Here is a 576,716-nt window from a genome sequence, read left to right on the forward strand (position 1 = left end):
AGCAAGTGCTAGTAAAGGTACTACCAATGAAAAATAAAGAGATGAGATTGTTATCCTTAATCTCAGAGATTTCCCTCAGGTGATTGAGAGATTGGAGTGGAACTCGCAAGGAAGGAGAGCGTGAGTAAATCAGTTCGGGTACCTTTAGGATGAGGGGCCAAATCTACAAAGACATTAACCGACATAGTGAAAACAAAAAGGGTGGTTGGTTTGTTAAGGTATTTTCTTAGGTATTGAACTATATGTTATTGGCTGGTGTTGTAATGCAGTAAAAAGCACTATAAAATATTGTGGTTTTAAATCATTCTAGTGCCACATTTCTATTTCACTTTCCTTTCACCGGTTATGGATGTGAGTGATATTGGGCAGCTATCATGAATTTATTGTGAAAACTGAACACCTGCGTGGAGGATACTCCCTCCACCACCCCAACTAAAATTGTTTAACCTTAAATATCTGAAGTAAACCCCTCAAAAAAAAAATGGGGTTTACATGTGCTCTCATCAAATGTTAATTTCTGCTGTTCTGAGTATTTATACTTACAGCTCTCGCTAATAATCGCATTATTTGATTTCCTTCCTTCTGTAACTCATCGATTTCAATTGAAAGAAATACAAGTCTACACGAAATTTGAGAAAAGAAAAATGTAATTTAAAGAATATATGTGTTTTTACCCTTGAGTCTCTTACCATACATGAATGTTTTGCTGCAATGCTGCTTAGTCATTGTCTCTCCTGAAAAATATACTGCAATGAAAACCATACCAATGAATATGAGCAAAAAGATGTGTTCTGGTGGATAATAAAATTGTAAAATAATCACTTTATATGTTATGGCTAAGTGTACAAGCTTTACATCCCAGGGACCATATGTTACAACCTGTGAAATAAAGACTCAGTCCAGAAAAAATTTGCAGCAGCTGATTTGAAGGATTTCAAACTTGTACATTGAATGCTGTGTGCTATGGATGGACATTATTGATTCCTTGGGGGAGGAGATGTGCACCACCAGCAATGTGCTCACTGTTAAACCTCTGCTTGATTTTTAACCCAGTATTTCCCACATGATCTCTTTATGTGGAACTTGGGCATGTCACATTATGTTCTAGGCCTGCCCCTGTTGCAACTGTGAGGGCCTTGAATAAATTCAGTTTCATATGTGAGCTCTATACAAAAAGATATCTGTATTCAATGCAAACATTTAGATCTAGAAAGGCCTGCTGTAGCCTTAACATTCATTTGAAATGTGTGTGTGTGTGTGTACATGTTGTGTACACACACACACACACACACATACACAAAAACACAAACACATATATGCGGCACAAACTCCCAAATGAGTCATTGTGCTTTTCAGTGAAATGCAATCCCTTTTTAATGTTATTGCCACTCACAACCCCGGGAAGAAAAATGCACTACAAACGGAGCAATATTTCTTCTAGTATAAGTTTATTTCATGGAGGAAAGGAGCAGATCCAACATGTTCCAACTCTACAAGAAAGTCTTTCTAAGAGAAGTCGCCATCTTGACTCATGTGACTTATTATACAGTATGATAAAAAATGATGAACTGCAAATAGAAGAAAGTGAACAGCTACTTCCTAAACAACATCATGCAAGTCTTTCTTTACCATTTCCTTATTAGTTGTATTTATTCATATACATTAAATATTCATATTTAATACATGTTTGATTTTGTAGCTAATTCACTATTTCCTTATTTGTCATTATAATCCCAATGAATTTAATTCCATGGTGTATATATTCCACAGTTTTAACTTTCTGTACAATGCAGTATTTACCACATCAAAAGCATCAATCCCTGTCCTGTAGTTATGTTTCATGTTTAGTTACGTTTCAATCTCCAAAGGCTCCCAACATCCAATGGATGATAAAGATCCAAAAACGGATTCATGTAACTCATATGTCCTGCTGCTGTCAGTGCATTGGTTCGTAATTATAATCGTCAGTCCCATGTATTACTTGATTGAGTCTCAGTTAAGTTCATATTCTTTTTATTGATTCCTTTCATAACTTGCATCATCATCATCCTATTGGAGCCTTTGTTGAGTTATGTCCACCTCTGCTTTTATGTAAATCCAGTAATGCAATTCTAATGTATGGCATCATCATCATATTCAGTCCTTGGTGGATTACAAAAATGGAGTAGAATATAAAGGCAATTATAGATATGTTACAAAACTATGCGAACACAGATTAGAGTTATTTCTAGACAGCAGCAAAAAATGGACAGATGTACAAACTCTTCTGGTTTTAAGCAGGGATGTGCACATGTACATTGTTCTCTATATTTAGACTCCCTGGTTCACAGGTCTCTCAGTCAATTATACATCTAAACTCCATTTTCTGTAGCCTGATTGCTATATCTCCATCTTGCTCTCTATAGCCATGTATCTGGCCTGAGTTCAATCTGAGTTATATGTTTCAAAATGCTTGTCTAGTGGATATCCTTTATCACTTTGGTTATGGTTTTGAAAATTTTCAGAATTCGTTTTTTCACAGGAAAAATAGTGTTGCCAATATACCTCTCTTCTCATGCACATAGCATCATCTAAATAGTATAATCAGAATTACATGTTATCCGTTAATTGATGGAATACTTTTTGTGTGTAAATGACTTTCAAATTCTGTTACTCTAGTGCTGTTCCTTCCTGCCTTGAACCTCTTGCATGGGAAGAATGCCATGGTGTCTGTCTCATCCATGATCTCAAAATCAGTATGGAAATGGCTTTTCGCTATTACATCCTGAATACTCTTTGCCCTCCAATATGCTTTATGTGGCCCAGTCCCTATTGCTGTGCACATTGTTCTGTCTTTCAGGCGCATCGCTCAACATTTTGCAATCTTCCTTTTAATAGTGTCAGATTGTCTAGAGAAGGTGGTAATACACCTAAGGCTGTCTTTTTTTAGGTCTCTTTTGTAATGATGTATGTATTTGTGGTTTGAAAATGAGTTCATCTCTGGAGTTTGTATTTTCTTTCTTGTCTGCTATTATTAAAATGTTCCTAGGCTAGCCTCTCATCTGAAGTCTTTTCATTAGATAAAATGTGTCCACCCCATCATTTTCTTTGGTACTGTAGTTTCTTTTAAGTCTAATGTCTGTCCCATCTGGGATATTCCATTTCATATGTGTTGGGTGACAACTCTCAGTGGATTGGATGCTATTTCCCGCTGTTGGTTCTCTATAGAGGGAAGTATGTATCCTGTTTTCATACATTTCAACTCTAGGAAATTGACACTTGAAGTGCTACATTCTATACATACATTCACACTGAATACATTTTCATTCAAAATTATTACAAACTTGATCAAATCACTCCTATCACCAGTTCATAACAAAAATAAATCATCAACGTAACCAGAGAGTCCCATTTTCCAGAAAACGTTGATATTTGTCATCAGTAGATACCTGCTTCTCTCACTAGCCCATGAACAAGCTAATCTTGGGGCAAAGCTTGGGGTGCGGAAGGTGCCCAGGAATGTCCCTCTTAGTTGCTTGTATATATAGGTCCCAAACCAAAAACAGTTTCAGTCAAACACATGTTTATCATGTACAATAAAATTTGTGATTGCTCATTTCACCTCAGATGTTTTTTATTCAAATGTTGTCTACAAACCTCTAAATAATGTTGATGGTAAATTCTAGTAAATAAACTATTCACATCCATGGTCACCAAAATGGTTCCTATTTCCACATATGAGTTATTTGTCATCTATATTAAATCTGTGCTGTTCCTCTAATACCTTGGGGGACCGTCCACTAAGTGGAGCAAGAAGTGATTGATATAGATTGAGATTTTGTCAAAGAGAAGTCCAAGGGAAGTCTCCTTCCTGGTGGTCTCCCTAGGCCCTTATGGACTTTATATAATAAATACAAGATGGCTATGAATAGTTGATCAGTTTTGAGAAAGAGGTATTGCTTGTGTTCTAAGATACCTTCATCTCTCCAATGACTTAGCATTTCATTATATCTGTCCACTAAATTTCTATAATATCAATGGTCATTATTTTGTAGCATTTGTTATCATTGAGCCGCTCCCACTTCTCTAATATACTCTTCCCTGGGCCACAGTACAATATTTCCGCCTTTGTCTGACGGTCTGATTATAATTTTCTTACCATTCCCTGACTCATTTAAACCTTTGTATTGCAATAATGTTATTTTTTGTTGGCAAATTTGTTCTTATCTCAAATGTGTTTGTTCTTTGATCATAGGTCTATGAAATACATCTATGCTGTCAGCGGATACATTTGGAATTGTTCATGATCCAGGTTTGAATCTACTTTTGATATGTGAGTCCATTTTGAAACCCATTTCATTTAGCATTTCTACCACTGATTCGTCAGTTGCCACATCATGTGTTTCAAATGTATCAAAGGTGTTATTAGCTTGCTTCAATTCATAGAATAGACATAGCTCTGTCCAGGTTTCTTGTGAATGCACAGTCAATGCTGTGCCTATTCGAAATCTAGCCAGTTCTCATGTATCTTCATCAGTTTTAATTTACGTATATGAATTGAAAGAAATCTATCCTAGTGTACACATAATTAAATTTACTACTTGCACAGAAGGAGAGACCAAAATGCAAGAGTTGTTCCTCTTCAGAAATCAAGATTTTCTCAGGCAAATTTTGAAGAGGGAATGACATTTACACCTTTATGACATGGGAAACTGAACATGACACTTTCTGAGAGAAAAATAATAAACGTGCACCAACTACACATTCAAGAAACGCTGAAAAGATGAGAGAATTCTTACTTGCTGCATCATAAAAGCAATTTAGAAAGGGGGTGGTGATGAACAGAGTGTCTGAGTTAAATAGACCACTCTTACCCAGTCCAAAGATCAGGGCTTGATCCATCACCGTTATTTATCTCACTGCCCCATCCCAGCTCAGAACCTGGCTATATGCAAATCAGTCTGTCCCTGGCCCAGTGCATCATGGGAACAGGGCAGACTAAACTACCAAGCCAATTCTTCACCAGAAAGGAGACAAGCTACCGGGGACCGGTTTCTGGCATTTCAGCCTTCTTCGGCCCGGCTTGCTTGAATCCTGATGGAGCAGTGAGAAAGGGACTCATGTCTGAGTATACCCTGCCACACCTATAGTGGCCAAAAACGATTTAGAAAGGGGGTGGTGATGAACAGAGTGTCTGAGTTAAACAGACCACTCTTACCCAGTCCAAAGATCAGGGCTTGATCCATCACCGTTATTTATCTCACTGCCCCATCCCAGCTCAGAACCTGGCTATATGCAAATCAGTCTGTCCCTGGCCCAGTGCATCATGGGAACAGGGCAGACTAAACTACCAAGCCAATTCTTCACCAGAAAGGAGACAAGCTACCGGGGACCGGTTTCTGGCATTTCAGCCTTCTTCGGCCCGGCTTGCTTGAATCCTGATGGAGCAGTGAGAAAGGGACTCATGTCTGAGTATACCCTGCCACACCTATAGTGGCCAAAAACGATTTAGAAAGGGGGTGGTGATGAACAGAGTGTCTGAGTTAAACAGACCACTCTTACCCAGTCCAAAGATCAGGGCTTGATCCATCACCGTTATTTATCTCACTGCCCCATCCCAGCTCAGAACCTGGCTATATGCAAATCAGTCTGTCCCTGGCCCAGTGCATCATGGGAACAGGGCAGACTAAACTACCAAGCCAATTCTTCACCAGAAAGGAGACAAGCTACCGGGGACCGGTTTCTGGCATTTCAGCCTTCTTCGGCCCGGCTTGCTTGAATCCTGATGGAGCAGTGAGAAAGGGACTCATGTCTGAGTATACCCTGCCACACCTATAGTGGCCAAAAACGATTTAGAAAGGGGGTGGTGATGAACAGAGTGTCTGAGTTAAACAGACCACTCTTACCCAGTCCAAAGATCAGGGCTTGATCCATCACCGTTATTTATCTCACTGCCCCATCCCAGCTCAGAACCTGGCTATATGCAAATCAGTCTGTCCCTGGCCCAGTGCATCATGGGAACAGGGCAGACTAAACTACCAAGCCAATTCTTCACCAGAAAGGAGACAAGCTACCGGGGACCGGTTTCTGGCATTTCAGCCTTCTTCGGCCCGGCTTGCTTGAATCCTGATGGAGCAGTGAGAAAGGGACTCATGTCTGAGTATACCCTGCCACACCTATAGTGGCCAAAAACGATTTAGAAAGGGGGTGGTGATGAACAGAATGTCTGAGTTAAACAGACCACTCTTACCCAGTCCAAAGATCAGGGCTTGATCCATCACCGTTATTTATCTCACTGCCCCATCCCAGCTCAGAACCTGGCTATATGCAAATCAGTCTGTCCCTGGCCCAGTGCATCATGGGAACAGGGCAGACTAAACTACCAAGCCAATTCTTCACCAGAAAGGAGACAAGCTACCGGGGACCGGTTTCTGGCATTTCAGCCTTCTTCGGCCCGGCTTGCTTGAATCCTGATGGAGCAGTGAGAAAGGGACTCATGTCTGAGTATACCCTGCCACACCTATAGTGGCCAAAAACGATTTAGAAAGAGGTGGTGATGAACAGAGTGTCTGAGTTAAACAGACCACTCTTACCCAGTCCAAAGATCAGGGCTTGATCCATCTCCGTTATTTATCTCACTGCCCCATCCCAGCTCAGAACCTGGCTATATGCAAATCAGTCTGTCCCTGGCCCAGTGCATCATGGGAACAGGGCAGACTAAACTACCAAGCCAATTCTTCACCAGAAAGGAGACAAGCTACTGGGGACCGATTTCTGGCATTTCAGCCTTCTTCGGCCCGGCTTGCTTGAATCCTGATGGAGCAGTGAGAAAGGGACTCATGTCTGAGTATACCCTGCCACACCTATAGTGGCCAAAAACGATTTAGAAAGGGGGTGGTGATGAACAGAGTGTCTGAGTTAAACAGACCACTCTTACCCAGTCCAAAGATCAGGGCTTGATCCATCACCGTTATTTATCTCACTGCCCCATCCCAGCTCAGAACCTGGCTATATGCAAATCAGTCTGCCCCTGGCCCAGTGCATCATGGGAACAGGGCAGAGTAAACTACCAAGCCAATTCTTCACCAGAAAGGAGACAAGCTACCGGGGACCGGTTTCTGGCATTTCAGCCTTCTTCGGCCCGGCTTGCTTGAATCCTGATGGAGCAGTGAGAAAGGGACTCATGTCTGAGTATACCCTGCCACACCTATAGTGGCCAAAAACGATTTAGAAAGGGGGTGGTGATGAACAGAGTGTCTGAGTTAAACAGACCACTCTTACCCAGTCCAAAGATCAGGGCTTGATCCATCACCGTTATTTATCTCACTGCCCCATCCCAGCTCAGAACCTGGCTATATGCAAATCAGTCTGTCCCTGGCCCAGTGCATCATGGGAACAGGGCAGACTAAACTACCAAGCCAATTCTTCACCAGAAAGGAGACAAGCTACCGGGGACCGGTTTCTGGCATTTCAGCCTTCTTCGGCCCGGCTTGCTTGAATCCTGATGGAGCAGTGAGAAAGGGACCCATGTCTGAGTATACCCTGCCACACCTATAGTGGCCAAAAACGATTTAGAAAGGGGGTGGTGATGAACAGAGTGTCTGAGTTAAACAGACCACTCTTACCCAGTCCAAAGATCAGGGCTTGATCCATCACCGTTATTTATCTCACTGCCCCATCCCAGCTCAGAACCTGGCTATATGCAAATCAGTCTGTCCCTGGCCCAGTGCATCATGGGAACAGGGCAGACTAAACTACCAAGCCAATTCTTCACCAGAAAGGAGACAAGCTACCGGGGACCGGTTTCTGGCATTTCAGCCTTCTTCGGCCCGGCTTGCTTGAATCCTGATGGAGCAGTGAGAAAGGGACCCATGTCTGAGTATACCCTGCCACACCTATAGTGGCCAAAAACGATTTAGAAAGGGGGTGGTGATGAACAGAGTGTCTGAGTTAAACAGACCACTCTTACCCAGTCCAAAGATCAGGGCTTGATCCATCACCGTTATTTATCTCACTGCCCCATCCCAGCTCAGAACCTGGCTATATGCAAATCAGTCTGTCCCTGGCCCAGTGCATCATGGGAACAGGGCAGACTAAACTACCAAGCCAATTCTTCACCAGAAAGGAGACAAGCTACCGGGGACCGGTTTCTGGCATTTCAGCCTTCTTCGGCCCGGCTTGCTTGAATCCTGATGGAGCAGTGAGAAAGGGACTCATGTCTGAGTATACCCTGCCACACCTATAGTGGCCAAAAACGATTTAGAAAGGGGGTGGTGATGAACAGAGTGTCTGAGTTAAACAGACCACTCTTACCCAGTCCAAAGATCAGGGCTTGATCCATCACCGTTATTTATCTCACTGCCCCATCCCAGCTCAGAACCTGGCTATATGCAAATCAGTCTGTCCCTGGCCCAGTGCATCATGGGAACAGGGCAGACTAAACTACCAAGCCAATTCTTCACCAGAAAGGAGACAAGCTACCGGGGACCGGTTTCTGGCATTTCAGCCTTCTTCGGCCCGGCTTGCTTGAATCCTGATGGAGCAGTGAGAAAGGGACTCATGTCTGAGTATACCCTGCCACACCTATAGTGGCCAAAAACGATTTAGAAAGGGGGTGGTGATGAACAGAGTGTCTGAGTTAAACAGACCACTCTTACCCAGTCCAAAGATCAGGGCTTGATCCATCACCGTTATTTATCTCACTGCCCCATCCCAGCTCAGAACCTGGCTATATGCAAATCAGTCTTTCCCTGGCCCAGTGCATCATGGGAACAGGGCAGACTAAACTACCAAGCCAATTCTTCACCAGAAAGGAGACAAGCTACCGGGGACCGGTTTCTGGCATTTCAGCCTTCTTCGGCCCGGCTTGCTTGAATCCTGATGGAGCAGTGAGAAAGGGACTCATGTCTGAGTATACCCTGCCACACCTATAGTGGCCAAAAACGATTTAGAAAGGGGGTGGTGATGAACAGAGTGTCTGAGTTAAACAGACCACTCTTACCCAGTCCAAAGATCAGGGCTTGATCCATCACCGTTATTTATCTCACTGCCCCATCCCAGCTCAGAACCTGGCTATATGCAAATCAGTCTGTCCCTGGCCCAGTGCATCATGGGAACAGGGCAGACTAAACTACCAAGCCAATTCTTCACCAGAAAGGAGACAAGCTACCGGGGACCGGTTTCTGGCATTTCAGCCTTCTTCGGCCCGGCTTGCTTGAATCCTGATGGAGCAGTGAGAAAGGGACTCATGTCTGAGTATACCCTGCCACACCTATAGTGGCCAAAAACGATTTAGAAAGGGGGTGGTGATGAACAGAGTGTCTGAGTTAAACAGACCACTCTTACCCAGTCCAAAGATCAGGGCTTGATCCATCACCGTTATTTATCTCACTGCCCCATCCCAGCTCAGAACCTGGCTATATGCAAATCAGTCTGTCCCTGGCCCAGTGCATCATGGGAACAGGGCAGACTAAACTACCAAGCCAATTCTTCACCAGAAAGGAGACAAGCTACCGGGGACCGGTTTCTGGCATTTCAGCCTTCTTCGGCCCGGCTTGCTTGAATCCTGATGGAGCAGTGAGAAAGGGACTCATGTCTGAGTATACCCTGCCACACCTATAGTGGCCAAAAACGATTTAGAAAGGGGGTGGTGATGAACAGAGTGTCTGAGTTAAACAGACCACTCTTACCCAGTCCAAAGATCAGGGCTTGATCCATCACCGTTATTTATCTCACTGCCCCATCCCAGCTCAGAACCTGGCTATATGCAAATCAGTCTGTCCCTGGCCCAGTGCATCATGGGAACAGGGCAGACTAAACTACCAAGCCAATTCTTCACCAGAAAGGAGACAAGCTACCGGGGACCGGTTTCTGGCATTTCAGCCTTCTTCGGCCCGGCTTGCTTGAATCCTGATGGAGCAGTGAGAAAGGGACTCATGTCTGAGTATACCCTGCCACACCTATAGTGGCGAAAAACGATTTAGAAAGGGGGTGGTGATGAACAGAGTGTCTGAGTTAAACAGACCACTCTTACCCAGTCCAAAGATCAGGGCTTGATCCATCACCGTTATTTATCTCACTGCCCCATCCCAGCTCAGAACCTGGCTATATGCAAATCAGTCTGTCCCTGGCCCAGTGCATCATGGGAACAGGGCAGACTAAACTACCAAGCCAATTCTTCACCAGAAAGGAGACAAGCTACCGGGGACCGGTTTCTGGCATTTCAGCCTTCTTCGGCCCGGCTTGCTTGAATCCTGATGGAGCAGTGAGAAAGGGACTCATGTCTGAGTATACCCTGCCACACCTATAGTGGCCAAAAACGATTTAGAAAGGGGGTGGTGATGAACAGAGTGTCTGAGTTAAACAGACCACTCTTACCCAGTCCAAAGATCAGGGCTTGATCCATCACCGTTATTTATCTCACTGCCCCATCCCAGCTCAGAACCTGGCTATATGCAAATCAGTCTGTCCCTGGCCCAGTGCATCATGGGAACAGGGCAGACTAAACTACCAAGCCAATTCTTCACCAGAAAGGAGACAAGCTACCGGGGACCGGTTTCTGGCATTTCAGCCTTCTTCGGCCCGGCTTGCTTGAATCCTGATGGAGCAGTGAGAAAGGGACTCATGTCTGAGTATACCCTGCCACACCTATAGTGGCCAAAAATGATTTAGAAAGGGGGTGGTGATGAACAGAGTGTCTGAGTTAAACAGACCACTCTTACCCAGTCCAAAGATCAGGGCTTGATCCATCACCGTTATTTATCTCACTGCCCCATCCCAGCTCAGAACCTGGCTATATGCAAATCAGTCTGTCCCTGGCCCAGTGCATCATGGGAACAGGGCAGACTAAACTACCAAGCCAATTCTTCACCAGAAAGGAGACAAGCTACCGGGGACCGGTTTCTGGCATTTCAGCCTTCTTCGGCCCGGCTTGCTTGAATCCTGATGGAGCAGTGAGAAAGGGACTCATGTCTGAGTATACCCTGCCACACCTATAGTGGCCAAAAACGATTTAGAAAGGGGGTGGTGATGAACAGAGTGTCTGAGTTAAACAGACCACTCTTACCCAGTCCAAAGATCAGGGCTTGATCCATCACCGTTATTTATCTCACTGCCCCATCCCAGCTCAGAACCTGGCTATATGCAAATCAGTCTGTCCCTGGCCCAGTGCATCATGGGAACAGGGCAAACTAAACTATCAAGCCAATTCTTCACCAGAAAGGAGACAAGCTACCGGGGACCGGTTTCTGGCATTTCAGCCTTCTTCGGCCCGGCTTGCTTGAATCCTGATGGAGCAGTGAGAAAGGGACTCATGTCTGAGTATACCCTGCCACACCTATAGTGGCCAAAAACGATTTAGAAAGGGGGTGGTGATGAACAGAGTGTCTGAGTTAAACAGACCACTCTTACCCAGTCCAAAGATCAGGGCTTGATCCATCACCGTTATTTATCTCACTGCCCCATCCCAGCTCAGAACCTGGCTATATGCAAATCAGTCTGTCCCTGGCCCAGTGCATCATGGGAACAGGGCAGACTAAACTACCAAGCCAATTCTTCACCAGAAAGGAGACAAGCTACCGGGGACCGGTTTCTGGCATTTCAGCCTTCTTCGGCCCGGCTTGCTTGAATCCTGATGGAGCAGTGAGAAAGGGACTCATGTCTGAGTATACCCTGCCACACCTATAGTGGCCAAAAACGATTTAGAAAGGGGGTGGTGATGAACAGAGTGTCTGAGTTAAACAGACCACTCTTACCCAGTCCAAAGATCAGGGCTTGATCCATCACCGTTATTTATCTCACTGCCCCATCCCAGCTCAGAACCTGGCTATATGCAAATCAGTCTGTCCCTGGCCCAGTGCATCATGGGAACAGGGCAGACTAAACTACCAAGCCAATTCTTCACCAGAAAGGAGACAAGCTACCGGGGACCGGTTTCTGGCATTTCAGCCTTCTTCGGCCCGGCTTGCTTGAATCCTGATGGAGCAGTGAGAAAGGGACTCATGTCTGAGTATACCCTGCCACACCTATAGTGGCCAAAAACGATTTAGAAAGGGGGTGGTGATGAACAGAGTGTCTGAGTTAAACAGACCACTCTTACCCAGTCCAAAGATCAGGGCTTGATCCATCACCGTTATTTATCTCACTGCCCCATCCCAGCTCAGAACCTGGCTATATGCAAATCAGTCTGTCCCTGGCCCAGTGCATCATGGGAACAGGGCAGACTAAACTACCAAGCCAATTCTTCACCAGAAAGGAGACAAGCTACCGGGGACCGGTTTCTGGCATTTCAGCCTTCTTCGGCCCGGCTTGCTTGAATCCTGATGGAGCAGTGAGAAAGGGACTCATGTCTGAGTATACCCTGCCACACCTATAGTGGCCAAAAACGATTTAGAAAGGGGGTGGTGATGAACAGAGTGTCTGAGTTAAACAGACCACTCTTACCCAGTCCAAAGATCAGGGCTTGATCCATCACCGTTATTTATCTCACTGCCCCATCCCAGCTCAGAACCTGGCTATATGCAAATCAGTCTGTCCCTGGCCCAGTTCATCATGGGAACAGGGCAGACTAAACTACCAAGCCAATTCTTCACCAGAAAGGAGACAAGCTACCGGGGACCAGTTTCTGGCATTTCAGCCTTCTTCGGCCCGGCTTGCTTGAATCCTGATGGAGCAGTGAGAAAGGGACTCATGTCTGAGTATACCCTGCCACACCTATAGTGGCCAAAAACGATTTAGAAAGGGGGTGGTGATGAACAGAGTGTCTGAGTTAAACAGACCACTCTTACCCAGTCCAAAGATCAGGGCTTGATCCATCACCGTTATTTATCTCACTGCCCCATCCCAGCTCAGAACCTGGCTATATGCAAATCAGTCTGTCCCTGGCCCAGTGCATCATGGGAACAGGGCAGACTAAACTACCAAGCCAATTCTTCACCAGAAAGGAGACAAGCTACCGGGGACCGGTTTCTGGCATTTCAGCCTTCTTCGGCCCGGCTTGCTTGAATCCTGATGGAGCAGTGAGAAAGGGACTCATGTCTGAGTATACCCTGCCACACCTATAGTGGCCAAAAACGATTTAGAAAGGGGGTGGTGATGAACAGAGTGTCTGAGTTAAACAGACCACTCTTACCCAGTCCAAAGATCAGGGCTTGATCCATCACCGTTATTTATCTCACTGCCCCATCCCAGCTCAGAACCTGGCTATATGCAAATCAGTCTGTCCCTGGCCCAGTGCATCATGGGAACAGGGCAGACTAAACTACCAAGCCAATTCTTCACCAGAAAGGAGACAGTAGTAGTTTGGTTTGCCCTGTTCCCATCATGCACTGGGACAGGAACAGACTAATTTGCATACAGCCAGGTTCTGAAACTGGGATGGTGCAGTGAGCTAAAAAACGGTGTTGGATCTAGCCCTGATCTCTTGACTGGGTGAGAGCTTTCTGCTTAATTCAGAGACTCTGTCCCTCACCACCCCTTGTTGTAAATATTTTTGTCCACCCTAAGCGTGGAAGGGTATTCTCAGATGTGAGACCCTTGCTCATTGCACCATCAGGATTCAAGCAAACCGGGCCGAAGACGGCTGTAATGCCAGAAACCGGTCCCCGGGAGCTTGTTTCCTTCCCAGTGTAAGAATTGGCTTTTGTAGTTTGGTTTGCCCTGTTCTCATCATGCACTGGGACAGGAACAGACTAATTTGCATACAGCCAGGTTCTGAAACTGGGATGGTGCAGTGAGCTAAAAAACGGTGTTGGATCTAGCCCTGATCTCTTGACTGGGTGAGAGCTTTCTGCTTAATTCAGAGACTCTGTCCCTCACCACCCCTTGTTGTAAATATTTTTGTCCACCCTAAGCGTGGAAGGGTATTCTCAGATGTGAGACCCTTGCTCATTGCACCATCAGGATTCAAGCAAACCGGGCCGAAGACGGCTGTAATGCCAGAAACCGGTCCCCGGGAGCTTGTTTCCTTCCCAGTGTAAGAATTGGCTTTTGTAGTTTGGTTTGCCCTGTTCCCATCATGCACTGGGACAGGAACAGACTAATTTGCATACAGCCAGGTTCTGAAACTGGGATGGTGCAGTGAGCTAAAAAACGGTGTTGGATCTAGCCCTGATCTCTTGACTGGGTGAGAGCTTTCTGCTTAATTCAGAGACTCTGTCCCTCACCACCCCTTGTTGTAAATATTTTTGTCCACCCTAAGCATGGAAGGGTATTCTCAGATGTGAGACCCTTGCTCATTGCACCATCAGGATTCAAGCAAACCGGGCCGAAGACGGCTGTAATGCCAGAAACCCGTCCCCGGGAGCTTGTTTCCTTCCCAGTGTAAGAATTGGCTTTTGTAGTTTGGTTTGCCCTGTTCCCATCATGCACTGGGACAGGAACAGACTAATTTGCATACAGCCAGGTTCTGAAACTGGGATGGTGCAGTGAGCTAAAAAACGGTGTTGGATCTAGCCCTGATCTCTTGACTGGGTGAGAGCTTTCTGCTTAATTCAGAGACTCTGTCCCTCACCACCCCTTGTTGTAAATATTTTTGTCCACCCTAAGCGTGGAAGGGTATTCTCAGATGTGAGACCCTTGCTCATTGCACCATCAGGATTCAAGCAAACCGGGCCGAAGACGGCTGTAATGCCAGAAACCGGTCCCCGGGAGCTTGTTTCCTTCCCAGTGTAAGAATTGGCTTTTGTAGTTTGGTTTGCCCTGTTCCCATCATGCACTGGGACAGGAACAGACTAATTTGCATACAGCCAGGTTCTGAAACTGGGATGGTGCAGTGAGCTAAAAAACGGTGTTGGATCTAGCCCTGATCTCTTGACTGGTTGAGAGCTTTCTGCTTAATTCAGAGACTCTGTCCCTCACCACCCCTTGTTGTAAATATTTTTGTCCACCCTAAGCGTGGAAGGGTATTCTCAGATGTGAGACCCTTGCTCATTGCACCATCAGGATTCAAGCAAACCGGGCCGAAGACGGCTGTAATGCCAGAAACCGGTCCCCGGGAGCTTGTTTCCTTCCCAGTGTAAGAGTTGGCTTTTGTAGTTTGGTTTGCCCTGTTCCCATCATGCACTGGGACAGGAACAGACTAATTTGCATACAGCCAGGTTCTGAAACTGGGATGGTGCAGTGAGCTAAAAAACGGTGTTGGATCTAGCCCTGATCTCTTGACTGGGTGAGAGCTTTCTGCTTAATTCAGAGACTCTGTCCCTCACCACCCCTTGTTGTAAATATTTTTGTCCACCCTAAGCGTGGAAGGGTATTCTCAGATGTGAGACCCTTGCTCATTGCACCATCAGGATTCAAGCAAACCGGGCCGAAGACGGCTGTAATGCCAGAAACCGGTCCCCGGGAGCTTGTTTCCTTCCCAGTGTAAGAATTGGCTTTTGTAGTTTGGTTTGCCCTGTTCCCATCATGCACTGGGACAGGAACAGACTAATTTGCATACAGCCAGGTTCTGAAACTGGGATGGTGCAGTGAGCTAAAAAACGGTGTTGGATCTAGCCCTGATCTCTTGACTGGGTGAGAGCTTTCTGCTTAATTCAGAGACTCTGTCCCTCACCACCCCTTGTTGTAAATATTTTTGTCCACCCTAAGCGTGGAAGGGTATTCTCAGATGTGAGACCCTTGCTCATTGCACCATCAGGATTCAAGCAAACCGGGCCGAAGACGGCTGTAATGCCAGAAACCGGTCCCCGGGAGCTTGTTTCCTTCCCAGTGTAAGAATTGGCTTTTGTAGTTTGGTTTGCCCTGTTCCCATCATGCACTGGGACAGGAACAGACTAATTTGCATACAGCCAGGTTCTGAAACTGGGATGGTGCAGTGAGCTAAAAAACGGTGTTGGATCTAGCCCTGATCTCTTGACTGGGTGAGAGCTTTCTGCTTAATTCAGAGACTCTGTCCCTCACCACCCCTTGTTGTAAATATTTTTGTCCACCCTAAGCGTGGAAGGGTATTCTCAGATGTGAGACCCTTGCTCATTGCACCATCAGGATTCAAGCAAACCGGGCCGAAGACGGCTGTAATGCCAGAAACCGGTCCCCGGGAGCTTGTTTCCTTCCCAGTGTAAGAATTGGCTTTTGTAGTTTGGTTTGCCCTGTTCCCATCATGCACTGGCACAGTAACAGACTAATTTGCATACAGCCAGGTTCTGAAACTGGGATGGTGCAGTGAGCTGAAAAACGGTGTTGGATCTAGCCCTGATCTCTTGACTGGGTGAGAGCTTTCTGCTTAATTCAGAGACTCTGTCCCTCACCACCCCTTGTTGTAAATATTTTTGTCCACCCTAAGCGTGGAAGGGTATTCTCAGATGTGAGACCCTTGCTCATTGCACCATCAGGATTCAAGCAAACCGGGCCGAAGACGGCTGTAATGCCAGAAACCGGTCCCCGGGAGCTTGTTTCCTTCCCAGTGTAAGAATTGGCTTTTGTAGTTTGGTTTGCCCTGTTCCCATCATGCACTGGGACAGGAACAGACTAATTTGCATACAGCCAGGTTCTGAAACTGGGATGGTGCAGTGAGCTAAAAAACGGTGTTGGATCTAGCCCTGATCTCTTGACTGGGTGAGAGCTTTCTGCTTAATTCAGAGACTCTGTCCCTCACCACCCCTTGTTGTAAATATTTTTGTCCACCCTAAGCGTGGAAGGGTATTCTCAGATGTGAGACCCTTGCTCATTGCACCATCAGGATTCAAGCAAACCGGGCCGAAGACGGCTGTAATGCCAGAAACCGGTCCCCGGGAGCTTGTTTCCTTCCCAGTGTAAGAATTGGCTTTTGTAGTTTGGTTTGCCCTGTTCCCATCATGCACTGGGACAGGAACAGACTAATTTGCATACAGCCAGGTTCTGAAACTGGGATGGTGCAGTGAGCTAAAAAACGGTGTTGGATCTAGCCCTGATCTCTTGACTGGGTGAGAGCTTTCTGCTTAATTCAGAGACTCTGTCCCTCACCACCCCTTGTTGTAAATATTTTTGTCCACCCTAAGCGTGGAAGGGTATTCTCAGATGTGAGACCCTTGCTCATTGCACCATCAGGATTCAAGCAAACCGGGCCGAAGACGGCTGTAATGCCAGAAACCGGTCCCCGGGAGCTTGTTTCCTTCCCAGTGTAAGAATTGGCTTTTGTAGTTTGGTTTGCCCTGTTCCCATCATGCACTGGGACAGGAACAGACTAATTTGCATACAGCCAGGTTCTGAAACTGGGATGGTGCAGTGAGCTAAAAAACGGTGTTGGATCTAGCCCTGATCTCTTGACTGGGTGAGAGCTTTCTGCTTAATTCAGAGACTCTGTCCCTCACCACCCCTTGTTGTAAATATTTTTGTCCACCCTAAGCGTGGAAGGGTATTCTCAGATGTGAGACCCTTGCTCATTGCACCATCAGGATTCAAGCAAACCGGGCCGAAGACGGCTGTAATGCCAGAAACCGGTCCCCGGGAGCTTGTTTCCTTCCCAGTGTAAGAATTGGCTTTTGTAGTTTGGTTTGCCCTGTTCCCATCATGCACTGGGACAGGAACAGACTAATTTGCATACAGCCAGGTTCTGAAACTGGGATGGTGCAGTGAGCTAAAAAACGGTGTTGGATCTAGCCCTGATCTCTTGACTGGGTGAGAGCTTTCTGCTTAATTCAGAGACTCTGTCCCTCACCACCCCTTGTTGTAAATATTTTTGTCCACCCTAAGCGTGGAAGGGTATTCTCAGATGTGAGACCCTTGCTCATTGCACCATCAGGATTCAAGCAAACCGGGCCGAAGACGGCTGTAATGCCAGAAACCGGTCCCCGGGAGCTTGTTTCCTTCCCAGTGTAAGAATTGGCTTTTGTAGTTTGGTTTGCCCTGTTCCCATCATGCACTGGGACAGGAACAGACTAATTTGCATACAGCCAGGTTCTGAAACTGGGATGGTGCAGTGAGCTAAAAAACGGTGTTGGATCTAGCCCTGATCTCTTGACTGGGTGAGAGCTTTCTGCTTAATTCAGAGACTCTGTCCCTCACCACCCCTTGTTGTAAATATTTTTGTCCACCCTAAGCGTGGAAGGGTATTCTCAGATGTGAGACCCTTGCTCATTGCACCATCAGGATTCAAGCAAACCGGGCCGAAGACGGCTGTAATGCCAGAAACCGGTCCCCGGGAGCTTGTTTCCTTCCCAGTGTAAGAATTGGCTTTTGTAGTTTGGTTTGCCCTGTTCCCATCATGCACTGGGACAGGAACAGACTAATTTGCATACAGCCAGGTTCTGAAACTGGGATGGTGCAGTGAGCTAAAAAACGGTGTTGGATCTAGCCCTGATCTCTTGACTGGGTGAGAGCTTTCTGCTTAATTCAGAGACTCTGTCCCTCACCACCCCTTGTTGTAAATATTTTTGTCCACCCTAAGCGTGGAAGGGTATTCTCAGATGTGAGACCCTTGCTCATTGCACCATCAGGATTCAAGCAAACCGGGCCGAAGACGGCTGTAATGCCAGAAACCGGTCCCCGGGAGCTTGTTTCCTTCCCAGTGTAAGAATTGGCTTTTGTAGTTTGGTTTGCCCTGTTCCCATCATGCACTGGGACAGGAACAGACTAATTTGCATACAGCCAGGTTCTGAAACTGGGATGGTGCAGTGAGCTAAAAAACGGTGTTGGATCTAGCCCTGATCTCTTGACTGGGTGAGAGCTTTCTGCTTAATTCAGAGACTCTGTCCCTCACCACCCCTTGTTGTAAATATTTTTGTCCACCCTAAGCGTGGAAGGGTATTCTCAGATGTGAGACCCTTGCTCATTGCACCATCAGGATTCAAGCAAACCGGGCCGAAGACGGCTGTAATGCCAGAAACCGGTCCCCGGGAGCTTGTTTCCTTCCCAGTGTAAGAATTGGCTTTTGTAGTTTGGTTTGCCCTGTTCCCATCATGCACTGGGACAGGAACAGACTAATTTGCATACAGCCAGGTTCTGAAACTGGGATGGTGCAGTGAGCTAAAAAACGGTGTTGGATCTAGCCCTGATCTCTTGACTGGGTGAGAGCTTTTTGCTTAATTCAGAGACTCTGTCCCTCACCACCCCTTGTTGTAAATATTTTTGTCCACCCTAAGCGTGGAAGGGTATTCTCAGATGTGAGACCCTTGCTCATTGCACCATCAGGATTCAAGCAAACCGGGCCGAAGACGGCTGTAATGCCAGAAACCGGTCCCCGGGAGCTTGTTTCCTTCCCAGTGTAAGAATTGGCTTTTGTAGTTTGGTTTGCCCTGTTCCCATCATGCACTGGGACAGGAACAGACTAATTTGCATACAGCCAGGTTCTGAAACTGGGATGGTGCAGTGAGCTAAAAAACGGTGTTGGATCTAGCCCTGATCTCTTGACTGGGTGAGAGCTTTCTGCTTAATTCAGAGACTCTGTCCCTCACCACCCCTTGTTGTAAATATTTTTGTCCACCCTAAGCGTGGAAGGGTATTCTCAGATGTGAGACCCTTGCTCATTGCACCATCAGGATTCAAGCAAACCGGGCCGAAGACGGCTGTAATGCCAGAAACCGGTCCCCGGGAGCTTGTTTCCTTCCCAGTGTAAGAATTGGCTTTTGTAGTTTGGTTTGCCCTGTTCCCATCATGCACTGGGACAGGAACAGACTAATTTGCATACAGCCAGGTTCTGAAACTGGGATGGTGCAGTGAGCTAAAAAACGGTGTTGGATCTAGCCCTGATCTCTTGACTGGGTGAGAGCTTTCTGCTTAATTCAGAGACTCTGTCCCTCACCACCCCTTGTTGTAAATATTTTTGTCCACCCTAAGCGTGGAAGGGTATTCTCAGATGTGAGACCCTTGCTCATTGCACCATCAGGATTCAAGCAAACCGGGCCGAAGACGGCTGTAATGCCAGAAACCGGTCCCCGGGAGCTTGTTTCCTTCCCAGTGTAAGAATTGGCTTTTGTAGTTTGGTTTGCCCTGTTCCCATCATGCACTGGGACAGGAACAGACTAATTTGCATACAGCCAGGTTCTGAAACTGGGATGGTGCAGTGAGCTAAAAAACGGTGTTGGATCTAGCCCTGATCTCTTGACTGGGTGAGAGCTTTCTGCTTAATTCAGAGACTCTGTCCCTCACCACCCCTTGTTGTAAATATTTTTGTCCACCCTAAGCGTGGAAGGGTATTCTCAGATGTGAGACCCTTGCTCATTGCACCATCAGGATTCAAGCAAACCGGGCCGAAGACGGCTGTAATGCCAGAAACCGGTCCCCGGGAGCTTGTTTCCTTCCCAGTGTAAGAATTGGCTTTTGTAGTTTGGTTTGCCCTGTTCCCATCATGCACTGGGACAGGAACAGACTAGTTTGCATACAGCCAGGTTCTGAAACTGGGATGGTGCAGTGAGCTAAAAAACGGTGTTGGATCTAGCCCTGATCTCTTGACTGGGTGAGAGCTTTCTGCTTAATTCAGAGACTCTGTCCCTCACCACCCCTTGTTGTAAATATTTTTGTCCACCCTAAGCGTGGAAGGGTATTCTCAGATGTGAGACCCTTGCTCATTGCACCATCAGGATTCAAGCAAACCGGGCCGAAGACGGCTGTAATGCCAGAAACCGGTCCCCGGGAGCTTGTTTCCTTCCCAGTGTAAGAATTGGCTTTTGTAGTTTGGTTTGCCCTGTTCCCATCATGCACTGGGACAGGAACAGACTAATTTGCATACAGCCAGGTTCTGAAACTGGGATGGTGCAGTGAGCTAAAAAACGGTGTTGGATCTAGCCCTGATCTCTTGACTGGGTGAGAGCTTTCTGCTTAATTCAGAGACTCTGTCCCTCACCACCCCTTGTTGTAAATATTTTTGTCCACCCTAAGCGTGGAAGGGTATTCTCAGATGTGAGACCCTTGCTCATTGCACCATCAGGATTCAAGCAAACCGGGCCGAAGACGGCTGTAATGCCAGAAACCGGTCCCCGGGAGCTTGTTTCCTTCCCAGTGTAAGAATTGGCTTTTGTAGTTTGGTTTGCCCTGTTCCCATCATGCACTGGGACAGGAACAGACTAATTTGCATACAGCCAGGTTCTGAAACTGGGATGGTGCAGTGAGCTAAAAAACGGTGTTGGATCTAGCCCTGATCTCTTGACTGGGTGAGAGCTTTCTGCTTAATTCAGAGACTCTGTCCCTCACCACCCCTTGTTGCATCATAAAAGCAGGCAGAAAGGTTGTAGTCTAAATTATATTATTTATGTATTGATATAGATTATGATTTACAATTTGACAAAGTATTACATTTTTATTAACGTGTGTTGGGAACGTGCAAACGGAGAACTCTCACGTCATGAAGTTTACCTCTAATCATTCATAACATTATTTATATGAGTGAGTAACTAATGAAATTTATATAAAATTATGATTAATCCTGATTATGATAGTGAATTTTACTAAAATATATCTGTGTGTGTAAACGTGTGCAACGAAATGACAGGATAAAAGTAGGTGTTAACACATTCTACTTCTATACGAAGCACAGTAATATATCACACTGATACATGCTATTTGTAACTACACAAAATAATCTCAACTGCGTAAGAGCTACACTAAAATCCTGATGTTTTTATATTACCTATAAATATATGCTTAATAATTCTATGTATTCTGCGTTATGCTAGCCTAAATTAAAGTGGACTAAAACAAAGCAGATGGCGGAACCTTCATGGAGATGCACCTGATCCGAAATAACTTTGATAGTAAATTTTCCCTTTTCTTGATACTTGAAAGGGGGACTATGTGCACACCGATAAGACACCCGCCGTCACAATGCCAGTCCTAAACAGAACTTTAACATGTAAAGAAAAAAAATAAAAAGCACAGGTGCACCATAAATTAGAATTGTGCAAAAATTAACAATATAATGTTAAGGCACAGGTAATGAAGTCCAGAAGTCTTGTTAGTTTGTTTCTTCATTTTTCAACAGAAGGAAACGAACAGCCGACGCGTTTCGTCCCAAGGCGGGACTTCTTCAGGGCAAGGAATGGAGAGACAAAATTCCTGATGATGTGAATGATCATGTGATGGAGGACCAATGGTGAAGGTCTGAGTGTCGTACCAAACAAGAAGTTGAAGTATAAAAAAGCACCTGGAGGTTGTTAAATTATTTCTATCCTCCAGGGTTGTTGAGCAGCCGAGCTCGGGCTTGTAACAGCAGCACCTGGGGATCTGTGTGTTAGTACTATCCTCCAGGATATTTGTGCAGACAGGCTTGAAGTATGACTAGGTGTGTTTATCCAAAGGGGAAATCATTTATGATCAAGATCTAGATCAGAGTAACCCCGGTGCACCTTCCATGGGTTGTGCACCTGAGCTTATATAACCGACCCCTCAAGGAGAGAACGTGTATAGCAATGCAGATATCTTCTCACTGCTTCACCAGAATTCGCAATCAGGTGCTATACGTACTGACGGAGAGCAGGGCACGCGCTCCGTATGTCCACACTTCTTTTTCTCCCGAATTCTGGCGAGACTCTGATCTACATCTTGATCATAAAGGATTTCCCCTTTGCCTGTTATATGCCGTAACGCCACCTGTCTATTCTTCACAAGCCTCGAAGCTTCCAAATACCTCTTTTAGGTTTTCACATCTGCACTTTAAAGTCTTCCCACAAGACTACTGTTCATACGTCATTTATATCATAAATGTATAATTCATGTCAGCCATATGATGCTGGCAATCAGATCCTTGTTTTAAGTTTAGCGCCAGCATCTAAAAGTCTATCTGTCAATTACCTGTCCATGGGGTAATTGTGTCACAGATGAGTACTTTTATGCCGGCTGAATGCATTATCCCCTCATATGTCCTCCTCCTCCCAGTCCTTACACAAGTGAGGCAATCCTGCCTCCCAACAGCTTATTTGCAACACTAGTATTTCTTTCATGTTTAACACATAAACCCCTCCCAACTAATGCCATGCCTGTTTTTTTTTCCTGTCCAACAGACATGCTGTCAGACCATTAGGTTTTGTTCCTCCATGTCAGAGCCACGATATGGTGAGTGTTTTTTGCTTTTTTTGAAATTTCTTTGTGAAATGCCACGCTGACCTTACTGGTGACCCAGTGGGTCGCGTCTCTGCCCTGCTCCTGACGCGCATGTGCTTGGCTGGGGTGGGGAGCTTTCTCTGTGGTTAGTGGGCAGGCCATTCCGATGCCAAGGGCTTCCAGCAGCACCTTACTACCGCAGCCATGTCTTGTTTGTATGTAGGGGAAGAGGCAGGGCTTTCTTTTGGCAATTTAAGTCTGGTTTGTTTTGAGACTTGATTGCTAGAAGACTGTATATTTGGAGATTACTGGGCACTTTCTCTTCGTCTGTTGGTTCCTGTTTGGTGTCAAGGGGGATGAGGAGTTGGTCCAGGTGCCAGCCAAATCTATTTTCAAACAGAAACATATGCAGGACCTGCAGGAGGATGGCCTGTAGCAGATTTCCAGGTCAGATTTGCAGGATTTGATTACTTTTGGTGTTAAGGCTGTGCTGATTGATTGAACATGTGGACCCACATTCGTGATCCTGGGATTTTATCCTAAATCTTTATTGGATGATGGTTTTGAATCCCAGTATAGTACCTCAGTGGTGGATTACTTGCTCTTGCATGATGTCATTAAGGATGCTCTGGCTAAAGAATGGCTTGAGGTCAACAAGCAGGGGATTCCTCGCTTTCTGAGCGAGAGCTATAGCTTGGCGGAGTTCGATGTCCAGTTTCCTCAGGTTCCTAAAGTCAATTTTATTTTGTCATTGATAGCTTGGAACTCTTATTTGTCTTCTGATCCAGTTGAACGGAAGGTGGAGACAGCCTTGAAATGTTCCTAAGTTGCGTCTCATTTTGGGATTCAGGCTAGCAATTACTCCGCCTATGCTTCCCAGGTCCTTTTCATGGATTTTGAGAAGTTGTTTGACTGTCTTCAGGATTAGGGGGATCCCACTCCTATCTTTGCACAGATGGAGGTCTTGACGCAGTTTCTGTCCAATGTCACTTTTGATATGCTCTGGGGCTTCTCCTCGGCTGCCCTTTCAGCGGTGGCTGGTAGACGATCCCTGTGGACAAAGCCTTGGTGTCTTAAGGCTGCTCAGTAGGCATTGATTCATAAACTGCCTTTTTGAGGATCCGCAGCATTTTGGGGATGAATTGAACGCAATGGTGCAGTGTTCTGCAGAAGAAAAGAAGTTGTTGAAGCCATTTCATTGTGTCCAGAAGAAGAAGTCCTTTTCCATAAGCAGTGGTTTCACTGTGTTCTCTCCTCTACTCAGCCTTTTTGTGGACGGGCCCGTGGTCGGGAGGCTGCTTCCACAGGGTGCTGGGCAAAAGTGACTATGCCAAGGTGGGGGCCAGGCTCCATGCCTGGATCGTTGGTCCACTCTGATTTCCAACCTTTGGGTCCTGTCGGTCATCTACCAGGGGTATCAGATTCCATTCCACGGTCCTCCCCCCTCAGACCTGTTATCGGGTTACCCCGTTGTCAAAAGATCCAGTGAAGAGGACTGCTATGTTGTTTGGAGTGGGCATGTTGCTGGCGAAAAGCACTGTTCTCTGGGTTACAGAGGTGGGAAGCTCTTTTTGGTCCCAAAACCAGATGGTTCTTTAAGTCTGATTCTGAATCTCAAAGCTCTGAACAGGGTGGTGCCGCTGGTTCACTTTCTGCTGACCACCTTGCAGTCCATCATACCCTTATCCAACAAGGCGATTTTCTAGCTTCCCTGGACTTGGAAGATGCCTATTTTCACATCCTGGAATGGTTTAGAGACTGCAGTTTATCAGGGGATTTTTTAACACCTTGTTGGGGGTGTTGATTCTCCCTCCTGCTTGCATCTCTTCCCTGCAGCTTCTTCTGCGGGATCTACCGAGTTGGCAGTCTGCTCCGGCTTGGACTTGGTTGCGGGTCCAGGGGTTGATGGCTGCAACCACGGCTGTGGTTCCCTGGGCTCGCCTGCACCTCAAGCCTTTGATGAATCATCTGTTGTCTCTGTGGGACCCCTCCTGTGTGAGTTACGAATGTCTGGTTCTTCTCTCCCCTGTTCTAGTTCAGGACTTGGACTGGTGGCTTTGCATTCCCAATCTGGAAAGGGGGGTACGTTTTCAGCTTCCTCCTTCCCTGATGCTGACGATCAACACCAGTCTTTGGGGTTGGGGGCCACATTGGGGTCTTTGGAGGCCATGGGTCAGTGGTCTCAGGCAGGCAGCGCCCATTCCTTGAATTGGACTGAGTTGGCGGCCATTTGGCAGGAGATACTGTTCTTTCATATCCCCCCCCCCCCGGGTGAAATTCTGTTAGTTCAAACCGACAATCAAGGAGCTCGCTGTTACTTGAACCACCAAGGGAGGACCCAGTGTGAGTCTCTGAATCTGCTGGCTTCCTTGTTTTGTGCCTAGGCGAAGTCTCACCTCTCAGCCTTGAGGGCTGTTTACATTCAAGGTCACCTGAACTTTCACGAGGACAGTTGAGCCGCAACCTTGAATCCTCGGTTCTATTCCATCTGTCTGTACCCCTGTTCCGGGACCTTTGTCTTCGGTTCAGAACAAATTGGATCAACCTTTTTGCTTCTCCGAACAACGCCCCTTTCCCTTGATTCTGTTCTGAGTTGGTTTGTCCTCAGGTGTGTATGCTGGATACTCTCTTGATTCCTTGGCCCCCAGGCCCCCAGGCCTTCTGTATGCCTTCCTCCCGATCCCCCTCCTTCCGAGGGTGCTGCAGAAGATTTGGGTGGAGAAGGTGTCTGTTTTGCCCCTTTCTGGCCTCACCGCCTTTGGTTCCCGCTGTTAATGTGGCTTGTCCAGCTTCCCGTGATCCTGTCTCCGCTTCAGTTTACCCTTCTGTCATTGCCTCATCTCCATCAATTAAAGCTGATACCCTGGCCCTTGAATGTTTGACGTGTTTTGGTTGATCTTCCTTGGTGGCTGTGGATATCTAGTGTTCCCATGGGCCTTCTACCCTCAAGTGTTACAGTAAGAATTAGGGTTCTTTTGTCACTTGGTGTGCATCTCATGGCATGGATCCTGTGGTTGGTGATACGGCCTCGATTCCTAATTTTCTTAGGGATGGTTTTTTGAAAGATCATTCCCCTTCTACTTTGTCTGCTCAGTGAGCTGCTGTACGGGCGTGTAGGGGTTTTGGGGGACTCCTTGGAGGGTATCGCTCCTTCGGTAGTTCAGCTCCTGCTGAGTTTTCAGCTTTGTCGTCCTGCCACTCCTATGATTATGCCCTCTTGGGATTTGCCAAATGCGACTGTTCCACAGGGTCTCCAATTGTCCCCTTTTGAACCTTTGTTGGAGGTGGATTTGCCGTGGTTGTCTGCTAAGTTGGATATCCTGTTGGCCGTCACCTCTGCTTGAAGGTTGGGCGAATTGGGGGCCCTGCTTGTTTTCTTGTCCTTATTTGCAGTTCTTGCCTGATAGGGTGGTGTTGCGGCTTGACCCGGCATTTCTCCCTAAGGTCTCCTCCAAATTACATTTACAGCAGGAGGTGATTCATCCTGATTTTCCTGGGGAAGGGGGAGCTCTTGTTCCTTCTACCTTGATGTTCTGTGAGCCCTTCAGGTTTACCTCCAGCACACTCAGGGTTTTAGTCTTTCTCCTGTCCTGTTTGTATCCTGTGGTGGTGTAGCTAAAGGGAAAAAGGTGTCTACTTCGACTATTAGTCGGTGGGTGCGTTTAGCAGTTTGCCAGTCCTATAAGTCAGTGGTCTGCCTCCTCCAGCTCAGGTCCAGGGTCGATCAACGCGGTCGATATCCACTTTCTGGGATGAGGCGGCTGGTGTTTCTTTCCAGGAGATTTGCAGAGTGGCTACCTGGCAGTCCAGCATACTTTTGTCCGGCATTATCGCCTTGGTGTCTTGCATACCTTTGTGGACAATGTTGCTGTTGGTGTTATGAACGCTGCTGTGTCTTAATCTTTATTTTGAGTAAAAGCTTTTGTATCTACATGAATCCCTGGTGTCATGCATTTTCTTGATGTTTTTTGCTTGTGAGGTCCTAACTTCTGTAAGGACTGGGACGAGGAGGACATATGAGGGGGTAATTTTTTGTTACTTTCCAGTAATCTTCGTTACCCCAATTAATGTCCTCCTAATCCCAGTCCTGTTCCCTCCCGCCCTCTGCTGCGTTTGAGTCTGGTCTTGTTGATAACAGGCATGGCTGTGGGTGGGAGGGGTTTATGTAGTAAACATAAAAGAAATACTAGCATTGAGAATAGCCTGTCAGGAGGCAGGATTGCCTCACTTGTGGAAGGACTGGGATGAGAAGGACCTTAATCGGGGTAATGAAGATTCCCGGTAAGTAACAAAACTTTCCTTGTGTTTCCTCCTGGTACGGCAGAGCCCTTATTCCAAGATCTTTCATGTGTGTAGGTTAAGTCGAGGAAAACTCTTTAACATTTGCTGCACACTGATCTCAGATCCGATTTCTTCTGGGTATAATTGTAGATGCAGCAGTCATTCTTAATGGTTTTCACACAATCACACCCATAGATCTTACTTTTGGGTTGTATCAAAAAGAGTACGTCAGTACTGTGCTTCTCAAAATTCATTCATTGTGGTAGATGCTACAATAGTTTCACACAACATCACCGCTCAGGTAATTTCTCTAGTCCACATTTGTAAGAAAACAAGTGCTGGTTAGCCTCGGTAAAACCATTACTTTGAGGTAGGGTAATAAAAAGGGACATTGTGGAACAGAATAAAAAAAAGAATGGTATGCACACGGCATCGCTTAGGCAAATGATCCCAGGGGCAAACAGATGATTCTTCACAGAAAAAAACTGTCACCAGCAAACCCAGGTAAGCGGTGTATAGAGTAATCTAAAAAGCATTAGTAGGAATTTATGAAAACTGTTAGACAGTAACTTCAAGTATGGCCCAATGCAGGGCACAGTTTTTACATTTACGTAGGTAGAAGTACTTTACTTTGTCAAACAATTGGCCTCTCCACAGACACCTTTTTGGGACAGAAAGACAACTGTAATTCAACAAATATTATATTTTGAGATGCTTGATGGATGAGAAAACAAATCCAGACTGCCAAGATGCTGGAAAGAATAAGTAAAATAAGTTAGCCACTTAGGGCATATTTATGAAGGAGTCTGTGCCACATTTGCACCACAAAACGTGGTACACAAGCGATTGAAACCCCAAATTCGATATATCGAGCCATGCAAGGCCAGTGTGTGTGGCCCAAGTAGCTTGATAAATCAGGAGCAACACAATGCAGCACAAATATCTGCATTGTGCTACTCCGCCCTGAGAAGGCGTTCAATGAGCATTGCGTGGAGGTTTTCATGCAACTCCCATGGATTCTGAAGCATTCCCAGATTTACAATTACTAGTAGACCTTGGAATGATCCAAAATGCTAAGCCTTACCAGGGGAAGCCTAATGAAGCAAAATGTATTTATTTCTCCTTGTTACTTCCTCTTTTTACGTGTGCTGCAGTCTGCAGTAAACACAGAAGAATATGCCTCATGATTATTTTTGTGTAAGATTGCGCCCCTTTCTGCACAAAAACAATCCTGCATGCAACAGAGGCACCCTTGCACCATGGTGCAAGAGGGCCAGAGTTGGACCTAAGTAGCCCATTGTGCACCAGTGTGCTGGAAAAGGACAGGAATGCAACATATTGGGATACATACAGAATTCCTTCCCTTTCCCTGTAATGCAGCACAGTGCAGCAAGGTGACTTGCTTTGCTGCGTTCATTTTTTCATAAATATGCCCACTAATTTATGTTTCCGCCTAACAATTAGCAGTCTTTATGATATTTTGGTTAGGAGTGTTTTCCTTTTTTGTGCTGTATAAAGACGTTTAGAAGGAGTGGTCGAAGTTTAATCATATCCACCAGGTGTGGTTGACCTAGTTCTTCATGACATGGGGGAGCAATGCAGTAAAATAGTTAGTGCCTACAAAATCAGCTGTCTTCACAGTGGAGATATTGGCGTAGCCCCACAAACGAGCCCCATAACATGCAATGGAAACACATTTGGCAATATAGATATTAAGCATGAGTTTAATTGCAACTCAAAAAGAGCACCAATAGATAGCACTAAAGTCTCCTGCATTCCACAAGGTACTTCTAATTAAGAGAATAATGATAAATGACTCCCACATATGAAAAAAGTCAACCTTCCTTAATGTCATGCCTTTAATAGTCCTATGCTCGCTATGCCACTGGAATCAAGTTAGCCTGGCTGATGAGGGGTGATACCCCAAAACCAACCCAGGATGCTTGTTTCTGGTCCAGGGAGGACCTAGCCTGGCCATCCTGGACTGTCCCCACTGGGAGCAGGGTCAAGACTGATTTGCATATGGCTGGGTCCTAACTGGGATGGCATGGCGAGCAAACAAAGATGGATTCAACCCGGATCTGTACTTATTAGGCATAGTACTGAGCACCCAGAGTTCAGTTATAGGCCCAAGGACAAGCCGGCAGGGTTCGGGTGCCTGCGTTGGCACTTGGCAGCCAAATTTAGTGCCAGCATAGGGGGAAACGCAGGCCTGCATCGTATTCTTTTAAATATGGTGCAGACCTGCTTTTCTAAAGTAACTGAGCGTGTTGTTAGCCTTCTTGGCTTAATGACACACTTCACCACTTTGTTGTAAATATGCCCCCCAGTTTTGAGCACATTCAGAACATTTTGAGTTACAGATGTTTCTGAATTATTAACATAAAATATAAAAATAAATAGTGCCAGAATGTATCACTGCTGCACTCCACGGTGATTATAATTCAATCAGTACATTCCTCCTTTAAGACGAATTGTACCTTAGTTGTAAGACTGAAAATGCAATTTAAACAAACATGAGATATATGAGGGTCAGTTCAAAGATTAATGATGCTAGAAAATAACTTTCAGTATGGTTAACACAATTGAACGCTGAGCGAAGATAAATAAAGGCTAAATAGACAGCACTATGCTTAAACATCCGAAAAGATGTTGTTAGCTACATTCTAATCAGATAACCTGTCCATTAAATTACTACATGCAATTTTAGCAATAGAATCTATAATTATATGGGTCGAAAAACATTTTGGGTTTTTATCTCCTTTTAAAAAAAAATGGGAATATGATTGATCTAGACAAAAATCAGGTAAGTCAAGTTTTATTAGGCATAGTACTGAGCACCCAGAGTTCAGTTATAGGCCCAGGGACAAGCCGGCAGGGTTCGGGTATTGCCCGTGGGACTATCCGTAATTGCTTCTGTGACTTACGACTGAAGAAATATTAGAGGTTTGCTTTCAGTAAAGAATGGTAAAAATAAGAGTTCTCCAGTCAAACAAAAGGAGAGTATATATTGGATAATGGGTTACCTAAACTTCAGCTTGGATCCCAAGGTCCACACCTGTATTAGTTTGTTTAGAAAAGAGCAGATGATTATCCAACCCCAGAAATCAGGGCTCATCGTGTGGTTGCTGGCATCGAATGGTTTGTCCTACGCCTCCTTCCTAATACTGGTCTTTCTGGTCACCTGTGCAATTTTATATCCCTTCCTACATAACACTACCTCAGAAAAAATGTGAGATTTTTTGTTTAGTACTCTAAGAAGATGGCCATGAGCCTCTGTGCAGGATTTGTCAAACCATTGCTTACTTTTGGGTTGGAGAGATGTGTAAATAGTTATGTAGGAACTTTTCACTTACAAATGTATCTGACTATAGGCATCAATAATGAAATATGATAGATACTGAATGCCTGTAACCCTATAGAAATGAGGCTGGCTAACAGTAATTCTGGGTTGATGTTACACCATTTAACCCTTAACCCATTTTCCATATTCATCTCATCCTTGGGATGAACTACACTTGTAGACGTACAAACCTTTAATTATCATAGGGGTATGATCTCTAAAGACACTGACCACAGTTTTTCACCCTTGATGTAAAGATAGGAAAACTGATCTTAGATGAAAGGATGACTAATGTAAGGACCACGATGTGAGACTGCCAAAGTAATGGTTGAAAAGTTCTGGTTTAATTTTTAAACGTGTGATAGTTCTGTTGAGATGCATTGGTATCAATGCGGTCCTGAAATGAAGGCTTGTAGCAGTAAATTTCACCTCCGCATCCTGTCTGCTGCCTGATATCAAGAAAATCTTTCTGGCTGTATTACCCTTGCTGGTTTGCGAACTTCATGCATCATTTTTGGGGATCTGGCGTAAGGCAGCACCGCAAGTCTTCTTGCTACGCTGCCCTGCACCAATGTGAAAGAGCAGGAATGCACCGTATTTATGAAATACGGTAAACTCCTGGGGCCACATTTATGAAAAGTGACGCATTGCTGCGTGAAAACAGCGATGCGGCACTTTTCACTGCGCACTCCTTGCGACACCAATGATGCGTCATATTTAATGTATGACGCATCATGTCGCAAGGACTTGCAGATACGTCAGTATTTCTGACGCATCTGTAAGCGCAAAAGGGACGCATTGCTGGAGTGTGTCACAAAAGTGACGCAACTCCAGCAATGCGTCCTTTCACTTGGGGAAAGCCCCATGTGAAAGGGCTTGCGTCAGTCTTACACCTGCTGTGAGGCAGGCGCAAGATTTTGACGAAGCAGCATCCTAAAAGTGACGCAGTGAAATCTCATTGATTTCACTGCGTCACTATTACGAGGCTTTTTGCGGGGGAACGCCCCCTCTGCATACATTATACCTGACGCAGGTATAATGTGGCGCAGAGGTTTAAAAAGTGACGCATCTACCTAGATGTGTCACTTTTTAAATATGGCGCAACAAGGCGCATTTTGTACGCCGCTGGTGCGTCACAAAAAGTGACGCACCGGCGGCACAAAACTGACGCAAGGCCTCATAAATAAGGGCCCTGTTCTTTCTCCCTGCTCTGTTGCACAATTTGCTGCCTTGTGGCAGTGTTGCAGGCAGGATTGTTTTTGTGAGAAAGAGGCACCTTCCTGCACAAAAAAAATCCTGAGAGGTGATTTTCCTCTTTCTACATATGCTGCAAAATGCAGCACACATGGAAAGAGGAAACAAGGAGAAATACAAATATTTCCCTTTGTTACGCCTGCTCTTGGGAGGGGTAAGGTTTTGGCGCCTTCCCAGATTTACGTGATTAGGTAAACCTAGAGCAGCGTCAAAATCCATGGGTGTTGCAGGGTAAAAACCCACCACAGCAGCCATAGAACGCCTCCCTGGTGCAGACTAAGGCAACGCATCGACTTGCGCTACTTTGTCTTAATCGATATCTGTGAGGCCATGCAAAGCCACACAAAGTGACTTTGTTTGGCCTCATAGATATGGTTGAGAGGTATGCACCACTGGAGTATCGGAAAAAGTGACGCCACAGCAGTGCAAGCCTCTCATAAATAAGCCCCACATTCCTGGTTTAAATTACTTTTCTCTCCAGGATAGAGGAAAATGAAACGTTCCGATGAAATGTACTATTTATTTACATTAATACATATATTTCCCAATCCTTCTTTGCGGGAGAACCTATAAACCCACTGTAAATTTAAATGTAATTGCTATCCAGCATTAATCAATGTTGTCTCTCAATCAGATTTTAAAAATGCTATTTTTCAGACATTTTTCCAAAGTCAATACCTTTTCTTAAATCTCATTTTCACCAATATTACCTTACTATAGTTCTTTGAAATATATGGTTTGACTCAAATAGGAGGCAGAGATTTTTTAAGGCATGGGCAAAGTGGGCAATTGCCCAGGGCCCCTACCTTCCAAGGGCCCCCTCTCCCTTTTTAATCTCTGCCCATTAAATGTCATTATCTGAAGCCCTCTGACTAACTTTAGTGCCTACTATGGCTCTCCCTACCTATTGTCATTGTAAGGTTTCTGGGGTCCCAGGCAAGACATATTTCACAGTTTAAAATATAATTTAATTGTGTTGATATCATGGGCTTGAACTAGCTGGAAATTAGTGAGAAAATTCAAACAGGGGCCCCCAAAGTATGGTGCCTGGGCCCCCCGAAATCATTAAGATGGCACTGATAGAAGGGAGTGAACCCCCAAGTGCTATTGGAAATGTTGCCCAGTTTTGAGCAACGTTCGTGTCTTTTAAATACATTTTCTAGAAATCTTCCCAAATATTGCTTAGTTTTATTACAACTATAAAGAACGCCTTGGTGTTTTTTAAGCACTCGCAGCAGCGTTCCACTTCAAAACACGCAACAGGAAAGGCCACCTCCCCCCACTCCTGTCCCTCGAAGCCATGTTTATGGTGTTTCTCTTACAGGCACTTTCCCTCCAAAACATATTTTCCTTTACAAAAAGAATAACAATTTGAAAGCAGCGTGGCATCAAGATTTGACTCAGCTCCATTTATTCTGAAAGAGGTCTCCCAGCCAGAAACACATTAGCATAACCATTCTCTATTATGTAGCTGTGTTCAAATCACAAGCGGAAGGGAAATTGCAGGACATGTTATCGTGCATTAAAATCTCTTTTTTTACTAGAGTGGAGCCCTGCAAATTAGTCAGGATTGCACACTGCATATTTTACTACAGGAGTCCTTCAAAACATGTTTGTGCATGTGCATGCGAGGCAAGAACTTGTCTTTAAAACCTTTCTCTAGAGTAGGTTATTGTACTGGGATCTCGTTCTCCATTATTTGAGACCTGAGTGCACTAGAAGGTACCATTCGTTTTCTGCAGGAGGTATCTGAACATTACACAAAAGGGATTGTACATTTCCTTAAAAAAAATCTGCTGGGGAGTTTCAAGTAGTAAATGTTTCCCTCTCTCGCCACTGGCTGCTGTGCCAACCTCTGTCATAATGATGTTGTGATGAAAGGACTACCCTATTTTGAGAAAAGCTGAAGGACAAAGTACGCACTTCGCCCTAGCAACATCAATATCACACTGGAAGGGGTCTTTCATAGAAAAGGAGACCTGCTGGAGTTCTGAGTCATACATTTGCCTCTAATGTCTTTGCAATTGGACTCAACACGTTAGCTAACTCTTTTAAGGACAAAAATTGTATTGTTCTCCAACAATATTGAACCGTCTTATTTTAATTTTAAAGGAAAGTTTTTCAAATTTGGAGTCAGCGGAATGTGCTACGTAGTAATCAAAGTCAAGACGTTTAAAAATTCCCACTTAGTTTTCTGACTAAAGATCAACATTTTTTTGTGAGCGGGAATGGATCTATGTGGAATTGAAGAAAGCTAAAATGAGGGATTTGTCTCTCACTAATGCATCCCAACGGAAGGTATCGCGAGGAAAGCACCAATGTGCACCAGCGTGCCAAATTTGGTGTGGCTTGGTGCATGGTTGAAAAGTTGTAATGTAGGTCTCAAAATCGATACTTGTTTGTGGAATAGGTTTTACCACAGGAAGGTTTTCTCGGCTCCTAAATCTAAAACCTCTGAATGGATGGTCACCAACTTTTGACGCTAAAGCAGTCTATTTGGTCAATCAGTAACTTTTTGTACTTGATAAAAATCTGTCAAACTATGTTATTTTTCCAGTAGTTTGTGAACAACAAACTAGGCATGCGCAGACAAAGGAACCCCAGTGCACATTGAGGTTCCGTGACGATTGTAAGTGGTGTTTTCGAGTCTGGTATCCATGAACCGCAAATGACGAGTTTAGTGGGTGTACGCAGTTTCGCTGTGCTAACCTAAACCGTTCGTCTGTTTCGTGGGTTTTTCCATCTGTACCCACGGGTTCCATCTTAGATACGGCATCCATTTTGTTTCTTGCCCTCAAGTAGCCAGCGAACGGACGTTGTCCGCTTCGCGACCCTGGGATTCCCAAGACATTTGCGGAAGACACATTTCCTTTGAAAGTGTTGGTATGATGAGGGGGATGATACTGTAAGGCAGATGGCCCCGCTCGAGGCTCATCTTGCCGGGCCGGTCTATTGTCTCAGCCATGCATCTCATTAGGCACGCCCCTTTGATGCCTGTAGCTCGTGTTTCCCAAAACCTCCCCTTTTACACCCTTTCCGATCTCCCCACTGTTTCCATCTTCCTCTGCACCTGTCCTTGTTCCCTCTTCGATCTGTTTATTGCTGATTGGAATGTACTAATGGTGGGAAGATGGGCTTTTGCAGTTGGGAACCGCCAAATGTTTCCGCACTTATGTTACGGACCCTGAATACATCAAAGCGACCCCTCTCGGGGATAATTATGGGAACCAAGTTGTAAACCTTTGTTTACCATGTAAACCTATGGGAGAAATATGTATAAAAAGGAGCGATCCACAGTAGCAAATCGAAGCAGATCCCGAAAACATACCTGTTGTGTACTTCTCGTGAATTCTGTGTTCCCTGCAGTAAATAAACCTCGAATCTTTGACGCCGAAGAAAGTGTCCCGTGTCTCTGTCACTTGTACGCCGGAACAGGTTACCCACGAAGATTTCAGGTGTTGTCCCCTGGCACCGCTGGGTCTTAAATAACCCAGTCCTTCAGTTGGCGCCCAACGTGGGGCTGCATCAGTGGTACCGGTCCAAGCCCGACGATCGTGAGGAACTTCGTGTGAAATCTCCGAGGGAAGGTGCACCCTGCTTCATCGATCCTGTTGTCGAAATAAGTGGCCCGACGACTTTTCCCGCGAAGATTCCCGCCTCCTGACGGCTGCGACGGACTGCTGCCCTGACTGTAGACCTGTTTTGGCGCCTGGCGTAGACCTTGGTATAGCGAGACGATTGACGGGCCTTCCTGGTGACGCCATCGATCTTTGAGTTAAGTATTTGTGGGTCGCTCCCAGAGTTCTTGGTTGTGGTAGCTTAGTTGTTGCATGGTTCCATTGCATTTGTGGTTCTTGGTACTTTGTTGTGATATTTGACGACTGCAGCCGCCAAAGACCGAGGGTTTTTGCTCCTTGCTGGGACTTGGTAAATCCCGTAACCCTTGAAGTTTGTGAAACTCGGCTAGTGTGCAAGATGCCTGGTCGCTGTACTCTGTTTAGTTGTTTCAGGCGTTGTGGTACGGATTCCCGACTGGAGGACTCGTGTCCGATACCTCCGGTTGGAACTCCCACTTATGAGCTCTACAGTAAACATGGACTAGGTCCTATTACCTTTAATGAATATTGGATTCGTTACACCAAAAAAGATGGTGTCCTTAGTTGGCCACCTCACGGTAGTTTTGAGACCCCGATTTTAGATAATCTTGAGGCTAAATTGTTTAAGAAAAAGTCCAGGCCGGCCATGTTTGATGCCTTTCGGTTGTGGCGCAAAGAAGCCCGACAGAAAGAGATCAGACAGACTAAACGTAATCAGAGAGATGGTGTTGCTACCATTGTAAAGAAAGCAGAGCAGTTCCAGCGTGACAAGGAGGATAAGGAAAAGGAAGTATTTGATAGGCTACAGCGTATGTCTATAAATAAATGCTATCCCGCTTTGCCTACGGAGTCGGATAAAAAGGAAGAATTAGTTGAGGATCCTTTAATGTACTATCTTATGAAGTCGCCACCTCCGTATGCACAGGGTACCACGGCTCCCGCGGTACCTCCAGTGCTTCCTCCTATTCTTCCTCCTCAACCTGTTCCTCAACCTGTACCTGTTCTTCCGACTATTCCTGCTCCTTTGCCTACTGCTGTTCCTACTGCTCCTCCGCTTGTACTTCCACATACTCCTGCTCCCGCTACCGCTCCTGCTGTACTTACTCCTGTTGCTTCGTCTGTTTCTACTCCTTCTTTTGTTAATCCCTTATGTTATACTTCTCCATCTACTCGATGTCGTACCTCTCCTGTTTCGGCTAACTTCTTTAATTCCCTTGGGCCTATTCTTGAGTCCGCTGGTTCGGACGGTCCTCAAAGGCGTAGCCAGCTTCCCGGTAACAGGGAACGTGCCGCGCTGTATAACATGGCGATGGGTTGGATGACATATCCTCTTAGAAATCCTCCACGTGCTGTACTTGATACGTTCTGTCAATTCAATATACCGACGCAGAGATACGTTTTCGAAGAAATGTGCAGGGTTCTGCGCGATCAAATATCGGCCGATGCATCTGATGATGTATTGACCGCTTTGTCTGATCTACAGCTTCAGTTCTCGAGTGGAATGATAGTGGACACCAACGTTCGACGCGCTGTTGAACGGTTGTTATCTCTTCGTCCCTCTCCGATACCTCAAGCCTTGTTCGTTGAGAACGTTGAAAGACAGTTCGATGCGTCTGGTCAGTTTCCCATGCGAGAAGTTCCTCCAGTATGGATGCCAGCTAATCCTCAGGCTCAGCCCCCGATCTTGGCACATTTCCAGAGAGTGTGGATACACCTCCCATGGAAACGATCAGAAGTTTTACAGGTAAAGCAATCTTTGCCTGACCCTCGCAAAAATCCTGCAGGGTACTATAAAGAATTATCGCAGCTTGTAGATGCTACGATAATGAACCTTGCCGATATCGATATGCTGTTTGGCAATGTCGTACCGCAACCGGTATGGGCAAAGATTCGTCAAGAAAACCATGCGGTAGAATTAGGTGGTGATTGGGCTGCTCTTATTGCGGCAGATGCACGACAAGTTGGTGGTGCTAAACCTGAACAGCTTATTACCGATCTCCCTCAGAGAATAATTACCCTAATGAAAACGCTTATGCCTGCTATGAGGGTGAATTGGGACAAACTGTCCGCTTGCAAACAAAAGAAGGATGAGAGTGTCTCGGATTTCTTTACGAGATTCGAGGAGGCTTTCATCGACCACAGCGGTCAAGATATGGGTACCGAAGGTGGTCAAAGGTTGTTTGTGGACAAATTTGTTTCAAATTTATTGCCTGACTTGAGCAATAAATTAAGAAACTCCGAGAGTGCGTGGGCTGTCTCTACTTCTGCTCAAATATTGGCTACGGCACAGTATTACGAGAACAGAGAAAAAGAAGAGAACGACCGTGCAGATAAAAAGACGAAAGAACTCAAAACTAAAGTGTTGTTGCAGCAGGCCTATCCTCCGCGTTCGACTCAGAATGATTCTCAGCGGAATCGATCGCAGCCACAGTCAAATAGGTCGCAATCGCGGAATGACTCCTCTTCCCAAAGATCTTCGTTAGGGTACAATCAGTGTGCCTATTGTAGACAGGAGGGTCATTTAAAATTCAACTGTCCTGTTCTAAATGATCGTAATAGTGGTAACTCCTCTAGAGGAGGTCGTGGTGGTTCTCAGCAGACATCACGTGGTAGGGGTCGTGGTGCTCAAAATGATCGTTCAGATAACTCATCAAATTCCAATAATTGTTTTGATCAACGTGGATCCTCGCAAGGACGATCTGCGCAGTACAATGTAGACGATTATTACGTCGATCAGGGAACTGACGACAGTAATTACTAGGACAGCCATAACCAAGGAGAGGGAGTGGTATCAGTTCCGGTTGATCAGAGAGGGCCTTACGTCGCAGTTGCTACATCGGGCGTCGTTGAGCCTTTTCTGTTGGACACTGGTGCAGCGAAAAGTTCCATAATGCATTCAAAACTCCCTGGCGCACCTTTGTCTGGCTTAACAAATGTTTCCGTTGGATTCTCTGGCGCCCCCGTTAGCAATCCAGTTTTGCGCCCTTTGTCCCTTACAATTGGACCTCGTGAGCTTCAAGCTCCTTTGATTTTGACTACTGGTTGTGGTGAAAATCTTTTGGGCCTGGATTTGCTAAAACGTTTGTATGCGACTTTGTATTGTTCTCCTGCGGGAGTAAAGCTTACTTTGGGTGAGAGGGTTGTCTCTCCTATGTACTTGTCTCTCGATAAGCTTCCACCGGAATTGAGCTCTCTTCCTGCATCTTTGTGGGCAGCAGGTCCCAATGATGTGGGCCTGCTTGACATCTCCCCTTATGTTGTTCAGCTGAAATCTAATGTGCGATTGCCATGTATTCCCCAGTATCGAATCTCTCTTGATGGTGAACGAGCACTGTTAGCGATCATCTATGATCTGATCGAGAAAGATGTGATTGAAGAAACTCGGGGAAACGTGTGCAATAGCCCTGTACTGCCCATTCTGAAACGTACCGATCCTTCTAAACCACCTGTGTATCGTTTTGTTATCGATTTACGGGAGGTAAATAAAATTGTGATTCCTCAGTTCCCTGTTGTGCCCGACATCACGGCGCTACTGACTCTGATTCCAGCAACGGCATCTTGGTTTTCGGTGATCGATCTGAAGAATGCGTTCTTCAGTATTCCGATTGCTGAGGAGAGCAGAGACCTTTTCGGTTTCTCCCTTGGTGGACGTAGTTTCCGGTTTAAACGTGCTCCTTAGGGCTACTGTGAGAGTCCATCCATTTACAGTCAAGCCTTGAAGGGTCAACTGGATGTGTTTATGTTGCCGGCTGGTGCGGCCTTAATCCAATATGTCGATGACTTATTGGTGGCTGCAGATACTCAGGACATTTGCAAAATTGCTACGGTGTCGTTGCTGCAACATCTCTGTGACTTACATCACAAGGTGTCACCTTCTAAACTCCAATATTGTTGTCAAGAAGTAACCTATCTAGGTCACTTATTGTCAAAGGAGGGAAGGCGGTTGACCCCAGAGAGAATTGCAGCAATTGCGCGAATGACTGTGCCAACAACCCAAAGAGATGTGCGTGCCTTCTTGGGCATCACGTCATACTGCAGACAGTGGATCCCGAATTTTTCACTGTTAGCGAAACCATTGGTGGCTCTTACGTGCAAGGATGTTTCAACTCCTTTACCATAGACGGAAGAATGTCAGAAGAGTTTTTCTGAATTGCGTGACTCATTGTGTTCGGCTCCTGTGTTAGGTACCCCTGACTACAGCAAGCCGTTTACATTATATGTTCACGAGAGGGAAGGTTGTGCTTTGAGTGTCTTAACGCAACCTTTTGGTGGAAAGCAACGTCCATGTGCATATTTTTCCTCGACCTTGGACCCGGTAGCTAGGGCATTGCCGAGTTGCTTGAGAGCAACAGCGGCAGCTGCGGTGTCCATCCGACAATCAGCAGGATTGGTCATGGATAATATGCTTACGGTGATGGTTCCGCATGCAGTTGACACTCTCCTAAATCGTACGAAAACTCAGCACTTGACGAGTGCAAGATTGTCTGGGTACGAATTGACGCTTTTGGCAAGTCATATTCAGATAAAACGTTGTAATGTCCTAAACCCGGCGACTTTATTGCCAATCAGTACAGAGTCAGATGAAATAACAGCTCATGACTGTTATTTAATGACTGAGGAGGAAACAAAAGGTCGCGTGGACCTTAAAAACACCCTTTGGATGATCCCGGTGGGACTTTGTATGTGGATGGTTCATGTTTTAAATTGCCAAATGGTGATGTGACGACTGCGTATGCGGTTGTAACTTTGAATACTGTTGTGGAAGCTGCAAGATTGAATCAGAACTCTGCCCAGGCTGCAGAACTGATTGCTCTCACTAGAGCGTGTGTGTTGGCGAAAGGGAAACGTGTGAATGTGTTTACCGACAGCCAATATGCATTTGGCGTCGCCCATAGTTTTGGACGATTGTGGAGAGAGAGAGGGTTTATGACGTCGCATGGTACGAAGATTCAACATGGCCAGCTTGTGAATGATCTTTTGGATGCACTTACGTGGCCTAAGCAGGTAGCGATTGTTAAATGTAGTGCGCATCGTAAGGTGACGGATGATGTCGGTCGTGGTAATGCGTTTGCGGATGAGACTGCTAAGGAGACTGCCCGGGACCTTAGCAATCGAATGTATGTGGCGAGTTCGGTTAGGTGGCCTACAGAAACGAGCATGTGTGAGGATACTATCGAGAGTGTGAAAGCGATACAGAATGAGGCCACCGAGACTGAAAAGACGAAGTGGAAAGAAAGTACGGGAAAGTTGGATGCGAATGGTTGTTGGGTTGACTTGTCGGAACATAAGAGATGGATGTTGCCAGATGCGTATGTGCTAGCTGTTGTGACAATGGCACATGGGTTAGCACATATTAGCGTGAAAGGTATTTGTAAGTTGCTGTCCCCTGTGTGGAAGAATGATGGTATCACGAAATGTGCTGAACGATTGGTTAAGAATTGTATGGTATGTATGTTGTACAATCCTGGTAAGGGAACCCCAACACCTCCTGGCCATTTTGCTCCCCCATCATGTCCTTTTGAGGTGATTCAATTAGACTTCATCCATATGGAGAGATGCAATAACCTGAAATACGTCTTAGTTGTGGTTTGCGCGTTCTCCCGATGGATTGAAGCCTACCCCCTCAAAGACAACACTGCCCTGTCGACTGCGAAAATCCTGCTGAAGGAATACTTTCCTCGGTATGGAATGCCTCGGATTGTATGGTCTGATAACGGAAGTGAGTTTGTGGGGAGTGTGATGAGGAGTGTGTGTAAGGGCCTTGGAATTAATCAAAAATTCCATAGCGCCAATCATCCCCAGTCAGCTGGTTTGGTTGAAGGGTATAATGGCACCCTTAAACTAAAGCTGGCGAAGATTCAGGCTACGACTGGTCTTTCGTGGCCTGACGCTTTACCCTTAGCTTTATTGTCAACAAGGGCGACAGTACACTCCCGAGTAGGGCTTAGTCCCTATGAAATAGTGTTCGGTCGTCCTGCGAATGTTTGGGGGGTCCCTAGACCGGGTGTGTTTTCTAGCCTTGAGTACCCAATGTTGATTGACTATCTTCATGATCTGACTGCTAAACTGAGGTTAATTCACCAACAGGTTTACGAAGCACTGCCGACGCAGACGGAGGGTCCAGGCCACCAGCTCCAACCCGGAGACTGGGTGGTTACTCGCAACTTTGCTCGCAAGAAGAATTTGGAACCCCGCTTCATTGGACCCTTCCAGGTCCTCCTCGCCACGAGAACTGCCGTCCGTTTGGAAGGTCGGAAAAATTGGGTGCATGCCACTCATACGAAGAAGGTTCCTATACCTTTACCGGCAGACTCGTGGGTGAGGAAGGGCATTGCTTCAGCTGAAACCGAAGGATTGCCGGCTTTTGTACCTTTTAGCGACGCACAACCTGTCGGAGAATCCTCAGTGCAGCAGAAAGACATTGTTGAACATTTGTCACCAAAAGACTCAAGACCAGAACATTCGACTGATCAGCAGAACTCTGTTCCCTCATCGGATCCTTTGTTTGATGAACAGACACGTCCTGGGAAAACCCGATACTTTTTGCGATCCAGCACTCGGAACTAATAAAAAAATTCCGTTTTCCCTTGACAATTGCATTATCCCGTATGCTACGATCAGTCTGAACACCCGTATTATTGTGATTGTTTCTGTATATATTGAGTTTCGTTCCACATGTGTTTTTGCTTCCACAGCTGAGAGACTTTTGTACATACATTGTGAATAAAGGCCGTAGGGCCGCGCGTGTACTTCCTTCTGGTTAGTAGGTCTTGACGCTAGGTTAAAGACCGTCGGTTCCTGGGAACTTCTGGGGATTGACTACTGCTACACAGAACGAAGTGCGTCAAGAAACGTTGCGGACGGTCATAGGGGATGACGTTTTCAAAGCTGATGGGCTTGGAAGAAGCTCAGGCGCAAAGATTCAAACTGCAACAACTTATTCGTACCAAATGTTTTATGTTTCAAGTGTTCGTATTGCTTTTGACTGTTTCTGCACTATTGGCGGGTGGGGTGTATTACATGATGTCGTACTTCTTACCTTCTGCCATACCTACTCCTACTTCTGATCCTAAGCTTACCTCCACTGCATCCCCTCATTCCTTCCATATCTTACACGAACAGGTTAGACGTGCAGAATTTCGAAATAATTCCTTTATCCAGCTCCTTCATCAGCACCAGTTAGTGGTTAATACTACTAATTGTTGGGTGTGTGGGCTAATGCCACATACCACTGATAAGGGAATTCCATATCTGGTCCTACCTTATAGTTCCCAGGATTCAGCTCGAGCATTCCAAACAATGTTTCGGAGCGCACTAGATTCTTACCCCAGTCAAGAGCCACGTTCTCCCTTCTCTGGCCCTGGCTCGTATCATAAGCCTTTGTCTATAGCGATAGAAGATTTGGATAGAGATATCTATGAGCCGTCGCTCATCCCAGAGGAAGAGGTACAAGCCTATAGGGTCCTGAGTAAGGTCGAGTATAGTGCGCTCACGAGTGAAAAACAGCTTAGAAGCTCGCCTCCGATATGGGTCGTACCCCACATTGGTAATTTCTGTCTAATGGGTCGTGGCCGAAGATCGAAAGCTCGTCTTGGAGAGAGTGCTTGCGCCGAGAATTACATTCTGCCGATGGTCTCGTCCCCTGTGTTTCTGGCTGCCAAGGGTACATACTTTGTCTGCCATGATCGTGCGTATGCATGGTTGCCCTCCGACTTTGTGGGCTCATGTTTTATCGCAAATCTGTTGCCTCCGACGTTCACTGTAGATGCAGACTATCACAAGACTAGAGTTGTGAGGGGCGTAATTAGCGAAGAGGACACTGCCGGTCAAGAGGCAGGAGACTTTTTCAAGGGTTTCCTCCCGTTTTGGGGGCCTATGGTTAATAGTAGGAACCTGAGACAATTGACTCGAGTGGTGGAATCAACAGCTAATATTACTGCCAGTGCCCTTGGTAATATCACCACAGAACTTCAGGCGGATAGGCTTATGACGTTACAAAACCGTATGGTTTTAGATGTGATCTTAGCAGATCGAGGTGGGGTATGTAAGGTGATCCATTCGAGCTGCTGTATTTTCATTCCAGATAATGCTCCGACCGTCCATCAAGCCATCTCAAAGTTGCATAAGATCTCTGCTCCATACACGTGGACGTAGGGGATTGGACGCTGCTTGGATGGTTTTGGGGCCTGATGTCGACTTGGGGTTGGAAGATTCTGATGATTGTCGGAGTTGTTGTGGCGTTCCTGTTCACGTGCTGCCTTTGTGTGCAGTGTGGTCCTGCCTTATGTGGCCTTTGTGCTACGACGTGTATAAGGCAACCGCCTGTTGCCAAAGGAACTCGGTTGGACAGAGTGATGTTACAGCAACATCTAGATGGTCTGATGAATATCGAATATGATTCTGACTAGTGCTTGCCTACATGAGGGCAAAAGGAGCGTCTGAGGTTCCGTGACGATTGTAAGTGGTGTTTTCGACTCGCACGAATATGGTCGAGTCTGGTATCCATGAACCGCAAATGACGAGTTTAGTGGGTGTACGCAGTTTCGCTGTGCTAACCTAAACCGTTCGTCTGTTTCGTGGGTTTTTCCATCTGTACCCACGGGTTCCATCTTAGATACGGCATCCATTTTGTTTCTTGCCCTCAAGTAGCCAGCGAACGGACGTTGTCCGCTTCGCGACCCTGGGATTCCCAAGACATTTGCGGAAGACACATTTCCTTTGAAAGTGTTGTTATGATGAGGGGGATGATACTGTAAGGCAGATGGCCCCGCTCGAGGCTCATCTTGCCGGGCCGGTCTATTGTCTCAGCCGTGCATCTCATTAGGCACGTCCTTTTGATGCCTGTAGCTCGTGTTTCCCAAAACCTCCCCTTTTACACCCTTTCCGATCTCCCCACTGTTTCCATCTTCCTCTGCACCTGTCCTTGTTCCCTCTTCGATCTGTTTATTGCTGATTGGAATGTACTAATGGTGGGATGATGGGCTTTTGCAGTTGGGAACCGCCAAATGTTTCCGCACTTATGTTCCGGACCCTGAATACATCAACGCGACCCCTCTCGGGGATAATTATGGGAACCAAGTTGTAAACCTTTGTTTACCATGTAAACCTATGGGAGAAATATGTATAAAAAGGAGCGATCCACAGTAGCAAATCGAAGCAGATCCCGAAAACATACCTGTTGTGTACTTCTCGTGAATTCTGTGTTCCCTGCAGTAAATAAACCTCGAATCTTTGACGCCGAAGGAAGTGTCCCGTGTCTCTGTCACTTGTACGCCAGAACAGGTTACCCACGAAGGTTTCAGGTGTTGTCCCCTGGCACCGCTGGGTCTTAAATAACCCAGTCCTTCAACATGCACAACACTTGAAAACATTGGGTGGAAAACAAAAGAAAATCATGAAAGAAATACAAAGCAGCATGATGGGAGAACCGATGTTATAGTCAATTATAAGTTGGAGGGTAAGCCCATCCTCTTACTAATACCTCTCCCTGACCTGTTTGACAGGTTTACAATTGTAGCAGGAATGTTTAAAACTGCCCCTCTGTGTGCCCCCTTGCACTCCCATCTTTTAAAGGGTGATGGGTGTTTACTCAGACCCACTTCCTCACCTTCTCTATTTTGGGGAGGTGGGAAATTAATCCCTGCACCTGACACTGATGAAGTGCTGGGGAAATAAAGAATCCCCCCACCTTGCCCAAAGGTAGTAGGACAATTTCCCCCCTTCAAAGCTTTTGAAGTGCAGGGGTAACATCCTTTGAACCCCCCACTTATTGCCTAGGGAGGTGAGGAGAATTTGATTCCTTACCACTGACATCGCCAAACGTAGGGACTATGACTTTAAGCCTGTCGCCTTGCCCAAGGAGTAGAGGAGAATTTACACCCTTACTTTTCCAAAGTATAGGAGAATATTTTACAATCAAAACTAGGGCAGAGCCAATGCCAGCTAAACCCCCTCTTGTGCCACTTTCCCAATTGGGACCAGGTTGCAGTAGAGTGGGTGCTAACTGACCTGCTTTTCCATGGCCCACACAATATTGTGGGCCCTGGACAAGTGAGAAACTTAGCACCAGCTTTTGTTCTCAGGTGGAGCCCTAGCCGAAGTGGGTGCCAGATAACTGTTCCCTTCATGGTGAGAAACATTGTGCATGCCACGGAGAAGCTGCAAAAGTGTAGCTTGACCTGCCAAAAACACCACATGAGCAGGTGTCAGCCCGACATCCACTCCTGCCCACAACTTTGTGTGAGCCACAGAGGAGCTGGTCACCCACAACCTTCCTCCCCATCAGTGGTGTAGTAAAAGCCTCATGAGCTTTAATGGAAAAGAAGTAGGCCCCTTAGCCCCAGTGCCAATGCACCTGTTTCACTATTCATAGATATGCCCTGCCTTGCACCCTGTCACAGCATCATTGCTGGTGGTGGCCAAACACATGATCGAGTCAGGGTGCAGGGTCACATATAGGGACTGTAGTGGAATGAGGACATGGCCCTTTTTACAGGGTCATAACCAAACGTTTTGCCTTCACCCTCCTGTTTTCTGTTGGCTTTTGGGACTAAGTAGTGCTAAAATGCATGTGCTCGCTCCTTTAAATATGGTGAAATTGCCCTACACCCATTTGGCACATTTAATTTACTTGTAAGTCCCTAGTAAAATGGTACTCCATGTATCCAAGGCCTGTAAATTAAATGCTACTAATGACTCTGCAGTACATAGAAAAATTCACCCACACCTCCATTCATTTAAGATCGGAATTCCGATCAAGGCAAAAGATGGACTAAATTAATTATGTCTATCTTGGCAATAGTTTTTGCCTCTTTTATTTTGATTTATTTTCATAAAGATGTAATTGATATTTGGTAGGCCAAATTAGGAACACATCATCAACTAAACAAAATGTCACATTAATATAAACCAAGTCTACACAAAACTCAATTGTTACATATTATGCATAAATCGCCACAAAAATTGACAATACATTTAAACACATCAAGAATTCAATACATAAATACATTCAAATTCATTAAGCATGCCAAAAAAAGCTGTTTCTATACAAACTATTTATATGCATATATATTCAATTTATTTTATTTATTTATTTAAAGTCTTGTATCGCGCCTGAATCAGCCCCGAAGGGGTATCTCCGCGCGTAGCTTGCATGACTTGGGCAGACTGTAGTAAGTGGGTGGGTAATCTCATTGCATTGCGCATTAAATCAAACAACACGAGAGAAAAAACTTCCTGACACCTAAAAAGCAACTAATCCTGATATATTAGGTGTCCAACAGTAGAGACTTGAATCTCACATAGCCGATGCGTTTCGAGTTCTGGCTTTACAAATTGCCAAACTCTCATCAGGGCAGGTTTAATCTTGTCTTTAACAACTGTTTTTGACAAAAAAGAAAAACAAATAAAGTCGTTTTAAAATAGCTTCTCCAAACCCCCTAGAAACTGACTTCACAATCAATTCGATATGTAGCCACATACCTGTGTGCTGCCAGTATAAGGTTCTGGCTTTTGATTGTTCTCCTACGCAGTGTTTAGCAGCCTGCAACAAAGTATCGAACCCTTATTAGAGCCATAGGCCGTCAGGTTTGCAATCATTACGGCATTTACATAGAGGAAAGAGAATTACCTTACAAAAACGGCATTGGAATCATTCGGGATATGTAACAGTTCTTTATTTCTGAAAGGATTAAAACTATTTTACTATTCTATTCAGTTACTGTATGTACAAGAAGTATTAAAAATAAACGCGACCATTACTCACTCGGTGATCGGTGCTTGTCTACAGACTGATATCGGTCTCTATTAATTCCAGATAGTTGTAATGGGAAGCTGAAAAAGAAAAACCGGCTAAAATGAATCCCGCTTTCCCGAGGCTTGTGACACAAAGCCCCATTTTTAAGATTGTTTTGAATCACTTACCAAATTCGGCAAAAGGCGCATGGCATTGAATGGAGTCCGTTACTCGCTCAGTTGTTCGAGAACAAGCCGCCTCCTACAGTTCAGATGTATAGTTCCAGGTCAGTAGGTCACGTGATAGCTCTCTCCGCCAAATGAGGATGGAAAGAGGAGCCACATGCTAAGGGCATTCTGGGCATTGTATTTTTTAAGGAAGCATTTCCGACCAACATTGCGGAAGGTGATCTTTTCATGATGAATTCGAAGTAAATTAATCCAAGATTAGATTCTATTCAATTCGCTCATGCAGTTGAGCCCCTTGTTAATACTGTCGAATTTCATGATCAAGTACGCTTCTTTACGCAACTAATGACCCTGCAGCACTGATTGTGCCACCCTCTTTTTTAGCCTTTCAAACATTTTTCAGACCTGTCATTATAGCCTGTGTGTTCAGTTTTACCCTGCCATTTCGTCCTGGCAAGATAAAACCTCTTGCCAGGCCAAAACCACCCTTTCTAATACATATACGTCTCCCCTAGGGTAGGCCCTACACAGCCCAGAGGGCATGGTGCAGTGTATTCAAAAAGCGGAACATAAACTTCTAAATTTGACATGTCCTGCTATTGAAAAACTTCTACATTAATTTTTCGCTACTGTGAGGCCTATCTTTCTCATAGGATAACATTGGGTTCTCATATCACATTCAATAAGTGGTAACTTTCAATTGGCAGCAGATAGGAATGTTGAGACTAGTGTCTGAAGAATTTTAATGTAAAACCCTCTTTAATGGTAAAGTCAGATTTTAAGTCACAAGTGTGAAAATACAACTTTTCGAAAGTTATGTCTGCACTGTACTTCAGCTGGTATAATGTCTCCACTCGTACTCCTTTTCATCCTAAATAACGTTTTTTCAATTGTATTCAAATTGCAGTGATTCACTTTTGAAGACAATTATTAACCCCTTCCTTGCTGCTGTCAGCCATTGGCCGACGGCAGCACTACCTCCCCAGTGCTGCCGTCGGCCAATGGCCGACGCGGCCCTGCCCGTTTTGCGGAAGTGCCGCACTGCGGGAAAATCAGGGCCGCAGTAAACGGGTTAAACAACGATTCCAGCATCAATGAAATGGCTGATTCTCATTTATTTGCTTTTTTCATTGTTGCAGAAAACCTTTATCAACCTCAGTGACTCTCCCTTCCATGTCAGCAGAGAGCTTATTCATTTTCCTTAATGTTTTGCCCTTCAACTCTCTGACCTAGCCTCCCCCTGCATCTGTTTTAGGGTGGCATACAACAAGTCCATAGTGGGGGTCTGGGGAGGGCTAGAAGATTGTGGTTGTCGCTGCGCGTTCGTACCCCCATCCTCATGGTACAGGTGAGAGGTATTGGAGTTATCCCAATCTATTTTTTTTGCCACCTCTGCGTGTGATGGACTGCCAGGCACCCTTTGCTTTGAACGAGGTCTGTCTTTCTGATGTTTTGCCCTCTGGATAGCTGTAGCCCTCTGAACCAAAGTACTTTCTCCCGCAGATAGTCACTGAGGTGGAAGAACGGATGGGGAAGCTGGAGGACGAAGTCTTTAGTTGGCAGGAATTCAAAGAAGCACATGAGAAAGTCACGGAAGACGTTCAATGGTAGTTAGAAGACTTCAAAAACCGACAAAGACGGAACAACATCAGACTACTGGGTGTGGCAGAGGGGGCAGAAGGGCAGGATGCTCGGACATTTGTCATTGCGCTATTAAAGGGGGCTTTTCCCGAATTGTCAGCATGGAATTGGGAAAATGAAGTACAACGCGCCCATCGGTTCCCCTTAACCCAGAGGAAAGGGTATGTCACCTGCCAACCTGACAGGCCCAGGGCGCTACCGGTCTATGTGGGGAATTATCTTCTCAGACAGGAAGCTATGGACAAAGTGAGGCCCCAGGCCTGGCGTTCCTTTAACGGAGCATCATTCTTCGCGTGCCCAGACTTCTGCCACACTACAGTGGAACGGAGATGGTGCTTAAGACAGTTGATATCTCCCTTTCAGAAAGCTGGGGTGTGAGGCCTACCTGCTATTTCCAGCTCGCCTTAAAGTGCTGGTGGAGGGTCAAGCCAGGGTGTTCTTCTCAGAGATTAAAGCTCAATCATTTCTGACAGAGTTAAAAGGCAAAAGGGACCAAAGGGGCATCAGTGCTGCACTGAGATAATTGATATGGTTTAATCTTTAGATAAGCAGATGTAATAATCGATTTATTACTAAAAGCGCTTCAATAGCACAAGCATACTAGGTCAGGTCACACAGGGAGGGGGGAGGAGGCTTGCGGTTCCCTATGGGCTCATAGCTGCCACACATAGGTCAGGAGTGACCTACTGGCCTGTAAGGGGAGAGGGAGTCTGAGTCGGGGGTTGGTGGAGAGCGTGCGGGGGATGGGCACAGGGCACTGCACATTTCTGCACTATTTTGAATTTGGGTTTGGCTCATATTGGAGCACGCAACACAAGTTGAAGGCGGATCTGCATTTGATTAGTGCACCAGGCATTAAAGGAAAATTGTTTATATTGTTACAACTTAACTGGTTAGGACAGCCGTTAGATGTACCCTAATGAGTACACGAATAATAACACTTAATGTATGTGGTTTAAATGATTGCCTTAAGAAACAATGAGTAGCTGTGTTGCTAAAAAATACGCGTGCGGATTTTGTGTGTCTCCAGGAGACACACATTGAGGGAACTAAAGGACTTCTTTTGGAACAACAGAGGTTTCATTTGCTCGCTCACTCAAAGCAGTGGGCTAAGACCAGAGGTGTGGCTATACGGACCAAACTTAATAATGTGGTGGTAAGGAAGATGCTCGAGGACCAATGAGGCAGATGGGTCTTGATAAAATGTCTGATTGAAGGCAACTGAGTCACACTAGGGTCAGTTTATGGCTCAGCAGAAGAAGATCCGGAGATTTTTGACTTTTTAGATTTAGAACTGGCCACATGGGCTCCACGGGTTATCCTAGCGGGGGATTTTAATATCAACGGGGCAGGGGGGTTGGGTTTGGATTCCTCTAGGAGATACCAGGGTTGGAAGAAGAGAGTCTGTTGGGCAATTCTGAGCCTCGTAAAGAATAATGTGTTAGTAGATGTATGAGGGAAATTAAAACCTAGTGATCCCGGGTTTACTTATTACTCTGCTCCCCATAAGTTATGTTAGATTAGACTATTTTTTGATATCGAGCTCTTTAATATCAAAATCACAGATTGAAAGACTCCCCCGTATCGTTTCCGACCACAACCTTTTAATGTTATCACTAGAGGCACTAGTAGAAGCTAGTTAGGAACGGGTGTGGACTTTTGAAAGAGGATTATTAAAGAAAGATGAATATATCCGACATATGAAAAAGTGGATTAAAGACTTCTGGAAGATCAATAGTGGTAGTACGGCTTCAGGAAATGCTTGGGACGCCTTTAAGCTAGGGGTCCAGGGGGAGACAATAAGTTTTAGTCTCTTTAAACGGAAGCGAGAGCGGTTAAGGGTGACAGAGTTAAGTAGGGCACTGCTAGATGCTGAGGAGAATTTGGCACACTGTACAGTGACAGGTGCGTTGCTCGAACAAGTACTTCTTAAAGTTGCTAGGGCGAAAGCTGAAGCAGAAGAGAGCATAGCCAGAAAAGCTGCTGACATCTTTTTAGCTAAAAGGGAACAGTGCTATGAACTTAGCGAACTGGTGGGCCACACCATAGCGGTTTGGGTTAGGCAGAAAGCAGCTCTAGGCGAAGTGAAAGGGATAGAGGATACCACCGGATGCCTCGTTGCAGATACTGAGGAAATACGTGAAGTTTTCAGACAGTTTTATATTACACTATATAAGGAGGCACAACCAAAAGATCCAGCGAAATCCAAGCATGTTTACATGACACCCCCACCTCTATCCTATCTGAGGACGATAAGGAAACTTTAGACCTCTGGAGACAGAAGAGATTATGGCAGCCCTGTCAAGTCTGCCTTCAGGCAAAGCAGCAGGACCAGACCAGATCCCGGTCGAATTCTATAAAGTTTTTCACAATGTAATCAGTTTCGACCTAGTCACCACAATACAACAGGTGCAGCTAGGCATGTCGGTACTGGACACTGGGCAGAAGCAGACATAGTAATTATCTTAAAGAAAGGGAAGCCATCTAGAGAACCAGGGTCCTATCGGCCAATCACGCTTATGAATTCATATGCGAAGATCTTTTCCAAAGCATTGGCAGTAAGATTCTCAAGGGTAATAGGTACACTGGTTAGCACTAACCAGCATGGTTTCATTCCAGGGAGAGGCACGACACACCACATACGTAAAGTTATCACTCCATTTGATGCCACGGAAGTCCCAGGAGACCCGATGGCAGTCATGCTTCTGGATGCTGAAAAAGCTTTTGATTGGGTCTCCTGGGAATTTCTGTGGTCAGTTTTGAGGGATCAGGCTTTGGGGAGGGCTTTATTAAGGTGGTAAAAGGACTATATATAGCTCCCACAGCACGAATTAGGGTAAACGCAGGATACACCTCACCCCTTCAGATTGAACGAGGTATGAGACAAGGCTGCCCGTGTTCTCCACTCCTTTTTGCTATGTACATAGACCCATTAGTTCGTAAATTGGAGATGAACAATAGGATTCCCCCACTGGAGACCCAAAGAGGTCATTGCAAGATCTTGGCCTACGCCGATGACGTGGCGGTCCTCACTCCATCACCCATGGAGGCTATAAGTGAGGTGGAGGTGGAGGTGGAAGCTACACAGTTTGGCCAGGTTTCAGGTTATGCCCTGAACAAATCTAAAACTCAGATTATTACAAAGGGAAGGCAGATTGCTCAGATCCTCGTGTGGTGCAATTCAGAGTTTATCTGGGGGTAAATATCTCCGCGGACCTGGACAACCTGGTAGAGACAAATATAGGGCGTATAATCAATAAAGCCAAGATCTCAACAGGTTTCATAACCTACATTTGTCCATAGTAGGGCGCACACATGTCGTTAAAATGATTCTTTTCCCAAAATGTCTCTACCTGTTCAGGGCAATCCCGCTTATGTTTGAGGTAAAGTGGTTTAACAAATTAGAGCAGATGACAAACAGATTCGTCTGGGCACATGGCAAGACAAGGAGGGTGTTGAAGTATATGTCGCTTCCCAGGGAAAGAGGAGGATGGGCCTTGCACAATTTTAATCTCTATTACTGGGCAGCTGCCCTACAATACATGACACGGTTGCTAGGAGGAGCAGAGACCGAAACAGAGGAAACACTAGGATCTAATGCTAAATACGCGCTTGTGCTTGGTGGTGAGGCACAGAACGCCTTCTTGAAATATACTGACCCCAGTTATTTTAAAATAACGAAGTTTAAAACTGTAATTGCAGCACACAATATTTGGAAGGCATTCATGAAAAAGTTTGGTTTAGGGAGATTTAATGCATACACTAGGTTATTTGAGAATCCTACATTACCGCGGGAAATTTTCTCAGACACTGTTTTTTCAGAGTGGGGCGACGGGGTTAACAAAGGCGGGGGATATGATTGGGGTTGAGGGACTGCGCCAATTTACCAATATTCGGTTAACATATGACCTCAGTGCAAGGAACTTTTTTAAGTACCTACAGGTCAGGAGCTTCCTAGCCACTAAAAAAGGTGGACCAAGGGGATTTGGCAAGAATGCGATTATGGAAGTAATCCAAGGCGGAACTGGCTGTACGAATAAAAAATTCTATGCTGAGCTTATTGAAAATAGAGGGGATGATCTCGAGAAGTATGAAATCAAATGGGCAGATAAGTAAGGGATAGGGAAGGAGGGCTTTTGCTTGTCACTAGACTTAGGCCGGAAAATTCTTTGCTCGGCGGCCCTTCAGGCTCAACATTATAAAACAATGTATTTGTTATACTACACGCCAGCTAGGATTGCGCAGTGGGGGGAACACAGGGAATCAGCTACCCTCATTGTGATAGTTCAAAAGCAGACATAGTACATATTTTTGCTATGTGTCCACACTTACAGCCTCTACATGGTTCAGTCGAACTGTTTTTAAAAAGCTCCTCGGGAATAGAGATCAGTTTAACGCCAGTAAGAATCTTGCTTGGGGTAAGCGAAGATGGCACTCAGCCTCAATTCGCCCACTTCTTATTCGTTGCTGTGGCAGTGTTACGACTATGTATTGCCTCAATATGGCTTGACTGACTTTCCACCTTCTGTGCATCAGTGGTTGGCCAGGTTGTTAAGTGTCTGTAATCTCGAGAAGGGGATTTATGCAAAGAAGGGTAAAAGGGGAAGAATAGCAGGGTTACAAATATGGGATCCCTTAAATAACTGGAAGGAAAGGCAAGCTCCTGTTATCTAGCTATTACCATACCTTACCATACCTTGCTACTTTATTTGACTTGTTTATACTGTAAAAGATTTTAGGCTGGTCTATGTATAACTTTCTGTCTTTTCAATTTCCGTATATATACACAGGTCCAGTCGAGATTCAAAAACGTTGCAAGTGCTCAGCTCATGCTTATGTTTACTTATGTTTATGTACATGCTGGCTCTTAGATGTATTTGTTTTGTTTTCATGAACCGACTGTGCCCTGTTGAAAAAAAAGGGGTAAAATATTTTAATTAAATATTCTTACAAAAAAGAAAAAGAAAACCTTTATCAAGTTGTTGTGGCTCTATCCCACAAATAATAAGAAATAACAATCGTCAATGCATTTCGTACCTTGGGTCCTTCATCAGGAGGTCATTAGGTATTGTGGAACGAAAGAAAGTCATATATTCAAATATTCTTATATTCACTTTGAATCAAAACAATGAAATTGTTGTTAGATGCTGAACATAAACATTTCATTGTAAAACACATCATTGTAAAACCATGAAGCTAAATTAATAAATTCATACAATGTCACATAAACATTCGTTTGTAGAGTTCCTGTGCATTTACCCTGTCAATAAGGCACCACATATTGCTCCCCATTTTGCTCTGTTAATCTGGTCTGAACGAATTAATCACACATGTACATATATTTTGATTAGGGGTGGGCAGTGAACTTTGCTCCGTGGGCAGAGTTTGTGGAATTTTGCCACTCCGCGCTCAGCATGGAGAATGAAGGTTCGCAAAAACTCTGCGTTCAGCATGGAGAATGAAGGTTCGCAAAAACTCTGCCACCTGCCGTATAGTGGAGTTTGCCAGTGCATTTCTTGAGGGCTGTTTCTGTGATGGAAAGACAGAGGATTGTGCTCCCCAACACAGGAGACCAGGAAATTATTGTTCCAAAATCGCAACGACCACTCCGTTCCTTCAGAAGTCCTTCAAAATTCCTTCCCTCTGTTTCAGCTACTTCCTTTCCTGTTTACTTTCTGCTTAATTTCTCCTTTATTGACAGTTCTTCATGTCTGGATTGGGTGTCATGTTTTAAATAGGTAAAAGATCTGCCTGGAATCTGTCTGGTGGCGAGTGCCCACCTTCCAAAAAACGTCTCTTTCACAATGGCACACCGCGCGCCTCTGATAGGCAACCGAAGCCCAGACATGAAACCTTGAATTCATTCTCTAACTTGCAGTCCTTTTCATATTTTCATTTGTTAAAAATATCCCATGTTGTCAAATGCTGCCATTTGCTGTAATGGCACGTTTAGAGTGGACACGACATCCAGAGCCTCAAATAAAAAAATATCCCATTATGAAGCTAACCCCTTGTAAATGTGCAAAGGGCTTGGGGAGAGACACTGTCACCAGGCAACACCTTCCTCCTGATAAGGTCAGCTGAAGGGACTTAGCTTACATATACTGTTTTTTAGGTAAATTAATTAACATGATTTATGACCGCAATTCAATTTACTGGACAGCCCTAGAGCAAGACATAAAGACTATTTTTTTAATCCTTGCAGAGATAACATGCAGAGCTCTCCTGCATGTGCAGAACGTGCCTTGTGTGGCAGGCAAAATAGTAGCACTATATGAATGTGAAGATGCGCTGTTATGCCAACAGGGGTAGATGACACAGGTCCTTGGTGCGCAGGTTGTTGTTGGGGTGATGTCAAGCCCTGCACAAGGTGAAGACGGGTGAGGGCAGCCAACAGATTCCCACCAGGCGAGATATGCATGACAACAAAAGACCAAGGGCTCCCTTCATCCACGAGTAAAGCTGTTTTCAACGGAGCAGGATAGGCCCAGCCTTTCTGAAACCAAACTCCCTGCAAGGCCCTTACTAAGGGGCAGATTTATGATGCCCTTGCGCCTCTTTGCGCCGCAATTGCGTCACTTTATTTGACGCAACTGCGGCGCAAACAATGCTCCCTATTTACAACGTGACACATCTAGGAGATGCGTCACGTTGTAAAGCCCTGCGCCATAAGGAGGCGTTCCTGCGCAGGGGGGGGGGGCTTTCCTGCGCAGGAACGCCTCCTGAAAGTGGCTGAGTGAAATCTATGAGATTTCACTCAGTCACTTTCAGGCCAATGCTGCGTCAAAACCCTGCACCTGCTTGAAGCAGGCGTAGGTCTTGACGCAGCATTGTGAAGATGGGGCACCCCCGAGCCTTGCTGGAGCTGAGTCGCGCTTGCGACGCAACTCCAGCAATGCGCCACCTTTCCGGCACAGATGCGTCACGCATCTGTGCCGTTTTTGCACCATGGTGTGCCGCATTGTAAATGCGGCGCACCATGGGTGGCGGAGCTGTGGCGCACTGTGGCGCATGTTAACTGGCGCATCCCTGGGGATGTGCCAGTTAACGTAAATCTACCCCGAAGTGAATTCATCATGAGCAAAAGTGAAGCAGCTGAGGGGCAAAGTAAGGCTCTGAATATATGCTTCCCTTCTCACTAGTGAGCTTTATTCATGATGCATTAAAGAATCCACAGATTAAAGGTTCACTTTAGTCCCCTTTGCAGCTGAGCAATTCTTTCCAGGGCGGTTCAGTGCCCTATTTAGGTGCAGTGGGGAATCGAATGAGTTTACTGGCGCCCACCCCTAATTGGACACTGACAATGCTATCCACAAGGCAGGCGATCCCAACAGCTACTTCGGATTTTCTCTGGCCATGCACCGCCACTTGAAGCCACAGGTCTGAAGAATGTAAGTCTGCTGATTTTATTTGTGCTGCTATGTTGCTTGTGTGTTACTTTTTTGCGAAGTGGTTTTGAAGGAGAACTAGTGCTGAATATTCTTTCCAGAGGCGCTGTTCCAGCTTAGTGCACAGTACCATTGCAGGAGTTTGAGCTGCTTTTCATAAGGCTCCTGCCCCATCGCCTACCCCAGCGTGGAGAATGAGAGCTGCGGTTGGTGATGCAGGCTCTTTGTGCACAGGTTGTTGGAGAAATTTAGACCATGATCAGAGTTTTGTGTGCGTGCTGTTGACTTTTATTTTGAGTGGGTTCGGGTGTGATGCATCAGCTGTTTGGTTCTGAGTGTATTTCTATGAATACTTGGTTGCTGATGCTGGATCTAAGAGTGCAGGCTGGTGAAGGGTGAGTAAGCACCAACTACAACAGTACAACTAAGGGCACTAAAATAAATCACCCGTCGAAAAGCAATAAAATAAGATAGAAAACCAAGGCAACTTGTTAGACTAATATGTAGTGTACATGTTGAAATGTCCATGTGGTCTTGCTTATGTGGGGAAAACAGAATGCAAGATAAAAATAGGATTTATCGAACATAAAGGCAACCTAAGATTTCGGAACGAAAAGTCATCAGTAGCAGTACATTTCAACAACAGTGGCCACCACATAAGTCAATTGAGATTTACTATTTTGGAACAAGTGAAAATCATAGAAAATTTTGACAACAGCAAGAATTTGTTGAAAAGGGAGATAGATTGGATATAAACATTAAATACATTAATACCCACTGGTTTGAACTATAGAATTGAATACTCATGCTTTGTGTGAACATTCAAAAGATGAGCCACATGCTCATCATCAGTAGAGTAAACATGAAAATTTGTGTGAGATAAACTAATAATAAGTAGAATCTTAGGCAAATGACGTGTAAGCATGGGTAACCTAATGGAATGATCAATTGTCTGATATATCACTCACCGGAACGATGGAGTGGGATATAGTGAATTGTTTATGAACTCAAAGGAATGAGGGAATTTCTGATATGTCACCCACCTGGACAATGGACATTGACAAGTGAATTGTGTATGAACCAAACTCGGAATGGGTCAATGCTGAATATAATGACAAGACACCTGCATGAGTGCCTCAGTTGGAACATTGAATGACCTTTGTCAGATATAATTGAACATATATGATTTTGTTACAACCACATGTTTGCATTGAATTGAGTAGTGAATGCTATTTGACCTTGTTCAATTTATGTGAATTGGTTTTATGGGCACTGCATTTTGAAGTTTTGGGTACATGTTTGCACCATGCAATTACACTGAGACATATTTAGGATTATTCATGTGTTACTGAACAATGCATTTTTTTAGCATAGAGTAGTACACGCCTGTTATGCATTTTAAAGTGCCTAATTGAAAAAGGCTGAACATGAGTGTACTTGGTTTTATAACATTTTTCATATGTGATTGGCACCCGTAAAGACCTCATACATGCACGGATACGTTTTTATGAATTCATGAACAAGATAAATTTCTGTTTGGTACACCAAGATGGCCCCCTTGTGCAGAATATAGGAATCAGCACTTTACAGTGGTCTAGTACTTCGACACACAAAAACATTTACAGTATTTAGAAGTTGACAAACATGGTGGACCTTAAGGGCACTGATATTACCATGTACGACACAACACCACATACACCCGATGGATAATTATCAGTCAGTTCTTTTTCATACCTTGGAACCACCTACAAACACTTTATAGTATTACAGAGCATAGTTGTGATATTTTTATATATAACCCCAAACAGATTACGGAAGGCCTAAACAAATTAGTGATTGGCTTGCAAATTAACACACTGCCTTTTAAATAAACACCAGTAACCAACAGCATGCCACTTTCACTTGAGTTTGGTAGGAGACTTTCACATTTACAACTGTGTGACATCTTGAAATCATGTATACACTGTATTGACTAGACATTTGAAGGTAACTCTTTCAGCAGGACTAACCTGGTCACAGTGGCAGCTGGTGAAATTTCAAATTGGTGAGGTGTAACTTTTACATAGCGAGCAAGTCTGGCCTACATAATGGCATTCAGCCCATGCATCATTTACTGAATAATCCCCCATTAATTCATCCTTCTTTCCATCATACACTGCATTCATCTTTTCATGCATATGTACATACACTCTTCTAGAGACACTCCCATTCACTCACCCACCGACTCATCCATCCATGTATCTATTCACTAGAAAATCATCCATTCCTTTGTCCATCATATGGAGCACTCATTCATGTATATATCCACTCATCCTTCTGGACACACTCTCCTGTAACTGTTACGCACTCCCATCCATCTATGTATCCTTTCACCACTGGTGAATCACAAGAGCTTCTAGCCAACCCCAGCAGATCTCTCATTCATCCACCCATCCATGTATCTGTTCGTCCATCCATCCTTCCACGCATCAATCTAGGTAGACTCAAATTATCTACACATGCTCCCCATCAAACCATCTACTCAACCAACTATATCAAAATGATAGATGCTTCACATTGTCTTGCCATACATCATCTTATTTTTTATGAGGTCACAAGAACTTTGCAGTTTCAAGAGCACTAATTGAAAACAACCCCTTTTTTGAGGTTCAGAAAGATTGTGAGAACAGTCATTATTGGGTCACAAATCCTCCTAAAACAGTGCTTAAAATAAAGTAACGGCTGTTGCAAATCAAGGGAGCATTAAAAAAACTAAATTGTAAATAAGTGCAGCCAAATTAGAAATTATGGGGCATATTATCAAGGGGTTTTATCTCCACTTTTCTGGCTTTAAAAGCCAAGAAAGCGGAGATAAAATTATCTCCCTATTACCTAGCTGTCACTAACACCAGTTAGCGACAGCTAGTAGGAGATAGCGACCATCTTGGGCCCCACTTTGCATGTCAGTAATATTTATCACTAATGACATGCAAAGTGGGCGTGCCAAGATGTTAGCGACTGGAAACAGTCGCTAACATCGCTATCTCCTAGTACCAACTTTTGGAGATATTTGCACTAAGCGCGAATATCTCCAAAAGCTAACACCTGTCCTGAGCAGTTCTTAGCCATGTTATCCAATGGGAGGTGGATAACATGCCTAAGAGCATTAGCTCGGTAATGCATGAATATTGCTGACTTTTCAGCGATATTCATGCATTGCGGCCGATTTTTATCGAATTTGCGATAAACCTTGGTAATTCGAAGGTTTATTTGCGGAAAAAATCGCCGCAGCTCAGCGGTAAATGTTTGTCTCTAACCAAGCAATAGCGATAATTATCGCTATTGCTTGGTAATATGCCAATATATTCCCATACCAGTTGTACAGAACAAAAGCAGGCCCTTAACATGCACAGCACATTGGTTAACAAGGGGCATATTAAACTGGTTTCTCTTCTTCTAAGCAGAATATGTTAAATTTTGTCTGCAAGAGAAAGATCGACTCGATTGAAGGCAAACTGCAAGACCTCGAGGAGATGAGCGCAGACATTTGAAGGGGGCTCAACTGCTTGACGGACCCGGAAAGAAATTTCACAGTCACACCGAGTGCTCTGTTGATTTGACTGCTGTTAGACCCCCTTTGTGAAATGCTGCCGCGTGGAACAAGATCTGTGGCTTTGCCCTTTGCCACAGAGTCTGTCCTTCATATATGTGTAGACTTAAAACCAAGTGCGTGCATTCTTCTGCACGCCACATAAGCTCAAATCGAATATACGTCATAGAAAAACACTCGCATCATGGCCTATTTTAATCTGCGTATGGTCGCATGTGTGCATTGAGATTGTGTCCCACTGCATAGTTAACCCTTTCTGCACAGGTATTTCACAGCACGTAAGTGCACCTTAAGTAACATCAGCACGTAGTAAGAATGTATTCCTGGTCGGAAGAGGTATAAATGCGATCTTTTTTATAAACGCCCTTCAAAGAACATGTTGCCTGCCTTTGTAAAATGTATAAATCTTGCGCCTGCCTCACAGCAGGCATAAGACTGACACAGGCCGTTTCACATGGGGCTTGCCCCATGTGAAAGGATGCATTGCTGGAGTTGCGTCACTTTTGTGACGCCCTCCAGCAATGCGGCACTTTTGCGCTTACAGATACGTCAGAAATACTGACGTATCTGTAACTCCTTGCAACATGATGCGTCATACATTAAATATGACGCATCAGGAATGTCGCAAGGAGTGCGCACTGAGAAGTGACGCATCGCTGCTTTCACGCAGCAATGCGTCATTTCTCATAAATGAGGCCCCTAGTTGCCTAGCAGTCTATGAACAGCCCTCGGTTTCCGTCTGTATGTGACGCAGCGTGCGCCAACGATATGATGAATCGAGCACTTAAATTGTACATATCAACGGTTGTTCAATTGTTACTGTCATTTAAAAAATACATGTACTACATTTCTATAACAGATGTATCGCAGAAAAGCAGGCTGATGAACGGAAAGTGAATAAGAATTATTTAGACAGTAGAGTACTCAAAACTCATTCAAATGTTTGCAGATTGGCATATGACCTTAAAAGGGGACCCGGTATAAATTAAAATGCAAGTTCTTCTCGCCCAGTAGGAACAGCGGTCTCTAACAAGAGGACTTCCAGAATGCTTTTGCTATCTGTTTCAAGGGTGGAGATAAAGAGTTAAAGACCAGTGTGTGTGTGAATGCTGCCAGCACGTTGATGCCCTGTCGCACCTGTGCCCAGTCACACATCTCAGTCAAATAGATTTACTCGGTTTCGACTATGTTCACAAGTGTGATAAACTACACAGGCTGTTTCCTCAGGTAATTTGGACAGCATCGGGCCTTTGGTGCAGCGCATGTTCCTACACATGCGTGGCCCTCCTATAATTATTTAATTAGGACAAGGAGATTGTTGTGGGGGTGGGGTCACGACTCCCAGAGCCCATAACATTACTATAACAAGGACAGCAGCTGAAAAGCGGCTGTAGTCCTCTGGGTCGGACTCGGAACTTCAAATCACACAGGAAAAGGTTCCCAAGCTGCAAAGCCAAAGTAGAACTAGGCAAAAATTTCACCGTACCTTGTTTCGCCCCTTACGTCTACTTCCCTCTAGTGTATCAACTGCCAAATGCACTATGGGCCCCTCCTCCTTCAGCACGCCCTCGGAAACAAAACTATACCAACGTATGGGGTTGGGGAGGAGCTCGCATGTTTGTTGGCACCTAATCAGCTCTGTCTCCTTTGTCCCTGGCGTTACGTGCATCCCGCTCAAGGTCGCAGCCATTAAACGCCCAGAATCAAACGAATGCAATTGGATTGAAAAATGCCGCATCCACCACCCTGATGACACAACACTGCTTTGTGCTTCCAGGGCGAGTATTCTCTCGCCCGGCACAGGGGCGGCTCTAGGGTCATGGTGGACCTGGGCAGGGAGCGTAGGTAGGGGGCCCCGGAAGAAGGGGTCCGGGTGGGGCAGAGCGCGGAGGCCAGTAAAGAGGGGAGGGCGGGGTTGGGGGGGGGGGTCAGGGTGTTTAGAAGTGGAACTGAGCCGGAGGCCGCCAAATCCCTGCCAGGGGCCGCCACACAAATATGTATCCATCCTCAGAGGATAAATATATTAAGGATATACATTGGCGTGGTGGCCCCTGGGGTTTGGTGGCCCTGTGCAGGTGCACAGCTTGCACATGCCTAAGGCCGGCCCTGCCCGGCAGCTGGCACATATGCAGCTATGTTCACTTATCCAGCTGGTAAAAAACACCAATTTCAGGCTCCTTACTGTCTTAAACAAAGCACTTAAGCCTTTCATTAAAACTCCTTGTTTATTGTTAGGGGAAAACGCCCACTTCGCCCCTTAAGACCAGCCGCCCCTGCCTGGTCCCTGTATACGGTTCACACTCTATCACAGTCAGCTGGGAATACAGGGGCATTGGCATACAGTGGGGCTTCTGAGGTGGGGCAGGGCATCACACAAGGGTCGCACAGGGAAGGGGCATTCATTGAGGCTACAAGAAGCGGAGGGCACTTTGAAGGGAGGTCGGGTCAAACAGAGAGACTGTATGGGGTTGCAAGCACAGTGACTTGAAGAGGATGAAACAGGCCATCACGCAGAGGATTAGAAGAGCAGGCAGGGTCCCCCAGAGGGTGGCAAGGTGGCAGATGGGCACACAGAGGTTCAGTAGGGGTGTTCAATTTTTTAAAAATATTTTAGATATATACATTTTTTTCTCGATACGCTGCTGTGTTTTTAAACTTTGTTTCCTGGAAGCTCCAAATATTCCTTATAATGCAGACTTATTCCACCCCAAAAGCCTTTTAGTTTTGAAATCTTTTGTTATCCTCAATACCTTCACTTCGTCTCCCTTGTCTCTCTTTATTAGGTTCCCTGGCCTCAGGCATGCCCGCCCTAGGTCCCGTCCTGATTGTTCATGTCCTGCGGGAGAGAAGACAATTGTCTGGTAAGTGAAACGTTTCCCTGTAGCCTGTATATACATTTTCCTGTAGTCTCTTCAATACATTACTTTGGCTATTTTGTGTTTTTATAATTTCATTCTACATCTTAATATTGTCTTTTATTCCTATTGTCTTTTCTCTTTAGCTGCTAACTGTTCAAAGACCTGACTTTTTCCTTTTATAGTAGACTGGGAAAACTGTATAGGAAGGAGGAAATACATAAGGATTTCCATCATGCCCTTTTTTTCTTTACCCCTATATTTCCACAGGGTCCTACAGTGCTCTTTCTCTGCCCTGTGAAAGCAGGTCCCCGTACACTAATATTTCGGATACCCCAAAATTCAGGGGCCTCCGAAGTATACCTCAGGTGGATCTGCTCCAGGTTGATCTCCGGTAAAACATCAATTTAGCAGAGTAACAAAATAAATTATTGGGACCACTCAATAATTGAGTTTTAGATCAGAGGAAAGTTAAATAGTTTTATTACAGAATTCTCAACATTAAGTGGTAAAGAATAAATGTCATAAAGTCTCACATGCATATTTATACAGAGTAATCAAACTCAGAAAAAATTCTAAGTCCCAAGCGAGCATCAAATTCAGGATAAAATGTTTATAAACACACTGCTATATGTTGTATTGAACTTGTTTCAAGTGAAAACATATTGACTCAGCATTCATATATTTGTGTCAGGCTCCGCCTCTATCTCTTCGGAGCAGTGCTGCAAGACCTCTACCTTCCCTCGAAGAACCACCCCAACGTCTGAAGTATGCACAGACCATAAAGGCAATTCCCCCAGGGAAGGAAAGGAAGGGAACAGCGGGGAGGGATATCTGAAACGACAAATGAACAAACCATTAGAATAAATTCCCCCCCATACCCACTGACTCTAACGCCCCTCTTCTATGAATACAAATCAGTTGCGTAACCTTTCCTTCCTACCTGAGGGGGGAATATGTTAGGGATTAAATGCGAGGAGAGGAGACTTGAGGTAATACCAGGGACTCTGTTTCGCTGTAGAAAAGACAAAGGGAACCAGTATGAAACCCTAATGTGATTAAAGACCACAAAGCTCATTCACACACATTCATGCATACCGTCTCAGAAATGCTCACCTAACAGCACAGGACCCCTTACTTATGGTACCCCTCTCTCGGTTCTCCTGCATGTAAAAATAAAGCAAAACAGGGTTGTGGAAACAAACAGAAAAATCAGCAATCAGTGTTAATCACTCCTTAACGCTGTTTACTTTGTACATAGTCACCATGACTCAGTGTCTCTTATGCACTTGTTGCTACTGCCTGCAACTCTGGCCATGCGTAAGGTAGCAATCCGTCTTGCAACCTTACATCGCACTTCAACAAAACAAAGTTTTCCCCTAGCCTTGAGTCCTTTCTCTCTCAGCCGAGAGAGAGAGATCGTGAAGTTCAATACACACGCTACCTGCGTGTCTTTTACCTTGATAATATCGCAAAAGTTCTGAGCAGTCCTTTCCAACACGTTGCTTACGTGTTCAATACAAAACAAGCTTCTCCCCCACAACAATGAGGGAAGCAAAGCTCCAAACCAGCTTACCGCTACCATATGACGCTTGAAACGAAGACTCCGTGTTCAGCTGAATAATCGGCGCCGCCTCTGGTCTCCGAGGCTGTTTTGTTTCCGGGTGAGCACCTGACTCTGCGTCTCCTGTGCGCCGCGTATTTCGGCATGCCGGGAAGTGTAGTTCTACCGCCGGCTGCCTCGGGACTTTGTGTGTTTACCGATTCTGCGCCTCGGAGGTGGGTACAGAGGGGGAAGGGGGGTTCGAGATCTGACAGTACATCCCCCTTCCAAAAGGTCCCGAACCTACACAGGCTTGTCCGGGTAAGCTTCATGGAACCTTGCCACCAGCCGAGGGGCATGAACCGCCTCAGCAGGCTCCCATGAGTTTTCCTCCGGACCGTAACCCTTCCAGGATAACAAGTAGTGCAAGCGCCCTCTCACCCTCCTGGAGTCCAGAACCCTCTGCACTTCATACTCCCTGTCCTGCTGCACCCAAATAGGCATGGGCACCCGACGACGGGGGCATAGAGATGGCTTCAACAGGGAGACATGAAACACCGGATGAATCTGGAGATGTGCTGGCAGGCGCAATTGTACCGCCACGGGATTGACGTGTTTCACAACCTTGTAGGGTCCTATGAATTTAGGATTGAACACGCTATGCTTTCTAAACCGGATGTGTTTTGTGGACAACCATACCAAATCACCACATTTATACACAGGGCTCGGCCTACGGTGTTTATCAGCTTGCTTTTTGTATTTAGTCTTGGCCTGAACCAGGTTCTTGCGAGCGGCAAGTAAGACCTTGCGTAAGTGCAATAATCTTTTACTTCAAGTCCAGTAGTTTACTGCACGTGCTGGGTAGCAGCAAGGGAGTGAACCTGGGGTGATGCCCATATGTGCAAAAGAAAGGTGTATGTTGCGTGGATGAATGCAGAGTGTTGTTGTGGGCGCTCTCCGCTACCCACAACCAATCCACCCAAGCATCCGAGTTGTCCCGTACATGACAACGCAAATACTGTTTAAGTGTTTGGTTTAACCTCTCTGTCTGCCCATCAGTTTGCGGATGAAAACTGGTGGACAGAGAGGACGCAATTTGCAGTTCTGCGCACCAGGTCTTCCAGAAACGGGCCATAAATTGGGCTCCTCCGTCGGGCACTATATCTCGAGGGAGACCGTGTAGCCTTACAATGTGAACCAAAAGAAGGTGAGCCAACTGACCAGCTGTAGGGACCTGCTTACATGCCACGAAGTGACCCATCTTCGTAAGGTAGTCCACGACAACAATGATGGCTGTGTTTCCCTGATCCTTGGGGAGGCCAACTATGAAGTCCACTGAAAACCGCTCCCAAGGCTGTTCTGGCGTGGGCAGCGGCTGTAGTAAACCCTGTGGCTGTTGTCTGTCGGATTTCATTTGTGCACACGTCATACACTCGCTCACCCATTTTCGAACATCAGGACGCACCGAAGGCCACCAAAACTGTCTCATCACCTTCTCCAATGTCTTTATGTATCCCATGTGTCCCGCACAAGGGGTGTCATGACACCATGAGTATGCTAGTTTTCTCAGAGGTTTCGTTGGAACTAATACTTGATTTCCTCTCATGGGCACTCCATGTTTCAGTCTCCATTCAGGGTGATGGTGAATCCATGTCCCCCATACACATGTCTGTACTCCTTTACTCACTCCTGTGACAAAGGCCTGAGTTTGAGTCGCACCAACCACTTGAGCAGGAGTGATGATCGCTCGATCAGAGGTGAAGGTATGCATATTGGGATGTTATTGGCGAGTTAATGCATCCGCTTTCTTGTTGCTTGAACCAGGTCGAAAAGTAACAATAAACCTATATTCCTCAAAAAACAACATCCAACACAGTTGACGTGGTGTAAGATGTCTTGCGTCCCGCATGAACTGCAGATTCCGATGATCTGTATATACTGTAACCATCTGCCTTGCACCCAGCAACCAATGTCTCCACTCCAAGAAGGCATCCCTAATGGCAAACAGTTCTTTTTCGGCGATGGTATAATTACATTCCGCCACACTCAATTTCCGAGACATAAAAGCGATAGGGTGCAATACTCCAGTGGTTTCTTTCCATTGGGAAAGTACTGCGCCAATTGTATATTCCGAGGCGTCCGCCTCGACAATAAATGGTAAATCAGGGTTGGCATGAATCAAAATCGGTGCAGAGAAGAAGGAGATTTTTAACTGTTCGAACGACTGCTGCGCCTCCTGGTCCCAAACAAAGGGAACATCCTTCCTTGTAAGGCGGGTCAATGGGGTCACCAGTTTAGAAAAGTTTCGGATGAATCTCCTATAGAAATTCGCGAACCCCAGCAGACACTGAATATCCTTGACAGTACAGGGCCGTGGCCAGTCCGTGATAGCCTTGACTTTTCTCTCTGCCATCACTTGTCCCGAGGGGGTGAGCATCACCCCTAGAAATTCCACGGTGGACACATGGAACTCACATTTCGTGATTTTACAGTATAAATGGTGAGACAGCAGGGCTCTCAACACCTGCTTTACATGTTCTTCATGTTCTTCCATGGAATCTGAATAAATCAGGATGTCATCAATGTATACAACAACATGACGGTCCAGGTAGTCTCGTAATACTTTGTTTAAGAAGAATTGAAATGCCGCCGGGGCATTACATAATCCAAAGGGCATTACGAGGTACTCATAGAGCCCATACCGTGTTTTAAATGCTGTTTTCCACTCGTCCCCATGTCGGATTCGGACGAGATGATATGCCCCTCTCAAGTCTAACTTTGTGTACACAGTGGCTGATCGCACTTGTTCCAACAGGACCGGTATCAAGGGTAACGGGTATTGATTTTTAACCGTGATGGCATTCAAGGCTCTGTAGTCGATACAGCATATTTTCTCACCATTCGCTTTCGGAATAAAAAACAGTGGCAAACCCGCTGGGGACCTAGAAGGCCTGATGAATCCAAGGGCCAAATATTTATCCAGATAGGCTCGTAGAACCTCATTTTCAGGTAGGGTAAGGGCGTATATCCTGCCATTGGGCACCACAGAACCGGGAATAAGGTCAATCCGGCAGTCATATGAACGATGGGGAGGGAGCTCTTCAGCCTTCACATCGCTGAACACCTCCTCATATGCCTTATAACAAGAAGGAAGAGATACTTCTTTTTCTGCTGCAGTAGCAACATGTAGCACCAAAGCCAATGCCCCTGAGGGGTTGAGCCTTTCTTGACTACAATGTTCTTTACAGAATGCGGAGTGAAAGAACACCTCGCCGGAGTTCCATTGGATTTGTGGTTCATGCTTCTTCAACCACGGAATACCCAAGTTGATGCCGTATTGAGGCGCCTCTATGATATTAAAGGATATTTCCTCATGATGCATTCCTTGATAGGACAAAACATAGTTCGGAGTGTGATACCGTATAGGTCCCGCTTTCAGCTCTTTGCCATCTACGGCAAAACCGTTTCTGGATGTTCTTTTGTAATCAACAACACTCCGAGGCGCTCTGCTTCCGAAAAATCCATAAAACACCCAGTAGCACCTGAGTCGACCATGGCTCTGATGTTTCTTTTCTTAGATGCTATCACAATAGACATGTGCAGAAACAGATGTGTTTGTTCTGAGTTTGTTTCCGGGGTGATAGAAGGGATGGTTATTCTGCTTGACGGTTCCCCTCCGCTCACCTTCAAGCTTTGTAGTTTTCCTGCTCCGTGGTAGTAGTTCCTGCTGCTACTGGTCCACCTCTGCCTCTGCCAGGTTTGGGTTTCACCGGACATTCTCTCAAGAAATGTCCTTTTTTTCCCATAGTATAGGCAAAGACCCTGTTTCCGACAATAGTTCTTCTCATATGTTCCTATGCCGATGACACACAGCTGATGGTGACAATGGATGAAGGGTCCGAGACAACAAAGAAAAAGGTACACAGCTGTTTCTCTGAAATGGCCCAATGGATGCACAACCACTGCTTAAAACTAAATGCCGGCAAATCGGAGATACTACTGTTCGGAGGAGCAAAACTCACATGGAACGCCACATGGTGGCCACCCTCACTGGGATCAGCCCCCACCCCAAAACAGCACGCCAGAAATCTAGGCATCATCATGGACGGCGCTCTGTCCATGAAGGACCAAATACGATCACTCTGGGGCAAGGGTTTTGCAATACTCAAACTTCTGGCAAAAATCTTCCCTTGGATACACCTGGACTGTCGACGCACAGTCACTCAAGCCCTACTGGTCAGCCGCCTAGACTATGGCAACGCACTATTCGAAGGGATGAACGAACAACTTTTCTCCCGCCTACAGGTCCTACAAAATCAGGCGGCCAAACTGGTCTGTAAGAAAGGCAAGCGAGACTCAGCATCCGCATGCCTCAGGAAACTACACTGGCTACCGATGCGCCAGAGGGCTACTTTCAAAATACTCTGCCATGCGCACAGAGCTCCTCATAAAACTGGCCCCACAATTCTCCAAGGGAAAATCGACTTCTACGTTCCCAACAGGAACCTAAGATCGAATCACTCAGCTCTGGCCAAATCTAAGCGCATCCACAAAGCAAGAACAGGCGGACCCGCCTTTTCATATCTGGCAGCCAAAAGGTGGAATGAGCTACCTGTAGACCTCAGACACACCATAAACTACCTTCAGTTCCGCCAAAAATTAAAAACTCACCTTTTCCCCAAAAATTAATCCCCCAGCATAGCCCTCAGCAGTCTCCCTCGTTTTATAGCGCCGTGATATCCCATGGGATGAGTGTTGCGCTTTACAAATACTGGAAATAAAATAAAATAAGTGTTAATGATGCACGAACTGCTCCTATATCCATCGCTTCTGGTGTCGAGGCCGTTTTGTCTCCGTGCCCCGAATGTTCGTAAGGTAACACTGTCTTTTCTATAGTCTTGTGATCCCCTTTTCGCTCTTTCAGCCTGTGATCCAGGCGTAACGTAAGTTCAATGAGCGCGGAGCAGGTTCGAGGCTGAAGGTCAATTTGAGCCAAGACATCTTTCAGGTCGTCATTCAGGCCTTGATATAAAAGGGCGGATTGTTTGTTTTCAGGCCACTCCGTTTCGGCCACCAAACGGCGGAAGTTGTTCAGATATGCCACCAGATCCGAACCGCCTTGTTTTAACTTAAGCAGGTCCCTATCAGCCGAAAAAGTCTCAGCCCTCCTATCAAAGGTTTTCTCAAAAGCCTCACGAAAGTCGTCCCATGCGTATAGTAACGGGTCATCCCTCCGTACAATAGGGACTGCCCATTGGGCGGCCTCACCCCCTAAATGCGAGATCAAAAATGCGACTCTCGCTTGATTTGTGGCAAACATCTTCGGTTTGCACATAAAGTGTAACAACACCTGTGTAATGAATACTTGTACTTTAGTGTTGTCCCCATAAAAGCGTTCCGGTGGGGCTAAGGGGATTTGAGCTGGCATTTCCACTGTAACTGTGGTTGATGGAACTTGACTCCCCCTCCCATAGCCTGAGGTGATGGGGTTCTGTCCAGTCTAGTTTTTAATTGGGCGTTTTCAGCTCTGGCAGCCGCCACCTCTCTATTGGATGCTGCAAGTTCGGCTTGAACCTGCGCCAGTGCAGCCATAACATCATCTAACGTTGTCATGGCATCTTCCAACACAGCAGAGAAGAGAGAAACTACTTGGGCCGATTATTCTGTCAGGCTCTGCCTCTATCTCTTCGGAGCAGTGCTGCAAGACCTCTACCTTCCCTCGAAGAACCACCCCAATGTCTGAAGTATGCACAGACCATAAAGGCAATTCCCCCAGGGAAGGAAAGGAAGGGAACAGCGGGGAGGGAGATCTGAAACGACAAATGAACAAACCATTAGAATAAATTCCCCCCCATACCCACTGACTCTAACGCCCCTCTTCTATGAATACAAATCAGTTGCGTAACCTTTCCTTCCTACCTGAGGGGGGAATATGTTAGGGATTAAATGCGAGGAGAGGAGACTTGAGGTAATACCAGGGACTCTGTTTTGCTGTAGAAAAGACAAAGGGAACCAGTATGAAACCCTAATGTGATTAAAGACCACAAAGCTCATTCACACACATTCATGCATACCGTCTCAGAAATGCTCACCTAACAGCACAGGACCCCTTACTTATGGTACCCCTCTCTCGGTTCTCCTGCATGTAAAAATAAAGCAAAACAGGGTTGTGGAAACAAACAGAAAAATCAGCAATCAGTGTTAATCACTCCTTAACGCTGTTTACTTTGTACATAGTCACCGTGACTCAGTGTCTCTTATGCACTTGTTGCTACTGCCTGCAACTCTGGCCATGCGTAAGGTAGCAATCCGTCTTGCAACCTAACATCGCACTTCAACAAAACAAAGTTTTCCCCTAGCCTTGAGTCCTTTCTCTCTCAGCCGAGAGAGAGAGATCGTGAAGTTCAATACACACGCTACCTGCGTGTCTTTTAGCTGGATAATATCGCAAAAGTTCTGAGCAGTCCTTTCCAACACGTTGCTTACGTGTTCAATACAAAACAAGCTTCTCCCCCACAACAATGAGGGAAGCGAAGCTCCAAACCAGCTTACCGCTACCATATGACGCTTGAAACGAAGACTCTGTGTTCAGCTGAATAATCGGCGCCGCTGCTGGTCTCCGAGGCTGTTTTGTTTCCGGGTAAGCACCTGACTCTGCGTCTTCTGTGCGCCGCGTATTTCGACATGCCGGGAAGTGTAGTTCTACCGCCGGCTGCCTCGGGACTTTGTGTGTTTACCGATTCTGCGCCTTGGAGGTGGGTACAGAGGGGGAAGGGGGGTTCGAGATCTGACAATTTGATCTTACATAAAAAAATCATTATTTAACATTATTATTTTTCTGCGGAAAAACATAAACCCAGAGAAACAGCAACCCTTTCACTATTCACCACCAAAACACCTCTTTTTGTTCCGTTTTAATGTGCATTAAACTTTCACTAAAAGGGGCACATTCTTAGGTCCAACCTTCTCACTGTGCAATACTCGTTCACTCCCAGCCCCACCTGAAGTCACTTACCTGAAAAGCCACAAGTCTCCTGGCTCATGGTGGAGACAGTCCCCTCCCCAGAAAGGGTCAGGAATCTCTGCTGTGCATTTGAATTCTGCCTCTTCCTGGCAGTGTTCTCAGGTCTGTCTCTGGGCACTTTTCCTGTATTGGTAATGTTCACAGTCCAGCCTTGGCTCCCTCTGACTCCTCTCACCACAGCTGCTTGTCCTCTTGCTCCACGTTATCTTACTCCTGCAGGGGCCCCAAGCACAGCTTTTTCTCTTTTTCTACTCTCTCTCTACCTATCTCTGCCTGACCTTCATATCACTTCCTGCCCCTCTTATTTTCATTAGATTTTTGGTCAGACACCATCTTGCCTGCTGTGGCTCAACAAAGCAATCTTTGGGGAGAGGAGTTGGCCTAACGACTAGGGCAGTCGACCTAGAATCTGAAGAACAGGGTTCGAGTCTGGGCAATGACGCTGAACATCCTGTGATTCTGGGCAAATCCTAGAATCTGGGGAACTGGGTTTACGTCTCGGCAATTACGCTAAACATCCTATGATTCCGGGCAAATCCTAGAATCTGGGTAACCGGGTTCGAGTCTCGGCAATGTCGCTAAACATCCTGTGATTCTGGGCACATTAGGATGGCAGGCGGACTTTGTCTGCCCGCCATCCCGACGCAAAAAGGGACCGCCCGCCATAAGGGCGGAGGTCCCGGGGGGGACATTAGGATGCACCCACCACACTGGCCGGCGCATCCCTGATGTTTAGCATTGCGGCAGGCAATGCTGAAAGCACCGCCCGCCGCAATGCTAAAAATGCACATCATGCAGTTCAATGCACAACGTGACAGGCACTGCACGGTGCCTGCCACTTTGTATATTGAAATGCAGCGGGGTACCATAGGCACGCCCCCATGTGCACACCCCACGCCCCAGAATCCCTGGGGGCCCGCAACGGGCCCCGCAAGTGATTTCCGCCTGCCTTTCCGTGACGGCGTTGCCGCCACAGAAAGGCATGTCCCCGCCATTATGCTAATATCAATGGCAGTGTCTCCCAGACACCGCCACCATGTTAGCAGCTTTGTCACCGGTCGATTCTTCGACAGGCGGAAAACCGGCGGACGGCCTTTCCGTCCGACGGGCTCCCCCCCCCGCCATGATTTTGTGGCGGGGGAGAATTCAGTGCGGGCGGAGGTTTTCTGCGGGCGGATCGCCACCGCCATACGGACGGTGGCGATCCGCCTGCAATCATGATGGACCCCTTAATCTCCCTCTGCCTAACACAAGTGAATGTGTCCTCATGTAATGCAACTGGTGCTATGTAAAGTGGTCTGATACCCGATACCTTCGGGTTAAGTTTGCGCTATGGAAAACTATGTAAAAAAAAACAACAACAAAAAAACTACCATTTGTACACTCAGGTGAGAAACCTATTTCATTTCCACAAAGGCACAGGGCAGCATGCGTTGTCTCAAGGAATGGATGGAGGTGAGGCCGGAAACACACAAAGGGCTGCAGGTGGCACATGGGCACCCGAAGAGGCTGCAAGGGCAGGACTCATTGGAGCATAAGGATTGAAGTGGTGGGGGCACACAGATGGGTTAACAGGGTACAGAGGATACAGAGAAACTTCAGCATAAGTAGTGGGCCCACTAAGGTCTAACACGAGTGGGGCATGGAGGTATTAGAGGCTGCTGGAGGGGTGGGAGCACCCATAGGAGCCTCAGGGGATGGTACGCAAAGAAGGGAGGTTACCAGACAACTTATCTGAATGTCACTAATTTGATTTCCCACATTAGAATTCAATCCAGTGTCCTGCAGTAAGCCATTTACTCAAAATTTCTTTGAGGAAGAGGGAGTGTTTTGAGGATGGTGACCCCAAGAAGATTTTATAACAGGGTTGACTATTTAGTCAGTTGTGGTTGCTATTCACATAACCATACTAAGGTCACCGTAGCTCTAGTCTTTGGGTAGTAATCTCTGGTGGCTCAGAAGCAGTGCTGTGAGTCTTGCGCTGGCCTATATCTTCACTCATATCTCTAGTGGATGATGGCAGATGAGGAGTGGGGGAGATGCCTGTCTGCGTACCAAGAAAACAAATATTTATTAAACAAGGGAAGCACGGTAGCAACAAATTCCCCTAGTAGTTGCTTCTCAGTACCTTTACTGCTAACACTTATGGGTCCTAATAGGCTTTAGATGTACTTCTTTCAGTGTTTGAAGAGTTCGAATCTACACACTTAATCAGTGATCTTGGAGTGAGTAAAATACAAGTAAGTTCTACGTTTTATGAACGCTTCTTGAGCATTATGCATAATTATTCCTAGAGGCTTGAATTCATTGAAAAGTCTCCCAAAATAATAATAAGTCATTTACCAAACTACCTTCATTCCGAATGTTTACAGGTATGCTAGTACCTTTGTTTAAGTTGCACATACCAAGCAGTATGCTTTTCTTGGTGATTGCCACTTTTGAACCAAATTCATGACACAGTTCCTTGTTCTGCCTTGCCTGAGACTTGTTCACAACTGGCTGCTTATTTAGTGTTCTGTGCTGATTCTACCATCCACAGCTCAGTGCTCCCACCGCCCAAGCCTCTGACAAGGAAGGAGCAGTCACATGATATTACGAGCCAGCATGTGCAATGGGGGTTTGTGTGTTATGTTCTTGTGGGTTTCCTACTGTTGAGTCCTTGTGATTAATTCCTGCACTCTGTCAACTCAAACAGTTCTACACAGTGTTATCTTCTTGGTGAGCGCTGCTTTTGAGGCTGAGTCTCTGGCAGTATCTCCAGTGCCTGCTCTGCCATTTGTTTGCAGCAAGCTGCTCATTTACAGCACTTGTGCTGTCTATCCTGGAAACTGTGACCAAGAAGTCCTACACAAAGTGGATAAATGGTCAACAGTCCACGACATCCAGCTATAGGTATATTGTTCATAAAACAAACAAAAAGTGATGGGAAGCTGGTTGCAAAAGGTCTAACCACTGGTATTAGCTCCAGTTAGCAGTCCAACACATCAGTCTTTTGCTCACCATGACATTCAGCCATTTTTAAATCAACCTTGATGCTGCTCCTCATGGGAACAGTCGAGCCCGAAATGCCAGGCCAGTTCATCACTGAACTGGAACACAAGGAATCTACGGCCTGTTTCACCCTGATAAGGGCTCAACAGGATCTGTTGGCAAGATTACTATTCAAAAGTGTTATATATTAAATATATTAATTATTGGTAATATCTTATACATCTGGTATCTCATTGTGTTCCAAACTCATTGCTAGCTGGATGTCCTCCAGATCTCTGACACTAATTCTTGAACTGTTGGGTGAGATTGTTACCTTCTGATTCTTTGTAGGTTTATTGCAGAAGAATTTAAGTTTCAAATTCCTGGTGAATTTATAGAGATATACTTTAAAATCAAAATGTTCACAACACCTAGTGGGGAAAAAAATAAAAACCTTTCTTTAGCTTATATTCACACATCTAGTGGGGAAAAAATTAAAAACCTTTCTTTAGCTTATATTCACACATCTAGTGGGGAAAAAATTAAAAACCTGTTTGAAAAATTTATAATCTAATTGGCTTCTGCCTTCTTCTGAAATCTTGTCTTGACAGTTGTATTTTGCTCCTGTTCAGCTTCTAGCTCTTTTCTGAACTCCTCAATGTTTTAATATTGTTGACATTTCCTTTTTTCCTGTTTAGAGTCATATCTACTTCTTTTCAATTCATCTAAAAAGAGGGTGTTCTACCTCTACTGTTTGGGTCGACTTCTGAGGTAGAACATAATGATGTCCTACTAGAGCTTTAAAAACAATGATATATTTTCTTGGGGCGGCACTCTACCATTTATATGAATCATCAAATTTCCTTGCATAGAAATACACAGAACGATGCAAGTAGTCTCTCTCATCTCAAAAACATCTTCCTCTTTTACTTTCTTTCATTTCCTATTCAAAGTTTATGAGAAATTCATCCAATATCTTGTTTCACTTTTTAGTACTTTCTTCTAGGTTAATTCAGTAATTGTTAAATCTGGGATCTCTGGTTGGCTAAGGCTTGCGCCAAAGCCAGGCAGAGACCACCACTCTAGTTAGGGAAAGGGAGTTACACGCGGAAGATAACCCGTGTTCACCCCCTTGGTAGCTTGGCACTAGCAGTCAGGCTTATCCCAGAGGCAATGTGTAAAGCGTTTGCGCAACACACACACACAGCATCAACACACTAGGCACACCACAAAAGAAACTCCACACAAGGTTATATAAAAAATAGCCTTTGTATTATCATAAACACATAGAATAGTAATCACACATTTACACTGTGCCAACGACACCAGACAATATCTACAGGGGATTACATACACCTGACGGGGCCACTGGGACCACTGTCAGAACCATCACAAAGTGAACGTAGCAAATGTAGGACATATCATAAAAGTAGAATACAACCAGTAACTACTGGTACCATAATGACCTAAGCATTCTCATATTAGCATTAGACACCCTCCTAAGCATAAAACACATTAAGCATTAGGCCTCAACTGCATCAACACATTATGCCATAACCTACTGATCATAAACATCATTAGCGGCATAAACCAGGGTGCATAAATCACATTTGGCACATAATACATAAATCACATTAGGGCCTGGTGCCCTAACAACCCATCAGTCCCCCTGGCCAACTGGCCTTCTCAGGGGCTTAAATGCCCTATGTCCCACTAAGTCAGGGCGGCTTCCAATGCAGCAGAATTCACAGTGCGCAATTGAGCTGGGGCAGAGGAGTGCATCTCACTCCTAACTCTTACAGAAATGCCCCCTAAAGAGCTTATGTTAATTGCCATGCAGCTGTGAAGAATTGTAGGCCTTGGCACTTACTGTGCCCTTGGAACAAATAGGCGGCAAATGTGGCAGCTGTCCGCGCTGGTGCGACACAGCTGTGAATCAGGTAAAGGGGCCCTGTCAACACTGTGCCTTTGGGGCCCCACTGGGCCTCTTTCCACAAAATTGGCCGCACATCATTGCAGTTGCCCACTGTCAAGCGGGGCAATTGTAAAATCATAGGCATGGGCCCCTCTGGGCCTCCTACAACCAATATGCCCATCGTTGGTGTGGCCCGCTCTCTCGCAGGACCACCCATGCACTGATACTGTGCCTCGAATGGCACTAACAACAAGGAAGAAGCCCCCACTCACTGGGACTGTGGGCAGGACTCCTCTGGTCTCCTCGTGGGACGGTGCTCACCTGGACCTCTCTGCTCCTGTCGGCTCCGGGGCTCCCAACAGCTCAAAGGAGCCCCGCAGGGCATTTACTGTCTCGCGGGCCGCCTTATGCGGCATCCCTGAAGGTGGGGTGGGCTCCCGCTGGACTTCCTGGTTCTGGTCTCAGCTTCCCGTGCTGGCCCCGCCCACATCCCAGGCAAGGTTGCCTGACTTCCAGGTCGTGCTAAGAGCGGCCGGAGAGGAATTCTTCAGCGGCTTGGGCTGCGGAAGTGAAACTCGGGGTGGGCTCCCGCCTTTCCAGCAATGAGGTAGAACCCCCACTTCGGGGTTCCCTCGGATCACAGCAGCACTGCACATCGCTAGCACCTCACTCTCTTCTGGGGCAATGGAAATACAGCGCTCACAAGGCGCTATGCCCAAAACTGTCCAGGGCAAAGGCAGAGCAAGGAGTCCAGCAGAAAAAGAAGTGAAAAGTCCTTGAGGCCCTGGGAAATAAAAATAAAAGCCATCACAGGGCGCAAGAGTCTTCCAGGGGCCAAGGGCATAGCTGGGCCCAGGGAGGCCAGCATACAGGGCCCTCAAGCAGAGAGGCAAGCCCCCATGGTGGTTCCTCCTGGGCCCCAGCAGCAGCAAGCCCCGAGCACAGAACAGCACAGGACTGAACAAGTTCATGGGGTCACAGCCCCTACATTTATACATCATTTCTCTTTGTCTGCAATGCCCAGGGCTTGAGAGAACCAGTTCCAAATAGTTCTGGAGCACTCTATTTAACAGGCTCCTCTTCCCTATTGTTAGGTGGGGGGCTCGTCATCAGACACACCACAGGGGGGCGGAGCCAGCATTCAGTAGGAAAGGCACCATCCTATTCTGGGACCAGGGACTTCTCCTCCCACCTACTCCAAATGCAGATGTCCCATTCAGCCTAGCGCTGACTCATCCTAATCCTCCTGGAGCCACACACACCTGACAGCCCCTGTCACTCAGAAGCCAGACATGCAAATTACATCAGGCAGGCAGACACATAGCACACAGAAATGCCATCTTCTAAAAGTGGCTTTTCTAAAATAGTTATAATAAATCTGTTCACACCATTGCGCAGCATTTATTATCACTATTCCAAATATACCAAACTTGACCATGTTGCGCCTCTCATATCAGTAATTACCACTGAAACACTTATCAGGGAATCCCCAATGAATTCCTATGGGAGGGCAGCCCCACAATAGCGAGAAACCAAAATGGCTGTTTGTCACTACCAGTACATGTCACACACTTAAGGTACATGTCCTATATTTTACCTACAATGCACCCTTCCCATAGGGCTGGCTAGGGCCTACCTTAGGGTTGACTGATATGTAGTAAAATGGAGGTCACGGACATGGCACACACTTTAGGTGCCAAATCACAGTGGCAGTAACACTGAGCGCACAGACACTGCAAGGGCAGAGGCCTGAGATAGGTTTGAAAGGCTACTTGGTGAGTGGCGCAATCAGCGCTGCAAGCCCACCAGTAGCATTTAATTTACCAGCCCTGGGTATATGGGAGACCACTTTACAAGCGAATGACAGGTAAATGAAATAGGCCAAACAGGTGCAGACCAAAGTTACCATATTTAACGCAGAGAGCACACACACCTTACAAAGGGCCCAGAGGCCTAAAACCACCAACACCATGTCAGAAAAAAAGCTAGGAGAAAGGCAAAAAGTTTAGGGATGAACCCGCAAAATGGGCCAAGTACAACAGTAATGTTTTCTATTTCTTTGTTCAAACTTTCAATCTTACTTTCAGGTTGTTCAGTCAACATCATCCTCAATTCTCTAAGTATCTGAGTTAGTTCCTTCTTCTACTTATCTTCTTGGGTCACATCCAAATATTCTACTGGCCATAAGATGTTTATACATAGACCTCGAGGGATGATGTCTACTTCTGGATATCTTTTGGAGTCCAACCATTTTATTGATTCTCTTTTGGAAAGTCTTTCTTACTTGATAAACAACTGTTGTGGTCCTCTCCGGGTCTCATGTCTTTTCACAAAACTGAATGAGTTACGTTTATCACCTTTGAACACATTATCTGCTAACACTTATTGGTTTTTAATATACTTCACCATCTTTCAAAAATAACAAATATTAATTCTGCAATATACATCAAATTACATCTATTAAATCAATTTTTGAATTTTTCTAGAAATTCTGATTATATATACCTGTTATAAGACAGGCTCCATTCATTTAAATATTTGCATCTCTCGACCTAATTGGCTTCCTAATTAAAAGAAGGAAAATCAAACATTTATTTTAAGTAAATGCCATTAGGGAACATATTTTACTGTAGATATACAATAACTATAAAATGATTACAACCCTGGTGTGTCCATGAAAGAAAAAATGAGAATAGAAATCAACTTATTAGATTAAATATTGTCTACAATCACGGCACACACCGGGGGCTCTAAATCTGTCAGCACCCAGTATGTGCCCGATGCACTAGTGTCTATCCTGATACAAAACAATAGCATACAAAATACCACCCCTTAGTACAAGAGGAAACGCTCCAGACCAACTCCAATGTTAGCCATCCAACTCAAAGTTGCCTTTTAAATCTTCAACAAGATAAATAATTCTCTCCATTCCACACAGAATATCCCTAATCAAGACATGAACCCTTGGACTCCAAATATCGAGACACTCAATTTCTTTTTAGTGTGTTAGTAAAGATTCTGATACAGATCCACTGAGTCCAATATACCTCATCTTGCAAGGAGAAAACATGTCAAATCAACTCCAAATCAGTCATCCAACTTGCCATTTCACTCACTATCCTCTTCACAAGCAAAACATTAAGGGACATATTATCAAGGGCATTATCACCGTTTTAGCAGGACTTTTTCCCGCGAAAGCGGCGATAATTTTATTGCCCTATTAGCAAGCTGTCGCTAACAACAGTTAGCGACAGCTTGTAGGCTATAGCGACTGGTTGGGGCCCGCTTTGCATGTCAGCGATGACATTCAAAGTGGGCGTACTCAAACTGAGCATCTGAAAGCAGTCGCTAACATCGCTATTGCCTATTATCAACGCAGGCGAAGCAATAAAACAATTTGCGCTAAGCGCGAATATCGCCAAAACCTAAAGCCTGATTTCCAGCGATATTCACGCATTGAGCCGCTATCGACTGATATTTTATCGTATTTGAGATAAACGTTGTTAATAGCATGTTATCTCTGCGATAAAATCTGACAATGTGCGGCGATAAAAAAATATCGCTAAGCTGATTTAGCGATAAATATCGCTAGTTGTTAGTAATATGCCCCTTAATCCCCTCTCTGAAGAGTCTAATTGCAGTGACAAATTAGATATATCAACCATATATTATTAATGCTTGATTCTACCATTTTACTGAACATTCCATAGGTAAACATAAAACTTCACCTTTGAATGGAAGCTCAAAACTACGAAACTATTCGCAGGACACACCCATTATCTTACACTAACCTCTCTGAATGTTAAGATTGCCCTCTAGAATACAGCAAATATATTTGGTACTTAAGATTTCTCAGGTATTCATCTATCTTAGTAGTAGGGATGTGAAAAATGTGCCTAATTTGCTTTTGCGTGTAGCTATGCGAAATTTCAACAAAGTCATGTGAATTATGCAAAATGGAAATCCGTCATTTACAATGATATCCACTAAGCAATATTGCTCTGTAAAGAAAAAGGAAGGATTTCATTTATTATTATTTTTTTTAATCCTACTTGAACTTTGAAATGTCTTAAAAACAGCCAATGAATTGGCTGGGAGGTCTTTCTTCTGCTCTTAAGTTCTTCCCACAATCGCCCTGAGGAAGCATTTAAATACACAAACACATGTTGAGTGTGGGATTTAAGAAACTTTAACATTATCTCAAAGAGGGAAACATCCTTTACAACGAAACTTTTACAACGCAGTGCTATTACAACGCAGGTTTTACAACGAAAACCATTACAACGCATTGCGCTGGGGGGCGCTCTAGGATAGGGAATAGATTTAATTTACTATCCAACACCTTCCCTAGTGTCCACGGGGACTGGAGTTGGAATAGTAAATTAAACTATTCACTATCCAGCACCCGAAAGCACTATGCGTTGTAAAGGTTTGCGTTGTAAAACTGGCGTTGTAACAGCATGCGTGGTAAAAGCATGCGTTGTAACGTCATACATCCTCTCAAAGATGATAAATGTACATCTCAACATAGATGCGATAAAGGAAGGACAAATTAGTATGTATCATTTAACTGTAAAGTCTGAGACAAAGATGTGTTGAAGTTACTAGACTCACAAAAAATATGCACATATGTTTCTCAAATATATATAAACAGGTAGGAATAATGAATGACATTGGAACTCTGATGCTGAGAAGATTATTAGGTTCAGTAACGATGGAGATGATCCAGAAGAGACTTATTTAATGAGTGGTCCTGATCTACTTGTAAAAAGCCTTTTTTTTTACAATACTTTTGACAACCTTTCCTAGTTCACTGGTGTTATCACTGCTAATAATCTTGCATACGGTGGCTACTAATAAAAGCTTGTCTACGTGGTCACTAATGCTATACAAATAATGATATTAGCTCGGGTTGATATTCATTGAACATAAGTAGCTCTTGTCACAGAAAAGGTTGGAGACCCTGGTCTAGAGTGAAGTTGTTTTTAATGTATGCATATGAAATATGTATTTTCCTGGCAATGGGCCTACATGTTAGGAAAAGCAAAACAATTTAAAAACAGCGAGCTCTCAAGATTTTAATCTGGGCTCCATTTATGTATTCCGTAGGAGTCCTCCCAGTCAGGAACACATTAACATAACAATTGCCTTTCATTCACATCACAAGTGTAAAGAAGACTGCAAAACGCATTTTTTGCGAATTAAAATCACTTTCCCTAGAGTGGAGCTCTGCAGAATCGTTGAGATTGTGCACTGTTGACTATTCCATGGAGGCATTTAAAAACATAATTTTTTTGGTGCACGTGATGTGAAACCTTGTCACCTAAAACCTTTCTATTTAGTGCATGTTATTGTACCGGAACCTTGTTCTCATTTAGTAAGACTCGCATTCCGTTGATGTCATCATTCCTTTTCCAGGGGAGATATCCGCACATCACACAAAATGTGTTTCAGTATTTCCCGAAATAACTGCCGGTGAGTTTCAGGCATTAAATATTACCCACTCTCACCACTGGCTGTTGTGCCAACCGCTGCGTTAATGGCGAAGCTGATGAATGGACTACCCTATTTTGAGAAAGGCTGAAGGACAATGTACGCACTTCGCCCTAGCAACATAAATATCACACCGGAAGGGGTCTTTCATAGATCAGGAGACCTGCTGGAGTTCTGAGTCATGCATTCGCCCTGATTGTCTGTTTGCAAATTGACTCAACACTGTTAGATAACTCTTTTATGGAAAAATAGTTTTCTTAAACATTGCTGAAACATGTTACTTTTTTGTACAGGTAAACTTTACCAAAGATTTGCTCGATGAGATTTTCTTTCTAGTAATCAAAGGCAGTGCAATTGTGCTTCACTGTTATGACTAAAGGTAAAAATTGAAATCTTCAACGAGAGGCATTTGAAGTGCACAGAGTCCCTCCCCTTCCTACCCTGGCTCCAGGCTCACTACAGGCAAGAGGAAGTCGAGTCTGTTCTCCCCCCAAGGAAGGGGTCAATTTTCGTCCTCCTCACCCATGTGCAAGGTGAGGGTGTGAGTATCTGTAAACCAAGTTAAGAAAAATGTTTTCTTATCTGCGCACTCCCTTATCTAGTACAAATTTACACAAAAGATCATATATCATTTGCACAATGTTAGTGTGCTGCTTGGTTATAAGGCAGCCAGCCCAAAAGTAACAAGAAACCTCTGGTGGAAAACTCCACTAGTTTACCAAGCGCACTCCAAGATTTTAAGAGTATGACAATTATAAGCAGTTGATACCTTAATGTTTCAATTAATCACACAAAAAGAGAAAGATTTCTTCTTCAAAAACCATATATTTTTATAATCATTAGCATGTAAATCTTATTTGTTTCAACAAATCAATCATGGATTAAATTAATGCAAAATTTGAGGAATAACAACTTGTTAACTCCAGAATGCAATATTACTACAATGGATATTCTACAGAAAAACGTCAGAACGTTTTTCTGTAGGGTGGCGGTCACATCCTCTATTTTTAACATTGCAGCGGGTGCAGCTTCAAGCTGCACCCGCGGCAATGTTAAAAATGCACGCATTGCATTTGCATGCAGAAAGAGGCAGGCACCACGCGGTGCCTGCCGCTTTCTGCATGCAAATGCAGGGGGGTACCATAGGTACCCCCCATGTGCACCCCCCACCCCCCCTTCACCTAGGGGGCCCGCAACGGGCCCCCTAGGTGAAGATCCGTATGCTTTTCCACGGCAGAAAACCCGCCGCGGAAAAGCACTTTTAAAATCCCATCCTGATATGGCGGACGGTGTCTGAGAGACACCGCCACCATATCAGAGCTTTTCGGCCGCGGTTGTAAGCCGACCGCGGCGGAAAAGCTGCGGACGGAAACCAGGACCCAATAGCCATCCTAATGTGGCGGTGGGTCCTTGGTCAGTCCGCTGCGGTTTTTCCGCATCCTCGGGGCCGGCGGTGGCTTCCGCCGGCCCCGAGGATGCGGAAAAACCGCAATCATAATCGCCCCCTAAGTCTTATTTTTAAAACTGTGATTCTTGCTTGATACAGCTTTGTGTATTTTTAACTTTGTATTCCTGAGAAGCGCATTGTACCTTTAAATTGGTCTTCGCCTCGGTCCATCACGGCTGGTGCCTGTTGTGTGGAGGGCGTTTTCAACCTGTTTGCCCGACCCCCGAGGGCGTAGCACTTTCATCAGAGGCGGGACCGGTGCCTTCTTAGGCACACCATCTCCCCACGCGCAGCGGACATGCGCGGCGGATCGCCGGCGGGTCGCCAAAGGCGAGCCCGTCTGCGCCCTTCTGCGCCCGTCCGCGCTGGTCCGTTGCCAGTGGCCAGAATCCCTGGTCTGATAGTCTTCCTGAATGGCCCCATTTGCCCGTGAGTAGCTGCTTGCTCTTCAATGTCAGCCGGCCAGGTGTAGCTCATCTTTGGCACCCAGGCGCACAATATTTGCGATGTGACCATTGTGGCTTTGAGGCCACGGAGGCTGTTTTCACCCCACCGGCTACGGCCTTAGTGGAAAAAATGACAGCAAACTTACAGATATTGAGCCTCAACTGTAGGTCGCAAGTGAAACACAATGAGGATGTTTATGAGCTCCCCACAGACTGTTCTCCTGATCTGTTAGTTCTAAGGGAAACGTGGCGAACTAGTGACTCATTGGTTATTCCGGCCTTGGCTCTCCCCTCTGGTTACTGTATTCTAACTAAGAACAGATCCAAAGTGAATGGTGGGGGACTGGCAGTGATTTTTAAAACCATATATTCCTGTACTCTTTCCCCCTCATACATAGCCAACTGTGAAAGCACTCTGTTTAAGTTAAGGGTCTCAGACACGTTCACCTTTACTGGGCTCTTGACATATCGCCCTCCCGGGCTAGTGAGAGCTTTCCATGAGTCACTGGTTTCAACTGCCTCAGCACTTATCCTGCAGTCAGCTAACTTCAGTATACTCGGAGACCTCAACCTCCATCTTGAGTCCCGTGAGTCCCCAGCTATAATGAAATTCCTTGGCAACCTAGAAGCCTGCCAGCTATGTCAGCTGGTTGAAAGGCCTTCGCATCTGGCTGGCCATCTGCTAGACCCGGTGTTTTTGAACATCCAGGGAACTACTGCTTCTACCCCCTGCCCCCTCAGCTGGACGGACCATTTTTTGGTACAGATCTACATTAAGACCCCAGCCAGCCCTAGGGAAAAGCCTCCTCCTCCATTCTGGAGGCGCCCATGGCATAAACTTGATGGTGCCCTGTTTGAGGCCAGGCTAATAAATTCCCGTCCAGATTGGTCTGGTAATGTGGAGGAGGCTGACTTAGCCTATAGAGAGTGGATCAACAAGTCTTTGGATCATTTTATTCCGAAGAAAATATCAAGGCCTAAACGCAAACAGTCCGATCCTTGGTACTGTGAGGCACTTACAATTAAAAAAAAGCAATGTAAAGTACTTGAGTGTATTTGGAGGCGGTCTTATGACCCGTGTGCTAAGACCAACTTTAGAACCGCCACTAAAGCCTATCATAGACTTATAAAAAAGACCAAAGCCAGCTACTACGCTGAGTTGATCAACTCCAGCACTAATCGCGCCAAAACTGTTTTCGCGCTGGTGAAGGAGATGACCAAGTCACCTGAGGGGAATAATAACACAATAGTGTCTGACTTGCAGTGCAAAGAGCTCGCCTGTTTCTTTGTTAATAAAGTTCAAGGGATATATAACTCATTCAACTCTGGTGGCTCCTCTATGATTTTTAGATCTAACAAAGACCCTCCGGACCTCCCCTATTCGCTCCTTCTCCTTCCATCCATCTCACAGGCAGACATGGAAATCCTGGCTTTAAAAATCAAGTCTGGGTCCCCAGAAGACCCGGTTTAACCAGAGATATTCAGACTTTTCCAGGACTCCATCATGACTGAAGGACGGGAGCTGATTAGTAGATCCCTTCAGTCAGCTACTGTTCCCAAAACCTGGAAACATGCTAAGGTTGTCCCCTTGTTAAAGAAACCCACCCTGGACCCTTCCAAGCCAGAAAGTTTCCGACCTATTTCCCTGCTTCCGTACTTGCCGAAAGTGGTGGAAGCCCATGTGAATTCCATCTTGATTGGTTTTTTGGAGACTAATAGGATTCTGGAAGAATCTCAGATCGGATTCCGTGCTAAACACAGCTCAGAATCGGCCCTATTGGCCGTCACGGAACAGCTAAGGGTGACACAGGACATGGGCAACACCTCGGCTGTAGTTCTGCTGGACTTGAGTGCGGCGTTCGACACGGTCTCCCATGGGATCCTTCTTAGGAGACTGTGGGAGATAGGTGTCGGAGACAGAGCTCTGGATTGGTTCGTGTCCTTTCTATCGGACCGTTCCTTCCAGGTTCATGCCCCACCGTACTCATCCAGCAGCTTCCCCTTAGGCTGCGGTGTACCTCAGGGCTCTGCTCTCAGCCCCATGTTGTTTAACGTGTACGTCCGCCCCTTGGCCAGGTTGGCCAGGGAACGTAACATCAAATTAATTTCCTATGCCGACGACACGCAACTAATTTTTAACCTTTTCCAATGACACCGTGGGGGACCGAGCCAAATTTCAAGAAGACATCTTGGCCATCTCCAGCTGGCTTACAGAGAACTGCCTCCAGCTGAATTCATCTAAAACAGAGGTTCTCCTTATTGGTAGTGACACTCAGAAGTGGGATGAGCAGTGGTGGCCCTCCACATTGGGCTCGCCTTCTACTACTAAAAAAGAAGTTAAAAATCTGGGAGTGATTATGGACAACTCACTTACCCTTGAATCCCATCCCAAAAGAGTGGCTGGCACTTGTTATGGCCGCCTACGTTCTCTTAAACCTATTCTTGGCTTCTTTGAACCTCCCATGCGTCAGACAATTGTTCAAGCTATGGTCTTATCCCATCTAGACTATTGCAATGCCCTCATGCTTGGTTCCAATTTCACAGTCACTAGCAGACTGCAAATGGCTCAGAATGCTGCTGCCCGCATTCTGTTCGGACTGCCAAAACGTTGCCATACCTCCCAGGTTCTGCGTAGGTTGCACTGGCTGCCTGTCAAACAACGCATTCAATTCAAAACCCTCTGTCTCATTCACAAAATACTCTATCGCCTTGGCCCCCAAATCTTGCAGGGACTCTGTTCCTTCTATGTTCCGTTGTGTGCTCTCCGCTCTGCGGACCTCTCTCTTGCCTGTACCATCAAGATTCAGAGGTGCAGAGATGGGGGCCGGTCATTTAGGTATCTTGCCCGAAAACTTTGGAACTCTATTCCCTTAAGTATGCGCACCACTTCTAACCATCTTCTCTTTCAAAAACACATTAAAACCTGGTTGTTTTCTTCTGTCTAGGATTCCCTTGTGATTTGGCACTCTGTCACCTCCATTCTGGCCGTACTATAATTAGGCATGTCCGTAAGCGCTGGGAGGCCCTGTTGCTGGGGTAGCCATGCGCTATATAAATAATCATAACATAACATAACTCCAAGTAACTGGAAACACTGCATCTCAATATTTTACTGGCAGCTCTTTCATCTACTTCATAAGGTTTCTCCAGCCCAAATAAGATTGTATTTGAGCTTGTAAAGAACAAATATGCACAAGAAGGAGCTTTTTGTCAAATTCTGCCACAAACTGATAAGTGCTAAAAAGAGAATGCTTGATCAGAGGCTATGGATCGAATTATCAAACAATTCAGTTTATAGGGCTCACGGGGAGTATTTACGGTCTTCTTTAGATAACCTGCCAAGTAAGGGGCTGTAGGAACTTCCAACATCTTATCAAGTCTACAAGCAGTATGTCAACGAAAGTGTGCATGCCCTATTTCTTCTGGAAGACAAAAGCTCTTTCTCAAAGCGAGCGCATTCATGGATCATTACTCATTCTTACAAAAACCCTGGTGCAACAGACCTACTTAGGTTCCAAATGGTCCTCCCAAAAATTGTTTGTGTGCTTGCATTTGGGAGATTTTCCAACATTTGATCTGTGCCCACAATGATTTATAATAGGGGAAATAGTAACCTCAGTAGAGGTTTCAACCAAGCACCTAAATCTGTTGTGCATATCATCTACATTTATCCAGCATTCCTGAATGAGTGCGATATCTTCTGCACTGCCACTTGAGCACAAACAATCTGGCAAGCTACAATCGCATACTTTGATGGGGGAAACACAAGTCTAAACATACAGATGATTCAATTCCAGATCTATGTCAGAAAAAAATAGCCATTTACAATTGCAGATGATGAAACCAACTCACCTAGAGTAAAACATCTGGTTCCTTCCAGTAACATAATAGTACTTAACTGTGTGTCCCTCAGATGAACCCTTTAACAAATCATGCATGTAATGCCTATAGCATTTTATTCGTTAGCGTCAATGAGTACAATGATTCACTTGACTTTCATAACATTTTATTTAGTAATATGAACCATAAATTTGATTGTGCTTTGTATAAAAAAAATTGGAGCATTTCATGTAATTGCTTTTCACTAACCAAACAATAGATCCTCAAATTCTGACTCATACCCCACACATTTATTTTATATTTTTTAGGGGATTTTGATACAACACCCACCCCAGAAATGTGGGAATACTACAGATCTGTGGGTCAGAGGCACACAGAGAGGCTGAAGGGGTTTGGGGGCATATATAGGGGAGGGTTGGCCCCACAGAGAGGCTGCAGGTGTGCAGAGGTCCTACAGAGAATGATGCATAGTGGCCACAAAAGGGTTTTATGGGATCCAGGCACACATTGAAGCTGCAGGGGAGGCAGAGGTGTACACAATAGGCCATGAGGGGCAGGGTAGCATCTAGGAGTAGCATGGGGGACAGGAACACAGATTGGGGCTACAGGATGATGGGGGCATAGGCAGCAGATGCACTAGTGGAGGGCAATACACAGAAGGGCTACGTTGGGCATAGGTGTGCACAGAGGGTTTTACAGCAAGAGCAACATGGCACACAGAAGCTACAGGGTTGGGGGCCACAGAGGGTCTGTAGATGTAGAGCGGCTCACAGAGGGCCTGATATGGGGGTGATGCCACACAGACATACGGAGGTGGGGGGCATGGATCACATAGGGGCTACAGGAGGGATGGCCCAAAAAAAGCAGATACTTGAGAGGTGGGTAGCACACCGAAGGACTGCAATTAGGGTGAAGTGATACACAAAAGAACTGTAGGGTAGGTGCAGGGTGATGCACAGTAGGTGCACTGCTGGCGTTGAGAACTCAAAGGGCCAGTCAAGGGCAGAGGGGGACTTGCAGAGATGCAGGGGGATGGAAACACAGATAGGGGCTGCAGGGAAGCACAACAAGGATTCATGGCAGACAGAGGATCTCGAGAAAGCCGGGGGACATATATGGGAGGTATGAACACAAGGGACCACAAGAGGGAACGGGGAACATAGTTGTGAGGGAGGTAGGCACGCAGAGAAGGTGAACAACCTTTACAACGAAACTTTTACAACGCACTACCATTACAACACGGTCATTACAACGCAAACCATTACAACGCATTGCACTGGGGGGCGCTCTAGGATAGGGAATAAGTTTAATTTACGATCCAACGCCTTCCCTAGTGTCCACAGGGACTGGTGTTGGAATAGTAAATTAAACTTTTCACTATCCAGCACCCCAAAGCGCTATGCGTTGTAATGGATTGCGATGTAAAAACCACGTTGTAAAGGCAGGCGTTGTAATAGCCTGCGTTGTAACGTCATACATCCGCAGAGAAGCTTGAGTGGAGGTGGTGTAGTAAGAAGAGGGTCAGTAGTGATGGGAAAGGGTGGTGGACGCAGTAGCACATAGAGGGATAGCAAGGGTAAGGGTACAGAGGTGTACCACACAATGGAACTACAGTGAGCCAGAGGTACATAGATGAAGAGTTGGGGAACAGAGTGGAAGCAGGGGGGGATGGGGCAATATAGACAGGCAGAAGGGGGAGGGGAACACATAGAAGAAATATGACTTACACTGAGGAGATGCAAGGGAAGCAGAGAGAGGAGCATTCTGTAAGGCTGCTGGGCAGGGCAGGGTGGCATACAATGACTGCAATGGTGCAGAGTCACGCAGGTAGGCTGCAAGGATCCAGGGGCACATAGAGAAGAGGCAGGGACACACAGAGAGGCAGGAGTGTGGGCAGTGCTCAGAACACAGAGGGCTGCAGTCTGTGAGAAAGTCAGCACCTTGATGGATAGGAGAACAGACAGTTGGCAAAGGGTAGAGGGGCACACATATGTCCCCTGGTGGAAAAGGCAGCATGCAGAACTTTCAGAGGGCAGTGTCATAAAAGATCATATGGGGTGAGGCAGAAAATACACCAAGGTTCAGAAGAGTGGCATATGGGTTCACAAAAGGGCTGCAGGGGCATGCCACCGTGGAAGGCAGTGGTTGCAGGGTAAGTGGGGTTATACATAAGGACTGCTGAGTAAGTTGTGGGAACACACAGAGCCATCAGGGGAGGGGTATGGAGGCAGAAGGGTGAGTCAGAGGCACACATAGGAGCTTCAGGGGAGGTGTACACAGAGAATGGAGTCTACTAGACATACTACTAAATTTGATCATCCTCATAAGAATGTTATCAAATAACCTGCAGTAAGCCATTAACTCAATGATCCAAGAAAGAAGGGGTGTTTGTGTTTGGTGACGCTAGTGAGATTCTGTAACAAAAGGATTGACTATTTAGTCAGTTTCAACTTGATGTTCACATAACACTAAAAACCTATCCTACCTGGTCCTTGAGTGGTAACATTCTGTAGCTCAGAAGGAGTGCTTTGAGTCTTTTCTTGACTCACATATTCACTGAGGTCTCCAGTAAATGACAACAGATGAGGAGTGGGGAAGATAACTGTACCTAGGACATGGATCAAAGGAACCACAGTAGCAACCAACTGTCATAAAGCATAAACCCCTTCAGGAAAACCCACCCCTTTCCCATGCACCCAGCACGCGTGTGATTGTGTACAGTAAATCATGACTTTCCTTTTTGTAACATAGGACTATTTCTATAATTCATGACTTTCCTTTTGTTTTGTTACCACTTTATATTGCCTTGTTTTCTTGCATCCCAGTATAATCGGAAAGATCCTGGTTCTGTGTAAATAAAGTGAGCCTTTGCCTGTGCACAGCCTGGAGTGCAAGATGCCAGCCTCCGTGCAGGTAAGAGCCCTGTGTTCAAGTCCCAGCGTTGCACGCACGCACGTTGTCTGTGCGCGACTGGGTGCAGCTGGGTGCGGTTCCCTATTTAAACCACACCCAACCTTCCAGAAGACGCTTTGCCTTCCGCCCAGCGTTGAAGAAGGATCGCGCTCGGAGCCTCGCAAGAACTCTTCAAAGGAACGGATGGAAAACCGGCAAAACAACGATCACAGAAGCATTTCATCCTCGAAAGGAAAGCTAAGTGCAAACCTTTATTTCTTTCATCAAGGCGCCCTTCGCAAGAAAGGTCAAGAGTATTTTATTTTGGACAATAAACTTTCTTAGAGAAGAAACGGAAGGTTACCTGGAACTTCTAATTGAAACATTGTGTTTTTAGACAAACCTGTATTACAAGAAATATTGTGATAATTAGGTTTCTTGGTGTTTGCGAATGCTTGGTGCTTAAGTAGATAGCGTGGTAGAATCATTGTAAGTGCGCTCTAGTTATTCTATGAATAGTGCAAAAACCTCATCTTAGTTATTATATTCGAAAAGATACCTAAAAGTCTGTGATGTAAAAGAAAGATACCTTTTGGAATGTATTAGCCTTTTGTACCAGTTCTTTTCAGCCTAAAAAGAATCCCTAATTGGAAGGAGACCAACAAGAAAATATACAGTAAGTGAATGTCTAGGAGATTTGTGTTCTTGAAGAAAGAATTTGAGAAATACTTTCTAATTCAGGTTTCTTGTTTCTAAACCCCCTAAAGATCGTTTTTCCAAGAAAAGACTGCGCTAGACAGACAACAAGAGGTATCTGACGCCTTGACCATCACGACAAAAAAAGACAAAGAAATACTGGACGAAGACAAGACAACACTGATCGCAGGTAGGCGTTTAGGCAAACAAGACACTCACTCTTACAACAGTGGGAGGGGGTAGGTAGGGAAGGCTAGTGTTTTAGATTTTTGGGTAGTTAAGAAAAGATCAGAGGCGGCTCCTGAGTAATATCTTGGTACTTGTTGATTCGCAGGTCGACAGCAAGAACAAACCAACAACCCAACGTCCACCTCCAGTACCGGCCCTCTTCCCTAATTTCTAGTTTAAGTCTTGCTGTGAATAGTATTTCAGTAAGGTTTTAGTTAGAAGTCAGGGAAGTTGGTCCCTTGCGTCTCTGCGAAATCTTCTACGTCTTCCACAAGGCTTCAGCTTCAAGACAAGGTAAGGGACAACGTAGCCAGTCTTGACACCAACCCCCCAGTGGTTGCTTCCAAGCAATTCTGTAGCTAACACCTGGAAATCTTGATATTGTCAAGTGCTTTCTTTAGTATTATTTGTTTCAGTTTGCTATCACTTTGAATCCACACACTTACTTGTAAGTCTTGGAGTGAGTAAGAGTTTACATTTTTGGAATGATTCTTGGATGTGATCACTGAAAAGTATCCAAAATACGTTTTCAGTGTTATCACTGTAATACAGTCCTTTAAACACAGTTACCACACTACCTTTTTTCCGAACTCTGCACATTTGTGCTCGTATAAAATCAATCAATAAATCAAGGCATTTGTAAAGCGTGACTACTCACCCGTGAGAGTCTCAAGGTGCTGGAGGCGGGGGAAGGGGTGCAGGTCCTCTGTCGAAAAGCTAGGTCTTGAGGTCTCTTCGAAGATGGGATGCAATGTTGACTGTCTGAGGTGGAGGAGAAGGGCGTTCTAGGCCTTGGCTGTGAGGAAGGAGCAGGAGCGGCCACCCAATCTGGTTTTTCTGGTGTGTGGGACCACAGCGTAGGAGCGCTGGGCTGATTGTAGGGACCTTTAGGGTGCGTGGAAATTGAGTCTGCTGTTCAGGTATGCTGGTCCGGTGTTGTGGAGGGCCTTGTGTGCATGGCTGAGCATCTTGAAGTTGACTCTTGCTTCAATGGGGAGCCAGTGGAGTGTGCGCAGGTGCTGGGAGATGTGGCAGTGTTTTGGCAGGTTGAGGACCAGTCTTGCGGCGGAACTCTGGACGTTCTTTAGCTTGCGGGTGAGGTTTTTGTTTATTCTGGTGTAGACTGCGTTGCCGTAGTCGAGTCTGCTGGTGACCAGGGCGTGATTGACGCTCTTTCTGTGTTCAAGGGGGATCCATTTGAAGGTCTTGCGTAGGAGGAGCAGGAGGACGAGACCGAGTTGATCTGGTAGTCCATTTTGAGCTCAGAGTCTAGTATCATTCCCAGGTTGCATGCGTTGTCCATGGGGGAGGGCGAGGGGCCACCACGTGTTGTTCCAGGTGTCGGGGTTTGGGCCCATGATGAGTACTTTTTGGTCTTAAGTTGTAGGCAGCTTTTTTTCATTCATTTGACGACGGCTTCCATGCCTTCTCAAAACTTGTGGCTGGCAGTGTTGGGTTAGTTGGAATAGGGAGAGGATGAGTTGGGTGTCATCTGCGTATGACACAATGCTGAGTCCATATGGTTTGACAATTGGGGCAAGTGGAGCCATGTAGACGTTGAAGAGTGTAGGGCTGAGGGAGGACCCCTGAGGGACTCCGCAGGTGGTTGGTGTGGGGTTCGAGAGGAAAGGGAGGAGCCTGACCCTCCCGTGTCTACCAGAGAGGAAGGAGCTGATCCAGTTTAGGGCCTTGTCCTTGATCCCTGTGTTGTGAAGTCTGCATATTAGGGTGCGGTTGGAGACTGTGTCGAATGCCGCTGAAAGGTCGAGGAGGATGAGGGCTACTGTTTCTCCTTTGTCCAGTAGGGTGCGGATGTCGTCTGTTGCGGCAAGGAGAGCAGTTTTTGTGCTGTGTTTTTTTCTGAAGCCAGACTGGGAGGAGTCCAGGATGTTGTGCTCTTCGATGAATGTAGCGAGTTGGCTGTTGATGGCTTTCTCGATGACTTTCGCTGGGAACAGGTCCAGGGAAATGGGTCTGTAGTTTTTGAGGTGGGTGGGGTCCGCTGAGGGTTTCTTCATGAGGGGGTTGACCTCGGTGTGTTTCCAGTCATCAGGGAATGAGGCGGTCGCCAGGGATTGGTTGATGGTGTGAAAGAGCATGGGCGTAATGGTGTTGGCGGTTCTGTTGAAGATGAGGTGAGGGCATGGGTCCGTGTGGGCCGGGGAGTGGATTGACATCATCGTCTTCAGAGTGTCTTCGGTGGTAAGGACTGTCCAGCTGTCAATCTTTGGCTTCAGGGTGTTGAGGGTGGTAGGTGGGAGTTCCGTGTGTGGGTTGTCTTTGTCAAAGTTGTCGTAGATGTTCTTGATTTTGTGGTGAAAGAAGGTGCTGAGTTTGTTGCAGAGGTCTTGTGAGGGAGGGATGTCAGTCGATTTGCTGGTTGGTTGGGCGAACTCCTTCATGATGTTGAAGACTTCTTTGCTGTTGTGTGCGTGTGTGGAGATTCGGTCTTCAATTGCTTTTTTTCTCATTTTTCTGATGAGTTAGTGGTCGGTGTTGGTTGCGGCTCTGAAGTTGTTGTGAGTTTTTGTTGATTTTGTGTTCCTCCAGGCCTTTTCGAAGTGACAGCAGGTGCATCTGGATTCTAGAAGTTCAGTGGTGAACTATTTGGCTTTCCTGGCGTGGGTGTTGTTGTTTTCCTTGAGGGGGGCTGTGGCGGTCCTTTCTGAAGAGAATGGCGATGGCGATGTCCGGACCCGAGGTGTTGTTGGTCCAGGTTTCGGTAAGGAACGCTATGTCTGGGGAGGTACTGTCGAGGAGGTGCCAGATATTGGTGGCGTGTGTTGGAGGGATCGGACGTTGAGGAGGATGCATTGTAGGGTCTTCTTTTCCGGTGTGTTCTTGTGGTCAGGTTGTGCTGGGTTCGTTTTCCTGGTGGGGCTGTAGGTTTGTCGGCATTGGTAACAGCTGAAGGGTCCGTTGGTGTCAGCAGGAAACGCTAGCTTGCAGTTGTTGTTGCAGCCTGCAACATTTAGCAAAGTAGTATGTTTTTCTTGATGATTGCCACTTGTAAACTGACACCATGACACAGTCCTCTTTCTGCTTACTCTGGCAGTTCTTCACAGCTGGATTGTCATTTACTGATCTGTGCTGCTTCCACCATCTGCGGTTTGAGTCACTGGCAGAGTCTCTACCAGCTTGCTACAGCTGGTGTTTCATTTAATGCTCTGTGAGTTGGATGTCACTAACCACAAAGGGTTTAGCAAATGATAATCCATGCCAGCATAAGCAAAGGGGGCAAGTGTGCTGTAATCCTGTGGGTTTGCTGGTGTTAAGATTGAATCACCCCCCCCTGTGTCTCAATGGCGTACCGTAAAATCAAGGGGGCCTCCTCCAGAATGTGATGAGGGCCCCCTGAGGTTCTCATAACTTACAGGTATTCATTGTTCTTGGACTTGCTAGGGACCACTGAAGGGTTCAGCCCCCCTAGAGGGATTAGAGCCCCACCTGCACCACAGGGGCTGCAAGGGCCTTCATTAAAACCCTACTATATCTGCCTTGAGAGTTATTCATTGAAAGAATGTTCTCTGCTCTCCAGTACTGTTTCTAAAAATATGTGGCCACTTCATTGGCAAGTATGAGAGCATTGAAGGGCCAAGCAGATATAATAGATGCCATAGGGATCTGCGATCTTCCTGATTCTTGGTTCTATTAAAACTACATTGAAACTTGAAACTTCCTACACTCTATCACCTTTCACAGGTCTTAGCAGGGAGCTCCTCATTCAGTGTCCTGTGCTGATTCCATCATTTGTGGCTCCGTGATCTCATCCCCTTCCTCCATGACGAGGAAGCACTGCTCATAAACTTGAAAAAAGAGCATGGACTTTGGTAGCTGGCATGAAATGTTTAGGAGAATTGCTGCTTTTCTGACCATGTTACCACTTACCCTGCAATGTCTTTTCTGCCAGTTCTTAAAAGCAAACTGCCCATTCTCTACTGCCTTCTGCTGCACTTGTCATCTGGCACTTTCATCACCCACCATGTAGCCAAGAAAGGATGGACAAGCAATGATAAATTGGCCAAGCTGTGTGTAGGCTTAGCTGAGCATAGGACACCACTGAATACCACTGCAGTTATTATAAAATGTTCTTGTGTCGCCAATCATCCCTGATTTTGATGAAAGTTTGAGACTAGTTGACTTAGAGTGGTTAAGTTCAATGGGGCTTATTTACAAGCCCATTGTGCAGCTGGTGTGTCTTTTTGACTGACTAGAAGTATAAACGAATAAAGAAAATCTGCCCTTATGGACGCTTTTAGGTTGACTCTGCTTTGGCCAGCCACACAAGTGAGGTATTATTTTTCGGGAAAACAGAGGGGAAGGCTGGGTGGTAGTAAATGTGTTCAGGCATGCTGATCCCACACAGAAATGTGAGGAAAATGTGATATTTTATATAAATTCGAGGTTTACAGGGTATTCTGGGTAGTACAACTTTGGGGGATCAGTGTAAGCCACACCTCCCTGGACTGCCCTGTATGTCTAGTTTTCAGAAATGTCTGGGTTTGGTAGGTTTACCTAGATGGCTGCCAAACCCAGGAACAAAAAACCAAGGTGCCCCCACTATCTATCACAAAACACCCTGTTTTTGCAGAGTAGGCTCCGGCATTTAGACCCTGGTTCAACGGACATCTAGGGAAACCTCCCAAACCTAGACATTTCTGAAATTTAGACACCCCGGGAATTCCAGGGAGTTGTGGATTGCATGGATCCCCTAAGGTATTCTTACCCAGAATCCCATTCAAACCTCAAATTTAGCTTAAAAAAATCACGTTTTTCCCAAATTTCTGTGTGGGAAAGTGTTCCCACATTTCTCCCGATAGAAATGCTACCTCACTTGTGTGGTTGAGCCAAGTGCCCCTGAGAGGGAAGGGCTTACAATGTATTGAGGAGGCATCAAAATGATCACTCACCAAATGACCTTGGTGATGCAAGGGGGTCACCTGCGTTTTTGGTCCCGGGCTTGGCGGCCATATAGAGACACCTACTAAACCCAGTTCTGAAAAGTAGACAAAGCTGTGCAGCTTGTGTGGATGCGCCAACGTTTTCTTACCCAAACCTGCTGACAGCAAATTTGCTAGAAACATCACTTCTGTGTGGGAAAATTTGGGGATCACAAGGCTGACACAAATTTCCTACCACTCAGCGTTTCTCCAGGTCTCCCGATAAAAATAGTATCTCACTTGTGTGGGTGGGCATAGTGCCTGCGACAGGGAAGGGCCTGGTTTGTGGAGACATTAAAATTACCTATCACACAACAACAACCTTGTTTTGCAAGGAGGACACCTGCATTTTTGGTCTTGGGCTCAGCGCTGCATCCCTGCATTTTGAAACTGAGGGAGTGTGGCGCTACCAATTTTGGTGTAACATCGCGCTTCACCAGGTTTTAGTAAATATACCCCCAAGTCTTATTTGTGATCGATAATTTTGAAATCACCACAGTATGTTTTGGGCTATTTGCTACTGTGGGCACTATGCCTGTCCACACACGTGAGATACCATTTTATGGTGAGACTTGGGGGAAAGGTGGGTGGAAGTTTGTGGCTTCCCACAGATACCAGAACTTTTCATCACAGAAATGTGAGGGAAATTAGTTAATTTTTTTAAGTTTGAGGTTTGCATGGGATTCTGGGTAACAACCTAGTGGGAGTCACACAAGTCACACCATCCTGGATTTCCCTAGGTGTCTAGTGTTAAGAAATGTACAGGTTTTCTAAGTTTCCCTAGGTGCCTAGGCGAGCTAGAGTCAAAAATCCACAGCTAGGCACACTGCAAAAAAAGGTCAGTTTTCACTGGAAGAAATGTGATGTGTCCACATTGTACTTTGTGGGCAGTAGGCCTAACCACACAAGTGAAGCACCATTCTTATTGGAAGACTTAGGACAACACATAATGGTAGAACAAGTGTTTTTATCAACTGACTTTCTATGCATTTCTGCCTACCAAATGTAAGAAAGTGTGTGAAATGAATTCATTTTGAAAAATGCCCTCTAATTCATTTTCTAGTATGGGTACCCACAAATTCAGAGATGTGCAAACAATCACTGCTTCTAAACTCAATATTTGATTCCCATTTTGGAATAACATAGGTTTCCTGGATGCCTATTTTTCACTCTTTATATTTTGTCAAATGAATTGCTGTAACCAGGTAGATAATGAAAGGTCATTGCAAGACACAGATCTGTTATTGACTCTGGGTACCTTGGGTTCTTGATAAACCTAGAAGTCCTATATATCTCCGCAACCAGAAGGGTCTAGCAGACGTAACGGTAGATTACTTTAAAGTATCGGCTATACTTATACGAAGTTAAAGGTCAAAATGTAGACACAAATTACTGTTTTTTTCAACTCAATTTCAATATTCTTTTATTTCAACTGTTAGTTGCTATAGGAAAACCATGAAGGATCTACACAAATGGCCCCTTGATGAATTCAGGATTTAATCTACTTTTCAGAAATGTATAGATTCCATTATTGATTTCACACCCATTTCTGACTCTAACTGTAACGAAGTTAAAAGCACAAAAAAATGGAAAAATAGGCTATGTCCCAGTTAAATGGCAAAACTGTGTGGAAAGGTTTGGTTTGCTGATAAAAGTCTGCCTGTTCCTGAAAGCTGGGAAGATGGTGATTTTTAGCACCCCAAAACCTTAATTGATACCATTTACAGGGAAAAAAACAGACTCTTTCTTCTGCAGCATTTTGTTCCCATTTTTTTGCAAAACAAGAACCACATTTTGCTATATTTTGGTTAATTTCTTGGCCCCTCCTGGGGAATCCACAAACCCTGGGTACCTATAGAATCCTCAGAATTTTGGAAGATAAGGACACAAATGTGGTGTGGTTACCTTATGTGGACACAAACTTAAGGAGAAAGTTAACACAAATTACCTCAAATAGGCAAACAAAGGCTTAGAAAGAGGGGGGTAGGCCTAGCAGTGAAGGGGTTAAGCAAGCATGGGTGGAAAATCCGTTCCGCTCGCAGATTTTGCGGATTTTCTGTAAATTCGCAATCCACGAGATTCGCGAATTTCCCGCAAAATCCGTGAGCAGAATGGATTGGGTCAAAAGTTCAAGCTGACTTTCGTAACTCTTTTAGAATGGCGCCGGCAAACTGCCAGAGCCATTCTAAAATAGTTACAAAAGTCAGCTTCAACAGGAAGCTCTAATAGATAAAGTAAAGCAGGTTCTCGAGTTGAAGCTCAAATTCAGTTACACAATCATTAATCACCCCAAACTTGTGGTGATTAATGATTGTGTAACTTAATTTGACCTTCAACTCAAGCACCTGCTTTACTTTATCTATTAGTGCTTCCTGTTGAAGCTCTTTGTAGCTATTTTAGAATGGCGCTGGCAGCTTGCCGGTGCCATTCTAAGTGGGGCTGAGGGCAGCAGGGAACACGCAAAGCACCCTGCGAACACCCGCAAACACGCAAAAATAAAAAAATGTGCACGAACTTGCGAATTTTGCGGATCGCAAATTCGCAAATCCGCAAATTCGTGGATCGCAAATTCGCAAAATTCGCCCATGCTTAGGGTTAAGGTCATGATAGTATATGTTCAGGAAGGCATACCTTCCTGCACAAAAACTATCCTTTAAGGTTATTCCTTCTTTGCATATATCCTGCAGAATGCAGCGCACATGGAAAGAGGAAATAGCCATGAGAAATAGAGATATTTCTCCCTGTTATTCCAGCATCAGACAGATGCACCATTTTGGTGCAAACTCCTGTCTACAACTATTTGTGTTGCTTAGTAAATACAATGAAGGATTCTGCATCCAAAGAGTGAAGCAAACCTGATGCTAAATATTTGTAAATCTAGTCCTCAATGGCATGCACACAGAAGGTCATGATACGAGGCATAGGTACCTGGCCTGAAGGTGGTTGCTTTTCTCAGCTCAAATTCTTGGTTTGTTTGTCAATCCACATGCTCAAAAAGGTAAACAGCTTTTCTCAGCTCTAATTTTTGGTTTGTTTGTCAATCCACATACTCAAAAGGTAAACAGCTTTTCTCAGCTCTAATTTTTGGTTTGTTTGTCAATCCACATGCTCAAAAAGGTAAAAGATGTGATTCCAATGGTCAGTCACCTTATTATGCACTCAAGGTTATGGATGGCCTGAGATGTTACATGCCCATAGTTTAATTTCTTCTTAGATCGATACCCGCTGAAGAAGAGCCACCGGCTCGAAATTCATCGGGTGTTCTCTATGACATGATGTGATTGATTTACGTCCCGGTATTCTGCTAGTACACCTTCTTCAGGACTGATTCTAAATGAATTTAAAAAACACAGAGTTACCATCCATTTTTTGGTGCAGTTTTAAAAGTACATCTCTCTATGTCCGACACAGTATCACAATAGCGATTGCCCTTTCTTATTGTCTTATTGTTCCAGTACCTTTTTTCAAACAATAGACCATCTTATTATCACTGTTGTTCAACACCAACAATATCATATTCTTTTTTTCTCTGTGGTCTCATGTATATGCAATCCCTTCAATATTTCTATTGTTCATTATCTACACATTTCTACACTTATCACACAGCTAAATTTTGTTTGCCTTTCCCTTGGACCTGTTGTCCAATGCTGTTGTCCCCTCTCTTAGACATTTATGAACATTATGATAATATTATCATCACGCATACCTTGTTCCAGATGGAGTTCATATCTCTACTGGAAAAAGTTGATTAACAAGATTCCTATGGGCTTTTTGATGATAGACCCGTCACAGGATGCTGTGCTCAATTAGCAAGTTGTGATGTCTCTGGGTGGAATAAACAATTCTTATTTTTTATTTATTTTTAAATCATTTGGTGAAACTTTCTTATATCTTTGCTAGATTTGGGTGGACTATATCTTCTTAACATACCTACCTAGTAGAGAAGTAGTTAACAACGTTCCTTTGTGTTGTCATCTGTCTCTATTCTTCAATCAAATTAAATGTCTCTAAAGCAAAATAAACAAAGTACAGGGAACTATGGCGTTTCAGTGCTGTTTCTATGGCGCTATTGATTTTAATTCTACGGAGACCGAGTCAACTATTTCTATGGCATATCTATAGTGTTTTCATGCCGATATTCTCGTTAAGTTATGCGGGGGCAGCAATTCCCTGGTGGTTAAGATATTAATGTATAGTTTCATCATTATCCAATTACTGCCCCCGCATAACATAACGCGAATATCGGCATGAAAACACTATAGATATGCCATAGAAATAGTTGACTCGGTCTCCGTAGAATTAAAATCAATAGCGCCATAGAAACAGCACTGAAATGCCATAGTAACGCGGTCGTGACAAGCACCAATGAGTTTAAGCAGGCTAAACTCGATTAGCCAATAGGAAGTGCATACAAAGATGTAGTAAAATGCGTCCGGTCACCGGAGCAACGCCGCGTGTATGGGTTAATTTTTAAACTCAATACTAATATCACCGTAAATATATTATAGATATGCCATACAAATGGTTGACTCGGTCTCCGTAGAATAAAAATCAATAGCGTCATGGAAAAAGCACAGAAACGCCATGGAAACACGTTCGTGACAAGCACCAACGAGGATAAGCAGGCTAAACTCCATTAGCCAATAGGAAGTGCATACAAAGAGTTAGTGAAATGCGTCCGGTCACCACAGCAACGCCGCGTGTATTGGTTAACTTTAAACCAATGAGGTAACAGGACAGGCGCGCCCAATCGAAAAATGGGATGCTTAAAAACCCGGAAGAGCAGTCTGGGTCGTTCCTTTCATTTCGAGATACACCAACGGAAGGAATAGCGGACGGACTGCCGGGAGAACAGGATCAGGGAGAGAGATATAAAGATTGCCGGTAAATCAAAGCCATAGCTATTGCCCGCCCTTGCTTGAAGAATTGATCTTCAAACTCTAAGGGAATCGAAGTCTTGGAGAATAATTCTTTATGTTTGCCGGTAAAGATTTGAGTAGAAATTAAAACCGAGCATACTTTATAGAACATCAGTGTCAGCGGTAATATTGTGGTACATTTGGCTACAAGCAATGACTAAATATCAAACAACTTGTAACATCCTTATAGGTAAATGACAAATTGATGAGGCCAGCCCCCTTTTTTTGCCGGTGGGGTTCTCAACTAAGAACGGACACAATTGAAAGCGGACCGTATTGGAAGTGAGACTCTAGCAACAATATCCTTTACCCAGATTTAATGGTGAGTGACAAACTAGCACTAAACTTGGTCCCGTAGCAGTGATTGCCCAGAATTGATATTAAAGCATAAACTGTAATTTTCTAGGGAAATTAACGACAGCAACGATCAAAAAACGGTGGCTCCTCCTGGCAGTCTAATACCCAGCAAGATCACGCCCTAGTGACAGGTAAAAAATATAATGAACCAAATTAAAACAAATAGGGGGATAAGAGCTAAGTAATTTAAAAAAACTAAGGGTTCCCTGTACTTTGTTTATTTTGCTTTAGAGACATTTAATTTCATTGAAGAATAGAGACAGATGACAACACAAAGGAACGTTGTTAACTACTTCTCTACTAGGTAGGTATGTTAAGACGATATAGTCCGCCCAAATCTAGCAAAGATATAAGAAAGTATCACCAAATGATTTAAAAATAAATAAAAAATAAGAATTGTTTATTCCACCCAGAGACATCACATCTTGCTAATTGAGCACAGCATCATGTGACCGGTCTATCATCAAAAAGCCCATAGGAATCTTGTTAATCAACTTTTTCCAGTAGAGATATGAACTCCATCTGGAACAAGGTATGCGTGATGATAATATTATCATAATGTTCATAAATGTCTAAGAGAGGGGACAACAGCATTGGACAACGGGTCCAAGGGAAAGGCAAACAAAATTTAGCTGTGTGATAAGTGTAGAAATGTGTAGATAATGAACAATAGAAATATTGAAGGGATTGCATATACATGAGACCATAGAGAAAAAAAGAATATGATATTGTTGGTGTTCAACAACAGTGATAATAAGACGGTCTATTGTTTGAAAAAAGGTACTGGAACAATAAGACAATATGAAAGGGCAATCGCTATTGTGATACTGTGTCGGACATAAAGAGATGTACTTTTAAAACTGCACCAAAAAATGGATGGTAACTCTGTGTTTTTTTAATTCATTTAGAATCAGTCCTGAAGAAGGTGTACTAGCAGAAAACCGAAACGCCGCGTCGACTTGTTTTGATTCTTTGTGTTTTTAATTTTTAATAAAATGTATAATATGTTGTTTTTAATGTTGTGATTATGAATAATGTATTAATTGTGTATAAGAATAAATCTAAACAGAGTTTTACCAAACATGTATTTCGATGATCATCTCCTTTAATTTCTTAATTAGTAAATGTTACAGTATCTTATGATAATACATTATTTCTTTGCTTTAAGAAACCGTTAAAATTTGAACACACCACATTGTACCTTTGTACCTTTGCCTTTCCCGCCCAATTGATGGCATGCTGTCTTGTAGATAAATAGTTTTACCCCTAAGAGTACTTATTGAAATTTGGGACCTCATTCTTTTAAAATACTCTTCCCTCCAGTCCCCTACGAGTCTGCGTTGGGTCCTCCTTTATCTTTACTACATTAGTTTACGTCCGACACTTGTGATAACATGTTTCAATTGGATTTTTGTTAAACATTGGAACTCATCCATGTTCCGGAAGAAAATATTGTTGATCATATGAGGAAATATGACCCAAAGTACTGATTGATTAAAAGTATTCATTCATTAACCTTTCGTTTACTTTTTGCAATTAAGTTTGCCCACAGGTATGCTCTAGTACACATCCTTGTAAGGCTACTCACAATTCTTCTATATTCAGCGCCTCACCGGACAGGAGTTTAACTGCTAGAGCACTCTTACTTTAAGAAACTTTAAGAATATTCTACTCACTTTGTTAACTTCGGAGTGCAGAGGCTTTATCTTTCTTAGCTGAGATGGTATAATGCTGTAATCAGGCCCGGACTGGCCGTTGCGGTCACCAGGCAATCCCCCGGTGCGCCGCAAGGGCGGGCCGGTTTTGGGCCTCAGGGGGCTGTTTTTGTTACACAGTGTTTTTGCAACGTTGCTGCAAAAACGTCCCTGTAACAAAATCGGCTGGAAACCGGCCCTGGCAAAGAGCACGGTCGCACCCCCAAGGACCCCCGGGGGGGGGGAGACAGGGGGGGGCGGCCGAGCACTTTGCCAGGGCCAGTTTTGGTTCCCAGTCCGGCCCTGGCCATAATCTTCATAATAGCAAGCACTCATTCCAGTCAGTAAACGTGGACTCAACCAGGCGGTAATCATGATTTAGGAAGAGGTTTTGGCAGGGGGAAGACCCCTGAGGTTCCACAGTATCCTAATGTTTTTGTTCCTCAGGCTTCGATGGTACACCTGTCCTTCGAATTACTATTATGTAGTTAACAACTATCATACAATTACCATTATATATCGCTTGGGTAATTTTATCAACCCATTTTCTAATGGTCTATTTGGCCTTTCAATTTATGACTGTGATGCATTGATTACTTATTAGTTATCTTCACTACTCTAAATCTTAACAGTTATTCTTCAAAGTGGAATTATCAGAGATTATATGGTGTCCCTGCCATGTAATGGACAGAACCATTCTGTAAATAGCTATGCTCTGTAAAGTCTCCCACAGAGTGAAGAGATTCATTTTTTTCCAAACTGGAAAGAAGGTACATGCCTGAGTGCTGATCACTCCCACGGTTAATCATTGTGTTGAGAACAGCTGCATTCCCACAGACTGCTAATACAGCCTTGGTTATTAGAAAGATGCAAACCAGTGCTTAATTTGAGCCGATGGTTTCCGGTGCTGGGCGCCCGCACTTAATTGTCAACTCTGTATCCTATGACAGTCTGCCCCATGGTGTCACTGTTTATCTAATTTTGAGATCCGCATAATAACAGTTTTTTTATTAGTTCAATATAAATAAAAAATGGCTAACACATGTCAACCAAGCATTTCTTATAGCTTTCGGGCCTGGAACAGTCTAAAATGTCACACTTGTATGAGTGTGATGGTTAAAAGTAATTTTGATGCTGTCATTGGCAGCGCTGGCAGGGGAAATGGGTGGTGCGAGCTGCTGTGGCCTCCTGGCGAGGGTCCTGGCATGCCCACATACTCAAGTCCACATGGGCATGTGATCAGGTAGACCACATTTTTGCTGTTGCAGTTGGTTATTTTCCATTGTTCCCAACTGGTATGTCCTTCAAGTTCCTGCCGCATAAAAGGGACAGGAACTTGAAGGACATACTTGTCCATACACGTTCCCAAAAAACACAACAAGAAGCACCATTCATTCATGGAATTCAAGGTAATCTCCCCTGCGGAAACTGTAGAGGCTGCCACCTTACAAAAAAGAGTAAGAAATTGGAATTCAGCAACGGAACCAGTTGGGAACAACGGAAAATGACCAACTGCAACAGCAAAAATGTGGTATACCTGATCACATGCCCATGTGAACTTGAGTATGTGGGCATGACCACCAGGGCAGTGAAAACTTGCATGAATGAACACAAAAGCAATGTAAGGTGCAAAAAGAGTACAACAAAGATGCCAACTCACTATCTGAATGCCCAACACTGCGTCAATGACCTTCATTGGACTGTAATTGAACAACTGCAGTCTGAAGAAGGCCTTTCCAAAAAGAACAATGCTGGGTGTTTCGTTTGGGCACTCATGTAAATGGGTTGAATGATGACATACCGTGGGGCCAATGAGCCTCTTGACCAAACACTATGAACAGGCTACTTTGACCTATGAACAACCCACTGACCTATGTATCCACCTTGTGATGCATTCACTCGCACTGGTCATGTCCAGGGCTTCCCTGACCTTTGGTTAACACACCACCTGCTGGGTGGCACAATCAAACAGAACCTGTCATATAAGGCGCTGGGTGGCACAATTAAACTGAACCTGTCACAGAAGGCATGTAACTAGTATCAGCATTGTGATTAATTTCCTCTAGACTCCATAGTGAAGAACCTGCTAAACAGTAAATTGGTACTTGTACCTTCTAGAATATCCAAGGTTTAATGGTAAATTCAATGTTTCAACACTGATGTGACACCGCTTACTAACAGCGCATACTCAAGGGAGGAACCTACTAAACAGTAAGATTGGTATATGCACTTTCAAAAAACCTGACATGTAAGGGTTAATCCATTGTCTCCACACGACTGTAACACCGCTTAAAACAACAGCGCATGTTCAAAGGAGCGTTCCAGTCCAGCACATGCGTGTGAGCCACTACCCTTGTAGCTGAGCTCCGCACATGCGCAATATGCTAAATCGACGCTGGTCAACGGAAAACACACACCGGTCAAGCCACTCGGAAAGCCCTTATTTGGCCCTTCCGGGCTTATTGCGCCTTTTCAACAATCAATCAGCACCTAATTAATGACGCCCCTTTTTGTATAAAATACTAGCGCAAATCGGCATTAACACCATTCTAGCGGAGCTGCGCCTGGGGGACATACAGACTCTGATTCCTCCGAGTCTGTGAGTATTACAGAGATCGTGCTTTTGAACTACAAACCATAAGTAAGTTGACAACCATGCTCACTACTGGCATTGTATTTTAGTTTGCAGACTGGCAAGTTAACCCCAGACGTTCAGGAGGCTCATGAGGCTCTCGACACCATAGAGACAAGTATGCCCATAATGTCTGTTTCTTCTATGGTTTTTCCTCCCTAAACAGGACTCCTTCATCACATAAATAGAGTGTGTGTTTTCTGTTACGTGTATGTTTATCATGTCCATGTCTTTTTTACAGGGTTATCCTTCATTTGTAATATAACTGCCTTTACCCAGGGAGCACTACTTGCATGACGCTTTTCTGTAGGTGAATAGACCAGTGAAATGTTGTCAAGAGCATCATTGATGTTTTTTTTCTTTTTCCCTTAGATAATGCAATTGGCATAAATACTATGGATACACCGCTGTAGGTACATTATAACCTATAAGACACATATAATTTATTCACTTTTGTAAATACATAACATTGATTTTACTTAGTGAAACGTGGGTAAGGTGGGGAATTTGTGCACCCCGTCCTGAAGAAGGAGCTTGGTCTCCGAAACATGTCAACGCACACATGAGGTGATGTACATAATCACGACATAAACACTTCGCACTTCACAGTTTTTAACAGTACCGGCCCGGGGACCTAAATAAAATATTTTTAGTCCTATCCTACGAGCCTGGTACTTTTTATCATTTCACTCACCCCATCACTCACTCACATAAAAAATTTAAATACAAAACCCTCACACGCACCACACATAGTCATTGATTAAAGTGCTCCTGCGTAGTTGTAGGTGGTAGCACGCCGCATCCCGTAGAGTCGTGCGAAGACCCCAATGATGAAGCATGACACCAAGGGTCCTTTTGGTGTGTGAGGGGTATTTAAACATCACTGAGTGCTCCCCACCATTGTGAGGAACACTTCACCAAATCACAAGGTGGATTCTTTTTGACACCAACAAAAACACAGTCAGAAAAATATGAGGAGGAAGGCAGAAAGTTTGGGGATAACCCTGCAAAAAAGGGCCAGGTCCAACACGCGTTGGTGCTGGCGTGGAAATGCTAAATTTAAACAGTTGAATCAGTAACTTACAATAAGGATCTCCAGCTCCTCACCGAAATCTTCTCTGCAATGTTTCTCATTGCCACAATTTTAGAATGGAGTACAAATCAAAAACATCTCAATAAAGATAATTAATTTAGTCATTTAGTTCAGTCAATGATGAGAGTTTTGGATTAGTTCAAAAACCTTTATTTAGCTATAAGAGTTTAGTATATAGTTTTGGTCTCTTTATTCAAAATTGTAAATGAGATAACTCACTTTACAGAAATATCAGGAAAATCATCATAAGTCAATCAAGTAAATTACAGCGTGTTTCATAAAGGAATTTAATCCCTTCTCTACCCTAAGTGGATTCTAATTTACCAAACCCATAAAGAGCCCTTTTGGAAAAGAACAAGATTCAAAGGAGCATTGAAAGATAATCAGATTGAAGTCAAACTCCTCATGAACTCTTTCGAGTTCTTCTCTCAATTCAGCATCATCAAACAGGCACAGTAGTAACTGTTTAAGCTAAGAAAATAGTCACAGCAGTCGCCATAACCATTAAATAAAACAGACGCCCACAAAGTAGTAGGCGACAGAAATCACAGTCAGCAGTCGCTTACAGTGAATAGGGCTAAAAGTGCTAATGGAAAACTATTAGCTATTCAGTATTCAACTGCTTAACAAAGAACTATTGCAAAGGCAGAAGCATTCCTCTTCTAGCCTACGATAATAAGTCATCAGATTCACAACTTCATTTAAGCAATATTGTTTTAATACACTATTTAGCATTGTGAATTTGTGGCAGCTAGAGAGTAACTAAATGATGAGAACATGTAGTTTAGGAAAAGAAGAAATACATTTTTGAAGTCAGCACATCCTCTGAGATGACACTTGTTGAAGTAAGTCAAGCGTGAATCATTTATCTAATATTATTACATAGTAAAGCATTACCTAAAAGCATTTATTTATTAAAGACGGAATGTAAGTAAAAATGAGAAAATAGAAGAGTCCTAGTCTGGCCTAGTAGTGTAATTACGATACAAATGAGTGCTTACTGCAAAAATAACGCTGCTTGTTAATTTTGCACATTTAAGAACAGGCACATTTTCCTACATTTCATTCTATCAAGCATTTTCATGATAAAGTCTAGTGTAAATAATGCCACTTATTTAAGCTAAATTCTTCTGCTCTATCATTTGTGATATCTGTTTGCAGCACTGCCAAGTATCACGCATCAGAGGTTGAAGTAACGCATTCTGGATAAATCGCTGGATCACCCCAGAAGCCCAGGTTAGAGTATTCTTATAATCAGACATAGTTTCCACATTACCCATGATGTGATCACTTTGTCCCACCTCCTGGATGCCTGCGGGAGACATTTGAGCTGCCTCTCTGATGCTCCCGAATGCACGTTGCCAGTGCCACATGTGCAACTTGCTATCTCTGGGGGCGGAGTACACCCCTTCTTCAGAAACCCTCTAGCTTCTGTGCAACCAAAGAAAGTCCTGCTGCTGGCCTTCCCTATAGTTAACAGACTACACATGTGTTGCATTATGGTTTAGATCATGTTTAATTTGCAGAGTGACCTTTTTAATTTCATTATGAGTTATCAGAGTATTTCAAGGTCACCAAAGTTTTGTATGTCACTAAGGAGGTAATTGTGGTTTATGGAACAAATTTGTGGTGGCATGGATTCACTGCTGACCATGCAGTGACTGGGAGCAGGGGCTCTTGTGGGGTGGGAGGGATTCCCTTAGACTGCCTGCTTCCTCCAGTGCACCTTTAGGCAGTGGAAAATTTCCATTTAACTCTATGAATTGTTTGGATCATCGCCTACTGTCTCCCACCTGTCTCAGCTTCTTTCCCTGGTCTGCCTTCCCATATGTGTCCCTGTTTCAGTCTCAGGCTTCTCAGTTTCAAATGTTCTCTCCGGGCTCAGACTGGGACAGAAAATAGGCCTGAGCATCATAATAAAAGTGAGTCAGATGCTTAAAAAAGTGTCATGTATACAAAGTGGGACCCTTCTGAACTTGTAAAGACATGCTGTATAAGTGTTTTGCAAGGTATACAAGACTACATGGATTTGAGCCTGCTGCAAGCAACGTTTGTTTTAATCAGGGCATGGCTTAGTCAGTGAGATTCGAGGGAGGGTGCTAAAAAACAGCATGCCGTAATGTAAAGGGATGAGATGACCAAGGCTTGGGATTAGTGCTTGAAATTGAGAAATAAAAGTGCAGGTACTCTGTACCAGGGTACCTGCTTATTTCTGAGAAGTGCTGGTACTCTCCCATTAAAAGTATTATGTAACTCTTGAGAAGTGCCGGTACTCACCCTCTCAAAATAAATAAATGCTGGTACTCCGTACCGGACAGTACCAACCCATTTAAAGCACTGCTTGGTATATACATGGTTCAATACTGTTTTGTATTTGAGGGTCCTCTGTCTAAGTTCCTGATTTCTAAAAAATGAACAAATTAAAAGCTTTTAGTCAAACAAGGACAAAGAGACAAACCAACAAAGTCATGAGAGACCCGACTCAGGACCCCCAGACAAAACTCTTGGGCCAAGAATGCATTTATTTGGGGTTGTCACACCCCAAACACCCCCCCTGAAGCTACGCCCCTGGTTTTAATGTCAGTGAAATCATCAGTAAAAATTCACTGGTCATGCAGACTATAAAGCAAGCCCACAAACAAACAAAAAACGTCCCACACACCCAGGGTTGGATGGGATCAAAAATCGGCCCGGGCACTCCAAAAAAAAGTGGCCCACATTTGCGTATTGCCTTTCTGCAAAAAATGTAAAATGTAAGTTGATACTTGTATAGCGCACTACTCACCCGCAAGGGTCTCAAGGCGCTTGTATGAATGCCACTGTGGAACCCGTCCTGGCTTTCCCTGTGAGGCATCCACTCCTGGGGACCCCAGGGTGAATGCCAGGCATCCTTAGCGTTGTGGGGGCTGTTGTGGAGATTAAGCAAGCAATTGCCCAGAGTTGCAGAGTGGGACTCTATGATTAGAATAGGCACCAAGGCGAGAATTATCAGGTCCGTGGAATTTTTGAGCCCAGGACCCGCCGAGGCGGGGAATTGAACCCTGGTCCCGGGCTAGACCTCTCCATCAGGGTCTGCCGCTCTAACCATTGAGCCATACTTCTCCACAAAACACTGCGTCAGCGAAGTTTTATAAACAGAAAGGGGGTGGGGGCATGTTTTATTAACTTCACTTCGATAAAAAAAAATGCACAGATTAGTTCACACTGCTGAGCCACACATGAATGCAAGTGAGATCACTTCTGCTCAGGTACCCTGCCCCCGCTCGATCAGCATACATTGATGCTGATACCGACCCAGCGACAGAAAGGGAGTGATACCTCCGCCCATCTGCCCCTAGAAAGGCCACTCAGACACCCACTAGCTGCTGGTGGCATCCTAACAGCACAGACAGCCCCCTGGCTGCCCAAAAAAGCAGCCCACAGCTGGAACTCGACTACGGGCCCTTCGTCCATTTCCTGAGTGCCCGCGTTACCAATCCGACTCTGTACACACCTCCGGGGGCAGCCTGATTGCAGTGTAGGCCAACCAACTCTAGCGCTGTTTGGTGTCTTCTTAGCATTTCGCTTTGGAGCCATGTCTGAGTCCAGGGGGCAGTACCTTAGTTACCCCTGTGTAGCCACCCTTTCTCAGGCCTAGCAAGGCAGAGCACACGTGCTCTCGCACTAAAGACCTCCTGTCACTGTCAGGATGTGCTCTCTCAGGGCTCTCAGCAGCCACGGTCTCAGGCCCTGAACTGCCTCTGTACTCCTCCTTTCTTTATAACTTCAAAGGCCTCACCGACCAACATCTTCCCATCCACGCATGCGTGGTCCATGCTTTGCAATTCAATTCAATTCAATTCAGATAATTTATATAGCGCGCTACATACCCAGAGGGTCTCAAGGCGCTTGGGGAAGGGTGGGGAATTATTTGTCGAATGGCATGTTAGAGCATTGTTAGGCCAAACTAATGGGGCTGAGCACACTATAAATGAAACTGCAAGTGAAGCTAAGGCTGGTAAGGAAGATAGTACTGACAATCTATCCCTGTGTCTGCCGAAGCCTTGCACGCATGCGGACCAGTGGAGCCATTTCACTGAACCCTCACTCCTCTTCTTATATTTCCATAGACTCACCACATGTGTAAGCTAACTGCGACGAAATTGGAGTGACCCTATGCTGCTTCTGAGCATTTTATACCTCCCGTGACCATGACAATCAAAGTCTCACGCCTGAGTTATTCAAATTTAACATATAAAGACATTGCAACCTTGAAAGTGGCACACACAATGCAACCTGAAAACTTGGCGGCTAGGTATTTGTGACCTGTTGGTTACAAGTTCAAATCATTTCATGCCTACCTCATGCTTTCTTCCTTCCTTTGCTGATAAATTGAGCTCAGTAAACCTAGATTAATAGCGAGGGTCTCCGACTAAAAATATCATATACCCACTTCACAAAGCAAGTGAAAAATCTAGACTCGGAGGTTTATGGTCTCACACAGGTGTTGTTTTACTAATGTCTGGAGTTCACCAACTTACCCAAATTTACACCTTGAACCCAGTGCCAGCAGGCGCAATCCTGGAAAAGAGTTTGAATTCCTTATTTCTCTTTTTGCGGACATTTCAACAGCGCCTTAGTGTACTCATTGTGAAGTGCCAGCGCCCATGGGCAAAAGTAACATTTATTATTCTATTTATTTGTTACATTGGTAGGTAATATTTTCACCTTGGGAAAAACCCTTGTGACCCTGGAAAGGAAGCAAATATCCTACTATTTAGGTGGGTAATTCATAGATATGTCACTGCCGTTTGCACCTGGTTTTCTCTTAGAAGCACAGTATTGAGGAATTTAAGCTGTTGTTTTTACCTGTTCAGTAAAGTAGAAATTGACTTCCAGTTGTTTGCTCAAATTCAGCTATGTTGCACCACCTAGTGGCTCATATCTAAAATGTAACACATTATCTGAAATTCTAAAGGGGGAAAAAAGGCTGTACAAAAACAGATTCCTTCATCCCTGCAAGCGCGTGCACTTAGGGATGTTTGATGCCAGCAACCCGGGTGTTAAATTCAAGTTTACGCCTACAATGTTCCCAGTTTATTCAGCCTGTGTACACATGCAAGCATAACGCTTTGTAACGAACAGTGAACGCAATCCCCTGCATGTCAGAAAAATACATCCTATGCATTCATATGCTACAGCAGTCACAATATACTGTTTAAGTACGTTATCTCCTACATAATAGGAAACACATGGGAGTCAGTGAGCTACATTTAAAGGAGTGCAGGGACAAAGTAGCTTGCTAATAAGCTGTCTCCTGTCCTCTCCCCACCCCCTATGGCTTCTCCACTACAGCATCACCACCCCCTATGCCAAGATGAAGCGACAACAAAGTAAAACATTGAGATGAAGGACTCGCCCAATGTAAAGCTGGAAAATGCCTACTTACTCGAAACTGTGTAACACAAAGGGTGGTGGATTTTTACAAATGGTAAGTACAGTGTCCATTACATGCTGGGGGACCCCCGACCCACTCCCCAGCACACATGTGTTGTGTCCTGCGAGACACGTTCTAGTGGCAGGGACTGGTTCAGTAACCACTACCCCTATGGGAGTGGGCACCCATCCACCACCGGCGTCACGAGTGACGTGACCCGGCTAATAAATGGGCCCAGGTGCACGTGCTCGTGGCTAGTTGTTAGTACCACATTACCGTGTCCGTGTCGTTCTTCATACATCATGTGGGCCTAGGGCCCAGAACATAACATTGGCGACGAGCGAGACATGCCCGCGAGTGCAGCTGCCGTTTGTGAAGGGGGAATGTGTGCTACCCGTGTTAAGGCACCCCCTACATAGTACTTTTATCGTAACGCCGCCACCCACAGCAACCCACAACTTTACACAATGACACAGACACAGTGTTGTTTGGAAAAGGAGCTGCTGGTTTATTTGTTACACAAATAAAAAGGCAGGTTATCTTACAGGCGATCCCTAGCCGCACCGCAACCCCTAGTTGCTGGGCACCTGAAGTTTAGCCAAAATTCACCAGCGGCCATAGCCCGGTGATGTACCCTGGGTGCACTTACACTCCCACCGGTGAACCTATCGTCCACCATAACTCACGCCCACTGAACAAGGGAGAGTGACTCACACCTTCTCCAGCCTGGCGGAGCTTCATATGTCAAGCCCCCGGTTGGTCAGGTTTACAACCGCCCTAAGGACTAACGGGGCGCCGTCGTACTCCAAGTTCCCAAGAAGGACCCCTTAGAGCATGTATGACTTATGCACACGTGTGCTTTATCCTGGAGGCTTCAAATCCTGTTCCTGCACCTTCCTGTTGTGGGATCGCCCTGTAACTCCTCCACAGCCCTGGGTGTGGCGGCCGCTGCACCCAGAGACCCCACCACTAATCTACTTACATTCTGCTGCTTCTAGCGCTTCCCCTATGTCTAGCAAGAAAATCGCCATGCCTACATTGGACCAGTGGACCCCGTCCGATTCCCAGCAACCTATAGATTTCGCATGAGCAGGCCGTGCCTAATGAAACCCAACCCCCACATCTCAGTGAATTTCCGCATGGCTGCATTTACTCGCCTGCGGGCTACTTCCAACGCTTCTTGGGATCTAGCTCCATGCCATATGGGTCTAGGTGTCATCTCTGACCACCACAGGCCGCATGATCCCAGCTCGCTTCTTAATGTACTTAAGTCCTCCTTCATTTCCTGCAACAGGCGCCTCTTTCCTTCAGTCGCTAAATCATTCCCCCCCAGATGCACCACTGTGATGTTGGGCTGTGGTCTACCCTCCTTCAAAATCCTGCGCAGTGTTCCTACTAGATCAACCCAGTGCATTCCCGGAATTCCAAACCAGGATATAATGGTGTTGTTGAAACCATGTTTCCAAGGAACTGCTTTCACCCATCTTGCAATTCTTGCGACATAAGAGTGCCCCATCACCCAAACATTTGTGCCTGAAATAAAATACAGTGATTGGCAAATATTAGTTTATTCCACACTTCACACAAATTACAGAAGCCCCCTTCGTGGCGGCGCATATTCATATAAACTTCTTGCCCTGTCTAACTGATCCCTGAATTACTCCTGGTAGAGGGATGAATCACACTTATTGGCCGCACATAGGCTTTGTAGCAATTGGAGTTCCACCGCCCAACCTTCTTGATCGCTTCGGCGGGTAACCCTTCCTTGAATGCTGTTATGGCTGCCCCAATCCTAAATGAGTGAGAGCTGTATTTAGCCCCCTCTTTCGTGTACCCCGCCAGGAAAAGGCAGCCCTGCATCACATGTTCCACCTGGTATTTAGTGACAGGGAGCCATCCAGGTGTAGAAGCAATCGACCATCGTTTGGTGGGCGTATGGCCAAGAAGGCGGCCAGTAGTGCCACCGGGCAATACCTGTCATTCCCCAAGCGGTGCAGTGAGATCCCTCTCCCCCTGCCTCTTTGATCCGTTTTTGAACATTGTAAGAGTATCTCTACAGATTCTGCGGACAGGCGCACGTCCCACATCTGCAAAGCCTTGGAAGTGGTCTCCGTCTTGGACCTTGCTACAATTTCTCCTATTCTAAAAGCCCCAAAAAACGCTAAACTAAAAGTGGCGGCAAAGAGTGTTGCTTCGTACCCGGAATGGGCGACCGATAGGAGGGCTTCTAGCATTCCTTGCAATTTGTTAGTACCACATTACCGTGTCCGTGTTGTTCTTCATACATCATGTTAGCCTAGGGCCCAGAACATAACATTGGCTACGAGCAGGACATGCCCGTGTGTGCAGCTGCCATTTGTGAAGGGGGAATGTGTGCTACCTGTGTTAAGGCACCCCCTGCAGATGGTGAGGACTTCACCGGAAAACCCGCCGGGCATGTGAAGAGCCCCGGGCCGAAGAAGGTCAGCAAGAGCTCAACCCACGCAAGTGAGACAGCCCAGAGGAGCGCAGTGCAGCGCCCTCCCACCCCTGCACCGGTGAAAGAAGGTCTGTACCGTGAGTGTAGCGGGGAGAGTCAGCACGTCTAATCTGATGAATGCCAGTGAGCGCTGCAAGCGCCAAGCTTGGGGCACACAAATCGACCCTATCAATAAAGCAACTACACCGGTGGTGACACCTGCGGAGCTGTGCCGATGCTCCGGTGAAGGAGCGAATACAGCAGAGCGGCAGCCCACCCCGCATATGAGCTGCCCGCAATAACCCGGCGGGCAAGAAATTCTTGGGGCATTGAGAGTGCCAAGAACACTAGTGCCAGCAAGGAAGGCTGGAATGTCCCCCATCCCATTGTTTCATAGTTAACAAGCATTGACTAAGCCAGTATGTCTCGGCAATCCAAGAGCTATTTGCGTTGTCAATGTTGTGGTCTTTTAGCCATGTGTTATGGAGTGGCATGACCTATTGACTTTGCTTGCAAAGACGGTTGTAAAAACCTTAATTGGAATTTCTAAAGTAGTCAGCATGCAAGATAAAAGGGGCGCCAGGAAGACTATAAACAAACTTCCCATATTCTCTTATTGCAGCCCAGATAGAACTGCCAGCTTCCAGAGATGGTTCCATTGAATATTTATATATTCGGGCAGAGCTTTCTGACAGGGTCGATGGCAGCTTCTGGGTACAGAAGATGAGTTAATGAATGAATGAGTCAAACAAAGTTCGGTTTGGTGGGTTTAGGAGATACTTGTAACCTAGGCTAAGTAGCCCACTAGTGCACCAGAATTCTGCAGCTGGGACAGTTTCCGACTGGGGGAGGGGGAATAAAGCATATGGTGTACAAGTCGGTTGTTGCTTTCTCCTTGCATGTCGGGGTGAGGTTATTTGTACTAGGGAGAAGTTACACATTTAAGCATGAGCTCAATAAAGCAGAAAGAATGGAGTGCAAGGAAAAGAAGTTAGGATCAACAAAAAAGGAGAGAAAAATAGCAATGTGTGTGTGTTTTCTGCGAGTGTGACACCAGGTAGGATGAGTAATATAGTGACATGGGAAACGGCCACTACAACGCGGCCGTTTCCACGAAAACATTTACCACGCATGCATTACAACGCATGCGTGGTTACAACGAGAGGCTTTACCACGCATACCTTTACTACGAAATACGTAGTAAAGGCATGTGTGGTAAATGAAAAGAAAAAAAGGGGGTTTGGGGGGTCTCCCCTCTAAAAAAATAAAATAAAGCGTTGGAATAAAAAGGGGGGCTGGGGGGTCTCCCCCAAAACAAAACTAACCTGAAGAGCCGAAGCTGATGCAATCAGCGTCGTTAGAGAGGAAATGGAAAGTAACTTCCGCTTCCTCTTTACGACGTACGACCGACGTATCCAAAGAAGATGGAGGAGGCGAATTAAAAGGTAAGGGGCATTTTAGTAAAAAAATATATATAAATTAAGGGTTAAGGGCAGGGGTAGTTATGGGTGGAGGCTGGGGGCATGTAAGGCGAGATATATAACCTTTAACAAAAATATGCCCTCACCATGCATAAATTTACAACGAAAAACGTTGTTAACCTATGCGTGGTAAAGGAATATTCGAGGTAAAGGTTATGCGTGGAAAACAAATTCCGTTGTAACGCATGCGTGGTAAAGGCATGCGTTGCAATGGAATTTGTTGTAACGTCATACAATCTAGTGACATATGTAGCCTTCTGGCGACTGTCCCTGATCCCAGAGACACAACTCGGTAGGTAAGCGCAACTACTGCAGAAATCTGCATGACTCCTTCAGGAGACAGATTAAAATACCAGAAAGCTCGGAGGGTTAATGCAGCTGACGTTAGTGGGAACATACTGGTCACCAGTCCTGTTTGTTGTGATGCAGCTAACTCATAACAACACACTGGCTGAGCAGGCGCTATAGCAGTAAAGTCCAACCGATTCCATGCACCGCCCCTATTCAGCAGCCTCTATCCTCTGTCGATCTTGCCTACAGAACCTTTTCGTAAATCTGGCGAGGCTTGTCTTTGATGATCCAGAGTTGGAGCACTTAGAATAAGGCTGCATTGAATTACGAGTACTATAAAAACAAGCAGTGACGGGAGCGAGACGGGGAAAGCAATGATGGACGGAGGGGGTTGAGGGATGGCTCAAGCAGCGAAGAGGGAGGGTTTGGAGAATGGGCAAGCAACACCAGGACATTATAAAAAAATCATCTCACTTTGAAGACAGAGAAAGAGAAACAGAGGAAAAGGAATGGAGTGCAAGGAAAAGATAAGAAGGTAGGATCAACAAAAAAAGGAGAGAAAAATAACAATGTGTGTGTTTTATCTGCAAGCAATTACTAATGTATAATTCCAGCGATTATCAATTGGAATTTAGGAAGGAAGCTGTAGTTACTTGACAGTCTTTACTTCGATGAAATGAAGTTGAGCCTTGTAGTCAGGTCCCACATCATCAGACTCCTCACGATGCAGGCGATGATCGTTGGCAAGCCTCGCAGTCAGGACCTCGGATCTGCACTGCGTAGTCGTCGAACCTCACAGTTGGATCCCGATTCTTCCTCAAGCCACCCAGGGATGCTCTTGTATCAGCACTCCGTCAGCATTAAAGGGCTCTGCATCAGTTCCGATTGGCACACAATCATCAATGCATCCATTTTTGCTGGAAAATAGCTGCAGAACCCACTTTCACAGCCCAGTACTGGATTGGCACCTCTTGGCAAGGAATGACTCACAGTTGGAAGAGTCCAGCAGCTAAAGCAAGGTTGAAGGTAGCCTTTGATGGCCCAGAGACTTCAAGAACAGGGGGTAAGCCCATGGAGAAACTTGGGTTCTAGGATATAGAGAGCAGGTCCAGTCCTTCTCACTCCCAGGCAAGAAGCAGAAGGCAGCAGACTAACACAGCAAAGCAGGTAGCAAAGTGTCAGTCCCTCCTACAGCCTAGAGATCATCAGGTCAACAGAGCAAAGCAGTTAACAAAACAGTTAGCAAAGTGGCAGTATTCCTGCCGCATAGCAGCTCTTCTCCAAGCTTGGGTCTTGCAAAGTTCTGATTTGATGTGTCAGGGGCCCAGTACTTATACCTAGTTGTGCATTTGAAAAGGGGGAGACTTCAAAGAGGCCTTTGAATATCACAAGGTCCCTGCCTTTCCTGTCTTGTCTCCAGGCTCACTACAGGGGAGTATGCAGCTCTCTGTATGTTGCAAGGCACAGCCCTATTCAGCTCCAAGTGTCAGCTCCTCCCTCCCAATCTACCTAAGGAAGGCCCATCAGCCTGGTGATGGGCCTTCCTGGTTGCAGGTTGCAAATGTCGCATCCTAGCTCCCTTTGTGTGACTGTCTAAAGTGAATGCACAAAGCTGAGCTCCTGTCACTCAACCCAGACGCGCATTCAGAGATAATAGTAATATAGCAAGTAAGAATGTCAACAATGATGTACTTTAGTTCCTATATGCCCAATAGGCTCTGCGGATTGGAATAATATCTCCTATAGTTTAGACGTAGGACTGAAGTCGACTAGGTCTCTATCGAATATAGTGCCAGCTAGCTCAGAGGTCACTAGAAACTTTCTCGAATTCACAAGAAGCGATTAGTTTCTGACAACCGCATGAACATGACAACTTTGTTTCCCCAAGATAAAACTGATCTTCAGAGTCGTGGAAACAATAGATATATATTTCACTCATTCAATCGTGCATGCTTTGTTTCACCAGAGTTGCAGAGAAATAGATAGACAGGCGTTTTCAATAAAAGGATTTATTGAACAGTCTTCTTTCTCAAGCATAAGAAATGAACTGCTACAATTGTAGAACTGGTTGTAAAATATAATGCATACAGTATAAAGAGTAGGATAAAATAATACTGTAAGAGCATTGTATGGTTCCTAAACCATAGATAAATACATACATAAATAACAGAAGCTAAAAGTACTCAACTGGTGCTTCTAAAATGGATCACTGAAATAATATCGAATTCCAACATATCAACCTGCAAGAATATCGTGTCAAAAATATCGACTGACAAAATATCGAGTTTCTATCTACAAACAGGTAAGTACAAAAATATTGAGTTTAAAATATCGTTTACAATAATATAGTTGTAAAAAATATCGACTTTAATAAAAACACTATTAAATTAAATTAATATTAAAAACTAAGTACTAAAATATACTTAAGAATACTTAAATTAACTAATGATAATTAAATAATTAATGAAAGTACAAAAAAAATTATGTTATCATATTTCTTAAAACATATATATATATAGTAACAAAATATAATTAAATATTAGCCAATATTATTAATATACAATAACAATAGAGTAAAAATTACTATTCCCACTCCAGTGGGTGCAACAGTAGGGAAAGCGTTGGATAGCGTAGGGGTTAAAATTACTATTTCAACTCCAGTGGGTGCAACAGTAGGGAAAGCGTTGGATAGCGTAGGGGTTAAAATTACTATTCCCACTCCAGTGGGTGCAACAGTAGGGAAAGAGTTGGATAGCGTAGGGGTTAAAAATACTATTCCCACTCCAGTGGGTGCAACAGTAGGGAAAGCATTGGATAGCGTAGGGGTTAAAATTACTATTCCAACTCCAGTGGGTGCAACAGTAGGGAAAGCGTTGGATAGCGTAGGGGTTAAAATTACTATTCCCACTCCAGTGGGTGCAACAGTAGGGAAAGTGTTGGATAGCGTAGGGGTTAAAATTACTATTCCCACTCCAGTGGGTGTAACAGTAGGGAAAGCGTTGGATAGCGTAGGGGTTAAAATTACTATTCCAACTCCAGTGGGTGCAACAGTAGGGAAAGCGTTGGATAGCGTAGGGGTTAAAATTACTATGCCCACTCCAGTGGGTGCAAGAGTAGGGAAAGCGTTGGATAGCGTAGGGGTAAAAATTACTATTCCCACTCCAGTGGGTGCAACAGTAGGGAAAGTGTTGGATAGCGTAGGGGTTAAACTTACTATTCCCACTCCTGTGGGTGCAACAGTAGGGAAAGCGTTGGATAGCATAGGGGTTAAAATTACTATTCCTACTCCATTGGATGCAACAGTAAGGAAAGCGTTGGAAAGCGTAGTTGTAATAATTAAATTAGTAAAAATCACATATTAACCAATTAATCAATTAATATAAATGTATTAACAATTACTATTAAATTATTTAACACATATAAATTAATTATCAATTATTTACTAATTACTATCAATAAATATATTAACATATTTATTTATTATTAATTAAATTACTTCCCACCCTATTCCCCTATAATCCCACAACCCGCTACTGCATTACATTAGTAAAATTTACATATTTACCAATTAATCAATTATTATTAATCATTTTGCAATTACTATTAAATTAATTAACACATATTCTGCACTTCGGGACTTTGTTGCTCGCCCTGTGAGGACCTGTGTTTCCCCGCATTTTCTGCCACAGTTCGCGACACCCGCTCCGCGGGTGCCGCTCACTGCTGCCTGCCCCGTCCTCCCTGGTGTGAGCGGCTCCACAGTCGGTGGTGTACCAACGCGCTCCCAGGTAGAGGTTAACGCCTGCGATAGCGTTTGGAGCCTACCGGGGGACTGCGAGGTCCAGCAGCCTCAGCTGTACACAGCTGCTGCCTCTTCCCCCGGCGGCCACGCCCCCAGCCTCCGTGAATAACTTTCCCTGGATCTGGCTGAGTGGGCGCTTTCTGCACTTCGGGACTTTGTTGCTCGCCCTGTGAGGACCTGTGTTTCCCCGCATTTTCTGCCACCGTTCGCGACACCCGCTCCGCGGGTGCCGCTCACTGCTGCCTGCCCCGTCCTCCCTGGTGTGAGCGGCTCCACAGTCGGTGGTGTACCAACGCGCTCCCAGGTAGAGGTTAACGCCTGCGATAGCGTTTGGAGCCTACCGGGGGACTGCGAGGTCCAGCAGCCTCAGCTGTACACAGCTGCTGCCTCTTCCCCCGGCGGCCACACCCCCAGCCTCCGTGAATAACTTTCCCTGGATCTGGCTGAGTGGGCGCTTTCTGCACTTCGGGACTTTGTTGCTCGCCCTGTGAGGACCTGTGTTTCCCCGCATTTTCTGCCACCGTTCGCGACACCCGCTCCGCGGGTGCCGCTCACTGCTGCCTGCCCCGTCCTCCCTGGTGTGAGCGGCTCCACAGTCGGTGGTGTACCAACGCGCTCCCAGGTAGAGGTTAACGCCTGCGATAGCGTTTGGAGCCTACCGGGGGACTGCGAGGTCCAGCAGCCTCAGCTGTACACAGCTGCTGCCTCTTCCCCCGGCGGCCACGCCCCCAACCTCCTCCTTCTTTACTGGATCCAGGTCACACCGCGACGCGGGACGCGCGCGGGGCGACTACCGGGGCGAAGACCGGGCAAAGAGCGGGCCGTTTGAGGCCGTTCGAGTACGAGAGAGTCCGGTCCGGCCCACCCCCCTAACTGCTCCATCACGGCGATCTTCATACAGGCACTTAGTACGCTCTGATCCTCTCAAATCCACCCATTGGAAAATGAACACGCGATCTAACAAACAGAAAAAAGCCAAAAAAAATGGGATAGGAGATAAATTGCTTGGTCCAATGGACGATTTTCTCGCCAAAGCAAATACATTTATCGATCAAAGCATAAGCTTAATAGAGGGAAGAGTTTCAACTGAACTCGCCATTGCTCGCCGATCCTCAATGGGACTACTAGCCACTGCAAGAACCCCAGATCCCCAGGCAACGACAACTCCAACGATTGTGTCTGCGAACAGACTCAGTCTGCCAAACAACGTAGATCTTTCTGCCACCCAACTCTCAGTAGCTTTCTCGGATAGTGACCTCGAAAAAACCCCAGACATTTTTCCCCGACCCAACCCCTGAAGAAGTAAGGCAAACAAGAGGGAGGAGGGAGGGAGCTATCAAAAAAAGAAATGCTAGCAAAAAACCAGACCACACCGAAAACATTGAAACGGCTGACCTTATAGTCTTGGTAGGCGACACAAATCCTGCAGTATTTCCCCTTCACTCTGTTCCCCCGCCCAGTAATATAGCAATGATACATCAACTACCACACGATCTTCAAGATTTCCCAATCCCGGAACCAAAAAGCCCACGACTACTAGGAAAAGAAAGAGAATCAGCCAGATTAATTAAGGAGATAGCTTCCCTGCTGAATTCTTATATTCGCCCTTTAGAAGCTAGACTTAGCAACATCGAGAGTCTAATCTCAAAAATCTCCAGTCCTCCCAAAATCACACCCTCACATGTCCCTCAAAAGCCTCCTTCAGATTCCTCGATCATAATTCACCCAAACAAGAAATCGGTATTGTTGCCTCCTCCACAGAGCAAAAAACAACTTACAGTAAAAGTTTCAACAGTACCAAATCCTCCCACTGTCCAAAAAATCACTCCCAAGTCCTCGACCATCCCTCCACCACCTACCCCACTTCCGACACCAATAGTAAATACTTCAAGCATAAATACCCCTTCCTCTAAAACCCCCGCGACGACAAACCCCCCTGCCTCCATAACTCCTGCCATAACAAATACAAAACAAACAAAAACAAAAGGTACCCCGAGAGAGATTACTGACCAAAGACCCTCTGTAAACCTGCCCCCCGCGGCATGTCCATACGTTGTGGTCATGACAGGGGTCCCTGAACTTACTGGGGAGGGGGCTGAACCCAACTGGTCACTGAAGAATAAAGTACAGTATTGGCTGAACACTAATCGCCCTGTTCCCCAACACTGGAAAAGCACAATAGCCTCAGTCTCCCGGACCTCGTGGGTGGGTCACAGAAAAAAAACTATCCGGGGTGACTGTATAGTAATCACGTTCGAGGATCCAACCATAGCAGAATACATCTGCTCCCGGGAGTTTAATACCTCTGGGGGAATTGCCACGAGACCCTTGTCATATTTCTACCCAAAACGATATCACAACAATAATTATTCCCGTGATATCGATAGCATTTGGAGGAAACCAATACTGCAGCCATGGGAGATAGACATCGCGGGCCCAAAACTAATGCCGCGATATAATGAGCCCGACCACCCTTGGTGGCCATCAAACCAAATCCACCCGCAAAGAGAAGCACCATGGCAGATCATGGGCCCACATAACAGATCTAGAAATTGGGAGCAGTGGGAGAGACCACTGCAGAATCCATACGGCACCAGCTACAGAGAGCCCACTAATGGGCAAAACTGGCAAGGGATACCATTAATGAATCATTTCAGCGGCCTGGAAATGGTCGATTGACAAAGAAGCAATCACACGGAGTCAATATTTACAACTAAGGACCCGATTAATCCTCCAATAGAACTTCCCCAAGTGGAAAAACCACCTTCAGACTATGCACCGTTATCCATTATCTTCTGGAATGTGGCAGGCCTCCGAAACAAAATAGAGGACGGCTCGGCCGCTGGTTTCCTGAAGGACTCACAAATCATTTGTCTACAAGAGACTTGGACAATGACACCTTCACATCTTGCAGGCTACAGGACATTTTTTTCCCCCGCCCTTCCCAGCAGCGCAGGTAGACCGAAAGGGGGTCTGGTAACATACCTGGCTAACACAATCTCTGAACTGAAGATTACTAAGGTAGACCTAACTCCACACTTCCAGATTCTCACAATTACAATTGGGAAAAAGCTTTGCTTCACAATAATAAACCTCTACAACAACTTAGAGGACGACCTCTTTCTGAATGTCCTTTTACTAATCCAATCAAAAATAACCGATCACTGGCATACCAAACAGAAAAAGGAAATACCGCAGATAATCTGGGGAGGAGATTTTAACATACACCCCTGCCCCCTGATTGACATATGTGGGATAAAGGACGAAAATGACAACCCACTGGTACACTTTTCCCACTCAGGAGTGGGGACTGTCATGAACAGAACACTAGCCAATATGGACCTACAAATTCTGAACCCTATACAACAGCGTCATAGCAAACTAGAACCAACCTATAGAGGAAGGGGCCATGCGACCACTGTAGACTTTGTACCTGTGACAGAAGGCTTAAAAGATCATACCAAAAATTTCAAAATTCTGGAAAATAATCTTAGTGATCATTCTGCCTTAAACCTGAGCTTCTATATCCATCAACCAAGGTCACTGATGGCATCGATAGCAAACACGCTGGCGCAGAACAGACTGGAGCTGGGGAAGAACAATGGTTACACTATAAAATGGGAAAAGGTGGACCCAAATACACTAACAAAACGGCTAGTAGAATCCTCCTACAACAGCTTCATGATCTTCCTTGACCCTTATGCAGAGCCAAAACAAATTTTGGAAAACTTCACCATAATAATAGAGCAAGTCAAAAAACAGCTGACTAAAACATCCAGACAAACTAAAATAAATTCCACAGGTTGGTTTAACCGAGACTGTAGAAAAGCACAAACTAAATTAAGGAAAGCTCTCGGAAAACCAAATAGAGATGCAACAGAGATCCAAGCTCTCCGACGAGTGTACAACTCCTCCAGAAAAGAGAGGAAAAAAGAACTGAAACAATCCCTCTGGAACGCCCTACATAAGAGCGCACTCCTGAAAGACAGTAAGACCTTCTGGAAGATTGTTAAATCACCCGCGCTAGCTGACCCTGCCGGTCCAAAAATAGATGTGGCCATTGACGAGGATGCGTGGGTGAATCATTTTTCAGAAATCTTCAAACTGACATCAACCAGCGAAGAAAATCACTCCGATATTCCTCTAGTCGCCTATCCAATAACCATGGACCTTGACATGCAGGACCTAGCACTGGCACTGTCTTCAAGTAAAAGCGGGAAAGCTCCTGGCCCTGACGGGGTTCCGGTTGACTTGTTCAAATACCTGCCGGACTTATGGGTTCCAATATTGACAAGAGTATGTCTAGCCACAATGGAACTCGGCCTGTTAGAGTCATGGTCCTCTTCAATAATGGTCCCAATCTTCAAGAAGGGGGACCGTCAGGACACAAAGTGCTATCGGCCGATATCGCTCCTAGATTCTCTGGGAAAAGTAGTTGGAAGAGTCCTCCTTGAAAAATTACAGCAATGGGTAGAAGATAAAACTATCCTCTCGGACTTACAGTTCGGGTTTAGGGAGGGCTTTGGGACAGTTGAACAGGCCCTAAACCTAAGTATGTTAACATCAAAGTATACCCATGCTAAACCTGGCTCCATCTACATGGTCTATGTGGACTTGTCCTCCGCATTCGACTGCGTTTCGCATGCGAAGCTTTGGTCACTGCTGAACGTAATGGGGGTCGATCCTCCCCTTTTGAACTTTCTGAGGGAATTGTACAGTGAAGCCACGGCGAGAGTAAGATACGGAACAAACGGAGAACTGACAGCACCATTCAGGGTAGAGCGGGGAGTAAGGCAAGGGTGTGTCCTTGCTCCCTTTCTCTTTTCATTGTATACAAACGGCCTAGAAGAGTCCATGCTGCGAGGGGCGAGGGATCTCCCCAGTGTAAAAGGTCGCTTGATCCCCGCGCTCCTATATGCGGACGACGCAGTCATCCTGGCTCGCACCCCTAACGAACTGCAAAAATCTCTAACCAAATACGCAGACTTCATGGGGGCCTTGAATCTGCGTATCAACATCAAAAAAACGTTCGTTATGGTAGCTGGTGGATCAAGAAAAGCAACCAAGTCGATCTTTCTGAATGGTGAAAAAATTGAAAAGACCCCACAATACCCGTACCTAGGCATCATGATTGATGATGCCTTAAACTGGAAAGCGGCTGTTGAGTCCAGGAGGCTTCTCTTCAAAAGAGCAATCATGGCGCTGATAAAATTCTCTAACAAACTGGGAAAAAGAGCACCAGTAGAACTGCTCCAGATCTACGCTGCAAAATGCCAATCTATTGCATTATATGGAGCAGGGACTTGGGGCCACGTTTCCTCCAGTTCAATACAAAAAGAAGAGAACATCTTCATCAGTTTCCTTCTCTCAATTCCTAGAGGTACCTCCACCTACGCCTCACATTTAGAGTTGGGAATCCCACATATTGAAGATTTAATAAAAATCCAACCTCTCCTGCTCTGGAGGCGAGCCTGGCTCTCGGTAAAAAACACTCTGACTAAAAGTATCCTACAGGACGTTATGGATCTGGACCATGCTCACAAAATCGCATGGCTCTCGTACGTTAGACACTTTTTTACGGATCTGGGCCTACAAAAGTACTTTCACACCCCAGAAACCCTGAGAGAAACCTCCAAAAAAGAACTGAAACGACTTGCGTTGTGCCATTTGGAGTCACTGAGACTGACTACGCAGATCACAAAAAAATCTGTCACCCACGCAATTATGATCCAGCAGTCCTTGAGAATTCAGTTATATCTGACCATGGAGCTAACTGCCTACGAGAAAATGCTCTTAACAAGATTTAGAATGAACCTTTTTTTCAGGTTAGTGACTTTCCCTGATAAAAACAACTGGAATGTACAGATAAACCCATGTCCATGCGACGACCTTTCTCAACAGTCCACCATACACACGGTACTGTTCTGTAAGTTTTATCATCCCCATCGGAAGATATGGTTAATTCCTTTACTTAAAAAATGGAGTCATAGACAATGTCGCCCGGCCATGCTGGCACTCCAAACCTTGGACTCTGAGCGTACTGTCTATCATGTTTTAAACTTCTTAAAGTGTATCATGAGGCATCGCAACCACTTGTAAAACAGTGGATTAATTTTGTATCAATATTGGAAAACGTAACCTTTTTAAATGTCTATTTTAAATTGTACTTTTTAAATGACTCCAATTATTAATTCTGTATTTTGTGATATCTTTTATGGTTTTGCAAATGCTAAAAAACCGAATAAAGATTATTGTTATTATTACATATAAATTAATTAACAATTAATTTTAAATTAATATCAATTAATTAATTTACATATTTTATTAATTATAATTAAATTACTTCCCACCCTATTCCCCTATAAACCCACAACCCGCTACAGAATTACATTACGCAATTATTATAAAAACAAAATCCATTTAATAAAATTATTTATAACATTAATACACACTTTTCACACATATTATTACATAAAAATACACTATAAAATATGATATATTATTAAAAATTCGATATTTTTGCTATCTATATTTTATACAGTCGATATTACTTCACTTACCTTAAAAACTATATTTTTGTAGTCGATATTCTGTCCAGTCGATATTTTGTCCAGTCTATATTATTTACTCGATATTATGTCCAAACGATATTTTGGACTCGATATTATGTCTGTGCACCTTCTAAAATACGTCTACGCCTATGTACCTAACCTAAGTCTAGGACGAGGGAAGAAGTAAGTGAGGTGTAGCATAAATGTAGTATTCTTTTGCCAGGAATCTGTCCAAGATTTCTCTTGGGGTCTAATCAGCTCTGTACCTTAGATTAGAATGGAGAAGGTCAGTCTCGGAACTCGATTTCCCAACAACCCACAAGGGTAGCTTGGAAACACTGGAGCTGGATTTCTCGGCAGGAGAAAAGACAGCGTCTCTCTCAGTGCGTCTGCGGAAGGGTCGGTTTCCTTCGGCACTTGCTGTAGCAGGATGCGTCAGGCAAGTAGATAGTCGAACTGCTCCAAACCACTGTGTGTTTGCTAAGGCAAGTGTGGGCATATTTATACCTTGAAGTTGCCGAGTTTGATGTAAAGGTGGACAAAATAACATCATCAAAGAGTCTCAGTTCTCAGAAAACTCCATGAGTTCTTGGATAAGTCAGTTCTCGAGCAAGGGAAAGTCCCTAGCTGCTGAAGTCGAGTTTTCCAAGAAATCGTTGTAGATTTTCGGAACTAGTGGAAGTAGCCGTGCCGTATTTGGACTGCATGAGCTATGCCTAAATATGGTTATGATTTCTATGCCTATATAAGGATATGGTGATTCATACCTATATAAGGGCATGAATCGGGAAAATTACAATAGGGTCCTAAAATGATACATAACAATGGAATTGTTCAAACACACACTTCCGTGTACATTTCAGAATTTTTCAATATGTAAGAGCTAGAAATTACAACTTAACTGAAGGTTATTATCAAATAACATAAAAAGACAACATTTCAAAAGCTAGTGTATATATTTAAAAAATATCTTCAGATTGAAAAAGATAAATCTTCATATATAAATAATAGGAGTTTGCAGAGATAACTCTAATGACACAATTATATTGATCATTACTAAATCATATTTAATTTCATGTGCCATATGGCAATGCATCGGACAACCACTTCCTATATATACAGATTAAGCCTGTCAAGCAAAGAATACTAGGTTTTAAATAGCATATATAACAATGACTACGAAGGAAGTTGGAATGTATGTCAACATTTCAGTCTTGGTTGTTAACAAATCAGTGAGACCATTTTCAGAACTGTGGACATTTCAAGATGATAAGGGACCCATCTCTGAGGCCCAGTTGGTGAGTGCATGGTAGGGATGACTTCATGCAATTAGGGACCATGAAGAGACGTGATTTCAGTAGTATTTAGGAAGCTCATAGTACTCTTTTTTTTCATTTATTTCACAGCAAGCAAACATGTGATGAAATATTTAACGCACTCGCATTGAGCACCCGTGTCTTTCTCCGGATTGCAAAAATACCGTCTGTGTGCCTGGGCATTCAACAAGGATGGTGTTTTGCAATCCGGAGCATGAGACTATTGCTCAATGCAGTGAGTGCATTAGCGTGGAGTTCAATGGTGTATAGTGGCGCAGAGTAGAGTGGTGTAACAGAACAGTGGAACAGAGTACACTTGGGCAGAGTAGAACAGAGTGGCATAGATAGCAGTGATGTTGAGTACAATATAGTGGCATAGAATGTAGTGGTGCAGAGTAGATTGGCGTAGAATGCAGTGGCATAGAGTGCACTGGCACTGGCCCTGCATAGAGTTCAGTGATGCATAGTAGAGTGCAGTGGTGCAGAGTAGAGTGGAGTGGTGTAGAGTAGAGTGGAGTAGTGCAAAGTGGAGTGGCGCTGAGTGCAATGGCGCCAAGTGCAGTGGCACTTAGTGCAGTGGCTTAGAGTAAATTGTTTCAGAGTAGAATGGAGTTATGCACAGTAGAGTCGAGCGGCGTAGAGTGATGTAGAGTGCAGAGTAGATTAGAGTGGCATAGAGTGGATTGGCATAGAGTGCACTGGTGTTGAGTGGAGTGGTAACAAATTGAGTGCATTGGCATTGAGTGCAGTGGCACAGAGTGCAGTGTTACAGAGTACAGTTGCTTAGAGTGGAGTGGCATAGACAGGAGTGGCGCAGAGCAGAGTGGTGCATAATACAGTAGTGTGGAGTGGAGCGCATTGGCATACAGTAGAGTGTATAGAGTAGAGAGGTATGGAGTGAAGTGGAGTAGCGTGGCATATTGTGGAGTGAATTAACAAAAGAGGGAGGTAGAGTAATGATGTAGGATTCTTACTCCACAGGCTTAGTTACATAAACAAGGGGAATCCTACTGACAGTGACCTTGGAAAGTGTTACCTACCGTGATTTGGGAGCACTTAGTGTTTTTTAAAATACCCCTCACACACCGAAAGGCCCCTTGGTGTCATGCTTCATCATAGGGGTCTTCGCACCCCTCTAGCGGGATGCGGCGTGCTACGACCTACGACTACCCGGGAGCACTTATAGTAATGGCTATGTGTGGTGCATGTGGTGCAAGTGATAGGGATACTTATGTGAGTGGTGGGATTTAGTGAAGAGTTAAAAAGATACCTGGCTCGTGGGTGTATTGGAAAAAACTTTATTCACAACCACGGGCTTTTACTACTAAAAGAAATGAAGTGCAAGGTTTAATCTGTCGTATTAATGGACAGTACCTCCTGTGTGCGTCAACATGTTTTGGAGCATGTGCTCCTTCTTTAGGAAGGGGGCACAACTTCCCTACCTTACTCACGTTTCACTAATTTGTAACTTAAAAGTTTTGTTGAAGTAACAAAAAGTGACAAAAATGTATTTAAGTGTATAAAAATATAGGCTATAATGTGCCTACAGCGGTTTTTGCTCAAGTTCAATGCATTTGCATGACTTTAGGTATAGCCGATGGTGCCTTCCCATCGTCATTTAATGAGTCGGTTCCACCTGTGCTCATTGGTTATTACCACAGGAGAAGCCCTTGGACAGAGGCAGGTTAGGGAGGGCTAGAGGCAGACACACATGATCACCTCTGATGTGCTACTGTGAACTCTGTAAGAGAAGGTAAGTACCTGTCAGAGCACTAATGCCAGGGCAGAAAGGTACCAATAGCAACCTTTCATGAGGTGGTAAATGGGGAGTTACAGTGTCTGGTTTTCTTTATGCCCTCTAGTTTGTTGCACTGCATTGCACTGTGGTAGCACTCACTGAACTCGTACTTGCTGAGCCCACTTGCTCTTCATCTACCTGTGTTCCATCACTTGCACTGCACCTCTTTTCCAAGTCAAAGTTACATTCTAGAGGACAGTGAATACTATTATTGTTCTCATTCCGCTTACCAAAATCCTTTAAATACCGTCAGCGCCGGGACACTCTGCTTGAGTAGCTGAGCGCTCAATAAAAAAATGTTAACATAACATAACATAACATAACATAACATAACATAACATAACATTGTCTTGCCATACAGGTGAACAAGGGTGGATCCTCAATTGGAGCGGAGGAGCTTTGCCCCACTTATATTGCCCCCAAAGATGAAAAATGAAATGGTAATAAATTACTATTTTTTTTTTCATCTTCCCATCCTGAGCTGAGGGATAGTACGGGCCACTACTGAATGTCAGCAGCAGAGAGGAGGGTGGGCTGTTCGTGCCCTTTTCAAAGTGTGCATGTCTCTTTGGCCAGCAGACATGCACAATTTGAAACCTCTAACTCAGCTGTCTTAAGACTGGGTTAGACTAAGTCCAGGATTCCAGGGTGTTTGGGAGTGCTGAGTGAGGCCACTCCCTCCAATCAGGGTGCTTCTCTCACAGCCTGAGAGCAGCACCAGGATGGGTGCCCGCACAGCAGCATGCAGTGCATCGGAAGAAGTCCGGACCAGAGGACGTCGGTTTTATTTTTGAATATTTGTGCACGCAAACCCCGCCCCCCACCCCCCTGTAGATGCCAGGCACCATTGCTAGTGAAACAAAGTAGATGGGAGGCCCCTTTTGTGGAACCACTGCAAATGTATTGCGCTCACATCCAATTTTAAACAAGTTTACTATCGATCATCGGAGGAAAAAGGATTATGTTGCCAGTCAGAAAAGGATTACATTTTTTATCTTGGGAAAGAGGATGAAACATCAACATTTATGCCCGTTGAGTCATGAGGTTCCAAATGCCGCCCTGCATTTCAGAAATCCATGACCACAACCCATTAAGGTCCACACAGCTCCTAGTGCATCCTAGCTACTTTAAGAGCCAGACCTGGTAAACAGAATTCTTCCAATAAGGTGTATTCTTTACACAAAGATGTAAAACAATGTCACCTGCTCCATCTTGGATTTCACTCAGATCTTACCTTCTGGTACCTTGGACTTCCTACTTTCCCACTAATTCCTTATCCTTATACTGTTTTGCCCTTCTGACCAGGGTCAGACTGGCCTATATGGCCATCAGGCAGTGTCTGAAGAGCTGGTCTGAAAGGTCAGTCTGTGGGCCATTTTTGGTTTGCTGTTTGTCGGTCTGTTTTATAGTCTTGGTGCACATTTTTAGGTTTTGCCTGCACAGCGGAAAATCTCTTGTATTCAATGTATCTTAAAAGGGGGCTCTTATCAGTTCCATCACCAAATTACTGTGTTCATTCGCTTTTGTGTGAAACTTTTTTGGGGATAATTTCCCCTGGCTGCACGCATTTACGATACTTCTACTAAAGCTGTTCAAATTGCTTAAGCCCCATTCACTATCAACCTTCTAATAGTATGCTGGAATGATAGCTTTTTAATACTTATTTGTTTAAAGAAGATGATTTAGCCTTAGAAGGTTTGTGGCATTCCCTATTCACGCATCATTACCTTTCTTTGCACTTAGTAGGCATTATCAGATTGATTTTTTCAACGTAATCTATGTGGCTATTATGATAAAATTCTAAATGTTGTAATGAACATTGCACTGTAACAATAAAGGTAATATTCAAGATCTATGCTATATGTTAGTACTAAACAGGTAGCTCTAGGTGCACTTAACTTACAGACAACAGGTTCATGGTTTGAATGGTGCAGCAGGTGCAGTGGCACCGGGGCCAAAAGCTCTAGGGACTTCACTAAACCCAGATTATTGCTAAAATCTAAAAGTAAACACTGGACACAAGTGCAGTTACCTTGCAGAGAACAGGATCCTGATTTCAATGGTGCAGCAGGTGCGGTGACAACAGAACCAAAATCTCTAGGCAGCCCACTAAACACCTAAAATTGCTATATTGCACTATTATACAGGCAGTCACAATTGCAGTTACTTTGCAGTAAAAAGGGACTTGATTTCAATGGTGCAGCAGTTGTAGTAGGTGCGGTGGCACTGGGCCCAAAGGCCTCCTCCAAACACCTAATATTACAATATTTTACTACTATACGGGCAGTCACAATTGCAGTTACTTTGCAGTTAAAAGAGTCTTGATTTAAATTGTCCAGGAGGCGCAGCGGCACTGGGGCCAAAAGTTGTCATAACTCTGCTAAACACCAAATATTGCTATATTTTACTTCTAAACAGGCAGTCACAAGTGCAGTTATCTTGCAGTCAACAGTGTCACGATTGGAATGGTGCACAGGTGCAATGGCACCGGGCCCAAAACGTTGTCAGAACTCCTCTAAACACCCGATATTGCTATATTTTACAACTAAACAGGTAGTCATAAGTGCAGTTATCTAGCAAGCACTAAGGTCATGATTTCAATAGTGCAGCAGTTTCAGTGGCACCGCGATCAAAAGCTCCAGGTACCCACTTAAACACCTAATGCTATAATTTAATCCTAAACAGGTAACCATAAGTGCAGTTATTTTTCAGAAAGTGTCATTATTTGAATGGTGCACAGATGCAGTAGCACCGGGCCCAAAAGTTGTCATAACTAATCGAAACAACTAATATTGCTATATTTTATTACTATACAGGCAGATACAATTGCAGTTTTCTTGCAATTAAATGGGACTTGATTTGAATAGTGCAGCAGGTGCAGTGGCACCTGGGCCAAAAGCACTAGGAACCTCACTTCATGCAGAAAACTGTTTCATTTTACTACTAAACAGGCAGTCCCAAGTGCAGTTATCTAGCAGGCACTAGGGCCATGATTTTAATGATGCTGCAGGTACAGTGCCCCCGGGGCCAAAAGTTGTCAGAACTGTTTTAAACACTAAATATTTCTATATATAACTACTAAATAAGCAGTCACATGTGCAGTTACCTTGCAGGCACTAGGTACATGATATCATGGTACAACAGGTGCAGTGACACTGGGGCCCATAGCTCTACGAACCCCTCTAAACACCAAATATTGCAATATTTTACTACTAAACAAGCAGTCACAAGTGCAGTTACCTTATGATTTAAATGCTGCAGAAGGTGGCACCGGGCCCAAAGGTTCTCATAACTCCTCTAAACTCATAATACTGCAATTACATCAGTTAATTCTATTATTTCCCTCTTTCATTTCCAGCCGCGGCCGCTGCAGGTAAGAGCGGTGGGGCCAGGTTGGGGGATTTCTAGAGACGACCACAAGGGAAAATTAATTACGTATCCCTCGTGGTCGTCTCTCGAAATCCCCCAAACCCGGCCCCACTGTCCCACGGCTCTTACCTGCAGTGGCCACAGATGTTCATTTCATTTTGCTATTACTTACCCGCACTATACAACTAGCACCAGCACAAAATATGGCCTTTTTTAACATAAACAATTCATAACACTTTAACATACTTTCTGTAACGTACATTGCACATCTACTCAGCAAGCTACAACGTACAACAAAAAAAAGCTCATTTTATACACATAGGCGAAACCTAATGCATTTGCCAATGCTTGTTACTATTCACTTCCCTGAACTTAGAACAAACGCTAACTGCAGTATGTTCATCCATGCAGTCATCCATATCTTCTAAAACACTTATAAAGCATGTCTTTACGAGTTCAAAACTACCTCAATTTGGAAACATGTACCACTTTTTTTTCAGCTATCTAATTCACTAATGGGAGGCACTTTGCTTGGTGCTTAGGCCTATTTTCTGCCCCGGTCCGACCCTGCTTCAATCATCTTATACCCAGGCCTGTCAAACAGAAAAACAATTGCTTTATTTACTTGAATGCATACAGATTCTCATTTCAAAGTTCATATCACAAAAACTGTTTGACTTGGCTGAAGGGTTGAGGGCCGGGGCATCATCTATAACGTACACGAAACCTCTAGTTTATCTTTGGTGTGCCTTGGGTTGTAGAGTGGGAGTCTGGTCCAACCACAGCCATCACTACGGACAAAGTTGTTTCTTCCTTGCATTTTACCTGTTAGGTATGACCTGAAGGCTTTTGGGCACATGCATCAATATTGCATTTTGTGATTCCTTAATTGGGAAAAATAAGGAATCGCAATTAAGGAATTGCAAACTGCAATGCATCAAGAAATCGCTATAAAAATAGCGATTTCTTAAAATTCCTTAATTGCGATTCTGTAATTGAGAATCGCAACTAAGGAATACCTCCCCATTCATTCCTATGAGCCTAGAGGCCCATAGGAATGAATTGAAAGACATTCTTAATTTGCAATTCACCATTAGAAATTCGCAAATTAAGAATGCAATTTCAAGGGTGCAGGGGTGTCCAAAGGACACCCCGTTGCACCCCTGAAATCTGCTTAGAAGTACATTTTGCACACTCACATGCCCCAAGGGCATTTTTCAAAGTTTTCGCAAATTACCATGAAGGTCAACTTCATGGTAATTTGCTCCTCTTATTTGCGAATTCGCAAATTGTCAAAGTTTGATGCATTGCATTTAAGGAATCTCAATTTGAGATTCCTTAAATGCAATTGCAATTTAGGAAATCACAATTTTGCGATTTCTTAAATTGCGAAAATTACAAAATGTTAATGCATCCCAAAAATGGAAATTGCATTCACAAACGGCCGAATTTTGCGATTCGCACCGTTTGTGAATGCAATTTCCTTTGATGCATGTGGCTGTATTTATGTGTAAAGCGCTCTGATACCAGGAAGGGTCATTTTTGCGCTTTATAAAACTCTGCAAATATATAAATAAAACTAAATTAATAAAGATTGTGAAAGAAAACATCAGTTCTCTGGGTTTGCGATGAATCTCTAAAATGTATTTATTAAAAAACTGTAATCCTGTATAATTCAGGCATGGGTCTTCCTGTCAGCCACGAAGGGGAGGAGGTTCTCGGGTCTTGGAAAAGCACACATTTACAGCCCCCCTGGACACCTCCGGAATAGGATGACTTAAACTTAAATTGTGTTACTCTAGGAGGCAGGTGTCTGAGCAAGATCATGAGAAACAGTGAAAAAGAGAGCAAACTTTCTTCAAATGTATCTAAACTTGAAACTCGGCTTCTAATCACTCTCCACACAGCCACTTAGAAGTTTAATGTCTCAGGTGCTAATCATAACCACCCTCTATGTTGCAGGGCGAGGGCTTACATTTAATGCATTATCATGGTTTAATAAACATTGCCTGTTCCAGATTACATGATTATAATTTTGCATCAGTTGTGGGTCTGGAACATATTAAGTAGCCTGTTCTAATTGTGACAGGGTGCCTAGTGTGTGTGACAGAGGTCAGTCTGTTAAAAGATCCTCTTTAGAAGGGTAGTGTTAGAAGGTTGTGGCTACTGATGCATGGCTTACCATTGTGAGAAGAGATTGTATGAGTTGCGGAGGAGGGAATAATAAAGCCCAGTTGACATGAGTTCATGGAGGTCCACTGGCCATAAAAGTGTGTGTGCTGAAAAGGGTGCAATAAAACTGAAGTGGCTACATTTGGAAATGTGCATCTCAGTCGATCACACATCCGACCCATCCACGTTTACAGGGCCGGTTCTAGGATTTTCGGGGCCCTGGGCAAAAGAGAATGTGCGAGGCCTCTGAAATTTACATATGTGACACCTTCTGGGCTGGGGGGGAAGAAGCTTTGTGCAGACTCCATCTGGACCGTAGCTCCTCCTCTCAGCCACCATCAAGCACCTCTTTTACAGCCCATTTTGGATAGAAGGAGTCAGATTTGCTTGGGGCTGAGAGCTAATCCTGTGTGGGCTAAAGTGCCGACAATGGGTGTCCTGCGGAGTCTCTGAAAGGGCAGCCCGAGAGGTGTCCCCCCTCCCTTAGGCCTTCACACACCATCCCTCAGAGGCCCCAGGAGTGGGGCTCCTCCCATGATCCCAATTGTAAAGAGACGCATTTCTTGCACTTTGATCGGCAGGGGTACAGGAGGACTGGTGGAGTGTTGCCATTGTGCCTGGCCCCATGCTGGTAGGCAGAGTGCGAGGCCCTGGGCAGCTGCCCACAATGCCCATGCCTAGCGCCAGCCCCGTACATATAGTATCATGAGTGCGATGGATTCATATGGAAAAGCTTAAGGACATTTGGAAGAATTTAATGGAAGGACATCTTTGACCCTATTAAATCTTCAGACTGGTTGGACCCATTAGTGATTTCCCACAAGAATGTGGGCCATCAGCTACAGTCATTGGTTACAATCAACCAGAAGGGAGTGCAATCACCCTCTCCTTTAAAACAAGAGGTCAGTTACACCTGGTAGGTTTGCCGTCCACCGGTAGGCGGGCAGCATCTTTGGGCCTCTACCCAGCGACGGCTCGTGGAGGGAGTTACGGTGGGGCAGGAGGGCGGGGAGGGGGAGGGGCAGGGCGGAGGTTGCTAAAAACCGGCATATGGATAATTGCAGGTAAGTAAACAATTTAATTAATAAAACGAATTTCGTAGCTCGCTCTGCATTGCATTTTGCGATGCAAGGCGCACTACGAAATTCGTTTTATTAATTAAATTGTTTACTTACCTGCAATTATCCATATGCCGGTTTTTAGCAACCTCCACCCTGCCCCTCCCCCTCCCCACCCTCCTGCCCCACCGTAACTCCCTCCACGAGCCGTCGCTGCCTCTACCTCGATTGCCTACGTCTCTAGAAATGGAGTAACAGTAACGACAGCCTCCTTTTTATGTTTACTGGGGTCGGAAGTGGATGAGGATGAAGAAAAAATAAAAAAAGAATGTGGAGAGATGTGTTTTTTGATTTACTCTGCCTTAATGATTGTACATGTGTAGACAGGCATCATCCACCGTTTCTACATGAGTAGGTTTCATCATTTTCTGGTGCTACTTTGTGCTCCCATGGTCATCGTGGTAGCAATGAGAATTCAGTAAACAAATTAAGGCAATTTACATGTAACAGCATGACAGCTGTGGCACAGTCTAGCATAATTGTGTGGTACTACTGCACATGGTATAGGACCTAAATATCCAATTTTAAATATTCTCCTGCAAAAATATCATTGCAAAAAAAACAACCTCTATTTCATGAAGGTAAATATTTATGATATATTTAGTTGCTTTTATTGCAGAAAATACAGTTGTATAAACTCATATTACGCAGCGAACCATGAAATACAAGAAATATGTCGCGGTTTTCTGTGAAATACGACTTTATCATCAAATGACACCCCACATAACTTCAAAATGTTACTACTATCAGGACCTGAGAATTATGCGGCAAGGTTATTTAAATTATGTGGCAATGTAATTATGCAGCAACAAATGCAAATCATGTGGTACATACTCTGTCAGTATCATATGTATCCATATGCACAAGAAGCATGCAACATTTTTTCTGAAATCTGCAAATTATGTCTCAAATTATGTAAATTATAATTATGAGTTAGAATTTGGTGCAGCCGCAGAATCGCATTAATGCACTGTAAGCTCCCAGGAAAGGGATGGGCCAGGCCGTGCGTGCAACCCCAGCTGCACATGACCTTTGGCCTTGCGCTGTGTGGCTGGCCATCCAAGAGTGAGTTGGACACAGGTTCGGGACATACACAGGCAGTGCAGACAACCCCTCTCAGCCACGCACAACAACATATAACCACGCATAGCTAAGGCCGTGAGCAGCTTATACGAAAATCTTCTCCGTTCCGCAGCATGTGAGGAGGTCGAGGATGAGACTCGAGCTGGGCCTGACATGTGCAAAGCTCTATTGCCTGGGCGACCTAATCAAATACTATATACACACCTTACGAGCATCAGGACAATCTTTGAAAGAGCAACTACAAGCTGTGTTTAAAGACGAACACTCCCCTTGGCACAAACAGTTGCACCTTGCTATCTCTACACTAAAGATTGAACCAACCTCTCTCATTAACCCAACTATTCCTCTGCTAACATGGAAAAAAAAAAACAATAACAAAACAAATCATCTCAGTTTCATTTCAGACCGACGTTGCCGGGCTATCTAAAAATGAACTTTTTACTGCCTATATATCAAGGGAAAACCTCAAATATACTTCAACTGCTCCCTCAACCCCCAGACTCGTAACAAAATACTATACATGAGGCATCTAGCCCTACCAATCTTTGACTTTAACCCCCAGTGGGCTCGGTGGAATGAGCAGCCCATTTGCAGGTTTTGTAACTATAAACAAGAGTCCTGGCTCCACCTGCTTTGCTGTTGCCCATTCTTTGCCACCGATCGACGTCGCCTACTGATCCCCGTCTTTCGGGAACAATCACTGAGACACTGTAGCGAAGCATCGACTTTGTGTTTTATTAACAATTCAGCCCAGGCATTAGCAAGAGCTGGGAAGTTTGTCAATATCATTTTAACTGCACTGCATAAACGCCCAGCATTAATAACCTGATCATGTTTTTACATATTTTAACATTTTAATCTAACATGCATTGCTCTGTTTGTACATTACGGTTTTTATTAACTGTATAATAAAGATAAGATAAGATAAGAGTAGCTTGGGTGAACGGGCCACAGCCGGTTTTGTGTGGCAAACCACACAGTACAATGGCCATAGGCAGCTCATGCCAGGGCCATAAGATGCAGAGGGCCACTCGCTGTGGGCTTGGTGCAGGGCCTGGACACAAGCCTGGCCCAACAAGCATACCCTGCAGTGCACCACCAGAGGCACTGCACAGCAGGAGTTGGCTTCCCATGTCAGGTTGTGCTCAGAGCCTGGCCGCAGGCAGCCAGTCACATGGTGACGGCATCAGCCAATGACTGGCATGATCTCTCTTCCATATATTCTACATATGACCAGTCCTTTTTCTGGAGACTGCATGACCGTTTTCATATAATTCCATAAGGAAGCAATGTGCATGCACTACTGTACTACAAGTCCACAAATGCACATATATCTAAAATATCAATGTTTTTGCAACTGCAACTGGCTTTCCTTAATCTGCCCGCCACGTGTAAGAGGTAAGGTAGCTTCCTTGAAGGGGTTGTTGAGCGTGGGCCTCTCTTCCTAATGGCTTTTTATATTTGTCTCACATTTTTCGCACATTAGATTCCACCATCCTTTACATTAGAAATTGTCCTCCAAGCCAGACATGATCTAGACATTCCCTGCATGCAGATGTGTTAATTTACAACAGCAGGGTGCACTGTTCAACAAGGATAAAATGCCTTGGACGCAAAAAAAGAAAAAAAAATGGCACACAAAACTTTGTGAAAGTGCTTTCAGTCTGAATAAAAATATAGCTTGAAAATAGATTGAATGCAGTCCTACTAGGCAGCTGCAGGCTGCACGCGTAGTTCCTGTTGTGAATCCTTGTTGTGTTTAAGTGCCCATTGAATGATTCTACAGAGACATCTATAATTCAGGAAACAGTAGGTGCTCCCAGACAGATAGATTATGGAAACGTCAAATTCAACTTTGAAAGTAATGTTTTAAATTAAAGATGACATTTTATTATTTTTCATTCAAAATGGAATATATAGGTCTGCTCTTCGTCTTGTGATCGTTTAAAACCCATCGTTTGTGTTCGGGGAATCCTGACATATCGGATGTGCAAAGAAAGTTGGAGACACTTTTTAGAGAAGCAGAATACATGAGGAACAGAATGGAACTTTACAGTGTTTATGTCTACATTCGGGCGCCCTTTGCACATTCAGAGCAGAAAACACTGTCCTGTTGTGTGATGAACCTTTGGCCGACCAGCGAGACAGCACATTTTGAGCAGGAAAAGCAGTCGCTGTGCCAGTGGCGTGCTTCGAAGGAGACATATTTAGTACCCCCTTCACCTGCAAGGAAGACAGAATACATTGGTAATGTGTCATGTGTCAAAACAAAAGAAAAAGTAGTACAAGAGCTAACATGAAAGATAAAAGAACATGGGCCTTATTTATGAAGGCCTTGCGTCAGTTTTGCGCCACCGGTGCGTCACTTTTTGTGACGCACCAGCGGTGTAAAAAATGCGCCTCGTTGAGCCATATTTAAAGAGTGACGCATCTAGGTAGATGCGTCACTTTTTAAACCCCTGCGCCACATTATACCTGCGTCAGGTATAATGTATGCAGAGGGGGCGTTCCCCCGCAAAAAGCCTCGTAATAGTGATGCAGTGAAATCTATGAGATTTCACTGCGTCGCTTTTAGGACGCTGTTGCGTCAAAATCTTGCGCCTGCCTCACAGCAGGCGTAAGACTGACGCAAGCCCTTTCACATGGGGCTTTCCCCATGTGAAAGGACGCATTGCTGGAGTTGCGTCACTTTTGTGACACACTCCAGCAATGCGTCACTTTTGCGCTTACAGATACGTCAGAAATACTGATGTATCTCTAACTCCTTGCGACATGATGCGCCATACATTAAATATGACGCATCAGGAATGTCGTAAGGAGTGCACAGTGAAAAGTGACGCATCGCTGTTTTCACGCAGCGATGCGTCACTTTTCATAAATGAGGCCCCATGTTTATAAAATTATACTTCAAGTTTTTATTTAATTTATTTTATGGTATTATCGAACTCTGACATCAGCGAACCAATATACAATTTTGGCATGTTTTAGGGGTCAGAGCACATGCACTATATCCGGGTTTACAGATTTCTGTGTGCACAGAGTAAAATGATAGATTGAAGCGCGATTGGTGATAAGTGATAGGGTATAAGAGCCTTAGGGTAATTCCTCTTGGTATTTTTAGAGTGAGCTAGCTATTGGTGACGGTGCTGTAGGGTTAAAGAGAACCATCTGCCTCCCTAAGTTTCTGTGGTAAAACCAACAAGACAAGTACAACACTGTACCCCAGCACACATAAGTTCAAAAAAGATCTTTTCAGAACTTATTAGCACACAAAACAAACAGGTCAATTGGTCGATTTTTCTTCTTTTTAATCAGTCTTCATGTTGCCAGTAGCTCAAATGTTCCCAGGCACTACTTTCTGGGTAGATGAACACAACAGTGCCTGAATTTGCATATTTGCATACATTAACCCAATGTTATATTAAATTCTGATGTGATCTGATGTAAGACTATTATTATTAGTATACTACAGTATAGGTAGGAGACAATGTACTAGTGATATATTAGGTTATGGTGTATGTACAACAATGTCACTCACACTTAATAGTCACTGATAAACAACCCACATACATAGGAATTAAAGCATACACATAAAGGAGACTCAAAGGTGGACTAGATACTGATTTACGGTAAATGGAACCGCTTTTTCCTTTTTCATTAATTGTTTTTATTTTATTTTCTTTACTCCTTTTTCTTTTACTCCTGTTTACTTTACGTGTTCGCATGTCTGTGCACTATTATTTGTGAATAAAGATGTATGACTTTACGATACCATAAGAAGTAACACAGAACCCATACCTTTAACAGCATCAAAAACTTAGAACGTGTCTTTCCCTAGAGACAAGCATTACTTAGTTACTGATATGACCACTAGACGAGACTGTGTGACGAATTAACGTCACCCATTTAGCCCATAGTATGTATGGATAGGGATTCATATAATTCAGAGATGCTAATATACTCTCATTTTGTGAATACTGGCAGATGATGCTTTATTATTCCACACTTGATATAAACAAGGGCATAATGGCAGGCATACCAGAGTGGTGAGATATATGCCCAAACATGCTAGATCACGGAAGGGGAGTGCGTCTACGGCCAATTGCCTTGCATATAATAACGCATGGGACCGGCAAAGATATGCTCGTTTTAATGACTTCTCCATTAACTGACAATGAGGGGAGGAGAGTAATTCTATGTCAGGACGGAGGCGAGGATTATGCAATCCTTTCTTCTCTTTATTATAATAGCAGATTCAAAGAAAACAAACACAAAACTTTCTGGAACTACAGCTCCCATGAGCACATGGGGCATAGTGTCCATAGTAACCGCCAGCCAATGATGATGGTGTCCGTAGCATAACTGGCCCTGACGTCCCTTCCGGTTCCTCTTTCTTCTCTGCTCGTCAGATAAGTCAATTTTATATCTTTCTGACGTTCTGTGGTACTTTATTGTTAGCGATTTGTTTAAGCGATTTGTGCCTGTGCATTACTGCTTGTTTCTAGAAGTGTGCTTGCTAGCACTGTTGGGTCGGCAGAGTGACGCACGGCAGGCGCTGCTTGCGCCGTTACTGCCGCTTCTATCGCGGACCGTGTGAGGCGCGCCCTCGCGTTTCCCGGCTCTGTGGGGCGCCACCAACCCTCGCCTGACACCATCTGAGGTGATCCTTTACCACGCGTTGCTGCGCGACGCCACCTAGTGGCGGAGACAGGTACTGCACCTGCATTTTTGGCAGATAAGCTGCGAGAGCATCGGCGAGGGGGCTGCCCTGTTGTATTTTAGGATAAGGGCGTATGGTGCTCACACCCTCATATTATGCAATCTTCGGAGCAGGCAAACGCCCCATTCAGGAGGCGGAAGATTTATGCATCTCCCAACCCTTGCCGCCGGCGGTGGGTCGCGCGCTTTAACAGGCTTTGGACACGGTACTAGCGCCCTTTCGGGAGAGAGTGGACACTCTTGCCCAAAGTATCCCCTGGGTGTTTGGTACCGCAGTGCCCATTGATCGCGGATCTAAAGGCGCGCAGGGTGGGGGCAAGAAATCTGCAAAACGTCACGCGGGGCACCTGGAGGAGTTTGACCGCTTGAGGGACTCCTTCCGTAAGAGTGCGCGGACGTTAAGACACGTACCCTGCCGGGAGGGGTTCTACCCCGGAGAGGATGGCAACGAGGTCACCCCGGAAACGGGCCAGGAGGATGGTTTTCCCGTGGAGGGAGAGGGTGTTACTGATGAGGAATCCTCGGAGGATGAGAAGGAGTACTCGGGTCGGCCTTGGCGCCCAGGATCTCACTCATCGGGATCTCAGGAGGGTGACGACAAGACCTCTGACATGTTTGACCCGACGAGGATTTACCACCCTAGATGGTCGGAATGGATCTCTGACCCTAAGGTGGTGGCGTATGTCACAGGTAAAGTTTGCCAACCCCTGGACAGGGAGGTTAGGACCCGCATGCGTGGTGAATGCCCTCGCCTGAAATTGGAAGGCAGGGTGGCTGTCACCCCGGACATTGACAAGAAGCTCTGCGCGTTCTTTGTGAAGTTCACGAAGGATCCTAAGAAGGGCATAGATCGTTCTTGGCGCAACTGTCAGGATAAGCTCCTGGACGCCGTGGGCCCCGTGATCCAGATCATTCAGTTGGCCGAGAGGGCCAAGGAGTCGGGGACGGCGATGTCCACGGAGGTCGTGGCAGGTTGGGCACAGCGGGCCCTGTGCTTCTTAGGTAATGCGAACTGTGCATTGGCGGCGGAGCGGAGGAGGTCACTCCTCATTAAGATGGGGACCTGGCCACTTCAGAAGCAGGGCCTATTGCACAGGGCAAGTTGTTTGGCGAACCCTTTATAAAGGAGTTAAACAAGTTCGTCACTACTTTCTCCGCTTTGGATAAAGCACAGACGTCGATCAAAAAGATCTTTTCCGGCCGGAAGAGGACGGGGCCGCTCCTCTGGCCACCAGTACCAACAAGGCCCTAATAACAAGAACCAGCAGCGTCGTAGCAACGGCTGGAACGACGGGCGACAGGGAAATTTCTACCCCAGTAGAGGTGCCGGCAAAGGGCGCGGAAGGGGCTTCCGTGGCAGAGGCAACGCACCAGGAGGTCCATCCAGTGAGTGTTACCCTTTTTTCCCCGTCTGCCCTGGGGGGTAGGCTACGGGACCATCTTCACATCTGGTGCAAAATCACTTCAGACCCGGGGTTTCCGGATAGAGTTCTACGGTTCCCCCGGTCAGAGTGCACGCCCTCGTCCACTGTTTTTTTCCTCCGAAGACAGGATCGACAACGAAGTGGCAGAACTCCTCAGGAAGGGAGCCATCCGCAGGGCTCATCTTCACCCGTCGGGGTTCTTGAGCAACATCTTTTTAGTCCAGAAAAAGGACAAAGGGTTTCGCCCAGTCATAAACCTGCGGAACTTCAACGAATGGCTGGTCTACCGCCATTTCAAAATGGAGGGGATTCATCTCCTGCGCGATATCCTCCTCAGGGGGGATTGGATGGTGAGTCTGGACTTGAAGGATGCTTACCTCACAGTCCCCATCTTCCCGCCTCACCTGCGTTTTCTCCAATTCCTATGGGGCGGGGAGGTTTTCGAGTTTCAAGCACTGCCCTTCGGCCTCTCTTCGGCCCCATGGTGCTTTAGGAAGCTCCGCGGCCGGTGGTGGAGACACTACGCGAGAGGGGCGTACGATTGATCATATATCTCGACGATATACTGATTCTGGATCAATCTCAGGACCGGCTGCGCTCCAACTTGTCCATGACTATTTCTCTGCTCCAAGACCTGGGTTTTGTAGTGAATGCCCAGAAGTCTGTCCTCCATCCGACGAGACAGATCACATTTCTGGGGTTCCTCATAGACTCGGAGTTGGCCTCCCTCAACAAAAGGTGAACAAAATTCGCAAGGAGCTCTCCCTGGTCCTTCGGAAGGACAGAATCTCCCTTCGACAGCTAGCTCGAATCGTGGGCCTCCATTCATCCTCGATTCAGGCAATTTTCCCGGGCCCACTACACTACAGGGCCCTTCTGCAGCTGAAGGAGCAGCACCTCAGGAAGGGGCTCACATACTCTGAGCTCATCTCCCTCACGGAGGAGACAAGAACGGAGTTGCGTTGGTGGATCGAGCACATGAGTGCATGGAACGGATGAGCGATCTTTGGATCCAGTCCGGACCTGATCATCAAATCGGATGCCAGCAGGTCGGGCTGGGGAGCGTGTTGCGGCGAAATAACGATGGGGGGCCGCTGGCCGGAGGAGGAACTCCAGCTTCACATTCATTGCTTGGAACTCCTAGCGGGTTCCTTCGCGGTGAAGTCACTGACTCAGAACCAGGTGTCGTGCTGCATCCTGCTGCGCATGGACAATGTGTCAGCGGTGCAATATATCAATCGCCTGGGCGGGCCTCGGTCTCGGGCCTTGGCAGACCTGGCAAAGGACGTCTGGCATTATTGCCTGGAGAGGGGGATTTCGGTGTCGGCAGAGTATCTTCCGGGCACACAGAATTTGATTGCGGATTGGCATTCCAGGAACATCCACGACTTCAGCGACTGGCGACTGCACCAGGCGGTCTTCCAGGCTTTGATGGACAGGTGGGGGCCGTGCTCGGTGGACCTTTTCGCGTCGCGCCTCAACCGTCAACTCCCGAGGTTCGTGAGCTGGAGGCCGGACCCGGAGGCAACGGTGGTCGATGCGTTCTCGCAGGACTGGACACTGGAGCAGGCCTATGTGTTTCCACCTTTTCTCATGATTCCACGAGTGGCGGCTCAAGTTCGCCGACAACAAGCGTCCCTGATCCTAGTGACCCCCTTCTGGCGGGCCCAGACGTGGCTTCCTCCTCTATTGAAACTGTCTTGGGACTGCCCGATTCGGCTGCCCTTGTTCCCTTCATTGCTCTCGGGCCCTCTGGTAGAGCCTCATCCACTGGTGCTTCAGGGGACCTTGCACCTCATGGCTTGGAGGATTTCAGGGGACGTTGGCAGGACGGACGCCTTTCGGCGGAAGCTGAGGACCTCCTCCGTAGAGCTTGGGCTCCAGGGACTGTCAAGAGGTATCGCTCGGCTTGGCAACGGTGGCGTAGTTGGTGTCTGGGAAGACACGCCGATCCCGTGGGGGCAGGCGTTAGCCACATCCGGAATTTTCTGGCCGAATTGGCCCAATCTGGGTTAGCCTATCGGACTAATAATTCTTTCAGATCTGCCATTTCGGTGGGAAACGCCCACATTGACGGTAAGCCGGCGGGGGAACACCCTTGGGTGTGCAAACTTATGAGAGGTGCCAGACTCTCTAAGCCCCCGGAACCCAGGTACGAGTTCCTCTGGGACGTCAACATTGTACTACTGTTCCTTGGCTCCTGGCGGGATAATCAGTACCTTACCAGGAAAGAGTTGTCGGCCAAGCTGGCTATCCTGCTGTGTCTGGTTTCGTGCAAACGTGTCTCGGACGTGAGGGCACTGGATATCATGGCACGAATGTTCACCCCACATGGAGTGACTTTCACGGTTGCTAGGAGGACCAAGACCAGTATCAGGTCGGTATCATACCCAACTTTCCAGACCAGCACAAGCTGTGTGTGGTGCGATGCCTCAAAGCGTATGAGGATATGACGGCGGAATATCGCCCTCCTGGAGAGCGTCAGCTCCTTATTGCTCTGCAGAAACCATTTAAGGCCGTCTCAGCTCCATCCATCGCCCGGTGGGTCCGTTGGATCATGACGGAGGCGGGGGTGGATGTCACCAGGTTTGGAGCTCACTCCACGAGAGGAGCAATGGCCTTTAAGGCCGTGCAGGTGGGCGGTCGACTGGAGGATATTATGGCTGCGGCGGATTGGTCCTCCGAGTCCACGTTCAGGAAGTTTTACTTCAAGCCCATCTATGGCGCGGCAGAGCTGGTGGTGGATAGGCTTTAAACCTGCATAATCCTCGCCTCCGTCCTGACATTGAATGAAAAATTTCCTAGCTAACGTAACGGAAAGTTTCAATTCTATTAAGGACTAGGAGGCGAGGATTATCCCTCCCGAGACTTGCTGGTCTCGACCCACCCGTAATCCTCGTATTTCAGTAAGTAGTGACTTACTGTTTATTTTCAATGTTTTATGATGCTGTCTGGCCTACGATGGAATACAGTTATATTTTTATATTCAAATGTGTTGTGTTCTCCTTGACATGGTTTCAATGGTGTGTGGCCTCATGGAAGTGCGGTAGACTGCCTTTATATGCTTCCTTCCATGGAAAAAGAGCAAGATAACGGTTTGTCTTGTTTTCCTTTAGGACAAGACCAGAAGGATTGATGAACATTCCCGGGAGTTTGGCCAGTTATACTATGGACACCATCATCATTGGCTGGCGGTTACTATGGACACTGTGCCCCATGTGCTCATGGGAGCTGTAGTTCCAGAAAGTTTTGTGTTTGTTTTCCATAAATCTGCTATTATAATAAAGAGAAGAAAGGACTGCATAATCCTCGCCTCCTAGTCCTTAATAGAATTGAAACTTTCCATTATGTTAGCTAGGAAATTTTTCATTCTTTAAGTAAACACAACTAGGCGCCCCGTTCAAAGATGGCGCTTAGGTTTACCACCCACGTGATCACGTGCCTAGAAGGAAGCATGTGACGTGGTGGAATGTCTTATCAGGACACCATGGGAAAATGCCGGCACTCGAGTGGACCGCCGTGGGGCACAAGGACTTGGAACGGCGACTGTTTACATTATCACAAGTAAGGAGTTAGACGAGTTATTGCTCGTGTATGAATAACGCGTTATGCCACGACTTTGGCTTTTAAGAGGTACGAGGCTTGGAGATAGGATCTAAATGAGGCCGGTATTTGTCATTCTGTTTCCCCTGTAGACTCGGGAGACCGGTAAGCGGAGGAACCGCATGTACACTTACCCGATAACTTGGATATTGACTTTGGAATTTCTACTCACGACACTGTAGCACATGTGGCCTGGAATTATCGCCACATCAAAAGTATGTACCAATGGGCTGCTAAAGCATATTTGGTAACAGAACTAAGCATGTTTCTGTTAATGGCACAGTTAGAGAACCTTATTTTTGTGTTCACAGACTACAATACTGCGAAAACGTTCAGGTTAGTAATAGGAACTCTGGATAAGTATTTCTTTGACGAGTCACTGGAGTGTTTTTTTTTTACTAGGGAGATTAAGGTGGAGGCATACAGGTTTGTCACTGGGTGAGATAGGTTTGTTTCTTGTGACAGGAAAGTGGAGAACTACACATAGAATTACTTACCAGCACATAACTGAACAATGTCACATGCACTACTTTTACTATGAATACCAATGAATGTATTTGTGGGAATCCACACACTCTTGTATCGTTTTAAAATTTGCAACCAAAAAGTGCCACTTACTACTCAGAAGTCTGTCTGCATGTACAGACTTATATTTGAATGTGCAAAGAGATGCACGAATGTTCAGTACACAGACGTTCCCCCGGGAGCACATTTGTTTGTGTGTATAAACAAATAGATGCTTTTGTGTGTCTTTTAAAAAAAATAATAATGCGAGGTCTCATACTTTGTGTATATATATGTTTTACCTAGCCATGAACAAGTCGCATGTACTAACTTACAGATGCGACGAAATACGTGCTGGCTTGGGAACATTTCAGCTACTGGCAACATGAAGACTGATTAAAAAGAAGAAAAATCAACCAATTGACCTCATTGTTTTGTGTGCTAATAATTTCTGAAAAGATCTTTTTTGAACTTACGTGTGCTGGGGTACAGTGTTGTACAGAGTAAAATGAACCAGCAGTATCTGTCCATAAGAAAAAGGGGTGATCATGCAAAAAGTGACTTTTTCATATAGCAGTATAAGGAACAATCACTAAAATGGAGAACAAATATTTAATGACTTGTTTGAGGCGACATGAGGCGACTGCTGACCACCAATGAACACATTTTCTGCTGATTCATCCTCATTCTGACCATGATTAAAATGTATGCAAAAATGGCTGACAATACGTTCTAATGCAGAGCACTCTGGCTTCATGATACGTCATGAGGCATCCTACACAGCCTAGCAACAGAAACTAAGAGACACGTTTATCAAGAAATCAAGCATCACAGCAAGACACCTTGCTGCACTGTGTGATGGAAACGACAGGAATGCGCTATATTTAACACTATGCAGCACATTCCTGTCTTTTCTTTGTGCTGGCGCACTCGCGACTGCCTAGAGCCAACGCAGCAAGCCTTGCACCAAGGGTGTCTGCGTTGTAAGCAGGATATTTTTCTGCAAGAAGGGGCACCTTCTGACACAAATCAAATTCTCTGAGGCATTTTAGTCTTTGTTGCTGCAGAATGCAGCACACATAGAAAGAGGAAACAACTAAGAGAAATAAAGATATTTCTCCTCACTACGCATAACCAGGGGAGGTGTAGCATTTTGACACATTCCCAGGTCTACCAGTGCTGGTAAATCTGGGAATGTGCTAAATTCCATGGATGGATCCATGGGAACACCCGTGTTCTACCCACAGAGCGCCTCCCTGGAGCAGAATAATGCAACAATTTGCGCTACATTACTTTAGATTTCTCAGGCCATGCAGGGCCACGGAAGGTGGGCTTGCGTGGCTTGATAAATCTAAATTATTAGTTGTGTCACCCTTGCTCCCCATTATGTGGCACAAGGGCAACGTAACTCTTTGATTAATATGCCTCCAACTGGATCTGAATTGCTAAAGGACATGGCTGAGAAATAGCACTTAAAGTTTTTTATAGCACCAAGAGTGATTGTCGAACTTGAATCCTGAAAGAGAGATTGCTGCTGTATGGGGGAGGGGGGGAATAAAGAGGCTCGAATTGGAGCAATGGTTGATGCATGGAAGTTGTAGTGAAGACACAAGAGTTCCTGAGTGGGAGGGGGCGTGACCTGCAGCCGGGGAAGATGGCGGCGTAGTGCGAGAGCTGTGTTAATTACCTGAGTAATTCCCTGAAAATCCAGCATCATCCGTACACCGGGGCGGCAACGGAGAACACCCAGCGCTGTGTGAGTCGGGCAGTGGACCGCAACAGTGATCTTCAGCGACCTCGAGCACCCGCAGAGTCAGTCAGGGGGCTGGCGGATCCTGGCCCGATTTATCAGAAAATGGCGCCTGTCCAAGTGTTTTGAGTGGCTGTTCCCAGCGACTGAGAGGCTTCCCCGGCCCATTGGAGTGGAGGAGTGAGCCCCTGCAGTGAGGCTGACGTAGTCCTGTGTGGTCCTGTGCGGTGAGGTGGGGCCCAGCTGGGGGTCGAGCAGCAAGTGACGTGAGCGACGAATGGAGGCGGCCCCGCGGGAGCGCCCGCCATCTACAGTGGGCAGAGAAATAGCTGCCGGGCATCGGGGGCCCACCAGTGCGAGGGGCCCTCTGGATCGGGCAGCGGATGGTACCGGTTGGAGACCCTGGGCAGCGAGGAGAATACTTGAAGGTGAAGCCTCAACATTGGCCTAGTGGGGGGTGATTATCGTCATGGCGTGGCCTCTACAGAGTGCAGATAGGGATTGGGCCTCCAGCTCAGCCGGATGCCGGAAGCCTCCGGACAAACTCTGTGTTTGCAGTTGCGTCTTGTGGGGGCCCCTGCCTGTGCTGCCCCTTTAGACCTGGGATGCACGCCACTACAGGGCGAGTGGTTGTAGGCCCTGGGAGCGGGCAGCGGTAATGGACCTTCCCACGGGTGAAGGGGGTGGGATCCTTGGTGGCCCACGGGGCGCGACTGGCACAACTGCTCCCTGAGGTGGGTGGAGCGTCTGGGGCCTGGGCGACATGGAACTACCTGCAGTGAGCACAGACTGAGGTGGGGCTTCCTGGACAGCTGGAGCCCCGATCTGCCATTGTTCCTGGCACACCATGGGCCGCAATAGAGCCCCAGGCCAAGCTAACAAGACGAGAAATATACGGTAGTCATGACCCGTGAGAGGGGTGTGATGGGTGGCGCTCTGGACGATGACCATGAGGACGGGGGCCCTGACCCCTCCCTGAAAGATATAATGAGGTCCATCAGGGACTTTTGATGTACTCTGGATCCAAAACTGGACTCCGTGACAGAAGAAGTAAACCTTCTGTGGGCGGATTTCCGGGAAATGTCCGAAAAAGTTGCTGTGGCACAAACTGGAATTGGGGGGCTCCAGGCAAAAATGAAGAGACTGGAGGAACAGGCAGCCATTCTTACGAAGAACCAGGCCAACGTACACACACGTTTAGAGGACCAGGAAGGAAGGGCTCGGCGGAATAACATCTGCATAGTGGGGGTGCCCGAGGGACTGGAGGAGCCTTCGACGGACTGGTTTGTGGAGGACCTCATTTTGAACCACCTGAAGCCGAAACGTCTCTCAAACTTCTTTTCCGTTGGGCGGGAACACAGAGCCTTGGGAGGCAAGCCAAAGCCTGGCCCCCCCCACACGAATGATCATCGACCGCATCCTTAACTTCGGAGACTGAGATGCTATATTGCAAGCGGCACGCACGCTTGGGGACCTCCACTGAGACAACGCCATCATCCGCTTCTTCCCGGACTTCACGCTTCAGGTGCAGCTACAACGGCGCTCCTTTGATGGGGTAAAGAAGGCACTTCGGAACAAAGGGGTGAAGTACATGATGCTGTTCCCTGCACGACTCAAAGTCCTTTATGGAGAAAAGGCCTATTTTTTTGACACACCGGCAGATGCTGGTGACTGGTTGGAGAGCTGGTGCACTGTTGGTCATTAGGGGAGACAACAGGATGGGCAGATGAGCCGAGGTAAATGCAAATTGATACTTGTATAGCACACTACTCACCCGCAAGGGTCTCAAGGCGCTTGTACGAATACCGCTGTGGAACCCATCCTGGCTTTCCCTGTGAGGCGTCCACTCCTGGGCACCCCCAAAGTGGAGGCCAGGCATCCTTAGCATTGTGGGGGCCGTTGTGGGTATTAAGAAAACTATTGCCCAGAGTTGCAGAGTGGAACTCCATGATTGGAATAGGCACCGAGGCGAGAATTATCAGGTCCGTGGAATTTTTGAGCCCAAGACCCGCCGAGGCGGGGAATTGTCCTGGGCTAGACCTCTGCATCAGGGTCTGCCGCTCTAATCATTGAGCCACACTTCTCCACGATCGAGAGGTGGCTCTGGAGGCTGAGCGAGCCTCGAGTGATGGCGAACGAAGGAAGGCGGAGTGACTCTGGTATATTGAAGGTACTACTGTGCTTAGTCAATAGCCCTGATCGAACTTTGACCCTGGGCTGGAGGGGCGGATGACCAGTTGGTCTGGTTCCATGGAACTGGGAAGGACAAGGATGTGACTCTTTCTCTGCCCCTGGAGAGGGACATTGATTGGAACATTCATAGACCTGCTTCCCTGCTGGATGCTGGGCTGGGTGTCAGGGGTGTCATGTTAGTATGCAGGTCACATGGGGGTGGGGGAGTAAGGGGACGTTTGACCCAACACTAGTTGTATGCATCTTTCTTAGGTTAGCGGACCCACGTTTTCTCAGAAATGGTTCTAGTTGTGGTAACGGGGCGACAGGCACTCTGAAGTTTTATTGGTGGGTGGTTGGAGGCTCACCAGGCAGGGCGGCAGGGAGGGGGGAGTTGAGAGTTGGGAAGTTGGGGGGAAGATGTGGGAGGGGGGAGAGATGGGGTTGTTTCCTGGGGGATGTTTTCTCTTGCTCATCAGTATGTTAGTTCTCCTGCATGGGAGGCTGGATGTGGCACACTACAGGGCGGAGTGGTTCATTCGTGGTGGTGGGGGAGTGTAATTCAGTATAGGTACCCAGACACAGGTTAAAATATGGACATGGAATGTCAATGGTTTGGGTAACAAAATTAAACAAACTCTAGTATAGCAAAACCTGAAGCGACACTCCCCTGAAGTGGTTCTCCTGCAGGAGACGCACCTGCGCAGTAACAGATGTCAAGCACTAGACCGCTTTGGCCATGAAATGATCGCCCACTCGGGGTTTAAGTCGGGTCCGGGGGCGTAGGTATACCAATGCGTAAGGCCCTCCCGATGGTGATAAAAACATTTTTGTTTTTAAAAAGAGTTCCTGAATGGGTGAGCTTGCCTCAGTGGCGTAACAAAGGCCCCCACAGCCCCGCAGTGTGGGGGCCTAAGCTCCAGGGGGCCCCCTCAGCACTTTAACCTGGCCTGAGAGCCCCTGAAGGAGTCAAAGGGGGGCCCCTCCATGTACTTTGCAGGAGGGCCCTCGCAGGTTTTGTTACACTACTGGCTTGCCTGTTCCTCCAACAAGCATAGTCAGAGGCTCAGAGAGAATGGGAGGCTGAGCCATAGAGAGTTTCAGCATGGGATCTTGTTGGTAGATGAAGCTACTGCTATAGACTGAGAGAACTACAATGTGAAGTTTTGCAGCAGATACAGAAAAGTGCAGGATGCAAGGTCACCCAGGGAAATTTGTCATTAGTTGGGAAAGGGTTGAACTGGCTGTGGCCCGCGAGTGAGTGTACATGCAGTCAGCCAGGGCGAGGGCCAAGACAGGCAACAGCGGGATTGAAGTCAACCTTGGTAGCCTGCTGCAGCATTGTGGCTGGCTGTGTGTCTGTACAGAGTCTGCTGGCATTGGTGGAGAAATTTACCTGGTAGATCACTAAGGCTATGTCTGCAACCCCTAATTGAGACCGGCACTGTGGGATGCGACATAAGTAGAAGTGGATGATGGTTGAGCGGGAGGCAGCCCTGGCAGTCTGATGCAATGTGGGGGACTTGCCACAGGCCTGACTGGTGTCTGATGGGCCGGTAGGGTGCCAAGAACTGCATAAGACTTATGGGCAAGACAACCACATGAAACCCCTTCTTGTTGGAGGTGCTAGGACAGCAAGAAACATAGGAAGCCAAAATGAAACATGTTATGTTATGTTATATTATGTTATGTTATGTTATGTTATGTTATGTTATGTTATGTTATGTTATGTTATGTTATGTTATGTTATGTTATGTTATGTTATGTTATGTTCACCCCGGGGCATCTCGGCGCTTGCATAGGGAAAGAAAAGACTGAAAGATGAACCGAAGTCAAGATAACAGTAGAATTTAAAATAGGAAGGCTTTTAGTTGTTTCCTAAAGATACTATATGAGGCACTTTCACGCAGGGCAATAGGTAGTTGGTTCCAGTATTGTGGAGCAAGGTACGAAAAAGCATCCCCTCCTGTGTGACTTGACATATTCGGGATACCTGCAAAAGAGCTAATGTATTAGATCTTAGATTTCGACAGGATACATGTTTAATAAGTTTCTTTTGCAGGTGGTAGGGGCCTTTGCCATTTAAGTCCATTTTTGTCTGCTGTGCTGCTTTATACTTTCTTATTCTGCAAGCCACTTTGGGTGCCCCAGTCAACAGGCATCTCTTTGTTCTGTTCCCCTCCAGAACACAGCTGATAATACACTGCTGTGTATATAAATTGCTAGATCCTCTGATATGTCCACAATAATGACAGAAAAAATCATGCAAACCACCATTGTCTTTAACTCAGCGTCCGGCCCTCATTGTGGGGTTTTGTTCCCTAGGCCGTCCCAGTCCTCCTGTCTTTTTGTCACAAGCCTGTGTATATATTGATGTGGAATGTTGGAAAGTATAATAAACAGGCAGCTAAGTCTATACCTTGAATCAAACAAAATTCTGGACCCCTTGCAATCAGGGTTCCATCCGGGCTTCAGCACTGAGACCACTATCTTGGCTGTGACTGATTCCCTCAGGCAGGTAATGGATGCAGGAGGATCAGCAGTTCTGATCCTATTAGATCTCTCCACGGCATTTGATACCATCTCACACTCAAAGCTCGTGGAGAGACTACCCTCCTGTGGTATTCAAGATACAGCCTTAAAATGGCTGCAGAACTTCTTGTTGGACAGACTACAAACAATTATGCTAGGGCCATACCTTTCAGAGAAAACTCGGCTGGATAAGGGCGTACCCCAGGGCTCCTGCCTGAGCCCGACATTATTCAATGTTTATATGGCCCCTTTGGCAAAAATTGTGGAACAGCTAGGTTTTGAGATAATTTCATATGCTGACAATACTAAGCTTATGTTTACAATTGGCCCCAATCTAGAAGCTGAGAAAACCCGGTTCTATGCAGGTATGCTTGCTATCTCAAAGTGGATGACGGAGAACTGCCTTCAGCTGAACCCTAGTAAGACGGAGGTCATGCTAACGGGGAAAGCCTCTACTATCTGGTCGGATGAATGATGGTTCCCACAGCTGGGAGCAGCCCCTACCCCCAAACAATTTGTAAAAAATCTCGGATTAAAACTTGATCAGACATTAACTATGAAAGACCACATTGCAGCCACAACCAGCTCCTATTATTATAGACTACGTCTTCTATGTAAGATTCTTCCTTCACTGCCCACTAACCATCGTAGAACTCTGGTCCAGGCCATGGTGATTAGCCGACTGGACTATGGCAAGGCTCTGATGGCTGAAGTGGGAGAGACCCTGCTTGCTAAGCTACAAGTGATCCAGAACACTGCAGCAAGAATGATCCTAAATCGCCCAGCAGGCTCTCCCTCACGTCCCCTGTTGAGAGAGCTTCACTGGTTGCCTGTGAGGAAGGGATCTTACTTTAAAATCTGCTGCCTCACCCATAAAGTTGATGGAGCGAGCTTCAGAAATAAATTTATTCTGGCTCGTGAAGTTAAATCTCTTGTAACATGAACTAATATATTAATGAGTTATTGCATGATTTGTTATATTAAATCAATCTAGATTAAAATTCTACATTGTATTACACACAGGACTAATGTTAATGTGCTCATGTTGCATTTGCAAGTGTGTTTTATAATACATAATTAATGATGTTCTGTCTGTCCTATTGTCTTTGTCAATATTAAAGCGGCTGATTAATTAATGGCATATGCTTATTATATGTGTGCTTTTGTCTATGCTGTGTCTGTTTATCTTTTTCAGATATATGAAGAATCCTGCTGGACACTATGAAGAATGGTAGATTTTAAATGTGCTGCTTTTCTTGTGCTTCTGCTAGGTGACTTATACTAATGGGTTAGCATTAGCAATGGAGGTTGGGTAACAGAATGACTTTCTTTACTCGTAATAATTATTCTTTTGTGTTTGTTTGAATACTAGCCCGAGAGAAAGGCTTGAGGCCTGGTTCTGGAGAAATGTTGGTTAGCCTGACTGAGAGAAGCCAAGCACAGCCATGTTGAAGCTTTTGCACAGAAACTTTTCTCTGAATAAACTGAAGCTCAAACAAAGACATTTGTGCGTAATGTGCTCTGAAAAGATATTATTTCAAGGCTAAGGAAGCGACAAGAGACAGTTTGGCCGAGCTATGGAGGAAACTGTGAACTGACTTTGGTTATTGTATCAATCCTTCGGAAGCCGGTGTCGCTTCATGTCAAAGAACAATGACAAGTGACGTTATGGTATTTTGAAGTGGTGGCCTCTCGATGGCCTGATGATCAGCAACCAATGCCGAAAGACTCTCGAAATATTACTTTTTAGTTAGATTAGTGAGTTTGAAAGGTATAAAAACTTGGCTCATTGAGGGGAGCGGGCCTGACTGTTCCTGAGGGCGAAGTGCTGTCCGATTTTCCTTGGACACGTAAGAATAACAAATGCCTTTCTAAATGTCTTTTTCTTACAGGTCAGAAAGCTTAATTTAGGGAATTAGGGTTAATGTTTATTTTAATTCATTAAATATGAGCAATTTTGAAATGCCAGACTTTTGTGCCAATAAAATAATGGATAATACTGATCAAATAAAAATGTTTGCTATTAATAAATGAATTAATAACGAGATTGAAACTGAAACTTTGAAACTTAAAAATAAAAGACTTAACACATCAAGCTGGTCTTGATTAATTTAGTTGTTACCATCAGTTGATCCATTGGCCATTGTGGTCTAATTAAATGATTTCCTTAAATACCTATGAATAAAATGTTATACTGCAGTTGTATATAATGTACATAATTTGTTTGGATAGAGTGATTAATTAGGCCACATGATTCAGTTGCTCGATTTTCTGTCTCAGTTATATAGGCCTTAGTTTTGATTAGTATGATGAGTATTAGGTAGAGGCACTGATGGAGCGAGCTTCAGAAATAATTTTTTTCTGCCTCGTGAAGTTAAAACTCTCATAACATGAACTAATATATTAATGAATTATTGCACGATTTGTTGTACTAAATCAATCTAGAGTAAAATTCCATATCATTACATGGGACTAATGTGCTTTATGTTGCATTTGCAAGTTTGTTTAATAATTCATAACTAATGTTGTTTTGTCTGTCCTATTGTCTTTGTCAACATTAATGCGGCTGATTAGTTAATGGCATGTGCTCATTTCATATGTGCTCTTTTCTATGTTGTGTCTGTTTATCTTTTTCAGATATATGAAGGATCCTGCTGGACATTATGAAGAATGGTAGATTTCAAAGTGCTGCTTTTCTTTGTGCTTTCTGCTAGGTGACTCATACTAATGGGTTAACATTAGCAATAGTGGATGGGAAACAGAATGACTTTCATTACCTGCATTAATTATTGTTTTGTGTTTGTTTAAATAATAGCTTTCTGAAAGAAGCATTGAATTGGCTGCAGAAAAATAATGCATTCTGAAAAAGTGAAGCAAGCAAAAGTGGCGCAGAAAATTGACGCTTTCTGAAAAGAGGCCTACTGATGAAAAGCCACACGAGAAAAACTTATTTTGAAAAGGATGAGAAGCCTATAAACTTTTATTGTGAAAAGTTTTTTGAAAAGAACTGCAAAAGGCGACTCTGTGGAGAGGTTTGCTAATGTGCCACGAGAAGCTCAGAACGGACAGGCTCAAGGTCAGGAATGTGAGTCACGGCATTTTTGTGCACTACATGAACAATCTTTGCTACAAAATGTAGCAGCCTAAGGAAGTGCCGCCAGGACTCTGTGCATGAACAATGGGTTAGTGTAAAAGCCTGGACTCGAGGTGGAAGATGTCACAATTTACTGTGGCGTGAGGTGGTTCAGCCAATGGGGAGCTAGGATTCCGCTGTTGGTATGTGAAATTAGTTAGTTTATCCTTAGTTTTCGGGTATAAGAATTGGCTCAAGGAGCAGATTCTTGGCTTACGCGTCTTGATTCCAGAGGGGCGTGTTCTGCTGTTCGATGAATACACGTAAGGAAAGGTGACTTTAAAAGACTTTGTTTTCAGGCGATGAGGGTAGAGACAGAGAATTAGTTAGGATTTGGAAATGCTCTTTTTCACTTAATTTTGCTAATGAATAATATTTTCTTGAATTAAACTCTCTTTATAAATGCTGAATAAAACTTTCTTATGACTTTTTATAATGCTTGCTTAGTAAAGTTCCAAAACCTAAGTTTTCCTGAATATGTTTGAATAAACTTTTAAAATGACAAGCTGGTCTTGTTTATTGTAGACAGTTTAAACAACATATTAGATTCATTCGCCTCATGATTCAGCTGCTCTGTTATTTTATGGGCCTGGTATTGATTGGTAAGTTTGGTGGTAGATAGTGACATCATTCATGCAGAATTTTAGTAGGAGCGCTGGATCAGTTTTTGGTAGCATTCGTACGGTTATATGTTGTTTTTGACATACATGCTACATACATGATACATATATGTTGGTATATACATAGGATCAATGTTTAACATATGTTGAATTTTTGATTTTGTCAGATTGTTATATGTAGTTGAAGGGTTTTTCCAGCAGTGTGAAAAATTCCTGGTTTGCCATGGCAAGAGTAGTGTGACTAGAAAAGTTACACAGTGCATTTGTTCTGCTTCAAAAGGTGATATCGCCGAATATCACGTATTGTGGACGTACAACACAAGTTTAGGGTTCTCGGTGTGTTGAGTAAATAGTATGTATGATAGTGAGGATTGTCTATGAAATCGTAACATTGAGTATAGGGACTTGGTGAGCCTGTTTTAAAACTCTCTGTGAAAAGAGTAATAGGATTTATCCAAGCTTGTGTGAATGGTAAGCATTATCTTTTTCTAAGGTTAGAGTCTGTGGACGTGGGTGAAGGGACGACCGTGACACCAACCGTAGGGTTTAAGGAAGGTTTTATTTTTATAGTTCTGACAGGCTTATTAACCAACGTCTTTCGAGTCCTGAAAGTTAGTCTCTCCCGGGCAAAGGTACTGGAGTCCGTGGCGCTGTTCGTCTATAGGCGTTTCCCCAGGAAGTGGCGTTCTTTCTTCGGGCGTCGGGAATCTCTCCACATGTAAGAAAGAAGACCAACAGGACGGAAAGCCGTTAGGTCACAGTCCTCTACAGGGTTTGCACCAAGGGGGCCCAGGGAGTGTGTGGTTTACACCCGGTGTGACTATTGATATCTACAGTGCTCAGTGCAAGAGGGGTACGGTAAGAAAAGGTAGGGTGAGGGTAGGGGGAATGGAGTGGAAGGTCGTGGAGGAAAGATTTATATACAGCTGCGCACTACACGCTATCGTTACGCTTTCCTAGCCAAGCCGCCAAACGCCGCCGTACCTGTGTCAGCCACACTCCTCCCTCGGGAGTGTGGCACGGCGGTCCGCAGGGTCGTTGGCCTCCTGGCTCGCCTTGTGGTTCAGCTTCTCCTCCAGCTCCTCTGGAGGCTCCTTCTTCGGTCCTTCCAGTCTCTGCTTCCAGCGTGCTCCGCTTCTCCGTCTCCTCCGGTTCCGCCTTCCTCCTCGCGGTGTCTCCACACACTGTGTACAGGACTTCCCCTGTTTTAACCAATCCAGAGCCAGGGACGTCACGGAGGGTCGAGGCTTCACCCTCGTATGCCGACGCCCACTTAAAGGGCCCGTTGTCTTCGTACTCGCTAGCAGTCTCGTTTCCGTGTACCCACTCGTGATCCTGTGGAGAAGCCGGAAATGACAGATCAGAAGAGGTCGGACTCCACCATTCCCGACGGGTAAGGTCGCCAGCTTTACATTCCTCCCCCCCTGGATTCTCCCGATCGGGGAGAATGGGCATTCTGGAGAGAAAGTCAGCGTTCCCATTGTCAACCCCCTTTCGATGCACAACCCTGAAGGCAAACGGTTGCAGGAAGAGAAACCAGCGAAGTATTCTAGCGTTCTGGGACCTGTTACGGTGCATCCACTGGAGGGGAGCGTGATCCGAATACAAGGTGAAAGATTTACCCTCCAGGTAATATCTCAGTTTGTCAATGGCCCACCTGATGGCGAGGCACTCCTTTTCCACCGTGGGGTACTTCTGTTCCCTTGGATGGAGCTTTCTGCTGACATAGAGCACAGGATGTTCGACACCGTCATCCCCTTCCTGTGATAGCACAGCTCCTATGCCGGTGTCAGAGGCATCAGTCGCTAGTGAAAAGGGCTTCTCAAAGTTAGGTGGGATGAGAACTGGACTGGTGGTAAGGGCATTTTTCAGTGTTTGGAACGCTCTGATGGCATCGTCTGATGGTGGGCTTGGCAGCACGTTTTTGACGTGTTTCTGCAAAAGGTCTGTTAAGGGACTAGAAAGATCTGCGAAGTTCTTTATAAACCTTCTATAGTACCCTATAAGACCTAGAAAGGCTCGTAACTGTTTCTTTGTGGTTGGGAAAGGAGTTCCTGTTATGGCTTTGATCTTTTCCTCCTGGGGTGCTATGACTCCCTCCCCTAACATGAACCCCAGATACTTCACCTTTGGGAATGCCGCTCTTGATTTTTTTGCATTCACATGGAGTCCGGCTGCCTGTAGTGCGGTTAATATATTGGACACATGTATCAGATGTTCTTTCCAGGATGAACTAAAGATGACTATATCATCCAGATACACCGAACTGTATGAGGTGTGTTTTGCCAGTACCCTGTTCATTAACCGCTGAAAGGTAGCAGGGGCCCCATGGAGTCCAAATGGTAAGACAGTAAACTCAAAGAGCCCATCTTCCGTTGCAAATGCCGCTTTGTGGCAATCCTCCTCCCTGAGTGGTACCTGCCAATAGCCCTTGGTCAGGTCAAGAGTGGTAATGTAACGGGCATCCCCTATCCTCTCTATTAGTTCGTCCACACGGGGTATTGGAAATGCATCAAAAGAGGACACGGCATTTAGGGCTCTGAAGTCCATGCAAAACCGGGTAGACCCGTCAGGTTTAGGGACCATAACTATAGGTGAGGACCAATTACTTTTAGATGGTCTGATTACCCCTAGGCGAAGCATGTCCTGTACCTCTTTTCTTACATCAGCTCTTTTTGCAGCTGGAATGCGATAAGGCCTTTGCTTTACTATTTGACCCTCTTTTGTTCGTATCTGATGCTCTGCCAAATGGGTGCACCCAGGTGTGTCTGAGAAAATAGGGGAGAAGGGCAGGAGAGTCGACCGTAGCTCTTCTTTCTCTACTTCTGTTAATTCTGAATTCACTGGTAATTGATTCAGGGTGGACCCACTCTTGTCTTCCGGTAGAGTTAAGTTGGCCTGACGTGGACATGGTCCAATCCATTTTTTTAGAAGGTTAATATGGAAAGTTTGTCTCCTATTCTGGGACATTTGTAAACTGTATGTTGTACGTCCATACGTTTCCATAACTCTATAGGGACCTTTCCACTCACTTCGGAATTTTTGGGTTGAGGAAGGAAGTAGTACCAGAGCCCAGTCCCCTTTTTCTAGGGTCCTCCACTTCTTTCCTTTGTCATAGCATTGTTTTTGAGCAACTTGAGCTTTCTCTAGGTTTGAATATGCCAGGTCTCTCAATTTACCTAACCGAGATCTCAATTGCTGGGTGTAGTCTAACAAACTTCTCTGCTCTGCAGCCCCTTCTGTTTCCCAGGCTTCCCTTGTGATTTCCAACAAAGAGCGGGGTTGGCGGCCGTAGAGCAATTCGAAGGGTGAAAATCCCAAACTACTCTGCACCTGAGCTCTTATTACATACAACGCTAGGGGTAAGACTCTATCCCAATCCTTATTTTCGGAAGTCAGTAGTTTTTTCAAGGTGGTTTTTAGGGTTCTATTGTACCTCTCCACGAGGCCGTCCGTTTGCGGATGATATGCGGACGTTCTGATGTGATGGAGATCAAGCGTTTTACACACCTCTTTCATCATCCGTGAAACAAAGGGTGTTCCCTGGTCTGTTAAAATTTCACGTGGGAACCCTACTCTTGAAAACAGCTCTACCAACTTGTCCGCTACGTTCTTAGTCGTCGGGGTACTGAGCGCAAAGGCTTCTGGGAACCTAGTGTTGTAATCCACCACAACAAGAGCGTATGTGTGGCCACGGGATGTACGTGGTAGTGGACCAATCAGGTCCATCCCTACTCTATCCCAGGGATTGCCTATAATGGGCATAGGCTGTAGAGGTACTGCTGGTGGACGTGTTAGATTCTTTTTTTGGCACACCTCGCACTGTTTGCAATATGCGTCCGTTTCCTTATATATTCCTGGCCAATAAAAGAGTCTTAGAATATTCTGTGTAGTTTTTTCACTACCGCTATGCCCAGCAGTAAGGTGGGTGTGAGCATAGAAGAGTATCTGGTCCCTGAACTCCTGGGGTACTACCAGTTGGGTTGGTTCTCCCTCTTTGCTTTCTCTGTAAAGCAGATCATTTTCTATTCTGAACCTAGGGTAGTTCTTGGTGGTGTTGTTCTGTGCTACGTGTGCTGCTTCCCAGGCGTTTAACAGAGAGGGGTCATTGACTTGTGCGAATTTAAACCCTTTGTCTAACACCCACGGGTCTGCTGACAGGTAGGCTTCTACAGAGTTTTCTTTCAACTCTCTTTTAAACAAGGATAGGAAGTCTGGGTTATCTACTCCAAGTATTAACTCTTCGGGCAAAGACCTCACGACCCCCACCTTTACTGAGCAGGGATCTCTACCTATAGGGTGTAATGTAATTCTGGCCATGGGGTAGGGTTTGACATCCCCATGGACGCACCTAATCAGTACAGTCCCTTCCTGGCCTATTTGATCGGGATGTAAGAGTCGCTCCTGAATTACTGATTGTCGACAACCCGAGTCTAGTAAGGCTTTCACTAGCTTCTGATTGACTCGTACCCTTACGTAAAAGGAGGGGCCCATTTCTGAAGAGTACATGACCGCCCTTGGGATGTATCCGACCTCCATGGGTTCTTCTGAGGGTTTCCTTTGGGGGCACATCCGGGCTATGTGACCCCACTCCCCACATTCAAAACACTGCGGTCCTCTCGTAGGGGGGCCGTCATACTTGAACTGCCGTGTTTTAACAGGTTCTGGCATAGTCTTTTTTTTCTCTGGTTTGGTTGACGATGTTATAGCTTTGGTACTTTTCTCATTCTCCCAGGGAAAAGACCGGGGTGCTGCTCGATTATAGTTGGCTGCCATTTCTATGGCCTGGGCTGCCGTTAGTCCGGGGTGTTGTCTTAGCCATCTCTGTGTCCCATATGGTAAGACCTCCATGAACTGCTCCAGTATAATACTGGTCATGACCTCTTCCTTACTCCGGATATCTGGCCGGAGCCATTTCTCAGCCGCCATTTTTACTCGTAGATACATGGTCTTTGGGTTCTCACCCGGTATTCCCTTCTCTTTTCTAAACCGCAACCGGTATGCTTCCGCATCCATGCCTAGGTGATCTAAAATCACTGCTTTTATCTCGGCATACGATGATGTTCCTGATTGATTTGCCACTTGATAGGCAGTTTGTGCCTCTCCCGAGAGTAAAGGCGCCAAAAAGAAAGGCCATTTTTCTTCCGGCCACCCACATGCCCTGGCGGCCCGTTCAAAGTTTAACAGAAACGCGTCCGGGTCTTCCCCATTCACATATTTTTGTAAGGCTACCCCTGACGGGTGTGGCCCTATTGGTCGCCGGTCTGTGGCGGTTGTCGAGAGGGGAGTTTGTACAACTTTTTGAATGGCGTCCAACTGTTGGGTCATAGACATTTTGAATAAGTCCCGGTCAGCGTCAGCTGTATTTATCTGTTGGCCTATTGCCCATTCTAATTTTTGTTGTCCATCAATAAGCGTTTGGATCACTTGTTCCATTGCCATGGTCGTTTGGGAAGGAGAAGATCCCACTTCTGACACCAGTGTGGACGTGGGTGAAGGGACGACCGTGACACCAACCGTAGGGTTTAAGGAAGGTTTTATTTTTATAGTTCTGACAGGCTTATTAACCAACGTCTTTCGAGTCCTGAAAGTTAGTCTCTCCCGGGCAAAGGTACTGGAGTCCGTGGCGCTGTTCGTCTATAGGCGTTTCCCCAGGAAGTGGCGTTCTTTCTTCGGGCGTCGGGAATCTCTCCACATGTAAGAAAGAAGACCAACAGGACGGAAAGCCGTTAGGTCACAGTCCTCTACAGGGTTTGCACCAAGGGGGCCCAGGGAGTGTGTGGTTTACACCCGGTGTGACTATTGATATCTACAGTGCTCAGTGCAAGAGGGGTACAGTAAGAAAAGGTAGGGTGAGGGTAGGGGGAATGGAGTGGAAGGTCGTGGAGGAAAGATTTATATACAGCTGCGCACTACACGCTATCGTTCCGCTTTCCTAGCCAAGCCGCCAAACGCCGCCGTACCTGTGTCAGCCACACTCCTCCCTCGGGAGTGTGGCACGGCGGTCCGCAGGGTCGTTGGCCTCCTGGCTCGCCTTGTGGTTCAGCTTCTCCTCCAGCTCCTCTGGAGGCTCCTTCTTCGGTCCTTCCGGTCTCTGCTTCCAGCGTGCTCCGCTTCTCCGTCTCCTCCGGTTCCGCCTTCCTCCTCGCGGTGTCTCCACACACTGTGTACAGGACTTCCCCTGTTTTAACCAATCCAGAGCCAGGGACGTCACGGAGGGTCGAGGCTTCCCCCTCGTATGCCGACGCCCACTTAAAGGGCCCGTTGTCTTCGTACTCGCTAGCAGTCTCGTTTCCGTGTACCCACTCGTGATCCTGTGGAGAAGCCGGAAATGACAGATCAGAAGAGGTCGGACTCCACCATTCCCGACGGGTAAGGTCGCCAGCTTTACAGAGTCCTAAAGAAGAAAGGTAAGCGTTGTTTCTTTCCTAAGGTTAGAGTCCTAAGGAAAAGATAAGCGTTGTTCTCTTACTGGCGAAAGAGGTTTATTTCTGAGGTTAAAGTCCTGAGGAAGAAACAAGTATGCATGAAAAGGGTTTCCTTTTGTATGAATGTATGTGTAAATGTGGTGAAAGTATTCAGAAGAAGTAGCGTCGTCTATTTCAAGTGATTGAGTGAAAATCTGTGTGTCTGAGAAGTTACTGTCCTTTTTAGGGAAGCAGGCAAATGGTTCGTTTTGTGTAGTTATTAAATTGTTAAAAAGGTGATTGTAAAGCGTTTTAAAGCCTTCAGGGTAAAGTAAAAGCATTTTAAAGGTGTTTTGCGCTGTTTTATAAACATCCCGAGGTGTCCGATCGAAAATTGTGAAGGAGGGGTTATTTCTAAGAGTGAAAACGTAAAGGGAGAGCTTGGAGCTGCAGCGGCTGTGTACGTCATAGCCGCCGCGCTCTGATTGGTTAAGGCGCCTGAGGCATCTCAGCAAAGCAGTGCTGTGATTTGTTAATAGTGTTTCATTGAATTAGAAGTGGTCGTGCAATATTTGGCCGATGTGTGTTACCACTATCTGTCAAATTATTTAATAACATTTAAAAATGTCCTCGCTTTAATGCAGCCACGCAAATAATAAATAACGTGTGTGTCACAGGGGCTGAACGCGGAGAACTGAAAACCGCAGCGGCTGTATACGTCAGAGCCGCCGCGCTCTGATTGGTTGAGGTGTCTGGAGCGTCACGGCAAAGCCGCGCTCTGCTTGGCTGAGGCGTTCGTGGTGTAACAGCAAAGTTGCGCTGTGATTGGATGAAACGCTGTTGTATTGTTTACAGTGTGAATGTTGTTCCCGATTTGTTTCCTTCCTGGTTGCACGATTGATTAAAGAAAGCGTGTTATAGCTGATGCGGGCGAAAGATTGCGCGCTGTGTCAAAAATTACATTTTACCAAAGCGGAGGCCTGAGCGCGAGGGGAGAGAGACTGCAGCAGCAGCGGTACGCGTCATAGAGGGGGCCGCGCTCTGATTGGCTTAGGCGTCCGGAGCGTCAGAGCAAAGCTGCGTTTTGATTGGCTGAGACGTCGAAGGGTCACAGCGAGTTGCGCTCTGATTCACTGATAGCGTTACAGTGTTTAAAGTGATCATGGTTTCCTTCCTCACTACTGCGCTATTGTATAAAAAGAAGTGTGTCACAACTGATGCGTGTGGCGAGCGTTGCGCGCTGTGTAAAGCATATTTAGCAAAAGAGGGGCTGTCTGGAGCGCGAGAAGAAAGCTAGAAGCTGCAGCGGCTACATGCGTCATAGCCGCCGCGCTGTGATAGGCCGAAATGTTATAATGGCTGTGCTCTGATTGGCTGAGGCATTTATTGCGTTGCCATTGGCCAAATGCGCGTTGTTTACTATTAGTGAATTATTTCTTTTGATTTAGCAAATGCGATGTGGTAGCCGCCGGCGAGCGTTGCACTGTATGTTTAAGCTGATATCACTTGTTAAAGGCTGATGTGCTCCTCAAATGAAGTGTTGTGAGCTCGTTAGGTAGACGAGGGGCTATTTTGGTGCGCGAAAGCGCGAGGAGAGAAAGAGAGATTGCAGTGGCAGTAAAGGTCACTGTAGCGGCGCTGTGATTGGCTAGTGCGTCATAGCTGCCACTTTGTGTAAAAATACAGATGCTAAAGATTCAGTTTTAAAGGACATATATTTTGAAAGAACATCCCCCCAAAAGAAATAATTCTTAAAGAAAATTTGATTCCCAAATTAGCAAATCTAAATATTAAACCTATCAGAGTAGAGTTTATTGATCAGTGTAGAAATGATGTTGAGAATAGAGATCAGGACAGAAATTCAAGCAGACCCCCAGAGCAGATTAATGTAACGCCAAAAGTCCCAGTTCAGATTAATAGAGTCCCAGCCCAGACCCTTTCTCAAGGCGTCACAACAGAAGGGTATGATGAGACGCCTAGTACTTGTGGAATTAATATTCCTGATCATGTAAATTCTACAAATGATTTAATTGAGCAGTTAACAAGAAACATGGAAGCAGTGACAATTCCTGTGGTAATTGGACTCGATCTCTCAGTGCTTAAAAAAGATGAAACTAGTCCCACAGCTTTAACGGTCCCATTGAATTGTGAAATTCAAAAGTTTGCTGAAAAACGTTATTCTAATGTACCTAAAAATGAGCTAGTAATGATTCCAACTCAGCAAGAGAGAGTGATGACTTTAGCTTCAGCTATTGAGTACTCTGACGTTGATCTGATTGACCTGACACAGCCTGATGAGTACAAATTACTGGATGTTGCAAAATTAAAAAGTGATTTAGAAGAATTAATAAATGATACAATCAGTACAGACAGATTAAAAACATATCAGGATGATGAGGACATTGAAGGCTTGAACAATACAGGTAGGATTGCCCCTGCCCATATAAAAGATTTAATTTGGGCTTTGAGAAAATTGGGTAATCTAAATAAATGGAAAACAAAACGGACGAAGAAAAAGGAGAAGGAAAAAGCGTATTTAGCTGTTGTAAGAGAGTGTAAACATCCACGAATGCAGAATGAGATAAATGAGCAGCAACAGCTGCTGAATCAACAGCTACAAATACAGCAACAGGAGGTGATTCAGCAGAATGAGATACCTCCGCCGCCATTTCCAAATTATGTTAATGAGCAGAAATACAATACAGATACAGGATTCAGTGGAGACCAGGAAAACAGACCAAATCCAGTTAAAATTGCAAACAAGCAGGGAAACTCATTTCCTAATGTTCCACAGTACAAGATGAAGTCAGAAACAATTTAAGGAGTTATTCCTGTTATTGAAAAATTTGTTAGGCAGGGTGTCCTAAAAGAGATTGAGAACAGTCTTTGTAACTCACCAGATATGGGTATTAGAAAGCCAGATGAAACGTACAGAATAGTACAGGACCTGAGAAAGGTTAACGAGATAGTTATCCCTTGTTGTCCTATTGTGCCCAAACCAGTAGAGATCCTTTGTCAGATACCACATGATGCTGAGTGGTATTGGGTCCCAATGCACCCAGAGAGTCAAATAGTTTTTGCTTTCAGGTTCCAAGAGAGAATTCCCAGTCAGGTAACTATTGAGAGAATTAAAATGATTCAGGCAATGGAATCCTCAAAGACACAAAAAGAGGTAAGAATGTTCCTAGGCATGGTTGGTTACTGTTTCCAATGGATTAGTGGTTTCTCAGTAATTATGAGGCCATTGCAAAGACTGACAAAAGCAGATATAAGAGACCGAATTGTCCTGACAAAAATTGAGTTCGAAGCCATTGAGCAATTTAAAAAGAGTTTGAGTGAAGCTCCTGTTCTGGGCATGCCAGACTTCAACAAAGGAATTGAGCTTCTTGACAAAATAGCAGTGATAAAATGTGCTGCAAATGGAGAGAAAAATAATTATGTCTCAAAAGGCAATGAGCACGCAGGTACCATTGTTAAGTTGTATGCTCAGGATTGGGTTGCAATCAATGGGGAAAAATTCAATGAACATGTTTCAAGCATCCTCATACTAATCTTTGCAATTCAGTCATGGCAAGAATTAAAACAATTACAAGATGAGGCAAATGATGAGGAGAAAAACACATGGCTCAAAGAAGGTTTCAGACCGCAAGAGGAAGATGAAATTTGGGTTTACAAAGATGACAGACCTGTTATGCCGAATTGCTTGATTGCTGACATGGCACGGATGTACCATGGTCCAATTGAGAGTTTGGGAACCATAGGCCGGGAGGGTGGTTCATTTACAAGTATTCAAATAGATCTTTTTGAAATGCCCCAACATAACAAATTGAGATATGTGCAAGTCGTCATTTGTTTATTTTCAAAATGGGTAGAAGCTTTTCCAATAAGAAAAAATGATACAATTTCTGTATTCCATCAGTTGGGAACAGATGTGTTTGCAAAAGAAAAGGAGCAGGCTCATGATCTATTACCAGGAGACTGGGTCAGAACAAAGGTTCATCGGAGGAGAAACTGTTTAGTACCCAGGAGGCAAAAGGCAAGACAGGTGATACTAGTCACAACAAATATTGTAAAGTGCAAAGGTATGAAAAGGTGGATACATATCAGTCATACTTTGCGTGTACCACAGCCTGTACCACAGCCAGAAAATCAATATGAAAAAGATACCACAGATGATTCAGACTCTGAAGAAGAAAGTTCTGAAGAAAATCCAGATCTTGAAGATCGACAAGGTGGTCGACATCTGGATGATGATGTCAATGTGAATAAAACATTAAATGAAAAAGATCTAGAGATTGTGATTCTAGATTCAGAAAATGATGAAGATCTGCTAGAAAAAGAAGCAGAAAAAGAGTTCGTGACTGAAGAGATTCAAGAGCAGGAGAGTATTGAAAAGCAGATTGGAAGCTCTGAAAGCAGGAACAGAAATTCTGGAACTGGGAAGCTAGTAGCAAGTCCGGAAGAGGAGGACGAATTGCCAAGTACCAGCTACAGAGATGTTGTTCCTAACGGAGTGAAGCTGCTGAGTAAAGAAGTTCCTAGATACAGTATTGAAATCTCTGAAACTGACTCTGATGAAAGTGATGAAGAATCTGAAATAAGAAAATTCAGAAAAAGAACTTGGAAAGCTGTATGTAATGAAATCAAGCCTAAGAAGAAACTCTTGAGAAAAGGTGATGTCTGGCCTAAAGAAGATTTGAAGTTCAAATTCGTGAATAAATTGAAAGAACAAGTCAATGAAGTGTCAAGTCAGAAGAGTGATTCAGACAAAAAAGAGCAAGCTGGAAAGAAAATTGAAATGATTACCAGGAAAAGCAAAAGACCCTTAAAGCCCAATCATAAGTACAAATCTCCAGAGTAGGCCTATATTTTAATTCCACCAGTAGTTGAGGTTAGCAGTTGCAGCCAAGAACATTTGGAAGAAAATAGTGACAATGACTAGGTTTAGTTTTATTTAAATTGAGGTTTATTATTGGCATAAGGCTGAAGAAATTGTGTTAGGGTGACACAAGGTCGAAGAAATTGTGTTAGCTGGGAACACTTTTATGTAAGACGCAAGGTCGAAGAAAACATGTTTTAGAATTTGAAAAAAAAAAAAAGAGGGGGTGTATACTATATACTAAACTATATACTAATTTTTCAAAAAAAGTTTTCAAAAATTTAAGTTTTTGTTTTTGTTTTGTTTTATAATACTCAGATTAATATTTGTTTTGTTGGTGCAATTCAAAATGTAGATACCTATAAATTCATTGGGGGGGTTGGGGATTCAAAGGTGGAAAGGATCCAACTTAGCTGAATAAAGAAAGGGTAAAGGATATAGAATTATTAATACTCATTATGAGAGTTGCAGAAATATAGATGAAATTAGTGTTTAAATACTAATCCTGAGAAAGCCTGAAACATGTTCAATAGATAAAAATTGTTTTAAGTAAAAATTTTGGATTTTGTTTGGTGATTTTGAAATCACCAGATGAGGGAGTTGATGGAGCGAGCTTCAGAAATAATTTTATTCTGGCTCGTGAAGTTAAAACTCTCATAACATGAACTAATATATTAATGAATTATTGCACGATTTGTTGTACTAAATCAATCTAGAGTAAATTTCCATGTCATTACATGGGACTAATGTGCTTTATGTTGCATTTGCAAGTTTGTTTAATAATTCATAACTAATGTTGTTTTGTCTGTCCTATTGTCTTTGTCAACATTAATGCGGCTGATTAATTAATGGCATGTGCTCATTTCATATGTGCTCTTGTCTATGTTGTGTCTGTTTATCTTTTTCAGATATATGAAGAATCCTGCTGGACATTATGAAGAATGGAATGGTAGATTTCAAAGTGCTGCTTTTCTTTGTGCTTTCTGCTAGGTGACTTATACTAATGGGTTAACATTAGCAATAGTGGATGGGAAACAGAATGACTTTCATTACCTGAATTAATTATTGTTTTGTGTTTGTTTAAATAATAGCTTTCTGAAAGAAGCATTGAGTTGGCTGCAGAAAAATAATGCATTCTGAAAAAGTGACGCAAGCAAAAGTGGCGCAGAAAATTAACGCTTTCTGAAAAGAGGCCTACTGATGAAAAGCCACACGAGAAAAACTTATTTTGAAAAGGATGAGAAGCCTATAAACTTTTATTGTGAAAGGTTTTTTGAAAAGAACTGCAAAAGGCGACTCTGTGGAGAGGTTTGCTAATGTGCCACGAGAAGCTCAGAACAGACAGGCTCAAGGTCAGGAATGTGAGTCACGGCATTTTTGTGCACTACATGAACAATCTTTGCTACAAAATGTAGCAGCCTAAGGAAGTGCCGCCAGGACTCTGTGCATGAACAATGGGTTAGTGTAAAAGCCTGGACTCGAGGTGGAAGATGTCACAATTTACTGTGGCGTGAGGTGGTTCAGCCAATGGGGAGCTAGGATTTAGCTGTTGGTATGTGAAATTAGTTAGTTTAGCCTTAGTTTTCGGGTATAAGAATTGGCTCAAGGAGCAGATTTTTGGCTTACGCTTCTTGATTCCAGAGGGACGTGTTCTGCTGTTCGATGAATACACATAAGGAAAGGTGACTTTAAAAGACTTTGTTTTCAGGCGATGAGGATAGAGACAGAGAATTAGTTAGGATTTGGAAATGCTCTTTTTCACTTAATTCTGCTAAAGAATAATATTTTCTTGAATTAAGCTCTCTTTATAAATGCTGAATACAACTTTCTTATGACTTTTTAAAATGCTTGCTTAATAAAGTTCCAAAACATAAGTTTTCCTGAATATGTTTGAATAAACTTTTAAAAAGACAAGCTGGTCTTGTTTATTGTAGACAGTTTAAACAACATATTAGATTCATTCGCCTCATGATTCAGCTGCTCTGTTATTTTATGGGCCTGGTATTGATTGGTAAATTTGGTGGTAGATAGTGACATCATTTATGCAGAATTGTAGTAGGAGCGCTGGATCAGTTTCACCAGGTGGGAACAGATGTGATTACTAAAGAGAAAGAACAAGCTCATGATCTGTTGCCTGGAGATTGGGTCAGAACAAAAGTACATCGAAGGAGAAACTGTTTAGTACCTATATGGCAAAAAGCAATACAAGTAATTCTTGTCACAACAAATGCTATAAAGTGTAGAGGTTTGAAAAGGTGGGTGCATGCAAGTCACACCATTCGTGTACCACCTCCTGATAATTCTGATGAAGAAAGTGAGACAACAACTGTTTCAGATTCAGAAGGGGATCCTGAAGATCAAGAATCTGATGATCAGCAAGAAAATCAATATCTGGAGAATCCAGATGCAAATGAGGCCTTGAATGAAAAAGATCTGGAAATTGTGACTGATGATCAAGATGTTGATGAAAATCTGAAAGAAAAAGAATCTCAAAAAGAAAAGGAAGATTCAGAAGCAGAAGACTCTGAGCAAGGAAAAAATCTAATCCAGGAGAGTATTGAAAGGCAAAGGAGTAGCTCTGTATGCAGGAGCAAGAATTCTGAAACTGGGAAGCTAAAGGTGATCCCTGAAGAAGAGGAAGAATTGCCAAGTACCAGCTGTAAGGATGATGTTCCTGATGGAGTGAAGCTGCCGAGTAAAGAAGTTCCTAGGTACAGATTTGAAGTCTCAGAAACAGACACAGATGAGAGTGATGAAGACTGTGAAATAAGAAAATTCAGAAAAAGAGCTTGGAAAGCTGAAAGCAACGAAATTGAGCCAAAAAAGAAAATCCTGAGGAAAGGAGATATTTGGCCAGAAGAAAACCTGAAATTCAAATTAGTAAAGAAATCAAAAGAACAAATCAACGAAGTTTCTAGTCAGGGAGGTGACTCTGATAAGAAAGACGAGAAAAATAAGAAAATTGAAACAATCACTCGTAAGACAAAAAGAGTGATAAAGCCGAATCAAAAGTATAAGTCCCCAGAGTGGACATATATTATAATTCTGCCAATTGTTGAGGTAGGAAGCAGTAGTCAAGAGGATTTGGAAGAAACTAGTGACAATGATTGAAGTTGTTTAATTTTGGATAAAGGTTTTTTTTAAATTCCTGGCATAAGGCTGAAGAGAATGTGTTAGGTGACATAAGGTCGAAAAAATTGTGTTAGCTGGAAAACACACTTTCATGTGACGCAAGGTCGAAGAAAAGCTGTTATAGGGTTCTTTTAAGAAAGAGGAAAAACAAAAATAAAAGGGGGGATATTTTAGTTTTATAACTCATTACTTACATTATTTAAAAAAATTTGTTTTTCGTTTTGTTTATTCAATTAAAAATGCCTAGCTCTGATACTTCAAGGTGCGCCATTTTGAAAAGATGTTGTAAAATGTCTTCAATTTGTGTGGTTCTCTTAATACTGGTTTGGTTAATTTTAGCTGTAGTTTACCCTTTTGGTATTGATAAGCAGAAATGTAAGGCTAATATGACAAGCAAGGCAGAATCAAAGCAGGAAAAACATGCTGGCAAGTCTAACAGAATTATTGAGCATAATCCAGAGATCCATCAGGATAGATCTGTTGGAGATTTCTCTAGCAATTCATTTTCTAGGCTTTTGTCTGAATATGTTAAAGTAATGAATGTAAAGGATTGCTATGTCTGTGTGAAGCTGCCTGCTTCTGTCTCGGAGGGGGTTACTTATAACATGTTACCTCTCACTTATGGCATCACTTGCAGTGTAATTGCTAGCCTGTTTTATCAAACTGGTCGACTGGAGTATTATTACTCAGACTTTGATGAAGTTTTTGCAAACCTCAAAGTTGTAAATAGCTTAAACAAAGTTAAGCCTGCGAAGCAGATGAGGGAATTCTTTTTGGTAACTAATTAACTTAATTATGAATATGCTTATAGAAACAATTTAACATGCAAGATGAGAGCTTAGGAAAAGACATGCCTGAATATGGTTGAAGAGAGAAGGGCAATTTATAAAATAAATGAAGTCCTTAAGCATGCCAAATCAAAATTCTGGCAAATGGAGGATGCTAAGCTTAATGGTGTTAACACAAATGCAGCCATACACATTGATGAACCAGTTAGTGGTAAATTCTGCATTAGAAGAGATAATACGCTTTATGATAACTTTTTCGTTGGTGCTAGTCAATGTGAGGATACTTATCGAATCACAGGGGATGGGGATTTAAAGGTGGTAAGGATCCAATTTTCCCTGGAATTTATTTTATCTGTGGCAACAAGGCGTATTTTAGCCTCCCAGATCATTGGTATGGGACGTGCTACCTTGGATTAGTTTTTCCCAAAAATTTTCATGTTGACAGAAATGAAAAGGGTACCTTTGAATTTGGTGAACACCTGAACAGATTCAAAAGAAAAAGTTTTACAGAAGTCATGGGAGACATTTTTGGTGCAATCATTCCCATGGTAGGAATTACAATGAATTCAATTAAAATTAGAAAGGTTTCCACAATTGTAGATAGATTGTCTACAGATACAGCAAGTGGTTTTCAATTGGTCAACACAGAACTTGTTGCTACTAGAAGCATGGTTATGCAGAATCATCTTGCATTAGACATTCTGCTTGCAAAAGAGGGAGGAGTCTGTGGGGTTTTACATGTCCAGCATTGTTGTACCTATATTCCTGATAAGAGTCGGAATATAGAGATGCTTATTAAAAACATTACTGAATTTCATGAGGAGATAGAACCCCTGGAGGAAGAAAATTTCACTGAACGAATAGGCAAAAGGATTGAGGCAATTAAAGAATGGTTTTCAGAGATTGGTGGTTCAATCATCGGCAAAGTGCTCTGTCCAGTAATTGTCATCATTATGGTGATACTGCTGCTAAAAATTAGTTGCATGATTCACAAGAGAAATAAGCATCAGAAAGAAAAGAGGAGGATTTATAAACTCAGAAAGGAACAAGAGAAGGAATACGAGTTAGAGGAGATGCGAAGATCTCAGTTTGAAAGTATCGAGCAAACAGCAGAGACAGGGGTTTAGGGAGACTAATACTGAAAGAACTCAAAATGTGACGTCTCTAAATTGGGTTCAAAATTTTCTAAATTTTGGGTGTTGTTTGGTGATTTTGAAATCACCAGATGAGGGAGTTGATGGAGTGAGCTTCAGAAATAAATTTATTCTGGCTTGTGAAATTAAATCTCTTGTAACATGAACTAATATATTAATGAGTTATTGCATGATTTGTTATATTAAATCAATCTAGATTAAAATTCTACATTGTATTACACACGGGACTAATGTTAATGTGCTCATGTTGCATTTGCAAGTGTGTTTTATAATACATAATTAATGATGTTCTGTCTGTCCTATTGTCTTTGTCAATATTAAAGCGGCTGATTAATTAATGGCATGTGCTTATTATATGTGTGCTTTTGTCTATGTTGTGTCTGTTTATCTTTTTTAGATATATGAAGAATCCTGCTGGACACTATGAAGAATGGTAGATTTTAAATGTGCTGCTTTTCTTGTGCTTCTGCTAGGTGACTTATACTAATGGGTTAGCATTAGCAATGGAGGTTGGGTAACAGAATGACTTTCTTTACTCGTATTAATTATTCTTTTGTGTTTGTTTGAATACTAGCCCGAGAGAAAGGCTTGAGGCCTGGTTCTGGAGAAATGTTGGTTAGCCTGACTGAGAGAAGCCAAGCACAGCCATGTTGAAGCTTTTGCACTGAAACTTTTCTCTGAATAAACTGAAGCTCAAACAAAGACATTTGTGCTTAATGTGCTCTGAAAAGATAATATTTCAAGGCTAAGGAAGCGACAAGTGACAGTTTGGCCGAGCTATGGAGGAAACTGTGAACTGACTTTGGTTATTGTATCAATCCTTCGGAAGCCGGTGTCGCTTCATGTCAAAGAACAATGACAAGTGGCGTTATGGTATTTTGAAGTGGTGGCCTCTCGATGGCCTGATGATCAGCAACCAATCAGGTTGCCGAAATATTACTTTTTAGTTAGATTAGTGAGTTTGAAAGGTATAAAAACTTAGCTCATTGAGGGGAGCGGGCCTGACTGTTCCTGAGGGCGAAGTGCTGTCCGATTTTCCTTGGACACGTAAGAATAACAAATGCCTTTCTAAATTTCTTTTTCTTACAGGTCAGAAAGCTTAATTTAGGGAATTAGGGTTAATGTTTATTTTAATTCATTAAATTTGAGCAATTTTGAAATGCCAAACTTTTGTGCCAATAAACTAATGGATAATACTGATCAAATAAAAATGTTTGCTATTAATAAATGAATTAATAAAGAGATTGAAACTGAAACTTTGAAACTTAAAAATAAAAGACTTAAAACGTCAAGCTGGTCTTGATTAATTTAGTCGTTACCATCAGTTAATCCATTGGCCATTGTGGTCTAATTAAATGATTTCCTTAAATACCTATGAATAAAATGTTATACTGCAGTTGTATATAATGTACATAATTTGTTTGGATAGAGTGATTAATTAGGCCACATGATTCAGTTGCTCGATTTTCTGTCTCAGTTATATGGGCATTAGTTTTGATTAGTATGGTGAGTATTAGGTAGAGATTGGTGTTTATAGAGACAGAATTTCTTTAGTGGCGCTGGATCAAGCCTTAAATGGCAAAGGCCCCTACTACCTGCAAAAGAAACTTACTAAACATGTATCCTGTCGAAATCTTAGATCTAATACATTAGCACTTTTGCAGGTACCCCGAATATGTCTAGTCGCACAGGAAGGTCAAGCATCACAGGGTGGAGTCAGAGGATTGCAGCACCTCCCAAAGTACACAAAGGGTCATGGCAAGGGAAAATGGAACACTGAGGGCCAGGTTGCCTAGGAAATGATCAAGACTGAGGACAGTGAGACATTGGTGAGCTGTGTACCACAAGAAGAACTGGAAAAGGGAGCAGCAGAATCAGCCACATGAAAAATTTAAGAAGCTGTGGAGATTGAATATAAGTGCTTTAAAAATCCAATTCTTGTGATAGAGCACTATGATGGAGGCTTGATAAATGTAGGTTCAGCCTTGGGGTGGGGAGTAGGGAACAAAGTGGAAGACAACACACCAGGCCAAGCCAAGAGAATTGGGTGTGCAACCCCATGACAGTGTCCTGCCTAAGTGGAGGTGAGACACAATAGCATAGGGTTTCTATTGATGGAGGAAGAATTTGCACGTTAAGCGACTTGCTTGTATCATGAACCTCAAATAATGTTAATAAAATAAAATAAATCAACATGTTTGTCTTACTAATTTTGCACATTTTCCATTATACGGGTTGTCCGAGTGACGCTTTCCTATGTGTTTATTAATCCTAATACGCTTGCATTACAAAATGGTCGCTGCTACGCGGGAATTTAGACTGCGCATGCGTCGTCATACCCATATGACGTGATGTACTCGCAGTTCTGGTGGGAAAGCGTTTGCTCATGCGCAATACAGCTAACATGGCGGCTCTGTGTTCTCACATGCTTTGAGCTTGCATTGCCGCTTTTGCAAAGCTGTTTGTTCTGCATAACCAATAATACTATAGTTATTATGAAGTAATGGGTGCAGTACAGTGATTCATGGTATACAGTGTAATCATTTCTATGTTCCAATTTGTTTTCGCTTGCTTTTCATGTATAGTATCCTTTTGGGCCTGGGAGGTGCTTATTACTCCATATTGGAAGTCCCTACTGCGCAGGACTGGATGCGGAGAGAGAAAAACTCTGCAGCAGTGGAACCCAGCCAGCTAGCAGCCACAGCCAAGATGCTCCTAGGAACCGACCTGCAACCTAGCTGAATGAAGCGGAACTGTACTACAAATGCAACAAATGTATACGAAGATTGTTTTCACTATTGTTCACCGAAAAACATATGTCATGGGAACATAGAAAATAAGGGGTGGGTACAGAGATTGAATATTAAGCCTGAGAAAGTCTACATTTTAGGTGGTGTGATGACCTAACCTCCTCCTTTGTCCAATCAAAATTGGAGATCCTTACACTTGCAACATTTGTAGGTGGTACACTGACCCAAAAACAGTATAACTAGTGTAGGTTTAGCTAGAGCAATTGTCCGACTTGTCCGAATAGCTGACCTGTCACTGACCCAACGCACTCTATAGGTGCGAAGCACTCTGTTGGGATGTTCGATAAACCCATTCAGGGTTTATGCAGACTTAGAAGTGCTGGCCAAGCACTTTGCTGGGAGGTTCGAGAACCCAATCGGAGTTATTGGCAGATTCCTTGCAGAGAGGGAGTAGCGCAGGCGTTGCAACCGAAGCTGCGGGTGTTGGTCGTACCCTTTGGTGAACCCAGTCCTGATCCAAATTCTGGGGTTATCCTGTCCTGACTGTCCATGAGCTGTACCTGCTCGCCTATTGGCACCTAAGTCCTTGAGGGTTCTTTCCCGTCTTTCCAATCTGACCCGTGGCCAGGGTTGGACTTCACTCTATCCTAGGTAAATATAAAGTCTGTGTGGTTGATTGCTTATCTATATTTGCATTTCTAATTCTCGAATATTGCAAAGCATAATTGCATATGTTCCCTTTTCTCCCCTTTCCCTTTATATATAGGATTATTATGCATTACTCGTCTATTAGCATGTTCCACTTTTTACCTTCCTTTAGTTAATGCTAAATCGTTTCTATCTTAAGTATATGTTCCTTATCTTACCTTCCCTTTAGGAGATAAGCTGAATTGAATAGTATGTTCCAATCTTACCTACCCTGTAGTATTTGAGCTAAATGAAATCTTGAATTTCAATAAAGTTTCTTTGGCTACTCTAAAGACTTTTTGAATATAGCATGTTCCCTTTCTTTACCCTCCTTTAATCAGGTTGCGAGAGGTTGTTATCTAAATATAGCATGTTCCTTGTTTTTACCTATCCTTCGGTTTAAAGTTCTAGATGCTAAGCATACTCTGTCTTATTCATAGCTACATACTGTTTTTGATTTTAGTTATTGATAGCCTTATCACATTTAACTTTCTGCTCATGACATATGATAATGAAGATGATTAGATAAAGTTTTGAACCTTCCCAGAGTCTGTGGTTATTCCATTATTTAATGAATGAATGACTGTTATTAAATGTTCTTGGATATCTAGCTCAATACTCGACTCCCTGATCCTAGGTGATTAGGTTCCTAGTATATACATTCCTGGGTTGTAGATATGGGAATCAGTGTAGTATAGAGAATCTCAAGATATACTGATAGTAGAGCGTGAGGTACCCAAGGTAAATATTAATGTTGTGTGGTTAATTAAATGTATGGGCCCAGGTGAGTATTTAGTAAAATTATCCTAGCCGGGTGACCTGCGTGCTCTATCACTATGGGGTGTGACTTTGGGCAACTAATGGTTGCTGTGAGAAGTTGGCCTGGTATATAATGCTCACTAATTCTTAGTGATCACTTTGTACCATGCCAAGCAACCCTTATGATGATGGTTGTAATTCAACCTTGTAGACCAGTTATCCTAGTGGTAACGTGGACAAAGCAGTCTTAGGCTAAACTCTGAAAGGCATGTGAAGCCAGCTGTTATACCATACACAACCCCCTTGAATACCAAATGAAAGGGACACCACACAGATATATATTGAAAATATATATTGATTTATTAACTATAAAATCCCCTGGACTCTTTATGAGCACAGAAGCACAAGCGTTAAATCACAAGACAGTTTAAAATACACAAAAGTTGCACAATATGGATGAGCCCTAGGGGCCACCTAAACCATATACTAAGAAAGTGGTATAAGAGATACCAATAGGAAAGGGAACAGGCCTAGGGCCTTGGGAATCGCTGGAGCTATTCGAGACTGGCAATGATTAAGTCGGGAAAGGCCCACGGGACTCGGGTGCAGTGTTCAAAGTGCACGCACTTTCCAATGCAAAGTCTATGGTGCGTAAAAAGTACAAAGTTGGAAAGTTAGGAACCTTCCGAGTGACCTAGGGAGCTAAAACTTAAGACACAGGCCCTTGAGATGTGTACCAGTGCAGGAGCACCGGCGGAGCTGAGTTACCTCACCCACAGGAAGCGGGTGCACAGGGTCGAAGTAGTGTCGGGTTTCGTCACGCTGGTCGATGGTGCTTGGAGCTGAAGATGCTGCAGGCGGCTCGATGTGAAGAGTTCCGGTGGATCCAAGGGTGGATCTGAAGATGTGAAGACCTGAAAGCAGAGGGGACAGTGTTCAAAGTCACTAGCCAGTGACTACCGTGGAACCAGATTGGAACCAGGCGATGTCGGGTGCAAACAGGCGTTGTCGGGTAGCTTCTTTCTGCAGCCACGTGGATACCCGGGGTCGAGGACGTCCAGGAGTCGGTCACGAGCTGTCCCACGTAGGCTTCTCGCTGTTGGCGGTGTCGGCGACCTGATCAGAGCAAACAGGCCTTGGCAAATGCAAGCCATGCAGAAGTTGAAAGATGCTTATCACTCGGACCAGCAAGGGCCCCATGCAGATCGTGGAGATTCTGGAGGGCTGATCTTCGGTGCAAGGGCTGCTCGGTGGTGGGGGTTCTCAGTCCCCAAAGCACAACATCGAGGATGCCTCAGAAGCTGCGCAGTCAGCTTTTCGAGTGTCTTCCAAGAGGTCCGGTCCCACGTCACTCGGTGCCTCCACGGGTCCCTTCTTTGCAGGGACTGTGGATCGGGCTCTGAGAGGTCTGGGAGTCTGGTTCTTGTCGGGCTCTGGGCTCGGGCTCCGGCGGGAGGCGGCGGCAAAGCAGACGTCGAGTTGCTGGTTGGTACCTGTGTTCACAGGGTGGCCACTCCTAGGCCACAAGGGAGATTCTCTTCAGTCTTCTGTGCAGCAGAATGTCGAAGTCCAGTCTTCTTCTTCGTGTAAAGTTGATTCAGGATGATCTGAGTTGCATTGGCACTGCTCCCACTCTTATTCCAATCTGAGGGGTGGATCTCCTCCTAGGTCCCTCCCCTATGGGTGGGACCAGGAAGGGGGGTGGTTACACCCCCTTTCCTTTGTCCAGCTCCTCGCCAGGACAGGGGCTGGAAAGCCCCAGAACCGGTTTGGGCTGGCTTATGCACAGGGACACCTTGTGTGCCCCGGGCATGTCTCAATCTATTCAGCCCTGTCCTACCCAATACACAAAACCCTGTCTGGGGTGGTGCTCGCACCTCCCCAGGCAGGAAACCCTTTGTCCAGGCCCTCCTCGCTGGAAGGACTCCCAGCAGCAGGAGGTCAGACATGTGTCTGTGGTGGCAGCATCCATTTTGTGATGCTGAGGTTCTGGTTAACTTTAACCGGGGTTAAGGCTACACACATGTCGTGTCCCTCTAGAAGGGTGGAATGCTATCCCCGTCGACAGAACTGTCGAGGGGATAGTATCCCAATTCGTATGACACCTTACTCGACATGTTTTGATAAAGCCAAACCAAAGATAGCATATAACCGCGCGGATTATAATGCACTTAAGAGTATATGGTATGGCAATATCCCAGAACAGCTTAGGGAGTGGTTCCCGACAGCTGCAGACAGGCTCAGCTCACGCTAGTGCACCATCTCACATATTTCCCAGCACTCTGCCTCCAGGATTGATGAGGCCTTCCATAGGAGTGGCTGATAGGAACATATGTGTCCAGTTTAGGGTTAGGCACAGGCATACTGTACCTAAGCAAGAGGTGATTACACCAACTTACCCCAGCTGAGTGATCAGCCAGTTGTGTCAAATATGGAGGCCAGGCCAGGGGTGGCACAATACATGCTGCAGCCCCTGGTAGGCCTTGGCTACACCTATGCCCTGGGTACCTATGGTACACTGTTACAGGGGCCTATAAGGTGAACCAATTCCAATTGTTTTATGCACCTAAGGTACATGGAGTCCATTTTAAGGAGAGAGCAATCGGCCTGGGGCCCTGAATAGCAGGATCCCAGGCCAACTAAGTCAAAAACCAGCTAAACACCAGGCAAAAAGTTTGGGGGTAACCATAGTCAGATATCCACCTTCCTACATAACCCCCCCCACAAACGAAAGGAGATAAGGCTATCCTTGACCAGGTAAGCCTATATTGCCTAAGTGGCCATATAAGGAAGTACCAGCTCTGGCTTGGTAACCCCCTGTCTCATGGTCCACTAAGCAATCCCTCACCCTAAGGGTATCTGAGGGTCTCCACCATAGGGAATCTCTACCTGTGGTGTGTCTTTGCAAAGTCAAAGGCTGGTGTTGAGATGGAGTACTGAAGTGAGTCTCCTCTGTAGGGCTCAGCTTCCTCCAATCACTCTCCACCATGTGTGCCTTTCTTTCTTTGACTGAGTTGCACTGTGCTCTCAGGGTCAACCTCTGGCTACCTAAAGCTGGAGGCTGAGTCCCTCTGTTTGGCTTACTGGAGGGACAGTTCAGGTTTGGGCCCTTAGGGTCCCAGGTTTGGCTGTGCCCAACAATATCCATCTGGGGGAGGTCCCTAACTACTTTTAAGGGGGATCCCTCAGGAGTTTTTAAAGTTTGCACCTCACTAGGGCTACTAGTTTCGGTGCCCCTAATCTGTTGATGGGGTGCTTTATTTGACAGGGGGCCCTTTGGGTCTCACTTGTCCTTCTTGTCCTCTGCAGCCCTGGGCTGAGTAAGGCAAGGTAGAGAGGGGCAGGTTACCTGCTCCAGACTGGGTCCCACCTGAGAAGGGTCCACTGCCATCAGAGGCTCTGTCAGGCCAGGCCTAACAACCTCTGGGACAGTTCCTTCATCAGGGGTAAGATCAGTTCCCTGAGGAGGCTGATCCTTTCCTAAAGTCTGGTGGGAGGGAGATTTCTCTTCCTCCTCAATGCTCTCTGTTTGGGTGGAGTGATCCATCATTTCAGGCTTCACTACCCATGTATCAGTTTGAGTTTGGGCTGTGGCCATCACAGCCCCACCAACCTTTTCAGGAGGAGACTCAGTTTGGGTATGGGCTGTTACTAGTACAGCCCTGCTACTCTTTCCAGGAGGGAAGTTATCTAAAGATGGGGCTGAGGTTTGCTCAGCCCTCCCAACCTTTTCAGGAAGGACATCTTGAATTGGGGCTGTAGCCATCACAGCCCCACTAACCTTTCCATGGAGATTTACCATTCTAGAATGGGTTTGCTGTTCAACCTCAGCCCAGGCTGAGATTTCCAAATCATTACCCAGTAGGCAATCTACAGGCAAGTTTGCTGACACTGCCACTCTCTTTGGGCCAGTGACACCTCCCCAGCTAAGATTGACTACTGCCATGGGATGATTGGTTTCTATGCCATCAATGTTTGTCACCTGATATCTGGCATCAGGTAAAAGTTGCCTTGAGGGGACTAGACATTCAGCCACCATGGTGATGCTAGCGCCTGTGTCTCTGAAGGCCTCAACTTTCAAGCCATTGATGAGGGGCTCCTGTCTATACTTGCTCAAAGTGTTTGGGCAAGCTGTGAAATTGGCAAACCCCATGCCAGTATCATAGACAAGAGTATCTGAGTTAGGGGACCTGGATAGGCCAGAGTCCACCTGTCCTCCAAAGGTAAACCCACCCAAATTCTTGGGGGTGCTCCCACCACCTGGGGGACCACTGCTAACAGTGACAGGAGGTGTTGGAGCCTTACCTGGAGGTATATTCTCCTTATTGCCTTTCTTGGGACAACAGCTATCTGTTTTGTAATGCCCCACCTGTTTACAGGTATGACAATACGGCTTTTTCTGGGATGTAGAAGTGTCTTGGGACCCACCCCCATTCTTGGAGTTTTGGGGCCCTGGGGAAGTCTTTTCCTTACTTTTATCCCCACCCTTCTCTTGAGGCTTGGTAGTCTCTTTCTTTTGGTCACCACCTTGGTTCTTAGGCCTGATCCTGGTTCTGACCCATTTGTCTGCCCTCCAACCCAATTCTTGTGGGGAGGTCAGATCAGAGTCAACCAGGTGCTGATGTAGAAGCTGATTTTGACAATTACTTAAGATTTGCTCTCTCATAATTAAATTATACAATCCTGTATAGTCAGTAACCTTACTTCCCAGCAACCAGCCCTCCAGAGCCTTAGTGGCACACTCAACAAATTCAGACCAGTCCTGAGTCTGTGTCTTCTGGGTATCTCTGAACATTAACCTGTACTGTTCAGTGGTTAAGCCTAACCCATCAATCAGAGCACTCTTCAGGACCATGTAGTTTCTAGAATCCCCATCACTAACTGTGAGGAGTCTGTCTCTGCCTCTACCTTCAAAGGAGAGCCACAAGATTGCTGCCCACTGCTCCTGAGGGATCTGCTGTACCATGCAGGCTCTCTCAAGTGCAGTCATCCATTTGTGGATATCATCCCCAGCTTTGTAGGGGGGCACAATCTTACTCAGGTTTCTTGTATCAAAGGACCTGTCTTTATCCTTCTGGATATTGCTGCCACCAGTGGATCCTAATCCACTCTCTCTAGGCTGTCTTGCTCTAGCAAGTTTCTCTTGGGCCAGGGCAATCTCTAACTCTTGTCTCTGGACTCTCAATTCAGCCTCTCTAATTTGAGTTTCTCTCAATTTGGTCTCATGTTCCCTTCTCTGAGGGCTAGTCATCACCCTTCTGGAGTGACCGTGAGAACCTCTAGAAGCATGGGAGTTGTCAGAGTCACCTGAGTGAGTCCTTCTCCTCCTAGGCTTCTGGTTAAGTCCACCTGGGGGTCTGAATGGGTTGTTACCAGATTCATTCCCAAGTTGGCTCAAGTTAGCCTGGTTCAGTCTGCTGACCAGCACCTGACTATTTCTGTCATCATCTGACTCACTGATTTCCACCTCTTCCTCTTCTTCCTCTTCCTCTTCCTCCTCATCTACTTGAGGAGCTCCAGTGATGGGGGCTTCCTCATCTACCAGGATGATAGGACCAGGGGTGTCTACAGTGTCATCCTCTGAAGGATGGCCTCCTTCAGCATTCCCAGTGGGGTCTGCCTTAGAGGGCTTTAGAGTCTCAGACTGGTCTAAGAGCTCTCTTAGGTGGTCTGTAGTAGGGGAAGGCCCTGTCTTCAGACCCCTTAAGACACAAAGCTGTCTTAATTCCTTAAAGGAAAAAATAGCAAATTTGGATGGTGCCCTTGGAGGGTCACTCTCAACAGGGATGTTCCCAGTGGAACCCTCTGCTCCAGACATTGCTCTAGTGTGGGTGGATGTGTTGCAATCTACCTATACTGGTGTTTACCTACTAAACCTATCTAGTAGTTGTAGCTAGGGTGTGCTACTCCCTTTGCTCTACAACAACTGAGTTCAGTAGAACTTATGTATACTAGTCTTGTTTTATATGTACCTAGCAGGTACCTGTATGATCTTTCAAATGATAATCTCAAAGATTGTAATGGTAAAACAACAGCAAGCTCAGATCCCACCGCTGCCACCAATGTGAGAAGTTGGCCTGGTATATAATGCTCACTAATTCTTAGTGATCACTTTGTACCATGCCAAGCAACCCTTATGATGATGGTTGTAATTCAACCTTGTAGACCAGTTATCCTAGTGGTAACGTGGACAAAGCAGTCTTAGGCTAAACTCTGAAAGGCATGTGAAGCCAGCTGTTATACCATACACAACCCCCTTGAATACCAAATGAAAGGGACACCACACAGATATATATTGACACCAGGCAAAAAGTTTGGGGGTAACCATAGTCAGATATCCACCTTCCTACAGTTGCGTGCCTGCCTGATAAATGGTGGGCTACAGTTGGCTTGGAGAGTCTTTTTTCAGCAGATTGCTAAAGGTTATTAGGATATATCAGTTCTTTCTTGAGTAGCGGCACCATTGTGTAGTTGGGTTCGTACTGTTAAGTGTAAAAGTGAAGGTAGAACAAAGTAGAGACAGGAATGAATTGCATGACATCCAAGTTATGTTGTTAGTGTTGCCAACTATGGGACGAATATTGAAGATTTATAGGTTACCGAGGGACTGGAGCAGGCTAGTAGCCATTTACAGTATATGTGCATTTAAGCATGTATGCAGATGAAGGGCTTGCAACAGGAATCAGGCAGCAGAGGAGAAATTGGGTCAGAAGAGTGAAAATTGTAGATACAAAGAAATGGGAGTGAACGTATATTTCATCATGTGAAATACAACAGGGCTTAACAATAACTCCCAAAGACACAAAGTTCACACCTATATTAAAATGCATGGAGTGAGAACAGCATGGCTAGAAGAAACAGACAAAAGGGGATGGAAGGCATGCTTGCTATATGTCCAACCACTGGCAATCACCCTGGGCACCATTCCCACCCATTGTTCTTTTGCCCACCATGCCACCTCAGACTAGACCCAGATATATGCAAATTAGTTTTGGTCCTTCTCCAATAGGAACAGTCCAGCCTGAGCTGCCAAGCCGAGTCTTCTGTGAACCGGGACGCAAGAAACCCAAGACAGGTTTCAGTCTGATCAGGGCTCTTCAGTTGGGTGTAGTTGTAGTTTGGTTCCAGTGGTACAGTGAGCATGGGACCAACATCTAAACAACTCTGGCCACTTAGGGCATTACATCAAAGACGCAGAAGTTGATGGAAGGAATACTTGTAATTTGTCTAACCCCTGACAGTTGTTCTGAATATCATTCCAACCCATCTTTCTTTTGCCCACCTCAGATTAGACCCAGCTATATGCAAATTAGTCTTGGTCCTGCTCTAATAGGAGCAGTCCACCTGAACTGCTATGCCAGGTCCTCTCTGAGGCAGAACACAAGCAATGGTAAGCGGGTGGAGAGGTTACTGCAGATATTCGATGATGCATTTGAGATTAGTGAACTGATCAAAAAAATGAGGGAACTCTGAACTACTTTGATTCAATACCCAGAAAGGGGCTCACGAGGTAGTGCATTGTGTAGACAGCTATCAATGATCAATGGAGAAACAAAAACACTACGTAAAGTAAAATGTAAAGTGGATCATGGGGAGTGAGAGATCGACATACTAGTTTGAAATGATTGAATCATTTAGCAAAATTTGATGATATAATATAGTTGTATTTACATTTTCTGAACATAATCACCATATAGCGAATAGCTCGTATACCACACAATATGCCCCGGTTTGAGGCTGTACCAATCATTAGTATGCTCTTAAGAAAGTATTGATTAATTAATTATTTTTTTTACAAAACAAACATAGCATTCAAATAACATAAAGTAGTTCTGGAGCACAATATTAAAAGTAGCCATGGAACTGAAGTAGCCCACATGTGTTGTGCTGCCCCTCCATTGTGCAAGGGCAACGCCACACTAAAGTCAGATCTGCCAAGCAACATAAGGCCACCATGTGTGGCCCTGCGGTGCATAGTAAATCTGGAGTAAAGCAAGACAGCACAAGTCACTGCTTTGCATTGATCTGCTCTAAGATAGCGCAACATGGGTGGAGTGTGGCTGTTCCCAGGCATCCACCCATAGATTTTGGTGCATTCCCAGATTTACCATGAGTGGTAGACCTGAGAATTCCTCAAAATGCTACGCCTTCCCAGGGGAGGTGAAATTAGGACAAATATTTTTATTTCTGCTTGTTTTTTCTGCAACACACATAGAAAGAGGAAAATGTCTTTAAGGATTGTTTGTGTGCAGTTGTCCCTTCCTGTACAAAAACAATTCTGCCTACAACGTAAGCATCCTTGCACGATGGTGCAAGGAAAGGACAGGAATGCACCATACATTATTAAATATGGTGCGCTCCTGCCCTCTCCCTTCCACACAGTGCAGCAAGGTGTCTTGCTGTGTTGCATTGCATGAAAGTTTGTAAATCTGGACTTGAGTGTGTTACATGATTTCTCCAAGTATCTCCCAAGCATGTCAGCAATCCACAATCTAGGTGATCAGTGTTCTTTTATAGACACCAACGTCACCCTAAATGATGAACAGAAAAATTATTGACTGAATGATAGGGTATTATTATACTGCGATTAAGAAATTGATCGACAGATTAAATCTTTAATTGAGCACCCTTCAAGAATTCACTTAAAGGACCGACCTCCTCATGACTCATTGTGATGTTGCAGGACGACTATGTCAAATTCTGTATTGTTATACATAGCAATTGTAGAAAATAATGCCAGTGGTTTCCTTACCTGTGATAGGCTTAGCACATGCCACACACTTTTTTGCATAAATGACACCGAAGCAGTCCATGCAGTAGACCAATTTGTCTCGTGAAGTGAACTTCAGTCCTGCTAACTGTTTCTTACAGCGAGTGCACAGAAAGCACTCCTTATGCCACGACTCTCCAAGGTAGGTCACTCCCTCTGTGGTGATTACCTAGTAAGTGAAGATCACAAATCAGCAACCCACCTTTGATGTAATTGCAATGAATACCTATGTCGTTATATCTGTCTTTTGCAATGTCAAATTTCAACTAATTTGAGAAAATAATTCACTTTACACATCTGGGGCTGTATTGCAGAAGGCGTCCCGAGGGGCGCAATGTGCATGTGTGGCTGCTTTGTGCGCTTGAAGTCATTAAGGCGGGCACATGCAACGGGGACTGTTGTCTCAGTTAAGATGTTTCACAGAAGCTGCAAAAATTGAGATAAATTCGGCAGGTCGCCATTTTTTAACACCTGCAGGAAAATTGCTTCAAGAGTAAGATTGAATAGAAGAGAAAGTGATGCTCTATGGAGGGAAAGAGCTCTCCTTGAGTTCTGAGTCCTGAGGAGAACGCTCAAAAATGTTGAGAAGGGTCTGAAATGCTTTGACTGCTTTTGTTTAAAACCAAACAAATGTTCTACTATGCTATTCCACTGTGGCTTACTAAAAAATGAATTCTTAGATTAAAAAGTATGTCTAGACAAGCCCAGTAGAACCATTGTTTGGTAACTGCCCTTGCCAAATACAAGTATATAATGTGTAATTGACTAACGCAGGGGTGATTGTGTTATTTCAAAAATTCTTAAATTGTAGAGAACCAGGAGTTAAGAATTGTCTTGCACTATGATGTTTTATATGTAATGTACAGAGTCTGTGTGTTTTGTTCCATGTCGAGCAATCTGTAAGTTTGTTGTCTCTGTGTTACATAACCTTGTTCTAATTATTGAATTTCTAAATAACTTGGATCCACAAAATAAAAATGAGGACGTTTTTGCAAAATTAAAAAACAAAGAAAAAAGAAATTACAAATATTTTCTGGAAATAAATCATGCAGTGATCCTAACAACTGAGGTGTGTGATCATCTAGTTTGAATGATAGATTGAATGTACATCAGTATTGGCAATAGTGTGTTGGTTAGAAGTTATCTATGGCCTAGCCTTACTGATTGAGTGCCAAACCCTTTATTGTTTAGATATTATGGATGCAGGCACAAAGGCAAAGGAGCTGTCAGGAGGTGCACTGAAAGTGTACCACAAAAAAGTGGTGCATTGTCACTGTGCTCACTGATGGCTGCCCTACGAAAGGGGGAAACTAGACATCCCCTTGTAGGTGGGTGCAAGCACCTACTGCACCCTCCTGCAAAAAAATCTCTAGTCCCTCCTCAAAGTGTAGTTGGGTTGCCGCCTGCACAGTGAAACACAAAGTGGCTTTGAAGCAGCCAGTCCATATTTCACTTGAATGCACTGCCACATATGGCACACTTTTCCTTTTATAGCCATTGGCAAACATTTAAATGGGTGTGCCATGCGCAAACAGGGAAAGTGCACCCTATTACAGAGAATTCTCAGCCCTCAGAACAACTGAGAGCATGTGCTGCTCTGTGGGCAGCACATTCAAGTGAAATAAGGGGCAGCTGCTTCAAAGCGGTGTAACTCCCTTGCACTACCACTCAAACAGAATAAATATGTGTCATGATTAGGCTGCAAGTGATTCCATCATTTAAAGCCAGTACTGGCTTCCAAGCACCCTTTAAATTTGCAGATTAACCAGTTGCACACATTTACATTTCTTTCAGGCAAACGGGCACACTGACAAGAAGACTTTCATCTTATTTAGCATCTGCCCACCTTTTGTTTCACAGTATAGGAGCCTCCCTGTCTGACACTACATCTAAAGAATGTAACGGAATGAACCATCCCTGGATGGTTGTCTTTTAAAAAAAGAAGGCGAACTGTTTTTCATAAATTAAAAAAGTATGGGCATGTCGTGCCTGTCTGATCCCGCCCACTTTGACCGCTGGCCTGAACACAACCAAAATGTTTCCACAAGTTGGCAAGGGTCAGTTGTGATTCCTGTTTGAACTGAGCCCTTTCCTTTGAAAATAGTCAGGACAGCTGTAATAACATGCATGCTCTGAGTTGACACAGCTGTATGTGCATCCCTTACTCTGTGCGCTATAGCTATTACAAAAGCAAATGCACAAACCCTGGGCCTAATGCACCCGCATAAGGACACTGTAAGCTTGGAACATACAAGTACCCCTTCTGAATTGGGCCCATTAACGTTGCACAAGTCAAAAATGTCTTCTAATAAGAGGCGTATCAGGAGGCTGAGATATTTTTGAGCTCCACCATTGTTTCTGCTCACGCATGCTAACAGCTCCTGACAGCTCGTAGGTTTGCAATGTAGCCTCACATGTTTTCGAACCTTCTTTACACTGGCAGTGTTCTCTTTATTTTTGAAAATGGCACAAGATTTGGTTATCTTTGGATCTCATCCTGCTCACAATAAACCCTTCTCTACCTTGAGAGGGTGGGGACGAGAGGTCCTTCTGCCTTTGAGGCTATTAAGGAACACAAGTAGCAAAGAAAGGCTTTAACAGGAAGTGGTCAATTCTAAAAAAAAAAAGAAAAAAAAACGCTTGCACCCAGGTCCACAGGAACTAACAAGCATTTACAATGCAATGGTTACGCCTTTGGAAAAGTTAGTCCTATTGGCATTGCTCATGCCATTTCTTTTTTTTTTTACTTATAAATAAATGGCATTGTTATTTGCATTGCCAACAGCTCTGAGAGAGAAACATTGAACATAGGGGGGTGGAAATTTTGTGGGGATCACACTGGGGACAGAAGAAAAGAGCTGATAAACCTATGCACTCTCACGGAGTACAATCCGAGACAAAAAAAGTCATCGAATAAGAAGCAAATAAATGAGATTGACAATAAACACAACCAATGGTAAGCAATGGGCAGGTTTTAGGCACACAGTAGGCCTTTTGCAATCAGACAAGTTAAACTACGTGGGCTGGACCACAAAAAGTAATGTGTTCACGCCACGTCAAAATGTCAGGAAGTTAAGAAACAAGCATGGCCAGTACAAATAAGTATGATCTTAATGGGCTGCACTATCAAAGACACACTCATCACTCTGAACTCACACTAGCACTGTTCATCCCCTGCACTTGCACAGGGAAACCACTTCTCCTCCCCTGGCTTTCACAAACGCCTCTCCTGTTGCACTCACATAGGCACACATCCTGTATCAACACTTACACATGCAACCCCCCTGCCTCTGCACTCACAGATAGGCCCACCGGTCCTCCTACACCCACACAGGCCCACCCCCTTCTCCTGCATCCACACAGGGCCACCCCCTTCTCCTGCATCCACACAGGCCCACCCCTTCTCCTGTAGAACACCACTCACCCCGCACTGGCACAGAAATCCCTGCACTCGGAGCAACACCCCTCGCGCCGCACGCATTCAGGTACATTGGCACAGACGCACCTCCCACCGTGCATTCATACATACAAGAACAATCCTCAGGGTCGCACCTTTATAAAAACACTCCCTGCTGACTTTGGCAGTTTTAGAGCTATCACCTTGAGGTGTATAGACTCTGGATGCTGTGCCACCCGGTCCCTTGGGAAATGGCTGTTTTTGAAACCTCAAAATCAAACGTATTTACGTTAAAGACCAGTGATCGAGATTTCGGAAGATATATTACCATAAAGAACATGACCACAACATAAAATCTCTAAGAAGGGCTCAAATATATATTAATCGACCACTCATTCCAATAATCAGTGTAACCAAAACACGAACAGTGTAGAATGTATTGTGTTTTATTTCTCCAGCCTGCTACATATTTACCCTAACATTCTGTTCACTATTAAGATTGGGGAAATAGTGGGCCACTGTAAATTATACATTTTTGTTTAATGTGTCGGCAGCACAGCACTACATATGAGAAAAGTGATTACCACACAATATACAGCATATGCACACTCCATGAAGCAGCAACACATGCATGTAGTACTCCATAGATGTGTTAGCTTCGTGAACAGTCACGCTGGTGATTGTTTTCCCTGTCTGGAAGGATGAGAGGCTAACATCACCAGCCAGGTTATTCGTTGTGTGGCTCAGTGTTGGTTTAAAATCAATTAATTTCAAAATATGGTGATTTTGTATCCTGATTTAGTTACTATCCTGTCAACCCAGAGACTTGGGTCCTAATCCCGCACTCTCAATAGATCAAACGTTGAATACTTCTACGTAAATAATGATCAATAAGTCTTCAAACTGGAAATAAGGATTGCTAATGTGTGAAGTAAAAATAAAAATGACTATGCGCAAAAGTCATGTTTTCACCACACTCCAATAAATATTAGGTTATCTGACAGTTATATCCATGCAGGACACCTCTTAAAAAGGCCTAATGCATCAAAAAAAAAGTTGTTGTCAATCACTCTTCTGTGTACAACTCCTGTTCTGTAAGAGCTGTCCCTGGCGCAACAAAAACGTTCTCTGTAAGGAGTTGCTCCTAGAAGATAGATTTGCGCTGTATTAAAAAGTTAAAATAAATAAATAAAAGTATGATGGTCACAAGGAAAACTCTGGGCGCCACGGAGTCCTAGAATGATGTACGAACTGACTACTAGTCTTGCCCCAGCACACAGAATTCCTCTCGCCTCACTTGCAGCACAGTGGCCTCTTTACTTACCCCTTCCTCTGCGTGAGCAATCCACCCTCACCCCTCCCTGATGCGGCTTTTAATCCTAATCCCTTCCTGTCCCAGGCTCGCCGGGCGCTGTTTACACGTACGGTGCAGGCCGCACTCTTCCCCTGTGCACATAAACAGATCTGTTAACATGTGGTAGTACCAGGCACCCAGCAACCACCTGAGCCAGGGAGGTCTGTAAAGCAAGCCCTTTGAGCATTTAAACATATTTCGTAAAAACGAAGACATGGGCACATAATGTGAGCAGTGTTCTACCAGCACAGTGTTGAAAGCCCTGCTTAATGTCTAGTAAACTCATGGCACAGCGTTTCTTCCACCTCACAAAGAATCTGTGGGGGTGGCTGTTTGCAGTGCACATAGATAAAGTAAAATGGTTTGGATTTCTACACGCAGACTAGATCAACTTCTCGGATCCACATCTGCCCAAAAGATATATAAACTCAAGAGATAATATGTGTGTCTTCCACGGTAACCACCACATTGAAATAGAAGTGATAATATGGTTCCCAAAAAAGTGTATGTAACCCTAACTAGTCCACAAACGGTACCGGACCACATTACCCCCGCACCAGAGGTGACACCGACGAGACGTGTAGAACCAAAATAACCCCCATTAGAAATGCCAGCAACACGTTAAAGCTCATAGATGGGGCAGGCAAAAGGGTAGAGCACGGGGCCGAGAAAAAGACACAGTTCCCAAGTAATGCAGACGAAAAAACGTGACAGTTGCAAGGGACCGTGACACAAGTTAAGGAGCAGATTGTGCCACACGAGTTACCTGGACGACTGTAACACGTACGAGAGGCACAATCACTACAACAAGAGCTTCAGATGTGCACATCCTGATAAATTCATAGTTGATGTTCGCACCTTGGAACCTGTTTGTTATTGTACCTTCACGATGAGATCTTTAAAATACGTCTGCACCCTGAAACACTCAGTGTGCCCGCACCCTCAATCCCACCCAGAAGCCTGATGAGCAAAACAATAACTTTGTGCACTGCTAGCCTTCTTGTCTTGTGTACTAGAGTTCGTGTACTTGATACACACCTCACTCACTGTTGTACCTCTGCTAGTCTTCACACTCACCTCAAACCTGCTCTTAGTGACCCCGTTCATCTCTCTCCTCATGGTCCGGCTCTCGGTGTGCGGCGGCTTCGGCCTCCTGTGGCCCCCAGGCTCTTCCGCCTCTCTGCACCAGGGCCCGGGTGTCCGGACCTCTGCCCACCCCATGGCTCGGGGGGCGTCGTCCACCCTCGCTGTGCCGCGGTCCGGCAGCGCGGCCTCCTGTCCTACACCCCGGGGTATCCCACCTTGGCTGGACACCAGAGTGAGTCCACTCTCCCGAGCCCCCTCTCTCCCTCCCGGGCCCCAGGGTGGCCTGTGAAACCCTGGCGGTTGGCCCTCGATATGCCTTGGTCTGTCAGTCAACTCGACTCCCCTCTCAGGCTATTTACACCCCCGATGACAGAGGCCCCCGTACACCTCGAAGGCAGAAGGGCTGTCCTCCCTTATTTCAGATCCGGGAGACTCAGGACTGTTCCCTCTGACACTCTCTTCACTGATGCCTGCTACCACAGGAATCAGTGCTATCCTCCCAGGGGGTCGCAGCTCTCGCCCACCCTCACTCTGCCCACCCACTTCTCTAAACTATGACTGCTTCCGCCACCCCGCGCCTCGGACCCCGAGCTCCCCGTACCGGAGTCGCACCACAACAAGCCGCGTTCTGATTGGTGGAGCGTATCCCCCTGTGCTGACAGCCCCCTGCGGGGGCCAGCGGAGGAGCAGGCAGCATACACAGTAATTTACACCGTTGCCTATCATCAAGACTAGGATAGTAGCAAAATAAGGATAATAGTAATACTGTTCTTGATGCGGGGGGTGGGAACGGACAGCGGGAGGGGGGTCGGGAAGGCCGCAGGAAAAACATGAAGCACACGGACAGGGGGTGGGGCGGGAACGGACAGCAGGAGGGGGGTCTGGAAGGCTTCCTCCGTTGACGGTCGGCCGCGGAATGGCCAAAACAAACCTGGACGCCAAAAAGAAAATAAACACCGCCCACGGCCGCGATGACGATGCAGAGGGAAGAAATCGCGGGAACGCCCCCGAATCTGGTCCGGCCTTGACGGACAGATCCGGCTTCCAATGGCTAGCCTCCATTTATGTAGCTAGCCAATGGGAGCCGGGGGACGTTCCTATATCCCATATTGTAATCATTAGATTTTGCCTGCGCGAACTGCTTGCGCAGTAACGCCAGTCGAAACCTAAAAATTAGAGTGAAGCACACTTCATGTTCTTCAAATGCCGACTATGTGGCCTGTACCAACGCTACATATGAAGTGCCATCATGCCGCACGTGACCTGCACTAGAGCTCCAGGTCAGCTGCACCAATGCTCCAGGAGAGCTACACTGATGCTGTATCCGAGTTGCACCAACACTGTGCCTGCGCTGCATTATCTCTCCAGGTGAGATGCGCCAGCAGTGCATTTATCGTGCGTCAACGCACTGCGGGGGTTCCATCAACACCGTTTATTTATTTACTTTTGGGGAGAGTATGCGATTCTCCCATAACAGGACATAGGCAGGGATTTGCCCTCTCGCTGCATGATGTTGCCTTCTCTGTCCATTAAGGCCTGGCAAGTGATATTCATAGCTCACTGCGAACTGATTTGATTCAATGGAAGGCTCCAGCACTGACGTGCCAGTGTAAAACCACCAGCATCGGTGTGCTAATGGACGGCATACATGACCACCCTTCATGTCTCACACAGCCTGTAGACGTGGTGTTGGAACAAAGACTGGGGAGTGGTGGTGTGTGAACACCAGATGTTGGGGTACTATAAGTCTGTGAGTTGCAGACAGAGTGAAAACATGGAGGGAAAGTGTTAGACTGCAGTCCAGAGGGGAGACTGGAAGAGCAAAGGCCATTTTGGAACTGGGACTAATCCTCCGAAAAGGGACCGGGTTGTAGTGCCACCTGTGGAGTTCTACAAAAGTGGTTTTAGGGAAAGGGAATGACTGGGGTGTGCTCAAATATAATCATGTTCGTTCAGCAGTTGGATGTCAGAAGGGCAGTTTTGGTGTATCCGGAGAGTACCTTGGAGTTTTGCAAGTGTGATAGTTTGTTTATCTCGTTTGGTCCGGTAAGGTCCAGTCATAAACCTTCTATTTCCACTTAGACTAGGCAGATAGAACAAATGATCCTTCTGGCCTATGAGTCTCAGGGGTCGGTGCATCAGCTGGGATTCAGGGGAGGTCTACCCATAGTCTTTCTGTCCATTGAGCTTCTTTTAAAGGGGTCTCAATAGAAGGCATTTGTATGGCTGCTACATGGGCGTATACTCACATGTTTATGGACCACTATCTGGTGGTTTTGGGAGGTTCAGCTGTTGGGGATTTTGCTGTGGCTATTCTGCAGGCTGGCACTGACGGTGATTGACTGTCACTCTCAAGTTGTGCTGCTGTTTTTTCCTCTGGGAAACTATATTTGTGCCTTTTATTTTCATTTCTGGTGTTTTTGTTGTCTGATGCCCATGAAACCACGTTGGCTTTGGTGTATGCTTACCACATCAGTAATACGGTGAGGAAAAATTACTAGGAGGTAATGCCCTGGTTACCGGTAATCTTCATTACTCCAAGTGTAGTCTTCCTCGCCACATGGGTTCCCATCGCTGCCTTCCCTGTTTCAATTCTGCTTCATGCTTTTGATGCTGAGGCATGGTAGTTGAATAGAAAGTGGGGTAGGTTGTGCCTCCTCTTAGGGTAGGTCAGAGGTGAAGGAGGTCAGCCATGTTAGGGAGGGATGGAGAGGCTAGAGAGCTAATTTGCTTGGAGGGTTCTGTGGGGGAGCTGAAGGTCCCTACGTCACTAATGTGCCAAGGAAGACTACACTTGGAGTAATGAAAATTACAAGTAAGTTACCGGGGCATTACATGGGACCAAGAAGGAGAAAGGAATGGTGTAGACTAACGTGTGTTACGAAAGTGGGATATACATGGCAAATAATAGCGAAATAGGGAAAGTAGTTTAGGAAATGGTAAATCACACATTTGTGTTTGGAATTTCCAAGCAAGCTTGAATTGAATTCGACAATTTAGCATTCAAAACAGGGTTTGAAAACACCATAATCCTCAGACCTAATGTGAAACACGCTTCAACGATTAAACTCTTCTCTTTCCCCAAGACCGAACTTTTAGGTAGGTAGCCTGAAAATAGTTAAAGGTCATCCCAAAGATAATAGTCCCTACTCTGGCCACCCTCCCATTTTGTTGTTTCTGTTATTTAACTGAGAGCACGACGTGTACATATGACCCCATTTCTTGCTTCTGTTTGATGTCTCTTTTAAGAGAGAAGACCCCTGGTGGCCTTTCCCACCATGAGACCTGGTTCATTCTACTGTTACTTAGCACATACTGATTGATGATCTTGTCCTTCATGTTAGGCAATACTGTTACAGTACCACATAACATATTTTTTGTGAGTGTGTCCTTGATATCTCTATCCACTGCTATAGTCCTGTTTCATATAATATGTTTTAACAATGCCTGACTCTTTTATTCTCATAACTTTTTTGTCCATTTCCTGGTCCTAGTCCTTACAAAGATGATGTGTGTTTACTTATGAGACAGGCACCCTACTACCCACCTAAAAGAAGGAAAGTAATGTATAGGTCCTCTCAGAGGGAGACTTTTCCCCTCTAATGGCATTAGTACTATCTATTTATTTATTTATTTATTTATTTATTATTTACATTTTTAAAGCGCACTGTTACCCGAAGGTGTCCTGGCGCTGAGCGATCACTAGTATGCATGAGCAGAGGAGTTAGTGTGCAAAGAGCCATGTCTTAAGGGCTCTCCTAAATGACAGCAGATCAGGAATCTGTCTGAGGCTCAACGGCAGCGCATTCCATGCCTTTGCCACTCCCAGGGAGAAGCTCCTACCTCCCCAACAGGCTTTCCTAACTCTTGGGACTACAACCAGCCCCTGCTCAGCTTACCTTAAAGATCTCACTGGCTTGTACCACTGGAAGAGTAGAGTCATGCATTGGGGGCCTAGGCCATGCAGAGCCTTAAAGATCTCGCAGAGCGTTTTAAAAGCTATTCTTTTACGTACTGGTAGCCAGTGTAGCTTCACTAGATCCTGTGCTACCGAGGAGAACTTGGGTGTACCCGTAAACAAACGAGCTGCTGCATTCTGCAGGATTTGAAGTTTGTTTAACAGCCCCTGTTGGGCATTTAGCAGCAAGCTATTACAGTAGTCTAGCCGGGACATCACCAGTCCTGTTACTACTGTCTTCCTGTGTTCATCCGCAAGAAATGGCAGGACTTTCCGAATAGTTTTTAACACATAGTGGGTAGCTGAAGATAATGCGTTAATTTGTGGCCTGAAGGACAGTGAATCATCCATCAGTATATCCAGGTTTTTGACCTTCGCAACCGGGGGGGGGGGGGGGGGCATTTCCTCTGGCCACCATCGAGGGGACCAGAAGTTGTCTCTAGACCCAAACAGCAACACTTCCGTTTTTGCTGAATTGAGCTTAAGGCAGTTTCCTGCCATCCAGTTGCTCATCTCCCGCATGCAGCATCTGAACCTATCTGCCGTGCTTTCCATTTCTCCCGGAAGCAGCGACACCACAATCTGCTTGTCGTCTGTGTAGGATGTAAGGTTAAAGCCAAAGGATCTAATAAGTGGCGCTAGGGTAGAGACGTACAAGTTAAAAAGAGTCGGGCTCATGGGGCGATTTAGCTCAGGTTCGAGCCCTGATAGTGCAATATGCGCAGTTTAAAATCGTCAATATAAAAACACGCTTTTTAAAATCCAGATAGCAGAAAAATTAGAGAATGTCTTTCGAGTCCCGGCTTCCGCCTCAGGACTGATCAACCACACCATACACACTAGCAATCAGCGGTGATGCTTTTACTCTGGGTTTTTGTACAAGCAGGGGCGGGAGCGGTGGAGCACTAGTCTGCTCGCCCAGCTCCTGCTCCTCACTAAAGATGGCGGGACCAAATGGGGCGATTTAGCTCAGGTTCGAGCCCTGATAGTGCAATATGCGCAGTTTAAAATCGCCAATATATAAACACGCTTTTTAAAATCCAGATAGCAGCAAAATTATTAACTATTAACCTGCACACTTCCAAAGACACTCTTTAAGTGTATGACAGACTCTCTATTCTACGCTCATTGGAGGGCCAGCGATTTGTCATTTTTCTTTGCCACAGGTCTTATGTTGGGCATATACCTATAGGTTAGATTTAGTGTAGTCAGGGGCCTCTGTCAGGGTGAGGAATTGTTGTTTCAGACTACTGCTGGTAGGGAGGGTGCACTTTAATGGTGGACATAAATCTTTCTCTACCCTTATCTCTGTTTTTGCTGGGTACCCTGATTTTTATGGCTACATCAAGGTGTCAATATCTTGATTCTACATGAGTGACGTGTTTTGTACAAGGCCATTATCTAGATATTCATGACCAACTACATACTTTGGAAGTGGCTCATGCTGACGGTTAGTGTGAATCCCATGCTGGCCAATCTAGGTGGTTGCTCTGTCATGACTCCTGAGAGTTCTTCACCTGCAGACCTTGTGGACCTTATTTGAAAATTGCTATTCAGGTGTCAAAAAAAGACCTCAAGCAGACAGTGGTAAAAGGTGCTTCTTTATTGAGGGTACAGATAAGGTGACACACACACATGGCAAACTGAGAGCTAACATCTGCTCTATGCAGCCAAAGTTTGCAGTGCACACAGAACATTCACTCGCTCTACAACTTTCCTCTTGAACTTCTCAAAGCCAACTAACCTATCTGTTAGACGTGCCCAATAAAAAAAAACATAATGTATACCGACCGGAGCAAGGGGAGTGACAACCACAGGGAGACATATTACCACAGTGTCCTATACTTTCCTGTTATGCTGTGTTCTGTTGTGTTGTTTTGTCATTTGGAATGATATGGTATGGTATGTTTATTTGTAAAGTGCACTATCGCCAAGGAGTTAAGGGTGGGCGTAAAATCCGTTTCGCAGGCAAATTTGCGGATTTTCCGCGATTTCGCGATCCGCGAATCTCGCGAAATCGTGGTAAAATCCGCGAATCAGCGGGGACGAATTTTCAGCCAAGCAAGGGTTTCAGCAGCAGGTGCAAAAGTTGAACCTAATTTCTTTGTAACCTTTTACAAAAGGGTTACAAACAAATAACTTCAACTTGGACACCTGCTGCTAATTGCTTCCTGGCGCCTCGTTGCCTACTTGCAACTATTCTCTGACCCTGCTCTGACCCTTGAAGCAGGGGCAGAGAATAGTTACAAGTAGGCAACGAGGCACCTGTCCAAGGAATTAAACCTCATCAGGAAGCACTTACAGATATAAAAAAACAGGAAGAAGGGAGAGAATGGCAAATACACCCATTTTGAGTTGTCAGGAGGGGTTAAACTAAAAGAGACCTTTACAGCACAATTTTCATAAGCATTTTGCTAAAAATAAAAAGCTGTATGTTCTGTAGGGGCAACTCAGGAATCAGGCCCTTCAGAGATCCGGCCTCTCTTTCTTTCTCTTGTTCTCTCTCTCCCTCTCTCTTTCCCTCTCTTTCTCTCTATCTATCTATCTATCTATCTATCTATCTATCTATCTATCTATCTATCTCTCTCTCTCTCTCTCTCTCCCTCTCCCATAAACGACTGCATAGGTAACTTCGCTATGCAAGCGGCTCGCGAAGACGCAAAAAGCCCCGCGAACATGCAAAAAACCCCGCGAACACGCAAAAAAACCCGCGAACACGCAAAAAAACAAAAATCCGCAAATTCGCACAAATTCGTGAATTTTGCGGATCACGAATTCGCAAATCCGCAAATCTGCGGATCGCGAATTCGCAAAATTCGCCCATGCTTACAAGGAGTATATCCTGGTACTGAGCAGGTGAGAATGTCTGCAAGCTCATTGAAGAGGAGGACTTCAACATAGTGGTAAATCCCAATTTGGGGAAATCTCACTCTGTCTGGATATTCCACCCCCGCATGGCCATGTAATTGTATTCCATCATGACAGAATATGATGTAATCGATATCTGTTGAGATAGACACCCCTGGGTGACTGAGATCATGGTCATCACTACTGTGTGCAATGCCTGGTCACCCATTGATTACAGGCTGGTCACCAGAAATACTGGCGACCAGACCTGATGCATCAAGCACCTGGCTTGGACACTCACTGACCACACACTTGCTGTGCTGACACTGTGGTTCGCTGACACATCGTTTTTAACTTGTGCTTAAAATTGTACTTTTAAACTTACTGATCCCCTCCTGGACGCTTATTATTTCGTCTTTTGCACTCACGAGGCATCCCCCGCGCAGCGGATTTATCGCTGCCGCGGGTTCATAATAATTCTTGCCGCCATTTCCTGGAACTCCCCAGGCCACGCCTACTATTGTTGGCCATGCCCCCCACCAAAGACTACTTAACCGCGCTGACTACAAGCGCCAGAACCTGACAGTAACCTCCTGAGGCGGAAGCCGGGAGAATCGATTGCTCGCAGTTTTTAACTTGTGCTTAAAATTGTACTTTTAAACGTACTGATCCCCTCCTGGGCACTTTTTATTTCTCCTTTTGCACTCACTAGGCATCCCCCGCGCAGTGGATTTATCGCTGCCGCGGGTACAAAATAATTCTTACTGCCATTTCCTGGGACTCCCCAGGCCACGCCTACTATTGTTGGCCACGCCCCCCGCCAAAGACTACTTAATCGCGCTGACTACAAGCGCCAGAACCTGACAGTAACCTCCTGAGGTGGAAGCCAAGAGAATTGATTGCTCGCAGCTTTTAACTTGTGCTTAAAATTGTACTTTTAAACTTACCGATCCCCTCCTGGGCACTTATTATTTCTTCTTTTGCACTCACGAGGCATCCCCAGCGCAGCGGATTTATTGCTGCCGCGGGTTCAAAATAATTCTTGCCGCCATTTCCTGGGACTCCCCAGGCCACGCCTACTATTGTTGGCTACACCCCCCCACGCCCTCTCTCGCCATTAAACATGTGCACCTACCGGACGCGCAGCGGACGAGCGCAGCGGGCGCGCCGTCTGCGCTCCGAAGGCACGCCTAAGGCAAGCCCGTCTGCTACCGTTCGCGCCGGGACCGGGCCCAGGGCCACCCCCCCTGGCCCATTCGTTCAGCAGCCCCCCTAGCCTCTACCTTGATCAAATATACCTCATCTCAACTTCTAGATCTTAACCCTCCGGCTAACCTACCACACTCTATACCTCAATTTCTATACACAGACCCTCTGATAGGTCCTTACAAATGCCCTGCATGTGTCAACCACACTCCCCCTGCTAATACCCCTAAACAGGCTCTAGCAGCACTCATTAACGTACGCTCCCTCGCAAAACACAAACTCGAAATCCTAGAGTTTATTGTGTCCCACAATCTCGATTTACTATTAATCACTGAGATTTGGGGCGACAACACCTCCGGTCCTGACTTCAAAGCTGCCCTTCCTGAAAACTACTGTGTTCACAGACTAGACAGAACCAAAAAAAAGGGTGGTGGTATAGCTATCATCCATAAAAAGCACTATAAAGTTAAAACCACTGACCTTATCTACAGAGATTGTGAAGTCTTTTCCTTCTCTATTAGCCTCTCCGGCAACCAGTCATTTACAGGCAGTTTGCTTTACCGCCCTCCTGGTCCTAGATCCAATTTCCTTAACAGCCTTAAAAACTTAATTGAAGTTACAGCTGGAGCTCCCCAATACACCACATTAAGAGACTTCAATTTCCACTTAGAATCTACAAGCGACAACGATACCATCGCCCTAATCAGTGATCTCTCAGCAGCAGGACTTCAGCAAATTGTCACCCAGCCCACCCACAAGGCAGGTCATACCCTTGATGGAATATTCACCAACAACCCTAACATCCAGATCTCCGTGCCTATTCCCCTCATTTGGACTGATCACTTAGCAGTCTGTTTTTCTATTAAAATCAGGTCGCCTTCATCTCAAATCGGACCATCTCCCCCTATCTCATCAAGAGACTGGAAAAACATCGATACCTATCACCTTGCCTCGATGCTGACCGAGGGCATAAACACTATGTAACCGGATCCATCACTAGCCTCTAGCAACTATCTCAACATCTTGGACACGGCATGCTCCAAACTGGCACCCCCCAAAACCTCTCAACGCAATAGAAAATCTCCTTCTGCCCCATGGTTCTCTGAATCCCTGCGTCTACAAAGACAACATTGCAGAAATCTGGAAAGACACTGGCGCAGGTATTACAGCCCTATTTGCAAAATCTCATATAAAAGCGCCCTATCCAAATACAAAGACCTCATCACCTCAGAAAAAACGATTTACTATACTTCCCAAATCAATCAGGCCCAAATCTCTGCAAGAAAACTGTTCCAAGTAGTTAATCTTCTCTCAAACCCCCCCGCCCCCCCTTCCGACACGTCCCAATCCCTCTGCAATTCTCTTGCAGATTTTCCGCGATTTCGCGATCCGCGAATCTCGCGAAATCGTGGTAAAATCCGCGAATCAGCGGGGACGAATTTTCAGCCAAGCAAGGGTTTCAGCAGCAGGTGCAAAAGTTGAACCTAATTTCTTTGTAACCTTTTACAAAAGGGTTACAAACAAATAACTTCAACTTGGACACCTGCTGCTAATTGCTTCCTGGCGCCTCGTTGCCTACTTGCAACTATTCTCTGACCCTGCTCTGACCCTTGAAGCAGGGGCAGAGAATAGTTACAAGTAGGCAACGAGGCACCTGTCCAAGGAATTAAACCTCATCAGGAAGCACTTACAGATATAAAAAAACAGGAAGAAGGGAGAGAATGGCAAATACACCCATTTTGAGTTGTCAGGAGGGGTTAAACTAAAAGAGACCTTTACAGCACAATTTTCATAAGCATTTTGCTAAAAATAAAAAGCTGTATGTTCTGTAGGGGCAACTCAGGAATCAGGCCCTTCAGAGATCCGGCCTCTCTTTCTTTCTCTTGTTCTCTCTCTCCCTCTCTCTTTCCCTCTCTTTCTCTCTATCTATCTATCTATCTATCTATCTATCTATCTATCTATCTATCTATCTATCTATCTATCTATCTATCTATCTATCTATCTCTCTCTCTCTCCCTCTCCCATAAACGACTGCATAGGTAACTTCGCTATGCAAGCGGCTCGCGAAGACGCAAAAAGCCCCGCGAACACGCAAAAAACCCCGCGAACACGCAAAAAACCCCGCAAACACGCAAAAAAACAAAAATCCGCAAATTCGCACAAATTCGTGAATTTTGCGGATCACGAATTCGCAAATCCGCAAATCTGCGGATCGCGAATTCGCAAAATTCGCCCATGCTTACAAGGAGTATATCCTGGTACTGAGCAGGTGAGAATGTCTGCAAGCTCATTGGAGAGGAGGACTTCAACATAGTGGTAAATCCCAATTTGGGGAAATCTCACTCTGTCTGGATATTCCACCCCCGCATGGCCATGTAATTGTATTCCATCATGACAGAATATGATGTAATCGATATCTGTTGAGATAGACACCCCTGGGTGACTGAGATCATGGTCATCACTACTGTGTGCAATGCCTGGTCACCCATTGATTACAGGCTGGTCACCAGAAATACTGGCGACCAGACCTGATGCATCAAGCACCTGGCTTGGACACTCACTGACCACACACTTGCTGTGCTGACACTGTGGTTCGCTGACACATCGTTTTTAACTTGTGCTTAAAATTGTACTTTTAAACTTACCGATCCCCTCCTGGACGCTTATTATTTCGTCTTTTGCACTCACGAGGCATCCCCCGCGCAGCGGATTTATCGCTGCCGCGGGTTCATAATAATTCTTGCCGCCATTTCCTGGAACTCCCCAGGCCACGCCTACTATTGTTGGCCACGCCCCCCACCAAAGACTACTTAACCGCGCTGACTACAAGCTCCAGAACCTGACAGTAACCTCCTGAGGCGGAAGCCGGGAGAATCGATTGCTCGCAGTTTTTAACTTGTGCTTAAAATTGTACTTTTAAACGTACTGATCCCCTCCTGGGCACTTTTTATTTCTCCTTTTGCACTCACGAGGCATCCCCCGCGCAGTGGATTTATCGCTGCCGCGGGTACAAAATAATTCTTACTGCCATTTCCTGGGACTCCCCAGGCCACGCCTACTATTGTTGGCCACGCCCCCCGCCAAAGACTACTTAATCGCGCTGACTACAAGCGCCAGAACCTGACAGTAACCTCCTGAGGCGGAAGCCAGGAGAATTGATTGCTCGCAGCTTTTAACTTGTGCTTAAAATTGTACTTTTAAACTTACCGATCCCCTCCTGGGCACTTATTATTTCTTCTTTTGCACTCACGAGGCATCCCCAGCGCAGCGGATTTATTGCTGCCGCGGGTTCAAAATAATTCTTGCCGCCATTTCCTGGGACTCCCCAGGCCACGCCTACTATTGTTGGCTACACCCCCCCACGCCCTCTCTCGCCATTAAACATGTGCACCTACCGGACGCGCAGCGGACGAGCGCAGCGGGCGCGCCGTCTGCGCTCCGAAGGCGTGCCTAAGGCAAGCCCGTCTGCTACCGTTCGCGCCGGGACCCGGCCCAGGGCCACCCCCCCTGGCCCATTCGTTCAGCAGCCCCCTAGCCTCTACCTTGATCAAATATACCTCATCTCAACTTCTAGATCTTAACCCTCCGGCTAACCTACCACACTCTATACCTCAATTTCTATACACAGACCCTCTGATAGGTCCTTACAAATGCCCTGCATGTGTCAACCACACTCCCCCTGCTAATACCCCTAAACAGGCTCTAGCAGCACTCATTAACGTACGCTCCCTCGCAAAACACAAACTCGAAATCCTAGAGTTTATTGTGTCCCACAATCTCGATTTACTATTAATCACCGAGATTTGGGGCGACAACACCTCCGGTCCTGACTTCAAAGCTGCCCTTCCTGAAAACTACTGTGTTCACAGACTAGACAGAACCAAAAAAAAGGGTGGTGGTATAGCTATCATCCATAAAAAGCACTATAAAGTTAAAACCACTGACCTTATCTACAGAGATTGTGAAGTCTTTTCCTTCTCTATTAGCCTCTCCGGCAACCAGTCATTTACAGGCAGTTTGCTTTACCGCCCTCCTGGTCCTAGATCCAATTTCCTTAACAGCCTTAAAAACTTAATTGAAGTTACAGCTGGAGCTCCCCAATACACCACATTAAGAGACTTCAATTTCCACTTAGAATCTACAAGCGACAACGATACCATCGCCCTAATCAGTGATCTCTCAGCAGCAGGACTTCAGCAAATTGTCACCCAGCCCACCCACAAGGCAGGTCATACCCTTGATGGAATATTCACCAACAACCCTAACATCCAGATCTCCGTGCCTATTCCCCTCATTTGGACTGATCACTTAGCAGTCTGTTTTTCTATTAAAATCAGGTCGCCTTCATCTCAAATCGGACCATCTCCCCCTATCTCATCAAGAGACTGGAAAAACATCGATACCTATCACCTTGCCTCGATGCTGACCGAGGGCATAAACACTATGTAACCGGATCCATCACTAGCCTCTAGCAACTATCTCAACATCTTGGACACGGCATGCTCCAAACTGGCACCCCCCAAAACCTCTCAACGCAATAGAAAATCTCCTTCTGCCCCATGGTTCTCTGAATCCCTGCGTCTACAAAGACAACATTGCAGAAATCTGGAAAGACACTGGCGCAGGTATTACAGCCCTATTTGCAAAATCTCATATAAAAGCGCCCTATCCAAATACAAAGACCTCATCACCTCAGAAAAAACAATTTACTATACTTCCCAAATCAATCAGGCCCAAATCTCTGCAAGAAAACTGTTCCAAGTAGTTAATCTTCTCTCAAACCCCCCCGCCCCCCCTTCCGACACGTCCCAATCCCTCTGCAATTCTCTTGCAGATTTCTTTAAGGACAAAGCCACTTCTATTTTCTCAGCCTTTCTTCACGAACCTCCTTCAACCATCATAGTTAAACAATCTCCACCTATCAACGTCCCTTCCTTCTGTAACTTCAGATCAGTCTCTGAGAAACAAATCTCTCGACTAATCTCTAGCACCAAATCAGGATCACCCCTGGACCCTTGTCCACCTTCCATCCTCAACCTCATCCCTGACGCCATTTCCCCCGCCTTGACGAACATTTGCAATACTATGTTCACTACCGGCTCTTATCCCTCAGTTGGGAAGAAGGCCATCATCAAGCCACTACTGAAAAAACCCACCCTTGATCCCGCCTCCCCACCCAGCTACAGACCCATTACTTGTCTCCCTTTCCCTGCAAAGGTATTCAAAAAAGTAATGAATATACAACTTGCCAAATTTATTGATGAAAATAACTTACTGGACGACACCCAATTTGGCTTTAGGCAGAAACACGGAACAGAGACAGCCTTAATAAAAGCAGCAGACGAAATAAGAATGACACTAGATAAAGGCGGAGCAGCAGTATTAATACTGCTTGATCTATCTGCGGCTTTCGACACAGTCGATCATGCCACTCTGATCGACCGTGTCTCAGCAATTGGCATTCACAACAATGCCAAAGAACTTCTTTCCTCTTTTCTGGCCAACCGTTCACAGGCAGTAAAGCTGGGGCCTTCTTTCTCCCACATGTTCTCCCTTCCATGCGGAGTACCACAGGGCTCCTCGCTAAGTCCCACCCTGTTTAATATCTATGTTTCGGACTTAGCGAGGGTGATTAAGTCTTACTGCATTAGTCTCACAACCTATGCTGACGACACCCAGCTGGTCCTATCAGTACATAATGATGGACCGACAGTTGCAGCAAACTTTCAAGATGGAATGCTCGCCATCAGCTCCTGGATGTCCTCAAACTGTCTAAAATTAAACTATGGAAAGACAGAGGTGATGACATTCGGGAAATTGGAACCTGCCTGGTCCCCCCTATGGTGGCCCAATGAGATGGGACCTCCACCAGAACCTGTTACTAAGGTTCGCATCCTCGGAGTCATATTCGATGACAGACTGCTCTTACACCATCACGTCAACTCCGTAGTCTCCACCTCCTTCTTCACTCTGAAGAAAATCAAGAAACTTCTTCCTTATCTTCACACCTCAGCTGGAAAAACTCTGATCAGCACCCTCGTTTTTGCCAGAACAGACTCTTGTAATGTCCTCCTTCTCAATGCACAGGAAAAGGTCCTTAATAGGCTTCAGTTAGTGCAAAATGCCTCAGCCAGAATCTTACTGGGCCTTCCCAAGTTCACCTCAATTACCCCTTACATCCGACAACTTCACTGGCTCCCTGTCAGAAGCCGTACAAAATTTAAGGCACTGTGCATTGCCTATAAAGCCATTCACAACTCAGGCCCGCAGTTTCTCAAAGACGCCCTCCTTCCGCTCGAAAACCCCAGAACCCTTCGTTCATCCTGAGCTCATCAGCTCAAAGTCCAACGCACAAGGAAAGCTAACTGTGGTGACAGATGCTTTGTGATCTCCAGAGCCAGACTATGGAATTCACTCCCGATCACCAACAAAACTGCCCCAACCCTCCTTAGCTTCAGGAAGAAATTAAAAACCTGGCTGTTTCCACATTAAGATCTGCCATAGCCATCGACTGTTCAGTCAGCGCCGGGACACCCCTGGGTATTTGCGCGCTATAAAAATTGCCAAAAACTTAAACATAAACATAAATAGAGTTTTCACTTAGAGACAGTCTGTGCATGCTCTAAAAGACCCCCTTTTACATATCTGGGCACCTTATGGGAGTCCTTCACAGACTGTATCCGTGGTGCTTGATATGTCAAGGCAATGGGGGACCTCTGGGCTTGCAAACATAATATTTCGAAACAGAGAAGTTGCAATCTCTGTCCCACTTTTACAGCAAATTGTCTGAAAAATGCCTAAACTACTGAGAGGGAAAATGCTATTTACATAAAGAAGCCACTCCTAGGAAATTTGAGAGTGAGATGGAGCTGGTAAAACTTTTACTGCATTGCTTAAGAAAAACGGACCGTTCCTACATTACTGAGCTGGTGAATGACCAGGGCAAGCAGCGCCAGTCCACTGAAGACGTATCAAATATAATGCATGAGTTCTTCTCCACCCAACACCCAGGGGCGTAATCAAGGCCCCTGCAGCACCCATGGTGCAGGGGTCCCCAAAGCTCTAGGGGTCCCCCACAGCACAGCACTCTGGCTGCAGAGCTCCTGATTGAGCCCAGAGGGGGCCCCTCCACGTGCTTCGCAGGGAGGCCCTCTCGAGTTTCGTTACGCCAGTGCCAACACCAACTCTCCCCAAGACCAAATCACAGAATACCTACACTCCGTTCTGTTACTTTGCCTGTAAACTGCTCATAGGAAATATCTCAATGCCCCACTTGATGATGAAGATATAATACAAGTAATCTGCAATATGCCCAAGGATAAGGCTTCTGGCGTAGATGGCCCGATGTCCCAATTTCATAAGGAATATGCAGTAGAGCTAGCCCCCACTTCCGTGCCATGTATGAAGCTGGGGACTTTGGACATCTCTCTCTTACCATTAGAGAATCACTAATAGTAACAATTCTAAAGCCCAATGAACCACATTCCCAATGTGACCAATTTAGGCAGCTGTCTATGATTAGCATAGATAATAATATTCTGGCCAAACTACTTTCAAACAGGATCCTTCCCCTTCTGCCCGATATTGCTCGTCCTGCCCGGTTGTGATTTGTTCCAGGATGATCCACTCTGCATTACATGTGCACGCCCCCTCTTTCCCACTAAACATGCAGTTTCGGCTGTGGCAATGTTCCTATATGCTAGGAAGGGGTTTGAATCACTGGAGTGGCCATATTGACTACTCTGTCAGATTGTATTTAGTTATTCCTTCCTTCATTTGATCAAGCTGCTATTCGAGATTCCTATTCTCCACTTTTCAGCCGGCAGAGGCGCCGAAAAGAATGCCTACTCTCTCCGATTCTGTATGGCATAGCCATGGGGCCGCTTGCAGCTTGTTTGCGACAACACCATGTTGAACTCAGTCTCAACTACACAGGCCGAAAGCTCATGGTATCAATATTTTTAGACTATATGACTATTTATGTGAGGACTGTGAAATTAATCTAAAATCCTTGCTGCATGAATTTCATACATTTAGTGCATTTAAGGGAATCACAAATAATTGGGCCAAGTCATTGATTTTCCACTTGAAAGTAGCCCTAACTTGCGTTGGGACCACTGGACGGTGCAAATTGTGCACGTCACATTACTAAGGTATGTCAAACTAAAGTTCATGCATAATGTGTGAACTGCGTATAAATTCAATTAGAAACGGAGACCGTAACCACTTTCAATTTGTGCATTTGTTAACTACATTTGCCTTACAAATGTGCCTTACACGGACACATGGGTTACCCAATGTGATTGACTAATGCTGGCGGGTCGCTTTTGAGTTGATTACTAAGCATGGGTGGAAAATCTGTTCCGCTCGCGGATTTTGAGGATTTTCAGTAAATTCGCAATCCGCGAACGCTCGCAAATTTACCGAAAATCCGCAAATTCGCACGCAGCGGATTTTTTTTTTCTTGGTGATACAATTTTGCGGCGTGCGGTGTAAGTTCGCAATAGCGAACATGTAGGTGCGGCGGGCAGCACCAATCTAGCACTCGCGAAATTACAAAAATTGCAATTCTGCACAAGAAATCTACTAGCAAGCAGCATAGACCTTCTGAAAATGATGATTTTTATCAGAATAACTCCTCAGGTTGACATTTGCCTGCACTTTTTTGGATTTGAGGCCTTTTGATTTTCTTTGGATAACTTTTGGATTAGAAATCAACTTTCTCATATAAGCTTGTTTGGGGCATTACAGTTGCTGTAATGCTGTTCTTCAGAAAAACGAGTTTTGCAATAGTGAAAGCATTCAGCAGGTTCAAAAGTTCAAACTCATCATTAGTAACCATTCCCTGTAGTGCTTCCTGACAATGGCCCCTCCAGAGTTCAGTTGCTAGTTGCAACAATTGTATGACCCTGCTCTGACCCTCACAGCAGGCTCATAGAATAGCTACAAGTAGGCCACAAAGGTCCTGGAAAAAAAAATTGCACTGCAACAGAAAGCAAATTACAGATAAGGAAGCAGGTGCCAGACTGGAATTTTAAAACAGTGACACATTAATAAATCAACCCCAAATTAATTCATATCAGTTGAAGCAGGCAGGTGTGCTTGCTTTTCCCCCCCATAATCTACAGTGATGATGAACCAGAGGGTGGCATTGATGTACCAGAGGGTGGCATGGGTGAAACAGAGGGTGGCAGGGGTGAAACAGAGGGTGCTGGGAACCTGTGATGATGAACCAGACGTAGAAACAACAAATTGTGACCGTTGCGAGCCGACATGTAAGTTCGCAATTGCGAACTGGTACAAAACCCACGCGAACTGGCAGAAATCCTTGCGAACTGGCAGAAATCCTTGCGAACACACAAAAAAAAATCCGCAAATTCGCGAGAATTCGCGGATTTTGCGGATTGCGAGTTCGCAAATTCGCAAAATTCGCGAACGCCAGATTCGCAAAATTCGCCCATGCTTATTGATTACCTATAAGTTTATGCTCCAAGAAATACGGCGGGTACCTATATTTCCGCGTTTTTGATTCACACTAGTGTTAATAAGGACTATATATTTTGTGGTGATCGGCTACATCAAATACATTGTTTCTAGGTAACTATCTTAAAGTGATTTACGTATTGCGTCCCGAGTGAAGAACAAGAGTTGGGACCTTTGGACTGTGATAAGTGCGCTCGTCCAAATATTAAGGCATGCAAAATCATCGCTTACGCACTAGGTGAGAACTGCACACACAGGCACGCAAGGCCATAGATATGCAATATTTGGGGATTAAAATTTCCCTTATACTTTATTTCCTGTATTTTCTTAGGCGAATACCACATTTTACATCGTCAGAAAAATTAGTGTGAAACGCAATTGAAAAAAACATTTTTGAGCTTGGAATTACTTCAGTTGGACTACCCGCATAGAGGGAATGGATGTATATTGATATGACGATTTGGCTTGGAACATATGTACATTTGGTGACATCTATTGCGGTAGGAATTACATATATATATTTTTATATCATTCCACTTTGGTAACTTTTAATTAATCTTTAGTTGCATAAGTGTATGGCGAATGAAGTATTAGTTTCATGTGTATCGAACTGGTCTTTGACAACTTGGGGTACCAATGGGTTTTGATCATGCACCCACAACCAAGGAATTTTTTAAGGGGTTTTTCTGGAACATTGTTTCATGAGGACAATATTAAGTCTCATGTCCCGGTGCTGTTATATGTCTTATATTGACAACTTTTTAAATATAGTCTCCTCTCTTTGTAAACAACATTGCCTCGGGATAATCAAGTGCCCTGTGGTACCACATTATGTGAGGTGATTCAACACTTTATGAATATGCTAAGTGCGGGACGATTCCCACAGCTGGATGCTCTGATGTTCATAATACTGACAACGCTGATATTTGTGATTGCAATTTGAAATCTAATCATTTAAGAGGATTTGTTTTTCAGCAAATATGAGAATAGCCAAATGGCGTCTTTTATAATAACACTGTCTCAATGTCGGGCTTAGAGTCAAATTAAACAAAGAGACTGAAATAAATTGAATATGCAGCATTATAACTAGGATGAAATGGTCTAACAATGTACTGATGTATCTAAATGCTGCAATTTTTAGACACTAGTATGTTTTTAATGTGGGTGTTTTTTGGTGTAATTTTTACTTATCTATCAATGTATGTACACATGTTGTTTCTATGTAACTTACACTGGCTTTTTGTATGTTTTCCTTTTTCCTTAGGACTTACAGCCCTGAAGAAGTTCCGCTTGACGGAACTAAACGCGTTGGCTGGTTTCTTAATTGGACTATTAAAAGAACCTTGAACTTTTTGCAATCACGATTCAGCGTCTTTTCTTTTGGGACATTCTTTGATGACGTATCTATCACCCATGCTTAGTGGAGATTAAACTTTGAAGCGGTGCTTTTTCAAGTTTGACAAAAAACACTAACTTGCGTTACAACTGAGTTTCCACTGAAGTAGGCTGGTTCGGTAGTCCAAAATCTGTGAATATGGATAAAGAAGGACATCACACAGCTTTCTATGGCAGGAAAACTCTGCTATAGCTTTTGCATGGCAAGAGGAGTGTGTTCCGATCTAGTTCAGACTTCGTTTGTCCCTTGTTGGGAGAATCTCCATCACAAAAATGGTTGTATTGCCCAAGTTCCCCCACCTCTTTGTAAACATACCGCTCCCACTGACTAGAGCATCCTTTGACTAAGTTAGATCCCTCCTTATTAGCTTGATGTGAGCCAGTCAACAGCCAAGGCTATCCTGGAAGGTGGTGACCATGCTGTTTGACCAGAACGGATCGTGAGCACCTGACCATAAACCATGCTATTTCTGCGCACAAGCTCAACATGGTCACTGTTGGCTACATCTCATGCCATACCAAACCGCATGTTGAGGTGGAGGCAGGCAAGGCTGATTCCTGCCCCATAGCTAAGAAGATCTTCCCTCCTCCGACGTGTCCTATGGGCAGGGGCGGCTCTAGGCTGATGGTGGCCCTGGGCAAGGAGCGTAGGTAGGGGGCCCCGGAAGAGGAGGTCGGGCGGGGTAGCGCGGAGGCCAGTGAAGAGAGGGTTGGGGGGGTCAGGGTGTTTGGAAGTGGATCAGAGCCGGAGGCCGCCAAATCCTTGCCAGGGGCGGCCACACAAATATGTATCCATCCTCAGAAGATTATTATATTAAGGATATATATTGGTGTGGTGGCCCCTGGGGTTTGGTGGCCCTGTGCAGGTGCACAGCTTGCACATGCCTAAGGCCGGCCTTGCTATGGGAAAGATCTATACTGTTAAATCTGTGGGGTGGACTTGGGATAATAGCTCCCCTTGACTGTCTACACTCTGCTGAGCCGACCACTAGCACCTAACTTGATGCTGCCTTTAACGCCAGGTGAACAGTTTCAACAACAGCTGAGGTGCATGACCCCTGCAGTGATGAGGGACATATACTCTAAAAGTATCTTTATTACATTACAAAATGTCCAGAAGTCCAGAATACCATAGATCGGACATCATTTTATATTTTCCTCTATTACCAACAGCGTACTACTAAACAGATACATAGCACTTTCCAACAAGAAACTGAGAGCGTACAGGTGCTAGATGGTGTTCTAAACTACGCTTCGGAGGTTAATCACAACACTGTACTCCACCTATGCATGTATGGTTGGGCGTAACCGTTTAATTACGTGTGGTGTACTCATACAGAATTACAGAAATATTCTTCTAGATTTAGCTGAATTACACAAGATTGTAATTCTGCATGTAGCGCCATCGTTTTAGCACAAAAATACCCCCTCATGTCCAAAATGAATGGGAGAATGCATTTTGTACTAAGAAAGATCACTAAATTCAACAGAGCATGAATAACAAGCTGAAGCAGCTTCTTGCACCTGCTAAATGAGCACTTGGGGTAGGATTTTCCTCCAACTTACTCCTGGCATTTAGTGCTTGTTTCTTGGTACAAAATGCACACTCGCATCTAAAATGAATGTGAATGCGATTTGCACTAAGAAAGTAGCGCCAAATGCAACGGAATGTAAAGAACAGCATGAGCAGCCACCCGCACTCACTAAATGTGCTCATGGTGTAGGATTTCTTTACCCCCAAATTACTACTAATTACGCGAGCGGGCGTAATTGTGCTATTATGGGTAATTGTGCGCCAAAGATTAACACGGAGTTCCCGAAATTGCTCAGATTATACCAACATCATTTAAATTCTGCTCAGGCCTAAATATAAGGCCCATGTGGCCGAGTAAAGAGTGACAAGTGGATGGCAGGCCAAACTAGATGATGACGTGATGGGTGAGAAAAGGCAGTATTGCTGTGCCCAAATGGATATGCTCTGACCCCATTATAGATTGCGATTGATTCATATCAAATTCTTACATAGGCTATCCCACCTAAGCACTAGACTTCACAAAATGGGGCTCTCAGTGGACATGCAATCTCTGCGATGCCGTGCTTATATGTATCTGGCGTGGAAGTGAAGCAGTGTTCTGGTCCTAGGTATATGATTGTATTGCTGGAGTGATTTGCAGCGAGGTTCAGAGGACACCCCTGGTAGCTCTCTTAGGCTATGTTAAAGATGTTTCAGGTAATACACAAAAGCTTGCTGCTATGATGCTAGTCTTGGCTAAGAACAAGTAGCATTGCACTTGGGATAATCAGACAATTTGAATGTAACTTGCTGGTTCGAGGATGTGATCCAGTGCCAGCAACAACTAGAAAAACACTGACCACTGATGCCAACTAGATCCCACCTGAAAGATATCTGGAACCCAGTTAGTATGTACTTGGTACTTCGGGCTGAGGAAGATGGGTGATTATTCATACATGAATCGGGGTTGTGGAGAAGCTGGCGGTGTAGGAGTGAACTGAGAATACATGAATATCTCCTTGAGCTCCCTTCCATTCGGGGTTAGATCTGTAACTCCTGTTGGCCACTAGGTAGTGGGACACTATGGAATGGAGGAGGTGCTTTGGTGTTCATTACAACTGATCTGAGATTAATGTGGACATGTTTATCTCTTCATTTTCCAGCAAACTATGCGAGCTAACTATATCTGAATACACCACATGAGAAATGTCAAACTCACTTTGATTAGCCTGGGGACTGTAAGGTTTGTACTTTTGATGTTCATAAAAATCACAATAACTAAATTTTAAAAAAAGTGAGGAAGATGCTGTTATGTGTAGTGGGAGGTTGCTCCACGCTTTCGGAGTAATGTACGAGAAGCCCCAACTCTTGATCGCTTTCTGTGTATGTGCGGAATGTGTACGAGTAGGAATCCAGCCGATTGGAGGAGTCTATGTGGGTCTTGGAAGTAGATATGCCTGTTCAAGCCTATCTTGTGCAGTTCCATGATTGTTCGAGTGGGGAGTTTGAACTGAGTGTGCTTGTTTCTCAGGAGCCAGTGGAGCGCCTTGAGGTGTGGTGTGTTCTGGGTGGGAGGTTGAGGGTGAGTCTGGCTGCTGAGTTTTTCACCTTTAGTGTCATAATGAAACCAGTCACAATGCACAATAATTTCTGGACACAGATTGTGATGTTTGTGTGTTATTTACCTGATTGCAGGCCCTGCACTGTTTGGCAAAATGCTTTTCAAAGCATTGTAGGCAGTAGTCCTCGCAGTCTTTGGGAATAAACGACTTTGACCCAATGGGTTGTTTGCAATCTTTGCAAATAAAGCACGTTTCATGCCAACTATTTCCATTAAATTCCACTTTGCGTGATCCTGCAGAAAGACAAATTAACTTTCTTTTTTAACAGACATATACATTTAGGTCTGCCTTAAAGGATAAGACTACACACTCAGAAAAGCACTAAGTTCCAAGGAAGCAAGCCGTCCACCCCATTTTCCAGCACCCACTTTGTTTTCGATTGTCTGTTTTATAAATCACATGCTGTTCCCCCACTGAAGTAGAGGTTCATGATGTGTAACTGAAACTGTGGGGCACCAAAGGAAGTGAATGCATACTTAACTTTAATGTTCCCCTGAAGTCTTAAATGTAACAGAACTATAAAATAAACCTTGGGGAAGAGACCAGGCCAGCAGTGTTGCACCTACATTTGCTGAGGCAGGCAGGTACAATAAATTGGCTGACTCTCAAAACATATTTAGTAGTACGGGAAATAGTGTTACATGAGTACTCTTTAAATACTCTTGCAAGCCTTTGTGCATTGGCCCCGAAACATCCAACTTCCTAAAACTGGTGAATAGTCCCTGAATATTCCCAATGTATTGCCATTTTAGGGGGGATATGTATGAAGCCTAATTCTGGTTCGCAAACGGGCCGATTCTCAGAATCTGCCCGTTTGCGAACAGGAAAAGACCGTTTGGAATGTATCATCCCAAAAGGCCATCGCAAAATAGGGTATCGCAAAATTTGGGATTCCCTATTTTGCAATTGCATTTAAGGAATCGCAAATTGGAATTCCTTAAATGCGACGTAGAAAGCACCTAAGTTGTGCGAATTTAGCATAAGAAATTGCAATTTACCACCAAGTTGCAGTTGCTGGTAATATGTGAATTCTTTGAAAAAAGCACTTTTTTGCTGTTTTCAAAGTGCCATGTGGCACAAAAATATGCCCTTAGGGCATGTATGTGCGCCACATGTACATACATGCCCATTTCAGGGGTGCAACAGCGTGTCCTTTTAGAACACTTGCGCCCTTGAAATTGAGTGCGCAATTTGCGAGTACCCACTGGAATGGACAATTCCCATTCATTACTGTAAGTATAAGCTCCTCCCTCCCATCCTGCCCAGGATGACCCATCAGGATGTGTGTGGCACATCAGTCACACCTAAGCTCCCTTTGTGTGTGGCTGTCTAGAGGGACTGCACAAAGTCCAGCTGTCACCCACCCCAGGTGTTCATTGGAGACATGCTGCAGGCTCACAGGGCTAAGAGCAAAAGAAAATCCATCTTTCTAAAATGCTATTTTTAAAAGGGTAATAATAAATTCAGCTTTACAAGCAAAGATGATTTATTGTTACAATTCCAATGATATAAAACATGATAGAGATGATCCTTCTCAATAAGGAATTACATTTGTTCAAGCGTAATAAGGAATTCCCAATGTTAACCTATGGGAGAGTAGGGCTCACAATAGTTTTCACTACCAAGACATGTAAAAATTAAACGTATCTGTCCTACCCTTTAATTTCACAGCATCCTGCCCAACGGACTACCTAGAGCCGTCTTTAGGGGTGACTTACATGTAATAAATGGGGACTTTAAGGCTTAGTAAGGGATTTTAAATGCCAAGTCGGCATAGCAACGTAAACTATGCAGGGAGAGGTGTGGAGGTGTGACGCCGTGGCCAGCTTGCTTAATCTTCCCGACGGCCCCCCCGCCTAGAGACACTAATGGGTGATGGTTCGCGATTTACAAATGTGGATTATCATTATTATGCATACAGGTTCTGCAGTGGGAGGCCTGAGGCACGTTTTAAAATGCTACTTGTTTGGGTGGCACAATTGGCCCACTAATAGCATATAATTTACAGTCCCTGTGCACATGTAGTGCACTCTACTAGGCACTTAAAGATCAATTAAATATACCAATGGAGGATAAGTCAATCAAACCATGTTTTTGGAGAGCAGCACAAGCACTTTAGCACTTGTTGGCAGTGGTAAAGTGTTGAGAGTCATATGGCCAAGTGAAAGAAATCAGCACAAATATAAGGCTAGTAAGCAAGACGTTTAAAGAAACCCACCAAAAGGCTGTCAGTTCAAACAATATGGCAAAGAGATTGTTGGGAACTATGAAGCTTACTCCACCCAAATCTTACTGACCAAGCTACACCCCTGCATCTCCTGTGTGTTGTACATTAAGCAATGCGAAACAGACATCCAGACATATGAATATGTATCTCTACTGTGTCGGAATCACGACTGACAACCCCAGTACACAATTTAAATACTGCTGGGTTGCATCTTTCTTTTCATACACACGTTCATGAATACTGCAGATAGCACACAAGCAGCTTTAAATGCACATCACTGCCATTCCCACATAGCAATGTTTCAATATTTTAACAATACTTTACTGTGTGCAAATAGGATACTTTTTATATGTGTTACATTGCAAACAACAACAACAAATAGCAAAACATGCAGTAACAATGTCAAAAAGCATCACTCCATGTGTTGCCTCCTTCTTCATTAATGTCACTCGATAGAACTCCTAGCATAAACATCAAAAGTCAGTTATTGTGAATGCTTGTTGTCAGACTTATTGGTTTTGTGAATGCTTGTTGTACACGTTATGCTTCCATTGTTCAATGAGTAGCTCCTCGCAGTCATATCACCAGAATCCATTTGGGCATTGAAATCTAAATTAAATCAAAACCCATTTAGAAACTAGATTCTGGGCGACCATTTAAATAACAGCCTTCTAATGAAATGCCCGGTCTTTGCGACATCCCATCTTCATTCAACTGCAAAGCACACTTCTTGAATTTCAGCATGAAAAGAAGCATTCTAGGAAGAGAGAAAATTGAAATGCTGCTTTTGTGAGTTGAAGTGATTGGATTCTTACCCGGCATAATGGCTTTCTTGCAGCTGAAGCACTTGGAAGAATATTCCTTAGAACAGCATTCAATACACAGCAAGAGGTCCATCCTGGAAGCGAAGGGCTTCTCCACTAAAGAGTGATTGCATTTGGCGCACTTGAAGCAGGCCTCGTGCCAGTGGCGCTCCTTGTAGGCCAGATCCTTGAGGGCAAAGAAATGACAGAAGGTCAGGAAGAGCCTTTCCATACAGAGTTGAACTTAAATCACTTTCACAGGCAAAGGGCATCGATGGGACTCAGAGTTTTCAGAACACAGGTGTGCAGGAGCAAGTGATTGAAATCGCCTGCACTACTAGAGAAAAGCTATCACTACGCCAGGGCTCATCGAGTTACAGCTTGGGAAATGATAGTAATAGCCCGGGACAGTCCAGGTGTATCAGTGTGTATGTGTTCACATTTCTGCGGGGACAAATGAAAATCCCCAGACAAAACCTAGGAAATGTGCGCCGCCAGTAGTGGAAATGTACATTTATTTTTCTCAAAGTATTTTGCAAAAAATTGTTAGAAGTACGTCTAAGTATTCATCGGTTTTGTATTCTCGGTGTTATTGAATGTTTTGAAAGGAAGCTAATCGAAATGTGTAATCCTCCTGTTCCTCTCACACTGCGACGTGTGGCCTGAGCTCCCCTTTGTGGATTCTGGTGTCAAAGTGTCTCTCATCAGCCTCCCTGGGCCATGAAGTCGAGTTCGCTTTACAAATTTAGTCATGGGAGATGAGATAACCTCCACTAGGTGACTCAGTGAACAGGACTGGGCGACCTATTTGGGCGACTCGTGATGCAGGCAATCGTTACGTCTGCCAGTCTACAGCTCACCTCATTCAATATTAGAATAAATGGCTCATGCTTTAGTCGGTACAGGCAGTGCCGCTAGCCTGGGTTGGTATTCATTCTTGGAATGAATCCGTTGTATATCAGTCAGCACTAGCTGTGTTCCTAGTCCGAGCTGGTATTCATTCTTAACAGAAATCCATTGTACTTCAGTAAGAACCCGCAGTGGCGTTAGCCTGTGTTGGCATTCATTCGTGGAATAGCCTCCTTCTTCTCCTTGACCCTCTCAAAAAATGCAGTAATATAGGGATTTCTCCTTTATTGCCCCTCCCCCTGGGCCAGTGCTGAACGTTTCCACTTCCTTAGTAGACACAGGCACATGCATCATTGTAGGAATTTGCATTTTCCTAAATTGCGATAATTAAGGAATCGCAATTTAGGAATTGCAAAATCCTATGCATCAAGAAACCCTACATTTTTTTAGGATTTCTTAATATTCGGAATTTGTGATTCCTTAATTGCGAATTGCAATTAAGGAATGGCATTACATTGATTCCTATGGGCCTAGAGGCCCATAGGAATCAATGCCGTTTTGCATTTCTATTTTTTGGAATTCGCAATTTGTTGATGCATTGCAAGGGTGCAGAGAGGGGTCCAAAGGACCCCCCCCCCTGCACCCCTGAAATGTATTTTAAAGTGCATGTTTCACACATGCATGTCCTAAGGACATATGTGTCTGTAACATGAGACTTTCTAAAATGCATTTTTGTGCTTTTTTAAAGAATTTCGCAAATTAACACGAGGGTCAACCTCGTGTTCATTTGCACTTCCTATTTCAAAATTCGCATTTTTTTAAAAATTGATGCATTGCATTTAAGGAATTGCACAAATGCGATTCCTTAAATGCATTCGCATTTTTAGGAAATGCAAAAAAAAGCGAATTTTGAAAAATTGTTTCATGCATCCCAAAAACGTATTTAGGAGGCGCAAACGGCCAAATTTACAGATTCGCACCGTTTGCACTTCCTAAATAGGTTGATGCATGTGCCCAATTGTCACTTCTAGCTTGGTGCTATGCTAACCTGCTGGTCCTGGGTGATTTTAATATACATTTTAATGATGTTAATTGCCAGGTGGCAAATACATTAGTTGGCGATTTAGAGAGCCTACAACTTCACCAGCTAGTCTCTTCCCCTATACACAAACTGGGTCATATTCTCAACCTCGTGTTTACTAACATGTCGAATAGTGGCATCTGCATACCCATCCCACTTATATGGTCAGAGAGCTCAGCCATTCCTTTGATCTGGAATAGGATGACTGCGATCTCGACTGCCGCACCCATTTGGGTCCGGAAATGGTCCACAGTGACACCAATGAGGCTCAATCATGCTCTGAGAAATTTTAAGCTGCACCTGGACCATAATGTAAGCAAGGCCAGCACTCAACTGGATAGTTGGCTAGGAGACGCTCTAGACCAGAGTGCTTCTCTGGTCAAACAAACGCTGAGGAGACAAAAGCCCTCAGATGTGTGGTTCAATGATGAACTCTTGGCTTCAAAAAAGAACTGCAAGAGACTGGAGCTCCTCTGACGAAAAAGCTATGACCCCGGCTGTATGTCGAATTACAAGACGGCTCTTAAAGTGTACAATCAGTCTAAGCATGCATACTTGGCACAAAAGAATTCAGCCGCTAATAACTCTTCAAGTATTATAGATAGTAAAAAGTCTCACTTCAATATCCGTGGTATGTATCCTTTTAACAAAATAAAATAAAACAAATGCTGCAAAACAAAATCAGAAAATTTCTTAAACATCTAAAATATAATCATCAAATTTCTTAGACATCCTAGAATTTCTCTTTTGTAACTCAGAATTTTCTAGAACAAAGGAATCCATAAACTCTTCTTCATTGGATTCAGACACATTAGATTCCTTCTGACATGCACGAGGTATATTAAGTTCTTCATTACTCAAATAACTCTGAGGAATATTGTCACAGATGTCATTTTCATCATCAACCCACACATCACCACCATCTTCATCTTTCCCAAAATATTGTTCTTGCCAAGGTTTGAGAACCACAACAGAACTCTTGTTCCACCAACCCTTGTCCGACCCACTGGTGCCAATATGAAAGCGTCCAGCTGAATCAAATTTCCAAAAGCTTCTCATCTCAAACAAGTTATCCCCCTAAAGATTCTAAGATTACATCCACAAATTCTAAGTGACGTAACAACACTCTAAGTTCTATAATAAAAACAAAGAAAAGACACCATTACCACAGTGTGGTTCTCTGATGTCACTGTTTGGATCGACCTCAACTGTCTAAAACGGAATACTAAGAAACCTGAGGTCTTGGTATTGGGCAGACACCTGAACACCATTCCGGCAGTACAAGATGAAGAATCTTGGCATCTGGTTTTGATGAAAAGCTTTTGTTTGATGCCCAGATCAATGCTCTCAGGAAAGTGATTTGAGATTTTGAAATCTCCCCAAAATCCTTCACCTTCTTCCTGAGGCTGGCCAAAAGACTGTAGCCCAGGCAATGGTTACTTCCAGATTGGATTACTGCAATATTTTGTATTTAGGTGTCATTCAATTACGTTTGAATGGGCTCCAACACATGTAGAAAGCAGCAGGCCGGATACTGCTCGGTTGACAGTTAAAGAGAGAATCACATTTAAGGCTCTCTGCTACTGCCACAAAGCGCATTCTAGCCAAGGCCCAACCTATCTATGGGACATAATCACTCCCTACGTACCAAATAGAGCTCTGAGAACAGTTGTGGCGAAACTGGCCTCCACTCCAGGGTTAGGAAAAACAGACTTGGTGGTCGAGCCTTCAGACACTTGGCTCCTAAAATCTAGAACTCTTTACCTGTGTAACTTTGGCTGACTCTCTCTGAACTGATTTTTAGAAAAAAAACGAAAACTTGGTTGTTCTGCTTCTGCTAGGTTCTTCCAGTGTGCTTAAGTTATGGTACTCAGTTTCCTATCGCTGGGTCACTTCAGGTAAAGTAAACATGTGCATTACAAATTACATTTTTATTATTTAATATTATAAATCAGTCATACTTCAGTTAGTACCAGCTGTGTTCCTAGCCTGAGTTGGTGTTAATTCTTAAAATAAATCCGTCGTACTTCAGTCAGTACCGGCAGTGGCGTTAGCCTGTGTTAGTATTCAGCCTTAGAATAAATCAATCGTACTTCAGTGAGTACCAGAAATGGGGGATAGCTTGTGTTGGCAATCATTCTTCTTTCCTTTTTGAAGTACAGATTTTCACTGCTCAGACATTTAAGCAGTGATACGAAAATATGTTGATATTTCCCAAACCTCGCCAAAATTAAAAAAATATACAGAATTAGCAGAAAATGTAAAAAAAATTCAAAATATGCGGGAAAGAAAGTAATATACATTTTCCACAGTCAAACCTGAGCCACAGATTCAGACTGTTGCCAATGATAGCTGTCTTTGAACAGGCTCACCTTTGAATTTTGTCAGGCTAGAAATTACTTATGCATCTAATACAGAAAATTAGCAAAATGTTCCCCCATTAATGATCTGCTTTAGATACTTTTTTTTTTAATCGTCTTTATTGGTTTTTTCACAGGTTATGCATAGTACAATCTGCCAAATATATCATACAGAACATTACAGTGACATTCACATACTTGACACTTGGTGGCCGATTCCGATCCTGGAAAAACGCTGTATAAATCGTGGTATGGAGCGTTTTCCCCATACAACTTGTACTTGTAAAGATTCCCCTACAACCTAGGAAGTACGATCCGTACAAATAGACGCACTCCATACAAATTGTAAAAAAGACCATACAACTCGTATATACAAGCGATTCTGATTTGGATTGCTCTGTACGCGACGTCCCCATGTATTCCCGGCAGCAGTTTACAACCCGTCAAGTACGATTCGTACAAACAGCACTCCACACAGCTCTTTTTTTACAGGAGCCAAAAAGTGCTGGAAAAATCTTGTAAGCCCCGAAAACAGTACGAGACAGACCCCCCCATGTATGCGTTGTATACCCCATGAATACAGGGGTACGGTGCCTATGTACAGTGCATACAGATGACACGGAAAGTGGGGCATGGTGCGTATATACGCGATGAAGGGGTACTGGTCGTGTACGCACCGTACAAGCACCGTACCCCAAAATTGCGTATGTACGCACCGTACCCCAAAATTGCATGTGTACGCACCATAACCCAAAATCACGTATGTACGGTGCGTACATGCGCGATGTTGGGGTACGCACACACCTTGCATGTGGGGGGACCCCTGTACGCCTCATACCCCTATACAACCCGTACCCAGGTATGAGTTGTACCCCCAGAACGAGTCATACCAGGGTACGAGGCGTATAGGGGTTCACTTTGTTGCCCGGTACGAGTCGTTCCCCGTATACAGGCCATTTTCCATACAAATCGTATGCTGACAACCCGGTACGAATCGTACTTGACGGGTTGGACAGCCTTTTTACAAATTGTATGGTCTTTTTTACAAGTCCGTGTCGTACAGTTTTTCCCGATCCGATTAGTAAGGATCGGGCCGATCTGTATGTATTTTTCCCGTACGAATCGTACTACACGGGTTGGAAGGGACTTGTACAATTTGTATGGAAAAAAATACGGATCCGATTTGTTTGGAAAATAAAAATCCAGGATCAGAATCGGCCCCCAAGTGGGGCGCCAGGTTGCATTGCATGCGGGTGGCAAAAAAGAAAAGAGAACCGTATTTAACATTTTGTATATGTCTATGTATGTTATCCACTTTGTAATCATCAAATAAAGCAACTGAATTTCTTCATCTTAATATTTTCATACCAACCAATACAATGAACACAGAACTATACAATATCAACTAACCCACATGCACTATGTGATTCGGGCCACATGTGCACCAGGGTGGCTGCTTGTGTGTGTACCCTTTAAGGACAGCAGGAGCAGCGAGAAGGAAGGGTGCGATGCCGCGCGCACCACACCATCATGTGTTTGCAAAACCTGAGGTATTACCTAGTTAGGCCAGGTCATGCCTGGGGAGGGGCCCAGCTTGCATGCATCTATATATTACCATGTTGTTATTCATGCCTAGAGTAGGAAACCATCTTTTCCCTGTGGTGACCTAGGTGTATTACATTTTTCTTCCATAAATGACAAGTATTCTTGCCATTGCATGGGGTTAGTTTGTGAGGGGTCACAGGGTGCCTCCAGTGTTTTCAACGGATCACTGACATAATATCGAATACACAAATATAGAATTACCAAAATATCGAAGAAAAGATATAGAATGCAAAAATATCGAATTCCTATCTACCAACAGGTAGGTACAAAAATATTGAATCAAAAATATCGTTTTAAAAAATATAGTTATTCAAAATTTCGATTTTTTTTAATGTCTTGACATTAATTTGAAATTAATGAAATATAATTAACTAAAACATACTTAAAAATACTTAAATAACCTTAAAATTATTAAATAATTAATGTAAGTTATGAAAAAAACATACAATTTTATTCTTTATTACATATATATATATATTAACATAATATTAAAAAAATATACAATATTTTTGCCGTAGGATAACGGGAGGGTAACATTTACTATTACCACTCCAGTGAGAGCAACAGTAGGGAAAACGTTTTATAGCGTAGGGGTAAAAATGACTATTCCCACTCCAGTGAGTGCAACAGTAGGGAAAGCGTTGGATAGCGTAAGGGTAAAAATTACTATTCCCACTCCAGTGAGTGCAACAGTAGGGAAAGCGTTGGAAAGCGGGAGGGTAAAAATTACTATCCCCCCAGCTCTAATTTCACCCTCTGAGGCAGAAGCCGGAGGTTCTTTGCTCTGACTTTTCTTGTTTGTCTCATTAGAACTATGCTTGATTAAATAAGCATTTTTAGCTTGTTTTTAAACTGTGTGTGCAAATTACCTCTGCTTCACTTAGAAAGCGTTTCCACCGGACTAGACTCTTCCATCATACCACCGCCGCCTGGGCCACTCTCAGCTGAGTATTGACGCTGAGAGTTGGTCCCGGGGAGGTGAAGGCATCACAGCGTCCATATTGCGTGTGGTAGCGCCCTGACGCGCTCTAGCTCTCTACAAAAGGGGCTTCCGTTCCGGCGCGCATCATAGCTGTAATTTCACCCTCTGAGGCGGAAGCCAGAGTTTCTTTGCTCTGCCTTTTCTTATTTGTCTCATTAGAACTATGCTTGATTAAATAAGCATTTTTAGCTCGTTTTTAAACTGTGTGTGCAAATTACCTCCGCTTCACTTAGAAAGCGTTTCCACCGGACTAGACTCTTCCATCATCCCACTGCCACCTGGGCCACTCTCAGCTGAGTATTGACGCTGAGAGTTGGTCCCGGGGAGGTGAAGGCGTCACAGCGGCCATACTGCGTGTGGTTGCGCCCTGACGACGCGCTCTAGCTTTCTACAAAAGGGGACGTGCTTACTCCGCGTAGCGGACGCGTTTTGTGGACGTGCCGGACTCACGCCGGAGTCATGCCAGAGTCCTGCCTGTCTGTGCCCGTCCGGGCCAGTACGAGCCCAGGGTCCAGGCACCCTGTTTGTTCAAACCTAATTTGCCCCTTTAAAAGTTATTGTTGTGACAATCTACTCGCACTAAGGAGGAGGGAAAGTTTTCTTTGAACTAAGCTTAACACACACTTAAGGACTTTTAAACCTTGCACAGGATGCAATTATAAATTTAACTCGGGCAATCCCTGTGGTACAGAGGATACACCTCATCAGTTCCCCCTCGCATTACTGAATTGCAGATCACTGCCAAAACATGCGATCGAGCTCCACATGCTCCTGGAGGAAGGAAACCTTGATGTCCTCTTCCTGTCGGAGACATGGATGGATGATAGCTCAGAGCATGACATTATTCGGGCTCTACCCCCCAACTTTGCGATACTGAAGCAAGATCGCTCAGAAGGCCGGGGGGGGGGGGTATTGCTATTATCTATAGGAAAAGTTTGACCTGTTGAACAGAAGAGATTAAAATTTCAGGGGCTGAAAGCCTAAAGTTTGCCATTTCTTTTTCCCCTATCTGCACTTAGTCTGGATTTATGCTCTATAGACCCCCAGGCCCCTATGGCCAATTCTGTGAGGACCTTTCTATTAACGCAATAAATTGTGCAAGCTCTGCCCCCAACTTCACCATTTTAGGTGATTTGAATATCTATTTCGATGAGCCTGACTCTCCAGCTTGTCGTAATTTGACCTCCAATTTGGAAGTGCTCTAATTGAAGCTAATAGTTACAGGTCCAACGCATAAAGCAGGACACATCTTAGATCACTGCTATACCAATATAGATACCCTTAGTTTTGACAATTCGATTCAGGTTCCCTGGTCTGATCCTTCACTATTACTTTTTTCCCTGACCCCGGAGGAACAGCATGAATCGGCAAATATTACCAAGTGGACAACCCGAGTCTGGTCTAAACTCCCACCCGACAGTTGGAATATGAACCTTAAGAAAACGCTACCCGAATTAACGAATGATCCTCTGGAGGTTGATGCGTGGTTTAACCAATGGGTGGGGGCTTCTTTGGATCACACCCTTCCTAAGATAAAATTTATCCCACAGAAGCGGCAGAAACAAAAAACACTGGTACACCCCTGAGCTGAAAGCTCTCAAGTTGCTGTGTAAACAACAGGAGAGAAGCTAGAGGAAAGATTACACTGCTGCCAGTAAGGAGAGCTATAGGCTAGCCTTAAGGAAGTATAAACAGGAAATTAAAACTACACAATCCAACTACTTCCAGATAAAAATTAGCTCAGCGGCCAATGCGCCTAGAGAAATTTTTAAAATATTCAAATCTCTTGTTGCCCCCCCTGTTCCTACTGCTGACCCTGGCCAAGCAACTACACGCTGTCATGAACTTGCTAACTTCTTTTCCACAAAGGTGGCTAGTATTTTTTCATCCTTTCAACACCCTCCCACTGAATATACCTTAGTCCCTTATGTGGGCGTAACTGAGATCAAGAAATTTGCCCCTCTAGATGGCCCAAATACCAAGATGCTTCTAAAGAATCTAAAATCTGGTTCTCCCCTAGATCCTGCACCTCCAACCATATTGAACCTGGTGTCCGATACTGTGAGCCCAGTGATTCAGGAGGTGATTAACCCCTCCTTAGCATCAGGCATTGTGCCTCCTTCCTGGAAACAGGCAAGAGTTAGGGCCTTGCTAAAGAAGCCCAATCTTAATCCGGAGGACTGGGCAAACTACCAACCTATATCTCTTTTGCCAACTATTAGCAAACTTGCTGAGAAGCATGTAAATTCCGTGCTCTCTTCCTTCTTAGAGGATAGTAACTCCCTACACCCCACACAGACAGGTTTCAGAAGCAAGCAGGGTACTGAAACAGCCTTGATCACAGTGGTGGAAGAAACAAGGAAGATCATGGACAGTGGAAGTTGTGAGGCCATACTACTTTTAGATCTCAGCGCAGCCTTTGACACCGTGAATCATTCCATTCTGATTCAGAGGCTAAGAGAAGTAGGTGTCACGGGCCAGGCGCTTAATTGGCTGTGCTCCATCCTGCCCGACAGGTCGTTTGCAGTGGTTGAGGACAATGTATCCTCCCCCCAAATGCGTCTACAGTGTGGTGTTCCCCAGGGTTCATCCCTCAGCCGCACCTTATTTAACTTATATATGAGGCCGCTGGCTGAGGTGGTGTTGCCCTGGGGGGTACAACTGGTGACGTATGCAGACGACAACCAGCTCATCATCTCCTTGACCACTCAAGCCGCCCCGTATAATAATCTTTCCACCTGCCTTGACAAGATCCATGAATGGACGGATAAATCCTTCTTAAAGCTAAACAGTGCAAAAACGGAGGTGATGATGCTGGGATACAACCCACCCACCACTGTTGAAAATTGTTGGCCTGCCAGCCTTGGCCAGCCGCCCCCACCAAAGGAGCAAATCAGGAGCCTGGGGGTCTGGCTGGACCCAGCTCTGAACTTTGCGGTACAGGCCCGAAGGTAGCAGGTACCTGGCTGCTTCGCTCTGATCAGGCTATTGAGAAAAATTGTTAAGCTTCTTCCTTTTGAAGCTAGGAAGATCATGGTGCAAGCTCTGATCTTGTCACGCCTAGATTATGCTAACGGACTATAGCTCGGGACTCCACTAGGGACAGTTAAAATTCTTCAGACAGTACAGAATTGTGCAGCACGAATGCTGTTGAATGTCCAACGAAGGTCATCCGCTAAGCCTGGATTGCGCCAGCTTCACTGGCTACCAGTGCAATAGAGAGTGGAATTTAAAGCCTTGACTATGGTACACAAGGCAGTCAATAAAATCGGACCAGCACTTATTAAATCAATGTTCTGCCCATATAACCCCAAGCGGACTCTGAGATCCAATACCCAAAATTTGCTAGTGGTTCCCAAAACAAGGAGAGTGCGTATGGGGGGGGGGGGGGAGTCGCTTTTCCTTACAAGCCACAAATTTATGGAACAACCTCCCCGAATCAGTCAGAATAAAAGTAAACCATTTAAGATTTAGAAAGTTGCTAAAAACCTTCTTGTTCGCTTAAACCTCAGAGAATGAAATGAGTCTAATGAGCTGGGATGCCTCCGGGTAGCCATGCGCTATACAAATGCGTAATTCATTCATTCATTCAAGTGAGTGCAACAATAGCATTGGATAGCAGGAGGGTAAAAATTACTATTCCCACTCCAGTGAGTGCAACAGTATGGAAAGCGTTGGATAGCGGGAGGGTAAAAATTACTATTCCCACTCCAGAGAGTGCAACAGTAGGGAAAGCGTTGGATAGCGGGAGGGTAAAAATTACTATTCCACCTCCAGAGAGTGCAACAGTAGAGAAAGTGTTGGACAGCGGGAGGGTAAAAATTACTATTCCCACTCCAGTGAGGACAACAGTAGGGAAAGCGTTGGATAGCTTGAGTGTAAAAATTACTATTCCCACTCCAGTGAGTGCAACAGTAGGGAAAGCATTGGATAGCGGGAGGGTAAAAATTACTATTCCCACTCCAGAGAGTGCAACAGTAGGGAAAGCGTTGGATAGCGTAGGGGTAAAAATTACTATTCCCACTCCAGAGAGTGCAACAGTAGGAAAAGCGTTGGATAGCGTAGGGGTAAAAATTACTATTCTCACTCCAGAGAGTGCAACAGTAGGGAAAGCGTTGGATAGCGTAGGGGTAAACATTACTTTTCCCACGCTAGTGAATTTAACAGTAGGGAAAGTAATGATTCAATATATTATTTAAGAAAAAATTAATATCAAAACCAATATAAAATTAACTAACATTAATTTTCAAATTAATATTTTGTAATAATTAATCAATTATAAATACAAATAAATATTAGTTATTCGAATTATTACCTATTCATTATTAATTAACTAATTAATTTTCAATATCAAAAACTGATTAATAATACAAATTAATACCAATTATTAAAATTAATTACCTATTCGTAATTAATTGACAACTAATTAATTTTCAATAACAAAAACTAATTAATAATACAAATTAATACAAATTAATTAACTAACAGTAAATTATTTATCAATACACAAAAAGTATTTTTAAGATGTAATTAGTTACAATTAAATTACTTCCCACCCTATTCCCCTATAAACCCGCAATCCACTATGGAAAATAAATTGATACAATTATCGTAATTATCAATTAATAAATTAATACAAATTAATTACCAATTAAAACAAATTATTTAACAATTAACATTTAATTAACAATAAATAAAAAATCAATACCAATGAATAAATACAAACTATTTACTTAATTACAATTAAATTGCTTCCCACCCTATTCCCCTATAAACCCACAACCCGCTACAGAAATAAATTAACAAAATTAACATAATTATCAATTAATCAATTTAAAATTCAAAATGAATACCAATAAATAAATACAAATATGTAATAATTACAATTGAATTACTTCTCACCCTATTCCCCTATAAACCCACAACCCGTTACAGAACTAAAATGCAAAATTAAATTAAAAATAATTAGAAATTTCTAAAAATTAATTTTTAATTTAATATAATTAAATTACTTCTCACCCTATTCCCCTATAAACCCATTACCCGCTACCGAAATAAATTACGCAAAAATTAAATAACATAAAATTCATTACTTAAAATAAATTACAAAAATAATATAAATTTTCCACTTATATACTAACATACAAAACACTTTAAAAAATTCAATATTATTAAAAATTCGATATATTTTAATACCTATATTATATACCTAGATATTTTGACTTTCTATATTTTAAAAAATCAATATTATATTACTTACCTTCAGTTCGATATTTTTCATCACTATATTCTGTCCATTCGATATTTTGACTACGATATTTTGGTAGTCTATATTTTGAATTCGATATATTGTCTTGTTACTGTTTGCATTGTGTGCTCAGCCACCAATGCCCTGCGGAAATCCAACAGCCAAATGCGCGCATTGGGAGCAGCACTCGATTTCCAGGACATAGCTATTCTCCGCTTTGCTAATGCCAAACCTGGGTCAAGGAATTTATTAAGGTTTTTCCGTGCTGCAGTGCACTTGGTGATTGCAAGTAGAAAGTGTAAGCCTTGCACATGTACAGTAGTGTTGGTTGCTTCTCCTAGTGTCGCCGCAATCTCATTCCAGTAGGCACTAAGTCAAGGGCGTGCCCAGACCATGTGGAGGAACTTTGGGTCTGACCCAGAGCAGCGAGGGCATATGTCGACAAATGTAGGGCACATGTACGAGCCAGTCTGTGTGTTGCTAAATAGGTATGATGTAAATAATTAAACTGTGTGTATTTCTGCTTAGTGTTTGTGGATATAATTTTGGGTACCTTATACACTGCACCCACTGCTTATCACTCATAGTAGCTGACAGCTCGGAATCCCAATATGAACGGTGAGTTGCCAGTAGGAGGCTAGGGCCAGGCCTAAGTGAGCAATGTATCGCTGTTACCGCATGTCAGCCCTTCCCATGTGTAAACAAGGTCTGCAGCGCCTGAGATGAGTCTGGTTCTGTCTCGATTTTACCCCATGTTTGGTGGAATTGCTGGGCTAGTAATGCATAAAGCATGAATGTACCCTGCGTGATTCCGAAGTCCGCTATCAACTCTTCTAGGCTCTGGAACTGTGCGTCCACAAATAAGTCGTCCCAGGTATCCAATCCCACCGCCGCCCAGGACTCTAGTTCCGGACGGTCGTGGCAAGTGAACGAACCTGGTAAAATCTCAAGTGGTAGCAGGGGTGCATATGGTGTTGCTTGGCTTGTACCGTAGCCAGCTATGTCTAGCTGTCGTAATTAGCAGATTACCCTGTTTCTTTTGCGTCAGAGTGGTGGAGCTCGATAGACATTCTATTTTGCTCAATGTTTTAAAAGCATTGCCCAGCTGGACACGTCTGTCACCTGGGCACACAGTAGCCATCTCATTGGCCATTGAAGTTGTGCAGCAGCATAATAATATTCATAATTTGGTGCCCCCAATACTCTATCTGTGAGTGGAAGGGACAGTTTACGGAGTGCCATTCTCGACCTTGAGCCTCCCCATTTCAGTGCAACTAGGAGTACTTCCAGGTCCTTAAATATGTTCTGAGGCAGCCTATGTGGGAGTGCAGTAAAGAAGTAGAGAAGCCTCGGGAGAAGAAGTATTTTAGCGATGGCCACTCTGCCCATAGGAGACAAGGATAGACCGCACCAGAACAGTAGTGCCACGTGCGCCCTGGACACTGCTTTACCCAAGTTCCCTTCGATTAATTCTGTACTGGAATGATAGATCTGCACACCCAGATACTTGAAGGAATCGAATGCCCATTTCAAAGGGGTTCTAGGCATGGTCTGTCTCTGATGTAGTTACACCGCTTTCATGGGTGAAACTACTGACTTAGGCCACTTAACCCAAAGGCCAAAGGCCTGAGCATGGGTATACAGGAGCGCCATCAGGCTCCGCAATACTTCGCCATCCCCCCGGAGGCAGACCAGTGCATCGACTGCGTATAGCGAAATTATATATCCCTGCCTGTCTTCATGAATTCCCCATTCCAACACCCATTGTCGCAATTTGCATGCTTAGTGCTCCATAGGAAATGCAAATAGGATAGGCAACAGGGTACCGCCCTGTCTGGTGCCTCGCTCAAGAACAAACTGAGGAGAAATGTCTTGTCATGTTCTTACTCTTGCCTGTGGGTTGGGGTATAATACACGTACCCAGCGTAAGTATTTAGGCCCAAAGCTGAATTTGCCCAGCACTTCCAGCAGATACTGCCACCCTAAGGTGTCAAACACCTTTTCAATATCCAAGGCTGCTGACCAGGGAGTGTCAGCCTCCGCATGGGCCCAGTCCAATAACTTGAACAGACGGCGCAAGTTCAATCCCGTACTCTTCCCCTGAATAAAGCTGTTTGATCCTCGTGTATCTAGAGGGATGATGTTTTTATTAGCCTATTGGCCAGCACTTTCACCAATATTTTAAAGTCGGCATTTAGTAATGACATATGATGCCTTTTGCAGTGGGTCCCTACCCGGTTTAGGTAGCACCACTAATAATGCTTCTTGCAAGGATGCTGGGAGCTCTCCTCTTTCATAAGCGTCCTTATATACGCTCGATACCTGGGGCACGAGTTGTTCAGAATAAGTGGAGTAAAACTCAGAAGGCCAGCCATCCATGCCCAGGGTCTTATCCGACGCTAACTGCTTAATGGCATCCAATATTTCAACTTCTGTGATAGGTTCCTCTAGTGAGTCATGCTGGGGTTTTGTGACCTGTGGAAGTTGCACTGGTTCTAAAAAGTGTTAAATGTGGGGGAGGTTATCAGTGGCAGGCGTCCTATACAAAGTTGCATAGAATTTCTAGAATGAGTCATTGATTGCTGCCTGTGTGTTTACTAATACACCCTCGTTATTGTATATTGCCGTGATTGGAGGTTGGGAAACATCAGTTTTTGAAGAGCCAAGCTAACATTTTTCCTGCTTTATCACCCTCTGTGTGATGTCGGGCTAGATAGTGTTTGTAATCCAGTGCACATAGACTATCTGAAGTCACCTTATATGATAGCCGCGCCCGGCCAGCAGAGCAGTCACCAGGGGGTCTGTGGGCGCTAGACTTTCGAATCTTTGGATTTCTGCCTCGTGTTTTTGTAAATCTGCTGTCAGTGCCATGCGTGAGCCGTATGTCGTTTTGATGGCATGTCTCTGATTGGCTGTTTTAAACGCGTCCCATTCTACGCCCCTATTTGAGGCATTGCCTGTATTCTCCTGAAAGTATGTGGTGATCGTCTGTAATATAGCTGTGTGGAATGTCGTGTCCCTAAGCACAGCTACAGGGAGATGCGAGGTCAGGATCCTAGCTCTGCGAGGGCCTCACGAGAGGTGCAGCTGCAGTGGGTTGTGATCCGATAGCGCTTGTGCTAAGTATTCTGTGTGCATTACCCTAGCCAGGGCTTCCATGAAGCAGTATATTGCATCAATCCGCGTGTGTAGATCATGGCCTATGCCCTGTGGAACTGTCACATACAGCTATAGAGGAGTCTGGCCCTGGTTTCACCCCCTCCTCCGTCACCTACCCAGCCGGTCATCTGACATTGTTTTTCTCATTTCCTTGCTGTGTTTCCTTCCCTCCCCTCCTCCTCCCTCCGTGATTCATTGATTTAATTGATGTAACTATGTAACCTGTAACTCACTGATCCTCATGTAAAGCGCTCTGATACCTCCGGCTCAAGCCAGCGCTATATAAACATTTTCAAATAAATAAATAAATGTAACAAGTAGTAGTGGGAATATGTGTGCATTTCAGGGTGCTGACTGCGCCTCACGTCTTTTAGCTGAATGTGTTCTACCCAGTCTCTCAGGTGTCTTGAAATCTGAATGGATTGTGCTCCCAGGAGCGGAGGGCATGAACGGTCCATGGATCAATGTCTAATTTCAACTCAGCATAGGCGGAAAATCCGTTCTGCTCGCGGATTTTGCAGATTTTCGGTAAATTCGCAATCCGCAAACGCTCGCGAATTTACTGAAAATCCGCAAATTCGCATGCAGCGGATTTTTTTTCTTGGTGATACAATTTTGCGGCGTGCGGTGTAAGTTCGCAATTGCGAACATGTAGGTGCGGCGGGCAGCAACAATCTCGCACTCGTGAAATTACAAAAATTGCAATTCTGCACAAGAAATCCACTAGCAAGCAGCATAGACCTTCTGAAAATGAGGATTTTTTTTATCAGAATAACGCCTCAGGTTGACATTTGCATGCACTTTTTGGGATTTGAGGCCTTTTGACTTTCTTTAGATCACTTTTGGATTAGAAATCAACTTTCACAAGTAAGCTTGTTTGGGGCATTACAGTTGCTGTAATGCTGTTCTGCAGAAAAACGAGTTTTGCAAAAGTGAAAGCATTCAGCAGGTGCAAAAGTTCAAACTCAACATTAGTAACCATTCCCTGTAGTGCTTCCTGACTGGGGCCCCTCCAGAGTTCAGTTGCTAGTTGCAACAATAGTATGACCCTGCTCTGACCCTCACAGAAGGCTCATAGAATAGCTACAAGTGGGCCACAAAGGTCCTGGAAAAAAAATTGCACTGCAACAGAAAGCAAATTACAGATAAGGAAGCATGTGCCGGACTGGAATTTTAAAACAGTGACACATTAATAAATCAACCCCAAATTAATTCATGTCAGTTGAAGCAGGGCAGGTGTGCTTGCTTTTTCCCCCCATAATCTACAGTGATGATGAACCAGAGGGTGGCATTGATGTACCAGAGGGTGGCATGGGTGAAGCAGAGGGTGGCAGGGGTGAAACAGAGGGTGCTGGGAACCTGTGATGATGAACCAGACGTAGAAACAATATAATCGGGACCGTTGCGAGCCGACATGTAAGTTCGCAATTGCGAACTGGTACAAAGCCCTCGCGAACTGGCAGAAATCCTTGCGAACACAAAAAAAAATTCCGCAAATTCGCAGTTCAGTTGCTAGCTGCAAAAATTGTATGACCCTGCTCTGACCCTCACAGCAGGCTCATAGAATAGCTACAAGTAGGCCACAAAGGTCCTGGAAAAAAAATTGCACTGCAACAGAAAGCAAATTACAGATAAGGAAGCAGGTGCCAGACTGGAATTTTAAAACAGTGACACATTAATAAATCAACCCCAAATTAATTCAGGTCAGTTGAAGCAGGGCAGGTGTGCTTGCTTTTTCCCCCCATAATCTACAGTGATTATGAACCAGAGGGTGGCATTGATGTACCCGAGGGTGGCATGGGTGAAACAGAGGGTGGCAGGGGTGAAACAAAGGGTGCTGGGAACCTGTGATGATGAACCAGACGTAGAAACAACATAATCGCGACCGTTGCGAGCCGACATGTAAGTTCGCAATTGCGAACTGGTACAAAACCCTCGAGAACTGGCAGAAATCCTTGCGAACACAAAAAAAAATCCACAAATTCGCGAGAATTTGTGGATTTTGCGGATTGCGAGTTCGCAAATTTGCAAAATTCGCGAACGCCAGATTCGCAAAATTCGCCCATGCTTAATTTCAACCTCCCTTCCCTTCTGATACAGTGCTTCAGAGGTTACCTACTGAATGTGTGACGTTTAACAAGCTTGAGGCTCTATCTTCCATTAATATTATTGCCTGGCACTGTAGGTCAGACAGAGTCTTGAGCAGACCTAATCCATTCCATACCTTTGATGTATTAATACAGGACCTTGTAACATTCTTCATTTTGTCTCACTGTCCTCTCTTTCTAATCTATCTTTAACTCTTGCTGGAAGTAACCACAAAATAATTGCTCCACATTGTCAGTCTTCCATTTCTAAATGCCATTAATTTATATACATGAAGCGTAGGCTACATACCCTTCTCATTTTGATGGCTATTTAGCTATGATTGGTTAGAAGCCACTCCTGAGGGGTTTGGGTACTATCAGTACCCCTAATGTTTTTTTATTGGGTGGATCTTGCACCCACAGGGTCAAGCAGCTTTATAGCAGCTTCACTGTCTTGGTCTGCTTGACCCTTCGTATTGGTAATTTATACCTATTGCAACCGTTTGTGGAAGTTCCATACCAGTATTTGAATCAATTATAAGAGTTTCTTGACAATTTCCTGGCTAGATGTCTTTATTAGAGTACCTAGCACTGCATTTCCCTTGATAATTGGTTATTTTAATGCCAACATGATTAGTGATGCAGAACCTTTAGTTGAAGACTATGACATAGATTAAAATCATGAGATTCATAAGGTAGGTTCCTAAGGTAGATTTCCAGGTACTCTTAGGGACTTTAGGAATTTAGTTTTCACTTTTTTAGCTACAATGTTTTTTATCTAACAGATTAAGTAAAACAAATTCCCTTTTGTGGTCTAACTTCTAGATATCCAATAATCCACTAATAAGTGCACACTGAAAAGACTTACAATCTTACATTACCATACTCAATAACGTCAGTCACGTTTTTGCCTGGCAATATTGAGTATGGTAATGTAAGATTGTACCTAAGTTAGGGGCACAGTAAGAAAATGCCCTGCCAACCTTGCAAGCACTTTATCGTTATGACCCATTTTATGCCTGGTCTACTCGGTGGCCCTCTTGATTTTTCCTACAACAAGGCCAGAGAAGACATATGCACCTCTTTGCACCTGTGACCGTCCATCCTCACAAAGTTCCCTTTTTTGCAAATGTTTAATTGTATGCTTTAAATTCTCTTTGATCTGCTTTGTTATCAACCAAATTGTACCTGCAACTGTTTGCAAAATGAAGGCCAAGGGAGATTGAGATTTCTGTACTTTTTTTAACCTCCATTCTGTTCTACATATATTACCCTCTGCTGCAAATATTTTTCCAATTATAGTGTAGTGTTTAATTACTTATTTGTAAAAATAAACTACTTAATGATCAACTGATTAAATTGATTGCTTGATCAACTGTGAGCTAGGTTTCAATTTCTCTTTCTGGGATCAGTTACTTCACACTACTGGTTGTAATTACCATGAAACGCTGGTGGTGCTTATACTATCTTTTCATTAAAGGCCCTAAAATGAATCTCTCTTTCACAGTTACTCGTCTACCAAAGGTATATGTTGGCAGTTCTAATTAGCTTTTCAGTCTAAATGTTGTCCTTGTAATATTAGTCAACAGTGTCTGACATAAATCTCATCAAAGCCCTCATTACAAGTGCAAGGCTAAACTATGATCTCTTTTAAAAACACTTCTTTGCAAAGGGATTTGAATTACGAGTTGTGTGATAATTGTCTCACCCTCACAGGTTTTTCCCTGATAGCTCCCTACAGGACAAACCTGAAGAAAATGTATGGTGGGGGAAAAGCCAATTAAAAAGGCAAAATGTAGAATTCTATGTCATGAATATCGATTCCATATGTTATGCCTCATTTTAAAGTTAAAAAGTTGGAATAGGAGGCATTTACCACAGCTGGTAAATACCTCACCCTGGGGCAATGGTGTTTACCACATGTGGTAAATACCTTACCCTATTCTGCTTGTCTTGTACTGAGGGCCTACGTGTCATAAACGAAGAACACTTATCTCACCTTAGAATCACATCCAATTGTCTTATTGCAGTCCTCACAGATCTTAGCAAAGAGATGGTTGTAACATGGAACACAGTAAGGAGCATCATCTTGGACTGTGTACTTCATCCCTGCTAGAGACTTGTTGCAATGGTGGCAGTCATCATTATTACTTGTCATCTTCGAGTCTCGAACTGTAATTGAGAATCTAGAAAAAATAAAATAATTCTTGATATCACATTTTCATGTTTATTTGATATAGAATGTTCATTAGTCTTTTATTTGTTTTATTCATCTGTCCAAAGAGGATGTTAATAAATTCACTATGAAAATAGAGGGTCACTGGGAAAGCAGCATCTGCACTCACAAACTAAGCCTAAGCAGTGGGAGCAGATTTATAATCGAGTTGTGTCACCTTTGCACCACTAATAGAGAGCATACAACCCTTTATGCATTATGCTCATGATTTACACGCACCGCATATGTTTTCAGTGTCACAATGTAATATGCCTATTAAATGCAATTATTCTACATGTTAAACAAGAAATATAATGTGCACTTTACATAGAATTCGCATATATCAGAAGACACTATTAGTTTGTATACGCAGATACAGATAGACATGATATTCATATTAATGTAATCGTTTGTGTTAAAGTTGCCTGCACTGTAGGCCCGAAGTTAGAAGCTGTTTACAGTTTCACTTCCTCAGCTACTGAAGAAATAATTAAATGTAGCTTTGTATGTGCCAGAACAGTATGCTCTTATCCCATTGTAGGTATAAAGAATTTACCCTCATTATTTTAGTTTAAGGAGATAACTTGAATGTCTTTGAACAGTCTGAGAACCAAGAGGGGAGGAGGTCTTCTGTGCCTGGCCTATCTACACTCCAAGGTCACAAGTAGTGAGGAAGATTTAATTAAAGAAGTCATGGAAAATCACTGTGGTCCTGAAAAAGTGAAATCCTTTGTCATGTGGTACATTTAGGAGGGGGCTGAATTTATCCGTTTTGTATTGTGTGCAGGGACCGAAAAATCAGACTTCTAGATTTTAGGAGGAGAAGGAGCATCTTCGGAGCGAGCTCCATAGCTTTAAGCTATTTGACCCATTTGACATTAATACTTCTAAGGAAGTCTACACGTGCTGACACCTTTAAGAAATGAGACAGGGGAACCAGCTAGGAACATCATTTATGAGAGTAGCATGGGGAAAGAGATTTCATTCTTCCATTCCTAATGAGAAGGGATTGGGATTCCGCCTTCATCTTGGGTTGTGCACTAATCTTGGAGTTTATTAGTCTGTGTCTCTTTTGCCGAATCAATTATATGCTTAGATTTGGCTCTGTATTAATTTTCCTGTACTTATACTCGCTGATTTTGCGGTGTGTATACATGCAACTATTTTTGCCCTTATAATAAAATCCATAAAACTAGAATTCAGAGTCTCTGGTCTTTAAAGCATGACTACATTGTATGTATAATCTTGACGTGTTTATTTCCCTCGACAACTTTCAGCAGGCAAATAAAAGATCATCAGTACTAAGTTTGGAAGGTAAGGCAAGGTCCAAATTTGGCTCTATCACCACCCAAAGGGGCGCAAGGACAACGCAACAAATGTCAGATTTATCAAGTCACCCAAGGCCACATTGCGTGGCTCTGCATGGCTTAATAAATTTAGAGTAACTGCAACACAGCGCAAATCACTGAATTGCATTACTATACCCCAGGGAGGCATTTCATGGGTGGAGCATGGATGTTCCCATGCATCCACCAATTGATTTTGGTGCATTCCCTAATTTACCATTACTGGTAGACCTGGGAGTGCCTTAAAAGGCTACAACTCTACAGGTGAGGTGTAACAAAGAGAAATATCTTTATTTCTCCTCGTTCTTTCCTCTTTCTATATGTGCTAGATTTTGCAGCACACATTGAAAGAGGAAAATGCTTCAGATGATTGTTTTTGTGCAGGAAGGTTTCCCTTGGTGCACAAAAACAATCCTGTCTGCAATGCAGGCACCCTTGAATCACAGCGCAAGGATGCCTGCATTGGCGCTAGGCAGTACATTGTGGGCCAGTGAAAGGAAAGGACAGGAATGCGCCATATCATGTTAAATACAGTGTAATCTCTTTCCTGTGGGGCATCACCGCAAGGTGCCTTGCTATGCTGCGTGAAAAATTGCCCCTCGGAAAGCGGTGCAGATTCAAGATGTTACTCTGGTGCTCCCTTACAAAGTTTCAATTGTCCCACAAGGTAACTTTTTTAGAAAACCATTATAATTTATAATGCTGTCACAACAGTGATCATTAGTCCAATTATGCAGAGAAATGTTCACACCAATACCAACAAATGTCAAAAAAGGGGTTATTTTAATTCAATTCGACTTTTTTACTTTTTTACACAATTGCAACCTGGCAATGGACATACTACTAACATTCTAAGCTGGATTGGTAGTAGTATATGAAACACCTTTTCCTTAAATTCTGGATAATTGAAACACCATACATGAACAGAAATTCTTCAAATTTTTACATTTATAGTCAAAATATTTAACATATAAGCAAAACAAAACAATGTTGGGCGTCGACGTTTCGGTCCCCCGTTGGTCTATAAGATCCTCAGGACCATCATCAGGACGATAATGTTGCACATTTAAATTTCTCAGAATACTTCCAGCCGGAAGTGTCAAACTAGATAAAGATATAAATCTCCAGAGTAAATCTTCTTGAATATGGGGGTTAATTCTATCACACGTGTAATTACGAATTAGATCATAACCCAAGCATATCAATCGCTCTCTGTCGAAACCTAGGTCCGATCCTACCCGACTCCAAAGACCTTGGTTCTCCCTTGGCATTGTGACATGAAGGGTGAGCTATGGTTTGTTCCAGTTGCCAACTTCCTGATAGAAAGAAAAATAATTAAGGACCCTATCATACAGTGCTAGAAAATGATTACTGCATTTGAATAATACACCATTAGGGAAAGGAGGCACACGAGTTGTGGTTGCAACACATTGTTCAATTATTAGGGGCTGAATTGGTTGGTAACTGAGTCACAAAGTGTCCCGGCCTCAAAGGGAGCAGATAGTGGCCCTGAGAATCACTGCCTACTTCCCCAATAGTTTCCTAAATGGGGAATAATTTTGTTTTTAAAGCAGCTCCTGTGTTGGACATCAGTTGATTTAAAAAAAAGATTTCCCCTTCTGTAAAAAACACATGCAGTCTGCTGTGCCCCACAGGCCTCCATTCCTGCATGTAAATCAAGTCACAGCAGGTTGCAAATTAACACCTGCTATTTATTATTCAATAGGCTAGTCATTTAGCGACCCCCTGTGAAAGGACGATGGGCTAGATGAACGAATCGTTTTAGCAATTGCAAACAGAGACTTGTGCGTTTGTGACCTCTAAATAGCCTTTTGCAATGTAATAACCCTATTTTGCGAGGTGGTAACCTATTACCGACGTATAAAATAGGGTTTGCTAGTCGGTTTTAGGAAGGGGCGTTTCAAGGGTGTCCCTTCCTAATAGCGAGCCGCAGTGTCATGTAAGAATGTTTTGCTATCGGAATGTGGTCGCAAAACATTCATATTTCCCAAGAGACCCCTTCCCCTTTGCGAATGTGGACGCCAACATTGGTGCAAGGGGTCCTCCATTAAATGCAGGATTGTTTTTGTGCAAGAAGGGCTACCTTTGTAGCAGGGATTCCGTTCTCCTACAGAACTGTGCATAGAGATTTGGAACCTCAGTGAATTAGGATGGCCCAAAACTCACCTCAGTACCCAAAATCCCCTTACCCAGCTAGCTACAGTGTCTCATTGGTCATAACAAACTCCCAATGCTTAGACAAACCAGTACATGAACTTAGATTACCTCAGGTATCGTGGAACACATGAACACTCTTTCGCTCTATAATCATTTCAAACCAGAACGTGGAGTAACAGAGGACACGTGCATATTTGAAATATTTATTTACTAATGCAGAGTTCTCAAACGCAGTATCTTATATAATATCAGCAAACATATTATAAGAATCAAAGTTATCAGCATAGTTACTAGACCATAGAAAGCGAACGGTGACAGCATACTAAAATGCTGAATTGAATAGGAATTAACAACACCTAATTCTCAACCTCCCTATTTAGCATAGTATTTTATATCTATGAAGGTCTCATTTGGGTTTTAGCAGGGCGGGCCCATACCTCAAAATCTCAGTGGCAGAGGATCACATCATCTTTCACCAGCTCTCTGTATGCGAAGCATCATCAAGTGCGTCTTTGCATTCCCAGTAACTCTATCTTAAACCCGCTTAGAGCCCGATGTTGGCAGCAACTGTATTTGTGTTATGTCTAAGGTGGTGCGAAGATCAGACCTCACAACAACCTTGTGTCGAGTTATTCTTAGAGGTTTCAGCACTCACTGTGCAGACAGTGTACCAAGCAAAACTGATATCAGAGCAATAACACATTATTCTCAAATAAATCACATCGCTCTTCTAGGTTGAAAGCTATAATAACAAGTATGTGTCATGTGCAAACTAAAGCAAAATAAAAATGGGGTTTAAACATTTAATAAGCCCATGCTAACTTAACACAAGATATAGAAAAGAAGTAACTATATGACACCCCCCCAATGACCCGAGCACGGTCAAAAATAAAGGAAGCCAACACTAGAATAGACCAAAACCAAAACAGGGTCTGGGCTCACTGGCAATAAGGACAAGCCTCACTATCAATACACTATAAACCAAAACATAACACCAGTATTGCCAACTTGATTATACTTGGACCACGGGTGATCACTCGAATCACTGACTGAAACAGTGACTCTCGGAGAACAGTTTTGTCCGAAATAAATCAAAAATGTTTTTATTTTTTATATATCACATATACCATATCAATGGGCAATTTTTGTTTTTTAGATATACATTTGGAAAACTCCACAGTAATATGTCAGAACAACAAATGAGAAAACGAATACAAAAAAGACACTTTTTAACAGATTGACACCTTGCATTCAACATTCATACGGGACAACAAACATATAAATAGACATATATACACAATTGAAAAGTTGTATTTACAGGATATATTTTGAAAAACAACGCATTGGAACACACAACTAAACCATTGTCATATGTTTGGGAATAGATCAACAATTCCTAATGCTGGATAGAGAAGGTCTACGCGTTTCGATGACCCCTTGTTGTGGGGAAATCTCGTCAGGACCAAAAAAGCCTGTGAATGGAGAAACAAGATTGGGTCAGCTAAGGGGACCGGACTCTACCTCTCAACGTATCAGAAAGAATAAGTGAAACTAATCCTACCTTAGAGTTGCTAGGGGCTCATTTGAGATTTCAACTGTAACAAAAACGGAGCCAGTGTTAACCCATGGTTAAAGACGCAGAGAAACCGCAATCGCATTTACATAACTGTCTCATTCACTCGTGAGTACTTACATAGTGTTGCGCGGTGTGCGCTCTCAAAAGGTTTTGTTCTCATCCATACGTGGAAGTGGAGATCTAAAAAATGGAAGGACTGGTAAGAGATCTAATGGTTTGACCGGTGGTAGCAGCTATCGAAGAACCGGGGACTACTTACATCAGGTTGGAGCGTGGAGACGGGGCTGTTTCCCGGATCCGCACGGTGAAACGCCTAGTAGGATTAATTCCTGAAATGAAAGGGAATGCTACTGTCAGTATTGTTCGTGGAGACTACGTGGGCGGGATAACTGATCAATCACGGCTTAGTCAAGTTGTTCGGATCTACCTGAAGGTTTTTTGTAAGATGAGTATATCTGGGGGTCCACGTTCATCGGTCTCTGTCAAGTAAATGCAGGTACCGGCATCATCCAGTTCGGTGCTTCTAGTCTCGTGTGTCCTTGTTTTTAACTCACTTCCTGGTCGTAGGATTTGTGGGGATTGTAGTTTTTTTGATTCGTCGTCATGGAGACGTTGTTTCTATCAAATGACCTTGGGTGTTCTCATGTATCCTGGTATTGTGGGAATTGTAGTCATTGGTATTCGTCGTCATGGAGACGTTGTGTCTGTCATGTGACCTTGTGTAGTCGGGCTCACAGTCCGCGCAGGAGACGGTAACTCGAATCTTTCATTGTATGAATTTACAGACGGTAAATCTCAGAGAGTTCGTTAAGGCCATTGGTAGCTGTATTGAACTTGACGATGAGCATGGCTTCATGACGAGATAGTTTTGCCTCAATATCTCCTCCTCTGGGATCCTTTTCAATTTTTGCGATGACTGTCCATTTCAAGTCGTCTAGTGTATGCTCGTGACTGATCCAATGATTGACCAGGGGAGCAGTAACGACTTTCTTTTTTATGCGAGATTTGTGTTGCGTGATGCGGCATCTAATTTCTTGACTTGTTTTTCCAATATATAGCATGTCACAGGGACATTTTATGCCGTAGATGACGTATTTAGATTTGCAGTTCGTGAACTTTTCATGTTTCCAAAAAAGTTTTTTATGTTGAAACAAGCATCCTTCTTCTGTGCTTGCGCAACAAATGCAGGATCCGCATTTGTGGTGACCCTGTATGGGTGGCAGGCCTAGCATGGTGTTAATTGTGGGCGGGTTCTGCTTCACTGCAGCTCGTACAAGGTGGTTGGCCACACTCTGATCTTTTTTAAAAGCAAATAGTGGCTTCTCTTTTAGTGTCTCAGCAACATTTTCTACTATATGCCAATTCTGTAGAATGGTTTTCTTGAGTTGGTTGGAATTGGGGCAAAATGTTGAGACACATACTATCCTTTCAAGAGGTGGTTTTGTCCTTTTTACTAGGAGTCTTGTCAGCTATAAACAAAATGGAGGAAAACAGGAGTTGGACAAAATTCAATATCTCGCGAGCCGAAAAAAATGCAATAGACAATCTCAAAAAAGACACGTCAGTGACAATTAAACAAGCGGACAAAGGAGGATCAATAGTAGTGTGGGACACAGAAAAATACATTGGAGAGGTGATGAGTCAACTCAACAACCCAAGGTGCTACAGGAAAATTGCCAAAAATCCAACGACAGAACTTCAACAATTACTCAACCCAATTTTGGAGAAAGGATTGGCAGACGGAATAATTGGCAAGAAAGAATATGAATACCTTAAATGTAACAACCCAAGGATACCCTTATTCTATGTCTTACCTAAAATCCATAAAGACATTAATGCCCCACCAGGAAGACCTATCGTCTCCGGTTGTGAGTCTCTGTTTGAACCGGTATCTAAGTTTGTAGATTTCTTCCTGAAACCCTTCATGTCCGAGGTGAAGTCATTCCTCCGAGACACGACGGATTTTATAAATAAATTACCAACCATACCTTTTGAACTGAATGAGGATCTCTTGGTAACAATGGACGTTAGTTCATTGTACACCCAGATTCCCCAGAGCGACGGCCTAGATGCTATTCAGTACTATCTTGACCAACGACCAAAACCGAATAGAGTACCTACAGAATTCATCATGCAACTAGCCACATTGGCTTTGAAGAAAAATTACTTCAATTTTAATGGAGATTTTTTCTACCAGATAAGCGGCGTAGCCATGGGGTGTCCGTTCGCCCCAGAATTGGCTGTATTATTTATGTCACTCTATGAGGAGAAATTTGTTTACCAACGAAATCCATACTTAGAAAACATCACAAGTTGGAGCCGTTATATAGACGACGTCTTCTTAACCTGGAGAGGATCAGAAGAAAAACTAAAAGAATTTCACGAGTGGCTTAACACTCGCACAGAAGAGATCAAGTTCAGCATGAACTTTTCCAAAATTAAAATGTCATTTCTAGATGTTGAAGTATATCCAACAGACGAAGGCTTGGCGACGACATTATTTAAGAAAGAGACAGACAGAAACAAGGCTTTACACTTTACAAGCAATCATCCGCGAAACCTTAAAGAAAACCTTCCTTTCGGGCAGTACTTGCGGATAAAAAGAAATTGCCACCTCAAAGAGGAATATATGTTTCACGCTTCCAACCTCACTGATAATCTAGTAGCAAGAGGATATCCCGTTAAACTTCTTAAAAGAACTATGAAGAGAGTTTGGTGGATCCCTCGAGAAACACTCCTAGTAAAAAGGACAAAACCACCTCTTGAAAGGATAGTATGTGTCTCAACATTTTGCCCCAATTCCAACCAACTCAAGAAAACCATTCTACAGAATTGGCATATAGTAGAAAATGTTGCTGAGACACTAAAAGAGAAGCCACTATTTGCTTTTAAAAAAGATCAGAGTGTGGCCAACCACCTTGTACGAGCTGCAGTGAAGCAGAACCCGCCCACAATTAACACCATGCTAGGCCTGCCACCCATACAGGGTCACCACAAATGCGGATCCTGCATTTGTTGCGCAAGCACAGAAGAAGGATGCTTGTTTCAACATAAAAAACTTTTTTGGAAACATGAAAAGTTCACGAACTGCAAATCTAAATACGTCATCTACGGCATAAAATGTCCCTGTGACATGCTATATATTGGAAAAACAAGTCAAGAAATTAGATGCCGCATCACGCAACACAAATCTCGCATAAAAAAGAAAGTCGTTACTGCTCCCCTGGTCAATCATTGGATCAGTCACGAGCATACACTAGACGACTTGAAATGGACAGTCATCGCAAAAATTGAAAAGGATCCCAGAGGAGGAGATATTGAGGCAAAACTATCTCGTCATGAAGCCATGCTCATCGTCAAGTTCAATACAGCTACCAATGGCCTTAACGAACTCTCTGAGATTTACCGTCTGTAAATTCATACAATGAAAGATTCGAGTTACCGTCTCCTGCGCGGACTGTGAGCCCGACTACACAAGGTCACATGACAGACACAACGTCTCCATGACGACGAATACCAATGACTACAATTCCCACAATACCAGGATACATGAGAACACCCAAGGTCATTTGATAGAAACAACGTCTCCATGACGACGAATCAAAAAAACTACAATCCCCACAAATCCTACGACCAGGAAGTGAGTTAAAAACAAGGACACACGAGACTAGAAGCACCGAACTGGATGATGCCGGTACCTGCATTTACTTGACAGAGACCGATGAACGTGGACCCCCAGATATACTCATCTTACAAAAAACCTTCAGGTAGATCCGAACAACTTGACTAAGCCGTGATTGATCAGTTATCCCGCCCACGTAGTCTCCACGAACAATACTGACAGTAGCATTCCCTTTCATTTCAGGAATTAATCCTACTAGGCGTTTCACCGTGCGGATCCGGGAAACAGCCCCGTCTCCACGCTCCAACCTGATGTAAGTAGTCCCCGGTTCTTCGATAGCTGCTACCACCGGTCAAACCATTAGATCTCTTACCAGTCCTTCCATTTTTTAGATCTCCACTTCCACGTATGGATGAGAACAAAACCTTTTGAGAGCGCACACCGCGCAACACTATGTAAGTACTCACGAGTGAATGAGACAGTTATGTAAATGCGATTGCGGTTTCTCTGCGTCTTTAACCATGGGTTAACACTGGCTCCGTTTTTGTTACAGTTGAAATCTCAAATGAGCCCCTAGCAACTCTAAGGTAGGATTAGTTTCACTTATTCTTTCTGATACGTTGAGAGGTAGAGTCCGGTCCCCTTAGCTGACCCAATCTTGTTTCTCCATTCACAGGCTTTTTTGGTCCTGACGAGATTTCCCCACAACAAGGGGTCATCGAAACGCGTAGACCTTCTCTATCCAGGATTAGGAATTGTTGATCTATTCCCAAACATATGACAATGGTTTAGTTGTGTGTTCCAATGCGTTGTTTTTCAAAAATATATCCTGTAAATACAACTTTTCAATTGTGTATATATGTCTATTTATATGTTTGTTGTCCCGTATGAATGTTGAATGCAAGGTGTCAATCTGTTAAAAAGTGTCTTTTTTGTATTCGTTTTCTCATTTGTTGTTCTGACATATTACTGTGGAGTTTTCCAAATGTATATCTAAAAAACAAAAATTGCCCATTGATATGGTATATGTGATATATAAAAAATAAAAACATTTTTGATTTATTTCGGACAAAACTGTTCTCCGAGAGTCACTGTTTCAGTCAGTGATTCGAGTGATCACCCGTGGTCCAAGTATAATCAAGTTGGCAATACTGGTGTTATGTTTTGGTTTATAGTAACACTAGAATAGAGGCATAACATGAAAGCAGAGTTCAATAAGAATGAGCTAAGGTAATTTTCAAAAAACATATATGATTGCCTACAGTGGCCAAACAAAAATGGTCTAAAGTTCAAGGCAATAGGCCTGGGACGTATAAAAACAATTGTTCGTAGGAAAAAAGGCATTTTTCAAAAATACAATCAGGGACATGCCTAAATAATCAAAGTCTCCAAGGCATCTCATGATTGGAAAGAATACGCAAAATATGCAGCAACAGTACCCAACATGAAATCACTGTCTTCATCCGAAAACAGTTCAGCCATCCAATTAAGTAGTGGGAAAGAACATACCTGCTCCTCCAGCACTGGATCCTCTAGCATCATCAGAGGACAACTCGGTGGGTACTCAAGAAAGCTATGTGCCAAGAACTCATGCACCGCTGCGAGTATGTCCCAATGACCCATTACTCCATGCATCGCTGCCAAGGCCATAATCCTTTCGCCAGAACAAACTACGGGGCTCATCAGATGATTAAAACCGACGTCAGGAGACACCATCAAACAGAGACACAAATCAAGGGCCCAGTCGAAATCGCAGCTCAGGCAATGAAACACAGGCTGGACACATGTGAAATAGGAAAATCGAAACGATAATCCAAATGCCGTGCTTAAAGTCGTAAGCGGCAGGGTGCCATAGTAATCAAGCATCCGGGTACGAAACTGTGCTAGGAGGGGCTGAGTGGCTTCTAGCGCAGGACGGGGATCCATGTTTAATAAAACAAAATATTATCAAAACGCCTGCAGCCAATGCTAGCAAAACAGGGAATCTACCAAACAGGCTTGAAAATATAGAATGAAAGAACGCAGGGATGACTCCAAATATTTTCTCAAAGGAAGCCACGAGACCACTGCTAACCATTTTAAAAAAGTGAGCGAGGCCAGACGTGGAGGAGGCATTAAAGATTTGATGAACTAGCTCTCAAAAATGAAACGGCAAGTCAGTATTTAGAAGCGCCTGCACCTCTGTGCGCGTGTTAGCAATGTGAAGGACAAAAGTTTCTCGGGCCGAACTCAGGGCCACTTCTTTTTGAGACAAAAGGGCTCTATTCTACTCATACCATTGAACTCTGCCTTCAAGGTTGGGATGCGCGGCCAGATGGAAACATCTGAATTCCCATGTGTAGGAGGTTACAGAACATTTTTGCAACAGACCACACGCTCTGATACTGTTACCACATAAGCGATACCAATTATTAACCGACAACATTCCTCATTATTCAACAGTAAATAACTATCATTTGCCAGCAAAGTGAAAGTTGGAACGATTACGGGAACTGGTGTGCCTTTCAAAACACAGGCTAAATTTGGCCGGTCTTGATTACAAGAACCATGTAATTGGATGTGTCTGCATATCAATGAACGGTCAGGCGACTCTGTGCATTCCTCCCCATTAAGATTCACTTCTTTCTCGTCTTTCAGGCACCTATATGTGTATGGAAGAGACCACGCCTCATGGAGGAATGCGCTACCTAATGGTTCATATCGCCCTATTGCAATATATTGCATACAATTAGTAAACTTGTATAATGCGAATGGTAATGTGATTAATCCGTGGATAAGCCACTTGCAGCAGAGGCCTCAGCTACCGAGAACGGTAAAGATTCTAACCTATCAATGTGTAACATGGAAAATGATGCATCACGCATTGAAAGCATGCGTTGTTTTACTGTCAGATTAAAAGGGGCAAACATGGAAGTCACGTTCATGTAACTCCAAGGCACTCTACCAGCCTTAAGTGTCTGCAGGGTCCATGCAAACTGCATAATGGAACGGAATTGATTTTGACCATGGTATAATACAGACACTTCATCATGTACAATATCAACAACAGAAGACACAATATTGTTTAACGTGTAAATGCGTGAAGAAAGCATATTAATACTGTTATCCACAACAGCAAGCACCTTTTCCAAATTAGCCTGATCAATAGCCCTCAGGCGCTTAGAAGCCTCAATTTGTGAAAATTTCCAGATTGCATTGTAAACTGCATAAATCCATCGTTTAGATCTACCACTAGCCGGGCCTTTTATGAAATCATTTAAATCCACATTATCATTCAGCTTCGATAGATGTGATTTAACTGCAGCCAATGTGGAATGCTGAAGCTAATTCTGACATAATTTACCCACTGAATAAGTGGTGACTGAATGTTCATTATCAAAACGGGGATCAGGCCTGACTTGTGTAAACCCATCTGCTAAACCCAGAAAACGTCGCTGGCACGAATCAGAGTTTCTGTGCCACACTAGCCAACCCTTTGAATCTAAACCAGATATATTAAAGGAAGAATTATGCAACATTGTTTGCACCTGGCGAATGGAAAACTGTGTAAAATTGTTCCAACCGTAATATTCCTCCAAATCAGGGATAGTGGGTGTATTTAATTTTTTAGAAGTCGCCAATCCAAAGCATGTTGTTCGAAAAATGGTAGAATTTAAAAACAACATATGATTTGGGATTAGACATGCACGGTGCAAAGCCTCAACGCCTTGTACCTGCCAACTTTTAGAACCCCAAACTGATTTAAGGTCAATTATTTCCTTCCATAGCTCATAGCCCTCTACAGCTAATTTGTCTAGAAAGGACTTCGAATACAATAATTGTGTATCGGTAAGTCTAACTTTGGACATGGACTTTTGTGTCATTTTAAAATAAAAAGACTCAGGACTTGATTGATTAAAGTTGGTAAAATAAGTGTACTTTTTCAAAAAAGTACTAGAGCTGCCTTGTAATGGTACTGGGCAATGTTCCCACTGAGTGTAATTGACAGTAACCCTTCTGGAACTTGTTTTATGCAGAAAATGATTACCAAAATGTTGAAAGCAAAATAATTCACCATAATTAACAGAATCTAAATATAAATCCTCAGCATCAAAGGCAGCATAATATTTCAAATCAGAGAATAATGCATCTACGGCCTGAATATCCCAATCATCAGAACGTATGTTTTGTTTCACCAAATCCCCCATGTTTACTCTGAGCACATTAGGGACATTAACCACTTCAGTGGGGCCATGGATCTGAAATTTAAATGCATCCCATACAATCCCATCAAGAACAGGCCAAGCAGTGATGTTAACAACATTTAAGTCTCTTTTCAGTCTGTGTGCTGAATGTGATGAGGAAAGTGGGGCCAAAGTTCCATTAAGGTGCCGAATTCCCAATGCTTAGACAAACCAGAACATGAACTTAGATTACCTCAGGTATCGTGGAACACATGAACACTCTTTCGCTCTATAATCATTTCAAACCAGAACGTGGAGTAAAAGAGGACACGTGCATATTTGAAATATTTATTTACTAATGCAGAGTTCTCAAACGCAGTATCTTATATAATATCAGCAAACATATTATAAGAATCAAAGTTATCAGCATAGTTACTAGACCATAGAAAGCGAACGGTGACAGCATACTAAAATGCTGAATTGAATAGGAATTAACAACACCTAATTCTCACCCTCCCTATTTAGCATAGTATTTTATATCTATGAAGGTCTCATTTGGGTTTAAGCAGGGCGGGCCCATACCTCAAAATCTCAGTGGCAGAGGATCACATCATCTTTCACCAGCTCTCTGCATGCGAAGCATCATCAAGTGCGTCTTTGCATTCCCAGTAACTCTATCTTAAACCCGCTTAGAGCCCGATGTTGGCAGCAACTGTATTTCTGTTATGTCTAAGGTGGTGCGAAGATCAGACCTCACAACAACCTTGTGTCGAGTTATTCTTAGAGGTTTCAGCACTCACTGTGCAGACAGTGTACCAAGCAAAACTGATATCAGAGCAATAACATATTATTCTCAAATAAATCACATCGCTCTTCTAGGTTGAAAGCTATAATAACAAGTATGTGTCATGTGCAAACTAAAGCAAAATAAAAATGGTGTTTAAACAGTTAATAAGCCCATGCTAACTTAACACAAGATATAGAAAAGAAGTAACTATATGACACCCCCCCAATGATCCGAGCACGGTCAAAAATAAAGAAAGCCAACACTAGAATAGAGGCATAACATGAAAGCAGAGTTCAATAAGAATGAGCTAAGCTAATTTTCAAAAAACATATATGATTGCCTACAGTGGCCAAACAAAAATGGTCTAAAGTTCAAGGCAATAGGCCTGGGACGTATAAAAACAATTGTTCGTAGGAAAAAAGGCATCTTCCAAAAATACAATCAGGGACGTGCCTAAATAATCAAAGTCTCCAAGGCATCTCATGATTGGAAAGAATACGCAAAATATGCAGCAACAGCACCCAACATGAAATCACTGTCTTCATCCGAAAACAGTTCAGCCATCCAATTAAGTAGTGGGAAAGAACATACCTGCTCCTCCAGCACTGGATCCTCTAGCATCATCAGAGGACAACTCGGTGGGTACTCAAGAAAGCTATGTGCCAAGAACTCATGCGCCGCTGCGAGTATGTCCCAATGACCCATTAGTCCATGCATCACTGCCAAGGCCATAATCCTTTCGCCAGAACAAACTACGGGGCTCATCAGATGTTTAAAACCGACGTCAGGAGACACCGTCAAGCAGAGACACAAATCAAGGGCCCAGTCGAAATCGCAGCTCAGGCAATGAAACACAGGCTGGACACATGTGAAATAGGAAAATCGAAACGATAATCCAAATGCCGTGCTTAAAGTCGTAAGCGGCAGGGTGCCATAGTAATCAAGCATCCGGTTACGAAACAGTGCCAGGAGGGGCTGAGTGGCTTCTAGCGCAGGACGGGCATCCATGTTTATTAAAACAAAATATTATCAAAACGCCTGCAGCCAATGCTAGCAAAACAGGGAATCTACCAAACAGGCTTGAAAATATAGAATGAAAGAACGCAGGGATGACTCCAAATATTTTCTCAAAGGAAGTCACGAGACCACTGCTAACTATTTTAAAAAAGTGAGCAAGGCCAGACGTGGAGGAGGCATTAAAGATTTGATAAACTAGCTCGCAAAAATGAAACGGCAAGTCAGTATTTAGAAGCGCCTGCACCTCTGTGCGCGTGTTAGCAATGTGAAGGACAAAAGTTTCTCGGGCCGAACTCAGGGCCACTTCTTTTTGAGACAAAAGGGCTCTATTCTACTCATACCATTGAACTCTGCCTTCAAGGTTGGGATGCGCGGCCAGATGGAAACATCTGAATTCCCATGTGTAGGAGGATACAGAACATTTTTACAACAGACCACACGCTCTGATACTGTTACCACATAAGCGATACCAATTATTAACCCACAACATTCCTCATTATTCAACAGTAAATAACTATCATTTGCCAGCAAAGTGAAAGTTGGAACGATTACGGGAACTGGTGTGCCTTTCAAAACACAGGCTGAATTTGGCCGGTCTTGATTACAAGAACCGTGTAATTGGATGTGTCTGCATATCAATGAACGGTCAGGCGACTCTGTGCATTCCTCCCCATTAAGATTCACTTCTTTCTCGTCTTTCAGGCACCTATATGTGTATGGAAGAGACCACGCCTCATGGAGGAATGCGCTACCTAATGGTTCATATCACCCTATTGCAATATATTGCATACAATTAGTAAACTTGTATAATGCGAATGGTAATGTGATTAATCCGTGGATAAGCCACTTGCAGCAGAGGCCTCAGCTACCGAGAACGGTAAAGATTCTAACCTATCAATGTGTAACACGGAAAATGATGCATCACGCATTGAAAGCATGCGTTGTTTTTCTGTCAGATTAAAAGGGGCAAACATGGAAGTCACGTTCATGTAACTCCAAGGCACTCTACCAGCCTTAAGTGTCTGCAGGGTCCATGCAAACTGCATAATGGAACGGAATTGATTTTGACCATGGTATAATACAGACACTTCATCATGTACAATATCAACAACAGAAGACACAATATTGTTTAACGTGTAAATGCGTGAAGAAAGCATATTAATACTGTTATCTACAACAGCAAGCACCTTTTCCAAATTAGCCTGATCAATAGCCCTCAGGCGCTTAGAAGCCTCAATTTGTGAAAATTTCCAGATTGCATTGTAAACTGCATAAATCCATCGTTTAGATCTACCACTAGCCGGGCCTTTTATGAAATCATTTAAATCCACATTATCATTCAGCTTCGATAGATGCGATTTAACTGCAGCCAACGTGGAATGCTGAAGCTAATTCTGACATAATTTACCCACTGAATAAGTGGTGACTGAATGTTCATTATCAAAACGGGGATCAGGCCTGACTTGTGTAAACCCATTTGCTAAACCCAGAAAACGTCGCTGGCACGAATCAGAGTTTCTGTGCCACACTAGCCAACTCTTTGAATCCAAACCGGATATATTAAAGGAAGAATTATGCAACATTGTTTGCACCTGGCGAATGGAAAACTGTGTAAAATTGTTCCAACCGTAATATTCCTCCAAATCAGGGATAGTGGGTGTATTTAATTTTTTAGAAGTCGCCAATCCAAAGCATGTTGTTCGAAAAATGGTAGAATTTAAAAACAACATATGATTTGGGATTAGACATGCACGGTGCAAAGCCTCAACGCCTTGTACCTGCCAACTTTTAGGACCCCAAACTGATTTAAGGTCAATTGTTTCCTTCCATAGCTCATAGCCCTCTACAGCTAATTTGTCTAGAAAGGGCTTCGAATACAATAATTGTGTATCGGTAAGTCTAACTTTGGACATGGACTTTTGTGTCATTTTAAAATAAAAAGACTCAGGACTTGATTGATTAAAGTCGGTAAAATAAGTGTACTTTTTCAAAAAAGTACTAGAGCTGCCTTGTAATGGTACTGGGCAATGTTCCCACTGAGTGTAATTGACAGTAACCCTTCTGGAACTTGTTTTATGCAGAAAATGATTACCAAAATGTTGAAAGCAAAATAATTCACCATAATTAACAGAATCTAAATATAAATCCTCAGCATCAAAGACAGCATAATATTTCAAATCAGAGAATAATGCATCTACGGCCTGAATATCCCAATCACCAGAACGTATTTTTTGTTTCACCACATCCCCCATGTTTACTCTGAGCACATTAGGGACATTAACCACTTCAGTGGGGCCATGGATATGAAATTTAAATGCATCCCATGCAATCCCATCAAGAACAGGCCAAGTAGTGATGTTAACAACATTTAAGTCTCTTTTCAGTCTGTGTGCTGAATGTGATGAGGAAAGTGGGGCCAAAGTTCCATTAAGGTGCCGAATTCCCGTTCTCTCTTTGACATAGTGTCCATCGATCAGACGTAAAAAATAAAACACAAAACCAATTGACATAAAAAGATAAATTGAAAAAAGAATCAGCCAAATATATGTCCAAGGGGGAATCCAAAAAATGTTTTTTAAATAAAGTGGCATAAACTGCAAAACGTGAAGGTTTTATCGAATGTACTGAAACAGAGTCAAAAGAGAATCTGGATTCTGTGGCCAAAAGAGTCTGTAAATCAGGCATCGATAAATCAGTTGGATAGGTGTAATTCAGGTCATCATTGTCATTAACAGGAAAAGTATTTAATAAAGGATTGGAAATAACAGGCATCTCGAGGGCCACTTCGGGTTCAGCATTAGAAGTAGTGGCCATCACAGAATTTCTCACAATTGAAGGACAGAAGACCGCCGGTGTCATGCTATGAAGAATCAGCCACCCTGTGTATCTTGACATTGTCAATAGAGATAAATCTGTTTTCCTTACGACCTGGAAGTGGTGGTAAAATGACTGTTCTTGTGCCCTTCAATCCAAGAACAGGAACCGGAGCTAAAAATGAGGGACCATATTCTTTCTTGTTATCGATCTTCTCTCGAACCAGTTCTCCAACTTGGGGTAGCCAGCCAACTACCGGGATCTGCCACGCAGCATCCGATGTGGAGGGTAAATGTTCCTTAGCAAGACTGTCTTTGGTCTTTTGTAGATCCTGTAAAACATTGCAATGTTCATCTACGTCAAAGGCCGCGGCCTGGGCCACGCAGTCTAGACCGTCGAGGTCAGGGACATACATCTTGATACCAAAGAGCATTTCGTACGGGGTCCACCCACCCAGAGACCTTCTAGGGAGGTTATTTAGAGCACGCTGCACGCCATTGAGATGGGCCAACCAGTTTCTGCCAGTGCCTATATCATTTTATGTTTTATTGTGCTACCCTTGGAATCACAAAATTCATTCTGAATCCAAAAGAACAAGTTCTCATTGTAAGACTGGACACAGTAGTAAGAATCACTTACGATAAGTGTTGTCACACTAGGATCTGCGTACTCCAACACAAGCATCAGAGCACGAAGTTCTGCTAATTGTGCGGTGCAGTCCCCTAGTGTCTGTGTGTGCACGACACTGGACTTGAACTCATCGTTCACCATGGCACCGACCACAATGGCGCACGCGGAAACGTAAGCATGTTTAGAGCCATGCGCAACCTGCGCCGAACCATCAGTGTAAATGTTGCAATGGAAATCCTCCAAAGGCCGCATCGCTAAAGGAACCGGATGAACAAATTCATACTGCAAATACTCCTGCGACCGTAACGTGGCGTCAAAAATAAACGTGACCTCCTGGGATGTCAAGGATGCAGCCGATTGAATCCACCGAGGGTGCAAAGCTTTGGAATTTGGTACACTGGCTTTCGTAACTGCCTCCAAGGCAGGACACGGGGTAACAACCAACATGCATTTTCCCTGTGACAGGGCACGTTCCTTGAGAATTGCCATCTGCACAGCCGTTAAAACTTTCTCCACAGTGGAAAATCGCATTTCAGCCGAAGTGTACAAGCGTGACTTGTAAGCAATAGGTACTGTATCTCCCTCATTAAAAGTTAGGTATGTGAAACCTACCGTCCCAGGGATAACTCTTATCACCAGGTTGGTCGGGTTATCACGAGTCTGTAAATATTCAGAAGCGAACAGATCAGCTTGCAAGGATTGCAGTATAGCTGAATGCTGAGGCAGCCAGCATGATTTGGAAAAAGATGGTTGTATCAAAGCATACAAAGGCTTGATACGCTGGGCATATTCCGGAATGTATGTTCTCCTGAAATTCAAGAAGCCCAGTAAAGATTGTAATTTTTTCAGTGTCGTCGGAGAGCGCAACTGGGCGCACTTCTCCAGGAAGTGAGGAGCCAAACCTTTTCCTTCATTGTTGAGCTCGTAGCCCAGAAACAACACTGTGTACTCTGCAATGTGCGATTTTGCAAAGTTAAACTTGTAACCGAGATCTGCAAAGCTACAAATTATTCCGTTGACTCGACACAGATGCTCCCAAAGTTCGTCGTCTGTGAGATATATGTCATCCACATACGAACAAGCATCCGGGTCGATTCTCTCCAAAAGAGAGACTATGCTGGCGGAAAAAACCCCAGGACTATTCTCATAGCCCATAGGTAAACGCCGAAACAGTTTTTTAACACCGCCGCACGTGAAGGAGGTTTATTGGGAACTTAGACCGTCCAATCTATGGGCATAAAAACCATTGGAAATGTCAAGCGTGGTTTTGAACCGTGTACGTACAAGACTATTCACTAGGGCAGAGCCGTGAGTATTCTGTACTGCACAGTTACGGCAATGCGAGTTTAAATGCCGGTAATCCAAAACCAAACGATATGAGCCGTCTGGCTTGTTTACAGTAAAAAGAGGGTTATTCATCGGTGACACACACGTTTCAATTACACCTTGATATTCCAATTGTTCAAGGATCGCCGCAACTGAAGTTTTTGCTTCACGTCGTATGGGATATTGTGGTTGAGGCTGTGGCTGAGGCCGTAAAGAAATCTCGTGGCACGGGGACAATTTATCCCAACCACATTGATTGTGGTACACAGCCGGTGCAAGAGCCAGAGCCCACTCTTCTGCAAAATGCAGCGGTTCCTCTTTCGAAACAGTGTTCGCGAAACTGGGGAGGGTTACCTCCTCCCCTCGCGGAGCGGCGAGCACAAAAGGTGGGGGCCAATCAGCCTCCGAAAGCAAAATGTCATATGTAGACGAAAGATTTTCCCAAAATACCCCTTTTATGGTTCGCTGTATGTCACCTTCTATTAACAGGACAATTTCAAAAAGTCTATCAGGGGGAGCAACTCTGGTATCAGCTGTTTCTATTACAACATAAGTATCAAGTTGCTGTCACCTTCAGTAGTGGACGCAGGGCCTGTCTCACTATGGTATTCTCCGCCGCGCTGTCCAGCAAGGTCAGAGCCCATGTCAGATTCCGAAACCGCGTTCTCACTATCTGTGGCATATCGATGCGCTGTTAAAGCCGTGACCTTCTTTTTGGCAAACTGCGGTCTCTTGGGCGTCAAGACTTCCTGCTTTACAGCACCGTTTTTCGGGCGGGGCTGGTCACGTCCTTGCTGACCACCCCGGCCACGGCCGCCCCCTCCACCACCGGTAGTTGAAGCCGATGATTCCTGAAACGAACGAGGAGAGTGTTGATCAGAAGCCTGAAATCTATCAGGAGATTTAATCATCGCGCGATCGCGCAAATCATAAACATGTTCTGACTGTGCAGGCTGCGGAGACGCAGGACGAGAAGCCTGTGTTTGTTGTTGTTGCTGTTGCTTTCCCTGTTTCTGTTTTTTAGGCCAATTTTGTTTTTGGAACTTGGGCTGAACTTCCGTGTCCGAAGTTTGTCCCTAGGGCTGCTTTTTCTCCTTAACAGAAAAAAAGGCTTAAGACCCTTACTATTGCGACCCATGGTTTTATAAGCCGCCACAATCATTTTTGCTAACTAACGGGGTTTTTCAGCATCGGGAATCGCTGCCAATGCGTTAGCAGCCTGAAAGTTCACTGCATCCCCCTTGACATTAGCAAGGATTAGATCGCAAACGACATCAAAGGAGCCACACAGGCTCATACCCAATTCAACTGCAGACTCCGGTCGGTGATCATCCTGAACACGTTTAGGATCGTAGGCAGTACAGCCGTAGACGGAGTGCCGTAGCACCTTGAATAGACTGCTGCAAAAGTCTTACCCCATGACTCACAGTCAACAAGCTCAGGGGCCAAATCTTTCGGCAAACTAAGCGTAAGAATCCGGTGTTTTTCACCAGGAGTCGTATTAGGAAATACAGCTTCCAGCTGGTCAAATTTCTCGGCAAGCCAGAAAGGAAAATCACCCTTATCCTTGGGCTTCTTGTCCATTACGGCATTGACCATGATGGGACTGAGTTTCAAACCACCCTGTCCGGCCGGAAGCGCCGCACCCCCCGGCGCTCCACCCGGAAGATTACGGCCCATGCAATGCACTAAGGCTCTAATCACGGCAATTGCGACTACATGTAGTCTTCGAAGTTCAGCTAGGTTACAATTGCCGTGTAGAGGATGAGGAGTAAACCCAGCCAAAACAAGCCAACTAGCGCCTGGAATGGACAAAGGACCTAACCTCGGAGCGGTCAAAGTATGGGGTAGGGCGCCACCAAACCACGTGCATATTTGAAATATTTATTTACTAATGCAGGGTTCTCAAACGCAGTATCTTATATAATATCAGCAAACATATTATAAGAATCAAAGTTATCAGCATAGTTACTAGACCATAGAAAGCGAAACGGTGACAGCATACTAAAATGCTGAAATGAATAGGAATTAACAACACCTAATTCTCACCCTCCCTATTTAGCATAGTATTTTATATCTATGAAGGTCTCATTTGGGTTTTAGCAGGGCGGGCCCATACCTCAAAATCTCAGTGGCAGAGGATCACATCATCTTCCACCAGCTCTCTGCATGCGAAGCATCATCAAGTGTGTCTTTGCATTCCCAGTAACTCTATCTTAAACCCGCTTAGAGCCCGATGTTGGAAGCAACTGTATTTGTGTTATGTCTAAGGTGGTGCGAAGATCAGACCTCACAACAACCTTGTGTCGAGTTATTCTTAGAGGTTTCAGCACTCACTGTGCAGACAGTGTACCAAGCAAAACTGATATCAGAGCAATTACATATTATTCTCAAATAAATCACATCGCTCTTCTAGGTTGAAAGCTATAATAACAAGTATGTGTCGTGTGCAAACTAAAGCAAAAGAAAAATGGCGTTTAAACATTTAATAAGCCCATGCTAACTTAGCACAAGATATAGAAAAGAAGTAACTATAGGACACCTTCCTGGACAAAAACAATTCTAAGAGGCATTGTTCTCTTTCTATTAGTGCAACAGAATGCAGCACACATAGAAAAAAGGTTTACATGACTTTGTAAATCTGGGACAGCATCCAATTCCATGGGTGTTGTGTGGGAAAACCCTTCATAACGCCATGGAATAACTCCTGGGGGCAGAGTAAGCCTTACTCATGATTTATGAGACCACTCAAAGCGGACTGCAGGCCAAGCGGTGCTGGGGCAGTAATATGGTGGCGGTGCCCAGCAGGCACTGCCAGCCATATTATGATGTGGGTTTCGATCAGGCCCTTTCATGGCGGCAATGCCGCCATGGAAGGGTTGGCGGGGATTTGCCAGAGGGTGGGGGGTAGCCATGGTGCCCCCCCTATAGTTCCCTGCACCAAGTGGAAATGCCAGGCATGCCCTTTTACCATTGCAGACGGTGCTGCAGCCAGTAGCACCGTCTGCAATGGTAAAAGGCCAGGTGTGCCCGGCAGTATGGTGGGCGCATCCTAATTGGGCCGGTGGGACCGCCGCACGTCTGGCGGTTGGTCCCATCACATTTATCAGTCCACCCACCATCATAATGAGCCCCTAAGTCTGATTTGGATGATGGATGCTATCTTCAAAGAGTGCCTGCCATGCTCCAACAAAGCCTCCACAATACACTGGAAAATGCAAGAAAATACCAGGCCCCTAATCCATGATTTACTTCAGAGTTCTTCAAATGTTCTTCTTCCAAGCTCCCTTGAAACAAATGTTTTATGTGGGGCCCCCCTTCAACGCTTTGGGCTTTATTACGATGTCAGTTGGACTTGCTTCCATTCGACACCGTTGAGGAATGGAACTGCCAGACCATAGGTTGGCGGTTCCACTCGCAGAATTTAGATGCGACCGCCCTATGGGCTGTCGGAAACATTCATTTTACAATAGTTGCTTGTGCAGCGGGTGGAAAAGGCACACAGTACAAGCTACAATTGTAAAATGGGTGTTTTTAAACATCCCAGCACTGTGTGACAGTCACCATGTGGTACCTGTTGCACGATGCAGGGATGTTTGCCAGGCACCATAGGTGCCCCTCTAGCCCCATAGTGCAGGGCCAGGGGAAGAAGGGTGCCACTTTCCGCGTGCCTTTTCATGGCGAGCAGACCGCTTTGAAAGGGCAGCTGGAAGGGACATCATAATCCCAGCGTCGAAGCCGAGACAGGCTCAGCCATCATTCTGGGATTATGAGTCCTTCCTACACACTGACGGGGTCGGAAGCACAGCAGAATACTCCCGTGGGTTTCCTTCTGACCATTGGTATTGTAATCCGGCAGTCAGAGGGAAACCATCGATTTCGGGAAGAAAGCCTCCGACTAGCTGTTGGAGGGCTTTACGCCCAACATCAAAATCGGGACCCTTATTTTCAGAAAGGTCAGGTCGTGGGGAAGGAGGGACTGGGGTTTAGTACATTACATTATGGCCGGGGAAAAAAGGAAGACAATCTGCAAAAGCCAGTGTTTTGCACAATTGAAATATAAATGCAAAACAAAAAGTGAATAGGAAACATGTCCCTTGTTTGGAGGGTGGAGTGTCCAAGGAGGTTGACACCCTCCAAAAGAGGGTGAAATTAGCTTCAATTATGATGCTCTCAACCACATTCCAGCAGAGGCACAATCTTTTGAATGAGAGAAAAAGCCAATCCTAGAGCAGCTCTTCCTTTTACAAGACCTTGGTAAATATACACAGCTCAGATCTGTTACTTCTGTCAACTCATGTTATAAATGTGCTTCTTTTGTATGTTTTTTCATAGCAACATATTTGAGAACTATTGGTACAATTGTTTTAATGAGCATTTACCTTAGTAGGGTAGGTACCTCTCCATTGCGACAAGGTGAGATAACATGCTGTATCAGACAGGATTTGCTCCCCTCCTGAGCCACTGGTCTGAATCCCTAGCAGGCATTGTCCCCTTCTTATCAGCAAAACAATACATTGACTCACCTCCTCGCTCTGTAACATGGGCCATTGCTGTGAAGCTCCCAGCAACCAGTGCCTCTCCCTATTTTTAAAACATCATATTGAGAGAGCAGGTCGCCCCCTTACCCTTACACCATGCTCTGCTCCCATCCATCCACCAACATTTAAAGCACCTCAGAAGTCCAGACAAAGGGTAGTGCTGCTCTCCATGTGTGCTCATGCCCACATATTGGGGCAGAAGGCTCCTCCACTCCCCTCATATCACTATAAATGAGGTGTGAAAGACAGATTGTAAACACACTATACAAATAAAGGTCGGGCTTCCAGGCTACCTTTCAACCACTGGTGAATTACCCTACAATCATCCCCTCCCACACACCTTGGGGCTCCACTAACTGCTGATGGATGCCTCCCCCCTGAAAATAACACCATAGACCGCCAGGAAGAACCACACCTCCCCCCCACCCACAGTTTGAAGAGATCTGCTTTACTGCCTAATACAAGTACCCTAACATCTTCAGAATTATTACATTGTGTATTTAAAAACAAAAATGAACTCCTCCAAAACTATGATTAAATATGAACTGCCCATGAAAAATCCTGTCAGAAAATCCTAACCCAAAATTCGAATTCAGGGTTGCTTTTTTCACTTTGGGCAGGCTGTATGGAGAAAAAAACAAAAAAAGGAACCTTGCACCAGACTACATTTCAGCAAGTAAATTGCAACCTGAACTAGAAAAAAAAACTTCATTGGCTTTTGTTCCTCTTGGGCAAGTTGAGGAACAGTATATTGCCTCGTAGCAGAGTCAATATTGCACTGAAAATTATGATAAATTAATAGAGTTACTTTGAAGGGACATGGACCTTACACGATCGGGAAATGTAAGACCACCTTAATTAAAATTAACTGGTGGAATTTGAGAGAGCGCAAAACTGAGTTAGAAATTGTGGAGGTGCACCATATTCATGAATAATCAGCACCCATATATATAGAGGACTATAGTCATGTTTAAATGTGATGTAGAGCTATGAAATAATGTGCCAGAATTTACATAGAGTAACGTAAAGTGTTTTGAAAGTGCTAATGCCATGTTAATCTAGAAATATTGTTTGCAGTGAAGTATTAATCCAATTAAGGATGGTCAATAAGCCATTAGTGTAATACGTTGCCCTATTAGAAATTCATTATTGTATTCATATAACGATAGAAGTGCTTGAGTTAGAAAATGTGTTTAGAAAACGTATTTTTGCTATAATGATGAAGGCCTAATGAACGAAAATGTTTGCTCATGTTAGGATGTGATACCCAGAAACGCGCAGAGGCCCAGGTGGGGAAAAAGATTGTGTAGGCCGGATTGAGAATGTTTCACTCGACATTAAATCATGGAAATTTCTTTTCTAGAAAGTTGCTTTAGAAAATTAATTGCAAGTAACATGGAACTGTGAGCCGATTTATGTGCATTCTTTTGCAGGTGCAAGATTAACTAGAGATTGTAGAAGGAGGGCCCATTGTGTATGAGTGTTAGGATGGTAGTCCGAGACATGGAGGAGTGGCTGCGGAATTTAGGGAAGCAACTTCAAGAGAAGAAGGCTCTGGGACCCAAGGACGTTTTCAACGGACAAGGATGAAGATGTCGTAATGGAAATTACTGACAGTTAATACCTTTGAGAGGGGCGTACCTTAGGGCGTGTCGTCCATATTGTGGGGTTTTGTATTAAGGACAGCACCCCGAAGGAGAGGCAGAGCAGATGTGCATGAGGGCGAAGAGAGATGTTGGTCAGGCAGAGAGCTTTGCTATGCGAGATGAGTTCTTAGGCTAAGCCCGAACAAAGTGAGTGTGCTTCTTTGGAAGTCACCACGGCTGACACCTTCGATAGGAGGGAACTTTGTTAAGTAGGGATGTCACTTAGTATAGTGTAGGGACAGATTAATCTGGATTTTTTCCTTTCTTTTCCGATGCCTACCAAAACCCAGGGTATAGCAATTCTTGTTAGCCTGATGATTTTGGAATTGATATTGGTATTGTTTCTTAGCCGATTAAGACTTTTCCGTAGGATCATGTTTGTATTAGTGCCTGTTTATCTTCTGAATCTTTTACTGAGGTGTTTATATACACAACTGTTTTTGGCTTTATAATAAACCTTTAAACTCGATCTTATGTCAGTGGTTCTTTGGGGAAAGCAATGGGGATTGTTCAAGTTGATATTACACTGTTGAGATAGATTGCCTTCTACACTCCATGACAGGTAAAAAGGTCTAGTCGACCTGTGACGGGATTCTAGAAAAATGCTATTCTGGTTCTAGAGTAGAAATCCCGCCTTTCCAGTTGGTAGCAGAGTAGGATGGGTTATCTTCTGGAGTGAGGGTAATCTAGAGTAGGCAAAGATTTCCCCAAGGCCCATAGAGATCTGGAGATGTGCCTCCGCAGAACTGCGGACGGAGGATGGCGTTCCACGGAAAATTACGGAGAGTGATGGTGTGGCAGAAAGCAGCAGGTCGTAAGAGAGTGAGTATGAAAAGGGTCATGCGTGTTAGATTGCGGTGTGCATTGTGTTGTTGAATTGTATTGTCTAGCCGAGTTGAGTGCCTGTAGTGTGAAAGGAGATCAGGTTGTGAGCGCGTGCAACCGGCGAAAATCTTAGACTCAAGGAGAGTTTAAGTTGTTCGGGTGTATCGAACACCCACAGTAATTATCGACCATTGTAAGGGGGTCATGAGGTACCATTTATCGCCCGCAGGACCGAGATAGGGGGAACGAATGTGTGAACGTGTGGGTAACGGACGCTGGTCGGAAGTTGCCGTGTGTATGTAACCTATCAGAGAGGCGATTGTCTGGTCGTTAAGTGGACAGACATTTGCCAGTTCGGTGACAATTACAGTCAGACTGTGAACGTACAGTCAAGGAAGTGGTTGCTTGGTCGGAAGTGATCATTTCAAGTGTATGATTGGGACGCATGCATGACCGAGAGACGAGCGGAGAAAGGAGGGGAACTGCTGCGAAGCGGAGGCGAGTGACGTCAGAAAGAGCCGCGCTGGGATAAGACGGTTAGTGTGGAGCCGCGCTGAGATTGGGCGGTTAGCGAGAAGCGAGTGACGTCAGAAGAGAGCCACGCTGGGATAGGGCGGTTAGAGTAAAGCCGCGCTGGGATTGGTGGATTGTCATTGGGAAGTAAACGAGCATTGTAAACAAGGAAATGTTGTGGGTTTCATCATGAAATGTCTAAAAGGATTGCGAAGCTGTTTTAAGGGAGAAAAGAAGCTTGAACCTCGCGGAGGGGAGGAGGCTCCACCCGAGGATACGCCAGTTCATTACATGGCTACGAATGTTGGGTTGCATACCATATTATGGCTTGAGAACTGGTGTAAGATGACTGACGGAAGTGAGGAATTGACTTTTCCTAGGTATGGAACGTTTAGATTGGAGGTGTTGTACCAGTTAAAAGCGACTATGGCTTCTTTGCGACCTTTACCTAGACCAACACAGTTTGAAGCATTAAATGCATGGATCAGGGCAGCCTACGAAAAGAACAGAGATAGAAGACAGGAAAGAGTGAAGAGATCAGTTAGGGCGGTACAGGACGTGAGGTAGGATGCACTGGCCAAGAGGTGGAGAGTGCAGACCATTGAGGGAGATAGACTGTACCCACTGTTGGTCAATGCAGGGGAGACGCAGAGAAAGAACACAGAGGATGACGACAGTGAGACGGACGACAGTCTGATAGAGAGACTGTTGTCAGAAAGGCCACCTCCATATAATCCAGAGGTAGAAGGGAGGCCAGCAACACCAATGGGAAGAGAGACATCTGTAGTAGACGGTGGAGTCTTAAGAGAGAGCGACTTGGGCCCAGTAGGGGACAGGTCCGGCTCAGTGGAAGGAGAGGGGGTATCTCAGCAATCCCCAGAAGCGAGAGTAGTAGGAAGATTTACGGTACAGAAAGTACACTGCGAAGAAGGGGCCAGTGCTCAGAGGCTACCAGATGCTCTTACAGTACCTGTCACCATAGGTCCCATAGTATCAATGTACAACCCAGAACAGACACAAAGCAAGAGTCTGCCACAAATAGATAGAGAAAGGAATACCAGCGAAGGTAGAAGTAATGTGGCGGATGAGTGGAACCAATGGTCCCGACCTATAGAAAGGAGCACCCCTTTTGCAGCATCGGCAGACTCATTCAGAGAACAGGGGGGTTTAAGAGGACCGATGGATTTGAGAGGGCCACGGCCAAGGCCGATTAGAGAATTGAGGCCAGATTTGCGAACTTGGGAGACGATCGTGAATACCCAGAGCGACAGGTCAAGGGATGGTTATGGCAATGGAAGTCAGGACAGTAGGGGGGTGTCTCACTGTACGTCTAATGGAAGCCGACAGGAATGGGACCGTGGGGGGGAGGAAAATAGGGGAGCGTCCCCCCCTGCATCTACAGACAGAAGACAAGACTGGGACCGTGAAAGATGGGAGCAAGGAAGTGTTCCCCATAACACACCCGAGGAAGACAGACGGGTGAGTCAGGAATGTAAGGGGAGGGACTCGAGTGAAACCTCTAGTCAAGGCACATTGAGGGCGGCTATAAAGGCAAGGAGAATAGATGTGCTGAGACTTAAATCAGAGGTGGAGGAGATAGTGGAAGGCACAATACCCCTGGAGAGAATAGAACTTTACAAACCAGATGAACTATTGTTTGTAGCGAAAGATGTTACTCGCAGGGCTAGGGCAGCTCACGAGAAGTTAACCGAGCTAGCGAACAAATACTCAGTGGACCTGACCAGGACAAAGGCATTTCAGGGTGGCCATAGGTTGCAGTATTCAGACCAAGATCTAGACGAGAAGAGAGTGATCGGATTTAAAACCCACATCAGAGAATTAATTGTGGGAATCCGAATATGGGTCCAACTGGACAAGTGGGAGGAAAAGTGGTCAAGGAAGAAGAGCGTTAGGCGAAGCACTATAGAGACAGCATGATGCATGCAGAAGCATACCCTTTGAGGGAGGTGGTTCATGGGGGATATGTGCATGTACCTTGGAGTAGGGGAGATTTGGCTGCCTTTACGAACACATTTCCTAAATTGAGGGAGAGTCCAGTAGAATGGTACAAGCAGGTAGAGAGGTTCGTAAAAATATCAAAGGTACTGTGGGTTGATTTGAACACGTTGTTTGACATCGTGGTTCCGGGGGACCTGTGGGTAGCATGTAAAGTCAGCGTTGAATGGCCCACAGAGGAGCCAGAATGAGATACAGTCACGAATGGTCCCTCACCTAGGGTGATGATAAAGTACGAACAGGCGATTACGTGGTTAAAGACTTAGGTACCATCACAGGACATAGATTGGGTGAAAATAGATCGAACTAGACAAGAACCGAAGGAGACAGTCCATGAGTACTATGAGAGATTGTTGCAGATATTCAAGCAGTGCAGTGGATTGGATGTGATGGATCCAAAGGACATGGGACAGTTTGTGTCCAAGTTTGTTCTGGGACTGAGACCCGAGATCTGTCTCATGATACAACAACATTTGATTTGTTGGCAGAACAAACCTCTAGACGAGATCCTGAGGTATGCAGGGTGCTGCAGTGATGAGATAGACTCTAAGACTAAGAAGCTCAAGGACAAGCTGATGCTAGTCCAGATGCAACCGGGAGGACAGGGTCAGTCTGGAAATGGAACATTAGGGAGGAAATCGAGCGGTCAGAAAAGAGACAATGAGGATGGCCCAAGGCCAAGAGTAGATCTGGTGACTCTGAAAAAGACAACTAAGTGTCATCAGTGTCATGAGATCGGGCATTGGAGACGCGAGTGTCCCCATAACCCAGAAAATCAGGTACAGGAAGAGGAGGAGGAGAGTCAGGCCCCTCAAGTACCAAGGGCAACAGTGGCTAAGTTCAAGGCGGCAAAAGGGGGGACTCCTGCCCCTAGAGCTCCGGTTCCCCAGCCACCGAAGATTGCGGCAGGGAACAAGGCTTACCAGCAGATGCCTCTCCTGGTAGATGGAGACGAGTACTATCACTTTGACCCAGTGACAGGACGGTGCCTGAGTGAAGAGGAGAATTGTACCCTAGGAGCAGTACTAGAGATAGACCAGAGGGGACCCTTTGTAGAAGCTGATGTAGCTGGACACTCCACCACCTTTCTGGTGGATACGGGTGCTACTCGTTCTACCGTACGGTCTGCAGTAGTTCCTAACTTGCCCCTTTCCGGACAAACTGTCCAAGTTGTAGGGGTCGTAAATAGGAGGATGACAAACCCACTGACTGAACCAGTCCCAGTAAAAATAGGGAATTTCAGGGACAACCACCAATTTGTGGTATGCGATTCTAGTCCTGTGTCTGATAGGAAGGGATCTGTTGTGTAAACTTAACTGCACCATCTACTGTACACCTAAGGGAGTAGAGTTAGAGACAAATGATGATGGTGCTGCCTTTAAGGTTGCAAACACGCATGTGTGCATAGAACTGTATCCTGCACTAACGGTGGAGGAACTTCCCTGGGATTTGAGAGAGGCAGTCAGACAGGAAGTTTGGGACTTTACAGGAGAGGAGATTGGATTGATCAAAGGAGTGGAGCCAGTTAATATTAAAGTGAGACCGAATGCAGAGTTTCCAAGAACACCCCAATACAAGTTGACTCCAGAAACAATTGCTGGAATAAAACCTGTGATTGAATCCATGATTAGACAGGGAATTCTGAAGGAAGTAATGGGCAGTCCATGTAACTCTCCGATCATGGGCTTGCAGAAGCCTAGCGGGAAATTCAGGATTGTGCAGGATTTACGAAAAGTGAACGACATAGTTGTTCCATGCTGTCCAGTGGTACCAAATCCATCAGTGATATTGTTTCGGATTCCAGCACAGGCTGAGTGGTTCACAGTGATTGACTTGTGTCAGGCATTCTTCTCAATACCATTACATGAGGAGAGACAATTTCTTTTCGCTTTTAAGCTGGAAGATCGCGTGTTGACATGGTGTCGTATCCCTCAAGGGTATACAGAGAGCCCATCGATCTTTAATCAATTGTTGAAAAGGAATCTTGAGAGTCTAGTACTGCCCCAGAACTCGGTTCTCGTACAGTACATAGACGACCTCCTTGTTGCGTCAGAGACAGAAGATGCCTGTAGAATAGACACCATCGCTTTGTTGAACCATCTGGCAGAAAATGGTCACAAGGTATGTCCAAGTAAGCTACAGTACTGTCTGTCTGAAGTCCAGTATCTGGGACGCAGAATAGAAAAGGGCAAACGAAAGGTATCTCCAGATAGGATAGAGGCCATAATGAAAATGATGGTGCCCTCGACACAGAGAGAAGTTAGAATGTTCTTGGGAATGGTTGGCTACTGTCGCCAGTGGATTGCTAACTTTTCCCTGAAGGCGAAGCCCTTGCAGAAACTGACGCTCAAGGACGTAAGTGATCTGGTACCATGGGACACAGACTGCATGATGGCTTTCCTTGAGTTGAGAGAGGACTTATGTCGTGCTCCGGCTCTGGGAATGCCTGATTACAACAAATTGTTTTCATTGTTCTGCTGTGAGCGAGAGGGTTGCGCGTTGGCAGTTTTAACCCAAGATCATGGAGGTGTCCGTAGACCAGTTGCTTATTTCTCGGCTACCTTAGACCCAGTAGCCGCAGCGTTGCCCGGATGTCTCAAATCCGTTGCTGCAACAGGTGCCAGCATTGAGAGATGTGAAAGCATTGTGATGGGACATCCATTGGTGGTACATGTTCCACATTCAGTAGAACTGTTAATGACCAGGACCAAAACACAGCACTTGACCAACAATAGGCTCACACGCTACGAGAAGGTTATACTTGCCGCGGAGAATGTGACCCTTAAGAGGTGCTCGGTTTTGAACCCTGCTACGTTAATGCCATTGCCGAATGTCTTAGATGATGATTGTGAAGACCATGACTGCCTTGAGGTGACTGAACTGTGCACCAAACCTAGACCAGACATTGTCGATGAGCCATTGGAAGACCCTGATGAAATTTACTTTGTTGATGGCTCATGCATAAGAGACAGTGCTGGACAGTTAAGAGCGGCTTTTGCTGTTTGCACGATTCATGGGATAGTCGAAGCTGCCTGCCTAGAAGGAGTACACTCCGCTCAGGTGGCTGAGATAATTGCGTTGACGCGTGCCTGTTTGGCAGCCAACAAAATTCAAGTCACCATATACACCGACAGCCGATATGGGTTTGGTGTGGTTCATGAATTCGGTCAGTTGTGGTCTCAAAGGGGTTACATGACATCGTCAGGTTCCCCTATCAGGAATGGAGAATTTGTCAGGTTACTGCTGGAGGCTCTGCAGGGTCCAGCAGAAATTGCTGTGGTGAAGTGTACAGCACACAGCAAAGGTGCTGATTTTGTGTCCTTGGGTAATGGTTATGCTGATGAAGTTGCACGCTATTGTGCAGAACAACGTTACTCATTTACTGATCAAGTTATCGAGGGGATGCAGGGAGGGACCGAGCTAAACATGATACTTGAAGTGGCAGATACTTGGGATGAATTGAGGAAGATGCAGGAACAAGCGTCAGATTTCGAGAAACGAGTGTGGGTGACCTCTGGTTGTATCAAAGGGGAACTGGACTTGTGGATTTCAGCTGATGGGAGAGCTGTGTTGCCGAATGAACTAGTGAGCCCAATTGCTCGACAGATACATGGCCCTGTGCATTTGGGAAGGGATGCAATGATGCGAGTGTTCAAGCAGACTTGGTACAATCCCAAGTTTCGAACGGCTGCGGAAGCAGTATGTCAGAGGTGTGTTACGTGTCAAAAAATGAATGTTGGGAAAAGGACACCAGTCACACTGAGTCACATTGGAAGGTCTGGTGGGCCTTTCAATAGGATGCAACTGGATTTCATTGAGATGCCGAGGTGTAATCGCCTCAGATATGTCTTGGTGATTGTATGTGTGTTCTCCAGGTGGGTTAAGGCATACCCAACTCGTAGGTGCGATACACTCACAGTAGCAAAATTATTGTTGAGGGAGTTAGTGCCACGATTCGGGGTCCCGACCTCTTTGGAATCGGACAGAGGGACGCATTTTAACAGTGAAGTTGTGAAAATGCTCTGCTCTGCACTGAACATTGACCAGAGACTGCATTGTAGCTATCGACCAGAAGCTTCTGGCATAGTAGAGCAAATAAATGGAACACTCAAGGCTCGAATGGCGAAAGTGTGCTCATCCACGTCCCTGAAATGGCCAGATGCCTTACCGTTGGTGCTAATGAGCTTACGTAGTACACCAAACAGGAGGACAGGACTCTCACCTCATGAGGTGTTGATGGGAAGAGCTATGAGATTGCCGTCCGTCCCTTCAGCAGCCTTGTTAAATATCACAGATGATCTGATTCTTGACTACTGCAATGGACTATCTGATGTCATCCATTCTGTGTCTCTTCAGGTGCAGACTGCTGAAATCCCGGCTTCTAGAGACCTTTGTCACGACCTGTGTCCAGGTGACTGGGTCCTGGTGCGGAAGCACGTGAGGAAGAGCTGCTTGGATGTGCGCTGGCGAGGCCCGTTTCAGGTTATCCTGGTGATGAACACTGCCTTGAAGTCTGGTGGATTGCCGAACTGGATACATGCTTCTCACACCCGAAGAGTTCCAGCACCCCTGGAAGAAACAGCTCCTCTCGTTGATGGAAATCCAGCTGTGGAGGAAGATCCACTCGAGGGGACAAGTCAAGCTGTGGGGGTGTCTGAAGAGTCTGGTAACTCATCCGACCGAGCTGAAGGAGATCACGACGACAGTGACACGGAATCCGCCTCTGAATGGGGAAGTTCCTGTGAAGGTGATCTCAGCACAGAGCAAGCTGAAGGCAGTGATGAGCAGGTTGTGCCAACGAGAAGCAGAGGAGTGAACAGCACAGAAGCAAGTTGGCCTGAGAGGGGAAGAAGGCTGAACGTGAGGCTGACCTCTGAAAGAGATCTTGCACCTGTATCTGAAGAATCAGACCCGGAAGGGGGAACCAAGAGTCAGAGGAAAAGGGTCCGAGGAGATCAAGGAGGGTGAGAGTACCTTGTTGAAGATACGCCACCCCGGAGTGGACCTACCCTTTGACAAATGCCAGGTGTACTGAGGTCCGGGAGGGTGAGGTCAATGACTGTGATCAGTACGATCCCCAACGTTAAACTGGAAGTGATACTGTTGGTACCTGGACTGGAAATTGAAGGTATACTGACGATCACAATTCCTAATCCCCCTTATCTAAGCAGAATACATGATTTAATCCTGAATAGACTGATCTTTCCTACATTTGGTCCTGAGATACCTGCTTATGAATCAATAGTCCTTCGAATGGAACTCTTGGATTACGTGCTATGTGCAGTTGGATAAAATATCATCATTGATCAGTAAAGACTTTGTAAATAGCTGTTGAATTTACTTAGAGCCGAGTGGAAGAAGAAGAAATTTAGGGACATCCCTTAGGGGACGGAGAAGGTTCAGGGTCACCTGAATGCGAATGGAAATGAAGAATTGAAAGGGGATCTCTGCTTCTAGGTGTGGTTCGATTCACAAAGCCAAGAAAAAGACTTTGTGTTGCTGCTAGAAACGAATCGCACTGTTTGAGACCATGGAGGCTGGGAACCCGACTCGTAGGGCAGAATGTATTATAGGCACACTTATAGGGGTAGTGATATTCTTTATATTTTTAGTCGTTTTAGTTTCTTATTTAGCACCACAAGAGCAGGAAGCGGAGGTCGAGGGAACGCCTACACCTACTACTCCTAGCCAGAAAGAGGTTAACATAGGAGCTGAGAAAGCTTTGCTAGCAGAAGAAAGCCGTAGATTACATGCAGATTTGTCTAAAGGAAACTTTGGAAAGAATGCGTATGCAAAGTTGTTGTATGAGTACATTGATGCGATGGATGCGAAAGATTGTTATGTGTGTATGCAGTTGCCAGCTTCAGTAGACGAGGGTATTAGATACCATCACCTGCCATTGACATATGGAATTTCATGTAGTTTGCTGCTTAGCATATTTTATGGGCGGAATCATTTTGAATATTTCTTTTCGAATTATGATGCTGTGCTTCCAGAAGTCCCAAATTATAAGCACTTGACAAGTGGGATTATTATAAGTCAGAGGATAGACTTAGATACTTTTTCATTCCAACACGAGAAATAGACACCTCATATGCTCATCGACACAACTTGACCTGCTCATTGGCAGAGGTAGAGAAGAAGTTCATAGAACAGGTAGAGTATAGGTATCATAAACAAAAGCAGTTGCAGGCGTCAGGCCAAGGTAAAGTAGATTGGACGGATGAGGAGAAGTTGCATAAGACAAGGGGAAGCTATGGTCCGATAGCATTCGACGAGGTACAGAAAGGGAAGTTATGCCTGCACAGACCAAAGACGTATTATGAAAATGTGTATGTGGGCCAGACAACTTGTGAACACACTTTCACATTAGAATATTACACCAAGGATTTCCTGAAGAGTGTGGTACAAGTGATCCCTACGGTGTACTTTGTGGGAAAAATGCGTACGTGAGGTTGCCGGATAAGTGGTATGGGACATGTTACCTGGCGATTATTTTTCCTAAGATATACCACACTGAGGACTTTGCTCTGGTGGAAGGTGGACACTTGACGAGGTTAAAGCGAGGAGAGAGTGCTGGTGCAATAGTCGGGGATGTGTTTGGAGCTGCAATACCAATGTTGGGAGTGATCTTGAATGACGTGAAGATACGGCGGTTGGCAACTGTGGTGGATGAATTGTCAATGAGTACAGCTAAGTCATTGGTGTTGATTGAGGGTGAGATGCTGTCGATAAGGACAATGGTTTTGCAGAACCGTCTTGCTCTAGACGTCCTTCTGGCGAAAGAGGGCGGAGTCTGTAAACTTTTGAAGGTTCAGGAATGTTGCACGTATATTCCAGATAACTCCAAATATCTGAAGAAATATATACGTAACATTACTGCAATTCATTACGAAATTGAGGATCTGACACAAGAGAATGCATGGGAAAAAGTTGGCAAAGGATTTGGAAGTGTTGGAAACTGGTTTGCAAACCTGGGAAGGAGCTTCCTTGGATACATACTGAAGCCCCTTATCATCATAGTGGCATGTGTGATCGGATTTTGGGGTTTGCTGAGACTGTATGAATGGTATAGGTCAAATAGGCTGACAAGGTCGATGAGAGTACAAGAGCAGAGAATGGAGAACTTGCAAGACAATCAATATCGAAGTTTGGGGGCATTGGAGATGCTCAAGCGAGGGAAACTTGCGACAAGTTCTGTGTAGCTCGGTCCCTACCCTAAGGGATGTTGGGTTGGTGGTGATGACACAGGTCATCAAAGGGGGGACTGAGAGAGCGCAAAACTGAGTTAGAAATTGTAGAGGTGCACCATATTCATGAATAATCAGCACCCATATATATAGAGGACTATAGTCATGTTTAAATGTGATGTAGAGCTATGAAATAATGTGCCAGAGTTTACATAGAGTAACGTAGAGTGTTTTGAAAGTACTAATGCCATGTAAATCTAGAAATATTGTTTGCAGTGAAGTATTAATCCAATTAAAGGATGGTCAATAGGCCATTAGTGTAATACGTTGCTCTATTAGAAATTCATTATTGTATTCACATAACAATAGAAGTGCTTGAGTTAGAAAATGTGTTTAGAAAACATATTTTTGCTATAATGATGAAGGCCTAATGAACGAAAATGTTTGCTCATGTTAGGATGTGATACCCAGAAACGTGCAGAGGCCCAGGTGGGGAAAAAGATTGTGTAGGCCAGATTGAGAATGTTTCACTCGACATTAAATCATGGAAATGTCTTTTCTAGAAGGTTGCTTTAGAAAATTAATTGCAAGTAACATGGAACTGTGAGCCGATTTATGTGCATTCTTTTGCAGGTGCAAGGTTAACTAGAGATTGTAGAAGAAGGGCCCATTGTGTATGAGCGTTAGGATGGTAGTCCCAGACATGGAGGAGTGGCTGCGGAATTTAGGGAAGCAACTTCAAGAGAAGAAGGCTCTGGGACCCAAGGACGTTTTCAACGGACAAGGATGAAGATGTCGTAATGGAAATTACTGAAAGTTAATACCTTTGAGAGGGGCCTACCTTAGGGCGTCGTCCATATTGTGGGGTTTTGTATTAGGGACAGGACCCCAAAGGAGAGGCAGAGCAGATGCGCATGAGGGCGAAGAGAGATGTTGGTCAGGCAGAGAGCTTTGCTATGCGAGATGGAATCTTAGGCTAAGTCCGAACAAAGTGAGTGTGCTTCTTTGGAAGTCACCACGGCTGACACCTTTGATAGGAGAGAACTTTGTTGAGTAGGGATGTCACTTAGTATAGTGTAGGGATAGATTAATCTGGATTTTTTCCTTTCTTTTCCGATGCCTACCAAAACCCAGGTTATAGCAATTCTTGTTAGCCTGATGATTTTGGAATTGATATTGGTATTGTTTCTTAGCCGATTAAGACTTTTCCGTAGGATCATGTTTGTATTAGTGCCTGTTTATCTTCTGAATCTTTTACTGAGGTGTTTATATACACAACTGTTTTTGGCTTTATAATAAACCTTTAAACTCGATCTTATGTCAGTGGTTCTTTGGGGAAAGCAATGGGGATCGTTCAAGTTGATATTACACTGTTGAGATAGATTGCCTTCTACACTCCATGACAGGTAAAAAGGTCTAGTCGACCTGTGACGGGATTCTAGAAAAATGCTATTCTGGTTCTAGAGTAGAAATCCCGCCTTTCCAAATTGTTTCTCAACTCGCTTAGCATAAGAGGAAGAAACAAACAATGCCATCGTGGAATGGCATATTTCTTTTAACTTCAGTTTTACTAAAAGAAATCTACTTTATAAAGTTTTGGTAAAATCTATACGTTTTCTAGAAATGAAACAAACCCAATTATGTTCAGGTACTCCAGGCCTGAAAACGTAAAATAAAAAAAAGGTAAATTGGTTACAAATTTCAACTAAATGTAGACTTTGCAGCACCATCACGGGTGTAGATTGCCTGGAAAATGTTGCATTCACTCTACATTATTAGAATTATTGATTTTGTTAAATATTAATATACTAAAATTACTAATAATTCTAAAGTTAAATACCCTAAATTAACAAACAATAATTAATATGAAATTCAATTAATTCATAGTGTCATTCTTTGTACTTTTTTCTTTTAGTAGTCCTGGAGCATTCCATTTGGAAAAAAATAAAATCCAAATCCAAAATTCGATGCTACAATCTGAAATGCATGATTTAAAAAATGTACATTTGAAAAAGGAAAAAAAAGCAACGCTTCAATGAAATTGCTTAAACTCATGAAAAGTGTTTCAAAAATATAACAAAATGCTCTTGTAAAAATAAATGAAAAATGTCATAAATCCTTCCCAAAAAAGCCAGTCAAGGTTGAAAAATTCAATAAAAAAAATCTATGTTTGATTAAAATATTTCATACACCTTGTGTACATGAACCAGATGACAAAATCATTGTTGTGACCATGTAAATAATTAATAAACACGTTTTAGAAAATGTTAACATGAAAATGCAAACACATTTTTTAAATATCACTTTGATATTGTTTAAAGGAAAAAAATGTCAAAGAAAAACTCACCAGGAATATGGAGCATAGATCCACCTTGTTCGAGATCCGATACACATGATAGAAAAAGAAAGATCTTAGCCTTTCTTTCAATGGAACAAAATAACTTTTTAATAAAAAGAAAAAAAGAGATTGCAATTACATTGCAACTCTATTTAAGAAAGTAGGTATTATTTTTAAAACTATTTCCTTATTTTTTTTAATGTAATAATTGGTAATGTTTTTTTTTTTAAATCTTTATTTTCACTTTTACACATATATATGTCAATAAACAATGCACATATCGGTACAATGGCAAGGCGCATTTGCACATACAAGGTCAATGAATAATGAAAAAGAACAAAAAATAGAAGGAGAACAATAGCGTGGTATTAGCCCAGGTCCCTCAAACAAATGGGAAAGATATGCAGGCAAGGCCACAGTGACAGTGATCTATCATAAACTTCCTCAGCCCCTGGAACCATTCCGTCGCCCCTCCCAATGAAAGCCCAAAGCCATAGCGACAGCCCTGTATATCACATCGGCAAAACCATGTCTAACAAGTGCAAACATTATAACGATATTTCTAGCCCACTCCTATGGGGACAATGCCACTGGCAACGTGTGTATTTGCTTCGCTACGTCTACGGGCAATGTATGTTCTATATGGGCCCCAAATGTCTATCAGGCGGGAAGAACTGGGAACAAGAGTTGCGTACTCTTTGCAGTGTACATTACAATACGCCAGACTGCGATCCACATATGGGAACTGGGGGCCCTCTTGCTACCCGAGAGCAGTGCAACTTCTCGCTTGGCTAGTAGGAATCCCAATGCGGCAAGTTTTCTGACTTTTTTGAGGAAGTTTGCCACATATCCCAACAATGTAATTTCGGGAGTGGGTACTAGCGTTATAGAAAGTATGTCTCCTAGTGTGACGTGTATCTGCACCTAATAGTGCTGCAACTTTGGGCAGGTCCAGGATAGGTGTGCAAAGTTAGCATGTGGAGCATGGCATTTCTGACAATGGTGGGGCCTAGCGGGGTCTATCTTGTGCGACCAAGCCGGGGTATGGTACATCCTGCGGAGAAATTTGAAATGTAACAACTTGTGCCTACTGTTCAGTGACACCTCCTTCGTGACCCGGCAACATTGCTCCCATTGGTCATCCGCTATAAAATGGCCCAGGGCACGTTCCCTTGCCGTACATGCCCAAACATCAGATATGCACTGCCTATACATTTTGGAGACCAAATGAGCACCCGATGGACTTTCAATTATCAACGACAGTGGAGTTACTGGTTCCGGAGCAATTGGAAATGTAAGGAAGGTAGCTCGCAACAGAGAAAGCATACGTCGCAACACAAAGACGTCCATAAAGGAGCAGTCTTGAAACCGAGCCTCGTCAGACACCGAGAAAACATGATTATCAGGAAAAAGATCACCAACTGTGGTAATCTGAAATTTAGCTAACGTGTAGTTGTACCAAAACCTCACTGGTGATAGGAAGCCAAGTGGGATTCGGGAGTGGCAGTGCCGGGGAATATAGCAGGTCCATCCCCAATAGCCTACACAACCTATCCCACGCCCAACTCGTGGTGGAAACTGTCTGAATATCTTGTGGGCCTCTCAGGATTCCTTTAGGTAGTATTACAGACAAGCTCTGCGGCAGAACCAGGTCAGCCTCTGGCTTAAAAAAGGGATTTGGGTGTCAGGGTGGTAGCAAGCATAGGAGTAACAACACCGTGCTGTCAAATAGTAGAGATACATATCTGGAACCCCCGTCCGCCTCTTTCCAACGGCAGTGTCAGAACCCTCCAACTCACCCATGGACGCTTGTCACCCCATACCAAACGCAAAAGGAGTTGGCGCAGTTGTGCAAAAAAATGACTGGGTAAGAGGAAGGGGGATGTTATTTAAAAGATACAAAAACCGCGGGAGAACTACCACTTTGATAATGGCCACTCTACCAGCCATTGACAGAGGCAGCTGCAACCATCTGTCGACCAGTGTTTCCAACGCACGAATCGCTCGGCCATAGTTTAGCCTGATGATGGAGGTAGTATCTAAATGGATATAAATCCTGAGATATTTAACTGCATCTTGACACCATTCCAGTGGGAACTCGCAGTCCCATGTAGTTGTGCTACTAGTTAATGGAAAGATCACTGACTTATGACAGTTGATGCAAAGATCGGAGAAGCTGCCAAAACGGATGATTTCCCTGTTGAGGGGTTCGAGATTAAGGTGGGGTTGCTGAACATAGAGTACAGCGTCATAAGCATATAATGACATCAAGAGAGGGCCGGTGCGAAACTGTAAGCCACTGTGTAGATGTTTCTCTTGGAAGTGCTGCACCAATGGATCCATTGCTAAGATGAAAAGTAATGGGCACAGAGGGCAGCCCTGGCGGGTGCTGCCGAACAAACAGAAGGGCTGGGGTATAGTGCCATTCAGGCGCAGTCTAGCAGTAGGCTCCGTGTATAGCAGAGCAGTGGCAGAGACGAAGCACTCAGGCATACCCATACAACGCATAACAGCAAGGAAGAAAGGCCACTCCAGGGAGTCGAATGCCTTCTCGGCGTGGAGCAATCCCGCGGCAGCTGGTATGGCAGGGTATATCCTATATAATACTGCAAACAAAGTGTGTAGATTAAGGGAAGTAGACCTATGGGGGACAAAGACAGATTGCATCGGTGAAATAATATACTCCATCAGTAGAGACAACCGAATGGCAATTACTTTGGCTAAAATTGTATAATCTAGATTCAGCAGAGATAATGGTCGATAGGAGCAGCAGAGTGAGGGGTTCTTGCTGCGCTTGGGAAGAAGGATGATAACAGCTTCCCTGAAAGTTGGGGGGAGAATTCCGACTTCGAGCGCTTATAAATATACCTCTATCAATCTCGGAACCAGCACATCTTTACATGCTTTATAAAAATCCACGGAGGACCTGTCAAGGGGTGCCGAAGAGCCTCTAAGTGCGTCTATCGCCTCCACCACACTTTCCTGGGTTATGGGAAGAGCCAGAAAGTCCTGCATATGCCTTTCAAGATAAACTAAAGCAATTTCGGCCAGATATTCCCCTTGTTCACGAAGATCCCTGGTGAGTCTGGTGGCGTTTTAAAATGCGATAGGAAAGTGTCACATATCTCCGGAGTGGAGTGTTTCAACGGACCGTCCGGGCCTATGATTTCAGTAATATAAGCATTGCCACATGGGGGGCGAAGTGTATGGGCTAATATCTTGCCCGGCCACTCACCTTCCCCATACCTCCTGGCTACATGCTGTTTGCCGAGAAATAAGAGTTCAAGTTCAGCGGTTTCCGTAAATTCCATCATTAAGGACAGACGACGAGCCTCCCCGGCTTCAGACAGACAGTCCAACAGCTCCTCATCTAGAGTGGCGATATCAGCCTCAAGACGGCTTAAAGTGGAACGTAGGTCTCTCAAGACCCCTGCACTTTTAGCGATACAAACCCCCCTGATATAGGCCTTGAAACCCTCCCAAAGGACCGCCCAGGTATCCACCGATCCAGTGTTAATCTCGAAATAGGTCTCAATGGTGCTGTCCTGAGCAGGGTCCAACAATAAATTAAAATCGCCTCCCAAGACCAAGAGGCAGGGGTCTAGAGCCAAGAGGTGCACCTGTAATGCATGGTAAAACTCCGGCGAGTCCACATTAGGCCCATATATGCCCACTAGAGCAACGTTGTGACCCAGCAGGGAGCCCTCAACTATCAAGAAGCGGCCATCCACATCAGTGATAACCTTGAAGAGGGAGAAAGGGACTCTCTTATGGATAAATCTGGCCACGCCTCTAGCATAACTGCTGTAACTGGAAAAGTATCTATCGGGCTTCCAGCACCTCGCCATAGATGGCTCATCTGACTTGGGAAAGTGCGTTTCCTGCATATACAGTATGTAAATGTTGTGACGAGCAACATAGTTAAGAACCTGCCTTCGTTTACGAGTATTATTCAATCCTCTGACATTCCATGACATTGAAGAAAGTCTGGAACGACCAGGGGTCATATGTCATTGACCTGCATAGTGCTAACTGAGCAAACATGTAAAAACAGCAAAAATCCCCCCTCCCACCCAACACCCAGCCCCACCCTGTCCATGGTAAGGCAAAATCCAACCACAAAAAACGAAGTATAGGTACAATTCAAACAAGTATAGCAATTCAATAAACTCAATAGCACACCACTAAGTTGGCAAAAGCAAGAAACATAACATGGTGTACACCATGAGGCGTAGCAACGCCACGCCGGCCGGGCAAAATGAAGCATTATATCAACAGATGGAAACAAATTACACAGTGGAATATACATTACAGAGCCTCCAGGCACCCAAAGGAATCAGCCAGTCCCTGGATTGGCGAAGAGCTCCACAATGGCCTCTGAACCGCTGTGTGGGGGAGATGTCACATGCGGAGCAACCGCAGCATCGCTGCCGCTCCTCTTGTATTCATGGCAAAACTCCTGTGCTTCAGTGAAATTGCATCTTGCGTCGTGCACTACGACTGTGAAGTCCGGGAAGAAGGAGAGTTTACTTCCCAGCCACTAAGCATCTCCACGCTCACGGGCAGAACGAAGGGCAGAGTCCCTGTCCCGGAAGTTAATGAGGCTGGCTATGATGGGTCTCAGAGGTAGGCCGTGTTTGGGGCGGGGTCCCAGTGATCTATGGGCACGCTCCACCACAAATCCCTGCGTAAGGGACTCCCTGTCTAATAGATCAGATAGTAACTGCTCTACAAAGGCATTCATCCGCCCGAGGTGGCAGTCTCCGGCACGCCAAGAATTTGTATGTTGTTACGACGACTACAGGCTTTTAAGTCCTCTTTCTTAATAGCCACTTCCTTTAGAATTCGTTCCACCCTTTCAAGGTTTTTCTGCGACTGTGCTGCATTGTCTTCTATGGTTATAGAAGAGGGGGTTACCCAATTGTGGTCACTGGGACCTGGGTGCAGTAAGTACTGAGAGGAAGGGGTCCCAGTGTAAACAAGAAACATATAATGCAATTCAATGAATTAATCAAAAACAATTATTTTGATCCGCAAAGTTTTATTCACTGTGGGATCTAGTGGAATCAATACACATGCCATAGCAAACAGTCCACTGTAGTGCATTGTCTTCTATGTCAGAGACCCTGGCCTTGACGACGTCCAGCTGACGATCATGTGCCTGTACCTTCACGCCCATATCAGCCAGATTCTTCTCAAGTGCGTCAAACCTGCCATCCAGGCCTTTGAAGCCGGCCCTCATCTCCTTAAGCATGGCAATAGTAAGCGAAGCAGGGTTATCTACATCCTCGCTGCCCTGTGCACTATCGGTTTCGTCAGTGGGGTCATCAACCGTAGTGTCTGTAACCTTCTCAAATGACAGCGTCCGCTGCTTAGGATCTTTCCGCCCCATAGTGTTCAGCAACCTGTCATGCCCACCTAGGCAGATGCAGATAGACAGAGGTGTACCACAAAGTATAGAGTTACGAACCAGCTGGACGGGGCGAGCCACCAGATCCGACCGTGCAGCTTAGAACGTCACTGCAAAGGGTGATGAGTTAGGCACGTAGAGCGAGCTCCATGAGGCCGAGTGCACGGTGCAGTGGTGGCGATGTCCCAAAGGGCGGGCAATTGAAGCAGCGAAGTGGAGGAGACCCAGGGCAGCCCACCGGCAGTCCGCCAGTCAGCAGGGAAGGAGCGTCAGCTGGAGTGCGCAGACCAGGGCCCAGATGCAGCTTGTGGAAGAGGCAAATAAACAGCTGTGGAGCTTGAGCCAGCAAACATGTAGAGCAGCACAAGGGGGCCCAACACAGTCCCGTAGGCCAGTCGCGCTCTCAGGGCCCCAAGTGGAGGCAAATCCAGGAGCCCCCCTCCAGTAAGCCAGTGGCCGAGGTGCAGTCAATTCAGGGAATGGTAGACATCCACCCTGGCCTGCAGAGCACCGCGGAGGACAAAGCAGATGGAGACAGTCAAGTTCTGGGGCCTGGGCCGGTCTAGAGGACGCAGATCTGGCCCTCCCGGGCTGAAACTAGGCTGATATCTCAGGGGCAGTCCAGGAATAAAGGGAGGAGGGAGCCAGCTCGCCCGACCGGGCCTCTCGCCTTCCCGACCCCCGAGGCGTATCAACGAAAGCCGAGACCCGACGCTGCCATGAAGACAAGGCCCAGCGGGAGCCCTGCAGCCGCAGAGCCGGCCGAGACTGACACACAGAGCGACACAGAGTGCCTGAGGGGGGGCAGGGGGAGGGATACCACTACTGGCGGAGATGGGGGGGGGGCAGTACTGGCAGAAGAAGACTCCGATCGGGGGCACGCGCTCACCTTCAGAGTTCCAGCCACATCTGGAGTTGCCCGAACCGTTCCCGGGAAGGCCTCAGGACCGCAGCACCATCCGGATTGACGCCGACTCTTGATGGAGAGGATCCGCTGCTCGGAGCGGCGACCGTGTCCCCACACGCAGCAAACCCCCAGTAAGAAAGGGAGAGGCATCTGCAACAAAACGGTCACATAAGTGAAGGCAAACAGGCTTGGAAAGCGCCCGGCCGGTGGAGCTTCAGGCGCAGGCGGCCAACTCAGCCGCCTGCGTGGCCACTCCCCCATTGGTAATGTATTTTTAAAAATAATCTTTTTATTGTTCAGTTTTAGAAATACAAATAGATCTGGTTACTAAATTATGTCAATTCCTATTTTCTTTTTACAGGTTATTGTAAAAAAATTTAAGCATAAAATATTTGCAATTATATTCTATTTTATAAAAATGTAAACTATCCATACTAATTATTTTCTTTTTTAGGTATTCCAGCCAATTAGCTTTTTGTCCCTACATGTCATAACTATATTTACATTTTTACTAGTAATAACTTTAAAAAAAAGTAATAGTAACTGATTCTTTTCTCTCCCTGAAGGTTTTACAAATGGATAAAATGTATCTTACAACTAATTGATTTATTTACCTAAAATTGTTTTTTATTTGTTGCGTTAGTTTATATATTTCCCGCCAGCAAACTTAAAATTTAAAGATTCTTTAAATATAACATTGGAAGTATATCAAAGACATAGTTTACTGAAATTGTATATATATAAATTCCGAATTGTAAATACAGGGACCGGCGAGCCACCCTCGGCCATTGAACCTAATATCTCAGCCAAGGTTTGGCAAGAACACTTTCAATCCCTTTATACGGGAGCTGAGGTGGATACAGTTGGGGCCTTAACTTACTCATTGCCAACTATTGGCCCACAACTGGAGGGGGACCTCTTTGTCGAGGAAGAGGTCCGAGCTGCCATTGCTGGGCTGGCATCTGGCAAAGCTCCAGGCCTGGATGGGCTCCCGGGTGACTTTTTTAAGCAAGAGCCAGATGTATGGGCTCCCTATCTCCTGACGATCTTCAATGCCGTATTGAGGGGCATGGAGGTCCCCTGTACTTGGCTGGGCGCAGAGATTGTCCCTATATATAAGAAGGGTTCACCCCTGCTACCAGCCAACTACAGGTCTATCAGTGTCATCGATGTGTCACAAAAGCTATTCCGGAGACTGATACTAGATCGCCTTCAAGATTGGATCGAAGAGTTTTCTATTCTGAGCCCTTACCAGGCAGGATTCAGAAAGAAAACCTCAGCAACGGATCAGATCTTTCGTCTTAATCTCCTATTCTGGAAAACTGCTACAATCGAAGGCGGCAGCTTATATACGGTCTTCGTAGACCTGCGTGCCGCATTCGACTAGGTGCCAAGACATAAACTGTGGTCCGTGCTAGTGGAGTTGGGTATTCCACTTGACATCCTGAATATCTTGATAAGACTCCACCAAGAAAACTTAGCACGGGTCAGGTGTGGTACGAACGGGATGCTTTCAGCAAGATTCCCCGTTGACAGAGGGTTGAGACAGGGTTGTGTGCTTGCACCTACACTGTTCTGCCTCTTTGTCAACGGGGTAATCGCCCATCTAACTAGGATTAATGAAATTGATGCCCCAAGGCTTAATGACAGCAGGGTGCCCGCAATCATGTTTGCGGACTACACTCTCCTGCTGTCCAAATCCCAGATGGGGATACAACGAGTTCTGGATGGTTTCATGGCATTTTGCGGGGAGCGGGGGCTGGAGATTAATGCTTTGAAAACTAAATACTTGATTTTCAACCCCCCATCCTCAACTCGCCCTAACCCAACTCTAGGCACATCGAGACTAGAGAGGGTCCTTACATTCGAGTATTTAGGGGTGACTCTCAATCAAATTGGCGCAGCTTACAGGTGGTATCTCCAGGATATCAAATAGATTGACTTATAAACCCCTCGGCCCAGTGCTCGGAATATACAATATGCAGGCGAGGGGGGCAGTCGCACATGGCGGAGAATTGTGGGGGCACACACCTGTACCAAATCTGATGATCACAGAAAACAAGTTCATCAGGCAGCTGGCAGCCCTACCTTCTGGAACCCCGCTTCTCCCTCTCAGACTCGATTTGGGCCTTAGATCAATAGAGGAAGAATTGGGTTTAAAACCACTATCATTTTGGCGACGACTTTGGACTACTCCAGAGCTCTTGACATACAGGATGGAGCTGAAGGAGATTTTAAGCTTACCAAATGCAATGAAGATTCCCTGATTAAAATATATAAAAAAATAAATGCGAGAATCTGGGAAGGCCAGAGCTATGGTTAGACCCAGAAAATGCTTGTAGCAAGGTTACACGCAAACATTTATCCAGGGAATATTACGATTTAAAACTAAACATTTTACTAGGGAACGTGCGGTTGGGGTCTTTGACAAGGTCATTTATCCAACTTAAAGCCTCCTACCACCTGGAACATGTCCTTGATGGCATTTGCCCAGCCTTGACCAGGAAATTGTTTCTACAGTGGAGGTATGGCACTCTTCCCCTCAGAGTATTTACAAGTACCTGGTCCCTTTCTTCCTCCGCCAAGCAATGTCCTGCATGTTCATCTCAGTTAGAAAATGAAATACACGTTGCATTCTTCTGTAAAGCTTATCAAAAACCGAGAAAGTATTGGCTTGTTCCTCTTCTTAAAAACTTGGGTTTCAGGCAATGCATCCCAGCCTACAGAATACTAAAGACGGACTTATCACCCCTAACTGTGTTTGCGATAGCTACATTTTTAACTGCGATGTGGCATATGCGCACTCGCTACATTCAGAATTCTGACACAGACTTGGTACAGGCCTCATAATCATTTATTGTATAGACTATCCCAAATTGGAATGATCTGTAATTGCTTTTACCAATCAATAGAAATGTGACTTTCCATAGTATGTAGTAGTCGGATTTTGAACCTGTACAATAAGATGACAATTGTAATGATTTTCTTTTAACTTCTGTTTTATGTATATGTATTATTCAAGAATGTTTGTAATCTATGATGTACATCTTTTATGATCCAAGTGATCGAAATAAAGATACAAATTTATAAATTTATATATATATATATATATATATATTGCATAATTGGATTTTTCTACTTACAACTATACTTTTTTAAATAAGATTTGTATCTTAAAAACATTTTTTCAAATGTATTTATATGCAAAAAGCATTATAATTACATTAATTTGTAAATGGTAATATTTGTTCAACTAAAATAAAACATTGTTTTTGTTTTTTGTTGTTTCTTTAGTTAAATTTAGATATTTGTAACTAATAAATTAATAGCTACTTCACCCTGAATTTTACAAAATCAATTCTCCAATAATCAAATAAACACCCTCACCCCAAAATTAAAAACCCAAAGAATGAAAACACTTCCCACCAAAGACCCCTGTCACCCTTGCATGCCACTCTTCTCTTTTCTCCTTTAATAGTGGGGTAAACTTCTAATTCCCCTTTTTTAGAACCACCATTCTTTGCCCTGGAAAACATTTTTTAAAGTATTTTATATACCTCTACCCATTACTTAATAACTGAAAACCCATTAACTCTTAACTATATATATCCCATTACTAAATAATTCCTTTACAAAATATATTTTCATGCGGATAAGCTCCCCAACTCTCCTTCAAAACAATACCAATTACTAAATAACCCAAAATCATTTAAACCTTAATTGTGTTGTAAATTAAATGTGTGGCAACTTACTTTGCAATGACTTTTTTCATTGTAGTGGTAAATGTATTGTAGGTAATATGTGGTAGTTGTACTCTGAGTTTCTGGTCACATTGTATTGGTTATACAATGGTACCTTTCCTTTGATGGACTGAAAGAGTGAAGCCAAGCTCAAAGCGCTGGTTGCCTGTCAGGGCCACATTTACCAGAATGCATTCTGGTAGCATTCTATACCAACTCGGGGAGAGGATGTGGTATCACTGCTAGACTGCCGACTTTTGAGCTGGGAAACCAAGGTTCGAGACTCGGGTCAACTCCACCTGCTGTGATTCTGGGCAAATCACTCAATCTCCCTGTGCCTACCAAAAAAATGAATGTGTCCTTGTGTAAAGTAACTGGTGCTCCTGTAAAGCGCTCCAATCGCTTCAGGTCGAGTTCAGCTATATAAGTCTGCAATACATTCAATCTCCTGTCTGCTAACCATGTGTCAGGAAATTACTTACTAATTTTTACCACAATAAGATGAAAGTATGAAATTATAACCTGGAACTCCACATGAGCAGGGATCGTGTTACGCACCTGAAACATTGTCAAGCATTATTATTTGAGAGAACGACTGAATTATCCAGTGACAGTGAGATATGTCTAAACTAGATAAATGGCTGTTCTAAGCAAAAGATTTGTAGAGGTATACTCTTGTTATTTTTAGGATTTGTCATATATATTGGGTGAATTCCACTATTAGTATATCATTGCAGTGCTTTAAAGACCCAAATAAAAGAAATGTGTAACAACGTCTAGATGGCAGGAACCCAGACAGAGCATAATCTTTGCAGAGTGCAAAGACTGTAATGAAAACCTGAACTGTGTCACCATGAAAAAACTCAGCTAGATCAGAAGTGACAACAAAACAGAGATGATGGTCAAGAGGGTGGTATTACAAGCAGATTCATGAATGATGATCTGATCATATATATATAGATATACACATGGGCAAATTCAGCTCAGGGAACAAAAGGGAATCTGGCTTAATGAGGCAACAGCTTACCAACAGCCTAAGTGGACGGAAGGCATATTTCCTCCTAATGTAATAGGGTAGATGCCTTTGAATGCACTCTCAACCACCTCAGAGGTACAGTAAATATTCAGAATATTCTCTTGCAAAAGGATGACACTCCCTATAATATTACAAAGTGACCAAGAAGACAAAAAAAAGCAATCTTGAAATGAAAAACTAAGAATTAAAGATCTTGAGGAGAATATAGAAGGGGAAAACATCATGAGCTAGCTATCAAGCCTAAATACATAAATTACAAATAAGGATTATCACACTGCCAACCAAGTAGATTGAGTAACTGAGGCAGCTGAAGATCTGTGTGTCTAAACTTTGAATATATTGGTAAAATTGGACATTTTCAGGATAAATAACAAAATCCTTTTTGAGGTACTCAATTTGTGTCTTGTAAGCTTTGGGGCAACTCATTTTGAGTTATTACAGATGTGCTATACATCGCAATAGGATTTCAAGCAGCATTTTCAAACCCATTGATTCTTTGTGTGAACACTATGGTAGCCGTGACAGTCCTGCAGAATATCCTTGGTGTGCTGGGGGATAATGTCAGGGACATTGTTAATATGGATCACAGACATTTAGAAAAATAGTAGGAGACAAAGATGATGGGGAATTGAGTCATAATGGAAGGGCTAGTGAGGGTCCAGGTTATGCTGAGGCGAGAGGCTAACGGGAACCGTAGTCATAAGGGGTTGGTGAGCAATAGTCACGAAGATGAAAGTGTGATGACAAGATTTCAAGTCAGGGAGCAAGAAAGTGCTACATGGATGGGTTGCATCTGCCACTATGGACTTTTTCACATAGTGTGGCCCTTGCCATGCAGTAGAGAGTTGCTGTGGGTACAACATCATTTCCAATGCATTGGATAACTCTAGATTCAGAGTTTTAAAAAGTAGAGAAACACAACCAGGTATGCACAGCAGATGAAGTTTATTTGAAGGAAAAAAGGATCCCAGCAGTTCACAGCGCGTAGTCCACTTCATAAGTGACCAGGAGCATTCCCCACCAGAATCATGAACGTGTAAACATTCCAATAAGCATTAAAGGAACATAACATGAGAATGTAACACATCTTCCTTCCGAAAACAAAAACAAAAAAAAATTAAAATAAAATAAAAACAAATAGGAATACAACATACAAGCATTGTACTTGCAAAGATAAAAACCATTAAGAATATAACATATAATCATTGAACTTGCTGGGCTTTACAATAATTCTTCCGGATAACCTTCTCGAACTTGGAACATCCGCCTTAATTAAATTGGAAGACGTTTGTTGAACATTACACGGAGGAACAGCAGGAATAGCGATAGGACTGGGTGGCATAGATGTATTGGGTTTTGGTACAGGAACAGAAGAACTGCAGTTCTTGTTCAACCATAAATTCCGTTCTAGTTCATTGCACAAGACAACGTTGCAAATATTCCATTTCCAACCATCATCCAAAAGCACACAATTACCCATCACTTCCAACACCTTCTTCGGATGGGACCACCTGGAAGAACCATCCTTTGACAAACCAAAACGAGAGGTCCTGACTATATCACCAACCAGGAAAGAATTTCCTGATTTCTTGAGTTTACTGTTGTGTCTCATCACATATTTTTGTTGATAAACATTCATTCTATCACTCAACTTCTCTTTTTGAACTTGACCAGAAACAGTTTTAATCATCCATGCAGGAGTTACCTTATTGTTGGCAGAACGTCCCTTGAGAAGATGAAAAGGTGACACCAAGGTTGCAGAATGTGGGGTATTACGATAACTCCAAATCATGTCTTTAACAGCAACCTTACAATCAACACCATCAATCATGGCCAACTGTATGCATTCTTTCAATACTCGGTTGAACCTTTCAACCATACCATTTTCTCTAGGACAGTAAACAGCAGTAGTCACGTGTTTCACACCACATAAGCGTAAATAGTTTTGAAACTCACTAGCAATAAATTGTGGACCATTGTCAGTAGTGATGGTTTCAGGAAAACCCTCTCTATGGAACAACTCATCACAGAAATGTACTATGTTAGACGCCTTAATCTCCCTTACAAATGCCACTTCAGGCCATTTGCTGTAATAATCCATTAAAACAATAGCAAATTTACCAGCAATATTACCAATGCTGAACGGACCACAAATGTCCATAGCTAATCTTTGCCACGGTCTATCAGGAAACACGACAGGACTGATGTTGGATTCTTGGGAAGTGTGAGACTTGTCGCTGCAGGTGCATGCCGTATAATTTCTAACACGCCTTTCTACATCCTTATCCATACCTGGCCACCAGAAATCACACCTACATCTTCTTTTCATGCCGGACATGCCCGAGTGTCCCACATGGACCAGGTCCAATAATCTGTCACGTAAACTGGAAGGTACAACAAGTTTGTCTGCTCTCCTAACAATACCTGCATCCATGTCATAAGATAGTTCAGGCCACACAGTTTTATATTCAGACAATTCACAATTACTCCATGAGAAAGTATTGCATGGTGAAGATAATCGGTCTACAACTTCCTTTAAAACAAGATCATCTTGAACAGCCTTTTTCCACTCTGTTTCATCAATGGCACCATTACAAATTTCTTCTACAGAAGCTATAGACCAATCTTCATCTTGATCCAAAACAGAATCTTCACCACAAATAGGAAGACGGGATAAACAGTCTGCATTGACGTTTTTGATGCCAGGTACATATTTCATTGAGAAATCGTACTCTTGTAACTTATAAATCCATTTCGCAATTCTGGGAGTTGCCCTACCAGCACCTTTAGTTGAGAATATGTCCACAAGGGGTTTGTGGTCGGTCCTCAATTCAAAATTAGTGCCCCAAACATAATTTCTAAAGTAATTTACTCCCCAAAAACAAGCCAAAGCTTCCTTTTCAATAACTGAATATGAGGGTTCAGCACCCTTCAAGGTACGGGAAGCGAAAGCAACAACCCACTCCAATTTGTCTTTGCCTTGCATTAACACAGCCCCTAATCCATATGCACTTGCATCAACAACAATAATTGACTTTTTGTTGGGATCAAAAGGTTTAAGTGCGACGGCATCTATTATGTTCTTTTTTACATCCTCAAAGACAGACTGGCATTCTGCACTCCACACAAACTTGGCACCTTTCTTCATTAAAAGTCTCAAACAAAAAACTTTGGAAGCAAAATTTGGCACAAACTTAGAATAGTACTCCGCTAGTCCTAAAAAGGAACGGAGTTGGTCTTTATCGGATGGAGATGGAGCATTCTTTACAGCATCCAATAAATTCTTTTTAGGTCTAACCCCCTCCACAGACAACGTGTGCCCCAAGTATTCAATTTCATTAGTCGCAAATTTGCATTTTTCAGCAGCAACAGTCAAACCGGCACATTGAAGTTTGTGTAACACCATATTTAGAATTTCATCATGAACAGTTTTACTGTCCCCCCACACCAGTACATCATCTTGAAAAACAAGCATGTTAGGTATACCTTCAAGAACTTTACTCATGACTCTTTGAAAAACAGCTGATGCCGAAGATAACCCAAAAGGCATCCTTAAAAATTGAAAAGCCCCCTCAGGAGTGACAAAGGAAGTTAAATGGCGAGATTCTGGGTGTAGTTTTATCTGATGGTATGCGTTCGATAAGTCAATTGACGAAAAATATTTAGCATCCCTAACAGATGCTACCATCTCATTAATCTTGGGTAAAGGGTAGCGATCCACCCAAATGTTCTTGTTTAGATCTCTCAAATCGACACACATGCGCAATTTGCCATTGGGTTTTCGCGCCAAAACTACTGGACTAAGCCAATCGGAAGTTTCGATGGGCTCTATAATGTTTTGTTGACATAAACGATCAAGTTCAACTTTAAGTTGTGATCTCAACACAAAAGGAACATTGCGCACCTTATGAACAACTGGTATAGAGTCAGATTTAAGAATAATGCGATGCTCAAATTTTTTAAGACACCCCAACTTTGAACTAAACAATTCTGGGAATTTTTTATGCCATTCTAAACTTACATGTTCTTGAGTTACCATAACTTCATCAGAATGTTTCTTGTGCCAATTAGGAGATAATAAAACTTAATCAGGATGGTTGGGATCAAGGGTTAAACCCAAATTCCACAATTCTTTCCATCCCAATAAAGCTCTGCCTTTTTCTACTACATACACAATTCCAGAAATGTCCCTGTCTTTGAAAATGATTTCAGATGTAAAACATCCAATCACAGGTAATTTGATACACAAATAACCTACAGGAGTTCTTGGAGAACATGAAAGATTTGGCGTACCACAAGTTTCCCACATGTTTTTGTCAATGATAGTGTATAAGGAACAAGAATCTGCCCAAAGAGATAATTTATGACCATTAATTGTAACTTCACATTTGGGAGGTTGAATTTCATCCGAAATATGATTAACCTCATTCCAAATTGCCATGACCTCAATGTCAGAGTCACTATCGGAACAAATGGGTTGAGTAACAAAGTTGACAGAGTTTTTCCAAGCGTTAGGATTATCCGATCTACACATTTTGGCAAAATGACCAGTCTTATTACACTTAAAACATGTTACATTTGATGCTGGACACCAGGAATTTTCAGAAGTATGTCTTGCATTTCCGCACCTGAAACAAAACTGTTTGTTAAAATTTTGTGTCTTATTAGAAGAAGGTTTGTTATACAACGTGGTGTTTTTATTGCCACTAGAAAATGTTCGAGGTTTAGTTCTAACATCACGTTTAGTGTTATATCTATTATCAAACGATTTTGATTTGTTATTAACTACGCTACATACACCACTGGATTCTTTGGTATCAGAAAATTTAGAGTCCTTGCTACAAGACTATGTTTGAGAAGCGCTAATTTGCGTGAAGCTACAAATACTTCTCCACCTATAGCCTCCAAATATGTCTCAAAAGACTCACGCCAATCCTCCCAATTCATAGGAGGAACACCAGGATCCTGTAAGAATTTTGGTGGAGCCAAAATTGTATTACTTTCCATATTTAACAAATTAATGAAATATATAATAATGAAACAAAGGTTGAAGAGAAAAAAAAATAATAAATTAACAAAACAAAAGTAGTCACCGTTGTCTAGAATGTAGATGGTTTCTCTTTTTCATGTTTCATTTTTTTTTTTTAAAGCAGCGCTGCAATAGGAATGAATCCAGTTTAAAACAGGTTGAAAACGAAAGAAATTGCCAATGTAGATTGGTTGCGGCATGGTTGCTAAGGAAGCATGTCCCAGAATGCACAGCGTGACCCACAATGCATCGGGAGACAGGACGTCGTAGGTTTAAGATGTCGTTGCCGGAATGCCGGTCTCAGCGCGCTCAGCAACGCGAGGAACACAACTTGAACAATGCGTCCGCTGAAATGCCAGTCTTAGCGAGCTCAGCAACGCGAGGAATCCAGCGTCGACTGCAGGACACTCACGAGGATCAACGGTATTTTTTTTTTAACATCCAAGAAATGCGGGCGTTAATTGAACACTTTGAAAGTGCCACACTTGAAACGCTAAGATGAACGTTTCGCTATCTTTTCCTTTTGCCGCCAATCAAAACGCTCAACGCTTGCCCAACGCAGAAGTTAAAGAGTGTGAAAGTCGTTTTGGTAATGTCTAAAGCGCTTTGCGGTGCGGTGTAACCATAAATATAAAGAAACAGGTTACTCACGCAAATGAATCCAGATGAAACGTAGTCAGAATCAGTTCTTTAGTGCATTGCAGCAGAAGGTTTAGTTTACCGTTTCTTCTTTTTTTTTTTTTAAATAAAACGAGATCTAGTAGCAAGATCGTAGGGTCCAAGATAATGTGTTGGGTTGTTTCCTCCTCGTCGCCACTTTTAAAAAGTAGAGAAACACAACCAGGTATGCACAGCAGATGAAGTTTATTTGAAGGAAAAAAGGATCCCAGCAGTTCACAGCGCGTAGTCCACTTCATAAGTGACCAGGAGCATTCCCCACCAGAATCATGAACGTGTAAACATTCCAATAAGCCTTAAAGGAACATAACATGAGAATGTAACACAGAGTGCTGGTCACAAACAATGTGGCAGTTTGGCACAAAGCTACCTAACTCAAAATGTTGGCCTAAGTCTCTAACCTTATCAGCGCAATAAAAAATGATGACCTGAAGTGTGAAGCTACCATGGTCTAGATTTGAACCTCTGTTTCAACATATATGTTCAGTTAATGTCCATATACTTATGCTTGATACTGAGGTAGAAGTTAGTAAATTGTATGATTACACCCAAGGTGGTAAAGAGCCATCAAGATGGCTTGGAAATAAAATAAGGAATGAAGTTAGAATGTGGATCCTACTGTGGCTAGTATATGTGTAATGTTATAGGGAAACTACATTGACTTTATTAAAGAAATATAGTACTTATGTCATACAGCGTTGAGTTTTAGGATCTACTTACAGATCAAGATTTTGTTCTATGTCAGAGCATTGAGGGGTATGGGGGAACAGGCAGAACTGAACGCAGCCCTGGCAAATTTCCCCAGACCAGACCCCATTGGGCGCGTCGTGAGCGAGCACAGCATGCAAGGTTGACCACTACTAGGGGGGGTCTCCCCCCAAGACAATTTTGGAAAAAGACAGACCAAAATGGTGCATTTTAAAGCACAGTTTTCATTACATAATTAACTATATCAACTTTCAAAGCACAGTAAATAGTAGATGATGACCTTAAAGAGCACCAGGTTACCCACCCAGTCATATGTGTACCCATAGACATTCTTACAGAGACCACCAAAAATAGGCTGAAACATACAAGCCTCTATTAGTAAAGGGGGCAGTCCTTTTTGATCTGTTTTAATTGTTTTTGAACATTGTAAGAAATTGGGGTTGTTGGTCGACTGTGGGTATGACTGAGGGGCAGCTTCTCCACTTGAGTGGAGGAGTGTCGCCCCACAAAGAAGAGCCCCAGTCCAGAGCTGAGAAATAACAATCATTTGCAATGCAACAGGTCTTGCAAATTTTGAAAATGAAAGCTCTTGGTGTTAGAAATGACAATGGTTTTTAATTTTGTTTTCTGTTTATAGTGGAGTGACGATATTTGCATGGTGCTATTTCTATTCATATGACCTTGTGACGCTGGAAAACCAGATAATAGGAAATAGGTTATAGGGGGGGGGAGGAGACAAGAGTAATATGCTGGCTGTGGAAAAAAAGTAACTATGGAATTATATGCTCTTGAAGCCTCAAGATTTTAAACTGGACTATGTATTTCACAAACACGACACATAATCCACAACCTTCTGCATAATCTTAGATTATAACACATTGTAACTCAAGCAAAAAAAAAGCATGACACGTGGTGATGGGCACTGGCATGTTCTCTCTAAAGTTTAATTTGGCACCGTAGAGTTGCTGATTGTTGAATTTCAATGCTAAACTGGTACTAATGTGGTTAATCGTTTCCCATCCAGTAGTTATTGTTACAGATATTGTTTTTAGTAAAGCCTTTTATGTGCAATAAAAAAACCTTTCAAAATAAACATAGATGCACAGATAGACACACACAAAAGTGCAAGCACGGATAGAAAGAAACACGTATACACAAACGCATGCATAGAAATGCACACATTTGGAAATAGCCAGCTGCAGCCGCATACACAGATAGATGCAGCCACACAAGCATACACACAGGTACGCACAAACACACACATACAGGCACAAGCACATCGTAGCACAGACACACGGTCACATAGACAAGCACATACGCAAGCATGCACAGACATAAACAGCATTAACAGGAGGAGATACATTTACAAACTCACACATGCATGCAGATATAAACAAGCACACATACACAGGCACTCATATACCTCCGCAAATGTGCACTCAGATACACATGCATGCAGGCATGCACGCACACATTTACACGCAGACACTCTTGTGTTTCTTGTCTCACCCCTCTGAGGTGTCTTGAATGAAATATTTATTTCACATTTTTTGCAAATGTAAGCATTTGAAGTGCTTTGACGGGACAGCTGATAGATGGAGATAACATTAGAGAGAGATGAGTGTGTGAGATGGAGGAGAGCGATATGCAAAACACAGATGGGAGAAATAGAGATACAGGTTTAAAAGATGTTAAGGACAGAGAGCGAGATGGGTCAACATGGGTGGATGGGTACATAGAGAAAGGGGAGATAGATGAAGACAGGTGAGAGAAAAGGTATAGGTGAATGTGTAAGGTGAGAGAGAGAGGTGGAGGTAGAGAGAGATGGGTCGACTGGTAAAGAAGTAAGATGGACCAAGAGAGAGTGGGATGAAAAGACAAGAGGATATGTAAGGTGAGAAAGACAAAGAGGTGAGAGAGAGATGAGGACACAAGGGATAGGGACATGTGAGAGAAGAAGATAGGGAATAGAGAGAGGGAGAGATTTGGAGATGTGTAGCCTGGTAAATTGGGAAAGAGGGAGGATGAACAATCGAGATTTGAAGAGAGAGAGAGACACTTAGAAAGAGAGCACGAGAAAGTGAATGAGAGATAGGGAAACAGGGTGTATGATAGAGACACAGATCATCCAGAATAAAATGTTTGCACAGAGCATGGAAGGTAGAGTGAGGAGCTGGGACGGGGTGTAACAAGTGAGAGTAAACTGCGCAGAGCCACTGCACTTTTCTCCGAAATACTGCACCGAGGCAGGATCTGAATCTACAGTCGAGTTTGTATTTCTCTTTAAGGTTTTTAGCAGGCACTTACAGCCAACAATCTTGCCTACAGCTGTTGTTACAAATTTCAGGTAGAAGTACTGGAAAATGCAGGTTTGCCTAGGCCTTCAGTAAGTATATCCACCGTCTTGGTGAATGTAATCTTTTTTTCAATTGTAGATTTCTTTCGATTTTTTGGGGGGGAGGAGCGAGGAAGGGGGAATCTTATTTAAAGCCAATTGGTTGAAACACAAATACCTAATAAAATATTTTAAGTGTTGGAAAAGTTCCGGTTCAAGACAAGCAAAGACACTAAAATGCACATATAAAGGCTTTCAGAACAACAATGAAGCAAGTGGCTTGCTGGAGGCCTTCGTTAATGAGCTCAGCTGGATTCCCACTACTCCAGAGTTGTCCCTAGGCCGGTCGAACAAGCGGAACACTCCGGTGGTACTGCATTGCAGGTAGTACACCACAGGGTATGCGAGAAACCTATTTTGTGACAAAACGGGGGATATGAAGAGTAAAACGTTGTTAAACTGACGTACAATGACATCTTAAATGTCGCTGAGAGTATAGTAAAAATACATGGATGAAGAAAAAAAGGAGATGTACTGATAACATGAGGATGGTCCCAGAGGAAAATGTATGTCCATACCACAAGGAAACTGATCGAAAAAAAAACAGGACTAACATTTTGAACAACGCAATGGAGTTGTTTTTGTGGCTCGAGAATAAGTCTGCATTGTTTGGTCATTAGCTTGGTCTATGGGAAGGGTAGCTGGTACAGCAGTGTTTGATGTCTGTGAGGAAGCAAAATAAAGAGCAAAAGAAGGCAGACGAGAAGACAGGCAAGTGAAAGGGAACACAAACAATTTAAAAATAAACCCTAATTCAGAAATATGAAAAATAATAAGAATCGAATAAATCAGTAAATGATAGCTATCAGAGTAGCCACCACAGAGCAGTGATAAAAATAGCAAGGTCAGCAACTGGGGGACTGACTACGTACGGTTGCCAGCAACAACAAAAATGTAAACACTGAGCAAAGAAATACAGCTTTTTATTATCACACAAGTGCAAGGTTAAAGCATACACAACCCGCTGCTAGCCTGCTACAAAAAACACGAGAAGTTGGCAAATATTTAAACACGCTTGTCCATGTAAAGGGTTCTTACAAATCAGCATGAAATATCGGACGTAAGGAAATGTTTGCCCCCCCCCTCCCCCCCCCCAATCAGGCCACCTCGCTCCTCTCACTCACAATCAAACTGGCCTGCCGGCTGGCAATCACCCTCCCAGTCGTCTCTGCACTGCTGTGCAGCACAGAACTGGGCCGGGGCTTGCTAATGTATTAATTAAATTACCTTCTAGGCTTCTACTCGGCCCGGACACAGGGCCAGCCCCATGCAGTTGCTGCGCTGCTGCTCACAACTAGCACGAGCCTCGCCCTCAAGGCCTTAATGCGCATGACAAATTTGCTGCCCCACTCCCCCACCCTAAGGGTGAAGACTAAGAGCGCGGCGCGCAGACACAGAGACAGCTGCACCATTACCTGCCTGCCTCTGCCAGCAGTGCAGTTGTGCTTTTTCGCCCCGCAGTCTGACTCCCGGAGTCAGTCACGGCCTGAAAATCGGTGGCACTCAGAGGGGGCCGGTTTTGCTGGGGCTGCCCTGGCAAAACCGGGCCCCTCTGAAAAAAAACACCTCCACACCATCCGGCCTACCGGGGGATTGCCCAGTGCCCGGAATCGCCAGTCCGGCCCTAGGAACAGTCAATGCTGATTTGGTAGAAGTATTGCAGACATATGGCTCACTAATGTGATAATGGGATGGTACATTTGTTCACTTGAGATGTCTTTACTCTTGTTTATGTTTTAGCTTTTTGGTATCTATTATGGTTTATTGACAAGAAGGTCACAATATATTGTACTCATGGCTTTTCTGAGCAGACCTCCACATCCATATTTTGATAGCAGAGGTCTGAGGATGGTGGCCATAGATTTTTGAAAGAGAGGTCCTAGAATTTTCTTGTATTCAGTTATCAGTTGTTTAGGAATTTTCTTTAAAGTTGTTACTCCCAAAAATCTCAAAATGTGCGTACAATTTAGGTTCGTTCACTAATTGTATTTGTTTTGTTAACTACACTTATGATGCGCGGTGGTTGGAAGCAGCGTGCGGAGGGACTGACTGATTATTCTGATGGGCTTAAGGAGCCCGTCTGACATTGATCAGAAAGTAATTCCCTACTTTTGGGTGGTGCCTGCTCAGGCACCACCACAGCAATCATGATGTCCCTTTCAGAGACGCTTTCTTTCGCGGTCCGACCTCCATAGAAAAGCTGTCAAAAACAGACTTTGGTGGCACCTAGTTGGGACCTAGAGCCCGGAGGCCTAAGCTATGAGGCCTGGGGGGCACCTGGGGTCTTATGGTGCCTGACGCACAGCAAGAGTTAAAGTATGACAATGTTACACATACCTTGAATTATTAACACTAATAGAAATCAATAAAGAGTTCAATTTTGCGACCAAAAAGGTTTAACTTATGTATTCATTTTCATTATCGTGAAACACATAAAAATAAGATGAGTTGCTAAGCTTTTCTTGTAATGTGAAAAAAAGTCTTCACAGTGTTATTATTGATGTACAAAATGAACATTACTGTCTATTTACAAGAAAGTCAATCATAAGTACATAATGTTAATTACACAACCCAAAAATATTTTGAAATAGCCCAATGCATTTCGGGTAGATCCCTTCTTCAGGTGCACTGTGGAAAGAAAAAAATGAAAAAACAAAGAAAACATTTGAACAATATGACCAAGCTTCATGTGTACAACTGTTTACAATAACTTTAAACACATCCAATGAGTGCTCATTCAACGTCCAGAAGTAGAATAACAGTATCAAGTTGAAAAAATACCTTATGTATTATCTTCCGGTGAAGGAAAGAAAAAAGAAGAAAGAAACGAAAGTGCTTATAACAAGCTTCCACCAAGTATGTTGTAAATAGACAGTAATGTTCATTTTGTACATCAATAATAACACTGTGAATACTTTTTTTCACATTACAAGAAAAGCTTAGCAACTCATCATATTTTTATGTGTTTCATGATAATGAAAATAAATACATAAGTTAAACTTTTTTGGTTGCAAAATTGAACTCTTTATTGATTTCTATTAGTGTTAATAACTCAATGTATGTGTAACATTGTCATACTTTAACTCTTGCTGTGCATCTGGTAAACCAGTGGTTGCCCCGCTAGCTGTTGTTCTCTCAATTGGGCTGGCTGCCCTTCCACCAGACAGCATGCACGGTTAGTCAAACAGTTGTAAGCGTTGCGCTTTGCGTTTAATAGGGTGTGCACAGGTAAATATCTTGCTTGTCTTATGGTGCCTGCCACATGGTGCATGGATGTTTAAAAAATGTCGTTTTCCTATTGTGGTTTGTGCTGCGGCCAGCATCACAAGCTGCAATAGGAAATATACACTTTCTGACCGCTGTGAAAGCAGTAGCATTGTAATCTAGGAAGCGGGACCTCCGACTCCTTGTCGGGCGGACCCGTTTCCGGCACGATGCCGGTCAGACGTTTGTCCAGCTGGGATCGTAATGAGGTGGTTAATGTTAGAACACTTAACTGAGGTGATACGTTCTTGTATACCTTCTGAAATTTATATACCTGCTTGTACATTTTCTTAAGACTGGTGGTGGGTGGTAAACTCTGCTCCACTAGAGAAGGTCACAGAGTTTTGCCAAGCGGAGCACATATTTCATTAAAAACTTTGCCAACTGCCGCGTGATGGAGCTTTACTTGTGCGCCGCTCGCCAACGGTAATTTGGCAACCACAAGCGAGAAAAAGCGACTGTAGGATACCTCCTAGTGTGATTTCTTAACGCGGGCACTTGCGAGATATCACTACCGCTCGTGTTGAGAAAGTTGCAGCTCGCACTGGGAAAGCTGCAGCTTGAGTAGAAAATCTACTTGAGCCGCAGAAAGAAGCAGCACTTTCTGACGCATAGCGTGGTGCCGTTCGCCCTGATTTTACAGCGAAATGCAAGCTCCTGGCGCTGAAAATCAGCATGAGTCGTGTAGCAAACTGGAATTCTCATGCTCACAGAACTCTGCGGAATCTTGCTAAGTTTTTAGGTTACTCCGTGGAATTCCACAGGGTAAAACTCCAAAAGTTCCACCCACCCCTAATTAAGACAATATTTGAATGGTATAGCGGAAGTTCAATCAGGAATTTCTATGCCTCAACTATTAACAAACTGTTTGAGGTTGGCATTCTTACACACAGGATTTTTTTAATTCGCAAACAGAAGGTACCTTCAAGGGAGGGAGAAGGGATTAAAATGTGTTTAGGGTAAGTACACGCTTTTTACTGAACGCTTGTAAAAGAAATGGGTGATCCTGTTTTTTTTATGCATCACTGCAGATCTCACTAAGGGAAACAAAATAACTGGTGACATCATATATTGCATCAATATTATCGATGAGATCAATCATATCATAAACAATCTGTATGTTGAATGAGGCACTGAACCCTTTAAACTTTAATTAATGTATATGGCACTTGTTGCATAAACCACAGTAAAGTTTCCTATCTATACATACAATGTAGCGTCCCACTGGTATAGTAACCAGCCATCTTTTCACTCAGTGAGCTGATCATAGCCCTCAATATGAAGTCAAAGTTGACATTACAAATGACAATAGTGGTGATATCACATAACACAATTGATCAAATAAATGGCTAAAGGACTATTCATTAGTGATATCAATGATATAATATAGAATTCATCATCACTGATTTTAGGACGACTTTCGACTGGATGCATACCCACCTAAAATTAGTTTTCAACATCTGAGCAGTCCCAAAGAAAGTCAAGTGTATAAAAGTGATCCATCGAAAGGGAATTATCATACAGACTGGAAATATAAACTAATCAGTACTGAACTGAGGCTAATGTAGGCAGGCTACGGGAGCTCAACCACTGAGGCTACTCTAAACCATATCTGCTCTACAGCTTGTATATTTCTTCATAGAATAATACTAAAAGATAGATAGCATTATAGCTGCGTATTCTCTTTAAACAACTGTTTATGCCATTCAGTGTGGCTTTCCTGTTGTTAACTATCATTTGTTTATATTGCATTTATAAAAACCCGATATTACCTAGCATATTCTATTGCTCCTGTTGCTCCCATACTAAGGGCCCCATTAGGATGGCGGGCGGATTGCCCCCGCCAGGCTGGCGGTAGCTGGGGGAAATCCGCCCGCCATCCTTCCCTGTATTCCCCCCCCGCCATATTAGAATGGCGGGGGGGACCATGGCGGAGCAAAACACCGCCAGCCACTTTTCCGCCCCGGTCGCCTTGCGGCCGGGGCGGAAAACGAGTAACATGCAGGCGGTGTCTGTCAGACACCGCCCGCATTATTACAATGGGCATTTTACAATGCCTTTCCGTGGCAGCATTGCTGCCACGGAAAGGCATGCGGTGTTCACTCTGGGGGCACCCTGTGGGCCCCCAGAGTGAAGGCCAAAGGGGGGTGGCACACGGGGGGGTACCTGTGGTACCCCCCTGCATTTACATAATCAAAGCGGTAGGCACCGCGCGGTGCCTGCCGCTTTGATTATGTAAATGCTGCACAACATTTTTAGTATTGTAGCGGGCGGAGCACAGAGCTCCGCCCACCACAATACTAAAAATACAGGATGTGCCCGCCAGAGTGGCGGGCACATCCTAATGCTGCGCCCGCCACAGTGGCAGGCACATCCTAATGCTGCGTGCCCCTTAGTGCGGGCGGTCCCGATTTCCGATAGGATGGCGGGCGGGCAAAGCCCGCCCGCCATCCTAATGGGGCCCAAAGTGTTCTGCAACTCTGATGGGTCTGGTATGAGCTATATAAAAATGCAAATAAATAAATACTATTTGAAATGCAGTTATACTGCTAGCCTTGAAAGTATTATATACAGATGAAAGGATGTTGCAATTACAGCCACAAGCTGTACTTATCTTTGTAGACATTTATTTTGGTTGTAAGTGTGCAGCACCAAAGTAACGATGCCCTCACAATGCATAATATAGAAACCAGGCTACATTTGCACTGCTAGCAAACAGATATGGAAAAGTGCAATCATTTGCTGCTTCAGTGGTGCCATCAGTAATGTCAATGATGATGTGATAATTCAAATCATCTTTGATGTAATTTGTGATGTGATCCGTGACATCATGAGTAAGGTGTTTCTTAAATTACTTACCGGCAATGGTATTACTCTGAGTCCAACTTCCCCGCTTGAAACCATAACTACTGAGGCTTCCCGGCCTCCTGAAATCACCAATCGCTTGCCATCCTGAAACATAGAAACCCCTCCCCCCACCACTCCTCCTTTCAGTAAGCAAGTTCCAACCAATAAATGCGACTGTTGTACACACAGGGAGTGTCGGAGGGACTATGGCTTTAAGCAAGAGAGTTGGACTTGGAGTATTGCCATTACTGGTAAATAATTTAAGAATTATCCTATCATCCTTCCCTCATTTCAATCCATAATTACTGAGAAGTAACAAGTAAAGAAAACAAGACAACTGGCGATGCCTGCTACATGAAGAAAAATCTTTGTAAGACACAATATTCTCCTGTTTCTTTATACAAAATAGAACCTTGTCTCCAAAGACATCAGAAATGCATTGAACCTCTGAAAGCCTATGATGCTTAGAATAATAATAGAAATCAGAACAAGTAGATGCTCAGCAAATCTAAGAAATAAAAACTCCTTGCGTTTCCACTACTGTAGAAGACAAGCTGTGGGTCGATCTACCCTGATTCGTATGTGGCAGAACCTGACCATTAAATTCATAGGCTTTGCAATCAGGGACCTTATCCACCTGTTCAAGGTGTCTGTAGCTGACCTCTCCCCTTTCTTTCCTTGACCAAACATTACAAACAAAGATTACACTTTCCTAAAGCATTGAATCCTTTGCAGACAGATGAGAACAGCCCTCTTCACATCAAACAGGTGTAACCTACCCTCCTGTAACGAAGAAGGGAAAAACATCAGTAAAATTACCTGCTGTTGTTTATGGAAAGGGGAAATGGTTTTTGGAATAAAAGAAGGGATCATGACTAACTCTGCCCTGTCCAGAAAGCACTTTACAGAAATGAAACTTACAAGACGACACCCCCAACCGCAGTGCAACCTACTCCAAAGCTTCATATGGACCCACTGTCAATGCTTCAGAACCAAAGTCAAATTCTAGCAGGAACTGATCTGAATGGCTTAGACCAGATATTGGACAAGCCCTTTAAGAGCCTTACCACTAAGACCTCTTCGTCTGCCAGGTTTTTCCACGGACCTCTAAAAGCCGGGATTGCTGCCCATTGAACGCTCAGAGTAGCCACAGTTAAACTTAACCATGACCCACTCTGGAAAAACTCAATAACTATGACTAAACTGACTGAAGTAAGATCTAATCCTTTTGTCTCACACCACCATGAAAAGGAACCCCAGTGCCTTTTTAAGGCTCTGCAATTTGACCATTTTCTGAAACCTTGCCTCCGGAACTCCTTGGACTCTCAATCGTCAAGACATCAAGTGGAGGTTCCAGAATACCTTCATCTGCAAGCTTGGGACGTCTAGAGGAGACAGAACCAAAGGAAGGAACCGTTCTGGATAAACCTGCCTTCTCAACAATGAAGGGAGCCAATTGGCTAAAGGCCAAAGAGGAGCAAACAGAACCACATTCGCACATACCTTCCTCACTTGCACAAGAAAAGGCCTGTTGAAAGGCAATGGGGGAAAGGTTTGCAAGAGGCCCTTTGGTCACTGACAAGAAAGTGCATCTATTGTTCAAGCCTAAGTGTCCCTTTCCATTCAACAAAGTTTCGGAACCTTGGCGTTGTGACTAGGCATGGGGGAAACTTGCGGAAACTTTGCAAGATTCTACTGAATTCTGTGAACGGGCGGAAATATGCGAATCACGCTGCTTATGCTGTCATTTAGCGCCGGGAGCTCGTTCCGCTCTGAAAAATCAGTGCGAATGGCACCACTTGGCAGCCAGAGGGTGCAGCTTCACAAATTGGTTTTGCTGTCGCTCAACTAGATTTTCTACTTGAGCAGCAGCTTTCTGACATCAAAGGGTCACGACCTCTAGCAATCACTCACATTGCAGAAATCTTGACAGGTGTCCTCCTTGTGGTTGAAAATCACACTAGGGGATGCCAAATCTTGTTTGCACTTACCAACTTACTGTTTCCAAGCAACATGTGAGAAACAAACTCTGTTACATTGTGGTTAGCGGAATTTGGCCTGAATTCTGCATTACTAGCATAACGCAGAGTGTCCAAATTTCCACCAATTCTGCCAGTGGAGCAGAATATATTCCCCAACCCTTATTGAGACTCAAGGCAAAAAAACAGATCCACAATCTGGAGACCAGATTGAAGAAAAAAGAGAGAAAACATTTCTGGATCTAGAGTTGAGGAGAATCCAAGTAACTAGTTTTTGAAGATGGAAGCAAGCCCATGGGAACCAGGAAAACTAATTAAGGCTAGATGTCCCTGAACCATGAGCCACATAACCAGCTTTGACAGCTTGTGCACCATCATCTCCATGATGTGCCGCTAAAGCTTGGCTATCCAACCAGGTGGCAGCAAAACCCTTCCCTGGAGAGTAAACAATCATGCCCCCAAAGTAGATGAGATTCCGTACAGGCTTTAAATTGGATTTTTCCCAATTTACAAGAAAACCATGAGTCCAATGAACATCCAGTACTCAGTTTGTATGGCACGACAGCAAGCCATCTGTGGAAGAATGGCTCAATCAGTCATCAAGGTGCGGATCGGCAAATATTCCCTCTGTGCAAAGCAGTGCCACTAGGGGTTGCCAACACTTTGGTGAAACCCCAGGGGAATGACTTGACCCCAAAAGGAAGAACTCAGAATTCATAGTGATTGTTCTACAGAGCAAACCACAAATATTTTTGGTGTGTTCTCATTATGGGCACATGAAGATAAGCCTCCTCAATAGATGTCAACCAATCCCCTAGACTTATTAGATGGATAATGGCTGCAGATTAACCATCCAAGCATGAAGAGTCTGAATCCAGGAATCAGCCCACTTTAAATGCAGAATCAGCTTGTATGCCCCCAATACCTTTTGCACCAAAGAAGAGGATTGAATTACCCCCTGTGTCTCTTTTTCTGAAAGCACTCTGGCAATCTTGTTTTTCTTGAGTTACAGTTCAACTCCATGCAGCAGAGTCAAGCACTTGGGGGAGGCTGCTGGAAGGTGGGAGAGCTTCACTTCTGTCATTAGAGGCAGTTGTCAAACATCTATCGCATAACCCCTGTTGAATATAACCAGCACCCACTTGTCTGTGACATTCCCGCACCAAAACTCCAAAAAATGCTTCAGTCTCCCTCAGGCTGGAAGAATTCTAGAGGAATCATAAGGGTCAAGACCTCTCCTCAGCTGGACCCTTCTAATTGGAATCCTTCTTAGGAGAAAACTGCCTGGGTTGGTACTTCTGTTTGCGAGCGGTATAAGATTTGAAATCACAACCTGGAGAAGCTCTAACTTTCTCATTCCAACATGTCCCATATTCTGATCTTCCTTTATAAGGAAGAGCATGCCTACAGTCCTTCAATGCTTTTGATATCATTGAATCTAAGTGTTCTCAAAAAAGCATCTTGCCTTGAAATGTGATATTCATCAGCATATTCTTTTCACCACTTCAGTTTTCCATTCTCTCATCCTATGGTTATGTCTGGGCTAAACTAAGGGGCCCATTAGGATGTAGGGCGGATCGCCACCGCCCGCATGGCGGTGGCGATCTGCCCTACATTCTTCCCCGCCCTTCTACCGCAGTGGACGGTAAGACCGTCTGCCGCGTTTCCGCCCGGTCGACAAGCCGACCGGGCGGAAGAGGGTGTAATATGGTGGCGGTGTCTGCTGAGCCACCGCCACCCATATCAGGATGCAGGTTAGAGGCAGCCTTGGAAAGGCATGCAGATTTTGAAGTTGGGGCCCGTTGCGGGCCCCGAGGATGTTGGGGCGCACATGGGGGGTACCTATGGTACCCCCCTGCATGTGCATGCACAACATGGCAGGCTCAGCGCGGTGCATGGCACGTTGTGCATGCATATGCACAACATGCATTTTTGGCATTGCAGCGGGTGATGCTGATAGCACCGCCCACCGCAATGTTAAATTGCAGGATGCGCCCACCAGTGTGGCAGGCGCATCGTAATCACCCCCACGGGACCGCTGCACTTATTGCGGGCAGACCCTTTTGTATGTCAGTTTGGCGGGCGGACAAAGTTCGCCCGCTAATGATGCTCTAAGACTCTAGATGGCATCGCAGTTGCTTTAACCACATCAGAAGAAATATTGGGCAACAGACATGCTTGCTGTTCCATACCAGCCAAAAGCTCCAAACACTCAAGACTCTCCGGTATAGTCACCGGTAGGCAATAAAAGTCTTTAATAACTGACTGAGCAGTATACGCTGCATGCAAACAGGCCTTGAATGCCACATTTTCAGTTGCAAATGCCTTTTTCATGCCAGATTCAATTTTCCTATCAGAAGGGTCAGCAGGGGAACAGTCTACCAGATTAACAGATGTTTTACTAATAAGAGTAGCCAAAATAAAATCCACCATCACATTGTGTGGAGGAATATTGTCACCCTCAACCATGTAAAGCTTTTGCAGAAATGGTGGAACTGTCACCTTATCCACCTCGTTCTACTCCAACATGACCATCTCCCTAATTGTACCATGAAATGGCATTGCCATGGTACATGGTTTAACATACTGTGGAAACAGAGCCTCAACTTTATTCTCCACTTAAAAAAGAGGAAAACCCAGATTATGCCTAGCAAGAAACAGGGTGTCCCACATTTGTTCTCTCCTGAGCTATTTCCTTGCAGACGTAGAAGGCTTGACAGAATCATAGGTTGAAGACTCCCTGCGTTCATCCTTGTGTGAAAGTCTGTTAATCCTCTTAGATTATGAAGAGGTTGAGGCTTTAGAAACTGCTGCCTCATTCATATTATCAACTTATTATTGAAACATCAAAGGTGGCATGGAACTAGACTAATTCCACTCCCAGAAGGATATTTGGCTCCAATAAGGCCTTCATCTTCCAAATACGAGGAATACATGACGTGCTTCCTCTTGCAGCCGTCTTCCCTGACATTGTGATGTCATCAGATGCCAGAATCACTCTGCATCTAAAGCAACAGCACTGGACTAATACCTAACCCAAGAGGCTTAGCGAACAAAAAATGTTCACCAAGTGGAACCTAACACCCATCCTCTGTGGTGATCTATCATTGCAGTCATTCTCTGTCTAGAATGTGATGAGTATGTGTTCCAGATTCTGATAGAATGTAGATGTTCAAACGAGACGGTCAGTTGTCTCCTGGTGCTGCTTAGGATCTACATGAATAAACACTTCTTATCTTTCACCTGTGTCTTGTGGCACACAATCCTCCATTTAACAAAAAATACATTTAAGGCAGGAAATAACTTCAATTGAATCCCAAACTGGACCTTACCACCTCCGTCCAACCTAGGGAAATCTCTGTGGAGTGGAGGGTGCGGAACAACAATAACTGATCCAGAAATGATGTCTCAGCCACCTTGGATTTATCAGACTCCATCAAGGCTTACCACACTGCCTCAGGTGTCCCATGCCTCACAGCCACTTCAATTTTGGCTCGCTTCAATTTAGGCAACAAGCTCTACCCGTTTCCAGAAGATCTACAAGTTTTCTACAACTTCCTGAAACCCAATAACTTTGAAGCAACAGTCAGCAAGGCCCTGGCAGTGCAGTGGGAATCCCAGGCATCCCTCAGTGTTCTGAGGTCCAGAGGCACAATGGTAATCTGAAGGAATACCCCTTTAGAATTTGCAGGCAAACTCCGACAAGATGGGAATCACAGGCATTCCCTAGTTGTCTTTCCTGGATTACTGTGTATGTATGGCAAAGTGTGAGAATCTCCATTGATTTCCTGAGCCCTGTGCCATTGGACAATGTGGGCTACCACCAGCTCTGAGCTGATTGGCCCCATCGCCACCAAGCCATCATCCTCCGGCCACACCCGCCATGTTTCGTAAATCTCAGGTGGCAAATACCACTATCTGATCCCTAAATGGCAGTTGGTGGATGTCACCTTCCTAATTGTGCTATCTCAGCTGTAGCTTTGTAACTGGGATCTAGGTGTGAGGGTGAGACCATGGCGCTACTGCCTTTCTCCACCACAGCATAAATCGAGGCCCTTTATGTGTACATCCTGTTCCTGACTTGTGCTTTACATTAGTGACTTGCAAAAACTGTTCCGTCCTCTGAAGCTTTGTCCAGTTGTGCACAGACACATGCACACCTTTACACTGCAGATTACCTGATAAATAAAACACAAATTCTAAGTAAATAGCACTCAACTTTGAAATGCTTCTCAAACAAATCTGCTAAAATATCAAACTACCCTTTAGGGAAATTGCATTTACTCAAGCTTGCGTACTTAGGGCCTTATTTATGAAGGCTTTGCGACACTTTGCGCCGCTGTTGTGTAATTTTCGTGATGCAGCGGCGATGTAAACAATGCACCACGTTGAGCCATATTTAAAAGGTGATGTATCAAGGCAGATGTGCCACCTTGTAAAGCCCTGCGCCACAATATACTTGCATCAGGTATATTGTATGCAGGGTGGGCGTTCCCACGTGAAAAAGTGATGTAGAAGTGTCACAGTGAAAGCTATCAGTTTTCACTGCAACACCGAGACTTCTGGGACGTCACCTCCTGGCAGGAATAAGGGTGACTCAGTGACTTAGACATAGGCCTCCCCCATGCATTGCTGGAATTGCATGATGCTTGCGACACAACTCAAGCAATACGCAACTTTTGGGCTGACAGATAAGTCAGAATCCCTGACGTATCTGTCCTTTCTTGTGATACGACGCATCCATTGAGTTGCAAGGAGGGCGCAGTGATAACTGTTGCATTGCTGTTCTAATCGCAGGGATGCGACAGTTTTCATAAATGAGCCTCTTTCTTTTTATTATTTTGCATTATGATTGCTATGTGAATTGCCTGAGATCGCATCCTTCCGCATAATACCAAATTGTTTCGCATAATTTGTGGACATTCCGCATGATTTCCGCGATGAAAATTACATTAATTTCTCCTGTCCAGTACGAAACATATAAGTTAGTGTAACCTATATGTTTAAGCGTTTATTTATTAGAAAGGTTGGACTCCTCACTGTTGAACAGGTAATAATATTTCTGCGTTGCTTAAAAGAGCATGAGAGAAACTCATCTCCTAAACCAGCTTGGCTGGGAGCAGATAACACATTCCTGCTGAACCTGATAGCTATTACATTTTATCTATTTACTGGGCGCCGTTTCATTTTGTGGGAGTTAACAGAACAGTCATGGTTTACAATGTTATACAGGATAGGGAGTTCCTTGATACCCTTAAGTGCTTTATAAAACGGCATGTAACACAAAAATAAACATTTGCGTTCTGATTAATGCAGCTATCTGTTTTCTAAAGCACCTAATCATCCGACGGGGGCTTGACTGCCTCAGTGACTATAATGAATTCTGACTATTATGATCATTCATAAATTCGTTCCAGATGTATGAATAATGATATTGTTACTCAATAATGTGAATATTATTTACATGGGAAGGGTTTTTTATCTGATGCTTGAAGAGGCATTTGCGGGCTCAGAATCTATGCTTCTCTCATTGAAGTTGCCTAATGATATATCTCTAGGGATATTTTTCTTTATTGCCCTTGGGGCACCTGTAATAGGTTTCTTGTCTTGTTCGATAATGTGGTGTTTCATTGTGCTTCTGTTTGATGAAGTTTTCGTTTTAAATCTGTAGATAAATTGTTAAGGTCCAAAATACTCCTTCCATCCTTTATGACCTTCTCATCTGGGACCGTGTTACAGAAAGTGCTCGGGGGCGCAACAGGCGTTTGAGTCCGCTTTGCGTGCCCCGGGAAACTTTGGTATTACAGAACGGGCCGCAGATTCTCATGCGTCTCCTGTCATACCGATAACGTTAGCGCACATAAAGCACCAGCGCTATCTTCAGGGGGCATTCTCTCATTTGCATGGAGATGTGCCCCATGCAAATGGGGGAATCCCTTTGACTCTGCGCCCGCGCCGTATTACAGACGTGGGTGCAGAGACAAAGAAGCTCTCAGGGGCGCACCTTGAAGGTGGCGCACTGTGAATGTGCCCCAAGATCAGCCCTCTGTAGGGGAGAAGGAGGTCCCATGGACCCTTCAGAGATCCCCTTGTAGGAATGTGCAGTCACTGCCTGCTGCCGTCTGCAAGGAGATCTCTAATCCCTTTTAAAAGTGCAGGCGGGTTGCCGCCTGCACCGTGAAACACGGAGCAGCTTTAAAGCAGCCGCTCCGTGTTTCACCTGAATGCGCTGCCTGGGGGTGACGCATTCATCATAATAAGGTGCATTTTCATTGTTTACACTGAGCGCACCTTTTAAATGGTGCGCCCGACGCAAACAATTAAAATGTGCCTTTCCTGTAATGCGACCCCTAGTGGGCCACACTTTGGATATTATGTTTCGTTTTTCTCGCTGGGCGCAGATTGGTTCTCCTCAGGGCCGGACTGGGAACCAGAACCGGCCCTGGCAAAGTGCTCGGCCGGCCCCCACCCTCCACCCCCCCCGCGCCTCCGAGGAGGGGTGGGGGGGGGGCGGGGGGCGACCGCGTTCTGTGCCAGGGCCGGTTTTCGGCCGTTTTTGTTACAGGGCCGTTTTTGCAGCATAGCTGCAAAAACGGCCCTGTAACATAAAACGGCCCCCAGGGGCCCAAAACCGGCCCCCAACCATGCGGCCCACCGGGGGATTGCCCGGTGCCCGCAACGGCCAGTCCGGGCCTGGTTCTCCTATTACTTCATTACGATGCGATCATTGTTTATTGAGTTGCAATATTTTGGGATTTGTAGGCAATTAATCTTAATCCAAGACAATATCAACCCATCATGCTAAAAAATACCAAGGGCTATTAACAAACATAGACATTAAGCTAATCCATTAGTATTTTTTATAATGCCCCACATTTTTAGGTCGAGCATTGGAGACCTCTTGTATATACTTATATGTATATGTACTTTGTGGGCTCTGGAGATCAGTCCTAGGACTTGTCTCCTTATGCTTAGGGACTTTTTTCCTGTTCAATTGAGGTCAGTAAAATACCAGAAATGCTTTCTGCTGAGGGGCATTCTTTTTTTAAATTTTCTGGCAAGTGGCTCTTTTTAACCTTCTTGATAAAAAATGACCAGCAGAGGTCAGTAAAATACGAGAATCACTTTAGCATTCTCTAGATTCCAGTCCATTGAAATTGTCTTCCACGAGCACCCGTAGACACATGTGTTCACATACCTGGCATGTCACGGAGTATGGTGCTTACTTTCCCTTCATGTTAAAGAACAGCTGATGTTTCACCACCCAGGCTAATGCCCCGGTTACTTACCGGTAATCTTCATTAGTCCGAGTATAGTCTTCCTCGCCACATGACTTACATAGTGAGCTTCAGCTCCACGACAGAACCCTCCAAAGTAAAAAAAGCCTCCCACCCCCTCCCAACATGGCCGACCAGTCACCCCTGACCTCTATAAGAGGCGGGCCGGCCCAACCAACAGCCTGAACCACCAAGCAAACAATGAAGCCGATAGCCAGACAGGGAGGGGGGGAGGGAACTCATGTGGCGAGGAAGACTATACTCGGAGTAATGAAGATTACCGGTAAGTAACCGGGGCATTACCTCCTCGTTAGTCTTCCTCGCCACATGACTTTCAAAGTGAGCAAATACCCAAGCCAAAAGGCTTCATTGACCACAAGAAGAACAACACCACACGGTGATGCAGATAAACCAACACAAGGTTTAATTAGAACAATGAAAAGAAAACAGGAATTACAGCAAACCTGAATCCAGACACAGAGAAAAAGCCATCAAGGAGCCACAGCTCCCGCACTCAGAACGGCCCCAGCGAAGTCCACAGGGACAGAACCACCCAAGACAACGCGATAGTGTTCCATGAACATGTGGGGGGACGACCATGTCGCCGCCCGACAAATCTCCTCAGTGGAGACACCCTTGAAGGAGGCCCAGGACACAGAAACACTCCTGGTGGAACGACCCTGGACCCCCGCCGGCACCACCGAACCCAGCGAAGCATAGGAAAGGATGATAGCCTGTTTAAGCCAGCGACTCAAGGTGGAAAGAGAGGGCTTGTGACCAGAATGAACGGGACCGAAAGTCACGAACAGGCTATCACACCGGGAAAGGGAAGACGTGCGCTCCAGATAAACTAAAACAGCACGCCTGACATCCAGCAAGGACAAGGAAGGATCCGTGTCGGGAGGGAAAGAAGGCAAAGACACCTCCCGAGCCCGGTTCACCAGGGAAGGAACCTTGGGAAGGAAACGGGGGTCATGACGGAGAAGCAACCTGTCCGGCAAAACCCGCAAGAAGGGAGGGGAGCGGAGGAACGACCCCAGCTCGCCCATTCGCCCAGCAGACACCACTGCCACCAGGAAAACCACCTTAAAGGTGAGAAACCGCAAAGCCACCGAGGCCAGGGGTTCAAAGGGAGGACCCTGAAGGGCTCGTAGAACGAGAGGGAGATCCCAAGGGGGAGACAGGCAGATCGTCCGAGGGCGACGGAGAAAACAACTCCGGAGCAAACGAGCCACCAGGGGATCCAGCCCGTCGAAATCCGGACTGCGGAAGGCCCGCAAGGCTGCCCACTGGGCCCTCAGGGAGGAAGGGGCCAAGCCCAAGGAAAACCCCTCAGCAAGGAAATCCAAGACCCTCAAAGGATCCACGGAGGCGGGGTCAGCACCCAGCAGACCGCACCAACGCGAAAAAGAAGCCCAGTGCCGGGCATAGGAAGATAAGGTGGAAGACCTGCGGGAGCCTTGCAGCAAATCCACAACACCAGCAGAACAACCCCGAGCAAGCAGCGTCACCCGCTCAAGAGCCAGGCCTGCAGATGGAGCCGGCGCAACACCGACTCCGGGAGCAGGGGGCCCTTCAACGGAAAGGGCAGATCCGGGATCGGCCAGTAGGCCTGAACCGCCAGCTCGCAAAGAAGAGGGTACCAGGGGCGGCGGACCCAGCCGGGAACCACCAGAAGCACCCTGGCTCTGTCCAAGCGGATTTTGCAGAGGACCCGGGGAATCAGAGGGAACGGGGGAAATGCGTACAGCAGACCGGATGGCCAAGTGAATGACAGAGCATCCACCCGCCAAACCCCCGGACCCGGGAGGAGAGAGCAGAACTTGGGAAGGAGGGCAGGTTCTGCATTGGAGGTTCCCACTATCAGTTCCAGGTACTTCCCTTTGGCTTGTCATCTGCCCCGAGGGTGTTTACTAAAATCCGGGCCAGGATTTTAGTAAACACCCTCGGGGCAGATGACAAGCCAAAGGAAAGTACCTGGAACTGATAGTGGGAACCTCCAATGCAGAACCTGAGGAAGGACTGAGAAATCGGATGGACCGGGACATGGAGGTAGGCGTCGAGGAGATCCAGCGAAGCCACCACCTCGCCCTGCACCAGAAGCGGCAGAATTTCCTGCAGAGAGATCATCTTGAATTTAGTATGAGGAATATAAGAATTCAACCATTTTAAATCCAACACCGGGCGGAACTCCCCAGACACCTTCCTCACCAGAAACAGGATGGAGTAGACGCCCGAACCCCTCTGTGACGGAGGGACCGGGCAGATGGCCCGTTTGGCAAGCAAGTCCTGAACACCGGCCAGCAAGGCCCGTCTCTTGACCAGGGAGGAAGGCAGGGGCGTAGCGAGGAAAAAATCCGGAGGAGGGGACGAGAAGGTGATGGAGAACCCTTCCCTCACAATCCGAAGAGCCCAAAGATCCGTGACCGACCCCACCCAGGCTGGGAGGAAGTGGCGGAGACGGCCCCCCACCGGGAACACCCCGGAGGGAGACGGCCGAAAGTCAGGATTTAGGGGCGGTAGAGGCAGTGGCAGCCGCCGGCTGAGACCGGGATTTGGCGAAGTAAGAGGTGCCCCCGCCGCGACCCCTGCCACGAAAGGGCGCGCCGCCCTTATCCCTGGAAGCCGTGGAGAAAATCCGGCCGCGACCCGGGAAGCGGGACACAGATGACTTGATGGGAGCCAGCAACTTGCGGTCCGCAGCAGACTTCTTAATCATCACCTCCAGTGGAGGGCCAAACAGCTTAGCCCCGGAAAACGGTATCTTCATGAGTAGAGCCTTCTGGGCCGCCTCCGACTTCCAATGTCGTAGCCATATCTGACGCCGGGCCTGGATCGCTGCACCCCCGGCGGCAGCCGCCACACCCAGAGTGTCAAAGGAGATGTCAGACAGTAGGCGCGTCTGCTGTTCCATCAAGGCCAGTGTGGGGACAACATCAGCCCTCTGATCCAGAAGTTCGCCCAGGGACTGGAAGTTCTTCAATAAGTACTGCACCGTGCACGACAAATAGGCTGAGGCCCTGATGGTGAAGTTAGCCGCAGCATAAGACCGCTTAGCAGCAGCCTCCACGCGTTTGTCCACAGGGTCAGAGGGGGAGGCGTCCTCAGAAATGATGGAACCCTGTGACGACAGACCCACCACCAGCGAGTCCACCTTCACCGCCGGCGGGAAGTCCCGAGTGAACTCCTCAACAGCGTAACGTTTTGACAGATATCGCGGAAAGGACTGTTTATCAACATCCAGCCACTCCCCCTCGATGACCTTCTTGATGGACGCATGAAGAGGAAGGGAGTCAGGAGCCTTGCGCTGATACTGGACAAAGAAATCCTCGGAAACATCCTCCGTCGATCGGAGGAGGGAAGGCCAAGTTTTCCTTGACGTGGGAAAGGACGTCACGAAGCTCCTGACCCTGGATGTAACGGCCATGGAGATCCTCCTCTTCCCCCTCCGCATCAGACACCGGAGCGGGCTCCCTGCGAGTCCGCTTCGGCGAGGGAGGACCCTGGGCATCGCGCTGCGCCAGAGCATCAGCCACAGCAGACTGAATCATCAGCTGCAGGGATTGCGCAGACAAAGGCATTGAAGACAAAGAGTCAGACACCGACCCTCCTGAGCCAGACCCCTCCATCTCCAAGAGTAACACACCACCTCAAAGACAAGGTGAAACTCAGGGAACCCCAGGATGCCGGGGCCTAAATAGTCCGCAGGGAAACTCAGCTGAAGGCATTTAATTGCGAGACCCCGCCCCCAAGGGGCGGGAAGCGCCCAGCCAATCCCCGAGCTGTAAGCAGCCGAGGGACGAAGGATTCAAAAGCCCCGAATTGAAGGCAGCGTCCAGCGCTGAAAACCGCGCATCCAGACTGCCGAAGGCAAGCGCCGGCCGACCTTCTGCACCCGGGGCACGAGACACCCAGAGGAGCCCGGAGCCACGCCCGACCTGTAAGGTGAGACCGCGCCCCTCCAAGCCGTCACGGCAGACAGGGGCGCGCCGTCAGACGCATCGCGGTCCCCCGCCGGCACACGGTGCACAGCGCTAGCACCCCGGCGGCCGGGACCGTCTCCTGGACATACCTGCAAACAGGAACGGCGGCCGCCCAATGGAGGCCAGGCACAAACAGGGACACCCCCAGCGCCCAGCAAGGCGAGGGCCCCTAGCACACCAACCGGGGAGGGAACAGGAATGCCTAGACAAACCCCACATCCCCGGCTGCCCCCCCCCTGTACACCCCAGGCATGCTACAGCAGCACCTAACCGGCCCCGCAGGACTGGGGGAAAGAAGAGGGGGGGGGGATTTTAGAAGGTAACAGGTCCCAGGGTCCGCTATGGCAGGACCTCAGACCCAAAACCCAATGACCAGCTAGAGCAGGTCCATGTCTTACCTGCATCGCGCCTCTGGAGAGAATCGCGCAGAACAAAAAAAACAGGCTGTTGGTTGGGCCGGCCCACCTCTTATAGAGGTCAGGGGTGACTGGTCGGCCATGTTGGGAGGGGGTGGGAGGCTTTTTTTACTTTGGAGGGTTCTGTCGTGGAGCTGAAGCTCACTATGTAAGTCATGTGGCGAGGAAGACTAACGAGGAGGTAATGTGCTGCATCGCTAAATACATATAAGGTCCCAAAGGCGAGACCGATTGCTTTGAAAATGCTTGTTTCTGAAGGCTGTGAATAACACGTTCTGACACAATCTTTCTCTTCATCTTTTTATGACAAGAGATAAAGAATTACTGCAAAAACAATCTCTGCTCCTGGTAGTTTGTCTCGTAGCGTTCAGTTAATGGGTTTATATCGTAGCTAGATTATTTCTTGCCTCTTATCCCTGATTTGGCATTATAAAAAGATTACCATATAAAAAACAGAGTGGTTCCTCTATGACCCAAGTCCAGGTAAATAGCTCATCGAGATCAAATAAACTATCATACATTTACTCTTGCATCTGATAAACAGTTCCCTGATGTTTGACTCCACCCCTGAAGAGTTTACGGAAGCTATTGTCTAAAATCTTTTGTGAAACCCTTTTAAAACTATATAACGCCGCTATTTTTTATTCAGTGCCACTTCTGCCTTTTCTGCCTTAGCAATTACTTACCAACTGCATCATTTTGTTGGAAACAGATCCTTGTGTTTTTTTACTCTGGGATGGGAAGGGAGGATGTATTCATTTCTGTTATGTACAGGAATTGTGTCACTGTAATCAAATCAAATGGTGTTTGTAAAGTGCTGCATATCACATGTGAGGGTATACAGGCCCTGGGGAGGGGGGGGGGGTTGCAGCTGCTGAGATGGATTAGTCGAAAAGCCAGGTCTTTAGGTCCTTCCTGAACTGGTGTGTGAGCCAAGAAGAGGGATGAGAAGCAAAGTATACAGGTAGGTTTGTGGGAGTTCACCCTGTGGTTGAGGTATGCCAGTCGTTTGTTGTGCAGGGCTTTAATGGAGTGGGTAATAAGTTTGACCTGGCATCATTTGCTGATGCGGAGCCTGTTCAGAAATTTGAGATTGGGAGTGATATGGGTCCATCTTGGGAGGGCAAGGATGAGCCTTACTGTTGCTTTCTGGATGGTCTGGAGTCTGTTTAGCAGTTGTGAGGTGATTTCCATGTAGAGGAAGTTGCCGCAGTCCAGGTGGCTTGTGATGAAAGCCTGGGTGACGGTGCCTCTGGTGCTGATCAGGAGCCAGTTGTAGATTTTCCTGAACATACGCAGGGTGACGAAGCAGGACGAGACAGTGTTTATCTGCTTCCTCAACAAGAGCTTTTTCAGAAAGATTCTGAGGTTTCTTGCGTGTTCTGTGGATGTGGGGCCGAGCTCCATAGGCTGCCAGGAGTCATCCCACAAGGAGTTTTTGCTCCCAAAAATGAGTATATTTGCTTTGTCTGTCTTGAGTGTATCCAGCTTGTGACGTTGGTCATGCATCTGTGGAAGTTAGACTTGGTGTTAGTCGGGTTTGAGGAGAGTGAGAGGATGAGCTGAGGATCATCCGCGTAGGAGATTATGTTCATGCAGTAGGATCTGACCAGGACAACCATGTAGGTGTTGCATAGGGTCTGGCTTAGGGAAGATACTTGTGGGAAACCCTAGATGATGTTTTTCAGACCCGAGGTGAAGGGTGGCAGTAGTGAGATAGGGCTGTAGTTTTTGAGGTATTTGGGGACTGCTGTGGGTTTTTTGAGGAGAGGTTTGATTTCCATGTGTTTCCATCCTTTGGGGGGAGGAGGCTGAGGTGATGGACGCATTTATGATAGTTGTGAGTTCCTCACTGGTGGAATTTTTCCCAGGTTGAATACGTGATGGGGGCAGCGATCCTTGGAAACTCCTGAGTGGATGGAGCCCACAATGATGGCAGTTGCATTCACGGAGTTAGGTTCCCTTGTGTTTAGTGAGATTTTGTGGAAGTCAGTGGTGTTGAGGAGTTTGTTGAGTTTGATTTCAGGGGGTTGTGGGTCAAAGTTTTTAATAGATGGTGGTTATTATGCTGTAGAAGCTGTCAAGGGAATTGCAAAGCCCCTGAGAGGAGTTGATGGTGTTCTCGGTGGCTTTGGCGTTAAAAATTCCTTTGTGATGCAGAAAGGTTTCTTGCTGTGGTTGGAGCTGGTGTCCAGGGGGGATGCCAGTGCATTTTTCCAGGCTGTCATGAGGTGCTGGTGGTACTCGTTGAGGGCTAGTTTGAAGTTAGATTGGTCATTGTTTGTTTTGCTGGTGCGCTAGATCCTTTCAAAATGCTTGCAGGTGCACTTGTGGGAATTTAGCTCTGGGGTGAACCAGTGGTGATGTTTAGAGGATTTGCTGGTTTTGGTGGATATGAGGGTTGCCACCATGTCAGCGCAATTTTTGATCCATGCATTGACGTTTCCACCTGCCCCCTCGAGGCTTTGGTGGCCTCGGGAAGTAAGGCCCTGAGGGAGCTGATCCAGAGGTCTTGGTTGCTTCTTTCCAGCTCCTGTAGGGGTATTTGGGTGGGGCGGTGAGTGTGGTGGAGGTGGTTGTGATGTGGAAGTGCACAATGAAGTAGTCTGAACAGAAGATTTCAGTGGCTGTACCTGATTCTGTTGCTAGCTGAAATTATGTGGTCAAGAGAGTGTCCGGCTACGTGCGTTGGGTCTGTGACCTGTTGGGAGAGTCCGAGTATTTCCCTGCTTCCGAGTAGACTCATTGTTTTGGTGTAGTTGAGGTCTTCCAGGTGAAAGTTGAGGTTGGAGAGGAAGAGGAAATCTTTTGAGTTGATGGCCAGAAGGAAGATGAAGTCAGAGACGGCCTTGCAGAAGGTAGGGTGTAGGCGAGGGTGCTTCTAACCGTTGTTTTGCTGTTGGTGTTGATATGAACGTTGAGGTGTTCCATGATGGGGGTGGTGGTGTTGGCGGTGGCTGTGCAGTTGAGGTACTATTTTTGAATGATGGCTATTCCACTGCTCTGCTTGTTGGTGCGGTCCCAGTGAATTATCTTGTATTTGTTAGATTTAACGGTGGCAATGTCGAGGACTGATGCCGGGTTCAGTCGACTTTCGGCGAGGAAGACGATGACAGGCGTGAGAGAGGTTATGGTGTCCCAGATCTCACTGGTGTGCATGTGATATAATTGGGTGTTGATCAGCAGGAACTGGAGTTGACCTGTTTGGTTGGCTGTGGGAGGGGGCCCCGGAGCAAAGGGCTATGTGTTGCATTGGAAGGGGCAGTGACAGCAGGAAAAAGTTCCAGCTGTTGATTGTGGGAAGTTGTTGTCGCATTGTCCAGGGTTGAGGGCTGAAAGTTTGTGCTGGTGTGCATGTAGATGAGTGGGAGGCCAGGGGTCCAGGTGCTGGGCGTGGTCCAAGCGCAGACAAGAGAAGATGGGCTTGCCTTTGGCATGCATTTGGTGCGCTGGTGGTGCATCCGCTGCGGCGCTGCGGCCTCCATTAAGTAGGTTTAGCGGGAGGTGGCAGGGCACTGGGTGGAGTCAGAGGTAAGCGGCAAGCGGATGGGAAAGGGAGCATGAGAGAGCAAGTGTGAGGGAATAAGCAGGGAAATGTGGTTAGCCTCGAAAAAAAACTAATGGGGAGAAAAATGGAATTAGGAGGAGAGAAAGTCATGGGGACCTGTGGGAAAAAACAGGTTTATGAGTAAGGCCACCTGTGAAGAAAAACATGTTATGAGTGGAACAGAGCGTGGGAGTTTGAAACACTGGGAGAGAATGGTTAAGAGCCCACGGGGAGATCCGAGGACCTGTCTGGAGGGGTGAGCAGCAGAGCAGAACTGGCCAGGGGACCTGCTCAATGGGGTCATGGTGCAGCCTCCATTAAGTGGGTCTCCCGGGAGGGGGGCGGGGTCAGTGGGTGGCAAGAAGTGGATGAGAGAGGGAGGACGAGAGAGCAACTGTGAGGAAAAAATCAGGAAAAGCAGTTAGCCTAGAAGAGAAGTGATCAAGGATTAGAGGGGGAAAAAGTAAGTGTTTAATGAGGAAAACGATTAAGGAGGAAAAAATGTGATTAGAAGGAGACACGTTCGAGATTAGAAAAGAAAAATGATTGGGGAGAAAAATGCTGTTCGAAGAAGTAAAAACTAAATTAGAGGAGAAAAACGATTCGGGCAAATTGTGATTAGGAGAAGTGAAAACGAAATTAGATGAAAAAAACAATTAGGCAAAAATGCGATTAGAAGGAGTGATAGAAAACGTGAAGGAGAAAAATGAATAGGGGGAAAAATGCGACTAGAAGGAGTGGAAGAAACGTGAAGGAGAAAAATGATTAGGGGTAAAAATGTGACTAGAAGGAGTGAAAACAAAATTAGAGGAGAATAATGATTATGGGTGAAAAAAACGATTAGGAGCAAAAATAAAATTAGAGGAAATACCAACTGGGGAGAAAAATGCAATTTTGAAGAAGCAAAAACAAAATTAGAGGAGAAAACGATTAGGGAGAAAAACGAGACTAGGAGGAGAGGATGCCAAGTAGACCTGTGGAAAAAACCGGGTTTATGAGTCTGGGGACCCGTGGATAAAAGAGAATTATGAGGAGGAACAGAGCTTGGAACCTGAAAAGAGACAGAATGGTTAAGAGCCCACAGGGAGATCGGAGGACCGGCCTGGAGTTGGCGAGCAGGAAAGGAGAGATGGCCTGGAGACCTGCTCATTGGGGTCACGCTGCAACCTGCACTAAGTGTTTTTTAGGTCTCACCTATCAACGCAGCGCATGCGCTGCACTTCTTGGCGAGATCTGTTATTATTGGTTTCTTGGCCGAAGGACAGGACATGTGCACACGTGTAGAAGAGAGGAGATGTGCACGCGTACGGCTGGCTAGCGGCGTTATCACAACTCCTGCTCGCACCATAAGCGCGCACATCTCCTGTCCGGGCGCGGCGTGCTTACTTCTGCTGCATGACCTACAAGACAACTCGGAGGACAGGAGGTGTGCATGCGTGCCCGCTTGGTGTAAATGTGTCACCCTCAGCGCTGCAGGCCTGCGGGGATGGCCTTTAATTGATTCGCTGCTGTAACAATGTTTATTAGTTGAGTTATTAAGCTGCTGTCACCCACGTTTGCCGTATTGCATGTGCGCTCATTTGTAACTGGGAGGATTATTGTTCGGATAATCTCTGGAAACAAACACGTGGGACAGTATTGCTCATGTGCATTAACGCTGCTCAACTTGCTGCCTCATAAGCGAGTCGCTCTCTGCGTTAGCAGCGAGCAGTTTAATGCTGCACGCCCCAGTGTTGTGACAGGAGCATGCGGTACACGTTGTGGTATCTTGGATTCTTTTGTGTGTTTACTTTAGAGGTTGTCGCAGCACCGTTGCAGACGCTGCGCTCACCGTCTGACAGTTGCACAAATTCTTAAGGAACAATTCAGATTGACACCACAGACTGGAAGATTTGTGGAGTTACAGGGATGTCTACCTCTCTCACTGCACTGTGCATGCAGCAGTGTGATGCATGGAAATGTGTAATCTGCAATTTTGGTGACTACAAACCGTTCCAAGAACTGTGCGCATGACGTTCCTTTGCGCGCCTGGTTTGCGCACTTCAAGCATTCTGCGGAGAGCTGCACTGTGGGATACGCAAGTTGGGTGGACGCGCTGATGCTTCCTTTCAAGCCCTGAAGGTGGGTGGCCTGAGATTGAATCGCCTGGGGCCCGGGACGTTGATGGCGAAATCAGATATCGAGTCAGCGTTCCGGTTGCTCCCGGTACACCCAGACGACCAGCGTCTTTTGGGATTCGGGTTCCAGGGATCATTTTACATGGATAAGTGTATGCCAATGGGATGCTCTATATCATGTGCCTATTTTGAGCAATTCAGTACTTTCCTGCAATGGGTGTTCACTAAGAAGACGGGTTTTCGAAATGTAATGCACTACCTTGACGACTTTTTGTTCCTTGGCCCCGCCGAAAAACCCGAATGTGCCCAGGCCTTAAACGAATTCTGTGGGTTGATGGGTCATTTTGGCGTGCCGTTGGCACCGGGTAAAACTATGGGTCCCACGACTTGCCTCGAGTTTTTGGGGATCGAGTTGGACTCAAGGGAGGGGTGCTTCCGTTTACCGGCTAGCAAAGTGTTACAATTCGGGTCAGCCCTCCGAGTATGTTTAAATACACCCAAGGTTACACTGCATCAGTTGCAACAATTAGTGGGGAAGTTGAATTTTGCCTTGAGAGTAATCCCAATGGCTCGCCCTTTTTCCCGCTCCATTGCCCAAGCGATGATCGGCCTGAAGGAGGGTCATCATCGCACGAGGTTATCGGCTGAGGTCCGCCAGGACATGCGGATATGGTTAGCATTCCTGGCGGGCTTCAATGGCCGAGTCGTCTGGAACAAGCCAGCCGTGTCCTCGGAAGAGCTTGGGCTATGGACGGATTCTGCAGGAAGCATAGGGTTTGGCGCCATCTTCGGCACAAGCTGGTCTGCTCAAAGATGGCCCCTATGGTGGCACGAGAAGGGGCTAACGAATAATATCGCTTTCCTTGAATTATTTCCCATTCTCGTTGCCCTGAGAACCTGGCCAGAAGGTTTCAGAGATCATTCTGTCGTTTTTTGGTCCGACAATATGACCGTGGTAGAATGCATCAACAGTCAGTCAGCCCATTGTAAATTGATTTTGAGGCTGCTCAAGGAAATTGTCTTACTATGTATGCAACTGAACGTGGTTTTCAGAGCAAAACATGTCCCAGGGGTGTTGAATCAGGCTGCTGATGCACTGTCTCGTTTTCACATGCAGGCTTTCTCGGGTTTCCTTCCTTCAGCGGACCCGGAGTCGGCACCCTTCCCCGAAGCTCTCTGGTCTCTCGGTGCCCCGAACTTCGTCACCTCGTGGGAGAGAGTCTAGCACCCAGGACAAGGAAGGCATATGAAGGGGCGTTCCAGGCCTATTTAGCCTTTTTGGGGGCAGAGAGAGGGGGTCTTTGGGGGCAGGAAGAGTGGGTAGTACTCTTTCTTATGTCTTTACACAGGGCTGGGAAATCGGTGGCTACGGCCCAAAGGCATCGTGCCGCCATTTCCTTTGTTGCCAGGGCCCATGGCATCCTGGACCCAACAGCGTCTTTCACAGTTCAGAAAGCGCTGCGTGGGTGGCAACGCCTAGAGGGTCGCAGAGTAGACGTGAGACGACCGATAGGTCTAGACAGGTTGTCCCTGTTACTGGCCACACTCCCGAATACATGCTCGTCCCCTTTTGAGACCTGTTTGTTCCGGACTGCATTTACGCTGGCGTTTCACGGGGCTATGAGAGTTAGTGAGCTGGTTGCACGGAACAAACAGGATGTGACGGGGGGCTTGTGCAGGGAACATGTTCAGATCAGGGGGGACGCGATGATTGTCTCCTTTTTCCGGTCTAAGACTGACCAAGATGGGAGAGGGGACTGTACGATCATTCGCAGGAACCCCGAGGCATCCATGTGTCCGGTACAGTGCTTAGAAGATTACCTAGCACTAAGAGTGGCATCATGGGGGGGGACATTGTTGAGGCATGCAGACGCCACCCCGCTGACGAGGTTTCAGTTTCAACGGGTGCTTGCAATGGCCATTGCCGCAGCGGGCTTGGACCCGGGCGAATTTGGGACCCACTCCTTTCGTATAGGGGCTGCCACTGAAGCTACAGCCAGGGGTCTTAATGTAGAACAAGTGAAACGTGTGGGGCGCTGGTCCTCCAATTGTTATAAGAGGTACGTGCGATTGCACATGTTGTGAAGCTGTATTCATGTACTCACGCCTCTTGTCTTTTGTTTATTTTCAGTTGTGCAAGCCTACGCGGCAGGGCAGACTGAGCAGTCGACCCAACTCCAGGCCAGCGGTCGCACGTCACCGGCTGTGAAGAAGGAGGTGTGGGTCGTGGGCCACTCATACGTGAGACGGGCCGCAGACGTATTCAAAGCAGGTGACATGATTCACGTAGCTGGGGAATACGGGTACAGAGTGTCCTTCTACGGAAGGGGCGGTCTCTGTATTGACCAGTTTCAGGAATTTTTTGAGGGCCTGTTAGGGCGGATGAGGTCACCGCCGTCCATAGTCATAGTACATTTGGGGGGCAATGATTTGGTCACCACCGGTAGACGACTGCTCCTGGAGGCTATGCTTTCCACGGTAAGTTGGTTAGCGAGGAGAGTTCCGGGGTGCCTAATTGCGTGGTCTCATATGATCCCACGAAAAGTCTGGCGGGGGGCTATCTCGATCCCTGCTTTGAATTATTCTGTTAAAAAGTTGAATAACAAAGTGAGTAGGTTGTTCCGGGCCAAGACATTGCATTCAATCTCGCATAATTGTATTAATGATGATAGGATGTATCTGGGGGATGGTGTGCATCTGTCAAGGGCGGGGAATGAGTTACTCATAGGAGACTTCCTAGCCTGGTTAAAATCGTTAAAGCATGACCTTTAGGTAGGAGTTTTGTGGGGGGTCCGGATAGCCGGTCAACTATCCGGACCTGTGGCGGTAAGGTCATGATCGGTGAGCACTAATTGGTAGATCCCTATGAGTGGGCGTCACCCAACACGGATGGGAGCGCTCGGGAGAGGTGGCCATTGGCCCCTCAGTGGGGAGGCGGTCCCGTCTAAGGGCGGGTCGCCGGAAGTAAAGGAAAGGCGGTCAAGGCCCCTTCCTTTGTAGGAGGGGTTACAGCCCCCTCCTGGGGAATTTCCCGGGGCCAGTGTCATCTGCGACGGCAGATGCGGTAAGTTGTGTGGGGTGGGGAGAGGTCATCGATACCTTCTAGATACCACACACAAGTGTTCGAACGACCTTTAAATGGCGTCGAGTCTTAAGTGCCCCCGTCAAGTCAAGGGAAATTGTTAGTAGTTGCACTTGTGGTAAGCCCCTGTGCCATCGCCCCTCCTAAGTGGGAGGGGTAAGTCTGGTTAGGGATCTTGACACCGGTTATGACCTTGCCGTTGGCCCTTAAACGTTAGGATGTACAATTTCAGTGTTCTTAGAGAATGTTTTGTAGGATGCTAGTTCGGCTAGGAGAACCTCTGTATTAGAGATTATGTTAAGGTTAGCCAAACATCGTAATGTGATAATGAAATTGTACATAACATGAAAACGTTTAATGTTTTAATTTTTTGTTTTAATAAATACGGCCGGGATGGTCACTCCATCCCACATCCAAAAACTTTAAGAACAGTTTCCGGTTTCCCTTCCTTTTGGGGATTGTGTTGAGAGGGGGTGGCGGGTATCTCAGCCATATGGAAAGGGGCGACCACTCGGTCCCCCCGAACGTATGGATGAGTGCCTCGATCCCCCCGGGAAGCCATTTTTGGGCGGGAGGCGCGTCTCGGCTGGTATGCCCGAAGCGGCGTAGCCGGGGCGCGCCTTTTCCCGCCCTAGAGTGGGCTGGCCTAGACACCGACGCAGCCAGCCACGCCCCCGGGGCGGGCAGGGGCGGGTCTTCGCCCGCCCTGAAGACGGATAAAAGAAGGCGCAAGACCAGAAGACGTCCTCTTGTTCTTGTGCTCCGAAGCTGCACCTCCTCGCTACACGTGAGCTCGGGACGGAACGAAGAGCCAATTTTGACCCACCCACCAGCCCCTGAGGACAGCAAAGTTGTTGTGCAATAAAGTGAATTGATAAGTTTGTTTTCCGTTTCGTTTACAGGCTATAACAGTATCAGTTTGTGGTTAATAAAGATGGTGAATATCGTTTAGGTTGTTACGAATAAAATGATTTGATGTGATGTTGCAATTTTTAGCATGTTCCTTCGGTCGTAGCGACCAATGTTTTCATAGGTTGAAGAATTGTCGTATTTATTTTTGGTAGGCGGTAAGGTCATGATCGGTGAGCACTAATTGGTAGATCCCTATGAGTGGGCGTCACCCAACACGGATGGGAGCGCTCGGGAGAGGTGGCCATTGGCCCCTCAGTGGGGAGGCGGTCCCGTCTAAGGGCGGGTCGCCGGAAGTAAAGGAAAGGCGGTCAAGGCCCCTTCCTTTGTAGGAGGGGTTACAGCCCCCTCCTGGGGAATTTCCCGGGGCCAGTGTCATCTGCGACGGCAGATGCGGTAAGTTGTGTGGGGTGGGGAGAGGTCATCGATACCTTCTAGATACCACACACAAGTGTTCGAACGACCTTTAAATGGCGTCGAGTCTTAAGTGCCCCCGTCAAGTCAAGGGAAATTGTTAGTAGTTGCACTTGTGGTAAGCCCCTGTGCCATCGCCCCTCCTAAGTGGGAGGGGTAAGTCTGGTTAGGGATCTTGACACCGGTTATGACCTTGCCGTTGGCCCTTAAACGTTAGGATGTACAATTTCAGTGTTCTTAGAGAATGTTTTGTAGGATGCTAGTTCGGCTAGGAGAACCTCTGTATTAGAGATTATGTTAAGGTTAGCCAAACATCGTAATGTGATAATGAAATTGTACATAACATGAAAACGTTTAATGTTTTAATTTTTTGTTTTAATAAATACGGCCGGGATGGTCACTCCATCCCACATCCAAAAACTTTAAGAACAGTTTCCGGTTTCCCTTCCTTTTGGGGATTGTGTTGAGAGGGGGTGGCGGGTATCTCAGCCATATGATATAATTGGGTGTTGATCAGCAGGAACTGGAGTTGACCTGTTTGGTTGGCTGTGGGAGGGGGCCCCGGAGCAAAGGGCTATGTGTTGCATTGGAAGGGGCAGTGACAGCAGGAAAAAGTTCCAGCTGTTGATTGTGGGAAGTTGTTGTCGCATTGTCCAGGGTTGAGGGCTGAAAGTTTGTGCTGGTGTGCATGTAGATGAGTGGGAGGCCAGGGGTCCAGGTGCTGGGCGTGGTCCAAGCGCAGACAAGAGAAGATGGGCTTGCCTTTGGCATGCATTTGGTGCGCTGGTGGTGCATCCGCTGCGGCGCTGCGGCCTCCATTAAGTAGGTTTAGCGGGAGGTGGCAGGGCACTGGGTGGAGTCAGAGGTAAGCGGCAAGCGGATGGGAAAGGGAGCATGAGAGAGCAAGTGTGAGGGAATAAGCAGGGAAATGTGGTTAGCCTCGAAAAAAAACTAATGGGGAGAAAAATGGAATTAGGAGGAGAGAAAGTCATGGGGACCTGTGGGAAAAAACAGGTTTATGAGTAAGGCCACCTGTGAAGAAAAACATGTTATGAGTGGAACAGAGCGTGGGAGTTTGAAACACTGGGAGAGAATGGTTAAGAGCCCACGGGGAGATCCGAGGACCTGTCTGGAGGGGTGAGCAGCAGAGGAGAACTGGCCAGGGGACCTGCTCAATGGGGTCATGGTGCAGCCTCCATTAAGTGGGTCTCCCGGGAGGGGGGCGGGGTCAGTGGGTGGCAAGAAGTGGATGAGAGAGGGAGGACGAGAGAGCAACTGTGAGGAAAAAATCAGGAAAAGCAGTTAGCCTAGAAGAGAAGTGATCAAGGATTAGAGGGGGAAAAAGTAAGTGTTTAATGAGGAAAACGATTAAGGAGGAAAAAATGTGATTAGAAGGAGACACGTTCGAGATTAGAAAAGAAAAATGATTGGGGAGAAAAATGCTGTTCGAAGAAGTAAAAACTAAATTAGAGGAGAAAAACGATTCGGGCAAATTGTGATTAGGAGAAGTGAAAACGAAATTAGATGAAAAAAACAATTAGGCAAAAATGCGATTAGAAGGAGTGATAGAAAACGTGAAGGAGAAAAATGAATAGGGGGAAAAATGCGACTAGAAGGAGTGGAAGAAACGTGAAGGAGAAAAATGATTAGGGGTAAAAATGTGACTAGAAGGAGTGAAAACAAAATTAGAGGAGAATAATGATTATGGGTGAAAAAAACGATTAGGAGCAAAAATAAAATTAGAGGAAATACCAACTGGGGAGAAAAATGCAATTTTGAAGAAGCAAAAACAAAATTAGAGGAGAAAACGATTAGGGAGAAAAACGAGACTAGGAGGAGAGGATGCCAAGTAGACCTGTGGAAAAAAACGGGTTTATGAGTCTGGGGACCCGTGGATAAAAGAGAATTATGAGGAGGAACAGAGCTTGGAACCTGAAAAGAGACAGAATGGTTAAGAGCCCACAGGGAGATCGGAGGACCGGCCTGGAGTTGGCGAGCAGGAAAGGAGAGATGGCCTGGAGACCTGCTCATTGGGGTCACGCTGCAACCTGCACTAAGTGTTTTTTAGGTCTCACCTATCAACGCAGCGCATGCGCTGCACTTCTTGGCGAGATCTGTTATTATTGGTTTCTTGGCCGAAGGACAGGACATGTGCACACGTGTAGAAGAGAGGAGATGTGCACGCGTACGGCTGGCTAGCGGCGTTATCACAACTCCTGCTCGCACCATAAGCGCGCACATCTCCTGTCCGGGCGCGGCGTGCTTACTTCTGCTGCATGACCTACAAGACAACTCGGAGGACAGGAGGTGTGCATGCGTGCCCGCTTGGTGTAAATGTGTCACCCTCAGCGCTGCAGGCCTGCGGGGATGGCCTTTAATTGATTCGCTGCTGTAACAATGTTTATTAGTTGAGTTATTAAGCTGCTGTCACCCACGTTTGCCGTATTGCATGTGCGCTCATTTGTAACTGGGAGGATTATTGTTCGGATAATCTCTGGAAACAAACACGTGGGACAGTATTGCTCATGTGCATTAACGCTGCTCAACTTGCTGCCTCATAAGCGAGTCGCTCTCTGCGTTAGCAGCGAGCAGTTTAATGCTGCACGCCCCAGTGTTGTGACAGGAGCATGCGGTACACGTTGTGGTATCTTGGATTCTTTTGTGTGTTTACTTTAGAGGTTGTCGCAGCACCGTTGCAGACGCTGCGCTCACCGTCTGACAGTTGCACAAATTCTTAAGGAACAATTCAGATTGACACCACAGACTGGAAGATTTGTGGAGTTACAGGGATGTCTACCTCTCTCACTGCACTGTGCATGCAGCAGTGTGATGCATGGAAATGTGTAATCTGCAATTTTGGTGACTACAAACCGTTCCAAGAACTGTGCGCATGACGTTCCTTTGCGCGCCTGGTTTGCGCACTTCAAGCATTCTGCGGAGAGCTGCACTGTGGGATACGCAAGTTGGGTGGACGCGCTGATGCTTCCTTTCAAGCCCTGAAGGTGGGTGGCCTGAGAGGGAATCCCGTGAAGTTTTGGATGTCTCAGTAAAGCTGTCTGCGCTCCGGCGTCTGCTCTTGGGACAGGTCCTCCAATCGATAAGGCTGGGCAATAGAAGGTGATGTGTGTCAACAAAACACGACTACGGACACTAGCTGGGGGAATCAGGGTGAGTACAGCCGACAGCCAGTCCTGTAAGCACACCACAGAAACTGAGTGCTTTATCATTCCCTCTTAGGTCGCTCATATATAAAGTACACAAATGTTGTAACCATTGCTTCAACAAGCATCATCTTTAGGTAGATACTACTAACAGACTGTGCGTCGTACAAACACAAAATAAAACACAAACATAAAGGCACATTTTTTTAAGTAAAACACATGTATAGATCCCGGATGCACGATACACAGACAACATAGTCCTAGAAAAATAAATACATTTAAAGATAAACAGATGTATAGGTAAATCGAGAGATAGATTGATACACACATAGTTAGAGAGAACGATTTATTGATAAAAATAAATTTTTTGATTGCTGGATACGGAGAGATAGCTATCATTAGATAGATAGATAGATAGATAGATAGATAGATAGATAGATAGATAGATAGATAGATAGATAGATAGATAGATAGATAGATAGATAGATAGATAGATAGATAGCTCCAGGGGGACCAGCTTGCACGCTAAACACTTAAGATAATTTAACCGTAACAATGGATGGGACTTTAACTGTAGTGAATCAGTTGTTCAAATATTCAAAATCTTCCTTATCAAGTACTTCAGCAATACTGTAGTTTATCTTGATGTTTTATCACACTAGGCTGGCGGCTGTCCCTTACAAGTGAAAAAGAATAATTATTGGACTGACAGAAAGAGTGTGCTTTAATGTACATTTCGTTGTTATTGTATCTCTTACAAAGCTGCCTGCTGATCACCCTTCGTGGGTGTTCACAGTAGGCGATCAGGCATGCCAGACATCATTGAAACGGGGCTGTGAGTTATGTTCAGGGACATCGTTTCTGTGCGCTGGTTGGTGTGATTGTTGTTATAAAACCAGGTGTTATTTTTTCGATGTTGCACTGTTGTCACTATAGAAGGGCAGAGTAATGATGCCATAACACAAGTGCACGAGAAGCTACTAATGGACTGGGCACTGATGACATTAAATGGCTGCAGGAGCCATGACCAGTTGACTGAGTACTGGTGGCACAGCAGAGGGGCAGCAACATAGACGAAGGACTGGGCCCTTGTGCCTGATAGGAGCTGCCTGGGCACCAACTGAAGGACTGATCACATGCAAAGGACACTGATGCCCCAGTGCAGGTACAAGAGTGTAAACAAATGGATACAATTCTTAGAAAACAAGCATTTGCAATGCAATAGGTCTCGCATTTACGTGAGTTTGATCTATTGACATTGCAAATAGTAATGCTTTTTTGTGTTTTTAAAAAACACATAAATAAAAGGCATTGTTATTTACAATGCCAATAGCTGAAACTCTCGTAACTGCGAGACCTATTGCATTGCAAATGCTTGTTTAATGGGGGGTCAGGGGCACAGCACGAGATGGGGTCAGTGAGAGGCGGGAAGCGGACAGGAGGACAAGAGAGCAGCTGTCCAAGTCAGAGTTTTTATGACTCAGAATGAAGTTACCTACTATAACTCAGCCTTGTTCCTGCATCCAGAATTTCTTATTCTAATGGATGTAGACCTGTCTTTAACTTCACCAATGTCAGTAATTATTAAAGCCTGTTATTGATCTGACTTTTTCAGTGAATTTTATCCAATTTGGATCTGTCTCGTAGAATAATGATGATCTCTGCTTTTGAGCAAAATCAAACAGCTTAGTTCTCTAAGTGCCACATGTACAAACCTTTTTGCCAGTCGGAATTGGCCCGTTCATGACCGCAAAAGGGCTTTTTGGCATGTACAAAGTCCAAATAGCGATTTGGTAACTTGTTACTGAATCGCAATTTGGGTTTTGCAATTCATTATTAGGAAGGGGCATGTTAAGAGCAACCCTTCCTAATAGCGACTTGCAGTGACATCTATTTTACGAATGAAATGCGGTCACAAAACTTTACGGCCTACTTCAAGGAGGTAGTAACCGAGTCACACACTGGAAGGGGTACACTGGGAACCCCTTCCCCTTTGTGAATGGTTGCGAAAACCTTCTTAAGAGCAGGCAGTGGTCCCAGGGACCAGTGCGTGCCCTTAAAAAATGAAACTGAAATATTTCATTTTTCTTTTGAAATGGATCCCGTTTTCCTTTAAGAAAAACAGGCTGCATTTAAAAAAGAACGTTGCTTTATTTATAAGCAAACACAGACATGGTGGTCTGCTCTCTCCAGAAAGCCACCATTCCTGTTTTTTTAGCAAACACCAAGAGGTCGCAAATTGCAACCTACCTCATGAATATTAATGAGGTATGTCAATTGCGACCCCATAAGAATTCACTAAATGTCTCAAGGACACATTGGTACATAGGTGTTTGCGATTTCCTGATAGCGAATCACAAAACCTTGCTATTAGAAACGCGCAAAATAAAACCTACAAACATGTGGGGCCGGATGTAGGTGGCCCAATACCGGTCGGTAACGGAAGAAATTACCGAATTTCGTCCGTTACCGACCGGTATTGGGCATTTGGGATGTAGGGGACCAAAAAGCAACCGAATCAGTAAATTTACCGTAACTTTACGGATTCAGTAATTAAGAAATGGAAAAAAATTATTTCACGATGTAGGTACCCTTTTAAATACCGAATTTGCATGAAATTCGGTATTTTAGAGTCAGTATTTACCATGGATTGAAATCAGGTGGTAACCAGGTGCAGGCTATAAAAAAGGCCCCAAAATGCACCACTTTCACCAGAATGGCGGCATTCTATGTCATTGCGAGGCGGCTACGGCTCCAGGCAGAAGGAGAGAGGGGTTGGAGGAGGGAGGAGCAGGTGTACAGGCAGAGGATCACTCTATTCCAGCTAACTGAGCCTGAGATCCTACAGAGGTACAGGCTGGCCCCACAAACTATCCTGGACTTTATCAGGGATCTCCACCCACTGTTGGACCATCCAACCCCAAGGGCGCACGCCATCCCACCCCATGTGCAGGTGCTGTACAGCCTACACCTGTTTGCATCTGGGAGTTACCAGAGTGTCGTTGCTGCAGTAGGTGGGGTGTCCCAGAGCTGTCTGTCCCGTTTCTTAAAAAAATTACTTGACGCCATGTTGCAGAGAATGCATGATTACATGAGCTTCCCTGCAATGCATGCAGAACTGCTAAGGACAAAGACAGACTTTTATCAGATGGCGCAGTTCCCAAACATCATTGGCTGCATTGATGGTACCCACATACCAATATGCCCACCTGCTGCCACAGAGTACATTTATCGGAACCGTACATCCACCCACACCATAAATGTACAGGTGATCTGTGATTCCAAGTACGTGATCACTGACATAGTAGCCAAATTCCCAGGGAGTAAACACGACTCCTACATCTTCCAAAACAGTGGGATCTAGGCATGCCTGACAGCGGGGGAATTTGGTGAAGGTTACTTGCTAGGTAACACACTGTGTGAAACTCCCTTGATACGTATTGCAGGTGGATGTGTGTGTGTGCATGTGAGTAATGTTTTTTCTTCTTTCTATTAGGGGACAGTGCATATGCCCTCCGGTCCTTCATCCTCACACCCTACCTCAACCCTACAACACCAAGTCAGAGGAGATACAACAGGGCACACAAAACAACCAGAAACATTGTGGAGCGCACCTTTGGTATGTGGAAGAGCAGGTTTTGCTGCCTCCATAAGAATGGAGGGGCCCGCCAGTACACACCAATCACCTGCTGCAAGATGATTGCAGCCTGTGCAATGCTGCACAACCTGGCGGTCAAGAAGGGCACAGAAGTGGATATCTCAGACTATGAGGACCATGACGACGAGGAAGCAGTGCCTGAAACACACACATCTGGAGTTGCAACACCAACTGATGGCAGACACAGCCGGGAAGAGGTCACACACAACTTCTTTTAAGTAAGTAAAGAGACACAGACAGGTGGATTATGCACCCAATGTAGTTTAATAGTGTAATGACGTAGGTTTCTAAAGCACAAACGTGCAACAAAAAGTATTTAACTTCAATGATGTCAGTCCTGGTTCACTTCACCATGAACTGTAATAGTCATTTCCGTACACGCTTCCCAATGCTACTTGTATGTTGCTCCCCGTGCTCACTGTCTTGCTGGCCTGTGGCCTCAGTGTGGCGCCTGCTCCTCCTCGTCTCTGGGACATGGGAGCTTGCAATGCTGCTCCTGCTTGTGCTCTGCTCACTTACAGGCACATTCAGAGCAGCTGTTTGTGCAGTCTGGGCATTCAACAGCCCCTCAAGAGCTCTGGTCATCCTACCCATGCCCCTAGTGACCTCATTGGTGTTTTGGGTCATATCCTCCTGCATGTTACTGCTTCTCCTGCATAGCAGGGATGTGGCAGTGGCCAGGCGGTTCAGCGCTTTATTTTGGCCATGAGCACGCTGCCTTTCCTTGCGCCTTGCCTCAAAATCAGTGTCTAGTTTGGTGCATAGCAGCGGCACCGATTGGCTAATTCCGCGCATCTCTGCTGCCATCTCTTTGTTCACTAGTACAAGTTCATTGATGCCCTTCCCTATTTCTCCTATGTTACTGTTTAGGGACCTCATTTAGTGTTGGCATGCCTGGATGGTTCTTCCCTGCATCCTCTGAATTCTCACCATGCTCCCCTCCAGACCACGGAACACACTTGGACCCTCAACAGTGGGGATTGAGATCTGCGACAGGACGCATGCAGCTCTGGAGCCATTTCTGAGTCTTGTGCAGGAGGATGGCTACTTGGTGCACCTGTGTCCTGTGGAATGTTCTGGGTAGTTGGACCTGCCTCCTGACTCTCCTCCCTCTCTGGTGGTGTGCCTTCAGTCTCCTGCGAACGCCTGTCAGACGTTTCACCTGTGGACATATGAGCGTACATTAGCTAAGCGCTACTGTCTCACAGTCACTTCAATTAAATATTTCTCACATTAGCTTTGTTCTCTATGCAATCATTTAGCAGGCTTTGTGGTTGGTGTGCTGTATGACATGTTCTTACATTTCCTGACTACATATATCATGATGCATTGCCCCTGTATAGTGCTAGCAGTACTGGACTGCGGTTCACTTGCCCACAAAGGGTACAGGTAAGGATGATGGTATGGGGGGGATGCTGTGCATTTGTCTTACCTTTTTGCCTTGCAGCTCTGGCTGAGCTGTCTACTTCTCCCAGTCCGCAGACGCTGTCTGGTTCAATGGTTGAGGCCACCATCTCCTCCAGGTCAGTAAGGGGGGGTGCAGGGTTCTTGCCTCCACCAGTTTTTGATGCCTGCTTGTGGTGTTCAGGCAATTCCTTTTTGGTTTGGCTCCTGAGGTCGTAAAATCACTCTTTCAGGTCCTCTGTGTCTCTGGTAGTCACCCCAACAGCATTTACTTTGTCCAGTATGTCCAGCCAGAGTTTCCTTTTGGCAGATTCTGCCACAGTGAGGGACTGCCTGCCAAAGAGTTTTTGGTGCACCTTCACCACCTCCTCAACAAGGACCTGCAGCTCCATGCTGCTGAATTTGAGTTTCCTCCTCCTCGCAGGCTGCTCTTTTTCTTTGCTGCTTGCCATTTTGCAGTTTTAAAGTGCACAAAACCCTTTCTGCTGCTCAAGGACTCAGCTCATCTCCAACTGCCTTTCCAGAACATTCTAATTAGTTGCAGCTGCCTGTGTAGCCACTTCCGGGTAGGGAGGGGGAGGGTGGTAGCACCTGATTGGCTGCCTACTTAAGTTTCACTTTTGTTTGCTTTCCGATTCGGTATTTACCGAATCGGTATTTACCGATTCAGTATTTACCGATTCAGTATTTCCTATTCATTCCTATGGGCCAAAAGGCCCATAGGAATGAATGGGGAATACCGAATCAGTAAATACTGATTCGGTAAATACCAATTCAGTAATTTCCGATTGTCCGATTCCGAATTTTACCGAATCGGTATTTTTTACCGATTTTTTTATCTACATACCATTTTCCGGTTCTAAAATACCGATTCGGTAAAATTCGGTATTTTAGAATCGGTAAAATCGGATTACCTACATTTGGCCTGTGGTCCTTAATTCTCAACTATCAGCAGGATTTATCGGTCACAATCATATTAAAAGGAATTCTATCTTCTGTAATTTCCACAAAGGAAACAAGCCATCTTTATTGGACCCAGAGTCCCTAGGATGGTATATGCATGTGTGCGACCTAAATCATAAACAAGCATTTGTCATTCTCTATTTTTCATTTTAAATGTAGTAGTTTCCTTCTACCCACTTTATCACACACATTTATGTTTCTCTAATAATTTCTATTTTAGGTTTCTAAAATATAACAAGAACACATGAAAGCAAGACCGAATTTCTATTTTTAGGTAACCGTGTCGAATTTATCTAAACCTACGTGTAATAAAACAAAGTCATACAAATTGTCCTTACAGTTTGACCTGGAACACCTGAAGTCTGGATCAAGTAGAGACACCATATCCTCTAATGATCAACATGTATGCTATAAAACATTTAGCATATTAGTTCTTCCAACCTGATGTGGAGGCAGGACACAATTTCCAGAATGGCATGATAAAAATAATAAATATCATAGTACACAAACATGTTTCAGCTTTCATTCACGTGTGGCATGAGGGCTTAGAGATTGTGGACCGGCTAATTAAAGGATTGATGAGTCATACACAAATCTGACAATCGCAATTTAATTGGAAAACACAGATCTGTATTTTTGTGGATACCCACACTAACCATAAGGAAAGAACATTATTTAATCTTTGGTCCTGTTCTGACAACTACTCTAGCAATGGAATTTGATGTTCCTGTTGGCCAATTTTTATTGCATAGGGCTGTAGCTGCCACAATTGTAAATCATTGGTCGAATGGAGGAACTAAGCTTGCAGCACATAAAGCATGTCAACTACTCTGTACTACAACAGCTAGTGTAAACGTGGTTTCCTGCCTATATCATGCTATGCGTATTGGTGTCCTCGCCTAACTTGATGAACTGAAAGTGTAGTTGGAGATGGACCTAGAACTTCAGATTACAGATATGGACTGGGAGAGAATCCTAGCACATATACATGATATTTTGTGAAATGCCAGGTTTGAATTAATTAATTTTTACATTTTGCATAGAGGCTACCTTACACCTGGCAACATCAACTGGTTCTATGTGACTGCTGCTGTAAAATGTTCGAGATGTGCCAAGTGTGGGCAGAATTGTTCCATATGATTTGGTCATGCCCGAAATTAGCTAGGTTCTGGGAATCAGTGTGGGTTATGTAAATGACATCACTTTGCAGGTAATCACTTGTATTCCCATAACCGTCCTTCCTCGGAGATATCCTCGCCCTTACCAAAAGAAAATCACTACTAGATTTACTGATCTGGCATTGATTCTGGTTCAACGTGAATTGACAAAGCACTTGAAGTTTGCGTGTGGCCCTCGAATAATTAGATGAAGAAAATAACTGGTTAAATTGGCAGGAATAGAGAGTGCTGTGTTGTTTCTGGAATTGAAGAAAGGGCGGGGAAGGTTTGAAAATGCACAAGAATGGAAACACTTAGTGGACTGTCTGTTGAACCTGATATAATCTCACCAAATAGCTCACTGATATCTCAGGAGGATTGAGCTACTGTTGAGAACTTTGAGATACAAGCCATTAGAGCATTCTATATTGAGCATCTTGACAGGGATAGCCATATGTAGGTATGTTTGGTTGTTATTGACTGCTAGTTGGAAGCTGGAATGGTTTAAAGAGATGTTGCAATATGGTTGACACTGATTATATTTATTGAATGTGCTAGCTTTTTAGACTATTACCTGAATCCATGTACTTGTCAATTTTTAAATCTACATTTTTAAATCATAATTGGTTACCTATTATATGTATTAGTTGAAAGCAAATTTTAATCTATTATTTATGCCCTATTTATTACAAGTATTGGCTTGACATCCTTTTTTCTGTGCACTTGCTGATTCTGTTTTATGTTCAATAATGAACAATTATTTAAAACCTAGCAATGTATTATTCATCACACGGGAAATGGGGTTTCAACTTCCCCAAGCTTCATTATCAGCTTTATATCACTATGTCTTGGAATGTCCTTCGAGCTACAGTACAAGCTGAATCACAAGCTGCCAAGATAAGCACAACACAAAGGATATGAAAAATAGAGTACCAATAAGAGCGATGATTGTTTGGTGGTTTGACGTTGAAACCGATTTCAACTGACAACTATTGCACTGTCAATCCATGGAACCTCCACACTACCAGGCTTAATTCTTTCACAGATTGATGATTTATATCCAGCAATAAAATACTTCCCTTTAAAATGGTACTAACGACCCAATTCACAAAATAGTTTGCACACCAAAGATCAGCTTGGGAGCCCAAAAAGTCATTTGCAAGAATATTTTCACATCTTGCTGCACAAAATATTTCTGATGGAATTTGACTCTAAATAAACTCTTAGGGGCCGATTATGATGGCGGACGGACCTGAGTCTGTCCGCCACCCCGGAGTAGGAGGGACCGTCGGCAGGGGCAGTGGCGGTCCCTCCGTGCAAATTAGGATGTGACCGCCACCGTGGCATGCACAACCTGTATTTTTAACATTGCGGCGGGTGCTGCTTGAAGCAGAACCCGCTGCAATGTTAAAAATGTAAGCTGTGCATTTGCATGCACAAAGCGGCAGGCACCGCGCGGTGCCTGCCGCTTTGTGCATGCAAATGTAGCGGGGTACCATAGGTACCCCCCATGTGCACCCCCCACCCCCCTTCACCCCTGGGGTCCCACAACGGGCCCCCAAACAAAAATCTGTATGCCTTTTCACGGCGGAAATGCCGTTGTGTAAAGGCATAGTACTCCAGACATCCTAATATGGCAGACGGTGTCTGATAGACACCGCCAGCCATGGTAGTGCTTTTCCGCCGCGGTGGGAAGGTGGCCACGGTGGAAAAGCTGCAGACGGAATGCCAGACCCACCAGCCATCCTAATATGGCGGTGGGTCTTTCGAGGCTCCACGGCGGTTTTCCCGCATCCACCGGGCCGGCGGTGGCTTCGGCCGGCCCGGAGGATGCGGGAAAACCGCAATCATAATAGGCCCCTTAATTTGGTGAAATTGCAGCAGTAAAGGGGGCAGGACTCAGAGAATTCCAAGAATATTGGATATTACAGTGAAACTCCACAATTGAGTAAATTTATGAAAGTTTACAAACAATTAGCTGGCAGTTTTCCCCCTAGAAATATTTTTAAATCTACTCCTGTCAAAAGCATGCATTTAGAAAGAGGAAGGAAAGCCCATAAATTTAATGGGGGGTGTAGGATAAGTGGTTTAATCACAAGGAAAAACATTGTGTGACAAGTACCATGTGAGCAGTGCTCAAACTCAACAGCCTACCCATAGCTCACCCTCAAAAACAGACTCCCTGATTCTCTTGCCAGTGTCACTCAAAATCAAACAACAGACCACCCAGACATCAAAAATATGTCTGTGGCTTCCACACAAGTTTACCTTGCTTTTCATAATGGGTAACTTACCTTGACTCACCTAACCCTCTGGTACAGTATAATGAAACACAAAGAACAGAAAGTTAGTGGCTTGAACCTATATAATGCCGAAGCTCCACTTTTACCATAACACATCTTCCTCCTACAGCACACACTAGATGATACATAAAATAGTCTCTCATACCACAACATCTTTCTGGTTACCTCATTTAAATCTACCAATCCCAGCACCAGTCTACTGCATCATTCCCAGACCAACATTCTCCAACTACAGAAGAAGCCAAGAAGCCATGGGCGGAATGAATCCAATAAAGGGTACAAAGAAGAACGGCTGGATAGTCCACGGCAGGGTCATTGAAAGATTAGCCTGCTGTGCTTCTAAGCATGCTTCTAGAATACACTCTTTCAGGAAACCCACATTGAACATAAGAGTCTACACAACGTCTATGTTAACTGAATTAATAATTTCTTGGTGTCAATATAGATAGCTGGAATTTGCTGTGTCACCATCATCATGCTCTCACGTAAAACCCTGTTTAAAGGCCAGGGTTCATACCTGAGAAATGTGGTGTTGGTAATGAGTTGATGCACTATTTTGTTGGAATGTCACATACATTTTACACACAGGGTGAATTCTGTGTCTGAAGATATAATTCCAAACTTCTGATATGAAATAAAGAGCTTTGAAATGTATTTCAGCTTGGAGCAGTACATTGGTTGGTATTACAGTGTGGATTCTTTTCCTGAGACACATTCAGTGCCATGTTTGAATACATTGAGGGGGATATTCTCAAGAACATGTGATAATCATCGCAAACTTAGCTTAATGCAACTCTTCACATCGCAGTCTAGGGCGGGAAAATTACGCTGTGTTTACGTTGTATTCCCAATACAGAGGTGCAATGCGATAGTCTCACAATAACGCATCAAATGTCTGTGATAAAGTCACCGGAACGGCGATAACAAAGCAAACCCCAATGCGAAAAAAGTTGCGATGGGCCCAACCGCGATAAAAAACCTGCGACAATCTTCCCCAGGCCTGCAACTCGCACACGTCAGGGGGGAAAAATCACTATAAAAGTAAAGAAAACAACAAAAAAAAACAGCGAAGCACAATGGAGGTAGCTGTAGCAAGTACAGAGGACAACCAGACCACCAAAAGCCCCCCGGATGACCAGCCTTGGACTTCGGCGTCAGGGAAGGGCAAGGGCAAGAAGAGTAGGAAGAAGAGGTTCAGTACGCAGGAAAACAGGATCCTGATAACGGAGGTGGTAGAACACCATCAACAACTGTTCATCTCCTCCACTGTGTCATCGGCAACAAAAAATGGAATATGGCAGTCCATTGTGGACAAAGTGAATGAAGTCTGAGTGTTCAAGAGGACAATGGAAGAGGTCAAGGGGCGCTGGAATGATGTGAAGCGCAAAACCAAGCAGAAACTCGCCGACAACCGGAAGGCAGCAATGCAGACTGGAGGTGGGAGTCCAGTGCCACAGGAGGACCTGGACGACATGGAGAAAATGGTGTCCACAGTCATCAGTGGGGAGACGGTTGCAGGAGTTGGGGGACGGACACTGTTCAACATGATCAGACACAACAGCACCAGGGTGAGTATCGACCAGAGGGACTGGGAGGACGGGGGGAGATGGGCACAATGGCACATGTGCACAATTAAGTAGAGCAAATCTGCCCACAAACAATGCCCCAGACCCCCAACTCTCACCAAGGGACTAATGTACCAAAGTATGCAACATCCCAGCACTGTATAAGCACAGAAGTCAAAAGCACACTGCATGTAAGGGAGATAGGGAAGCAAAATCAGAGCTGCAGGGGCGACTCCCCCAAAATGCAGCACACACACAGAACATGCAGAGCGCATCAACATTGACAACAATGTGGTACAAACCACAACACGCAATGTTCATTTGAAGGGAATGTAGTTTCGCTCCCGCCGGAAGCAGAGCTTGTTTACGTACTATGTACAAAAGATGCGACAATTCAATCCATTTCATAGATTTATTTGGTTGTTTCAGTTTTCATTTATCATTCTTTTCCTCGGTCACATGAAAAAAACAATATGGATTTTAATCTGATGCAGTAGATATGCCCATACAGGCCTTTCTCTAAGGCAGGAAACATATATAACATCCTCGGCAGTGATTATTTCCCAATGTATTTCGGGCTATTTCGTCACCCTTCTTCAGGGGTTCACTACAAATGTAAACAACAACATTTTAGACTACTTATTTGTAAAACCTTCATTACATACCACTATATGTTCCTCATTTTATAAAGCTGTCTTAAAATTCAATGTATTAATCGGCATATTCCCGCTAGTAAGTCACATCAACTTTGACAATGTGGTACAAACCGAAACACGTCCACAACAGAGCAGAGGACACAACTGGTGCCACATGTGTGTAGAAACTGGCTAATTACATTTGGCATAGCAGTGATATGTGATATGATAATGTCCAAGTACAAACACAGATCCGTGATGCTGTCAAAATGTCCACTATCCCGCATCAAATAGGCAGCTCCTCCCAAACACCCACAATGAACACTGTCATTCAGTCTGTATGTAAACATGTACAATACGACAACATACATGTGAACACAATGTTAAACTGCATCTCCCCTTCACATTGCAGCAGGAACACCAACACCTCCCACAGAGCAGCCCGAACCTCTCTTCTCTGATGACGAAGAGGACCACCATACCTTCAACACCGACGCCTTCCAAGAGTTCATTCACAGCCTCCGCAGCCCACCTCCAGGAGCAAGGCAGTCCAGCTGCATCGATGAGACACCACCCCCTGCACAGACCACACAGCAGGCAGCACCCATCACCACGGCTGCCTCCCAGGACCCCCACGAAGACCAAATGGCCTTCCAACGCCTTGTGCTGGGGTGCCAGGAGCAGCTGGCTGAACAGTTTTGGTGGAGTTTGACCGCATGGCAGCCAGACTAGATGCCATGCGTGGGTGTCTAAGTCCCATCAGGGACAGCTCACAGTCCCTAACGGACACCCACAGTCCACTCCATGCCTTCAGAGAACCATGGATGACATCACTGGAGTCTTGACTCTGAGACAAGAACAACTGTCTAGTCGGAGTGGCTCCAGCGATCTCACCCGGGAGTTGAGACACATGCAAGGGTTAATAGAGACCAAGGAGCAGATGCAGGCGGAAAGAGCGGCTGCCACGGCTGCACACCAGCGAATGGTAGCTGGGTTCCTCAATGACCTAAAAACCCTCCTCATGGCATTGCTGATACAAGGCCTGGTGCTGATGAATTCTGCTGCTACCACTACATCCACATCTTCTCCGCCATATGAATGGTTTCTGCTTGGTTCTGCACTCTGCGTCATCAGCTTCCACTGTCCCCCGATACACTCTGCGACACTCACCTTCGACCTCAAAATGAACTGCCATATTCTGTTTGTTCACCAATGACGCATTTAGGCTGCGGACTGAGCTCTTCCCCTTCCAATGAACTTGTCGTTCCCTGAAGGACTCTGGCTGGCCCTCGATGGGGCAACAATGTAAAGTGGGGTTTGCATGGCTCTGTACTGCTCCAGCTACAACACTCCACTGGAAGTGCATTACACATTCATATTCACACAGATGTTTCATGTCTATGATCTTTCAAGTGTGGAAGTATGGATGAAAGTAGGGTCTGTGATGCCCTCTTAGGTCCATGTTTCTCATGTTGTGGGACTTGGGTCACAGAGTGCCACATTGACGATTGCGGTCCGAGTGGCACCGGCACTACAACAGGGTCACATGCATCAGTTACTTCCTTGTCCAGCCCAGGACGGAACCACGCCCAGAGCCCCGGGGTCATTGTTCACACCCTTACACTGGACTGGCAGAAGCCAGGCCAGCCCACTCCGCTTAGGCTTACAGGGGGGGGTAGACAACACTACATCTCCCAGGTCTTCCTTGTGGTGATCTGCTGATCACAGGTCTAGTTGTCAGCATGCCAAAGCCACTTTCACGGCTGGGTAACACCCATGCCACACCCATCCAGCACACGCGTCACAGGACTTGTGACCCTGCCAAAAAAAAGGCCTGGGCGCAAGTTCTGGACGCCATTTCCACTCGCTATCTGGGTGTGTACGTGTGCATCTTATTTTTACTTGAGGGCCTAGGGCCTTACCACACCACATTCCCCAGGGCCGGAGGTTACATGATGGCGTCCGCGCCACGATACCCAACCATAGAGGGTGCATGACTTGTGGGTCACAGACGGGTGTGCAGCCTGCGAAGATGCCCCGCCCTAGGGGTTCTGACGGCTAAGCATTTGTGTGCCCTGCTGGACTGCAGTGTAGGCCTGAGCCAGTAGGCAGCATGGTCCTACCGCCAAGTGGCGTTACCTCACGGATCACAGAGTTAGTGGCACCTAAAGGTCTGAGCGGGTGTGCAGCCTGCGATGATGCCCTGTGCACAGATATGTTCTCAGCCATTGCAATATCAAGACCCAGAATCAAGTGTGTGACCTGGTGGGCCGCGGTGCAGGGCTGCATGATGTGGAGGCTGCCAAGGTCGAGGGCCCCGGGCTTGGAGCTTTCACTGGCACATGGTAGGCCCTCTTGGAGACACACCGGTGGCGGAAGGTGAGCAGTGAGGCCTGGGTACGCAGGGGCGGGCAGTCACCGATGGGCAGCAGGAGGGGCTGAGGTGCAGCAGCGTGTGTCATAGGGGCGGGCATGCGATGATGACATGTGCGATTGTATGCCATTCCTAAATCTGGACTCTGTTTCAGATAAGGGGTCTGGTGGACTGCAGTGTGTACCATCACGTGGTTGGAGACACACCAGTGGAAGCAGGTGAACAGTGAGGCCTGGGTCTGCAGTGTCGGCACTCTCTCTCCCTCTCCCTCTGTTCCTTTATCTGTCTCTCTCTCCCTCTCTTTCTCTCTCTTACTTTCTCTCTCTTTCTCTCTCTCTTTCTCTCTCTTTCGCTCTCACTCTCACTTTCTCTCTCTCTCTTTCTCTCTCTCACTTTCTCTCTCTCTCTCTCTCTTTCTCTTTCTCTCTCTCTATTTCTCCCTTTCTCTCCCTCTCTTTCTCTCTCTCTTTCCTACTCTCACTTTCTCTCTCTTTCTCTCTCTCTTTCTCTCTCTCTCTTTCTCTCTTTCTCTCTCTTTCTCTCTCTCTCTTTCTCTCTATCACTTTCTCTTTCACTCTCACTCTCTTTCTATCTCACGCGTTCTCTCTTTTTCTCTCTCTCTCTCTCTCTCTGTCCTTTGATTAGCGCATGACACACCTTCTTATCATGAAGTTTGTCTTGCAGGCTGTGACTTACAGATTGTCCTGAGATAACCCGCCATGAATCTTCCAAATAGTTGTTTTGATTTTGATTTTAATTTTAATAAAATGTTTTGTTTGGTAATTCAAAGGTGACTGAGTGATTCTCCTTTTTCCGACCTCACATGCATGTTGAGTGTTTTACGTGTGCGACACCGGGAGATTTGTTTTGTTCATGATTTCGTAAAGTTGATGTCACATATCTTTGCCGGGTGGGGGGTTGCAGGCTTGGGGTTGGTGGGGGTGGGTGTTTTGGCCCTCCTGGGTGTCTGAGCTGCATGATCATTGGCTCCATGGCATCTGTTGTTCTTCTGGTTTGGCTCTGGGCTGGGCTCCCTTTCGTGGTGCAGGTTGTTATCCAACTTTACACCAGGTCAGAGCCTGTTTTGTGCTCTTATCGCCGATCTGTCTGGTCATTGAGAATGTTGCGAAGTACGCCTACTCTGCATCTCATTAGCGTCAGGGTTTTCTGTGGCGATGTTGTTTGCGGCTGCTATCACAGGTGAACTGGTGATATCGGCTTGACGATAAGTTGTTGAGAATATTCCCCTTGGAGTAGCGGTGTTTGTCTATTGACCCGCCAGCACCACAGTAATAACAAATCCACTCTGTGCTATTTATGGGCGTCACAAACCGTAGGCTTCAATGGAGAAATTTTTCCCTTCAATTTAGAGAATGACCACAAGGTGTATTTTTGAACTATCGGATTATCCTTTATGCATTTTAGAGGGCGAGCATACTTCATAGGTAAGTCACAAGTTCTGTACTGAACACCCTTTGGAATTAAATTAATAGCATATTGGTGATACCGTTAAGGGGTGGTGTGTCCCTAATTGCCGTATTATATCACTTGTGCAAAAACAACAATTGATGGACAGAATGCCGAACAATGTCATACATTCACCCCAGTACAGAGATCTGGGCCTAAATCCATCGTTTTTTGTATTATATCACTCAACATTCAGTTTTCCTTAACAGCGGTCGGATTTACCCTGGCTAAATTATTAATGACACAAACTCCACGCAACATTTCACACTGGTATAAACGTTTACTGTAATGTTAATTCATTAAACAATGACTGCCAAAAAATCAGCATAGCAAAGGTTGCATTGCTCGACTGTTGAAAACACAGGAGCATATTATCAAGAAACGGCGTTATAATTATCGCCGCTTTAGCGGCAGGAAACTGCAGCTAAAGCGGCGATAATGGGCTTTATTATAAGCCCTTATGAATTCCCATAGAAACCCATGTTCACACAAGAACATGGGAATTCTATGGGAATTCACAAGGGCATAATATCAAGCCCATTATTGCGTCTTTAGCTACAGTTTCCTGTCGCTAAAGCGGCGATAATTTTAATGCCCTTCTTGATAATATGCCCCAAGGTGTGATGTTTTAAACTGAACAGATTAATTTGATGGCTCTATTATGTTGGTCACTTGTGTTTTCACTGATCCAATTCTCACTATGTTATGTTTTTTATTTTTTTTATGTAAGTCTTAGACAAAGAGCATGAATATACATGGATATGAACATCTTCGACTTTGTTCATATGCAGCTGTACTCTTTCACCCCGTGTTTGACAATTGTCTGTTGTATTCAATGACAGAAGAGCAAGGAGTAGAATTACAGTGTTGTCTTTAGCTTTTTATTTTTCCCAAAAGCTCTTCTTACAAATGTATTCATAAACTCGTTTTACCTAACAAATGATTAGTAGAATATACTAGACTGTCATGGGTTTTCATCATTGAAGAATTGTGGATATTTTAATCTGTTAACTTTCTTAGGAGGATATTTCAGATTGAAATAATGTGGGTTTTTGAGCGATCGCAGACATCAAATATAAATCCTCTTGGAAATCATGGGGCAAACCAGGTATCCCTGACACTCTGGCGGGGAGCGCACTTTCGTTTAGTTTTTTTGAAGATTAGAAATCGCCTGCATCTTTATGCAGCAGGGGTTGAAGAGAAAGGTGGCAGGAATTTAATGTTGTTTGAATGCCTTCTTAGTGGAGTTGCGGTAGAAAAGGGGGTGGTGATGGACGGAGCATCTGAATCAATCAAACACTCACACCCAGTCAAAAGATCTGGGTTTAATCCATCACCATTCTTTAGCCCACTCTGCCACCCCAGTTCAGACATTGCTATATGCAAATCAGTCTGACCCTGCATCTCATGGGAACAGTCCAGCCCGAACTGCCAAGCCATGTCTTCCCTGGACCAGAAACAAGCTTCCAAGGACCGGTTTCTGGCATTCCAGCCGTCTTCAGCTCGGCTTGCTTGAATCCACTGGCAAAGTGAGCAAGGAACTCACGTCTGAGCATACCCTGCCACACTTATGGCGGCCAAAAGCGGTACAAAAGGGGGTGGTGATGGACGGAGCATCTGAATCAATCAAACACTCACACCCAGTCAAAAGATCTGGGTTTCATCCATCACCATTCTTTAGCCCACTCTGCCACCCCAGTTCAGACATGGCTATATGCATATCAGTCTGACCCTGTGCCTCATGGGAACAGTCCAGCCCGAACTGCCAAGCCATGTCTTCCCTAGACCGGAAACAAGCTTCCAAGGACCGGTTTCTGGCATTCCAGCCGTCTTCAGCTCGGCTTGCTTGAATCCACTGGCAAAGTGAGCAAGGAACTCACGTCTGAGCATACCCTGCCACACTTATGGCGGCCAAAAGCGGTACAAAAGGGGGTGGTGATGGACGGAGCATCTGAATCAATCAAACACTCACACCCAGTCAAAAGATCTGGGTTTCATCCATCACCATTCTTTAGCCCACTCTACCACCCCAGTTCAGACATGGCTATATGCATATCAGTCTGACCCTGTGCCTCATGTGAACAGTTTAGCCGAACTGCCAAGCCAAGTCTTCTCTGGACCGGAAACAAGCTTTCGAGGACCGGTTTCTGGCATTCCAGCCGTCTTCATCCCCGCTTTCTTGAATCCAGTGGCAAAGTGAGCAAGGGACTCACGTCTGAGCATACCCTGCCACACTTATGGCAGCCAAAAGCGGTACAAAAGGGGGTGGTGATGGACGGAGCATCTGAATCAATCAATCACTCACACCCAGTCAAAAGATCTGGGTTTCATCCATCACCATTCTTTAGCCCACTCTGCCACCCCAGTTCAGACATGGCAATATGCAAATCAGTCTGACCCTGTGCCTCATGGGAACAGTCCAGCCCGAAATGCCAAGCCATGTCTTCCCTGGACCGGAAACAAGCTTCCGAGGACCGGTTTCTGGCATTCCAGCCGTCTTCAGCCCGGCTTTCTTGAATCCAGTGGCAAAGTGAGCAAGGGACTCACGTCTGAGCATACCCTGCCACACTTATGGTGGCCAAAAGCGGTACAAAAGGGTGTGGTGATGGACGGAGCATCTGAATCAATCAAACACTCACACTCAGTCAAAAGATCTGGGTTTAATCCATCACCATTCTTTAGCCCACTCTGCCACCCTAGTTCAGACATTGCTAAATGCAAATCAGTCTGACCCGGTGCCTCATGGGAACAGTCCAGCCCGAACTGCCAAGCCATGTCTTCCCTGGACCGGAAACAAGCTTCCAAGGACCGGTTTCTAGCATTCCAGCCGTCTTCAGCCCAGCTTGCTTGAATCCACTGGCAAAGTGAGCAAGGAATTCACGTCTGAGCAAATCCTGCCACACATATGGCGAACAAAAGCGGTACAAAAAGGGGTGGTGATGGACGGAGCATCTGAATCAATCAAACACTCACACCCATTCAAAAGATCTGGGTTTCATCCATCACCATTCTTTAGCCCACTCTGCCACCCCAGTTCAGACATGGCTATATGCATATCAGTCTGACCATGTGCCTCATGGGAACAGTCCAGCCCGAACTGCCAAGCCATGTCTTCCCTGGACCGGAAACAAGCTTTCGAGGACCGGTTTCTGGCATTCCAGCCGTCTTCAGCCGGGCTTTCTTGAATCCAGTGGCAAAGTGAGCAAGGGGCTCACGTCTGAGCATACCCTGCCACACTTATGGCGGCCAAAAGCGGTACAAAAGGGGGTGGTAATGGACGGAGCATCTGAATCAATCAAACAACACACCCAGTCCATAGATCTGGGTTTCATCCATCACCATTCTTTAGCCCACTCTGCCACCCCAGTTCAGACTTGGCAATATGCAAATCAGTCTGACCCTGTGCCTCATGAGAACAGTCCAGCCCGAACTGCCAAGCCATGTCTTCCCTGGACGGGAAACAAGCTTCCGAGGAACGGTTTCTGGCATTCCAGCCGTCTTCAGCCCGACTTTCTTGAATCCAGTGGCAAAGTGAGCAAGGGACTCACGTCTGAGCATTCCCTGCCACACTTATGGCGGCCAAAAGCGGTACAAAAGGAGGTGGTGATGGACGGAGCATCTGAATCAATCAAACACTCACACCCAGTCAAAAGATCTGGGTTTAATCCATCACCATTCTTTAGCCCACTCTGCCACCCCAGTTCAGATATTGCTATATGCAAATCAGTCTGACCTGGTGCCTCATGGGAACAGTCCAGCCCTGACTGCCAAGCCATGTCTTCCCTGGACCGGAAACAAGCTTCCAAGGACTGGTTTCTGGCATTCCAGCCGTCTTCAGCCTGGCTTGCTTGAATCCAGTGGCAAAGTGAGCAAGGGACTCACGTCTGAGCATACCCTGCCACACTTATGGCGGCCAAAAGCGGTACAAAAGGGGGTGGTGATGGACGGAGCATCTGAATCAATCAAACACTCACACCCAGTCAAAAGATCTGGGTTTAATCCCCCCTTATGTACCGCTTTTGGCTGCCATAAGTGTGGCAGAGTATGCTCAGATGATTGTATATATCCATCTTTTCATACTACCTAATTAAAAAAATTAGAGCTCAATAGAGGGAAGAAATAATTAAGTTAACAGTTAAACTTAGTCCAATGAGCAAAGAAAATCCATGTCTCTTCCAAGGTTGGCTTCACCTGGTGTGGGGAATGGCTTGTGGAGCAGGTATTTTGGAAAATCCCTATTTTGTGAATACACCTCAAGTTGAGAAACTTATTTGGTGAAGGCTACGTTCCATGGCAACGCTGCAGATACGTTTGAAGATATTAGTGAACAGTTGCCACTTCAAAGGGTTTCTACGGAGTCAGATGCTATGAAGTCCCTACTGGTTTGAGAGTGTGTCCATAGAAGTCATGCTGACTTGCACGACCAGCAGATTGTCATCACTGAAGCAATGTACATGAGGCGTCTCTTAGCTCAGGCGATTGGCAGTTTTTTAGCATATATTTTTTACATGGGCTGGTGGGATTATTAACCTTTGAAGAGATGAATGAATTGTTGTCTTTGTCGACTAGTCGACTGAGGTAAGTTAGGAAATGAATCATCTTGAATATGGTCTTGGATGTGTCTATGCATAGTTCCCTGACGCTCTTTTGGGCTTCTTTGGCACTCTAGAAAAAAACATATACAAATAAACATGCATGCAACACTTTCAGGAGCCTTCTGATAGGACCGCACATCAGACTGAGCTGAATGCTGCACATATTCTACGTCAGATGAGCTTCTTGGTGCTGCCGCGTGGCGCCTCTTAGAAAGTGGGTAAACTCACATAGCACCCTACTAACTCCTATTGATTTAATTGAATGAAGTAAATACATAGTATGGTATCCTTGAAAACACCACATTAAGGACCTGATGTACGAAGTTATATAGGAATCGCAAAGCCTGCAACGCGCTAAATCACTTGCAACTGCTAAATGGCTTGCACAAATGAACTAACTTCATCTAGCGATTCGGTAACATGTTTCTTAGGGTCAGATGTACAATTAGGAATGCCGATTTTCCTAATTGAATATCTCTCTGATACGTAATTATGAAATCTGCATTCCTAATGTATGAAAATCATTGAGTTTCATTTAGGGATTCCTTGTGGGTTGCAAAGCGACCTGCCTCTTGAAAATTGCGACCTACCTCATTAATATTCATGAGGTAGGTCAATTTGCGACGCACTAGGAATCTCTACTTAAAAAATGAAAGTTTAATATATTAAGAATAGCAATTAACAAATAGAAATACGGAAAAAATCGCCATGTGGAGATCACTATTCTTAACGTTTGTACAGCTGGCCCTAAGCCCTCTAAGCAACAGTAAACAATAAACAGAGGATTTGGTTTCGGGGGAGCAGATACTTCGCGTAAAACACTTTAACACCTGCATATGGTACGATGTGTGCAACCCTCTCATTTTCTAGAAAGATAAAACTCAACTATTTGTGTGGTATAAGATTCAGGCTGTTTATTTTACCTTTAAGGCTGTAGAACCTCTGTGAAATTTACCTTCTTGTGGTAAGTATGTAGACCTCTGTGAAATTTACTTTTCTTCTCTGATGTTGAAAACCGTGAGAATCGGTCTCTGAACAATTCAGCCTGTTTACTCAAGCATTTTTGGAGCTTGAAAAGCAGCTTTTCTCCTGTGTAAACAGTTTCTGGCTTTCAGCTATCTGCTCTAAAGCAAACTGTCCAACCATTGCAGAAAGTAATTATAGTTGTAACATTCAAGCTCCTACCAAAGTGGTGTCTGAATAAAGTTCTGAAAAGTGTATGTTGACAAGTAGCTCAATACCAAATGTTACTGTTTTAATATGCATGTACATGTATAGTCATTTTCAATGTGCTTGGTCAATAATACTGAAAACCTAAGTGTTGCTTGTATCCAGAAATGATTCAAATGATTCAAATTAAGGAAAGCAGCAATTCAATCTTCCCAGCATTCCAATGTGTAAATGCGTTACCTGCAGTGGCATTCCTTCATTTGGGTATTGCCATCTTTCAGCCTGGTTTCTCTTAGGGACCTGATTCACTAACTGCACTTTGTGGTACGTTATTGTGAGAAAGTTTCCTCTTTCTGCATGGTTGCCGCAACATTTTTGCTGAATTGCTGATGTGCTTTGACTGAGTGTGACCTGGGCTCCTACTAATCAGGTACACAGGGCCTAAGTTCTTTCCCTAAAAACTGCATTGAAGCGTAAACCCAATTGGCATCTCCGGCCATAGGTCAGTCCCTGGTAAATGGTACCACAGGTAACCAGGGCACTGTGACCATGAAGGCCTTTAAGGGCTGCAACACTTATTGTGCCACCCTTAGAGGTCCTGTACCCTGACCCTCACAGACTGCCTTTGCAGGCTGCGTGTATTGGTGCAGAAGAAAGTGAAGAGTCGACATGGCACACTGTGTGCCATGCCTACAACCCACTGCCCTGGCATAGATCAATCACCCCTCTAGATGGGTACACTATACAAGTGGAGAGGGTACAGGTGCATGAGCCCTGTACCCATACAGTGTCTAAGTCCATTCTTAGACATTGTAAGTGCAGTGCTGCCATTAAGAGTACATGGTGCTGGGAGTTTGTCATTACAAACTCCACAGCACCATAATGGTTACACTGAAATCTGGAAAGTTTGGTATCAAACTCCTCAGCACATTAAACCCACACTGATGCCAGAGTGGGATTTAATAAAAAATGCACACAGAGGGCATCTTAGAGATGCCTCCAGAAAACAAACCCACCACTAGTGTCCATGCTGAGTGGCTGCTTTCCGCTGCCATCACCAGACATGCTTCTGGACCCCTGGGTCAAGAGCCTGCTGCTCTATGAGGCTTACAACAATGAACATCCTGGGACGAGGTGCCAAGCCTGCTCCCCCAAGATGGGCAGGGTTCACGAAGGGAAAGCTTCAAAGACTTGCCGCCTTTGTAAGCTTCCCCAGGCCAATTACTGCTTTCAGCAACTGGTCCTCACTAGTTCTGACCTCACTTTGGGCGGAAGAACCGGTGCGAAAAACAAGTGAGGAAGAGAGGTGTGCCAAGCTCTGTCAACTCCAACCCTCAGGTGGGGCAGGCGAGGTGAAGCACAACTCTCAGTCCATGCCATCATGAAGATGGGGGACTCAGCAAACCAGGGACAGGCACATGCCCCTCTCCCACTGGAGGTTGGCATAATAGGGTGTGTACCTAGCCCAGGGAAGGGACCAATTGACCCTGCCTTTTACCTACCTGTAACAACTAGTATTTAGGGGCACCCCTGAACCTTGCTTCTGCAGATCCAGCCAAGAAACAAGAAGAAAAGGAGAAGAAGGACTGAACAGCAGTGCAGCAGCTAACAAGAGGAAGAAGCCCACCGACTTCGCCCAGCCCTACCGGCCTGACTCCCCCTCGAACCTGCTCCTGCGAAATCCTGGTGTGTCCTGCAGCCAGCAACCTCAAAAACCCCGGTGGACCTGCCTGCCTTCACTTCCAAAGACTTCTTCTCCCATGAACAGCGGACTTGTCAACTGCAACCTCTGGCAGCAGCCAGAAACCGCAAATCCAACCCACTCTGCACCCGCCATCCACGGCCTGAGCTTGAGTGGGCAAACACCACGAAAAAGTCACCCCGGTGATCTTGGCCAAAGAATTGGCAACCCCTGGCCTGCCTCAAGCCTTCAGCCAACGCCTACGGTCTAAATGCAGACGGCCCCCCTAACCGCGATCAGGAGCTGGAAGGAGGATCCGACACCGGCCCCCTACCCCCACAGCCTTGGGTGCCCAAACCAACGGTGGCTAACCAACCCCTAACTTCCCAACTTACCTTTGGAAGTGGTGATCCTTCATCTCCCTGCCTGCAGCGCTTTTGCAAACCAGAGGTTCTCAATTGGAAACAACAGGGCATCCAACGTTGAAACAGCACCCTGCACCCGACCGCCCTAGTGCTGCTGACGGTGCACCTTTGTGCTAATTTGTTTCCTCATTTGCCCTGAGCAAAAATCTAGGAGTTTTGCTCCCACAACCCAGCGGCCTGCTTGCCAGAAACCACCAACCTGAGGCCCCATATCCCCCATTGGATAAATTGGGCCTCAGCTTTCTGTCCCCGGCCGCCCAAGTGTCTCTGAGGGTGTAACGTGAGTGCATCCTTGACCCTGGGGGAACCCTGAGTCTACCCCCAGAACCTCAACTCCCACTAACAAATACTTACTTCAAAACCGATAACACTATTTTCCTCCATAGGATAACATTGACTGTTTTTCTTGGAAAAGTTCTTAAGTGTGGAGTTTGAAAACCTAAAGAAACTCTTTAAAATTGCATAATATAATAAAAGATTTTTTACTTACCTATTTTCAGGAAATGTCCCAGAGTAGTATCTAGGTATACTACTCTGTGTAAGCCTAGTAATCTCAAAAGTTACTTACCTGCTATTTTACTTAAAAGCCTATTCACGTCTATGTACTGCATTTCCTAAGTATTGAATTTCTCTGCATCCATACTGTAAATCAAATCAAAGTGCATATACAATTATCATTCAAAATGTATTTCAATTGCATTAATACTGTAAGTTACTTATTGCTTACCCATGCCAGGCTTGCTTGGTTCTAGAAAATAAAATAACTAAAATAATATTTTTATACAAAAATAATTGGTCTGAAGTTCAGTCTTTGAGTGTGTGTATTCATTTGCTGACTGAGTGTGTACAACAAATGCTTAACACTGTCATCTGATACTGCCTTACTGCTCAACCAGACTACCACAAATAGAGAGTAAGGTGCTATCTAATTTTACCTCTGCCTACCTTTGGGGTTCCACTGGACTCTGTGCACACTATACCTCACTTTGGTATAGTATATACAGAGCCAGCTTCCTACAGTTATGTATTACTGCAAATCATGCTACAAATTGCAATTCACAACCAACATGTGAATTTTACTCCTCCGCACTGCCAATGTGCAGAGTTTTCTGCCCTGACTGCGGAGTCTCTTCATATGTAAGCACACTGTAAGCACACTGAGTCCTCAAATGAATGAGATTAGAGAGGAGTGAGGGGGGTTTAGGGAGGGTCTGGAAGAGGTTTAGGGAGGGATGGCATTCACCCACACAAGCGTAATGTGGCTGCAATAATCTGGGGGCGGAGACATGTAACTTACACTTGTGTAATGTTTACACTCAGATTTTGTGAATACCGAAAGTAGTTAACTTACTACGAAGTGTAAACTAACTCAAAAGTGCAACTTACCTTTGTGAATCAGGCCCTTATTGTTCTGGCATTCACATGGCTGTACTTGTGAGTGAGTGTTGAAATAGGGTAGAGTTAGTAGTGGGGGCGTGAAGAAATATCTTATTAATATGAGGGAAAAGAGGAATGAGTTGGCAAAGTGGACTGAGAAAGGCAGAAGGAAGGCACTGTGTTTTGGAGGATTCCTTCATGATGACTGCTAGAAGGCAAAAAAATGTTTTTTTTAGCATACCCGGGTGCCATCATTAATGTTATACTATTTTCCAGCACCTGTGGCACCCTAAGCATTAAATAAGTACATCTGTGTCACCCATGAAAAACCGTGAAACCCCATATAAAATTTTAACTTGCCAGCTTCAATTTAATGCATGTTAGGTTTTGGAGAGTTGATCCTTTTGAGAGCTTTTCACCACTGTGGAAACTAAGGGAAAGCTCAGGTAGGCAGCAATACCTTGTTGTAGTCGCTTTCTGATTTTAAATTCATTGCTTAAGTTTTAACTTTGTTAAAGACTTTAACTTGCACATACAGAAGGTCCCCTAACATTACAAATGCATCCTCAGGCCTTAGCCATAAGATAGCTTTTACCATAGACCTAAACATAAAATGGTTAACACGACTGTGCATCAATCATGCTGTTCTATTGTGTGAGGTAGCATTTCGCCTATAGAATGTATAGAAACCTGTTGTCTTGTGTGAATCTACCAACTGCACTTTTGTTTCTTTTGTGAAAAAAGGTCTATTGTTTCAAATAAAAATAGTTTTCATTGGATATGGTGGAATAGTCCAATTGTAGTGTAAATGTATCCAAGGCCCTAGATCAGTTGTTCGTAACCTTTTGACTTCTGTGGACCCCCGCTTAGTCATTACTAGAACCCCGGGACACCCACTGATTCCTTTTGGAATCTGGGAACCCCCCACTGAGTCATTACTTTAAACAGGGGATTCAGAAATAAGCATTTTTCAAACAAATATATAAATTATGAAATATGTCATTTATTTTAAAATTTTAGCCTCGAATTTCAGATTTGTTCACATTTACAAAATATTTTAACATTTTCAAGTTTATGTTTTGTTTCTTTGTTTATATTCATTTTACTAATCTGTTTTTTTTTTATTATTTAATTTTCTAAGCAGTTGCGGACCCCCTGAGTAGGCTTCATAGTGTCCCCGGGAAACAGATAAAGAATGACTGCCCTAGATCATCTGTATTAAATAACAATACCAGAAAGTATACAGCCAAGTAAAGTTTTTTGCCTTAACCCATAGATGGCCAACTTTTTAGAAATTGTTATTTAGCACCAATCTGAACCAAATTTGTTGGGAGTGCACTTTGCAGAAAGCATTTAAAACACAATTGAACTCAACAATGGATACCCCCAAGTAACCACGTCTTCTGCTTCTACACTAAGAGCACCAACATCTATGTTTTTTTTGTACTTTTTAAAAGATTTTTATTTAGCACCTGTCTGACCTACAGTGGCTTTGAGTATGCTTTACAAGAAACACTTAAATGACCATGGATCCAAAGAAGCCCATATGCAGTAAAACAGGTAACAAAGGAGAATACAATTCCAGAACAACTCAGAAATTGGAGCATTGATAGATAGGAGTAATGGCCTTGTACCAACAGAGTGGCACTCAACAGTAAAGTAAGGGTATTTTGACATGTTGGAGGAGAAAGAATTGGTGAGAATTAGGAATGGAAAAAGCGTTCAATAGATATTTTTCAAAACAATTGTAGAATTACAGGAGCCATTTTTTATGTCATAGGGAGTTATTTAGAGTTATGGCGTAAGGCTGCAGTTTACCAGGGGTGACAAAAGCAGAAAGAACAAATGAAGGACGGAATGCTGAACAAATCAAGCACTCACCCCCAGGTACAGATCTGTATTTAATCCATCGTTTTTTTTCAAACCACGCCACCCCAGTTTGGACAGTCGAGCCTGAAGTCGAGCCTGAACTGCCCATGTGCGATGTGTAGGCCAGCAATCCTGTATGTCAGACAGGGGCGATGTGAAGTTAGCTGTGTCAATCAGGTTATCACCCACGTGCAGCTGTAGGGCCGGCAACCCCATATATGCTGCCATGAAGAGGAACTTGCTGCTGTGGGGATTGTGCAGTTGCTCGAGTGCTCGAGTGCAGAGTGGAGTGGTGAACCTGGATGTCAGAGGGGACTGCGGAAAAGGACACGGATAGTAGCCTGGTTGATGCCAACGTCCAGAGGAGATTAGTATTCTAAGAAAACATTGGTTCATAGAATCAGTGCCAACCAAACAAGAGTAGTTGGGTTTAAAACAGTTTTAATCAATATGCCTGTAACAAAAAAGCATATAGAGGCAGTTAATGCCAGACGGAGCAATAGTGGGCAGTTATTTAAATGTAGGCAGGGACACAGAAGAGCTTTTTCAATGGACAGTATTTATTTATCATCAATATTGCAACATATTTTCGAGATTATAGTTCAAGTGCTCACAAAAAGTGACAGCAAGCGTGATGTGGCGAGTGAGGGTGACTTCTAAAATATATACATTGCATTGCCAACAAAGGAAGATACTCCTGAGTGCAACTTAAACAATAAAAGGAGTTTCTTGTTGTACAAGGTCGACAACGTTTCGATCTCACTGCTTTGAGATCATCATCAGGACATAAAGTTGTGAGCATGAAGAATTAGGCAACCAGTGGGAAGCTGGTGCGAGGGTATACCCTGAATTAGTTAGCGGCGATTGACAGGGGTGTTAATAGTTAATGTCCTTAATTTATATCTAACGTGCCGGCATGTACATTGTACCACCCCTGGTTTGGTTGGGACTGTATGAATCACAGTTTTCTCAGAATACTAATAACCAACCCTGTTCAAATATTGGGGTTCCCTTGGTTTTTTCATTACATAAACGTCCAGAGAAAAGGCCACCAAGGTGAACCATGGAGGCCCCAGCTCTGACTGCGGATCTCAACAAGAAGCTGTTGAATCACCCCTTCAAGAATGATCAAAGGAAACTTACCATGGCACTAGAGGAGTACCGAAGACACCCAAACTTTGCCCCTGCAGAGCCGCGAGTGTTACTAACTGAAGGCAGCCGCTGCACCCTCCGAAGTAGCAAATGAGACGTGGAGTCTCAGGTCGTGCCATCCTTGCTGGTGCGGGTAAGACTGATTGAAAGGGGAAATTGTCTATCAAGATAGTGCTTCGGCACTGAAACGCTTTTGACTTTTCATAAATGAACCGGCATGGGACTCCTGAGAGTCAGACTGCTAGAGGGGTCTACCCTAAATGTCGCCTGCAGTGAACTGGGAATAACCATTATTGCTAGTGAAAGGAAAGTGTGACTCAGGGACTTGCCTTTTGAACTCTGGATCTTTGACCTCAGGGAGCTCTGTGTATTGGAAAGGTAAGCGCTGCAGTCCAGAAGGACACTTGCTGAATTTTAAAGTCATTTGTTTGCGTGATCGGCGCTACTGGGTCGCGCCTATTAATTAATTATTATTTTGCCCATTTTACCGCTCGTGGCTCTTAGCCGCTTTATTTTTAAATTAAATCGCCGCACTGTCTGAGAGGGGAACGGGGACTCTTAGGACATTGCTAACACCTAAAATCTGGAAAACACTCACCGCTGCTTTAGCGGGCCTTTAGCTGCTTCTTCCGGCGTGGGGGACATCTTGGATGAGGTAGTGCCGGTTTGCGGCAGACATCTTGGGTAGCAGGCTAGCTGCTGGGTGACGTGTTAGGCACACAGGAACCCATTTAAACCTGCCATTATGCTTACGCGCAGCGTATGTGCGCAGCGGGCGCGCCTTGGGCTCGCCAGAGGCAAGCCCATCTATGCCCATCCAGGACCAGACGGGACCCGGGGCCAGAACCCCTGGTCCGCGTATCATATATGGCAGAGGTGAGCTTCTGAAAATTAACTTGCGATGCTCACCACTTGAGGAGGGAAGCGAGGCGACGCTCCGACAGTCAGGATTATGGAAGGCTCATGATAAAAATCGTGACAGGGCTCTCTCTCATAAAGCTGGGGTTGTGCATTTCGGACTGCTAAACACGCGCTCTCTCCAGAAACATTGTGGAGAGGTATTTACACTGCTGGAGGATGGGGAATTCGACGTGCTGGGGATCACGGAGACATGGTTGGAGGATACCTCGCTGCCGGATCTGGTGGCGGCCCTACCGGCAAGCTTCTCAGTCTTGCATCGTAACAGAGCGGGAGAGAAAAGAGGGGGAGGGGTGGCACTTTTCTTCACTGACCGTATGCGCAGAGAAATAATCTTGGCCGAGGATATAGGCGGGGCGGAGGTTCTAGGTGTTAAACTTAGGCTGGGGACAGATTGTTTAACTGTCCTGGTAGTTTACCGTCCTCCCTGGGCCTTGCCGGAGTTCCCGGATCTATTTCTGAAACTGGTGCAGGACATGCGCTCGAGGTTCGATAATCTGGTCATCTTGGGAGACTTTAATTATCACTGGGAACTTACCCCAAGAGAAGGGCAGGCTGGCCATATTGACGAGGCATTATCCTCGCTAGGTTTAATTCAGCAGGTAAGGGGACCGACACATGTGAAAGGCCACACGCTCGACCTAGTCTGGTCGTCAATACCGGTACAGGGATCGACAACCTCACAACCGTGTGTCTGGTCGGACCATTACTTACTGAAGGGAGATCTCCTGATGAACCTGCTTAAATCGAAACCGGCAGAAGGTCAGAGGCCGGTGAGGAAATGGAAAAACATCAAGGGAGGAAAGATGGTGGCACATCTTTCAGCGAATCATCCTCAGACCCGTCCAACTGACAATCCTGATGCCCTCTGTAGTAACCTAGAGGAGAGGCTTCGTAGTGCGGTCGACCATGTGGCGCCAGCACGTAGGGTCAATCTAGTGAATAGAGGCCGGAGGTCCCCTTGGTACAACGACTCCCTAAGGGAGAAAAAGAGGGTCGTGCGCAAGATGGAGAGAGCTTGGCGCAAAGCCTATGATACTAAGGCGAGAAGCGTCTATTTGCTTGAATTAGCGAATTATAAGCGGGCAATAACAGCTAGGAAGGCAGAATTCTATGAGGAAAGGATCATCACAGCGATAAATCCTCAAAAAGAAGTCTTCCGAGTCTTAAATGAACTTAAAAAAGTGAAAGAACAAAGGCCGGAGTTCACTCTAGAGGACTGCCAGAGATTTCAGAATTTCTTCATCAGCAAAATTGAAGATCTTAATTCGGAAATTGCCTGTACTCCCATACATGCTTGCCCCCCACTGACCACGTCGGCCAAAAAGCTGGTGGTTAGACCTCTGGAGCTTTTTCCCCCCATTACGAAAGAGGACCTGCCCCGGCTCACCGGGAGAGTGAAGTCGGGTTCCCAGGCAGACCCTTGTCCCCCTGATGTCTTCAAACTGGCCATGCCAGGAATAGAAGAGGAGATGTTGAATCTTTTGAACTCCTCTCTAGCATCAGGAAAGGTTCCCACTGCCTTTAAGGAAGCAAGGCTGATCCCTTTGCTGAAAAAGCCTGGGGCAGTTGTGAAATGCCTAAAAAACTTTAGGCCTATTTCCCAGATCCCTTTCCTGGCCAAGGTGTTGGAACAGCATGTTTTGGCCGCCCTCTCTGACCATCTAGAAGGGAACGGCCTGCTGGAACCAAACCAATCAGGGTTCCGTGCAAATCACAGCACGGAACTGGTCATGCTGTCCATCATAGATGAGCTCCGAAATAGGGCAGATAAGAGGATACCCGGCGCCCTGGTGCTGTTAGACCTCTCCGCGGCGTTTGACACCGTCAGTCACAAACAACTGCTGACGCGGATGAGAGATTCGGCATCCAGGGCACAGCCCACGCCTGGTTTGCTTCTTTTCTACAAGGGAGGACACAAAGAGTTCAGTTGGGAGAACTGCTCTCCACTGCATCACCAATCTCTTGTGGAGTGCCACAGGGGTCGGCTTTGTCGCCCCTGCTATTCAACATATACCTCCAACCATTGATTGGACTCCTGAATCAAATGGATTGTCAGGTATATAACTACGCTGATGACACCCAAATAATTATCCAAATGGATGATGTACCTGGGGCACCAGCAAATCTGCAAACCATTTTGAAGCAGACAGCTAATTGGATGTCGCTGAACTCCTTAAAAATTAATCCGGACAAGACGGAAGTTCTACCTGTTACCATCGCTGGCAATCCATGGCATGATGGATTCTGGCCGAGGGAACTTGGACCGCCCCCGGAGCCGGCAGTGGCTGTAAAAAGCCTTGGCATTTATGTGGATGACAAGCTTTCCATGCGGAAACAGGTTACCACGGTGGTAGGAACCTGTGTTGGCATGCTGCGTCAACTTAGGAAGATCGCGCCATTATTGTCCCATTCTACCCTGCGAAGGGCGGTTTCTGCTATGATCCTTGCAAGACTGGATTACGGTAACTCGCTCTATCTGGGCTTACCCCAAAAACTCCTAGACAAACTTCAGATGGTGATGAACGATGCCGCTAGGCTCATTCACAAGAAACCCAGGAGCACGCATGTGTCCCCACTTATGCGTGAGCTACATTGGCTCCCAATAAGGCAGAGGGTGCTCTTTAAAGGGTTATGCATTGCACATAAATCCCTTTACGGTAAGGCACCAAGTTACATCAAGACCCGCCTGACCCCATATACACCTGCCAGGGTGTTAAGATCTGCTGAGGCAACCCTGCTCATGCAACCCCGCTTTAGATTGGCGACAGTGGGCGGTCGTGCCATCTCTAATACCCACCCAGAGGCCTGGAACAGTCTACCGGTGGACTTGCGCAAAGAACCCAATTTGTTGACCTTTCGGAAGAGGTTGAAGACTGTTCTTTTCCAAAAAGCCTGGGGAGGGATATACATTTCCTGTAGTGTTTCTTTTGGTTCCTGTGGTGCTTACTGGACAAGCGCTTAGAGACCCCTGGGTTATATAGCGCTATATAAATCGAAATAAATAAATAAATAAATAAATAAATATTGTTTGTGTATGCTGTATTTTGCTTTGTGTCTGTATATAAATACTACTTTTGTCAATAAAGACAGAAGTGAACTGGACAATCATTTATTGCTGCTATTGAAAGTACTTTGAGTAGTGAGCCTGTGTTCACCATCCTGTAGCTACATCCCCCCGAGAAGCCTTGGAGGGCTTGACCCACTCTGCAACTGAGAGTCAAATGTTGAAATGGTATTTGGCCCAGTTACCAAGGATTCATTGTAGGACGGGCCCCAAGACATCAGGAATAAAATGATTCAACCCCCATGGTTAGGCCAAGTATTTCATCCTTACTCTGTAGCCTCTGAAAGAAGGTTGAACAGAAGCCTAAAGTACTACCCTGCTATATTAGCTCAGGGGTCTGTATTCATTATAGATAACCAGTAAAGGTGCCTTGTGGAATCCTCATTTTCATTCTTTTATGTCCCACATATCAATGCAATAAAAATATCATACAAACCTGTAAACAAAAATGCTTTTTAATAGTTACTGCTAATCTCAAAATGTCAGATTCTGATTGATAGTTATAGTTTTTGATTCCACACCTTAGAATATCCCCTAGGTGCCAAAGTGGATCACAAGAATTTTGAAACTTTGCTCCTGCGAGCCAATGGTGATGACATACAGCTCCACACTGACTCCATACTGCTCCATAAGTGATGCAGTGGAGACGCATATAAGTGCCTGCCTGCTGACATCAGTTTGTTTCTGTTCATGTCTTTCGATGAATATCCGGAGCTACTCTCCCACCTTGTAAGTCTTACAACCATTCCTAAAAATGCCTATTGAACAGTGTGCTAGGTAACGAAATCTCCACCACCGAAAGTGACAGGATTCAAGCCATTCCACAACTGCATGTTCTGTGTGTCTGTGCACCTGTGTTCTGGACAGAAAAGTGATTCAAAAGAGAGATCAAGTTATAAGTTGACAAACACAAAAAGAAATTGTAGTCTTCAAGCAGGTCCCACTCTAAATCATGCGCCCAGTGTTAGTCCCAGTAATGCAGTAACCACTTGAAATCCTGCTCAAAATCTTTGAGTAAGTCTGAGTCCAAAAGCAAGCATTAGGAAATGAAGCAGAACTTATTCCCATTTGGTTACTCTGACTCCAAAGAGAAAGTGCAAGAGTGTCAAGATGTAAGTTGCACACCCCAAGGTCACCTACCACAAAACTGATTTATCAGTTGGTCTCAATTTGCTGGTAGTTTTGCCAGCCATCATTGGCCTTACAGCAGATCGAGGTCTTCAAAGAGGCCATGTTGCAAATCTATAGTGCATTTCCATCTCCTTCTGGTAGGCCATCGGGACCAACAAAACTGCAGTGTTCTCTAGTCATATTATCATTGGTGGATCTTTTCTTAGGGCCCGATTCCAATGCCGGTAGGGAGGCCTCCTAACGACATTTGCTCTGTCCGAATTGGATCGGGAACGTGCCTTTCCAACCGACTAGGAGAGGTTTCTGACCGACCGAGTACGATGCGAGTTAGGCATTAGGAATATCCCAATGTGAACCCAACAGCATTTGGAATGACCGATCCGTATGGAGCAGAATCGTACGTCTCTACGGGCCACATTTCCGAACGACTGAGTACGATGTTGGATTCGACTACCTTTCCAAATCGTGCTGTCTGACTCAAATCAGCAGCAGGAATCAGACTTTGGGGGCCTGTAGCAGGCCTCCCTGCACCTGTAGCCTTGCCAATTGGGCCTGTGGGGGTACCCATGGTTCTCCCCTTACCAGCAATGCATAGTGTGGCAGGCACCAGGGGTGCCAGCCACAGGTTGTCCGATTTTACCCAGCCATCCCTTTTTTCAATAGGAGCCTATGCATTCGGTGGGAACATAGGCTCCCATTAAAGTCAATAGAAGTCCGACCGAATTTTATCTGAAAGCATCCGGATGCATCGTACTCAGTCATTCGGACTCTCCCGATCTGATTCGGTCGGAAATCATTCCCGAACCCATTCGGTTGGGGAGATTTCCAAACCACATTGGCATTGTGACCGTAGTCTTATTGAATAGGCCCCAACCAGTAAGGTGAACCTTAATGTATTTCTGACCAATTCCCTCAATGGAAAATCCAAAAGGATTAATACCTTTAGAAAATGTATGTTTTCCTCTACCTGTCTTGGAATGAGATCTATAAATGTATTCTGCCTATGAGGCCGATATTCAAATCCCTTTTGCGACATATTAAGCAAGATTCGCGCCATCGGTCCAGGAGGACCTTAGGTCCTTTTTGGCTCCAGCATTCCATGACAGGCAGGGTGCATCCAAGTATGTCATCTGCAAAGGCTTGGATTCCACAGACTGCATTGGCCGGTCTGTTGGTACCAGATTTTATGATGCTGGACAGGCATTACTAATGGATATGCACTTTGATGGGTCTTGCCTCATCGGGGAGAAGGTAGCTTCCACTTTGTGTGTTTTAAAGATAGCAGAGCTACAGCACATTCTTTAGGGCTGTTGACACTTACAAAACAATTTCCACACCAGTCAGAAAGCTAGTCAGGAGCTATTCCAGAGGGCTGATATATAAGCATGCACAGCCGTCCTAGCCAGTGATTTGGCAGACAGTTCTGACTTTTTGGGTCCAGTCCTCCAAGTCCTCTTCTCCTGGTTCCAAAGCTAACCAATTGCTTTAGTTTGATTTAGCGGCTCATGCACAACCAGTCAGGGACAGGATTTAGCACTTAGGCCAAGGTTAGTGAACCATTACATCTGACAGATGGTTCTTGAAAATAGTTAAAAAGGGCTATACCTTACCACAACTATCCTCCCTACCATAATATATTTTGAAAGATCATCTGTTCATCCTGCTACTGCCTGTTAATCTCCAAGTTTGCCATAGAAAACGTACCAGGCTTGGTGAAAGGCTGGCGTTGTTATTCCAACTATTTCCTTATCCCATAAAAAGGACAGGGGCCTCAGATTGATCTTGGACTTCTGACACCTGAAAGCTTTCACTTGGAAGGAAAAAATCAAAATACCCACGTTAGCTCTGATCCATTCTGCCGTGCACATGGGAGACTAGATGGTATCCTTCAACTTTCAGGCTGTTTATTTTCATGCAATCATCCTGCAGTCCCACAGGCTTTATTTAGCTGCATTTCAACGTGGAAATAAGCGTATTCAGAGTGCTGTGCTCCTCTTCCCCCTCACTGTGCCCTTTTGGTGTGCACAAAAGTGATTGTGGTAGACAAAGCCCACCTTCAGAGGTTGTGAGGTCTTGATTTTGTGTACCTCAACAACTGGCTGCTAGAGGCTGGCTTGCTACAAGTCATGGCCCACCGCCAAACAACGGCAAATCTCCTAACATCATTGTGGTTTACCATAAATGAGACTAAACCCCACTTGATCCCTTCTCAGAATCTTCCATTCATTAGGGTGATCGTGGACATGGTGGAGATCAAGGCTTTTCCTCCTCCACAACACGTCAAGGAAATTAGAGCTATGAATGGAATAATTCAAGCCCAATCCTAGATCTTGGTGAGGATGGTTCTGAGACTACTGGCCCGCTTACCCTTGTGCATCCTCATTGTCAACTATATCAAGAAGCAGATGTGAGCCGTGCGGTGGATGTTGAAATCCTAGTGGGCCCAGCCTTATGGCCACAATTCTGACACCATCTGGTCCTTAGAGGACACATCCCAGGATCAGCAGTGATGGCCGACTGATCACAATTCGTCCTGTGGCAGGCCATTCTCATTTCCCCACCCATAGCTGACAGTGGTGATGGTTAATTGCTACTGGACTGGGGTCATTTGGGAGAAGTGGAGATCAGGCCACTCTGGTCTCCAGTGGAGGGCCACTCCACATCAACCTACTGGAGTTGTGGGACTTGTGTTTGGCCCTAAAGGCTTCCTTGATGTCAATCACAGGGAGGCTGGTGGAGGTTCTCATGGACAACACTACCTGCTTATGGTACCACAACAAGCAGGGTGGAGTGGTGTCCTGGGGCTCTTCCATGAGACTCTGCTCCTTTGTAGGTGGCTGGAGCCCCAGAAAATCTTCCTAGCTTCTAACTACCCAGCAGGGTCCCTGAATGCCAGAGTGGATAAACTGAGTAGAGATTGTCTGGCAGATCACAAGTGGAGTCTACATTGGGAGGATGCACAGGGCAAATTCGACCAGTGAAGAAAGCCCTGGCTAAATCTTTTCAGCACCATCAAGAATGTGCAGTGTTGACAGTTTTGCATGTTGATAGTTTCCACAAGAGCAGTTGTTAGTGGACACATTCTGGATGGAAAGGAATAAGGGTGCCCTGTACACCTTCCTCCCACTATATATTCTAAAGAAGATCAAGAACGACAGGGCCCAGGTTATTCTAGTTGCCATAGATTGGGTCAGAAGAATGTGGTACCTGGAATGCCTACCCATATGCATCTGACCTCCAATCAGGCTTCCTCTTTGGGAGAAACTCCAGTCTCAGCAACAGGGCAGGGTCCTCCTCTAGAACTTCCTCAACTTACAACTCGATGCATGGAAGTAAAGTGGCAGCAACTGACTGTATTCGATTCACCATCTGAAGTGGCGAATGTCATCCCTGCCACCAAACACCCCTACAAGAAATACACCTACAGTGGTTACCAGCATATTTTTGTAATGTGATATGGTACCAAGTAAGAGTGACCACTTACCAGGAAAGCTGTTGGATGTTGTTTCATTTGTTTTATTTTTAGTCCAGTAAAGCCTTGCTTTGGGCACTGAAAAGGTTTACTTGTCAACCCTTCTAGCCTATTTACATTTTCTGGACTGATTCACTTTCACTGGAAGCAAATATAGAAAGCAGTTTGCAGTAAAGAAAAGTGTTTGCGGCAGAGATTGACATTTTTTTATGGTCAAGGAAATTGGAAGGGCCTAAATCTGAGCAGAATATTATTTTAGAATAGTATGTGCAGATAAATCCGGGTTATGAAAACCATGACCAACAATACATTGAAACTTGATACGTAGTCGATCCCCCATGCATAGCCATTAGTAGCTCTGCAAAATGATAGGGATATATGGTATGTTTTTTCAGACGTTTTAGCAAAGTGAGTCTTTCTAGTTTGTACTATGGGTTATAGATATTATACGGAATTCCATAGTTTATCCTGAAACATGTAACAACTCTAATCACTGCCATTCTGTGTCAATAAAAAGTAAAGAAGTACTGACTAAAATACCTCTCTGGGACGTCAAAGAGAGATGTTCATCAACCATAAACTGCATGAACGTCACAGTGGGAAAATGTAAAGGGCATAACCCCTTTTGCTTTTACCGGCATAAATCAGTGGATGATAGGTTGAGACACCCTCGCAGCCTGTCAAGCACCCCTACTTGCATACCAAAGTAGTTCTCTGCTCAATCAGTAAGGGTGCTGTCTAGAAGATATACCGATCCCTAAAAGTCAATGCTCAAGACCGGTTCACTGATCTGAAGGGTCAATGGGAGGAGTTTGTTGGCCCAGTGGATGACAGTGAATGAAGAAATGCAAAGATGGCACCTGTGAGATTGTCACCCCTGCTAGATTGACATTCATAACACTTAATTATCTAGATATTATATACTAAATATCTTAAAGGCCATAGCAAGCTCGTAGGCATATTGATCTATTTCCCTGGATTACCTTGCTGGGGATACTTGATTACCTGAGGGGAGTAAAAGTGAGTGCACCTTGGTGGGTATTAGTACAGTGGTGGCAAGTTGGGACAATGGCAGGCACTGGAAATCTGCAACTGCTCTCCCAGGAGTTAAACGGTTGAAAGCATTCGACCGATCTGCAAAAATGGAGGAACCTATATGCAAAGCCAGAGTTTGTCTCCTAGGTTCAACAAAATCTGGTGGTGTTTGTGGGACTATTATGGTATATAAAATAAGTGAGATTGTGTGCTGACTCATTCTGTGTGTTTCACTAAAGTGCTCTTTTTATGGGATTTTGTTATTAGGGTGCATTTTGCAATTGATTGATGGTATCCCTGCTATAATGAATAAAATGTGTGCTATGAAAAAAATGTATGCTATGTTATGGTGTGTAGGTTATGTTTTGTGTTTAGAAGACCGCACCTTATTTCTAACTGGACTACATTTTAATTCTTTATAAAAAATCATGAGAATTATGTTTTTCAAACAAGAGAATAACTGCTGAACTGCTGGATTTACACTTGTTTTCTGTCTGGCGCCCATATACATAAAAAACTAAATATATGTCTGCAGATGTTAGTGATGTATACACCAAGCAAAAAAAGCCGAAAAAGCATAGACATGCCAGCAGCATTAAGTGTAATTAATATAAAGTGACTTTAGTTAATGTGTTGGCCGATGGCATTTTTTCGTACACAGAATATAACCGTGTTTCCCAATGGTGTCTGAAACAGTGAGAGACACATAGAAAATCTGAAAGATCTTCGCACACCTGACTTGAGAAACTGCAGAACCTAAAATATCGTAATCTGTATTTTTGAACATTAGACCTAATATGCGTGGGGCAATAGACCAAACACAAAGTAAAGAACACTGTGAGACATTTGCTACTATATATGGGAGGTGGAGGCTGTAATCACCTGGGGCCATATTATGGATAAGGCACACTGTCCACGTTTGCACCCAAGTGCACATTTAGGCCCATATTTATCAAGGTTTTGCGTCGTCCTTGCACCACATAAAGGGGTGCAAGGGCAATGCAAAACCCAAGTCAGATTTATCAAGCCACGGAAGGCCACTTTGCGGGGTGGCCCGGTATGGCTTGATCAATCTAGAGTAACACAAGGCAGCACAATTCACGCTTCCACCCATGGATTCTGGCACATTCACAAATTTACCATTAGTGGCAGACCTGGGAATGCATCAAACTTCCATGCCTTCACAGGTGAGGCGTAACAAGAAATAACGTTATTTCTCCTTGGTTTTTCCTCATTTTATGTGTGCTGCATTATGCAGCACACATAGAAAGAGGAAAACGCCTCTCAGTATTGTTTTTGTGCAGGAAAGTTTCCCTTCCTGCACAAAAACAAACCTGCCTACAATGTATGCACCCTTGCAACATGACGCCTGGGGGCCTGTGTTGGCTCTAGGCAAGCAAAAGTGTGCCGGCACTAGGAAGGGACAGGAATGTACTGTATATTGTTAAAAACGGCGCATTCCTTACCTTTCACGCAGTGCTGGGCAGCAAAGTGGCTTTCTGTATTGCACTGCGTGAAACAATTATAAAGCTGCCCCACAGTCTGTTGACTAGGCATCGAGTGGAACAATGCACCATATCATAGCAAAGTAGCTCTTTCCAGTGCAGGCGCAAGCCTGCCCACGCACTGAGGACAGCACATTAATAAAAAGCTGCCACTCCGGCTTTCAATGTGCAGGTGGTAAACCCGACCTGCAGTTCAATGGGGTTCAGAGATATCCCTGCAGATGAGTGATGTAAGAGGCCTCATTTTCCAACAGGAAATACGTGGGTTGTCTCTGTTAAACTACTTCTATGAGACGCAGCCCTGCCAAGTACAACGCACCAGACGTTAGACTAACGCATTTCAGTGTGGTGTTCCACATCACCGCACTGAAATGCGAAGTCACGCATAATAGCGCCTCGTCAGCACTAAGTAAATCATGCACTAATACTGAAAAACTAAAGCTGCTCTCTCAGCTTCGTCTGGAGTGGCAGCGTGCGGTGAGCGCTGCTTCCGGTGGCTTGTGAGCGAGACTGCAGCTATAACTTGCTACAATCTAACAGAATTCACCAACATGCGCCACAGCATGATTCATGGCTATAGATGTTATGATGCTCCAGCGCAATTGGTAAGCAGGTGGCTCATGGCTGTAGTTGGAATAAACTAGTGGGAGGCTGCAGTAGCAATGGCAGCGCTGCTCACACCATCTCCAAATTGTGTCACAGTTATTTAATCTAAAAGCTGATGGACGCGTCTAGCGCATGGGCGTCCGCAGGGGAGGGCAAGGTGGTGCGCTTGCCCCCCCCTGGATCGCCAGTCCCATTCCTTTTGGTCCGTAATGTTCAAGATTACAGCAGGCTGTTCCCCTGCGAGAAGCCCCAGGAGTTTAAATGTTCTCTCACTTGGGACCTCTCGCACTTCTCTTTGAACTCTAGAGGCTGCAGCAGCCCCTCCCCGACCTCGAGCAGACTGTGGACAGGCCCATTGTCATTCTCTCTGCTGCTAATCATCACATAAAGAATGACAATGGGCCGTCTGCATTAAACATGCCTTGAAGGCGAGTGAGGAAGTTAAAATGTTGCCCCCCCCTGGAAGGCGAGTGATGAAGTTAAAATTTTGCCCCCCCCTGGAAACATTTCTGCGGACGCCCATGGTCTAGCGGCTCAGCTGACCCCCGCACGAACCGCGTCTGCTCCTGGAATTGTTGCTCAGTATGCCAAACCAGCCCCTCCCGTGTTGCTGATGCTGAGCCACGCAATCATGCCCCGGCCGGTGACGCGGCCTGAAAGGGGTGCGTTTACTGTGAACCATATGTATGGAGCACAGTCACTGCACCTCCTAACACCTCCATTGCGTCTGTGCCCATGTCTGTGATATGACCTGGGCGCAGAGGCAAAGTGTTTCCTCATTTGCAAGGGGCCACGCCTCCATGCAAATGATGGAAGGCTCCCTGAGATCAACCTGGAGTTAAATGTGTGCCGACATGATGTGTATTACTAAAGAGGCCGCTTGAGCATTTGAGGCTCCTTCTCTCCTATAATACGAAGTGCGAAGTACCCCGGGGGGCTAGAAGTGGGATCAAACACCTGTTGTGCCCCTGGGGTATTTAATTTAACATATCCCAAGGACTGTGAGTGCATGGCGTTTTGAGGATAAAGCAGAATGAAAAAGGTGCCCCAGAAAAAGCAGCCGGAGTCTTTCCACTCCATCAGTGGCAGCTCGCAGTGGTAACGCTGTGGGGCGGTGAGGCGAGGCCAGTGCGGTGCTGGATGGGGGGGTAGTGGAGTCCGACATACGACGGCAAAGGTGAAAGTACATAAATAAAAAAATATCTGCTGTTGTATGTCGGACTCCACTAACCCCCCCAGCCCCGCCCCGTCTCATCGCCCCACAGCTTTACCTCTGCTAGAAACCACTGAATCCCATACATCACATTCAAGGAAAATGAAGAGAGCAGAATATCACCAAAAAAAGCATTGCCCTTCTGGTTCTGCTCTAGCAGCGGAAATGGAGGAAAATGACTTAAGCAGCATGAAGAACAACTGCCTCACAAAATCTGTGATCCATGGAACTGCAACAAGCTGTTCTGGTATAGTTTTAGTAAATGTGACATATGCCCCATAAGCATCTTCCTGGTGCTGAGAAACCAACCAGACTTACAGACAGCAGTAAAGAGGATACACTGTGGTACACTAGCTTTCAGATAGGAGGAGCCCTGTCTTAACATTTATTGCATCTATATAGCGCTTACTACACCTGACAAGGCGTTAGACATGGCATCCTGATTCATCCTGTAAGTTAAACCCAATAGTTGGCAGAGTTGTTATGGTAATTTCAAATGAGAGTAGCCTCAGTTACTGGTCTCTGGAGGGTTATGCCAGCTGTCATTTCACATGTAAGCTCCAGACAGGTTAGGCTAGAGAATGCATTGTCAGTCATAAGGAAGTCTCTGCTAGAAATGAAAATTGTGAGGCTCTAGTTGAAATATAGGTGGAAACCCTCATTTTATGAAAGAATGTGGCAAAGTCCTTGCTACTTACCGTTAAAGATACCACCAACTTCAAAGACCTTATGCAAAACATGTTCAGCACTGCTTCAATGACTTTGAAGACCCTGGATGGGGAAGGTTCGGGAGATGGGCGAGGCCTGGGTTCCAGTCCTTGTTACTGAAACATGCCTGTGACCTCAGTCATCACAGATTACTCTGTTGCTTTTTCCCCAATCTACATTGTGCATTTTCGCTACTAAGGCAGTGTATTTCAGATCACTAGGTGTTGGACATTTGCGGTGAATTATCCATGGCAACAGCGATGCCACTTTTCTGACACTTTAGAAAACATATTGTAGTTCTGTTTTTTTTTAATATAAACTATTTTGGTAACAGAGAACATTCTATTTCAGTTGGAAGATTGCTGTAGCACAGATAAATTACTTTTATCTTTTCTCAGCATTGGAGCGCACTTTGTTTTAAAGTCGGCTCAATTATATTCAATTTTTAGACTTTTTAGTGCACATAATAAAACAAATGGATATCTGATTAAGAGTCGATAGATGATATTTTTGGTAATCTGCTTCAGTATTTTAGGAGGTGTGGTGTTAAAGTATGAAATTAAAATGTTATAGTTTGTATATGCAAACTACACAATGCATATTTTATTAAATGTTTGTTGTTGAAAAGGAATAAACCATTAAAGCACCCCGCCTCTGAGCTCAGGTCAGAGTACAATAGGGATACATTTATTTGAAATACAAAATAATACATTCTTCTGTGTGCTCTCTGCTTAGCTTAATTTCTGAGGTTTAAAAGTTATTCTTAAACAAAAATTCCCAGCATTGAGTGGGTATGACCCTGTAATAATGTGCTATGTTAAGATCCCTAGAAATATAATCATTATTGATGAGTAACTCATAATTCCTCTCCAATTATAAAATGTTCCCTAGCTAAATATACAAACACATACATCAAAGCCAACGCTTCCATTATAGCTAGGCCGATTCTTTATTTTCGTTCACGGAAATGCTATTGAAAGGGATTAAGCAGAATTATTATATTGTAATTTTAAACTAGCATAAACAAATGCTATAAATGGAAAAAACATAGTGTTTGAGCTTCATTCCTCCCACTCGAATGCAAGGAAAGAGATAGGAAGTGAGAAATACCACATGGCATGTCTATCAGAGCATCAAAGGAATGGCTTGCACATTTGGCGGGAGTAATGGAAAACGTTATATCCGGAAAAATTGACAACCCTGAAACTCAGTCACAGACAATGTGATCCTTCCTTCATGCACTCCTGACCCAGCACTGCAACATGCGTGGACAGTGGAAAGATAGCAACATTTGAAGAGTGTTTTTGGAAATCATTTTTGTTAAATATTGAAATGTGCCACACTTTTCAAGTGAGGGGTTACATCACAATGTCCTTTTCATTAGTGAACAATGAAAACACTAGTGACATCAATATCATGAACTTCAAATATGGATGGCCAGAATTCAGGATTCCGCGGTGGTATAGTTGAAAATCCCTGCCATCTGCCCTTTAACAGTAAGCGATGGGGGCGTGGCTTGAGCGCCGGCCAAGATGGCGGTGTAGTCCCGGAGCTCCGCATCGAGCCTCGGCGCTTTGTTCGTCGCTGCAGCACAGAAGGGCTTCTCCGCACGCTGTGAGCCGATACTCCGGACCGGAATGTGAGGCGCGTTATCCGCCGTCTCCATTTCCCGGCTCTGCATCTATTTCAGCTACTTTTTTGCGGAGGAACGGAGGTTGAAAATCGCGGCCGTCATTTTGTACGCCAGCCGCGTTTCCACATAGCCGCCGGCGGGAAGGTTCCTGATGGACTCCAAATATGCCGCTTTTGATACTTGCTACCAATTACCTTCCAATACAGCGAATGCAGCGTTTTCAGAGGTGAGACTTCATGTTACAACCTGATGTGCCTCATAGCGCCCTTTCTACTCACGCCTGGAGTGTCCTGCCTTTATCCGCCTGCCATTTTGTGCCTTTCCACATTTTCTCACAAGGTTTTTTACAACCTTCACTCGGCGCTCAGCGGAAGAGATCTTTATGAACCTCGTCTATTATATCCCTATATCAGCGGGGATCCTTCGGTTGCAGCCTGCTGTGATTCCTGATATTACCTGCATTTGTTCTTGCTGCCATTTGCTTTTTCTGGATTTATCCATCAGTTTGTGCAACCTTTCTTCTCTACACAAGGCATACCTAAGTATTGCAACATGTTGTTTTTGCCAATCTCGCAATCTTTCATTGTTCCACTACCTGCATGACACTCCTTTTATTACATGCGAAGCACTTGTGTGACCTTCTCTTTTTTGATGTGATCCACTCAGCTCTGTCCTCCTGGCTTGACGAACCCACTTAAAGACTGCTGCATAACATTGCGACCTCTGTTTTTCTCTGGGCATTCAGGGCCTTTTGCTGAACTTTTTCTTTTATGCTACTAACCTGACTGCAATTTGTGCTCTTCTTCTGCTGTGCCTACACACCTGCGTCCTTTCACTGGGCTCTTTGACTCCTTTCAATTGTTTTATTGAGCTTTCATGGGGAAACTTCGCAACTTGAAACTCATATCTACTTCTAAAGTTCCGGTTGGTTCAGATTCTGACTCCTCTATTCCAGACATGGAGGAAAGCCGTTCATCAAAATCAGAATCACCGCACGGAGCCATTCCAAAGGCTTCCAACGTGGGTAAAACGCCATCCTCTTTGGTTTCTTCTAAACGTCTCAAAAAAGATCCACCTTCTCCTGGGAGTTCTTCTTCCCCTTCCTCTATGGATCTCATATTAGAGGAACTACGTGCTTTCAAGCCTTTTATGGAAGCCACCACCAAAAATATGCAGGCAATGCAGGAGAAGTGGTTGTCTCTGGATGTACGTGTTCTCACCTTGGAACAATCCACAGATTCCTTGCAATCCTCTTGTTCTCATATTCCATCCATGGAGGCGGAGATCCTACTACTTAAGCGACAGACGGAAGATTTAGAGAACAGGAATCGCAGAAACAACCTACGCCTTTACGGCCTTCCGGAACTTTCAGAAGGGTCTAATCCTACCGCCTTCTTCCAGTCCTTCCTTGCTAAGATCTTGGATGCACCAGCTCTATCGTCCATCAACATTCAACGAGCTCACCGTCTTGGTCCTAGAGTTGCTACCAAACCTAGAGGTGTTATCATGCTTTTCCTTCAATATACCAACCTTCTTCAAGTCCTTTCAGCCGCCAAACTCAAGAAGCAGATCATTTGGGAAGGTCATCATCTCTACATATCCCAGGATGTCTCCAGGGCCACTGCAGAATGCAGGAAGAAGTTCTTAGACATGAGACCGCAGCTTAGAGCCCTCAATGCTAGATACGGTCTTTTGCATCCTTGTCTCTTCAAGGTTACTTATAAAGACAAAACAACCACCTACGAGGATCCTGCGGCCTTACAAGCTTTTCTTCGCCAACATGGTCCTGATGTCATGGATATGTCTAATCCTGGTTGACTGACTTATTAACTCTCTTTGTTCGATGCATGCATTTGAATGTGGTTCTGATTTTTCATTGTTCGCACTGTTGATGTTGTGAAGCACTCAATGTTGTTCTTATATGTTTTATCATATGTGTTCACCTTTTCTCCATCCCATTTCTCTTTTTGTTCCTTGTACGCTCAAGTATTTATCCTCATGTCTCTCCTCTCTCAACAGGTACTCCCCTTCACCACATCATCTCGTTTTCACCCTATTCTCCCCTCGTGCTGCCTTTTTGGATGTCATAATACTTGAGGTTTTGGTGTTCGCTCTGGATGTTCTCATCGTCGTCTCCTGCCACCACCATCCCCCTTATTTTTTTGGTTTTCTCATTTTCGTAAGTATGTCTTTCAGTCGTTCGTTTCGGACATGTACTGTCTCTTTATTCTCTATTGTTGCTGTCCTCTTTCCTACCTCTCATATCATGAACTCTTCTCAACTTTACTCTTTATCCTCTTTTTCTTCTTTCCTTTTCTTTCTCTTCTTTTCTGGAATCACCATTGTTCTCATCCTTGACTCCTTTTTCTTTTCACCCTTCTCTTCTACTTTTCTCATTTTTTCTCAATTGTATTTTTATGCATTATTAAACATGTTGCTTCTAGCTGTTTTCTAAATTGTTTCATTCCGTGTAACGACATGGAACGTTAAGGGATTAAATAATCCCATTAAAAGGCAGAGGGTTCTCTCGCATTTAGCAAGACTTAAAACTGATGTTGCCCTCCTTCAAGAAACTCATCTTACTGAACCAGAGGCTTTGAAACTTAAACGTTGCTGGGTGGGTCATGTTCTTTGCTCCCCTACGACATCTAGGAAGAATGGAGTTGTACTTTTGTTACACAAAAAGTTAAATGTTTCCTCGATTACTCATGAATGTGATGTTGATGGCCGCTGGCTTATTGTTAATTTACTCATCGATAACATTCCACTTACCCTTTTTAATGTGTATGCCCCTACTGCAATTGATAGATCTTTCTCGCCTGCTATTTCTTCCAAGTTGTCTTCCCTTACTGGAGATTACATACTCCTTGCTGGAGACTGCAATCAGATTGTAGATCCCTTCCTTGATTGACACTCAAAAGTCAAATTTGCCCCCTCTAGAATGCACACGCAATTTCTGAGCTCCTTTAACAATAATGCCCTAGTAGATATTTGGAGACTATGCAATCCTGATGTTCGAGAATATAGTTTCTTCTCCCCTCCTCATCAATCCCAATCCCGTATCGATCATATCTTTCTCAGTAAACCCCTATCCCAACACGCTATTCGCTCAGAGATTGGCTCCATTTTACTTTCAGACCATGCCCCAGTTTTTGTAGACCTACACTTACTCCCATTCTCTCCACAATCTGGCAGATGGCGATTTAATAATGCTTTACTTTCAGACCCCACTTTTGGTACTGAATTTACTGCTTTTGCCAAGGATTTTTTTCTTTTAAATCAAACCCCTGGTTCTCCCTTTGTTATGGTTTGGGATTCATTTAAAGCAGCCTCTAGGGGTTTTATTATTAATTTTGTGTCACGGCGGAAAAAATTACATGCGGCCAAATCGGAGAAAATATTAGCTGACATCAAGGCTTTAGAACATGCTTACTTCACCTCTAAATCTGATTCATCCCTTAAAGCTCTTATTGATGCAAAAATCTCTTTTAATAAATTTACAACAGATGCCGCTTCTAATATCCTGCTCAAATGTAATTCTAGATATTATGGTGATAAAAATAAAATGGGGAAGCTCTTGGCAAACTACTTGAAGATTCGTAAAGAACGCACAAAAATCCAATCTATTAAAACCTCTTCTGGTGAATCCACATTTAAAGATAAAGAAATTCTTACGGAATTTGCTAAATTCTATGATACGCTTTATACTCCAGAGCAGACTCCTACATCTGATGATCTTCTTGCTTATTTTCAATCTATCCCTTCTCCCCCAACCTCACATGTTGATTTTCACACTTTGGAACAAGACATTTTTCTTTCTGAAATTTCCCATGCTGTCTCTAAACTTCATCATGGTAAATCCCCAGGCCCTGATGGCTTTACAATTGAATTTTACAGCCACTTTGCTTCTCTTCTTCTTCCCAAACTCCTACTTTTATTTCAATCTTTTTCTGATGCCGGCTCCTCTAGCGGCTCCTTCCAACAAGACTTAATTCGCTTAATTCCAAAGGAAGATAAGGATCACTCCTTATGCAAAAATTATAGACCAATATCTTTGGCCAACACTGATTACAAAATTCTAGCGAAAATATTAGCCTTACGTATGGATCCTCTTTTACCGGATATCATCGGACCAGAACAATCTGGTTTTGTCAAGGGGCGTCTTTCCTCAGACAATTCCCGAGTTTTTCTCAACATACTTGGCCAATCTTCTTCACTCACTCTTCCTTTTGCAGCTATTTCCCTAGATGCGGAAAAGGCTTTCGATCGAATTGGGTGGGATTTCATGTTTCAGGCTTTACGTTGGATTGGTATCCCCCCTAAATATATTTCTGTTATCTCTTTACTTTATTCTAATCCTCAAGCTTCTATTTTTGTTAATGGGATGTGCTCGGATTATTTTTCTCTACATAGAGGTGTTAGACAAGGCTGCCCATTATCTCCCTTACTTTTTATTTTAGCCTTAGAACCCTTCCTTACTAAAATTCGTTTAGATGACACTATTTCTGGTTTTCATTTTGGTTCCCAACAAGTCAAACTCTCGGTTTATGCCGATGATATTCTTTTCTATTGCTCCGACCCTGTCCCTTCTATTCCCTCTTTTCTTCAACAAGTTTCTTCTTTTTCTGCAGTCACCGGATATCGTTTGAACGCCGATAAGTGTGAGATTTTCCCTTTAAATCCTTTTTGTCAGAAACATCTTTTTTCTTGTACAGGTTTTTCATGGCAACCATCCAAAATCAAATACCTAGGGGTCTGGTTTGCTCCTTTGATATCCGATACTCTCAAGTTAAATTTTGACTATGTGTATAAGAAAATGGATACAGCTATCACTCGTTGGCATCCGCTCTTTTTGTCCTGGTGAGGTTGACTCAACTCTATAAAGATGATGCTATCTCCCCTACTTCTTTATACTATTTCCATGCTTCCTCTACACATCCCCTCTCTTTCTTTAAGAATATTGATTCTTTATTACTGAAATTCCTTTGGAACAGTAAACTTTCTCGAATAGCCCTCGCTTCTTTACGTAAAGACAAAGCTCAATCTGGAGTGTGCTTTCCCGATTTCAAACAATATCATCGCGCTTTTTCCCTGAAACAATCGACTCGCTGGTTATCATCTGATATGCCACATCATCCCCCTGTTTGGCTAAACATGGAATCTTCTTTCATTTCCCCTTTTACCTTCCGTGAATTCTTGTCTTTTACATCTTCCTTAACTCGTCTCCGCTCACCTATTCTTTCACACTCTCGTAACCTCCTTTCCCCCTACTTAACTTCCTCTTATTCATCTCTTCTCTCTCTTCACGAACAACCGATTTGGAATAACGCTCTTCTTAAAATCCGTAACCGTACCATATATTGGAAAACTTGGCATTCTCGAGGACTATCCTGGATATCTCAATTATTGTCTCAAGGTAAGCCTCTCTCATTTCAGCATCTCCAATCTCTTTTCTCTTTGCCTGTTTCTGCCCGAACACAATACAACACCCTCTATCCAGTCTTGCTTTCATATCTTCAAACTCTCCCATCCTCCAACGAGATTCCTGTAGATCGCAGACCCACTTCCCTTTTATTGGAAACTTCTCCTTCTGCTTCCGCTTTATATAATTCTTTTCGTCTTACCAATGATAGATTAAAATCTCGTACTGAGCTTGCTTGGGAGCTGGACTTTTCTCAGACATGGCCGGTCCTTTTTTGGGACAAACTTTGGACTAAACTCCATAAGACCTCCAGGGCTGATAACACTACCCAGACTTTATTTTTCATTTATCACAGAATTTTATTTACCCCACTAGCCTTATCCCATTTTTCAACAGGCACTCCCTCTTCCTGTTGGTCCTGTCCATCCCCCTCTGCTGATCTCAAACATATGTTGTTCGACTGCCCTCCTATCTCCCAGTTCTGGCAGTTGGTCTGGAAGCAAATTCAAAAGGTTTTTCAGTTTCAGGTCCCCTTTTCGCCCTCACTAGTTTTCCTTGGCTCCCTCTTGTCGGAACTTCCTCGCCCCTCCAGTCATTACCTTTTACTTGACCTTTTCCTTGCTGTAGCTTTTCATGTTATCACCTCTAACTGGAAACAAGCTGCAAATGCTACCTATCAATCCTGGTGGAATACAATTTGTTTTAACCATAGTTGACTCATTCTGTGTGTTTCACTACAGTGCTCTTTTTATGGGCTTTTGATATTAGGGTGCAATTGATTGATAGTATCCCTGCTAAAATGAATAAAATGTGTGCTATGAAAAAAATGTATGCTACGTTATGTTATGTAGGTTATGTTTTGTGTTTAGAAGACCGTACCTTAGTTCTAACTGAACTACATTTTAACTCTTTAGAGAAAATCATGTGAATGATGTTTTTCAAACAAGAGAATAACTGCTGAACTGCTGGATTTACACGTGTTTTCTGTCTGGCGCCCATATACATAAAAGGCTAAATATATGTCTGCAGATGTTAGTGATTTATACACCAAGCAAAAAAAGCCAAAAAAGCATAGACGTGCCAGCACGATTAAGTGTAATTAATATAAAGTGACTTTAATTAATGTGTTGGCCGATGGCATTTTTTCGTAAACAGAATATAACCGTGTTTCCCTCTGGTGTTTGAAACAGTGAGAGACACATAGAAAATCTGAAAGATCTTCGCACACTTGACTTGAGAAACTGCAGAATCTAAAATATCTTAATCTGTATTTTTGAACATTAGACCTCATGTGCGTAGGGCAATAGACCAAACATAAAGGAAAGAACACAGTGAGACATTTGCTACTATATATGGGAGATGGAGGCTGTAATCACCTGGGGCCACATTATGGATATGGCACACTGTCCACGTTTGCACCCAAGTGCACATTTAGGCCCATATTTATCAAGGTTTTGCGTCGTCCTTGCACCACATAAAGGGGGTGCAAGGGCAATGCAAAACCTAAGTCAGATTTATAAAACCACGAAAGGCCACTTTGCGGGGTGGCCCGGTATGGCTTGATAAATCTAGAGTAACACAAGGCAGCACAAATCCCGCTTCCACCCATGGATACTGGCACATTCACAGATTTACCATTAGTGGCAGACCTGGGAATGCGTCAAATTCCCATGCCTCCCCAGGTGAGGTTTAACAAGAAATACCTTTATTTCGCCTTGGTTTTTCCTCTTTTTATGTGTGCTGCATTGTGCAGCACACATAGAAAGAGGAAAATGCCTCTCAGTATTGTTTTTGTGCAGGACAGTTTCCCTTCCTGCACAAAAACAAACCTGACTACAATGTATGCACCCTTGCAACATGACGCCTGGGTGCCTGTGTTGGCTCTAGGCGGGCAAAAGTGTGCCGGCACTAGGAAGGGACAGGAATGTGCTGTATAATGTTAAAAACGGCGCATTCCTTACCTTTCACGCAGTGCTGGGCAGCAAAGTGGCTTTCTGTATTGCGCTGCGTGAAACAATTATAAACCTGCCCCACAGTCTGTTGACCAGGCATCGAGTGGAACAATGCACCATATCTTAGCAAACTAGGTCTTTCCAGTGCAGGCGCAAGCCTGCCCACACACTGAGGACAGCACATTAATAAAAAGCTGCCACTCCGACTTTCAGTGTGCAGGCGGCAAACCCGACCTGCAGTTCAATGGGGTTCAGAGATATCCCTGCAGATGAGTGATGTAAGGGGCCTCACTTTCCAACAGGAAATGCATGGATGGTCTCTGTTTAACTACTTCCATGAGACGCAGCCCTGCCAAGTACAACACATCAGGCGTTAGACTAGCGCATTTCAGTGTGGTGTTCCGCATCACCGCACTGAAATGCGAAGTCACGCATAATAGTGCCTCGTCAGCACTAAGTAAATCCTGCACTAATACTGAAAAACCAAAGCTGCTCTCTCAGCCTCGTCTGGAGTGGCAGCGTGCGGTGTGCTTTGCTTTCCTCATGTGGCTTGTGAGTGAGACTGCAGCTATAACTTGCTACAATCTAACAGAATTCACCAACCTGCACCACAGCATGATTCATGGCTATAGATGTTATGATGCTCCAGCACAATTGGTAAGCAGGTGGCTCGTGGCTGTAGTTGGAATAAACTAGTGGGAGGCTGCAGGCAGTAGCAATGGCAGCGCTGCTCACACCATCTCCAAATTGTGTCACAGTTATTTAATCTAAAAGCCGATGGAAGCGTCTAGAGGCTCAGCTGACCCCCGCACAAACCGCATCTTCTCCTGGAATTGTTCCTCAGTACGCCAAACCAGCCCCTCCCGTGTTTCTGATGCTGAGCCACGCAATCTTGCCCAGGCCAGTTAAGCGGCCTGATAGGGGTGCGTTTACTGTGAACCATGTGTATGGAGCACAGTCACTGCACCTCCTAACACCTACATTGCTTCTGTGCCCATGTCTGTGATATGACCTGGGCGCAGAGGCCAAGTGTGTCCTCATTTGCAAGGGGCCTCGCCTCCATGCAATTGATGGATGGCTCCCTGAGATCAACCTGAAGTAAAATATTGCCGACATGATGTATATTACTCAGCATCGGATTGGTAACTTCGGCCCTCGGGCAATGCCCGAGGGGCCGGTGTCCAGTTCTAGCTGTGGGCTGCTTTTTTGAGCAGTCTGGGGGCGATTTGGCGGTTTCTGCTTCTCTGGATGCCGCCAGCGACCCAGTAGGTGCCTGAGTGGCCTTTCTGGACTCAGATGGGGATCAATTACTTCCCTTTTATCAAAGGGCAGAGGTGTCACTCCCTTTCTCTCGCTAGGGCCGGCCAATTAACACATGCTTATTGAGCGGGGGTAGGGGGCCGGAGCAAAAGTGGCTTGTATTCAGGTGTGTTTCACCAGTGCAAGCTAATCCGTGCATTTCCCCCCCCCCCTTTTTTTTAAATAAAACTTCACCAAAGCAGTGTTTTGCAAAGGCAATATGCAAATGTGGCCCACTTTTTTTATCGTGCCCGGGCCGATTTTTAATTTCAATCCAACCCTGGTAGTACTAAAGAGGCTGCTTGAGCATGTGAGGCCCCTTCTCTCCTATAATACGAAGTGCGAAGTGCCCCCGGGGGGGCTAGAAGTGGGATCAAACACCTGTTGTGCCCCTGGGGTATTTAATTTAACATATCCCAAGGACTGTGAGTGCATGGCGTTTTGACGATAGAGCAGAATGAAAAAGGTGCCCCTGAACCAGCAGCCGGAGTCTTTCCACTCCATCAGTGGCAGATGGCAGAGGTAACGCTGTGGGGCGGTGAGTTGAGGCAGGTGCTGGGCTGGAAGGGGGGGGGGTAGTGGAGTCTGACATACGATGGCAAAGGTGAAAGTACATAAATAAAAACATATCTGCTGTTGTATGTCGGACTCCACTAACCCCCCCAGCCCCGCACCGTCTCATCACCACACAGCTTTACCTCTGCTAGAAACCACTGCACTCCATACACCACATTTAGGGGAAATGAAGAGAGCAGAATATCACCAAAAAGCATTGCCCTTCTGGTTCTGCTCTAGCAGCGGAAATGGAGGAAAATGACTTAAGCAGCATGAAGAACAACTGCCTCACAAAATCTGTGATTCATGGAACTGCAACAAGCTGTTCTGGTATAGTTTTAGAAAATGTGACATATGCCCCATAAGCATCTTCCTGGTGCTGAGAAACCAACCAGACTAACAGACAGCAGTAAAGAGGATACACTGTGGTACACTAGCTTTCAGATAGGAGGAGCCCTATCTTAACATTTATTGTATCTATATAGCGCTTACTACACCTGACAAGGCATTGGACATGGCATCCTGATTCATCCTGTAAGTTAAACCCAATAGTTGGCAGAGTTGTTATGGTAATTTCAAATGAGAGTAGCCTCAGTTACTGGTCTCTGGAGGGTTATGCCAGCTGTCATTTCACATTTAAGCTCCAGACAGGTTAGGCCAGAGAAGGCATTGCCAATCATCAGGAAGTCTCTGCTAGAAATTAAAATTGTGAGGCTCTAGCTGAAATATAGGTGGAAACCCTCATTTTATGAAAGAATGTGACCAAGTCCTTGCTACTTACCATTAAAGATACCACCAACTTCAAAGACCTTATGCAAAACATGTTCAGCACTGCTTCAATGACTTTGAAGACCCTGGATGGGGAAGGTTCGGGAGATGGGCGAGGCCTGGGTTCCAGTCCTTGTTACTGAAACATGCCTGTGACCTCAGTCATCACAGATTACTCTGTTGCTTTTTCCCCAATCTACATTGTGCATTTTCGCTACTAAGGCAGTGTATTTCAGATCACTATGTGTTGGACATTTGCGGCGACTTATCCATGGTAACAGCGATGCCACTTTTCTGACACTTTAGAAAACATATTGTAGTTCTGTTTTTTTTTTTTAGTATAAACTATTTTGGTAACAGAGAACATTCTATTTCAGTTGGAAGATTGCTGTAGCACAGATAAATTACTTTTAGCTTTTCTCAGCATTGGAGCGCACTTTGTTTTAAAGTCGGCTCAATTATATTCAATTTTTAGACGTTTTAGTGCACATAATAAAACAAATGGATATCTGATTAAGAGTCGATAGATGATATTTTTGGTAATCTGCTTCAGTATTTTAGGAGGTGTGGTGTTAAAATATGAAATTAAAATGTTATAGTTTGTATATGCAAACTACACAATGCATACATTATTAAATGTTTGTTGTTGAAAAGGAATAAACCATTAAAGCACACCGCCCCTGAGCTCAGGTCAGAGTCCAATAGGGATACATTTATTTGAAATACAAAATAATACATTCTCTGTGTGCTCTTTGCTTAGCTTAATTTCTGAGGTTTAAAAGTTACTCTTGAACAAACATTCCCAGCATTGAGTGGGTATGACCTTGTAATAATGTGCTATGTTAAGATCCCTAAAATATAATCATTATAGATGAGTAACTCATAATTCCTCTCCAATTATAAAATGTTCCCTAGCTAAATATACAAACACATACATCAAAGCCAACGCTTCCATTATAGCTAGGCCGATTCTTTATTTTCGTTCACGGAAATGCTATTGAAAGGGATTAAGCAGAATTATTATATTCTAATTTTAAACTAGCATAAACAAATGCTATAAATGGAAAAAACATAGTGTTTGAGCTTCATTCCTCCCACTCGAATGCAAGGAAAGAGATAGGAAGTGAGAAATACCACATGGCATGTCTATCAGAGCATCAAAGGAATGGCTTGCACATTTGGCGGGAGTAATGGAAACGTTACATCCGGAAAAATTGACAACCCTGAAACTCAGTCACAGACAATGTGATCCTTCCTTCATGCACTCCTGACCCAGCACTGCAACATGCGTGGACAGTGGAAAGATAGCGACATTTGAAGAGTGTTTTTGGAAATCATTTTTGTTAAATATTGAAATGTGCCATACTTTTCAAGTGAGGGGTTACATCACAATGTCCTTTTCATTAGTGAACAATGAAAACACTAGTGACATCAATATCATGAACTTCAAATATGGATGGCCAGAATTCAGGATTCCGCGGTGGTATAGTTGAAAATCCCTGCCATCTACCCTTTAACAGTAAGCGACGGGGGCGTGGCTTGAGCCAAGATGGCGGTGTAGTCCCGGAGCTCCGCATCGAGCCTCGGCGCTTTGTTCGTCGCTGCAGCACAGAAGGGCTTCTCCGCACGCTGTGAACCGATACTCCGGACCGGAATGTGAGGCGCGTTATCCGCCGTCTCCATTTCCCGGCTCTGCATCTATTTCAGCTACTTTTTTGCGGAGGAACGGAGGTTGAAAATCGCGGCCGTCATTTTGTACGCCGGCCGCGTTTCCACATAGCCGCCGGCGGGAAGGTTCCTGATGGACTCCAAATATGCCGCTTTTGATACTTGCTACCAATTACCTTCCAATACAGCGAATGCAGCGTTTTCAGAGGTGAGACTTCATGTTACAACCTGATGTGCCTCATAGCGCCCTTTCTACTCACGCCTGGAGTGTCCTGCCTTTATCCGCCTGCCATTTTGTGCCTTTCCACATTTTCTCACAAGGTTTTTTACAACCTTCACTCGGCGCTCAGCGGAAGGGATCTTTATGAACCTCGTCTATTATATCCCTATATCAGCGGGGATCCTTCGGTTGCAGCCTGCTGTGATTCCTGATATTACCTGCATTTGTTCTTGCTGCCATTTGCTTTTTCTGGATTTATCCATCAGTTTGTGCAACCTTTCTTCTCTACACAAGGCATACCTAAGTATTGCAACATGTTGTTTTTGCCAATCTCGCAATCTTTCATTGTTCCACTACCTGCATGACACTCCTTTTATTACATGCGAAGCACTTGTGTGACCTTCTCTTTTTTGATGTGATCCACTCAGCTCTGTCCTCCTGGCTTGACGAACCCACTTAAAGACTGCTGCATAACATTGCGACCTCTGTTTTTCTCTGGGCATTCAGGGCCTTTTGCTGAACTTTTTCTTTTATGCTACTAACCTGACTGCAATTTGTGCTCTTCTTCTGCTGTGCCTACACACCTGCGTCCTTTCACTGGGCTCTTTGACTCCTTTCAATTGTTTTATTGAGCTTTCATGGGGAAACTTCGCAACTTGAAACTCATATCTACTTCTAAAGTTCCGGTTGGTTCAGATTCTGACTCCTCTATTCCAGACATGGAGGAAAGCCGTTCATCAAAATCAGAATCACCGCACGGAGCCATTCCAAAGGCTTCCAACGTGGGTAAAACGCCATCCTCTTTGGTTTCTTCTAAACGTCTCAAAAAAGATCCACCTTCTCCTGGGAGTTCTTCTTCCCCTTCCTCTATGGATCTCATATTAGAGGAACTACGTGCTTTCAAGCCTTTTATGGAAGCCACCACCAAAAATATGCAGGCAATGCAGGAGAAGTGGTCGTCTCTGGATGTACGTGTTCTCACCTTGGAACAATCCACAGATTCCTTGCAATCCTCTTGTTCTCATATTCCATCCATGGAGGCGGAGATCCTACTACTTAAGCGACAGACGGAAGATTTAGAGAACAGGAATCGCAGAAACAACCTACGCCTTTACGGCCTTCCGGAACTTTCAGAAGGGTTTAATCCTACCGCCTTCTTCCAGTCCTTCCTTGCTAAGATCTTGGATGCACCAGCTCTATCGTCCATCAACATTCAACGAACTCACCGTCTTGGTCCTAGAGTTGCTACCAAACCTAGAGGTGTTATCATGCTTTTCCTTCAATATACCAACCTTCTTCAAGTCCTTTCAGCCGCCAAACTCAAGAAGCAGATCATTTGGGAAGGTCATCATCTCTACATATCCCAGGATGTCTCCAGGGCCACTGCAGAATGCAGGAAGAAGTTCTTAGACATGAGACCGCAGCTTAGAGCCCTCAATGCTAGATACGGTCTTTTGCATCCTTGTCTCTTCAAGGTTACTTATAAAGACAAAACAACCACCTACGAGGATCCTGCGGCCTTACAAGCTTTTCTTCGCCAACATGGTCCTGATGTCATGGATATGTCTAATCCTGGTTGACTGACTTATTAACTCTCTTTGTTCGATGCATGCATTTGAATGTGGTTCTGATTTTTCATTGTTCGCACTGTTGATGTTGTGAAGCACTCAATGTTGTTCTTATATGTTTTATCATATGTGTTCACCTTTTCTCCATCCCATTTCTCTTTTTGTTCCTTGTACGCTCAAGTATTTATCCTCATGTCTCTCCTCTCTCAACAGGTACTCCCCTTCACCACATCATCTCGTTTTCACCCTATTCTCCCCTCGTGCTGCCTTTTTGGATGTCATAATACTTGAGGTTTTGGTGTTCGCTCTGGATGTTCTCATCGTCGTCTCCTGCCACCACCATCCCCCTTATTTTTTTGGTTTTCTCATTTTCGTAAGTATGTCTTTCAGTCGTTCGTTTCGGACATGTACTGTCTCTTTATTCTCTATTGTTGCTGTCCTCTTTCCTACCTCTCATATCATGAACTCTTCTCAACTTTACTCTTTATCCTCTTTTTCTTCTTTCCTTTTCTTTCTCTTCTTTTCTGGAATCATCATTGTTCTCATCCTTGACTCCTTTTTCTTTTCACCCTTCTCTTCTACTTTTCTCATTTTTTCTCAATTGTATTTTTATGCATTATTAAACATGTTGCTTCTAGCTGTTTTCTAAATTGTTTCATTCCGTGTAACGACATGGAACGTTAAGGGATTAAATAACCCCATTAAAAGGCAGAGGGTTCTCTCGCATTTAGCAAGACTTAAAACTGATGTTGCCCTCCTTCAAGAAACTCATCTTACTGAACCAGAGGCTTTGAAACTTAAACGTTGCTGGGTGGGTCATGTTCTTTGCTCCCCTACGACATCTAGGAAGAATGGAGTTGTACTTTTGTTACACAAAAAGTTAAATGTTTCCTCGATTACTCATGAATGTGATGTTGATGGCCGCTGGCTTATTGTTAATTTACTCATCGATAACATTCCACTTACCCTTTTTAATGTGTACGCCCCTACTGCAATTGATAGATCTTTCTCGCCTGCTATTTCTTCCAAGTTGTCTTCTCTTACTGGAGATTACATACTCCTTGCTGGAGACTGCAATCAGATTGTAGATCCCTTCCTTGATTGACACTCAAAAGTCAAATTTGCCCCCTCTAGAATGCACACGCAATTTCTGAGCTCCTTTAACAATAATGCCCTAGTAGATATTTGGAGACTATGCAATCCTGATGTTCGAGAATATAGTTTCTTCTCCCCTCCTCACCAATCCCAATCCCGTATAGATCATATCTTTCTCAGTAAACCCCTATCCCAACACGCTATTCGCTCAGAGATTGGCTCCATTTTACTTTCAGACCATGCCCCAGTTTTTGTAGACCTACACTTACTCCCATTCTCTCCACAATCTGGCAGCTGGCGATTTAATAATGCTTTACTTTCAGACCCCACTTTTGGTACTGAATTTACTGCTTTTGCCAAGGATTTTTTTCTTTTAAATAAAACCCCTGGTTCTCCCTTTGTTATGGTTTGGGATTCATTTAAAGCAGCCTCTAGGGGTTTTATTATTAATTTTGTGTCACGGCGGAAAAAATTACATGCGGCCAAATCGGAGAAAATATTAGCTGACATCAAGGCTTTAGAACACGCTTACTTCACCTCTAAATCTGATTCATCCCTTAAAGCTCTTATTGATGCAAAAATCTCTTTTAATAAATTTACAACAGATGCCGCTTCTAATATCCTGCTCAAATGTAATTCTAGATATTATGGTGGTAAAAATAAAATGGGGAAGCTCTTGGCAAACTACTTGAAGATTCGTAAAGAACGCACAAAAATCCAATCTATTAAAACCTCTTCTGGTGAATCCACATTTAAAGATAAAGAAATTCTTACGGAATTTGCTAAATTCTATGATACGCTTTATACTCCAGAGCAGACTCCTACATCTGATGATCTTCTTGCTTATTTTCAATCTATCCCTTCTCCCCCAACCTCACATGTTGATTTTCACACTTTGGAACAAGACATTTTTCTTTCTGAAATTTCCCATGCTGTCTCTAAACTTCATCATGGTAAATCCCCAGGCCCTGATGGCTTTACAATTGAATTTTACAGCCACTTTGCTTCTCTTCTTCTTCCCAAACTCCTACTTTTATTTCAATCTTTTTCTGATGCCGGCTCCTCTAGCGGCTCCTTCCAACAAGCCTTAATTTGCTTAATTCCAAAGGAAGATAAGGATCACTCCTTATGCAAAAATTATAGACCAATATCTTTGGCCAACACTGATTACAAAATTCTAGCGAAAATATTAGCCTTACGTATGGATCCTCTTTTACCGGATATCATCGGACCAGAACAATCTGGTTTTGTCAAGGGGCGTCTTTCCTCAGACAATTCCCGAGTTTTTCTCAACATACTTGGCAAATCTTCTTCACTCACTCTTCCTTTTGCAGCTATTTCCCTAGATGCGGAAAAGGCTTTCGATCGGATTGGGTGGTATTTCATGTTTCAGGCTTTACGTTGGATTGGTATCCCCCCTAAATTTATTTCTGTTATCTCTTTACTTTATTCTAATCCTCAAGCTTCTATTTTTGTTAATGGGATGTGCTCGGATTATTTTTCTCTACATAGAGGTGTTAGACAAGGCTGCCCATTATCTCCCTTACTTTTTATTTTAGCCTTAGAACCCTTCCTTAATAAAATTTGTTTAGATGACACTATTTCTGGTTTTCATTTTGGTTCCCAACAAGTCAAACTCTCGGTTTATGCCGATGATATTCTTTTCTATTGCTCCGACCCTGTCACTTCTATTCCCTCTTTTCTTCAACAAGTTTCTTCTTTTTCTGCAGTCACCGGATATCGTTTGAACGCCGATAAGTGTGAGATTTTCCCTTTAAATCCTTTTTGTCAGAAACATCTTTTTTCTTGTACAGGTTTTTCATGGCAACCATCCAAAATCAAATACCTAGGGGTCTGGTTTGCTCCTTTGATATCCGATACTCTCAAGTTAAATTTTGACTATGTGTATAAGAAAATGGATACAGCTATCACTCGTTGGCATCCGCTCTTTTTGTCCTGGTGAGGTCGACTCAACTCTATAAAGATGATGCTATCTCCCCTACTTCTTTATACTATTTCCATGCTTCCTCTACACATCCCCTCTCTTTCTTTAAGAATATTGATTCTTTATTACTGAAATTCCTTTGGAACAGTAAACTTTCTCGAATAGCCCTCGCTTCTTTACGTAAAGACAAAGCTCAATCTGGAGTGTGCTTTCCCGATTTCAAACAATATCATCGCGCTTTTTCCCTGAAACAATCGACTCGCTGGTTATCATCTGATATGCCACATCATCCCCCTGTTTGGCTAAACATGGAATCTTCTTTCATTTCCCCTTTTACCTTCCGTGAATTCTTGTCTTTTACATCTTCCTTAACTCGTCTCCGCTCACCTATTCTTTCACACTCTCGTAACCTCCTTTCCCCCTACTTAACTTCCTCTTATTCATCTCTTCTCTCTCTTCACGAACAACCGATTTGGAATAACGCTCTTCTTAAAATCCGTAACCGTACCATATATTGGAAAACTTGGCATTCTCGAGGACTATCCTGGATATCTCAATTATTGTCTCAAGGTAAGCCTCTCTCATTTCAGCATCTCCAATCTCTTTTCTCTTTGCCCGTTTCTGCCCGAACACAATACAACACCCTCTATCCAGTCTTGCTTTCATATCTTCAAACTCTCCCATCCTCCAACGAGATTCCTGTAGATCGCAGACCCACTTCCCTTTTATTGGAAACTTCTCCTTCTGCTTCCGCTTTATATAATTCTTTTCGTCTTACCAATGATAGATTAAAATCTCGTACTGAGCTTGCTTGGGAGCTGGACTTTTCTCAGACATGGCCGGTCCTTTTTTGGGACAAAATTTGGACTAAACTCCATAAGACCTCCAGGGCTGATAACACTACCCAGACTTTATTTTTCATTTATCACAGAATTTTATTTACCCCACTTGCCTTATCCCGTTTTTCAACAGGCACTCCCTCTTCCTGTTGGTCCTGTCCATCCCCCTCTGCTGATCTCAAACATATGTTGTTCGACTGCCCTCCTATCTCCCAGTTCTGGCAGTTGGTCTGGAAGCAAATTCAAAAGGTTTTTCAGTTTCAGGTCCCCTTTTCGCCCTCACTAGTTTTCCTTGGCTCCCTCTTGTCGGAACTTCCTCGCCCCTCCAGTCATTACCTTTTACTTGACCTTTTCCTTGCTGTAGCTTTTCATGTTATCACCTCTAACTGGAAACAAGCTGCAAATGCTACCTATCAATCCTGGTGGAATACAATTTGTTTTAACCATAGTTGACTCATTCTGTGTGTTTCACTACAGTGCTCTTTTTATGGGCTTTTGATATTAGGGTGCAATTGATTGATAGTATCCCTGCTAAAATGAATAAAATGTGTGCTATGAAAAAAATGTATGCTACGTTATGTTATGTTGGTTATGTTTTGTGTTTAGAAGACCGTACCTTAGTTCTAACTGAACTACATTTTAACTCTTTAGAGAAAATCATGTGAATGATGTTTTTCAAACAAGAGAATAACTGCTGAACTGCTGGATTTACATGTGTTTTCTGTCTGGCGCCCATATACATAAAAGGCTAAATATATGTCTGCAGATGTTAGTGATTTATACACCAAGCAAAAAAAGCAAAAAAAGCATAGACGTGCCAGCACCATTAAGTGTAATTAATATAAAGTGACTTTAGTTAATGTGTTGGCCGATGGCATTTTTTCGTAAACAGAATATAACCGTGTTTCCCTCTGGTGTTTGAAATAGTGAGAGGCACATAGAAAATCTGAAAGATCTTCGCACACTTGACTTGAGAAACTGCAGAATCTAAAATATCTTAATCTGTATTTTTGAACATTAGACCTCATGTGCGTAGGGCAATAGACCAAACATAAAGGAAAGAACACAGTGAGACATTTGCTACTATATATGGGAGATGGAGGCTGTAATCACCTGGGGCCACATTATGGATATGGCACACTGTCCACGTTTGCACCCAAGTGCACATTTAGGCCCATATTTATCAAGGTTCTGCGTCGTCCTTACACCACATAAAGGGGGTGCAAGGGCAATGCAAAACCTAAGTCAGATTTAAAAAACCACGAAAGGCCACTTTGCGGGGTGGCCCGGTATGGCTTGATAAATCTAGAGTAACACAAGGCAGCACAAATCCCGCTTCCACCCATGGATACTGGCACATTCACAGATTTACCATTAGTGGCAGACCTGGGAATGCGTCAAATTCCCATGCCTCCCCAGGTGAGGTGTAACAAGAAATACCTTTATTTCGCCTTGGTTTTTCCTCTTTTTATGTGTGCTGCATTGTGCAGCACACATAGAAAGAGGAAAATGCCTCTCAGTATTGTTTTTGTGCAGGACAGTTTCCCTTCCTGCACAAAAACAAACCTGACTACAATGTATGCACCCTTGCAACATGACGCCTGGGTGCCTGTGTTGGCTCTAGGCGGGCAAAAGTGTGCCGGCACTAGGAAGGGACAGGAATGTGCTGTATAATGTTAAAAACGGCGCATTCCTTACCTTTCACGCAGTGCTGGGCAGCAAAGTGGCTTTCTGTATTGCGCTGCGTGAAACAATTATAAACCTGCCCCACAGTCTGTTGACCAGGCATCGAGTGGAACAATGCACCATATCTTAGCAAACTAGGTCTTTCCAGTGCAGGCGCAAGCCTGCCCACACACTGAGGACAGCACATTAATAAAAAGCTGCCACTCCGACTTTCAGTGTGCAGGCGGCAAACCCGACCTGCAGTTCAATGGGGTTCAGAGATATCCCTGCAGATGAGTGATGTAAGGGGCCTCACTTTCCAACAGGAAATGCATGGATTGTCTCTGTTTAACTACTTCCATGAGACGCAGCCCTGCCAAGTACAACACATCAGGCGTTAGACTAGCGCATTTCAGTGTGGTGTTCCGCATCACCGCACTGAAATGCGAAGTCACGCATAATAGTGCCTCGTCAGCACTAAGTAAATCCTGCACTAATACTGAAAAACCAAAGCTGCTCTCTCAGCCTCGTCTGGAGTGGCAGCGTGCTGTGTGCTTTGCTTTCCTCATGTGGCTTGTGAGTGAGACTGCAGCTATAACTTGCTACAATCTAACAGAATTCACCAACCTGCACCACAGCATGATTCATGGCTATAGATGTTATGATGCTCCAGCACAATTGGTAAGCAGGTGGCTCGTGGCTGTAGTTGGAATAAACTAGTGGGAGGCTGCAGGCAGTAGCAAAGGCAGCGCTGCTCACACCATCTCCAAATTGTGTCACAGTTATTTATTCTAAAAGCCGATGGAAGCGTCTAGCGGCTCAGCTGACCCCCACACAAACCGCATCTTCTCCTGGAATTGTTCCTCAGTACGCCAAACCAGCCCCTCCCGTGTTTCTGATGCTGAGCCACGCAATCTTGCCCAGGCCAGTTAAGCGGCCTGATAGGGGTGCGTTTACTGTGAACCATGTGTATGGAGCACAGTCACTGCACCTCCTAACACCTCCATTGCTTCTGTGCCCATGTCTGTGATATGACCTGGGCGCAGAGGCCAAGTGTGTCCTCATTTGCAAGGGGCCTCGCCTCCATGCAATTGATGGATGGCTCCCTGAGATCAACCTGAAGTAAAATGTTTGCCGACATGATGTATATTACTCAGCGTCGGATTGGTAACTTCGGCCCTCGGGCAATGCCCGAGGGGCCGGTGTCCAGTTCTAGCTGTGGGCTGCTTTTTTGAGCAGTCTGGGGGCGATTTGGCGGTTTCTGCTTCTCTGGATGCCGCCAGTGACCCAGTAGGTGCCTGAGTGGCCTTTCTGGACTCAGATGGGGATCAATTACTTCCCTTTTATCAAAGGGCAGAGGTGTCACTCCCTTTCTCTCGCTAGGGCCGGCCAATTAACACATGCTTATTGAGCGGGGGTAGGGGGCCGGAGCAAAAGTGGCTTGTATTCAGGTGTGTTTCACCAGTGCAAGCTAATCCGTGCATTTTTCCCCCCCCCCCCCTTTTTTTTAAATAAAACTTCACCAAAGCAGTGTTTTGCAAAGGCAATATGCAAATGTGGCCCACTTTTTTAATCGTGCCCGGGCCGATTTTTAATTTCAATCCAACCCTGGTAGTACTAAAGAGGCTGCTTGAGCATGTGAGGCCCCTTCTCTCCTATAATACGAAGTGCGAAGTGCCCCCGGGGGGGCTAGAAGTGGGATCAAACACCTGTTGTGCCCCTGGGGTATTTAATTTAACATATCCCAAGGACTGTGAGTGCATGGCGTTTTGACGATAGAGCAGAATGAAAAAGGTGCCCCTGAACCAGCAGCCGGAGTCTTTCCACTCCATCAGTGGCAGCTGGCAGAGGTAACGCTGTGGGGCGGTGAGTTGAGGCAGGTGCTGGGCTGGAAGGGGGGGGGGTAGTGGAGTCTGACATACGATGGCAAAGGTGAAAGTACATAAATAAAAACATATCTGCTGTTGTATGTCGGACTCCACTAACCCCCCCAGCCCCGCCCCGTCTCATCACCACACAGCTTTACCTCTGCTAGAAACCACTGCACTCCATACACCACATTTAGGGGAAATGAAGAGAGCAGAATATCACAAAAAGGCATTGCCCTTCTGGTTCTGCTCTAGCAGCGGAAATGGAGGAAAATGACTTAAGCAGCATGAAGAACAACTGCCTCACAAAATCTGTGATTCATGGAACTGCAACAAGCTGTTCTGGTATAGTTTTAGAAAATGTGACATATGCCCCATACGCATCTTCCTGGTGCTGAGAAACCAACCAGACTAACAGACAGCAGTAAAGAGGATACACTGTGGTACACTAGCTTTCAGATAGGAGGAGCCCTATCTTAACATTTATTGTATCTATATAGCGCTTACTACACCTGACAAGGCATTGGACATGGCATCCTGATTCATCCTGTAAGTTAAACCCAATAGTTGGCAGAGTTGTTATGGTAATTTCAAATGAGAGTAGCCTCAGTTACTGGTCTCTGGAGGGTTATGCCAGCTGTCATTTCACATGCAAGCTCCAGACAGGTTAGGCCAGAGAAGGCATTGCCAATCATCAGGAAGTCTCTGCTAGAAATGAAAATTGTGAGGCTCTAGCTGAAATATAGATGGAAACCCTCATTTAAAGAAAGAATGTGACCAAGTCCTTGCTACTTACCGTTAAAGATACCACCAACTTCAAAGACCTTATGCAAAACATGTTCAGCACTGCTTCAATGACCTTGAAGACCCTGGATGGGGAAGATTCGGGAGATGGGCGAGGCCTGGGTTCCAGTCCTTGTTACTGAAACATGCCTGTGACCTCAGTCATCACAGATTGCTTTGTTGCTTTTTCCCCAATCTACATTGTGCATTTTCGCTACTAAGGCAGTGTATTTCAGATCACTATGTGTTGGACATTTGCGGCGACTAATCCATGGTAACAGCGATGCCACTTTTCTGACACTTTAGAAAACATATTGTAGTTCTGTTTTGTTTTTTTAATATAAACTATTTTGGTAACAGAGAACATTCTATTTCAGTTGGAAGATTGCTGTAGCACAGATAAATTACTTTTATCTTTTCTCAGCATTGGAGCGCACTTTGTTTTAAAGTCGGGTCAATTATATTCAATTTTTAGACGTTTTAGTGCACATAATAAAACAAATGGATATCTGATTAAGAGTCGATAGATGATATTTTTGGTAATCTGCTTCAGTATTTTAGGAGGTGTGGTGTTAAAATATGAAATTGAAATGTTATAGTTTGTATATGCGAACTACACAATGCATATTTTATTAAATGTTTGTTGTTGAAAAGTAAAAGGCTCCAACACTATTCAGCCTTTACATCAGCGGCCTGGTGGATGCCTTAAATGGTGTCAAGGATAATGACGCTCCCAGGTTAGTTACTGGTCAGGTGCCCGCTCTGATGTTCGCAAATGACACTCTGCTGTTATCCCGAACGTCAACGGGCATCCAGCGGGTCTCGGACGGGTTTGTAGTTTTCTGTGCCTAGCGGGGATTGGAGGTAAACCTGGAGAAAACGAAGTTTATGATCTTCAATCCCCCGAGGCATACCCGCCCTAACCCTGTTCTGAACAGCATCCCCCTTGAACGGGTGAAAACCTTTGTCTACCTTGGTGTTACGTTGACAGAGGACTTTGATTGGGGCCGCCAAATATCTAAATCTGCCCTGAGACTCTCACAGACTATAGGGGGTATTGGTAAACTCCACAAAACATCGGATTCTAAACCTGTTGCTCCTGTCCTTGAGATCTATAGACTCCAGGCCAGAACAGCAGCCGTATATGGCACAGAACTCTGGGGACACAAGAATACAAAGAGCCTCTTAAAGGTTGAACAGTCCTTTATGAGAAATTTGGTGGGCCTACCTCAAAGTACACGGCTCAAACCCCTGCGACTAGATTTGGGCCTGGAGTCCATTAGGGAACTGGAAGCTGCACGACCCCTGCTCTACTGGAGAAGGCTCTGGTCTGTACCCGAGCTTTCAGCCTATAGAGCGGAATTTCTTGAGGTTTGGGGACAATTAAAGAACAAAACCATTCCTTGGTTATCCCATATCAAGGCTCTTTCCTATTATGTAGGTTTGCCCCAGCTATGGGAGACCCCGAGCTGAGCTGCCCGAGGATACCTAGGTCAGAGTTGCTGGCCTATGTGAGGTACCAAAACACCCATGCATTACAGTGCTCGACAACTCTAGGCAGGCTCTCTGCTGCGTTTCTGATAGAAAAAATTGATTCCCAGAGGGAGGAATTCCTAGATGTATTGCAACCTCCCCTTGCAAGGAAATTAAACACCCAACTGAGACACGGCTGCCTGCCCATTAGGGCGTTTCCTTCTAAATGGGCCAACATTGATGAGGGAAGCTGCCCAGCCTGCAACTGTACCCGAGAAGATGTTGTGCATGTTAGGTTCTTTTGCCCGGTGTACAGTAAAATACGAAAATGTTGGCTGATTCCCCTATGTAGAAACTTGGGACTTAGGCAATGTGTGCAGGCGTGTAGGGTTTTAACATATGATACCTCCCACCTCGTTGCCTTTGCTGTCTCCCGTTTCCTACATGGTATGTGGCGCAGAAGGAAAGGCTTTCTTTAAGGTTCAATAGGAAATTACTTGTACTAACTGTCCCCCTTCTTCTTTGTTCCTTTTTTTCCTTTTTTTTTTTACCTGAGTCTCTTTTGATAACTTACTGTTTAATAACTTTCTAACCATCTAATCTAACTGTTTATATTTATGGATTTTATTATTGTGCTCTGTGTGTTTTGTATCTGCACTTTTATGGTCTATGACCGAAATAAAGTTATCTAAAGAAAAAGAAAAGGAATAAACCATTAAAGCACACCGCGCCTGAGCTCATGTCAGAGTCCAATAGGGATACATTTATTTGAAATACAAAATAATACAGTCTCTGTGTGCTCTTTGCTTAGCTTAATTTCTGAGGTTTAAAAGTTATTCTTGAACAAACATTCCCACCATTGAGTGGGTATGACCTTGTAATATTGTGCTATGTTAAGATCCCTATAAATATAATCATTATAGATGAGTAACTCATAATTCCTCTCCAATATAAAATGTTCCCTAGCTAAATATACAAACACATACATTAAAGCCAACGCTTCCATAATAGCTAGGCCGATTCTTATTTTCGTTCACGGAAATGCTGTTGAAAGGGATTAAGCAGAATTATTACATTCTAATTTTAAACTAGCATAAACAAATGCTATAAATGGAAAAAACACAGTGTTTGAGCTTCATTCCTCCCACTCGAATGCAAGGAAAGAGATAGGAAGTGAGAAATACCACATGGCATGTCTATCAGAGCATCAAAGGAATGGCTTGCACATTCAGCGGGAGTAATGGAAAACGTGATATCCCGAAAAATTCACAACCCTGAAACTCAAGTCACAGACAATGTGATCCTTCCTTCATGCACTCCTGACCCAGCACTGCAACATGCGTGGACAGTGGAAAGATAGCGACATTTGAAGAGTGTTTTTGGAAATCATTTTTGTTAAATATTGAAAGGTGCCACACTTTTCAAGTGAGGGGTTACATCACATGTCCTTTTCATTAGTGAAAAATAAAAACACTAGTAACATCAATATCATGAACTTCAAATATGGATGGCTAGAATTCAGGATTCCGCTGTGGTATGGTTGAAAATCCCTGATGTCTACCCTTTAACAGTAAGTGACATTGGTAGGATCCCAGGGCATACCAATGGTGAAGTCCTAGTGGACATCGGATGGAATAGGCTGAGAAGATTAATGGCGAAGAAGAGATATAATTGGGAAAACCTTCTTCTGAGGCAAGTTTCAAAAACATAACGGAGGATGGTGGGATGATGTACCATTTTAAGTGTATATGTCAGACACTGGAGGATGAAAGCAGCATTTCCATTTCCAAATAACTGTGATAGGAGATCTCCCTAGTTAATGTCGAAATAAGATGTGATACCATGAAGAGGGCAGAAATCAACTCTGTGTTCAACTAGTAGGTTATTGGAGTTGCTCTTTTGAAGTAAGTGCTGTAGTGCAGCCTTTACAATACGTTTCACCAGGAAATGCCTCTTTGCAATGGGTCTAAAGTTCTTTGGATTATTAAGATCAGGTCCAGGCCTCCTCCTCCAGGCTTCCCTAGCAAATTGGGATCCTGATTTTGAAGAAGAATCTGCAAGATAATCAGATTCCATCAAACTCTGTAAAAGTTTTAAATAGGCTGCCAAAGGAAGAATAGGAGAAGCTAATAGAAGAATCAAATGTTCTCTAACATGGAGAAAAGTACATGCTCATGCCGTTCTTCTTAAACTTTGAGGTGAGTACTTCACAGAGCCGCTTTATAGGGGCTAACTCCACAGAGCAGGAAACCAGATTCATTCATTCAAAAGTCATGCTGAAGAGTTTCTGTGGATGGCGGAAGGCTGGTAAAAGGCGAGTGGTGTAGGAATTTTCTTTAGCTTTTAGTACAGCTAAATGTTTTGTACCAAGGCTTTGTAAGTAAAGGTTATCAATTAACCAATTTCAGATGCTGTATTTCTGTGAAATCAAGAGGTATTTAGGGAGGACCGGTGGTGTTGAGAAACATCGAGCACTCAAATAAAGAAAGAGCAACTTTTGGGAGGTAAGCTCGTCATAGGGTGGGATGGGCCTGCAAGGCATTTGGAACCTGAAATTTAAATTCACAAAAAGTGGCCACAAATTGTGCACCAACTTTTTCTGAATGGAATAGTATTTTGCGAACTGAACTAAGTATATATAAGTAGATCATTTCACAATATACTGAATCATAGTTGATCACAATTCGACCTGCCTCATCAATATTCTTGAAGTAGGACATGAATTGTAACTCACTATGATTCGATGCAATCACAGTGACATGATCTGTTGGGTTCAGGAGACCACCAAGTCTATGATTGCATTTTAATGGAGAGAGGTTTTTGAAAACAAATACAGTCTGTTATTCCTAAAGGAAAAGGAGGACAATTAAAGAAAAGTTTCTATTTTTTTTAAATTTATTTGAGAGTTGCCAGTGGTCCTCTCGATCACTGCCTCCTCCCCAAGAGACTTATTTAACAATAACGGGGACCCCTTTCCTTTTGTAAATGTGTTACAACCCCAACTCAGGAGTCTTTTCAGGCTTTTTGACCACAAAATTGCTTTGTACATCAGGCCCTTGATTATTTCATTCCAGACATGCATATGTGTCAGGGAAGGGGCTGGCATTAAAAGCTTGTGCTGTGCAATGGATAGTATCTTGAAAATGATAGTTACTCCAGTGACATAAAGCACAGGATCATAAACGAAAATTAACAGAAATGTTCCAGGAGGACGAAATTGGGAAATAGAGGTCTGAGTATAAAAAGAGATGAATCTAAGAAGAAGTTGTTCTCAGCAGAACAGGATTGTTGAAAGGAGATATTCTTTCTTAACCTGTTGGTAATAGCCTGACTCATCTATCGGAGTGGTGCTTACCACCTCAGGAACTATCATATATTCTGGAGCACGGGAAGAACTGGTGGCACCATCAGTCAGCCAGGACTCAGTGATGAAAACTCAATCCTGGCTTTTATCAGAGATTCTGTTCTTGAACACATATCTTGTGTTTATGAGGATACATTTGTGTAATTGTTAAAAGAAGATGAGGAATCAGGTTATGAAGGAGTGTGAGAGGGCAAGGTACCTTTTTAGGAGAGATTTCCCCAGGGTAGGACAGAGTAGTGGAAAGGAGAGAAAAAGCGCTATTTTGGTCAGCAAAAGTATTGAGTGACTGAGTGACATCAGGAGAAGAATAGCAGAAGAGAGTAATTGCTATGAGATTGTTATCGACAGAAGAATGTGGGAAGTTCAATGTATGAGAGGAGCAAGAGGTGGATCTAGCAGATGAGAAGGGAAGCAAGGATGGGCAAGCTGTCATGGTATGGAAGATTTGGAAGAGGGAGTTGATAGTGTTTGTGATGGAGGTGAGAAGGACAGGTAAAGGTGTTGAGAGGGTACTGGAAGCATGGGATGAGAAGGGGGTGTTGAAGAGGGCTATGAGGGAAGGTGTAGATATAGAAGGTATAAAAGGAAGGCTTAATGGAGAAGATAAGGAATGGTGGAGAAGCTTATACAGAAAGTAGCATAACTATAGATAAAGAACTCAAGTAGCCAGATGGTTGAAAAAGGATTGGGGTCCTCTAGAACCTTGTAAGTAATCAAGTTCTTGGACAATAACAAAATCAACATTGCTAAAGGAAGAGTGGGGGAAAAGAAAACAATAATGTTTAGCCTTCCAGATTTACAGTGGCATGGAGTTGTGTTAAATAATTGTTGTAGGTGTAGGAAATGTGAAATATGAACACACACCGCGGAAAATATAACACATGCAGAACACGCAACACACAAGAACATATCACAACAAACATGAGTAGAAAACACACAACTGTACATGGTTAAAAAACAGTTTAAGCCCAAGTCTTGCACTGACAAGAGTAAGGTGAAAAGTTCACTTATGGACACAATGGAATAAGTAACTTGAAAGGGTTTAAGTTAAAGACATACTCGTGTTTAGCAAGCATGAAGATATTTATGTGTTTAGCACACAAAATCACCAGCACGCACTCCGTGCTTCCAAGCAGATTGTAACCTGATTAGACAATGTGTGCAGGAATTAAATTAGCATAGAACACACAAACGTCTTAGGTGCACAGTGGTAAAAAAACACACTCCATTTAAATCAAACTTACCGCGCGTACACACGCATTCACGAGCAGAAGAATGCTGAAGTTGTTAAGCATTGTTGGAAGTGAAATAAAAAATGTGTAGGGGAATAGGTCAGAGTTTGGGATTATGGGGTCACAGGTCTTTCTGTGTTTTTCTGTGTTCAATCAATACACTGCAAGTCAATTATTATTTACTGTTTGTAATAAAGTATTGTGAAAGATGTGTATAAGATCTGTCCATGAAGCAGCAATTTGAGAGAGACCAGCAGCCTGTCTGTGTGTAAGGAGGGTCTTTCTACCTGTTGCGACAGTTAGTAAAGAATTGTCTTTGCACTGCCAAGAGGAGCCTGTGTTGTTTTTTCATTTTGACTGTTTCAAGTCACAGTACAACACCATATATAAGAACCACCCCACATTTGACATCAGATACACATGATCTGACAAAGCCCAGAATTCCTTTATAGCATTATATAACTTGGGACACAAATGGATAGAGGCTACGTGATGCAGAAATCCCTATTCTGTGCTGTAAGAGGAGCAGGAACTTGCCCGAGCAAAGCAAAACAAGCATTTACAATGCAATGGTCTTGGCATTAATAAAGGTAGAGCTATTGGCATTTCTCATGACATTTTTTTTAAATGATAAATAAATGGCATTGTCATTTACATTGCCAATAGCTTAATCGTTAAATAAATGGTATTGTCATTTACAATGCCAATAGCTTAATCGCTCGCAAATGCATGACCTATTGTATTTACACCCACATAGAGCCACACACACAAAGCCACCCACAGACACACAGAGCCACATATACACACAGAGCCACACACAGACACACACACACACACACACACAGAGCCAAGCACACACAGAGGCACGCACACACACAGACAGACAGAGCCACGCACAGACAGACAGAGCCACGCACACACAGACAGAGCCACGCACACACAGACACACACACAGACAGACAGAGCCACATTCTCACACATTAGAAATACTGATTTACTAATTGCAATTCAGAGTTGATCGCAATTAGGAAATCAGCATTCCTAATGTTAGTACATGTGGCACCAAGTTGCTTAACGCTAACACTGCATTTCACTTCTCCCCACAGTGGTTATGCTTGCATGGTGGAAAATTGGTCAAATCTCCTACTCTAGACAGAGCGACAGTATGGGTTATTACAGATCATTTGAAACGGTTGGTGGCCGATAAAAAAAGACAAGCAGATCCTGGAGCCGAGTTGTGAAAAGTACTGCCTGAATTTTACTTTTAAGGATATCGAAAAATCTGCCTATCAGAAGAGAAATGAACGTTTGTGTCTGTGTTTCCTCTGAGCAGCTTCTCTAATCAAACTAACAATGCAGCACAGCAACGGTAAACACAATGCAGCGCAATTCAAGCCACAATGCCAACTTTAAATTTTATCTCAGTCCTGTTTTGTGACCATTCATATTGTAATGGCCACTATTTAGCTGAAAATGTAACACAGTAACAATTATACGAACGTGTAAGAGACGCAAACACAAAACAGGAACCTTTGATCACATTTCTACATCACAAATAACAACAACAACAAAAAAGAACTCGCTTTCATATAGACTCGATAAAGACACTAGAAGCTGTAGTGGACAAGTAAGAGCGCAACTGTGAATTAACCATTTTGTGAAAGTTTGTGGCCTGCTCCGTTTTTAAACTCGGTTTACCTTTCTCTCATGCGGGTGAGATAGGCTCGTGGGGAGCGCCGCCTGTTGATCTCGGACTACACTACAACCTCCATGGCAGAGACGGGTGCCGTACCACAGGCTGGCTCATCTGTTCATGCCTCAAAGGAGGATACTTTGATCATTACTGATTTAAGCAATGGAGCCTGTCTGAGAGGCGAGAAACAAAGCCCCATTGAAAGCCTGAGATTTAATAACTGCGCTCCATCAGTTTCTTATGGACAGTTGTCATTGGTTTAGACTGCTTTTAACATTTCACCTGCAGCGCTAACACGGGAGATGCGGAGGAATTAAGAATGTGGGAAAGAAAAGTCAACAATTATCCCGATGTTGGAGGGGAAAAAAATACCAATGGCTCCAAAAAACTCGGCTCACGTACAGCTGGTAGACGAAAAGGAATGCAAGCGTACAACAGCTGGGACACAGTATGTCCTTCGCAAAACAATAAGGAGGACCAGATAGATACCAGTGATGAAAAAAATAAGGCACATTTTACACGCAATGACAAACAAACAGAGAAACGGCATGCATTTTAGATGCCGTGTGCCGGTATACACCTGTTACAACGCATCTTTTACAACTACCTACTATTACAACGCAACTTTTACAACGCATACCATTACAACGCATTGCGCTGGGGGGCGTTCTAGGATAGGGAATAAGTATAATTTACTATCCAACACCTTCCCTAGTGTCCACGGGGACTGGAGTTGGAATAGTAAATTATACTTACCACTATCCAGCACCTCTAAGCGCTATGCGTTGTAATGGTATGCGTTGTAATGGTCGCGTTGTAATAGTAGGTAGTTGTAATGGTATGCGTTGTAACATGGTACATCCCCGTGGGCCGGGTATCTCAGAGTTCTGGTATGCGATATACAAGTAGTTTGTCTATTGATGAGGCCAACACGTACTCACACCGACAATAGTGTGAATGGCTGTTTCACGCGCTGACAGGCCATTTCTAGCGCCTCTTCCAGTGCCTAGACCTTGTATACGGACACAAGACACTTGCACAAAGCACTGGCAGAGGGTGCAGCCTCAGCTATAATCCAGTGATAGTGTAAGGAGTGCAGATTGCTGTCACAGATTGGCATGTAGAGCCGGTTAAATGCAAACAGCAAGGACAATCCCTATAGGAGTACAAACATGAGCGGTCTGTAACCATATACAGATTAAACATACACTCTACATGACAGCACAGGAGGAGAAGTCTATCAAGGCACGAAGTGCTGAGGCACATGTATACTGCAAAAGAAATGTCTGCAGTGTACACTATCTATATATATATATATAAACTAGCTGTATGTACACACACTTGATACGCACATGCAGCCTGTATTTGTAAGTCCCACAGAATCACCCCTAGCAGCATGTGGGCACAGAGAGTACATTTGCACGCAATCTAAGATTAGCTACCTGTAGGGGTAGCGGGTACACGAGACACGGGCGAAGCCTTAACAAAAGATCTGCTCATGAGATCTACGTTTGTACACAGACGCACAATCTATGCACATACACAATGTATAAGTAGTTAGCACATGTACAGACTGAGCCTAAGGAGTGTAAGAGCAGAGAGAAAGTTATCTGTGCATGTTCAAGAAGAAGTAGCAAGCTGTACATATACAAACAGTTACATTAATCGATACTTGCGCACTGCATCAAACATACGCAAAGCATGAGCAATCGGTACGGAGAAATGGAGCTACCGCAAGCAGACACAATAGCCCAGGCAGTCCATGCATCACATAGAGAAATGACACACTGTGCTTGTAAATAAGGAGCGTTTGGCGTCTGAGCGTGTCTATATATGTGCAAATTGTAGTAGCTGTACCCGCATGCATGGACTGTAAAATTAAGGCACTCGGCTGTGGCTAGTACTCTATCCTTGAATGCATGGCCCATTAGCCATTCGTACACATGCATTCTATACATGCACTTTTCGATCAGTCTGTGTATGCGCCGTTTACATGTGTAGGTGGTGCGAGGCAAGTTTACATGCTAAAGGTGCTGTAATAGACTCTAAAGGTCGGTCTCATCGTGACAGAGTGCAGAGTGTGTGCAGTTGGCCTTGGCTATCAGTGCGAGACACACCGCGCTTTCAGCAGCGCCTGCAGCCAGGAAGATGCCAGAGAGCCGCACAACGCGGCTCCGTGACAAAGGCTATGGCCTCGGAAAGCACAAAGAGTGAGGGGCTCCCTCCAGCTCTGAACTCGCCCGAAAGTTCCTGCGAGTGCTGTAAGGTGACACCAAGGGCGCCCTCAGGTCTAAACATAGCACCCCATTCCCCGGGCCGTAAACTGGACTCACCGCCAGCGAGCAGCAGCAGGCCGCAGCTCCCCAACAGCAGCAGCGGGAGGCACGGCTCCATGGCCGCCTCAGGCCTGGGGGCTCCATCAGGCTCTGCCAAGCTCTGTGGCCTTTCTTAGCTCAGTTCCCGGGACACAGGGCAGAGGGGGACGGGCCGGGCTGCTGTGGCAAGAACGACCCGCCCCTGACACCATGACATGCCCCCACTGCAAGAGCCCCTCACAACACAGGCACCTTCGCTAGCGCCATCTCCGCCCCTTCAGCGCCGCTTCCGCGCTAACCACGCCCTTTAGGGTACGGAGGTCCCTGAAACCCAAACCCACCCACCGTAACCCCCTGAAAGACAGCAACTCTCTCTATTTATCCACTTTGCAAGAGCTGGAACATGGTCTATGGGCATCATAGTGCTTTGAAAAGTGATCTAAAGTCCCACAAAAGGTTGCAAAAGTGCGTAAACAAAAAAGTAGGGACAGCTATGGCGCTAGGCTTAGCCTCTTAAATCTGCTGGATACTGGCCCAGATGCCGCTTTGGGTAAAAGCGCGGCCTACTAAAACTTTGCAGCTGTATTCGTAACTTTTTGAGTCCGCCAGTCCCCACCTCCCGGTTCTTACCGCACCCACGTGCCCACTACCCGCCTACACGCTGGGCCATGCCCACGCTCACGCCCACTGGAACCTGCAAAGTCGGCAGCTTGGGCAGTTATGCCAGTAGAGGCCCGGCCTCTATGATGCCTACAATACAAGCAGGGCTGAAGTCCTAAAACAAGACCAAGACGATCCTCACCAGCAGACGAAAAAAAAAATGGTGGCCGCAAAGCTCTGCAAATTTTGGATTCGTGGGGCGTGGCTAAAAAGTGGAAAGAACAGCACGAATACGCCCCCGAATCCGAAAGAGACGGAGCTTCTTTCGAAGGATGCCTCTCTCCTCCAATGGCTGGCCTCCGTTTAGGAAGCTAGCCAATGGAGGAGAGACGAGGAGAGAGGCGGGTTTAAAGCACCCACTGAAAGACATTAATTCTCCGACTTCCAGCTGGCAAGCCAGCCGTCCGTCCTCGACCTAAAAATGGACATTGAACCAGGGTCCTCTACTTCTGTCATTTACCGGCTGAAGAAATAAAAACCACCTTCCTGCCTGTCACATGCTAATGTTGCAACACTATGTCATCATAAGTCCCTTTTGTGGCACAGGGACTACATGACTGGTGGCTACTGTTGTTTACTATTGGCTGTCCATGGCATACAATATTATTTCATGCCAATGTATTGCTGCTTAATTCTATGTTTACCTTTATAAGATTGTTCTATTGCTTTTAGACCTGGCTAATGGTGATATATATTAAATGAAATATCCTGCTGATTTTGAGTAGGACTTATCTGAGGAGACACCTGTTAAGCATTTATCTACCAGAGGGTGCTATTTCACATTTGTTAATAACAGAGGCCAAATCCTATTTTTTTTTAAAAAGGCTTTTCAGGGATGCTTCTCTCACCACATCTGTTTTGGTCCCCACAGCCTTTATCATCCCTCTTGAAGCACTATCCCTAGTGTTGGTGAACAATGTTTTGACCCTGCTCTGGAATGCCATGATTCTGACCCTTTGATCATCACACAAATGCATGAGAAAAGTCAAATGTAAAATTTGGATAGTAATAATCAGCGGTGGTTGTGATTTGTCTAGAATGATCTGGAAATTCACAAATGATCCCACGGATAATATTAATCTTAAAAACCAGGTCCAATATCAAAGAAAGAAGAATGTGAATCCTCCATCTTATTGCAATATGTGGCTTGCTGACCTTAAGCCTGCCCTCCAGCTTCTATCGGACAGAAAGGGGTACTTTCTAAATAAAGATGTTACCTTTCTGCCTCATGGAGATGGTATTCTGGATCTTTCATTGCTGCAGTGAGTGTAAATGGCTTAAGCTTGTCATCCATAATGATCTTGCTGAAAACGAGGTTCAGTGATATAAGTCTAATGCATTATGTTAACGGTTTGTTTCCCTTGACATCAGAACCTCCAATATGTGGCCATTTTAATCATGAGCCCAGGAGAAGACTTTTACAATTACTCTAACATAAAACATTGCAACCTCCATCTCCCTTCCAAGTAAACGACTATTTTGTTGCCCCCAGGGAGACCTACCCAGGACCAGTGCTAAATTAAACATCATGAATATTTAATGCATTATCATAAAGTTCGCCCATGATTTTAAACAGGGGGTCCCTGAAGCTGTGTCCCTGCCCGCCATTACTCTGTTTGTCGGCCCTTGTCTGGGGTGGGACTTTGTTCTCCAGACTCCTGACTGTTGCTGGGCGGGGCCAGGAGGCAACCCGCTACTTAGAGCATCCACGAGCCCCGCAGCATGGATCCATGAAGTAGTTCTCTGCCCATCCGTGCACTGTTATCTGCCCATTGTCTGGGATGGGACTTCGCCCCCCAGATTCCCTACTGTTGCTTGGTGGGGCCAGGAGGCAACATGCTACTTAAAGTTCCCATGAGCCCACTGCACGGATCCCTGAAGCAGTTTTACTGCCCACCCGTACTCAGTTTGCTGGCCATTGTCTGGGGTGGGACTTTGCCCTTCAGACTCTTTACTATTGCTAGGCGTGGCCAGGATGAGACATGCTACTTAGAGCCCCTACGAGCCCCTTAGCGAGGGACGCGCATGTGCCACATCCTGGCAAACCCCAGGACCTTTGCGGGAATGTCTGTACCTGTCCGTGGCCCGAAGAGTCTGGGCCCTGCCTCTTTGAAGTTCGCCTTAAAAAGCGCAAAGGGACCTGTGGAGCACGCAGAGTTCTATTTGCGAGAGATTGAGACTCTTTGTTAGGAATCAATAGCATTGACATGCGAGGTTGCTGGGATGTGAACTTTTACCCAGGTCCCTACATACACACAGCTTGTTGTTTTTAGACGCTCCCTAACCTGTGAAAAGAGGCACGGCAGAACGTAGCCTTTGCTTGGCTTACTGTTCCGGTACCACGCCCCCTCTTCACTTCCTGGTTCCTGGCTCGAGGTTCGGTGGCGTTCTGTGGAATCCTGCGAGTCTCCTTGGACCTTTCCCCCGCTTCCTGCCTTCTTTCCCCTGACCCTGCAGCTGCTGGCTGGTTGCTACAGAGTGAGAGTGTCTTCGCCGTACTTCGGCATTTCTTGAATTTCTACGCGAGTGTTTACTCGCGACCACCCTTGCTTTTCTCATGCATTTCGCGGGCGTTATTTCGCTCGGCTCCTTTTTTCTCGCTTACTGTTGTATGTCTGAAATACATGGCGAGTTCTTAGTTGTTTAACCCTTCCTGTGAGAGTGAGCGCTCCGCCCTTGCTTCCTTTAGGGCCGGGTGTCTCTCCTCGTGTGTGTGTGTACTGCTCCGCTGTTTTAGCCCACAACAGCCGGCCGGTGCTCCTCACATTCCCATTTTTGTTTTTGTGTATGTCTGGTGTGAATGTCCCTCGAGAGTTCTATACCTGATATCCAGCTACCCATTATCCAGCTCCCATTACTTGAACTCTTCGATAAAGCCTGCCTGATTTACAATTGGGGTAAGCACAGCTGAATAACCACGCATGTCAATGACTCCTGCATGAAGGTTAGTGAACTAAGGATATATTATGTGTATTGCCTATTTTGTTTTTTAGCTTGGACATCCACCTACGACTACTCCTGCTATACCCTGCATACCCCCTCGTATGAGGAGAGTGGTGGACACTCCTAGGGTAATTCCCTCATACTTTTAGGGGACAGTAGACAGGAGTGCGTAACCATTCGCATTCTTGCTCCTGTGTCCTGGAGGTGTAAGGATCCTTCTTCACTCCCATGGAAACTTGGTCCCTACCTGACACTCTTGATGCTTAATATTAAGACGAAACGCAAAGTTGCCACTGACATATGTCCCTCTAAGTCAATTAATAGCATGCTTGCGATAATTGTTGGGATTGTTGCAAAAGAAATCAAATTGACAGAGTCCAGACTCTCTTTTGGACCATGGGATGCTGCCAGCCCGCATTTTGCTGATAATGTTGTTGATAATAGTTCCTTACCAGATATTGAGCCTTGTCAACCACCAATTCTTGCTTGCCCCAAAAACCGTACTGATGAAGTTGATACTGCTGAGGTCGCATCTGAACTGGGCAATTTTCCTATGTTGCAGTCTTACCTTGTTATAGGGATTAAGCTTAAAAGACAACCAGCGAGTAACAAGGTTGCAAAGAGGAAACCCCCCCCCCCCCCCCCCCAAGCAATAAGAATCAGCTACTCTCCTGGATGCGGTCCCCAACGGCACCCCATGTCCTGACACTGTTTTTTGCCAGACAGACATGCAACCCTCAACTACTTGACCCACTGTCATTTGATGCACTATGTGTGCAATTTGGAAATATACTTTACGGGTAAACTTAAGCCATTGACAGATAGTCTGGATCAGCTTGAGGGACTTCTGTTTAGCACTCTTAAATACACGCCCACCTAGCACAAAAGAAATAAAGGAACTGGCCCACCTGCAGGCGACCAACCATCCTTGAATAAACCCCCTAATGTGGAACAGCTGGTAAAGACCAAGAACACCTCTGTACCCTAAGTGGGTATCCATGGTCCCTAATTAAACATCATGACTGGGGGTCTGGACACAGATAACTAACACATGTGCCCAGCTTACCATTTCTCGCCGACTGTGAAAACTATTGACTCAACTCCTCACGTTACTGGAAGCCTTGTTGTTGCCCCTTGCCAAGATATTTAGATTTTGAACCTCCCCCTGCAGCCTGCTCATATGTTTTAATCCTGCCCGATGTCTCTTGTTTAAAGTTCGGGCAGCAAGAGTCATGGGACCAACTCCGGATTAAGGTGGCGCACTGCTTGTACAAGTATATTCATTTTGATACATGGGGTCTCAACAAGGTCATCATGGTGAGGAGGGTGGGTTGGCTTGGTCATTCAAAGAAAAATATTATGGGGGACTGTATTGTTGTAAATGTTAAAAAAATCTGTTTGTGTACAGAACATACTGAGCACAAAGGAATTTAACAGCTTAACTGAAACAAATGCTGTCACCCTCCCGCTTGGGTATTTGTACAGACCCTCAGATCCCAGCAGGTATCCACACCCATACCCCTTTACAAACATGTTCTCTGCACTTAGTGACCTAGAGAATGTAGGATGACTCCACAGGAGTACTTTAATGACTGAGCTGGCAGTTATCCATATCGATATGCCCTCTGTGCATAATACTATTACTACCCTTGATGTAGAGGGTGGGTGGTGGATCCCAGAACAACATCAACTAATTATTTGTAATGAGGGTTCATTAAGGGATCCAACCAGGGCCAGCCCAGGGGCCTATATTGGGGATAGGAGAACTGCTGAAGATAGGAGAAACATGTTGCTCAAAATATTAAGTTGGAATGTGGCTGGCCGTAGATCAACTTACCAGAATGGCTCAACTTTTTTAAGGGCTGTGATATTGCCCTATTTCAAGCAACATGAGACACATTGCCCGTATTTGTAGATGTGTATGAATGTTTTAGTGTCCCTGCTATACCATCATGTTGTGTGTATGTTTCGGATGGGTGGATTTCCTTGGTGAGTACTGCTATGGGGGCACGTTAAATCCATGGAGACTCAGGATAGTAGCTAGAACTGTTCTGAGCCTACACATTATGCATTTTTATTACAATGATTTTTGTGGCACACCAAATTCCCACCATTATTAAAATGTATCTCCAATATAGCAGATAACTTTGCACTATCAGGGCATACGATGTATCGTTTCAACAACTTTATTACGATCACACAGATCTTAAAAAGTATACAGCACAATTTTCTATAAGATATACACCATAATGTAAAGATAAAAGAATATAGAATAAAAATGCATAAAACCATTAGTACAAATTCAATTTGACAAGGCCCCCAGAACAATTATAAAGTGCATGTGTGCAAAGCAGCAACATTTTATGACACAAATTGAAGTGCTTAGAGTTCCTACAACTACAAGTTAAAAAAAAATACATTTTAAAAATTAGATACATTCTGGTCTGAGCAGGCTTTCCAGAGCGCGGTGTCTCAGCTACATAGTTTTCTATGCCTAATCTAAAGGGCATGCCAGAATCTAGCAAGACCAAATACAATAGGTTGTCTAGTGTCAGTACACAGAAGTCTTAGGACCTCTAGGTAATGCCCGCGGCCCACTAAAGAGCATAACGGAAAAATCCATGTTTTCCTCCGCCACTGATAGGTCGAACAAAAGATGAGTAAATGGACTATAGATTCCGAACTAGCTTGGCAAGTGGGACACAAATCAACCAAATCGTTGTTGCTGGACCATTTTAATCAAAACAATTTGTTAGGAAGTGTTTTATAGCGAAACTGCAGAAAAAGTTTCTGTGCCATCGGGAAACAATTTCATCAATAGTTGTCTCAAAGAGCCGAGAACATTTACATTTGAGAAAGACTTCAGTCAGACTGGATACTGGAGCTGAAAGAACTTCTTTTGAAGCGGAATCCCAAAACACTTCTTTGATTTTTTCTCTGGAGGTTTGCTTCATAGTTTCTGGGTTTTTCCTGTAGACATCCATATCCAATTTTTCCAAAGATTTCTGTAGGGTAATAAACCAGTTAATTGATGAAGCTTTAGGACACCTCAGAAGATCTGTCAGGGTCTCTCGATAGGTCTCCAGCTCTTCTACAATCTATAGCCTAAACCAGAACATTATCAATCTGTATATTGCCTTGTGTTTCAATTGTTTATGTGCCAGAACTATATACAAGGGTTTTAGAGGGTGTGCTAGTGTGGAGGTCAACCAAAGATCTAAGAAAACGATTTTCCACAGCTATTAAAGACAATATATTTACTGTCCCCCACAACTCTATACCATACATTAAGCCCCCCAAAACCTTAGAATTATATATTTCAAGTGCAGGAGCAATCTACCATGACAAGGTTTTTCTGTGTAATTTACTAGTGTGATTACATTGAAATATTTGGTATAACATAGCCTTCTCCTTATGTGCATCCCAGTTTACTGATGGGGATACACGTATTCCTAAGTAATCAAACACGTCAACTTGTTCAAGTAGGGTGCTACCTGCACAAATAGATCTACTGTAAGGTTTTGTCCCTCTTTTGTTAAAAATCATATATATCGTTTTTCCCTATTGTTACAAAATGGTATAACATAATTTAAAAGTTGTGGAAGGCATTGGGGGGGTTTAGAAATGAAAAGGGTATCATCCGCAAATAACTAAGTGGGCACTCTTCTGTTGTTTATTTTCAGGGCATCACAACCATCCCTGTCCAAGAAATCAATAACCCCATTTATAAAAAGAGTACAAAGAGTGGGAGCCAGCACACATCCCCCTGCCTCACTCCACAATTTACAGGAAATGTTTCTGTTACTTCATTTCTTGGGCCCCACCGGACCAGGGCTGAGTTTGAGACGTGTAATCTAATTAAGGTGTCTAGGAGGTTTGCCGGGATGCCCAATTCTCTCATTACTCTCCACAGCTTTTCCCGGAGACAAAAGCTGTACGCAAGTCAACAAATGTAACATATAATTTACCCCCTTTAAGGTCCACTTCCTTCCAATAAATGCAGAGGAAGCGGAACACCTGATCTAGGGTGCAGACTTTAGAACGAAAGCCCGCCTGAAGGTCACTTAAAATGTGGGATTCCATCATCCAGTCATGGTGCCTCTCCAGGACTTGTTTACAGAAGATCTTTTGGAGAGAATCTATTAGACTTATCGGCCTATAGTTTGATGCCTTAGTTTTGTCTCCTTTCTTATAAATGGGCACGATTCCCGCAACCTGCCACGATTGCAGAATAGGTGCTCCAGGCAGAATCAGATTGGATAACATATTTATCTACTGACCCCAAAGGCATTTGTCTTCTTTATACAGATCATTGGGGATTCTGTCTGGACCTGGGGCACGCGCTGGTTCACATCCCCACTCAACCCCTTCTCTGGCGACTCACCCATCTCACTACTACTGTCACTCTCGTTTGGCATAGAGAAACCCAAAGTAGGCAGTCCTTTCATTGGGCTGTATGTTGTATTCCAACTCTGGTTTTTCTCCCTTAGGCCAATGAGTTGCCTCTCTCCAGAAGGACCTTTGATCTTTACCAATTAGTGCTGTATGTAAAGCTAGCCATAGTGAGCTCTAACACTCCTTTTTACCACGGTCAATGGCCCTCCTGTACTTGGCTCTAGCAGTCACAATTTCAGGATGAACCTTACGTTTTATAGCACAGAAAAGGTCCCTCTTTGACCTACTGCAGTCCTGATTAAACCATGTACTTTTAGACTTGTGCCTAATGCCAGTGCAATGGACATTGCTTCCCCCTGTTTTGGTAGGCCGGCTAAGCAAATCCCTAGCCTCTTTGAAAAGGTGCTTGTAGCATAGATGTAAACTCTTAACGGCATCTTTACTCTGGAATTTAGTTAAGGACTCTATTAGGGTTATGGTTTTCGTTTTGACAAGATCCAGCGCCTCCAGGTGCTTTTCTACCCAGCCCCACTTGTCTGATCGCGGATTATTTGAGGGTAAGAGAACTCCCAGGTCAGGATGTCCATTTAAGTTTGGCTGTGCAGTACCTGGGATACTTAGTGAAAGTTCAAGTGGGTTATGATCGCTATTATGTCTGTTTATCACCATCATGTCATCTAATACAGACCATAGGTTGGAGGTGATTAAACAATAATCTATTCGACTTGTATGATTAGGCCTGTTAAATGTATGGACACCATTGGGGGTCTGACCTGGTTCTCCCATTTGTTGCTCGAAGGTCGTGCTGGAGTGTTAGTGCAAACAGCTGACCACCTCTCTTCGTCCATTTAACCTTTGGTAAGCTTAATGGGGGAATAGACCAATCCTCTGTCAGGTCAGGGCACCTACAGCTAAGCGCCCAACAGTACAGTTCAAATCGCCAGCACCTATTGCTGGGGTGTTATCCAAGTACTTGGTTAAGGCATCGTCCAAAGTATGAAGGGTCAGCGATTTTCCCCAGCAGAGTCCACCCTATTATAAACATAAAAAAATATCCCCTTCCAACCACTCGGCAGGGACAGTTTGAAAGCCAAGATATCCTAGGAGTCCACATTGAGGCGCTTGATTTTACTCCCTACAGCATTCTTTATCCAAACCACCGTTTTTTCCTAGTGGCATCAATGGCAAAGGTTGAAGCCAGATCTATGGGGGATAGATATACTCCAAGTTTCCTGCATCAGAATTATGTCAAAAGAGTCTACAAGAATGCACCATTCAGGAGCCGATAGTAGTTTGGAGATCCCAGCCACATTCGATACTAGAATATTAAGGTTCTTCACTGAGAGGGCCCTGTTACAGTAGAGTGCATATTCTGAGAGTTGGCATACATTTCAGTTGCAGTTTCAGACACGGGACAAGGTTCAGTCATTAGTGGTAGGTTTCTTCTTAACAGAGGGTTGGTTAGGGGTAAAGGAAGGACTGGCCTGGGATCAGGTAAAAATCCACCCTCATGTTTCAGTCATTGGTGACTACTTTTAGGCCAGTCTCGGTCAGTGCTTTGGTCTGCCCTCGGGAGTCTATACATAGTCACTCCTTTTTCTTGTGGGAGTCTGTACCTGATCTGGATAGTATTGTTGGCGGGGAAAGGTACAAGATTCAATTGCCAAAAGCCCAGATACCATTGCTTCATCAAAAAAACCTTACTAAAATTGTGTATTTTTCCGCTCCCAGGTTATTTAATCTGCCAGCATGTCTAATGTCATCCCTTATAATGAACCACAGTCTTTATATCCCCTATTAGAGAGTTTTGGAACATTTGTAAGGTAGACTGTATCAGAGCTGCTTTTACCCTCCAGCCTTCTGCACACACCGTCCTCTACTATCCCTGTCCCATGAACGGCTTCATAGCTGACCTGTCTGTGTATCCTTCATCCAGAATCACCTCCCCTTTGTGCGAGTGCCCAGATCTTAACATCCAAGGTTTGCTCCCTTATATGCATCTTTTCTTACTCTCTGGTCCCTAGGGCTATAAAGAGGTGTCTCCACAGGTTTGTGAGATTGGTGAAAGGTTTGTAACGGAGGGGCTCTAGACTGTGTTTCAGCCAGCCCATGCTGGGATTGCATCAAGCCACTGTCATTAGTTAAGGGTGTTATTAATCTAAAATGTTGAGGGGGTCCATAGCTAGCATCATTTCCATCCCCACTGTTATTCCTCTGGGTAAGAATCCCAACTTCCCTTCTAAGCGCAACCACCTCTTCCTTCAGTGACTCAATCAAGGTCCTTAATACGACTAATTCGTTGGAATGACCACTTCTGATCTCATTGAGATTAGGCTCTCTTACCCTGCCATCATTAATTGTTAAAGCATCAAACCTATGATGGCACTCAACCTGGACAACGTAAGGGAAGAGAGGGCGGCACTCATATATCCTCTTGACACTTCTTCGCAGTTGAATAATGCTCCTTCCCCTTATCCTTAACCAAACCCTTTCTCTTTCCTTTCAGATTGGATTTAAACATACGTGGGTTTGTTTTAACTGAGTTTGGATTATGTATTGAAGTTTGGGTGGTAGGGGGCAAGGATGAGCCAGGAGACCCAGCTCCAGGTTCGACAGTGAGCTCTCTACATGTAACAGGGTTAACCAAGTTTTCTACAAGGAAGAGGAATTTAGTGTGGGTTCAGCTATCTCCTCGCACTCTGAAAGGATCGAATCGAAACGATCCATAGTTTCATGACAAATTGTGCTAAGCGATTTTTTCTTCTTCTTAGCATTGTCATAGCCTGGGGCCCTCTCATGATCTTTCTTTTTGCCCATCTGCCTTGATGACCCAAAGTAATGTTGATTAAGCTACTTAGCAATACTTAAGAGTATGACAAAAACTAACATTTAAGGACTGCCAAGCTGGGAACCCCCTAAACCTGCCCCACACGACAGTCGTAAGCAAATTTAAAATGAAGAAATTAGAGAAGATCAGTTTGTGTGGAAAGTTTAACTATGCCCAGATATTCTAGGAATGGTGTTACACACGTAAATGTGTCTTACCAGTGTCTGCAAAACTCTCTGTTGCCATGAGAGCGCAGTTCAAGGCAAGAAACTTAAAGGTGCAGAAAAGACAATGTTGAGTTTGTCAGGGGGGTGGAGGCTGGTGTTGATATTTGCAAATATGTGACAGTAGCATTCCTACTAGGTTTTCTCATCACAGAGCCCAAAAACTTGTCGTTCTTCCAAAGAACTTCTCAAAAAAACAGTTGCATGTTGCAAATTCCTTTTGTTTAAGATCCCGCTGCCCTTCCACACTTGCAATACGAGCTTCAATTAATTCTACCTCTTAAGCTTGCTTCTTCCCATTACCTTCTATGACCAAATCGACCTCTTCTTTTGTTCTACGTCTTTTGCATCGAATGCTACTCTCCATCAAGCATCAATCCCAATTGCACTTGAAAGCCTTTCTCAGACACCATGTTTTCTTCAAAGCTATCAAACTTTATCAACACACAACTCCTATTTCACTGCACTTTATGACCTCCTCCAAAAATCTCTTGCTAGCCCAAATGCATCCACTCAAACAGTCAATTGTTCCATCAGTTCTCTAGTTAGAGTTGGATCTTGGTAGCATTTGCTGTTCTATATAGCGCAAGGGTCTAAATGCAAATACACTGAATTAGTTAAATGGTAATATTTTGTTGTGCATCTTAAGGTAATACATTGTACCAATTTATAAAGGACTCAATCAGCTGAGATGTCATGTTGAACTAAGATCACATAACAATTAATGTAATTATTGGTTGACAAAGAGAAATATAAAAGAAAGCTAGCACTTGGAAAATTGGGTATTCAGTATGACAACAAAAGAGTTAATCCGAGGATCCCCAAGATTCTATGGCAGGACCGGAGGCTTCTGATTATGCTTTCTCATTTCTTTACTGCACAAATAGCAGCCAATGAAAATGAAACTACAAATGTAAAAAACACATTTCCCATGAGGCTTTGAACCACGCCTCTCTTACAACAACCAATCACAATGGTAATAAGCATATAAAGTATAGAGACACTAATCTGGCCTCCTCTTTCTTTGCTGCTCCACAGCCCAGACTAGTGCTCTATACTTTATTGTGTTTATTCTAAATGACTCAAGGCCCATGCCTTTTTATATCGCCTTAGCGCGTTGTATTGTAGTTATTCACTGTCATTATTCACTGTTATTGTATTCGCTTTTGCTTAATTAGTTGCTCGCTCTTGCGATTACTATTTTCATTGTGCCGCGATCGCGCACTGTTCACAGTTTGTTCACTGACTCTCGCCCGTGCTATCCTTAGCGTGGGACCGGAGCTCCGGTCCGCGTCCCGACCCCCCTTGGTGGCGCGTGTTGCGCCCGTAGGTCTCCCGCTCCCTTCCCTTCGTCGCTGCTTCCAGCGGCCGCTTCCTAGCGGTCCGCGTTAGTGAGGGGTTTCGCCCCCCCCTCGGGGAGAGAGACGCACGCCGGAGCCCGGAGAGGCCCTGCGTGCGTCTCAGAGGTCTCGCGCACGCCGGTTTGTGCGCGCGCAGTTCTTGAAGGTGCCTGATTGACGCTCTGCCCCCGGCTGAAGTGTAGATCTAAGCAGCATTTGGCCAGGAGCCGAGGGCGATTTCTGGAATCGATTTGCAGTGTTTTTTCACAGCTTTGAGCAATGGAGCTTTCATGCAATTAACCCTTGCCTCCCTGTGAGTCAGGAGGCATTCCTCTAATGTTTGAAAGCCCTTTCTGCTATCCAGGAAAGGGTTACTCCCTCCATTAGTCCTAGATTGGGACTTTAGTCTATATTCTTTCTTGGTATTACCGGCTCCTGCGCCTGGCACTCCCCAGTTTTCGACACCCTCGCCTGGGCTAGTACTTAAGCTTCCCTCTGGGGATTGGAGTTGGAATTGCTGATTCCTTGTAATTATGGCAGATACTGAGTACTGCGAAGAGGAGGGTGCTGCGTAGGAATACCAGGGTCAGCAGGAATTCTATGAGGAAGAATCCATGGAGGATATCATTGATAAAAAGTTTGACGCCAAATTGGACAAAGCCCTTTCATCGGCTCTCCTTCCCTTGGCCAAGAATTTGGAATTACTGGTCCCTGGTAAGCCCCTGCCCCTTCCCATCAAGGACTCCTCTCGTCCCCCCCCCTAAGAAGGTGGCACTTGACCCGGCCTGGCCCCATGCCCAATCATATATAAATCCAAAGAATCCCTCTCTACTGATAAACCTCTGACCTTCCCCCCACCCCCCATCCAAATGACACCACCACTGATACGGGCACCGATACTGATTCGTCAGATGCCACTCCCCGCAAACGCTCTAAGGCGGGTAAGCATACCTCCCCGGTCACCCCGTCTCCCTCTTCTTTTGACCCAACAGATATTGTCCACCCCAGGTCCTCAGACTGGGTCCCTCCCCCTGCTGTGGCGGCATACCTGGAGGTTCACCTCCGTAAAGGCTTTGATAAAGAGGTACGATCCCACCTTAAGTCCGAGTGCCCCCGTCCCGATTTGCCTCACAAGGTGGCAGTTACACCCGACATAGACCCCTCCATGACCACCTTTCTGAAGAAATATAAGAAAGACCCCAAGAAAGGGATTGATCGCGCGCTCAGGGCATGCCAAGATAAGGTCCTTGACCTTTCGGGCCCATTGGCCAAGATCCTGGAGTTAGCCCTTCAGGCCCAAGAGACTGGTGATGCCATTCACCCAGAAGTTTTGGCGGGTTGGGCTCAACGAGCCATTTGCATGCTGGGAAACGCAAACTGCGCTCTTGCCTCAGAACGACGGAAGTCGGTCCTTCTACGGATCGATCCTCAATTGGTGGAGTTGGCTTCTTCTGAGCCGGGTCCTTTGGCGGAAGGACAGTTGTTTGGTGACAACTTTGTTAAGGACATTGCAAAATTTGTCAACACTTTTGTATCCCTGGATAAGTCTCAAGCTTCACTGAAGAGGGTGTTGCATCAGGTCTCTGGTAGGGCCGGACGTGGCAGAGGACGCTCGACCGGCCGCTACTCAAATTCCAGTCCTCAAAGAGGGTACGCTCCTAGACGTGGCAGAGGGTACACGCAAGAACCGGACCAGGCCTGTTTTTACCCGTCAAGATCCCGCGGCTTCAGGGGCCGCTATAACCGAGGGGTCAACCGAGGCTACAAAAACTTCGATAATCAATCATCTGGCAAGTCCCTCAGTTCCTTTGGTCCCGCTAGGGGGAAGGTTGCGGCATTTTGTCATGAATTGGACAAGTCTCACTGCAGATGCTTGGGTCCTTCGGACCATCCAGGGTTACGAGATAGAGATGGTGGACTGCCCCTTGCAACCTTTTCCCCCTCGTCCCCTCCTTTTTTCCCATCTCGAACAGAGTTTTATAGACTCAGAACTGGACGAGCTTTTGACAAAACAGGCCATTGCTGTACGACCCTTCGTTCCAGAGGGCTTCTGCAGCAACGTCTTTCTTGAACAAAAGAAAGGAGGCGGTCAGCGCCTTGTCTTAAATCTGAGGGACTTCAACCCCTTTGTTACGTATTGCCACTTCAAGATGGAAGGTATCCATCTTTTACGAGACCTTCTGTTGGAGAACGATTGGATGGTCCGATTGGACCTAAAAGATGCCTATCTGACAGTCCCCATCTGCCCATCTCATCAAAAGTTTTTGCAATTCCCTTGGAAAGGGCGTTGGTTTCGTTACAAAGTGCTTCCCTTCGGTCTGTCTTCAGCCCCTTGGGTATTCACCAAACTGCTCAAGCCGGTGATCTCTAGCCTTCGAGAGATGGGAGTGCGTCTTATTGTCTACCTAGACGACATGCTACTCCTGGCCCAGGACCGGTCCCTCCTTCTCACTCACCTGGAGTGGACGACGTCCTTGTTACAAAATCTGGGATTCGTGATCAATACAAAGAAATCGGTGATGATACCGAATCAGCAGATGGAATTCCGGGGCTTCCTGATAGACTCTGCTTCAGCCCAACTTCTCCTTCCCCCTCAAATGATCAGGTCCATCAAGAGGGAGATAGCATCCACCTTGGCCAGGGAGAAGATTTCCTTACGGGTGCTGGCGCGAATTGTAGGCCTTCTGGCCTCGTCGATTCAAGCCATCTTTCCCGGCCCCTTGCATTACAGGGCCCTGCAGAGATTGAAAATCTATTACCTTCAGAGGAATTTTCATTACGATCATTTGATTCCTTTTTCCCCCGAGTCTCGGGAGGAACTTCAGTGGTGGCTGGACCACATGTCAGCCTGGAACGGCTGAGCTATCTTCGGCGCAGCCCCAGACGTGGTGGTGGAATCGGACGCCAGTCAATGGGGCTGGGGCGCTCGCTGTGGAGAATTCACCACAGGAGGACAGTGGTCAGCAGACGAACTCTCACTACACATCAACTGTCTAGAGTCGCTGGCAGGATCCTTTGCCATCAGGTCTATCTCACCGCTGAAGAGCAATTGTTGTATTCTCCTCCGGATGGACAATGTCTCCGCAGTGAGATACATCAACCGGTTAGGAGGGAAGAGGTCCCGAATGCTAGTCCACATTGCGAAGGAATTTTGGCACTTCTGCCTGGATCGCAAGATCTCAGTGGTGGCGGAATACCTTCCGGGGAAATTCAATCAGGTGGCGGATTGGAATTCCCGATTTCTCCAGGACTCCAGCGATTGGAGACTCCATCCATCGTTGTTCTCTCAGATCATGACTATGCGAGGCCCATGCCAGATAGACCTGTTTGCCTCTCGCCTCAATGCCCATCTTCCCCTGTTTTTCAGTTGGAGACCGGACCCAATGGCAATGGGGACAGACGCCTTCCTTCACCATTGGGGGCAATAGAGGAATTATGCGTTTCCACCATTTGCGCTGATTCCGAGAGTGGCGGCGTTGATACGCCGTCAGGAGGCGACAGTAGTTTTGGTGACCCCATTCTGGTCGACTCAGTCATGGTTTCCCACACTGTTGGAGTTGTCAGTAGATCTCCCCTTCCGGCTCACAGTCTTCCCGACGCTTCTGCAGGACCCAGTGGGAGCTTGCCACCCATTGGTCCTGCAGAACCAATTAACCTTGATGGTGTGGACGCTCTCCGGAGACATGAACGGGTTGCAGGCCTTTCACGAGAGGCTTCCAGTTTTATGCAGCAAGCGTGGGCTCCTTCTACCCAAAAACGATACTCTGCATTTTGGAAGAAGTGGGTGGGTTGGTGCCTTTCCAAACAGGTGGATCCCGTGGGATCAAATGTGACAGAGGTCCTTAATTTCCTTTCTGAATGTGCAACCTCTGGCCTGGCGTACAGGTCGGTTAATAATTTCAGGTCTGCTATTTCTGCTGGTCATGACCACATCGACGGTAAGCCTGTGGGGATGCATCCCTTGGTGTGTAAGTTACTTAAAGGTGTGCGTGTGGCCAACCCTCCTCGGCCCAGGTATTCCACAATGTGGGATGTTACTAAGGTGCTTAATTTGTTGGAATCCTGGCCCAATAATGGTGATTTGTCTTTAAAACAGCTCTCTGCCAAGCTTACCATGCTGTTGTGCCTCATTTCATGTTGTAGGGTTTCAGATGTTAGGGCTTTGGATTTGGCTGGTAGGATGTTTTCCCCTCAGGGTGTCTCCTTTGTCATCACAAGGCGTACTAAGACCATGTCACGCTCAGTTGAGTACCCAGCCTTTCCACACAACAGCAAGCTATGTGTTCTACAATGTCTTAAATGTTATGAAGAGCGTACTCTTGCGCACAGGATTGATCCTTTGGGGCAATTGTTGATCTCTGTTCAAAAGCCATTCAAGCCAGTCGCTGCTGCTACCTTAGCCAGATGGGTTAGATGGATCATGTCGGAAGCCGGCATTGATGTTTCTGCTTATGGTGCGCATTCTGCTAGAGGTGCGATGGCTTCTAAAGCCTATTTACTGGGTTCCCGCTTGGAGGATATCCTGAAGGCAGCTGACTGGTCTTCAGATTCGATGTTTAAAGTGTTTTATTATAAACCGATTCCTCATGTTTCTGATGCTGTGATTGAAGAGCTTTAATTGTTGAGCTTTGAACCAGCATAATCAGAAGCCTCCGGTCCTGCCATAGAATACAAAATTTTCTAGCTATCGCGACAAGAATTTTAGATTCTATTAAGGACACGGAGGCGAGGATTATCCCACCCGTTGGAACAGTTATGCAACTGTTTGTTGTTATTACATGATGTTGCCTAACGTTTTTATACCCACCCTCTGAGTAATGTTGGTTGTGGGCGTTTTTCTCAAACTTCCTTTTCTGTTTCAGGAAATGACTCCAATAAGAGTTGATTGCCGCATGTGGATTCAGCTGATGTACCTTCCTGCTGGAGGATGAGTTCTTCTGTACTGGATTTCTCCGTTGAGAATTACTGATGGAACTGTTTCTCTCCGTTGAGAGTTAAGACTTTTGTTCAATGTAACAAGACTGTTCGAGACTGTTCGCGCAAAGAAAGAGGAGGCCAGATTAGTGTCTCTATACTTTATATGCTTATTACCATTGTGATTGGTTGTTGTAAGAGAGGCGTGGTTCAAAGCCTCATGGGAAATGTGTTTTTTACATTTGTAGTTTCATTTTCATTGGCTGCTGTTTGTGCAGTAAAGAAATGAGAAAGCATAATCCTCGCCTCCGTATCCTTAATAGAATCTAAAATTCTTGTCGCGATAGCTAGAAAATTTTGTATTCCGAGTTCACTTTTGTTGAGGCAGGCTAAACTATGCTTCAGCCTGTTACACTACAACCATGAAATCCCTCATCTGATTATTCAAATGACAACTCAATTAATCAAACACTGCATATTAGGAAGTCTATTATTTTGCATACAGCTCAGAATCAATTAAATGTATTTGTATTCCATGTTGCTCTGAAACTCTAGTGAGTTTCTTAGACCTTTCAATTTGGGAAGTCTTGCTTGTCTGAATTTTGAATTGTTGATCTTCTTTATATGCCATAGCTTTATGTCAGAGTTGTTTTTATTGCTTTCAATTAGGCATAAAGAGTGAAAAAACAAACACTCAGTACACTTCATTCTTGAGGGCCATTAGCTATTTAGTGGATACAGTGTTCACCAATGTAGAAGCAATCAAGTGTCAGGTAAAGTACATATTGCCATTGTTATCAGATGCAAACTAAACATCTCAGAATATGAAAAAAACAACAAGAACAGACAAAAGTAAGAAAAAGAGGAAAGAAAACCCCAAATCCACCCACCCCCTCCTTTCTAAACACCTCTCTTCAATTAAACATAAGGTACGGGGGGTACTTTACAGCTGGTGAGACCTCAATGTCTTGCAAGAGACAGTCATGTGGGGAATTCGGGGAAGAGTGTTCATTATTTGTCTATGCTTTTTTTCCCAACAGCACAACATTTCTAAAATAGAAATAGGTGTAAAGTTCTTATTCTAATGGGCCAGGCGCAGAAAGGCAGGCCTTTGGGAACGTAGCTCACCAGGGAGCCCTAAACATATTCAAAGTTTTTGTAACAGTCCACAAAATTATCAGTCATACGTTCCATCGTAACCACCATCCATAGTCTTGTGGACCACTGCGTCAATGAGGGGGCATCCGTGCGCTTCCACGCAGTAGCCACTGCCATTTTGGCAGACCCCAGACTTAGCCATATCACCAATTTGTCCCTAGAGGTCTTATATTCAAAGGAGTCCCTTCTCAGCCTCAGGAGGACAAAGCCTGGATCATCCGGGACCGGGTGTCTCAAGATTTCCCTAAGCTTGGCCAGTATTTCTATCCAGAAGGAACGAATGGTAGGGCAATCCCACCAAATATGTTTAAAGTCGACTAGAAGCTCACACCCTCTCCAGCAGAGGTCAGTTGCTGTCTGGGGGAATATGCATTTGAGTTTGGTGGGGTGTAGGTACCAGTCAAATAAGAGTTTATAATGACCTTCCCTCAAACCCATCGAGTGATTGCATTTGGGTATGTCTTTCCATAGTCTAGACCAGTTAACCTGGGTATAGCGAAAGTGTTCAGTGGGGAGGAGCTACAAATCCCTTAGCAATTTACAAAGGTTCAAATATCCCAATTATGGTACAGTTCAGAAACAGAAAGGCAGCCTCCCGCCCTCCACGCTTCTTAGGGTTCCAAATGCAATGCTGGTGGGAACTCTGGGTTAAAATGGATTGGAGTAAAGGGCAGAATGAAAGTAGTCCATGTCCTGATCTATTTACTTCATCCCAGACTCTAAGGGTAGTTCATGTGGGGGTGCTCAAATATGCATGGGGGGCAATCTGCTTTGGGTTTCCACAGTAGGTCCCAGATATCTTTGCACACCAGCGGTCTGTATGCCATAAGCTTAATGCTTACATTCTCACTCTCTCGAACTAGAACTCTTCATGGAGTCTGACTGACACCTTGTCTAAACTGATTCTTAGAATGGGGATTCTCTTCTTGATGTAATGTGCTTCATTATGAAAATGTATTAACCATTTTTTATTATCGAGTTCTGACCGTATTTTGATTATTGAAATTTATACGAATAAAATGTATGACTTTGAATAAAGATGGGCTACTAATAATACCTTTAAACCCATACCTAACTCTCAGTATTGACTGAACTTAGAACAGAAATAGTGATTTTAATGTATGTGATGGATTGCTCCTGATCTTCTCTTAAACAATGGCAAAGTTCCATTTGCCTCGTGAGAGTAAACGACAGGGAGCAACCCGTGTGATGGTAAATGAGTTTTCATTTAAACTGATTCCTGCTCCAACACGCTGCTTAATGTAGTACAAGTATCACTAACACAATTTCAGTGAACCCAAGAAAGCATGATCAGACATTTTGCTCCGACTCTTGCTCAAAGCTACTGCATAATAAGACAATCAGTTTTGGAGATTAAGCTATCAGAAATAAGTACAACTCAATTAACTGGTAACGCTCAATTAACTGGTAAGGCATATAAATAACTGACATGTTTCTTCTAGAGACAGTTCCTCAGTCCCTCCATACAGCACCGTAAATCTGCACAACAAGGCTTGCTAAACATGGCGTCTACAATGGGAAAGCTCATTTAATTCTTCAAGGCTTGACATAGCACTCAGTGGCAGCTCCTCCGCAAAGTCGGAGGAGTGTCGCCCCACTGCTATCTGAGCAGTGCAAAACGAAAAAGAAAATGATAATAACAAGACATTATTACAATTTTAATGTTCTGTGCAGGACTGGAGCCAGGTCAGCGTGGGACTGAGCAAAGTGAGGTGTGGTTTGCACTCCCTAAGTGCTCATGACTGTTTGGCCGGCCCTTTTAGGCAGGCCAACCATTCATGTGCACTTAGCTTGTTCTCCACCTGGCTGTGTTGCACAACCCACTAGAGAACATGCCCAGGCTCCCAGGCACTGCCTGAGCGGTCACACAGGCTGCTCAGACCAATCACGGGGCTGCTCATGCAGTGTTGTGGTTGTCTGAGAAGTCTGCTTCCAGTGATGCCAGTGCAGACGAGGAGGACGGAGGAGAGGCATGCGGCAGCCTCAGCGAGGGAAGGGAAGGGAAGTTTTTTTGGTTTTTTTTTTAACCACCCCTCCGCCCCACCACTCCCATACCAAGGCAGCCGCCATTGATAGCACTGGAGTAAACATGGCGGTTGATATCCTCAATTTTACATAAAAGAAGGCCAAAGCATTAATCCCTTTGTTATCACTTCTACACACCCAGTCCGTAATTGGAGCCAACGTAGGGTGTGGGACTTGATCACAATGTCAATAAAAGCAACACATCCCTTTGAGCAGAGAAGGCTTTGAACCTATGCATTGTTTACTTTGCCACAAAGTACCTTTAATCTACTCACAATATCCCCAGTCGGGTAACTTACTAAAACCCAGCTGAACATCATGTCATGTGGGATCCTGGCAGCAATCATTGTATTATATCCAAGGCTAGATAAACTGACTAGCCCACTGCATTCATTAGGCCCATCCACCTCCTTCCTTGTGCTATACATCGCCCTAGGGAGGGGGCCTCAATTCCACCGAGAAACATACCACACCAGTCCTCAACGTAAGCGCTTATCCTGGAAGGGAGAATCAGTCACTCTCTCTCAAAAGTCCTTCAGAAAAATTCACACTGTAAACAAGGCAGCTGCAGCCAGAGCTCAGCTTGCATTAGCGGTCTCAGGCACCAACCTGTCACTGGGTGATTTGCCAGAAAGGGATCTATCTACCCACAACAAATTAGAATATTCTTTGTACACATACCAGGATTCATGCTCACACACACTGCATGCAGTAAGAATGCATCTATTTACGAAGGTAAACCTTGTTCGTTCCCAAATGTGCCCGCGTGCGTATGTCGCCGTGTACAAGTTTGACAGTTCTGTATTTATATTATTGGATTTTTGGTACCTTTTATAATTCTCACATGCCCACCTGGGTGTTGTTAGTGGTACATAAACACTGACTGTAAAAAGTACCAGAGGGGATATAGTACATGTAGGGAAGAGCAGCTTTGTAAAAGGAACAAATCTTCGCACCTGGTTCACAATACTACAAACATCATTTTTTTCTGATTTTATAGAGACCGAACTCGGCCCACATGAGCACCAGTTACATTACAGATTCATGTGTTTTTTTCCAGCCAAGGGGATATTAAGCGATTTGACCAGAATCAAAAGGTGGTGTTGAGGAGACGCCGAGAATCCACCCTGGTTCTCCAGTTTCAAAAATCGACAGCCCTGGCCTTTACTCCACATCCTCTCCAATTATCTACACCTAAAACCCGATAAACCCTAAAAACTCGTTTAAACTGTTGAAAATACAGTGAAACGCCTTTCATGCGTTGCTCTTTTTCATACAGTCGCATATATGGATAACGCTAGAGTATTTCTGACCGGACATTAGTGTTTGTTATTGCTCCGAGTGGTAAATAATCTGCCAGGGAATTTGCTAGAACGAAATGTCAGGCGACGAGCGCATTGCTTCACAAATATGGGTTCAATCAGCATTCGCTCTAAGCACAAAGTTCACATACCGAGGCTCTAAAAAACACATATTCCAAAGTACGTGCGCATGACCTTGCAGACTTCTTTATTTCTCCCCTGCTAAGACATCTCATGAACTGGGCACGAGGTTGGTTCTGAATGCCAGCGCCTAAACCGTGGTGACAGTAGTCGCGCGCCACACCCATTATTTATTTTGCTCTTTCGCACAACCGAAACAAAATCACATGTTCAGAATGCTCACTATTACTTCACACTCAAACACTTCTATGAGCCTTCGTGCAAAACAATAAAGTACCTGCGAAGAAAATAGGCAGCGAGTGACGCACCTCCTCCGGTCCGGATCCTCCTGAGTTTGACAGTAGACGCGAAATTCAGTTTTCGAGGCATGAGAACCAGAAGCAAACGGGAGTGAGGACAACTAACTTCTCGTATTACTCCCTGCCCCCAAGAGGCACGCTCTGCTCTTACGCACATATCTGAACCTTTTAAGGCAGTGTCCCAGTATTACAGTCAAAACGAACACTTGAAACAACACATTCTAAAATGATCATGTATGTGTAACAAATATTTATCTGCAGGGCTGAAAACCATTGAACTACTGATCAAGAAATGTTTTAAAACGGCCGCGTTTATTTGGCTGTGTGCTGTGAACTAAACTCAATACATTTTCCATGTACAAATTCATTTAAAAAATGTCCCCACCATCAGAATGAATAAAAAGTAGACCCCAATGAGCATTTATCATATCGAATTTACCAGACCCACCTAAAATGTTGTAAAAGAAGTTACTTTAAATAAACAAAAACTTTGAAATTCACCAGTTATGGTTATCCTAAGTTGCTATAACTTGCGCCCTCAAATAACTTCAACTCGTGGCTATGCCATGCACAATGGTTGTAATGATTTAATTGATCTGATATTGGAGGTAATTAGCAGCACATGACGAGGGTGCGAGTTGAAGTTACTCTAGGGCTTGAGTTATAGTTACTTGAGATAACTATACCTGGTGAATTTCATTGATTTCGTTTGTTTTAAACGGTATGCTTTGACATTTTCACCTAGCTATAACGTCACTTTAACCTTTGTTTTTTGCCACTATATTTCTAAAGGGTTTTTATAATGTAAAAGAGCATATTACTACAATTCCTAAGTGTAACATTATTATAACCTGTGTTTTTTTCAGTGAATTTCTATTTTTTTTTTACATGAAGTAAGATGTCATTACCATGTGCAGAGGGATTTTAGGTGCAGAACCTGGCCTGCTTCAGGTCTTGTGCCTACCACCCCGGTGGCCCAACCCCCCACTGCAGTGAGGCAACCCCCTGTGGGCCCCCTACCGCTCGGCACCAAACCCCGTGGGCAAGCATGGCTGACAATGTGACAAACTAATATAAAACGTGTCATTTTAAGCAAGTCAAAAAGTGGTATTTTCAAATAAACAATATCTAAATCCTCTTTACTAAAAGAAGTATTTTTAAATCCCAAATTAAGAAAGCCTATACTCAATTTCTTCCTCTTGTCCCAATGGAAAGTTATACTTGTAAGATGTTACAAAGCAACTCCCATGTCAGCCTATGGGAAAGATAGCCTTTCAATAGTAAAAACAAACTACACAGTATTCCACTATCAAGACATGTAAGACACACTAGTACATGTCCTACCTTTCACATACACTGTACAGTGCCAACATGTTCCTTGGGCCTACCTGAGGGGTGTCTTGCATGTAGGAACAGGGAAGGTTATGGCCGGGCTAGTGGGTGCACTTGCCAGGTCGACATGACAGTTCAAAACTGTGTGCAGACACTGCAGTCGCAGTCTGAGACTCCTTTTATATGAGAGCATATGCACTTTAGCAATGAATAGCAGTGGTAAAGTGCCCAGAGTCCAAAAACCAACAAAAACGGTCACAAACAGGAGGCCAAAAAGTCTGGGGGTCAACCCACTGAAAAAGCCAAGTCCAACAGGTTCGAACACCAACACATAAAGAATTGACCTATTAGCTTTATCAAGAGGTGTCAGCGTTATAACATATATAAAGCAGACCTATTGTCTTTTTCAAAAAGTCATAAATAATTGTATTTAAATGTATGTTATATAAATTCACACATTGAAATATTTAATAAACATGATTATCATAACATTGTTGTAATAAAGCCTTATTATAAAAATCGGTACAAAAGGGGGTGGTGATGGACGGAGCATCTAAATCAATCAAACACTCACACCCAGTCAAAAGATCTGGGTTTAATCCATCACCGTTCTTTAGCCCACTCTGCCACCCCAGTTCAGACAAAGCTATATGCAAATCAGTCTGACCCTGTGCCTCATGGGAACAGTCCAGCCCGAACTGCCAAGCCATGTCTTCCCTGGACCGGAAACAAGCTTCGGAGGACCGGTTTCTGGCATTCCAGCCGTCTTCAGCCCGTTCGGGCTGGACTGTTCCCATGAGGCACAGGGTCAGACTGATTTGATATATAGCCATGTCTGAACTGGGGTGGCAGAGTGGGCTAAAGAACGGTGATGGATTAAACCCAGATCTTTTGACTGGGTGTGAGTGTTTGATTGATTCAGATGCTCCGTCCATCACCACCCCCTTTTGTACCGCTTTTGGCCGCCATAAGTGTGGCAGGGTATGCTCAGACGTGAGTCCCTTTCTCACTTTGCCACTGGATTCAAGCAAGCCGGGCTGAAGACGGCTGGAATGCCAGAAACCGGTCCTCGGAAGCTTGTTTCCGGTCCAGGGAAGACATGGCTTCGCCGTTCGGGCTGGACTGTTCCCATGAGGCACAGGCTCAGACTGATTTGCATATAGCTATGTCTGAACTGGGGTGGCAGAGTGGGCTAAAGAACGGTGATGGATTAAACCCAGATCTTTTGACTGGGTGTGAGTGTTTGATTGATTCAGATGCTCCGTCCATCACCACCCCCTTTTGTACCGCTTATTATAAAAATCAACATGACTTTGGGTCATTTTTTAATCATTTTTCAGTCCCAACAATGCAGCCATAGAAAAAAACACAAGAGAGACCTGCTCATATTGCTCACAAAAATATGGGAAGCTCTCCTGGAGCCATGGATCTAATGACCTAGGAGACTTACTGTGCTTATTTTTTAATGTTGCTGAGAGTCTGCTGCAATCCCTGCAACCCCCATAACTTTAAAAAAGGTTAGTGCTGCCCTCTACCCTTTCTAGGGGAAGGTCCACAATACAGATATATAACAAAAAAGCACTTGCACAGCATTATGGGGTACTCCTTGTCTGGAGCATCGAATAATAAATAAGCTCACATATTATTCTTTAAAAAAAATGTTTTTGGGGCCCTGTGCCCTGCCCTTTTTTCATGGTGCGGGCTACAGGGAAACTCCCAAGGCTTCTGCATTTCAGTCAGATTCTCAGCCAACACCATGGAAGGAGCCGGCCTTTGTTTTAAAATAAATTATATGTGGGTGCCCCAATGCCCACCAGGGGCACCCACATTCACCTAACAGTGCATGTCTGGAGGGGTAGGCCCAGTTCCTCCATGAGCCCAAACAACTCCCCAGCCATCCCGGTGGTGGAAGATGGCTATTATATTTTTTTAAATGTAGTATGTTGTTGCCCTGGTGTCCCCGGGACACCCACATTTACCTATATGTTGGGGTCACGAAGGACCCGCAAAGCCCCTGTTTCCCCGGAGGACTTCCCAGCTAGCACCCATTGTGGTACTGGCAGGAGTTGGCACTATTCTCTTTTGCTCTTGCCAGGTCGTGGGCAGCTTCTTTTCCTGCTCCCAGGCAGGATGGAGCAAACTTGTGTTCCTGCCCGGAAGAGTGTGGGTACAGTACTCCTAAACTCCATGAGACAGGTATCTGTAGTCCTCAGGACAAAGTTTGGATCAGGCCCAGGAATGAGGTCCCTAGGGCTGATCTAGGCTCAAGGAGAGGAGCCCAACACCCCCTCTCCTGTAATAACGACTGGCCCTGGGGGAAGGGGTCTCTGGGGTCCTAATGGGGCTTGAGGCCCCCTTCCCTTAATTTTTAATTCAGCTCTAGAAGGTGGGGTTCATGGGGCCTCTTGGAGGCTCAGGGGCCGCATTCCCCCTCCCATTTATTTGTAATTTCAGCCCCTGGGGGTGCGTTGCAGATGCAGCAAAGCATTTGCGACACTGCTTTAGATCCTGGTCCACCCGGAGGGGTGTCTGTATCAAATGCGAAACTATCACTTTTTTTTTTAAATCAAAGTTGCAGATCGGTAGATCCGTGGTCCCTATAAAAAAACTTTAACAGATTTGCTGCACACCTTCCGCACTAAGATCTTGTTTTCTGCCGAATTTGGTGAAATTCCATTCAGTCATTTTGGCCTTAGTTGTGTCTCATTTCCCTATTTAAAAATGAATGAGGGAAAAGTGCTGGATCCCTGTCTTTCCCCTGCTTGAGCACCCCTAACCTTTCAAGGAAGGAGCTGAGGTGGTTGACATTTTTTGGGGAAAGTTTCATAAAGATTCATCAAACGGTGTAAAAGTTATAATCAAAACAAATGAGGCATTTTCTATGGAAATGCTGAACTAACTATAACTTCCTGGTGGCAACCGCCACTGGGATACATATAGTTATAGTTAGGTCAGAATTTCCATAGAAATAAGCCTTTATTGTTTAGCTAATAACTTTGGCACCATTTGACAAATTATCACAAAACTTTCCAAAAATGTACTCTTTTGGGGTGATCCATCAAGCGGAGGCAGAGAAAAAGGGGGGTCTCAAAAAGCAAAATCCCCATGCATTTTCCATAAACCTTTCAGAGAAGTACTACCGCAATCACTGCCAAACAGAATTTCACCAAATTTGGCAGGAAGCTCGAACTTGGTCCAGAAGGCACACTTTTTGTATTTTGAGGCAAACCCATTCAGTAGTTTTTGAAATATTAAGGTGGAAAAATATCTGAGTTCCTCAAATCCAATTTTATAAAATAGAGCATTCTCATTAGCCCATGGACCTTTTTTTTCCTTGGGCCAATTGTCTTTTACAGGTGACACGCTCCCGCAGGAACGAGCCCTCTGATTGGCTGCCATCAACATGAAGAAAATGTGTTGCTGGCAGCTATCACCGGACTTGGAGACTTACCCCCCTATCCTGAGCTGAATTAAGAAAAAATAGGAGCGGGTAGGGGCACACTGCCCCTCCTAAAGACCTCTCAGGGCCAAAATAAAAAAAACAACCTTTTTTTTCACAACCCCGCTGGACTCCCACTGGATTGGCGCAAATAAAAGAAAAGGGCGGCCTGTCACTTTTAATAAATACATGGGAGAAGGGAGCATGAGTGGGGGCACTCTCCCTGACCCCATTTTGGATCCCGGGGACCCCATCCACCGGTGACAGGTTCCTTAATTAGGGGGATGGTGCGTAGCCCCCTCCTCGAGCCTTAAAAGGCCCAGGAATGCCTTCTCAAGGAGCTGAATTCAACAAAAATTGGAAGGAGCTCCCCTCCCTTGATAGGCGCTGAGGACCACATCCTCTGGGTCCAGCTCAATTATTCTGTCCCAGGAAGCCCACCCAAGGACAGAGTAACTATAACTAGCGCCCCTGCCACACACTGCTCATGACATCACAATAAGTTACATCACGCATGACATGTTCTATGACACCACTGATGACATCTCAAATAACATAATTGATGACATCAGCAATGACATCACTGATAACAACATCCTCGCTACTTTTGTGCACATTACTCTATAAAGGAGTATGGCATTAGAGGTATGAAAGTCAATAGAAAATAGCTTAGAATAAAATGAAGCATCATTAATCCCATTATATATACGGCCGGCCACCTTAGGTAAAGCAAGTATCACCTAAGGTGTGGAACATTGAGCCTATACCATACAGTTAATGGGTAACCAAGCTCATTGTGACAATCAACCACACATAAATGGGTAACCCGTACTACACACAGTGTTCAATCTGTATACAACTGTTCAGGGAAAATAAACTTCCTCCAGACACCAAAGCCCTCCGATATAACTAATGCCCTACTACGGACAGCCTTTATTTTGCATCAAACCCTTGACATTTAGCAAACCTCTCTTGAGAAATGAAGCCGACATGAGTTGAAAAGTGGGTACTATAAACAATTTGTACCCTTTATAGATAATTCACCTTGTACCACATTGTTTGTAGACAGCCAGATTCTCATAAGCAATATAGCACAGATTATTAAACAGTGTTCACTCTAGGCAAAACCTTTCCAAAAAGAGACTACTCACTGAAAAGACCCAAGGCCTGAAGGTCCTAAAGGTCATATTATCCACACCTTGAATACTCTTCTGAAAATGTTATAGATTGATCAGCTTGAGTAGGTTATCAAGCACATGTACATGGGTAAGTACCAGGTGCACAGAGTTGGCTGTCCTATGTAGAAATTATCATGCTGAGACGATTACCTTAAAATACTCAAGGGTTCTCGCAATACTTAGGGGCAGATGTACGACCATTTTTTTGTGGTCGCAAACAGGAATTCTGCCTGTTTGTGACAGCAAAAAAGGGTACTGGCATGTACAAATGCTTTTTTGGAAGTCGGTGATTCGCAAAATAGAGTTTGTGACTCTCCCTATTAGGAAGGTGCGTCCCTTCCTAATAGGGAGTCACAATAGAATGTACTATGGTTTTGCGACCGCATTTGCAGTCGCAAAACACTTGCAGTTTACCACCTACTTCAAATAAAGGATCTTACTTTGACTAAATTCACGGTGTCAGCGCCTTCTTGGATCGAGAAGTTTTGGACTGGTATTGGATATATATATATATATTACCTACTGGCGGTCGCCAGTAGGTATATATAGTTAGGACCTAGTTACCATAGGAAATCCCCAACATTATATTGGGAATAACTTTGGCGCCGATTGAGGAATCTGCGTGTAATTTTCGTTAAATTTGCTCATCTACGCTCCGCTCCTTCCCTTAAAGTTTAAGGGGGATTCGTCAAGCGGGGGCCGAGAAAAAAGGTGGGCCCCAAAACGTGTTTTCCCCATGTTAATTTCCCTAGGGACCTTTAGACACGGCTACAGCCAGAACGGCCGAATGGAATTACACCAAACTTGGCAAAATGGTAGGGCCTGGTATGCAGATGTGCCTTTGCTAGGTTTGGTGAAAATCCCTGCAGTAGTTCTTGAGAAAATTGAATTTGAAAATTTTCAAATGGCATTTTCCATGGGACCTTTAGACACGGCTACAGCTTGAACGGCTGAACGGAATTACACCAAACTTGGCAAAATGGTAGGGACAGATATGCAGTAGTGCCTTTTCTTTATTTGGTGAAAATTCCTCCAGTAGTTGTTGAGAAAATTGAATTTGAGCACATTATATATCTATATGCGCTCACCGTACACGCACCGTACGCGTGCATACCCTTACGTGAGCGAGCGAGTTTCTGATTGGCTGGCAGTCGACTGTCAACATTCCAAACTGTCCAAACCAGGAAGTGTTGGCCACCATCTTGTTTTTCAGGAGAACTGAGGCACAAGAGAGCCCAAAACAAGAGTGGAAAACACGAAAAGGGGGCAGGGTAGAGACCCCCCAACCCTCTAGCCCTTCTCAGGAGATCCCAGAAGGTGCCCCAAGGGCAAAAAAATAAATAAAAAAAATCGAGGGGTACGCACACCGTACGCGTGCGGTACGCGTACCGTGCGCGTACCCCGCGATTTAAAAAAATTATAATAATTTGTTTTGCACTTGGTGGTCCTTCTGGGACCCCCTGAGAAGGGCTAGGGGTTCAGGGGGTCTCTACCCTGCCCCCTTTTCACGTTTTCCACTCTTGTTTTGTGCTCTCTTGTGCCTCACTTCTCCTGAGAAACAAGATGGCTGCTCAGGTGGTCCCAGAAGGATAATAACATATATAAACGTTATCCGCTAATAGAATTAGCATTTACAAAACCTTTGAAATTTATTGAAAAAAAATATAGGTTTCACGCTTGATATAGTTAAGAATTAGCATTTAAAAAACCTTGCAAATTCACTGAAAAAACCATAGGTTTCAGGCCTTACATAGTTAGGAATTAGCATTTAAAAAACCTTGCAAATTCACTTAAAAAACCATAGGTTTCAGGCCTTATATAGTATTATATTTAGGAATTAGCATTTAAAAAACCTTGCAAATTCACTTAAAAAACCATAGGTTTCAGGGCTTATATAGTTAGGAATTAGCATTTTAAAAACCTTGCAAATTCACTTAACAAACCATAAGTTTCAGGCCTTATATAGTTAAGAATCAGCATTTAAAAAAACATTGAAATTGCTCCTATATAGTTAGTTGTACTAACTATATTTCGCGCACCCACAATCCACTGCTGATGATGTCACATATTACATCATTCATGACATGGTCAGTGACATCACTGATGACATCACTGATGACATCTCAAATGACATCACTGATGACATCACTGATGACATCTCATTTGACATCACTGATCACATCACTGATGACATCATTCATGTGATAATACGATGCACCTCCTCACACTCTAATAGAACCTTTGATACACCCAGTGTTAAATGCAGACTACCATTCTTGAAACCATTGACACACCAATACCAGTTACTACATACGCTCTCACTGATTCCTAGGTCTACACACACATTCACTCATTCACCCATAGAATCACTCATACATACAGTCACTCATTAATACAATACTATCATATGCACTCATACACCTATACAGACACTCACACACTGCCACTCATCCATGGAGTTAGTCACACACCTAGTCAGTCATGCAAAGAATCAATCACACTTCCATTTCCTCAATTATACAGTTATACACACAACACCGTACTTATTCAAACATATACTAACACATACTTATTCTCTTATACAATCACTGATACAAGTACACAATGATCCATGCAGCCACTCGCACGTTCACTGGCTCTCATGTATAGTCATTTGTATATGCCAACTCTCACATGCACTGTGTTTCACATATGTACGTACTTGGACATGTAGCACTGAGATATCCATTCACTCACCAACACACCCATGCACACAGTCAACCGCCCATATAGCTGTTTCCACATGCACTCTTGAACTCATACACCTAGTGAATCAACTGCTCACACATCTATGCACAGAGCCACACACACACTCAGTCTCCCATTCAAATACTTGGGCAACCAATCAATAACCCATATAGCCACTCATATAGCTACTGATCAACACATGCAGCAGCTTACACAACAACAGACACACTGATTCATTCATTCAGACAGTTTAGTCACTAACCCATGCATTTAGTAAGACACATTTAATCACTCACTCATACAGTCAGTCACGCACCTACTAAATCCTTCATCCAGACACTTATACATCCACTCATTCTTCAATATGTAAAACATATTTAAACTTTACAGAAACACACAGTCACTGGATGATGTCATCAGTGATGTCATCAGTGATGTCAAATGAGATGTCATCAGTGATGTAATCAGTGATGTCACTGACCATGTCATGAATGATATAATATGTGACATCATCAGCAGTGGACTGCGGGTGCGCGAAATATAGTTAGTACAACTAACTATATGGGAGCAATTTCAATGGTTTTTTAAATGCTAATTCCTAACTATATAAGGCCTGAAACCTATGGTTTTTTAAGTGAATATATATATATATGTATATATATATACATTTCTCCACAACTTGTCCTGTCACAGGGGGAACTCTGGTGCCACCGTCGGGGCCAGGGCAGTGTCCCGTTAAATATTAACGCGTTTCGAACAAACGTTCTTGACAACTGCTGTGATCAAGAACGTTTGTTCGAAACGCGTAGGCGACCACAGTTTGAAATAAAACTTTGAAAAGTTACTGAGCGGAGTGCCATCATCATTTTTGAAATATTGCGGTTAATATATATATATATATATATATAGATATTCACTGAAAAAAACATAGGTTTCACACCAGTTATAGTTAGGAATTAGCATTTAAAAAACCTATTAAATTCACTGAAAAAACCATAGGTTTCACACCAGTTATAGTTACCTGGAAATTTTACTGACATAAAACCATTGAAATTCCCACGTTATAGTTAGTTGGACTCACTATAACTTGCGCGTGTAATGCACTGCTGATGACATCACATATTACATCACTCATGACATGGTCAGTGACATCACTCATGACATCACTGATGACAACATCCAGTGAATGTGTGTCTTTCTGAAAAATAAATATGTTTTATATATGTATATGTAAAGGTCGATGGAAGAATACATGTTTAAATAAGTGTCTTAATGGATGTTTTAAAAAAAAAATTGATTGGTTAACTGGCTTATTAAGTGTATCTTAGTGAATACATATATTAGCGAGTATTGTTTAAATATTTAAATGTTTGTATCAGTGTTTCTTTTTGTGTATAATTGGCTGCATGGGTTGGTGACTGACTCACTCTTTGTATGAGTTTTGAAGACAGCATATGTGCAGGACTGTATGGGTGGATGAGTGTGTATATGTGTGTGTTAGTGAGTGAATGACTGTCACACTAGTATCTTTATCATTAACTGCATTTGTTCTAATGTAGTATATGTGAGTATTGATGTATATAAGTGAGTATATGTGAGAGTGAGAGATTGAAAGAGTTCTTGTTTAAATAAGTATGTGTTTCTATAAGTGATTGTTCAAGAGAGTAAGTATGTGTTAGTTTCCTTAGAAGTAAGGTGGTAGTGTGTGTATAGCTGTATATGTAAATAAATGGATGTTCAATAGTTTATTTGCATGTGTGAGTATGTGTGTGAGTAACTTTTTGATGACTGTCGGTGTGTAACAGGATGTATAGGTGTATCACTACATATGATGAGTGAGTAAATGTATGAGTGACTATATAGAACTATTGATGAATGAGTGGATGTGTATATAGATGGTGATAATACTGAATTGGTTGTAACTGGTATGGATCTCTCTTTTTTTTTCTAAAATGTTAGTTTCTTTTTTTGACTGTGTGTTTCAAGGGTTTCATTACACTGAAAGGAGGTCTGTTACTCTGTCACAAGGATGGTGTCATCAGTGATGTCATGAGTGATGTCACTGACCATGTCATGAGTGATGTAATATGTGATGTCATCAGCAGTGCATTACACGCGCAAGTTATAGTGAGTCCAACTAACTATAACATGGGAATTTCAATGGTTTTATGTCAGTAAAATTTCCAGGTAACTATAACTGGTGTGAAACCTATGGTTTTTTCAGTGAATTTAATAGGTTTTTTAAATGCTAATTCCTAACTATAACTGGTGTGAAATCTATGGTTTTTCAGTGAATTTCAAAGGTTTTTTAATAGCAAATTTCTATAGCTATAAAATGTAATATTTTTTATAATGAATCCTATATTAACTATATACTACATATATATTATATTACATATATATATTATATTATAATATATTATTATTATTATTATATATATTGTATTATATTATCTATATTATATTTACTAACTATATATGGGAATTTCATTGGTTTTGTATGATTAAAATATTCACCTAACTATATATGGTCTCAAACCTATGTTTTTTTCTGTGAATTTCAATGGTTTTTTAATAGCAAATATCAATAGCTGTAAAATAGATACTTCATTAAAATAAATAATGTATTTTATATTTATTTAATGCAATTTTTTTATGTTTAAATGTTTTTTTTTTTATTTTTGCTCCGGTGCGCTTCCGTTACGCGCACCGGGCAGTGCACCGGTAAGCGCAACTCTGTTTAGCACCCCGGTGCGCGTAATGGTGAGCGCCCCGTCAGCGCAATTGCCGCGAACGAAAACAACATCGTGACGCGCTGCGTAAGCGTGACGTGTCGCGTAACTGCGTGATGCGTTCTTTCGGCGCGCTGCATAAACGCACCCGGAAGCGCTCCGTGGCGCGACCCGAAGCGCGAAACGTAAGCGCGCTGAAGCGCGTACCGGGCGCTCCCCCGCAAAAATTGAAAAAAAATGTACATTTATTTTTTGCCCTGCGGGGCACTTTTATTGCCCCCACATCAAACCTAGGGGGTCAGGGGGGGTCTACTCTGCCCCCTTATGGTCATTTCCCCCTTTGTTTTTGCCACCTCTTGTGTCTCGATCCTACCGAGACACAAGATGGCGGCCGCTCCGGACTGTTTCGAATGTTTACAGACACCCGTGAGCCAATCAGCTTTCCGCGGGCAAGTCGCGTAGCGCGCTGGTTAGCGCCCCGGTGCGCGTACCGGGGCGCGCTTACAGATATATATATATATTTTTGAACCTAAATTACTCAAAATCCACTGGAGCACATATCTTGAGACATACCAAAGGTACATCGGGCTACCAGTCCCTACAATTTTGCCAAGTTTGGTGGAAATCCATTCAGCCGTACAAGCTAAAAGTGAGGTCGACCGCCCTATGGAAATTAACATGGGGAAAACACTTTTTGGGACCCCCCTTTTATCTCGGCCCCCGCTTGACAAATCCCCCCCAAACTTTCAGGGAAGGACTGGGGTGCCGCAAGACCATTTTGAGGAAATTTTCAGGCAGATTCGTCAACCGGCGCCAAAGTTATTCCAAATAGAATTATGAGATTTAACATTAAAAAAAACCTAACTATAACTACCTACTGGCGACTGCCAGTAGGTAATATATATATATATATATATATATATATATATATATATATATCAATCAAACACTCCTCCACTTCTCTCACGCTCTGGAGTCACACCAGCCAGGATATGAAGTACACGGACACGGACCAGTTAAGTGCTTGCGTTTTTTATTTCCTAGTGCAGGGTAGTCTCATGACGTTTCGGCTCACAGGAGCCTTGTTCACATGACAATGTTCTAATGCAAGGTTTGCCCTTTTAAAGTGCCGGTGACAGGTTAATTAACGTCACATGTGAGGGCTGTGTATGGACATAGAAACATACTGAGCTTATATAACAGTTATGTTTCTAAAAACATTATTCAGTTGCTTTTTACAAATCACTGTAAACTACCAGATTAGCAACAAGTAACCGTCTGACGTTGAATTGGAATGTTGACATTTGTAACATCGTGGGTAAAACGAGGTATCACAGTTAAATACATTGTACTAGTAGGCTGTATAATTCAAACTTCCACTCAACTCAGGTTACAATAATATCTTCATTAGTCCTAAAAAATATATATATATACAGATATCATTTACAATTCTCATCCTGCTAGACCAATAGATGTATAAAGTGCATATGCATGATTCTTGATGTGCAAGTGTCGCGTTCAGTGCATTTATTCGTGCAAATATCGCATCAGTGCAAAACAAATCCGATCGGGAATACTGTCCCCCATCTATCTGTGCAAATACGCTAATGTGCAAAACTGGTATGGTCAATATTCATAGCAGCTGATCGTACAGATATCATCCGCCTGTGCAAAAAATCACATGGTTTCAGGTAATTTAAGAAGTTCATAAGGACAATGTAAAATATCGAAGCATAATTCTTCTATAATAGATAAAACAATCTGAGACTAATACTTGCTTACTATTTGTATCCGATGTTTTTAAAAGATGTTAAAAACAGCCTAAAACTCGTTCAACCCCAATGTTGTCGACCCACCCTATAAAAGCCCTGGGGGGAATCTCATTATGTACATACACTGTGATAGAAGTGAACTAAGTGTCTACTAAAATAATCAACAAAGGACTGACCGGGATTAAGGACCCACACAGCCCATCTATTTTCTAAAGTGCCCTTCATTTGTGAAAATCAACATTTCAAATATAAGTAGCAGCAAAATCAGTTTTATATTAGGTCCCAACAATGTCTCTATCTCCCTCGTCCTCATGTGGTACCTCCCAGCAGGGTGGTTCCTACTCATGAGGCTTGCAGAAGGGAAACATCATGTATTCTGTAGTTGTTTAAAAAACTCTTATGGTAAACATGTATACAGATCCTCGGTCACATTGAGGCCCCCAGGGGTCTTTGTGTTAAGCAACAGGATGTATTTTGTTTCAAGCTTTCTCAATTTCGCCTCTCTGTCCCCTCCTCTTCTACTGGCATTTACTGAGTCAATCACCCAATATTTCAGGGTAGCATTGTTGCTTTGGTGGTATTCCCTGAAATGACGGGCCACCGGATAAGTGTTGTCGCCATTGGTGATTGCACGTAAATTCTGAAGGATACGTTTATGAACAGCATGTTTGGTGCTGCCCACGTATCTTAATAGGCAGGGACATTGCAGGATGTACACCGCAAATTCAGTCTTGCAGGTTAATACCTGCGTGATGGGATGTTGGATGTCAGTAAACCCATCCCTGTAGGTCTTAGTATTTTCTCCATGGAGGCAGGCCTTACAGGTTTTACACCGATAAAAGCCCTTATGCTGTTGCCACCAAGCAGACTTGACATAGGGTTCTGGATTGGTTTCTACCAGATGATCCCGTAAGGAGGGTGCCCTGCTATAAGTTAAAGACATTCTTTTGGGAAGGTTGGTACCTATAATGGCATCATTGGTTACCAAGGACCAATGTTTGTTCATGATCCTACATATCTGCTGATGTTGTCTGCTATATCCAGTGATTATCCGGAAGTTCGTACTCTCCTTTTTCTTCCTACCTCCCGTCTTTACTATGGCTGTTGCCTGTTGATCAGTTTTCTTGGTCAATAGGTCCTCCCTAGATGGTAGCATAGATTTCTCTTTGACCTTATGGATCAACTGGCTTGAAACGTATCCTGTTTTCCTTCTGTGCCCTCTCTAGGTCAGCTTTGTTGCTGCACACTGGCCGTAGTAGTAGCATCTCCCCATAGGGGATGCTAGACACCAAGTGTGCAGGATGTGCACTCGCAGCATGCAGTATGCTGTTTCCAGCAGTGGATTTTCGGAAAATTCTAGATTCTAGGTGCCCATCACATATGTGCAAGTCAGTATCCAAAAACGTAACAGTGTCCTGAATGAGGGTAGCAGTGAATCTCAGTTTAATTCATTATCATTAATGTCATCAATGAATTTTAATGCTTCTTCTTTGCTCCCCCTCCAAATAACCTGCAAATCGTCAATGAAACGATACCAAGCAACTAAATTATTGCGGATATTATGTTGGTATTCCTGGCCCAGGACCATATATATATATATTTATATGCAGCTACTTCCTGTCTCTCCAAACGGCAAATACAGAAATCAACGGACCACCAGGCAGTATGGATTCAGCAGGTAGGTTTATTATCCCTTCCTTCTCACATCCAGCATGATGCGTTTCGGGCAACAAGTGCCCTTGTTTACATAGTGAGCCTGCAGTACAATATTGGTTATTTATACATGGTGTTTTGAAATGTAAATGCCACGTGAGCATAAACAGTGAAAAAATACTACTGTGAAAAAGCATACTTATGGAACATCGTGTTATAGGAAGTGTATTATTATCACTCTTTGCATATTACATTTCTTGACAAAAATCAATCTTGCATATCGATTGTTTACATTGTTACGTTATTTGAAAATAGCAGCTTCAATGCCTGTTTATTTGTGCAAATCTCGCAGTTCTTATGTGCAAAAAATACGCAAAAATAAATACATTTTTTTTAAAAAACAGAGAGTCGTATTTCTGAAAACCACATATTGATATATGATTTGTGCAACATGCACTGTTTCCGGTTTTTGGTCCATATTAGCAAACAAAAGTGCAAATTACTACATAAATGCAGAAGAGTTTGTGCAAAATAAGCAAAGATTTAGATGGACATTACTACATCCATAATAAACCAATTAATTTGTGCAAAATACGCAATCTTTAACTTTTGAATATGTTGACAGATCACAGTGCAAATGGCTGCCTAAATGCAGTAGTGTTTGTGCAAAATATGCAAAAAATATAAATAAACATGTAGCTGCCTATGTTATTCATCGAAACAATCTAAAAAATGTATTATCAAGACTCCAATTAAATTTTACCAAAGGCTAGCCCCCAAATATAGCCGGTATTATATCTACTCCCGAATGATACGATTCCATAGAAAATACAAAAGTGATAAGTGCTGATCATATGTGCAAAGATAATATAAAAAATAGTTAAAACCAATGAACCTAATTTAGGAACCAAGGCTACATGATGGGATAGAAGAATATAAATGTCCCATACCATGTGTAATATTTCATCAATATATATAGTTTAGAAGGCCTCACCCATTACATTACAAGCCTGTGTGGGTGAACAAAAGTTAACATTTCTGAAAGGTTCTCCTAAAACTACAATGATGATCTCTTAAAATTCACAAACAAATAAATAAAGTAATAAATCTAAAGGAAAGTGTGCAAGCCCTCCGTATTATTGAGACCATTTGGATATTTACTATCCAAATTGAAAATGTATCTAGTTTCTAATTGTCTCAATAACTTCTGTCTGTTACCTCCTCCTCGTGGCATAGGGACAGAGTCAATTACATAATAGGATAGACAGTTAATATCCTTATTATGGACAGCTTTAAAATGTCTTGCGACTGGATAAGTAGGATCGCAGTTCATAATTGCTCTAATGTGTTGAAGTATTCTCATGTGCACCTGGAGCTTTGTACTTCCCACATACCTAAGCCAAAAGGTGCACGTGAGAACATAAACTGCGAAATCCGTACCGCAGTTATACTTGCCCTTGATGTCAACCTCTTTATCTCTAAACGTAGTATCATATTTTGTTGTATTGATACCGAATTTGCATGCACGGCATGTGATGCATTTGAAGAAGCCTTTTTTAGTTGTTAAACATGTTTTTACGGGTGCTCCCTCAGTCTTTTTTCTCGATAATTGAGTTGCCATTGATTGAGATTTTCTGAATGTTATTACAGGCTTGACAGGTAATTTTTCATTTAAAATATTATCTGTCAGAACAATTGGCCAGTTTTTATTCATAATGGCTCTAATTTTACGTTCTTGGGCACTGTAAGTCGTAATTAATCTAGGTGCCTCTTCCACTTCTCTTGTTTCATTCTCAGATTCTGTCTCCCTTGGCAATAGTGATGTTCTAGATCTAATGATGGCTTTTAATACTGCATCTGCTAATGTCTTTTCAGTATAGCCTCTTCTTCTCATTCTATCAGGAGCTTCGGATTGACATCTAGTAAAATCTTCTGGTGCACTACAGATGTGTTTTAGCCTAAGGATCTCCCCATAGGGGATACTGGCGATTAGATGTTTAGAATGTGAACTTGTGGGGTGTAAAGTTGCATTACCTGCAGTTGGTTTCCTAAACGCAGTTGTGGCCAGTCTGTTGTTATCGACATAGACACACACATCCAAAAATTCAATTGAGGTGGGACGAAAATGTGAAGTGAAGTGCAATTCAAACTATTAACATTGATGTTTCTGATAAAATCCTCTGCACTTTCAACATCCCCCTTCCAAAGTATAAAAACATCATCTATAAAACGCAGCCAGTGCATGATCCTTTTGTCACAAATTTCCTTATATTACTCCCTGAGGACCTGCTCTTCCCAGAACCCCACTTGTAAACACGCGTAGCTCGGGGCAAAGCAGGCCCCCATGGCAACTCCGTGCTTTTGTCTAAAAACATCATTACCAAATGAAAAGAAGTTATTATCTAAACACCAAGTAATCAATGACAATACCATCTTGTTGTGCAATACATATTCTGCAGGCCTAGTATTTAAAAAATGTTCAATTGCTTGTAGGCCACCCATGTGTTCGATACTCGTATATAATGACTCTATGTCCAGAGTCATTTAAATCATCTCATCAGTCCATACAATATCCTCTAGTTTGCTTAAAAAATCACCAGTGTCTTTCAAATAAGAGGGCATAGTTTTTACCAGCTCCTGTAAATAAATATCTATATATTGCCCCACTTGCTCCGTCATGCTGTTAATAGCTGATATTATCGGACGGCCTGGAATTGGAAATGTTCCTTTATGTATTTTTGGTAACAAGTACAAAAAGGGCATCTCCGGATATTCATTGAATATGAAGTTGTATTCCTCAGTTGAAATTAACCCCTCTAGTTTCCAATTTTGTAATTCCTTCTTCAGGGCATCTTTCGCTTTATTATATGCTTTCATTGATGTTTTCTCATAACAGGGAGCATTGTTTAAATGTCGCATCGCTTCTTGTTCATAGTGATCTTTTGGCCATAAAACTATGTTTCCACCCTTATCGGATTTTTTCACTATTATTTCTGTGTTCTTACTGATCTTGTCCATGAGATATTGATATTGTAATTGTTTATGGTTGATTTGTTTCTTTTTGAAGTTGACTTGGCGATGTAACTTTTTTATTTCATCAAGGACTCGGTCATGAAAAATGTCCACCGCATCTTTTGGCATTAGCGGTAAAAATGAAGACTTTGATTTAAACGGGTTTTCACCGGCACCTTTTTGTAGTAAATCAATTTTCCTCAATCTTTTTTGTGTGGATACTTGCGATTGATTTCGTTCTCTATTAATTAAGTCATGCATGGTTAAGAGTGTTGTAACATCTGATGCCTGTAACTTGGGATTTTCATTTCGAGTGTCCTGTTTGTTATCTAGTCCTGTTTTAAGCGCAAAATGTTCTAAGTTTCAACTTACGTATAAAACAAAAAATGTCAACGCGTGTTGTGGCGTAATTGAAGTTGGTTACTGGGCAATAGTTTAATCCCAAAGCCAAAAGCGGTTCTTCAGATTTTGTTAGTGTCATAGTGTTTAAATTTACAATTGTATGTTCATCCACTTCTGCTTCTTGCGCCAATAGTTTTTTCTTTTTTTCGGTTTCTCGCTTGCGGCGCTCTGTCCGCCGGATTGTGTCTCACCTTTTTCGCTAGACTTTTTTCGTTCCGCGGCCTTAGAGTTTGTCGCCGTGCCTCCACCAAAAAATCCACTTCTTCTTCCAGGCTTAAGATAACCATATTTGATTCTCTATTGCTCCTCGAAGTTTCCACACTAGATTAACTTGTCAAAGATTCTGTGTCAGTTTCTGCTCCTCTATTATTTGTTTCAGCAGGGCCTGTATTCAGTATGTTCGGTTTATTTACATTCTTGCTTTTTAGTTTACGAACATTATCATATTTGCGTGCAAATGTATATATTTGACCCAATTGGTGGTCCTCTTGATCACGGGCAAATTTATGCACTTTCCTTGCCTTTATCTTTTCTTCATGTTTTTTCAGACCTTCATTTAATTTGTTTCTTTTTGCCATTATCCAGTCTTTTTTGTCAGACTTGCACAATTCCTTTTCGATTTCTTCAATTTCAAGTAATAAGGCTTGGCGATCAATTTCGGCATGTTTAATTAAAATGTGCACTAGATTCATGGATGCCATTAAGTTGTTTTCACCCCATTCTCTCAACATTGCTGGGTTCTGTTTTTCAAATATATATATATATATTTATAGAACCAGTACCTCCTCCTCATCGGAAAAAGCACGGCACACTCCGGAGTTTGAGGGCAAGGGTTTTATTAAAATAATATGCGCGTGGTGCTAGCAGTCCCTTGAAACGCTAAGGCAGACGCGTTTCAAGCCTTCCAAATGGCTCTCGCCAGTGCCTGTTCCTGGGTCTCTGCGATCTCTATGCTGGTAAAACAAGGTGCAGGTGAGTGGAAACTTGCTCCTTATAGCTGTCATCACGCTCCTCTTCCAATGGGCGGTGTCTTGACCTCTCACGCTTTCAGCCTGCCAAATATATATATATATATATATTGGTACGAAGATGGTATACTGGAAAAGGGGGAGTACTTGAGCCTGAAATGCAAGTATCCAAAAACACCGGTCCTATACCTCCTACCTAAACTGCATAAAGATCCACTAGTTCCACCAGGTAGACCAATTGTGTCCTCTATAGGATCACAACTAGAAGTAACATCTAGATATATAGATCACTACCTGAGACCTTTTGTAATGTCCCTACCAGCTTACCTTAGAGATACAATGCACTTCCTGAATCTAATTCATGATTTATCCTGGGAACCAGACTACCTGCTAATTACAATGGATGTGACAAGCTTGTACACTTCCATCAAACATGAAACAGGTATTCAGGCAATTAGGCACTTCCTGAGAGCAAGATCCATCAATAATGTGACACACACAGAGATGTTAGCAGAAATGACACATTACTGCCTGACCAATAACTTTTTTTACTTTGATGACCAGTTGTACAGGCAGAGACAAGGGACGGCGATGGTCACTTGCTTCGCCCCCAGCTACGCGAATGTATTCATGGGCTGGTGGGAGGAGCAAGTGTCCAGTAGCCAGAGTGACCAGGGTGAAAGGGTGATACTATGGACCCGTTTCATAGATGACATTTTCTGCATTTGGAAAGGAGATGAGGCAAGTGCTAGAGAATACATTGCTAACCTTAACAACAACGAGGTAAATATCAAACTAACCTCACAGATTAGCAGAGAGAGAGTCATCTTCCTTGACACACAAGTGGAGGTTAGGAATAACAAACTAGTCACAAGCCTCCACAGAAAAGAGACTGCAGGGAACAGCCTAATATTTGCCACCAGTGCACATCCATACACTCTTATTCAGAGCATCCCCTTTGGAGAGTTGTTAAGAGCTAAGAGGAATAACAGTAACAACAGTGACTTTGAAACGGAAAAAAATGTAATGAGAGACCATTTCAGGGAAAGAGGTTATTCAGAAAAAACTATCCGTCAAGCGATTGAAAGGGTAGACAAAGTAGCTAGAACGGACCTACTAGTCCCCAAACAAAAACCTCCGAATGAGGATGAAGACAAAGTCAGGTTCATTACCACATACTCAGGACAAGCATACAAAGTGAGAAACATACTGATAAAAAATTGGCCAATTTTGACAACTGACAAGTTTCTGAGTAATTATGTGAAAGAACACCCACAGATTACTTATCGAAAAGGCAAATCCCTGAAAGATGATTTGAGCAAAAATATGGTCACACATAAAAAAACTGTATACAACAAGAATTTCCCTGGCTTTGAATGCTGTATGAAGTGCAAGGCATGTAAGGGAAGTAATAATTGTAACAAAATCAGAGTGCCTAATAGTTCCAGATTTTTTTACATCAAGGGTCCCTTTGACTGCAACACCGAATACTGTGTGTACTGCCTAATCTGTCCCTGTGGAAAATTCTACATTGGAAGTACCAAACACAGAGCCAAGATTAGAATACTAGAACACAAGCGAGCAATTAGGAACATCAATGAGCAGTACCCAGTCGCTCGCCACTTTAACACACACCACAATCAAAATGACAACCTGTTGAAGTATGTGGTGTTGGATGCAGTCAAGGAGAATGTGAGAGGGGGTGATAGGCTGCAACAATTAAGGATCTTGGAATCAAAATTAATTATTGACTTCGAGACACTACACCCCGTGGGGATGAATTGCAGTGAGGAACTGGCAGTTCACCTCTAAAAATATTGAACATATCTGATCTGACATTTCCTTTCGTTTGCCTTTATGTGTAAATAATTTGATTCAATTGATTTTAAAATCACTAATTTTCTTTTTACATAGGGGAACATGACTACAAGCAACAACAGGCTTTATAACTATAACGGAATTGTCACAACTGTTTAGCCCACTGGGGCGTCACCTACACCAAAGTGAAATCTGGGATATTACAGTAGCCCACTGGGGCGAGACTTAATCTTGTTTGATTGAGAGTGTTATTGTTTATGTACGTAGTAATCACTGTGGCGCGTCAACACCATTCTAAGATGGCGACCAAAAAGGGTCCTTCAGCTCGCTAACAAGAGCCGACCCTTGAATTTGATTTCACTATTAAGTTACTTATAACCAGCGAAATATGGCTAGATTTATTTTGCATTATACCTTGTTTTGCATTGTACTATATCAGTATAAACACATCATGACAATATATGTTTATTTGAAAGCACCACTCAAGTATGGCGGCCATAATTGGCCGAGTGGATCTACTGTAGTCCTTCTTCTATGCACTTTGTTTTCACTATGTAAATAGCACCATGAACTGTACACAGTAACCGTGACCAAGCCTTAGTGGCGAAACGCGTCGGTAGGGAGCTGCCGATTCTGTGCCTTAAATAAATACACTTTGAAGCATCCAAAGGCAGCCTGTGCCGTTCTTCTGAGAGGGGGAATTTGGTTTATGTAAATAAAGGTGTCCGGCACCCACACAGGCTCGCCGTGCTACGAGACGAGGAATAGCCGGAGCGGTTGTTGGAATATATATATATATATATATATATATATATATATATATATATATATATATATATATATATTCTCGCTCCAAGGTTGTCCACCATTGAGTAGCACGCGAGCAGCAGCTTTATTTATGTGTAGGTGAGGACGGGGATCCGCTTGTAGACGCCGCTCCGTAATGGATCTGCCCGACGCGTTTCGAAGCTCCATCTGCTTCTCTGCAGGGGCTTTAACGGAAGCGGTGTGCGCACCCGCTACACTTCTCCAAATACGTATAACTCACCCGCCGATGGGAGGCTCCAATGAGACTTCTGGGAAGTGTAGTGCGGAAAGCACACAATCAAGTCCTGGATGGACTCCACAAGTGGGCCCGTCCTCGATCCCATGTACGGCTGCTACTTCACTGCCGTGACCCCCACGTTAAAGGGGTGGTGCATACTCTGCGGCTGGACTGCCGCATATAGATTCTCGCTCCAAGGTTGTCCACCATTGAGTAGCACGCGAGCAGCAGCTTTATTTATGTGTAGGTGAGGACGGGGATCCGCTTGTAGACACCGCTCCGTAATGGATCTGCCCGACGCGTTTCGAAGCTCCATCTGCTTCTCTTCAGGGGCTTTAACGGAAGCAGTGTGCGCACCCGCGACACTTCTCCAAATACGTATAACTCACCCGCCGATGGGAGGCTCCAATGAGACTTCTGGGAAGTGTAGTGCGGAAAGCACACAATCAAGTCCTGGATGGACTCCACAAGTGGGCCCGTCCTCGATCCCATGTACGGCTGCTACTTCACTGCCGTGACCCCCACGTTAACGGGGTGGTGCATACTCTGCGGCTGGACTGCCGCATATAGATTCTCGCTCCAAGGTTGTCCACCATTGAGTAGCACGCGAGCAGCAGCTTTATTTATGTGTAGGTGAGGACGGGGATCCGCTTGTAGACGCCGCTCCGTAATGGATCTGCCCGACGCGTTTCGAAGCTCCATCTGCTTCTCTTCAGGGGCTTTAACGGAAGCGGTGTGCGCACCCACTACACTTCTCCAAATACGTATAACTCACCCGCCGATGGGAGGCTCCAATGAGACTTCTGGGAAGTGTAGTGCGGAAAGCACACAATCAAGTCCTGGATGGACTCCACAAGTGGGCCCGTCCTCGATCCCATGTACGGCTGCTACTTCACTGCCGTGACCCCCACGTTAACGGGGTGGTGCATACTCTGCGGCTGGACTGCCGCATATAGATTCTCGCTCCAAGGTTGTCCACCATTGAGTAGCACGCGAGCAGCAGCTTTATTTATGTGTAGGTGAGGACGGGGATCCGCTTGTAGACGCCGCTCCGTAATGGATCTGCCCGACGCGTTTCGAAGCTCCATCTGCTTCTCTTCAGGGGCTTTAACAGAAGCGGTGTGCGCACCCGCTACACTTCTCCAAATACGTATAACTCACCCGCCGATGGGAGGCTCCAATGAGACTTCTGGGAAGTGTAGTGCGGAAAGCACACAATCAAGTCCTGGATGGACTCCACAAGTAGGCCCGTCCTCGATCCCATGTACGGCTGCTACTTCACTGCCGTGACCCCCACGTTAACGGGGTGGTGCATACTCTGCGGCTGGACTGCCGCATATAGATTCTCGCTCCAAGGTTGTCCACCATTGAGTAGCACGCGAGCAGCAGCTTTATTTATGTGTAGGTGAGGACGGGGATCCGCTTGTAGACGCCGCTCCGTAATGGATCTGCCCGACGCGTTTCGAAGCTCCATCTGCTTCTCTTCAGGGGCTTTAACGGAAGCGGTGTGCGCACCCGCTACACTTCTCCAAATACGTATAACTCACCCGCCGATGGGAGGCTCCAATGAGACTTCTGGGAAGTGTAGTGCGGAAAGCACACAATCAAGTCCTGGATGGACTCCACAAGTGGGCCCGTCCTCGATCCCATGTACGGCTGCTACTTCACTGCCGTGACCCCCACGTTAACGGGGTGGTGCATACTCTGCGGCTGGACTGCCGCATATAGATTCTCGCTCCAAGGTTGTCCACCATTGAGTAGCAGGCGAGCAGCAGCTTTATTTATGTGTAGGTGAGGACGGGGATCCGCTTGTAGACGCCGCTCCGTAATGGATCTGCCCGACGCGTTTCGAAGCTCCATCTGCTTCTCTTCAGGACTTGATTGTGTGCTTTCCGCACTACACTTCCCAGAAGTCTCATTGGAGCCTCCCATCAGCGGGTGAGTTATACGTATTTGGAGAAGTATAGCGGGTGCGCACGCCGCTTCCGTTAAAGCCCCTGAAGAGAAGCAGATGGAGCTTCGAAACGCGTCGGGCAGATCCATTACGGAGCGGCGTCTACAAGTGGATCCCCGTCCTCACCTACACATAAATAAAGCTGCTGCTCGCGTGCTACTCAATGGTGGACAACCTTGGAGCAAGAATCTATATGCGGCAGTCCAGCCGCAGAGTATGCACCACCCCGTTAACGTGGGGGTCATGGCAGTGAAGTAGCAGCCGTACATGGGATCGAGGACGGGCCCACTTGTGGAGTCCATCCAGGACTTGATTGTGTGCTTTCCGCACTACACTTCCCAGAAGTCTCATTGGAGCCTCCCATCGGCGGGTGAGTTATACGTATTTGGAGAAGTGTAGCGGGTGCGCACACCGCTTCCGTTAAAGCCCCTGAAGAGAAGCAGATGGAGCTTCGAAACGCGTCGGGCAGATCCATTACGGAGCGGCATCTACAAGCGGATCCCCGTCCTCACCTACACATAAATAAAGCTGCTGCTCGCGTGCTACTCAATGGTGGACAACCTTGGAGCGAGAATATATATATATATATATATATATATATATATATATATATATATATATATATATATCCATCGATTCCAGATACCCACGTTGGAAAAGACCACCTGGAAGCTTGTAATTGTAAGACACCTGGTTTATTCACAGCATGCTCATTGCAGAAAGGCAGGGAAACCACTTCAAAGTCTTTTTCGCCAGACGCGTTTCGGGAGGAACCAACTCCCTTCATCCGTGGCGTTCAGTATAACATGAAGAACTCGCTGCAGTTTGTAATGTGCAAAACACCTGCCCCTGGGCGGGGCGAGGCCGTCACTGCGGCCTTATGGGTGTTGTAGTGCAAAATATTATTCCCCAGTGGGTGCGCTGGTTCAGTCAAAATTAAAATTGGTTCTAACCCCGGTTGGGTGAAGGGGTGACCCGCAGTCTGCAACTCTGCCTTATTGTTGTGAATTGTGCACAAGGAAGCACGTACTGGAATGGCGCTTCCTCATCTTCCAATCCTACCATCAAAACACCAGATGGTGCTGACGCGGATCCGCAGTGAAGGCAGAGGGTCTTCTCCGCGACCGGGAACGGCCGCAATACATCCATCGATTCCAGATACCCACGTTGGAAAAGACCACCTGGAAGCTTGTAATTGTAAGACACCTGGTTTATTCACAGCATGCTCATTGCAGAAAGGCAGGGAAACCACTTCAAAGTCTTTTTCGCCAGACGCGTTTCGGGAGGAACCAACTCCCTTCATCCGTGGCGTTCAGTATAACATGAAGAACTCGCTGCAGTTTGTAATGTGCAAAACACCTGCCCCTGGGCGGGGCGAGGCCGTCACTGCGGCCTTATGGGTGTTGTAGTGCAAAATATTATTCCCCAGTGGGTGCGCTGGTTCAGTCAAAATTAAAATTGGTTCTAACCCCGGTTGGGTGAAGGAGTGACCCGCAGTCTGAAACTCTGCCTTATTGTTGTGAATTGTGCACAAGGAAGCACGTACTGGAATGGCGCTTCCTCATCTTCCAATCCTACCATCAAAACACCAGATGGTGCTGACGCGGATCCGCAGTGAAGGCAGAGGGTCTTCTCCGCGACCGGGAACGGCCGCAATACATCCATCGATTCCAGATACCCACGTTGGAAAAGACCACCTGGAAGCTTGTAATTGTAAGACACCTGGTTTATTCACAGCATGCTCATTGCAGAAAGGCAGGGAAACCACTTCAAAGTCTTTTTCGCCAGACGCGTTTCGGGAGGAACCAACTCCCTTCATCCGTGGCATTCAGTATAACATGAAGAACTCGCTGCAGTTTGTAATGTGCAAAACACCTGCCCCTGGGCGGGGCGAGGCCGTCACTGCAGCCTTATGGGTGTTGTAGTGCAAAATATTATTCCCCAGTGGGTGCGCTGGTTCAGTCAAAATTAAAATTGGTTCTAACCCCGGTTGGGTGAAGGGGTGACCCGCAGTCTGCAACTCTGCCTTTTCCAATTTTAATTTTGACTGAACCAGCGCACCCACTGGGGAATAATATTTTGCACTACAACACCCATAAGGCCGCAGTGACGGCCTCGCCCTGCCCAGGGGCAGGTGTTTTGCACATTACAAACTGCAGCAAATTCTTCATGTTATACTGAACGCCACGGATGAAGGGAGTTGGTTCCTCCCGAAACGCGTCTGGCGAAAAAGACTTTGAAGTGGTTTCCCTGCCTTTCTGCAATGAGCATGCTGTGAATAAACCAGGTGTCTTACAATTACAAGCTTCCAGGTGGTCTTTTCCAACGTGGGTATCTGGAATCGATGGATGTATTGCGGCCGTTCCCTGTCGCGGAGAAGACCCTCTGCCTTCACTGCGGATCCGCGTCAGCACCATCTGGTGTTTTGATGGTAGGATTGGAAGATGAGGAAGCGCCATTCCAGTACGTGCTTCCTTGTGCACAATTCACAACAATAAGGCAGAGTTGCAGACTGCGGGTCACCCCTTCACTCAACCGGGGTTAGAACCAATTTTAATTTTGACTGAACCAGCGCACCCACTGGGGAATAATATTTTGCACTACAACACCCATAAGGCCGCAGTGACGGCCTCGCCCCGCCCAGGGGCAGGTGTTTTGCACATTACAAACTGCAGCGAGTTCTTCATGTTATACTGAACGCCACGGATGAAGGGAGTTGGTTCCTCCCGAAACGCGTCTGGCGAAAAAGACTTTGAAGTGGTTTCCCTGCCTTTCTGCAATGAGCATGCTGTGAATAAACCAGGTGTCTTACAATTACAAGCTTCCAGGTGGTCTTTTCCAACGTGGGTATCTGGAATCAATGGATATATATATATATATATATATATATATATATATATATATATATATATATATATATATATATATATATATATATATATATATATATATATCTATATATACACGCTCCAAGTTGCCCACACAGTTTGAACAGCACACGAACAGGGTTGAAAGGTGGCAAACCTTTAATAGCATGGTATAAGCAGGCGCTGGTGGCAGTTTCAATCAGACAGTCACTGGTGCGAGAGCCTGACGCGTTTAGAATTCTCTTCCTCAGAGGCAATCGTTAGATGAATGCGTGCTCCTGGATTCTTTTCATAGCGCTGTTATTCCCGCCCCTTGATGGGCCTGCACAATGACAGCACAGCACTATGGGAAATGTAGTCCAGGTATTCTGACCTTTGGATGGTAGCACAAATTTCTGTCCCACAAATTCACAAGCCCTGGATGGGCCACCGCCAGCAGTGTCTGCTTTAAATCCCACAGCTTTGTTCCACATATTGGCCCCGCAATATACGAAGCCGCATGGCCCCCAGAGGACCGGGGTGGTGTAGGTTCGGCTGCCGGGGCAGCCGCCCTAAATATACGCTCCAAGTTGCCCACACAGTTTGAACAACACACGAACACGGTTGATAGGTGGCAAACCTTTAATAGCAGGGTATAAGCAGGCGCTGGTGGCAGTTTCAATCAGACAGTCACAGGTGCGAGAGGCTGGCGCGTTTCGAATTCTCTTCCTCAGAGGCAATCGCTAGGTGAATGCGTGCTCCTGGATTCTATTCATAGCGCTGTTATTCCCGACCCTTGATGGGCCTGCACAATGACAGCACAGCACTATGGGAAATGTAGTCCAGGTATTCTGACCTTTGGATGGTAGCACAAATTTCTGTCCCACAAATTCACAAGCCCTGGATGGGCCACCACCAGCAGTGTCCACTTTAAATCCCACAGCCGTGTTCCACATATCGGCCCCGCAATATACACTGCTGTTTGCTATGGCAGGGTGGGAACCTCAGGGGCTTAATGAGAATATTTGCGGGGGGCTCACAGGCCCGGGGGACCGCCACCCCCCGGGGCTATGAAAATACATGGGTGGGGGGGCTCAAAGGCCCACCCAAGCCCTGGGGACTGCCACCCCTGGGGCTTTGAGAAAATATTTGTGAGGGGCTCACGGCCCCCCCGCAGCCCCAGGGACCTCCATCCCTGGGGCTCTAAATAATAAAATTGGGGGGTCCGTGATGGACCCCCCAGCCCCGGGGACCACCACCTTCCCGGGGTTTTGGTTATCTGGGGAGGGGGACCGTGCAGACCCCTTCCTAGAGCTGTAAGGGCCCTGGGGATGGCCACCCCTCAGGGTCAGCTCCTGCAGTGTCCCAGGGTGACCACCCCCATGACACTGCTGTTTGCTATGGCAGGGTGGGAGCCTCCGGGGCTTAATGAGAATATTTGCGGGGAGCTCACAGGCCCCCGGGACAGCCACCCCTGGGGCTACGAAAATACATGGGTGGGGGGCTCAAAGGCCCACCCAAGCCCCGGGGACCGCCACCCCTGGGGCTTTGAGAAAATATTTGCGAGGGGCTCATGGCCCCCACGCAGCCCCAGGGACCGCCACCCTCCGGGGCTTGTATTTTTTTTTAAAATGTAAAAACCTGAGGGGGGGGGGGGATCGAGCCCCCCCACATGCCCCGCTCACCTTCTTCTCTTCAGAAGCTTGTTGCTATGTTTTACGGCGGTTCCTGCCGTGAGCCTGCACCACCAACAAAAGGAGCGCCAACTACTGCCCGAAAACTGACCTCTATGTTTTGTTTTGCGTGAGCAATTAGGGCAGGGGCAGCCGCCAGGGACTGGACCTTGGATTGCCCCCCGAGCAACTCTAAAGACGGGATGCATGGGGATTAGGTGTTGCGCTTAAAGGCTGAAATATTAAAAGCATCGCCCACCGAAGGAAAAGAACTGCAGGACTGAAGGGAACTCCACTTACCAGCATGGCTCACTTACGCCTATTGTGGCATCCACAAGGGGGCAAACAACTTAAAAACAACAATGGGGACAATCTACCCTTCAGTGTTTTGATGCTTCTGGCTTCCTTTGAGAAAGGTCAATGCTGACCGAAATACATCAGGAATAAAAACGCCAGCGCATTTTATCGGAATAAATGGATTTTGTTTCACCTAATGTGTACGGCTCACCTTCTTCTCTTCAGAAGCTTGTTGCTATATATATATATATATATATATATATATATATATATATATATATATATATATATATATATATATATATATATATACATATATCTCAATTCAATTAGCTCAGCAGCCACCGAGCTCCGCTCTACTTAAGCCTCAAAGCGAAGGCGGTTCGCGTGCAGGTTGCAAGCCTCTATATCAATTCAAATCCTGACCTTTAGCTTTCAGTCAAGGAACACACAAACACTTCTTGATGGAGAAATAGCCTTTAATGCAGTGTAAAGGCAACCAAAACTCTACGCGTTTCAGGAGCTCACCTCCCTTGCTCACGAGCAAGGGAGGTGAGCTCCTGAGCTCCTGAATTGATATATATATATATATATATATATATATATATATATATATTACCTACTGCCGATAGCCAGTAGGTATATATAGTTAGGATTTTTTTCCTATGGGATTTCTGAAAATTCTATGTCGAATACCTTTGGCGTTTGTGGACGGAATTGGCTGAAATTTTCAGGAAAATGGATGGCACATTTTGTTTCTGAGCAGCCCCTGAAAATTTGGGGGCGTTTCGTCAAGCGGGGGCCGAGAAAAAAGGGGGGTCCCAAAACATGTTTTTAACATTGAGTTTTCCATATGGCGGTTGGACTCACTTTTAGCTCGAACGGCTGAATGGATTTCCACAAAACTTGGCAAAATTGTAGGGACTGGTAGCCCGATGTGCCTTTGCTATGTCTCAAGATATATGCTCCAGTAGTTTTTACGAAAATTTACTTTGAAAAATATATATTGGGCTACATTGGGCTATATATATGTTGGAGCCCAAATGTAGCCCAATGTAGCCCAATGTAGCCCAATGTAGCCCAAAGATGGCCACCAGAGACAAAAAAAAAACAAATGTAGCCCAAATAACAGCCAGATGTAGCCCAACTATAGCCCAGTGACAGAATGTCCCAGAGTGTTCTAAAGAACAACTAGAGCGCTATCAGTCTTACTTATGACAAAAGTATGGCACACCTGAAGTCATCTTGATTGGACTAAAGTGTTAACACTTAAAACATTTAATTTGCAAAGGAACAAAATGAGAGGTTTCATTTTGTCATAGAAATGTTATATATTACCTACTGGCGGTCGCCAGTAGGTATATATAGTTAGGATTTTTTTGAAAAGGGATTTCTGAAAATTCTATGTTGAATGACTTTGGCGTTGATGGATGGAATTGGCTGAAATTTTAAGGAAAATGGCACATTTTGTTTCTGAGCGTCCCCTGAAAGTTTGGGGGGGTTTCGTCAAGCAGGGGCCGAGAAAAAAGGGGTGTCCAAAAACGTGTTTTTAACATTGAGTTTTCCATAGGGCGGTTGGACTCACTTTTAGCTCGAACGGCTGAATGGATTTCCACAAAACTTGACAAAATTGTAGGGACTGGTAGCCCGATGTGCCTTTGCTATGTTCAAGATATATGCTGCAGTGGTTTTTACGAAAATTAACTTTGAAAAATATATATTGGGCTACATTGGGCTATATATATGTTAGAGCCCAAATGTAGCCCAATGTAGCCCAATGTAGCTCAAAGATGGCCACCAGATACAAAAAAAACAAATGTAGCCCAAATATCAGCCAGATGTAGCCCAACTATAGCCCAGTGACAGAATGTCCCAGAGTGTTCTAAAGAACAACTAGAGCGCTAACAGTCTTACTTATGACAAAAGTATGGCACACCTGAAGTCATCTTGATTGGAATAAAGTGTTAACACTTGAAACATTTAATTTGCAAAGGAACAAAATGAGGGGTTTCATTTTGCCATAGAAATGTAATATATATATATATTCACTGAAAAAACCATAGGTTATAGACCATATATAGTTAGGAATTAGCATTTACAAAACCTTGACAATTCACTGAAAAAACCATAGGTTATAGACCATATATAGTTAGGAATTAGCATTTACAAAACCTTATTTTACTCACACAAAACCATTGAAATTCGCATATATAGTTAGTTGCACTAACTATATATCGCGCACCCGCAATCCACTGCTGATCATGTCACATATTACATCATTCATGACATGGTCAGTGACATCACTGATGACATCACTGATGACATCTCAAATGACATCACTGATGATATCTCAAATGACATCACTGATGACATCTCAAATGACACCACTGATGATATCACTGATGACATCACTGATGACATCACTGATGACATCTCAAATTACATCACTGATGACATCACTGATGACATCTCATTTGACATTACTGATCACATCACTGATGACATCATTCATGTGATAATACGATGAACCTCTTCAGACTCTAATATAACCTTAGATACACTCAGTGTAAATAGACACTCACAGACTGTCACTCATCCATGGAGTTACTCACACATCTAGTCAGTCATGAAAAGAATCAATCACTCCTCCATTTCCTCAACCATACAGTTATACACACCTTACTAATTGAAACATATTCTAACACATATTTACTCTCTTATACAATCTCTGATACAAGTTCACAATGAGTCATACAGCCACTCTCACATTCACTGGCTCTTATGCTCAGTTATTTATAAATGTCAACTCTCACATGTACTGTGTTTTACATATGTCCTTACTTTGACATGTAGCACGGAGATATCCATTCACTCACCAATACACTCATGCACACAGTCAACCGCCCATACAGCTGTTTCCACATGCACTTTTGAACCCATACATCTAGTGAATCAACTGCTCACACATCTATGCACAGAGTCATACACCTCCCAGCCCCCCACACACACACACTCAGTCTCCCATACAAATACTTGGGCAACCAATCAATAACCCATATAGTTACTCATATAGCTACTGATCAACACATGCAGCAGTTTACAGAACAACAGACATAATGATGCACAAATTAAGACAGTTTAGTCACTAACCCATGCACTCAGTGAGACACATTTAATCACTCACTCATACAGTCAGTCATGCACCTACTAAATCCTTCATCCGGACACGTATACATCCACTCATTCTTCAATATGTAAGACATATTTTAACTTTACAGAAACATACAGTCACTTGATGTTGTCATCAGTGATGTCATCAGTGATGTCATTTGAGATGTCATCAGTGATGTCATCAGTGATGTCACTGACCATGTCATGAATGATGTAATATGTGACATGATCAGCAGTGGATTGCGGGTGCGCGATATATAGTTAGTGCAACTAACTATATATGCGAATTTCAATGGTTTTGTGTGAGTAAAATAAGGTTTTGTAAATGCTAATTCCTAACTATATATGGTCTATAACCTATGGTTTTTTCAGTGAATATATATATATATATATATATATATATATATATATATATATATATATATATATATATATATATATATATATATATATATATATATATATATATATATATATATATATAAACTTGCCATTTCTGCAACAAAACAATGTCCAAGTTGCCAAAATCGAGTGCACACGGGAGCCAATAATTATATTTTAAGATTTTAATCAGGTGTCGGACTGACAAACGTGTGTCGGCGTTACCGCCTTCCTCAGTGTCAGTTTCTCAATTCATTTCATGTGTTTAAATAAAGTTACAATTCTCAAACCAAAATCACAAGAAGCAGTGACATAGAAATCGTTCTCGAATTGAACATGAATTCGTTCAGAACGGGCAGACATCTTTGACAGGAAGACAGCCCTAGTTCGTAAGAACAGTTTTTGCTTGAAAAATGTAGTAAAAACTGCCTTTATACTCAAAGCCTGTAGTTCGCTGACATGTTGAACTGACAGGATAGCAATTGGAAAAATAGCTTTGAATGATAATACCCACAAAGGTCAACCATGTAACGGGTTCAAATGGAGAGCACATGAAGTATGTAGGGACCAAATTAAGGTCCAATTGCGCCAAACTATAGGGAGAAGGATGGTATTTGTTTGTAAGACCCTATAGGAATTGCAAGACATTGGGGTATTTAAAAAGAGAACTTTGATCAGGTAAACATAGAATAGCCATTAAGGCGGCCAAATAACGTTTACTTGTTACAACTGTCTAGCCCTGCTGGGCTAAATAGAGGGCAAAACAGAGGATATAAGACCAGCGAGCTTTGAGGGGATCCAAAGACTTGTTAGCACTAAGGGCCAGATGTACGACCAAAATTGCGCCTCCCAATTTGCGCTTGAATGCGAGTCACAAATTGCGAGGCACAATTTACAATGTACTACAGTGTCAGAGACACTGATTGCGGTTCCCAATGGGGTCACAAAATGCGAGCCTCATGAATGTTAATGAGCCACTCCCAATTTGCGACCCCATGGGGAATGGCAGGCCCCCCGAGGGATGGTGACCTGCTGGGCTCAGTAGACCTCCATGTCTGGGACTGCTTGTCAATAAAGCAGTTTTTTTTTGTTTAAATCCAGCCAGTTTTCCTTAAAAGAAAACAGGATGCATTTTTAAAAAAATTTAACGTTTTCTTTAATTTTTTAAGGGCAGGCAGTGGTCTCATGGCCCACTGCCTACCCTTAAAAAATATTTCAGAGCCAGTCACATTTGCGACTGCATTCCCACCCTATTGAAGAGGGTGGTCATTTGCAAGTATTTAGCAACCTCAACTGCGGTCGCAAAACTTTGGTACATGGCCTATGACTCGCCTCTTCCTAATAAAAACTTGAAAAACACTATTAGTAAAATAAATATATATTATATAATAAATAGTGTTTGTCCATGGACCTATCAGAATTAGCATTCGCAAACGGGTCGATAACCTGTTTGTGCATGCTAATTTTCATCTAACATCTGGCCCCATATATCTTAATATCAGAGAGCTTTCTGCTCCTGGGGGATTTTAATTACCATATAGATAGTCAAACTGACGATGATACCATGCACCTGATATCAGACATGGAATCACTTGGCTTACATCAAATGATAACAGGTCCCACACACATAGCAGAGCATACCCTTGACCTAGTAGTTACAGATGCCCCCAACTTAGTAGTAGACACGCCTACTCTGCAAGTATGGACCGATCACCTCTCTGTCGACTTCCATTTAGACATTCAGAACCATAAGAAATCTGCCATCAGAGCTTTAAACTTATGAGATTTTGGAGGAAGATACTTCCTTCTGCCCATCTCCCAGTCTTCAGTCCCCCTTTATTACAGACTATAAAAATATCAATCTCGCCCTCAAAGCTTTTGAAGACTTTCTTACAAAGGCTTTAGATATTGTTGCCCCACTAAAACGATCTAAATCAAAAAAGGGAAAACCCTACTGCTCCCTGCTAGTCAGAATTTTAAAAGATGGAGAAATCTGTAGTAGGGAAATTAGAATGCAAATGGAGGATATCTAAATCAGAAAAGGGAAGACTCGCCCATAAGATAGCCTTTAGGGCTTATTTAAAACATTGTAACTCTGCAAGAAGATCTCACCTAGTCGCGAGAATTAGCTCTGCAAAAAACTCCTCTAAAGAACTCTTTAAAATTCTCAAGGAAATAACACATGAGAGTAGTTGTAATCTTACTATACCTATCTCGCAATCTCATTGAGATAATCTTGCAGCACATTTTGAACGTAAGATTAATAACATATACAGCTTTTTTGCAAACAATCCAACACCCAAGATCCAAGATCCTCGAGCCCTCACCAACCCCCGGGTCTCTACTATGGATTCTCTCTCTCTTGTTACCGAGGATAAAAAACATGCCCGGATTAATACCATAAAATCCGGGTCCCCATTAGATTTCATCCCCCCTTATGTGATTACCACTCTGACCACTAATCGGCTTACCTTCATTACAGATCTATGTAATCTCTAATTACAGTCAGCTAGCATTCCATGCATTAAACCTCTTCTTAAAAAAGCGACTGCAGACCCTCTAGATTTGGTAAATTACAGACCTATATCCTAACTTCCTTTTATATCCAAAATACTAGAGACTTTAGTTAATCATCAATTGGTGTTGTACCTCGAAACAAACCACCTGCTGGAAACTTCTCAATCAGGATTCCATGCATCCCATAGCACAGAATCAGTCTTAGTAGAGGTTACAAATACCGACAAACTGGCTTTAGACCAGGGTTCCTCAGCGATGCTGGTTCTCTTAGATCTGTCAGTAGCTTTTGACACCATCTCCCATCAATTCCGACACCTGCTCTTTTTAAAAGCCTGTTACCATGCTACAATTCTAGCAATTGTCACAACATTTTAAAAGGCAATTACTTCAACCACCCCATGAAAGGAACTAAGATCAAACTTAAAGACAACGCCACGTGTAACACTTCCAATGTGATCTATACGCTGAAGTGTCCCTGTGGGTCATGCTATGTGGGGCACACCGAAAGGAAAATCCGGATATTAGAACACAAGAGCAACATTCGCACAAAAAACCTGAGATCTACCGTAGCCACGCATTTTGTTGAGAACAGAAATAGTGTTGCCCAACTCAAGTTCCTCATTCTAGAGGTTATCACATCAAGTGAAGGCACACACAACAATAACAAATTGTTACAAAGAGAAAACTATTGGATCGGTTACTTATGCACGATGCAGCCGAACGGGCTGAATGACAGAATGGAATATCTGTGTTATCTTTGAGACAGAACTGTTTATTTATTCTTTAACATGATTATTGCATCATTGTGTATTCATTGCATTTTCATTCTGTGTACCATTTGCCATTGTACATTCTGGAAGCACACAATTGTTTATTAGAATGCATTGACAGTCATTATCCTCTTGACTCATATTCACATATTTTTATTTATTCCTAATACTATCGCACATCCAGCCTTTTGCATGTCACAGCATGCCACACTTTCCATCTCCGACCCCATTCTAAGATGGCGCCCACTTTTGTGGAGAGCGGATACAGTCCATCTTTATGTTGAACACACTGTTTTGTTTGCACCTTGTTCGTCACACGCTGTTTCACCCGGCGTACAGGCGAAGTGTAGCAGCATTCTGAACACCCAACGTCTCATCTTATGACCTCACACTTTGCCCTAGAGCACCTTTACTCGGTGGATATTTTAATCTGCCCAACAATTCACGTGCGAGTATATCCATGTAATGATATGTTTTCACCCTCGGTTTCTCCACAGCAATAACAGTCATCCTCGCGATTCGCTGGCCAAGTGAGAACTTAACTTTATTCCTTTCATCCACAAGACACGCTATATAATGGCTAGCGTCATTCACCTGATCCTACCATACTGATTTCACAATGCTTGTGGTTCACTCTATGGCACTTATAACATGATTCGGGCTATAATCGGCAGTACCCGTTTCCGAGAACCGCCGAATCCACTTAATGAATGTTTCCGAGCACAGGTCAGTTTCTTTTAAAGCACTTTCCCACCTAGATAAACATTCACGATGCACTTCTGATGACACCCACCATCCGATGTATTATTAGTTCTCATTGAACACTATGGTTCTTTTCTACACCACACAGCACGTCTAACACACGACATCAATATTCTTGTTTTTTTAACTTACATCTTGGTGTATCATGGCTAGATCAGTTAACTTAACTTTATTCAAGACACAGTGAGATGCTTCCTATTAAGACCTGCTCATTATTCTTTTTGTTTGTAGAATTATCCCCTGACGAAGAGCAGACACAATGCCGAAATGCATTGGGATCATTGATGTATTGTGGATATTCAATTGAGAGACATTTTTGCACAACCGTGCGAAGATTTGAACATCTTAATAATTATGATCATTGAATAGAAGTGGTCATTAAAAAATTTTTGACAATGGACTGATTGTTAAACATTTGATTTACTTGAAGATTGGATTTAAACATTTGTTTGTTTCCCTACGCTGTGCACTGGGGGACATCCCCTATATAGGGGCTGCACTCTCTTCGCAGATACTTGAGTGCACAGAATTTGAGACAGTGAGTCTTCTTGTGAGTGGCAAACAAATGCATATAAGGAATCAGCCACTATTGGACGATGTCCTAGACGACCTTTGGGTGAAGCGCCACTCATGGTTAGCAAGATAATGTCGGGCTGGGAGAGTCTACTCATATGTTGAGTTCTTCGACCAAGTAATTTTCTAATACACGTTTCCAAGGGTCCTGGACCCAGGATCAGAGTCACAGAGCATCTCTGCAGGAAAGCGACAACCCTACTCCACCCCTGGCTGATTGATATACCACATCACATTTGTGTTGTCCATCAAAATCTGGACAAATAGAGTGTGAAGGGAAGGAAGGAAGGCATTAAGAGACAGACAAACAGATTAATGTAATATCTATTCTTCTGGTGACCAGAAGACTCTGATATCCAATTCCTCTAGATGAGCTCTCCACCCTAGGGTGGAGCCATCTGTGATCACTGCAGCTACCTGAGAAAGGTTGTTGCTTATACTCCACCATCACATATTCTCTGCAGCATCACTTGAGATCTTAATGCAGGCTTGTAGATCTCAATTGTATTGAAACTCCTGCCTGCTGATGCAGGATTGGTGGGCCATCATGTGCCAGTGTGCATGTGTGACCAACAGAAAGTAGGAGGACAGCAGATCTAGCAGGGGTAAGACCATCAAGACTGAAATTATGACTCCATTTTGAAACATCAGAATCACAGCTGAATATCCTAAACAATCTGAGGTGGAGGGCAGGCTCATTTCATGTGGTATCCAATACCGTTCCTATGCATAGTTTGTGCTGAGAGGGCACCAAGTAAGATTTGGCTTGTAGGTTGAAAAGCCCAGATCATACGAAAACTGAGTTGTCTCCTGCAGGCGGGAAGACACCATCACTGTAGACTTGTCCTTGAACAACCAGTCATCCAGGTAAGGAATACTGGAATTCCTTTCCTTCTGAGATGGACTGCCACCATTACCATCACTTTTTTGAAGACTCCCAGAGTAGAAGTCAGGTCAAATGGAAGTAACACAAACTGAAAATGTTTGGACCCAACCATGAAGTGAAGATACTCCCTGTGTGACTGCAGGATAATGATGTGGAAATAGGCATTCTGCAGGTAGGCAGACCCCATCCAGGTCTTCCACATTCAGTGCAAGCAGAACCTGAGCTAGGGACAGCAGTATGAATTTTCCCTTTATGAGAAATCCAGTTCAAAATCCTGAGGGCTAGGATTGGACAGAGGCCTCCATCCTTCGTGAGGATCAGGACATTTCTAAAATAGCACCCATGTCCCCTTTCCTGCATTGGAACCAATTTCACTGCAGCCTTGAGTAAGTAGGAGAGATAAGACTTCATGTTGAAGGATTTGTAAATACTCTAGAGGGAGAGACTCATATTGGGAAGGTGATGGAGGAGGTGGTTGCTGGAAAAGAAGAACATAGGGCCCGATTCACAGAATGAACTTAAGACTAAATCCTAAACTTACTACTATTTGGTATTCACAGTATGCACTTACTACTTTCGGGATTCACAGAGTGAACTTACTACTTTCGGGATTCACAGAATGAACTTACTACTTTCGGTATTCACAGAATAGACTTAAGACTACTAACTTTACGTCCGAACTCGGGCCGTAAATTACGGCCCGGGGGCGGAATTTCCGGCTTGGGGGCGGAGCTGGCGGCCCGGAGGCGGAGCTTCCGGGCTGGAGGCGGAGCTTCCGGGCCGGAGGCGGAGCTTGCAGCCCAGAAGTGGGGATTTAGGCATGGCTGAAATGCCCACCTCTGGGCTGCAAGCTCCGCCTCCGGGCCGGAAGCTCCGCCTACGGGCCGCAAGCTCCGCCCCCAAGCCGGAAATTCCGCCCCCGGGCCGTAATTTACGGCCCGAGTTCGGACGTAAAGTTAGTAGTCTTAAGTCTATTCTGTGAATACCGAAAGTAGTAAGTTCATTCTGTGAATCCCGAAAGTAGTAAGTTCACTCTGTGAATCCCGAAAGTAGTAAGTGCATTCTGTGAATACCAAATAGTAGTAAGTTTAGGATTTAGTCTTAAGTTCATTCTGTGAATCGGGCCCATACTTCCTTTCGTCAATCTGTAAGACCCAAAGGTCAGACGTGATGGACCTCCATGTTTGTAGAAAGGAGGATACCCAACTTCCAACTGGCAGAATGTGTTCTGGTAAAATTGAACTAGGTGTGCCTCCCTTATGTGGCTGGGTAAAAGAAGCAAGCGGAGGGGAAGAGAGAAAGAGAGAGTGCACACTGTATTTGGCACCCTCTGTGTTGCTTGTAGAGTAGGTGTTATTGTTGCTGCTGCTGAAGGCTGTGTTGCTGTCTGTTACAAATGGAAAATTAATGGCTAAATCCTCAAAATATTCAGAACTGCCTCTAATATTTAGGTGGTGTTTGAAGACACAAGCGTCTTGCTGTTGCCCTGCTATCTTTTAACTTTTTGACTGCAGAGTCCACTTTTGCTCCAAAGAGGCATGTTTTGTGGGAATCCAGAGTTCCTAGAGCCAAGCTGAGAGTTGAAGGGACACCGATGTACCCATAACTCTGGCTACTGAACTGACTGTGTCCGGGGTCAATTGGATGACCTGCTGAAATTATCCTTAAATATCGTCCAAGAGGTTAGGTGTGGGCACAGAGTTCGACAAAGCATGCACCTATCTTCCTAATAAGCATATGGCATATAGAGATTTCAAGCCATGCCTCCTGCTGAGAAGATTTTCCTAGACTCTCTTCCTGGAATAACGTTTGAGGAGCATGAAGCCTAAACCACCAAACATTCAGGAGAAGGATGGACAGAAGAGCAGGTAGGATCACCTGGTGATGGTTTATACCTTGTAGTGATAGAAATTGCTGTAGAAGTAGTTGGTTACTTCCAACGTACAAAATTGGCTCAGTGAGGCTTTGTTAAATGGGAGAGAGGGCTCTGATGCATGAGTAGAGGAATGGAGGACCTTCGTCAAAATATTAGACTCAACTTCTGTAGAAGGTAGTCCTTCATATCCACAGAGTTTCTGATCACTCTATGGTAGGGGGTGACTTCTGGAAGGTAAATGCCTGTGGGTGATAGGAACTCCCACTCTAGTGAAGTGCCCAGGCCACTTGTATCCTTCAGACCTTCAAACTATGGATCAAGATTTGGCTGATCACCTTCATTATCATCATCATCTTGATAATCCTGAAAATCTGTCTCACCCAGGAAAAACCTTTCTTCTTCTAGAATCCTGCCGCTCTTCATGACCCATGAGGCATCAAAGGAAAACCTTCTGACAGAGACATTGTTGGAGGAATGGAGAAAGGTTGAAGTAGAGGGGCACAGGTTATGTATCTACAGACATTGTTGGTTGCAGAGCCGATGGGGTACTTTGCGGCACTGACTGAAATGTGGTGCTTGAGTGGTGATGGGCTCCTGCGCAGAAGGATTTGGGCTAGGGCCATAGAGGGGAAGTGATGTCATTCTCAGCACCGATGCAGCAGATGGCAGATGATGGCATAAGGAGTAGATTCACCCAAGAGACCTTTTGAATTGGGTAAAAGAGAGTGAACGGCATTGGTTAAAGTAGCATCAGCATTCCTCCAATAGTGTAGGTTAGAGGAACCTTGGGGCCAACATGTGCAACAGTAGGGATCATGGCCAGGTTAACACACAGAACATGGCATTCGGAAAGGCAGATGCATCTCTTCGCAGAGCTGGGATTTCAGAGTAATGTATCCCTTACTGGGGCTTGGAGTCTGCGCCACAGGAGGAACCAGATTGTGGTCCAAACATAGGCACCAGGGACATATTTCGTGAGAGTCCATGATGCACAATTGACCCTTACAGTCTCTGTACAGCGTGAAAACAGAACGCTTCGGATGAGACACCATGTCGATAACTGCACATCTACAGGTAAAAATGGAAGAGGATTTTCTTTTTAAACGATTCACATTTTGCTAGGAGAGTTCTCTCCAGAATGCATGGATGGCACAGAAAAAGGGAACTGATGTCAGCATGCCGATTGGGGCACTTTATGCTCCAGTGATGCCATGTGATGCCACATGCAAAGATATTATTGAGCCAATGCCCCCTACCAGCATTAGAGAACTATGGCAAAAAGTTTCCGGTACCAGATTCACCCCTGGGATATTCAAAAGGTGATGAATCTTCAGGTATTAGTAAAAATGCATGTTTTTACTTTTAAATTAGTTTGTGTTGGTTTAAAAACATCTGACATCTATATATTTTTGTAAAAGAGATACATGAAATACCACAAAATTAAATACTAGAAATCACATACAAATATGTTCTACATCACTATTGTTTGTTTCCTCAATGTTTATCTTATACTGAAATTTTAGACACCTAGCTGTCCATTAACAAGGATTTCCAATGCATTGTTTCAGGTAAGAAAGACAATGAGGGTAATGCTCAAGTTGTCTAGAAAGACATTTGAAACCTCAAGACAGAAAACTTAACTTTCTTAACAATACAATTTGGTATTGTGTATAATTGCACCGTTGAATCCTTTCCCCTGATTAGCCTATATATGGGTCATGAGTTCGGTAGTAATGGGCCTTATTGCCACTATCCCACACCACCTCAAACACACTCTGCCCCAATCCATGACAATATTTATAAAACTAAAATCAATACTGCACATCTACCCACTCTTCCCCACCACACTTAGTAACTACATCCTTAAGCCTGTTACAATACTTTAAAAAAGTATTACTGGGTGTTCCTTTACTGTCCTTCATTACCCTCGTGTTAGACCTGGCACAATTGACATGGCTCTCCATTCCATTTTTTTGCTGTTGCCTCCTGTGTTTTAATATGTTTTTGCTGGTCTAGAAGCTTTGGGCACTTTGCCACTGCTATTCAGTGCCAACGTGCAAGTGCTCCCTATTGTAAATTGTTGCAATGGATTTGTGACTCCAAGATTGGCTTATTTGAGTTACTTATCACACCCTGGTACAGTGCACCATGTGTGCCCAGGGCCTGTACATCAAATGCTGCTGGTGCGCTTGCAGCACTGTTTGTGCCACCCACAGAAGCAGCTTGTAAAATAGGGCTTAGGTCTGCCATTGCAGAGCCTGTGTGTAGTCTGGGACTGCCATGTTGACTTGGCAAGTGCACACATTTGCCAGTCCCTAAACCTTCCCTTTTGTACACGTTAGTCACCCCTAATGTAGGCCCAAGGTACCCCCATGTGCAGGGCGCATTGTATGTGAAAGGTAGTACATGCTCTGGTGGGTGTGGCATGTCTTGATCATGAATTACAGCCAATTCTGTTTTTCACTATTGCAAGGCTATCTGTTCCCATAGGCCAGAATTGGCAGTTTGATTATGACATCTTATAAACATAACTGATCCTAGGAATAAGATGTGAAATTAAAGTTTAGTATGCCTGAACTCAGAATGTTAAAATACATCTTTTAGTGGGGGTGATTTTTACATTCTGTGTTTTAAAATACCAATTTTAGAAAGTAGGTATTGTTGGACCCGGCCCTTTTGGCAGGTTCACCCTTAGACTTTTTGCTTTTTCCTAGCCTGTTTCTGTGACCTGATGTTGGTGATTTTAGGCCTCTGTGTACTTTTTCACTGTGGTACAGTGTAAAGTGCGTGAGCTCTCTGTGTATGTGTGGTGAGTGACCTGCCCTCCCATAGGAATGCATGGGGAATATGTATGACCATGGTAGTTCCTGATGTGTGGGGAGTGCAGGGTCGAGTTTGGTATGTGCGAACTCGTGAGATTGAATGCTGCGCAATGATATATGCGACATGATTGTGTCTAGTGTAGAAGTGCCACTTTTAGAAGTTGGCATATTTGTGTAATTTGTGTCTGGCGTGTGATTGGCTGGTGAGCCTGGCTCAAGAGTCTGGGAGGGTCTGCCCCGGTGGTGAATGGAGTGTTTAGCATGCTGATGTGAGGGGAGGGGTGCACCTGGGCCTGAATAGGGCTGGGCTTTCCCCACACAATGCTGACTCCACCCCCTGTGGTGCGTCTGATGTCCCTAGCCTGGCCTGTGAAAGGAGTTCCCTATAACCAGTTGTAGCTGGTTCTCACACTGCCTGCACCCTGCTAGACAAAGGATTTCTCTATATAAAAAGGGGCTGTGTCCCCTTACAAAATGTTCTTGTTTTTGACTTGAATCCTGCCAGGGGCGTGCTGCTGCTTGGGCCCAGGGGAAGGCTTGCCTCCCTGGGCCCTGCCCAGCCCCTGGATATCTGATGGACTTGGAGGCTGGAGGACTTTCCTTTTTCTTGGGAGCTGCCAGCTCCATCTTTTGCCACCAGGACCTTTGACTTTGAATCCTGTGTCCCTGGGGCCTGTGGGCTTGCCTATGTCTCTAGCGCCTTCGGAGCGCTTTGGCCCCTATCCCTGGAGAACGCTTTATTATGCACCTAGAGCTGGGAGCGCTTTATTTTGTCTCCAGCGCTTGGGAGCGCTTTATTTTTGGCCCCTAAGTACCTTGTAATGCTTTCATTCCTCTCAAGCGGCTGCCCACGCCGCATATATTTTCCCCGCAGTGACTGCCTCGTTGAACTGGGAGCCTACCCCAGATTGCCGCCATAAAGCTGCCCCCACGGGCCACTGCGCTGCCTGCGGCGACCCGGAAGTCTTTGCAGGAGGGCAGGAGGCGGCTGGAAGTCCCGCCCGCTGACCGGATGTGGCGCCACGATAGAGGAGGACGGGAGCCCACTCCGCCTCCTCGAGCGAGGGAGAGAAGTAAAGTTCTCCCGCGGCCCGGGGCTCCGATAGCTGTGGAGAGCCCCGGGGCCACCGGTGGAAGGAGAAGCCATTGTCCGCCTTTCCGGTCTCCCGAATGCCGAGGGAGACCAGAGATAGCCTAAGGGCCTGTGATTGGGGCCGCTAGCGCAGCAGAGAGGAGCCGAGGTGTAGCGGGGTCCCCGTGTCCTGGAGGGAGCCCCGGCAGAGTACCGATGCCGCCCGAGTGGAGGAGTCCCCCGTCAGCCCCGGTGAGTGATGGCTGGGCGGGAGACAGAGCTGGCGCTGATCTGCGGGGCAACCCCGCTCAAGAGAGGGCTGCCCCACCACTTGTACCGAAGTGCGGGCCCGTGTGGGGACAGTGTTGGTGCCGGAGAGAGGCACAATGACGAGGGTGGAGGTAGGGTGGCCCCAGATGGCAGTGGGCCGCCCCAATGTTTCGACGGAGCCCGAGTGCTCCAATGCCCACATTTGTTGAAGAGCCCACGAGGGGCTCAGGCACTACATTTGTTAAGGAGCCCAAGAGGGGCTCAGGCATTACTTAGTTTTAGGGCCCAGAGAGGCTCTTGGCCGCATTTACTTTATTTGGAGCCCAGTGAGGCTCTTGAGGGTATTTTACATTTAGAGTCCAGAGGGGCTCACCGCCCACATGATGTTTAGAGCCCAGTGAGGCTCTTGGGGGACACAAGTGTTTTGTTCAGAGCCTGGAAGACTCCAACGTTGGCCCCATTATTGTCTCCAGCTGCGCAGCACTTAGTGCCAGCTGCAACGTTTAGGCCCTATTACTGTTCTCAGCTGCACAGCAAGTAGTGGGCAGCTGCAACATCTAGGTTTGCGCCGGTGGCGCACCCCTGACTGGCGCTGCATTGGCAGCGCGCCCTGACATTCTGGACACAGGGCTGTTGAATCTCCTTGAGATGGGCAGTTGGCCAAGGGGGCTGGTATGTGGGTAGGGTGCAAGGCCCTAATGTGATTTTTTTGATTTTGCAATTTTTATGATAGTAATTGCCTAAGGTGATGTTTGTGCTATGTGATTATGAGGTTATTTTACCTATGTAGGTTTATGCTAGTGAGAGTTTATTTCACTATGTGAGCTACGCTTAGGGGGAGAGTCTAATGTGTTTAGACTAGTGAGGAGATTGCCTACTGTATTTTTACTGGTTAGGCCCAAATGTGTTTTATGCATTATGTATCTTACCTACACCTCTGAATGTTTTTATGCATCATGTGTTTTCCTGTGCTGCACCTCTGAATGTGTTTGATGCGTCATGTGCCTTGTTCTTACACCGCTGAATGTATGTTTATACATCATGTGTCTTTCCTACACCTCTGAATGTTCTATGCATCATGTGTGAAACTTCTGATTGTAATATGTTCAAAAGTGCTATTTCTAACAGTGTTTCTAGTTCTAAAATTGTTGATATTGACAGTGGCCCATGTGGCCCTGTCCTGTAAATAATCCCTTGTGAATATTGCCTGTGCCAGTTGGCACAATGTATATTGTGTGATTGCTATCTGATGTCTTTTGACAATACAAAAGTTATTTTTATATAACCTTGTGTGGAGCTCCTTTTGTGGTGTGCCTAGGATGTTGTTGCTGTTGTGTGCATGCGCAAATGCTTTACACATTGCCTCCGGGATAAGCCTGTCTGCTCGAGCCAAGCTACCAAGGGGGTGAGCAGGGGTTATCTTGGCGTGTGACTCCCTCGCCCTGACTAGAATGGTGGTTTCTGCCTGGCTTTGGCATCAGCCTTAGCCAACCAGAAATAGCCTGTTCTAACATTGGTGGCAGCGGTGGGATTAGGACTTGTGTTTGCGCAGTGCCACAGCGACAACTGGCTACATTACAAAACTCTGCATTCTAGATAGTCACATGTTTGGAAATTATTGTTTATGATTTTGTTTTTCCTGAAGAGTGTCATTTTCAAATGGTGTTTCCTGCACTTTTATGTTTAGTAGCAGAAGAGAGAAAATGACAGGGCGGGACGCCAATAGAGGGGGAGGTTCCCATAGATAAGGAATTCCTTGCTGGGTCCAGTGCCCAATCCCTGTTCCTGTCCCTGTTTGGGTAGATGGAAGAGAGGGAGTGTGGAGGAGAAATGACTAGCTCAGGAGGGTGGTTATCGCCTGAGTGTAGTGTGTGTGTCTGGATTCCCCATTATGGTAGGATCCAGTGGTGGCAGCTAAAATGTGTCCAGTGCGTGAAGCCCCATTCCCAGTTCCCAGAGTATGGTGCCTGGTGCTCAGTAAGAGGGGTACAGGTTGAGAGTCAGAGGCTGTTGTGTGCGTGCGCAAATGCTTTACACATTGCCTCCGGGATAAGCCTGTCTGCTCGTGCCAAGCTACCAAGGGGGTGAGCAGGGGTTATCTTGGCGTGTGACTCCCTTGCCCTGACTAGAATGGTGGTTTCTGCCTGGCTTTAGCATCAGCCTTAGCCAACCAGAAATAGCCAGTTCTAACAGGTATTTTCTTGCCTAACCATTCAGTATGTCTCTGCTAGGTTTGTGTATTCCATGTCTAGTTTGTGAGTGACAGGGGGCTGAAGATGGCCTTGGCTCCAGCAGTCTGATGGGTCAGGGCTGGGCTGAATAGGGCCTGCATTGAATAGAGAGTGGGGGAGGAGATTTCCTTTCACTTGCCTGAGCCTTCATATAATAGAGAGTAGGGGGAGGAAATTTCTTTTCAGCAACCTGACCCAGGTCTGTTTTTAACAATGCTGTCTTCACCTCCTGCCAGGAAGCTGCACAAGGGAGGACAGAACTGGTGTTGGCTGCCTTCAGAGAACAAAGGATTTTACAGTATAAATATTGGGGCCCAGACCCCAGAACATTAGATCACTTCTGGGAATCAAGACGAACCTTTGCCAAGGAGAGAAACCAAGAAAGCTGAAGGAGGAGACTGCCCCTGTGCTGTTTGTTGTTTGGGGTTGGCCTGCAGTGGTGACTTATTGCCAAGGAACGGAGAAAAGGAACTTTGTGTGTACTTTAATCATCTTGAGGAAGATCTCCAAGGGCTTGAAGCTGAGCTTGCCTCCTGTTCTGAAGTCTCAGGGACACAAATACATCACCACCAGCTCCCCCTGAATTTCTTTGCTGAGAATTCTACTTGGAGAGAGGTGCCTGCTGCTGTTTAAGGACCTCTAGAGACTGCATGTCGCTGGGAGCTGGAAGCGCGACGCAATGAGGAAAGAGCGTGTCGCTGCCACAGCAGCTGCCGTCGCATTGCAGAGGAAGCGTGCCACCGCTGCAGCTGTTTACCGTCGCACCGGCTGAGAAGCGTGTCGCATCACCGGAGAAGCGTGCCGCAACCAGAGAGGTTGCTGTCGCATCACCGGAGAAGCGTGTAGCAGGGCCTGTCAAACTTAAGAAACCATCGATCTCATCCAAGTTGTTGCATCGCATCAAAGATGCCATTTTGATGCATTGCACCTGATCGTTGCATCGCATCAAGGCACCATTGTTTCACATTGTCACCGGAAGGCAGTAAGAAACCGATGCATCACCTCCTCTCTGGTAAGGAACCGGCACATTGGAGAAGTGTGGCTCACTGGTTAGAGGAGGCAGACCTGGAAGCAGAGGTCAGCCCGGGACCAGGGTTCAATTCCCGGCTCGGCGGGGTCTTGAGTCCTAAAAAAAAATGTCCATGGACTCGACAATTCTCGCTCCGGTGCCTACTCGATTCACGGGTTCACACTCTGCGACTCTGGGCAATAGATTGCTTATTCTCCACAACGGCCCCTCGCGGTGGGATGCCTGGCTTTCACCTTGCGGATACCCTGCCGGGGTTATCTCACAGGGGAATACCAGGACGGGTTTCTCTAAGCAAGCGCTTAGAAACCGCTCGGTGATTTGCGCTATATAAATTCCTGTACATTTACATTTACATTTACATCACCTCCTCTATGCTGCAGTAAGGAACCGACGCATTAACTCCCCTGAAGCAAGGAACCGACACATCACCTTCCCTGCGACCCTTTTGTTTGTTTTGCATAACGCATCCAAGGTACTTTGAGAGTAAAGTGTTGCATTTACCATCTACACTGAATTAAGCTATTTCTACCATTTAAAAGTCTTATTTTTAATACTGTAATGTGGATTTTGGTTGTTTGGTCTTGTGTTAAGTCTAGATAAATATTTCTTATTTTTCTAAACTGGTGTGGTGTCCATTTGCAGTGTTTTCACTGTATTACTGTATGTGTTCACAAATGCTTTACACACTGCCTTTGAGATAAGCCTGCCTGCTCGTGCCAAGCTACCAAGGGGATGAGCAGGGGTTATTTTAGGAGTGTAGCCCCCATACCCTACTAGAAGCAATGGCCCCTACTTGGACAAAAGGTACCTACCTCTGCCAACTAGAGACCCCCATTTCAAACACCTCATTACTGTCATTCCCTACATAAAATTGCGCTCTCTACTATCACGAGAGTCAGAACCACAGTGAAAACAGATGCAAGTGACAAAAATGGTTTGTTACCAAAGGGTCTGCAGAGGTCTGTGGTTGAGAAGGCGACAGGAACTGACAGTGCAGTGGAGATCTAAGAGAGGAGATGGACCCCCGGACCAGGGGTAGCATGCACAGCCCCCATTGTTTGCATGGACCTGTTGCCTTGGCTGGGAGTGTTGCGTATTAGGGGAGGTTGAGGGTGGAGTATGACAAATGGAGAGGGAGCTGCAGCATCTCCCTGACTTGATCTTGCCTGTCTGGGTTGTTTTTAATCCCCTTGCAATCAGGCAAGCAAATATAGGGAAAGCAGCAACCGGCGTTGAATGGGTCAAACAAGGGGAGAGCTGGGGAGAGGTATATGCACCATGGGACCGAACGGCAGGAGAAGGAAGGGAGCAATTAACAGCAAGGACAGCACGAGGAGTGTTGGAGGGGTATGTAGAGGTTAACACCAATTGAGGGCGAGCTGTTCCCTTACGTGTGCATGTGTTCACACCTATGTCCCACCAGATCTGTGCAAAATGCAGAAAATAAAGGAACAAACAGGGTTCTTGCCTTGGCAAGAGGCTGTAGACAGTGTTTGTGCAGTGTTTGCTTCCAGCTTGCCGCATCGTTTGATGGGGGCTCCTTAAGGGAGCATCTAACACACCAAGCTATCCAGGGTAACTCTCCCTAGTTAGTGTATTGGTAGGAGATGCTGAACAGCTTCACAATGAACTCTCAGAAAATGGAAGCATTGACTCCCATATAATCTTTGCCACTATGGGCATTAATCGTTCCAGAAGGATGCTGTGCATGCCCGCCTGCTGCTCCAAGTAATTACTGCTCACTTCTTGCTTCTTTCAATTTGTCTGTCAATCTCTCTCAAGCCTCCACTTATGTTTGTGGGAAGTGGTGTGTAAAGATGGTGGAATGCTAAAGTAAGGACCCTGTATTTGTGTGTAATAGTTTATTGGCATTTCATTGCATATGAAATAAAGAAGAACAATCGAGTTGGATTGGTGCCAGAAGGCATGTGAGGCATCACATGCCTGTAAATACCAGGTAAAACACAGAGTGACCCATCTTCCCCCACCTGGGATTTCCCTACAAGGTCCAGACCGCTATCTCTCTCTATTACTGTCTAAACCTGCTTATGTCAATAGCCTCTACCACGGATCATCTTTATCAACTATGAAAAGACTACAATGGATTGAGAACTCTCTTGCCAGATTACTCCTATAGTTAAAGCCACAAGCCACATCTCCCCTGCCTTGAGGGCCCTACATTGGTTACTGGTTGCCACAAGATCCACATTCAAGCTGCTTTACATCACCGCAAAGCAATACATGGAACAGGGCCACTTTTCATCAGGAATAAAAATCACCAAATTCATTTAACAATGGAATCCTCGCCCAAGATTGGCACCTCACCTCAATACTCCACCATACAAGTAAAAAAGATGGGTGGTACATTTCTCTCTGTACAAGCAGTCAAACTATGGCATTAATTACCCCCAAACATACGATTCACAGATATATCCCGTATCTTCAGAAGACTACTCAAGAGTTGGCTCTTTCCTACATAACCACAATACTCAAACACTAAGGTACAGAATATTCCTGTGGTTGTAAACATTTATAATTTGATTATGTGATTGTATCTAGACATGTGTACTTCTTGGTACAAATGTGTATAAAAACTATGCTTTTAAAATATATAGATATATTCTTTAGGTCAGCTCAACAAATGTATATACTACTTATGTTAAAATAATATATATGAGAGAGATGCTTATGGGTCTCTGTTTTATGTATCTATCACAATATGTAATTATTATCATAACTATTTTATATAGTGCTTCACTATTGAAATATTGATGAAAAGATCAAACTAAAACAATTTACTTCAAGTACAGCAACACTTGAAAGTCTGAGTTTATACAATACAAATTTAAAATCTCAATATATTATGTTTCTGATACATATATACCCTTTCTAGGTGGTTATGTATCTATATATGTATTGCTTTACTCCTACTGTAGAAGACGAAGAAGAAAAAACACCTTTGACCTGTTACAATACACTACTTTGTCTCACCCTATACCTCTCTCAATATATCATCTACCGCCACTATCTGACTCATCCCAGAACTCATCTTACTACTATGATGTCCTAAATAACTCTTTATGGACTTTTCCCTCCTCTATCTATCCTTTGACTCCTCTCAAACCTCATTTTACAACTATGATCTCCCCAATCCCTTTTTAGAGATTCTTCCTTCCTCCATCTCTACTTTTACTCATCCCAAACCTCATCTTACTACTATGATCTCCCAAATAACACTTTGTGGATGCTTCCCTCTTCTATCCCTTCATTACATTATTCAATCCAACTAACAGACTTGAGGAAAAAGAAATTTTACATGGCCAATATGTCCCCTGCGTGTACCCCAACGTTTAGTGTATGTGCATGTCACTCATGCATTTTCCCTCTATGGCCGCAATAATTATGCCTCTGCATTTGCGTCCTGCATTAGGATGCCAGTCATCAAGTCTCCCATGAAAGAAACGTTAATTTTGCATTGAGGCCCATGTGTTTGCATTGTGCACTTTTAAAATCGAGATGAACCCATTTTGTGGCTCAGCCTGAGCCAGTCTCCGAATTAGGGTTTCATGGCTTCAGACACTCTGAGAGCTGCAGTTACGTATCCCTGACCTCGCATACTTCTGTCTCAGCTGAGAGAGGCCCAGCACGGGGTGCCAAGACAGTATTTTGCACAACAGTTATCTGCTTGCTCTACAGAATCACATTCCGGCCTGGTGAAGAAGGTAAACAGAACCCGTCTGCAGAGATAGGGCCTAGCCGTTCTGTCTCTGTTTAAGTGATTTGCGAACTTGCATCCATAGAAAGCCCAAAGCCCCCACGCAATGAACGAAGAAATAGATGCCCACACTGGCTCTTGGTGATGAGCGACCTTTTGCTTCAGATAATACATCCCCGGACCTAAGATATCAGATAATACCAGAAGTGCAGGTCGTCCTGACACTGAAGGCCTCCCTACTAGACCGAAAGTCAGCTCCCCCCAGTTACACGTCAATTGCACGTCATGATCAAGTTGCGCACACAGGTAGGGCAAAGTTCCAGCTGGCCATGCAACCCCCCTCCATGTATCCACCCACCTATGACTCACCTATGACTCCTCAAGTGAACGCCCACATGTACGCCCTCATGCACGCCCACATGCTCTTATCTCTTTCTTTCTCTTGCTCTGCCTGGAGCGCTCCTCCTTCTCTATGCAATTGAATGTATAAATATTGTACTCTGTGAATAAAGTTTAGAAGACCCTTCCTGAACCTTAGTGGTGATGGAACCGATTCTCCCCTAACTCGAGTTATTGTAATAAAGCCCTTTTGAATCGGACATCACGGACTCTGCCTCTCACTTTATGCATGACCCTTTGTATATTTATAGAAATTATGACAAGGGTAATACTTTATTTACCACAGACTTGTAAGTCCACCGATCAAATTAACTCATATTTCCCTATACTAATCCACCACTAATTCTTTTGGGTTCCGGAGTAGCCACTCGCCCAAAAGCACTTTGACACCTCATCAGGGGTAGTAAGCACTATATAAGTAAAATTACAATACAATGCGTTTAGACTGCACAGCCCCCATTGTCTGCATGGACTTGTTGCCTCGACTAGGATTGTTGTGTATTGGGAAGGGTGGGGGGAGAGAGAGCTGCAGCTTCTTCCAACCTTGATGTTACCTGCCTGGGTTGTTTTTGATCCTGTTTTCTTTCTTTCTCCCGAGACCAGGCAAGCAAAGATGGTGAAATCAGCGATGAGGTAGAGAACAGGGTAAGCAACAGGAGGGCTGGGTAGAGATCAGTGGGTGATGGCATTGGACGTGGGAGGAAGAAGGGAGCATTTAACAGGAAGAATAGCATTAGGAGGGTGGAAGGAAGATGGGGCTAGCACCAATGGAAGGAGGGAGAGAGCAAGCCAAACTATGGACAGTAGAAGGAGGAAAACACATGCACTCTCATAGAGTGCAGACAAGAAATGAGAAAATAAGTGCCCCTGAAAACGAGCAGCCAGTAGAAGGACACTGGCTGCAGACAGGTTGCTGCACTTCGTCCAAACTCCACAGAACAAACAGCCCAACCGAAAAGAGAAATAAGTAGAAAGTAAAACCAAGAGACCCAACCATTGAGAAGCATCAAAATGAAACGAACTCTAACCATTTTTTTGGGTATTTATTTTTATTTACAAGACATTTTGCAAGCACAATGCAAGCTCTGTGCAGGCAAAATCTAAAAAAACTCTAGTTGCACCATTTCTATCCGTTTTCAATCCCGCAAACCAATCAGTCTTCGGAAAACTCTAGGAGCAGGTAAACTCCCCAGTTTCCCATGTCTTTGCAATGATTTTTGCATGGTTTTGTCCTTGAATTGTTACTCTGAACAGAATCTTGCGGTCCATACAGCTCTTCCTAGCATCTTTCTCTCCTCCTAGTGGGTACTTTACTATCAGTTGGCAAAAAAAAAATAAAAAGGCCTATTTACTAGCTAACAGAAGGATTCTGGAAAAATACAGCAGTAGGAAGAAAGAGAAAAACATCTTGTGCAAAGCAACTGCATGAATGCATAAACAGGCCTCTTGGCCTTAAACGTGTGAAGTCGATATTCAAAATGCAATCTGTATTTAAGCTAACTTAATTCATTAAAATATATTAATTGAAGTGCTTGCTTATAATGTCTGAGTATGATTACCTACTACAAAGTTTGTGTTAAATAGGTACATGTTATATTACTTTATTAATTACACTTTGTCAATAGATATGTTTAATTTGCATAAATGAGGATTTGTACTCTATCAGTTCTCCACTCTGAGGGCTAGAATCGGCAGCATTTTCCAACACAAATTAATCTTCAAAGAGCACCTCTCTTTACTGAGTCATCCATGTTGTTATTTGAGTTTTGCATTCTTATTCAACTCCTGATAAACTTTACTTTTTCCCTATTCCATTTCTATTTCTTCTTTCCTTGCCTTTTTCTTTCTTTCTGTTTGCTAAATAATCCAAATAGGCTTTAATATAACACCTAAAAATCCATTACCAATGTTACTAAGTCAACTACCTAAAGCAAAAGCACCTTAACCAAGGTTCTTAAAACACTAGTCACTTTTAATTCCTCTAGTTCAGGTTTTAATTCAGAAATGATCTTTGCAAATTCTTCTATCTCCTTCCTCTTGTCCGGCGTGTACGAGCAGCAATGTTGTTCTTTCAACACCTTACAGAATCATCACTTTCTCTGCTGATAATATGTCCAAAGCTAATCGGTCTTGTAAAACCATTGATTTAAAATGGTACTAATTCTGTATTCTAACAAAGCATTAGATGTACTTGTGGCAAATGTATCCACCACTGTAGAAGGCCTTATGATTTCTCATCATACTGGACTACTCTTACTTGGGGAATAATTGCACTAAACGGATCTCCCACATATTGTATTCCATCTTTAGTACTATATCTATGCCTGTGAGATGGAGTCATTTTCAAATGGTTTATAGTATTTATATGATACATTTTTCAAAATATTAAAGCTAAATAACAAACACCTTTCTAAACAGCAGGCAGTTGGAAATAAGTATCTTGTCTGCATATAATGTATTTTCCAGGGATGACTGGTTCTTTTCCAGTTAGTATTTGAACAGGCCCTCCAAGAACTTCAAATGTGTGTTCACAACTACTTATTCCCATGTGTCTAGTTCTGATGTGATTTCTTTTCTTGTAAAACATAGCTTTCCCTCCCATCATTTGTTTAATATTAATCTAGGATAAACCATTTTCCCTTTGTACTCATTTTCCTCCTTTTTCCACACATTCTTTAAAACATTTTCCTTTTCTGTTGGCTTATGAAATACACATGCCCTCCTTTCCTCTAAAGCTTGTATGAATTTATTTTCTAATGGTTTCCTTAAAACTGTCAGATTGTGTTCATATGCCTTAACAGTGTCTATTTGAGTAGGGGAGCTAAAGGAAAAAACAAGCTATATCCATTTCCCTAAGCCTGTGGACAAGGGTTCGTTCTTTTGTGAAGGGGAACTTTACAAAGGATAAAATCATAATGGGAGAAATAATACTCAAAATGGTTCTGCCTATAAAATAGACTAAGCAATGTACTACGGGTAATTGCATATAAAAGTCGAATGTGGGGTTAAATCACATCTTCAGTAGATGAAGAAGGTAAGTGTGCACAGACATAGCAATCATTAGCATCTAAAGTGTGTGTATTTTTTAACTAATCTAGAATAAATGTTCGATGTGAAACCTCCCTGTGAAGAATCTATAAATGAATCCTTAAATCTGTTTCCATGTTGTACGTGTGCAGATAATGTAGGTGCACGGGTAGTTTTATGGGCATCTATCTCAGAGGTAATGCTCATACCAACTAAAAGGTTTAAGAATACTAACACAACAACTGCTAATGCCACAGCAATCACTAACCTACATCTAGCCTTGAACAGGAAACACATGCAGATCTACAGTCAGATCTTGAGTAGAATTTAGTAGCAGGCAGACTTGAAATATTCTGTGATGTTCTGTGTTTGATTCCACTTGCACAAAATTAGCATACCTTGTTGTTGTTATTCTGGGGTTATTCATTCAGCTTATATAAAGTAGTAATCTTCATGAGGCATCCCTAGCCCTACTCCATCTTCTTCTAAAAATGACAACTCTACTCTTCTACTGCAACCTTGGCCCTAGGGAATTCTTTTTAATTATTTTTGTTTTGTTTTAGATATTTTTCTTTCTTTTTTTTTAAGCTAGAAGAGTTGAATGTGTATATCAGTTGCCACAGTCTGTTCAATAACTCAGTACAGACACAGTTCATTATTCAAAGAGTTAATTATTTGTTGAATTGAATTAATCAATTGTCAAATGAGTCAAGCTTAATTAGAAATTAATTTCAAAGATTTGAATCATGTGCTGTGATAATGTGGGATATCATGGGAACTCAAGTAGCTCAGTTTTAGTTCATTCGGATCATATACTGTTGGATCGGGCACACTGTCAGTATAAGAAATCCACTCAGGTGCACAATACCTGCAACATTGTACTCTTGCGCTATTAGGTCTCCTAGGTGTCTACTGATCTTCTTTGGTGTCGCTCACACCACTTGATTCTGTTTCTTTGATGAGGCTCTGTGGAATGCATTTAACTTACACATTAGATCTTCATCACTTTCTGCTCATTGGCCATTTGTTTCTTTTTTGAGCTTTCCCACTTCTTGCACTTGTTCCTTCACTCGGGTCATTCTTTTGCCCCTTTGGTGGTTCTGTAGTTTCCTCCCTTTTAGGTCTTGAATCTTCCTCCTCAGGAAATGCTTCCACACCATATTGAGAGATTTCAGAAACTTGGATTTATGGAGAGCTCTGGTATACAAACCCCACTGTGGTCCTTGGGGGTGCCCAGGCACACAAGATCGTGGACCTGTTTCGAACATCACCACTTCTTTGAGTGGGCATCTCACTCTCTGGGTATGGGAGGCACGTCTCTAGTGAGGTAGTCCACTACATTTAACGGCAGTGTTGGTAATTACGATTACCTAGTAGGGTCCTTTCTACCTTGGCTACAAACAAGATTAATGAACATGCTTTTTCTCTAGGACCCATTCACCAGGGCTAAGGTTGTGACATTGATCTTGACTCTGGATGACAGTAATAGCGCCATCCTGGTGATAGAACATCCCACATCAGCCTGTCATTTGCAGTAGGTGGGAATCATGTCATCTATGATATTTACATTCGTAGGCAATTGCATGGCACGTCCCATGATTATTTCATGTGTTGACAATCATGATCTTCTGTCAGGAGAACTTTGAAGTTTCATCAACACTAAAGGCAAAGCATTTGGTCCTTTTAGAGAAGTGGATGCACATACTGTGTCCAAATGAGATTTTAGTATCCTATTGATTGTTTTCACTATTCCTGAAGCTTCTTGTTGGTAGCTTGTTGGTAGCTACAATGCAATCGCTATTCGACTTGCAGTTCCACACCAAGTATTTTAAAGATCTCAATCTTAAAAGGAGTCCCTGGTCTGACTCCAGAGAAACTGGATATCCAAAACTTGGTATGAGTTTGCAACAGCAGTTTACCTACAAAGAGTCTGTCATGCTTCCATGTTGGGTAGGCTTCTACCCTTCAGGAGAAAATGCACACTATGACCAGAATTATATCCGCCCTTACAGACAGGCATCTTGATGAAGTACAGCTTTATTCTATTAACGGGTCCTCCTGATCTACCTATGTGACTAATGGTTACAGGGGTTGTCCCCCCTACATTAATTTGCTGACAGGTCATGCATCTGTGGCACTATTCCTCAGCCAAAACTCTAAATCGTGGATTAAACCAATTCTGCCTGAACAATCTTATCATGGCATCCCTCCCTATATGTGCAGGAGCATGAAAATGCCTTGCCATTGGGACAAACAGGCTGTCAGGTACCATAGGTCTCCCATCAGCTGAGAACCAAATCTCATTTGCATATTTAACATATCCTGCTCTGACCCATCCTTGTTGCTCTGCTTCGGACACTTCCTCCTGCAATCTCCTGATTTCCTCCCAAGTATGAGCTACAAACAACAGCATTGAAAAGGTATTGTCCTCATCAGATTCATTGTATACTCTACGTTAAATGTGCATTTCACAGTTGCACTATTTCGAGCAACTTCAACGGCGTATGTTTCAAATTGCTACACATTTAACAACTACATTTTATTGTGGAAACTGTAAAGCTTTTGGCAATCGCATCACATGTTCACCATTCAGAATAGGAGATCAGGATGAAGTCATGAACCACCTCTGTGACCATAAGCATCCAAAGTTATGGACCAGACCAAAGCCATATTGACTGTTGTTAAATATTGTCACTCTCAACTGGTCTGAAAGATAGCAAACTCTGGTAAGAGCAAGCAATTCTGCCACTTGAGCAGAGGTGACACTTCAAAGCTAGGAGACTTCCACCAATTCCTGCACTGTGCAGACAGCATAAACTGCTCTCAAATTCCCATCATTATCTTCTAAACATGAGTCGTCAACGAACATGACAGTCAGGCTCATGAAGGGGTTCATCCTTAATATCAGGTCTGGCCTTAGTGCACAAATATGTAAGATTGAGACAGTCATGCTTGGCCTCTTCACTATCAACTTCATTTTCTAGCAATGGTAACAGTATAGCTGGATTAAGAGTCTAACATCTTTTAAAAATTACATTTTCAGCAGCAAGAATCAATAGTTTGTATTTTATGAGTCTGATATTGGTCATGTACTGAGGTTTGGTTTGTGTAAGTAAAATCTTCACTGATTGGTGGACCATCACTGTAAGAGGATGTCCCATGACTATGCTGTTGTCTCTCTCAATACTGACAATAACTACCACAACCACTTTAAGGCAGCTGGGCAGTCCTGTGGCTACAGGGGTAAGGATAGTTGAAAAGTACTTCACTGATCTTCTAGAGCAGAGGTCTTCAAACTTTTTGTTGCCGACACCCCCTTGTCAAACCTTTTTAGGAGTAAGGACCCCCACCTGACAAAAGTTTCTAGAACCTGGTACTCTTCAACATCGACAACCATAAACGCCCCAAATTCCCACACAAAATAATTTTTACAGTGGGAAAATAATATTAAACGGTGTTTAGCAAACTAAAGGTCAGTGAGCCTGGGGGCGTGGTCAGAGGTGTAGCTAAAAACACAGGGCCTCACGTATGAGGAATTGGCGTTGGGCAGCGCCGCCAGTCTTCTTGCTGCGCCAATGTGAAAGGGCAGGAATGCTCCATATTTATGAAATACGGTCCATTCCTATCCTTTCCTCTTGCGTTGGCACACAAATTGCTGCCTAGCACCAACATAGGCAGGATTGTTTTTGTCCTGAGAGATGTTTCCCTTTTTCTATGTTAGCTACAATATGCAGCACACCTGGAAAGAGGAAAAAATTAGGAGAGTTTTCACTGGGGATATATACATTTTTGGTGCTGCCCCAGGTTTAAGTGATTTTGTAAATATGGGGCAGAATCAAAATCCCTGGGTGTTGCATGGAAACACCCATGCAACCCACACGGAACACCACCTTGATGCAGAGTTAGGCAAGGCAGCAACTTGCCCTGCCTTGTCATACTGAATTTCTATGAGGCCATGCAAAGCCATGCAGAGTGACTGCTCGGCCTCATAGATATGGTTGAGACGCTTTCGCCGCCAGAGCGTCAATAAAACTGGTGCTCTGGCAGCGCAAGCCTCTCATAATTAAGCCCCAAAATATTCTGTCTGTTTTTTAGGTCTTTCACCATCAGGTACCTACTTATAAAATAAAGGGCATCGTAAATAAAAAAATAAATGAAAAAAGTCGTTACTCAGTGGGAAATGCACTGTAGTACATTATGAAACCTCTATTAGTTAATGCACTACAGAGGTCTGTGTGTAACCAGAGAGACACAGAATTAAATCTTGGTTGGTGCAGTGGCGAATAGTTAATTTTTAGTGCTATGAGGTCACAGCCTGTGACAGAAAGCACTGAGTATGTAAATCATTATTTTATACTTTCATTGCACACAGTGAAATATAAACTGATACAAAATGTGTAAATAGTTATTCAATAAAATGGTTCTTCCAAAATGTAGATTTTAGGAATGCCAGGGCTTATGTAATGCAATTTCTTTTTTAAATAACTGTCACCTCAACACCTCCTTAGTGGTACAAAGGGCAGTTTAAATACAGTTATGATTAAAAGCAAACACTTCACAGCCCAGTTGGTAACTCTTTGCACTACCTCTTAAAAAAACAACTCTTTGTCATCACAAAGCTTGGAGTGATTCATGGGGTCCCAAGCACACTTCAAACTTGCAGATAAATTAATGGGGCACATTTGTATTTCTTTTAGGCTACCAGGCACCCTGGCACTAAACCTTTACACAGCACAGGAGACTCAGATAAAGCATTTAACAAGCAACATTTGCAATCCCAGGACGGCTGTCTTTTTTCCAAACCGAAAGCAAATGTTTTAGAATCCAGGCAAAGTGAGGCTGGGGAATGAGCAACCCCCTTCCCAGGACACCATGACCCCCCTGGGGGTCGCAATCAGTGCTTTAAATGGGTCAGTACTGTCCGGTAAGGAGTACCAGCACTTTTTTATTTTGAGAAAGAGAGTACCGGCACTTCTCAAGAGAAATGCTGTACCTGCACTTCAATTTTTCCATTTCAAGCACTGGTCGTGTCCCACAGATTGAAGACGTCTGCCCTAGGGTGAAAAGACAAGACATCTCAGATTTCCCTGGACAGTCCAGGTTTCCCCAACACTTTTGCTAATTTCTAACATATGTTTCGGTTTTTGGACCCAAGGACAAGTCTTACTGCGCAGCCACATTTTTAGGTATTCTCTTCTTTCAGGAGCCTCTGAAGTGTGACATAATGTATTTGTTTCTACCAGTTATCACAGGAGGAGGTCGCTGCCTGCTCTCAGCAAAGACACAGAGTGGGGAGGAGAGGTTGGGGGTGGATGGGGGGTTTGCGCAACGTGGAAGTCCTGCCATTGATAACCCTACATAAGAATAGCCTTGTAAGTTTGCGTGTGTATATACGAGCAGGGCTGGACCGGGAACCGTAACTGGCCCTAGCAAACTGCTTGGCTGGCCCCCAGGGGGTGCGGGTGAGCTGTTTACTAGGGCCAATTTTGGCTGATTTTGTTACAGGGAGCCGATATTGCCAGCTGCCTGTAACAAAAACGGCCCTGCAGGGGCCCAAAACCAGCCCTCACCCTTGCGGCCCACCGAGGAAAACGCCCGGTGCCCGCTACAGCCAGTCCGGCTCTGTATACGAGATTTACAGGTCTACGCACACACACAACATACACACACGTACTTTTTTAATGATTGATGTTTTTTTTAAAGGATATTCAAAAGGCGGTACAGGCCAGATATAGAAATAAGACTGAAGGCTTTAGTCCTACTTTTTTGTCCGACCTTTCTCAGTTTTCCCTTCTCAAATTCTGGTCACCTTCCCCCGTCCACCCCCCACCGAATTATGCAGGTCCGATCCCAACAAAGTTTCAGACTATGAGGGGCAGAGGCACTAGCCCCCACGCACCACAAAGCTTCACCTAACTCCTCTGGACACTACCCAATCACTACCCATGCCACTCCTTGCCCCTCCCCCTTCGTCCATGCTAATAAATAAATTGTGTAATACGATGACTTGCCAGTTGTGCAAGTCGTTGCACCTCATTTTAGTTACTTGTGAGTTGGAGCGGACAGATTTGCAACCCACATGTTTTTCGAGAGAGAAAGCCTGTTGTTTTAACTGCCCTGACGGCAGCACCTGCACATGTCCCACCACAAGCCCCCTGGGGGAGGTACAAGAATGCATTGTGTCTCACCTGGATTTTTTTTACGTGCCTGAGGTTTTATAGGTACTCCTTGTGATTCCAGTTTAGTTGTAGGTGAAGTTACCACAAACACTTTGTCATTCGCTTATAAACTGACTTTAAAACATACAACTTTGCAGCATGTCAGCATACCCTTCACGCTCCTACCCCCGCAACCAGCAAGGTGCCATTTATTTTATTTATTTATAGTCTTGTATCGCGCCTGAATCAGCCCCGAAGGGGTATCTCCGCGCGTAGCTTCTGCATGATTTGGGCAAACTGTAATGAGGGGGGTGACAGAGAGAGTGGCCAGATTATTCGTGTGCAAACAGGTGAGTTTTTAATTTTTTTCTAAAGGAAAAGAGGTTAGAGATTTGCCTCAGCTGAGGTGGAAGAGAATTCCACAACAAGGGGCCTTTAAGGGAGGGTGCTCGCCCCCCCTGTCTCGCTCTGGAGACTTTAGGAACATGCAGCAGCATGGTGTTGCTGGAACGCAGAGCACGTCCAGGAGAGTAGGGAAGAAAAATCTCTTTTAGATATTTGGGGCCAGACCCATATATGCACTTGTGCATAATGCAGCAGATTTTGAAGTTTATTCGCTGTTGCACTGGGAGCCAATGAAGGTGGGAGAGAAGAGGGCGGGAAGGGGTACGGGGAGGGGCATTCAGGATGAGTCTTGCCGCAGTATTCTGCACCACCTGCAGTCTGCGTAGTTGTTCCTGGTTGGCGGAGATGAGTAGACTATTGCAATAGTCCACTCGTCCAAGGATTAGTGCCTGTACCAGCGTTTTCCTGTAGATGTTGGGTAGGAAGGGGAGGATACGCCGTAGAAGACCAATTGTGCGGAAACACGTTCCCGTAACCTGACTGACGTGATCTTTCATAATCAGAGCTTGGTCCAGGCGCACTCCCAGATTTTTGATGGTCAGTTTGGGCGCTGGGACAGGTCCTAGCTCAAGTGGCCACCAATCCGGCGACCAGAGCAGAGTGGCCCCTCCAAACAACATGACCTCCGTTTTGGACACATTGCACTGGAGGAAGTTCTGGGCCATCCAACCCGCCACTGCTCTCATGCCGTCTTGAAAGGATTTCATGACTGCAGGAGTGATGGTCTGAAAGGGAAACAACAGCTGAGTGTCGTCAGCGTAAGAGATTGGGGAGAACCCGTAAGATCTTATAATCTCTGCCAAAGGGGCCACATATACGTTAAATAACGTGGGGCTTAGACATGAGCCCTGTGGCACACCCTTGGTAAGCTTCCTGCAGACAGATTTATGGGAGCCTAGTTTGACCCCTTGTTGTCTGTCTTCAAGAAAGCTTTCAAGCCATGCAAGGGCGGTCCCTTTTACTCCCACTGCCTTCAGACGGTCGAGGAGAATTTCATGCGACACCGTGTCGAAGGCAGCGGACAAATCCAATAGCACCAGAATCACTGAGCTCCCCCTGTCAAGTGACATTCTGATGTTATCTGTCACTGAGAGGAGGGCTGATTCGGTGCTATGGTTAGGCCTGAAACCAGATGGCGAGTGGTCTAGGCCGCCCGCTGCCTCGATGTAACTGGACAGGTGTGCATTGACATGTTTCTCGGCCATCTTGCTGTAATAAGGCAGAAGGGAGATGGGACGGAGGTTGGAGAGCTCTGTCCACGGGAGTGCCGCATTCTTGCGGATGGGGTTCACCACTGCATTTTTCCACTCAGCTGGTACTTTTCCCTCTTTAAAAGACTGATTTATTACATCCTGAATGTGGGGGGCTAGCAGGGTGCGGAGGGAGATTAGGGTTTTGGCAGGAATAAGGTCATTCGGTGATCCAGATTTTACTTGGGTCATTATTGTGTAAAGCTCTTCGGTATTAACAGGAGGAAATGTGGTTAATGTGAAGTTGGTATTATTATTGCGGGAGGATACATTCAGGGTATCGCTATTTGGTTGGGATGCCAGAATTTTTTCATAGATGGCTTCTATTTTATTTTCGAAGTATGATGAGACCTCTTCACATAAACTTTGTGAGAAGTCATCTGGACTTGTACAGGCCATGGGTTTAGCGAAAGTTTCCAGAATCCTGTACAGTTCTTTAGGGGAATTACTTGCTTCTATGAGCTGTTGAGCAATATTGTTTTTGCGGGCAGCTTTAATATGTTTATAGTAGTTGTTTTGCGCTGCACGATGTGCCTTTTCGTTCTCCTCAGAATGGCCATCTAGCCCCCAGTATCTTAGTTTAATTTACTCTTTTAAGGGATCATCGATCCTTACGTTACCAATGAAATGTCTTCCATTTTGTCTGTCCCCATTTATCCTTTACTCCTGGTCTGTCCTGGATCCGATTTGCCTTCTGTTATGAGGGAAAGGCATATCTGTTTTATTTTTCGCACACGGATTCAATGTTTGAAGAACTGTCTCTGAGGTCATTTTTTAAGCATGCATGGTGCCCCAATTAGTGAATTTGGGTGTTTTAGAAAATTCTCACTAACAGTTGTCTTGGGAGTGTTTTGCGTCTTATCCAAAGGATAGTAGGAGGGGGAGGGCAATAGAAGTTTATAAGAAAGCAGGATGTTCACCGATGACCGGGTCAGGGACAAATAGTGCTACATTAATGCATTCTTGTGACACTAATGACTGAAGTTAGGTATGCTCTAGGTGACACCAAGAGAACAACAGAGGCTTCTCTAGTCTCATTGAATGCTCACGGAATTGATAGAATAATGACAATTTATGTTGACATGTATGCAAGGAAATCTTGCCCATGGAGTATACGGCTTGAGGGGTCTCGTTTTACCACCTATGCAAAGGTGTATGGAAAAATGAATGTTACAATGTTTTACTCTCCACCACTTCCGTTTGAACGGCTGGACTTTTGTGACACTTTTAAGACACCCTCATCCTGATGTAACACTAACACAATTGTTCTTCATAGGGGACACTGCACACAGAATAGTATTTTTACAGCACAGTTCCATTTTGCACAGCAAAACTTCACAAAGGGTAAACTTTCAGGAAAATTCTGTATATCTTTTCCAGCTTGGGAATTATCAATCGACATGAAACTTTTATTTGTTATCCAGTGAAAAATATCTTGTTGTTCTGAAATAAACTTTACCTGGGGCAAAGGAGCAGGCACCCTTCACACTTGCAGATAAACGAATGGGGCACATTTGCATATCTTTTAGGCGACCAGGCACCCTGGCACGAAACCTTTACACAGCTCAGGAGACTCGACTCAAATAAAGCATTTAACGAGCAACATTTGCTGTCCTAGGAGGGCTGTCTTTTTCCAAAACGAGAGCAAATGTTTTCGAATCCAGGCAAAGAGAGCCTGGGGAATGCGCGACGCCCTTCCCAGAACTCCACGGCCTCCATGGGGGTCGCGCCCCACAGATTGAAGACGTCTGTTCTAGAGTCTCCATACAATTGAGTAAGCACTGAGAAAGCAAACCCTCCCTCTCACTGAAAATCAAAGTAAATATTTTAATGTATTCAGGCAATGCTAGTGCCAGGGCATGACAGAGACTTTCTATGAGCTCTAGGAACGCTTTTAAGCAATCGTTTTCCCATGTAAGTGGATCAGGCAAATCTTTATGCGTGAGCCTCAATAAAGACTTGGCCACTAAGAAAAAGTTGGGTGTTTGCTTACAGTAGCCCACTATTCCCAGAAATATTCAGACTTCTCTCTGCACTTTTGGTGGATTAATTTTCAAAGTGCAGTAATTCTGTATTGTGACACCTTTGTTTCCTTATCAATGATATATCCTAGATACAGGACCTCTTTTTGACAATATTGCAACTTGCTCAGGGGCAACTTGTGACCATTCTCAGCCAAAAGATTCAGTAAGGCAATTGTACCCTGTGTACTTGACGCCACAAACAGGTCATCAATATACTCCTCAAGAACAGAATTAAAGTGTGTCGCTTGGCATAAAGCCAGATAATAACTCAACACACAAGACTATTTTTTCTTTTATTTTATGTTGAGTAATTGAGGTGACTGAGATACTTAGCAACATATAAGTTCTTGTGGTTCCTGCTGATTCACAGGGTAGATGAGGGCAGAAAGTCTTTTGTCCTTATAAAAGGGTGATTCTTCTACTGTTTCTTCTTTCCTTCTTTTAGTGTTTCCTTGATTGTTTTCCCACTGACACCCTCAAAGAAAGAAACCATAGTACGTTCCTCTAAATACAAAGCTTTATTCTTCTTTTCTTTTGGTTAATCTAATCTTTCTGTAGTCTTTGATAATTATTTTCTTTCCCTGTGCTCTCTATTTTTATCCTTATTCTTTCTGCTATATACGGTCTTATTAACGCTCTCTCTCACTTGCTCGCTGTTATCCTTCACAGAGACTGACTCACTTCTAGTATATAATTCCTCTCTCTGTGTCTCTGTGTTATTCCTGTTTGTAAGGGCTGTATTTTCTAAAACATAAGTCGGGAGAGTAATGTAAAAGGAGAAAGAAAAACATATATATGCTATTGCTACACCATGCAAACCGACCTAAGTATGTAAAAGAAAATGCTTTTTTAGTAAAACATACCGTATCCCTGCTCAACGGCAGGAGGGAGAACATTTAGAAAGTTTTCATATAATATTTAGACGGTTTACTTTTTCTTATCCACCTCAGTGTATCAAATATGCAGGTCAGTAAATCAACATTCCTGATAGGACTCTCCAGATTCCCCTGTTTTGGCCCACCTTTTATGCCACATGCGCATCCTAATATGCAGCAGGGAAAGTCATGCTCCTCTTGGAACATGACGGGTAACAACACAAAGCAAGTGGGGCGTTCCTCAATCTGATGGTCTGGGGAGGTTTTTATTGAGGTTTTACAGTGCCTCGTTTCCCAGTTCTTCAGTCCTGCCACGAAGGAGTTAGTTGTCAGGTCTCATTTCTGATGTTGTGGGTTCTACGATCCCCTTCAGGCCACAGTGAAGTCTACAGCCTAGAAGCAGTCCCTCGGGTGGCCCACTGATACCTACTTGAACTTAACATCCTTCTATTTTCATTTCCTCCGCTTCAGAGGCTTCATGTCCTGTCTCCTTCTTGCCCATCCTCTCTGTCTCTCCTCTAGCTCCTCATTAGCTGCCTGTAAAAACAAAAATCTTTCTTTTGTTTCTGTTGCAGGAGGAGAAGCCATCTTTAAATACTAGCGGCGTACTTCCAGTAAGTCATCTTCTTCCTCTGTGCTCCTCTGTGCCTGATAAAGGATATTTGTAAAGTCTCAAGATTCTTTCTGAAGATATGATTAAAGATTGATGGGCTGTCTGTATACCTTTGTGGGACTCGGCTTTATGCCAAAACTTTATTTTGAAAGTTAAAGAATAACAAAGAATGACAATTCTCATGCACTGTGTGAGAAAGTGGCTCTATATGTACTGGACCAAAGTAAGGTGTAGTGTGTATAGAGGCAACCAATCCCAGAGGTATAACAGAGGTCAATATCAGGACTGACCTTTCTCTCAAAACTGGTAGCTTGGTCGAGCAGTAAGGCAGTACCAGAGGACAGTGTAAAGCATTTGTTGTACACACCCAGTCAGCAAAAAGTTTCACACACTCAAGGACTAAACTTCAGGCCTATTGTTTTTATATCAAAAGATATAGTTGTTTTATTTTTAGAACCAACAGGTATCAAAATATACTTTTCTCTGTGATGAGTAATCTCAGGTTATTGCTTTGCAGAAAGGCAATGACCTTTTAAGCATAATAGGTACAGGGCTTGCAATAGGCAACACAGTTCTACACACAATTTAGCATTGAGCTCAATGGGTTTTTCTACACAGTTACAGTTGATTGCTTTGCAGATTACTTTTGTAAGTCCAAGACTGGATCCTAGATTCAGTCCCGGGGTCTAAGCTGGAAACAGTTTAGAAAAAACGTTTTGGTTATTGCAATGATTTTTAAGGAATAAAAGGGTATTTCAAAAGTTCACACTTTTCAGTAAAAATCTGGCAATGTTATCCAATAGGAGAAAATTCAGGTTACAGGTAAAGTATGTTCTCGTTGCTTTTGGAATCCAGTACTGGGCTCCTAGGTCCAGCACTGGGATCTCTACTTAAGGCAGGTGAGTAATTACGTTTTAGTAGTATATGCGAATTTTAAAGAATATTTCAAGTTTTCAAAAGAATACAGAAGAAATTTCATAGAAAAGCAGTCAATGGATTCCTATGGAGAAAATACAGGTTAATGGTAAACCCGGTTCGGATTACTTTTGTGGTTCAATACTGGGCTACAGGGTACAGTACTGGCTTCTCTCCTGATCACAGGTGAGTACTTTGGAATTCGTTACTCGGCTGATTTTACAGGAATATTTTAAGTTTTCATAACTTCACACTTTGAAGATTTTTCGAGTCAAACCAGTCAATGTTATCCAATGGCAGGTAAGTGAGTTACCGGTTTCCAGGTGAGTACTCGGCTGGTGAAGTTAAGGTTCTGGGCATAGACTCAGGGGTCCCCCAGGGTCAGGTAGGTTCAATTGGTTCACCCACAACGGCACAGGGGCAGCCAGGTGCAGAGGTAGTTAGGCCCAATGTTAGCCAATCAGAGGCAGGGGGCCTTCGGTTGGTAGCTGCTGGCTAGCATGCCACGCGGCTGTGGGAGCTGGGCTCCTGGTCACTTGTTCAGGGCAAATGGGGAAGTAGGATAGGGCAAAGGTTGCACTGCCAGAGGCACTCGGGCGGCTGGGTGCAGGGTGCTTTTGAGCTGTCCGGCGCTCATTGTTATTCAATGGGAAAGGTAAAAAGGGAACATAGGCTGCAGACTCGGGGACGGTGATTCTTTAGGTGCGACAACCACTTTGAGAGGTAAGTTGGGATCCTGCAGAAGAGGTAGGTACCCAAAAGGTAGGCACAGGGAGCCACAGGGCGCCGGGTGAAGGGGTGTCTTGGGTGTCGGGAAATCTTACCCTCGGCTGGTCACGGTTGGAGGGGTCCCTGGTTCTGAGGCTGCAGGCTTCGTCTGGTTCATCGAGGAGGGTATTTGGGCACTGGACTTTGGGTCCCAGTCACTGAGGGGACATCCTCGTGGTCTTGGATCACTGGGGCACAGGCTGGGTTCGGCGGGTGCAGAGTGGGCATTTCTTGAGCTTCCTGGCTGGCACCAGGGGTTGGTTGTTGAAGCAGAGCCTCTGCTTAAGGGAGTCCCAGTCATTAAGAGGGTCAAGGCAGGTAGGTCCTCCGAGTGTCCCAAGGTTGCTGTCCGCAGGAGTCACCAGGATTAAGCAGGAGCAGGTTCTATGATTGACAGACTGGTAGGGCCGGGGCCAAGTCAGTGGGTGTCGTCCTGTTGTGAGCGGCTGCACGGCGGGTCTTCTTCTTCTTGATCTTCTTTCTTCTTTTCTTATCGGGATCTGAGGAAGGAAGGTTCAGGGAGCCCCTAAATACTAAATTTAGGGGCGTTACAGGTAGGGCAGGGACCAATAGCTCCCTGTCCTGGGGTGGGTACACCCCCTAGCCTGCTCCTCTCCGGTGGGAGGGGGGCAGGAACCTAGCTGTGATTGGGCAGGGCTCCCCAACTTCAAGATGGCCGGAACCTGGGGTCGTGCTTCACCTCGCCTCCCCCACCTGAGGGGTGGGGTTGGCACAGGCTGGCACACCCCCCTTCCTGATGTAGGGTTTCCCGCCAGTCTTCCCGCCAGAGTGGGGGTCAGAACTGGTGGGGGGCAGTTGCCGGGTACAGCAAATGGTCTGGAGAAGCTCACAGAGGTGGCATGCCTTTGAAGCTTCCTCTTGCCCATCCTGGGGGAGGAGACCTAGCACCTCGCCCAGGATGTGCATTGTTGCAGGCCCAGGAGAGCGAGGGGCTCTCCACCCAGGAGTCCAGCAACATGTCTGCTGTGTGGCAGCCTGGGCAGCCACTTAGTCCAGACATGGATTGTAGGTTAGGTTTCAGGGGCATCTCGAAGATGCCCTCTGGTGGATTTTACATTAAACCTCACACTGGCATCAGTGCGGGCTTAATGTACTGAGCCGTTTGATACCAAACTTCTCAGTCTTCAGTGAAGCCATCATGGTGCTGTGGAGTTCGTAATGACGACCTCCCAGCACCATATACTCTTAAATGACAGCACTGCACTTACAGTGCCCAGGAATGGCCCTGGGTACTGTAGGACCACAGGGCGCATGCACCTGTGCCCCCACCACTGGCATAGGGCACCCAGCTACAGGAGTGACTGATGTATGCCAGGGCAGTGGGGTTTGTGGGCATGGCACACAGGGATGTGTGCCATGTCGACTCTCTGTTTAGTTCTGTACTTAGACACTCAGCCTGCAAAGGCAGTGTGTGGGTGTCAGGGTACAGGGCCCGTAAGGGTGGCACAATAAGTGCTTCAGCCCTTAGGGGGTCTTCTCTGGTCACCATGCCCTGAGTACCTAGTGTACCATTTACTAGGGGCTGGTAGGTGGCCAGAGAAGCCAATTGGGTTTTGTTTCAACACAGCTTTAGGGAAGGAACATAGGCCCTGGGTACCTGGTTGGCAGGAGCCCAGGGCACATTCAGTCAATGCACATCAGCAGTTCAGCAAAAAGTGGGGGCATACCAATGCAAGAATGATGGCACTTTCTCACACAACCCCACCCAAACGAAAGGTGATGAGACTAACCTTGCCCTAAGGAGTCTTCATTGTCTAAGTGGAAGAACCTGGAAAGTCCATCTGCGTTGGCATGGGCAGTCCCTGGTCGGCGTTCCACTTCAAAGTCCATTCCCTGTAGGGAGATGAACCATCTCATCAATTTTGGATTTTCCCCCTTCATCTGCATTAGCCATCTGAGAGGTCTGTGGTCAGTTTGAACCAGGAAGTGAGTTCCAAACAAGTAGGGCATCAACTTCTTAAGGGACCAAACCACAGCAAAGGCCTCCCTCTCAATGGCACTCCAACGGTGCTCTCTGGGGAGTAGCCTCCTGCTTATAAAAGCAACATGTTGGTCTATGCCTTTCTCATTGATATGGGATAGGACGGCTCCAATCCCCTGCTCTGAGGCATCAGTCTGCACTATGAACTGCTTGGAGTAGTCTGGGGCTTTTAGAATGGGTGCTGAGCACATTGCTTCTTTCAGGGTGTCAAAAGCCTTTTGGCAGCTAACAGTCCAGTTTACTTTCTTGGGCATTTTCTTGTAGGTGAGTTCTGTGAGAGGAGTCACAATGGACCCATATCCCTTCACAAACTTCCTGTAGTACCCAATCAAGCCAAGGAATGCCCTGACTTGGGTCTGGGTGGTTGGAGCTGTCCAGTCCATGATACTCTGGATCTTAGGCTGTAAGGATGGGACCTGGCCTCCACCAACAAGGTGGTCCAAGTATACCACAGTGCCCTGCCCTATCTTGCATTTAGATGCCTTGATAGTCAGTCCTGCAGGTTGCAGGACTTGTAGAACCTTCCCAAGGTGGATCAGGTGATCCTGCCAGGTAGAGCTAAACACAGCAATATCATCAAGATAAGCTGCACTAAAGGACTCCAACCCAGTCAGGACTTGGTTCACCAACCTCTGGAAGATGGCAGGGGCATTATTTAACCCAAAAGGCATCACATTAAACTGATAGTGTCCATCAGGGGTGGAGAATGCTGTTTTCTCTTTTGCTCCTGGGGACATGCCAATCTGCCAGTACCCTGCAGTCAAGTCAAAGGTACTGAGAAATGTGGCTGCCCCCAACCTATCTATCAATTCAACTGCTCTTGGAATGGGGTGAGCATCTGTCTTGGTGACAGAGTTGAGCCCTCTATAGTCCACACAGAACATCACCTTTCTCTTTCCACCCTGGCGATGAGGTTTGGGGACCAGAACCACTGGGCTAGCCCAGGGGCTCTCAGAGGGTTCAATTACCCCTAACTCCTGCATCTTGCTGACTTCAGCTCTGACGCTTTCCTTGATTTTGTCTGATTGTTGATAGATTTTATTTTTGACAGGGTTACTACCACCAGTGTCCACATTATGGGTACACCAGTTGGTCAGGCCAGGGCTCAGGGAAAAGAGACTAGCATACTGTTGCAAAACTTGTTTGCAGTCAGTCTGCTGTTGGGCAGAGAGGGTGTCTGAAAAGACTATTCCATCCACTGTCCCATCTTTTGGGCTGCAAGACAGGAGGTCAGGGAGAGGTTCGCTCTCTGCCTCTTGTTCCTCATTAGTCACCATCAGCATGGTGATGTCAGCCCTGTCATGGTAGAGCTTAAGTCGGTTTACATGGATCACCCTTTTAAGGTCCTGCTTGTGCCCAGGTCCACTAAGTAAGTGACCTCACTCTTTTTCTCCAGGATAGGGTAAGGGCCACTCCATTTGTCCTGGAGAGCCCTTGGTGCCACTGGCTCCAACACCCACACCTGTTGCCCAGGTTGAATTCAACCAGTACAGCTTTCTGGTTATACCAGTGCTTCTGAAGCTCCTGGCTGGCCTCAAGATTCTTGGATGCCTTTTCTATATACTTAGCCATTCTGGACCTTAGGCCAAGCAAACAGTCCACAATGTCTTGTTTGGGTTCTTGGAGAGGCCTCTCCCAACCCTCTTTCACAAGACAAATTGTTCCCCTTACAGGATGACCAAACAGAAGCTCAAAGGAGGAAAACCCTACTCCCTTCTGTGGCACTTCCCTATGAGCGAAGTGCAGGCATGGCAAAAGGACATCCCATATCCTCTTGAATTTTTCACGGAGTCCCATGATCATACCTTTGAAGATCTTGTTGAATCTCTCAACAAGGCCATTGGTTCATGGATGATATGGGGTAGTAAACCTGTCCTGCACACCACACTCCTTCCACATGTGTTTCAGGTAAGCAGACATGAAGTTGGAACCTCTGTCTGAAACCACCTCCTTAGGAAACCCTACTCTGGTGAAGACACCCAGGAGGGCCTTGGCTACTGCAGGAGCTTTAGTAACCCTAAGGGGAGTTGCTTCAGGGTACATAGTGGCATGATCAACGACTACTAGAATGAACTTGTTCCCCGAGGCTGTGGGAGGTACCAGTGGACCCACAATGTCCACCCCTACCCTCTTAAAGGGGACCCCCACCACTGGCAGTGGTATCAGGGGGGCCTTTGGGTGGCCACCTGTCTTGCCACTGGCCTGACAGGTAACACAGGAGTTCACAACCTCCATCACCTTTTGGTGCATCTGGGGCCAGTAGAAGTGACTGACTAGTCTTTCCCAAGTTTTGTTTTGCCACAAATGTCCAGCTATGGGGTTGTCATGAGCCAAAGTTAGCAGGAACTCCCTGTACTTCTGTGGCACTACCACCCTCCTGGTGGCTCCAGGAGGGAGGTTTCTTGCCTCACCATATGGTAACCCCTCTTCCCAATAAGCTCTGTGGGTACCACTGACATCTCCCTGTGCTTCTGAAACAGCTTGCTGCCTCAGGCTTTCAAGAGTGGGACAGTCTCGCTGTCCCTGGCACAGCTCTTCCCTAGTGAGTCCCCCTGGGCCCAAGAATTCAACCTGGTAAGGCTCAAGATCCATGGGCACAGTTCCCTCTAGGGTTTCCAAGTCCTGAGTGGTGGGCTGTGTGGAAGCTGGCCCCCAGTCTTCTGGTTCTTCCTCTTCGTTGGTTGGGCCATACTTTCAGGCTCCAACCCTATTTGTACACCCTTCTTTTTGCTATGTGCTCTGGTTTGCACACACACCAGTCTAGGGATACCCAGCATGGCTACATGGGTTATTTGCTCAACTTCAGCCCAGGCTAAAGTTTCCAGGTAATTTCCAAGCAGACAGTCAGCTGGTAACTGTGGAGAGACCACCACCAGTTTCAGGCCAGTAACCTCCCCCCAACCTAGTGTCACCATAGCCATAGGGTGTTGGGTGGTAATGCTGTCAGCATTGGTGACTGGGTACGTTTTCGCAATCAAGTATTGCTCTGGGGAAACCAGCATATCTTTCACCATAGTGATACTGGCACCTGTATCCCTCAGGGCTTCTACTTTAGTTCCATTAATGGAGGGGTATTGCAAATATTTTTTACAGTTGTACGGCCAACCAGCTACATTGCCAAATTCCATTTCCCCCAAAGTGACTAGACTAGCTTGAGTGTATTCCCAGTGTGATCCCATCTGTAGACTCACTCTCCCTAGGGAAGTTGTACTGGGTGCCTTAGGGGCTTTGTTGTAGGGGCCCTTTTTGTCTACAGTGAAATGTCCCAACTTCTTACAGTTGTTACAATAGGCCTTGTTAGGATCAAAGTTCTTCCCCCATAGGGCTGAGTCACATAGGGAGTAGTTTGGGACCCACCCACCTGTACAGGTTTTTGGGACCCTTTGGAAGACTCAGAGTTTTTATCTTGGGGATTCTCACCACCTTTCCCCTGGGGAGGTTTTGTAACCACCCACTTTTGGTCACCCCCGGTGGCTGTCCGTGACACCCTAGTCTTGACCCAATGGTCCGCCTTCTTTAACAATTCTTGGGGGGAAATTAGAACTAGGTCTACCAAATGCTGATGCAACTTTTAATGTGTGCAATTACTCAAAATGTGTTCCTTCATAAACAAATTATAAGGTCCAGTAAAATCATGCACATTGTGTCCAGTTAACCAACCATCCAGTGTCTTTACTGAGTAGTCTACAAAATCTATCCAGGATTAGGTCTGGGTTTTGTGAGCCCCCCTGAACCTAATTCTGTACTCCTCAGTAGTGAGTCCAAATCCTTCAATCAGAGTTTTCTTCATGAGGTCATAAGACCCTTCATCTGGCTCAGAGAGGGTCAGAAGCCTGTCTCTGCAGTTACCAGAGAAAAGTTCCCACAGGAGTGTCCCCCATAGAGGTTTCTCACTCTTTTCATATCACAAACCCTCTCAAAGGCTATGAACCACTTGGTGATATCATCACCTTCCTCAAATTTAGTGACAATCCCTTAGGGGATTTTAGGATCATAAGATTCCTCTCTATCCTTGTTATTGGTATTGCTGCCACCAGATATAGGGGCTAAGCCCATCTCTTTCCTTTCTTTCTCTAGAGCCAGGAGTCTGGACTCTAGATCTAATCTCTTGGCTAACTTGGCTAACAAGCTGTCCTCTTCACTGGGACTAGTCCCAATGTTTTCTCTGGGCACTGGCCCACCTGTGTAGGTCCTAGGGTCCCAGAGTGTAATTCTTGGAGTAAAGGGTACAGGGCCCCTCCTCTCCCTCGAGATGATTGGTTGGGGAGTATTCTTCTCCTCCAGCACGTCTTCTTCCTCTGACTGGTCATCATCCTGTTCAGAGGGGTGGCCTTTAGCATACTCAGCCAATAGCTCCTAGATTCATACTTTGGTTGGATGCAGGCCCATTGGTATACTTTTCAGTTTGCATAAGGACCTTACTTCTCTGAAATTTAAGTGTAAGTAAGGTGTGAGGTCGAGCTCCTCCACCAGGTCCTGTGCAATATTATCCTCACTAATAGTTGGGGGTTGTTGAGACATTCTAACCTGATAGTTCTAACCCGCTACCCTGACTATAGTGACTTTTCTTTTTCAAACATTTCAGAGGGACTTAAGCAAGGCCCTGACAAGACTTTTAGTATTTTGGAAAACCCAATTACAAAATTCTAAAAGCAGTTTATGAGTTCTGTCTTGTGATCAGATGGTAACCAAGTAGTCCAACAAATGCAAGTTTGTATCCCACCGCTGATCCACCAATGTGAGAAAGTGGCTCTATATGTACTGGACCAAAATAAGGTGCAGTGTGTACAGAGGCCACCAACCCTAGAGGTATAACAGAGGTTAAAGTCAGGGATGGCCTTACTCTCAAAAGTGGTAGCTTGGTCCTGCAGTAAGGCAGTACCAGAGGACAGTGTAAAGCATGTGTTGTACACACTCAGTCAGCAAAGGGTTTCACACACTCAAGGGTAGGGGGTGTACCCACCCCAGGACAGGGAACTATTGATCCCTGCCTTTGTCCTACCTGTAACGCCCCAAAATTAAGTATTTAGGGGCTCCCTGAACCTTCCTTCCTCAGATCACATTCTATTATATGTGCACACAGATCTCTGGGCGCAACCCAAGAACGTACCATGACACAAAGCTTCCTATAGCTGCTCTTTTATTATTTTCTTGTTGACTGTGCTGTTTCAGCATCTGCACACAATCAAAAATCATTCATATTAAGCATGCACTGATTCTTTAGTCGTCCTATTGATCTTCAACCAATCAATATCCCTTGCTAGAATTTTTACCTTCAGGAAAGTATTCACCTCAACATACTTTGTCATCATCGTAGGAGATGGTGCATGAGTACCAGGATCCCTTGAGGGCTCTGAATTAGGCCACTGTACAGCTATCTGACACTCAGCCCATAAATCGCTCTGAACCACATTGTCGAAAAAGGTATTCAAATCTATCCACTAAACCGTTGAAAGTTTCATAGACCTGTCAGCCGGGGTATACCATTGGGCAGAAACTGTTCATGAATGTTGCAAAATCACCTCAACTCCATGGCACATGAAAATATCATCCTTCAGGCATCTCGCTCATAGGAAACGTCAAGGCCTCATCTTCATCTGGGGTGCTGCAGGTGGTTTTCCACTTAACTCTACACTGTCTGTTTGCTTTTTCTTTCTCTGCTTTTTTTCCCATTCATTCTCCAACCTGTCAAACTCACTGCACCTCCAAATGCATTTAACCAATTCAGAAATGTGTAACTTCATCCCGAATGATCGCATGGTAATGATTGCTTAATCCTCTAGTTGTGCTGTGAAACGTTTCTGCAAAGGAAGACTCTTAGAGAGGTCTACCTCATATTTTCTAGCCAATTCTGTTCATTTCTTATGTATTGTAGCTGCACGCCTTGTACTCTCTTTACTCAGATATATCAGCTCATTTTCCTGGTATTGATTCAGATGTGAGCTGTCTAAACATTCCCTAATGATTTCTTCCCATTTCACCTTTAATTTTGGTACGTCTAAGGGTCTAATTCTCCCTTGACTTGTGGATGCTGGCTCCGTCTCTTCTGTACCTATACTCTGTGGAGTCTTCTCAAAACAGGGGGAAAAATCTCAATATCGAAATGTCCTATTCCCAATCAATAACTGTTGTTGTAAAAACACGTTTTCTCCCTTCTCTTAAAGATTGGCCATTTTGTGGTGGGCTCCAGGAAATAATCTGTGAATGTTACTATGTTGGGGTAAACCCTGTTGCACCTACACCACATACAGCTCTTGGAACAGCAGGATTCAGAGAAATGGCTAGTGGTGTGGATACACCAGCGATTACTAAAGTCTGAGCTGAGAGCGGATATGACATGTAAACTTTGTGCAGGAACAGTCACAATAGAAGCTGAAACAACCTGAGCAATTACGGTAGAAGTTGTCTCAGTAGGTGCTACTGCAATCAAAAGAGTTAGAAGTGGTCCTCTAACCTGAGTTAAATTCTGGTAAGCGGGGGCTGTGGAAACAGTACCACTAGATGTAGAAGCACCATCTGAATCTGATGACAGTGCAACATAATTTGGTGGATGTGAGAACAACAAAGCATCTAAGAGATAACCACCAGAATCACTATCAGCACCAGATGTCTTACAGTATTGAAATTTCATTTAGTTTCTGAATTGTTTTGGGCTTCTCTGTGGTCAATGCAGGGTAAATTCTACTTCCCTCGACTACACATTTCTTTTTCCTATCCTGTTCTTCATCCCATTTAGCATCAGCGTGAATGCGCACCACTCTCTTTTCTCAGTTCTGAAATTTGTCTTTCTCTTTCGCAGATGCTGCATGCTCCAACTCATTTCATGCTCCGTCTTATGCAGGCCCAGGAGGTGGTTTCATGTCATATAATATTACCCTCAAATTCCCAACAAACTTTAATTCAAATGTGCCATATTGTGGAAATCTTAATTCTCCCTCCTTTTCAGTGAATTTGTGCCATATACGAAGCCACAAACACATATGAAGCCCTCCACTTGTCGCCATATAATGACCTGATGTCCCTTCCTGTGGAGCTTCCTCACTCTCATAGACAGGAATGCGTACATCAGCCCTCATTAAATCTCTAAGGGCTCTGAAACATTTCATGACTACATAAATTCAGCGGCAAAATTAGCTGATTTAAATTTCTAAATATGCAGTGCTTTATTCCAAATCACAATTTAATACAGATCAGCACTTATCCAATCCCAGTGTGATTCTTTTCTCCGACCTATCACAGTTCTCACTCCTTGCAGCAGTTCATCCTCCTGTACCATTTACTCATACATCACATTCCACAAAGTGTAAGCAAGCATGATAAACTAATATCTCTTGGCTGCTGCACTAAGCAATTCAAAGTAATTACTCAGACAAGAATTAGCCAGAAATAAAATTTTCCAACTTCCACACACACAAATGAAATCACAATCAGCGGAAATCACTCCAACTGATGGAGCTTACCCATTGCACAATACACAAATCTCTATTAGTACACTCACATCAATCCATTACAGTCCCTATCTCAATTGAGCGGTTAATGGTACCTCACAACCCAACACTACAAAACGTAGCGGACAAGTAATACTAAAATATCTCTTATCATTCTGGGGATATTGGACTGCGATGAGCCGATAACAACTTCAACTGCTCAGCATCAAACGTTTATATACATTTACTCAACCAGACCATAGACATAACACGATCGTAAAAAACACCAACTTTAACACAACACCGCAAGTTAGACATAAACAATTGCACACCCTTATTATTACTCAGTACTCCACCACTGCAAACGCCTTCAGAACCGCCATGACTCCTTCAAGATTGGCCCATGGACTTTAGGGACATGGGTAATTCTAAGCTAGGGCAAGTGTTAACCAATGTAGATTTTCTAACAATTTAGGTCTTCGCCTGAGATATTAACTGTCACTCTGCTACCACTTGCCCGACCAGGGATTCATGTTTCTCACATGTTCAGGTGTTATCAAATAGCCCCAGCCTTTGGTTTTATGGACCTTTGTTAGTCGATAAAGAGAGGGTATAAGTAGCTATCATTTAAATTAATTTCCATAACAGTGAAGACCATTAGGGATTTCACAGAAAGGGGCAAGGAGGATTAAAATATGTTTTGAAGGATTTATTTAACAAATTAGTTAACACCAGAGCATTAACCTTTAAGTATTTAAATGTAGTCATTGTTTTACAGATTCAAATAATCTAAAAGTTGGTATTTAAAAAAAAGATAAAATAGCACATTTGTATTAATTACAAATAGCATACAAAATATGCAGCAAGTGTGTTTCATAAAGGAAAATCCAAAATCTAAATTAAAGAATATCTGGACAAAAACGACATTTGCATTAAGCTAAATAAGGTAAGAGGTCAGCTTCAGAAAACCAAATAAAGGTTCTAATGAGAGAATAGGAATGTAAAAGCACGAAACCTTAGCACTCAGGCAGTGCTAGAAATTCTTCTCTCCCCAAAATCAGCAAGCATCTCTAAGATCTGCGGTTCTTAATCTAAGGAACACATGCTGTTATATTTCCACAAAAATTCTAATTGCAACATTTCTCCCTGCTTTCACTCCCGCAAAACCAATCAGTCTTCACCACACTCTGGGAATGGTTCATACATGATTTTGTCCTTGAATTCTTACTCTGAACAGAATCTTGTGGTTCATACAGCTCTTCCATTAGTCGCACTTCCTGGCATCTTCTCTCCTCCCAATGACAACCTTACTATCAGTTTTAATACATAACAAATGCCTATTTACTAGTTAACAGATGCTTGCAGAACAATTCAGCATCGCAGTGGGAAGAAAGAGAAAAATATCTCAGCAAAGCAACTGCATGAATACGTAAACAGGCCTATTGGCTTTAAACATCTGAAATTGTTAATCAAAATGGCATCCGTATTTAAGCTACCGTATTTTCCGGCGTATAAGACGACCCGGCGTATAAGACGACCCCCTACTTTTCATTAAAAAAATTAGGTTTTGTGATATATTCGCCGTATAAGACGACCCGTGATTTTAGCCCTCCTCCGTGACATAAAGTGTAAAGACTGTCCATCCGATCCTAAAAAGAATGCAGTGTCTTGGTGATTTAACAGGAATGTACTGTTAGTAACTGCAGCAAAACATGACGTTGCTGTATTGCCGGCGGGAAAATATCACAGTCCCCTTTCTATGGCCATTAACTGACGCTCCTCTGCTTCCGATGACCGCGAGATTTCTGGTCACATCGGAAGGAGAGAGACGCCAGAGATCAGGACATGCTGCTGCATCCCCCCACCCTCCCACGAGCAGGGCGCCCGAATTCCTCCCCACTGGAGCTGCTGCGCTGCCATCACACCGACGCGGAGGCTCGAGGCATGCTCACAGGCTCGGTGCCCTTCTGTATACCGACCTGGGTCACGCCAGATCAGGACATGCTGCTGCATCCCCCCACCCTCCCACGAGCAGGGCGCCCGAATTCCTCCCCACTGGAGCTGCTGCGCTGCCATCACACCGACGCGGAGGCTCGAGGCATGCTCACAGGCTCGGTATACCGACCTGGGTCGTGAAGGCGGAGCGGCACGACTACAATAGCCGGTAAGGACTACAGCAGGCGGGCATAGGCAAGGTTGGTGGAGCAGTAAAATTTAGTTACCGGCGTATAAGACGACCCCCGACTTTCGAGCACATTTTAAAGGGTTAAAAAGTCGTCTTATACGCCGGAAAATACGGTAACTTAATTCATTACAATATGTTAATTCAAATGTTTGCTTCTAATATCAAAGTTGGATTACCTACTACAAAATTTGAGTTAATTGGGCACATTATTTAACAATATAAATTGCACTGTGTTAATATATGTTTTTAATTTGCATAAACTAGAATGTTCACTCTATCACAAGCAACAAGCCAGGGGCTGCAAGTTGGGGTGCCAGGGGTCCCAGATGCGACCCCTGGCACCCTCTAAGTGACATCCACAGAGTCGTGATAAGCAAAGACTCCGCTTCTGCAACCAGCGTTCCAAACCTTAAGTGCTTTGAAAAATAAGACAGCGAATGAGTGAATGCGATTAAAGGGTCATAGTGTGTGGAATTAAGACTGGTTCAAGCCCATGGATGACATGATGGGGAATGGTCAGATAATAAAAAATGTAAAAATGACTTGATGGTGCAGAGGGAGCCAATGTCATTCAGAGAGAGGCGATTTTCAGTGGATTCTCATTAACTTAGAACTAAAAGGGGACTACGCAGAGCACTGTGCACAATCTGTAGCTGTGTCCATATATGTTTAAAAAGCCCTGTAAAATGTTTTCACAACTGTCTGGAGAAATGTTTTGTGACTCTCAGTTGATGGGAGTGGATTCATTTTAACAAAGGTTGATGAAAAGCAAGTAGTTGAAACTTTAGTGATATGAGGCATGAATTAGATTCTGCATTAACATTATGCCAAATCTTCTAACCATGGAAGCAGCGACAGAAGTGGCACTCATTGAAAATGGTCACCAAGTGTCAGACCACTCTAAGAAGGTGCTGAATAGTATGAAGATCTAGGTTTTTTCATCATTAATTTTTAATAGAATTAGAATTTGTTTGGGAGGGGTCTCCTTGTCCAAGCAGACCATCAATTAAAGGCAGTCCACATGGCAAAAACAATAAATGCTGCAAGCAAATCAGAATAGCTACAGGAAGAACAAATATATTGACAAAGTAGGGCTCAGCATGCACCTTGGGGAACCCTTCTGGCCTATGGTTTGAGTGCATTAATTAGGGGAGTAGGAGAGATCACCAGAGAGCTGTCAGAAAAAAACGAAGGACGCCAAGCCCTGGCACTGCCCCTCACATCTCCTTTAGATAGATGCCATAGGAAGATTAGCTTGGAGACAGCATCCAAGACTGGAGGGAGGTCCAAGAGAATTAGAGCCATTCAGCTGCCAGCATCCAATGTCATGTGTCATCCAGACAACCAGAGAGAACAGTTGTAGTGCCATAAATGGAAGCTAACCTCATCTTCCGGTTTTAATAAAATAATAATAACAAGGACCAGGGTCCAAAAGCAGCCTCAGCCCATGCAGGTAAGAGTGGTGGGTGGTTGGGCTGGGTGGGGAGGATTACAATGACAATGACAAGGGAAAATTAAAGAAATAATCAAAGTTCCCTCTTCGTCATCTGTCGAAATCTCCCCCACCCGGCTCCAATGTTCTTACCTGCATGGGCCGCGGCTGTCCAAAAGGCATTGGACAGTATGAATACGGGAAAGTTATCTTCAAGTGCAGAAAAAAAGATGCGCAGGGCTCCTTATTAGTTTGATGCAATCTGTGTAATGGGATCTCCAGTACAGTTAGAGAGAGAGAGAGAGGACATCAGGCATCTATGTTTTTTTAAACATAGGTGAATAACTCACACATCTCTAGTGCAGGAGAAACCCCATAATTGATCATCCGTCCTCCGATGTATAAAATGAAATGAGAATCGAGTTTACAAGAGACCCCTTTCCAAAGCTGTCCATAATTTGGATTTCAAGGTTCTAGTCTGCTTCCATTGAGAACCGGATGTAGGTTATATAGAAATTTGAAAGCAGGTAACCTATACATACATACATACCCAGTATTCTTAATTTGCTTATAGGTAAAACTAACTTTATTTACTACTGTCCCTTTGAAAACTCCATCAGACTTGCCGATCTGTCACTTTACACTGAAGCATTTCCACAAAAAGAATTAGAAGTACATTTATAGTACAAGCCAATGTCATAAAATTTCAAACCTTTAGTTTTACCAATTAGATGAAAAATATGTCATGTTTTAATTTATTTTCCCCCAGAGTAGTACACTGGAAATAAAGTAAATGTCACCTAGAGACTTCTGAGAATGATTTTAATGTTTGCATACTTAATGTAGGAAGCTGGCTTTTTATGTAATCTACCAAAATGAGGTACACTATGTAGAAAGTCCAGATGACCTATATTGGCTTACAGGTCTTTAATTTATTTGTTGTAGTGAGGGCATGCAGTTTAGGCTTATCAGAGGGTAGTGTTAAACATTTCTTGTACACACAGTCAATAAATGAGACACACTTAAGAAGAAACTCGTGGCCAATTTCGAAGGATAAAACATGTTTTTAATTTTAATGTCTTTATAATTTTAGACACCAAGATTAATGTAATCAGTACTTTAGACATTATCAAATTCTACAGTAAAACAGTAGAAAATGACACCTGGCAGATTTGAGGCATAAGCCTCTAATGCGAGAATGTCATTCTATGTGAAAAACATTCACTGCATAGATACACTTACAGAGGACTTACAGGACTGTGCTTCTCGACCTAAGGTAAGTAGGGGCCAAGTTCCAAGAAAGCACCAACAGTACAAGTTTACCTGCCCTGGGATGTTCGAGTGCACAGGAGCTTTACACGGTGGTAACCTTGAATACTACATGCTAAAGTCAATGGGGAAAACTACCTGCTAGAAAAAGGCTGCAAATGGGGACTGGGGAACCAGTCCGACATAACCTAAATGGGGGCTCGGCTCTTGAGGGTCACAGGACCACAGGAAAACTATTAGTTTCTTGGAGCAACAAAAACTCTTTTGGACTGCCGCTCCCCAAGTCGGCCTGGGGGTCGACAGAACATTGTACTGGGCAGATGCAGTTAGTGCCTGCTGGTGCAGGAAAGTGGCCCCTCCATTCCAAGGTAGATGTTGCTAGATCGAGGAAGTACTGGGCAGACCTCCAAGAGTTTGGGGATCCTGTTCTGCTTCTGGACAAGTCGGTGTTGGTGACTGTCGGGACAGAAGCAGCCAGGCAGGGTTTTGCGTCAAGTTAGGTGCAGTTCTCACATCTTCAGCACTTTGTCTTTCTCCTTCTTTCAGGCAGATGAATCTGAGGTCCTGGTGTCAGGGGGCTACCTAAATACTAAATGTAGGAGTTTTAAGGGGAGTGAAGGGTATTAGCCAATGGGTTACTTACTCCTGGGGTCACTACACCCCCTATATGACCACTTCCTGTGGAAAGTGGGCATAACCCTGTCCTAGCTTTCTAAAGTCCACCAAAAACAAGATGGTGGAACCCTTCTTTCGTGGAGCACATCAGGTATCCCACCTTAATCCTGGAGGTGCAACATGCCTACTGCATAGCTCATTTCCCGTCTGCCCAGGCCAGGATGTGGCATCTCTCAGCTCTGCCGGAAGCTGAGGTTGTATATTAACGGCAGCAAGGGCTTTGAAGCCCCTGGACTTAATATGCTAAATCACTAGCTGGACGAGGTGTGAACATCTTCCTCCAGAGCAGGCATTGTTTCTAGCTTCAGAGAGCATGGGCTCTCACTGGCAAGGGGTCAGAAACTTGTCTGTGGTTACAGGCTAGAGGATACCAGTCAGCCAACACACTAGATATTGGTAGGTTTTTCAGGGGGCACCTCTCAGGTACCCTCTGGTTGTATGTCATTATAAACCTAGTACTGGCAACAGTACAGAATTATTAAGACAAGGCGTTTGATATCAAACTCCGTAGGTTTGACTAAAGCCATCATGTTGCTGGGGAACTTGTAATGACCAGTGAGCAGTACATATACTTAAGATGGCTTCCCTTGTTCACTTGTACTATCTAGTAATTCAACTAGACAGCACAGGGTCATATCTGCTCATGCCGATATGCGTCTTCATGTAATACAATGCACCCTGCATTAGAGTACTAAGGCCTCAGTGAGGGTAGGTTTTTACCAAGGAACACAAAGCCACAGAGATGTGAAGTGCACTCTGTATTTAAGATTATAAGATCTGTCCAGGTTCCAAACTATGCAGTACTCCAGTTTGAAGGGTTTTGTAGTAAATTCTGGACACAGCTTTGGTATAAACTTATGTTTATTCATTACCAACCACAAAGGTGAAGCTCCCTCGTCTGCTCTCGCATAACGGGCTCCACATCAGTCCATAGAATTCCAGGCCTCATTAGATTCCAGAGCGCTAAGGTAACAAACACTGAGCATTCTGACACCTCTATTAAAACATATCTCCTTTCTTCACACAATAAACAATAACATTAAATACACAATTTAAATCAGAAAACATAAAATACTTGCGACATCAGTCAATAACTTTCCAGACGTTTGGTTAAGAAAGACCTTACGAAGTTTATTAAAATAACTGTCGACCTGACGACCTCAGCCACTGCCTTTCACCCAGGTCAAACTTCACACAGTCCTCCCCGGCGCTCGCCTTGGAACGCTGGTCGCGGTGACATTCTATGTGATGTCACCGCGAGCAGCTCCATTACATGCGGAGCCGCCGGGGGGGAACAAGGGTGGAAGATACCACACATCCCCCTCCCCTGCGGAATGAAACATGAGAATAAACAGAAGAACAAAAGCATGCATAAAATCACATCATAACATATTGATCAAAATGTCTTGGGGGTCTGGACACTCTCCTGCTAGACCTACCAACTGGATGTGAGACTGGCAACGGCTCCCTAGTGTTTGCACGATTGCTCCCTCCCACATCACTTTTCCCCTCTCCTTCCCTATCAGCGTCATGCCCGGGTGGGTGAAACCTCACTACTCTTCCCAGGTTCCAGATTTTCCCCTCTTGAGTCTTCACAGCATTTTTGAACAGTTTTGTGATCTTGGTTGGACTACTGTAACCTGACCAGCTTGCTCTACCAGTAGTTGTCCTGATCTTGATGTCATCTCCTACTTTGAACTCGGCATCTCATGTTGATTTGAGCCGGTCATACCTTTCTTTCCTTTCTACCATGGCTCCCTCTTGTTTCTCCTGGCTTTTCGCTTCCTTTGAATGATCCGACCATCCTTTGTGCCACCCCATCCATCCTGGGGATAACTTGGTGTTGGGTACTCTTGCCTGGAGCAACTCGAAGGGGGTGACTCCCGTGGTTTGGTGCGGGGTGAACCTGTATGCTTCCACCCGTCTCCAAATCTCTTCCTTCCAGCTTATTCCACTTGCTTTCGCCAATTGGATGCTTTCCTTGAGGGTTTTATTGAAACGCTCGATCATGCCGTTGGTCTTGGGGTGATACAGAGCGCACTGTTTGTGAGTGATACCTCTCCCCTCCAGGAAGTCTTCTATCTCTTTGGAACACAATTGCACCCCATTGTCTGTGAGTAGGCTGCTGGGTAGCCCTTCTCTGACAAATAACTCTTGCATGAATTCGATGACAACCTTTGTCGTGACTTCACTCACTAGTCTCACCTCCGGCCACCTAGAATACATGTCCATGAGCACCAGAATGTACGGCGTGCGCACTTCTCCTGTCAATGGACCCACAATGTCCAGTGCCAATTCCTCCCAGGGTCCTGACGGTGGAGGCCTGCATACCATTGGCGGCGTCATTTGTTTCAAGATTTTGTCACTGTTGCTGCACGGAATGCAGTCCCTGATTTTCCTTTCAATTGCAAGGTCCATGCTTGGCCACCAATAGTTCTCTCTCAGTCTTTGCTTCGTCTTGGTGATGCCCATGTGGCCTTCATGGGCCATCTCAACTAGGCTTCCTCTCACTGACGCTGGTGGTACTAGTCTTGTTCCCCTGAACAGGCATTCATCGACTATGGACAGCTCGTCTTTGACAACCCAGTACGGCCGCAGAGTCTCCTCCTTTTTGTCTTCGTGCCTCCACCTGCCCTTTATTCTCTTGCACACCTCCTCCAAGATTCCATCTTCCTTCAAAGCGTTTTTCCATGTTTCTTCTCCTAATGCCTTCTGGATAGCGCAGACATTTTCCATCTGGTGTTCATCCGCTTCATCATCCGCCCTGTCATGCGTCTCCTTCGCTTCCTCCTCATTTACGAGTCTTGACAAACAGTCTGCTGCAAAATTACGTGCTTCCGGAACATACTCGACGCCGAAGGTGTATTCTTGAAGACTGACCACCCACCGCCTGATCCTGCTGGAGATGGCATCCAGGCCCTTCTTGCTGAAGACTTTCACTAGCGGCTTGTGGTCAGTGCGCAGCGTAAATTGTGTGCCCCACAGGAAATCTCTGAATTTGCCCAAAGCCCAGGAGACTGCCAGAGCCTCTTTTTCGATCACCGAGTAGTTGTTTTCAGACTTCTGGAGTGATCTAGAGGCGAACGCAATCGTTTCCTCACCGTCTTTGCCCATTTGAGTGAGGACTGCTCCCAGCCCTTTAGCGCTCGCATCGGTGGTGACCACTGTCGCCCGGTTGGGTATGTAAGACTTCAAGCTGGGGGCTTCTGCCAGTGCCCTCCTCACATCTTCAAACTCCCTCTGACACTCCTTGCTCCAGTTGAACTCTGTCTCTTTCTTCAATAGCAGCCTGATGGCGTATGTCCTTCCTGCGAGGTTCCGTATGAACTTCCAGTAGAACTCTAGCATTCCCATAAACGACTTGATTTCATCTTTGCTTGTGGGAGGCCTTAAACTTACAATGGTCTTCTGGAGCTCAGCTTTAGGGCATATTCCTTCGGCTGTCATCTTGTGTCCCAAAAAATCTAATTCTGCGCAGCCAAAAACGCACGTCTCTTTTTTAAGCGTTAGACCTTGCGACCAGAACCTTTCCAACACATGTCTAAGCGTCTTATCATGCTCCTCCTGGTCCTTTGCGAATATCAGCACATCGTCCTGATAACACACGACGCCTGGGATGCCTTTCAAGATGTTTCCCATGAGCCTCTGAAACACGGCAGCCGCCGAGACTAAACCAAAAGGCATCCTTTTGAATTTGTACGCGCCCATGGGTGTCACAAACGCTGTGAGTTCTTGCGACTCTTCATGCAGTTTGATCTGGAAGTACGCTGAGGTGAGGTCGAGGGTGGAAAACACTTTTGCCCCCTCTAACATGCTCATCATCTGGGTGATGTTCGGAAGGGGGAATCGATCAACCACGACCTCTCTGTTGAGTGCTCTCAGGTCAATGCAGAGCCGAACCGACCCATCCTTTTTCTTTGCGGCCACAATGGGTGCCAACCATTCCGTCGCTTCCACAGGTTCGATGACTCCTGCTTTGCATAACTTCTCCAGTTCAGATTTCACCTCTTCTTGGATGGCGATTGGAAGCTTCCTGACCTTGGCTACGACTAGCTTAGCGTTTTCCTTCAACTTTATTTTGTGGCAGTAGTTCTTTAAACACCCTAACTCTTCTCTGAATACTTCTTCGAACTCTGACACTACATCTTCCTTATGTTGCACTATCTCCTGTATCAAAATCTGAGGATTGCTATTAGGATTGAGATAAACCCCCAACTCTTTCTGCGCTTGCCACCCTAAAATGTTATCCCAGACTGTGGACACATACACCTTGGACACTGTTGACCTGCCTCTGTATTCTAATCACCTTAAATTGAATTAACATACAATCTTTAATACTGTAAATTGAAAAACGTAAAATACACTTTAACATGACTAAACTCCACCATTTAAAGGAAACTCTACCCCTGAATGATCCCCTTAAAAAAAGTACTATTATTATTATTATTATTATTATTATTATTATTATTATTATTATTATTATTTGGAATCTTGTATAGCGCACGGTTACCCTCGGGCATCCCAGCGCTCGTTCATGACTTAAGGGAATGGAGCTAAGAAGACAGCATTAAGCGGGGAACAAGTGGGTCTTGAGTAGCTTTCGGAACCGAATAGTACCAGTCTCTATCCGTAAATTCAAAGCCAGCGCATTCCATAACTTGCTGCGTTCACCGAGAATCTTCTACCGCCCGTCCGGGCTCTTTTCACTCTGGCCACTTGTAACATAGATTTGTGGTCAGAGCGTAGGGCTCTAGTAGCCTTGTAAGGGAGCACCATATTACCCAAGATGGGAGGACCCTTCCCCCGCAGGATTTTATGAGCCGTACAGAGAGATTTAAATGTTATCCTCTCCCGTACCGGAAGCCAATGCAATGCTCTTAATGCCGGTTTTGCTGACTGTCTCCTTGGAATATTCATCAGCAGCCTTGCTGCTGCATTCTGCACTTGTTGGAGTTTATTGAGCGTTGCTTCCGGAGCGCCCAAAAAAAGCGCATTGCTATAATCCAACCTCGAGACAATCAGCCCCTGGATAAGAAGTTTCCTGGAGGTCGGAGGGAGAAGGGGTGAAATCTTACGGGCTGATCGGAGCAGGGCAAAACAGACTCCGGTAGTTTTTTTTGCATGGGTCTTGAAAGACAGGTCTTGTTCAAGCCACACACCCAGGCTTTTGATCTCCTTTTTGGGGCTTGGAGAATCGCCAAGACAACTCGGCCAGCTGCCTGGCGGCAGAGAAGGCCCCGCATGTCCCAGCAACATCAGCTCTGTTTTAGAGCCTTTCAGTTTTAATGCTGAATTGCCCATCCATGTGTACACCTTGGACAAGCAGGAGTGCAACAGGTCCGGATGATCCACCAATTGGGAAAGGGCCACCACCAACTGGGTATCATCAGCATAGCTGATAATTTTGATACCCAGTGGTGCCACCACATCCTCCAATGGTGCCATATAGACATTAAACAATGTAGGGCTCAGGGAGGAGCCCTGAGGCACACCACATTGAAGGGGGATGGGGGCAGATTGTGCTCTACCTTCCCAGACTTGGTAGGTTCGTTGGTGCAGGAACGACATTAGCCACTTTAAGGCCATTCCAGTCAGGCCTACCTCTGACAGTCGTTGGAGCAACACCTGATGGTTTACGGTGTCAAAAGCCGCACTAAAGTCCAGGAGGATCACTGCCATCGATCCTCCTGAATCCAGAATGCTCCTGGCTTCTTCCACGGCAGTATCAGTGACTTGGCCCGGTCTGAATCCCGTTTGGGAATTCCGCAACAAGCCATTGGACTCCAGGAACTGTGACAGTCGCCTGTTCACCAGTGTCTCCGCGATTTTACCGAACCCGGGCAGCAAGGAAATCGGTCTGTAATTAGCCAGGTCCGATGGATCTAGACCAGGCTTTTTCAGAAGGGCCTTTACAACTGCTTTTTTCCAAATGGGTGGAACCATTCCCTGCGCAAAAGATGCATTGATAAGATCTGTTACTGGTGCAGCAATAGTAGTTGCTATCTGCTTGCGGTATCTCATCGGAACAGGATCCCTAGGTGAACCACTCTTCATGGCCCTTAGAACCTTGAGAACTTCATCAGTGGTCACTGGACCAAAGACGTCAAGCTTGATCTGAACATCACCTCGCTGTTCGCCTATATCTGATTCCTGGGCTGGTCGTGGTAAGGAACCTACGATGTTTTCTACTTTCATGTGAAAGTAGTTAGCCAGTTCCTTACATTTCTTTTGAGGACTCTCATGGCTCACTGGCGGTTCCGGAGTTTTCAAAAGGTCTCTAAAGACCTTGAAGGACTCTCTAGAGAAGTTAGCCGAGTTGCTAATTCTCTCCTCATAGAACTTGGCTTTGGCGTCCCGGAGAGCGGCTTTATATCCTCTAATTGCCGTACGATACTCATTCCGGGTTGCCTCTCCCCAATCCTTTCTCCAAATCCTCTCTAGCTTTTTGCAGCCTTTCCTAAGAGTTCTTAACATCTGGGTGTACCAAGGGGCTGAACCCACTCTCTTCTCCCTCTTCGGCATTCTCTTTTTAGGGAGAATGGCGTCCAGGGACCTGTTTAGCCAATTTTCCAAGTTCACATCAGCAATTAGTCTATCCAACACCGGGCGCGGGCAGGTAGCATCTAGGTTAGTAATCCAGCGCTCTACTGGTAACCTGGACCAAGCCCTGTCAACCGAGTAGGTCCTAGGAATAGTTACATCCGTTAAATCGTACTGCCAATTAAAAGGAACCAGAAAATGGTCTGACCACGGTAAAGCCAAGGGAGTCGAGGCTTCAATCCGGTCCATATTCGAAAAGACTGGATCCAGTAAGTGACCCTTACAATGCGTGGCCCCTGAGTTGATTAGCCTCATATCAAAGGCTTTCAAATCACCCTGCAGGTCGACAGCGAGTGTGTCAGCAGGGTCGTCAAAATGGAGATTAAAATCTCCTAGTGCCACAAAATTGGCAGTCGACGATGCCAAGAGCGTAACAGTTTCCATAAATGAACTGGCGAAGTTGCCTACACACCCCGGAGGGCGGTACACTAGGAGGCCCGATATGGAGGTCGTGGCTAACATCCGTAGTGAGAATTGACAGCTCTCACAGTCGAGCACCCCCCGTCCTGGGCTCTGCAGACCAGCGTGTCCCTATAAATGATAGCAATACCACCTCCTCATCCAATAGGCCTATCTAGATGATAAATTAGATAGCCAGGGGGAGTGCTTGCACCATATCTGGGCCCGAACTAGACGTGGTCCAGGTTTCTGATAAAAACAAGATATCCAACTCATGATCTTGTACGAGGGAATTGATTTCGATTGAATGACTAGGAAGGGACCTACAAATCAGCAGAGCAATTAGTAGAGCCTTATTTCCTATGGCTCTCTGGCCCTTAATGCGTCGCCTGCACGTCACAAAAGGTAAATCACTTTTATGGATAAAATTGCAGGGCACTTCATCCGAAGGGTGTAATGATATCAAATCATTTCTAGTATATGTTATACCGACCTTAGGGGAAAAAGCCAGCGTGTCTAGCCCTATGCCAGTCTGGGCCGGACGGGCACAGACGGGCTGAACTCTGACGTAACTCCGGCGGAATGACGGGGGACCCGCTGCACGTACCTGCTGCGCGTTAGCATGGCCGCCTTTTGTAGTAGGTCTTGCGTCCTTGTTACGACTAGACCGTGTGAGGAATGGCGTCCCGCTTACCCCCAAGATGGCCGCCAAAGTCAGAATCAGGAAGGCAAGGAAAAGGACAAGGACCCGCAAAGAGCGGTGGGTTACTTCATTACATTATCTGAAAACCTAACCGGCATGTGGTGTTGTCTGCTTCTACTACTTCCTGCATTAACGTCCGGCCTCTCATCTTCCACCCTGGTCCTAGATTCCTCTGTAGCTCTTTCTCTTTCTTCCCTTCTCATTTCTGCCTCATCCATTAACATGAACCTTGTGAACCTTTACTCCCTTTTATCACTGCCTTCCCATCTCTTCCGAGACTCATCACTTTCCTTTCAATATAACAATACACTCCTTTTATTACATCTCTGCCCATTCTTTAAAGCCACTTGCCACTTATGAACTACTTGCACTTTCATGGGATTATAAAACATACTTACTCCATCTCTTCTTCTTCCCAACTTGACCTTCACATAATCCCCTTCTTCTATTCTTCCTTCATTCACACACTCTCACCTTTCATCACTCCACTCTCCCTCAACCACTGAGGTGATAATTTTGTCTTTACACGCTACACCATGCCATTTCCTTGGGGGTTATCTAACGATGTACGCATTCTTGATCTCATGTTTCCTTAGAAAATTCTCAATAACAGTAGATGTAAGTTGCATTCCATTGTCTGTTATCAAGATTTCAGGACACCCTTCTCTCATGAACGTACGTTCTAATATTTAATATCACTTTTAGATTGTATATTCGTCATGAATTCTACCGTTACCCATCTCGAAAACACATCTAACATGACTATTGCAAACCGTCCAAACACACTTTCATACACGCACTTCCTCCTTCACTCAACAAACCCATACTTTCCAATAACACCATTAAATGTTGCTCTCTCTACACAAAACACATCCTTCAACCCATTCCTTCACATCACTGCATATCCCGGGCCACCAAAACGTCTGTCTCCTTCAAGAGTTTCTTGGAAGAGATTGTCCCAAATTGTATTCATGTGCCAACATAACCAATTTCTTTCTTACCCTTCCTCTTGTTACCTACGCATTTGTCACCCCTGTGCTACATTCTTCTTGCAACTTCACATAACTGCGCAAAGAAGCTCTTACATTTTCACATTTTCAATCTTCCTTAATACTCCTCACCAAACTCTTAAAACTCCATCCTCACCTACTGCTGCTATCCTCTCTTCATGTGTGACTGGCTGGAAGTCTACTTCCAACATGTCTTCCACATTTGCTACCACACCCACCATCTCATTTTCTTTTCTGGCATCATCTTCTACACTCAACCTTAACTTAGTCAAACACTCAGCTTGCATGTTTTTACACCTAAAAACATACTCAACATCATACCTCTACTCTTGCAGTTGGAAGAGGTGTGGCGCTGCGACTAGGGCGACTGACTCCGGAAGCTGGGGATCACGGTTCGATCCCTGGCACCAGCGGCAGATTAGTCCAGCACCATGTGACTCTGGGCAATAGTTTGCTTAATCTTCCCGATGGCCCCTAGCGCCTAGAGACCCTAACGGGTGATTGTGCGCTTTACAAATCTGGATTATTATTATTGATGCAAAACCGTGCTAATATGACAGAAACTTTATAAGCACCTCTTTGTTTCGACACCCTTTCCAAAGGCTTGTGATCAGTCGGTAATTTAAAATGCACACTGTTGTTATGTTAGTTTTGTCTTTTATAGCGCACGGCTACTCCAGAGAGTGTCCCGGCGCTTTTATGAAAACCAGTCGTAGAGTAACACGACACAGAACAAGCAAAAAGGAACAGCAAAAATCAGAGCGAAAAGAATTACTGGGCAAAAAGCCAAGTTTTAAGGCCCTTCCTAAAATTCAACAGATTAGAGGTGCTGCGTAGTGCCAGAGGCAACGTATTCCAGATCTGTGGTGCCAGCAGCCTGAAAGAGCGACCCCCAATGCGGGCCCTCTTTACTCGGGGTACCACTGCGAGGAACAGTGATTCAGATCTCAACGATCGGGTCGGCTGGTAGAAGGCAATCCTCCTTTGGAGATATTTAGCTCCCGAGGCATGGAGAGCCTTATGGGCCAGGGTCAAGGCCTTAAAAACTATCTGCTTCCGGATAGGCAGCCAATGGAGCGACTGCAAAAGGCGTGAAACTCTAGACCGTCTATAAAGGCCAAAATGTGCCCGCGCGGCCGAGTTCTGGACAACCTGCAGACGTTGTAAAAGATATTCCGGCAGGCCAAGATACAGGACGTTGGAATAGTCCAATCTTGAGCCGATTAAGGCCTGCACCGTCGTCTTCCTATGATCTTCTGAGAGCAGAGGAAGAAACTTTCGGAGCATCCTCAATAGGCCAAAACATGTCCCCGTGAGACCAAGGATCTGAGATCTTAACGCCAGGCCTTTATCCATCTTGATCCCCAGATTCTTAGCTAGCTGGGAAGAGTGCGCTGGAGGAAACATGTTGATAGGCCACCATTCCTGCCAGTCTGGGTCGTGTGGGCAGCCGAAGAAGAGTACCTCAGACTTGTCTGAGTTGCACTTGAGGCTGTTGAGCTGGAACCATTTAAAAACAGCCCCAAGGCACGGATACTCTCTCCATCAAAATCTTCTCCTTTCCTGCAGGTAAAGAGGAGCTGGGTATCGTCTGCATAAGAAACAATCTGGGACCCATAAGACTCCGCCAATGCCGCCAAAGGGGTCATAAAGATGTTAAAAAGAGTCGGGCTCAACACAGATCCCTACGGAACTCCGACTCCCAAAGGCGGCATAACGGCGGAGCTGGGTGAGGCCCAGACCGTTTGTCGACGGCCAGCCAGGAATGATGTAAACCAGCTAAGCACCGTCCCCCTCAGACCGATCTTGCGAAGTCTGGTGAGGAGACCCTCGTGGGGGACGGTGTCAAAGGCCGCTGACAAGTCCAGCATTACGAGCATAGCTTTGCCACCCGAATCCAGTGCCACACTCCACTGATACTTTGCCTGAATATTCAACACCCTATGCATCTGCCAAAGCTTCTTTCTCAATCACAGCATAATTATGTTCCGTTTGACTTAGAGAGCTTGATATAAAAGTACTGGTTTGTCCAAACTACCTTTATGCATTGACAAAACAGCTCCAGTCCTGTGAGTACTGGATTCAACAGTTAAAATACTCTTGTTTTTTATCGAATGGGGTCAGAATTTTATAGCTGGCTCTCTCACCTTTGATATTCATAAACACTCATTCACAATAAAAACTCTTTTCCTTTTCTCAATAACTCTCTCAAAGCCTCTGTTTGTTTCTGCAAAATTCTCTATGAATTTTGCATAGTATTCTACCATCCCCATTAAAGAACGTAACTGATCCTTTCCCTGTGGGGCCGATACTAATCAAATGGATTTCACCAGGTCTTGCTTGTGTTTTACCCCTTGTTCAAAAATGGTATTTCCCAAGTACTCTATCTCCTTTAATAAGAACTGACACTTCTCTTTTTGAAGAAGCATTAACCCTACTTTGCTCAGCACATACAGCACTTTAACTAATGATCTATTGTGATTCTACTTCATAGCACCACAAATTAATATGTTGTCCTGAAAGAAAAGCACATTGGCTAAATCTCCAAACAGCTTACTCATCGTGTGTTGGGAAATGCTTAAAGTTGATGCCAGCCCAAAAGGAAGTCTAGTAAATTGAAGCACCTCCGGTATAGTAATAAAAGCTGTGTAGCTCTTGGATTTGGGATGGAGCTTAATCTGGTGGTATGCAGATTTCAAGTCCAGTCTGGTGAAGAATTTCATATTATTGAGCAACAACACCTGTTCCGATCTGCTTGAAAGAGGAAAACTATACATCACAATGCATTGGTTTAGTGCTCTTAAGTCCACACCAAACCTTAAATGACCATCCATTTTTCTCGTTATGACCACTAGAGAAAGTATTCTGACTTTTCCATCGGTTTGATAATTCCCTCCCTTTGTATGTCACCCAAGATTTTCTTCGCTTCACTGCAAACTGCAATAGTTTTCCACACACCATGTCTAACTAGTCTTGCACCCTCTTCTAACTTTATTTTGTGTACATATCCTTTCAATATCTCCACTTTATCTTTGAACACCTCTGAAATTCTTTCCACTATAACTTCCATACCCTCCTCATTTTGAACGAGCAAAACTTGCTCACTGGATATGGGGTCCAAGACAATATGTAAATCATATTGCTGCACCCAACCTACTATTGCAGACCATCTCGTGATGCACCTTTCCTACAGCCCTCCTTCCTTTAAACTCAAAATTAGACACCACACACCCTACAATGTGTATTCTTTTTCCATCAAATCCTTTGGGTTGAATGTCAATCGGTTGTAACATTGTACCCGGCAATTTTCTGTCAAGCACTCCTTTACCCCGGATCCACCATTAATTCACTTTGAGTACCATTCACTAGGAATTCAGTAATTGGTATTTATATCCCCACTCTATCCCTAATTTTAATACAAAGTACTATTTCTTGTGTTCTGTCTTCCTTCTCTACATGTGCCAACATATTCTTTGCAATGTCTTTGCAGATACATGTATTAAGTGGTATAGAGCGGGATAGGAGGATTTGAGATTTCTTTTGTAATAATGAATTCATGACCTGGCAGCAATTGTGTAACTCAAATCCCATTATTAGCCTTTGCCCTTTTTTAGTTTTCTCTCAATCAATTTTTTTTGCGAAGGCTGTATTATGGAAGAGGGGTCCTTATAGAACCTCTCAGTTCGGTGTACTTTCTATCTATTAGCAGGTATATGAAATTGGTACAAATATCTGCTTTACAAAGGCAAAGACAGTAAGATATGTGAGTTGTTACATCGGATTGAATCCTCTATTGAGTGCAAAGTGGATATTTCACAGTGAAAGTTCTTTTGTCACATTATTGATAAGGCGGTTCGCGACGCTAATCTACATTTATAGCAAAACATAACATCTGTCTATTACAAGAGACTTGGGTAATAGAGAAAGTATTTATTGATGAGTTTACTTCCTATAGCGTAGATGCAAAACCGGCAAAACACTCGGGAAGAGCAGTAGGTGGTCTTATGATTTCAATTAAGAATGGATGCACTAGCAGATCCACATTGATGGCTATTGATATTCTGGATCTAATGGGGATTACTGTGACTTTAACTATTTTTTATATTTAAGGCAGGAATACAAGGGGATCTGACAAATTACTTACATTTTCCCTTTTAGAAGAAGCTATGGATACCTTGCGACCAAACACAAAGGTTGTAGTAGCAGGTGATTGCAATACCTCTTTTGAACTCTCTGTCTATTTAAATGAGATAACAAGAGAGGAGGATGAAATATGGGGTATTCCTCAACTATTAAGACAATTTTGTTTTCAAATCTCACACTAGAATTAGAGTCTTTACAATTAGTAGGGGCAATGGGTGTACCCCTTCTGACCCCAATAGAGCAGTAACATTTAAAAGAGGGGATTGTACAAGTAATATTGACTAGGAAACCAAATTGATAGTGATCATAATTCATTAGAAGTAATTTTGATTAGTGATTCACTGGGGCATGGTAACAATATTTATACAACTATGGTGCTAGCCCCTCTTGTAACAAATAATTGCTGTTATGTCTCTTGGATGAATGTAATGTCCAACCAAAAATGATATATGCAGATTTACATACTTTTTGTAATGCACCAGGGGCCAGATGTACTAAGGGGTTTTTGCGGGTGCACATGGGTTTTAGACCCGTTTGCACCCACAAAAGACCTGTGGCCCATGTACTAATCCTATTTTGCAAGTCGCAAATCAATTTGCGACTCGCAAAATCAGATTAGCAACTCCCTATTAGGAAGGGGCATTCCAAGGTCGTCCCTTCCTAATAGACACTCCTTAAGCTATGTATAGCTTAATAGCAATAGCGGTTGCAAAACAGTCACAGTTTACAACTCGCAAACGGAAAGGGACCCTCAGGGAAACCCTTCCCCTATGTTAGTGGCTCTCAAAATATTTTTTAAGGGCAGGCATTGGTCCCAGGGACCACTGCCTGCCCTTAAAAATTGAAACTGAAAAGTTACCTCCCATTTTCCTTTAAGTAAAATGGGCTCCATTAAAAAAAAATCTGCTTTATTTAAAAGCAGCCCCAGACATGGTGGTCTGCTGACCCCAGCAGCCCACCATCCGTGGGAGTGCCAGCCATTCCCAAAGGGGTTGTAAATTGCGCTTGCCTCATTAATGTGAACGAAGCATGCAATTTGCCACCCCATTGGGAATCCCAGTGTCTCAAACATTGCTGTGCATTCCAATTTGTGAGTCGCAAATTGCAAGTCGGAAATGCAATGCAATTTGTGACTAGTAAATTTGCAGGTCATACATCTGGCCCTTAGAGACATATGTAGGGCTTAGTGAGGACGAAATTCCTATTTTAAATATACATATTGGCTTTTTTAAGAGCGACAAAAAGTTTTTTATTAAGATATTTCTAATGAGGTTTCTTATCCCGCTAAAGCCGAAAAATTGTTTGATCAAGTATGTAAAGTAGCGAAGCTATCTTTTAGGAAGTCTATAATTGAGGGTGAGCTCACTAGCATTAAGAGAGCAAGAATTACCTATAAGACAACTTTGACTGAGGCAAAAAAGAATTGGGCCAATAATTTATGGCAAGATATCCTGAATGCCAGTAAAATTAATGATACTAGACTGTTTTGGCGTCTTGAGGCCTAAACAAAGCTGGATAAGTCCAAGTCACATAATTATAATATTCCCCGGGGATAAATGGGTGGCACATTTTCCTGCTCTTTATGCTTCTGGGGTCTCACACGATTTGAAATGTAGTGATACTTCTAATGTTCCTATAGCTTTGGACCCCACTACTCCTGTTGTTTTCAGTTTACAAGATACAACTAGAGCGATTGACTCGCTGAAATCTGCTAAAGCCTCGGGCCTGGATAAAATTTGGAGGCCTGTACAAATCTGAACACTTGATCTGATCCATATAAACTTAAATGTATTGTCAATTGCCATAGCAGCTGGTGGTATGGTACCAGATTCCTGGCTTGGAGCTGAAAAGGCGACGCAGGTGAACCATCCAATTATAGGCCAAATAGCCTTATTATTGATGCAGATTCAAGTATTGATGTGGTTGCGCACAGGCTTGATTTAATCTTTGTAAAGGATTTTCCAATGTTTGTAATGTGCCTCCAGAGGTATCACTTTGTCGACCCAAAAGTGTTTCAATGTAGATATCTGAATGCGCACTGTAATTAAAGTGTTCAACCCTCCGGGCACACCGTGAGTGACACTATGTCACAGTTCAATCGAATCTTTGTTTTGTTAAAGAGAAATCAAATAATCCAAAAAGTAAACCAAAGTTTGATTTAGGTTGCTCCTTTCTTTATGTTTTATTTGTCAGTTCATATGTTGTAAATCACATATATGTCTTTAAATAACTGTTTTCGAAAAACAACGAGATTATTATCTACATTATTTCTTTCCCAATGCATTTCGTCAGGGGATTCTGGTAAAAATTATAATGCATTTAATCAATGCGGGTATCACAAGATAGTATACTTAGTAAACAAAATGATCATACATAAGGTGTGAAAATGTTCGACAATATTCTATTTGTATTACTACTACATAAATGAGCATGCTCTAAAATTGCTAAACAGATAAGTTGTTGTGATTCAATTCGTATCGACTGTATTATTAGACATGCTCTTTAAGGTTCATAAGTAACTGGCTTGTGAACTTGAAAAGTAAAGTGACATGATAGTAAAGTAACTCAGGCGATGTGTATGAGAAAAGCATGGTATAAAATGTAGTTCATGCGGACTTATACTAAAGTATGTTGGTTATATAACTGAATTGGGTCCCTGCCCTAAAAATACATGTGTCGGGTAAATCTTGTCAAAAAATAACTCCAATAACTAATGGAGAAATAGTGTGAGAAAGCAATCGTGTGAACTTAAAATTTCCTGTGCAAAAATGCTGAAGGCAATTCCATACCGGAATAATTTTTTTTACAATCAAGAGAAATGTGAGAAATTATTAACATGTCGTGATCAAACAATTTTGTCTACCACCTTGATGTGTGCATGGAGCGTTCGTAACAGTCCGTGAAATACAGGTTTCAAGTTATACCTGCAGAACAGTTCCTCACGGTAATCCTTGCTTTTCTCACTCGTGGTATGTGTACCCGCTCCTAACAGTTCAATTTTAAAGCTTAACAAAAACAGTTAACCCAACTAAGGTCATCACTTGGCAACGGGTAATGCCGTATACAGTCAGCAGTCGGTCAATCCACACCAGTAGTACTAGTTCTAGGGTAGCCTCGCCACCCCACACCCTCTCGATGCACCCCAGTGCTCAGTATGTGGACTCATGCCATCTAGTCGTCATCCTCCTCAGATTCTGAATCCTGGCCCTCCGGCAATGGTGTACATGGTTCTCCCCTATATTTGTTCCACGGCAGCCACACCTTATTCCACTTACGGGGGCAAGCTCTCATCACGTATACTGCCCTTTCTTTTATCATTAAAAGGTCCATGTTCCTTATCCACCCTGCTACTGTAGGCAGTTCCGGGGCACCCCATTTTTGCGCTATATCACGTTTGGCCACTGTTACAGCCAGCGTAACCCACAACTGCCCATACCGGTCCAGGTCATTAGGCTCCCATACGTTTAACAGGCACATACGTGGTTCTGGCATGACTGACACTTCCATGGCCTGGGAGACAGTACGCATAATTTGCCTCCACACATCCTGGATTCGTGGGCAATCCCATAAAGTGTGGAGCAGAGTACCCTCCTCCCCGCAGCCCCTGAGGCAGTATGGGTGTGGTGCCCTTTGTATTTTATGTAGGAGTGGTCTGGTGTAATAAGTGCGGTGTAGAATCTTGAGTTGTACTAAGCGGAACCTGGCCGATATGCCTACCTCCCGTGGTGATGCAAGCGCCTCGTTCCACTCCGTCTCGTCCATCTCGCCCAGTTCCCCAACCCATTTCTCTTTAAGCTTCTGTGTGGGGTCCGGTAAGTTGTTAACTAGTTTTTTATACGTGAGAGAGGTAGCCTTTTGCTCCATAAACTCTGTTAGTAGCCTGTCCTCTAGTGGTGATGAGTCTGGGAGTGTGGTGTCAGGCGGGATTGCCTGTAGGAGGGCGTGCCGTATCTGCACATACCTGAATGTCTCGGTGGGGCTTAGTCCGTATTGTTGTTGGAGTTGGGAAAATGCAAGCACTGTGCTCCCTTCCCATAGGTCTCCTACCACTGAGATCCCTACGCTGTCCCACTGTGTGAATCCCTTACAGGACCTCAGGTTTCCCAGCGCCTTAGTATCCCACAACGGTGTTAATCTGGTAATTTTTCCCTTCCAACCCAGACGTGATTGTGCCGTGTGCCATAGTTTTGCCGTGTGTAATGTCGGGCCTAGTAGGTTCTTAACTTGTGAGTAGTTGTATAGTACCGCGAGCATGCCGTCTATACCCAGCTGAGACCAGTCCGCCTTATATGCGGGATCGCTCCATGGGGTGTGGATCCAGTGGTTAATTACTTTAAGCTGTGACGCCCAATAATATAATTGAAGATTGGGTAACGCTATCCCCCCCTCATACCAGCTCTTCACCAGTTTATCATGCGCTATCCGCGCTGGGCCATTACTCCACAACAAGCTTGATTCCAGTGCAGCGATTTGCTTAAAGTAGCGTGGGTCCACGATATAGGGGGAATTCTCAAGTACATATAAAAACCTCGGGAGAGCCATCATTTTATACAGCGCCGCCCGCCCAAGGAGGGTCAGCGGTAGTGTAGCCCAGAATTTAACGTCCGCACGTAGGCGAACCAGAGGCGGCAGTAAGTTCTCGGTATGATATCCCTTAGCATCAGTAGTAACGACAATTCCCAGATACTTAAAAGAGGTGGATGTTATTTTTAGGGGGCAGTCGTCGTGCAACAATGGGGCTGGGCCCTTAAGCACGTACATTATGGATTTGGCCCAATTCAGGGTGTAGCCCGACGCCTTGCCATGCTCATCGCACAATGTCAATAAGGCAGGGACTCCTTCGGTGGGATTGACCATGTAAATTAGCATATCGTCTGCATACAGGGAGACTCTATCCTCCCACCCTTCCTCCCAGGAGATGCCCCGGAACAGTGGCGTTGCTCTGAGCAAGATTGCCAAAGGTTCCAGCACTAGTGCAAAGAGAAGGGGTGATAGCGGGCACCCCTGTCTAGTTCCCCGCCCCAGCGGGAAAGGCGGTGAAATGTGACCGTTCGCTACCACCTGCGCGACTGGTGGCGTGTACAATAACCGTACCCATGCAAGATATTTGGGGCCAAATCCCATTCGAGTCAGTACAGCGAATAAATATTCCCACTCAACCAGATCAAACGCCATCCTAGCGTCTAGGGATATTATTACCGCCTGGTCCGTGAGAAGATGCGCCCGCGCCATCACCCCATGTAGTCTTCGTAGGTTCAATGCTGTGCTACGGTGTGGCATGAAACCCGACTGGTCTGGGTGTATCAGAGTGTGTAGGTGTTGAGTCAGGCGACTGGCTAGGAGTTTTGCTAGTATCTTCGCTTCAATGTTAAGTAAGGAGATGGGCCGGTATGAGTTACATTCAGTTGGTGGCCTGGCTGGTTTGGGAATGGCAACGATCGTGGCCGTACGCTGGTCGAGTGGGAGCATTGCCTTCTCTACGCTTTCAGTGTACATATCTAACAGGGGTTTTGCCAGTACTGAGGCCGTCGCTTTATACCACTCTACAGGTATGCCGTTGGGTCCCAGCGCCTTGCCCGATTGTAGCGCCTGTATTGCCAATTGGATCTCGCCCTCAGTCAGGTCTGCGTCTAGGTCATGCTGCGTTTCGCTGGGGAGCACTGGGATATCAATGTGGCTAATCGAGGCCATCGCTTCCTGCTCCGTGACGGAGCGCTCCGGGGTGTAAATCCCTTGAAAGTGGCGTGCTAGGGTGCGTACTATTTGTTCCGGGTGTGTCTGCAGTTGGCCCTCACTATCGTACAGTCTCTGTATCCCTCTATTACTACCGCCTCGTTTGTCCAGCCATGCCAGCATCTTCCCGGCCTTGTCCCCCACATCATATATTCGGTATGCGGTGTTTGCTAAATGACCCTTAGTGATCGTTGTCAGATGAGCTTGGTATTGCTGTTGTCGGAGGTGCAATGTATGAGCTGTGTCCGGGGTTGGGTCCGACATGTGGGCAGTGTTCGCTGCGCCTAGCGCCAGTTCTAAATTCGTAAGCTCTGCTCTGGAGTCCTTTTTATGCCCTGCGATTGCCGCTATGGCAGCGCCACGTAAGACCGCTTTGTATGCCTCCCAAAGTACCGAGGGTGAGGAGACTGTCCCTGCATTTTCGGTAAAGTAATGTGTCGTGGCTAGCTTGAGTTTCTTCCTGACCCCCGGGATCTGTAGGTAGTTGGGATATATCGGGTATATTCTGGCACGCTTTGATTCTTTGGTAGTAAGATGTAGTGATATCGGGGAGTGATCTGAAATGCCCCTGGGTAAAATTTCCAGCTTATCTATGGAGCCCAAGCCTACCCCTAGAAGGAAGAAGAAGTCAATACGTGAGAGGCTGTTGTGTGAGGAGGAGTAGTGCGTGTATTGATGGGCTGTGGGATTCAGTTGGCGCCATGCATCTGCGAGACCCAACGCGTTCAGGAAGCTGGGAAGAGCAGAGGCTCCTCTCGGGCGGTCCCGTGTGGGAAAGGTGTCTAGCAAGGGGTCTGTTATGGCATTAAAATCCCCCCCAATGATTATGTTTCCCTCCGGAAGTTCTAGGAGAAACTGCCGTAGCGCCGGGAGTGCAGTAGCGTGTAGCGCCGGGGGGATGTATACGGACACCACATTAAGGGTTCTTCCCTCCCACTGGCCCGAGATCGCCGCAAAACGTCCCTGGTCGTCCGTCTTGTGGCTGTGAACCAGAAAGGATGAGTTTTTCTTAAGGAGTATCCCAGTGCCCCTGGAACCCGCAGTGAATTGAGCATGTACTGCCATGGAGTATCCGCGTCTATTTAAAGCCTTGCATGCATTCCCGGTCAGGTGTGTTTCCTGAAGCAAAACCAATTCAGGCCCGTGGCGTTTGATGGTGTGCAGTACCAAACCCCTTTTTATTTTATCTCCTAATCCCCTGACGTTCCACGTAAGTAGTTTCAGTGGGGGCACCGTTGTTAGCGCGGGAGCGCCCTCAGTGGGTGCAGCTTGTTCTCGTCTTGCCATCTGTATTTAGAACCTGTGACTCCAGTGTGCAGCCATGTGGCGCTATCTGTGAGGAGTGCTGTGTGTCCATGCGCCCTATGTGGATGTCCCACAGTGTGACCGCTTTCCCTAAGGAAGTAGTGATGACCAATAATGCTAACCATAACAATACAACTTTCCCCTCCCACCCCCTCCCTGCTCCCCTGCTCCACGGACGATAACCCGCCCGCATCCCCAACTCGGCAGAGTGCTTAGTCCCGTCCCTATCTATCTTACTTGCTCGTGGGGTCGGTGAGTCCCCCACAGGCATCGGCCAATGCCCGCCCTACTCAGCTCCATCAGCTACAAGGCCCCAATGGCAGCAGATGCGCCGGTCCATATGTACCACATACATTCAGCTCCTAGCAGGTTGTCCTGAGTCGAGAGGGTCTCTTTCTAGATCCGAGTCCAGCCCCGCGGCTCCCCCCTCAGTTGTAGGGCTACTGTTTTGGTGCTCCGTCGTCCTCCCGTTACGCTGGTTCTGGCGGTCCCTTTGCGGACGCTGGGGCTGGCCCACCTGCCTCCATCCATCCAGCCATTCTCGTGCCACCTCCGGTGTGTCAAAAAACCATGTCTTGCCCTCGGCCACAATCCGCAATTTGGCGGGGAAAAGCATCGAGTAGGGTAGGCCCCTATCACGCAGCGTTTTTTTCACTTCATTGAATGTTTTCCGGCGCCTAGCCACCTCTGCCGTGTTGTCCGGAAAGAAGGCCAAAGTCGAGTTCTGAATTTTTACAGGCGGTGCGACCCTTGCTGCCTGCAAGATGGCGTCTCTGTCTCTGAAGTTGAACAACCTGGCCAGAACAGGTCGCGGCGTTGCTCCCGGTTTGGCAGCCCCTCCCGGGACCCGGTGCGCCCTCTCAACAGAGAAGAAATTGGACAGGCCCTTTGGTTGTAGCTTGTTTTTGATAAGGTCCTCTACGTACAGATCCATGGCGCCTTTCCCTTCCGACTCCGGAAGGCCTAAGATGCGGACGTTGTTTCTTCGGGAGCGCCCTTCCTGATCATCCAGTCTGTCCTGCAGTTGCTTCGTGACCTTTTCCATTCGCTCCATCGCCACTTGCAGGTCTGAAGTGTCCTCAATGAGCGATTTTGTGACTACCTCCACTTGGGACACCCTTTCTGTCATCTTCTTGAAGTCTGCCCTCAACAAATTCACTTCGGAAGAAATAGTGCCCACTGTCGCCTGCACAGCCGTGAGCGTTCGCATAATGTCCTCCAGGGTTACTTTCTTCGCCCCTTCTGTGTCCGGAGGAGTACCAGCAGAGTGGCGTCCGCCTCCCTGAGAATGGCCTTGCTGACCATATACAAATTTATCAAGTTTTGCCTGTGTGGCTGCGCTCCGTAAGCCTTTGCCCGCCATGGCGCCGTTTTCTCTGTCGTGTGACCCTGTCCCTTATTTATGTCCAAGCCGACTGCTTGAGGGTCGTGCCGTCCCCCGGACACCAGGCTACGTGTGGTCTGACGGGAGTCCTATCGCCAGCCGTATCTTGCACCGTTAGTCACAGTTCCTCGGTTCACTGCAGCCTAGGGGTTGCACTTGGTAGATGGCCTGTTCCCGTGCCTTTGCCCTGCGGCCCACCACGTGTGGGCTCTGCTCCTTTGCGCGCTACAGCACGCTTAACGTTTATGCCTTGTGGTCGCAGTCTGTGTCCGCAGGACCGGTTGTGTCATGTAAATTGCGGCAGGGTCTCACAGTGCCGGGGGTGCAGTACCCGGGAGGTCTCAGCCCCCACCAGTAGCGTAGTTAGTGCTGCACACGCCTTCCCAGGGCAGCGCCCGCTCTTCTTGGGATAATGATCAGCGCCAACCCTCTAGGTGGGCTCGAGCCAGTGTGTGCTGCACGGATCAGTGGGCGCGCTGCTGTCTCACCTCGCAACCGGTGATTCCTGTCTTCTTCTCTCCCCGTAGATAGCGCCGCCGATGGTTAGGGAATTTCCCGCTTGCGAGGGTGCTTATCCCGTCTGGGACAGTGCAGCCGATGTCGCTCCCTCGAAGGGTCCAGTCTGGCAGCATGGAGCGTCGGAGCGTTTCTTATCCCCGGGTGTCCGCAGGTACCGGCTGGAGTCAGAGCGCCGCTGCCGCCCAGGGTGCACTTCCGTCCGGGTCCGCCAAGTACGCCAGTCCGGTGCAGCCGGGCAGTGGAAGGCCACAGGAGTCCGCCTCTGTTTGGAGCACTTCTCGGCGTCGGACGGTCGCCGGGAGCGGGTCGATGCGTGCCGCTTGGTTCCCGCAGCCGATGTCGCTCCTTCGAGCGGTCGATTTAACGGATGGGTCGACGGATTAGTGGTCAGGCCGTTATGCCTTGCGGAGCTCCCTCTTCAAGCTGCCGCCATGCTCGGCAGTTGGCCACGCCCCCCCCCATACCGGAATAATTGTGTGTCGAAGTTTCGATTACGCTACTTGCTTCTATGTCGCAGTAAGCTCGAGAAAAATTGCAATAGGGTCTTTTTGCTAAGCAAATTTTAGAGAGAGTCCTTGATTGGGCAAAGAACAATAAAATTCTGTCTCCCCTTCACACTGGCTTTAGAGCAAAGATTAGAACAACAGGTCAGATTTTTAGATTCACTGTTTTATACTGGAAATAGGTTTTATTAAAAAATCAAAAACTTTATTTGGCTTTTATTGACCTTAGAGCAGCGTTTGATCTTATACCACGCTCTAACCTATGGCAAGCACTGATAATCCTGGGGATCCCAAGCGATTTAGTACATTTAATTAATAAATTGTGTGTAAACAAATCTGCTCAAGTTCGCTGGGGCCCCAATGGCGAACTAACGGATCACATCCCCATTGAGAAAGGAGTTCACCAGGGCTTTGTCCTAGCACCTACTTTACTTTCTCTGTACATTACCGATGTTTTGAACTTCTAAAGCACTGTAAAAATGATTCCCCACCTCTGACAATAGGAAGATACCAATTCTGCTTTTTGCAGACAACTCTCTTCTTATATCCATTTTTAAGCTTTTGTAAATCCAGAAGACTAGAATTAAATGAAAGTAAAACTAAGGGGCAGATTTACGACTTCTGGCGCATCTCTGCTAATCAGCAGAGATGCATCAAAAGAGTTGCGACGCATCTGCCCACCTTTGCGCCATCACTGATGCGCCGCATTTACAATGCGGTGCACCGTGGCGCTCGGATGGGCAGATCAGTGACACATCCCCCGTCGGAAAGGCGGCGCATTGCTGGAGTTGCGTCGCAAGCGCATCGCAGCTCCAGCAAGGCTCGGGGTGCCCCTATTCCCAACATGCTGCATCAATCCTTACGCCTGTTTCAAGCAGGCGCAGGGTTTTGACCCAGCATGGCCTTAAAAGTGACTGAGTGGAATCTTGTAAATTTCACTCAGCCACTTTTAGGAGGCGTTCCTGCGTCAGAACGCCCCCCACCTGCGCCGGAACGCCTACATGTGGCGCAGTGCTTTACAACGTGATGCATCTCCCAGATGCGTCACGTTGTAAATACCCCACAGCATGACGCAGCCTTTGCGCCGCTGCTGAGTCACAAAAGTGACGCAATAGCGGCATAAAAGAGGTGCAAGGGCCTTGTAAATCTGCCCCATAGTACATGGTGTTTGAGAAGACCAAAAAGAAAAGTTGTACTATTTATGTGGAAAGTGAGGTTCTTGATAGAGAACATAATTGCAATTATTTAGGTGTTAGACTCATGGACAACCTGAGGTGGACAAGTCAATTGAATAAATGTCCATTATTAATTAAACACAGTTCTAATGATATCTTAAGGTTTTACAACCAAACCATGTTGCACATAATGTCTCCTACCCTGGAAACTTATTGTGCTATAGCACAGGAAGCGGTGCTCTATGGGGCAGAGATTGATTTGGGGCTGTGCCAACTCTCATTCCTTGACAATAGCTGAAAATAATTTCATTAGGTAATTACTTGGTTTACATCCAGCTCACCTCTTACCCCTATGTATTTTGATGTTGGAAGGAAAAAGTTGCCGACCTGGCTGTTTTGAAAACTTTAGCATATTGGATCCGACTTTGGACCACACCAGAAATTGGAGTCTTCAAAGACTCACTGATAGAGCTATTAAAATCCCCAGGAGCCAGGAATATACCATGGGTTAAATCTGTTTCAGTCTGGCTTTGTAAACTTGATATGCGGAGTCTATAGGATGACCCTAGTACTGTTAGTAAAAACAGCCACAAAATGATAAAAGACCGATATTTGGCCTACATAAATGACCAATACATAGTGAACTGCTCAAGAGGAACGGCAACTACTATATTTTTAAATTTTAAGCATTTTACAATGTTTGAAGTGTTCTTAGACTTAATATTCCCGTCTCTAACTAAGAACTTGTACATACAATTTTGTTTCGGAACTCTTCTTGTAAGGTCTTTCACAAGTAAGTGGTGTACAATTCAAGACTTTATCATCTGTCCTGCATGAAGATTGAGTAATGAAGATGAGAAACTTATAATGTTTTTATGTACAGAGTGTTGTATTTTATGTCATAAATGGTTAACTCTAACTAACCGTGACATGGGCACTCATAGTCGCTTGGAAGCTTTTAGGATTTTAAACAGTGACACATTGTTAAAACAAAGTATTTGTGGTTTGCAAATTGTGTGTTTAGTGTGGTGTGGTTTAAGAGAACAAACATTTTAAATGCTATTGACTGATGATATTGCTAACCAAATATGCCTCTTTTAATGAATTGCTGTTTGCAAATTTGTATATATGCACTATCCATGACCACTTTATGATTATATTGCACTGCCTTTAAACGTCTATAAGAGGATATTGTTCTGCAAAACTGTATAGTTGATGAATTTGTTATCGCTGCTCTGGTAAAGAGAATTATAAGCCCATAGATACGTGTTTTTATTTTGGTGTTTTTAATGAAATACATATCTTAAACTATTTCGCACATTAGTATCTGTTGCACTTTGCATAGTCATTTTATGAATCTATTATATGTTTTTACTGCCTAGAGAAATGTTGTTTAAGTACATGAGGTGATCAAGATAGCCTTCTCAAGAGGTGTTGACGAGTTGTAATTTTAAAGCGGAAGCTGTGATAATGTTATCTTGTTTATATAGATAAATGAGTTTGATGTGTATTGTTTTCTATGTATTAGGTGTTAGTATTTGTGTTGTACTTGGTTGTGTACACTTTGATGGTTATTCATGACCGTATAAAGTATTTTATTACTACTACTACTAGAGCCACTAATCTAAGAAGAGTGTCATTTTATTGCAAAATGCTGCTGTATCATACCCCAGCGAAACTGCATAAACTCTATCATGAGGTGGAGCCAAATTTTATTTTTTCAGGTCAATGATAGGAATGGCAACGGACTCCACACTATTTTCACCTGTAGCCATCTAAGGGATTATTGGCAAGATATTTTTATGAAAACTAGCTCAACATTAAGGGTACGGTAAATATCGTGCCAAATCCATATGGAGCTCGTTTTGGGCTAGTAGGTTGCAAAGGAGACCTATCTACTATACAGCAACAGTTATTCTTTATTTCAATGCTGATGGCTAGATCGCTGACCTGAGCAAACTGGGAATCAGATGAGATCCCCAATTTCCCCCAGTGGATGAACAAGATGCACAAAGTACATGCTTATGAAGTGCTGTAGGATAAACGTACAGGATCGTTACAAAAAATAGATAAAATCTGGTTGGTACCAACATCCGAAGTAAACGAGGATTGAGAGTAGAATGCGGAAAGGGTGATGCTAGATCATTGGGGCCATTTGTTTTTTGTGCTGAATATACGTGATATGCTACGTTTATTGTACTAAGGGGCTCATTATGATGGCGGAGGGACCACCACCATCTGACTCCCATTTCCTCCGCAACATTAGGATGGCGGGGGGAATCGCTTTTTGACCGCGGCAGTCACAAACACCATGCTTCTTCCACAGGCAATCATCACGATTGCCTGGCGGAACAGTGAGAACGGGTAAAATGGCAGCAGTGCCTAGCAGGCACTGCCCGCCAGATTACAATGCTGGCGTCAGTCAGCCTTTCCATGGCGATGGAACCGCCATGGCAAGGCTGGTGGGGGCTGGGTTCTTGGGCCCCCTCTGTGAGGGGGGAGGGTGTATGTGCCCTGGGGGGTAACAATGGAACACCCCTACATTTCCCCGCACACGACTGGCAGGCACCGCGTAGTGGCTGCCACGTTGTGCATGGAAATGCACTATGTGCCATTTTGGCATTGGGAACGGTGCAGCAGCCAGCAGCACCGTCCACAATGATCAGGGCCCTGGATGCGCCCGCCATAGTGGTGGGCACATCCTAATTCACTCAGGGGGACCGCCGCCTTACCGGCGGGTGGTCCCAGCACCGCAACAATGGTGGGCGGTCTGATGTCCACCCGCCATCGTAATGAGCCCCTATGTTATTTATTTCTTTATGTCTTTTTTTTGTTTTTCATTTGTTTGTTTTTAGCTACATACACTATGCATGATTATTTATATATTAATTGATTGGAATATGCTGCATTGATATAAATAAAAAATAAATAAGAACTTTCAAAAGTCTCTGCATACTCTTGCCAAATGTCTGATCTTCCCACACTTCCAACAATCTTTATCCCCAACAAAACAGCCCTGGAAATATGCAGTGTATCCATTACTTTCATATCTATAACCCCCTTTACATCCTGCTTTATTGTCACTGTTGTTTGCCTTCTCATTGTCTTCTCCAAACACTGTCTTCCTTTCACATCCAAGTCTCTACAAATCTTTTAGGCCCTCTCTTTCTTTTACCACATTGAATTCCTCCTCATGTCTTGCTTTAATCTGTTGCATTTTCCTCAAGCAAGAATCTGATTCCTCTACAATTTTCGCATTTCCAATTACTTCTTGCAATGGTGGTTTCTCTCAGCCCATAACTTCTCTAATATTCTTTTGTTTTTGCACTGCACAGTCATTTGATCTCTGATCATCTGATCAGTCATCTTACCAAAATCACGTCATATAGCTTAATCTCTTAGCTTGTTACAAACTGGTCTATTGATTCATGTCAAACATGCTGATGCATGACTATGTTCACCTGTTTTCTAAAGTATTCTTCTAGCCTTTTCTGTGTTTCTATATAAGGATTCTCAATTTCTTCACCATCTGCTCCCATAACTATAGCAAAAATGCATAAATGAGGTCCTAAGAGAAAAATGAAAGCCAGTCTGAGAATGGCAGGGAGAAGAATGAATGGGTAGCCGAATGTGAAAAATGCTAAGCACATCTCTCTTACCAAACCCTAATTCTTAGCAATATAACCATCCGCAAAATGACATACACTTGACAGACAGCCCATTAAACCAATGGCAAACATTCAAAACTGCATGACAGTCAATGGCTGAAGAGGGCTGACCAAAAACCTTGTCCCTCCGTAGAACTGTTTTTGAGATATTGACGAAAAAGAGCTCGCACAACAGCGGTACCGTGTTTTATATTTTGTGAACGTCACATCCTTTGTAGCTGCTTCAGAGCACCGAAAATATGATTGTAATATTATTGTTATCATCATCAAAACATATGCCTGGATTAAACTCTGCAATCCATTCTTCGGAAAACGCATATGTCACTGAGTACTGTCTGTTTATTAAATAGGTCGGCGTAAGTATAACTGTGTGCAGCTACCAGTTTTGAGGGATTGTATTTGGGGAATTCTTTTAAATGTTCTAAAACTGGAACACTGAGAGCACAGTGAGTCAAGGGCTCTCCTGGGTAATGTGGATGAGAACAGAAGATGCACATTCCACTTTGACTCCAGACAATATTAGGAGGGTGGGAAATGTAAGGAAAGTCCACATGTTGCAGTGCTTGGCTGTGAGAGAAAAGCATCCGAAATAGTTTGCCTAGCTTTAAAACAGTCACGCTTCTAAAAGAGGCTTGGCAGAGCCTAAGCACTTCTTTTTATGTTGCACTGGCTGCTTTTCTATGGCTCTCTTTATTTGGCACAGGGGTAACATTGCTTTGTGTTTTTTTGTGTTTGTTCCGTTCACTTAAGTTGTTATGCACTACAACCACGAAGGTACCCTGGGTAGCTGCTCCAAGTACACTGTTAATATTTGGAAACTACTGAGCACAAAAATTAAGATGTTTTGCTTTTAGGTGCTAATAATAATAATAATAGTAGCATGCATGTTAATATATAATGCTATATATTAACATGCATATTATTATATAAAACTAGTAGTATAGGGGACATACCTTTCATCACCATTCATTTTTTGACAGGTGGGAACGCCCCCTGGAAGTGACGTAGGAGCCGGAAGTCCCTCCCCGGAAGGCCCTGGCCGGAAGTCTGAGGGCACCCTCCCCCAGAGGGGCAGTGGTGGAAGTGGGGCATGTGTAGTGTGCGAGTGCCCTTCACACAGGAATTAATGGATGTGTGTCAAGGGGTGTAGAGTGATGGTGTGGGGTGCCTAGGGCTAGCGGCAAGGCCGCCACTAGGACCTACAGGGGTGTTTTAGGGTTGTGGGATGGATGAGCAGAGACTTACCTGTATGCGCCATGTTTGTTGGGCCAGCAGGATCATGTCTGGGCATGCAGGGACATGTCTGGGCATGTCCACTGGCTAGTAGCGGCTGCAGCCGGATGTTGCTTGAGCGGCGTCGTGGTCCATCTGTGGAATGGGAGCCCTAGAGTGTTGCAGGGATTTTTTGGGCGATAGGCCAGCCCCCAGGAGATGTGCCTGTTGCCGATGGAGTTCCTGAGTGGTGGCCTGAGGAGTGGTGGCGTGCCATAGGCAGCAGAGGGCAGGAAAGCCATTGGTCCTAAAAGAGGAGGGAAGTTAGGCCATTGGATTGCAATGGTGGTAATTTTGCCGCCTAATTTTAAAAAGTCTATGGGCTTAAATGACAGCATTTATGAAAATAAAAACAAGGGTTATGCAATTGTGATTTCTTTTACATATGTGGTAATGTATTTGGGGTGATAAACATGGTCATCTTGTAAAGCAGTAGCAGGGGATTGGCAACATGTCCAGGCAGTGTTCTGTAACATGCTGGACTGTGCTACATCAGCCCCAGACTGCTAGGGTGCCTGTGCAATATCTTGCACAACCTAAGTTTAAAGGGCCTGGTGTAAAATGATTCCTATTGTGAAAAGGAAAAAATAAATACATATTTTAAATGTCTCTGATGTAAAATGATGTCTGTTATGGAGACCAAAATAGGGGAAATAAATAAAAACACCCTCTGTGCAGTTGTCAGTTCTTTCTTTCTAAAGGAACTTAATGTTTGAGGGATAATAAACACAGGCCTGTATGTAATGCAACTGTGTGGGCTGTGTATCAGGACAGTGCCTGGTTCTTTATCATACTAAGGTGCTGTCACAGACCTAAACAGTAAAGTTTCTGGTGCAACATAATGCACAGCCAAAGTTAAAATGCACAATGTAAGTGACAATTACTAAAAGAAAATAAGAAAATAAACCTTTTTAAAAGGCACTGATGTAAAATGATACAAGTCATGAAAAGGAAAATAAAATACATAGTGATGGCATGTGTTGTGTATTGTGTTTTCTTTCTAAGTGAGGGTAATGTGTTGGAGTTTATTAATAAGGGTCAGTATGTACGGCAAAACCTAACACCACGCCAATCTACACCACACCAAATCGCAACATCCTACACATTGCACCACCGGATACAAGTATACTTATACCAGATTATAACATCCCACACTTTATACCAAGCCATATCACATGCTATCATATTGTACCCCACGCACCCATCAACCCCTCCCTTAGTTCCCTATGGTTCCACCACAGACTACATCACACCATGCAGTATACATGCCATTCAAATACCACAACTATCCATATATAGGAGCAATCACATGCAACATCACAGAACAGCAGGACTATACAACAACAAAGTTCACTTAGTACATATCACCACACCGCACCACCGAACACACCAACATACCACACAAGACAATCTCATATTGCACCACTCCACTTGAGTCTACCTCACTACAGCCCATTATATCATGTACCAACATATACCATCATGTCACATCATCAATTTTCAACATCACCTCTCTCAGTACCACACCACTCTCAACACACACACACACAATACCACACCATGCCACACTTTCTGGAACTTTGGCACACCATATCAATACGTCTCACCTTAAAGGTCTGTGTACCACATCACCAAATGCCACATAACACCATACCTCACCTTACCACACTAAATTGCCATGTAATTACTATACAATTCAATGTAGTACAATAGCCAAGAACACACTTGACTCCCCACTTCGCCCTATACCACCCAGTGCAACACCACATCAGTCTAAACCATACCTACCTGTTCTTTACATAAGTTACATCAAGACACAAGTCTGAAACAGAAAAGGATGGTGTTCAACATCTAGTATAATCCATCTATTTATTATGGCAAAACTCTTCCTGTCACTTTGCCGCCCCTCACAGCACCCTTGTTGACTTCATAACTCCACACAGGACCATACAGTCTATGGTGTACAACACAACACACCCTACTGTACCACAACACCACTCCCTGTTCACCATACCACATATGCCACATAGCAACACTAAATCTAACACCACACTAATGCACACCACACCAATCTACACCACACCAAAACGCAACACCCTACACATTGCACCACCAGATACAAGTATAGGTATACCAAATGACAACATCCCACATTTTATACTAAGCCACATCACATGCTATCATATTGCACCACACCCATCCATTAACCCTTCTCACAGTTCCCCTATGCTTCCACATCAGACTACAACACACCATGAAGTATACATGCCATTCAATACCACAACTATCCATATAAGAGCAATTACATTGCCCAGCACAGCAGAACTATACCACAACAAAGTTCACTTAGTACATATCACCACACCGCACCAGCGAACACACCAATATACCAAACAAGACAATCTCATATTGCACCACTCCACTTCAGTCTACCTCACTACAGCTCATACACCAACATATGCCATCATGTCACATCAACAATTTTCAAGACCCCATCTCTCAGTACCATACCACTCTCAACACACACAATACCACACAATGCCACACTTTCTCAGACTTTGGCACGCCATATCATTACATATCACCTTAACGATATGTGTACCACATCACCAAATGCCACATAACACCATACCTCACCTTACCACACTAAATTGCAATCTATTTCTATACAACCAAAAGAAGTACAATAGCCAAGACCACACATGACTCCCCACACCCCACCTATACCACCCACTGCAATACCACATCAGTCTAAACCATGCCAACCTGCTTCTTTACACAAGGTACAGCAAGACACAAGTCTTACACAGAAAATGAGGGTGTTCAACATCTAGTATAAACCATCTATCTATTATGGCAAACCTCTTCCAGAAAAACATCACACTGCTGGGCCAAACAGAGCTGTAGTAAATTATAAAAATATAATGCAACCCACACAGCCCTCACCCAGAGGCATCTGCTTGTTTACATCCATAAATGGACAAAGAATGAACTCGAGGTACAGGGATAGAGACACACCACCATAGTGCAAATTGAGCAAAACCACCACAAACACACTGACAACAAATCAGGAATACACAAGTCTGATTTCCCCAATAAATGAACCTTCTGTTGGAGAGCAAAATACCATAAAAATTAAGGGTATTAACAGACCATGTAAACAGTGTAGGGTGGCTAAATAAAAATACCTACCATAACATAACAAAGAGTTATTTCCTATTTGCACAGTTGCTACTAACACAGTATCAGGTTTACTTTCCCGCTTTCTGGACATCCAAGTCCATTTTCTTCATTGGCTCAATACACCACAGAAAATCCTATTTTGACACAGTAAGTATGTAGATTTTAAAGGTCGTTATGGTGATGGAGGGATGTCTATCTTGGTCTTGAGGTTCCGTGACAATTGTAAGTGGTGTTTTCGACTCACACGAATATGGTCGAGTCTGGTATCTATGAACCGCAAATGACGAGTTTAGTGGGTGTACGCGTTTTCGCTGTGTTAGCCTAAACCGTTCGTTTGTTTTGTGGGTTTCTTCATCTGAACCCACGGGTTCCATTTTAGATACGGCATCCATTTTGTTTCTTGCCCTCAAGTAGCCAGCGAACGGACGCTGTCCTCTTCGCGACCCTGGGATTCCCAAACTCTTGCGGAAGACACGTGTTCCTTTGAGGGTGTCTTAATGATGAGGGGGATGACACTGTAAGGCAGATGGCCCCGCTCGAGGCTCATCTTGCCGTGCCGGTCTATTGTCTCAGTTGTGCATTCATTAGGCACGTCTCTTTTGATCCCTGCAACTCGTGTTTCCTGATACCACCCCTTTTACACCCTCTTCGATCTGTTCGCTATCCTCATCTTCCTCTGCACCTGTTTCTGTCTCTTCCTTGATTCGTTTACAGCCGAACGGAATGTACTAATGGTGGGAAGATGTACTTTTACAGTTGGGAACTGCCAAATGCTACTGTAATTATGTTCCGGGCCCTGAATACATGAAAGCGACCCCCTATGACATTTACTGTGGGAACCGAGTTGTAATCTTTTGTCCATCATGTTATCTTATGACGGAGAACTGCATAAAAAGAGCAATCCACAGATACAATTCGAAGCAGTCTCCTCGAACCTACACGTGTTGTACTTCTTGTGACTTCTGTGTTCCCTGTAGTAATAAACCTCGAATCTTTGACGCCGAAGGAAGTGTCCCGTGTCTCTGTCATTTGTACGCCGGAACAGGTTACCCACAAAGGTTTTAGGTGTTATCCCTGGCACCGCTGGGTCTTAGAAAAACCCAGTCCTCCAGTTGGCGCCCAACGTAGGGCTGCATCAGCGGTACCGGTCCAAAGCCCGACGATCGTGAGGAACTTCGTGTGAAATCTCCGAGGGAAGGTGCACCCCGCTTCATCGATCCTGTTGTCGACACAAGTGGCCCGACGACTTTTCCCGCGAAGATCCCCGCCTCCTGACGGCTGCGACGGACTGCTGCCCTGACTGTAGACCTGTTTTGGCGCCTGGCGTAGACCTTGGTACAGCGAGACGATTGACGGGCCTTCCTGGTGACGCCACTGATCTTTGAGTTAAGTATTTGTGGGTCGCTCCCAGAGTCCTTTGTTGTTGTGGGTGCTTAGTTGTTGCATGGTTCCATTGCATTTGTGGTTCTTGGTATTTTGTTCTTTGTTGTGCTATTTGACGTCTGCAGTCGCCAAAAACCGAGGGTTTTTGCACTTTTGCAGGGACATTGTAATCCTATAACCCTTGACGTTTGTGAAACTCGGTTAGTGTGCACGATGCCTGGCCGTAGTACTTTGTTCAGTTGCTTTAGAGGTTGTGGTGCGGATTCCCGGCTGGAGGACTCGTGTCCGATACCTCCGGTTGGAACTCCAACTTACGAATTATATAGTCGACATGCTTTGGGTCCAATCGCATTCAATGAGTGTTGGGTTCGCTACACGAAAAAAGACGGTGTCCTCAGTTGGCCACCTCATGGTAGTTTTGAACCCCCGATTTTAGATAATCTTGAAGCTAAATTGTTCCAAAGAAAAGCAAGGCCGGCCATGTTTGATTCCTTTCGGTTGTGGCGTAAAGAAGCCAAGCAGAAAGAAATCAAGCAGCCGACCGATTCTTGGGTCCGCTGGTTCTGATGCTCCCCAAAGACGAAGTCAGCTTCCTGGTGGTAGGGAACGTGACACGCTATATAATATGGCGACAAATTGGATTAGATATCCCCTTAGGAATCCTCCACGTGTGGTTGTCGATACGTTTTCTCAATTCAATGAGCCGACACAACGATTTGTGTTTGAAGAAATGTGCAAGCTCTTACGTGATCAGATATCAGCTGATGCGGCTGACGATGTATTGGCTGCTCTAACTGACCTTCAGCTTCAGTTTGCGAGCGGAATAATGGTGGGTAGCAGTGTTCGACGTGCTGTCGAGCAGTTGTTATCTTTTTGTCCTGCTATAATGCCTCGAGCATTGTTTACAGATGACACTGAGGAACCGACAGCAGCGCCTGGTCAGTATCCCATGCGCGAGGTTCCACCAGTGTACATGCCAGGTAACCCTGGTGCTAACACACCGGTCTTACCATTCTTCCAGAGAGTGTGGATACACCTTCCATGGAAGCGATCGGAAGTTTTGCAGGTGAAGCAATCTTTGCCTGAGCCTCGAAAGAATCCTGCCGGGTACTATAAAGAGTTGTCTCAGCTAGTGGATGCGACGGTGATGAACCTTGCCGACATTGATATGTAGTTTGGCAATGTCGTACTTTGCTGGGAGACTCGAGAACCCAATCGGGGTAACTGGTGGATTCTGTGAAGTGAGGGCATAGCGCAGGCATTGCATCCGAAGCTGCAGGTGTTGGTCGTGCCCTTTGGTGAGCCAAGTCCTGACCCAAATCCTGAGGGGTATCCTGTCCTGATTTTCCGTGAGCTGTACCTGCTCACCTACTGGCATCCTAAACCATTGAGGGTCCTTGTCCTTGTCTTTCCAAAGCTGAACCGTGGCCAGGGTTAGACCTCATTCCTGTCCTAGGTAAATATAAACCTGTGGGTGTTCGTCTTTCTATCCACTTTACTCCTACTCTTCCAATAAATCCTCTATGCCCATGATATTCTCTCTGTTTTCTCCAATGTTGTATATGCAAACTGTTTGTTAGTATGTTCCATTTTTCCCCTTACTGTAGGGAATATTGAAACTATTTTTGCTTGAATATTGTGCGGATTAAAGTTTAGGTTAATAGATAGACTAAGATTAGGATTTTGAATCACTTATAGGTTTTAGGAATTCACTGACTAATGTGTTTAAGCTTACCTTCCCTAGTATAAGCCCGAAATTGAATAGTATGTTCCGTGTTGCCCTTACCCAGTAGAATTTTCTCTCACACCCAAATGGTGCTTGCTCTTATCCAGAGTTATATTATTGTGGTAATCCTGATTATTGATGTTCTGATTTGCATCAGTCTTATTCTCTTGTCACTTTGAATTTTTACTTTCTATATAAAAATCCTTAAAACCCTTCAGGTGTCTGTGGTCATTGAAGAATTACAAAGTGTTATTGAATGAATAGAGTAATTGCTTAGGATTTTCGTGTCTCCTATCTACAACTAGCTCCTGATTCATTGTGAGGATATGTACCTGTGGTAAGTCAGGTACCATGGTAATAGTGTTGAAGAGGACACATACAAAGTACTGATAGTGGTGTGTAAACTCACCCGACTCACAAAATTAGTGTCTTAATCACGTCATGGGCCCAAGTGCGTGAAAATCTGGTAAACTCAGAGCCGGGTGACCTGCGCGCTCTATCAAGACAGCCAAAAAAAAGGTGGTAAAGCAACAAGGCAGCAAGGGGAGCAGAACATAAGAAAAGTAGCTTCCCTTTTCTGCTTTTGTTTTCATAGGAGATTGCAAGATACATTACACAGGTCAGTCCCTGGATGACACCTGCTGTTGGATAATTGGGGTCGCTGCTATTTTACACCTACCCCCCCCCCCCCAACCCCTCACCCCCCGGACACCTTATTATTATGAAAGCAAAACCATGTTATGCAAGGAACAAAAAGTAAACTAAATGGAGCCCAGTAAAACTATAAATTGCTCTTCAACTTCGAGCATGGTGAGAGTGACCTTTTTGTCCATCTGCAGCAGTCCAGCCAGCCTCTCTTACATCAGCTAACGGGGGGGGGGGGGTGTTTAAGCCCTTTCACCCAAATGGATGTTGCGTCCCTTACTCACACTAGCCATTTTTTTATTTGCTCAACGGCTCCCTAATTTTAAAATGGTAACATTTTGGTAGACAAACTTTGTGAGCAGCAGGGGCTGGCTGCCCATGCAGGCTAGGGCACTGGGCTCAATTATAATATGAGCAAATGACCCAGAAATCTAGTTAGATTAGGTGCTAAGAGTTTTTTTTTAGCCAGGAAATAAACTGAAAAAAATAAAGGTTAAAGAGATGTTGTAGTTAGGGTTGAAATGAGACAAGAACTAAGGTTACAAATCCGAAAACACACTGAGACATGCTAGTTATAGTTTAGTAAACTAACAATAACTTGCTTCCCAATCAGACGTATCCTGACGTTCATGCTTCTGCGGTAATAAACTTGAATCTGACTTTTGTTCTGCAGTAATAAATATGGAAATGTAGGTTTATTAGTACAGTTACTCTAAATAAAAGTAGCTATTGGGCCGCATAATTTACTTTCACTGCTGTATGTTTTGCAACATTGGTCACACCCGCAGCATAAAAACACAGGCATCATAAAAAGGCTGCCAGGGTGCCCGTTGGCATGTATTATTCATTCCTCTTTTCCTGTTCTGCTACGCAACTCATGACGTGTTTTGGCCGGAAGGTGATCCTTTTCTTAGCAGGGATTTTCAGTTCAAGTTTCCACTAAACATTATCACTAAATACTTATAAGGCAAAAGCATGGCCAGGTTAACACCACCCAGCCACCAAGAAAACAATATGCCCTGTCTAGCAATTAGTTATGTGTTGTTGTTGCTTATGGTAATGTTAGGCTTATCCGTTTCACAATGTAGACTCATCCTATTTAACTGATGCTGCAGACCAAAAAGGTGTGGTCTAAAATAACTAAATCATCGACATGTAAAAGCATGTTTATTTGAAACTTTATTTTTCCATTTCCATAATACAGTACGTTCCGCATTTGTTACTCACTGCATAGATCTTCATAAAAATGCCTTATTAAGTGCACTACAAACAACAATAAAATGCATATACTTCAATCCTTGTTCAATGACCAACCAGTCCATCTCTGACAGCACAACACCTTTTGATGTAATCCTACAAGTTCTGGGTCCCCCCCCCCAACCCCCCCCCTCTCCTCCCCCCACCAGACACCACTTAAAGTTGAGAAAAGTTGCTACCCTCCAATACAATACAGTGTAATTAACAGTAGATACATCAAATTTGTTCCCCCTCCATGTTTCGTCTTACCCCACACCTGTGGGGACAATCCCATCTGACTGTTGCAAGGTGGGGAGGTGTACAATTTGTTCAAATAGGCCTTAAAAGACCCCCTTTATGTCTTTTGGGCGAGATGCAGGTGGTTGGGTATCTGCATATAGGTCACTATTCGTATTGCAGTAGGCTAAACTCTGGAGCCAGGCTTCAGATGTAGGCAAAGTTGTACAACCCCATTTAATAGCCATCTCTCTCTTTGCGAGTAAAAAAGCCATGGTAGTGAATTTACGAACACTCTTGGGGAAATCTAGCACACATCCCAATGAGAGCGGATTCAGGGGAAGGTGTTACCCCCATCTCTTTCATCTAAGTTATTTCATTGCAAATAGAACGCCAGTAAGCCCCAATCTTAATATGTAGACCACTTACTTTCAAGGGGTGGGTGTGCTGGCAGTGTGCCATGTAACCAAACAAACAACAATGGGCAAGGTCACAGCCTTGTTTCACGAGGCTTAATATGTCATTCTTCCCCTATCTGGATCTTAGTCCAAGTCTCTGACTGAAGTCCTCATTCAGACCTCCTTAAACAGGAACAATACACTGAATCAAAAGCAGCAGGGATCCCCATGAAATATGCATACATATTACCATCCAAATAGAAGATGTCTGCTATTTAACTCAATGAAATATTCTGGTACAGCATGGTCATTCCAGCTCTTAACCCCACATGTTCTAGAGGGACACGTTTGAGCTTTTTCTTCATCTCTTCCATTTTGTTTAAGAATTACTAAAATAGTTTTTATAGGAAGGTAAAGAGAAGTAAGCCGGTATGACCCTGGGTGTAACCCAATCTCCCTTTTAAAGCTTGTGTCAATTGATACCACCTATGTAGGTGGAATAACACCAGCTGCTATAATGATTCTAAACAAAGGAGAATATATTTGTACCTAAATTGTGGCGTCCAGCCTAATTCGCAGCCATGCAGTCCCTGGTGTAGTAACAGAGGTAACTGAATTAATAATAGTTGCCAATTTATCCAAATTAAAATGTTTAAATAAATCATGGTCAGGAATGTGTTCATCTTTGGCAGCAGAATAATCTGTTCTAATAGCATACAGTCTATCCATTTACTTTCTTAAATATCCATACCAGGAATCCCCTTGTGTTGATTGGTCTCTGCCAACAGGACAAGATTCCAAAACCCTGTAATGTCCTTAGCCTCTATCATACGCCAAGCATGGAGTGCGATAGAACCATTATTTTTATATATGATTGTCCTACACAAACTAGTTACCTGCTTCTTGCATTGAAAACCATTTTCTTTAATCGATATAAGCCAGGAGGTCACAAGACCATTTTCAAAGCATGATACAAGTTATCTTTTGTCCTGGAGTTAGTGCGGACAACTATGGTACATTAATCAAACTCGACATAATCCGCATCTGGTTGGAGCTTTATCTTGTAAAGAGACTAGAGGCCTGACTTGTGAAACGAAACCCCCCAAACATCCCGGAATAAAGCTTCTTGGTGGCCATGAGCCTTCCACCCAGCGCAGATTACAGGGAGCACCACAGAAGGTGTTATTGTAAATTACTGCTTTGTTTTAAGTAGACCTCTGCACATTTGTAATTGTTGCTTGAATTAAGTGGCTCTTCTCCTTGCCAGCATAGGGACATTACGACGTTTAATCGTCTGTTTGCGAAACTTGGTAAACATAGAAAATATTTCGATTATTCTATTTAAAGAAAGCACCGCATAAAAAAATTTAAATAGACCTTCGCCACTTGATCGAATGATAGTTCTGGCAGCAGCAATTTTTCCAATAGGAAGGAGAGCAACATATTATGGCTGCCTCGTTGTTATTTATTAGGCTTCTTCTTGGCACACGTCTCCTGTTTGTAGGAGGTTGTTTGCACTTCCTTTCAAAACTAGGACGCGCGGCCGCGCCCCAGCAGGAGGAAGGAAGGGGCCCGGCCCACGCACTGGAAGGCAGCGTCAAAGCTGCTCCCTGGGTCAAGCTACATCAATAAGATTTTTGTGTGAAATACATGTTGTTCTAATCTTTGTTGTTGTTTTCGAAGTAGCTTTGAAGTAGGTCAGGGGTTTAAAGAAACATGCATTAAATGCTAACTTGCAGCAAAGTGGATTCAGCTATTTCTCCGTGGGAAGATGGTTACTTAATCCGCCTTAATGTGTTTCTTTTCAATACAAAATGTTTTGCAGCTGACACGCTTTCTTTATTTAATAAATGTAGTTTTGCGTTTAATTACTATTTAATAAAGGTAACACGTTAAGTTGCTCAGAATCGTCCTTTTCCTGTGCTGTTATAAGTCAGCACTGGCAAAGCCAAAAAGTCTGGCTTCCATGTGCTACAATATGCACACAGAAATTCTGCACGCCTGTTTGCTTTCTTTAGCCCATTAAAGCCAGGCCGCTTTCTCAATGCTTTCGTGCTTTATCGAAATATGCGCATCTGCAGCAGAAAACACCTTTTATTCACTACTTAACAGAATTGGGCTATTACATTTGTAGAGATGTTCACATCTTGTGTAAGGGTCAATGATTAAACTACCAATAAGTTGCTTAAAAACTGAAAAAGCGGCCATATGGTCTGGATGGATAAGGGTTTCACTTGAATACAAAGCAAAGCACCTGCGCGCAGGAGCACTACAGGCTGTAGTGGATGAGAGTGGAGGTGGGAACCATGGGCGTCCGCAGGGGCGGGGGGCTTGCCCGCCCCCCCTGTTGTGTCGGATGACCTACGCTCAAGGGGCATCTAACCCTGACTAGGCCTAGCACGTGGCCCTAGAATAAACTCAGCCAGACACTGGGAATAAAGTTGCTTGGTCGGTCGGCGCGTGTCTCTGAACGCCCTCTCACGTGCTCGACCTCTTTTTATTATAGGGCGGTCACATGACCAACTTGTCCGTCCCTCCGGACCTCGGGGGCGGACCCTCGGGAACACAACATTCCTCCTAAAACAAGAAAAACAACAAAACCAACAACATACTGCAAGAAATCACAAACATGGTCTGATCAAACCCATTGTCTCACTAGCATCAGGACCGATACCTTCAGCGTCTTTCAAAAGGCTAGCGCATTCAGTTCAACCATCACGTGCACATACGTAAATGAGAACAGTCTTACGTAAAGTAGTCTCTCAGCCAGCTGGAGGGGGTGGGGTTGGCACGTAGCTGGCGTTGGGACCCCCGCTGAGTCATCGGCTCTGATCCAGCCTCCACCTCGTGGCTTGGCGCCTCGTTGTCGGCCCCCTCCGGATCTGGGGCCTCATCCAGGGCCTCCGTGTCTCCGCCCACATCCTCACTAGAAACCTGCTGCTCGTCACGTGGCCTGACCTCGGGCTGAGATGTTGATTCACCAGGCGGCAACGTAGTTGCAGTTTCGGTTTCTCTGTCGCCTTGCTGGCGCCTTGGCTCACTGCTCGACGGGTGATAGAGCTTGAAGTGAGACACGTTGCGAGTCACCTTGTCTCGTCCTCGAGTGACTGTGATGCGGGTGCCCTTCACACCACTGACTCGCCAGGGTCGCCTTTCATAACTGAGTTTGAATTGGCCACCAGTGGCCCGATTTTTGATGAGCACTAGGTCACCTCTTTTGAAGTGGGGGGCCACAGCCCTACGTTTCTTGCTGATCTGGTCATAGGCAGAACGTCTCCTCATTTCTACTGTCTGTTCATTTATCAGTTCAGGTGCCCACTGGGGGTGATGGGGAATGGAGTCCGTTATTACCCGCCCTAGGAGAAGGTGTGCAGGAGCTACCCCCGTTGTGGAGTGAGGGGTCTGGCGGTAGCTACGGAGGAAAGTGAAAATGGCCATTTCTACGGACTGCCCTTTATCATGCGCAATGCGGATTACCTTGTTTAGAGTTCTCATGAACCGCTCGGCCTCTCCATTGGCCTGAGGCCACCTTGGGGTGATGCGCCGGTGACGGGTTCCTAGGGACGAGAGATAGTCCGCAAATTCTTGACCCTGGAAGGGCGGTCCATTGTCCGTTCTGAGTTCTCTCATAGCTCCATGGGTGGCAATAATTTTCTCTATCTTGGGAATCACACAGTCGGCACTAGTACCGGTGATGATTTCGACTTCCGGGTATTTGGAGTGATCGTCTATCATCACTAGCGTGTGCCGTCCATCCGGAAGGCTGCCAAAATCCATGCTGACCCTTTCCCAGGGGCCTCGGGGCCTGGGTTCCACAATGATGGGGGCTTCGCGGGGGCTGTCGCCTGTCGTTTGACAGGCCGTGCATGTGCGCACAACAGTTTCCACCATATCGTCCATGAGCGGGAACCACACTTTTGTCGGGCCTTTGTCTTAACCATTCCCTGGTGCCCTACGTGCGCCAGCTGAACTACTCGGCTTGTCAAAGCTGTCGGGATCACCAGACGATGCCCTCGCAGGAGGCACCCAGCCACGTCCTCGTTCAGTTCAGCCCTCACATGGTACAGACCGTCCATAATTTTCTGGGCCTCGGGTGTGAGTGCCTTCCAGCCCTCCTTGGCTTTCTGCCAGTTGGCCGTCCGGAGCAGATCTTTGGCCCGCTGTATACAGGCGTCCTGAGCCGTGGCGCTCACTACCTCTTCCAGGGATATGGGGCGCGGGCATGATCTGGCCACGACCCATCGCACGTAGGCCTCCGTCTCTTCAGCTTCCTCCATTTCCTCTGGGGTGGCGCCCGGTGGTGTCGTGACAGATAATCCGCCGGATTCTTTGCCCCTGGCTGGTACTCAATGGCACAGTTGTACTCCTGTAGTTGCAGAATCCACTTTTCAATTCTGGGGGGTGGTTTGGATGAGGTACCTGAGAACAGCGACAGCAGCGGCTTGTGGTCCGTTACTACTGTGAAAGGCTTGCCATATACATATAAGTGGAAGTGCCGGCATCCCCAATGAATCGCGATGGCTTCTTTTTCAATTTGGGAGTACCTTTGTTCTGTGTCCGTGAGGGACCGGCTGGCAAAAGCGACAGGGGCCCAGTCTATCTCGTCTCGTGCTCTCTGCATCAGGACAGCCCCCAATCCCGCCGGTCCGGCATCTACTGCAATGAGAGTGGAGTGTCTGGGGTCAAAGAACGCCAGCGTGGTGTTGCTGGACAGCGCACTCTTGATATTTTGGAATGCCCTTTCCTGCTCCGGTCCCCAGTTCCATGGCGTGGAGTCTTTGGTTAGATCACGTAGAGGGAGGGTCAGGTTGGCTAGGTCTCTTATGAAGCGACCACAGTAATTCACCATCCCGAGGAAGCTTCGGACTTCCGTGACAGTCGTGGGCGGAGGTGCATCTTTGATGTCCTTGACCTTGTCCGGATCAGGATTGACGCCATCGGCCGAGAACACGTAGCCAAAGAACCCCAGCTTGGTCTGAAGAAACTCGCATTTGTCTCGGTGCAGAGTGAGTCCAGCGCTGCGGAGCCTGCGGAACACCTGTGCCAAGCGTTGGTTGTGCTCGGGAATTGTCCTTGCGTGCACCATGATATCGTCACTGACATTGATCACCCCCGGTATGCCAGTAATGAGCTCTTGGATGACATTCTGGAACACCTCGGCAGCACTGGATATCCCGAAGCTCAGCCTGGTGTACCTGCGCAGTCCGATGTGAGTGGAGAATGTCGTAATGTTCCGGGATTCTTTATCCAGCACGAGCTGATGGTACCCCGCCCTGAGGTCCAACTTGGAAAACCACCGGGCTCCGGCCATCTCTCCGATCAGGTCATCGATCGTGGGGGTGATATGTCGTTCCCTTTTGATGGCCGCATTGGGGAGGCGCATGTCCACGCATATCCGGACCGCTCCCGGCTGCTTGGGTTTCCGGGTGACCACGATGGGCGATACCCAGGGGGTGGGGCCGGACACCTTTTCAATGATGCCCGCGGCTTCCAGCTTCTGTAGTTCTTCCTCAACCAGTGGCCTCAAATGAAACGCGACCCGCCGGTGTCGCAGGGCCACCGGTTGGACAGTGGGGTCCACATGCAGGTGTATTTCCCGACCCTTGAAGCGGCCGATCCCTTCGAACAGGTCCGAAAAGTCTGCAATCAGTTGCTGCACTGATTCCTCGTGCACCCCAAACGCAAAAGAGACCACTCCCAGGTCTTCTGCCGTCCGGCAACTCAGGAGCATGCCTTGGCCTTCCTCCGACACGAAGATGTTGGCACGCGTGAGCTTGTCTCCGTGTCGGATTGCTGCTTTGAATTTTCCTCGAATGCGGAGCGGCACGTCTTGGCCATAGGCAAAAACGGTGATCGGAGTGGAGCGGAGGCTGGGTGGAGTAGCCATGTCTCCGTAGAGGGACGCACTCATCAGATTTATTGAGGCGCCCGTGTCCACCGTTGCCATGATGTCCTGATCAGCTACTTGTATGGCACACTGTGGTAGTGTCCTTGTGCGTCGGGTGGCCGTGCCGATCATGTGCACCTTGTGTACAGACCGCTCCTCCTCGTCGTCGTCCCTATCACTGTTGCTGGGTCCTCCTTCCGCGCCTTCAGGCTCCGCCACCGCGTGTACTGTCTGGCGGGGCTTGCTGAACTTTTTGGACCGACACACCTTTTCAAAATGGTTCATCTTTCCGCACCCGGAGCATATCTTGCCCCGTGCTGGACATTCTGGCGCCGGGTGTCTCGGGCCTCCACAGTAACCACATGATTGCGCCGAAGCTCCGCCCTGCGGAGTTGTTGTTCGCTTCACCCATTTGGGCTGTGGGCGGACCTGCAGTTTGTTCACCGGTTCCACTTTCATGTTGGCCTGCAGAGCTGCTTCCATGTGGGCTGCCCTGGCCTTGGACAGCTCCTTCGTGCGGCCCAGCGTGAGAATGTCTGGGAGGGGTTTTCCCGACTCCTCCAGAATTCTCTCGCGCAGTTTAGCAGAAGCGCAACCCTGAATGATCTGGCCTCTGATTTCCTCCGTGACATCCTGAAATCCACACGTTAGTGCCAGTTTCTTCAACCGAGAGTGATAGGCGTCCAGCGATTCCTCTGGCAGTTGCCGCGCTTGTCTGAAAATGAACCGTTCATAGTCTTGGTTGGCCATGGGTTCAAAGTGCGCATTGAGTGCGTTTATGAGCGTGTGGTGGGTTTTGGGAGTTGCTTCCGTAAGGGTGCGGGCGATGGAATGAATGTCCTTGCCACCAAGATGGAGGATCATGGCACGCTTCTGCTCCTTATGGACCTTGGTGGCCTCAAAGAATATGAAGAGCCTGTCCACCCATTCTTTCCACTTCGGTGCGAGAGTGGACGGCGCACCTTCCACCACAAACGGCTCAATGGGCGGAATGTTAGCCATCGCTTTGGACGCCCGGGAGGATGTCCGTGGGCAGCCGGAATGTGATCCAGCGGCAGCCGGAGCGCCGGACGCACCTCGCGCGACCAATCAGACTCCTGTGCGCCGCAGAGAGATGCAGGCCAGCGCTGCTCACCTGAAGAGAGCCAGGGGTCAGAGTATTTTCTCCAGGCAGGCAGAGCGGGGGGGGTGTGCGGTGGCAAGGCACGAGCACCGCGGACACGTGGTAGTGCCCGCAGCCGCCTCACCCCAAGAGGGACACACACACGCACCCCGAGCGGGAGATCGATCACCACCCTCGTCGCCAATTGTTGTGTCGGATGACCTACGCTCAAGGGGCATCTAACCCTGACTAGGCCTAGCACGTGGCCCTAGAATAAACTCAGCCAGACACTGGGAATAAAGTTGCTTGGTCGGTCGGCGCGTGTCTCTGAACGCCCTCTCACGTGCTCGACCTCTTTTTATTATAGGGCGGTCACATGACCAACTTGTCCGTCCCTCCGTACCTCGGGGGCGGATCCTCGGGAACACAACACCCCCTGGATTACCGGTGCAGGCCCAGTCAGGGGGCCCTCTCCTGGGTAGGGCTGCAATGGGCTGAACCGGCAACATGACACCGCATCCCTTTGAGGTGCTGCAGACTGGGCAGGGCAGGGTTTGTGGCCGTGATTAGCTTTCCCTGCATCTCTTTCTCTTAGCTTAATCGCTGCATCTGCATGATAACAGCGTTAGGCAGACACATGAAGTGAGCCCTGCCCCCGATGAATGAAACGCAGAGCATCCTGCAGGGCTCACAACAACAACAAAAAACAGAGTGACCTCACATGACAATGGGCTCTGCTCACTTCCAAGGAAGGGAAAGGGAGAAGAGCAGAAAACGGAGAGAGAGGTGGTTATTATTATTTATTTACAATTCTGTTTTGTTTACTCTAGCATCTTTTGTCGTGTGGGGGTGGATTCTGGAACCCTGCCCGGGTTGGGCCCCTTTACCCAAAAGTGAAAGATGCAAATTTGTTTCTTAACCTCTCATGGGCCTCATTATAGCAAGGAGGCATCTAATCAAACCGAAGGCAGGCAGGAAGAACTTGAAGCAGAGAGACAAGTTTGCATTTCCTCTTATGTTATTTTAACAGGGGAGAGATTTTACTTTGGTTCCTTTGTTCAAAGCAGCAGTGCCTGTGTCTGATTTTCCCTAGGAGCAGCAATAATTATGGTACATAAATGTGCCAGACAACGTTGGACGGATCTGGTCATCACCCGTCCTTACGCCACAGGTCATGGCAATTCTAAAGGCATCATTCACACACACCAAAGCCTGATGGCACGCCTCTGGCCACAAAATGGATGATTAACGATTTCGTTTTTTGGTTGTGTTCGAAGCTCACAGACATTGGGCTGCTGTGGGAGCAGGCAAAAATAAATAAATCTAGGTGTTTCCTTCCGACTCAGAAAACAGATTAACTCCTATGATTGACAACATTAAATGTTTGAAGAGAGAAACAACACCATGATCGTCAGCCACAACAAAAGTAGAGCTACAGTTACAATATCTGAAGGTGCTTATGAACCAACAGCCCACGCAAGTGGTGGTAGTGGCCGACTGGCCACTAACAAACGTTTGGGGACAAGGACTTTTTTCTTTTTTACAAATTAATCTCTGAACTGGATATAATGTTCCCCTTTCATACACCTATACGCGGGGAGACTCGGTTCAAATTAGAACATTTCCTCACTTGGCAGTCACAGAAAGGTAACTAAACAGAGGTCATCATGTTAAAATAATTACAGCAGTTTGCCAGAATGGGTGCCTTATATTTAACAGTCTGTGTCGGAAAACATACTAAATGATGACAAACGAAAAAAATATGAAGGGGTTCTACTGTTAATTTTCCTACTAAAATCTTTCAAGTTTTATGGGATTGGTTCATAAATTCCTGCATCCACATTTCCAGCACCACAGACTGTTCCCACATTTGTTTCTCATCATGTGAGAACCTACACTCCTCTAAGACCGGTGCTTAATTTTTAAGTAGAAGCCCCGGGGCTCACAGTTTTGCTCAGAAGGGGCTGCTGTATTTCAGCCCGCTGAAAGCCATGGCTGCATAGTCTTGAATCCACCGCCTGTTTCCTTGTTCCACAACCTCCTGTCCCATTCTCTCACTCTTGCATGTTCTTGCTTTGAACCTTCGTCACTTTTTTAAGCCTTTTTCTTCCTCCTTTGCTCCTTGTGTGTTTTCCACTCTCTTGCTTTGGATAAAAGTCTGACAAAGAAATATAAGTTCTAGTCCCCAAAAATGAGTGGCGGTCCGCACCCCCTCACCCACTGGCTCAAATGAAGCAAGGTCTAGAACCTATCACTCGCCCATATATAAATTAATTCAATTCTTCGACCTTGGTTCTGGGGTTTCTACAAGGTCTCCCTCTTCATCTCACATCTATTCTTTCACACTTGCTCTTAAGACGCATTTTAACTCTGCTTTTCGATCAAATCTTTGGATAATTTATCTGATAACTTCGTAAAACAAGGGTCCCATTACTGCCAGCAGGCCTCCAGATAATAGTGTGATCTATAAAGGTTTTAATAACATAATGTAATATAACAAAACATTTTGGCAAGGGAAGCAGGCTCCGACAACTTCCCCACTGCAGAACGAAATGAGTAAAGGATGGAAGCAACCAATTAACCTCACCCTTGTCTACCAGGGGGAAGCAAGTAGTGATCCATAGCAGCAGGCCGGTGAAGACGGAGGCCACAAGGGTACGCAGTGACACAGCGATACATAGAAGATTCCTTCAGACTAACAGGCCATGCTGACCCATGAAGACCCATGAAGAGGGAATGAAGCCTCCCAGACTTATGGGTGGAAAGTTACTTTTAATTGCTCTCCATCGATTTCCCAGGTCCCCTCAGATACATTTCATGGCAGTGAACAGGTTCTTTTCAAATGACACAGGCCACTCAATTGATCTGGGTATATAAAAATCTTGAATAGGAGAGCATATCAGTTCTTTGTCTAAATGCCTAGTGCATGATGTTCCAAACTGCTGTATGTTGTGCAAAAGTGTCCCCTCTGGAAACCCTGTAAATCCAGTTAAAGTAATTCACTAGAATATCCATTGCAGAAAGGTGCAGTCAAGGAAGAGCTATCAACCAATCTCAAGCCTGTATACCTCTCAGGAGGCGCCCATAATAGGTAACTTTCATCCAGTGCACCAAAATCGCATTCCGGACCATACCCCTGACTGTGTGAACTGGTCAATCATGTGGGCATGACAAGCTGTCTACTTCCAAGAACAACAAGCTTTGGCATAGCCAATAGGTCTCGCCTTTGGAACCTTATAAGTGTTTAGCCATGCAACAGTTGATGTTGTTGCACCAAGGATATTGTGCTGCATACCTAAATTCTTATAAGGTCCAAAAAGCGAGACCTATTGGCTATGCAAATGCTTGTTATTAAGTGACCTCAAAACACGGTTTCTTCTCTAGAATGGGCAAGGCCCCTGAATAACGTAAAATAGGGCTAAGCTCGTCCTCCATTTTCTTCCCCCCCTACTCCTAGCTGAATGTAACTCTCAAGTCTCTCAGAACTCCATCTCACCAAACCCATGCAGTCCATCCTTATTGTTTGCCTTTTGGTCTCTGCCTCTGTTCTAAAGAGATGTGCATTGGAGGACATGTAGTCCTGCCACTTGCATGTTCAATGACTTGCAGAGTACACCTAAAACATACCCATTTATCAGTCCCCTGCTTTCCTCGTTTCAGTTTTCCTTCACCTGACCTTTACTTCTGCACTGAGATTTCCCTCTCTTGCTTTTCCACTGACTCTAAATAGGAGGTAGGCATTCTTCTGTCCATGTTGAAACTTGGCTTTCCCAATTACTTGTGCTGTGTGAGAATATTACAAGGAATATCTACTGCCAGTGTCTAGGAAATTGTCAATATTATCAATGCATTGTTAACAGCTGGACTTGTCCCCAAAGTTTAGAAATCCAGTGTTGTTAGCCCTCTGCCTTCAAAAGATGATTTGGATGTTCCAAATGTTTATAACTCTGATCTCATGGTGCTGTTACCCACTTTTGAAAAAAAGACAAAGCAAATAATGTCTGAACAACTTACCGACCATCTTGAAGAATTCAATGTTCTGTACACTCCTCTGTGAGTTTCTGTCCAAGTAGATAGATGGAATCAGTCATGGCTTTTGGTACTTAATGAGGTGCTTCATTAATATTGTTTGATATGATGTGGCTTAGCGAGGCTGATCCTAATAGCTCTTCAATTTGACACAATCGTCCACTGCACCATCATTGAAAGGTTTGCTGATGTGGGTCTTTCTAGAACTACAATACTCTGTTTCATTGTAGTTGCCAGGTCGTCTGATGTGGCGCCTCACAAGATTTTTCTCTTCCCCCTATGGATTTCTTGGTTTATTGAAGCTCTTTGTCTTATTAGATTTTTAAAAATGTATTTAATACTTGTGCACAATCATGTCGGAAGATGGTGATGAAGTTAAAATTCTGCCCCCCCTGGAAACATTTCTGCGGACTGCTTCAAATGAAGGCTGGCACTTCACATAGCAGCTACAGGGCTACTTCTGGATTCTAATCATGTTATCAAGTGCCTTCCAGTTCCAGAACCAGGTCTCTGGCCCTTCCCCATGTCCTTTTACCCGTGCTCGCGCATTGAGTTCTTGCCAGTGGCCAGTGTCAATATCTGCGCGCAGCTGGAACGTATCAGGTTTGAATTCGGGGACAGGTGAAGCAGAGACTTTCCACCTTCCGAATATGAAAAACGGTGCAACCTTAGGTCGGTCAAGAATATTTCCTGTTATAGCAGCTATACAAAGCTGCACGGCTGTGCTGGCAAGCACTGTATACACGGCGTATCACTGTTATTATAATATATCATAGCAAGGAGGCCAACTGGCCATCATCCCTTCCCCTTTTCAAGTTGCCAAAAATCCCCATGACATTACTATCAGTGCGAGGAGATTGCCAAGTGCATTTCAGGATTTGGCAGCTTCATCAGTTAAAGAGAGCAGCAAAAAAACAAAAACAGGCGCCTTCCAGAACTTTCATTTGCTTATATTTTAAACAGCGGTACAAAAAAATCATACCCTATCTTTTAGATGCAACGCAGAGCTTTCTTATGTCTGGTTTTAGCCAAAACCTTTCGATTTTGCTAGAATCACATGTATAATATACATAGTTATACGACCTTTCGAGCAGTCCTTGCTATTGACCTTTTTCATCCACCCACTACGTACAGCATTCAGCACTGGACAGTGGGCCCACTTCATACACTAGCTAATTTCACAGTAAATGACAGATTTCTCCCCTTTCACTAGGGCCACATCCACACACAAAACGGTTATTTACAGTGCCAGGGACAACTATGGCAATGTGTATTTTTGAGACCAAACAAATATTTTTTTTCCAGCTGGTTTTTTTAATTTTGTATTATTGAATGATGTCCAGCAGTTTCCACAACTATAACGTTTTGCAAAACCCATGACAAAAAAAAAACAAAGCATTGATAAAGAAAAACGGCTGGCATATAAAACCATACCTATTGGTTTTGCCAATGTCTATTTGGATCTGGGTTTAAGACAGCTTTAGCTGTCTAGACAGCCTATACTTTTTTTTAAATATATATAAATATATATATCATATTCTTTGTCATAGTACACCTTGAAAAGGGCTTTAGGCAACCAACCACTTCAGGAATTGGTCAATTGGATTGTAATTCCCATGTCGGATCGACCCACACTATAGCATTCCTATAATGAGACCGTGGTTCTGCCCCTTCAGCCATTGCCTTGCAGCCAGTGTCATTCACAGATGGGTCAGCACATTTGAACTGCCATCTGGGTTCAGGCACCGAGGGTGACTTCAATTAGCCCTTTTGCATCCAGTCCACAGGCAAAAGAGTTCACCCTAGTTTATGTGTGCATTTTGCATACAATATTGTAGCATTAGTATAGCGCTTATTACACCAATGTCGGAAGCTCACACATAACCACATTAGAGATACTCTGTTTGAAGGGCGCTTTTGTTTAGAGTCTTTGTCGGAAGTGTTGCCATGTTGTGCATGATGACCACCAAGGTGCAGGTATTTATGTTATGGGATGCAGTGTTCAACCATGTAATGTGTGAGTAGATGTTAAGAACTTTATGTTAAGAATTTTGTAAAGCGCATGGTCTCCATGCTAGGCTTCCACAGGTCACAAAGTTCTCTTAAAATACTACAGTATTCACTTAAAGTTGTCTAAAGAACCAAGTATTGAGTTTTTTTTATGGGACATGGATTCTAAGCTTTCTAGTATCAGATCAAGAAGGGGGGAGTTCCACAGCTTAGTGGTTAGATAGCTAAAAGAGCGACCACCCAGACACGCTCTTTTTATCTCGGGGATCATAGTCAACACTTTCCCTGAGGACCTAAGGCATCAAGTGGGGTGGTAACATTTAATCAGGGGAAGAAGGAATCGCGGGCCATTCAAATTCAAAATGTTATGGCAAATACATAGTGCCTTGAAAGAAATTCTTTCCTCAATAGGAAACCAATGAAGCTTAAAAATCACTGCGCCAGTGGGGAATACCTAGGAATATTTTAAAACATGTGTGAGGCAGCCTTTTGAACCCTTTGGAGCATTTTCCATCTGCCATGGGTAAACCCAAGATAAAGCACATTACAGTAGTCTACTTTAGACATCAGGAGGGCATGAACTACTGTTTTTCTTGCCAACTTAGGAAGAGATCCTATAATCTTCTGGAGCATTTTTAGGATGTCGAAGCACGTGCCAGCCAGGACATTTAACTGACTGTCAAAATACAGGGTGCAGACAAACACAAAGCCTAGATTTTTTACTTTGAGCTTGACACAATACAAATAGGTGTCATGCCGAAGTTGGCTGGCCACCAGGCAGAAGACCATATCAAGGGTTGTTTTCCTACAACCATGACTTCATTCTTTTTGACATTTAGTCTCCGACAACTAATGTCCATCCATCCATCAGGCTAGATCCACAATACATGCTCTGAAACACTCTGCTGCAGTGTTTTCGTCCTGGGCCAGTGTGATAATTAGCTGAGTGTCATCAGCGTATGACACAAGCTTAATACAGTGACACTTGATCACATCAGCTAAAGGGCGCATATGTAGATTAAATAGAGTCAGACTTAAAGCAGAGCCTTGTAACACTCCCTGCTGCAGCGAATGAGTCTCCGAAGTACATGTCTGTTGTAGCACCTGAACTGTGCGATTCTGAAGAAAGTCTACAAGCCATTCAATAGCTCGAACCCGATACCGTATTGCCTCAGGTGTTTCAATAGGAGCCCGTGGGACATGATGTCGAAGACTGCACTAAGGTCTAACATAACCAAGGTAGCTGTCTGGCCAGCATCAGCAATAAGATTCAAAGGCTCCAAGGCCAACAAAAGTGAAGATTCCGTGCTATGACTTGGTCTCAATCTGGACTGAGTGTCATGAAGAAGCTCATTCTCCTCAGTATTTTACATCAACATATGGTTGGCATGTTTTTCTGCCATTTTTGCAAACAGTAATAGAGACATTTGTCTATAATTCTCTGGTTTAGATAGATCTAAGGAGGGCTTCTTTAATTGGAGAACCACCACAGCTTGTTTCCATTGGGAGGGAGCCTGACCTGCACTGAAGGACAAATAGAGCAATTCACAGTGGAGGAAGGATAACTTTCATTCACTGTTCCAGCATGGTAGGTGAAGCTGGATCGAGAGGGGAACAAGATCTTATTTAAGAGGCTCTGCCACAGATAAGGACGACATGTTAAGGAGACCCCCCAAATGGGGTGGAAGGTGGTGGCCATGAAGTTGGGAACGAGTAGTGTCTAGCTTCTTCTGAAAAGGAGGAATGGATTTTAGCATTTTTTTCTGAGAATAATTGAGCCGTTTGATTGCACTTTTCTACAGAGGCAGTGATGGAAGCTGAGATACCTTTCAAGGGAGGTGAGGGACTTGACTATCCAAAAGATTTCCGGGGAATAACTTTTAGCCTTCTTAATCCTCTGAGGGAAGAATTGAGTACATGTGTGTCTTCTAGATTTGTGATACTTCCTCAGAACTCTCAAGTAATTAGTTTTTTCTATGAAGTCATAGTTTTAGCACCACAGATGTTCCAGGTGGTTACACTCCTATTTCATCAGCATGAGGACATCAGTGAACTACTCAGCTGATGGATTGGAACAGGTGGTATTACAACTTTTTGGGGAAGCTATATTATCTAAGGCCTCATTGATCCAGGCTTCAACCTGGAGGTTAGCTGCCTGAGGATGATGGTTTAGTGAAGGAGGGTATTCGTTTTAGGGCTGCAGTGAAGGCGGTAGGTGTAAATGAAGACCAGGTTTTTCAGCTACTTAGATCACTAGGTGCTGATGGGGTAGTGGAACTCAAAGATACTTGAAAAGGCAAAGAGTAATGTTCAGGTATGGACAATGCTATGCTCACATGGGGAGAGTTCGTAAAAATAGGATCCAGGATATGGCCTTATGACTGGGTCGGAGTTTGAATCAGCTGTGTGAAGTGCAACAGCCCAAGATCCTCCAGAAGAGAAAATGCAGTGCCGCAGGTAACATCATCAAAGTGCAAGTTAAGGTCACCCAGAATCAAAAAAATTGAGTACTGCAGGGCATAAGCAGGTATAGTGGTCATTAATGCTCATGATGAGCTGAGCTCGTCATGAACAATGGGAAATCAGGGAATGCAGCACAGGAGGAAAAAATCTCAAGTACCCAAGGTGTTAAGGCAGACACAAACTGCGTGGCAGAACCAGGAGGTCGATAAATTAAAAAACCTGCTAGAAAGTGGCAAGGAAATGCTGGTAACTTCACAACCAGCTATTGTCACTTCAGAGATGCTGCCCGAAGGTGGCGTTTAAAAATATTTACCCCTTTGATTAGGTTCATCTTGCCTCAAAATGGCATAATCTTGTGGGTTAGCATCTAAAATATCTGGAGCCATGTTTCCACTAGGAAGATAGCCTCTGGCTGATTGTCGGTCAGAAACTCTGAGATCTCAAATTAAAATGTTTGATAGAGAGCAACAATTAATTAAGAAGCACTGTGCTAGTTTTTGATTCAAGTAGTGTCTCCTCCCTATGAAGTTATTCATAAATGGTACCGCAAAGGAAAGCTCGCACTTACCACATCTTTCGGCCCCCAAAGACACATCCAAGGAGTGCCTGCAGCATTCTTGAATAGTCGGAGCAAGTTGAAGCAGCTCCTTCAAAGTACATTGTATATGATCTGAAATCACATGGGTAGGGGGCCATGCCCCTGGTAGCGTCCAGTCACAGACAGGCTTGTCTTAGGTGCGTCTTTTGCGCTGTCCCAGCACGTCCACTGCACAAACGTGCAGCTGCCATGTTTTTGTAGCCCGCCTCTCCAGGTGGGTGTGACTACTCGTCAATAAGAAACAAGAGGGCAACTAAAAACAAACGGAGCCCTGAAGCTCCACTCCTACCTAGGAGGCTCTCCCTCCAGGGGAAGCTACAAGGAAAGTAAAAACCAAGTTAAAACGAGAACAGTAAAATAACAAGGTGAAAAGCAAAACATAAACTTAATAAAACCGGCAGGGCGACTCTAAAATGGCCGCCAGCCGGGATGGGAGCCAGGCTCCTCCCGGCACCATGTGCACTACAAAGAAACAAAAGGGGCACGGCAAGTCAAGTGGATACCAGCCACTCCTAAGAGCAAGAGGCAGCACAGGTAAATGACACACCTTGTGGCATGTGAGAGATAGATGAGTAAATTAAAATTATAATAAAGATGTCCAAATGTTGGCAGCTACACAGCACCAGCCTGGCCATAAGGGCAGTGGCAGGCTCAGCATGTGTATGTCAAAATGGGAAAGTAATCAGAAAAAGCTCAGTCATCAATATGGCAATATGCGCCAGGCAAAGATGGTGTCGAATGAATAAATGGATTTCAAAAGGGCAAGAACTGGAATTAAGGACATGAGCAATGGCCATGTGCTTTTTGTTTTAAAGGCAATGATATTGCCTACTGCTTAACACATCCACATCATGAATGAGGAAGAAAGTGGAAGAGCAGTCAAGGTTGGCAACCTGAGCACAAACACACAGAAACCGCTAGCCAAAGGAAGCCAAAATTATGGGCAAGGGTTCATACTCCAAGCTTCTTCTTGGGCTCCCAAAGGCAGACAAAACCTAGTTGGGTCCTATCTCAGACACTAGCCAAATTGGAAACTGCACATGGGAGGGTGGGAGACAAAGCACTCGATCGGTTGTTCCCCTCATAGTGCAAAAGCACATCGGCCACCGGCTACCCTTCTGTCGTCACTCTTCCATGCAAGCCTAATACTTTTCTTAGATCCCAAGACCCTGACTGTTGCTCTCAAAGAATTTAGCAGTGAATGATATTTCAGGGTAACAAAAAGCAACAACATGGTGAAAGGAGACTTACCCAGCTTGCATGGTTTTGTCCAGGGCAGCGCAAAAAGAAGGAGATGATGGACGGAGCACTGAAATTTTCAGACACTCACCCCCATTCACAGATCAGAGTATAATACATCGTCGTTCTTCAGCTCACTTCGCCACCCCAGTTCAGACCCAGACATATGCAAATCAGTCTTGACCGTGTTCCTAATGAGAACAGTCCAGCCCGAACTGCCAAGCCAGGTCTTCACTGGAACGGAAACAAGCATCCTCTAGGACAGCAGCACGGCTCTTATTTGGTAATTGTCCAGGTTTTCAATATTAGCCTAGTCTTTTGTCAGACTAGAACCGTGTGAGACACGTGCCATATTTATATTTCTTTCAGATGTCCTCTGTCAGGTCCTTTCCTATTCAGTGTGTACACCTGAGGTGACTACTGAAAGGGCCACCATGAAACTGTTTTTGCCCAGTTTGCGCTCTGACCTGGGTTCTCGCAGTCACTGCTGCCTCTGCTTCTGTAGACAGAGCTTAGAGCATTGGCCTCTATGGCTGTTAAGGTCGTCTCAATATGCTTGGAGTAAGGGGATAAATATACATATTGTTTGTGCAGTTCAGAATGAATGCAAACATTTTTAAAAAAAAGTATATTTTTTCCTTATTTTTGCTGCGCACACAGATCTGACCATGGATATTTTGTTATTCTTCACTGCCGTTGCACAGGAACTTCAAAGAGTATCGACAACGAGATCATGTGCACTGGAGCCGAGAGAGTTCTAACAAACGCCAGTGACAACCGTCCTGCCCCAGTGGCATTTGCTTCACTTGCAGTAGTTTAGTAAAATTATCAGATCACCAAGCAAGGAAGAAATATAGAAATTAACACTGTAACCATCAGCTCGCTTTCTCAACTTTCTTTGGGCTGCACACATCTTAGACCTTCTTTATGAAGAGGTTGTTCCAACAATGGCCCTAATTATCAAGAAGTGATGTACATCCTATTACTTCAAAACATGTGACAGAAGTCTAAGAAACAAGTAATCATTGTTATTACTATTTTATTCGTATTTATTATGTTTTTTTTCTTTTCTCTTGTTCGATATAAAACATTATCTCATTTGCATATTTTATGAATATTTTCACTCAAAGGACATGATTTTTAGCAAATATATACAAAGTATCACAAAACAATTATAAATACACAAATTACAAAATTTGAGAAACACACCACCTGATATCATATACACACACTCAAAAATTCATACACCCTCACATCCAAACTTCATTCATACTACACCAATTAAGGAAAAAGGGAAGAATAGATTCTGGGTTGGCCCGAACTCAATGCCAATATAAAGGTCTCAAAAGGGAATTGAGAGACCCCTGCACCAGGTCGACGCGTGTTTCGGCGGCTCTAGGCCACCTTCCTCAGGACCTTCTTCTTAACAGATCCCTTCAAGAGATCAGGGGACCTAAAGATTATATGAAGAAGACAATATACTGTCACTGGAGTAAAAAGGAGTAAGTTGATAGACTTGAGTAAATACGCATAATTACGATTAATTCAAAGACTCCTCACATAACCAGAGGTTGTGACAACAAAATTCATAATGAATGACATAGAGAGCAATCTTTTGTAAAATGTACATAGGGGTATACTAGACACAAAGACATTTATTAGATGAACAAGAAAACAGTTGTACAAAGACACCAACACAGAGATATTCTAATTTGAGTTTTCCTTCCATAATATGGGATCATGATGTATCAGATTTATATGATCGTCTACTTACATACAACAATGAGTTTTTCTTTAGTTTGTGTTTCTAAAATCCTATTGGCACCAGAGATCGACAATATGGGTAGAAAGGGTATATATATATCAGGCACCTGAAAGATGGATAATGGTGTCTTGAAACTCCATATTTATAAATAGCTTTACTTGTGTTGATTTATGCCTAAATCAAGGGTAAAGAAAAGTGTTCTAACCTATTATAGGGACCACATAGTAGATACAGGAAGATGGAATAATGTTTGTGATGGAGTACGTATAGTCTTCTCTATGTCCAGCTGGTGAAAAGGAAAATATTCTATATTTAGAGGTGTTGGCTAACCCAATCTCGATGTAACAAAGTAGTGTAGTGAGAACACACCTGCTGGGCAGCTGACATCTAACGTTCTGTTTGATGCGAAGTAAGATGACAAGAGCGGATATTTCTGTAGATAGGGTATTCTCCTCATGTGAAATACTAAAGAAAATCAAACAAATGAAGGTCTTACAACTGAAACGCCAGCTCTCGATATCGGATACCAGACCCCTAGGGATCCAAAGAGAATTGGCTACATAAACAATGCCTCGAAGCGGAGGTATCTTACACTTATAGATCTCCAAGAAGATTGTATTTATTTATTAGATACACACCTTCTAAAAGCGCTAACAGCTACCGCACTGTTAATCCGAGGTTGGTTGAAGAGATAGTTGTTTCTTAAGGGGGAGTTATTTTCTTGTAGCAAGTTCTAAAAATGACAAGAAAATGAGGCTTAGAAAGATGAGAGCACTCAATTAGTTGAAACGGACCCAAGGTGATCTAAATCGTTTCAGTTATACAGCGAGAAACGTAAAAATGAAGAATATCTTACATTTGACAATGTCGATGTGTTCTCGGGGGAGTGAGATTAAATATTAAGGCTGCTCGGTGACTAAGTCCGGCCATCTGCAAAAAAAGGGATAAACGACAAAAAATCTGAAGGTGAAATTTACAAGGAGTATAACCTCTATGGGTTCCACAGAGGAATGAATCAAGAAATATAAATAAAAAAGTGCCTACGGAGGCTAGTGCAATATAGTTGCAGCTGAGAAATAGTTATTCTAGCCGACATGTCTTGGATGTAAAGGATAATACGTATCCCAGCTACCATATATCTATACCATATTATGATCTGTTGCTTCTCCCTCCCTCTCATCGTTTAGTTTGCCCTAGCGCCGGGAAACCTCCGGGTAGCTGCGCGCTTAATAAATGTAATTATAAAATATAGGTCTTGCTTACCGGCATTTCTTAACTCCGTGGCATGCACTCCCCTCCGTCTACCGATCTCGTGGTTCAAACGGCGTCCTCCATGCAGTGTCCGGTTTTATACGTCACATGAAGGCGTCCCTACCCAGAAATAACAACTATACTGCCGGCGTTCGCAATAGCACGTCATGGCGCGCTGGAAATAGACGAGAGACTATGTTTCGCTCCACGAGTGCTATCCGTAAAAAACAATGATACGAGTGAGGACAATGAATAGAGATGTCCCTTAATCCAAAGGAAGGCTGATGCTTAAAAAAAAAAAAATATAGTACCTATGTTGTTGGCACTCGAAACGATGTATAATAACAACCTCTAATTAGCAGAATGAGAGAAAGTCGACCATACTACACTGCACAAGTTATCAAAATTAAGGATCAATGAACACAAATAAAGACAAACACTGACGGAAGATTTCCAATCCAAAAAGAGCGATTCATACATGGATCAGTGTGTATGACAGAGGGATTTCTCATCCTGTGTGCATGGAGAACCGATCTGAGAGAAGAGCGATTGTATATACTACCACTTACAGTTATAATTCAAAATTATTAAGAAATAATTTTGTGCAGGTCTGCATATATAACCATGTATACAGTGGGTACCTGTACAGTTTAGTTCATTAGAGATATAAAGAGCAAATATTGTGCTGCAGCTTAGATATCACAAAGGACTGAGATGGGGGAAAAAAACTGTTTAGTTCATTAAAGATATAAGGAGCAGATATTGTGCTACAGCTTAGATATCACAAAGGACTGAAATGGGGGAAAAAACAAGAAAGTATGTGGTCACAATCCAGAGGGGATCACCAAAGCTCTATTTAGTAACATACCAAGAAATCTCCTCATTCAACCCGTGTTTCACGCAATCCAGATGGTAAATCCAGAAGGTTTCGCGTTTCTTGCGTGTAATTTCATTTGATTGGCCTGGTCTCGACATTACCTTTTCCAGAATGGATCATCTGATTTCCTGCTCATTGTGATTTTTCTCCAGGCAAATTTGAACTAAAGGTGCCATCAGTTTTTTAGTCCCGATGGCAGACTTGTGTTCACTAAAGCGTACTCGGAATTCGCGACCTGTTTCTCCCACATAGGCCAAACCACAACTGCAGAATAGAATGTAAATGATATTGTTACTTCGACAGCTTGTCAAAAAACGCAATTTTATTTATCCTTGTATTTAATGACATCAGATGTGATAGCTGAGTCCATGCGTGGCATGAGCCACATCTGTGATTACCAAGAACAGCTGGCAAGCCCGTGACGGAGCGTATGTTGTCTGAAAATGTACTTTTTATTTGTCTGGTATGAACCAGCATATCTCTGAGATTTTTGCTTCTTCTGAATGCTAACAGCGGAAGAGGCAAGGGAGGGGCATGTTCGTCAGAGTTCAGGATTCTCCAGTTCTTATTAATGATGTTTCTGATTTTAAAGTTCAAAGTGGAATGATTAATTACACACGTAATCCGGTTGTGATTTGGACATTTAGTCCCCCGGATTAGTGCCGATCTGTCATAATATTTAGCTCTTTTGTAAGCATGTCGTACAAGACAATGGGGATAGCCCCTCTTGATAAGTCTTTTTTGAAGTTCATCTCCATGTTTGTGAAAGGAATTCATATCCGTACAATTGAGACGGATACGCAGAAATTCCCCAAAGGGAATAGATTCCCTTTGGCAGTTAGGGTGGTAACTGTCAAATTTAAGGATGGTATTTTTTGCTGTGCTTTTCTTAAAGAGGCTCACTGTCAGATGTCCATCATTGCCCTCAATGCTGATATCCAAAAAGTCTACTTTCTGGTTATTGAAGTTCACTGTGAATTTCAAATTTGTATCACTGGCATTCAGCCAAAGGATAAATGTTTGCAAAAGGTCAACTGAGCCGCTCCAAATAAAAAAATTTTCATCTATAAAACGCTTCCAAACAGAAACATTTTCAAAAAATGGAGCTAGTTCATTATAGATATTCATAAGGTCCCACTCTCCCATGAAGGTATTAGCCACACTGGGGGCACAAGAAGCCCCCATTGAAGTACCCTTAATTTGTTTGAAAAGGCGGCCGTTACATTCAAAATAGTTGTTCAGAAGGACGACCTCCAAACATTGTAAGATGAACACATCTGGTCGGTCCGCTGGATATCTCTGTAATAAATTGGAGACTGCCTGTAACGCTCGACATTGAGGAATATTGGTGTATATTGCCTCAATGTCGAGCGTCACCAGGATGTCCGTGTCGGGGTTGAATGGCAAACCTATCTTATTAATTATGTCGCCAGTATCACGAATATAGGAATCATATTTGTGAGTAAGTGGACATAAGAATCTATCGACATATTTAGATAGAGGTTCTGTGCAGGATCCAATGGTTGATATAATGGGACGCATGGGTGGGTTTACTTCTGACGTGTGGGTTTTAGGAAGACCATAGAGGGCAGAGATGGTCGGGGAAGATTTATTTAAATAAACATATTCTGCTTCACAGATGAAACCATCTGTGAACGCTGCTTGAGTTATTTCTTGGATATGATTATTCAATCTCTCTAGTTCTTTCTGTTGTGCTGGTCTATAATGTTCCGTTACCGACAGCATTTCAGATATTTTGTCATCATAAGTAGTTTTGTCAAATACGGCAATCCCCCCCACCTTTATCACAAGGTTTGATGACAACGGAGGGGTTCGTTTTCAATCTATTAAGGGATTCCAGTTCCAATTTGAAAAGATTGGACTGTGGTTTATGAGGATTCATTATGACTCTTTCAATGTCCCGGAGGACACTCTGTTCAAAGATATGCACATCCGTGCCTACCATGTCTAACGTGGGGGTGAAGGTGGATGGTGGTTTGCAGCCAGACACATTATTGTCTTCCTCATTAGGTGGTCGGTCTGAGAAAAATTTGTTCAATCTAACTTTCTGAAAAAAGGCAAACAAATCCTCATGTAATTTGAATTTATTCAAATGTACACTTGGAACAAAAGATAGACCTTTACTTAAAATTTTTACATCATCAGGGTTCAGTGACAAAGAAGAAAGATTGTAAATAGGTAGGTTTGTCAGAGTGGTTGGATTTGGTTCCAGTGCTTCTCCTACCACCAGTATTGCTGGTTGCGTGTCCTCATATACTGTTGAGGGTTGAGGGCTCATCTGGGGTTGAGCTCCTTGGTCTTAGCCCTTCTAAAGTCTTTCAATGTCACTTGAGTGATGCTAGGCTCTCCTCTCGCTGTGCACTCCCGAGTGCCACGGCAAAACAAGTAAAAACATGTTGTCAAGGCATTAACATACAGGCCAAAGAGCACTACGTTATTTTGCTACATAGAGACACCATTCCTTTATTCCTTTTTGCTTTAATTCCTTGACAAGGATGAAAATACCTTTAGAGGGCAGGGGGAAATGCTGGAAATGGGGAAAAAATACACCGGGATCCCATACATTGAACAGAAAAGGGTGGAGTCACAATAGGCAGCGTCATCAAGTCTGACAGTCAACTTATTATTATTATTTTTTTAACCCGGCCCCAAAAGAAAGTGAAAAAATTGGCAGTAAATCTTTTCTGGCTTACTTGTCAGAAGCAGGCTGCATTTTAAATTATTGTAGGGGTGCATGGCACCTGCAGCAGATATCTTTGCGTCGAGGGTATAATGGGTCAGAAAAGTCTGGTGGTTGATGCACATGCTAAAATGGTGAGTGAAGCCTAGTCGTACGTTTCATTCGTCATAAAATTGCATAGTACGTTAACGAGCCTGGTATAACGTAACGTAACATGCAGGTCAGTGATTTGTATTTTATGGAGAGAGCTCAGTGGGTTACATCTGTTGTGCCAGAGATCCCTGTGTTACTTCCAGGTCATAATTACAATCCTTGCTTATATCACAGTAAATTATGAGCAGTCAGGAGTTGGATGCAAACTGCAATAACATTATTGGTTTGCTCTCATTTTTGTAGTTCTGTATTGCTACAAAAGGGTGCCTTAGGTTAAAGATTTAGACGTATTAGTAGAAATAACCCCATCCACTGCATTCTGTAAAACACCTGTTTCAAATTCTGACTTTGTGTTTCTCCAGAACAAGGGGTTTTAACATGTCATGCCTATCAGTATGGGTGATCTAGGACTCTTACACCTTTGTAAGTCTCATTGTCTTATGTAACATTTGCTGCATAATGAAATGCACACATTTATTGCATCGTGCTGCCTTGCATTACCTCGCATCTGGGTATATGGATGACAAAGGAGTGTACCCATGCATCCACCAATGTTTTTGACACAAACCTATTTTTTTTTAATTAAAATCAGTAAACATGTTTTTTATTTTTACAAAAATGATGCAACTACCAGAGGCTGGCGTAACGAGGATAAATCTTTTTACTTCACCTTGTTACTTCCTATTGGAATGTGTGCTAAATTCAGCAGGACACATGCAAAGAGGAATAAGCTTCTAAAATAATTTCTATGCAAGAAGGTGCCCCTTTCTACACAAAAACTATTCTGAGCACAATGCAATTACGCGTGTGTCGTGGAGCAACGGTGTCTTGAGTTAGTGCTAGGCAGCCAGAAGTGCACCAGCGCTATAAGAGAGCAGAACTGTGCCATATCTTCATAGATATGGTGCATTTGTGCCCTCTCCCTGTGAATCAATGCAGTGGAACAACTTCCCTTGGTGTAATGCGTCACCAAGTTTAGTAAATCTGGCCCCCAGAGTGTACATCAAACCAGTATTACGTGTAGAACTTTAAAAACATAAATAATCTTTTCCCTGAATACAAATGTTTGCTGTGTTATTTGTCTACCATTTTGATTCCAATTTTATTCATAGCTTAAAGTACAACACAACCGCACCGCAATCATCTGCACTGTATTCATGGCGGTACTCGAAGGCACATATTTTTGCATTGTAAGGCAACGTGCACAATTGTACTAAAATGTCATCCATGATGTAAAGGACAACCAGTGCCCTGAGGTGGCACCAGAAGCATGATAATGCTACTGAGTCATAAGGGGCCTGGTGTTGGGTACCAGTCCCCTGGAAAAGTAAGAAAGTGGGAGGGGGGGGTGCAGAGAGAGAGAAGCTCACAATTTAACTGGGATTATCACGTACTGAAACTTTCATCTGGCGGGTTGTACCCCTTGTGCCGCCGCATCCTGCTTGCTCCTGGCCTACATATTCAGGCCACATGGTCAGCGACTGGCTGCCGCCCCCCTCCCAAAAGACCACACCAACTCCCTGACACATGAACACGAAACATGGTTATCTTTGGAAGGCAGGGGGTCACGGGACCCCCCGGCCGTATTTATTAAGCTCACAATTTAACTGGGATTATCACGTACTGAAACTTTCATCTGGCGGGTTGTGGCAGGGATAGAAGCAACAGAAGGTCATGGTTCATGGAACTATTTTGTGCGCCCTGAACCCAAAGGCACTTTATGGAGCACAAATATATGGTCCATATCTCCTTAACTGGTCCAGTTTAACCTTGAAGATGTGTCACTAGCCTGAGTGCATGCATAGGATCAAAGAGGTCAGCTTACGCCTCCGCACCACATAGGAAGACACATTGAAGTATGCCGTAGTCTGTTTTCACCTCCATCATAGGCCAGCATGTCTCAATAAATTCAGTTAAACGACTGTTGAAGACAGATAAGAGAAATCATGCACTGGGAACCACTAGGGCCCCAAGCTGCCCCAGTGGCATTACCTAGTAAAAAGGCTCCTGCAGAATAAGTTACTTACCTTCAACAATACCTTATCTGGTAGAGGCAGTATCTAGCCGCAGATTCCTCATCTTAGATTGCTCGGCAGGCATCAGACTGGATACGGAAATTAGTATCTCTACACGTTGCTAGGTGAAGTCACTCGGCTCTGCAGCAGCGGAAGGGGCGTGTGCAGTGCGACGTGTGTGGTGCCTATACAAGCACCTTTCCAGTGCACTATCAGTTTCTTTTTGCGATATTTCTGTACCAGAAGCACACAGCCAAGATGGAGAGCTGATGGACCAGATTGGAGACACTAAGGATCTACAGAGGTCACACTATGTAGAGAAATCCATTCGCAGAGGAGGGATGATGGGAGTGTCAGTAAGGAATTCATGGCTAGAGTTTCTACTAGATAAGGCCTACTGAAGATAAGTAATTTGTTAATCTCATAGTGACATATAGTCACAGATTCCTTACATTAGAAGGGATACACATGCAATACCTCTCCAGAGGTGGGTCTGTGAAGGGATTTATACAAGAAAGTCCACAAGCAACAAGCTACCGAAGTACCCCTCACTATGGAATGACTGTCCAGGCAGCTGTGTTTGGTAAACATGTGTCAAGACTCCCATGTTGCAGCCTGAGAGATGTCCATAAGAGGGGCTCCGCAGCCTGAGAGATTTCCAGGAGACGGACTCCGTGAGCTAGCACAGTCGTCGCAGCCTTGGCTCTGGTGGAATGATCACACAAGTCCTCAGGGGTTGCTTCTTGGCACATGCACAACAGATTTTATTGCAGAGCACAGTCAATCTTGAGAGGGTCCTCTTCTACATAGCCTTTCCTTTCTTTGCCCTGATGGGCCCAATGAAGAGTTGATTGTCCACCCAGACAGGATTCTTTGGTACCATCGATGCAGAACTATAACACTATTTTTCGGTCCAGGCAGTAGACTCTCCTCCTCTATGAGTGGTGATGCTGAGAAAAGAAAGTTGGCAGTGCGATGGTGACCACTTTCCGTAGGAAAAAGGCATGTCTTCTCAGAAAAAGTTTACCTGGGGAAAAATTGTGTAAGGAGGGTGCACAGAGTGCTTGCAATTCACTAACACTCCACGCCAATATAACCACTAGAAAGGCTGTTTTGATGGTCAGAAGAATCAGAGGATAGCTACGCATATCACTCAATCAATCAATCAATCAAACATTTATAGAGCACAGTAAATTACCCATGAGGGTCTCCAGACACTAGAGCGGTTTGCTGTTGTGTTGAGGTTAGATTATTATTATGCAAACATCCAGGCCTTTAGTTCTCTTCTGAATTGCTTGAGTGGCGGTGAGGGCCTGATGCTCAGAGGGAGGTTGTTCCAAGCCTTCGCTGCCAGGTGCGAGAAGGAGTGTCCACCGCTGTTGGTTTGACAAATCCATGATGTGTCTGCGAGGGAGAGGGAAACTGATCATAGGTGTCTGGTCGGTTGGTGGAGGGTCAGGCGTTTGTTGATGTATGTTGGTCCCTTGTTATGCTGGGCCTTGTAGGGGTGGGTCAGCATCTTGAACTGGTAGCTCTTCTGAATCAGGAGCCAGTGCAGTTTCTTGAGATGTAGTGAAATGTGGGTCTTGAGCGAGTTCTGTATTGTCTGGAGTCTCTTCAGAAGGCGTGCAGTGATTCCTATGCAGTCAGTGTGCTAGTGATGAGGGACTGCGTGACTGTCCTTCTGGTGTCTGCTGGGAGCCACTTGCGAAGCATCTAAAGGGTGTGGAAGCAGAAGGATGAGAATGCTTTGACTTGCTTCTTCATGGACAGCTTGCTATCCAGGATGAAGCAGAGGTTGTGGGTGTGGTCTGTTGGGGCAAAGGGGTGTGCCACGCTCCGCAGGCCACCATACGTCAGTCCATGGCGAGGTGTTGTTCCCAAAGTTGAGGACTTCCGTTTTTTCCGCCATTGAGTTTAGACAGTTGTCTTTCATCCAGTCTGTGATGTTCATCATGCATCAGTGGAAGTTAGCTTTACTGGTAGAGGACTCTTCAGAGAGTGAGAGGATGCACTGTGTGTTGTCGGCTTAGGAGATTACATTGAGAATGTAAGATCGGACGGTGGTGGCCAGAGTGGTCATGTAGGTGTTGAAGAGGGAGGGTTGAGGGGCAATACTTAGGTGACTCCCCAGAATATCTTCTTGGGTTCCAAGGTGAACGATGGGAGGCAGGTCCTTTGGGTTCTGCCGATGAGGTACGAGGTGATCCAATTGAGGACATTTCCTTGAATCCCGATGTGGTGGAGTCTGTTGATCAGGATGTGGTGGGAAACAGTGCCAAACACAGCGGACAGGTTCAGGAGGATGAGGTCTGCTGTTTCCCCACTGTCCGGGAGGGCTCTGATGTCGTCTGTGATCAGGTCTGTCTTGGTGCTGTGGTTAGCTTGAAATCCAGATTGGGAGGGGTCCAGGAGGTTGTGGTCTGCCAGGGTGAGATGTTGGTAGATGGTTTTCTCAAGGACTTTTGCTGGATAGGGGAGCAGAGAGATGGGCTGGTAGTTCTTCATTTTGGCTGGGTCAGCACATGTTTTTTTCAGGAGGGGCCTCACTTCAGCATTTTACGAGTCTTCAGGGAAGGAGGCTGCAGTGATGGAGATGTTAAGGACCTTCCTGAGCTCGTCGCCAATAGGCTTGCTTCCGAGGTTGAAGAGGTGGTGGGGGCATGGGCCAGTGGGTTCTCCAGAGTGGACAGAGTTCACAATGAAGATAGTGTCTTTCACAGTGAGGAGTTTCCAGTGGATGAGAATTTGTTTGGATTTTGTGTTCGTGGGTGTGAGCTGGTTGATGCTGTCTGCTGTTTCAGAGTTTTCATAGATGGCTGAGATCTTGTCATGGAAGAAGTCTGCAAGGTTGCTGCACAATTCCTGGGAGGGAGTGATGTCATTCTCTGTGGCTGTGGGATTGGTGAATTCCTAAACAATGGGGAAGAGTTCTTTGCAGTGGTTTGCGCTGATTTTGATGCGGTCTGCGAGGGCGTTCTTCTTGGTTTCTTTCAGGAGGCAGTGGTACTAGGTCAGAGCGGACCTACAGGCAGTGTGGAATTCTGTCTTTTTGCTGATGCGCCACTTCCTTTCAAGTTGTCGGCAGTTGCATTTGGAGGAATGCAGTTCCTCGCTGAACTAGCTTGCTCCTTTGTCTCGTTATTTGTTCCTGGCTGTCTTGGTTGGGCAACGCCGTCAACACAGTCTGTTATCCATTGGAAGAAGCTCTTAGCTGCTTGTTCAGGGTCGTGTGTCAAGCCTGGGAGTTTCGAGCAGACAGTGTCTTTCCACTGGTCTTCAGATACCTTTTAGACTCTTTGTGTGGATCTGGAGTGCACGGTGCTGGGATGGGTGGGTCCTGAGAGGGTGAAGTGTACGCTATGGTGGGTGGACAAGGTGAGTTGTGTGGTGTGGAAGTACAGGACTGTCGCTGGAGGTGAAGAATGTGGTCTAGCTTGTGTCCTGCAATATGGGTAGGGTCGATGACAAGCTGCGTGAGGCTGATGTTGCTCATGCTTTCTAGGAGGTCGGTGGGATTGTTGTCGCTGGGGTCGTAGAAGTGGAAGTTGAGGTACTATAGTGCTCAGAGTCGATTGCGAGCAGGGCAATGAGTTCTTCGATGGTGTTGACGGGGCATGGTCCTGATGGTCTGTAGGCAAGGGTACTTCTGATGGTGCTTTTTCCGTCTGTGTTGAATTGTAAGTTGAGGAGTTCCATTACTGGTGTTGAGTTATCAAGGGATGTCGTGCAGTTGATGGTGTCCCTGTAGCTGATGGCTATACTTCCACTGTGCTTGTTGGTTCAATTCTGGTGTGTTAACTTGGAATCTTCAGGGATGGTGGTGGCGATGTCTGGTGCGGAGGTGGGGTTTAACCAGTTTCTGTGAGGAAGATGACATCTGGGGGAAGGAGGAGACTGTGCCTCAGACCTCTGTGGCATGTTTCCTGAGCGAGCATACGATGAGTAGGATGCAATGGAGTTGTGATGTGGTGGACTTGGTTTATGTAGCGGGTGCGTCTATGTTTGTTGTGTCGCTGGTGTCGTTGACTGCTTTGGTGCTGAAGCTGAGGTGGCAGTGTCGGTAGGAGAACAGTCCTCTGGTGGTACAAGGGGATGTGCAGCAGCAGTGGTAGTTAGTGCATCCTGGGTCTAGGGCTCGGAAGTCAGCGGCGGTGTATCATCGTGGGCTGGAAGGGCCAGGGGTCGTGGCTCTGGGCGCAAGCCAGGCGCGGACGGGTTTGCCTTTGCCGTGGCTGCACTGCAGCCTCCACTAAGTAAGTTCTGGGAGGAGGGATGAGCACTGGGAGGTGGTGGGTGGTGCTAGGCAGGAAAATGAGCAGCAGGCGGGAGAGGCAAATGGGAAAAACAAGGAAAAAGCAGTGAAAAAACGAGGCAGAAAGCATATGCTCAAAAAGTGAACTCATCAAGAAAGTCAATACCAAGTTCAGGTCCCAATGGGGCATAATAAACGGTTCAGGGGAAATAGGATTCAGAAACATTTGAGAAAATGATTCACAATAGTTGACTTGACCAGGCTGATTCGCCAACCGCAA

At 44.7% G+C, this 576,716-nt stretch overlaps 1 protein-coding gene across 2 annotated transcripts; it reads right to left on the reverse strand.

The window, feature by feature from the left end:
• Nucleotides 1–138,723: 138,723 nt before the first annotated feature.
• FHL5 (four and a half LIM domains 5) lies at nucleotides 138,724–426,612 on the reverse strand. 2 transcript variants are annotated; one of them, XM_086926634.1, is made up of 6 exons: nucleotides 426,500–426,612; nucleotides 237,824–238,010; nucleotides 218,466–218,640; nucleotides 215,487–215,656; nucleotides 187,545–187,731; nucleotides 138,724–140,002 (listed from the first exon to the last, which is right to left on the reverse strand). In XM_086926634.1, the coding sequence occupies exons 1-6, from the start codon at nucleotides 426,589–426,591 to the stop codon at nucleotides 139,845–139,847; spliced, it is 969 nt and encodes a 322-aa protein (XP_086782760.1). In that variant the 5' UTR covers nucleotides 426,592–426,612; the 3' UTR covers nucleotides 138,724–139,844. The 2 variants fall into 2 exon arrangements, with proteins under 2 accessions (XP_086782760.1, XP_086782761.1); XM_086926635.1 differs by having other exon boundaries at nucleotides 237,824–237,996; nucleotides 426,500–426,592.
• Between the last annotated feature and the right edge of the window lie 150,104 nt (nucleotides 426,613–576,716).

This window comes from Lissotriton vulgaris, chromosome 6, assembly GCF_964263255.1.
Source record: "Lissotriton vulgaris chromosome 6, aLisVul1.2, whole genome shotgun sequence".
Taxonomy (NCBI): domain Eukaryota; kingdom Metazoa; phylum Chordata; class Amphibia; order Caudata; family Salamandridae; genus Lissotriton; species Lissotriton vulgaris.

Coding starts and splice junctions, on each gene's coding strand:
- FHL5 (XM_086926634.1), bottom strand. CDS start 426,591: ATGCCTCGAAAACTGAATTTCGCGTCTACTGTCAAACTCAGGAGGATC. Junction 215,657..218,465: donor CAAGAAAGCCATTATGCCGG/GTAAGAATCCAA, acceptor GTCTTTCTGCAG/GATCACGCAAAGTGGAATTT. Junction 187,732..215,486: donor AGTGCAGGGCCTGCAATCAG/GTAAATAACACA, acceptor TTCACTTACTAG/GTAATCACCACAGAGGGAGT.